The 576,716-nt window shown below is 39.7% G+C and overlaps 2 protein-coding genes across 2 annotated transcripts; one reads left to right on the plus strand and one right to left on the minus strand.

Annotated features, from left to right (window-relative positions):
- Positions 1-36,894: 36,894 nt before the first annotated feature.
- On the minus strand, positions 36,895-479,760 carry PEX5 (peroxin 5). Its single transcript, XM_089444941.1, has 15 exons — positions 479,472-479,760; positions 449,142-449,276; positions 448,856-449,048; positions 397,385-397,578; positions 383,729-383,995; positions 383,363-383,485; positions 354,250-354,420; positions 256,728-256,921; positions 207,927-208,176; positions 158,031-158,115; positions 123,371-123,480; positions 86,843-87,067; positions 52,430-52,495; positions 51,835-51,929; positions 36,895-37,430 (listed from the first exon to the last, which is right to left on the minus strand). Exons 1-15 carry the CDS (start codon positions 479,592-479,594, stop codon positions 37,352-37,354), a joined length of 2,310 nt encoding a protein of 769 aa, XP_089301067.1. The 5' UTR covers positions 479,595-479,760; the 3' UTR covers positions 36,895-37,351.
- A 2,962-nt stretch (positions 479,761-482,722) lies between these two features.
- Positions 482,723-483,793, plus strand: LOC149153857 (uncharacterized). The gene has a single exon (XM_089443950.1). It carries the CDS (start codon positions 482,723-482,725, stop codon positions 483,791-483,793), a length of 1,071 nt encoding a protein of 356 aa, XP_089300076.1.
- The last annotated feature ends 92,923 nt before the right edge of the window (positions 483,794-576,716 follow it).

A 576,716-nucleotide genomic window follows, 5' to 3' on the forward strand; every position in this document is an offset into this window, starting at 1 on the left:
CACTCTCCTCACCCCTCCACCTTTCCCCCCTTACCCCATGCCACCCAACCTGTCTGTTTGGTCTCCTTCGGCCCCTCGCCTCCCCTTATTTCCTCAAATTCAACTTTGACGGAGCATCGAAAGGTAACCCAGGCCTATCCAACTTTGGAGGCATATTTAGAGATCACCAGGGCACTCATCTCTATCTTTATTCAGGTTCGCTAAGAATGAACAACAATAACGCAACATAGCTCATTGGCTTTGTCATTGGATTTGAAATTGCTAGATCTTTGGGCTACTCTAAACTCTTTATGGAGGGTGATTCTCAAATCATCATCAACATGGTTAACAAGATACAAAATGGCACTCTTGTATATTGAGTATCCAAAAGTTGGAGGCTGGAAGCACTCTTATGCAAAGCCTCTTCAACTCTCATGGATCACATTTTGGTCACCATCCCATCCCATGTTCAACACAAGAAACAAAGTGGCAAATATATTGGAAAAAAATGACTGTATGGATTCCCCGACCACACTCTCCTCTCCCTAGAGCCTCACGCCAGAATCCCCCCTCAAAGATGAATGCAGGCAATTGATTAAAACAGACATCGATAACCTGAATGGGGTGTTTCCAAGGAAAAAGAGGGGGGAGCGGAGGGTGAGCATCAGGATACCACTACCCCTCCTACCTAAGTGGTTGGGGGACGTGGTAGCACACCCCCACAAGGGAATACATGTCTGTCGAACCATTAAGACCTCGCCTGAGGCAAACAGTATCTCAGATCTTTGATCACAAGACCATGCATCAAAGACACCTTATGGAGAGGTTGCTTTGTTAGGATGGTCCCATCCTCGCATGGGAAATGTACTCATTTGCTTGATTATAAATTTGGTTCCCCTTATGGTGTGAGCCTGTTTATTCTCAAATACCAAAAGATTCACCTCACGATCAATTATCTCGACTTCTACTCTAATCTCTCTCCACAAGGGGCTCTGGTCGGCTCACCTCAATGAAGCCCAATCATGCTTGATGCAATTTATATCATTGTCCATGGTATTTGGAGTTCCAGTCACATTATTTGGCCTTCATGGAATTATAGGGGCACTTTCCTTCCTCTCCTCTAGTTGGCAAGTCAAGGCCTTTTGTTTTGGCTTCTTGAATTATCTTCTTTGCATGCAAGGTTGGAATGCTAGGTTGGGCGTAGGAAACAACAAGAAGGTTGACCCCACCTTTCATGGAAATCAAACTACTGTCACATTCCCGGCTCCAATAATTTCAGGTTTAATCAGTATATGCACACAATTGATTTGTATTGACGTCTAAAATTTCTACTAGGAAGAATACTGCTAGATCTCTATGAGCATAGGGTTGGCATCCTACACTCCCTATAGCACCTCCACCAACATTTGAGGGACATCGATAATCGTATGAGCTATATCGAGCACCATTTGGGCATTCCTCCACTAGCTGGCAACATCCCCGACAACACAGAAGAACCAATTCAAGTGGTTTCTATAGATTCTGATTCCTAGATCTTGTTTGCTATGCTCATGGCTATTTTGTTTTCAAATCAGATGGTTCTATCTCCAGGCTTGTCTCGCCAGTTTTTTAGTATATATATATGTGTGTGTGTGTGTGTGTGTGTATACTCTTTACTCATTTTTGTAAAACATGATCTAACTTGCTTCTCTGTGAAGAGTGCACTTTTGGCTATGGTCAAGTCTCCTTAGTGCATCTCTCGAAGGTTTTGATAGCACGCTAGTTACCAATCAGTTTGATCGAGAGTTTATGAGTGAAACATTTCTTGGGAGGACATCTGGCCAATACTTTGTGTTGATGTATAGGTCCCGAAGTTGGAAAGGTGGCATTGGTCATTGAGCTCTAACACACATCTAGATTTCTGGGTTGATGGTTAGCAAGTAAACCTGATGGTACCTATATGCGCTGGATGCTTGAGTCCATATTATTTCCACATGGATAAATTTCCTTGGTCAGGAATCTAGTCTGCAACATTGCGGTGCCTAAATTGTTGAGAGACCACTTGGATAGATTGCCCTATTCAGGAATCTAGTCCATGGCATTGCGGTGCCTAAAGTTCTTCATGGTTAATATTTGAGATCTTCCATTGTCTTTGTACATTATGCATACCTCCCTAGTTAAGAGGGAGTGTTGGAAAATGTATCTAGGTTCGGTCTTCATTTAATGTATTTGAGTCATGTAATGTATTTGTCAAAAGAATAAAGAAAATACTAATTATTATTATTATTATTATTTTGACTTATTAAAGCATGAGTTTCATGCTTGGGTCACCATTTTTTAGGTCAAAGTCCCCATTGAGGACTTATAGGATTGAATTTGAGTCAATAGAGTCATTGTACTTTTAAAGAGACCCTTCTTGGGCTTTTGAATCATGTGAAAAGGTTAAGTATTGAGTCAAATATGATTTATGTATCCTCCACACCATGTCGGCCTAGAAGAAGATCAAGATAGCCTAAGGACCCTATTCAAACTCACATCGAGCCTATAAATACAAGCTAGTCGAATTCATTTAGAGCATCACTCACTCACAAGAAGTTCAATATCTCTTGTAGCTGGGAAAAGTGCGAATTCTATTGCTAGGAAGCCGAAGTGAATGTGAGTTTGGGGAAGTCTAAGGAGAAAGGAAATAATGAAATTTTGGTGCGCCTCTCTCTCTGTTTCATGTCTTGGATTGGGAGATCGAAGTCTTCCAAGTTTCTTTGTTGTCGGAAGCTGTTGCCTAGTCAAAGTTGCTGGAAAGGGGTCGAAATTCTGGGAGGCTGACTTGGTGTGGAGGGAAGGTCTTGTCTTGGTCTAGGGTGAAGAGTCTCAAAGAATACTATTGAAAGGAAGAATTTCTTGACTGGGTTTTCCCCTCGAGGGGGGTTTTTCCCTGGCATAGTGCCTACATTTGGTGTCTATTTTTTTATGTGTTGCTGCTTTGGTAATTTCTTAATGAACTAAAATAAAGAAGATATAAATAATCGTAATAACAAGAAACATCACCAGTAATTATGAAGAATAAGAAAATATTTCTGCCTTTCTGATTTTCTAGCATAACTTGGGTGAGAAATTGGGTGGTAAGTTCAACATTGAGGTGTTTTGGCTGTGCCCCCATGATAGCGTGCCATTCGTTCTTTGCTTCAGTGGTGAGCTGCCTCAACTTCCTGAATTGTTGCATGGCCGGTGGCTTGAGGTCGCGCAACACAACTTTGGTAGCGCGAGATTCCTCCTCAATTTTGTTGATCGAATTTTCCATGGAATTGGTCTGAGCAAACAAATATTGATTTTGGTCAAGATCGTCTGCAAGTAGGGTTTAATAGAACAACTTTTGGACTTGCTGATGTAACTTGTATATAGATTGGTTCTTTTTAGCAAGAAACCTAGGCCAGTCGTGAACCTGCTGGAAGATTTCCTGTGCATCTGCAGTGATTCACCCAAGAGATTCTTTAAGCAAAGCCACATTTTTTATTTTATGCTCAATTTCTATGACATACTGGGTGGCTGGGTCTGGAAGCACTGTCTGGGTCGCTGAAATGGTGTGCTTCGGTTCCTGACTTGTAGAAACAAGCTTAGTGCACAATGCTCTCATGTGTTTGCAACATTCAAAAAGAGTACAAGCAGAAAAATCCTCTAGTGCATTTGGCACCACTTCAACAAATGTTGGCCATAGCTTCTGGAACTTAGCACTGATATCATCCACTCGTTGCTGCAATTCAACCTTTTCTTGGAGAAGCTGGTCTCGCTCAACCCGGAGGGAGAGAATTTGTTGTTGCTATTGCTCATGACCAACGACTAGGTTTTTGTGCATGGCCTCTTCCTGTCAAGCAACAACTTGTATAAAACTAAACAATTGGGAGGACGATCGACTTTGGAGAGCATTAAACGACACGACACCAGGTAAGGGAAATCATGCTTGTAAAGGTTGTCCTCTAGCAACGAACTTTTTAGAATGACCCTATGGGGCAGTTTCTCGCTCTGGGCTCTGCTCACTATGGAATTTAGTGCAACCTTCTTCAAATGTTGGCAATGGAAATGAGGGAATAAGGCTATAATCCGATTCTATAGAGCGTAGGGTTGCTCGACACTTTTCCGGATCTTGGCTGAGTCGCAGGAGCTAGGTTGCTGGCACTTTTGGACCAGGTGCCAGAGGCAGGGTATGCGGTACATGCACTGTGACAGTAGCATCAAGGGATGTGCTCACATCTAATACATCGGGGGATTTCTTAGTAATGTCGTAAATGATAGAGTCGACCTCCATCTCGGTCTCGACGGTAAGAGGGTTGTTGGCTTGAGGAAGTGTTGAAGCCCCGAAAATTGGGTCGACAATAAGGGGGATACCCACCCGGTCCGGACCTTGGTTGGCAGCTCCTTATCCGTTTGGTATAGTGGGTCCGACTGGGGATAATGGGACCAGTTTCCAGATCTAAGGGTGTATGTGTGTGTGTGCAGAATTGGATGTTGCTGATCTAAGAATACTTAAAGCTAATTTAATTCAAACTTTTAAACTAACTCTATGCTATTGTAATCTAATGAGAAACAACACATCTAATCTACGCTAACCCGGGGTGAATTTCTTCTATTATGCGATCTAAAGAGATTTCAAACAATAACTGGTAATAAAGATCATTCAGCTATCATAAGAATAGAAATCAATTAAGATAAACCACTTTGCATAAAAGGTTAGGCAAAACAGTTGTGAACAGCATATCGCATAATAAGTTCTTCATATATCAGACATAAATAAATGGCTCCACCGTACAGAAGTGCCAAATGGTAATTCATACATTCATGCAATAACATATAAACAACTGAAAACTGTATATCACTTTGAGAATATAAGCAGAAATGGTCAAGAGATAAAAGTACCATTTATGACTAATCCTACTCATAAGCTTCAAGCAAAAAACGATTTATCTCTACTTGTTCTAACATCTACTAAGAGTACAAAAGTGCAACATCAGTAGCAGACATCAAATGCAAACATTAATAAATCTCGATCCATCCATTCATCAAAACCTCCTCTGAGGGTGCAGAAGTGCATGTTCCGAGGACAAGTTTTTGACAAATTTCTGGACCCTTCTCTAAATGCATGAGAAGGGTTAAAATACTACTTCCTAATTCTAATAATAGTGTATTTACAAAATTTAGGATGCGGTTTTCAAATGACCGTCCTTTTTCTAATCTAATTTAAAAGAAAAAACAACATTCTAAATAAGGCTACTTCTAAACTTGGTCTTTAAAGCTGCAAGCGTTCATCATGGGCTTGAGGAGAGTCGGCTGGCTGACTTCTGCGCTGAGCTGGGCTGCGAAAACAGAATCTATGAGAGCTGGCACTACTTTTTTGGCTGCGTTTATGATGCATTTCACAGTCATCCATTGACTATGCGGCTTGACCAAGTATGCCCAGTAACACTCCCAATTTAACCTGTTTAATGCTTGGATCGCCTTTCCCTTTTCCTGCGCCTTCTGCTTCCATTCTGCTTCCAGTCGTAGTTTATTTGGTAGGTACCCCGGGGTGGTCTCTTCGATTAAATTGGCTCTGTGTAAATTCTCATTTACACAGTCGATAAGAATGTTTGCTTGTGTGGCCGCTGTCTCCGCTGCTTGTTCCGCCTGCCTGATTTGATCGTCCCATTTATTAAAGAGTAATTCTTTATGATTCTCGTTTATTCTGGGTGCACTTGCTCTTTTCCCTTCATCTTCATCCTGCCAAGCTAAGTATTCCGCCACTCGTCTATCACTCTGATCATAGTCACTCTCCTTAGCTGGTTCTTCGTTCTTTCCTTGGTCGCTTCCAGACCCTTTAGAATGTTCAGGCACACCTTGCGAAATGTTAGATTTAGATCTGGAAGTGCTAGAGTTTCCACTGAGGCTAACGCTTGGAGTTGGTTCTCTGGCAGGCAGTCGCAGCTTCTCTAGAGGAACAATGGCCAGCCTTCTTTCCCTATATAACATGAATCTTTGGAGGTCATATGGAGACAACTTCCACTGAGCTTCCCGCAAAATTTCCTGGAGTGAGCTTCTACTCTGAAATAAATCATCAAACAAATCTTTCTTTCCAACGAATACTTTTATTTTGACGTTCGTTGTGAAATCTCGGGCAACATCATTTGGGTCAAATGGCCTTTCTGGGAATTTAAATAATTGTAGACACATCACATGCTCCACTTCGGTGAAAGCGTGTCCTACATCGAACAATGAAAAGGCCCACAAGCTATAGGAAACTGAGGCCATATGGCCTTCTTTTTTTATTTTAGGTCTTTGGTCAGGCCGCCTTCTGAACAGGTTTGATATGCAATTTCCCGAGCCAAAAGTTTATCGGGGATATATAGAGGCAGGACATGTGGAGGTACAGTGCTTCCAAACACTCTAATATAGGTGAACCATTCTTCCCTGAACCATCTTGCAATGGGGATGATATCTATCTGTGCCTCGAGTGAGCACCTCGGGGGGTCTTCATCATACATCATTCGATACAAGGGTAAGATAAGCCCGTGACAAATCTGGTAGAAGTGTGGGACGAACTGAGAATCCCATAACATCTTATGATAAACATGGATAGGTAATGGGTCCTGGGTAGTCCATTTCCAACCCATAGTGGGAAATTTAGACACATAACAAATAGAATCCATAACATATGCGGACAGATAAAAAGGAGGATAGATCCTTTGAGACAAGGATCTTTTAGACCGGTAATTGATAATAGCCATGTATAGATTATCAGAAAAGATCTTGGCCCAATCCATAATATCGGCATTTGTGGCAGCATCTATTAATGGTAGCCATTCAGATGAAAACTTATTGATATCCGGCATCCCAAATAATCTACAAAGCATGGCCGCAGCAAAACAATATGGAGAGGTGAGGGAACCAGTGCTGTACATATCGTTTTTGTCTTTTTTGAGCGGCTCCTCTTTTCTGGACCAATCTTTGGTGGTCTCTGCTAGGTTTGGGTTCTCTGCCACAAATTTCTTAACGAATTGTGCATTGTAAGTCGCCTGTGGTTTAGGAAGATGATACATAAGCTTTAAATCTTGCGCAACGAATGATCCGATGAGCCCATGTCCTTGAACCTTGAATTGTCTGTTGTTCATCTCTGCATTGTCAAGTATCCACTTGATCTTATCCGTATATGGTAGAATTTTGGGCCTTGCTGCTATCCGGTGAAGAAATGAACATGCTAGCTCCTCTAAGGACGCCTCGGAAGAGCGTTGTGAGCCCGTGACAGCAACAACCTTCATTATTCTGGGATTCTCTTCTTCAAGCAGTCTGTACATGCTTTCCCATGTCGATATCCCTGCGTCTCTGTTACAGGCTGTGTCTGTATACAAAGGCGCCATCTCCTTCGTCTTTTCTTTCGCCTCAGAGCCTTGAGCTTTATTTTTCTTTCCCATTTCTTCCTGCGTTTGGCTTTGAATCGTCTTTAGTTCTTCGTTCCTGCAGATTACGAGTGAAATGGAAATGATTGATCAAGAAAGGTGATGGGAGAGTTTTAAATGCAACAGATATATCAAATATGCCACCTTACGTGAAGTAATTCTTTATAAAAGCACGCGTCTTCATTTCAATTAATAGCTGACAACTAATTCCTTTACTATCATTAAAAGCGCATGATCTTGAGTCAGATTATGGTAAGTGGCTTTTATTTGAATGGCGTGCCCGAAGGATTCGTGATGAAGTGATTTATGATTTGCTTACGTAACATCGCAGATCGCGCCATCGCAAATCGCACCATCGCAGATCGTGCAAACATATGAATATAATATCGCAGCGATCGCAACATCGCAGGTCGCAGAAGTTTAATGTTTGCCGAATCTTGTCAGCTCATTTCTGCGATATGCGATCTTGCGATCAGTGTTATCGCAGATCGGTAAATCTTGAAGTTTTTTCCTTATGAGTATTACTTTATTGCAATGCGATATTATGCTTAACACGAGAGTCTTGCGCATACCGATATTATAGAGAAATGGAGGCATTTCCTATCTTTTTTGCAACGCGGCTTTAAAGATATTTCTCTTATCATAGACTTAGTTTAAAAAATATTCAAAAGACCTTTCTAAGCTTACGATGGTAACCTTATTTTGAAGAAAGGAAACTCTTGCTTTTTTATAAAATTTAACTAAGGGTCCCCATTCATTTAGTATTTTGGACAACACTTAAATGAACAAGGGGGGGTGGGGACGGGTGTTGCTGGCCACAACAGGAATATAAAAAATGTTGGCAAAGGGGGATGCGGTATGCAACGAAGGGTTGGGAGATGGTAGAGAAGCAACATGCATGGAATGCAGGGGTTCCTCGATTTTCTAGGCGCTAGTGTTAAACCCTTCGGTTCCTCACCTATGAGGTCAACGATTTGAGGCTGGTAAGTAGGCAGATTGCTTCGAGGTGAGGAAGGGAAAAGGGAGGCGAAGTGAATAGGCTCGAGAATAGTCCACCGAGTGTTACAGGTGGGTACCATGGCACCCAAAGAGATAGTTAATGGCCTAAGTATATGAGGATCAATGGGAAAACCAACGTGAACATAAAAGGGGAAGGGTTCAAAGCTTACCAGGGGACTAAGGGCTTCCTAAGTACTGCGAACATAGGAAATAGACTCCTTGAATTTCTTGAAGACGATATTGAGTACCTCTTCAACTAAGCATTTCTTTGATGAGATCGGACTTTCCCCCGACAATGGGCATGGAAACATCCCTTCAAATGAATACAAAGGCTTCTTATCCCAGATTTCATAACTCATATTGGGCTGGGAATGAACTTCATTGTGGAATTTCTCTTCCGAAAGGTAGAAGGGCATCAACTTCATGTGAAAGGTTTCTACATTGACAACTTTGGGCATGATGTAGGTTGTGACGTGACAAAGGCCAAACTAAATAATGGGATAGTACACATCCAAAAGCGGTTGTTGTATCTGCGTGATCTGTTCTGTGATGCTTATCATTTTAGCATACCAGTCGACGAATGATTCTTCGTTAATCTCTTTGTTGTTTGGGTCACCGAATAGTCTCCATGGGAGGTATGAAAGTGTAAAAGGTTGATCATCAGACACCGGAGATGGCTATTGCCCTTCATGGGTACACCACTTCATCATGGCTATAGCTATGACGAGGTAGTCCTCTTATAGACGTCTTCGTAGGCCTCGAATAAATCATTCAACAAGTAGTTGCACCAATGCAGCTACTCTCCTCGATCACAAGTCTCAACAACAAAGATTGTGTCTAATGTGCACTCACCCTTAGTGTAATGGCGAATTATCTTCCCCGCTATCACAGGACATGAAAATTTTATTGAGGGCATATTAATCATGTTGATAATAGCACCTCGGTCGCCTCGCTAAGTAGCATACTTAGTGTAAAAATTGTTCTCCCTGGTCTTCTTTCCCTGTTTAGATGTAGTCTGAAAGGAAAACGATACATCTGCACCAGCAACAAACAATCTTGTCAGCCTCTGAATGTCATTTATGTGTAGCAAGTATTCTCGGTCTAGCCATAGAGACCCTCCATGCAACTAGCTAATAAAAATATTGGTACATCTCATTGCCACTTCAGAGGTACCAAAAACAGGTAGATTTTGCATATTCCTTAAGGAGAACCATTGTAGTGCTCGAAATTCTATTTTAAGGCGAGAATAATTATTTCCATCTTGTTTCATTGAAGGCTCTATGAAGACTTCACACTTAAGAGCAAGAAAGTGGAAAGAATCAGATAGATCATCGTTTACTAGTGAGGTTTTTTCATACTTCCCTAGGAGATCCTCCATCTTGGTAATGCAATAATCTAACTAAACAACATGAATACTAAGCTTAGGGACACGGGTCATGGTTGTGACTTTACGAATATAGACACTATGAACAGGAGGCTGGGATTTGGACTGAGAACCAGAGGAAATTGACACTGGAGGCAGAGTGGACAATTCGACACACCAACTTCTTATAATGAAAATTTCAATATTTCCATGCTTATTATATAGAAAGACTTGAAACGACGTCTGCAATTGGAGCATTTAAATAATAAATACCACAAATTCCCATAATCAATCCGAATCATGACAATAATGGCGACTATGACACAAACATGAGGTGGATGACACAAAAGACTCAAAAGGCATGTGATAATCATGACCAATTACTGTGGAATGATGATGAGACCATAAAGTGGACATCCAAAATATGTTGGAGTATTACGAGAAAGATTGAAATCATAATTTGAAAAGGCTGTAAATTATTATGGATTTTGAGAGACAAGACAACTGACACGTGCTTCAGCCCAACCACAAGCAATTTCACCAAGGGAACGGGTTTGCAACTAACTAGACTAACAAACAGACACAAGTACATTTATTCTGCAACTAAACAACTGACGTAACTAATTCAATCTTAATCCTAACTACGACCCCCTTTCGAAAATTGAGCGAGAATTTCGTTAGCCATATAAGGGCTTTAGGCATGCACCATTCACCCATCTTGGCAGCATGATCCCATCCAGTTGTGCAAGCTTAAAAATTCCTGAATATCGCACTTCCAAAATGAGAAATGAACCCAACCAATGCATTTGTAGCTTCCTGGGATGCTTCAAAAACTTCTTGTCATAGAGTAAAACTTGATCACCAATAGAGAGAATTTTTCTTTATGTGTCGATCATGCCATGCTTTCTGTCGCTCCTTCTCAATAGTCTGGTGAAAATATGCTAGGAACCTTGCTTCATCCAATTCCCATAATTCATTTAAGCGTTCTACAATGGATTCCTCCTCTGTCATCTTACTAGCCTGGGCAATAAAGAGATTAGGGACAATGAATTTTGTTGGGACCACGACTTCTCTCTCGTAAACAAGCTGGAGTAGAGTGTATCTATGCAACCACTTCACAATGGTGCAATAGGCCCATAATGTGGCTGGTACATGCTCATCCCAATCATCCCTATTTTCAAATCATATATTAGTAAGTCCTTTCTCCAAAATCGTGTTAAAAGCTTCGACTGTACCATTAGCTTATGGGTGGTACGAGCTGCTCCTATGGTGCTGGATCATGAAATTTCGCAACAAAGTATCAACAATGTCGTTGATGAAGTATGACCCTTGGTCACTAGTGAGGCTCCTTGGGAACCCAAATCTGGTAATAAATAACTCAAAAATGAACTAGGTACTGGTATCATTAGTGCAATCTTTGACGACCTCAACTTCAACCCAACAAGTTAAGTAATGTGTCACAGTAATGATACACCAAGCATGATAGTGTCGCACAAGAGGGTTGATGGGAACCATAAAATCAATAGCCCATTTTTCAAAAGCTTAGAGTGCACAGACAGGGTAGAGTGGAAGCTCATCCCACCTTGATGGCCTACTGACCCGTTGGAAAGCATCATACCTCTTGACATACTCTTTCACATCCTTGAATAGGGTGGGCCACCAAAGTCCTGCCAACAATACTTTCCTTGTGGTAGCTTTCCTCTCGACATGTCCTACCGCATCTCTAGAATGACATTCCCAAAGCACGTCCTCCTTCTCATGGTCTAAGACATAGCGCCATAAGATCTGATCTAACCCCATCTTGTACAATTGCTCTGCGATTAAGCTGATAATCTATAGTCCGAACCACCATATGCCTCCTTTGGGTCGCGGTGTAATCATCGGGGTACTTACCAGTGGCAAAGAACAATGCAATGTCTTCTATATAACTGGGAATGACTTCAACCCATAATCAATCTGCATTATGCAATTGGTCGTTCATTGACCCTTCTGCTTCTCCTAACTCCAACAGAGAAAGACAGTTAGATCCCACATTAGTCTGGTCTGGCTTCAAAATGACCTCAAATGTAAACTCCTGAAATAGCAAGAGCCATCTACATATTCTCCCTTCCATAACAGGCTTATTGACCAAATACTTCAATTCATAATGATCAGTAAAGAATTTGAATGGTCCCCCAAGCAGATAGTGCCTAAACTTCTGAAGTGAATATACCATTGTGGGAGCCTCCCTTTCTGTGGTAGTATAATTCTTTTCTACTGTAGAGAGCTTCCTGCTGGAAAAGTAGATAGGATGATCTATATTTCCCTCTCCTGGTTGAGCTAGAATGGCCCCTAAGGAAATCCCCGAGGCATCTACATGCATGTGAAGTTCCTTGTTCTAGTCAGGGTAGACTAGAATCAGTGCACCGAAAAGTTTCTCCATTAGGATATCAAATGCAACATCACATTCAAAATCCCACACAAATCACTCAACTTTCTTCAATAACTTTTCTAGAGGAGTAGTGATCAGGGCGTAGTTGCAAATAAACCCGTGGGTATACCGTATGCCCCAAAGTTGATCTTAACTACTTAACACTCGTTGGTGGGGGCATATTCAATATCACCACAACCTTGGTAGGATCTACACAAACCCCTTACAAACTATATGTCCAAGCAACGTTCCAAAAGGGATAACAAAAATACACTTCTTCAAGTTCAAGGAGATCTGTAATTGCCTACATCGATCAAACATCACCCGAAGCAGACTAGAATGCTTCTTCAAAGAACTATACACCATCCAATCATCCATATATACTTCAAGAAACTTCTTAATATAATCTCAAAATGCAATAATCACAATTCACGAAAAGACAATAGGGGCATTCTTCAGGACAAATGACATGACTTTGTAAGCATAAAACCCTACTCAGTCGTGAAGGATTTTTCTTCTCTTCTTCTGCAATCCAGACTTGGTGATAACAAGAAAATCCATCAGTGAATGAGTACGCTTCATTGCCAACAACATTTTCAAATACCTCATCGCTTAACGAAATAGGGAATGGGTCATGCATGCAGGCATTGTTAAGACTCTGATAATCTACACACACCTGAATATCATCCGAATCCTTCTTATCCTGAATGACAATGGGGATGACCCACTCAACTTCATCAACATGGAAAATGAGGCCAACTGCTAGCATCTTTTTTATTTCTCTCTTTACCTTCTCCTTTACTCTTGGGTTCAGAGTGTACGGTCGATGCTTTACGGGTCTTACATCTGGCTTCAACATGATTTTCATTTCTCCCAAGTCTCCTTTAATCCCCTTGAGCTCCGTAACTGACACAAGAAACATATCTTCATATTCCTTTAGAAGGTAACAAATCTCTTTGGTAGTCTACTCATCACAGTAATCACCAACAGAGGCCAACTTAGGTTTCTCCTCAGTGCCAATGTTGTGCTTCCACAACTTCAATGGCTCTAGATACAAATCTTCTGTGACAGCTCCATATTTTATACCTCACTCCCCTTCTGACTCCTTGAAGGCCAAGTGCCTCAATTCCTGAAAGTCATCTTCATCAAAGTATTTATTTACCTTCCTGCAGGCGATTGCCTCATGGAACCCTGATTCGTAGAAATGATTAGGAATATCTTGGCCAATATAATCCTCCATAGGCAGTCCTGTAGGGAAGAAAACCCTCTTGATTGTTTTCAGAGCTCTCACAATCTCATCTTCTTCATCCGAAAAAGAGAAATCGCTGGAAAAGTGGGCTACCATTGGTTCCCATGTAGTTTTTTTCCTTCTCATTTCCTCCCTTACATACCAAGCCTGCAAAAATGTCCCTAAGCTATGAATGAATTGATACACCCACAACACTTTAGCGAGTCCTTCAGTCCATTTACTTATGCACTTCTAAATGTGTTTCTGCGGATCCATGTGTCCCTCATACTTAGGAATACCAACTAAATAATCCCTTGGGCCACCAAAGCAACATAATGAAGCGAACTTGACAAACACCCATCCTTGGAGCTGGTTGTGATGAGCTCCCCACCACCTTGCTGGTGTTGCTTGAAGCGCAGCTTCTAGCAAGGGGATCTTTTGTGTTTCTTCAAATTTCAAATCAATTTCATTAACAAAATCAACAACAAACCCCATACCATTGAAAATAGGAAAATTTTGTACCTTGGTACGAATCCATTATGCACAGTGAACAATTGCACATCTCCTAGCATGTAGCTCATGATCTCTCTATTACCAATTGTCCCACGCAGCCTCCGAACTAACCTCTGTGCTTTGAACACTTCTCCAGCTAATAGAGCCATCAACTATGGGGTCGACGTAATCCTCCTTCTTTCCTACGATGAGCCGATATATCTGGTCCAGAAGGTTAGGCTCTTCTATGTCGTCCACTTGCTCTATAAATTTGGGACCTTGATAAGGATCTAGGGGCTGAATCACTTTGACTCCATCCACTTCAAAGGTCATTGTCTCCCTTTTTAGATCAATTACAACATAGTTCTCAAAGGCCCAATCTATCCCCAACAATGCAAGATAGGGGTCTTTGTCTCCCATAATGTCTATCACTTCAAAGTCTGCATATGTCTTCACCCCTGTGATATCCACCTCAACGTCCTTTAATCGTCTGACCAGAAGAGTGCAATACTGATTAGCCACCCGCAAGTGAATTAGGGAAAATGCCAATTTTGGTTTTCCAAGGGCTTCCTAGGTTTTTCTCAGTAGGATGTTAACATCAGAGCCCAAATCTAGCATAGAATCCTTGATCTAGAACCCTGCAATTTGAGCATCAACCCAGAATTCCCTTCCAGTCCTCCTCTTATTTTTCTGAACTCGTCTAGGGTGCCTTTTCGATAGATTAGTATAGATAACTCCCTTTGAGAACTCTCCATCCTTAACAACAACCTTCAGTTTCTTCCGTAACTAGCCTGGCATCTGCACATCACCCATAATTTGTAATAATAACTTAAACCATTCTAGCATAGGCTAGGGAATGCCTTGTGAAGGCCTCAGGCTCCCTACCCTTAATCGCGCTAGTCGTTTTGATTGAGGGTTAAAGGTTGGTGCTAACTTCTTGAATTTTTTTCTGTATCCCTATAATATTCCTTTTGTTGCGTAGAATAGTAAGATCACTTGGGCGATGCATGTATGATCACCGCTGGTTACTCAGGGAGGCCTAAGTTTGCTCCTGTCCTCTTTCCTCCTTGAGTGACGATATTTATTTTAGACATCGGGACTGGCTCTGGTTCTCAGGGCTCTGCATTGATTAAGTTTGCTCCTCTCTGTTGATTCCACTCCTCCCACCTAGCGATCAATTCAAGGTAGTCCTCTGTTATATGTGTGTTGACTCTACACTGGGAACACCAAGGTCTTCTGGGTAGCAGACAGTCATTGTTGATTTTGGATAGCATCGGATGTGCTCTAGCCACGAAATTTGGTGGAGAGGTTAAGGCACATGAGATCTCCAAGACCCAGAAATCGTTTGGAGAAATTCCACCCGGATGAAGAGATATTAAAATAATTAATATTTTTAATGAGTTCCTAAATCTAAACTTTGGAAAATGAAAATATTAATGTGTATTAATATAATATGGGTGAGAAAGTTATAAGTGACGAGGATCAAGCCAGTTCTAATCTTAGTTGTTGATTAGGGACTTAATCTCGACTGTTGAATCGTCAATAGGAAAATTATAAGAGGAGGCTTGAGGGTCAGTTGGAGACACACCAAGAGAGATCAGTTAGTTCAATTTTTTGGGGCGAGGTTTGTTGAGGAAATCAAGCAAGTGATTAGTTGTAGTGAGGGGCAGTTCAACAAAAGGCTGAAGAATACATAGTAGAGAGGCAGTAAAGTGCCGGGAGAGACAGCGTAGGCCCTAGAAGGGATGATGCAAAGGCAGTAGGAGCTGACGCAGAGGACGCAAAAGGTCGTAGAGGTTGACACAGTCAGTGCTGAGGGTCGTAGAGGCTGACACTGGGCTTCATAGGCAGCGTTGGAGAGATTCTATGGGGCACACTAAGAGTAGATCAACTGAGAGAAGGTGACGTAGTTCCAGAGTAGTGCTTAGAGTAGCTTTCATTATTCAGCACAATGAACAACCAGAGTCACTATGGGGTTGATCATCCAGTTGCTGATTTGCTAGAATATCTGTCTCTGGATAGAGGTACTGCTTTTGAGGATATTCTCTGTTGGGTGAGCCATTTCTGGCGCCCTAGTTGTATTCACGAATTTTCTTAAGAATACAAACCCTCTATATGTTGCACCGATTTTCCTGCATTGGGTTTTTCCAGGGACGATTGTCCAAAAATAACGGTGTCCCTTGTGTTATTGTTTCTGCTTATTTCAATGCATGATCTGCATATCTGTGAAGACTGCAATAGTGTTTACTTCGATGTTTATGCAATTAAATAACTTGTTAATGTAAAGAACAAGTAGGAGATAGTAAACCAGTAATTGCAGTAGGGGTTTCTGATGTATTAGATTCATAATTTTTAACAAGGTATTAGAGGGATTGCAGATCATAAGCGACTGAAGACACCAGTTGGGAAATCTGAAAATTTGTAGCAGAGAAGCAATTGTCCTGAGAGACATCGTTGTTCTAGAGCTAAAGAGGCAAGAGGAAGAGTGACGCAGTGCAGAAAGGGTGACGTAGAGGCTCACACAGTGCCTGTGTCAGCACTCTGAGCTAGGAGAAGGGTCAGCACAGAGGCAGAGGGGGGAAAATCAGGCTCACACAGAGCCACACCATCTTTCTGTGCTAGGAAGGATTGATGGAGTTGGCCAGGAGGAGATGATTCAGCCCATGCAGTGATTGTGCAGAGCCTAAAGAGATCAGATTCTTCAGCTGTCGGGGCTAAGGGAGCTGTGCAGATTTTGATTTGAGGAGATGGTGGGACATTGTTTCTGTCGGTGCAAAACAATGTCTAAGGAGACTGAACCAAGGTAGAGGGAAGCACTACCTCGACAAATTTCTAGCCAAGAAATCTAGATCTGGGTTGCGGCGACAAAGTTGGATTGGAGAGGAGTGATTTGATAGTTGGCCGGAGGATTTCCTAGAGGGAAATTAGGACTCAGAGGGAGTCTAGAGTAGAGGAGCAGAGATGGCAGTGAACAGATTGAGGGATCAAGATAGATTGGATGGGGCTTCCAATTTTTTCATTTGGAAGGCCAGGATCCTAGCAATCCCGGATAAACATCACATCAAGGACTATGCCTTGAGAACAGTCGCTGTCCTAGTTGACCTGAATGTAAATGAGAAGTATGAGGAAGCCGAGGTGAAGACGAAATGCATGATCCTAGACGGTGTCAAGGATCATGTCATACCACATATTGCTGAGAAGAACACATGAAGGGAGATGTGTTAGACGTTGACCACCTTATACCAGGGCTCTTCCGCTGTTATTGGAAAATCAACTGAGGTCATATCAGATGCAGAAAGAAGAGGAGATATATTTGTTCCTTCTCAAGTTGCAAGGAATTCACAACCAGCTTATTTCTGTGGGGTCTACACCGGATCCAGAGTTCATGGTCAGGACTTCTCTGAATGTAGTCTCCGAAGACTGGGAGACATTTGTCCAAAGCATTTTGGGTAGAGCAACTCTCCCTAGTTGGGAGGAGATGTGGGAAACTCTTCGATAGGAAGAGCTTAGGAAATTGACCAAGGCATGGAGTAACGGTAAGGGAGTTCGAATCAAGAAAGAGGAGGAGGAGGATGCAGCTCTAGCATCAACGGGACAATAGGGGGTGCAGAAGAGGAAGAAGAAAGACATCTCCTAGGTCAAGTACTTCGACTGTGGGGAGCTGGGACATTATGCCTCTCAGTGCCCTAGGAAGAAAGGCAAGGGAGAAGCTTCTGACTCAAAGGCTGCTCTAGAAAAGGCGAAGAAGGATGTCGAGACTCATGACTATTGTGCCATGAGTGCTCATGCGCCTCTAGAGAAGAGGTGGGGAGACATAGAGTTGTAGTTGAGAGGACTACATGCAGGGGCAAGATCCTTGAGGTGTCCAAACTCTTGGATCACATATGGCTACGAGAGCCCTTAACGATAGTAGCATGATGACAGGGGTTGGGTGGAGCAAGGTGTGATGGAGCGGCAAGGCAGTGCTAGAGTGTTGAAACCTGTAGTAGCACAATGGAGGTTGCAGCAGTGCGAGAGGCACAAAATAGGTTGCAACAACGCAGTGGAAACATAGGGAGCACAAGATAGCAAAACAGGTGGCTTCAACATCACGAGGCTTCCAGACTGACCAGAATGTCGGTATTTGGGTGAAGTCAGTTACTTCTCGGTAATTGAGTTGCAGTGGCAGTGCTATGAGCATCATGATGCAACATGTTGAGAGGGAGCTGCAGTAGAAATGTAGCAGTGGTAGTGAAAGTGTCATGGGCAGTGGTATAGGAAGCAGCAGTGTAGTGGATGTGGTGCAGCAGGCCTACCATCGGCATAGAGTACCAATGTGGAGGATCAATGTGATGCTTTTATGATGAAGCATCGCTAGAGCACATTCCTCGCTAAGAGGGAGTGTTGATTTTGGGTAGCATTAGATGTGCTCTAGCCACGAAATTTGTTGGAGAGGCTAAGGCACATGAGATCTCCAAGACCCAAAAATCATTTGGAGAAATTCCACCTGGATTAAAAGATATTAAAATAATTAATATTTTTTATGAGTTCCTAAGTTTAAACTTAGAAAAATTAAAATATTAATGTGTATTAATATAATATGGGTGAGAAAGTTCTAAGTAACGAGAATCAAGCAAGTTCTAATCTTAGCCGTTGATTAGGGACTTAATCTCGATCGTTGAATTGTCAATAGGAAAAGTATAAGAGGAGGCTTGAGGGTCAGTTGGAGACACACTAAGAGATATTGGTCAGTTCGATTTTATGGGGCGAGGTTTGCTAAGGAAATCGAGCAATTGATCAGTTGCAGTGAGGGGCAGTTTAGTAAGAGGTTGAAGAATACATAACAGAGAGGCAGTGAAGTGACGAGAGAGACAGGGCATGCCCTAGAAGGGTTGACGCAAGGGCAACAGGAGCTGACGCAGAGGACGCAAAACACCGTAGAGGCTGATGCAAAAGCCATAGAGGCTGCTGCAGGCAGTGCTGAGGGCCGTAGAGGCTAACGCTGGGCTTCAGAGGCAACACTGGGAAGATTCTGTGGGGAAAAATGAGAGCAGATCAGCCAAGAGAAGGTGATGTAGTTCCAGAGCAGTGCTTGGAGTAACTTTTGCTGTCTAGCAAAAGGAACATCCAGAGTCACTATGGGGTTGATCATCCAGTTGTTGATTTGTTGGAATATTTGTCTTCGGATAGAGTTACTATTGCCGAGGATATTCTCTGTTGGGTGAACCATTTCTGGCACCCTAGTTGTATTCACGAATATGCTTAATAATACAAACCCTCTATATGTTGCATTGATTTTCCCGCATTGGGTTTTTCAGGGGACGATTGTCCAAAAATAACGGCGTCCCTTGTGTTATTGTTTTTTTTTATTTCAGTGCATGATCTGTATATTTGTGAAGACTACAATAGTGTTTACTTTGATGTTTATGCAATTAAATAACTTGTTAATGTAAAGAACAAGTAGGAGATAGTAAACTAGTAATTGCAGTAGGGGTTTCTGATGTGCTAGATTCATAAAATTTCATAGTCATGGGCAACGCGCCCCTCTTGGTCACAGTTATACCAACGTATGGGACCTCTTCCTCCAATTCTGCCCCCCTTGTTCCTCCACTTGCTTGCCCTCGAGGAGTTTCATTGATTATAAAGGTAGAGCAATCCAATTGGCCCGCTAGAGTTATCCAAAGCTCTACATTGATTTGTGTGATGAGTTAGTGACCCGCAAAATTCGTAGAAGACATTGTTTGGGACGCTTGTGTACTTCTGTAAAATGGGACAAAGGCGAGGGAGGTGTCCATACACACGACATATTTCACCGCACTTAGCTGAAGATGCACTTGGTTGGTTGGGGAAGGCATGAAATTGAGTACGACCTTGGTATAAGTTATGTGTACCAACTTGCGTGACTCTAGCAGTGGGAAAGGGTGGGGAGGGGCCCACTGACATGGAGGATGTACCTGGTCCCATCAGTCTCGGGCACTCCGCAGCGTGATTCCCTTCAACATGGCAATTGGTAAACCACACTTGAGGTCGTATAGGCCATGCAGGGTGCATATCTTTAACTTCTCAGTTAGATCACCAATATACTTTTGTAGTCCAATAAGGGCAAGATCATTGGAAACAGGTACCCCTCGGTGCTCATGAGGGTACCATGCCATAGCTTCAATCTTGGTTGCTAGTTCCAGCACATCTTGAAGAGTGTTGATCTTCTGCTAAGTCAAGAAATAAAGCCTTGATGAATCAATCCCATTGGTGATTAGGATCGATAGGGTAACTCAATTTTCCAATAGTGTCCTTAAAATATTGCATCATCTCCCATGCAATTTCGCCTGCCCTTTACTTGATCTCCCACAACTCAGAAAACACCTATTGATTTGTCTACAAAAGTTTGAATTCTTGAACAAATTCCCGCCTGACTTCATCTATTGAGGGATTTTGGTGTAGAGTAGACCACTTAATGAACCACCTAAGATCCCTCTCTCTCAAAGTGGTTTGGAACTTGATGAGTTTAATAGCATCAAGGGTTTGGTGCGCTCTTCATGTGGCTTCACACAAGTACCAATGTTGCTCAACATCTCCATTCCCTCGTCCCGAGAACTTAGGACACCGAGTGAACGAACCTGCTACATTGCAAACCATTCTTGATTGACCAACCTATACAAGTATGAACCCTTGAGAACTGTGTTGTAAAGATCCTGGAGAACCTTTATGGCTTTAACCAAATTTGAAAGAAAATGAGCAGGGTCTCGATAAAGTACCAAGGGAAGGTGTTACATGTGTTGTTGGGAAATGAATTGTTGCTTTCAAGAGACACATCATCTTCGGAAAACAATTTCCTCATCACAAAATGCATGTCATCATCAGGAGAATTGTCATGGCTCGCTACTGGGATTGTAGGTCCCAATCCATATAATGTCTCTATTCTTTCTGGTACATGGCGATCTCCACTTCTTTCCTCCATCTTTTTCGCGACATTGATTCCAACCTCTCCTATTTGGCTAAGACTCACCTTGTCACCACCCTCTACTTGCTGCAACTCCAACTGACTTGATCCTCCTTCCCGCAACTTCATACTTCTCAACGCCACGCCTATTTGGTGTAGTTCTTTCTACTGCCTTCGGATCTCCTAGAAAGTCTTCCCCCACCGTTCATCAACGATTCACACCCTCTTTTCTGCTCTCAAATCTCAAACCTTTCGTAAGTCATCTGTTTTCATCGTGTCAACATTTTCATCTCCCACAACTAGGTATCATTGCTCCCCTCTGACCTACTCCCAATACTTGAGGTTTAAGCAACCATTGTTTAGTCTTGGAGCTGTAGTAAGTTTTCTTCTACCATAAAGACTTTAATCCAGAGGGGGATCTCCTTCAACAACCTTCCCTGCAACCCAGAGATGAACACGACTTCAACTTTGGAGAAGGATAGATGGCCTTTTGCAGCAAACTCAATAATGTAGCTTCCTAATGTTGCTTGTACCCAAAAGTCGATGACCTTTGTCAGTTTTGTATCCAGCCTATGTAGCTTAGCTAGGTGAGCAGAATTCTAAGTACAAGGAATTCTACATCAACCCCTAACTCCCCCTTTTTTCTACAACCTCCACAACCAATTACATAGTTCTTTAGGGAAGTTACACCAAAATATCTCGTATTGGTCACATGTAGGCTCGAAATACAAAATTCTTCCTTCACTCGCTTCACGCTTTTCTGTTAGGGATTCACTTGCAGGGAAATAGAGTGATCAACTTGCTCATGCCACCAATCTTGAAGGTATCCTTTAAGGATCCTCAATACCATAATCCATATCCCTTCAAGAAACTTCAGGTCCCAACAATGGAATCATTTGTTGGCTCAAAATTGTAACGGGTGAAGACCCTGGGTTCGGCATAGGGCGCCAACAAAAGGGTCCGCTGTAGTTTAGCACCATGTCGACATTTTGACCTCACCTAGAAAAATGTGAGGTGTCTCACTCGAGGCATGCCAAGACCGAGAAAGATAAGGGATCAAAGAGAGGCACCAAGGAACAACACAACATGCGTTCTAGTTCATGAGTTCCTAACAATCATCTCCACTAATAAACACGCATCATGCATAAAGAATAGACTCACAACATAAACATAAAGAATTGATAGCGCTTAGGATTATACTAAAAGAAATTTTTAAAAGGGCCACTCATTTCATTACATTACATAGACACAAAACATTCCCACAACTTCCCCTTTTATTAATAGATAGAGCATCATCACAATACAACATTACAACTATCATCGCTAATGCGACAAGCCCTGTGGATCACAGTTCAAAAAATAATTCATGGAAAGGCCAAACAACAAAGAGATCTGGTTCAATACATTTCAATATCCATCCTCCTCCTTCCTCCCCTTGGTCCTATTATAGATGTCCTTTCGCAATATCGCTCGCCTAATTTTCTCGTTGTCACTTCGGATATCACGTCCATTCATCTTCGGTGACTTTTGTAGACTTAACTTTAATTGCTTGTTCTGTGCACTTATCTTTCCTTAGCATCCTCTGCGAACTCTGCCTTGACTGCGCTTTTCTTCATCTTCCTCACACCTTTCCTTCAACATCTAGCCATTCTTGCATTACTCTTTTCCTTTTCTTCCGTGGACTTCTGCACAACTGCTTTTCGGTCAGACCTGGTTAAGATTTTTGCCAAAATTCGGTTCCCAAAAATGAAGGACCCAATAACCATCATCAAGGAGTTCACATCAAAGAGTTCATCATCAATGAGTTCACATCATCATCGTCAAGAATTCTACATCATCAATGAGTCCACATCATTATCATCATTAACGAGTCCACATCGTCATCAATGAGTCCACATTATTGTCATCATCAATGAGTCCACATCATTATCATCATCAACGAGTCAACATCATCATTAACGAGTGCACATCATTGTATCATTGTCATCATCAACAAGTCCACATCATTAAGAGTTTACCTCATCCAAAAAATTGACTTCAACAATATCATAAGGAGTACATGTCATCACATAATCAAATAGGGTTTCTTCTTTCAAACGAGCATAATAAGTCCTTATATTTTCTTTTCTAAGCCCTACCTAGGGTTTACAAAAAACAATCCAATGTCAGTAAACAATAAAAGAAATACAAGATACTTATCTTTTGGGCTCATGATAGCTCCATCTTGATCTTCAATGTTATTGAATCCAACCTGCAAATCAACCTTAACATGATGTCAAAACTTCTAGGAGAAAGGGTTTCTTCTTAAGCAAAAGCAATTAACCCACATACTCGAGGCTTTCTATTTTCAACCCTTGTGACTTGATAGGGTTTTAAGTTCAAACACTAATGATCTTACAAACCCTAACACTTATTTTCATCGATCAGTCTTGCATTATTTTCATCGATCATACTTGCTATGTTCTACATCCCAGGCTATTCTTCTTCAACTCAATTTCAAACTTCCAAACCCTAGGGGCTTAGTAATCTTAACGAATTTTAAATTCGACAACAATGTTCTTTAGATCAAGAAATTTCTTTTGTCATAATTGCAACAACAATATAGGATCGTGCAATGAATTTCTTTGATCAAGGTTAGGTTTGCTCATGCCAACACTTTGTCCACAAATCCTTGAAATTTTAAAGTGGTGTACTGAAGCTATTTTGCAGGCCACCCACCATTGTTGATTATTCTTCATAACAATGCTTCTATATAAGGTGATATTAAGTATTTTGTACAAATTTCTGACATTAAAATTTTGATGCAATTTATGTTCATATGGAAGAGAGAATTAGGTCGACTTACTTGCAGAAGATGGCATTCTTTTAGATAATTTTGTTCTTATATATAAAAGAAACATCAATTTTCAATAGAAAAACAAGCTTGAGGGCTTAGATCACATCAATAAGATTCTTGACTTCTTAGAGATAACACATGATTCCTCAAGTCTTTAAGTACCTCAAAGATGACCAAAGGAGGAATCCTGTGCTATTTGGACATCAATTTTCTCTTGAGGAACAACATTAATGTAAGACAAATACCTTCAGATGTCAACATATTATGCACAAAAAAATAGTGATATTAAACAAGCCTCGACTTTTCTATTTCACATGAATGATACCAAGGATTAGATAAGAGAGCAAACCTTCAGTTCTTTAACTTCCTCATGACCGAACCCTTATATAATTCTACTTACAAGGATATGATTCATATTGGTCTCTTTCAACATTATATGATTAACATTTAACTTCATCCACAATGACATAACACAAGCTTGTGTCTTGGTCGTTATTTTGATCTTGACTTCACTAGATGATTCAATAATTCTATAGAGGCTTGGATTAATTCGTCATCAATTCAAGTAGCTACAAAAATCGTATAAATACATGAAATAGAGCTTGGAAAAACCAGATAGAGATTAATAATGAGAGGAGATGGTCTGGCCGCAATATACAACGAATGCCATATTCAAAAATCGAAGAATGCCATAGGTCAAAGATCATAGATGATACAAGACTCGTAAGTAGTTATAATCTTTCTTTTACAACTTTGATTTTCACTTTGGTCTCCAAAAGTGTATCAAATATTTCATATAGCTAAAGCTTTAGATTTTTAAGACTCAAATCACTGGGGACTTCTTGCATTATATCATGTCTTGAAACATTGAGAACAAATCATTGCATAATTCTCAGGTAACTCGATCTTCTATCACAGGTTTAGAATTTTGTATCGAGCTCTCGAATTTCAGATTTCAACTTTTTACTTATAGGACTATTTGCTACAAAGTTGAAGGTAATTCGCATACCACCTTCCAATCACAGTTATGAGCCCAAAACTTCACATACATTTATAAAGATCATTCATGGTTTGAACAAAAGATGCTCAGATATAAGAACCTCATAAAATTAATGTGTACCACGAATGTCACATAGATTGTGAAAAGGGAGCCTGAGAAACTCACATAACAAAGAATAGGCTTAGCTCGCATATCTCAAAGATTGATCAACCTTCCACAAATTGAAGAAGCCATCCATTACAAGTATCATTCCAGATAGGAGTTCTATCACAATACTCTCGTATCTCAGAGGGTTCAAATTTCCTCAAGAGACATTTGTTCTAGACCTTCAGATTACAGTGCAAGAATTCACATCAAAGGAAACTTGCATGCCTTAGGAAACTCCTGCCCTAGACCTTCATCCGTCTTTTAGAAAATTGTTCTTCATTGCCCCCCCAACTTCGATACCATGTTGATTTTAACTTGGCCACAACTAGAACACATTTTCTTGAACATTAAACAACTTCAAATAATCATTATTAGTTTCCTTTTAACATTAAGCAATTAATCATCCATTAAATCATGAAAGAGCAGTAAAATAAACCATGAAACCATGAGATGAGAGACACATAAATTAGGATCACATCCAAGGCAAAACCCACAAAGTGAAAACCTAGAAAAGTCTTTCCTTATGCGAGAGAGGGAGTTCCAGATTCATCAATACATAAAAAAAAATTATAGCAAAATAATAGCCAAACCAAAAACCAAGATCATGACAAAAATAAGACTCCTGAAATTTCAACCCTCCCTGCAATTACGTTGGATTAGGGTTGCACAAGAAAAAATTGATGTGTCCAAATGAGGATAAATGATCTCCTTTATATAGCCTTCAAGTCGGGGTTGAATGGGTTCCTCTTAGGGGCCCAATTGACCTAAAACATCATGAGGTCAACTTGAAATAAATTTGGAGGCAAATTTAAAAATTCAAATTTGTTGGGAATACTGAGAGGGGGGTGGGGTGAATCAATATTTCTTTTCAACTGTTATTTTACCAGTGAAAACATTTATATTCAGAACACAAGATGAAAAACAAGAATAAATGCTTTTACTAATATAATCTTTGCAATAAAATAGATACAATATATATATATATATGGTTCCAATCTGTTGCCAAGCACCAACTTGGAATTTTGTGAGGCTCCAACCTCCAGAGCACCAACTCTGTTTTGTCAAAGCACCAACCTTGGACTTAGGAGCACCAACTCCCAAGACACCAATCCTTCCAGTTCTGAGGCACCAACCTCAAGGGCTCCAACCCTCTGCTGTCAAGGCACCAACCTTGGATATAGGAGCACCAACTCCAAGGACACCAATCCTTCCAACTTCTGAGGCACCAACCCCAAGGGCTCCGACCCAATCTTGTCAAGGCATGTTTGATAGTAATGTTTTGCTCCCAAAACTCTTCTTCACTGAATTCTATCTGTTTACAAATTCATTGTATTCTCCATAATACAACATCAATGGCAACCAGACTTCTTATGAAGAAGTCTATACAACTCTTCATACTGTCCACACAAAGTCTGCAAAAGTTATCTCATGATGATATCAAATAGTCATCATGATCTCTGATAATGTCTCTACACAACTTTACAACTTTAGTGAGTCTGCTATTAGCTTCTCTATGCTCTGCAAAAGAACAAAATCTCTGTTTCAAGCCTTTGTTCTCACTATCACAGTAAATGCTTCAGGCGTGACTGCTTCTCTGTTGGCTACGTCTCCCTTCAAATGATGTCAAATAAAACTTTATTTATTACATCACAAAATTGTTCTTTAGAATGCATTATGTACCTGATTAATTCATCACAGGTCTGAGTCTTTCACAGGGTAATCCAATCAACATAGTTGCTCGTCCTTTGACTGCCTCCTGTCCTGTTGGACCTTCGTCTCCCTTCTGTCCTACTGAACCTTCGACCCCTTTATGTTCTGTTGGACCTACGACTTGCTCCTTTCTTCCAGTTCGCCAACCTAACAAACTTTCCTTGTTTTTTGTTTTATATCTTGATACACCTGACCTTTGGCTTCCCTTTCGCTCACTTGAGCTTCAGCTTCCCAATCCATGGCTTCCTCTATCTATTCGAGTGTTCCAATACTCATAGCACACGTTATATTGGATGCCCGAGATTAATCCCAAAAATAAAGCGTTTCAACTTATATATATATATATAACTTTTGCAAATCACCAAGGATACATTCATCAAAAGGAGGAGGCCGACTTATGAATTTGCACATTAAAGATATATCTCGAAGAGTCTTTTATCCATATACTGATTACTCACAGAAACCATATAAAATAGGTTATACCCATATAGAGGTCCCACATGCCATATCATCCTTTTATCGCAATCGAAACTTTCGGAGGTTTGACATCCCTTAGAGACTAGCAATACAGCGGATGTGATATTACATTTAGTCATGTTAAATGGTGCATTCATGTCCGTAATATATATCGCAATCGGCAGTCCGACGGTGTCAATTCTTTTGAACATTGTGATTCAATGGATGCGACATTTCAATAGGTCATATTATAATGTTGTAGCGGGTTCAGATACATATTGCAATTGGTGGTTCGAGGGTGACAACCCTTTATAACTTGTGCTATGAGAGTTCGGATAGGCGGATGCGATATAACAATAGGGCAGTTTATAATGGTGCAACGGGTCCGCATATATATATTATATACTCTTCTGCTCTTTGCTATAACCTATTCGGGTCCGTGTATTATCGCAATCGACACTTTCAATGTGGCAAGGCTTTACAAGAGTCTTGCGATATGGCGGATGCAATGTAACTTTAAAGTGTATTACAATGGAATCCTCGGGCCTGAGTATTGTATCGCATATATCTATCTATATATATATATATATATATATATATATATATATATATATATATATATATATTGCAATCACATATTTAATGTGCCATCCCTTTATAACTTATGATATGATATTAAGCGGTATTCCTTAGCGATCCTCCACCGTTGATCTGCTCAAGATCCGACGGCCAACACTTAACCCGATCAACCCAAAATCATTCGTTGATCCTTCGCCGCCAATCAACCTGCGTTGGATCCAACGGCTTGCATGAATTTCGGGTGAGCAATTTGCAAGGGAAATAACCACCCGAAAAAGTGGTTTTCTTTCTCCACCCGAGTGCTACATGTCGCCCATTGAATGGAATTGGGCGCTCTCCTCTAAATACCACTTACCGCCTAGCGTCCACCTGAAAACCACTGCCACTATTACAAACCCGCTTATAGCTGTTGAACACAGATACACAGAGTAACGACTCTCCCCTCCAATAACTCTTTCTGCTCTTCTTTGGTTTAATATGGCTCCACGATGGCTTCTGATACACTGCTCCAATAGCTCTTCTCTAATATTCCTCCCCTATCTCATGATATGGCTCCTTTGTCAACCACTCTTCCACTGGCTTCTCCTCTTGATGCGTGTTCCTCTTTGTTCCTTCTAATGAACAATATGGCTCCTCTGTTAACTGCTCTTTCGCTTATGCACCTCCGATATGTGTTTCTCTTTGTTTCTCGTGGCTTCCAATGACCTCTTCCTCTTACGCTTTGGCTTCATACTTTATGATGGATTTTGATAACTTCTTCTCTTGTTTCTCCTCATGGCTTCTTGCTCCGCTTCTCCTAGAATATTGGCATATTGACATCAATGACAATCTAGGTCAACAAAATTTCCCATTTCTTTTTCAAGATGAAAATATCGACCATGGCTACCATATTTTCCAACATGAAGACCACACATTACCCACCAAGAGCAATGGAAAATTCAAACACTTCATCAAACACCTCCTTGAGTTTAAGTTCTAGTATACCTTAACAAAGGTTATCTTTGTTCTTTACCTTTCAAGTTCTGGTATACCTCCTTGAGTTCAAAGGTTTTGGTATACCTGGCCAAAGAATAAAACACAAGAAGAAACAATGGGTCAAAAAGAAAGAAGAGGATTTCAAAGTTGGGGATCTTGTCCTTTTTTATGAGCACCCTTATCCATAAAGGTCCATGGAAAGGTAGGGGTTGATTACTTCTACATAGCCAACCTTGATGGAGTGCCTTTGTCATCGCTAGTGGATGGTAAGCACCGCACTCTTTACAACAAGACTAGATGCACCTAGTAGTAGGTATTTACGGTAGGATTGTGTGCTTTGCATTATTTTTTTTGTATCATTCTTTCATTGTCTACATGCTTATTTGACTTGCATACTAGATAGATCTTATAGTTTTTAGCTAACAATTTATCATTATTATTCTCCCATATGGTTGATGATCATCACCCTACTCAGTGGCTATCAAGTTGTTGTGAGTGTACATGTGATAGGTCTGAGTACCAAGGACTGGTGGGATTCTCATGTGCTATACAATGGACACATGTCCCTGAGAGGAGCCAAATATTACACACCAAAAGTGGGTAAACCATAGGAGATATCCCAGCCCCCCATTGGCCAGCCCAAAAGCAACCCTATAATGGCCCATAAATAGCTATACATTAGAGTTCTCCACTTATGCTTTGGTCAATGGTCTCTCTTATCTGTCATGCTTCTCAAAGGAAGGTGGGTCATATATTGAAAGGTACAAAAACCATTGTTGTAATAATGTGCTTTCATTTAATGTTTCGGGGCATATTAATATGGATCACAAGACAATATGGATGATTGACTACTCTTGATTGTACCCTTGTTCCCATGCTTCCACTGGGAGGTTATCCTTTGCTCCTAATCCAATGTGACCTCCTCTAAGGTCCTTCCTTCAAGAGGGGCAATAATAGGCTCACTAATTGAAGTAACATGCCCAAGGTGATCTATACTTGACACCTTCCATGTTTCCACTATTATCCACATTTGGGGACCAACACCCTATACCCTCATCTTTGACTTAAGGCCCAAAAATTTGCCCTAAGAGGTTGATGTAGTTGAAAGAAAGACAAAAGTATATGAAGACACAAATAAAGAAAAAGAAAAATGCAAAACTTGACTAGGACATAATAAGCATGTGACAATGCCATCATGAGCTCCACCCCCCTCATTAGTCATCACTATAGTTCCTCAACATTTCATGCTCTATCTAAACAAAGGAACCCTTGGATTTCCTAACCCTAACGAGCAATAAATTGCTACATCTTTAAGGGGTATTAGAAAAACATAGATCAAGCTGGGTCTCCTAAGGTATGCAAGAAAAAATATAATCCATTAAAGTAAAAGGCACACTAGAGGGATGGGGAAAGCAAGCTGATGAAAGGGGCGACTCACGCCTCCATGATTTCTCCCTCTTTTCATTATAACGCTTCAAGATGTTGGACCTCCTTTAGTTGGTACCAAGGCTATGGCCATCTTCCTTGACGTCTCCCCCATTAAATCACCACCTTTAACATATGGGCCTATAAATTGATGGGTCTACTTGTGAAATGTCCTTCCCCTTGGGGGATGGAAGCACCTACTAGGGCTAATGGTATAATAATTCCTAACACAAGTGTTGTAACTTGCTTACAAATCCAAAGTTAGCAAGACATTGGAAGACAAGGTTTTGTGTGAACTATTTTTGGGCACCTGACATTGAATATGGTCCACTGATGCTTTAATGGTGTTTTTCCCTAATGATGTTGATCTCACTTGATCTTGAGGGTATGTTTCAGGTGGTTCATTACACATGCAAATAGGATCATTGAGAGATGGGTTGACACCTATCCAACACCATACAGACCAACACCATTCATATGATTTCTTTTCTAGTCTTGAGAGCAAATATGACTTTGTAGCCCCAACATTGACCTCTTGAGATGAATATTGAGCTTTGAGGAACCTTCACATGGTTGTATACCCCTTGCTACACCTCTAGATGCTGAAAGGCTAAGCTAGGAAGCAAAGGCATTGGTTTGTTTAATGATGTTCCGAGATGGACCCAAGTTGCCCTTGGGATGACCTAGACCCTATTTGATGGACATTGCCTTGCCCCAAAGCTAAGATGATCATGGTGATCATTGAAATGGTTTGGGAGGGCTAGCACACCAAGCCTAGATGCCATCACTTGCTCCTAAGGTTGTCACATCATCCCTACATGCCCTAAAACGATGATGTAAGCCTCCTTGATGATGACATAATGGTGGAAGAGATGTTACTTAGAGATGCGCTCATGAACTTTGATGATGTACCTTGGAGTGAGGAGCACTCTTGGACCCCTTTTTCACTTGGTTAATGGAGATGTCCATTTTAGGGTGGTGAGGTCATGTTGGAGAGCATTTATTCCCACATGTGGAATATTTTGATGTATTTATTATGCGTTAAAGCTATATTAAGATCAACTTGTGACCTTTTAGGCCTAGTTGAATGCTCCAAGCAAACTTTTAAGGGTTCTATTATAAACTATGATAAGTGACTCGGTTGCCCTTATATAAATATAGGGAAGTCACTTTCATTTTACAATCATCAAATTTTTACTCACTCCTCTCTCTCTAAAGGAGTGTGCACTATTCTCTTGTACTTTTCTCTTGGATGCAATGGATATTTAATGGAATGAGTAGACTTGGGAGGGGAGATTTTTGCATGGAGATACTTGTTTGGGATTGATGAAGTGATTCTTAGTAGAATTGTGTAAATTTATTGCCATATTATTTCATTTTGGATGCTATTATTTTTGAAATTAAGGTTTATGTTATTCCATATTAAAAAGTGTAATATTTTTGTTGAAATCTTGATTCTTCATTCATATGTAAAATTTTCCTTTCAAGAATCCATCAAAGGAGCTTGGTGCATGCATCCTTTGACCTTAAATTTCCCACATAAAGAAGTCATTAGGGTTTCTAACAGAGGGTTTCAAGACCCGCTATTTAGACATTTCTCTAATTGACTCCATTTCCAATTGAATAAAGTTACTAGTCTAGTTGTGGTGATCATCTTAAAATTTTTACTTCTTTTCCTAATTTTTTGTAACTAGGGTTAGGGTTTGGTTTTAATTTGCATTTTATGGTAATTTTGCATCTATATGTCATTATTCTATAGATAAAATTTGCATTTAATAATTTGAAAAGGCAAAATCTAGCATTAATTGAAATTTAGTCCCAAAAGTAGAGTTGATGTCTAGGCTTCCATTGTTGTTTTATGCATATAAACCCATTAGAAACCATAAAACTTTCCTTTACCTTGGCTTACCTCTTGATAGCCTTTGATACTTTATGGACCTATCACTTAAAGGCTATTTCTTCGTTGTTATATGCTATTGCATGTTGCAAACGTGCATTTTATAAAATCCCTAGTTTATAAAAGCCATCTTCTAGTCCAATGGTGTTGGTGAAAAGTGTGCTTGATTATTTGTAACTTCTATCATGGCCGTCAAGGCCTTGCCAATACCTTCCTCCATAACCATTAAACCTATGACATCCAACCCTTATTTATTGAAGATCTTGTTTGATGGTATAATTCACAAGTTCCTTAGAGAATCATTTACCTTAGGTGAATACCCTTTGAGCCTTGTTAGGGAACCCTCCCTTGTGGGGATAACATCCACCACTTAATAGCAGCTGTTAGGCCACAAAGGTGACTGTTATGTAAAAAATTAGCTAGTTTTAGGTTTATTATTTAATTTTAGGATTAATTAGACGAAAGGGCACGATCATAAGATCATGCCCTTTCCCCAAAGGGTGTCCATGGCAGTATATAAGCCAGGAAACCCCATTGTAAACATCATCATCTATCTTTCATTTATTATATATATATAGACATATCAAGAAGTTTTCACTTCATCTGGTATCAGAGTGAACGAATCCTCTCGCCTATGCTGGGTTCACACATCCATCCGCTGCCAATCGTGATTCCTGCATCTGTTCGTCCACCTCCCTGTCCACGCACTTCCGCCATACAAATTCTCTGCGGGTACACTAAGACCTCCATCCAGCCCGCACACCACTTCCGTTGCCTACTGCCATTTCTAAACCCACGGTTTCCCGTAGTTTTCCATCAAAATCATGCTGCTCGGCCCTCTTGCCACCTGCTTTGCCGCTGCGTCCGTCCGCTACATCGTTGCTCCACCTTCCGTACGCTGTCGGCTCACACCGTATCCCTGCAATCTGCCTGCTTCATTTCATTGTTCACTCTAACACTGTCTGCTGTCCATTCTACTTCCGACTTACCATCGTATTTTGGCCATGTTGTGGTGATATCCGCTTGAGGTTTGTTTTTTCTTGAATGGTCAACAGAGGTGATCCCCCACCAGTAAACGTGACGATAAATATATAAATTTATATATAACATGAAATATATAATATATATAACAAATATACATAATTATAATATATATTATATATAATATATATAATTTAATTAATTAAAAGTTATATATATATATATATATATATATATATATATATATATATATATATGTGTGTGTGTGTGTGTGTGTTAATTTAATTAATTAAAAAAAAAACTTATCTCATATAATTAAACTAATTAATTTAATTTAATTATTTAAATAAGAAAAATAAGCTGGGAGATAAATACACGCCCCCAGAAACTCGCTCAATGTCGACAATGACAACCACGACGAGGTCAATAAAAGATTAGATGATTTCGAGATCAAGCTTAAGGAGCAGGTTGACAGTATCAAAAATCAGGCTGACAATATAAAAAATCTTCAGGATATGACAAATTGAACAGAAATAAAGATGGAAAATCACCGTGTCCAAACAAGAGTAGATCTCAGAGAGTCCTTAACATTGCTGAAACTTCTGTGTAAAAAGATTGATTGTACACCCGCATAACTACTACAAGAAAATGAAGAGAATCAAAAGCACAACTCATCAGATTCAACAAAGTCAACAAACTCCCATGAAAAAGTTGAATCCCCAAAAAAATCAGCGACACCCCACCAAGAAGTGAGTAATGCGACTCTTACCAATAAGCAACTCTGGGATATCTTTACCAGTCGACACCCCTTTTTCGCTCAACCATTAGCGACATACCAGCGAAGGGCAAAAAGTCAAGATGCCTAAATTCGATGGAAACGAAAAAAACAATGTTGCATGGATAAATAAAGCAGAAGAATACTTTGAGATATATGACATCAATGATGATGACGAAAAGCTCAGGCATGCATCCATGAAAATGGAAGGGGAAGCATATAATTGGTGTATGTGGTGGAAAAAGACAACAAATGTCATTAGTTGGAGAAAGTTCTTTAAAATATTCCAAGGTGTAAAGGAAAAAGAGTTCTTTTCAAAACTCATCAAATTACAACAAAAAGGAAGTGTGGACGAATACACTCAAGAATGGGAGACCTTAGTAACACAAGTACCTGGGTTATCAGAATGTCCTCTAATTTAGTCATATGTCTCGGGACTCAAAACCCATTTACAAGTAAAACTTGAGATGCATGACATTACATCAATAGAAGTAGCAAGACGAAAAGCAAAAACAACGAAAAAGAAATTCGAACCAATATTTTGGTCAAAAGCGGAAAAAACATATTCAAGACAAAGAATACCCCAGTATGTGGACTCAAATAAATATGTTCCATCACATCGTCGTGAAGATGAAAAATCTAATGTGGTGCAAAGGATAAAAGAGGGTAAATGTAAACTTTGTGGTGAGAAGTGGGACCCCAAACATAGATGTGCTAAAGGAAAAGAACCAAAGAACCTATATAATTGTGAAGCAACCAATGATTCAAACAGTGAAGATTATGACATAGATGAAACATAAGATGCCCCAGAATTCTCACCAGAATTAGATGACAGAAGTATTCCGCAAGTGTCATTATTAGCTATCACAGGTATATCACAACCTCAGACTTTAAAGTTAAAAGGACAGATAAAAAAGAACAACGTACTGGTTCTCATCAACTCGGGTAGCACACACAATTTTTTAGATGCAACCATGGCAAAGAGACTCAATATTTTTTCATTTCCCTTACCAAACATGAAAGTGATGGTAGCTAATGGTAAGAAGATTGAAAAGGTGGGGAAATGCCATAAGGTCAATTTGCAGATTCAAGACTTTAATTTAGAGTCTCTGTTCTTCACGGTACCATTACGAAGAGTAGATATAGTCTTAGGTATTCAATGGCTACGAACTTTAGGTACTTATGCCGCCAACCATCAAGTACAATTTATAAAATTCAAATGGGGAGGTTAGAAGTACAAACTACACGGATTCCAAGCACCAGAAAATCAAGTTGTATCATCATCTCAGATGATGAAGCTGAGTCAAAAAAGAGCACCCGCTTATATAGTACAATGTCACCAATTAGAAATGTTATCTGCAAATATGACTAGAGAAGAGTCACCAAAGATACAAGATCTGATTCGGAAGCATGAAAAGGTATTTCAAGACCTACCTATGAAGATGCCGCCTAATAAGGAAATTGAGCATACAACAGAAGCCAAGACAGGGTCAACCCCTGTCAACATCAAGCCATACCGATATCCACATCACCAAAAAACGGAATTTGAGAGATTAATCCAAGACCTTTTAAAGTGTGGGACCTTGATCATCTTGGAATATCTGATCAAGTGGAAGGACTTACCCGAAGAAAACGCTTCGTGGGAGAATGAAGCATTTTTTCAACAACATCCATTGTCACGTATGCTTTGAGGACAAAGCGTTCTTTCTAGAGGAAGGCAATGTTATGTAAAAAATTAGTTAGTTTTAGGTTTATTATTTAATTTTAGGATTGATTAGACGAAAGGGCACGATCATAAGATCATGCCCTTTCCCCAAAGAGTGTCCATGGCAGTATATAAGCCAGGAAACCCCATTCTAAACCAGTGTTGTTAAAAGCGCGATTAAATCGCGCGTTTTTCAAAAAAGCGCGCTTTTTTCCCTAAGCCGATTTAATCGCGCTTTTTATGGGAAAAAAGCGCCTAAAAATTTTTTTGCCGCTTTTTTCGCAAAAAAGCTCGGGGGCGCGGGGCAGCGAGTTTTATAATGAAAATTTGGATTTTTTTTGGTCATTTTATAATGAAAATTTGGATTTTTTTTTGTCATTAGACTTTCATTTTATTGTATATGACATTATGACATGATGAGATACATTATTATATTTTTTGTTGATATTTTGAGGCTGAGCTGGGACTCATGAGTCAGGACTTACTATTCAGGACATGATTCAATGTTATGTGTGATTTTAGCGCTAGAAATGATATTAAACATCTTATATATTAGTTTTTTTATCATATTTATGTGTCAATGTATTTATTTTATGTTGTAGATGGTTTAGATATTAAAAAAATTGAAAAAAATGAAAAAAAATGAATATTTTTGTACCAAACGCTTTTTTCCCGCTTTTTTCCGCTTTTTTCCCGCTTTTTCCGATTTTTTCCGCTTTATTCCCAGCGCCGATTTAATCCCGCTCGCGCTTTTAACAACATTGTTCTAAACATCATCATCTGTCTTTCATTTATTAATAATATATATATATATATATATATATATATATATATTTCTGTTTATCAAGAAGTTTCCACTTCAGTGACAGTGGTGGCTGATCTCATTGTTTCCATAACACCTGGATTATTTAGTGAGGCTTTGCACCAAGTCTGCTAAATTTTGTGGTGACAGGCCTCTAGGTTGAGTATTGTTTCAATTGCATGCCTGGGGGCAGTGAGTCAATTTCCAAACCATCTACTGTTAAGATTTTGTACCTCCACTTTCTACTATGCCCTACCGTCTCTACACCTAATCTTCTATTTCGATATGATGTACTCAAGTCCCACCTACAGTGCTTTGATTTACAATGTAACAAAATAACCTTTATTGGAGAAAAGGTGAAAAATGGTGACGGCATTACTAACTGCTTTTATTTACCAGAATGCAAGGTTGCTGTCTACTGGAGCAGAACCTCAGTTTCATATTAGATAGTTCCATACAGGCACCTTCCTTAAAAGTACAGAGACTCAGAATATATTAGAAAATCTGATCCTCTTGAACATACCTAGAGTGTTGTATACAACAGGCTATGAAATTCAAACACTTCAAAATTTTTCCAAATTGTTTGATGGATAGAGTAACCGCAATGAGTGCTATTCCATTTCAGAAAATATACATTTCTTGATTCAACACGTAATTGCATTGTTAATAATTTGTAGTTGACAACCAACAGGGATACCATAAACTTCCTGTACCACAAAATTAGCATAAACGGAAAGGACATGATGCCAAACAACTTACGATCTTTATGCAGCGGACAAATGAATTCCCCCCAACAGTATCAAACAGCTTTCAACATGTAACAATAATTATTTTCTACTAACAATATACTTCAACTTCTACATCTTTTTGCAAGCTTATTTCCAACCTACATTTGTTGCAGGTGGTTCTGCATGTTGAAATTTGCAAATAATTTCAATATGCTGAGGCCTGAGACCCGTTCAACATAATTGGTCATTTACCTCTTAATTTTAAGAATAGACAAACATCTATTTTACAAATCAGTTACCTGTGACCGCTGCAATTTGCTGGTTGATAGAAATCAGATATAATACAACAACCATATATGACTCAAAGTAAAATATATACCCAATTTAACAAGTTTTCTGCAGTAGAATCTTTATGGGTAAGTTGCTCCTAGTCAATATGAATTTTATTTTTTGAATATAAAAAAGCATCTTATCCGGAGGAAATTGTACTGTTCATCAAGCAGTGAACAAACTTCTGAAGGCATCAGCATCACTAACTCATGACCTCACAGTGGAAATTCTTTCTGGAGAGTATCAAGATCCCGCATATCACAGGCTTCCAACAATTCTGTCCGTGCAGCACAGCTGCAAAAATAGAGATCAATCTTAGTCTATTCATGTATGTTGAAAAATAATCTCAAAGCCAATTGCAGACTGGGACTGAATCGAATTTAACTTATCCAGCTTAATAAACATAAATGAATGCTTATTGTAGCACAGAGGACGAGAAACAACATGAAACCGATCTATTTGAATTTCCAAACTTCCAATGCATAGATATCCAGGTCCAATCAATAAAAAAAGCAAAACATTTACTTCTACTCCCGAGAAACAATCACATTTAAGTTATATCGGCATTTATACTCTTGTCCACAAAAATTTGCTGATTTCATGTCCACTGCTTATGATTTATGTTTTCTGATCATTACTTCAAAATATGGAATTTTAGTAAATATCTGCCAAAATCGTTTAAAACCAATCAGTGTACTAGAGTCATATCTTTGGTAGTCTCTTTGGTATATAATACACCATCAGTTTACCTGGTTCTTCATTTGATCAAGTTGCAAAGTTTTTCATCTAGCGTTTCAAGTTCATGCTTATGGGCTATGGTATACCTCAGAAGCACAAAGGAGTCATATGGTACCAGAACTGAGAGGATATTGATAAGATGTGAAGCATCTGCTTGCTAATGTTCTCATATGTGAAACTTTAAACATGCATGTTTCTAGATGTGATATTTGGAATCGCAGTCAGGATCAGGTTTCATATTATTTACAGAAAAGAGAATTGCTATAGCATTGTGCTCTGAGCAAAGAATGAATCAAGAATAAAGCCTAAAATGAAATAGTCAATTTAACTGTAGGGAACCATTCAGTGGAATATTGGGTCAACTCAAGACAATGAGGTTGCAAAAGATAGCAAGCAGCATACCATCCAAACTAAGGAAGACAATTCAGAAGTCTAGTAGCCAATAGTCTCAGGTATTTGAGAGCTACTTTGCACCACGTCAGAACCTACAGCAGTCTCCAGCAATAAACTATGAAAGTGCATTCAAACAAATCAAAATCAGCCGTAGCTGAATGTGCATCAGTAAATTCAGGATCCACATCCCGATCCTTAGTACATACTAAAGTATACTCATCTTTCCTTGAAGAAACAAGTTGAAGATTAGAATCATTAAGGACAGAACTACTGCCATCTTTTAACCCAACCTATAACCCTTTAATGAATGATGAAGCTATAGGTGCTTCAGTTAGTCTCACATGCTGATGAACTAGCCTCTTGTGATAAAACAAGAACTACAAGTGACCATGAATTCTCTTTTGAAGCATTATTGATGGCTCATGACTCTATTGAGTGCTGTTACCCCTCTTTTCTGTTAAATCTTCTAATACCAGCCCAGATTTATTTTCTCGCAACTATTTATTTATTCCCAATAATTTATTTTACTACCCCAATAATTTCTGCATTTTGAAAATTAAAATCACTGGTATTTTAACTTCTAGAAATTTGTAGGCAGCAAACATAAAATCAGGGAGAGATCAATCACATGTTACAATAGATAAACACCCACAACAATTCTCCTCCATTAATTAATCTCAGGAAAATCAGGGCTTCGACCCACAAAGAAATTACAAGGGAATATGCATTTGACTGGAACCTGTAGCTCAGCCCCAGTGGAAGAATTTCGGCTCACTGGAAATTGGCTTCTGAAGAAATTTGGTCCACCGCTCACCAACAACTTGGTCCTGCATCTTCCCTACAAACAACCTTTGTGTCTCAGGAAGTTCGGCCCTGGCAAATCAATTCAGCGCTGCAATCTCTAACAATTCAGCCTCCTGGAAGATCTCGAATCTACTCGCACCCTTCCTCCTCTACACTACAGATTAGCTGAGCCTCTCACTCTAGAGAAAATTGCTTTCTCCACTTGTGTGTTTTCACCTCTCCCTTAGGCATATTTTATAATCTTCATAAAGTCCAAATCCCTAACCCTAATCTCCGTTTTAGAAGATCTAAGAGATCAACGGTTGAAATAATTTCTAAGTCACTTATATAATTTTATTACTTATCCTTCGAAATTGTCTTAATAATCCATAATAATTAATTGACTTTAATTATTGTACTTTTCCCAAGTTAGACTTAGGAAAGAAGACATAAATCACTTACTCCATCAAGCAAGCACCTAAAGAGGCAATAAATCATCTCCTACATGCTAAAACACCAAGACTACGCAGAAGAGCTTCCAAAGCTACTACAAGCTTTAACACTTCCACGAGGGGTACCTATAGCAAATTTTCTGAACAAGGTTGGATATGATCAGGTTATTGATGCAAAAGGTGCCATGCTTGTCTGATAGTGATTTCTCACCCTGCCAGGTGATTTCAAAAAGTGAAGTGTAGGCTCTAATTTCTAGCTGCCAAAGACTGCACTTCTCATTCTCAAAGTTTTAAAAAGCTCTGGTTTGCTTTTCATGTGATTCTCCTCAATCAACATCCTTCAAATTATCTACTTTTCAGAACTTTTACAACGGAGGAATGCAGTCTGTATCAGAAGTTGATGAAATTATGAGTGCATCTCAAGAATTGTCAAATAGCCTATGCCATGCTCTTTTTGCATGTGGATAAAACTGAGACTGTTTTGACTGAAGGTAAGAGTGTGGGGCTTATTTCTTAGTCTTCTGCTAATAGATGCTTTGGATAATAAGCACAAAGAATTATGGGCAACAGTCAAGTAATCAACACAGTAACTCTAGCTCTGTATCAATGTCTAAATCAATGAGAACAGGAATTCCAACCTCAAAGACTGTGTCTGGAAGTAAAGGAGCTGTCTCATTACCACAAAGATCAATAGCTCCAACCTCATGGAAAAGGTCATCCCCTAATCACGTGTCTCCAAGCTTATCAGGCAACAAGCCTTTTCAGCAGTAGCAGCAGCAGACAACCCAGTCAGCTACTACAATAGGATCTGGGCAGTTGATGGGTTAAAAAAATTAGCAATGTTATAGTCAAGCTCATTTCAATCCACAGAAATCTTATTCACAGCAGATTCAACAGAAGCTGCTTTCCAACAAAAACATTACTTGCAACAACCAGTACAACAATCCCATTTGTCATCTCAATCAGCTCAGCATCCCGTTGTTCACCAGCAACACCTGCAGATTCAGAGTTTAAATTACTCAACCATCAGTCGATAATTGCCACCCACAACAGGAACAACAGAAGAAAACTCTGCCTGCATCATTGACTCCCTCTAATCAGGTTCCTAGTAGCATGCTAAGTCACAGGACACGTCCTCCAAGGTCCCGTGTCCCGTATTTTACGTGTCGGACACGAAAACGGCCCTAAAACGTGTCGAAAACGTTTTTCATCGTGTCCTGTAAAATGTAAAACGTATTCGCCGGTTTTCGTCGTGTCCTGCATTTGGAAAACGCGTATTCCGTTGATAGAAAACGTTGCCTGCATCAACTGCAATTTTTTTTTGAGAGAAACAAATCATTTTTGAGTGGGGCAGTGTAATGATCAAGTCTAGGCCCTAGTATTGATATGCTATTCATGGTAATGTTAAATTCTTAAAGTAAAAGTGACATTCTCCTTAATCTTCATTTTCAACCTTTTACTTAAATCTTTAACATTACCATGAAATGACTCAGGATGTTTGAAAGTAGTTCTGGCCTCATTGGATTTCATATGGAGAAAGTAGAATTTTAGATTTCATTCAAAATGCAGCAGACTTATCAATTTTTCAGGATTTCAGGATTGAGAGATTGTAATGTTTCCAGGTGACACCACCTGCCCGGGCTACCCCTGCCACCAATAGAGGACGTGGTCTACCTCCTATAGCTCCTACTTCTAGTTCTTCAGCTTCTAGAGCATATCAAACTCTGCTACCAACTCCACCAGCACCAGCATCTACATCTAGAGGGAAACGGAAAGCTGTGGCATTTTCTCCAAGAGGGGTAGAGGAAATCAATAGGATTAGACTTTAGTTACCTTCTTATGTGCTTGTAAGTTGTACATGAACAATGAACATTGAATATTCAAGAATCAAGACCAAGCATATCACATTCTAATTTCTAAATAGTAAATTTTGATTCTATTTATTTTTTTAAAGTGAACTATGAACTTTGAGAAGTAATTATATTTTAATTTGATTAGATAAGCTGCAACCTGCAATTTAATATGGATAAAAAACTATATTTCGGTATCTATATATATATAAAACGTGTCCCTCGTGTCCTGTTTCCAGGTTGTTGTGTTTCGTATTGAATACTCGTATTTATGTGTCCTCCGTGTCTCGTGTCCTCGTGTCATGTGACTTAGGTAGCATGTAATATTCCCAATTTTGATTTTCAGCATTAGAGATGAGTTTGGGGAGAGGACGCAATTTCAGCACCAGGAATTGAGGAAAAGAGAATTTTGTGGCTCTAGTGGAATGTGGGGACCACAAGAAAGAAAAATTCGACCCAAGAAGGGAACTCGCACTCTTGGAGCAGAGAGGAAAGCTAAGGGAGTGCAAATTAGGAGAGAGAGAGAGTGGGGACCACAAGGAGAGAAGGGGCCACGAATTATAAATAGAGCTTGGGGGTCTCACTTTTGGGCATCTTTGATCATTTGACAATCTAACAATTGTTCTCTTGAGCTGCTTAGCCAAGACAACCGTGCTGTTTAGCACAAGGAATTTCCGAGCGGGAATTCCACCCTCATTTTGGAGAACTTCGAGTGTCTCCCTAGTGAGGTAATTTGGGGAGCTCAATTCAGAGTTTCCTTTGGGCATCATTGCAGGAGTTTGTTTAGCAGTACACATTTCTTGGGCACAGAGGTATTTCCGGGAAGCACATTGTGGGAGCAAGCGTGGATTAGAGACTCCAGGGTTTGCAAGAGATTTTCTTATTGTTAGACTAGAGTTTGGATAGGGATTTTGCAACCGGAATAGGTGACCGGACCAGTGCACCTAATGAGCCAGTTTATCAACCGGAACCGGTCTAACTGGGATTGGTTTGGTCTAAACGAACCAGTTTTAAAAAAATACATTAATTAATTAATTTTTAATGAAACAAAACTATTTTTAAGATTTAAACATGATTCCAAGCCAATAGATACAAAATATGCAAAATTTGCTCATTTATATACCATGTAAAGGTGAATATATCAAAATGGCACTGAGTGCAATACATATCATCGAAAAAATAGCAAAATACATAAGCAATGAGACTCTAAATGGCCTATAAAGTCCAAAAACAATGCTTCAAGCTATAAGGCCATTGGCTTACTACAAGTCTACAGTGTACACATGATCAATCATCAAGTTCATCACCACTATTAGCCACAGGATCATCATCAGGACCTACATAGACATCATCTGGTTCAGAGTCTGAGGATGCCTTAGCCTGATCTGCAACCTCAGTATCAATGCCACCAATAACAATAGAAGTGGACCTAATGGAAGCACGAGTTTGTCGACCTGCACGACAAGTGCCTTCCATTGGTTCTTTGCCTTTCCTTGATGCCGCTACTGATCCTGGTTTTGATGCCACCACATAATCTGCCTCATCCCCCGCTAAAGCCATGTAGATATCAAAATCAACCTCAAACACAGGATCTTCAGTCCCTCCACCCATTTTAATGTTGGATAAATATCATCCAACACAATGGGATCTAGATCAAGTGTTTTGCTCATCATTTGGTTCCTCCTCAGTCGAAGGTTGTATTGCACGAAAACAAGATCATTTAACCGTTTTTGTTCCAAACGGTTTCTCTTCTTCGTGTGTATGCGCTCAAAAACAGACCAATTGCGCTCACAACCTGAAGCACTGCAAGTTTGACTGAGGACTCTAATTGCAAACCTTTGCAATTGAGGACACTGGCCACCAAATGACTCCCACCAATGTGCTGCAAAGAAAAAGACATTAATTAGTAACTTAGTTTATAATTTGAATTGTAAAGAACGTAAACAATTTTAACTTGAAAAGAAAAACAAATTGGAAATTGGAATTGCTTACCTGGTTGGTCCACATCTCTTGCCATCTTTGCCAAGTTTTTGCCAAAAGTACCACCCACCATAGTGAACACAATAAGTTTTCTATGTATTTCCAACTGGTCTGCATGGCTAGGGACCATGCGCTCCAAGCAATCAACCAATCCAGCTTTGACCTCCCCATCATGTAGATCTCCTAGCCAATTTTTATAATGATACTTTGGGTTCAAAAAATACCCAGCTGCATGTATAGGATGATGGAGTTGATTGTTCCATCTGTTGTCAATGATATCCCATATACGACCATGTTTAGCTAACTTGTCCTTGTAAGTTGCCCGTATCTGCTCCTTTGCCTGATCCATAGCCTCATAAATGTAGCCCATGGCCAATTTTTCCCCATCCACCATCCTTAGCACCTTAACAAGGGGCTCGGTAATTTTCACAAGCTCTACAGACCTTTTCCAAAAATAACTATCTAACACTTTCTTTTTGGTGTCCTTTCCATCTGGTCTATGAGCCCACCGAGATTCAGACCATTCTTTAGAGGAAAACATTTTCTGCAAGTTTTTATGTTGACCATTGAGACATTGCAACGTGAGGAAGTGAGTTGCAAATCTTATAATTGCAGGCCTAACAAGCTCTTTGCCCCCAGTGTTTTTCCTCATTAGGCTCAATAACCATGAGTGGTTGTAAATGTATTTTGTAATGCACTTGGCATGCTCTACAATGTTTTTTACCCACTCCACTTTGCCTATATCCTCAAGCATGAGGTCTATGCAATGTGCAGCACATGGAGTCCAAAATATGGTCTTATATTTGGTCTCAAGCATCTTTCCAGCAAGAACATAGTTTGAGGCATTATCGGTGATGACCTACACAACATGCTACTCCCCAACTTCCTAAATAATGTTATCCAAAAGCTCAAATAGAAGGGCTGCATCTTTCACCTTATCAGATGCATCAACTGATTTCAAAAACATGGTTCCTTGAGGGCAAGAAAGAAGGAAATTAATGATAGTGCAGTTCTTTCCATCGGTCCATCCATCTGACATGATGGAACAACCTATTTTGAGCCATGAATCTTTAAACTCAACCAAATACTCATCAATGGAAGATATCTCTTTTTGCAAAAGAGCTCCCCTCAAGTCATGTAGATTGTTGGGTGTGGAGCATGATTATTTAGAGGTCTTTGTTTTAGCCGAATGTATACCCTAGGAGGGGGTCCGGGCGGGCTAATCCCCCCCGCTGGGGGGTCTGGGGGCCAACGATCCCCCGACGGGGGTTTCAGGGGAAGTGCCCCCGAAGCTAAAAACAAATGTAAAATTGCCTTGTAAAAGTATAGTAATTTCTATTCAATCTGGGCCATTCATTAGGCGGATGATCTGACGGTAGAATTTATGTTTAGTTTAAGGTTTTTTTTTGCCCTAGAAGGCAACCCCTCTCTTTATGAGGGTATTGTATTGAGGCTGTGGAATATGTGTGTAGTCTCAGAGCGAGAAAGACTGTGAGAGAAAACAGAGGATATTACAGTGGATGTGTTGTAGGTTGTGTCTCTTCATTTTGCTGGATAATAGAAAGGAAGGACTGGTTGTTCGGGGTGGACATAGCCCAAACTGGGTGAACCACGTATATCTGTGTCTCTTTGGTTTTATGTGTTTGTGTTTTTCCGCATATTATATGTCTTGCATTTCTCTGTCATATATAATTTTTCTAACACAGACTAGGGCCTTTGAAGCCTTTTCCTGCAGCTATAACAGAGTCCCACATAGGTTGGTAATAAGGTGAGCGAGCAACATTAAATGGGATATCTGAATCATACCACCATCTAGCAATGTATTGATGAGAAGTTTCTTTGCATTGTTTTTTCCAATGTTGATCCAAAGTGGGTTGACAACTTGGCTGGGAGGAAGTGCGTTTAGAAGAGGCAATGTTGGCAGAAGATGAGAAAAAACTTTGGATGTTTGTTCTCTTTGTTCCTTTTGATGGTTGGCCAAAAGAAGGATGAACATAGTTAAAGGGGTCATTGGTGGAAGGGATAGAAGAGGAGTCTTGAATCTCATAATCATCATACCCACTCTCTTTCATGGCTTCTAATAATTCCCTCTTCCTTGCAATGTCATCTTGGATGGCCTTCTCCCTAGCCTTATACTCATAAAAATTTTCAAGCTTGGAAATGTATTCTGCCCTAATAGGACCTAACACTGCATTTGGTGCATCACATGGCTTTACTTGGCCTCTTATTCCAGCCAAGTGTTGTTTCAATCTAAGAATACCCCCACCTCCAATAGATTTATGGCATAATTTGCATATCATTTTTCCATCAATTACATCACAATGAGCCCATGCACTGTCCTTTCCTTTTGGAGCCATGTTTGCTTGAAATAATAACAATTTGCAAAGAAATCTGCCATTCAAAAAAAAATAATTGCAGCTAAGCAACATGGAAAACCAAAGCTAAATGTAGGAAAACAAATGCACATGTAAGCTACAAAATTTGATAGCATAAAGCTAGAGATTTGATAGCATAGATGATATAAGTGAGAAGTTTATAAATTTGTAACACAAAAAAAAATTAATTCATGGATAGCAGTCAAATGAGGAATTTTCAAATGAAAATCCTTACTTGGAAATGCAAACTAGCTTCCTTAGCCTCCTCCTGAAGATGGCAACTCCACTGACATCTACAAACTATCTCCAAATAGCTCCAACTCCAACTCCAAGATGACTACTCCAACAAAAACTCAACACTCTCCAAGCTCACAAACAAACTCACAAACACTCATAAACACTCCAAATCAGATGTGCGAGACAAATGAGAGGGAGAGGGGCCTCTTAAAGGCTTGGAGAGGGTGTTTTTGGAGGGAAAGCACCCTTAGTTTCCCTCCAAAGCCCCTAAAACACATTGAAAAACGCGTTGACTGGGCTCATAGTGGGCTTGCCTCCTAACCAGACGGTTTAGGACAGAACCGACCGTTCCGTCCTAAACCGGCCAGTTAGGACCAGTTAGCTGCCTTTTTTTGCCACAGAGGCTGTCTGACCAGGTTTTTTGACCGGTTCCAATTGGTGGGCCTGCTAATCGGCCGATTAGACTGGTAACCAGTTAGCTAGGCCGGTTTTGAATATGCCCTGAACACGCTTACTAGTAGCTTTCGAAGCCATATAGCTTCGCATATAGCTATGTTGCCTGCCATATACTCTGCTTCTGCAGAGCTCAGTGCTATTGACTTCTACTTCCTGCTACACCAAGAAACCATCCCTGATCCAACATTGAAGCAGTACCCGAAGGTACCTTTTCTGTCCACTGAACCTCCTGCCCAATTTGCATCTGTGTACCCACAAGGTTTCACGTCATCCCTCGAGTATATCTCAACCCATACTCCACTGTGTCATGAACATACCTCAGAATATGTTTCGTTGTTGCCTAACGTACCCTCTTCGGCTCTACCATGAACTGACTTAGGGTATTGTCTGCGAAGCAGATATCTAGCCTAGTGTTGATCCAATACATGAGACCCAATACGCTGTCTATATAAGGTGGGGTCGATATCATTGTCATCTGATGCATCTATCTTCTTCTAGCTGGTGATCATGGGCGTAGACATGGGTCTGCAATCCTGCATTTTGAACCTCTTCAGAATATCTGTAGCGTATCTTGCTTGCCCAAGGAAGATATCGCCATCCTTCTGCCACACTTCCAATCCTAGGAAATAGTGCATCAACCCCAAATCCTTCATGTCAAAATTTGCTGCCAGGTTCCTCATGCAGTCCTCTATGAGCCTTGATAATCTTGTCAAAAAGAGATCATCCACATACAAAACTAGAATGAGTGGCCCACACTCTACCATCAAATAGTAAAGGTTGGGATCTGCATCACTCGACGAATCCCATCCGCTGCAAGTAGTTGTCAATCCTACCATACCATGCCCTTGGAGCCTGCTTGAGTCCATATAGTTCTTTTTTTAATCTGCACACATGAGTGTGCCTCTCATGAGTCTCAAAGCCCTCTAGCTATTCTATGTACACTTCTTCCTCTATCACCCCCGCTCAAGAAGGTTGTCTTGACGTCCATCTGGTGAATTTGCCATCCCATCTAAGCTGCCAGGGATATAATTGACTGGATAGAAGTGTATATGGCAATTGGGGTGAAGGTCTCCTCATAATTTATCCCTTCTTTTTGTGCATACCCCTTTGCCACAAACCTAGCCTTGTAGTTTTCCACACTACTGTCTGCTGCATATTTGATCTTATAGATCCATCTAAAACCTACAATTGATCTATCTTCCAGTCTTGGCACTACCTCCCAAACATCATTCGTCATGATAGAGCTATACTCGTCTCCCATGGTATCTACCCACACTTGATGTTATGTGGCCTCTTGAAAGCTAGAAGGTTCTGCAAACTGAGCCACTAACGCTTGGTACCTGTTAGGTTGTCCGCGCTGTCTTTTGTTCATCCTAGAAGTTCCAATAAACTCCTCTGCTCTCTCAATGTCTGACAAACCTGTCTGCTGGCTCGACCACTAGTTGTGGGAGGAGCAGCTCCTCCTCATCCTGTCTCTGTTGCTCCATCTGCTGACAACTCCTTGAATTTCCTACACCTGAGGAAATACTGGTATTGGTCACAGTACTCGATCCTTGTGACTGTCCTCCTGCCTGTCCCACTGGCTGCCCCTGCTACTGGACCAAAGGAGCTTCTGCTGATTGATTCTGATCACCTGCAGGCATCTCAAGAAATCTCCTGAAGGCTCAGTCCTCCATGAACTTCACGTCTCGCCTCCCTAGTGAAACGTGGCTATTCACCTCTTTAGGGTATAATATAAAATATATGTCCACTTATGTACTTTTGACTTGGTTAATTTTCTCCACGTAAAAACTTACCATTCACATAAAGAGATTTTGTATTTCTTTTGTTTTTCTTTTACCTTGAAAATACCATGGGAAATTACCATGGGTTGCTAAAACCACAAGCTTGTAAACCACTTAATGAAGAATCAAGATAATATTATCTCATATTCCTTCTCTTACATATATTTTTAAGATATTTGGAAAGATTCCCTTTTAACTTTATCATGCACATTTTATCAGTAATGTAGAACCTTCATATATATATGAATGTTCTCCTTCAAAATTTACAACGGTCTATATATATCTTTTATTTTAATAGTATATTTTTATATGATTTTTTTCTTTAAAATAATTTTTTTAATCTTTATATGTACTTTCTTTCTTCTCTTTTTTTTTTCTTTGACTATCTTTTTTTTTCTTTATTTTTTTTTGTTTAATGGCCAAAGGCCTCTAACGAATTAGCGACGGAGAAACTCCCAAAAGTGTAGCGAAACGCTTCAATCTCGACGGCGACAATGTTGATGAAACTTGGATGGCCAAGGGCCTGGATCGGAGAGCATGGCTTTGTGCAGCGGTGGAGTGGCCAAAGGATCCAATTTCTCTGATACCAAATGTAACGACCAAAAGTTGTATACGTAGCAGAAATATTTAAAATACTTCGTAGACAAAGACATCCATCGTAGGATAGTAATTGTAAATTGTATATTGTATAAAGAATTGATGCAGGATGAGTACAAATGAGAATGAGGGCCCGCTTATACACCCTAGGCAGATGCCCTTTCACGAATGGCCATGTCTTTAAGACATGCCTCTTCATTACTAACTAACTAATCATTAGTTAATTAATTATTGTTTATTATAATAATATAATAATATCTATTTTTAAGGTCACAGCCAAGCCAGACACCAAATTGGTGTATGAGACCCCCTTGTTTATGGGACAAGGGACCCACCTCCGCGCAGCGATTTCACTGCTAAGTCTACGAAGGCATACATACTCTACCCCCCTCTAGTTTTGAACCTGTGACCTCTTAGGAGGAAACACATGCTCTTAACCATTAGGCCCACTCAAGCTGTATTATTATTATTACATTTATATTTTATTATTTTATTATATTCATAACGCCCTCTGCGCAGAGCTTACGCTGACCTTATGAGAATTTCAACCTTCATTCCTTTGCCTCTTACGAGGACTGGAAATCTTCCTCCTGTAATGTTGCTGCCCTCCTCTTCCACCTGCAACTGATCCTCTGGATCTATATTCTCTGTTGCGCTGCTACTACTGAGAAAATCGAACTTCCTGGGCAATTGAATATCTGTAGTGGTATCCCCTCCATCACCACATCAACTTCCTCTTATAATCCATTGTTGGAGCACCAACGACCAAGATTAAAACTTAATCAATGACTAGGATCATCCCTAGATCGATCCGTGTGAGTTTCTAGATGATTGTCGCCTTGACTTAATTAACACTGATTAATTAACCATATTCCCTAAGTTTAGACTTACGAAATATTTAAAAAAAGGTTAATAATCTAATTAAGTCATTTCTAGGTGGAATTTCCAGAAACTACTTCTAGGTTTTGGAGATCTCATGTATTCTAGCCTCTCCACAAAATTTCAAGGCTTGAACACATCTAATGCTATAAAAACTAACACGAAGAGGATTGATTTAGTTGCTGAAGGCCAAATCAACATCCAGGGGGCAGAGTGAGTCACTTCCAGAGGTAGAGGGAGGCAATACAACTCATCTAGAGTCAGTTTTGAGGATGTACAATTTTCTCTAGCTAGGTCATGTGCATTTCTAGTCTAGTGGTGCGAATTGTTGGGAAGTGCGTGTGGTTGGAGAGAGGCCGAATTGATGGATAATTTATCTCCAAATATTTTTCCAGTTGATTCCAGAGGATAGCCAGTTGGGCATCCAATTGTAATAATTCTCAAATTGCTGCATAATAAAATAAACCGTCATTTGCTGCACCGGTTTCTCCTTTAGGGATTTTCCGAGGACTATTATCCAAAATAATGTTGTCATTTTATTTTGTGTGTGCGTCTATTTCTTAGTTTCTATTTTGTTTCCACAACATATTTTTTATTTGATGAAAAATTGTAGTGTGGCTTATTTGCTATTTTCTGTAATAATAATTACAAAACTGTAAAGTTAGGAGAATAATACTCAATTACAGCGATTCAAGGAATTTTCACACTAGTAACTAGAGCAAAGAAATTTATGGACGAAATTGAAGTGAATACCTAACAAAAGGAGGGATTTTGTGGAAACTACCATCCTCTTGGCATTTAGACTCTCCAACTCCAAAAATCCTTCTTCCATAGGAATTTGCACCAAGCCCTAGCTTGGTTGCTTGGCCTTAAAGGGGCCAAATTAGGGCAAAGAGAAGAGAAAATTTATGGATTAAAGTTAAGGCGATCACCAACAAAGGAGGGCTAATTCCTTATTCTTGGGTGAGTGGAGTCTATAATATGATAGGTTAGCCAATAAGTTCCCAAGGAGGCCGAGATTTTGATGCACTTCAACTCTCTCTCTCCATGGGCACTTCATCGGGCTGTTGCTATGATTTTATACATGTTCATGCTCATGAGGATGTCCTATTGTTTGTGTTACCTCATTGCCTCATTTTTCATATTGTATCCTTACTAAATGTATCCTCTAGTCCCAATTGACCTACTTTTGTGGTTATTCGTTGGACATTAATAAAATTATCTTATCTTAAAAATTGTTTTCATTCTTTCATGTCATGCATCTCGGGCAGCCTTAACAAGGCATCATGCTTCAATCCCTTAACCAATTTCATGTAAAAAATGGACCTGCCAGTGATTTTAAAACAAAAGATAGAATCAAGACTCAATAAATGAAAATGCCCCACAACGCATAAGGTCTGTCAAGAATTTCAGCTATGTCATGTGTATTTCCATAACGCAAATGTTTCGTATAGAGAAATGACATCACATTTGGATGTTTCAATTTCTTTTCTTTATGCTACCTTACAATTAAACAGAGATAAGGTAATAATAAGCAGTCCATAAATAAAGGAAATGTTTAGAAAAATGTTGTCAATTGATTATTTGGGGGGTTTGAATGAATCAAACAACATGCATTTTTCTGGCCTTGTATATAAATTTTCCCTTCTTTTGAAAGTTGCTTTGAAAAACACAGCCTGAGTTCAAGGCTGCACTTCACAACATGGACTTCCTCTAGTCTACGTCCCAGATCTGAGGTGTATCTATTCCACCAAAATCACCCAGGACTTGCACCCAGCCTCGTTCCACTTTTGAAATGGACCACAACAAGAACAAAACTATAGTAGGCAGCTAAATACTCCACCAACCTTACGCTGTTGGCATATGTTATCATTTATATATCATTCAATCTTTTACAGCATCTACTGAAAGTCAGCTACAAGGGAAAAATTAGGCAAGTAGTTACCCTTATGAACTGGAGATAAGGAGAGCAACACTTTTATTAGACAAATAACATAAACAGCCTCATCTAAAATCAAGAAGAAAGGGTGTCATTTAGAGTTAGATAAAAAGGGGCACACTCTAGTCACTTTAAAAACCAAAAGAGCTCTAAAAGCTGTTGACTATTGTTTCAGTAGGATGTGATTATAAATAGATTGACCATACCATATGAGGTGCCAACATTCATCACTTACCTGAGAGAAATCCGTAAATACTGCCAAGCGTTTTCAGCCTTTGGGTTCATCACTAATGCTCTTACATAGTAACAAATAGACTCTTCATAGCGTCCCTGAAAATATTGAACCATGAAAAACATTATTATGAAACAAAAAGTTTTGAAGTAAACAATTGCTGCAATCTATGTTTCCATGCATAATTGCATCCTGTAGATAAGGCAATCAAATATGACATTGTAGAATTCATCTACTAGAAGGATATTCTGAGAAGAATTATAGGGTTCCTGTCTTGTCTTCTGGCACTCTATTATGTCAAAGAACCCCATTAGATACCTACTGAATTTCACTAGTTCTTCCTGTGCATGTATGTATATAATCAGACTTTACAAGAGCTAGAGAAAATTCTTATATTAATTCAATGGCATGCTTCAAATGAAAATTCAATCATTTAAATAAAAAGCAGTTCTTAAGGCCAGGCAAAGATATCTCTTCTCTTCCTAATTGGGATAAGCATGGATTAAGGGCATTCATTTCCACTTCCAGCTAATGAAATGTTTATCTAGATATGATGACAGCATAATTTTGGAAAAAAAGAATTGTTGAAAACAAATACCTGGTTAGCAAAGCTGATACCCATATTTGCCCATGCACGTACATAGTTAGGCTTCAAGTCAAGGGCCTGTGACCACACAAATCGTAAGCAAATTGAGAACCTATGAAACCAGAAAGTATATGTCACCACAAGCATAATGACTGTAGAACTAGTAAAGAACAAAGGAACATGCTAATCTCTTTCCAGTAATCTCCTCAGGATCCCTTTGACAATTGACACTTGACGTTTAATCTTTGAGAAAAGGTGTTGACAAAAGTTATGCTATGATCATCTCTTTTCTAGGGAAAGACCTTGGTGGACCAATTCACCGCACTTGTCTACTAAAAAAATTATTTCCAAAGTTATGATAAAGATCATTTATTTGCTAGCAAAAACCTTGATGCACAAATTCACAAAATTTATGTCAAAAAAAAAAATCTATTTCCAAAGTTATGTCACGATCCTTGTTTTCTAACAAAAGATTTTGATATAAGAATTCAGAAAAATTATGTCCACTAAACAATCTCTATTTCAAAACACTCGTCTGCTATTCATTTCTTGCTTTTATCACAAGAGCGGCTGCATATCCTTTGTACAATGTTGGTGTCTCCTGAAAGCAATAGATAAAACTAAGGAAAAACAATAATGTTGTGCAGATAAAAACATGCCATGAGTTCATTGAATTGGTGTACCCAGGTGTCCTCTCAAGCTTTGCTATAAACTTCCATGTAATGCTCCCAATATCCATGAACATGTGTATAAAATATAGTGTTATTATAACTGAGACAGTCTTGCCAAAACCAGCCGTTCAACTGGTTTACAATGGTTTCCGTTTCAAACCAGAGGGTCTAAATCAGACATGATTGGTTTCCTATGGAACCAGCCTTAAATGCATGAACTGACCAATTACACTGGTTTAAAGGGTTTCTGTAAACTAGAAATGGTCAGTTCCAAATGGAACCAACCTTAAATGCTTGATGTACATGTTGTCGCCCGGATTGTACATGCACCGCGGCAACACTCAGGACGGGAGCTGTCACTCTAATCCTCGCCCACTCCATTCTAGCTATCTCCCAACAACAGGCTATGGGGGATAGTCCCTATGGAATGAAGTGAAGGAAAGCAAACTGAGAATCAACTTACTTGGGAGACAAAGATGAGTGGCCTAGCCACTTGGTTGAAATCAAGCAAGATTATGATTAAATTATATTTTCTATCATGAGACCAGTGCTTTTATGGAGTCACAAATTTTTGCTTCTTATGAATTGGAACCAAATGACTGGATGGACACCGGCTGCTCGAATGATTGACTAACCTATGTGAGATGCTTATGCAAGAGATTATGAGTGACTGCTATCTTGGATTAAGATTGGTTAGATTACTTAAGTACTTATGTGAGATTTATCTTAAGAGTACTTAACAATGTTATGATGCAATCTTAAAGAGGATAAGCTTCAAGAGGTACACGTGTAAACTTCAAGTAACCAATTCACCAATTAACACACGCTGTTATGCCAAGCTATGAGATCAATGAAATTGGCCAATGACAATGTATCTCAGCAATAAATATTCAAAAAATTCAGACTTGATCAATGTTATAACAACAATGAGAAAATGTTAAACCAACAATGCTTGTGCTTGCCCAAGATCACAAAAATATGCAACTTAGAAAGTATGTATGTTAGCCTTCTCAAGATGTATCTTTCAGCCAAATTTTAGATCTGATATATAAATTGCAGCTGTAAGTTAACCCACAGATCAACAAATAGTGACATCAGCACCAATGCCCAAAAATGCCTAAAATAGTAAAAATTTGCCAGACTTGAGAAAAATCAATTTTTAGGATTTTTTTTTAGAGCTGGACTAAAAAAATTTCAGATCTGATATACTTATTTCAGCAGTGAAATAGTAACAAATCAACAAGATAAAATTGCCAAAAATAGATAACCAATATTTCCAGAAATAACAAAATACACTAAAACTTGAAAATTTCCAATTTGGGGGCTTTATGAGAGTTTGATTCAGCAATTTTCGGAACTGCTAAGTTTATGATAGCAGTATATTAATAACAGATTAGCAAACTGAAAATACTACAAATAATCCCCATAATGTCTAAAAATAGTACATTTGCTGAAAAAAATGAAAATTCAAATTTTTTTAGACTTTAATTAAGATATGATTCAGAAATGTTCAGATCTGATTTTTCACAGTTATGCAAAAATTTCCAGCAAGCTAAAATGTCAGATCTAGGTCAAATTAGAGATGCTCAAGTGGCAAAAATTTGTGAAAACAAAGATTTTGCAATTCTAAACAATTTTGACCATATAAAATTTGATTTTAGGGCCTAGTTATTTGTGTTTTACATGTTGTAAGAAAATCGCAGAAAAATAAGGGTTTAGAGAGCAAACCCTAGGCCCAAGTCCTTGAATATTCCACCATTGAAAATCACTGAAACTTTGGGATAATGTTTCCGCTTGCTATATATGAATTTTTAGACCTTAATCTTGCAAAATCACCAAGTGTTTAGCCTTAAATCTTCAAATTAGGGTTGTAGGCCAAATTTGGGGGAAAATATGCCACGAAATGGAGATCAAGGTCACAGGAGCGGAATTTGCGGGGATAAAAGGGTCAAGATGATAAATTGGGTCACAAGGAGGCGAGAAATAGCCAAAAAGGGCCAATGCTTTACCCAGTGAGTTTAGCGTTTGGGAAATAAGGGTTATGTGGCTAGGGCTAAGGCTTAAGACCTAGGGCCTAAAGGCCACAAAAGGAGGTCTACAAGCCCTTACAGGGTTGCAGCTTCGGGTAAGAGGAGAGGAGGCTGAGGGGAGAAGGGAGAGGGAGAGGAGGAGGAGAAGGCTGCACGAAGGGCCGAGAAGGGGATGAAGGGTCGAGGAGGCCTTACAGAGAAGAATGGAGGATCGAAAAGGGATCCGCAAGGCTTCTAGGGCCTGCTGCTAGAGTAAGGAAGGGAAGTCGTACCCCTAAGGGTCACGACTAGCCCTAGGAGGCTGAAAAACCAAGACACAGAGGGCAGAAGGAGGGACGCTGAGGGCCTAGAGGGTAGAACCGAGCTAGAAGCCTTGAAAAAATTGAAACCCTTGCTCCGAAAAAATTTTATGCTTCAACTCTTCGATTTTTTGAAAATTCTTCCATTGGAAATCTGCAAAAAATTTCAAGAGACTAGATCTTACCTTCAAGGGCCTAGATCTAGCTCTTCTTCCACATAACTCTATCTAACCTACAAAAAAAAAAAAACACTCAAATCCCAAATATATGTAGAATAGATGTGAAAGCCCAACCCAAGTTAGAAAAATAATTTACAAATATATACGTGTTTTCAAATGGATTTTGAGATTTTTTTTATTTTTTTTTACTCGAAAGAATGACCAAAATGCTTCAGAAAAATTAATGATTCACTATAACCCAAGCGAAGATTAAATCCACCATATAAATACTAGAGATCCAAGCAATAGTGATTCTTGCCCAAGTTTGTTTACTTGGAGGCCAAGGAATGAAGTACATGCAAAGACTATGTATTTATCTCAAGAAAAATCTGTTAGATCAAATCGGGAATCAAACCACCTAAAATTAGCCCAAAACTATCAATAGCATGATTTTATCTCCCTCTAATGAAAAAACAGATCTTACCAATATTCAACATAGCATAGTGATGCTCGTAGTCAGCACATACCACAAATCAATAAGCAAGAACACCTTGAAATGCACCCCAAATACTTTTATTATAATAGAAAAAATAGTTCCCAACGGGACAATAGTTTACACAATGCTTCAACAACAATTTTAGCTAGAGATCAAGATGACTAGAGAGTCAAATGACTCTCTAATTTACAAATAAATCCTCCAAATGGAAAAATAACGGCTAGTTCCTTTGATCCTTGTCAAAATAATCTTGGTCGTTGATAAATATTTCAAGATTTTTTAATCTCGACCCTTGATTTCTTATTTTTGAGGAATTTTCGAATTTATTATTTAATTCCCTTTTAATTAGCTCAAAATTAATTATTTAGAGCTAATTTCTTAAAAAAATTGACTTTGACTTAACCACCAAGGTCCAAGGGTCCAAATTTTCTTGAAAAAGACAATATTTCCTTAGTGGAAGACCTTTAAAAATTGATTCTTTCAAAGCCCACGAATTTTTCCATTTAAAGAATTTATTTTCCTAGACAATTTAGTTTTGACTCTAATTAATTAATTTTCTGGCTTAGGATTTTAATTTTATTTTGCCAGAAAAATTAATTAGTTTACACATGAAGGGATTAATTATTTTTTCCAACCCTCTAATACATATTATTTTTATTTTACAAGACTCAAAGAGAGAATACGCATTTTTCTTAGACGCTCAAGCCACATAACCCATCTGTGACTCAATATGATTTAGCAAACCAAATGATTTGTAATAAAATAATTTAGCCAATTAACTTAAATTATTCCCAAACCAATTTTACATCAAACTCGAGTAAAACACTAGGACTCACCTAATAATTCGACAATAAATTTCACCCTAGCTTTAGGGTTTTAAACTTGAGGGAAAAAACTCTTTTGATTATCTACGTCGAAAAACCCAGGTAATCAATGAGATTAAAAAACTTCCTATGATGGAATTCGTCATCAAATTATAGGTTTACCTAGGTTGTTACATAAACTCGTGGTTTTACTAAGATCATTTACAATATATAACTTGCAGAATGGGATAACTATGACACACGGACTGCTAATAAGTGATCTGATCCTTGTTGAAAAAATTGGTACTTTTGCTTCCCTGGAACTTTGACAATTTGAGTGCAACATTTGGCTCCATATGGGGACACGTTGTTTCCATGAAGCAACGTGAGAACCCCAAAATCCTGTATCCAAGGAAACAAAAGTCCATCAAGTAGATATCCATTCAACATCGAAATCAATATGCATATATAGAAAATACCGTTTGAAAAGAAAATCTATCCTAACAAACTGAAATATAAAAAACATAATATAAATGCCTGCAATAAACTAGCTAATGACATAAATGAAAGGGGTAGGGTTAGAGATACTATACAAAACTATGCCCATGGCATCAGATGTCATCGGTGAAGAACAATCCCAAGCATCTGTCCGCTGACTAGTAAATCACTCAGCTGCTTTTCAAGTGTCCCTTGCTGAAGTTTCATCCTCTTAGGTCAGTGTGATTGCTTATCACTATGTTGCATATCTCTGTTAACCTGCAACCTTCTTCTCTTTCTGCTTGGCAGAGGGGATGGGTGGTGGAAAAAGTGACATATCTCAGATTCAAAGTGAGGTGAATGCTCGTGGTACAATCCGCTCACCATTTTCCAACTTCTTTGGAACTTCCATGTGGTATCTTCTTTCTACTTCACTGTACAACCTGACCATGCCACCTGCCGCTGTTGGAATAGTGGCATAAGAAAAGTCCATCTGAATGCATCCACCTAGATCAACCACAAACACTCGGAATAGAAGCATTCCCCATACATCTGGTGCATCAATGACCGCAATATCCATGGTGATGATTTTGTATGGATAATTTGCTAAGGCAAACTGTAAATATTTAACCACACCAAGGAATTCAACCTTTTTAGAATCTGTTGAGCAAATGTTATGATATGATCTAAAAATTCTAAAGTTTAATTGCTCTATAACTTTCTTGGTCATAACATTCTTAGATGCACCAGAATCTAGCATGTAGTTGTGAAGTAATATGTCATTGACGACCAAAGTAAGAAAGAATGGTTCATGGTTTTCATTAGTCATATAACAGTTGATATCCTTTAATTTGATTTCTTCATCCTGATGATTAATTCTGTTGTCTTCTTGTTGCATCATACCTAAAGCACTGAAGAAAGATGCCCTTTGAGATGGAATCTTTAAAAATTCAAGTAGAGGGACATACATCTTAATATTATTAACCATGCGGCCCAATTCATGTTCAAATAGATTTGTATCTGTCGGAGGGAACCTGCTTGCTCTGGATTTGACCTTTGCCCTTCCTTTGATATGTGTAACCCTTACCTTTTGCAAGTTCTAGAACTTGTTCTTGAGTTGGTTTATCACCATATGCTTGAGTAATGGGGTCCTTTTCTTCATCGAAGACGTTTATTGCAAAGGTTGAAGAAATCATATTGGTGCATGCGCTTTCACTTGATTCGCCTTGACTTGCATTATTACTTCATTGATATCTACTTTCTTCTAAGATTCTTCTAGCCAAAACACATGTACTTTCTTCATGAAAACTATCACAAGATCTGCAGAAAGGAATAGACTCATCAACTATGTTAGTAGACTCAAGTGGTGTCAGAGGCCTTTAATCATTTGCAGAATTCCTTTTTTTCCACTGGTTGTTAGTGTTCCCTTTGTTGTTGTTATTGTTTCAGGGAGGCATACTTTGTGCTTGCATTCTGGCATTCCTTTCCTTTTGTATTAACTAATTTTGCATGTCACTTACCTGTTTGGTGTGTTTAATTTCCATATCCCTAATCTGCTTGGTTAATTCTTTGACTTCATCTAATTCTTCTTTGATTTTGACTAGAGTTCTTTTATAACCAGGGATCTCGGATTTACCTGAAGCCTTTTTATCCTTCTCTAACTATTTAGTTGTGTTTTGGGCAGCAACTAAGGTGGCAGGGTGAGCCCGTCTTATCTCATACTGGACTTCTACATGGTAAGCCTCAAGATATGTTTCCAATATAATTTTGTCAAGAGGTTTGTAATCCTGAGTCATGTCCCTTTCTAATTTGTTGAACCTCTGGTTAAATTCTACCACCGTTTCATTTTCTTTCTTCTTGATGGTATTGAATTCTTTCACCAAGTATTTCCCTTCCCTCTTATCCCCGTATTTGTCTCGAAAAGCATCAAGGAGGGTCCTTAGAGAATCAAAAGCATTATTGGCCTTGTCATGAAACTAGTCAATTGCATTACCTTCTAATGATAAGACAAACAGTTTCATCTTGACATCTTCATGATTATAGTCTGTAGCATGAGCATATCTATGGAGGAATGAATTAAACTTCTTTATATTCTCTTCAACATTGATAGCAATATTCGCCTCAAAGATCGGCAATATGTTCATAGTTGACTCATTTGACAAATCGTGTGGATACCCCTAGATGTTGGTGAAATTGCAAGGACCATAATAGTCACCCATGATGTTTGATTTGGAGGATTGATGAAAAGAAAATGGAAATCAAGGAGAGCTTCTTGTCTGAGAAAATTTAACGATCTCTAGAATGTAACTTGTTTAACCGAGCTCTTAGAACCTTTTCAAGATTGGGAGCGGGGTAAACGGTAAACCAGGCTACCAGGATTCCTTTTAGAGTATGTTCTAGTGAATGGATGAATAAGTGGAGTCACCACCCAAATCAGAAACCAACCTAAATGTCCAGGTGCTAAATGTGAAAATGAACAAGGTGAGAAGATTAGTGAAAAGAAAAATGATAAGGTGATGAGAAGATGAAAAATGATTAGAGATAGGTGAAAACAATGTGGCATTGGTGGGATAAATGAAAAGATGGAATATGATTTCAAAGATTATTAGAAATTGTCGTAAACCCCGGGAACAGAAAAATTTGTCCCTGGCAATGGCACCAAAAAATGTTGTGCTGCTTGACGAGCTAATGAAATGATAGAGAAATGAAGGATTGTAGGATAGGAAGGTTGTCGTAAACCCCGACAACGAGAAAACATGTCCTCGGCAATGGCGCAAAAAAATGTTGTCTCCCAGATTGTACAGGCACCGCAACAACGCTCAGGATGAGAGCTGTCACTCTAATCCCCGCCACTCTGTTCTAGCTATCTCCCAACAACAAACTATGGGGGGTAATCCCTATGGAATGAAGTGAAGGAAGCAAGCTAAGAATAAACTTACTTGGGAGACACGGATGAGTGGCCTAGCCACTTGGTTGAAATAAAACAAGATTATGATTAAATTATATTTTCTATTATCAGACCAATGCCTTTATGTAGTCATAGATTCTTGCTTCTTATGAATTGGAACCAAATGATCGGATGGACACTCGCTGCACGAATGATTGGCTAACCTATGTGAGATACTTATGCAAGAGATTATGAGTGACTGCTATCTTGGATTAAGATTGGTTAGATTACTTAAGTACTTATGTGAGATTTATCTTAAGAGTACTTAAAAATGTTATGATGAAATCTTAAACAGGATAAGCTTCAAGAGGTACACGTGTAAACTTCAAGTAACCAATTCACCAATTAACACAAGATGTTATGCCAAGCTATGAGATCAATGAAATTGGCCAATAACAATGTATCTCAGCAATAAATATTCAAAAAATTCAGACTTGATCAAAGTTATAACAACAGTGAGAAAATGTTAAACCAACAATGCTTGTGCTTGCCCAAGATTACAAAAATATGAAAACTTAGAAAATATATATGTTAGCTTTCTCAAGGTGTATCTTGCAGCGAAATTTTAGATCTAATAAATTGCAGCAGTAAGTTAACCCACAAATCAGCAAATAGTGTTGTCAGAAAAATTTGGAAAACTTGAAAAATTTAACTTTTAAGAATTTTTTTTAGGGCTGGACTAAGAAAATTTCAGATCTGATATACTTATTTCAGCAGTGAAACAGTGACAGATGAACAAAATAAAATTGCCAAAAATAGATAACCAATATTTCTAGAAATGACAAAATACACTAAAAGTTGAAATTTTCAAATTTGAGGGCTTTAGGAGAGTTTGATTCAGCGATTTTTAGCACTGCTAAGTTTATGATAGTAGTATATTAGTGACAGATCAACAAACTCAAAATACTACAGATAATCCCCACAATGTCTTAAAATAGTAAGATTGCCGAAAAAAATTGAAAATTCAGATTTTTTAGACATTAATTAGGATATGATTCAGAAAATTTTAGATCTAATTTTTCACAGTTATGCAAAAATTTCCAGCAAGCTAAAATGTCAAATCTAGGTCAAATCAGAGATGCCCAAGTGGCAAAAAATTGTGAAAACGAAGATTTTGCAATTCTAAACAATTTTGACCATATAGAATTTGATTATAGAGCCTAGTTATTTGTGTTTTGCTTGCTGTAAGAAAACTGTAGAAAAACAAGGGTTTAGAGATCAAATCTTAGGTCCAAGGCCTTGAAGATCTCAAAGTTGAAAACCTTTGAAACTTTGGGATAATGCTGCCGCTTGCTAGATATGAATTTTTAGACCTTAATCTTGCAAAATCGCCGAGTGTTTGCCTTAAATCTTCAGATTAGGGTTTTAGGCCAAATTACGGGGCTAGGGCTAATGCCTATATCCTAGGGCGTAAATGCCACAAAAGGAGGGCTGCAACTTATGGTAAGCGGAGAGGAGGCTGAGGGAGGAGGGCTGAGGGGAGAAGGGAGAGGGAGAGGAGGAGGAGAAGGCTGGACGGAGGGCTGAGAAGGGGACGAAGGGCCAAGGAGGCCTTACAGAGAAGAATGGAGGGTCGAAAAGTGAGTTGCAAGGCTTCTAGGGCCTGCGGTTAAGGGAAGGAAGGGAGTCGTAGCCCCTAAGGGTCACGGCTAGCTCTGGGAGGCTGAAAAACCAAGACATAGAGGGCAGAACCAAACCAAAAGCCTTGAAAAATTTGAAACCCTTACTCCCAAGTTTTTTTATGCTCCAACTCTTTGATTTTTTGAAAATTCTTCTGTGGTAAACCTGCAAAATATTTCAAGAGGCTAGATCTTATCCTCAAGGGCCTAGATCTAGCTCTTCTTCCACTCGACTCCTTGATCTAACCTGCAAAAAAAAAAATAGAAACACCCAAACCCCAAATATATAAAGAATAGATCTAAAACCCCAACCCAAGTTAGAAAAATAGTTTACAAATTTATTTCCAAAAATATACATGGGTTTTGAAATGGATTTTGATACAATATATATATATATATATATATATATATATATATATATATATATATATATATATATTACTTGAAAGAATGACTAAAGCGCTTCAGAAAAATTACTAATTCACTATAGCTCAAGAGAAGATTAAATTCACCATATAAAAACTAGAGATCTAAGTGACAGTGATTCTTGCCCAAATTTGTGAACTTGGAGGCCAAAGACTGACGTACCTACAAACACTATGTATTTATCTCAAAATATAATCTGTTAGATCACATGGAGAATCAAACCACCTAATATTAGCCCAAAACTATCAATAACATGATAATATCTCCATCTAATGAAAAAACAAATCTTACCAATATGCAACATAGCATAGAGATGTTCATAGTCAACTACCTCAAATCAATAAGAAAAAACACCTTGAATTGCACCCCAAATACTTTTATTATGATAGAAAAAATAGTTCCCAGAGGGACAATAGTTTACACAATGCTTCAGCAACAATTCTAGCTAGAGATAAAGATGACTAGAGACTCAAATGACTCCCTAATTTATAGGTAAATCCTCCAAATGGAAAAATAACGGCTAGTTTCTTTGGTCCTTGTCCAAATAATCTTGGTTGTTGATAAATATTTCAAGATCTTTTAATCTTGGCCCTTGATTTCTTATTTTTGAGGAATTTTCGAATCTATCATTTAATTCCCTTTTAATTAACTCAAAATTAATTATTTCGAGCTAATTTCCTCAAAAATTTGACTTTGACTTAATCACTAAGATCCAAGGGTCCAAATTTTCTTAAATTTGGAGAATTTATTTTCCTAAACAATTTAATTTTGACTGTATTTTTAAATTTTCTGGCTTATGATTTTGATTTTATTTTGCCAGAAAAATTAATTAATTTACACGAGGGGATTAATTTTTTTTTCCAACCATTTAATACATACGATTTTTATTTTACAAAACTCAAAGAAGGGAATACACGTTCGTCTTAGACCCTCAAGCCACATAACCCATCTGTGACTCAATATGATCTAGTAAACCAAGTGATTTGTGATAAAATAATTTAGCTAATTAACTTAAATTAAACCCAAACCACTTTTATATCAGCCTCGACTAAAACACTAGGACTCACTTAATAATTCGACAATAAATTTCACCCTAGCTTTGGGGTTTAAGTTGAAAAGAAAAAACTCTTTTGATTACCCATCTGCGACTCAATATGATCTAGTAAACCAAGTGATTTGTGATAAAATAATTTATCCAATTAGCTTAAAATTTAAATTATTCCCAAACCACTTTTATATCAGGCTCGACTAAAACACTAGGACTCACCTAATAATTCGACAATAAATTTCACTCTAGCTTTGGGGGTTTAAGTTGAAGGGAAAGAACTCTTCTGATTACCCATCTGCGACTCAATATGATCTAGTAAACCAAGTGATTTGTGATAAAATAAGTTAGCCAATTAGCTTAAATTATTCCCAAACCATTTTTATATTAGCCTCGACTAAGACACTAGGACTCGCCTCATAATTCGACAATAAATTTGACACTAGCTTTGGGGGTTATAAGTTGGAGGGAAAAAACTCTTCTGATTAGCCGTGTCGAAAAACACAGGTAATCAGTGAGGTTAAAAAACTTCTAGGATGGAATTCGTCATCAAATTATAGGCTTACCTAGGTTGTTACATAGACTCGTGGTTTTACAAAGATCATTTACAATATATAACTTGCAAAATGGGATGACTGTGACACACAGACTATTGATAAGTTCCCGTCTTCCGTTGCTTGCCTGCTCACAGCTCCGCCTTTTCGTGTCCATTTACTCGACCTCTACTATCACTCTGATATGGCGTATAGTATAACTCAGCTGCCAATTCTTGTTGACCCAACCGTCGTGTCCTCAGCCCTGACATCTCTTGCCTCAGTTAGGCATCTTGTCCCCACCAAACGTCGTGGTTATCAATCATGTGTTGTATCATTTCAATAGTGGAGCCATATTGGTTAAGTTATATATATGATAAGTTATATATAGTTTAATTTAATTTAATATATATATATATATATATATATATATATATATATATATATATATATAATGGTTCCGCTAGGAAGAAAAACAAATTGAAAATGGTGAATAATAATGATGACACCAAAAAATATCAAGAAGAACTTGATAAAGTATGACGTCGCCTCAACAATGTTGAGAAGAAGCAGGCAGAGTTAGGAGAAGGTCAAAATAGGATAATCGTAACTAAGGAAATAGCAAACAATATTAAAAAAATAGATAACATTGAGAGAATGCTGCAAGGAATGCAGATCCAGTTAATAGGAAGGGGTAATTCATTTTTTGTTAATCCTTTAATTGCTCCAGAACCAACACAAAGCCCCAAGACTCCAGAAAGCGAAGATTTTCAAAATCATGAAATTTTGCAAACGCTGCAAATACACTTCTCAAGTAGTCAACACTATACAAAATTCCTAGAAAAAGACTATTAGCGAATTAAGAAGGAGCTCCCAAAATACGATGGAAAAGACCATAGAGGTGCTATTGTGTGAGTTAATAAAATGGAAGCCATTTTTGAATCGAACCCGCCAATAGGTGAACAAGAGAAAACCATGACCACATCCAAAAGTCTAGAAGCTAAGGCATATGATTGGTTCCTATGGTGATCCAACAAATGTGAAGCTCGTTCATTTCTCTGGAAGAACTTTGTGGATGTTGTGTTATAAATGTTTTATGACAAAAAAGAAGATGATATCTACGAAAAAATTCATTCATCTCAAGCAAAAAGAGCCTATAAGCCAATACACCCACGAATGGAAGTATTAGTTATAAGACAGAGGATTTGCTGATGAACAACTACCTAAAATGTATAAATGTGGACTTAAGGAGTATACCTGTGCATAATAGAAATTGTACAAACCTAAAACTATTGAAGAAGCTAGACATGTGACAAGGCTTATTGAACAAAAACATAAGTTCAAAATGTCATCATTCAAGGAAGACAAAGACCAACAACAATACTTAGGTAAAAAAGATGCAAACAAATGTAGGTATTGTGGAGACAAATGGATATCAGGACACAAATGCCTTAACAAAAAATTGTATAGTTATGAACTTGAGAAGGAATCAGACACTTTTAGTAATGAGTTAGGAAAAAAGATAAAAAAGAAAAATAATTGTTGCAAGTGTGGAGAAAATGGGGCGCTAGGACATAAATGTGAAGGCATGTCCTTATGCTACTACAAAATAGTAGATGGAAGGCAAGTTGAAGTACAAGAACCTGATGAAGAAATCATTATCACACACAATGAAGATTCAGATCCCGAGGAACCATCATTCATTGCAATCTCATGTGTTTGACAAAATCAAGATGACGAAGGCAATTCTTGAAAAGGTAAAAAACAACAAGTCACTGCAGAGTACGTTCCGCCACACCTTCGGAAGCAGAGAAACCAGTCCCCAAGACAAAAGAACATTAAACCTATTACTCTACCAACAAACATGACAAGGAGAGTACACCCTAAAACCCTGAAGCTTAAAGGGCTCGTAAGAGGTAGAAATTTCAATATACTTATAGATTCTGGCAGTACTCACAATTGTATAAACATTGATCTTGCTAGACAACTTGCTCTTTTTATATGCCTAAGCAAGGACTTGACCATGACTATCGCTATTGGGCAAAAGTTCAAAGAGATAGGAGATTGTCATAAGGTTTCAAACAAGATACAAGAACTAGAGCTATAGAAAGATTTATTTTCCCTACCACTCAAGGAAATGGATATTAGGTGCAGAATGGTTAATACAATTAGGAAACTATACTACAAACTTTGAAGAATAATTCATCGAGTTTATCTGGCAAGGATGACATATAAATTATATGGTGTTAATGCTTCTAGCTTTAAGGAATGTGCAAATACACATGAGGATTTCACCAACTCACAAGAACGAACCAAGTCAAAATAAAAGATTCCATTCCTAGGGAAACCATTATGTTATGCTTTGAGGACAAGTCATCTCTAAATGGGGTGGCAATGTTGTGAATAAAATATTCATAAAAATATTAATTACATAAATAATATTAAAATAATAATTAATTAAGTAATTATTAAAACATTATTATTTATGAATGGGTAAATAGTCAAAAGAAATGACTATTCATCCTTCGTGGCCATTCAATGCCTATATAAGCAAACTGCCATGAAGGTATTGTACACGATTCAGTTCTTATCAATAATAAAATTACTTATTATTTATTTACATACAATACACAAACTACATACAATTATACTTCTACGCAATGTTGATAATATCGGCATCGACAAAATATTGGCGAGGGTCCAGAAACCATCTTATTGGCAATATCGGCGAAAATATCAGCAAACATAAAAAAATGCATAATATGTTCATTTTTTTTTCAGATTTTTAAACATATAAAGCAATAACAACATGAAATAAACACATTGGCACATAAATATGAAGAAAGCACTGATATATATGATGTATCATGTAGTTGATGTAAAATAAAAATGATATATCAAAGACAATACCAAATCCTGCTAATCCTTGATAATTGCCGAATCAAGGACTCAAATGTGGAGAACCAATACAAAATAACATCACATATATAAAAGTATCTCATCATCATGAGTTATAAACTTATATGTAGCAAAACAAATAAAACTAGCCGCTGTCTATCTAAGACCAGTGCCCTCTCCCTAGCAGCAATCTTTCTGTCTTGTTTAGCAATTACTTCAAGAGTTTTTACTTTTTTGTATAACCCCCACACTAGAAACCATACAAGGCATTACATGATGTGTAGGGAGTCTAGCCAGATGGTATTTCAATCGTGTAACCCCTCCTGACATCTTGGTCCCACACAATTTGCATGATAGATATGCCCGATTTGCCCCACCAACAGGCTCCCCATACTCCCAAAATGGGTCCAAGGATTTTGGCATATTTGTGGTGAACTAATTCAAACCTAGGGCACAAAAAAAACAAAAACTTGACATTAAACCCCCCAACATAGAAAATAATAAGTAATAACCACCTCATTTAAAAACAATTACTACATTATTTGCAATGTGAATGAAAAATCGCAATAAGAGGGTGCATAAAAAAGTTGAAAAAAAATGAAGCTTGCTGTCCAAATATGGAGAAAACCCTTGTATTGGCTCATGGGCATGAAAACTATAGCAAATGGAAAGAAAACAAAGAAACAAAATGTTGGTAGGCAAAGAGGCAAGCAAGCATAACCCTAAATCTATGAAAAAATCATTAACATAGGGGTTTTTAAGAACATACCTGTTAATGGAAGAAATGAAGTTTGTCTCACTGTTCTTCAATCTTTGATCCACAAAAAATTCTTAGTTGGTGGTGATAATGGTTGTTTGATCCTCAATCCCTCCTTGACAACCACCACAAAGCTCTTCCCCTTCCTTCTCCAACACTCAGAAACCGAAATGAGGGAAAAAAAGGCAATTTTCAGTTTTCTAGTTGTGGCCCAGCCGACCCGGTGATATTTATATCGTCGCACGATATTTTGCCGATATATTGGTGATATCTTAGAAATATTGCGATATTTTCTCGGCGATATTTTGGCTCGGCGAAAATATCGCGATGTCTCTAATATTCGGCAAATATATTGCCAATATTATCATCACTGCTTCTACGTACTAGTTTTATTACTAACAACACCCCACATAAATAAAAAGGAAAAAAAAAAGTTAAATAAAGGGTCATCAAGAAGAACGATGGATTACAAATGAGAGTGGGTTTGTGGATACCCAACTCAATATATGTCAGTCGTGACCAAGATACAAAGGTGATTGGTTGTATTGATAGCCAACTCAAAATAGGGGAGATTTTAGCTAGAAATAGGAGTGAACAAGTTCGACAAATTCTCATAGGATAATATACATATATAGGTCAGTGATCAATGTTGAAATTCTATGAGAAGTGCAGTAGAATACAATTTTCTTCCAGATAATCACTTCCTAATGATTTTTCACACAGTGTTTTATGCCACTGCTATCATTGAATAATTACACTAAGAAAATCTCAATAGTAAATGCAACTGTTAAAATTGGCAACTAGGGCCAAACTCCACATCGGTCATCTTATTTATGACAACTGATATTTTTCTTGGATTCCTCTCTCCGAGAGGTGTAGGATTGATCTAAAGATCATCTGATTTTGACATGTACAAATGAAGTTATGAATTTATTTTGATTATGGTCAAATTGTCAAGGTTGGCCAACAAACTTATGTAGGCTGAGAAGCCCAATAGTCATGTCTATTCATCCTCAACGTTGCATATAAATAGAAGGTGACCTAGCCTCATTTGGACACACTCATCTTCACACTTCTCTCTCTCTCTCTCTCTCCTCATTGTTTGGGTACAGATTTCCGGGCTTCTCTCTCTCCACACGTCCGAAATTTCAGAAGACCAAATTTCTTGACAGTTTGACCAAGCGTTGACCAACATGTGTTGACCTCCTTTGACTGTGTTTTTTGTAAGGGCTATCTCTGTTTGGGCAAGCCGCATTTCTGGGCACATAAATCAAGGCTAAACGTTGATTGTTGACCAACGTTCACTGCAACTAGGGTTGACCGCAGGGGGGCTATTTGACCAGACTTTGACTGGGATGAATTTGACTATTTTGAGGGTTGTTTTATCTTGTTGTTTGGAGGTTGAAGTTGAGTGAAGTTGACCGACTTGCTGACGGTCAACTCTGCCCTATTGACCAGCGTTGACTTTTCTGGTTAGAGCTCTTTTGCTGATGTTATAAATTATCATATTTGTAAAGTGTACTATCTCTCTCTGCTGAACTATTGAAGACTAAAAGAAGATTTGATCAAGGGTTTCCCCACATTGGGGTTTGTCCCTGGTTGGTGCCACATCTTGTGTCCTCTTGTCTTGGCTTGTCTTCTATTTTTTGTGTTTATGTTCTATCTGCATTTTACTATCATGTTGATGTGATTTCTAATCTGAATATTGATACTAGGCTAATAAAGAAATTGAAGTAAAATTGCTCTAAAGCATAGAATGTACCATTGTTGCCTAATATTAACATGGTATCAGAGCTGAGGTGAAGACAAAGCCCAAGCAAGAGTGAAAGAGAAATCACCAAAGACAATTGGACAAGGACAAAAGGTTCAATGGGTTCCTCATCCTACTTCCTGGCTGAAGACAAGCTCCATGATAAATTTGACTATCATGGATGGAAGATGTCTCTTGATTTGACCTTGGAAGAAAAAGAAGTGATGGACTATGTGCAGGGTAAAATCCCTTGTTGGGCCGCCAAAATTAACATTTACTTTCATTCTATTTTTCACCTTTATCCTCATTTTGTCACCTCATTCCATCACATTATCATTACATAACCCTACTACATGAGTTCACATTTACATTTTCCAAAGTTATTAATTTCATGTATTTAGAGTGAATTTATGATTAAAAGTTAAAGAAATAACATGTATTTGCTTATACCTAAAAGTGGCTTGAGTTTGATCACATGTGTAGATCATTTGGAAGCTTCCAAGGCACCCTTATGTGGCCTCCCAAGATCAAATTCGAATTTCAACTCAAGAGGTGGACCATATTCCAAGGAGAAATATCATGGAGATCTTTATGAGTCATGGAATTTGTATCTAGTATTTAGGGATAAGTTGAGACAAATATGGATCTAGTAGATATTTAAGGGATCTACATTTATTGAGTAGATATCCCTAATTCATGTATAAATAGGAGGAGCATCCTTCAAAGGAAGCTAACAGTTGTTAGTTATTCATTAGCATTAGATTTATCATTCAGCATGAATAATATCATTTTCTTTCAATTATGAGTTAGGAGTGTTGTATGATTCTTAAGCGGTGGCAGCTGTTCATGTGTGCTCATTAAGGAATGGAAGGATCCCCATCAACCACAATTTGCATATAACTGTAACATAGTTTTATTTTTGTTATTTCCTTTCCTGCAAGTGTGTTTTTACTTTCATGCAAGTGTGATTTCATTTCTTAGATTGTCATTAAACTGCTTGCTTTCTAGATTATCATAGTTTACTTGCTTTCCAGTTATTTTATATTTGCTTCTTATAGTTGTTTATATATAACTTTAATTCGGTTTTCTTTGATTCTAGTTGTAATATGCAGTTCCTTTCTTTATTCCATTCTAAACAAACCTCCTACAACAGTCTCATTTGAGGTCCCATATATTTTGGTTTGCTTCTATGTTTACGAAACCCTTGGGTTGACAAATTAAATGATAGGGATTTAACATACAATTAAGTCACCCTACAACTATCTCTCTCCATTGAACTATTGAAGACTAAAAGAAGATTTGATCAAGGGTTTCCCCACATTGGGGTTTGTCCCTGGTTGGTGCCACATCTTGTGTCCTCTTGTCTCGACTTGTCTTCTACTGTTTATGTTTATGTTCTATCTGCATTTTACTATCATGTTGATGTGATTATTAATCTGAATATTGATACTAGGCTAATAAAGAAATTGAAGTAAAATTGCTCTAAACCATATAACATACCATTGTTGCCTAAATTAACATGGTATCAGAGCTGAGGTGAAGACAAAGCCCAAGCAAGAGTGAAAGAGCAATCACCAAGGATAGTTGGCCAAGGACAAAAGGTTCAACAGGTTCCTCATCCTACTTCCTGGCTGAAGACAAGCTCCATTATAAATCTGATTATCACGGATGGAAGATGTCTCTTGATTTGACCTTGGAAGAAAAAGAAGTGATGGACTATGTGCAGGAATCCCTAAACCTCCTTCACATGCACAGGCTGCTGTGAAGACCAAGTACAATAGGTTTGAAGTCAAAGCAAAGAAGATTATTCGAGATTCCATTAACAAGCATCTGGTGGCCTATATCTCCGAATTGAAGACCTCCAAGGAAATAGGTTAGTAATGTTAATCAAATTCTATTTCTCAAGAAAAAGTTTAAGGATATTAAGAACGGTAAGGACAAGGACATTCAATCCTATTTCTTGAGGATTACTGAGATCAAGAATGATCTACTCTCTATTGGAGAAGTCATTCCTAACAGGGAACTTACTCTCACCACTCTTGGAGGACTTCCACCTGAGTGGTATGTATTTAGAACCACTATACTCAACAATGATCGAATTCCGGGGTTTGAAGAATTGATGTCGAGATGCATTCAAGAAGAAACTAGAATGGTGGAACAACAAATGCCTTCTAATAGAAGCAACCCCACTGCATTCTCCGCTTATGCCAAGAGGAAGAACAATGTAGGTTCAAAGAAGCAAAGTCAAGGAAGACCAAGATCCAAAAATGGAAGGAAGGGAAGATTCTTTGTTTGCAATAAGTTTGGCCACTATGCAAGGGTGTGTCCAAATAAAAGGGGCACATCGCACGATGATGATCACAATCATTCGAGGGGCAACTTCAACAACAACGATCAAGGGAATGGCAAGACCAATGGCAAAGGAAAGAGGAATGCGGGACATCAAGGAAATGGTTGACCCTCCAAGAAATCAAGGAACTCTAGGTATGAAGAATCCAATGTTGTTAACAATAAGCAAAAAGAGTACTATCTCATTATATCGGCCCTCTCTACTGCCTCTCCCCCGGACACTTTGGGAAATTGGTTGATTGATAGTGGTGCCTCAAGGCACTTCACCGGATACAAGGAAGCCCTCTCTAATCTGATAGAAAATGAGAAAAACTTGGAGATCATCCTTGGAGACGATGCCACCTATCCCGTGAAGGGAGTAGGGAATGTTACCTTTCAATTGAATCAAGGTAACACTATTCATTTGCAAGAAGTACTATATGTACCTGATCTCAAGAAGAGTTGGGTGTCCATTTCGGCAATGGAAGACAATGGATTCAAGGTGGCTTTTAACGATGGAAAGGTACATGTTTGGAAAAGAAATTTTAAAGATGCTTTTACTCTTGGCTTTAGGGTTGACAATTTGTATTAGGTTGAAGGAAGTCCATTGGGAGCCATGTCTTGCGACACATCTCTACAATCTGAACTATGGCACCGGAGGTTTGCCCATCTTCATTATAAGGCCCTTCCTGATGTGAGACAGATGGTGACAGGTATGCCCGAGTTCAAAGTAGAGCATGAAGGTGTATGTCCAGGATGTGTTGAAGGAAAAATTACAGGGGGACCATTCCCTTCAAGTAATAGCAAGACCACAGATATATTGCAATTGATCCACTTCGACATATCTGGTATGATGCCCATAAACTCTTTGGGAAGATACTTATATTATCTCACCCTTACAGATGATTATTCTTGCAAGACCTGGATCTACTTCTTGAAAAAGAAGGATGACGTGTTCACCTGGTTCTGTCACTTCTAAGCCTTGATAGAAAACCAATTCGAGAAGAAAATCAAGATATTGAGGACTGATAATGGGACAAAGTATGAATCCAATGAATTCCAAGATTATTGCAGGGAAGCTGGAATTAAGAGGGAGACTACAATGCCATACTCCCGAGCAAAATGGTGTGGCTGAAAGGAAGAATCGCTCTATTGTAGAAGTTGTCCATGCCATGCTTCATGATCAAGGCCTTCCGAAGTTTCTATGGGCTGAAGCTGCAAATACCGCCGTGTATGTTCAAAACCGATGCCCTCATCAAGCATTGGACTCCAAGACTCCCGAAGAAATGTTCACTAGTAAGAAACCCGATGTCTCTCATTTTAGAATTTTTGAAAGTCCCGTATATTTTCATGTGTCGAAAGAGAAAAGAAGCAAATTGGGTGCATCTAGGAAGAAAGGAATTTTTGTGGCCTATAATGAAAATTCTAAGGGATATAGAATTTATGTGGCTAGTCAAAAGGAAGTTGAGATAAGTCATGATGTCACCTTCGACGAAGATATGGCCCTTAGGAAGATCAACAACCTTCCATCCTAAGGAAGGGAAAAGAAGCTGACATAAGAAATCAGGGTGCAAAAGAAGACGAAATGATGCTTGATGTTGATGAACCTATGGATCCTATTGATCCTCCTCCTCATGAGCCCTCCTCCTCCAAAAGGAGACCCTCATGGCTTAGGGAAACTCTCAAATATGTTGAGAGACACATTGCACCAAGGGGGACTTTCCTTGAAAGTAAGAAGCCGAATAGGTATCAAGGATATTTGACCGCCATGAGCACTATCATTCAAAATGAGCCTTCATCATTCGAAGAAACCGTGAGGCATCAAGTATGGAAGGATGCTATGAATGAAGAATACGAATCAATTATGAAAAATGATATCTGGGATGTGGTCCGTAGACCCCAGGACAAATTGGTTGTCACCTCTAAGTGGCTTTACAAAATCAACCTCAGAAGTGCAGAAAAGTTCAAGGTTCACTTTGTTTCTCGAGGCTTCTTTCAAAAGGAAGGTGTAGATTATGATGAGATATTTGCACCTGTTGCCCGATACACCACCATCTGCCCGATCATAGCCCTTGCTGCCTCGCAAGGATGGAACCTATATCAGATGGATGTCAAGACCACTTCCTTGCATGGTTCAATCAAAGAGGAAGTCTATGTGGAACAACCCAAGGGGTTTGAGGTTCATGATCGGGAATCTCATGTATGTAGGTTGAAGAAAGCTCTCTATGGATTGAAGCAAGCACCTCGAGCTTGGTATGAGAGGATCGATAGCTATCTGATGAAGTTGGGATTCACTAGAAGTGAAGTCGATCCGAACCTTTACTTTAAGGTTGAAAATGATAAACCTCTCATTCTAGTACTTTATGTGGACGACGTCTTTCTGACACACACAGACCCTCTCATTTACAAATGTATGAGGGAGTTGGCTTCTAAATTTGAGATGAAGGACCTAGGACTGATGCACTATTTCCTAGGGTTGGAGGTATGGAAAAAGCCAGGTCAAATTTTCCTCTCTCAAGGAAAATATGTTGTGAAGATATTGGAAAGATTTGGGATGGTGGATTGCAAGCCTGTGACAACTCCGATGGAACTTAACTTTAAGAAGTTATGTGGTAGTGTTGCTGGACCTGAATTGGGAAATGCTTATGAGTATCGTCAACTCATAAGAGCACTGATGTTCTTGCTAAAATCCCGACCGGACATATGTTTTGCAATTAACACATTGAGCCAATATATGGTTGAGCTTCATCATATACATTGGATTGGTGCCAAGAATCTTTTGAGATATCTTCAGGGCACAATCACTCATGCATTGAGATACACTACCAGAAATGTGAGGCTGCATGGTTATTCTGATGTTGATTGGGTTGGCACTGTGGTGGATCGCAAGAGCACTTCTGGATGATATTTTTCTTTGGGCTCTGCTTCGATATCTTGGATGAGCAAGAAGCAGAAATCGGCTGCCTTGAGCACCGTCAAGGCATAATACATAGATGCTAGTATGGCCTCTTGTGAAGTTGTTTGGTTGAGGAAGCTCTTCAGTGAGTTGTTTGGACATGTGCTGGATACCACCATGATCCTCTGCGATAACCAGAGTGGGATCCAATTATTAGGGAATCCCGTGTTTCATGATCGCTCCAAGCATATAGATATCAAGTACCACTTCATCCGGGATATGGTACAACAAGGAGTAATAAGGCTCCATCAAATTGGGAGTGATGAGCAGGTCTCCGATATTCTGACAAAGCCCCTAAGGAATGTCAAGTTCTTGGCCTTTCGAGAACGACTTGGAGTCATGGAGAGACCCTCTTATGAGGGTTCTGTATGAGATGGACATTGAGCTCTAAGAGCTCCGGGGGGCTTGGGGTATATCTTGGAGCGATGAGCAACCATAGGGTGAGTGGTTCAGCCTTCCCTTAGTGGTTTGCTGTGTACATGGTGAGTGGTTCAACCTTCCCCTATGATACCCCTTGGCGACATGTAAGCAGGATGAGTGGTTCATCCTTCTCCTACTGAGACATCCTACCCATGCAATGTGGGACTCATGGGAAGTACTTCTCATCTGGCTAATGAGTAGGGAAATGAGGATAGGGACCATAGTACTACCGATGGATGCATCGTGTACTACCGTACTCCCTATCCTAGAATGACCGATATTGATCTGGGATCAATTGGAACTGACTTCGAGTCAGTAAGAGTGCTATGACACACTCTCCTTTGATTGGGACTAACTTCAAGTCAGTGGAGAATGGTATGATACATTCTCGGTCACTTCTTCTTCTTTATAGTTCAGCACAGCAACACAGAGCAGCGCAATGCATTAATGGCAAAGATAATACAGATTGGCAGACGGATTAGCAGATGGAGTTCTCCCTAGTTGAGAGGGGGTGTTAAAATTGGCAACTAGGACCAAACTCCACATGGGTCATCTTATTTATGACAACTGATATTTTTCTTGGATTCCTCTCTCCGAGAGGTGTAAGATTGATCTAAAGATCATCCGATTCTGACATGTACAAATGAAGTTATGAATTTATTTTGATTATTGTCAAATTGTCAAGGTTGGCCAACAAACTTATATAGGCTCAGAAGCCCAACAATCACATCTATTCATCCTCAATGTTGCATATAAATAGAAGGTGACTTAACCTCATTTGGACACACTCATCTTCACACTTCTCTCTCTCTCTCTCTCCTCATTGATAGGGTATGGATTTTTGGGCTTCTCTCTCTCCACACATCCAAAATTTCAGGAGAGCGAAATTTCAGGAGGCCGAAATTTCAAGAGGCTGAAATTTCAGGAGAGCAAAATTTCAGGAGGCCGAAAATTCAGGACACTGAATTTCTGGACAGTTTGACCAAGCGTTGACCAGCATGCGTCAACCTCCTTTGACTACATTTTTTGTGAGGGCTATCTCTATTTGGGCAGGCCGCATTTCTGGGCACAAAAATCAAGGCTAAACATTGACTATTGACTGTAGCTAGGGCTAACCGCAGGTGGGTTGTTTGACCAAACTTTGACTGTGTTGAATTTGACTATTTTTAGGGTTGTTTTATCTTCCCGTTTGGAAATTGGAGTTGACCGACTTGCTAAGGGTCAAATATGCCCTGTTGACCAGCGTTGACTTTTCTGGTTAGGGCTCTTTTGCTGCTCTTATAAATGATCAGATTTGTAAATTGTACTATCTCTCTTTGTTGAACTATTGAAGACTAAAAGAAGATTTGATCAAGGGGTTCCCCACATTGGGGTTTGTCCCTGGCTAGTGCCACATCTTGTATCCTCTTGTCTTGGCTTGTCTTCTACTATTTATGTATATGTTCTATCTGTTAGTGTCGGTCTTGAAAGCCCTCAATCAGTGATCAAAGCTCTTTGCATTTGCATTAGTAGGTGTCTCATCAGTGTCAAAATTTGCATCCCGTTAGGCATACCATAACCCTGATGGAGGAGCTGGTCTATTCATACCCCTCTTGGCTTTGCTGGATCAGGTCATATCAGTCATTGAGTTTGTCAAGCTTCTCTTGTTTGGTCTTAATGTCAAAATTCTAGGTCTAGGGTTTTGGTCATTTGTCTCTGCAAGGTCATGTCTCTGAAAGTCCTTGAGTGACCAGCAAGCCAGAGGGAGGATGGTAAACATGTTTCTTTGATATTTTCATCATGTACAGTTCATTTCTAACCTTGGATTTAAAAACTCTGTTTTTAAAACCAAGGTCATGATAAATTTTGTAAAAAGAATAAATTTCCAAAATGTCTTCAAAAAGGCAGCAACAACCCTGGTCCCCTTGCCACAGTCCTTCAGATGATCTACCTGCAAAAAGAATCAAGTCAAAGCACTCAAAAAGTCAACTTCAGGATAAAGGAAACCAAAAAATCAGTGTTTTAAAAAAGTGTCAAAATAGACTTTATAAAGTGGGTTTATGGATGAAATTTTTTCAAATGAAGAGTATAAAAGGTAATATTCCCTCCTTTCACTCTCATTGTGCATTTCAAAGCTTGCAAGAGAGATTGTGAGAGAGTGATAGGCGAAAGAGGCAAAAACACAGTGATTTCGGGCAGTTAGCAGGTGCGCGACCCGTTCAAGCCTGTGCGCGACCTGTTGGGCGGTGCGCAACCCGTCCAGGGCACTCTAGCAGTGTAAATTTACTACGGGCGCGACCCGTTGGGCTGTGCGCGACCCGTTGGGGAGCCTGCGCGACCCGTTGGGGAGCCTGCGCGACCCGTTCAGCTGTCTGCAATCAAACTTCAACCAAATTCCTTCATCTCCCTTCAAATCTTCTCAAACGCTCGAGGTAGGGTCTTTACTCATTGTTTTGGAGATGGATGATGAAAATAAGCTTGTATGCTATGATTCTAACCTCACATCAAGCGAATGAAAAGACTTATATGGCTGCTTGTTAATGTTTGTAAAATGCTAGGGTTTTGTGACTGTTTCAAGTGATTTTGTCCCATTTGGTCCCTTCCCTCTTTTCCCCTTTCATTCACAGTCATGCTTTCATCTCTGTCCCATATTATTTGTACATAAAATGTAGACTTTTTCCCCATCCCTAAACTATAAACCCTACCCCTCTCCCAAGCACACAAAACCCTAATTCCCTCTACCATACACATGCAAAAATAGAACAAAAAGAAAAGATACATTTGCAAATAAAGAAAAGAGTCATGTGAAAATAAATGTTGCTGTATATCTAGAGTCATGTACATAACCCCTACATACCCTTGACATCCCCTTGTACATGAAAACCTTCCCTCTATGTTAAAACAATGTACATGTACTCCTTAAAAAAAAAAAACAAAAATCTGCCTTATGACACACATGAACTCCTATAAGTAAATTTGGTGTATGGTGTCCCTATGTCCCTATTGATACATGTATGCCCCTTCCATGTTCACTATCATACATGTTTTTGTCCCATATGAGATGTTCTTTGCAAATGATTTCCCAATGTTAAAATGTGTTCCTATATGCATGACAATTTGTAAAGTTTCCCGTGAAATTCCCTGTTATTTTCATATATTCCCATTCCTGGTTAAGAAGTTCCCTCCCCTAACATTCCCCTCATGTTTTTCCCCTTGAAACAGCATAGAGTTCAGCACTTTTGCAGGCAGAGGCAGCAGTTCAATTTGTCCTTCAGTTTGTCCACTTTGCTCCAAAACCATGTCAGATACCGAAACTTATGAGCAAAGTGATGACCATTCATCATCTACGGAGATTGAGGAACAGAGGAGGCCTCGTAGAGGGGGTAAGGGAGGCCATCATAAGCGGGAGGAGCCTACTTCTTTGGCAGAATTACAGGCTTGTCCTTTGGCAGTGAATTGTTTCCAGTATATGTCTTGCTATCAGTTTTGTGAGAGGATCTCTTGGATTCAGCATCATAGAGAGTTGGCCCGCTTGTTTGTCTTACACCTCCATGATGGACATGTCACTCTTGCAGGGGTGAACTTCGTATTGACACCTCAGGTGATCTCAGAGGCTACAGGGATACCAAATGTGGGTGAGGTGTGGCCTAAGCGCAGATTACTTGATTTTGTTCACTTTGAGCCCTATGTCCGGCCATCATTTGTGAGACTATTGACGGGTGTTTTCCCATTCAGATTTCTCCGGAGCGAGTATGCTCCCCTCATGAGACTTATCATGCATTATTTTACATGTGAGGGCAGATTTTCACAAGTGTATTCATATCACATTCGCCTGTTGATGCATTTCACCCGGGTGAGGATGATGAACCCCCGGTCTTCCTGTTTCATAACATTCAGAGGATGGTGCCTATGTTGCAGAGGAAGACCCCGGCTCAGCAGTACAGGAGCCTTTGCCACTATGGTTTGATCCAGCTCATAGTCTCTCATCAGTTGACTCAGCAGGGCATCTCATGGGAGGAGTTCATCTCCCGTGAGTTTTTCACAGTGCCACCTCAGCCACATCAGGAGGCCATTCATGAGGAGGGAGGACCATCTCAACAGCCTGATGCTCCCATCACCCGACATGTCAGCTCCACTCCTTTGGTCACCTATCAGAAAGGCCCAAGGGCCTTATTTGCAGCAGCTAGGCGAGTACTATCTCCACAGCAGGTGGAAGGGGTCTCGCCTTCATCTTCAGATCAGCGAGTGTTATCTCCACATCAGGTGGAAGGGGCCTCGCTTTCTTCGCCAGCACAGGTATTGCAGAGGGGCAAAGAGCCCATGATTCATGAGGATCCAGTGATCGATCTCGAGGTCAGTTCTCCTAGCCAAGAGGCAAAGGAGATCATTCAGCAACTCAGGGCCGAGAATGATGTTTTGCAGCGGAGACTTGAGGGTGCCCAATGGACCATCACTTATCTAGAGCAGCGGAACACACAGCTTGAGGAGGAGAAGGCGCTTGATGAGCTTTGGAGGATTCGTAGTGACCGAGTCCTAAACCGTAGGAGGCCCGGTGATCCATTGCCTGCTGACCGGGAGTCATTGCTCATTCAGGAGAATGCCCACTTGGAGAGGTTGTTGGCTAAGGCCAACCAAGAGAAAAAGCTGCTAAGGAACATGAAGAATCACTATTGGGCGAGGATGCATGTTTGCAAGGCCAAGATAAAAATGTTCCAAAGGAGGTTGTCCGAGGCTCTTAGGTGGAAGAAGAAGACCAACCCACTCCATATCTTGGCTGAGGCATCCCTCAAGGATCATGACACCCACTAGCCTCTTCACAGCACCAAGCACAAAATTTTTTGGAAGTTTTGGCTCATTTTTGGCATTTTTGGGAAATTTACAGGTTTTGGCTTCTCAACGGGTCTCACCCCCAGTGAGACCCTTTGTCATCGTAGCTCCGTTTTACGAAAACTCAGCATTGCTGGATTTGTCATGCAAAGTTACACATGCCTATGGATGGACTTGAGTTTTCATGGAGTTTTGGGCCTCCAAAAGGTCAAAATACAGCCAAATTTTGACTTTCTGCCCCTTTTTTGAGCTGCAGAAGTAGTCTTGGGAGAATTGACTTTTGACTGGGCAAATGACATCCAAATCCAAAAATTCCAGTTGGGTTGGAAAGTAGACTCAGAGACCTTTCCAACGAGCTATCTTGCACCTCATTCTGACACCGGGAAGGCCTCCAAACAGGGCTCCAAAGTGCGCGACCCGTTGAGGAAGATGTGCGCGACCCGTTGAGGAACTTTTGCCAGATTTGACCAGTTCAGCCCAGAAATTGCAGTTTAGCTCCAGTTTGACTTTCTGAGGTCGACGGTGGTCCTCTTGACTGTACTTGTGGCATTTTTTGGATACTTTTACTCTTGTTTATCTCTTCTAGAAGATTCTTGCATGTAAAAGGGTAAAAATTGACTATATGAACTGGTTTCCAAGTTTATAGAGGCAAGTTGTTTTGACTGCCTATTTTGTAGTGCTTAGTTTAGAAGTTGTTCAAACAGCTCCTAAGATAGTGAGCTCGACCCATGGAGGCAGGGAAAGAGGTTAGATCATCTATATTATGTACTTTCTTGCTCATTTTCATGGTTGGACTCTTGAGGGAGAAGCTATCATTGTATATTTTCACTTGTATCTCTGCAATTTTTTGCTAAGGAAGACCAGGGTTTTGCAGACATCTTTGGGATTCTTGTGGACTCATTGTGTTGATGGTGTGTCTCTTCATGTTATTGTAAGATTTGTTATGTGATTCATTTCCTTTCTATACTGCTGCATATTAAACAAATGAAGTGATAAAGTTAGAATTCATGCTTGCCATGCTCTGCTTTCAAATTTGTTTAATTTCTATGTTTTCTGCTGTCTAAAGAGAATTCAAATCCATTGTTTGCTCTCTTTAGCCTTCTTACCTTTCCTCCTAATCATCCATTTCAGTTAAAGACATCAATACAGGCTCCTACCTTGCCCCAAAGACCCCCCTGCAGAAACTGTGTCAAATCCCCGCACCCTAAATTGCAGCTCCTCAATTTGCCACCAAAAACCCCAAAAACCCCAAATCAACCTTTATAATCAGTTTACTAGCCTAATATCAGTGTTACCTTTGTTGGTCATCTCATCTCATTGAAGATTTGCCGAGATTTGACCGGAGAGAGCCTTCTCCTGCCCCGTAGGGCTAGCTACGAGGTTGAATGGTTTGATGTAGCTTTTGAGATTTGCCTTTTCAGCCTGAGGTGAAATCTCAAGTGCTAACACTATTTACATTTTAATATCATGTTGATGTGATTGCTAATCTGAATATTGATACAGGTCTAATAAAGAAATTGAAGTAAAATTGCTATAAAACATAGAACATACCATTGTTGCCTAAAATTAACAACAACAGAAACAATAAAGATCATAGAAAGACAACCATGCACAATAGAGACATTAATTTTTACCCTAGGAAACCCAACCTTGGGAGAAAACCCAACAACTTTTCTTAAGAGAAATTATTCTTCAACAAGGTTTACAAATCAGAAATTGGTTTAGAAATCTGTGGTCAAACTGTAGTTGGTCAAACCCTTGCATGTGCAACCTTCCTTTGGTCAACACTTGGTCAAATCAACTCAGCCAAAGGCCTGGTCAACTCAACCTTCTTCATACTTGCGGCTAGTGAAAAAGTTGGTCAAACTCAACCTGTTCTTCTCACACGTGTGGCTATCCAAGAAGAATAGTAGAATGATGAAGAGAGAGAAAGATTTTCTTTCTGGGCCGACTTGATTTAATAATATAAATATTTACATAATACATTTAGGGCCGATTTGAAGAACCTTTAGTCATGCAAGAATAGCCCCCAATGCTACACAAAAAATCAACAACCGCTCTTAGTGAGGGAGGTATTCTCCTTAGCCAAAATTTCTCCTCCACTAGAAAAGTTCATGAGCTTGCTACATTGATGGTAGTGTTTCATCAGATGAACGTCTATAGATACAAATCACTCCATCTCGAAGCAGGAAATGTGAGTATTGTTGAAAATTGGCAACCGAGGGAGCAATTTCCCCATTTGGGAAGCCCAACAACCCTTAAGGAGACCCCGATTACACTTTGAAAATTTAAATTTGCACATGGGAGAAATATTATTTTATTGCTGGTACAAGTACAAGTCTACACAAAAAGTACAAGTCGGCCTAAAGGAGTTCGACCTCATAAACCACATATAAATACACATAAGGTGACATCACTTGGAGGCATCACATCACACATTCATTCTTCTTCATTTCGTTTGATTTGGTATGAAATTGCAGGGTCCAAACTCACACGTGCAAAGAGGAGAGAGAGAAATTTGTTGACTGAGTCTGACTTCTGTTTTGGCATCTTTGACAGGCGTTGACTTTGGGTGGTTTGACTTGGTTTTTGGACTTGTTTTGGAGGGCCAAATTCAGGAAGAGGAAGATTGAATTTTTCTGGGCACTTTCACTAGCATTGACCGCAGATTTGAAGCTAGGGTTTCCGCAGGTTAACTTTGACTTTGACCAAAATTTATGGGCAAAATTTTGGATTGTTTTGACTAGGTTTGACCAAGCAAGGAAGGATGAATTCTTTGTTGCTTTGACCAAGTTGTTTGGAGTTGATTTGACCAGTGACTTTTGACTAGTTAGGGTTGTGTTGACTTCTGTTGACTTTGACTAGATTTGACTCTCTCACATATTTGATTGGATATTGGATTGGTTGACTTGAAATTCAAGGCTTTGACCTTTGTCTAGTTGTTGGATGTTCTTGGACTATGTATCCCTGCTGATCATTTGATGAACATCTAATAGAAGGGGAATTTTGTTGGGTTTTCACCCTTGTGGGGTTTTTTCCCCTGGTCTTTGACCAAAAATCTGTCTTTATTGATCTTTGTTGCCTTCTATTGTGCATATTGTTTATTGTTCTATCTACAATTGCTTATTGTTATTGGGTGATTGAAATTAATTGAAAAAAGTGATTGTTACTGAAAGAAGAATTCGTTAAAGTGATTGTTACAACATAGAACATTGAAAAATTAACAAGTATCCTGGGCCATTTACCCCTAGCCAAATCAGCAAGGCCCCATTGGTAAATGTCTCAATGCCCCCTAGTCAAAATGTTTGCGCTATTCTACAAGCTACAGAAACATCAACACTCCATATTAATGAGACATTCTGCATCACACCAAGCTTGTCTTTGAAGCATACAAACTTTTCTCTAGAAAGAGGCTTGGTGAGAAACACTGATTCTCTGAAAGCTTAACACAACTTTGATTATCACAATGTATCAAGGTCATCTCTAGCTCCTGATCAAATAGACCTACAAGTAGCTTCTAAAGCCACACTGCTTCCTGACATGTGGCACTGGCTACGATATACTTTGCCTCTACTATACTGAGTGTGACAAAAGTCTACTTCTTGCTAAACCAAGATATCATAGTTGATCCCAAGCTGAAGCAACACCACAAGGTGCTCTTTCTATCCTTTGCACTCTCAGCCCAATCCGAATTAGTATATCCCTACAACCTCACTTCACCACCTGAGACATATCTCAAACCATATCCAATTGTACCATCCAGGTACCTCAATATATGCTTCGCTGCAACCCAATGTACATGCCAAGGTTGCGGGGGAGCGCCCCCCCCCCCCCCCCCCCCCCCTCTCACGCTCCTGCTCCCAATTCGCGCTCCAAGCAGGAGCGGCTTGGGAGCGCGCTCCCTAGAAAAAAAAATGTTCATTGGTTTTCGAGAGCGTTTTTCGGGAACGTTTACTCTTTTTTGCAAAACAAATTTTGCAGTAATATTCCAAATGCAATTTTTGTCCAAAGAAACAAATAAATTTTGAGTGGGGCAACCTAATGATCAATCTTATAGCCCTAGTATTGATATGTGATTCATGGTAATGTTAAATTCTTAACATTACTATGAAATGACTCAGGATGTTTGAGAGTGGTTCTAACCTCATCGGATTTCATATGGAGAAAGTAGAATTTTAGATTTCATTCAAAATCCAGTAGACTTATCAGTTTTTCAGGATTTCAAGATTGAGGGGATTGCAATGTTTCCATTGGATTTTGTCATGTATTAGGGTATGGAACTCATATTTAATCAAGAGCACCAATCCCTCTACATACCTTGATGTTAGTGACATTGGTTGTCGAGCTCCTCTATCATGACCCTCCTAAAAATGTACGCATCACTCAAACAAAATCTTGACATGCTATTTTCTAGTTTCTAGTAGTTTTTATATCTATTGACTCTTTCATATTTATTATGATATTTTTCGTAAATAATATATGACAATTTAAGTTTGAAGTTTGAAGTTGGCAATTATAACTCATTAGTATTGAATTATGAATATGACGTTTTGTGAAAGTTGTTTCATTTCATTTCATTTTATAACATTTCATTTCATGTTAGATATTATTTGTTGTAATGGTTACACTTAGCTTACGAGTACAACTTTGGTGATCAATGATGATAAATGTTATATATTGAATTTTGAAAGCTTGAAACTTTAAGATTGATGAATCATGAGACTCAATATGTTGTGTGTTACTATGTTACTAACTTGTGGACGTGGTTTATGAAAATTATAACTTGTAGCTGATTGTTGTTATATGGTTCCATCTATGTTTTTTTATATCTAATTCATCATTCTACATGATTTTGTTGACATATATGCATCAAAATATAAAAAATATATATTATATAAAAAATGCTCCCAGAATCGCTCCCAAACCGGGAGCTTCTGAAAATGTCGCTCCCGCTTCCAAGTAACCTTGGTACATGCCTCGACTCAACCATAAATTGGCTGAGGGTGTTCACTGCAAAGCAAATATCTACCTTGTTGTTAACCAAATACATCAAGAATCCAATCAACTACCTGTATATCATGGGATTCACCAAATCTAAATCTAAAGCGGAATTACTCACATTCCTCATATTTCTATCTTTGTTTTCATTCACTAAAATTTCTTGAACCTTAGCTTGTTTGAATTTTTGCTTAAATGATTTTCATTTTTGGTGTCATGCTATTTATATGCTTACTAGATTAGTTGCATATTTTGCCTTAGCTTATTGCCATTCCATTAGTTACACAATTTTGTTCTAGTCAGTTATGGTTCATTTGATTCATTGCCATGTTAGGAAGGGATAGGACTTCGGTCCAATTCTCTCCCTATATTTTACATCTATTTGGTGAGCTTTTTTCAAGTGACAAGTGGAAGATTCCAGAGTTTTGACATCCTCCAAGGTAGAGCATGTGTCCCACAATTGGAGCCAACTATTACCCTTCATGTTAGCGGGGATACACATACATTTTTTCACATTATATTTATCAACATTGTAAGCCCAAGTTAAAATCCTTGCAACAACCAAGTGGGTCATTGTATTAGGTGTCCTGGACATTGAGATGGTCAGCCATGGCCTATCCTTTTGGGCTAGGTCCTTGGTCTCCTTGTCTTGTATAGGACTAGGAGGCTCTGGATGGATCTCAAAGGAATCATGGTTTAGAGGAGCCTTGGTTATGTAGGGGTGATCACTGGTGTATGGGCCAATTCAGCCCGCATCAAGGTGCACCTATGTCTTATCGCATGGTTATGAGTCATTAAGTCTGTATGTGGCCATAGCCTTGGTGCACTATTCCTTAAACAATTCTCAACATGGCAATCTCACAATATCAACATTTTCACTTTTCCCAAGGTAGTTCATGGTCCCTAATGCATGTGGTCCTGGAAATAAAAAAGTCAACTTAGTCTCAAAATGCTCTAAATCTGATATCTAAATCATTTACAATATAAGCACTTTGGTGGATGTCATAATCTCCAAACTTTGAATTTTGCATTGTTGCTATATAAATGGTTGATACTCCATCAGGTGACAAGAAAATCTAGTTTCACTTGGTTATATAATTTGTCACATCAAACTTATATCATTTCCAACACTCAAATTTAACTTGTAACTCTTGGGACTTGTGTCACTTGCAGTGATCAAATAATCAAATTGCATGCTCATTGACTTTCTCACATTTAAGGCATTTTGTTTAGTTGGTTACAATCTTTTAGAAATCAATTTAAGCTAATCAACACTCACACTCAATTTATAGCTATCTACCTAGTTTGACCATAGGGATTCCCCCTAGACTGGAATATGTCTTTTCTGTAGTCTTAAGTGTGGGGCAGAGTGAGGGTAAGGCCATCGAGCTGATAATGGGTGGCTTGTTTGACAGTTGTCTCTCAGCTCTCCTGTCAAGGTTAGGACCCATAATGTTTCTAGTAACATAGATGTGGACAACTTATTCAACACCTATCAACTAACATTCCATTTTAAAGCAGAAATTGGAATTAGTAAACTACTCAGATAAGTATTACCAAATAAAATTAAAGTATGAAGCTGGCTTGAGATTAGTATCCACATCAACGTGGTACTGCTTTCTGGGTACAGCAAATGACCTAAGCAAATTGTTATAGATCTAATGTCTGTTGCTCCAATTGAGCTTGACAAAACACAGTCATCTAAGTGCAACTAAACGATTGATAGTTGTTCCTATGATACATGCTTTCAAAAAGATATATATCATATGTTTGAATTGTATCTGCTCTAATCTCATGAATTTTAGGAAAAAAACATCACTGTGTTCAGATTAGAAAGTCAGAATAAAACAAAGTTGATGATTCAAAATGTATGCAAATCTAGGCATGCTGCATCCATATTACTCCCATGTAAAGTCCTAACCACTACAACTCAACAAAGTCCACTTCCATTTGCATCTAATGAGAAAAATACTTATAGTGATTAAAGTCAATTCAAAGACACCAATACCTGTTGATATGCATAGATTGCATCAGCACTTTGAGCACTGTTTGCCTGTGTAGCACCCAGTTTATTCCATAGAGAGTAATCACGAGGCTTCAGCTTAAGTGCAGTCTGGAAAGCACGAATTGCTTTATCAAACTCTCGAGATAAATTATACAAAACACCTAGAACTGTATGCACATCACCATCCTCTGGGGACATTTGAGCAGCTTCATTGAATAGCCTGGCCACCTTAAAAACCAAGTTTTCTGTCAGTACTTGCCACTAAAGGGTTAGAATCTGGAAGCAAAATAACAATTTACAAATACAGATTTGGAAAAGGCCTTGGTTTAATCAAGCAATGTTATTTGAAGGAAAACCATCTTTGCAGCAGCACATCATTGGTGAGATAGCTTTAGAAATCATTTTCATAGTAAGCATGCCTCAGATTTCATAGTTGAAATAGGGATATAGTAATATACCTATGTAATGACGGGAAGCAAGTCTGCTGACATTTAAACAATAAAAATACTGTTAAAGCTAAAAACATATTGTTCTCAAATTCCCACCAAAATTGAGGAGGTCAAATTTTTGTTTATGACCTCTAATGTCTACATGTGAACTGACTTACTATATTACTAATGGTTTTACAGAACTCACCGATTAATTGGCATGTCAATCATAAAATGATTAATCAGGAGATGAAATAACTGTATTTTCACAGTGAGGTGAGCAATATTTTGAAATTTTTGATAAAATAGGCATCCAAATTAGATTCTCACTTAGAAGACATTTCCTGCCTCCTTTAACACTTTTTTCGTTGCTGATTTATAGTCAACGAGGGAGACCATCCATTCATGTTGAAATTTGATGACTAAAGAGTTTCCTGCAATCCCAACCCGGTTTTAATTTCACCTTATCACTCTCATTCACTTAAATGCCCTTTCCCATAAACATATATTCAACATATAGAATTCTGGAAATGAAATTTTTAGATTAAAACACATGGGACTGTCAACACATGCTGAAAATAAATATGGACATAAACAAACCAGCAACACACATAAAAATACACACAGAATTTTGGTCAACTTAGACCTAGGCAAAACCCCATCAATCTTCAAAGAGGAAAACATGTTAGAGAGCTCTTCAAATTTATTTATCTTTCAAGTTCAGGAAAAATATATTTACAGACAACACAAAACAGTGAAATACAACTTATCTCTTTAGCCGAAAACTCTTTGAAAACAATGCCCACTTTGCCTCAATTTTCATGCCCACTTGACGCTGAAAATATGTACCCTATGGACTGTACTGTACAGATTCTGTATGGACTGTACAGATTTCCGTACCGTTGTATGAACTGTACGGATTTTTAAAAATCTCAAAAACTTCTCTCGAATGGCGTGCATCTCACAGCATTAAATGTTGTTCGTACTGTACCTTCTGTGTCTTCTATGCCTTGATTTTTGTGCCTAGCTTTGCCCATAAATCACTCCTTCAGCTTGTTGCAACAAATTTCTCCTTCAGAACTTTTCTCCAGCTCTCAGCCTCCTTTCTCCAATCTGCTTATGAAGAATGAATGCAGTCTCTTTTTTCTTTTCCCCTTTTTGTTTCCCTAAATGACTTTTGGGCAAACCTAAGAACTAATGGCTCAGATTCATTTAGATCAAGGGATGAGAATAAATGTGCATTTAATTCTCACTATCTATTTTTTAACTCACCCATTAAATAAAGTACCCGCATTGTACTTTATGTCTAAAGACACTTTTCACTTCATAATTTAACATTGACTTTACCACTTACAAAGTCACACTTAGGAAAAGAATTATTTTGGACACTTTTCCCTATGTAGAGACTAACCCATGGGAAACCACTTGTCCAAGGTACTTTAAAAATCAACACTAACTCTTACCGAGGAAAGTGTTTCTCACCACACCCATCTTGTCCCTAAAATGGACATGCTTGCCTCTTGGCAAGGACTTCGTGAGAACATCGGCCACCTACTCATCTGTTGATATATACTCTAGCTTCACTGCCCCCTTCTGAACATAGTCCCTGATGAAATGATATATGATGTCAATGTGTTTTAACCTGTCATGAAACATTGGATTCTCCGTGAGTTTAATGCAACTCTGATTATCACAGTGAATAACCGTCGGTCTCAACTCCTGATCAAATAGGCCATACAACAACTTGCGAAGCCAAATGGCCTCACAACTAGCCTGGCTAGCAGCCATATACTCAGCCTTAGAAGAGCTCAAAGCAACTAACTTTTGCTTTCGACTGAACCACGACACAACTGCCGAACCCAATCTGAAGCAACACCCTGAAGTAATTTTCCTAGTCAAATCTTCTTGGTCTTTTGGATGTTGATCACTTTCATCATGGTTTCATATCTCACAATCTCTTCCTTCCTCACACATTCCATTTCCAACAACTTTCAATCAAAGTTTCTTAGTCAACTACCTTATACTTCATATGAGGACATATTATGTTGATTTATCTAGTGTGACTTATGCCTTCATGCATTCTTTCAGAGGAGAAGATCCTTTTTCTCTTGATCATGCTTCTCAAGATAGAAGTAATGATCCATGCTACTTGCAACCATATGGCATGACATTATAATATTAAATACAAGCATACGTACCTCATTTTACCTTTAGGTCATCTAGGCTTCTTTCAGTAGCTTGCTTGTTTGAAAAGATCTTCAATCCCTTGATCTGCTTCATGCCATCACACCATCATCCCATGAATTCAATAAGTTGGAGTTCCTAATTAAACACTTGCTTCCTCTCTAGATTAGTGATCCCTTTGATGAGGATTCCATTAGAGAACCTTGAGGATCTTGCATATCCCTATCTGGCAGATGTTTCCTTTTTGTCTTGATGTATGATGAAGGTTGTCCTGGATGATATTTGTCTTTCCTTCAATGTTCAATGAGATTCCCAAGACCTATATCCTTCATGTTTGAGTGCCATGGATTTTGTCCATTTTGTCCTTCATGATTCCCATGGTGATGTCACGAGCTCTTGCTTCTAATGCTTCCATGATGCCATGATGCATCTTATTATCATAATCAAAAGATCTAGGAGCTTATGATAGGACCTTTTTGTGAGGGATACTATCTTACTCATAGGAGAGATTTGTTACTCCCTCTTTCCTTGGCCCTTTTCTTCAGCTTCGTCCATTTTTCAATGATATGAGCTTCCAAAATATTTCTATAGTATTGAATCTTAACTATACTTATTTTGTCTTGCTTGAGGACCAACCTTGCCTTCCTTTTCTGCACATGGTTGAGTTCTTTTAACCTTCAACATTTTTGCCATCAACTTGTCCTTATCTATCTTGCATAGAGACTACAAGTTGTTGAATAAGGTAACCTTCTTTTTCATGGATATTTGTTACCTTGCTAGTGCATCAATGATCGTTGTCCTCATTCCTAGATCTTATATATAGGACCTTGTGAAGATATCCTACATCCTTTGATGCCTTTTTACTTTCATGTAGATCAGATTTCATTTGACCTTCTTTAATGCATCTTAAGAGAATGAGTTTATCATCTACATCACTTTGATGTCTCCAATTTTGCTATGTGAGGGAATCTTTCATAAATATCCCCTTCCATAAATTCAGAGGAGACCTTTTGATGACTTCAACTACTTAGTGGACTATGTCTATTCTCCTTCTTCATGCAAGGAATCTTGATAACCCATCCAATTCATAGATGTCCTTGCAATCATGTATTCATTTAACCAAAATTGAATATAGAATGAAAGGATACTTGTCATGTGAAGATGAAATCTTCACTTTGATGCTTTCTTGAATGATCTCCTTCAATGAGATTCTTGCTTGAGTTCCCTACTACAATAGTGTCCCAGAACCTTTCTTGAGACATCCTTGCATTGTTCAGCACCAAGCACTACTGCCTTTTATGATATGTTGAGATTATTTGATTCCTTCACTATGAGGGTGTGGAATCGAAATCAAGATTTTTGAGAACACTATCATGCTGTCCACCTGATATGTGGCATTCTGTTCTCCTTCTGAAGTGATATTTTTGTAATGTATGTTGTCACTGTATATCTTTGTAACCTTGTTGCAATGCTCCTTGCTAGAGTAGAACCTTGCTTGAGTTGACTTAGCATGAACAAAGATCTTTGTGGCCTTCGAGCATTGTTCAATACCAATCATTGAAATTGCTTTAGTCATTAAGATTGTTTTTCTATGAAATGGGTTGTAATGACACCCAAATTTTGAGGTTAGCACCGAGATTGTGAAAGGAACTGTGTTTTCCTTTTGTTGTAGTGTAGATTAGGACTGCTTTTCAGATTTTCGACCTTCTCCAAGATGATAATCTTTGACTTTGAGTTATCTTGCTTTGTAGTCACACTGATAAGGTTCTTGGTGAGATTTTTGATGACGACTGTGGAGAAAAGTATCTTTGCTGATGTAGATTGCTTGTTGTTGACTCGATCCTTTATTCTTGACAAAACTCTTAACCTTACTTTGATGCCCTTCTCGAGGATTGATCCTTGTATGTCTCTTTGGTTGCCCTTCCTTTGACTTCTGCACCTTAGCTCTGATACCATGTTGAAAAATCTAGGGCATGTTAGTATTAGTAGGATTCTTCTAGACTTTATAACAATTTGTGAAGTGCTTTTAAAATTTATTGTAGCTTGATCTTCATCTTATTATTAGTGTGTGTGTTTGCTTCATCAAACTGCTACCAAAACAAAGAGACAGGAACTCAAGATGTTTGGCTTTCTGCCAGGGCCAAAGCCCCTCCCTCTTGGAGAGGAAAACCCACACAAAATTTTTCTTATAGAGATTCCAATTGATGAACACCAAGACCTTGACCCTTGACTTGTTATGCCACTCCAAGACTAAGACACCAATCTTCTTCTTTGTCACTGTTCAGATCATCATCAATGCTCCACCATTGAGGCCATCACTATTGCACCACAGAGATCTTCATTACTGATGCACCATGACTGCACCTTCATTGAGATCTTCATGACTGTTGCACCAATGCTACATCTTCACCATCTTTGTTGCAATAATTAGATCTCCATTCTAAGGTATATATATGATAGTTGTACTGAGGTCTTCATCATGATTGCAACTATGCCGAGGTCATGACTATGTTTAGGATGTATGCCACATCGAGATCCTCCTCATGAGACTGTCACTATGTAACTATGAGATCACATGGATCCTCCACATCACACATGACTTTGTTAGATATGCCGAGACAGGGATCATGATGTCCATCCCAGAAACATAGGATTGTTGTCCTCATTTGAGATTCTGAGCCGCTTATTTTATTCGAAATATTGTCCCACTACACTTTATCCGAGATGTCTCCTCCCCTATACCCTGTCTGAGATTTCAGAGATCCGAGATACTGTTCTCCTATAATGTGGATTATAGTCCTTGTTCTTCACCGAATCATCTAAAAAAGAAAGCAAGTTATGTACTTCCGAAGTTGCAGAGATATCCGAAATTATCTAACTGTAATTCTGAACTTTACATGCCTATTTATAGTGGTTTGACCCTGTATTTGAGCAAACATGACCAAGTGAACTGTTGTGTCATTTATATGAGCCGACATGTCATCATTTAGTTGTTTAATTCATCTTTGCACGCTGACATGATGTTCTCTTCATCGTTTTGCTTGTAGTCTTCTTTGTTGAAGAATTGTGCTTGTCTTGGACGGCTTCTTAACACTAGGTTGACCCATGTACATTACATAAATGCTCATAAGGAGCTCTTTAACATAATCTTGACTTTTGACTTTCCTAGACCTATGGAATAAGCAACAAACTCATTCATATAATTATATAGAAATAATATTTATTTTTCTTGACAAGTACAAACATCTAAATTACATTGACAAATACCAAACCTAGTTACACTTTTCTTCAACACTCCCTCTTAACTAGGGAGGTATTTACAGTGGTACTTGGTTATTCTCAATCTGAATAATTTCTCATATGAAGAATCGGATTGGTAATCCCATCTGTATAGCATTATATCAATCAACGTTTTCATAGTGCAAGGCCTTGACTAACAGCTCCATATCTTCAAGAGACCATGAGCTACAATGTTGGCGATGTTAGTGTCAGTCTTTCCAGCCTTCCTCCAGTGATCAAATATGCTCTTACAAAGTGGTCTCAAAGTGTCAAGGTCAAATTTTGTCATTTCAGTGAGTCTTCAAGCAAAATTTGGTCACTAGGCATTAGGTCTAGGGTTTGCTCTCACTCTTTTCAAAGTTGCCCAAATGCCAATCTATGTCACTATTCAGCTGAGTCTATCACCATTCATAGGGTTGTCATTATCATGTCAGTGTCTAATGAGTCATTTTACAGCTTATGCATGCTTCAATTGCGCCTAGGCAAGGTCATTTCCCTCTCCTAGGGTTTTGAAAGCTAATTTCTCTTGGACGGTCAAATCATCGGCAAAACTTGTATCCTGATGTTCATACACCTTCCCCTATCCTTAAAGTACCTTATTAAATGCTTCCCATCCCTTAGATCCGCCAAATTCCTCATTTTCGCACAAACCCTAGTTTCTTGCTACAACCTGGCAATTTTCTAGGTTGGGCCTGTGTTTTTCCCTTTTGGACCCCTTCCCCTCACTCGATCTCCGCGATTTCACTTTCCCCTGCTTCCTAACATCCCTCCCTACTTCCAAAAATTTCCCCAAGAATTGAGAAGCCTCTTATCCCCTTCATTTCGCTTCATTTCAACAAAATTCCTTGTTTCACACATTGAGATAAGTTTCACTCAAAAGATGTTTTAGAGCAATCAAAGATGAATTTTGGAAAACTGAGAGAGTTTTTTGTCCACAATATGCCAAAGAAGAAAAACCTCCTTCACTTTTTACACAGGTGTCATGGTTTTAGAGAAATGTCAAAAATACAATCGCCAGATCCAAGGAGGTTGAGCAAAGCACTAAAACGGAGAAAAAGTCCCAATCCACTCCAAATTTTGGCCGAAACCTCTTTGAAGGAGCATGGTACTTGATGAAACACCCCCAGCTCAAATTTCAAGAAATTTTGAGCAATTTTGGTTAATTTTGATTTTTTTGTGCCACACACAGGTTTTTGCCCTGAACACGTAGCGCGTCGCGCGCTACCCTGAAGATGGGCAAGTCCATTTCTCAAAAACTCAGCATTTTTGGATTTGTCATGACAAATTACACTTGCTCAGCAATGGACAAGACATTTCATCAGGTTTTGAGCCCTCAGAAGGTCAAAAAACATGCAAAAAATGACTTTCTGCCACTTTTTGGACACACAGGAAGCTGTCTTGGGAGATTGCAATTTTGGAGGGGCAAATGACCACCAAATTGAGAAATTCCACTTGGGTTGGAAAGTAGACATCCAGACCTTTCCAACAAGCCTACTTTTGCCTCATTTGGATGCCAGGAAGTGCCTCAAAAGTTGGCTCAAAGGCGCGCTACGCATTCAGGATTGGGGCACTACACATCAGCACATTTTCTCAATTTTTCATCTACAGCTCAGGAATTCGCCCAGCTTTGACCAGTTTTGACTTGTGATGGGATTTTTCACCCTCTTTGATGTAATTAATGTATTTTCATGTTGACATGACACTTATTTACCTATTCTAGAAGATTCATTCATGAAATAGCAAGCATTTAATGAATGAATTGGTTTCCTAGCTTATAGAGGCAAGTTGTTTTGACTGCCTAGATTATAGTGCTTTGTTTAGAATTGGTTGAAACAGCTCCTAGGATGATGAGCTCGACCCCTAGAGGCTAGGGAATGGGTTGGCATGGTCTATATTATGTATTTTCTCAATCATTTTCAGAGGTTGGAGAGGTTGGACACTTGAGGGATAAGCTTCTATTGTATTACACTTTGTATCTCTGCAATTTTGGCAAAGGAAAGACCAGGGTTTTGCAGCACTATTTGGGATTCCTGTGGTTATTTGTGTTGATGGTGTGCTTCTCTCATGTACTTGTAAGATTTGTTATGTGTACCAATTTCCTATTTCTCTTTTCTGCATATTAAGTAAATGAAGTGTTAAGGTAGAATTCATAATTTATATGCTCTGCCTTTAAGTTTGCTTAATATCTATGTTTTCCTTTGTCTAAAGAGAACTCTCGATGGTTTCTTGCTCTCTTTAGCTCCTCACCGGTCATTCCTATCCATTCACTTAAATCAAAGGCATCAAGACAATTTCCTACCTTGCCCCAAAAAGACCTCTGCAAAAGTTGTGTCCCATCCCCGCACCCGAAATTGCTCTCCCTCTGTTTTCCACCAAAACCCTAAAAATCTGAAATGAAACCTTCTCAATCAGTTTACTAGCCTAAGATCAGTGTTCTTTATTGGTCATCTCCGCCCTTTGAAGACCTTTTGCCGAGATAGACCCAGAGAGAGCCCTCTCCTGCCCCGTAGGGCTAGCTACGAGGCTAAGTGGTTTGATGTTGCCTTGGATTTTGTCTTTTTCAGCCTGAGGCCAAATTCAAGCGCTAACAGGCGAGACCAATGATTTATAGACACCTTCATCATTGTCTCTCAAGGTACATACCAATCCGGGTGTTCACTGAGTACGACCTTCTAAGACTATTCTTATCTTGTGTTCCCAGCCCTCAAAGAATATCGATCATCTTGCCTACTCTTATCATGGATGCCCTACACATCCTCAAAGAGTATCGGATGCCAAATGATTACCCAATCCTCCCATTCTTTCTTCTCAAGTGAAGACAAGAATGTTGTGTCTATCATGTGTCTACATTTCCATTCATGGCTTTCATCTAGACTTACGGTTGTTAGTCCTGGTCTAGTGCATGACACATGACATGGAAAAAACACAATTGTCACTGCTTTGTAATCAAGGGTGATCTTAATTCAAACTCCCTCTTGATCAAGGACCTGTCAAAGCTCACTCTTAGCTAGGGACTCTTCTATATATCAACAACTTTTTCTTTGTGGGTCCTCCAAATGCTTGATCAACTTCTCTCCTTGAAGTCATGAAATTTAGTTGAGCTTCTTCCTTGTAGGGCAACAACCTTCGATCTCTTTCCTTCTTATTCCATCATGTCATTCCTTTCTTCATAGAAAGTGGCCTTCTTGGTATATATTTGGAACCTTCTTCATATGGCTACTTCTTCCTCATCATGTTTCTTTCAGGAAATTCCATCCACCACATGAATGCTCGTTGTACTTGTACTTACAACTCTTGTGCCAGTGGCCCTGCATGAACTCATCCAAATATTATTCAAGAAATCAAAACATAACATTAAATCAAATTGTACCTTTCGAGATGGCTCTTCATCATGACATCTTCCTGTAGGTCTCAGCATCCTACATACATGTTGACACATCTCCCAAAGATATCCATTGTCAAGGGTCTTCATCTTTTTCAGACTTTCATCAAAGTCTTCATATCTTTCCAGGAGATTTCCTAGTCAAATCTTCTTGGTCTTTTGGATGTTGATCACCTTCATCATGGTTGCATATCTCACGATCTCTTCCTTCCTCACACATTCCATTTCTAGGAGCTTTCAATCAGATTTTCTTAGTCAACTACCTCATACTTCATATGAGGACATATTATGTTGATTTCATCTAGTGTGACTTATGCCTTCCTGCATTCTTTCAGAGGAGAAGATCCTTTTTCTCTTGATCATGCTTCTCAAGATAGAAGTAATGATCCATGTTACCTGCAACCATATGACATGACATTATAATATTAAATACAAGCATACATACCTCATTTTACCTTTAGGTCATCTAGGTTTCTTTCAACGGCTTCCTTGTTTGAAAAGATCTTCAATCCCTTGATCTACTTCATGTCATCACACCATCATCCCATGAATTCCATAAGTTGGAATTCCTAATGAAACACTTGCTTCCTCTCTAGATTAGTGAACCCTCTAATGAGGATTCCATCAAAGAACCTTGAGGATCTTGCATATCCCCATCTGGCAAATGTTTCCTTTTTGTGTTGATGTATGATGAGCCTTGTCCTGCATGACATATGTCTTTCCTTCAATGTTCAATGAGATTCCCAAGAGCTATATCCTTCATGTTTGACTACCATGGATTTTGTCCATTTTGTCCTTCATGATTCCCATGGTGATGTTACGAGTTCTTGCTTCTAATGCTTCCATGGTGCCATGATGCATCTTATTATCATAATCAAAAGATCTAGGAGCTTATGATAGGACCTTTTTGTGAGGGATACTATCTTACTCATAGGAGAGATTTGTTACTCCCTCTTTCCTTGGCCCTTTTCTTCAGCTTCCTCCATTTTTCAGTGATATGAGCTTCCAAAATCTTTCTATAGCATTGAATCTTAACTATACTTATTTTGTCTTGCTTGAGGACCAACCTTGCCTTCCTTTCCTGCACATGGTTGAGTTCTTTTAGCCTTCAACATTTTTGCCATCAACTTGTCCTTATCTATCTTGCATAGAGACTACAAGTTGTTGAATGAGGTAACCTTCTTTTTCATGGATATTTGTTACTTTGCTAGTGCATCGATGATGGTTGTCTTCATTCCTAGATCTTATATATAGGACCTTGTGAAGATATCCTACATCCTTTGATGCCTTTTTACTTTCATGTAGATCAGATTTCATTTGACCTTCTTTATTGCATCTTAGGAGAATGAGTTTATCATCTACATCACTTTGATGTCTCCAATTTTGCTATGTCAGGGAATATTTCATAAATATCCCTTTCCATAAATTCAAAGGAGACCTTTTGATGACTTCAGCTACTTAGTGGACTATGTCTATTCTCCTTCTTCATGAAAGGAATCTTGATAACCCATCCAATTCATAGATGTCCTTGCAATCAGGAAGTCATTTAACCAAACTTGAGTATAGAATGAAAGTATACTTTTCATGTGAAGATGAAATCTTCACTTTGATGCTTTCTTGAATGATCTCCTTCAATGAGATTCTTGCTTGAGTTGCCTGGTACAATAGAGTTCCAGAACATTTCTTGAGACTTCCTTGCATTGTTTAGCACCAAGCACTACTGCCTTTTATAATATGTTGAGATTATTTGATTCCTTGACAGTGAGGGTATGCAATCGAAATCAAGAATTTTGAGAGCACTATCATGATGTCCACCTAAGATGAGGCATTGTGTTCTCCTTCTAAAGTGATATTGTTGAGTTGACTTAGCAAAGATCTTCGTGGCCTTCGAGCATTGTTCAATACCAATCATCGAAACTGCTTAAGTCATTAAGATTGTTGTGGTACGACATGGGTTGTAATGACACCCAAATTTTGAGGCTAGCATCCTGATTGTGAAAGGTATTGTGTTTTCCTTCTGTTGTAGTGTAGATTAGGACTGCTTCTTGGATTTTGGACCTTCTCCAAGATGATAATCTTTGACTTTGAGTTATCTTGCTTTGTAGTCATATTGATAAGGTTCTTGATCCTTTATTCTTGACAAAACTCTTAACCTTACTTTGATGCCCTTCTTGAGGATTGATCCTTGTATGTCTCTTTTGATGCCCTTCCTTTGACTTCTGCACCTTAGCTCTGATACCATGTTGAAAAATCTAGGGCATGTTGGTATTAGTAGGATTCTTCTAGACTTGATAACAATTTGTGAAGTTCTTTTAAAATTTATCGTAGCTTGATATTCTTCTTATTATTAGTGTGTGTGTTTGCTTCATCAAACTGCTACCAAAACAAAGAGACAAGAACACATGTTTGGCTTTCTGCCAGGGCCAAAACCCCTCCCTCTTGGAGAGGAAAACCCACACAAAATTCTTCTTATAGAGATTCCAATTAATGAACACCAAGACTATGACCCTTGACCTATTATGCTACTCCAAGACCAAGACACCAATCTTCTTCTTATCACTGTTGAGATCGTCATCATTGCTCCACCATTGAGGCCATCACTACTGCACCACAAAGATCTTCATTACTGTTGCACCATGACTGCACCTTCATTGAGATCTTCATCATTGTTGCACCAATGCTACATCTTCACGAGATATTTGTTACAACAATGAGATCTCCATTCTGAGGTATATATATGATAGTTGTATTGAGGTCTTCATCATGATTGCAACTATGCTGAGGTCATGACTATGTTTAGGATGTATGCCACATCGAGATCCTCCTCATGAGACTGTAACTATGTAACTATGAGATCACATGGATCCTCCACATCACACATGACTGTGTTAGGTATGCCGAGATAGAGATCATGATGTCCATCCGAGAAACATAGGATTGTTGTCCTCATCTGAGATTCTGAGCCACTTCATTTATCCGAAATACTGTCCCACTGCACTTTATCTGAGATGTCTCCTCCCCTGTACCCGGTCCGAGATTTCGAAAATCCGAGATACTGTTCTCCTATAATGCGGATTATAGTCCTTGTTCTTCACCGAATCATCTCAGAAAGAATGCAAGTTCTGTACTTCCAAAGTTGCAAAGATATCTGAAATAATCTGACTATAATTCTGAACCTTACACGCATATTTATAGTGGTTTGACCTTGTATTTGAGCCGACATGACCAAGTGAACTGTTGTATCATTTATATGAGCCGGCATGTCATCTTTTAGTTGTTTAATTCATTTTTGCAAGCTGACATGATGTTCTCTTCATTGTTCTGCTTGTAATCTTCTTTGTTGAAGAATTGTGCCTGTCTTGGAGGGCTTCTTGACACTAGGTTGACCCATGTACATTACATAAATGCTCATAAAGAGCTCTTTAACATAATCTTGACTCTTTGACTTTCCTAGACCTATGGAATGAGCTAGAAACTCATTCATATAATTTTACGGAAATAATATTTATTTTTCTTCACAAGTACAAAGATCAAAATTACATTGACAAATACCGAACCTAGTTACACTTTTCTTCAACACTATCAAGGTCACTGCCACTGACATACATCACCATTGCCCAAGCATTACTGTCATTAGGGTTATTCCATATAAGGATATTGTCATACATCTCAAGGGTCTCAAGATTACTGTCACATAAGGTTATATAGGTCATTGTCTTGATGTCATATGGATCATGGTTGCACTGTCAAGGTCACTTTCCATACATCACATGGAGAATTATACAAGCCATAACAATGAGTAGCTAGCCACAAGGTATGCAAGCTACAAGGTATGTGAGCTACAGAATATGCGAGCTACCAGATATAAGAGTCACAGGTAATACGAGCTAATGCCATAGTGAGCCATGGTAAAGAGAGCGTACCATTGGAATGAGAACAAGCCACCTTAATGATAGCAAGTCACTGAATATAACCGAGCCACAGTGTATATGTATCAAGCCTCAGATATGTAAATATGAGCCACAGTGAAGTATAATGAACCACAAAAGTAATGTGAACCATAGAAAAATGATATGTGCCACAAATAAGATATAATGAGCCTCAAGAAATATAATCCACAAAGAATAAAAGTTACCATAAGTAATGCGAGTTATCGAGAATGATAAGAGCCACATATGAATGATGAGAACCATTGTAACCAAGAGCGAGCCACTTTAATACATGAGCCTCAGAGGTCACTATAATGCAAGCCTAATGCGATCCTTAGAACCATTGTTACAATGTTATGTGAGCCTCAAAAAATATCGAATCGATGCCTAGAATGATGGAGGATCGGTGTATATTCATAGTTGTTTCCATGTGTGAAAGGACACGTCCTTTGGAGGTAGGCCAACTTATGAATTTTGAGGTCGAGTTACAAAAGGAGGGAAATCTTAAATTCAAATTCGCTTTCAATAATATTTAAATATATTTTTCTTCAACGATTGTGTTGATGGTGTTGGAAATCCTTCAACCAAGGGGATCTCCCTGATGTGAAGTCCTAGTTAGACCTCACACCGTTTGGAGTAGGATCCCCATCCGGAGTATCGGCCTGACCATCATAACTCAAAGGTTTTCCTTGGCTGCAAGTAAGTTGGCACTGTGAAACAGCAATTACAATGTTTAAAAGGAGGCTTTCTGCAGGGGGGAGTAAAGAGTGAGTCTCTAGAAGGAAAGTAATAGTACTATCCTAAGAGAGGCACACAAGAGCAAGGAAAGATTTGTTAATTATCTAGCGAAGTAGTTCACATAAACACAATGATCATTAAAGCAAATACAACACACATTCAAGAAGATGAGCACCAAAGCCAATGAAATAGTTCAATTTCTTTAGTACATATGAACATAACATATACTGCAAACATCTAAAGAATAGTCTTACAATATTCACGATACATGCATGAAAATGTGTTGGCTCAATGAGCTTTTGATAATTGAGTGAAAGATCCAAGTACATAGTTACAATGGTAAGACACTAGCTCCAATAGTCGAACATTAAGTCACTTCTTGCTCCTCCAAGGAATGATCTTGTCTCCTATGCCAAGCAAGAGGAGCCAAGGCTAGCTCTCCAAAGTCTAAGCCTCCAAAAGCATTTGCATGAGTTATAAGGTTTATTTTATAGCAAGAGGAATGGCCTTTCATATTGCCTATGACTCTTGAGTTACCCTCATGACTCTCAGACTTCCGAAGTGACCTTTGAACTTCTATTGACTCTTTGGTCCACATGTGACTTTTCATATTCGACATGTGACGCTTGGACTTCCATATATTTACATTTGTCATTTTCTTGAAAATAGATAATTACATTCCACAACATGTGGGAAAATACATGGATGCCATAGGACTATGTGATGACACTTTGAGAGGCCATGACTTGGAAATTATGACATAAGACTTCATTGTGATGTATCCATGCCAAGTGCCTCTCCTTGTTGCCATGTTTCACATTGTTGATGATAGATTTGGTTTGTACTTCATCTTCACCCTCCAAAGGGTCTTGGATCAATGTTGGAACCTTTTGAGTCATCATGGAATGTCATCATTCTGTCATGGTCCAAGATCTCTTCATGTCTTCATGATGGTTCTTCTTTGTGCTTCTTTTCTACAAGTGGCTCTTTGTTTCTTCTCCTTGACATCTTCCTTGAGCATCACCTTGCCCTATTGAGGTGGTACACCTGCCAATGAAGTTTACTCATGAAAAGGCAAGATCAATCCGGAAATCATCTATTCTACCCCTAGTTTGTTCATGGAAGAAGTTGATTGTGAAGGCCTTGTGTAGGGACTGAAGAGGAAAGGCTTGCTAGGAATTGCTCAGTTGAGCTCAGCAATGGTTGAGGGAACACACTAGTGCTCACTAGAAATGAGAAATGGGTTGTAACGAGGGGCTCTTCAAGGCCTAGCACAATGAGCAAGTGCAAGAGACAAGGTTGATGAGCTTGTTGACTAAAATTGCGCAGTGTACAGTGCTCAGGGGAGAGGGAGACAATGAAGGTGAGCTTCACATTGAGTGAGGGAAGGTCTCATTGTCTACTCGAACCATGCAATGCATAGAAGAGGCTAAGCATAACAATTTGACTGCGCAGTGAGGGGTTCCAATCAATAGAGGAGGCAAGACTAGGCATTGCAACTGCACAATGCACACTGCGTGAGGGGCAGAATCCTATGCTTACACAATTGAGGGTTGTAGTGGCTCAAGGGTTAACTCACTGTCCACTAGAACTATGCAGTGTGCAAAGGGAGGCTCACTGGAAGGAAGGATAGCGTAGTTGGTTCAGGCAAGCAGTTGAAAGTCAAGTCACTTTGCTAGGATGGTTCTCATTGCATTGTGAAGGAAGGAAGACCCTTGCATTGCACAATTTTCTTTTGCAAGGGGATGGAGGAGGTCTTTGTCGTCAACTAGAAGTGCTCTATGCGCTATGCAAGGCAAAACTAATCATGGTACATGGTAGTAAGTCAGTACAAGCAGCAGAGGTTAATGACCATGCTTTGGAGGTTCTTAATGTGCAATGATAGGAGCTAGCCTGAGAAAAAGACTCTGTGCACAAGTCTGGGAAGGTAAAGGTTTGATAAATGAGGCTCATGGATAGGCAGTGCTCATCACCTTCATAACTTGCACTGGGCAAGAGGACCAAGAAGAGCTCCAAAATGGCCAAGTGTAGGACCAATAGAGTAAGAGAGAGGAAAGCATCCAAATGAGACTCAAACATAGATAACACACATGAATGCCATCAATATAAGCCTGGGGAATGCACATGACTCATGATCAGCGATCACACCTTGAAATGACAACAAAGAGACACTTATTTCTAAGTGCGACAGTTGAAATGTAGCATTGCAACAATTAGAACACAAGTTACGGCAGAAGTGTCGACTACAACCAGAAAGTGCGCTAAGCTGTAGGAATGTGTCTAGTGCATATATTTATGATATATAGGACTAACTAGTGCAGAAGAGTGCACTAAAACTCCCTCTAGTGAAATGCGAAGTTGCGACACATACAAGAGTGGAAATAGTTAAAAGTGACACTTGCGCTAGTAAGAAAAAGTGAAAACGACACTTGCAAAAGCTAAAGAAAGTGAAAGAAACACATGCCAAAGCGAAGATAAAGTGAAAACGACACTTGTTTAAGAGAAAGCAAGCAAAAACCATTATCGCGAAAGTGAAAGCGACACTTGTGAAAGTAAAGGTGCGTAGAAAGCAACAATTGAGAAAACTCACTAGAAGAGTAGTACAATTGTAATCAAAGTGAGATGGGTTGTCAGATGATATGTGCATTGACTGTCGGCATAGGTTGCGCAGTTTACTATACTTGAACATTGTGCAAACATTGCTCCTAGAGATTGTTCAAGCCTTACCTTCAAGAACTGTGTAATGCCTATCGTAGCTTGCATGGAAAGAAGTGCATTTATGAATTCATCAAGGACTGAGCATGTATGAGAAAGGGACTTTGACACTTAGAATCTGAGAAGAAGATTTGAGCACTTAGCAAAACATCAACTGACCATGAAGTGAGTATTATACACATGGAACGACAGATCATAAGATACTTAGTAGGCTCCAAAATTCGAGTGTAGGAAAAAATTTGGAGGGTGTTTGTCGCATCGACAATAGATTGCTTATCAAAATGATTAATGATGGGAGTGCCAAATAATAATAATTTCCTTATCCAATTTTGAATTCTTCTTGTGGGGCAAGATGGGCTTTCCTTAGGGTAGTTAGGTTCCTATGGGGGCATTCGTCCCATATCTGCCGCAATTTCAACACTCCCTCTCAGCCAGGGAGGAATTTCCATCAGCATCATAAGTCTCATCTCGGATGTCTCATCATCGCTACATCATGTCTCATCTCATCTCATAAAAGAAGAATAATCCACAACCGACGGTAGGGGAGATCGATTTACCAAAATGATAAAGATCTTCCAAATGCTACGGGTCTCCAAGTTAAGCTTCCTAACCTTATCACAACTGCATCGGCAAGTCATCCATATCATCACACCTCATTTCAACTTGTCTCTCCTCTGATCATTAGTTGAACAATGATATCTCTATCTAAAGAAGAAGAATCATCATAGGGGAGGTCAATTTTCCTTCGGGTAAAGATCCTCCAACCCTATATCCAATGACAATAGGAGAGATCGGTTTGCCACAAGTGACAAAGATCCTCCAAACCTTGTGTCACCCAACTTGACCCTTAGTGATCAAGAGGATTGAACAACATGCATCTTGGACTCAGGGAGATCAATTTACCAGATGCGTCTGCCATGGGTAAAGATCCTTCAAATCTAAGTCTCCACAGTCATTGGCCAGATGAGGGGCAATCCCAACAAGCACAACATGTGGGTAGGATGCATATTGCGGTATACTCTGTCAAGTCTCAAATTTGATGGTAGGGGAGGATACCCAACTTGCCATAAATGACAAGGATCACACACACCCTACATTGACAATAAGAAGGATACTACTTACCATGAGAGGTAAGGATCATAGCTATCCTATTGTCCAGAGTTCCCTCAACCCCAAGAGCTCTCCATCTCCATTCCCTCCCTAGGAGCTCAAACAAGGGGGAAGAGCATAGCTTAGTGTTCGTGACCAGCCAGGATCCCTTCCAAGAAGGGATACTTTCTCCATAATTCCAAGTTTCTCTCTGTAGACCAAAAAAGTTAGCACCTTACTCATTTGCTAAAGCCTCACTATTTCAATTCCACAACAAATCACTGTCAAAGCCTCACCGCTCCCTCTATGCTCGAGCCATATTGCTCCCTTTGTACATCATATCTCAGATATAGCGATATCTAATCTCAATGAGCTTTACCCTGTCAAGGGACACTAGAAGCTCTAAAAATCGAGTCTCGCTCTTGTTATTACAATATATCACAGTCGTGTCTAGCACATACTCAAACAGTTATCCAAAGAGCTTCCTCAACCATATTGCCTCACAGCTAGCCATGCTAGCAACAATGTACTCAAAGCAACAAACTTCCATTTCTGGCTCATCCAAGAAATCATGGCAGATCCCAAAAGCTAAAACAACAGCACCCAAATGTGCTTTTTCTATCAACAACATTTTCAATCACAATCAACATCGATGTACCCATCAAGTTTCCGACAATTTGTCTCGGCCCATGATTAATAGTTTCATCTAGATATCTCAACACATGTTTAGCAGCAACTCAATATACATGTCCAGGCTCAATCAGGCTTAGAACACATGAAGCAAAGTAAGGATCCATCAAATCTAAATCTAAAGAGGAGTCCCTGTCAACTGCTTCTGTGTGATTCATTGTGCCAAGTCTTTGACAACATACTTCCCTAAACAAGGAAGTCCTCATCACCAATCTCAAGATGTGGATCACCTTGGGCTTAGAGGTCAACTCCTTCTAGCATTGAACACTGAGATGATTTGATCCTATCAGAAATAAATTGTTAGCATATAACGATCAAATATCAAATACATACCTTCAATCCTGAAGAGAGGTTGAAGTCTGGATCAGATGTCCATGAATCCAAGCATGCCAAGTCCAATGGGCTAACTTGAGTCCATATGGGACTTTCTTCAATCTGTAATCATGAGTCTCATCTTATGTGCCTCAAAGCCTTGAGGTAGCTCCAAGTACGCTTCTTCCTTAAGAACATCATGAGGAAGTCAACTTCACATACATCTGATAATAGTGCATCTGGTAACAAGGGCTACAATCCTCTCCCTGTGAGAGCATATTCCTTATCACTGATGAATTTTAACATTGCTGAGGCATCTGACACTGCTGCATCTTGTCATCTAGAATGGTCCTTGCATGAAGGACATATCGCTTCTCATATTTTTCTTATCTCAGAATATCTCATCGTTACATGACGATCTGCTCCCTCTGAATAGGAAGCCTCTTCAATCATAGATATCAACTTAAGAGATAAGATCCTTCCTTCAAGCTCTAGGCTCTTGTTCATTTATCAAGTGCCACTCTAATCATGGGATGGCTCGACATTCTTCTCAATCTCGAATAGAGGACTTGGACCTTACATTCATCAAATGTACATGTTGATCCCAAAATAAGACAAAGACAAATAATAGCAAAATAAATAATCATAATGAAAGCGTACCTGGCAATGAGGCAACACTGCCTTCCCTTTCCTAAACAGGAGCGTGGTTTCTTCATTATCCTTCACCAACTCCCTCTTGGAGATTACTCTTCTTACACTATTTTGCATCCTGATGATCCTTGGGATTTGCTTTCCTTGATCACATCCTCATCCAAGAAGTTAATGAAAGAAGCATTCAAATATTCATGCAGGGAGCATAAACAATAGTTTAAAACAATAAATCTTAATAAGAGCATCTAAATAAGAGCAGTATCATAAAGAAATAACATAAGCCTTGAGAGAACTTATCTTTAACAAGGGTTGTAGGAAGTTATTAGCTCCCTCTTGATCCTACACCACAAACCATCAATCATATGTCAATGTCGTCTCTAGAAGAAATGCATCCTCATGAGTACCACTCATATCCTTAATCTCTTTCATCGACAACCAAACCCAACTTATCAATGCAGGAGATGATCACTGGATCTATATCATATCATATCCTATTGGGTAGGAGATAAGTCCATCTAGGGTTTCTCTGAATCTGTCCCAATTACTTGAATAATTGAATGGCTTCTTATTGATCACATCATATCATGAAGTTTCATACTAGGGTTCTTATTGTAAGAACAAGGGTTTCCTTCAAACCATAACATTCTTTAAGGTCTCTGCCATCTCCATCTCTTTCACTCTACTTGATTCACTCCATGGGTGTTTGCACAGGGGTGATCTCAATGACTTTTCTTCAGCCTAACTCAGATACCATGTTAATTTTTAGGGCTAAATTGTTCTCTTCTGGATAATTGCAATTTTAAACTTTTCCACCGTGTTCATATAACATTCACCCCACAAGGAGGAAAACCCAACCAGATTCTTCTTCTTAGATATTCATCAAATGTTCAGTTAATATACAAAGTACATTGAGTATGGGACACATCTTTCAACATCTAATACATTAGGCCTCTTAGGCCAAACTTGGTAGCAAACACATCTATAATTGACACAAGTAACAACAATCTCTATCAAGTATATCTAACATCATCAACATAAGAACATTGTATACATAGGAGAACTGCCAAACATCACATTTTATCCCTATCACCATAAGAGTCATTATATCAATAGTGTCATATGCACATCTATCACTACCCAAATCATCATTGTCATAGGTGCAAAGATCTCTATTATATATCAATAGGTCACTGTCATAGAATAAGGTCATTGTCATATCAAGAGTCATTGTGTTATGTCAAGGTTATTGCCATACCAAAGATCACTATCAGGGTTATTGCTACACCAAAGATCACTGCCATACTAGGTTACTGTCATCACTCATTCATCAACAAGGTCACTGTCACTGCCATTGTTAATCATCAAATTCAATGTTATGCAACGAGGTCACTACCATAGTTAAGGTTATTGTCTCCAAGGTTATATCAAGGGTTAATACCATAGCAAATGTCACTGTTACTATCAAGGTCACTTTTATGTAACAAGGATATTGTCACTGACATACATCACCATTTCCCAATCATTACTGTCATGAGGGTTCTGCCATATAAGGATATTGTCATACATCACAAGGGTCTCAAGCTTACTATCACATAAGGTTATATAGATCATTGTCTTAATGTCATATGGATCACAATCTCACAGTCACGGTCACTGTCCATACATCACATGGAGAATTATACAAGCCATAGCACAGAGTATGCTAGCAACAGGGTATGCCAGCTACAAGGATATGCGAGCTATAGGCTATCTGAGCTACAAAATATGTGAGCCACTAGATATGTGAGTCACAGGTAATATGAGCTACTATCATAGTAAGCCACAATAAAGAGAATGTCCCACTGTAATGAGAGCAAGCCACTATATTGAGAGTGAGTCATTATAATGAGAGCCAGACATTGAATATAACCGAGCCACAAAGTATATGAATCAAGCCCCAGATATGTAAATATGAGCCGCAGTGAAGTATATTGAACCACAAAAGTAATGTGAACCATAGAAAAATGATGTGTGCCACAAATAAGATATAACGAGCCTTAGGGATATACGATCCACAAAGAATGCAAACTACCACAGGTAATTCGAGTTACCAAGAATGATGTGAGCCACATATGAATGATACAAACCACTGTAACCAAGAGCGGGCCACTGTAATCAATGTTGCACAAAGCCCCCCCCCCCCCCCCCCCCCCCGGTTCCAAGCCTCGAAGCGCGTCTCGTATGGAAGCGCCTAGGAAGCTTGGCCGGAAGCGCGCTTTTGAAATTCGGAAGCGCCACTTCCGAATTTTTTGCCACTTCCTGGAAATTCGGAAGTGTGGTATGGAAGCGCCGCTTCTGAAGCGCCGAAGCGCCGCTTCTGAAGCGCCGAAGCGCGCTTCGCATGACGCTTCGGGCGTCGGAAGCGTGGCGCTTCAGGGGTCGAAAGCGTGGCGCTTCAGAGGAGGAAGCGTACGATTCCCGTATGCTTCCGGAAAAGCGTTTAGAAAATCATTTTTTTTCAATCTTTTTTTTTATTTTAGGTGAGTTTGCTTGTTGGGGGTGGGTCCACCTTGGGTTAGGGTGACGAATGAAGGCAAAAAAAAAAATATAAATATAGCAGATGCTCCCTCATGGTAATGTTAAATTCTTAAAGTAAAAGTGACATTCTCCTTTATTTTTCATTTTCATCCTTTTACTTAAATTTTTAACATTACCATGAAATGACTCAAGATGTTTGAGAGTGGTTCCAGCCTCATTGGACTTCATATGGAGAAAATAGAATTTCATATCCTATTAAAAATTCAGCAGACTTAACAGTTTTCAGGAATTTAGGATCAATGGGATTGTGGCATTTCATTAGATTATATCAAGTATGAAGGTATGAGATTAGCATTTAATCAAGAGCACCAAGCCCTATATGTACCCTAGTGTTGGTGGTGTTAATTGTTGAACTCCTTTGTCACGCGGCATGCCCTTAATAAAAAATTACCTTTCAATCAAGTCAAAATCATCGATCAAGCATGTTAAGCTTTTTCTACCATATTTTAAGTCTTGAATTGGGTAGTTTGATCAAAATTGGGCAATGTTGACTAATATCCCTAGACAATCGAGGTAGAGGTAAAGGCTAGACAAGAGGAGAAGAATCTAGATTCTAGATAGTTGATGCATCTAAATGGTTGATGCTCAAATAATTAATCATTAATGTACAATGGATGTTATATCTATCTTGATTTATGCAAAAATATGCATGTTTTCATGTCTTCTACAACTAATTTGGTATTTGGGATGTTTGTTTTGAGTATAAATGCAAAAAAATATAATATATATATAGCAGATGCTTCGCTTCTTAGATTTTTGGAAAATGACGCTTCCGCGGCCCCGCTTCCAAAAAACGTCCCCGCTTCATGCAACATTGACTGTAATGCATGAGCCTCAGCGATTATTGTAATGCAAGCCTCAAAGAATATCAAATTGATGCCCAAGATGATGGAGGACAGTTGTATATTTATAGTTGTTTGCATGTGTGAAAGGACACGTGCTTCTGAGGGCAAACCGACTTACAAAAGGAGGGAAAACTTAAATTCAAATTCGCTTTCAATAATTATTAAATATATTTTTCTCCAAAGATTGCTTGCCCAAATTATTAATGATGGGAGTGCCGAATAATAATAATTTCCTTAACCAATTTTGAATTCTTCTTGTGCGGCAAGATGGGCTTTCCTTGGGGTAGTTAGGTTCCTATGGGAAAAGTCGTCCCATAGCTGCCCCAATTTCAACACTCCCTCTCAACTAGGGATGAATTTCCATCTGCATCATAAGTCTCATCTGCGATGTCTCATCATGGCTACATCATGTCTCATCTCGTCTCGTCTCGTCTTATCTTGTCTCATAAAAGAAGAATAATTCACAACGGACATTAGGGGAGATCAATTTACCACAAGGATAAATATCCTCCAAACCCTAGGGGTCTCCAAGTTAAGCTTCATAGCCTTATCTTAGCTGAATCAGCAAGTCATCCATCTCATCACATCTCATTTCAACTTGTCTCGACTCTCTCCTCTAATCATCAGTTGAACAATGATATCTCTATCTAAAGAAGAAGAATCATCATTGGGGAGAGCAATTTACCTCCAGGTAAAGATCCTCCAACCAATGTTGCACAAAGCGGGGACGAAGAGGGGACATTTTTTGGAAGCGGATCCGTGGAAGCGTCATTTCCCAAAAATCTAGCAAGTGAAGCATCTCGGAAGCATCTACTATATATATTTGCATTTATATTTAAAAAAAACATCCAAAATACCAAATTAGTTGTAGAAGACATGAAAACATGCATATTTTTACATAAATCAAGATAGATATGGCATCCATTGTACATCAATCATTAATTATTCCAGTATCAACCATCTAGAATCTAGATTCCTCTTCTCTTGTCTAGCCTTTGCCTACTTCGATTCTCTAGGGATATTAGTCAACATTGCCCAACTTTGATCAAACGACCTAATCTAAGCCTTATCATATGGTAGAGAAAGCTTAACATGCCTGATCAATGATTTTGACTTGAGTGAAGGGTACATATTTGCTAAGGTCGTGACAAAGAAGTTCAACAATCAACAACACCAACACTAGGGTACATATAGGGCTTGGTGCTCTTGATTAAATGCCAATCACTTGCCCTCATACATGATATAATCCAATGAAATGCCACAATCCCATTGATCCTAAAAACTGTTAAGTTTGATGAATTTTGAATGGGATATGAAATTCTATTTTCTCCATGTGAAGTCTGATGAGGTTGTAACTACTCTCAAACATCCTGAGTCATTTCGTGGTAATGTTAAAAATTTAAGTAAAAGGATGAAAATGAAAGATAAAGGATAATGTCACTTTTATTTTAAGAATTTAACATTACCATTAGGGAGCATATAGGAAGCATCAAGAGGCACCTTGGGAGTATTCGAAAAACATAGTTCCTCACATAACAGTGCGAAATTTCCAAAAAAACAAAAACAAAAAAAGCCCCGCAAAACCGTGTCATTAGAGAAAATTTCAACCTAACAGTGCCCAAGAAATTTTCATGTACGTAATATGTAAACCAATCAAAATACTTTAAATTTAAAAAGAGGTACATGTAAATATTTTGGAGGGAAAATTAAAAAAAAAAAAAAAAAAACTGTTTTTTAATTTGTATTTTTGGCTTATCTCCTTATAGGTCTACTCAGATTTCAAGTGTACACACTCTTTGGACGCGAAATGAAATTTTGGAGTGACCATTATGCATACTTTTGAAAAGACCCACATTGATAAAAATTGAAGATACATTAAAAAATGTGTTCAACACACTTTTTAACGTATCTTCAATTTTTATTAGTGTGAGTCTTCTCAAAACTTTGCATAATAGGTAATCATTGGATGCATAATTTAATTCTGTGTCTACAATTGAAATTTGAGTAAACCTATAAAGATATAAGCCAAAAATACAATAAAAAAAGCCTCAGCGATTATTGTAATGCAAGCCTCAAAACCACTATTGACCAAGTCTCTGACAACATACTTCCCTTAACAAGGAAGCCTTCACAACCAATCTCAAGATGTGGATCACCTTGGGCTTAGAGGTCAACTCCCTCTAGAAATTAACGTTGAGATGATCTGATCATGTCAGAAATAAATTGTTAGCATATAAAGATCAAATATCAAAGACATACCTTCAATCCTGAAGAGGGGTTGAATTTTGCATCAAATGTCCATCAATCCAGACATGTCAGGTCCAAGGGACTAACTTCAGTCCATATGGGACTTTTATCAATCTATAATCATAAGTCTCATCTTATGTGCCTCAAAGCCATGAGGTAGCTCCAAGTACGCTTCTTCCTTAAGTACATCATGAAGAAAGGCAACTTAATATACATCTTATAATAGTGCATCTTGTTGATTTTCTAGGGCACATGCTAGAATTAAGTTTTTATTCAACGGATAACTACTTCAATGATCAATTAAACATTAATTTCACATGGTATTAAATTCAATCTCATTTAGGCAGTTATACAAAAGAAAAAAAATCATCTAATAAACATGAAAGAGCAATAAAGTAACCACGAAACAATGAAACAAGAGACACAAAAATTAGGCCTGAGGCCAGGGAAAAACAGACAAGAGGAAAACCCATAAATGTTTTCCTTATGAGACTATGGGAGAGTTCCAAATCCATTAATACATCAGAAATAACCATGACATGATAATATCCAAACTAATAACCAAGATTATGATCAAGTGCCATGTCAAAAACCAAGTTCTTGAAATTTTGGCCCTCCCTAGAATTCCAGCTTCCTCTTGAAATTTCAGCCCTCCTATAATTTCAATGGATCAAAGATGCATGAAAAAAGTTCATGTGCTAAATTGCTAATGAGGAGAGATAGTCTCCTTTATATAACCTTCGAGAGGGGACCGAATGGGTGCCTCTTAGTGGCATGTTACCAACCATTTTGTGGGTGATATACCCAGGAGAAATATTTTATCCATGATGAGCTTCAACCAACAGCCAGTAGCCCCTTGATGCCTCCTACTAGCTCATTGTGCCATTTCTCTGCCAGTTGAGCTAGCCATGTGGTCCCTCACCCACCTATATTGATTATATGTTTGAAGGTAGGCCTCTCAAATCTAAAGGTATGTCTTGTCATTTGATAATTGACTATTGGGTTTACTTATCATGGATACTTTTGGGTATGGATTGATAGGGGGATTTGGCGGAATGAGTGGGTTTAGTTTGTACTCTTGTCTCCTTGATCTCTTTTGGTTGTTACCCTTGAATCTTAGTCTCGTGGGATCTCCTTATTGACAATTTGGTTCTAGGGTGGTACTACTTGGGAAACCCTAACTTTGGGTGCGTGGTCCCGCTCCTTTACCTACATATATTACTCCCTTCCCACTCACTATACCCCCATTCATCATTTCTCCCACCTGGGTCCACATAGGGCTAGCCTCCCTATCCCCTTGCCCCCACCTTGGGTCAAGCCAAGAATGATGCCCAAAGGTTGAAGCAACTAAAAAAAAAAAAGCATAATTGGCCACATTTAACAAGAAATAGTACCAGAAAATGCAAAAGATGGTCGTGACAAAAATAATTAATACGTGGGCAAAAGCCAACACATGAGTTCTACCCCAATCCATGGCCATAACCCTAGTTTCATAAGCCCTACATGGGCCTCCTTTATCATTCAGGAACTCATGATTGTCCCAACCCTTGCAGGGAAATGAACCGCCCTGCCTTAAAGGGGGTAATCACTACTATATCTTACACATCATGCTCTTGTCCTTTGAGCCCCAAGTAGTTAATTAAAGAAAAATCATAAAAGGAAAAAAGGCATATAAAGAAGGGTGGAAAAATCAAGGCCAGGGCACCTCATGTACCATGACTGCTCCCTCCTATACATTACATACCTAGGTGTGGGCTTCCCCTTATCCAGCTACCCATGTGCCCCACTATTTGGCCCAGGATTGCCCCTCCCATTTCCTTTTCCATCTCACTTATTTGTCACTTACCAACCCCATTAGAGGGATGTACCTTGGACATACTATCCCCTTCAAGGTCTGAAACCCCCTTTGGAGCCTGGAGACACTAGCACATACCAAAAGCCCACTACAGAAGGGCATGCCATTATGAAGTACCCTCGTTGTTATCCATGATTTGTAAGCTCTTTTACCCAATTATTTTAATGATTGGTTGTACTGAAAGCCTAGAGGACACATTGGACCTTATGCAGGATTACAAGTGGTTTCCATTTGGGTTTGGTCTCCCTATATGGGATCCTAAACCTAGAGGTCTACATTGGCACATGTAGGGTGTGCATAGAGAGCCACTAGACTCCATAGCAGCAGACAACATTCCACAGATATTCATGGATGCTCAGAGATTACTAGTAATCCACTTTTGGGATAATGATGATATGCTTGGTACATTATGCCCAGCAAGCCTCCACAGGAGCCCCACACTCTTGACAGGTGACCCAGGATTTGTACGATGTCATGGCAACATTCATTCCACCACTGGGACCCTAGCAGAGGATCTCAGATTCATATGGAGACCCATGGGCTCATCTATGTTCCCTCATACCCACTAAGAGCACCAAAGCTCTACTACTTGGAGAACAAGGGGCCACCCCCTCGTCCATCATATTCCAAGGAATTTATTCCTCAATATGGCACTTCAGTATATTATTGAGCCTTTAGAGAGCCCTACGACATGCACATATTATTATTTGGCCCCTTGTGAGGCTTATTTTTACACTTATGATCTAGTTTGTTGGGCTTGTCACCAATAGGGATTTTATTTACACATTATTTTATCATTAGGGGCTAATGTAGGCCCATGGGCTAATTCGAACTCCTTAGGAGGCTATATATTGATGTTAGATACACTCATTTGTATCATCACTTGACTTGCGATCTCTCTAATCATAGAGAACTTCGCATTTTTCCTTGGAGGATATTTTCTGGAGATGGATGAATTTTGACGTATGGATTTGGGCTATTTATCTTGTCTTGGAGCTTTGTCTTGTGAACAAAATGCTAGTTGGATATACTCTATAACGTTTTAAGTGAATTTTGATGTTATTGTTCTTGTTGTTGCATACTAGTAAAATTAGGGCTAGTTGCTGCATATTTGAAGTGTGGAATCGAGCATGTTTTAGTTCAATGTATAGGCCAATGTTATATGACTGAAATGTCCTAGAGATTATTTGTCTCGGTAAGCTTGCATCGTTTGCTTTGAAGTATAAATGCTTGAAGGTCACTTTTCATGTCTTTCCCTCAACATTGGATGAAATTGACTTTTTGGGCCTCCTTGATCGAGAAACCAAGTTCTTACTCATTACCATCTTTGACTCCATATCCCCAAGTGAATTAGGCACTAGTCCCTTAAAGGGGGGATCATTTTAACCTCTCTTTTACTATTTTCCCCATTTTCCCCAAGTCTAGCCCCAGTAGGCCACCTAGGGCATCATTTCCCGAGAATTGACCCAAGGAAAAACTTTGATCTCCTACAAGATATTGCGCTGGAGGGTCCCCTCCCTCTCCTCCAAATTTGAGGCAATTCTAACGGTGGAATCTTCGGGAATCGCAAGCCCTAGCTCTAGGATCAAATTTTGCCTAGGTTAGACCTCAATAGGATCAATTCAACCTTTTGAAGTGAATATTCTTGTTTGGTTCTTTCCCCTCACCTTATCCAGGATAGGAACATCATTGGTTGCTGCATTCCATCCCCGAACCTGGGTTGGGTCCACTTGGCCCCATGTGGCCCCACTTCTCCATAAAGACTATTTGTCAAGGACCATTTGGGAATCCAAGTTTCCAAAGATTATAGGGATTAAGAAACTCCTTTATAAGCCTATCCTTTCTACCTCAACCCTCCAATCCTCACCCCTTACCCCCGATGGACCAAGTCCCTTGTGTAAAAAGCAAGTGTGAAAATTCTATCACTGCAACATCTAATTTACTTTGCCTACTTATTTTCAATAAGTTATTTATGAAATTCCTTCAATAAACATTAAAATAAATTATGCTGCAGATATCACACCATAATACAGAAACAAACACATGCACAAGAATCAACACATCGACACAGATAATTTGGACAACAGTCCCCGGAAAAACCCAATGTGGGCAAACCGGTGCAGCAATCCTTCAGTACAATTGGGTGCCAAATTGGCTTACCCAACAGAGAGAAAAATTCTCCAGCACTTCTCCCAGTCCCAGCGTCAACCTGGCTGACCTCTGCGTAACTCCCAGACACTTTGCATCAGCCCCTACTTGTCCATGTCATCCCTGGGCCTCTCTGCGTCACCCATGCAGGCCCTCTAGTGACGGCGCAATCTCCTGTTGCCTCAGCATCTGCCTGAAAGGCCCTACATCTGCCTCTCCTGCCCCTGTGTTGGTCTTCTGTCACTGATCCTGACTCTCTACTCCATACTTGCTGCCTCTTGCTGCTCTCCAGACCACTAGTTCTAATTTCTCAGCTAACCCCGCTCTAGAAATCGAACTGACTGGTCTCCGTCAGTGTGTTCTCCAACTGACCCTCAAGCCTCTTCTTATACTTTTCTTGTTGGTCCATCAATGGCTGAGATTAAGTCCCTAATCAATGACTAAGATTAGATATGGCTTGATCCATGACTTTTGGACCATTCTAACTTAGTTTTATATTAATTCACATTAATATTTTATTTTCCCTAAGTTTAGACTTAGGGACTCCATTAAAAATATTAATTATTTTAATATCTTCCAAACTGGTTAGCTTATGCCCAAACCATTTCTACGTCTTTGGAGGTCTTATGTGCTTTAGCCTCTCCACCAATTTTCGTGGCTAGAGCAAATCCGATGCTACCCCAAATCAACACTCCCTCTTAGCAAGGACTATGCTCTAGTAATACTCCTCACTGAGTATCACCCTGATCATCCAACATCGGTCTCTGTGCTGATGCTAAGCCTCCCTGCCCAACATCCTCTGCACTGTTGCATCTTGTACTGCTGCCCATGGCTCTGCTACTGCCAGTGCTACATCTTTACAGCAGCTTCCTCTACATCCGTGTTGTTGTTGGTCCTTTTCTCCCAACACTGCATCCGCATTGTAGCTCCCTCTGCATCAGTGCTGCTATCACCCCCATTTCTGCTACTAAAATGGGTCCTTTATCATCCCCATCTTTTCCCTTAAGTAATCAAACTTTGTCCTTCCAAGGGCCTTGGCGAGGATGTCCGCCACCTGTTCCCCTGTAGGAGTGTAGCTCAACTGTACAGCTCCTTGTTGAACACAATCTCTAACAAAGTGACACTAGATATCAATATGCTTTGACTGATCATGAAACAATGGATTCTCAGAGAGCTTGATGCAACTCTAATTATCGCACGTGATCTTGGTCGCCTCCATTTTCCTTGTGAATAGATTCACAAGCAATTATCTAAGCCATATGGCCTCACACGAAGCTATGCTCGCCGCCATATATTCTGCCTTAAATGAGCTCACAGCCAAGGACTTCTGTTTCCTACTGCACCAGGAGGTCATTCCTGATCCAATGTTGAAACAGTACCCAGAGGTACTTTTCCGATCCACTGAACTTCCTGCCCAATCTACATCAGTAATCCACTCAATCTGATATCCTTACCCTTGTTGTACAAGAGTCCATAATCGACTGTTCCCTATAAATACCTAACAACGTGTTTGGCTACTGCCCAGTGCGCCCACTTCGGTTCCACCATGAACTGACTGAGGGTGTTGACAACATAGCAAATGTCTAGCCTAGTATTGACCAAATACATCAAGGACCCTATGAGTTGCCTATATAGGGTGGGATCAACATCCTTGCCTTCTAATGCATCAATCTTCTTCCAGATGGTGATCATTGGAGTAGGCATTGGTCTACAGTCCTCCATCCTGAATCTTCTCAGGATTTCTGTAGCATACCTCCCTTGCCCAAGGAAGATCTCTCCTTTCTGCTGCCAAACTTCCAACCCTAGGAAGTAATGCATTAGTCCCAAATGCTTCATATCGAATTTTGTGGCTAGATTCTTCTTGCAATGCCCAATGAACCTGGATGATCTTGTCAGAAAGAGATCATCCACATACGATACTAAGATTAGTGGCTCATTCTCTATAACCAGATAGTAGAGATTCGGATCCACGTCACTCTTGACAAATCCCATCTTCTGCAAGTAGCTACTGATTCAACCATACCATGCTCTAAGTGCATGTTTCAGCCCATACAAGGCCTTCTTCAATCTGCATACATGAGACTTCTTCTCATGCATCTCAAAGCCCTCTGGTTATTCAATGTATACCTCTTCTTCTATTGCCCCGTTCAGAAAAAGTCGTTTTGACATCCATCTGATGAATCTCCCACCCTATTTGAGCTGCAAGAGATTCACGGTCCTAATAGATGTATACCTAGTTACCGGGGCGAAGGTCTCCTCGTAGTCAATTCCTTCCTTTTGAGCATACCCCTTAGCCACAAACCTGGCCTTGTATTTCTCAACACGGTCGTCTGCAGTGTATTTGATCTTGTAGATCCATCTCGAACCTACTATTGATCTGTCTTGAGGCCTTGGCACTACCTCCCAGACATCATCACTGTTATGGAGTTGTACTCCTCTACCATCGCATCTAGCCAAACCTGATGTTGAGTTGCCTCATAGAAACTGGCAGGCTCCCCATCCTAAGCTGCTAATGCCTGATATCTATCTGGCTGTTTTCGCTCCCTCTTATTGTTTCTTGGAGCACTAATGAAGTCCTATGCATCTTGCAAAATCTGACGAAGTTCCTCGCAAGTTCTTCCTTTGCCAGCAGGTGCCTCTGTTAGCTCCTCCTCGTCCTATGAACCTTCCTGATCCAAGGAAGAATCCTTTACTTATGTTGGTTGAAGAGGTTTAACCAATGACTCTTCTTTTGACTGCTCCTCGGAAGGCATCTCTCGAGATTTTCTGAAAGCCCTATCCTCCATGAACTTTACATCTCGTCGAACCACTACCTTCCTGCTCCCTGGAAGATAGATTTTGTATGCCTTAGCGTTCTCACTATATCCCACTAGATATCCCTTTTCTGCAGTTTGATCCAGCTTTTTTCTCTTTTCCTAGGGTATGCGGCAATATGCTAAACTCCCAAATATCCTGAAATTACTGACTTAAGGTGTCTTCCCTGTGAAAACTTTCTCTGGAGTAATCTTGCCCAACGCCCGATTTGGAGTCCTGTTATGAACATAGATTGTTGTATTGCATGCTTCTGCCCACAGGAATTTTGGCATATCCTAATCATACATCATGGCCCTAGCTGCTTCTACAATAGTCCTATTCTTCCTTTCTGCTAATCCATTCTGCTCCGGATTGTACGGAGTTGTCCACTTTCTTCCGATGCCCTCCCTAGCGCAAAAATCAATGAAGTCCTTATCGACATACTCTCCTCCATTATCTGAGCACAAAACTTTTATTTTCTTCCCAGTTAGATTCTCCACCAGAGCCTTGAACTCTTTGAATCGACAGAAAACCTCGTCCTTGGTTTTCAGAAAATAAATCCAAGTTTTCCTTGAGTGGTCATCAATGAAGGTAAGGAAATACTCAGCACCACTAAGAGCTTTGGTGGACATAGGTCCGCAGATATCTGAGTGTATCAATCCTAGTACACTCTTGGCCCTGTGTTTACTCCTAGGAAATGTTGCCTTGGCATACTTTCCTAGAGCACATCCTCTGCATACATCATCTCGTTCCGTACTAAGATCTGGAACTCCTGTTATAGTGCTCCTGAGAATTCTCAGAGCCCCATGGTGCAAATGTCCCATTCTTCTGTGCCATAGTTCATTCAAGTCCTTGTCTCCATGACTGCCTATTAGTGGCATTGGTGATTCTAGTTGTAATTTGTACAACCTGTTACTTTTGATCCCGATCTGCACTTTCTTTTTCAAGCTCGGTTGTTTGACGTATACCTTCTCCTTAATGAAGTAGACGTCATAGCCCTTGCGTTGAAGTTGCAACACGGAAAGTAATTTCATCCCCAATCCTGGTACATGCAGCACATTTGTGGCGTGGAACCGTTCTCCCAATTCTGTTTGAAAAACTATGGTACCCTTCCCTACTAGAGTACACTTTGCCTTGTTCCCCATGTTGATTTGAAAGTTCATCTTCTCTTCTCGATACTCTAAGAAACATTCCCTGATTTCCGTCATATACCAAGAGGCTCCACTGTCTATATACCATACTTCTGATGATGCAAAACTAGTCATACAAGCCAACTTCTTTTTCTATCTTGGAAGCCAACATGGAGAAATAGAAATCTCTTGTGCAATTTTCTGAAAACTCTGTGCGAGTCCCCTGATGTGGATGCCTTTGCATCATGGTCTCGACCCATAACTGATTTTCCCTTCCTGCCTCTGATTATTCGCTTTGATACCATGCGAAAATTCTATCACTACAACATCTGATTTACTTTGCCTACTTATTTTCAATAAGTTATTTATGAAATTCCTTCAATAAACATTAAAATAAATTTTGTTGCAGATATCACACCATAATACAAAAACAAACACATGCACAAGAATCAACACATCAACACAGATATTTTGGACAACATTCACCGGAAAACCCAATGTGGGAAAACCGGTACAGCAAGGGAGGATTTTATTATTCAGCAATTCTTCAGTACAACCGGGTGCCAAACTGGCTTACCCAATAGAGAGAAAAATTCTCCAACACTTCTCCCAGTCCCAGCGTCAGCTTGGCTGACTTCTGAGTAGCTCCCAGACAGTCTGCGGCATCCCCTGCTTGTCTGCGACATCCCTAGGCCTCTTTGTGTCACCCACGCATGACCATTAAAGAAGACAAACTTAAATTATAAAAATATCAATTTAGTTTAAAAGGTATTTTTATAAGGAAAAAAAAGAAGAGAAAGATAGATATAATATTATATTATCAGATTTATTATATTAAAAAAAATAAAGAAAGTAGTTAAAAAAAAATTATATTTAGGAAAAAAATATTAAAAGGGTGAAAAAAAAGAAATTTTTTTTTGAATAACAATAAAAACTAATAAAAAAGGAGATTAAAATAAGTGAAGAAAAAACAAAAATATTACGTCCACCAAAAGCAGTAATTTTTTTTTCAAAATGTCCGTTTTGTTCAAACTTCAGAAGGATATTCTAATTGTCAAGAGCCATTCCGAAATCAAAATGTAGTTTGCAGAAAATGTTACAAAACTTTTACCTTAGTCGAATCTCTAAGTGATGCACAAAAACAATCAATCGCAAGAGATATAAAACAATTAATGACAATATTTAAGTGGCAACATGCAGATTTTATTGGGAAAAAGAAAATGAAATGCAAATTGCAAGTTAAATGTCCATCATCACTACTACAAAACGATGTAATCCAATGTACCGAGGAAGTGCAGTTGGAAGATCAAGAGAAAGACAAGATAACCAAACTTCGGCAAAACAAGAAAGCATTACAACAAAAATATGAAGACCTTGCAGATATGCATTACAAAAAAGTAATGGAAAAGGACAAAGAAATTTCTCACCTCAAGGACCACGTTGAAAAATTAATTGCACAAGTCAAGAAGACTAAGGTCACAAAGAAAGAACTCAAGAAGCACCTATCCAAACAAGAAGAGGAAAATTTACGTTTAAAGAACCTTAATAAAAAATTATTAAAATATGACTAAGGATGATGAGGCTACTAAGAATAAAATCAATGATCCAAAAAGCGGAGAGGTTTTACGACTAAGGAATCATAACCAAAACCTCTTTACACAAATAAAGAAGCTTAAATGTGATAAGACGCCACTTAAAGACAAGTTAGAGCAACTTACTCGAGAAGTATCGAAGTCTCCAGACGTAATAGTCCAGGTTGAAGATAAGGGAATTAATACCGAACCACTCAGTAGCAGAACTCAAGAAGAGGAGCAATTAGTGGAAGGAAAAACACATTGACATGCTACAATCCAGATGATGAAAATTCCAAACGAAGATTATGTACCTAACTCAAAAACCGTAGTACCAGAAGGAAATCAAAAAATTTCCACACACCTAATAAGGAAAAGTCAAACCAAAGAGGTTCCCTATCAACATCCGAGTCATGAGAGTAGACAACTCAACCAAGCTACATATTAGGACCATTCGGAACGGAAACAACAAATTGATGTTCCAGAGAATAGTGATATAACCTCAATCCAGTCCTATGATTAAAAGTTGTTACAAAATTCCAGTGATCAGAATATTCCACAGAAGATTAATCTAGGATGGTCTAATCCCTTCTCAGTGCGACAGTTTTGTTTGTCACTTAGAAGATCATATCAATTTGTATCGACGAAGATGACTATTCCGAGACGAGAAGACATTCGAAATCGAAAAAGAGATCAAGCCTTTTTCATCGACAAGCTTTGAGAACAAAGATTTTTGAGGAGAAAGGCAATCTTGTGAATAAATATATAGGAAATAATGTAAATAATAATAATTAATAATGATTAGTTAATTAGTAATTAGGTTGAAGAATCATGTTTAAATGAGACGTGACACTCCATGAAGAGGCACCTACATAGTATATAAGAAAACCTCTCACTCTCATTTGGACCATCATTCTTATTCTTATGTATTAATATATATTCTTTTATCCTCAATGGATATTTTGATATTCCAAGTCTTCTGGAGTATTTGATCTGAAGAACGAACTTTGTTCGCTTCACTATCCATCTCTCTTTGGTAACTAAAGATTTATTACCAAAGATTTATATAAAGTTGTGGTTTCAGGGTGATGTGACTGATCTATAACAATTTCAACCAAGTGAGCAACTCACATATTTGCCTATGACAAACACGACTCATAAATAAACAAACTTCAATATTTCCTGCAACAAGTATGGTAATAGTTACAACCCATAGGCCATATCCTCGAAAATATGTCCAATCGGTATAAAAGTTACATGGGTTCCCTTATCACTAAATTTTAAAATAATTAACCATGTACCACATATCTTGCCACGACCTCAACACAATTTTCAGCTCCAACTTTACGTGCACAACAATCAATCCTAGCATGATTTCAATTATAGCTTATATCATATAATCTTTAGCATTCTGCAATCTTTGAAACTATATTGACCAATTTCTACTAACTTAATGTATTTTATTCAATATCCATACAAAGATTGATAACAATTTTTTTCACATGACACACCTAACGCAACATGGTAGTTTGTTGTTGGTATTAACACACATTCTGCATGCAATTATTGTACAAGAGTCCCTGAGCTAAAAAATGGCCATGACAAGGACAAATTTACTAACTCCTGTCTAACTGTCCTGAATACAGTTTGATCATTTGGATTGGTAATCCTTTGCTGAGCTTCTAAGCTTAAGTAGTCTAGCATGAATTCCTGTTGACGATTGAGGATAGCATCATCTAAGCTTATCACAATTCATGGTAATAGATATTCCAACTTCATCTTTAGCCAAGGTTTTGAGTGAATTGTTCTTAATGTGGCTAAATTTCCGAACTATTTTATGACGTCTTTCTGCTTAACCAAACCTCCCAGTATTGTGCTCATTTTTGCATGTTTAATATTTAGATAAATAGGGAAGGCCCATAAAAGGAAAACATAATTTTCTGTAACTTGTAGAGAGACGAATCTTACCTCAACATGACTCAAGTTTTCTGCCTGATCTTGTGGAACAAGTACACCGTATTTTTGATGATGTTGTAGCCAACCTCTTAAGTATTTGAGTGCTGCTGCTTGCTCCAATTCTGTTAGAATAAGGCCAACATATCAGTCCCCTCGATTCTTCAACCAAGGCAGCAGAAGTGATTAGAAGAAACATGGACACAGTAAATGTGAAAACATTAACAAACCGCTGGCCTCTAGTATATCTTGTGATTCCCTCTAGCAGATAAAACCAATAAGAAGAAATACACAAGAAAGGCTTTAGCAGATAGATCTAACAAAATACATAACTCTAGCCTCAGTCACTAGTACAACTAAGCAGAGAGGTTTCTTAAATTGGACTTGATAATCAAGAAGCAAGCTTCATCTTCGTTAGAATCTGTTGTGTTGGAAGACAAATGGATGATTTGCCAGGAAGGACAGAATATACGAGATCTAATCTGGTTGATAGACATTTCTGTTTTATGAAACTGCACTGTCAGGCAGCTTTTCATGAGCTGTGCTCTTCTTTCAAGATTAAAGGTGTTGCTATCTTTAGATCAGATTTGGCCATCCAACTTTTTACCAGGGTTTCTATTTTGAGGAAAGTTGCAGATGGTTTTCAAGTAGGGGACAAAGTGGATATGTTAATCATCCTTGCTTATGGGGCCATGGGACTCTTGTCTGAGCACTCTTTCATCCCTTGATGTAACGATCTTGATCAACATGTATCTTGATTTTTACTATTATATATGCAGCATTTCCAAAAATTAAAAATACGAGAGAAATTCAGACACTACAAATCATGAGGTTAATTAAAGTAGCTAGCAGCACAGCTTAACACAAAATGGGGATTCCAGAAATAACACAGTAGATTATTTGAGAAACCTGATCTCTGACAAAACAACTAGTCATTGTCTAGCACAAGGAGCCCATATGAAGTAAGGTTTTAGTTAGCCACTGTCAAAAGAAACTCTTTATTGGTGTCTGCAACTATGAAACTATTGAAAAAGACAACATCAAGTAACGTAAAAGCTACAATAACCATAATGAGAGAAATTACACAAATCAAAGCCAAGTTAACCGAACAAGATTCCACCACACCTATACCTATGAAAAGAGAATAACTTATAAGTCACAAGCTTTGGAAGCATTAAGGAAAAAATAAGGTAAAAGTACAAAATGTGAGAAATGGAATGAAGCACATAGACCAAGGAAGATTAAAATTCCAAAAAATATACAAACAAGAAGTAGAGAGAGAAGATGAGTTAGAAATTGGAATCAAAGACTCTGATGAAGAACAAGAAACCAATGTTACTTGGGAGCGGGGAGCGGGAGCGAAAACGGGAGCGGGAGCGACCATTTTCAGAAGCTCCCGGTTTGGGAGCGAATCCGGGAGCGATTTTTTAAAAATATATATATATATTATATTTTTTAATTTTTGATACATATATGTCAACAAAAACATGTAGAATGATGAAATAGACATAAAAAACATAAAAAAACATAAATTGATCATTGAACCATATCACATCAATCATCTAGAAATTATAATCGTCATCAACCATGTCCACAAGTTAGTAAAATACATATTACAACTGCAACATATTGAGTCTTATAAATCATGATTCATCAAATTCAATATTAAAGTTTCAACTTCAAGCTTTCAGAATTGAAAATTCAATAACATTTATCATCATTGATCACCAAAGTTGTACTTGTAAGCTAAGTTTAACCATTACAAGAAGTAATATCGTAGATATTTCTAAGTCCTAACTTCTAACTGTTAACATGATATGAAATGTTAAAAATTTATAAAATGAAACATGAATAATGAGATGAAATGAAACAACTTTAGTCTTTCACAAAGCATCATATTCATAATTCACAATCATTACCAATGAGTTATAATTGCCAAGGCCCAACTTCAAACTTCAAATTTTCATTGTCACAGTGATATAATGTTTACAAAAAATATCATAATGATATGAAAGAGTCAAGGACTCAAAACTCAACATTTATGAAAACTAAAGTCTAATAGAAACTAAAAAAGACAAGTAAACTGTAAATCTACACGTGGCCCTTGCCACGAGAGTCTCCAGGAGTATAAGCAGGTCGTCGTGGTCTTCTAGGAGTCTCCCGCACAGACCGACGACCAGAACTAGAACCTCCACGCGAGGGTGTAGATGGAGGTGGCGACAGCAAAGGAACAAGACTCAGACCTCGAGCACTGCTACTGGATGGTGGAGGTGGAGGTGGCATGGCTGCTGCAGCTGCTTCATTTTCATCCCTTACAAGTTCCTCTTCTAGTTCTTCAATATGTACAATGCCATCCTCCAAATTGTCGTCCTCTAGGTGATTGTCCCAAATTTTATATGTGGGATCCTCATTAGCCCGATCACAGTAATGACTCAACAACCTCAAGTTGTAGTGCACATAAACCAAGCTTTCTGCTCGGTTTTCGTTGAGTCTGTTTCTTTTCACATTATGTATATAACTGTAGGTGCTCCAACACCTCTCTGTAGAAGAAGAATTTACAACCTGTGAAAGAACTTTTTTTGCAAATTTTGGCAAAAGTCCGTGGCCGCCATATGTTTCCCACCATGTGAGAGAATCAAATTTATCTGTGTCATCCATTGCATGGAAGTTACCATACAAACCAGTGCCACTGAAGTATCTGCCTATTTCAAGGCGCACAGCTGCACATTCCTCCCTGTCAGGCACCAACTTTTCTAATGCTTCCAGATATCCTTTAGTTACCTCTTGATCTAAATGGGGTTTGGTCCTAACCCCACCCCCTGCTGCAGGTTGGCCCAACCAAGATGTAGAGTAGTATTTTGGTGTAAGGATATACGCCAAGCAATGTAGTGGAAGGTTAAGCCTATTCCACCGTTCACACACACAATCATGAATCAGTTTGTACAAGTTGGGATCTCTATTATGAACAATGTCTTTTATTTCCCCCAACATGGTATCCATTTGCTCATACACCTCGCCAATCATTGGTTTGTCTGTATCTGCAAACCGAATCATGTGATAAATTGGCTTGGTGAAATCCAATACCTGCCTCACAGTTGTCCAAAACTGCCCATCAAGAGCGGCCTCCTCCACCATTTCAAAACCTGCCATGTCAGCTACATTTGTAGCCCTTTCCTTTAACACCTGCCAATGTGGACTTGATACCATGCTAGCTAATGCCTCTCTTACCTTCAAAAGGCGCCTGAAGGTGAGGTAATAGCTACCAAATCTAGTCCTCGCAATCTTCAGCAACTCCAATCTCGAGTGACTGCGGAAAAGGCCATGGGTATTGCTATGATTTGTAATCAATTTTATCATTTGTTTTCCTTTCTTGTACAAATTACCAATCCATTGGTATTGTTCATTTTTGTTTTTGACAATATCATGCAACAGAAGGTTCAATGTGTGAACCAAACATCCAGACCAAAATATGTTCGGGTATTTATCCTCAATAATTGCTCCCGCTGCCTTACAATTAGGAGCATTATCAGTGATGACTTGGATGACATTGTATGGGCCAATACGCTCAATTGTTTCAAGTAACGCTTCTGCAATGTTGATGGCAGTCTTGAACTTGTCTGAGTAATCATGTGCAGCTAGAAAGATGGGACCACTAACAGACACAGCAAGAACACTTATCAATGGCTTGCCTTTTACATTTGTCCATCCATCAGATACAATGGACACCCCATTGTCAGTCCAAGAACTTGTCATTTTATTCAAAGAATGTGATATTTTTTCTTTTTCATGATCAAGGCCAACAGTTCTTGCCTTGTCATACCCAGGGCTCTCGTATCCTTTAGGGGCATCATTTATGGCAGAAACCATTTCGTGCCAATAAGGTGAGCGTAGAACATTGAATGGTATCCCACATGCATAGAGGAACCTGTAAACTTTTGAATCCACATCATTCCTACACCCCTCATCAAGGAAATCTGATATGGTTCTACGCCTTAAAGATGATGACCCTGTGCCTCCATGTCCATATCCACTGCCTTGGGAGGATGCTGAAGGAGTTCTTTGTGATTGTGAGCTTGGTTCAAAGAAACCCCTTGATCTTTTTGTTCTGTATTGGGCTTCCTCCTCTTCCTTTATGTATTTGGCTCTATCTGCTGTTGACACCGCTGCACAAGTTTTGATTCCTATTTGTTTCTCTCCATCCCATGGCCTTTTCCCGCAGAGGTGTCTTCTAGCATGGGTGTATGAACCTGTGTAATCAGTGTTGCAATGGGGGCAATGAAATTTAGTGGTTCCACCCCCTCTCCCTATTTCAGCCCTGTGAACATATTTCCACAATGGAGTTTGGTCTTGTTTAGTTTTTTGAGGGTCATGTTCACCCTACTCCACCTCCTCCTCACTGGGGTTTTCACCCATTTGACTTTCTCCGGCTTCTTCATCCCCCTCTTCAGTTTGGGGCCCCCTCCGTTTCCTACTCTCCAGCACCATAATAACCATAAAAGGGACCAGGAAGAGGAAAATGCCAATAAATATCGCCAGGTCCATGGTGTTTGATGTTTGTAGGGTTTTGAGTCTTGAATCTGCAAATTAATTTAATTTATTGGGATTAATTAATTTAATTTATTAATTTAATTTAAATACATGATTTTTAAACAGTTAAACTCAAACAACTAAATTAAATCAACTAAATTAACTACCTAACCAGCTAAACTAACTAGATTACTAAGTTACTTACCTCTGCAGGCTTGCTCCTCGCTCCTTGGCACTTGCTCCTCAGCATTTGCTCTTCGCTCCAATGCTCTTGCTCCAACTCCAAAGTTGCTCAATGAAATTATAATGAATGTTTTTTGGCCCATTGGCCTTATAAAACAAAATATATATATATATATATATAATTTTTTAATTTTTTCGAGTCTGGCGGATTTTTTTTCCACCGAACCGCTCCCGGCCCGGCTCAAATCGCTCCGGGAGCGCGGGAGCGATCGCTCCCTGTGTCACTCCCTAACAGACCAGGGAGCACAAATTTTTTTACGGGAGCGGACTGCCGCCCGGAGCGCGCTTCAGGAGCGGGTTCGAAAGGGGGGGGGGGGGCTCCCCCGCAACATGGCAAGAAACATAAAACCAAGACATTTTGATAGAATCAAAAGATGAAGAGACCCCAAAATTATCACTTGCAGCTACCACAAGTATATCCCAACCATGAACACTGAAATTAAAGGGCATGCCAAGCTTACAGTGATGGTAGACTTGGGAAGTACCCATAACTTAATCGATATCAACATCACAAGAAGATTAAAACTCTTTGTATATCCATCCTCAATCATGAAGGTAATAGTTGCAGGTTGCAAGATTACTGGGGGAATAGGTAGATGCCATAAGGTTCAATTATAAATACAAAACTTCAACTTAGAAACATAATATTATGCCGCAGTTGACATGATATTAATGCATTTGAAAGTTGGATTGATTACTGAATGCATAAATACCCAGTAGGTAAGCCCTCTAGGAGGCATTGACATGATACTAGGAGAAAAGTGGTTGTAAACCTTGGGTACATATGCCACAAACCACCAAAAACACATTGTTAGGTTCAAACAAGATGGAAAGATATATAAATTAGATGGGTTTCAACAACTGCCCATAAAAATCATTTCTTTAGATCAGATAGAAAAATTAATTCAACAAGGAGCCCTCACATACCCAACATTGTGCTATTGAATGGAAAAAGAACCAATAGATGTAACATACATAAAAATATAAATAAATTACATAGCAATATATATTAATATAATATTAATAATTAACCACTAAGGATCATAACCCATCAGTGTAACCTTCAACTTGTGACCTCTCAATGTGCATACACATTTTCATGAAGGTCATTGTAAATCATCATTCTTTCATATATATATATATATATATATATATATATATATATATATATATTTCAACTATTTATCCTTCTTATGCTGGACATTTTCTTACAAATTAACTATTGTTCATTACATTGGTATCGGAGCCCACCATGGTTCAATATTGTGGGAACACTCTTACCTAACCTTTGGTCAAAATTTTGTTACCCTTGGTAACAAACCCCTTGGGTTTTACCCATATTGATCTGAAGAAGTAGCATGCAAGATTCCAAAGATCATTTTACTGCAAATACTTATTTCAAGGAAATTTTTACTACTTATTTGTAATAGTGTAGTCATATCTTCAATTCCAGAATGTAATCGTAATTACCCTATCAAAGAATAAACCACAAGTTGTTGCAAATTCAAAGAAATTGCAAAAAACGGATTGACTCCATGTACTAAGAGCAATGTTGCACGAAGTGGGGACGTTTTTTGGAAGCGTATCTGCGGAAGCGTCATGTCCCAAAAATCTAGGAAGCGAAGTGTCTCTCTCAAAGCGTATCTGCGGAAGCGTCATGTCCCAAAAATCTAGGAAGCGAAGTGTCTCTCTCTCTCTCTCTCTCTCTCTCTCTCTATATATATATATATATATATATATAGGTATATATTTGCATTTATATTCAAAAAAAAACTTCCAAAATACCAAATTAGTTGTAGAAGACATGAAAACATGCATATTTTTACATAAATCAAGATAGATATGATATCCATTGTACATCAATGATTAATTATTTCAGTGTCAACCATCTAGAATCTACATTCCTCTTCTTTTGTCTAGCCTTTCCTCTACTTTTATTCTCTAGAGATATTAGTCAACATTGCCCAATTTTGATCAAACAGCCTAATCCAAGCCTTATAATATGGTAGAGAAAGCTTAACATGCTGATCAATGATTTTGAAATGAGTGAAGGGTACATTTTTGCTAAGGCCATGACAAAGGAGTTCAACAATCAACAACACCAACACTAGGGTACATATAGGGCTTGGTGCTCTTGATTAAATGCCAAACACATGCCCTCATACATGATATAATCCAATGAAATACCACAATCCCATTGATCTTGAAAACTGATAAGTCTACTGAATTTTGAATGGGATATGAAATTCTATTTTCTCCATATGAAGTCTGATGTGGTTGGAACCACTCTCAAACATCCTGAGTCATTTCATGGTAATGTATAACAAACTAAATTTATATAAAAATAAACACAAATAATGTAAAAGGCAACAAATAAGATTAATGATTAATTAGTTAGCAATTAATGAAAAGGCATGTCCCTAAGGACATAACCAATAGTGAAAGGGTACTTACCTGGCTATATATACAAGACCCTCATTCTCATTTGTACTCATCCTACATCAATTCTTTATATAATATACAATTTATAATTACTATCGTACGATGGATGTCTTTGTCTACGAAGTATTTTAATATTTCCATTGTGTATACAACTTTTGGTTGTTACATTGGTATCAAAGCTTCGTCTAACCCAGCCTTTGGCCATCAACCTATTGTCAACTGTGTTCCCGTCGTGATTCTAGTGTTTCGCTACCAGTTTTGGAGTTTCTCCAGCGAGATGTTGGGCCTTTGGCCATTAAAAAAATAAACATAAATAAAAAGAAAAAGAGGTTATATTAAAGAAAGAAAGAAAAAAATCAACTCAAAAAAAAGAGGAGTATATATATTAATCAAAAATCAATATATACATAAAAAAAGAGAAAAAAATAATATATAAAAGAACAAAAAAAAATTATTAATTAATTTCAAAAAAAAATTCAAAATTTATATATTTATACATAGATATATATATATATATATATATAAAGCGAGAAAAAAAAACAGACGATACACTAAATCTGTCGTCGGAGCCACCAATCGATAAAGCCACTAATGACGTCCCCCATGGCGGCGTCCATCGCCATCCACCACCACTCCATTCAAACTGCTAAACTCGTCATTGCCTTTTGCTACCCAAGCCGCAAACGACTACCAAAGTCGTCAACAGTTGTTGCACTTACGACCTACAACAACAACTGTCGCCTTTGCGTGAGCAGCCATTGTCGTCGGCTAAATTGCCAACCAACAATCCGACAAGTCGTTGTGGCCTCCTCTGAGACCTCTCCATCACGATCATCTAGCAACAATTTTGTCGTTTTCCTCACTCTTGCACAAGCAGCCGCCAATGCCCCGCTACTAATTCACGCAACGTATCTGTGCAACCCCATTCCGCTGCGACTGTCCACTTAGGCTGGAGTGTTGCCGTCGTGTTGTTGTGTCTACCGCAACGTTTTTACAAAACATTTGCATCTGCCTCGACTCCATTGTTGTCGTCACCGTACTAATTTCTCAGTTGTTGTTTACTCCTCCACCCAACCATTTCGCTGCATACTAGTTCGTCCCTGGACCCATACCTTGACCACTCCAACTTGGGCTGCTTGTTGACGTCACCGCACAAACCGTTGACCCTTGAAAATGTTGCATAAATCAGGTTCGATCGGATACGTCTGAATTGGAGACATCGTGGTTTTTGAAATCACGATTTCAAATTGGTCTAAGGTTGAGTTAAAATTAATTAAAACTTATTAAATATAAACTATATTATAAAAAATTAAAATTAATTAAATTAAAATGTTTAATTTAAAATATATATATATATATATTATTTAAAAAAACAAATGTGTGTATATATATATATATATATATATATATCATTAAAAAAAAAAAAAAAAAAAAAATTAAAAACAAAACAAAAAATTATTGAAAAAAAGGTGATTACATAATACCTAAAGTCATTTTGACAAAACAAAATGGGATCAATCATAGAAAAAAAAATGATGGAGCTCAATTCTCAAATGACAAAGGAAGAAAGGTTTTCCTATAATGGTCTTTTAGTTACAGATCATGGAGTAATTACATTAAAAGGAAGTATCCAAGGAAGAGAAGTTAATGTCGCCATCAGCCCCAGCAACGATAAAAATTATATCAACATCAACTTGCCAAATCAGCTATTAATTCCAAAGCTAAGCATTGGTGTAAAGAAAAATATTTTTGACTGAAAAGAATATAAAATTAGTGATCTACAAGTGACAATAGGTCATTATGAGTACATATCTCAATTTCATGTTGTAAGGACGGATAAAAAGACTAACATCATACTCGGTCAACCCTGGTTTAAGGATTTGGGTACATTCATGTTAAACATAGAGAAACAAGTTTTGACATTTCCTTATAAAGGAAAGATGGTCATGTTTCGAGACATAACAAGTAAATCAAAATCAATAAAATCTTCATTAGAAGACCTTAAGGATATCTCAGATTTGATGTTTCAAGATAACAAAAAAACTATATCAAAGAAGCAAAAAGAGCTTGAAGAACTCCTCGGCAGCAAAGACAAAGAAATTTCGCACCTCAAAGATCACCAAGAAAAACTATTCAAACAAGTCAAGAAAGCTAAAGCATCAAAGAAGGAACTCAAGGAGCATTTATTAGAACAAGAAGAAGAAAATTTATGTTTAAAGAACCTTAACCAAACATTACTAGAACAAATCAAATGTTTAAAAGACGAGAAGCGTGAAGGCCGAAATAAGTTGACTTAGAGAATGAGGAATGTTTACGTCTCAAAAATCATAATCAAAATCTACTCAAACAGATTAAAAATTTTAATAACGAATAGGTTCAAAGAACTTGTCACAAAAGAAGCATCAAAATCTCCAGACGTAGTAGTCCAAACTGAAGAAACAAACATCAATACCACTAATCTTGCAGTTCTAGCAAATCCAAACCCTATTGAAGTAAAAACGTACTCATAGGTTGTCGTTCAAACGTAGGACACCCCAAATAAGGATTCAGTAGTTAAGTCAACAACCACAATGCCTGATGGAAATCAGGAAACTGCCATAAAAATGTTTAAGGAAGTTCAAACAAGAAAAATTCCTTATCTCCATCCAAATCACAAGAGTAGACGCCTTAATAAATCTACAAATCTATATCATGCAGAACATAAATAAACTTGTGTTCTGAAGAATACTGAAATAATCTCAATCCAGTCATATGATAACTTTTCCCCACACATCTCCAAGGGTCAGAAGATTTCCCAGAAAACTTATCTAGGATGGTCTGATCCGTTTTCAGTACGAAAATTTTGTCTATTGCTCAGAACATCATATCGTCTTGTATCAACAAAGATGAAAGTTCAGAAATGAGAAAATATTCTGAACGACAGAAGAGATCCGATCTGTCATCAGTAAGCTTTGACGACAAAAGCTTTTGAAAGGGAAGGCAATGTAACAAACTAAATTTATATAAAATTAAACACAAATAATGTAAAACAAAACAAATAAGATTAATGATTAATTAGTTAGCAATTAATGAAAAGGTATGTCCCGAAGGACATAACCATTAGTGAAAGGGTACTTACCTAGCTATATATATAGTACCCTCATTCTCATTTGTACTCATCCTACATCAATTCTTTATATAATATACAATTTAGAATTACTATCCTACGATGGATATCTTTGTCTACAAAGTATTTTAATATTTCCACTGCGTATACAACTTTTGGTCGTTACATAATGTTAAAAATTTAAGTAAAAGGATGAAAATGAAAGAGAAAGGAGAATGTCACTTTTACTTTAAGAATTTAACATTACCATTAGGGAGCATCAAGGGGCACCTTGGGTGTATTCGGAAAGCATTGTTCCTTACATAACAGTTCGAAACTTCCCAAAAAGAACAAAAAAAACCTCACGGAACCATGTGAACCATCCACCTTCTCTCGAATCCAATCGCTATCCAGGACGAATACACGCCCAAACCTTCACGGATCCACAATCGATCGTTTTCGGACTTGTGGATGTGGATCCAATTTTCCAGGAATCGCCAAAAATGGCAAAACCACAGATCCGATTTTTGGGTCCCCATTCCGCGAACAATCGGTGGCGAATCCATACAAGACGCGGTTTCGCCTCCTAGTCCTTGCAGGGACGGGGGTTCCTGCAACTATGACTAAGAGTGCAACACAACTCCAAATACATGATAGAAGAGAAAATATGTTGTGTAAAATAACAAATTCATTAAGAATAGTGGAGATCAATACTACAATAAACCTTATTAGAGTAACAGTATGCAACAATTTGATCTATACTACAATAACAAATTCATTGTAATTAGAGTAGTCCATTCATGCAATCAATATTGTTATTAGAGTAGTCCATTCATGCAATCAAACCTTATTATGTGTTGTGTAAAATATGGTAGAGAAAGCCTAATCCAAGCCTTATAATATGGTAGAGAAAGCTTAACATGCCTGATCAATGATTTTGACATGAGTAAAGGGTACATTTTTGCTAAGGCCATGACAAAGGAGTTCAACAATCAACAACACCAACACTAGGGTACATATAGGGCTTGGTTCTCTTGATTAAATGCCAAACACATGCCCTCATACATGATATAATCCAATGAATGCCACAATTCCATTGATCCTGAAAACTAATAAGTTTACTGAATTTTGAATGGGATATGAAATTCTATTTTCTCCATATGAAGTCTGATGAGGTTGGAACCACTCTCAAACATCCTTAGTCATTTCATGGTAATGTATAACAAACTAAATTTATATAAAAATAAACACAAATAATGTAAATGACAACAAATAAGATTAATGATTAATAAGTTAGCAATTAATGAAAAGGCATGTCCCTACGGACATAACCAATAGTGAAAGGCTACTTACATAACCAATAGTGAAAGGCTACTTACATGGCTATATATACAGGACCCTCATTCTCATTTGTACTCATCCTACATCAATTCTTTATATAATATACAATTTATAATTACTATCCTACGAAGTATTTTAATATTTCTGAATCTAACACGTTAGAAACCCTTCATGCACTTTACTGAATTATTCCTACCTACTTGTTATGTTAATTAACAAGTTATTTACCATGTAAATACTGGAAATAAAAACTAGTACATGCTCAACACATTACAGATCATCAACTAAAGGAAATAGAAACACGCACACAAGTGACACCCTTGTTTTTGACTAATGTCCCCGGAAAAACCCAATCCGGGAAAACCGGTGCAGCTCTCTGAGGGTTTGATTTATTAAGCAATTTCAGAATACAATCTGGGTGACAAATCCAGCTCACAAAACAGAAAAAAATCTCGGCAGTAGTACCTCTCTACACGGAAGCTGATGTTCCTGCTGAAACCCAGGATAAACACTCTAGCAGCTCCACAGCTCCAATCTGACACATGAAACCCCAGCGCCAACCTCTAGGGATTGCGTCAACCACTCTTTGGCCCAGCGTTAGCCCAACGTCACTATGGCTTTGTCTGTGTTAGCCTCTGGAGGCACTGCATCAACCCTATGGCCCTCTACGTCACCCATGCTGGCAGTCTAATGCACTGCGCAGCTCCTGGTTGCCTTTGCATGAGCCCTTCCTAGCTCTGTGTGAACCCTTGGTTGCTTATGTGTCCCTCTCTCAAGCTACTGTGCTGATCCTCCCAATGCTATCTCTGCCTCTCTACCTCTGTATTCACTACCCCTCAACTGCAACTCTGATCACTCTCTCAACTTTCTTAGCAAACCCAGCCCCAAAAAGTTGAAATCTTGATCTTTTGGTGTGTTCTCCAAGTGACCCTCAAGCCTCCTCTTATACTTTCTCGTTGACAAATCAACGGCCGAGATTAAGTCCCTAATCAACGGCTAAGATTAGATCTAGCTTGATCCATGCCTTTTGGACGATTCTAACACAATTTTATATTAATTCACATTAATATTTTATTTTCCCTAAGTTTAGACTTTGGGACTCCATTAAAAATATTAATTATTTTAATATCTCCCAAACTGTTTAGAATCTGCCCAAACCCTTTCTGAGTATTGGAGATCTCATGTGTCTTAGCCTCTCCACCAACTTTCATGGTTAGACAACATCCGATGCTACCCCAAATCAACACTCCCTCTTAGCGAGGACTGTACTCTAGCAATACTCCTCATTGAGCATCACTTTGATCATCCGACATCGGTCCCTGTGTTGATGCTAGGCCTGCTGCCTAACATCCTCCGCACTGTTGCATCCTGTATTGCTACCCATGGCCCTGCCACTGCCACTGTTGCATCCGTACTGCAACTCCCTCTGCATCTGTGCTGTTGCCCATGGCCCTACCATTGCCACTGCTGCATCTGCACTGCAACCCCTCTCATCATGCTGCATCGTGCTACCCAAAGCACTACCACTGCTAACTGTTTCACTGCAACTCAGTTAATGAGCAGTAAGCAATTGATCTCCCAACTCTGACATCTGTACCAGGCTAGAGACACCCTCGATGTTGAAACTCCCTTTGTCGCTGACAAGGGCTCACTCTCTGACCTCTGCGTTACTGCAACAACTCCATGCATCTCGCATTGTTGCACACCTCTCTGTGCCATCATGCACTAGTGCAACACTCCCGTGCCTCTCGCACTGTTGCAGCCTACTAGCCTCGCACTGCCCTCGGAACCCTGCACTGTAGCTCCCTCTATTGCTCCATCCGCATCTATCTCTACTGACATCACCAGTACTACTCCTCCTCTTTGGGGCTCTCGTAGCAAGGTCTAATCCAAGCGGCTAGGTACCTCGAGGATCCTGCCCCTCATCGCCAGTAGTCCTTCTGACTAGAACTCGATGTCTCCCCACTTCTTCTGAAGTGGCACATGAGCACTCACGACACAATCATCATCTGTCTCCACTTCCTTCTCTGCCCTTGCTGGCGCTGCCTTGGTGTTGGAGGCCTCTCCCTTACTCTTCTTCCTTGGACATTGGGTTGCATAATGACCCAGCTCCCCACAGTTGAAGCATTTGACTTTGGAGAGGTCCTTCTTCTTCCATTTCTCCTACTTTCCCTCAAATGCTAGGGCAACATCTTCCTCCTCCTTCTAGATTCTGATCCTCTTGCCACTGCTTCCCGCCTTGTTCAGCCTTCTGATTTCTTCTTGGTGAAGAGCAGCCCATATTTCCTCCCAATCTGGAAGGGTCGCCCTGCCCAGTATGCTCTGGACAAACACCTCCCAGTCTTCTGAGACTGCATTCAGGGTTGTTCTCACCATCAATTCTGGATCCGGCGTTGCCCCTATGGAAGTTAGTTGATCCCAGATCTCCTTCAATCGACCGAGGAATGGGTCGATCTGTTCTCCCTTCTTCATCTAGTATGATTGCAGTTGATTTTCTAGTAGCATCTTCCTCTGCACGGAAGTATGCTAATACAACTTGGTCAAGGCCTCCCACATCTCCTGTGTCGTGTTCTTCTCGGCAATATGTGGTACTATATGGTCCTTGAACCTGTCAAGGATGATACTCTTAGCCCTCACCATTGCATCCTCGTACCTGTCGTTATCAGTTGGTTAATTGGGATAGCTATCGTCCTCGAGGCGAAGTGCTCAACACAATTCCTATCTAGTACGGATAAGATTCTAGCCTTCCAGACTACGAATTTTGAGGCCCCGTCCAGTCTGTCTTGGTCTCTTACTCCGTGTAGTGCCATTTCGCTACTCCTCTACTTCCCTCCTGGAAGTTCTCAGTATGACTCCTCTGAGCCTCGATTTCCCTCCTGGAAACCCTTCTGCCAATGTCGAGATGCCCCTCTCCAAACGTCTTTGCATCTACAACACTGATCTGGATTTTTTGGCTAGAAATCCACCTCGGCAGCAACTCCCTCTACCTTGGCCTTACCCTGTTAGGTACTATTTTGACTACAGTACCCCACCAGCTCCACTCTGCAACTTATCCACAGCCTCCTAAACCCCTGCAACCTGAAGGCCAGAGCTCCTAAGCTCTGCGCAATACTGGCACCAGCAAATCAGCCTCCTCAGTCAACTGCGTCAGCCCTCCTGGCCTTTGCGTGGCTCTGCATGAGCCTGTCTTTGCCTCCCTCAGCCTCTACGTTGCCTCTTCCTGGCCCAATCTTGATGAAACAGGCACTGCGTCACCCCTTCCTTGCTGCTACTCTGCTAGAAACGGCTTCTGTCACTCAGGACAGCTGTTTTCTAATGTTGCTGCTCTGTTCGACAGATGTCATCAGTTCTCCTGTGATCTACAACCACACTCTGATACCATGTTGGAATTTCTAAGCCTGACACATTAGAAACCATTCGTGCACTTTATTGATTTATTCCTACTTACTTGTTCTATTAATTTACAAGTTATTTACCATGTAAATACTGCAAATAAATACAAATACATGATCAACACATTACAGATCATCAACTGAAGGAAATAGAAACAAGCACACAAGTGACACCGTTGTTTTTGGACTAATGTCCCCAGAAAAACCCAATGTGGGAAAACCGATGCAGCTATCTAAGGGTTTGATTTATTAAGCAGTTTCATAATACAATCTGGGTGCCAAATCCAGCTCACCCTACAGAGAAAAATCTTAGCAGTAGTACCTCTCTACTCGGAAGCAGATATTCTGGCTGAAACCCCAGATAATCACTCCTGTAGCTCCACAGCTCTAGTCTACCCAACGAAACCCCTGTGTCAGCCTCTCTCTAGCCCAGTGTTAGCCCAACGTCACTCTGGCTTGCCCTGCGTAACCCCCTCTGGCCCTCTGTGTCGCCCACGCTGGCCCTCTGAAGCACTACGCAACTCCTAGTTGCCTCTACGTGAGCCCTGGTGGCTCTGCGTGAACCCTTGGCTGCTTCTACGTCCCTCTCTCCGACTACTATGTTGATCCTCCTGCTATTATCTCTGCCTCTTTGCGTCTGTATTCACTACCCCTCAACTACAACTCTGATCACTCTCTCAACTTTCTCAGCAAACCCAGCCCCAGAAAGTCGAAATCTTGATCTCTTGGTGTGTTCTCCAAGTGACCCTCAAGCCTCCTCTTATACTTTTCTCATTGACAAATCAACAGTCGAGATTAAGTCCCTAATCAACGGCTAAGATTAGATCTGGCTTGATCCATGCCTTTTGGACCATTCTAACACATATTTATATTAATTCACATTAATATTTTATTTTCCCTAAGTTTAGACTTAGGGACTCCATTAAAAATATTAATTATTTTAATATCTCCCAAACTGTTTAGAATCTGCCCAAACCCTTTATGGGTATTGGAGACCTCATGTGCCTTAGGCTCTCCACCAATTTTCGTGGCTAGAGCACATCTGATGCTACCCCAAATCAACACCTCTATCGCTGACAAGAGTTCCCTCTCTGACCTCTGCGTTGCTGCAACAACTCCATGCATCTCGCATCGTTGCACACCTATCTATAACATCGTGCACTGGTGCAACACTTGCGTGCCTCTCGCACTGTTGCAGCCTACTAGCCTTGCACTATCCTGGGAATCCTACACTGTAACTCCCTCTGTTGCTCCATCCGCATCCGTCTCTACTGACATCGCCAGTACTGCTACTCCTCTTTGGGGCTCTCGTAGCAAGGTCTAATCCAAGAGGTTGGGTACCTTGAGAATCCTGCCCCTCATCGCCTATATTCCTCCTGACTACAGCGCGATGTCTCCCCACTTCTTCTGAAGTGGCACATGAGCACTCATGGCACAATCATAGTCTGTCTCCACTTCCTTCTCTGCCCTTGCTGGCGCTGCCTTGGTCTCGAAGGCCTCTCCCTTACTCTTCTTCCTTGGACACTGGGTCGCATAATGACCCAGCTCCCCACGATGCAAACATTTGACCTTGGAGAGGTCCTCCTTCCGTTTCTCTTGCTTTCCATCAGATGCTAGGTCAACATCTTCCTCCTCCTCCTTTTTGATTCTGATCCACTTGCCGCTGCTTCCCGCCTTGCTCAGCCTTTTGATCTCTTCTTGGCGAAGAGCAACCCACATTTCCTCCCAATCTAGAACAGTCACCCTACCCAATATGCTCTGGACAGACACCTCCTAGTCTTCTGAGATTGTGTTTAGGGTTGTTCTCACCATCAATTCTAGATCCGGCGTTGCCCCTATGGAAGTCAGCTGATCCCATATCTCCTTCAATCGACAAGTAATGGGTCGATCTATTCTTCCTACTTCATCTGGTATGATCGCAGTTGATTTTCTAATAGCATCTTCCTCTGCACAGAAGTATGATGATACAACTTGGTCAAGGCCTCCCACATCTCCCGTGTCGTGTTCTTCTCGGCAATATGTGGTACTATATGATCCTTGACCCCGTCAAGGATGATACTCTTAGCCCTCGCCATTGCATCCTCGTACCTGTCGTTATTAGCCGGGGTCAACTAGGATAGCTATCATCCTCGAGGTGAAGTGCTTGACATGTTTCTTGTCTAGTACGGATAAGATTCTAGCCTTCCAGACTACGAAGTTTGAGGCTTCGTCCAGTCTATCCTGGTCTCTTACTCCGTGTAGTGCCATTTCGTTGCTCCTCTACTTCCCTCTTGGAAGTTCTCGGTATGACTCCTCTGAGCCTCGATTTCCCTCATGGAAACCCTTCTGCCAATGTCGAGATGCCCCTCTCCAATCGGCTTTGCAACTGCAACACTGATCTAGATTTCTTGGCTAGAAATCCACCTTGGCAGCAACTCCCTCTACCTTGGCCTTGCCCTGTTAGGCATTGTTCTGACTACAGTACCACACCAGCTCCACTCTGCAACTTACCCACAGCCTCCTAAACCCCAGCAACCTAAAGGTTAGAGCTACTAGGCTCTGTGCAATCCCGGCCCCGACAAATCAGCGTCCTCAGTCAACTGCATCAGCCCTCCTAGCCTTTGTGTGGCTCTGCATGAGCCTGCCTTTGCCTCCCTCAACTCTGCGTTGCCTCTTCCTGGCTCAATCTTGATGACGCAGGCACTGCGTCGTCCCTTCCTTGCTGCTACTCTGCTAGGAATAGCTTCTGTCACTCAGGACAACTATTTTCTATTGTTGTTGCTCTGTTTGGCTGATGTCCTCAGTTCTCTTGTGATCTGCAACCATGCTCTGATACCATGTTGGAATTTCTAAGTCTGACACATTAGAGACCCTTCATGCACTTTACAGATTTATTCCTACCTACTTGTTCTGTTAATTAACAAGTTATTTACCATGTAAATACTGGAAATAAATACAAGTACATGCTCAACACATTACAGATCATCAACTGAAGGAAATAGAAACAAGCACACAAGTGACACCGTTGTTTTTGGACTAATGTCCCTGGAAAAACCCAATGCGGGAAAATTGATGCAGCTATCTGAGGGTTTGATTTATTAAGCAGTTTCATAATACAATCTGGGTGCCAAATCCGGCTCACCCAACAGAGAAAAATCTCGGCAATAGTACCTCTCTACTTGGAAGCAGATATTCCGGCTGAAACCCCAGATAAACACTCCGGCAGCTCCACAACTCCAATCTGCCCCACGAAACCCCAGTGTCAGCCTCTCTCTGGCCCAGTGTTAGCCCGGCGTCACTCTGGCTTGGCCTACATCAACCTCTGGCAGCACTATGTCAGCCCTCTGGCCCTCTGTGTCACCCACGTTGGCCCTCTGAAGCACTGTGTAGCACCTGGCTGCCTCTGTGTGAACCCTTGGCTACTTCTACATCCCTCTCTCCGGCTATTGCGCTGATCCTCCCACTGTTATCTCTGCCTCTCTGCTTCTGTATTCACTTCCCCTCAGCTGCAACTCTGATCACACTCTCAACTTTCTCAACAAACCCAGCCCTAGAAAGTCGAAATCTTGATCTCTTGGTGTGTTCTCCAAGTGACCCTCAAAGCTCCTCTTATACTCTTCTTGTTGACAAATCAATGGCCGAGATTAAGTCCCTAATCAACAACTAAGATTAGATCCGGCTTGACCATGACTTTTGGACCATTCTAACAGAGTTCTATATTAATTCACATTAATAGTTTAGACTTAGGGACTCCATTAAAAATATTAATTATTTTAATATCTCCTAAACTGTTTAGAATCTGCCCAAACGCTTTCTGGGTATTGGAGACCTCATGTGCCTTAGCCTCTCCACCAATTTCCATCGCTAGAGCACATCCGATGCTACCCTAAATCAACATCAAGTTGGTCTTTGAAGGTGGGCCAAATAGGCCTATGTTTGCCACCTAAATTTGTCTTCTTGTAGAGTTCCAAATCTATCCCTAAACTGTTGTACCAGGCTATATTTTTCTGCCTTCAAATAGGCCTTAATCAAACCTCATAACACACCCTCAAAGACTACCTCAAACTAGCCTAAATAGCCTTCAAAAATGCCCTTCCTCTGCAGCCTAAATGATCCTCCTTCTGGGGCTAGCTTATTCCTTTGTTTGTTGCACAGGCTTGGCCTCAAGAGCCCCACTTTTGTGGCCAAAAATAGGCCAAAACTCGGATCTGACAAGAGTTGTAATATCAACCGCTTCCTACAGCCAAAATAGGGCTCATCTATGGCTTAACATGCCTACCATTTGCAGCCTAAAACGAGTTGGACCTTGCCCTTCTTTAGCACTTTGAACCAATCTTATAACACGTCCTCTACCCTTCTTTAGCACTTTGAACCAATCTTATAATACGTCCTTAGCAGCGTCAGATGGTCCTCAGACTAGGCCAAAATTTGCTTTGGAAGTGGCCTCAGAACTGCCTCAAAAACTCAGTTTAGCTCAATGATATCACCACACAAAAGGTACAACAGTAAAACCCAAACAAAACCTTGAAAACAAAGCCTCCTTTAGATCTTTGTGACTGCTCTTGGCCTCAAAGCGAATACGCAAGACAATGCAAGAGAAAATTTTGATACATTTGGAGGGCAACTGAATGCCCTATATATACATGAAGGAGGGATGTGAAACGGGTGGGGGAGCGAATTGCCCTAAAACTCTTTAAAATTTGAGCCGACTTGACCAATAAGCAAGGATTAAATTCATAAATTCAATTTTTTTGTGGAACCTATTACCACACAATTTAGCATGCTCTAAGGAGGGAAAGCCTATAGGACAAGGGGCTAAACTAAACGACAACAATAGGACAATGGCCCATTGTCACAACAACCAAGGTTCTCTGCTCCTTACAGACTTTCATCGATGGGAGGAGTTCTGGTAGGAAGGAGATCACTTAGAATAGATATACTAGGTGTAGGGCACTAAGTAACCAAGCTAGATCTCATTCAAAAGAGAGGCTCAGTAGAGGTACAAGGCTTCAAAGAAGCAACTCGCTTTCTAAGAAAATCCCTAGAAAAGAAGGCACAAGACTTAGGGCTTTGAGGTTTTTCGATGGTAATAAGTATTCACAAGGTCAAGGCCCAGGAGAAAAGGCTTCTTATGATTTACTTCAACAAGTACCAAGCTCATATAGCCTTCAAGGAGGTCCTTAAGTTGAGGGAGAAGAATCTAGTGTTTCCCTCTTGGAGCAACAGCAAGGGCAAGAGATTTTATGGACGAAACTTGAGTGCATGCCCGCCAAACTTGGAGCATAGGTAGCCTAGACCCTAAGCTTGATGTTTAGGCTCTTGAATTCCAAACAAATCTTATCTCTAAAATTTCGCCACAAACCCTAAATTTTCACCCTAGCCCTAAAGGACCGAATTTTAAGAGGAAAAATTGTGGAGAAAGAGGAAGTTTGACCACTAAGGACTTGGACTAGTGCCTTGTCCTTTGGGCATATGGAGTCTTAGGATGTTTAAGATGAGATAAAACGTCCCTGACGCTCAAAATTGATGCCCTAGACACCAATTTCAAACATTTACCTACTTAAAGAGGTAATGGAGTGTCATGGACAATTCAAAGATATTCATCCACTATGTATATTCATTACATGCCATACATTGGATAACATATGCAATACTCTACTAGAAAGCTTTTCAATTTTAATTTTCAATAATTTGAGCACAATTTTAGCATATTCTAGAGCAACAATTACATACATTAAATCAATTCAAGAGAAAAATTCCATTAACATGAGCCACTCACAAAATGACATGCAGTATATCCATCCAGAAATCCAAGAAGTAGCTCCAAAGAAGTGTGAATCATCTCCATACATTGAAATGCATCCAAAGAGTCTCCAATAGCGAAAGAAACAAGTGTGAGCTCTTTACAAAAGAAAGAATCCAAGTGTTATGATGATCCAATAAAAATGAAGTTATGTTCTATTTATATGGGTCCTACTAAGTCAAATTATTGGCCTACGCCCCTCAACATTATAAAAATTGTGTTTGGGGAACTATTAATTTTAGGTATGGTCTATGCTAGAGCAATTTATTTAAATTTCTTTGCCAGATTAGCAATAACATCAACATAAAGTAAATTGTAGATAGAACATAAATATAAATCGCAGAAGGCAAGCCAAGACAAGAGGACACAAGATGTGGCGCTAGCCAAGGACAAACCCCAATGTGGGGAAACCCTTGATCAATTCTTCTTTTATGTTCTTCAAAGTTCAGCAAAGAAAGAGAGAGAGAGAGATAGTACATTTACAATAGTAGTCAACATTTTGACTTGATATAGGCAGAGATCAGTTGAAGACATATTGCTTCAACTGATTCTCTAAGGTGACTCCTTCACCTATCATAGTACTGCATTTCGTCCATTTGTTGCACCTTACCGTGTAGAACCATGTTGTCCCATCACAGTGCTGGACCTAGATGACTGAGTTGCTCTCATCTTCATGCTGCTCATCATGCTGCATCTTCCATTGTCTCATTCATCATCAAGTTGCCCATGCTTATCATTACATTCATCATGATGTTGTCCATGCTCCATGTATCATTGTGCTACCCATGCACATGATCTCATACATCATGCTGCCCATACATCATGCTGCCCTTATATCTCATGATGTTGTCCATTATCATCATGTTGCCCATATATTTCATGATGTCCATATTCATCATGTTGCCCATATATCTCATGATGTCCATATTCATCATGCTGCCCATATATCTCATGATGATGTCCATATTCATCGCGTTGCCCATATATCATCATGCTGCTCACGATCTCATACATCATGCTGCTATACTATCCTTCAGTTGCCTCATTATACGGCCATATGCATATTCCTTCCAATAGACCCATCTTAGACAATCCTTCTATTTGCATGATGTCACCTACAGCAATCTGATATTATGACAGCAGTTGGATCCTATCCTTGTTTAAGTGTTGCGGCTAGGGGACTGTGCTATTCATTTTCATAGATCCTCTCCATGATAGAACATATTTAAGACAACGTATAGGTCTGTGTAAACCTTCACACTGCGTATTGGCTTGGCAGCTACAGGTCTGCTTTTATCTGCAGCCAAATCTCCTTGTCATGATTGCGGCTTCTTCTTCCTCCATTGATTGCATGAACAGGTCTATGTTGAGGTTGCTACAGGCAGCGTATGAAGGCTTCTAGGATAGCGTATCAATTGTCTCCCTTGACTGCGTTTTAGGGCTGCTACATTATTGCGGCCAAATCTCCTGTAACTGTGGCTCCATGCCTTGACAACAATTCCTTTTCATGACTGCGTATAACTGCATCTACGGCATCACATTGTTGTGCGTATAGTTGCTTCCCATTGCTTAACGGATTAGGGCATCATAAGGTAGCTAGGGCATCATCCTCTTTAGTATCTTTCCTTCTCCAAAAACCCAAGACGTGGAGAGGAGATCACCTCAAGAATGTGTGTCCCAAACGACATCAAATCCTCTTCTATTTATACCAAAAATGTATAGGTTGAATAAGCATGACGTTTGGACTTCTTGAGCCTACATAAGTTGCTGGTCGGCTTGATAATAATTCCATAATCAAAATACATTCATATCTCCGTAAATACTTATCGGAACCGGATGATCTTTAGATCAATCCTACACCTCTCGACAAGAGGGATCCAATAAAAATATCTGTTGCCATAAATACGCTGACCCACATGGAGTTTGGCCCTAGTTGCCAATTTTAACACTCCCTCTCAACTAGGGAGAACTCAATCGGTTGATCCATATGTTCGGTTGTACTATCTCTGCCATCAGTGCCCTGCAATGCTCAACCCAGCTCTACTCAACTCTGTTGGCTCTACTCTGCTCTACTCAGCGTTTCTCGGCTCTGCTGGCTCCGCTCTGCTGGCTCTACCCTGCTCAACTTAGCTCTGTTGAACTATGAAGAAGAAGAATTGATCGAGAATGTCTAATACCATTCTCCATTGACCCGAAGTCAGTCTCAGAGTGCGTACCACTAGTCCCAGACCAGTCTCAACCGACCCAAAGTCAACGTCATAGTGGGTACCACTCCTACTACTGGTCCCAGACCAGTATCATCAGTCTTAGAGAGTGTACCACTGGTCGCAGACCAGTCTCAGCCGACCTGAAGTCAGTGTCATAGCATGCACCACTCTCACTGGGCCTAGACCAGTCTTCCACTGACCCTAAGTCAGTCTCGGAGTATGTACCATTGGTCCCAGACCAGTCTCAACCGACCTGAAGTCAGCGTCATAGTAGGTACAACTCCTACCACTGGTCCCAGACCAGTCCTCCACTGACCCTAAGTCAGTCTCAGAGTATGTACCACTGCTCCCAGAACAGTCCTCAACCGACCCGAAGTCAGTGTCATAGTGGGTACAACTCCTACCAATGGTCCCAAACCAGTATCATTGATCCCAGATCAATGAAGGTCATCCTAGCATAGGGAGTACGGTAGATACAGCGATGCGTCCATCAGTACTACTATGGTCCCTATCCTCATTTCCCTGCTCATTGATCAAATGAGAGGTACTTCCCATGAGTCCCAGACTGCATGGGTAGGATGCCTCAACAGGAGAACTTAATCAATCTTGTCCTCACAGGAGAACTAATCATCCTGCTACACAATCGCCATGGAGAGAACATCATCCAGGCCTCACAGGAGAGTTGATCATCCTGCTACATAATCGTCATGGAGAACACATCATCCAGACCTCACAGGATAACTAATCATCCTGCTACATAATCATCATGGAGAACACATCATCCAGACCTCACAGGAGAACTAATCATCTTGCTACATAGTCGTCTTGGAGAACTCATCATCCAGACCTCACAGTAGAACTAATCATCCTGCTACACAGGAGAGCGACTCATCCTGTCCCACAAGAGAGCGAATCATCCTGTCCCACAAGAGAGCGAATCATCCTGTCCACAGGAGAGCGAATCATCCTATCCCCCAAGAGAGCGAATCATCTTGTCCCAATGCACACCACCAGGGGAGGCTGAGTCACCCTGTGCTCGTATGTTGCTCCAGTAAGAACCGCAAGCCCCCAGAGCTCCCAAAGCTCAATGTATGCAACATGCAAGACCCTTTTACAAGGGTCTCTCGACGACTCCAAGTCGTTCGGGAAAATCACAAATTTGATCTTTCCCCGGGGCTCTGACAAAGTGTAGCGACCTGTACATCATCTCAATGCGATGGAGCCTCCTTGCTCATCGACTTACCATATCCCAGATAAGGCAGTATCTGATGTCTATCTGCTGGAGCAATCATTGAATATGGGATTCCTCAATAATCTAATCCCACCTTTGGCTATCACAGAGAATCACAGTGGTATTCATCATGTGTACCCACTGAAGAGTTTCCACAACCAAGTAACTTCATACGAGGTCATACTCATAGTTATGTACCTAGTCTCGGCGATACTTATAACAACCGACTTCTACTTCCTGCTCATCCATGATATCGAAGCAGAATCCAAAGAGAACCAGCACTGAGAAGTGCTCTAGTGATCCTCCACACTGTCTACCCAGTCAGCATTCGAATAATCATGCAGTTTTCATATTTCTGGCAGTGTATCTCAATCCATGAGAAATTGTGCCCCGAAGATATCTCAGAAGATTCTTGGCACCAATCCAGTGAGGCTCAACCAAATATGAGCTCACCATGCTAACTACAAAACATATGTCTGGAATCCAACTCCCTCTGTCTTCTACAAATGAAAGGGTCTGCACCTATCAGACATAGGTGCCGGTATGAGAGGTCTGCCATCCACAACCTTCAGATGGTTTGGTTTGATTTCACTCCTAGTGAATCTCAGCTTCATCATACAGCGGTTGATCCTCTCATACTATGCCTAGGGTGTTTTGCATAGAGGGCTTTCTACCACCATGCATACATGATATTCCCGATCACGAATCTCAAACTCCTCGGGTTGTTTCAAACCTGTGGACCTGTGGCATGAGGGGAATGGTCCCCTTACAAGATTTTCTTTCGATACATCTCAGACATGTATCTTCATGCTCTTTTTGAATTCAGGCATCCCTGTCACCATCTGACTCACAGACCTCCAGTGCCGAGTCAATGGACATGGTCCCCAGTGGACTTCTTGCAACTTGATACAGCCTTGAACTCAAAAACATCTTCGATAAACCTATTTTCAAACACGTACCTTTTCATCGATGAGTGCCACCCTGTAACCTTTGACTTCCATTGTTGAAATGGACACCAGGTTCTTCTTCCGATCAGGTACATAAAAGAGATTCTGTAAATGAATCGAGTTAACCTTATTCAATTGAGGGAGTTAACATTCCCTACACCCTTTCTAGGATAGGTGGCATCATCTCCAAGTATAATCCCACGATTATTTATCCAATGAAGTGCCTAGGGTTCCTTGCTTTCTTTGAAGATTCGACCATTTCTCCTTGATGAACTGTATTACCTGTCATTCCCTTGACCCTGGAATGATTTGTTTATCGTCATCAAGAGAAGTGTCTCTGCCATTCAGACACTCCTACGCATAGCAGCCAAGCCTATTGCAACCAAGGCTTCCACCTTTCCTTCCATCCTTAGATCCAAACCTCCTAATGAAGTGATCTTTAGATGGGCCATCAGAAACTTCTGCTACGCCATTCTGATAATATGCTCTGCTTCGACTTCACCCTTTGTGAACTTAGAAGAGAGATGAGGAACCCATTGATCCTTTTGTCTTGTCCCTATTGTCTTCAGTGATTGCTCTTTCACTCTTGCTTGGGCATTGTCTTCACCTCAACTCTAATACCATGTTAATTTTAGGTATGTTCTATGCTAGAGCAATTTATTTAAATTTCTTTTACAGATTAGCAATCACATCAACATAAAGTAAACTATAGATAGAACATAAATATAAATCGCAGAAGACAAGCCAAGACAAGAGGACACAAGATGTGGTGCTAGCCAGGGACAAACCCCAATGTGGGGAAACCCTTGATCAATTCTTCTTTTATGTTCTTCAAAGTTCAGCAGAGAAAGAGAGAGAGAGATAGTACATTTACAATAGTAGTCAACACTTTGACTTGCTATCGGCAGAGATCAATTGAAGACATATTGCTTCAACTGATTCTCTAAGGTGACTCCTTCACCTATCATAGTATTGCATCTCCTCCATTTGTCGCACCTTACCGTGTAGCACCATGCTGTCGCTTCACGGTGTTGGACCTAGATGACTGAGCTGCTCTCATCTTCATGCTGCTCATCATGCTGCATCTTCCATGGTCTCATTCATCATCAAGCTGCCAATGCTTATCATTGCATTCATCATGATGTTGTCCATGCTCCATGTATCATTGTGCTGCCCATGCACATGATCTCATACATCATGTTGCCCATACATCATGCTGCCCTTATATCTCATGATGTTGTCCATATTCATCATGCTGCCCATATATCTCATGATGTCCATATTCATCATGCTGCCCATATATCTCATGATGTCCATATTCATCATGCTACCCATATATCTCATGATGCTATCCATATTCATCATGCTGCCCATATATTTCATGATGTCCATATTCATCATGATGCCCATATATCATCATGTTGCTCATGATCTCATACATCATGCTGCTATACTATCCTTCAGTTGCTTCATTATACAACCATATGCATATTCCTTCCAGTAGACACATCTTAAACTATCCTTCTATTTGCATGCTATCACCTACAGCAATCCGATATTATGATAGCAACTGGATCCTATCCTTGTTTAAGTGTTGCGGCTAGGGGACTGTGCTATTCATTTTCATAGATCCTCTCCATGATAGAACCTATTTAAGACAGCGTATAGGTCTGCATAAACCTTCACACTGCGTATTGGCTTGGCAGCTACAGGTCTCCTTTTATCTACGGCCAGATCTCCTTGTCATGACTGCGACTTCTTCTTCCTCCATTGACTGCGTGAACACGTCTACGTTTAGGCTGCTACAGGTAGCGTATGAAGGCTTCTAGGACAACGTATCAATTGTCTCCCTTGACTGTGTTTTAGGGTTGCTACATTACTACGGCCAGATCTCCTCTAACTGTGGCTCCATGCCTTGACAGCGGTTCCTTTTCATGACTGCATATAACTGCATCTAGGGCATCACATTTCTATGCGTATAGTTGCTTCGCATTGCTTAACAAATTAGGGCATCGTACGGTAGCTAGGGCATCATCCTCTTTAGTCTCTTTCCTTCTCCAAAAACCCAAGAGGTGAAGAGGAGATCACCTCTAGAATGTGTGTCCCAAATGACATCAATTCCTCTTCTATTTATACCAAAAACGTATAGGTTGAATAGGCATGACGTTTGGGCTTCTTGAGCCTACATAAGTTGTTGGTCGGCTTGATAATAATTCTATAATCAAAATAAATTCATATCTCCATAAATACTTATCGGAATCGAATGATCTTTAGATCAATACTACACCTCTCGACGAGAGGGATCTAATAAAAATATCAGCTGCCATAAATAAGCTGACCCACATGGAGTTTTGCCCTAGTTTCCAATTTCAACATGCACAAAAACTAGTCTCATGGGTCTCCTAATGATAGAATAGCATGTAATGCTCCAATACTAAGGGCTCTCATGATGGTGCTTTCCCTTTCATGTCTCAAGGGTGAGACAAACCTCCTCTGGGCCTTGCATCAACTGCCACATCACATGGTGAATGCTAGGCCAGTCGAGGAACACTACTCCAAGTGCATCATCTCGTGAATAAACTGGGGCAATGAGCAGACTGCTAAGGGTGTTGAAGGTACCCATGGGATGTAATGATGCTTTGCACATGATGGAGTCCCATGGCTCTCAATGCTTCAACTGGGGGTGTCAAAATGATCCTCTAGTGGACTTGGGCCCCAATTAAGTTGCCCAGCCCATGATGAAACCACCTACCAATTACATATAATGTCCAGTGCTACATCCTCACAATTAAGTACAATAATTCATTATTGCATCTAAGCGAACCAAGTTTGTTTATCAAGGCCACATTGAGACTTCATATTGGGCTTCCCTTCCAAATTCGAGGCTTTGATCTAATGTTGATTTGGGGTAGCATCAGATGTGCTCTAGCCACAAAAATTGGTGGACATGCTAAAGCACATGAGATCTCCAATACCCAAAAACAGTTTGGGCAGAATCTAACCAGTTTGGAAGATATTAAAAAAATTAATATTTTTAATGGATTCCCTAAGTGTAAACTTAGGGAAAATAAAATATTAATGTGAATTAATATAAAACTTGGTTATAATGGTCCAAAAGTCATGGATCAAGCCAGATCTTATCTTAGCCGTTGATTAGGGACTTAATCTCGGCCGTTGAATTTTCAACAAGAAAAGTATAAGAGGAGGCTTGAGGATCACTTGAAGAACACATCGAGTTGATCAAGAATTCGATTTTCTCGGGCAAGGCTTGTTGAGGAAATCGAAGGAGTGATCAGAGTTGCAGCTAAGGGGCAGTGAATATAAAAGCAGAGAGGTAGAGAGGGTACCGGGAGCATCAGCCGAAAAGCCGGGAGAGGGTTGACGCAGAGCTAGCTAGAGGCCACGCAGAAGTAGCCAGAGACCACATAGAGGCAGCCAAGGGTTGCGCACTTGCTAGAGAGAGCCAGCGTGGGTAACCCAGAGCCTCTAGAGGCTAACACGGGGCTAGTTGGGGTGACGCTGGGCCAGATAGGCTGATGCAGGCCCTAGAGGCTGATGCTGGGAGATTTCGTGGGGGAGATTGGAGCTGAGAGCTGTGGGATTGTACATCCGAGGTTTTTAGCCGGAATATCTCTCTGACTAAGAGGTACTACTGCCGAGAGCACTCTCTGTTGGGTGAGCCATTTCTGGCACCCAGATTGTATTTTGAAACTTCTTAATAATAAAACCCTCAGATAGCTGCACTAGTTTTCCCGCATTGGGTTTTTCCAGGGACATTAGTCCAAAAATAACGGTGTCACTTGTGTGCTTGTTTTTCCTTCAGTGGATGATCTGTATGTGTTGAGCATGTACTTGTATTTATTTTCAGTATTTACATGGTAGATAACTTGTTAATTAACAGAACAAGTAGCAAGAAATAAATTAGAAAGTACATGAAGGATTTCTAACATATAGACTTAGAAATTCCAAAAATCTAGAAATAGTGTTACCTCCTTAGGTAGAAGTGGCTAATAAACAACCCTATTGTTCCCGGCCCCTAAGGGGAATGACAGGTCCCTAGTACGTCCTTCAATTGATAGGTGTCTTGCGAATGATGATGAATGGATGGGGACACGAGGGGGGCTCAAGGCCAAACACCATGGGTTCAAGGATGGCAATGATGAAGGATGTCCACATATTAGGTGTATAGAAGTAGGAGAGAGTAATCATGGATACATGAGTTACCATGACCTTTGTTTTTCCAGCATTCTTTATTTTCCTTTGACTTTTCTTGATTTTTCTTTGTATTACTACTCAGGGCTCCAAGAAATGAGAGCATGTTGTGTATGATGTAAGCAGTTACTACCCCCTTAAGGTGTGGCAGTTCATCACCCACCAGGGGTTGGGACATGCATGGGTTCCTTTAGTGATGTGGGGGTACTCATGGGCCCTAGGAACCACGGTGATGGCCATAATGATGAGGGGTAGAGCTCATGTTTGGCTTTTTCCCACGTGCTATATTGAATTTCCTGGCCATCTTTTGCACTTTTATAACATTCCTTTTCTTTGTTTCTTGCTTGTGGCCATGATATGCTTTTAACTCTTTCTTTTTAACTGCATCAACCTTCAGGATACATTTCCAGGCCCATCCCAAACATGTGAACAAGGAGAAGGGATGTGCCAATGCTTTGTGGTCTCAGTGGTCATGTGGACCCTGAGAAGGAAAATGATGAAATAAGGCTTTTAATGTGGGAAGGGTAGCAAAAAATGTGGAACACGAAAACGGGACCAAGCGACCACTATCAAGGTTTCCCAAGTAGTTCCCTTCTAGAAACCATAAGTCAATAAGGGAGATCCTACAGGACTAGGATTGAGTATTAACCTCCCATTTAAGGTGAGGGAACAAAACCACGATAAAAGTTCTTCCCTCTTCCAAGTCACGCAATAATCCATGCCTAATATGCCCACGAAAAACAAGCATAGGCACTCGATTGCACAATAAAAAACATACCTTTTGGGTCGAATTGCTGGTTTTCTAACATATGCTCTCGATAGATGGGCAAGGGGGCATATGAAAGATGTAGGGAGCGGAGATCAAATGACACAATGTATCAACTACACTGGTGGTTGTCAAGGGCTGCTAGATGTCGGCTAAAGAGATAACTAGGAGAAAATTTCTCCTATGGGGTCACCCACTTTTGGTGGGTAACAGAGCCGACTAGAACTCATTTTTGCAACTATATTCATAATGCAAATTCCTCCTTTTGAGGGCCACCTTGGTCAAAGGTATGTAATAGCCATGAACCACAAAATTAATCCAAGGATCAACATATTTTTCTCAAATTTTAATGCCAAAATTTTGGACCAAAACATCATTCATTTTTTGGGCACCAATACCACACTTTCAGGGCTTCAACATTGAGAAGGCATATCTCCTCAACCGTGAAGAGTTACATGGCGTGCCACCTACTGCTAGAAACGACATGATGAGTACTATCAAAGGATGATGCATTCTCACAGTCATGTGCCATAACAAGAGCGGGGAAAGCAGGGCTTCTTATGGGAACTATTTGAGCTAACATCAATGACAACCAATTTTCAACTGTTGAGTGGTAGCCCACCTTTATCCAAGAGGAATGTTGGATGGTGAGAGGTGTATGACAGGAGCAGATAGCAGAGGAGACTGGCATATCATCATCAATGAACAAGTGTGTAGTGCTACTAGCTGGCTAACTGTCCAAGATAGGAGAAAAAGTTCTCCTATAGGGTTACCCATTTTGGTGGATAACAGTCCCAATTAAGATTTAGTCATATATTTGGTTATATTAAATTTTGTACACCAAAAACAATGGTCACATGGCATATTTTCAGTAATAGGATGCCTATTAATTCACTATTTAGTTTTCGTTGCACAGTTATATCATAAGTATCTAGACAATTTTCCGAAAATAAAGCCTTCACCTCCTATTGACTCCACATAAGGCACTGGTTCTGTTTAGGTTTAGTTGAGGTTGCATTTGGAACACCTCCCTTCCCATTTAGGAGGTTGTTGGGTCCAAACAGCAGAGGCTAGGACTGAGGTGACAATGGGTCCCTGCCCTGTGTGTGCCCATCCAACAGGTTTGCTAAGACCTTAGAGACCCTGCTAATCAGATAGGTAACAGGCACGATGTTCCAACCGCATTTAAGGTGCATCCTATATAAAGTGACATCAAATCAGTTTGCTTTAAAGAGACTGCATCTGAAGCTTTCCTATTTCCTCCTTTGCACATAAGTCAGCCCCAACAAATGATATTCCAATGGCAAACCTGCTAATTTTAGGTATGTTCTATGCTTAGAGCAATTTATTTCAATTTTCACAGTTAGCTCAATATCTTTTCCAGATTAGCAATCACATCAGCATTAATGTAAATTGCAGATAGAACATAAACATAAATCGCTGAAGACAAGCCAAGACAACAGGACACAAGATGTAGCGCTAGTCAGTGACAAACCCCAATGTGGGGAAACCCTTGATCAATTCTTCTTATATGTTCTTCAATAGTTCAGCAGAGAGAGAGAGAGTACATTTACAACAGAAGTCAACACTTTGACTTATCTAGATAAGAGCATAGATCATCTCTAAGAAGATGATACATGAGATCAGTTGAAGACATGCTGCTTCAACTGATTCTCCAAGGTGACTCCTTCACCTATCATTGTGTTGCATCTCGTCATCATGTTGCACCTCATCGTGTTGCACCATGCTGCACCCTATGTTGCACTGTTGTCCTATGTGCCATTGTTGAACCATGTTGTCATACAACATGTCTCATGTGCTTGCCACAGCTATCCATGTTGTCCATGCTGCACCATGCTTGCCATGCTATCCATGCTTGCCATGTTGCACCATGTTGTCCATGCTTGCTGTCCCATTGTGCCACTGCTGCACAATGTCATGGCTGTCCCATTGTGCCACTGCTGCACAATGTCATTGCTGTCCCATTGTGCCACTGCCTCATCATTGTGCTGTCCCATTGAACATTGTGGCACAATATCATTGCTGCTAGTACTGCTGTCCCATCACGGCTTGTTATCCCAGCAATCCAACATTGCTGCTGTCCCAACATACTTACGCTGCTCTAAATATGTATGTACCATTGCCTAGCTGTCCTAGTTGTACTGCTGCACTGTTGTACCTAATAGTCATGCCCAAAACACTGTTGTTCTGGGCATATGGCAGCCTTGCTGTCTTGCTGTCCATGCATCATGGTTCCACCATGCTCCATTGCCTAGCTGTCCACAACACTGTTGTTCCAATGCTGCCTTCACTGTTGCTTATGTGGTGACTGGTTAGGGCATCTGGCAGCCCTTACACACCCAGCCAAACAGCCCCTAAAATCTGCCCAAATTTGCCCTTAATTAATGTGGTTGTCCTCCAAGGAAAGACTGTCCCCTTTGCTATAATTCTGGGCAGCCTTTTAGCCCTTAATAATGGCTCTGCCCTCCTCTCATTACAGTGGCATCCTACAGCCCTTAGAACAGGCCTGCGGCAGCCTTTCTAGAGGACTGTTCCACCCTCTACAAGCCCTCAAACAGCTCCCTTTCTCCTTCGCTTTCTAGCAAGATACTCGGTCTCCTTTCATCCCTTCAGTCTTCCTGAAATGGCTTCAAAACAGCCCTATTTCACCCATGCTGAACTGCCTCTTCTTGCTGCGGCCCTAAGCTTCAAACTTCGGCATTTCTCCCTTCAAGAGCACCCAAACAGTCTCTCTTTCCCACACTGTCTAGGGCAGCCTCTTTCTTGGTTGCGTAGACGCCAGCGTATAGGCTAGGGCTTCTTCTTGATAGCGTAGATACTGGGGCTGTCCTTGTAGCGTTAGGACTTCTCACTTGACTGCATCCTCTAGATTAGGGCAGTGTTCTTCTTGACTGCGGCTAGGGCAGCCTCAATCCTCCAACGTCTTGGGCTTCCACTCCTCGATTTCTCTTCCACTAAAACCCAAGACAAGTGGAGAGAAATCAACATAGAAGTGTGTGTAGAAATGACTATCAAGTCATCTCCTTTTATACTAAAACGTTGAGCACATGTGGGGTATATTTGATTGCTGGCCAACATTGACGAATTGTATTATAACACAAATAAATTCATAACTCCATGAATACTTATCCAAATCGGATGATCTTTAAATCAATCCTACACCTCTCAATGAAAGGGATCCAAGAAAAATATCAGCTGCCATATATAAGATGACCCACATGGAGTTTGGTCCTAGTTGACAATTTTAACAAAATCAAATATATATATACCATAACATATTCAAGGCTGAGCGCATATCCCTAATTTGTCTGCAGTTTTATCCGAATTTTGATGGACTTGATTATATAACAGGTTGGCCTTTCTTTCACCAGACAGTTGCACAATAGTATGTAAGTGGCAGAAGTCTTTTATCCAGTATGATTTCATCCACTATACGAACAGGCTCACACTTCCACAGATCTGAGATATACTGCACACAGCGATCCTGAAGTTCATCGTCCCTTTCACACACATCTCAGAGCCATGGAGCAACTTACCAAGGACACAAAGAAGGCTTGATATTATGTTTCACACTGAAAATTTACCCCTGTTGTGGACTATATTATCCTTGGTGTTCCTGGAGCAACTACACCCTAATGGATGGCCTGAGAAATGCCCTAAACAGGGCCCCTTTTTCTTGGACATGTTGGCTGACAGACCAAACCTCTTTTTGCAAATCTGCTGTGATCATCACCATGTGGAATAGCTGTTGGGTGCCCTGAACTTTCGTCAAGTACACCAGCTTTTATATTTTCAACTTCATAGACATTTACAAGGCAAGAAACAGACCCCTTTGCCACCAGTCAAACTCAGCGGTAACAGTCCCAAAAGCAAAAAAATATAAGAAATTATACAAGAAATCAATAAGCATTAAAAGATATAACATGAACTTAACACAAGATTCGTCAAAATCCAAGTTTCATGCATAGTATCATGCTGTTTGGTACATGTTTTAAGAATGCCTGTCCCTCAATGTACATCAAGCTGTGATCTAGATTCTAGACATAATTTGGAGTGCTTGCTGTTTAAATGGTCCCAGGTTCTACTTCCCTACAAGAGACTGATGCCAGGTGCAAGTCCTCAGTAATGTTGATGGAAGAGATAGCCCTTTGCTTATAGCATCAAAGTCAAAAAAAAAGCCCTTTGGACATGAGATTCGTCCAAAACATTAAAGATAAAAGGAAAAGATAACCTCATGCCAATGTGCTACTTGCCTGAAGAAAGTTGATCATAAACAACATCCAAGAAACATTGATCCAAAAACAGTGCCATATGGATCAAACCAAGAGAAAGAAACATTGAAAGGCACACATAAAAAATATAACAAACCATAAAAAACTGCTTCACGAAACCACTGATGCCATTCATTCTTCTGAAGAGGAATCACAGATTTTCTATTCAATATAGAAAGCAGAAAACAAGAGCAACTTCCAGACATACCATTAGTATGGCTAACACCAAGTGCTAGCAATACTTCCAAGTTAGTTGGATCAGCATCTCTTGCACGTACCATTGAAGCAATGGCCTGGAAAAAGAAACATATTCAGTTATAAGAAGATGTTTTTGAAATCAAATATTCAAGTATTTGTACTATATTATTGAATGATTATTTGAAACATTACCGGGCATTACAAACCCAATTACAACATCTACGAGTGCCTTTCCAAGCTAATTGATCTTAGCAATTGCTTATAAATATTCATATTTTTCCTTTTGTTTTTGTATTTTCTCTGGAACAACATTAACCAAATACTTCCTTTTAATTTGAGTTTTCAAGGAGACTTTTATCAGCACATTAAATTTTCAAATATGACAAAACACACTGTATATTGCTTCAAAACTATAATTCATGACTTCACCTCTTTCCAAGACCGAGCAAAAAACTGAAGAAACAATAAATTTAAAGGCTTGTAAAAATGTTAAACATAGATTTTCTTCAATATAACCTCTACTCAAAACACTGTCATCTACTGCTACCTCCTCTCGTGTCTCTAGAATCTTGATCTATGTAGGATTTGTCATGGAGAATAATATATTGGGCATTGGTTATTGTTGATTTTGGGTAGCATCGGATGTGCTCTAGCTCCAAAATTTTGTAGAGGGGCTAGAATACATGAGATCTCGAGAACACATAAATTGTTTGGAGAAATTCCACCCGGATGAGGAGTTATTAAAATAATTAATATTTTTAATGGGTTCCTAAGTTTAAACTTAAAAAAATAAAAATATTAATGGGTACTAATAAGAATATGGGTGAGAAACTTCTAAGTGATGAGGATCAAGTATGTTTTAATCTTAGCCATTGATTAGGGACTTAATCTTGGCCGTTAATTCATCAACAGGAAAAGTATAAGAGGAGGCTTGAGGGTTAGTTGGAGATACACTGGAGAGATCAGTCAGTTCGATTTTTCTAGGGAAAATTTTGCTACGAAAATCGAACAAGTGATCTGTTGCAGTGAGAGGGGCAATTCCGCAGAGGGACTTCAATCCAAGGCCAAGAATACATAGCAAAGAGGCAAAGAAGCACCAGGAGAGACAATGCAGAGGGAGAGCAGTGACACAGTGACATAGAGGGAGTGCTCTGACGTAGTGATGCAGTGTCGCAGTGACGCAATATCACAGTGACACAGTTCCAGCGCAGAGCTTGGAGCAGCCATCGCTACCCAGCACTGGGAACAGCGCGGTCACCTGTGGGGCTTGTTCATCTGTCTCTGGATAGAGGTAGTTCTGTCGGGTTAATTCTCTGTTGCGTGAGCCAAATTTGGCACCCTAGTTGTATTCAGAAATCTGCTTAATAATACAAACCCTCTATATTCTGCATCAGTTTTCCCGAATTGGGTTTTTCCAGGGACGTTTGTCCAAAAATAATGGTGTCCTTGTGTATTTGTCTCATTCTATTTTCAGTTCATGATCTGTATGTATGTGTAGTCTGCAATAGTGTTTTCATCGTTGTTTAAATTAATTAAATAACTTGTTGAATGTAAAAACAAGTAGGAGATGAAATACCAGTGATTGCAGTAAGATTTCTGATGTGTAGATTCAAAAAATTTCACAGTTACAAGGTATCTTTACATTTATTTTTCTAGACTCATTGATCAGTTTTGATTAGCTGTGGCCATCAAGCTTCTTCTGATATACTGACTAGACGTGCTTGGATGTGTTCATCAGGGAGGCTCTGAGGCAGCTACCTTAGTGCTGCATGATTCAATATTCCTCCATAATAATCACAAAAATCACCTCCCCTTCTAACCGTAGTTTTAAAATCCAGAATTTGTAACCAACCCAGTCCACCTATCAAACCAGTTTTTGAACCGGAACCAGAAAAATTGGACTAGTCAGATCTCAATGAAACGGTCTTTAAAAATGTACATGAGATAATTAATTTTTTATGAAAAAATTTATTTTTAAGATTTAAAACCATGATTCCAAACGCCATTAGAAGCAAAATATGCAAAGTTTGCTCATTTATATACCATGTAAGCATGAGTATATCAAAATGGCACCAACTGCAATACATATCAGCAACATAATACATATTCAATGATGCTCTAAATGGTCTATAGAGTCCCAAAACAATGCTACAAGCTACTAGGCCACTGGCCTACTACAAGTCTACATATCAGTGATCAACATGATCGCTCCTCATCAAACTCGTCACCACTACTAGATATGGGATCATCATCAGGAGCTACATAAACATCATCTGGCTCAATGTCTGAGGATTTCTCAGACTCGTCTATAACCTCAATAGTAGTAGTAGTAGTAACAAAACTATACCTAATAGAAGCATGAGTTGGTCAAGTTGCAAGACTGCTATTTCCCATTAGTTGTTTTACTTTGCTTGGAGGGGTTGTTTTTGGAGGGAAACAACCCCTAATTTTCCGAAAAACCACTCACAGCCACTGAAAACAGCTCTGTGTGGGTTTTCGGTGGCACACATGCACATTGTCAATAACCCGGCTAGGTTATGATGGAAACAGCTAGTTCATGCCAGTTTGGTACCAAACCGAGGTCTTCCTCGATCGAAGCCAGGGTCATTGGCTAGGGTGAACTTAAGGCCTAATGACCAAGTTGGTTTGACCAGGTAGCAGTTCAACTTGGCCGAGTATTAAAATCATGCTTCTAACATGTCACGGCGACTTATATGGCTAATCACCTCGCAGTTACTACTTAGATGGACAGTCACATGTCCAATGAAATTTTCCTCAAGACATGTTGCCTTTCGCCTCTAGGTAAGGCCAAGTTTGGCACTCCAAAGAGGACTGAAGTTACAGAGAAGCGGCAACAGTATGATACTTTGACTCATTGACATAACACCAACGCCTTCTCTACTACCAATAGTTCTTTGTCCTTGGAAGCTATGAGATCTGTTTCTTTGGCTTCCACCTTAATTACAATTTTCACTCACATCCTAGGCATGAACATCCAGAGGCCACTATAAATCACTTCCTAGGGGCCCATCAATCTAAGCCATTATCCATGGAACACTATCAAACAAGTTCTCAGGGTGGACATTCCCATTCCTGGGTCTGGACTTCGGGAATGATAGCAGAAGACCTCTCTTCTTACTTGGAGCTTGTTTGGCTACTATTTTGACCCCTCGTCTTACCTAAAGCTTATTTGGCTACTACTTTGGCATTTTCTTTTATAGTTGACCCCTCTTCTTGTTGCTCGAGCCTTAGGATTTTCTATTTGTACTCGTAGGAGATGCCTTTTGCACAATTCTTATTTCTATTTCAGTATGTTGCACTTTACAGTCTAATTGACCTACTCTGGTTAGCAAGGAATTTATAGTGATAATTTCCTCAATCTTATTAACCCACATGATAGACTTTCTATCACCTTCTCCGTCGTATTTAGGTATTTAATTTTGATTTTATTTAGATAACCAATGCAATCTTGATATCTCTAGTGCGAAGTTGCATGATATGGGAAACATGTACGCATTTCTGAAATGAAAAAACACTAGAAACATGACCCCACAAAAATTTTGGAAACAGGGCTATATATATATATATATATATATATATATATATATATATATAACTTTTTGCCTGTACCTCAATCCTCTAGGGACATCAATCAACACCACCCAATTTTGATGAAACTACCTAATCCAAGCTTTAACATATGGTACGAAAAGCTTAGCATGCCTAATCAATGATCTTAGTTTGAGTGAAGGGTACATTTTCGCTAAGGACACGACAAAGGAGACCAAAAAGAAATATAAAAAACATCAAGGTACATAAAGGGTATGGTACTCTTGATTAATTGCCAGTTCCATACACTCATACATGATAGAATCTAATGAAAATGCTACAATCCTACCAATCATGAAATCCTCAAAATTGTTGAGTACGCTAAATTTTGAATGGGATATGAAATTCTACTTTCTCCATTTGAAGTCTGATGAGAAAGCTCACCACAACAATTTAGCTCCCCTTTCTCTTGTTCTTCCTCTTAGCAACTCCATTTTGTTGAGGATTGTATGGAACAATGACCTCCCTCTTAATCTCGACTTCTCTGAAGAATTATTTGAACTCATTTGAAGTATATTCTCCTCCATTATATGTCCTCCAGATCTTTGATCTTCTTTCCTATTTGATTTTCCACGAGAGGCTTGAAGTCCTTGAACACATCGAAAATCTGATCCTTGGTCTTCAAGTAGAAGATTCAAGTTTTACGAGAGCGATCATCAATAAATATCGCATAGTATAAGTATCCTCAACCGATTTCACTGGTATGGGCCCACAAAGATCAGAATGAATGAGATGAAGAATCTCCTTAGATCTATTGCTACTAGAAGGGAATGGTCTTTTGATATTCTTCCCACTGGCACATCCTTGACATACTGCTTCATGGTCAAACTGCATCCTGGCTATTCCTGAAACCATCTTGCTCACAATAGGAAAAGTTTTATAATGAATGTGGGCAAATCTCCAATGCTAAAATTCACATTGATTAGAAGTGACATGGACCAATGTTTGAATTGGATGTCCACAAACTTTGTAAAGGCCTTCATCTTGAACACCAAGTGTGAAGGTTGACCTCATGTTAGATCCTCTTGGTCAGGCAAGGACCCTTCCATTGATGAATGCAATTCTAAATCCCTTGTCTTCCATGGCATAGATGGAGACAAGATTCTTCTTCAAGATTGGCACATATAGTATGTCATGTAGATGAATGGTTTGACCAAAATTCAAAGGAAAAGTAGTAGAGCCAGACCCTTTGACATCATGAGAAGAGTTATCCCCAAGTAAAATTTTCAAATTGGTTTCCCTCTCAACCAAATTTGAGAGGACTTCACGATACCCAGTAAAATGTCTAGATGCCCCACTATCCACCAACCAACTATCAATGCTATTGAAAGAAGAGCTAGAAATGTTGAATTTTCATAGCTTAGGAGGTACTCCAAGCCCTATGGTTCAGGGTTTGGAGTTTGGAGCACCACAAAAGTCACTTGTGGGTTTGGAACTCAAGGTTGGGTTTTTCACCCATCGATGTTTGGGCCAAAACCATGCATCATTTTGGAAATGTGATGGATGGAGATGATAGAGGACGACGAGGAGAATCTAACACTTTGAGAATCGTCGAATTATGAGATGTCCTTGATGAGTTATGAACTTTTGAAGTTGAAAATTAGTTTTTTGGGCATTCAAGTCATATAGGTATTATCACTCAGATGTTTTCCCTAGAAGTTATCAAAGAAGGAATAGTCTGAGGTAACCACAAACCTAATCTTTTAGACTCGGGTTCTAGGCTACCTAAGTCCAGAAAGGACTCTCTCTTTATAATTTAACTTTGTTTTGGGTAGGGTTTTAGGTTAGTTATTATTGCTCATGATGTTTTATTTTGATTGGGTGGTGGAATTAAGAAAACATATGGGCAAAACAAGTATTCAGGCCATTGGGCTATGGAGTCAATCAAAGAGTGGCTTAACTGGATCTGATCAATCACTAAAGTAAGAGTTCACAGGGCAGGCTAGCACAGCAAAAAGCAAATCTGCAGGTTCAAATGGATGAGGTAGTCCTAACCAGGGCAAAGGGCAATGAAGAATCCTTAACCGGGATTAAGATGAAGAAAAGAAGGATGATCAGTAGCAAAGGGCAATGAAGAATCCTTAACCAGAATTAAGATGAAAAAATAAGGATGATCAGTAGCAAAGGGCAATGAAGAATCCTTTACTATAGACCAAGAGGAGGAAAACTACGGAAGTAAGGGAGCAATTAAGAATTCCCAGACCAAGATAGTTTAGTAGAAAACATATAGAAAGTAAACAGTTAAAACAGAGAGCATTTAAGCTAATTCTGAGATATCATTCCTTGTTTACTTTTCAGATTTCATAAGAGACACACATGAATATTTATAACATCAAGAGAAAACAATATTTAAACATGAAGAGATAATATTTATTTGTTCCAACTGTGTACAAGAATCCAGTGAAATGTCCTTAGCTTTATTTCATAATCCAGCAAAACCAGTACAGTCTTGAGTACAATAGCTCCTTAGCTCGAAATAAAATGTCTATAGAAATGTATTTTAATCCACACTAATTACTTCATTTTGTGAAGTATTTATACAAAAATTGTTACAAAATATCTCATAGCAATATGAGAATTATTCTAGGAAACTGAAAATATCTTCAAGCACGAAGATAGAGATAGATGGCGAACTGTCTTCTTGCTGTCCCTTTTATTATGATTGTGTTGGTTGTTGTAATTCGGATTTGGTTCTTTCACTTGCTGGATACTTACGTGCTATATTCACATTATGTCTTCAACCTACTGATACTCTTTACCTATTCTAATTTGACTTTGTCTTACCTGTTTTACCTGGCAGCCATGTTTTACCATATAGATTTACTGCAGTAACTTCATAGTAAATCTGTCAGTTTTGTCCACCATTCACTGTCAGGTAATTTCATCCTTATCATCTTTTTGTATATCTCGTTAGCTTCTGTATACTTAGCAAAATTTGGCCTGCTGGTAAACAAGTGCTTTACCTCATGCTCTATGAAAAATAGATTTTCAAGACTATCATATAATACCTTTCCAGTGGGCAAAGATTTTACCCCTGAAGTACTAGCTTGGCTTCTGGCCAGCTTGTTTAGTCTTTCAATATAATCATCTTGGGAGTCCTTTTTCTCTTAAAATACCATACTTTGTCATAAATATATCAATGTTTGTTTGGATACTCTGGCATTTTTTCTCAAGATTTAGCATAAGGTTTCTCTTGGTGAGAACCTTTTTTATTTCTATGATTGTTCCAGTTCTGTCTTCTATTTCCAGTTCATCCAGCTGATACTTGTTTCTGCTATCCAATAATGTTATCAATTGATTGGCTTCTTCAAGTTTATCTCCCAATCCTTCCATTGTCTTGCGGATTGCTTCTGTGGCCACTTTGACTAGTTCAGTCTGTTCAAAAATAATTTGAATACATGGCCAAACATCATTGATGGAATCAATGATATTGGCCCAAAGAATTTCCTTCATGTCTCCAAGTGGTTGTTGCAATGTCAAGTCCTTTTCAAGGACTTTTATTCTCTCTCCCATTCTTTGATTCTTTTGAGCTTCTTCTTTTTGTTGTATATGTGCAAGTTTGCAATTAGTTTCCAAACTTGACACTTGTTCTCTAAGTTTCTTGAGCTCAGTAGCCTGGATGGTCATCTCCTCCATGGCTTTTACCAATTCAACTGTCTTTTCCATTGATGTCCTTATGCTTGTTGATGTACCTGTAACTGGCAGAGCAGTAGCTGGTGGAACTGTTGGTGCTAATGAAGCAGCCAATGTGGAGGGTATTGTTGTAGAAACTGTAGGAATTACAGTCTGAGGAGTGGTGGCCAACTCACTCTGTTTAGACTGTATCAAATTATCCAGTTCTTTCTCTGTTTCTTTTAGTTGTTCATTTAGCTTAAGGACTAAGTCCATAAGCTCTTCCTCCTTCTAAGTTTCCAATACTTCAGCTATCTGAGGATGATGCAGGGGAGGAATCTTGAGCTGCTTTTTCAGTGCAGCTATGTCATCATTTTTCTTCTTAATAAGCTTTTCTGCAGCTTTCACATCTTTGGGATCATGGCCCAGTTCTATGACTAAGTCCTCTAGGGACTTTATTCTGGTATCTTTGGCCTGTGAAGAGGCCTTCTCTAACTGGAATTGCGCTGATATATTATTCAACGAATTTTGAAGTTGGTGAGCTACAATTGCCTTACTGGTTAAAGTGGAGTAGACCATTTCCCCAGTTTGCTTATGTAATTCTATTTGGTCAATAGGATGGATATCCTTTGCCAATACTTCAAACTCTATTTTCAAATAATCTGAAATTGACCTAGGCTGCTATGTAGTTGGCTTCACAAAAGTCATCTGCATTTTTCCTTCTTTCACATCAAAGGCTGACATTAGCCTTGTCTGATTAGTTGGAGCCATCTTTAGGTAATGCACATAACTTTGGGCCTTCAATCTCTCATTCCTAGCCTTTATTTCTTTATATTTCTCTCTGATGTCTTGGCTCTGGCCAGTAGGAGCCCTGAAGGAGGATACTTCCACGCTCTGTTGCCTTTCTAGCATTTGAGCCTGTGAGGTGGAAGGTTCTTGTGTACCTCCTGAGGGAGTGGTATGCCTGCTTTCTGCACCTGTAGTTCCTGTTGTTTCTTTAGTAAACTCATGTTCTAAAAATGGATTCAACCTTTGCCTCTTGACATAAATTTGGGCAATAGGTCTACTAGAAGGAGTGACCTCCTCTCTATCTCTTTTAGGATTCCTCTCCTCATTTAGAGGAGTCTGTAAAATAGGAGGATTGCTCATGATATGTTCTAGTTGAGCAAGTTCTTCTGAAATCTCTGGCTGTTCTGATTCCTCTGGCTGCTCTGATGGTTGTTGCTCTTGAGGTCCTTCTTCTGCTATTTGCCCACTGTGTCCTTGTGATTCTCTTTGAGATTGGGACTCTCCTGGCACCTGTACAAATGAATCTTCATCAAGTCTTCTTTCTAAATCAATCAATACATTATCGACAACAACTTTTGTGCTATCTCGGTCTACCAAAGTGTTTTCCACCCATTCTCGCTGATTTGCATACTATTCAATTTCAGGAATTCTATGCTGGATATAAGGAGATAATTTGTTCTTTTGTCTCCTATTGCAAATGAACTCTAAAGGGTCATAATTCCAAATAAAACTTTGTTTTAGTTTCAGCCTTCAGAGGATTTCTTCTGCTTCCTTTCCTGCTTCCCTACTATTACATATGAAGGGGCCAAGTTGATCTTTTATCCTAAGTTGATCTTTCTTCTTGGCCTTCACAAAATGCACCTCATTTGAATTAATCATTTGCTTGTAGTACTCCAAAGAAAACAATCTCATAGGGAGGTATCTAGGCAGTTTGTAGGGAGCCAGCTCACGTCCATATATTCTGATTTCAGTATGGTTTTGGTACAAGAACAATCTCCCACTCTATATTGTTTGGACCACTATAGGACCCTCCTGATATTTGCGCTGATTCTGGGGGGAGGGCTTCCTAATAGCATAGTTTCCACCGGAAGTACAAAGAGATCTATGAAATCAATATAAGAATATTGAGAGTTATTTAGGTGGATTAATGAAGTCCAGAAGACCACTGATCTAGGATTGCCTCTGGTATCAAGCTTCTGGAGTGTGATTGGGAATTTGTCAGCTTGATAATACAGGAAAATATGATATAAAACTGAAGAATATTTGAACACTCTTTCATTATCCATCTTCATGAACTGATCATGCATTTTATCAGCAATGAAATTAGCATAGTCAAACATTATGGCTGGGGGCTGCCCAAGAGAGTAGATGGACATAAAGGCTATAATGATTTCATCAACAAATTCACTTGTAGTCTGGCCTAACACACTAGATATCATTTCTCTGATGTCTCGGCCAAGATCAAAGAATATAGTCCACATGTAAGGGGGAGGGTCTTTTGGAATGTATTGTTCTTCCCTGATGAAGGTCTGGTATAACCGAGCAAGTTTGATTGAGGTGAGTGTAGGGTATCTGTTCAGCAAATCTCCAACAGAAAGAGGGGTCAGGCTTTGGCTTGGTTGTAATTGCAGCATTTCATTTATGGACTCAGCAGTGATGGTAAATAATACAGAATGATCAGGGGTCATCACTGCCCTTTGGCTGGGATTGTAGTTCATATGGCAGTAATGGATAATCTCTAGGAAGATATGAACTCTGGGGAACTGGTATTTGGGTAAACCTGATTCCCAAAGTCCTATGTAGTCTACATGGTTCAGGTACTGGTCTCTGTACCTGCAGTATAGTTTCAAAGGGGATTCTTGGACAGAGGTATCTTTAATATGAAAATCTTTATCTACCAATGGGAGATGGTCTAAATCTATGTGAGGAGTAGAAATGGGCAGGACATTCAATACAATTAGGGCAGCGATCCTTAGTTCTTGTGGATTCAAGGATGAGGGCGAAGGGTTTTCAGTGATATTCGGGAAACTAGTCTAATTCAAAGTATTTGGAATCACTGGGCAACTGTCTTGCTGAATTACTTAGTAATTTAAAGCAATTGAGTCCAGGTTTGGGAATAAAACAGGGTTTCTCAGCGAATTTGGGTAAACACCTAGTTTTGGCTTTTGAATGGAGTAATGGCGACTGTGCACTATTTGCAGGAAACGCACGTGACTGAAAGGTGGTCTAGAGTTTCAGCAGCTTCGGTAAGTTGGCAGATGGATGTGGGTTGACGGTTGCATGGAGGTCTGAGCGGTCTTTTTCACGATAAAACAAAAAACAATGAGTTTTTTAGTTTTATTCATAAATTCAATGATTTTGGCGGGTACACTGGGAAAAGGACACTTGGCGTTAAGCGGGGGATGTGACATTTTGTAATTTAGCAGGAGGCGGTAAGCGGGATCGTATTGCACCGCTTTTGGGATAAAGTGGTTTTGGGGGGAGGCCGCCCGATGCCATTCATCGGGTGCCACGTAGTGGCGGGGTGAATAGTGAAACCACCCATATCGGGCAGGTAAAGGTCGGCCTTCAGAGGCCGCCCAATATGAGCGTCGATCGTTGGATCAAAGGGGTTGGATCGCACAATGATCGGGGCGATGATTTGATGTGAGGTTTAATGGAGGGGCCCGGCGGGGTTTTTAATACGCATATGGATTAATTAATGAAGGATTATGGAGGTTTAATGAAGTCGGGAATGATTTCATTGGTGGGGACAGATTATCAATTAATCATTGATTGATTAATTAACCTCTTTTATTCGGTAGTGGGTCATGGTTATTAATTAGTCGCTGATCGACTCAATTAACTCATTTAACTATTCACTAATAAAGTTTATGTTTCAAACCTTCAGAGCTGGATATTAACATATGGGTTTTTAATCAAATATACAGGAAAGGGTTTATTTTGGGATTTAATAATATGGTTAATGAATTAATATGAAAAGGGTGGAAAGGATTTTTACCATAAGTTTAATGTATAACACATAATTGGCGCACTTTATTCATATACACAAAATACTTAGGGTAAGATGGTTTTTATGAGTTGTTTGAGTGAAAAGGGGTTTGCTTGGGGGTGATTACTTTCCCTAGGCAAATGGTGATTTTACCTTTAGGAAAAGGGATTTTTTAGGGGAAAACGAATGAATTGAAGGGGGGTGAATTTTCATGAGGGGATTTTAGTACTTAGGACCTATAAGTTATTGGGCCGAGGGTCCGGTCCCTCCAGAAGTCAGAGAAATGCTTTGAGCCCCTTTAACTTAAGGTTTTAGGTACTTTTGACTTTGCTTATGGGAAATTAGTAAAATTAAGGGTGAAATGAATGGGGAAATTAATCACTTGCCTTTGTGTAAATGCTCAATTATCATCCATACTTTAGAAATTTGGTGATGAAGGTACATGATATGATTTTATCTAATCAATCATCATAATTCTGCAACCATGCAACTACTTACCCATCTACTCATCCTACCATTTTTTCTACTCTTTATTAGGGTGCACTTAAGCTCGCAAACCCTTATCAAAACATTTTTATTTTCTTTCACAATAGAAACCTATCTAAGTCTATCTTTATTACATCCAAGGGTTCAAATTAAATTGTTGAGCTCCTTTTATTTACTCTACCTATCTACTTATCTGCCAAGATTAAACAGTTTGGTCAGATTTTATTCTCTATCTCTAAGCATGAAATTCAAAACATGGAATAACCAAGATTAAACTGTTTGATTACCATGGATTGTGGCATGAATAACAAGTTGCACACAATCATTATTATGCAGAAAAGTAAATAGTAGTGGCATTTGGACTTGCACACTTTCATGGTCTTTTTGTTTTTGGGGTTCATATTTTCATCTTTTTTGACCTTTTTCTTTATTCTTTTTGTCCTTTGATTTTTCTTTTAGGACATACCCTCTTTACATTCTTTATTTTTTTTTATTTTTTGAATATGTAAAACAATTTTAGAAAGCAAAGGCATGTACATATTACAGTTTTGACCTCAGCCATTCAAAAATTATGACTCCTATTGGTATAGGAACATAACAATAGGCTTGAAGTGAAAAGGCACAAAAGACATGTCACTTGGAGAAGTCGTTGAGCCCTCTTGTTTGGTACAAATAAGAGGTGAATTGAATCATTTGATGGGACATCCAAAAGGTGCAATACAAGGGCATCAAGAGTGAAGAAGGATCTCGGCTAAGAGAACAAGGATACTTCTATTTAGGCCACAGGAAGGAAGGAACTTCAGCGAAGAAGGGAAGATTGTTTGAGAGCCTTTTTATGAGTGTTTGTCAAGGATTACTTTGGGTCATCAACACGCTGCCCTCCACCAGTCCAATGATGCCCAATACTCCACTACAAGATCTCCTCCTACGATAGGCTTACATCCACCAAGACAAGCCTTCCAATTGGCTCCCATAGGTTGCTCATGAAACTAATCCAAAACCGGTCTAAACCTAGACCCAATACAAGTCAAATCTGGCTGCAAACATAACACAAGTCTGGGGTATAAATTGTTGTGACCTAGTTAGGGCATAACAGTGACCTATGTTAGCCCTACAACTCACCTTCACAACCCCTTTTCAATTGCAGCTTCCCTTCTCTTTCTCCATGCTAATGATCTAGGCACTTATTAGCCCTCAAATAGCCCCACGCATGCCTTGTTCTGAGGTGTTAAGGCCTGCGACCTACCAAAACCGTCCTCTTGTGCTTACGGTCTGCATAAAATAGAGAAGTCCATGCTTATTTGATGCCACACAGACCTACGATTTTCCCTCCTTATCCTCGACCCCGTTGTAGGATGAAACAACCCTTCAAACAATCACAAAAGGGCTCTCAAACAACCTTCCCTTCTTCGTTGAATTGCCTTCCTTCCTGCGGCCCAAACAAAAGTATCCTTGCTCTCTTAGCCGAGTTCCTTCTTCACTCTTGTTGCCCTCGTATTGCGCCTTTTGGATGTCCCCTCAAATGATCCAATTCACCTCTTATTTATTCCAAACAAGAGGGCTCAACGACTTCTTCAAGTCACATGTCTTTTGGGGCTTTTCACTTCAAGCCCACATGACTTGAATGCCCAAAAATTCAGAACTCATCAAGGACATCACAGAATTTGACGATTCTCTGCAAATTTCAGACTCCCTCTTTGCTTCTACATGGCTCTGCATCAGCCCCTCTGGCTCAGCGCTGCCATTGCTGGATCTCCCTCTGCCTTCTCTGTTGAGTATCCTCCGACTGGGAAAGATTTCCCTTTGGATACTATCCCTGCCCCTCACTGCAAAATCTCACTTTGAATCTCTCTCTGGCAGCTGCTCTGCTTCAGAAATTCGATCTTCTGAACTCTCTTGCTATGTTCTCCAAGTGCCCATCGAGCCTTCTCTTATAATCCTCTCATTGATCAATCAACGGCCCAGATTAGATTCTAATCAATGGCTAGGATCATATTGACTTGATCTCCGCCTTCTTCTAGAAGTTTCACCCACAGTTTATATTAATACCCTTTAATTATTTTAATTTCCTAAGTTTAGACTTAGGGTCCCATTAAAAATAATTAATTATTTTAATAAAATCGTCTTCAGGTGGAATTTCCCAAAATGATTTTTGGGTATTGGAGAATGCATGTGTATAAGCCTCCTTGCAAATTTTGAGACGCACATCTGATGCTACCAGAAATCAACACTCCCTCCTAGCAACGAATGAGCTCTAGCATGCCTCCCACTAAAGCATCACCCTGACTTCATAAGATCGTCTTCTGCGTTGTTGATGTCTGACATGTTGTCCACCAACTACTGCGCTGTCGTCGTAATTGTACTACTGCTGACACTACCACTGTCAACACTGCATTCGTACTACAGCTCCCTCTCAAGTGTTGCATCTATGTTGTTGCTAGCACTGCCATTACCAACTGCCACTGCACTGCAAAATGTACTGCTACTCTATCAACAACGGAAAAACATCCCAAATTACTGAACTAATTGTCTTCAGTATGATACCATGTGAATGTTGGAGCCTGACTGCTGCTAGTCTCTGCGCTGACCCTCTCAATCTACTGCACTCCTGCGAACCTTTGCTCTGAGCCATTTGCAGTGCCACCAACTCTACTCTGCATTGTTCAGTCTCTGGCACTCCTAGCCACTGCAACTGTCTCTTCAACACTCCACGACACGATCCGATACTAGTCCATCCTGCTACTTCTGATCTGGGCTCCCATAGCAAGGAATTGATCCGAGAGGTGGGTTCCTCAAGAACCCTGCCCATCTGCAGCTCTTTCGAACTATAGCTCTAAATCACCTCACCTCCCTCCTGGAGATGTGGTTGCCATCTCTGCCACAAAAACTGTTGAATTGCTCCTCTCCGCTTCTTACTGCTACTGCTCAGCAAATAAGAAAACGGACTTCTTGGTGGGAAGTCTTCTGAGAAAAAAATTTCCTCACTGTGCTTCTCTTCTCTTTTGACATCTTTCTGCCCGGCAAAACGGCCTGCAGAAAAGACTACGTCCCACCAGCTTCTCTTCATGATGAGGCTTCAGCACTACTCCCTCTGCCCTAGCAAACATTCGAACTGGGAGTCCTTCCTCTCTGTCGACTCACTCAGAGAGACATTGCCTCGAAAATCAACCCTCCGGCTAGGACTACGCAATCCCTCTGGGGTTTCAAATCGCTGCCTCCTGCAGCTTTTTCGATCTCCCTCTTCTGCTCAGCAATGGGTTCTTTGGCATAGATCTTCTTGTTCCACCTGTAGCTCCGATACCATGTAAAAATTCCTAAACCAGAATCCCTACTACAGCAACTGATGATATTTCTCCTACTTGTTAGATTTACATGAACAAGTTATTTGCAATTTCCTACGACAAATATTGAAATACATACATTGCAGCCTTCACTTAATTAATTTATATGCGGAAACAAGAGACTGAGCAAGAAAGAAAATACAACACAATAACACCGTTATTTTTGGACAAATGTCCCCAGAAAAACCCAATGTGGGAAAATCGATGCAGCAGATCTGAGGGTTTTATTATTATGCAGTAGTAAAATCTAAATACATCTCTGGAAGCCTTCCCAGCAATCCAGTTACAGAGAATAAACCTGACAAAGAGATTTGTGAGATTACCTCACACTATCACTGGAAATCCTGCCTGATCCAGCCCCAGAATAATTTCCCCCGACTTTACTGGCCGCCTCTGCGCAGTGTTTGTGTTAGCCCAGCGTCAAGCTCACTGGGGATAGCGTCAATCCTCTGGCTGGTCGATTTGTTGCCCAGGTGATTCAATTTCTGCCTCCTGGTCTGAAACCTAGCTCCCAGCTTCTGAAACTCAAATTCCCTCTACAAATTTTAGACTCCCTCTTGACTTTGGCGCTGCCTCTGCGTCAGCCCCTCTGGCTCAGAACTGCCACTGTTGGATCTCCCTCTGCCTTCTCTGCTGAGTATCCTTCGACTGGGAAAGATTCCCCTTCGGATATTATCCATGCCCCTCACTGCAAAAGCTCACTTTGAATCTCTATTCGGCAACTGCTCTACTTTAGAAATTCGATCTTTTGAACTTTCTCGGTGTGTTCTCCAAGTGCCCATCAAGCCTTCTCTTATAATCTTCTCGGTGATCAATCAACAACCCAGATTAGATTCTAATCAATGGCTAGGATCATATTGACTTGATCTCCGCCTTCTTCTAGAAGTTTCACCCACAGTTTATATTAATACCGTTTAATTATTTTAATTTCCTAAGTTTAGACTTAGGGTCCCATTAAAAATAATTAATTATTTTAAGAAAACTGTCTCCAGGTGGAATTTACCAAAATGATTTACGGGTATTGGAGAATGCATGTGTCTAAGCCTCCCTGCAAATTTTGAGGCTTAGAGCACATTCAATGCTACGAGAAATCAACATATCCTAGGAGCAAATTTTGTAGTGGAGTATTGGGCATCATTGGACTGGTGGAGGGCAGCATGTTCATGACCCAAAGTAGCCCTTGACAAGCAATCATAATGAGAGCTTGACAGCTAAAGGTTAGGTGAATGATTGAGCCTAATGTGTAGCTCTTTAATGGACGAAAGAAGCTACTAGATTGGCATATTGGAGCTCAAGTATTGCCTAGCCTAGAAGAGCAGATTGGATCAACGCGAGTTCATTGTAGCAGAAGCGACTTACAGCAGTGATAGGTGGAAACCCCCCTGGAGACTCTATGTGTTGTCTCTTGATGGACTAAGGGACAGGTAGAGAGAAGAACGAGAGAGACAGACCAACAAAACGAGATACGACATAGAGATTGCAACGAGATTGTTATTGTATCTTGTATCCCTTGTATGGGAGCCCTAGACTGTTGTATTACTCAATTGGTTTAATATAACGAAGATTGGGTTGTTGTACATATTTGTACAATATTTTGTAAAAAGTTGTCAATACTTGTGCATGTGTGATTTACTGCTTTATGTTGTTCCATTGTGCAAAGTAGTTCTATTGACACTCTTCGTTTGGTAGCGCCATAGATTCTAAGATTCTATCCTAGACCCAAGATCGTAGAAATTCAACAAGAAAGAGCAGCAACAAGAACATATTCAAATTGAGAATTAGCAACGTTATTAGCATACCCTATATTTTTAGTCCTCTTTTGAGGGCGTTGGGGCTCTTCAGCACTTGCATGGGCAGCAGGATCTCTTCCACTCCTATTGTTGAAGTTGGTGTAGCCATTGTAGCTGTTGTTTCTAGGCCTTTGAGCATTTCTTCTATCTAGACAATCTCGAGCAATGTGTCCAAATTGGTCACACCTGTAGCATTCGATTCTTGAAAAGTCCCTTCTATTGTTGTTGAATGGTGGGGTTGGCTTCTTTGGCTTCCCTTTGAAAGATCCTCCTTTTCCTTTTCCTTTCTTAACATTGGATGTAAAGGTTGTAGGCTCTCCTCCTTCATCTTGTCTCTGGATTCTGCCTTTGGAAATGAGCTTGGATTCTTCTCGAGTGCACAACCCCAAGAGTTCATCAAATGAAGGGATCTCCTTCCTACAACTAATGCTAGTAATGAAAGTCTCCCAAGACATGGGGAGCCCACCAAGTGTCATCTGCACAAGCTCCTTATCAGATACAATTTCTCCAATGGAAAGAAGTTGATCCCTTATCTTGGAGATCCTCATGAAGTAGGTTGTAATAGATTCCGACTTAGACAACTTGATATCACGGAGTTGACTCTTCAATGAAATGACTTGGGTAAGATTGTTGACCTCATACATTACAATCAATTTGTCATACATTTCCTTTGACTTTTTCATCTTGGACACATAAGTAATGATATGATCTCTAAGAGAGTCAATAATAATTTTCTTGGCCTTGATCTCACCTTTCTTGTACTTGGACTTGACATTGGCATTGGCATTCTCTGGAGGTTCAGCTATTTGGCCCTGCACATATTCCATCACATCATTCTCATCCAGTGTAATATCCAATCTAGTCCTCCAAGCGGCAAAGTTAGAGGCATCAATGATGAGAGATAAATTTGTCATACATTTCCTTTGACTTTTTCATCTTGGACACATAAGTAATGATATGATCTCTTGTTGATTTGGGGTAGCATCGGATGTGCTCTAGCCATGAATATTGGTGGAGAGGCTAAAGCACATGAGATCTCCAAGACCCACAAATGGTTTGGGGAAATTCCACTAGGTTAGAGAGATATTAAAATAAATAATATTTTTAATGGGTTCCTAAGTCTAAACTTAGGAAAATAAAAATATTAATGGGTATTAATACAAAACTGGGTGAGAAGGTTCTAAATGACATGGATAAAGTCAAATCTAATATTAGTCGTTGATTAGAGATGTAATCTTGGTCGTTGAAGACTCAACAAAAAAGGTATATGAGGAGGCTTGAGGGTCAGTTGGAGATACACCAGATCGATTAGTCAATTCGATTTTCTAGAGCAAGGTTTGCTAAGAGAAATCGAACCAGTGATCAAAGTTGCAGCGAGGGGCAGTGAGTGCATAGCAGAGAGGAAGAGATAGTGTCGGAAGACCAGCGTAGAGGGAGAGAAGTAGATGCAGAGCCAGCAAAAGCTACTCAGAGGGCCAGAGTGACTGCGTAGAGGGCCAGAGAGCCTGCGTGACTGACGCAGAAGCTGCAGAAGTGACGCAGAGGGCCAGAGAGCCTGCGCAGAGCATCAAAGGGCTGACGTAGTGCCTCAAAGAGGCATTGGAGAGTTTTCATGGAGCAAACTTCCTGAATATCTGCTTCCGAAGAAAGGTATTACTGCCAGATTGATATCTCTGTAGGGTAAGCCAGTTTGGCAGCCAGTTGTACTCAAGAAAAGTTGCTTAATAATAAAACCCTCAGAACTATTGCACTGATTTTCCCAAGTTGGGTTTTTTCGGGGACAATTGTCCAAAAATAACGGTGTCCCTTGTGCTTTTGTCTATTTCTTTCAATTGATGATTTGTAGATGGTTGAGATTCCATTTGTGTTTATTTCAATATTTATATGGTTAAATAACTTGTTCAGTGATTAAACAAGTAGGTGAAATCATTGTTTTAAGAAACGACCGGGTTGATCCGAGCCGTTGCCCATTTCCATGACCCGGCCTTTGGAATGGTTCGACTGGCCGAGCCAGCCATGACTCGGCCGAGTCATTGAATGACTCGGCCGAGCCATGGCTGACTTGGCCAACTCGGCCGTTTCCGTTATGACTCGGCCGAGTCACAAAAAACCGCCCAACATCACGTCAAACTGCGATTTTATAAAGTTCTAATGGATTTTTAAATTGGTTTTTGGTTGGTTTGGACTCCAAGCAGTTATATGAATTTGCTAAATGATTTTTGGGGTCCATTCCCCCCCCCCAAACCCTATTTAACACACCCAAGTTCTCTCATTCAGTCACAGCAATCTTATGCATTTGAGTGAGAGTCTTCTTTGAGAGTTAGTGAGCAGTTCTTAAGCTTGTTTTGGAGCAGTAGTGAGGAGTCTTGGAGGAGCATTGTAGCTGGAGTGAGGAGCTTCTTGGGCAGCCATTTGGAGCAGCATTGAGGAGCTAATTCTTGGAGCAAGCTTGAGGAGGCAGTTTGTGCCTGGAGGTATTTTTTTCACCTCTATAAATCTGTTTTTGCTTCGTAAATTTTAGGTGCATATCTAGAAATCTTAGAGAGTGTTTTTTGTCAAATAAATGAACATTGAATCAAGGTTTTTTTTTTTCATTTTCAGATTGTTTGCTTTCATTTCCTAGTCAAAAAATGGCACCTAGAGCAAGAGATCCTGCTTGGGCATATGTTAAAATGGTTGATAGTCAAATGCAATGCAAATTTTGCCATAGGAAAATTAAGGAAGGTCCTGGGGGCATTAATAGGCTGAAACAACACTTGGCAGGGATTAGAGGCCAAATTACCCCATGTACCTCACCAAAAATTGGGGAGATTAGGAAGAATTTGTTGGCCAGCTTTGAGAAATTTAAAGAAGATAAGGCTAGGCAAAGAGACATACAGGCTGAAATTGGGAGGAAGAGAGAGATACAAAAAATGATGGCTGCCAAACCCCATTATGATTTTGAGGGTTCTTCCTCTATCCCTCAAACTGATACATCCAACCCTTTCTGATATGTTCCTCCATCTTTTGGTTCTATTCAAGATAAGGGAAAGGCTAGAATGAAAAAGGGTGATGTGACTATCAAAAGTTATTTCACTCCCTCCTCTCCATCAAATGCACATGGTCCTGAAGTTCTCAAATGCAGCCCACTTTAGATGACCATTGGAAGAAAGAATTGAGGGAGACTGCTTGTGAGTACATAGCTAGATGGTGGTATGATGCTGATATCCCCTTTAATGCTGCTCGTTCACCATATTATGAGCCTATGTTTGATGCCATACATGCTGCTGGAAAAGGTTTCAAAGGCCCTACTATGCATGAGCTAAAGGGGTTTAGTTTGCAGAAAGAAATTCAATCCATTAATGAGTATTTGCAAGAGTTCAGGGACTCATGGGCAAGAACAGGGTGTACCATCATGTCAGATGGATGGACTGATCAAAGAAACCATACCATCATAAACTTTCTTGTCTTCTGCCCACAGGGAACCATGTTTTTAAAATCAGTTGATGCATCTGATAAGGTAAAAGATGGCCACTTGTTGTTTCAGCTATTGGATCAGGTTGTTGAGGAGGTGGCGGTGGCTAATGTTGTTCAAATCATCACAGATAATGCCTCTAACTATGTTCTTGCTGGTAAACTATTAGAGGAAAAACACAAGACCATCTTTTGGACCCCATGCGCTGCACATTGCATAGACCTCATGCTTGAGGATATTGGAAAATTGGATTGGGTCAAAAACACTATAGATCATGCCAAAAGCATAACAAAATTTATCTACAATCATACATTAGTTTTGAGCCTCATGAGGAAACACACTGGGGGCAAGGATATTATTAGGCCTGCCATCACTAGATTTGCTACACATATTTTGACATTGCAATCTATGCTTTCTCAACATAGAAACTTGCAAAAGATGTTTTCCAGTGATGAATGGAATCAAAGCAATTGGTCTAACAAACCAGAACGCAAAGAATTGAAAAGGAAAGTCCATGAAGAAACTTTTTGGAGAAAGGCAGCAGAGATTGTGAAGCTCGCTGAGCCACTAGTTAAGGTGTTGCGGTTGGTGGATGGGGAAAGGTTGGCTATGGGCTTCATTTACGAGGCTATCAATCAAGCAAAGGAGCAAATAAAGACGGTATACAAGGATAGAGTGGCAAAGTATGGGCCCATTTGGGCAATCATTGATGAAAGATGGAACAATCAACTCCATCGCGCTATACATGCAGCTGGGTATTTTTTGAACCCACGGTATCATTATAAAGCTAAGGAGTCAGGAGCTTTGAGGGGGGAGGTCAGAGATGGACTGATTGATTGCATTGATCGCATGATCCCATTGGAGTCTGGTCAGCTGGAGATACACCGACAGGCCAATATCTTCAGCAATGCAGCAGGTACCTTTGGGAAGAACCTAGCAAAGATTGCAAGAGAAGCAGATGAGCCAGGTAAACAAAAATTTCAATTTTCAAATTCTTAATAGTTTTACTTTTTTTTTTGAAGTTGGTTAAATCGTTTATAATTTGAAAGTTAGATATAATTTGTAATTTTGTTGAGCTAACTCATTACACTCCTATGTGTTTTGCAGCACAATGGTGGGAGACATTTGGTGGCCATTGTCCTGAATTGCAAAGGTTTGCAGTTCATATTTTGAGTCAAACTTGCAATGCATCTGGGTGTGAGCGCAATTGGTCTGTCTTTGAGAGGATTCACACAAAGAAGAGAAACCGTTTGGATCAAAAACGGTTAAATGATCTAGTTTATGTCCAATACAACCTTCGGCTCAGACGAAACCATTTTTTGAACAAAAGACCTGATTCAGATCCCATTGTGTTGGAAGACATTGATCCAACATCAGATTGGGTAGTGGAGAGTCGTCCAGCAGAGTTTGATCCTGATGAGGATCTTGTTGTAGATTTAGATATGGAGACATCAGTTGAACTTGAATATGTTGTTCAACTTCAGCCTGTTCAGTTGAATGCAAATCCCAATCCACCAGCCTCAGTCTCACAGCCAGCAAGGACTCCAGTTGTAGGTGCTCCCTCTGCTCAGCCACGACAAAAGCGCAGCCGCATATCTACTTTATCTCAGCTTGCATCTGCTGCAGTTGCACAGCCTGCTAGTGGTACCACTTCTACAGTTGCAGTTGGAGATGATGATGAGGAGGAGGAGCCATGGGACCCCCTGTCTGACTCTAATGATGATGATCCAGAGATTGATCAACATGATCTTGGCTCCTCTGACAGTAGCTACTAGCCAGTAGTACTGTAGTACTAGTACTGGAGTTTGGTCACCATCACAGTTTACTTTTGTTGTAGAGGCCATTTCTAGCCTCCTTGGTTATGTGTTTTTTGTTTTGAGTCTTTGATCATGTATGACAGTTCACTATGTATTGCCATTGGGTACCATTTTGATATAATGGATTGGTTCATGAGCCTACTTTGATCGTATGTTGTCTTCCATCTATATTATAATGCTGTGTGTTCGGAAACATGAATGAAAATCTTTGAAATTATGTTTAAAATCTTTAAAATTATGTTTTTTTATAAAAAAAATAAATATTTAATGTATTTTTTACAACGACCGAGTCATTGAAATCGAGCCGGCCGAGTCATTACCGTTTCGAAATCGGAGTCGGAGTCAATCCTCAGCCGAGTCGGAGTCGGAGTCGGAGTTTTAAAACTATGGTGAAATAAACCAGATAGCACGGGAAAATTTCTAACGAGTTAGACTTAGAAACTTCAACATGGTATCAAAGTGTTGCAAATCACAGAAGAGCTGAAGGCACTAGCTAAATTAGAGAATTTGCAGCAGAAACAGTGGTCCCGAGTGACAGAAGTTGTTCCTAAGCAAAAAGCAGCAAAGAAGGAGTGACGCAGAGGGCCTACGTCATCATTTCGAGCCAGAGAAAGGCCAGTGCAGAGGCAGAGGAAGGCAAAAGAGGCTCATGAGGAGCCACGTCATCCTACTCGGCCAGGTAGGAGTGACGTAGTTGGCCAGAAGAGCAATTTAGCCTTGTCGGGATTACGCAGACCCAAGAGGCTCGGTTTCTTCAGTTGCTGGGACATAGGAAGCTGTGGGCAGATTCTGGAGTGTGACGTTGGTGGGGTGTTGTTGTTGTTGAGGCAGAACAGTACCTAACGGGACAAAACCAAGGTAGAGGGAGTCGCTACCTAGGCGGATTTTTGGCTAAGAAATCCAGATCAATCTTGCAGGGGCAAAGGGGATCAGAGAGGTGCGATTCAACTGTTGGCAGAAGGATTTCTAGGAGGGAAATCGAGACTCAGAGGGAGTCTAGAACAGAAATTCCAGGAGGGAAGTAGGGACTCAGAAGGAGTCGAAGAGAGAACTTCCAGGAGGGAAGTACAAACTCAGAGGTGTCGAAAAGAAGAGCAGAGATGGCCATGAACGGACTAAGGGATCAGGACAGGCTGAACGAGGCATCCAACTTTGCGATTTGGAAGGCCAGGATCTTGTCTGTTCTAGATAGACATCGCATCAAGGCCTTCGCCTTGAGAGCTATGGCTATCCCAGTAGACCCATCTGATAACGAAAAGTATGAGGATGCGATGGCCAAGGCAAAGTCCAGAATCCTTGATGGGGTCAAGGATCATGTAGTTCAGCATATTGCTGAGAAGAATAAGGCAAAGGAAATGTGGGATACCTTGATGACATTGTATCAAGGCACTTCCGTGCAGAGGAAGATGCTACTGGAGAATCAGCCGCGTCGTATCAGATGCAGAAGGGGGAGCAGATAGATCACTTCCTCAGCAGGTTGCAAGAGATTCGGGACCAACTGACTTCCATAGGGGCCACATCGGATCAGGAATTAATGGTGAGGACTGCCCTAAACATAGTCTCCGAGGAGTGGGAGACATTCGTCCAAAGCATTTTAGGCAGAACAAATCTTCCAGATTAGGAAGAACTATGGGCAGCTCTTCGCCAAGAAGAGATCAGACGGCTAACCAAGGCGAGAAGTAGTAGCAAAGGAGCCCAGGTCAAGAAAGAGGAGGAAGAGGATACGACTTTGGCATCTGCGAGGCAGCAAGGGAAGAGAAAGAAAAAGGACCTCTCCAAGATTAAGTGCTTCAACTGTGGGGAGCTGGGCCATTATGCAACCCAGTGTCCTAGGAAGAAGAAGAAGGGAGAGACATCTGACTCCAAGGTAGCACCAGAAAAGGCGGAGAAGCAGGCAGAGGATGATGACGGTTGTGCCATGAGTGCTCATGTACCTCTAGAGAAGAGGTGGGATGACATTGAGCTGTAGTCAGGAGGACTACTGGAAATGTGGGGCAGGATCCTTGAGGTACCCAAACCCTTGGATCATATCCAGCTACGGGAGCCACGAGAGGCAGTGGTAGGATGACGAATGTCGTTAGAAGCGGATGCAGATGGAGCGGCAGAACAGTGCTACAGTGCAGTAGTCCCTGGCAGCGCAGAGAGGGTTGCAGCGATGCGAGAGTCACAGAGGAGGTTGCAGCAGTGCAGTAAGGCATAGAGGTGTTTGCAGCAGTGCGAGAGGCACAAAGTTGTTGCAGCAGCACAGAGGCAGCAGAGGGATCACAGGATAGCAGCAGAGAGAGCTTCCGCATCACGAGGGCTTCTAACCTGACAAGGATATCAATAGTTGGGTAGATCAGTTACCATCGTCTCAGTCACTGAGTTGCAATGCGGCAGTAGCAGTGGTAGTGCTATAGGAAGCACGATGCAGCATGATGAGAGAGGCCTGCAGTGCAGATGCAGTGTTGGGAGGAAGGACCAGCAGCAACACATATGCAGAGGAGTTGCCATACAGATGTAACAGTGGCAATGGTAGAGCCATGGGCAACAGTATAGGATGTAGCAGTGCAGAGGATGTTGGGCACCAAGGCAAAACATCAACACAGGTACCGGTGGCGAATGATCAGAGTAATGTTCAGTGGCAGAGAATTACTAGAGCACATTCCACGCTAAGAGGGACTATTGATTTGGGTCAGCATTGGATGTGCTCTAGCCATGAAAATTGGTGGAGAGGCTAAATCACATGTGATATTCAAGATCCACAAATGGTTTGGGGAAATTCCACCCAGTTAGAGAGATATTAAAATAATTAATATTTTAATGGGTTCCTAAGTCTAAACTTAGGAAAATAAAAATATTAATGGGTATTAATATAAAACTAGGTGAGAAGGTCCTAACTGACATGGATCAAGCCAAATTTAATTTTAGCCATTGATTAGAGATGCAATCTCGGCCGTTGAAGATTCAATAGAAAAAGTATAAGAGGAGGCTTGAGGGTCAGTTGGAGATGCACTAGATTGATCAGTCAGTTTGATTTTCTAGAGCAGGGTTTGCAGCGAGGGGCAATGAGTGCATAGCAGAGAGGCAGAGATAGTGCCAGAAGACCAGTGCACAGGAAGAGAAGCAGACGCAAAGCCAGCAGAAGCTACGCAGAGGGCCAGAGTGACTGCGCAGGGAACCGAAGGGCTTGCATGAGTGATGAAAAGGCTGCAGAAGTGACACAGAGGGCCAGAGAGCCTGCGCAGAGCATCAGAGGGCTGACGCAGAGGGTTTCAGGGTGACGCAGAGGCTAGGAGGGCTGATGCAGTGCCTCAGAGAGGCGTTGGAGAGTTTCCGTGGAGCAGACTTGCCGAATATCTGCTTCCAAAGAGAGGTATTACTGCCAAATTGATATCTCTGTAGGGTGAGCCAGTTTGACACCTACTTATACTCAAGAAAAGCTGCTTAATAATAAAACCCTCAGAACTGTTGCACTGGTTTTCCCAAGTTTGGTTTTTTCGAGGACGATTGTCCAAAAATAACGGTGTCCCTTGTGTGTTTGTTTATTTCTTTCAGTTGATGATCTGTAGATGGTTGAGACTGTATTTGTGTTTATTTCGATATTTATATGATTAAATAACTTGTTCAGTAATTAAACAAGTAGGTGCAATAAACCAGATAGTGCAAGAAATTTTCCAACATGTTAGACTTAGAAATTTCAACATCTCTAAGAGAGTCAATAATAATTTTCTTACCCTTGATCTCACTTTTCTTGTACTTGGACTTGACACTGGCATTAGCACGGAGATTCAGCTATTTGGCCTTGCACATATTCCATCACATCATTCTCATCTAGTGCAATATCCAATCTAGTCCTCCAAGCGGAAAAGTTAGAGGCATCATTTAGCTTCTCCTCAATCTTGAAGTAGGAGGTAGACATCTTGCCCAAAACTTAGATCACCAACCTGCAAAAAGAGTCTCTTCAAGGGGTGCTCTCTGGTTTGCTTAGGCAAATCTTCACCTCAACTCTAATACCATGTTAGTCTTACACAATGTTCTATGTTGTTATAATCACTTTAAATAATTTATTCCAATTTCAATCATCCCAACAATAGCAAAGCAAATATAGATAGAACAGTAAACAATATATGCACAATAGAAGATAGCCAAGCAAAATGAGGCACAAAGATTTGGTCAAAGACCAAGGAAAAACCTAACAATAGGGAAAACCATTTGATCGATTCTTCTTCTTCTATTAATCAATCAATGTTCAACCAGAGATACATAGTCCAAATAGTACATCCAACAATTAGTCAAAGGTCAATGCCTTGACTTTCCAAATCACCAATCCAAAAACCAATCAATGATGAGAGATAAAGTCAAATCTAATCAAAGTACCAATCTGCAATTTTTGGCCCTGTGGAAGTACAACCAACTGCAGTCAACGGCCAACCCCAATTAGTCAAAGTCAATGATCAAAACAGCTCAGAAGATTCCAGTCAACCCAACAATGAATGCGGCCTTCCTTCCTAAATCAAACCCAGTTAAGACAATCCACATATTCTGCCAGCACTTCAGTCAAACTTCAAGGTCAACCTGCAGACAAACACTAGCTTCAGACCTGCGGTCAAACCCAGTCAAAGTGCCCAAAACAGTTCGGTCAACCCTGTAACAAATTTGGTCAAAATATCCCACCAAGAGCTCAGTCAAACCAACAAAAGATAGCCCAATCAAAAGAAATTCAACGTTGGTCAAATTTGCTCCAAAAAGTCAATGCAGGTCAAACAAATGTCCTTCTCCTCCTTCACATGTGTGAAGTCAACTTGCAATTTCAGAGATGTACGGACCACTTTTGATGTGATTTGTGGTGTGTTGGGATGTCTTCAATAGCCCAATCAAAAGAAATTCAATGTTGGTCAAATTTGTTCCAAAAAAGTCAACGCAGGTCAAACAGATATCCTTCTCCTCCTTCACACATGTGAAGTCAACCTGAAATTTCAGAGATGTACGAACCACATTTGATGTGATGTGTGGTGTGATGCAATGTCTCCATGTGAGATCAACAATGGCCTATTTATATAAGGTTGAAGAGGCCTAATTTCACACATGTGGGGCCGACTTGTCAAACTTAAAGAAGCAATTTTCCTTTTACCATTTTGAAAACTTCTTTGATGAAGAGAGGTTTCTCCTTGGGGTTGTTGGGCTTCTCCATGGGGAAATTCATCTTGTAGTTGCTAAATTTAACACATAAGGCCAAGATTGTAGAAAATAGTTGTGTGCCAAACCAAGGGCCTTAATCTAGAGATTAGAATGAGAAGAAACAAGCCAACATAACGAAATTGAAAGTCAAAAAATTCAATGTGCTTATGGCTAGTAATAAAGGAATCATTAGGACCAAAATGTATTGGTACATTGATTCAAGGACATCACAACAATTGAACAATCATAGAGACTGTTATATTGATTTTGTTGAGAAGAGATCCAACTCTGAATCTATTCTCCTCAGTGACGGAGAACAATACAAAGTTGAAGGCAAGGAAAGTGTGCATGTTCAAATGAAAGGTGCAAGCGTCTTGTTTAAGCATTTCTACTATATCCCTGGTTTGCAATAAAATCTACTTTCTGTTAGTTGCATTATCAAGTATTGGCCACACTTAGATGCCCTCTTTAGTAATAATAGTTGTCTTTTTATCGACAAAGGGAGCAAAAAGGCAGCTGTTATGGTTTTGGAAGAATGACATTTGTTTCAAGCAAATGGTTACAGGAAATGACCTATAAAAGCAAGAAGGTATATCAGATTCATTATCCTTCATTTGTTTATTTTCATGAACAGAGAAAGGTCCTCATGGAGCGTGAAGATAAGGCAACGAAGTGGGACGGTGATTCCTCAAAGACGTAAATGGAAAGTTTTGATATGTTGAACAGCCAAGATGTGGAGCTAATCTTAATGACCGAGCCAAACTCTATATCATTGGTGGAAAGGAAGACTATTCAATCAACATTGGCTCTCAAGGAATTGGTGAGTTGATGGTCAAACAGAAGGATGGGGACTTAATTTGATCATCGTCAACCTTGCCGAATATGGCTCATCACTAATTCTTGATTGAAGGACTCATTTTTAAGTGGGCTACAAACATCTTACTTGTCAAAAGACTATATTTTTGTGTTTGAAAAAGAAAATATGATCATTATGGGAGGGTGTTGGATAAAATCATCATAATAAATCAGGTCTTAGTTAATGAGACAATCCATCACTCAATAACAAAGATATATATTCTCTCTCATTCTCTAGTGCCTTCCTAAGTAACAAGACATGGCTTCCAAGGGCACCATGTTCGTATCCCACATGTTGGACACAAACATGCCAGGACAAATTTCCTAAACACAAGATAGATGCCAAACACGTATCTAACACCTGCTCTAGTTGTGTCCTACATGTTTGATTATGAACAATAGTTTTCACAACAATTTTCTCACTTTCAATTGTATGCAAAGAGCTCTTACAATTGCTCATTGTAAGGATAAAATAAAGATTTGAAGTGATTCCCAAGAGTTTTGTAAATGTTCTATATTCTAAAAAAATGAAACCTTATGTCTATATTTAATTTTCAGTTTTTGATTTGCAATTTATTTACTCTCTCTCTCTCTCTCTCTCTCTCTCTCTATATATATATATATATATATATATATATATCCCTGATCGGGGTGTTGGATGATGTGACGTTGGAGGTTGGGCGGGCAACTACAACCTCGCCTCCTCCCACAACATTTAGAAGGCCACAGCATGGCTAGCCTGCTTTGTTGAAAAATGTGTAACTAGGTTCAGTCTTCGTAAATATGAAATGTACTTTTCATTCTTGTATTTTGTAAAATGAAAGAAAAATTACTATTGTTATTTTTAGAGCAAGGGTTTCATGTTAAAGGTCTTTTATTTTAGAGGTCAAGCACCCATTGAGTGCTTCTAGGGTTTGTCTTAGGTCAAGAAATCAAAAGAGTCAATGTCATAAGTTGAAGACCCCATCAGGAACATTGTAACTTGTAAAGAAAATTATTTTTTGTCATTAAAAGTGTCAAAATACCCTTCAAGACCAAGTCGGCCGGCAGTTGGAAATTCCGCCTATTTTGAGGAGCCACATCCACCTTGAGAAGCCTATATCAAGGAAGGAACTCGACCTCCTTAAGACACATTCATCACTCATTCATTTAAGCAAAGGAGAAGAGCAAGAAGGAAGAGGGCGAAGAAAGATTTTTTTTGGGCTCTCTCTCTCTCTCTCTCTCTCTCTCTCTCTCTCTCTCTATATATATATATATATATATATATATCAATGTTTTTAAAACCGGAACCGGTGACCGAACCGGTCCACCTAATGAACCGGTTTACCGACCGGAACCAGTCTAACCGGCACTGGTTTGGTCTAAACAAACCAGTTTTAAAAAAATACATTAAATAATTAATTTTTAATGAAACAAAACTATTTTTAAGATGTAAAACCATGATTCCAAGCCAGTAGAGACAAAATATACAAAGTTTTCTCATTTATATACCATGTAAAGGTGAAAATATCAAAATGGCACCGAGTGCAATACATATCATCGACAAAATAGCAAAATACATAAGAAATGAGGCTCTAAATGGCCTATAAAGTCCAAAAACAATGCTGCAAGCTATGAGGCCATTGGCCTACTACAAGTCTACAGTGTACACATGTGACATGATCAATCATCAAGTTCATCACCACTACTAGACACAGGATCATCATCAGGAGCTACATAGACATCATCTGGTTTAGAGTCTGAGGATGCATCAACCTAATCTGCAACCTCAATATCAATGCCACCAATGACAATAGAAGTGGACCTAATGGAAGCATGAGTTTGTCGACCTGCATGACTAGTGCCTTCCATTGGTTCTTTGCCTTTCCTTGATGCCGCTACTGATCCTGGTTCTGATGCCACCACAAAATCTGCTTCATCCCCCGCTAAAGCCATGTCGATATCAAAATTAGCCTCAAACACAGGTTCTTCAGTCTCCACCCATTCTGATGTTGGATCAATATCATCCAACGCAATTGGATCTAGATCAGGAGTTTTGCTCATCATTTGGAGCTCTGATTGCATTTATTGTTTACCCCCAAACCATGAAATCTTGAAAACCATTAAGTCTCCTGAATTTTGAGTGAAATCTAAAATTCTAGTTTCTCCATATGAAATCCAATGAGGTCGAAACCACTCTCAAACATCCTGAGTCATTTCATGGTAATGTTAAAAATTTAAGTAAAAGGATGAAAATGAAAATTAAAGGAAATGTCACTTTTACTTTAAGAATTTAACATTACCATTAATTGCCAACATTGTTAGGGTTGAAACACCCTTAGTTCCCCCCCAAAACCCCTAAAACACAGTCAGAAATATGATTTTTTAACTTTACGGTGGGCATGCCTTAAACTGGTCGGTTTTCACCGATTAGGGCTAAAAAATGGAGAAATGCCTTGTCCAACCGGGTTTTTTGGCCAGTTCAGACCGGCAGCCTTGCTAACCGGTCGGTTTGACCGGTAACCGGTTTTTAAAAACGGTTTTGAAAACACTGATATATATATATATATATATATATATATATATATATATATATATATATACACATACACTCGATCAGGTTGTTGGGTGATGTGACAATAGAGGTCGAGGGGGAGACTGCCACCTCACCTCCTCCCACAACATCTTGGGGGGGGGGCAACATGACTAGCCCACCGTATTGAAAAATGCGTAACTACGTTCGGTCTTCATAAATATGAAAATTACTTTTGATTCCTGTATTTTTTTAAATGAAAGAAAAATTATTATTGCTATTTTTGGAGCATGGGTTTTGTAATCAAGGTCTTTTATTTTAGAGGTCAAGCACCCATTGAGTGCTTCGAAGGTTTGTCCTAGGTCAAGAAGTCAAAAGAGTCATTATCATAAGTTGAAGACTCCATCAGGCACATTGTAACTTGTAAGGAAAATTATTTTTTGTCATTAAAAGTGTTAAAATACCCTTCAAGACCAAGTCAGCCTAGCAGCTGGAAAGTCGGCCTATTTTGAGGAGCCACATCCACCTTGAGAAGCCTATATAAAGGAAAGAACTTGACCTCCTTGAGACACATTCATCACTCACTCATTCAAGCGAAGGAGAAGAGCAAGAAGGCTAGCGAAGAAGGAAGAGGACGAAGAAAGATTGTTTTTGGGATAATTCTCTCTCACATGTGCAAAGAAGTGAAGCTAGGGTTTGCTGCTTCAAGGTCAAAATTCTCTATTTGTTGGAAGAGCAGCAAATCTGCTGGAAGAAGGATCTACTAGGTCACCTTCTAGCCCTAGACAAGGAAGCAAGTCAATCGAAGTTATTAAGAGGCCTTGGAAGGTTAATTTCTATCACATGTGTGGATGCAGTAGCAGCCGCAGGGGGCTAAAAATTTCAGACCTGCAGTAGAGGCCAACATTTTGAAGTTGGGAGTCAAAGTTGTGCTGCTGGAAGAGATTTGACTAGGTTTGACTTGGACAAAGGAAGCACATCATCAAGAAAGGTTAGACTTGGTCTTGGAGGGTATTGGTCTTGGTCTAGAGGTCTTGGAATTCATCAATTGAAGAATCTATAAGAAGAGAAGAGATTTGCAGGTTTTCCTCTCAAGTGGAGAGGTTTTGGCCCTAGCTTGCAGCCTACATTTTGTGTTCTTGTGTATTATTGTTCTTCTTGTTATAGTAGTTGTTTGATGATATATGAACATAGTAATAATTGCAGAAGCTAATAAGTAATAAAAGGTAAAAAGGCATCAAAGCAGTTATCATAGAAAGAGAAATCATCCTAATTATTGGCCCATAGATATCTCAACATGCCCCATGCAATACACATGCATATCACTCTCACTACATTCATTACCATGACAAACCTTTCTTTGTTCGTCTATTCTCCGAGGAGAGATCTTGCTCTTTGGCTTTTCTGGTGTGCTTGGGCTCCTCCCTTGTCACAGGTGGGACAATTCCCTTGATTGTCTGGCAATGACGGCTCTATGTGCAATGAAAAAATTGCAGAGCAATGGCATAATTCATAGGAATTTTCTGTGACGTGGTCATTTATCTTTGGCAATGCAATGGAAGTGACCACAATTTACATGCCTCTGAGTCTAGAGGCACTAGTTGCTTATATGGCCTACTGGATAACAGTTTAGAGATAAGTTTTGGTGCACAATGGCTACATACTTCAAAACCCCGCGGACTAGACTGGAGCTAGATTTTGAAGTAGCCAGTGATGTTATCATGTCTTGAATGCACACACATTCATAGGTACAGGTTAAGTGGGTTGGACATACCAGGGTATTGTCTTACTCTTCTGGGATAGTTATTTCCTTCTTTGGTTTTGTTTCTCTCTAGTGTATGCTTGGTGGCTATGTCTTAAGTTCTTTTGGGGTGGATTGCAGTGTGATTTAGAATGTCCCCTGGTGAGCACCTGACCCTTCCAACAATTTTTCATTTGCCTCTTTGTTTTTTTGGTCCTTCTCTTTCGCTAGCTTGGGCCACCCAAAATTCCTAGAATCTTTTGGTTTTTCCTTATGTTTGGCCTGCCCAACCTCATTCCTCTCAATCCTAGGTTGTTATGGGATAGTTTTCTTACCTGGTTAATCTCCTTTTGGTGCAATATGCCTCGACAACAAATGTACAACCGCCAGGGAGCTAAGGGCAGAGGCCCTCAGGGCAGACAGTATGACCAAGCCTATGCCCAGGAAGCTACAACTATCTTCCATTCTGCCAACCCCCCTGAAATTTGCAAAGAAATTTGCCAACTCAAAGCCCTCACCACCAATCACTGTTAAGCTTATTCCCACTCTGAAATCCTGGAGGAGCTAGCCAATTGGGATCCTGGCCTTGGACATACTAGGGGATGACAAAGTCAATACCTGAACTCTGTCACCCTCCATTGGCAGATGAAAACGCTTCTAAGTAGACTCTTGAAGGAGAAACATGAAGATCACAATGATATCACCTCTTCCTTGAATGAAATCAAGCGGGTACAACAATCTCAACGCTCTTCTTTGGATAGTTTGGATGCCTAGCTAGCTCACCTTGAAAGTCATCTTTAATGTGAACTAAAACCTCCTGCTCCTACTAGTACAAGTGCCCAAGACACAACTCCAGTCACATCTTCAAACTCTTTCTATCATGATATGCCTTCTAATAGCTATTTTTCTTCTTTATGTAGTTTTGTACATGGTAGTTTTAGTAGTTCTTAGAATCAAGGGTTTTTATTTTGTTATACTTTAACATCAGTTAATAGTCAACATATCTACTTTCCCTCGAGGTAGATTGTGACCGAGCATTGCATGAACTATGATGCTTTTGATGATGTACGTTGAAATGTTGAGGTAATACAAACTTAATTCACAAATATATATATATATATATATATATATATATATATAGATAGATAGATAGATAGATAGATAGATTACAAATTAAAAATATACCAAAAATTACATAATATAATTTTGTTGAATATATAGTCAAGAAAATGTTATATATATATATATATATATATATATATAATGTGTCCTCTATGTCATGTTTATGGGGTGGATATGTCCTGCATCTAACACTCTTATTTTTGTGCCCTCATGTCATGTCACTTAATCCTTCCTATCTACACTATTGGAGTGTAAAATTTGACATTTTTAGTTTTCAACAACTATGTTATGAACATAAATGATATAAAAATAGATAATAAATAATAATCATAATAATATAAATATAATAATAAATAAAAGTAAATTATAATAATGAAAAGGCATGTCTTAGAGACATGCTTGTTTGTGAAAAGGTACTTACCTGGCTATATATACAGGACCCTCATTCTCATTTGTACTCATTCTACATCAATTCTTTATATAACATAAAATTTACACTTACTATCCTACAATGGATGTATTTGTCTACGAAGTATTTTAATATTTTCCTCTACGTATATGACTCTTGGTCGTTACATTGGTAACAGAGCTATATCTAATCTAGCCTTTGGCCATCAACGTTTCACTACACCAGTCTTGGAGATTCTCCATTCCACCGGTTTCGTCATTCAGGCTTTGGCCATTAAACAAAAACAAAAAAAGGAGAAAAAAAATATGATAGTCGAAGAAAAAACATAAATTAAAAGAAGTACGTATAAATATTAAAAAAATAAAAAAGATTTTAAAAAAATAAATAAATATAGTCTGATGTAAATTTTGAAGGAGAACATTCATATATATAAAAAGGTTCTACATTATTGATAAAAAGTGCATGATAAAGTTAAGAGGGAATATTTCCAAATATATTTAAAACTATACGTAAGAGAAGGAAGAGTAAATAATATTATCTTGATTCTTCATTAAGTGGTTGACAAGCCCGTGGTTTTAGAAACCCATGGTAATTGCCCATGGTATTTTAAAAGTAAAAGAAAAACAAAAGGAATACAAAATCTCTTTATGTGAATGGTAAGTTTTACTTTTACGTGGAAAACGTTAATGGAGGTTTTAAAAACCAGCCCATGGTAATTGCCCATGGTATTTTAAAAGTAAAAGAAAAACAAAAGGATTTTTACTTTTTATGTGGAAAACGTTAACGGAGGTTTTAGAAACCAACCCATGGTAATTGCCCATGGTATTTAAAAAGTAAAACAAAAACAAAGGGAATACAAAATTTCTTTATGTGAATGGTAAGTTTTACTTTTTACGTGGAGAACATTAACCAAGTCAAAAGTACATAAGTGAACATATATTTTATAATATACGCCAAAGGTGAATAGCCACATTTCACTAGGGTTGTAACTTTTCAAAAAGAAAAAAATATTATAAATAAAAGATATATAAAGCTAAGTATTATATTATAAAGGGGTATTTAAAGAAAAGTTCAAGTCATAAAATTATTGAAAATATATGTAAGTATAAAGCTGGTATTATTATAACTTTACATAAGGAGAAAATACACCAGTTAAGAGCTTACGTTAAAGTGAAGTTGAATTAAAGTTTAATGAGTTATATCAAATTTAAAAAATAAATACAAGGGACAGTGAGATATTTAAAAGAAGTCAATTGAAACAATATGTAAATATTCTTTTTAAAGTACAAAAGGAAAAAAGAAAAAAGCGTAAGTAGAATTATATAAAAAGAATACAAAAGAGTTTTGAAATATTAAGGATAATTGGAAATTGGATTAAAAGAGTTTTGAAGAATTATATATATACATATATATTAAAAAGGCACTTTTAAAGGAGGCTTGAAGTACAAAGTCCAAAGGAACTTTAAATATAATACCTTAAGTCATCACGACAAAACAAATGGGATCAATCATTGAAAAAAAATGATGGAGCTCAATTCTAAAATGATGAAGGAAAAAAGGTTTTCCTATAATGGCCTTTCAATTACAGATCATAGAGTAATTACATTAAAAGGAAATATCCAAGGAAGAGAAGTTAACGTCGCCATCAACCGAAGCAATGATAAAAATTATATCAACATCAACTTGGCAAATCAACTATTAATTCCAGAGCTAAGCATTGGTGTAAAGAAAAATATTTTTGACCAAAATGAGTATAAAATTAGTGATCTACAAGTGACAATAGGTCATTATAATTTATGACTACATATCTCAATTTCATGTTGTAAGGACGGATAGAAACACTGGCATCATACTCGGTCAACCCTAGTTTAAGGATTTGGGTACATTCATGTTAAACATAAAAAACAAGTTTTGACGTTTCCTTATAAAGGGAAGATGGTCATGTTTCGAGACATAACAAGTAAATCAAAATCAATAAAATCTTCATTAGAAGACCTTATGGATACCTCAGATTTGATGTTTCAAGATAACGAAAAAACTATATCAATGAAGCAAAAAGAGTTTAAAGAAGTCATCTGCAGCAAAGACGAAGAAATTTCGCGCCTCAAAGATCACCGAGATAAGCTACTCGAACAAGTCAAGAAAGCTAAAACATCAAAGAAAGAACTCAAGGAGCGTTTATTAGAACAACAAGAAGAAAATTTATGTTTAAAGAACCTTAACCAAACATTAGTAGAACAAATCAAGTGTTTAAAAGACAAGAAGCGTGAAGGCAAAAATAAAGTTGACTCAGAAAATGAGGAATGCTTAGGTCTCAAAAATCATAATCAAAATCTGCTCAAACAGATTAAAAAACTTTAGGACGTAAAGAAGTCATTGACGAATAGGTTCAAAGAACTTATCGCAAAGGAAGCATCAAAATCTCCATATGTAGCAGTCCAAACTGACGAAAGAGAGATCAAGACAACTAATTTCACAGTTCAAGCAAATCCAAACCCTATTGAAGTAAAAACGTACTCAGAAATTGTTGTTCAAACAGAGGACACCCCAAATAAGGATTTAGAAGTTAAGTCAACAACAACAATGCCAGATGGAAATTAGGAAACTGTCATAAAAACATTAAAGGAAGTTCAAACAAGACAAACTCCTTATCTACATCTGAATCACAAGAGTACACCTTAATCAATCTACAAATCTGTATCACTCAGAACATAAACAACAAACTTATGTTACAAAGAATGTTGAAGTGAGCTCAATTCAGTCTACTGATAACAATTTGTTACAAAATTCCAGCGATCAGAAGATTCCACAGAAGGTTAATCCAGGATGGTCTGATCCATTCCCAGTAAGACAATTTTATATCACTCCAAGAATCATATCAACTTGTATCAACAAAGCTGATTGTTCCGAGACGAGAAGACATTTGTAACAAAAAAAGATATCAAGTAGAAGACATTCATAGAAAAAAAGAGATCAAGCCCTTTCATCAACAAGCTTTGAGGACAAAGCTTTTTGAAGGAGAAGGCAATGTTATGAACATAAATGATGTAAAAATAAATAAAAATAGATAATAAATAATAATCATAATAATATAAATATAATAATAAATAAAAGTAAATTAACTAATGGTTAGTTAGTTAATAATGAAAAGGCATGTCTTAGAGACATGTTTGTTTGTGAAAGGGTACTTACCTGGCTATATATACAAGACCCTCATTCTCATTTGTACTCATCCTACATCAATTCTTTATATAGCATAAAATTTACACTTATTATCCTATGATGGATGTATTTGTCTATGAAGTATTTTAATATTTCCCCTACGTATACGACTCTTGGTCGTTACAGACTATTTAAAAATTACAGTTTCCCATTTCCTAATATGTTAAACATTGTTTTGTAAATATCTACTCATTTTGTAGAAAACTTTTACATCCCTGTAGCCTCCGGTTTCATTTTTTTTTTTACAAGTGAAGTTTAATGCCCAAACCCATATTGATTTAAAACTTTAATATTAAATTGCAACCAAAACACTGCTAGGCTACCACTACATTCACTTCTACTTTTCAGCGGATAAAATAAATAGACAAGCATGCACACATAAAGGAACACTATGTGTTTGGTCAATCTCTAACCCTGGAAAAACCGACAAGGGGAAAACCAATCTAGAATAGGATTTTTATTTTGCTTATCTCAAAGAAATTGTTAAATAGCATTAATTACACAAGGTACTTATCTCCCTTTTTAGAACTTTGCCTAGCTCCTTGAGATTTGTGCCACTATGAGGAATTTAGTGCACAGTTCAACAATCTCTACCCCTAGGAATGTGTGCCACTACTAGACTTTTAGACCTTGGAATTTGAGCCTCAATCAATACACCGACCTCTAAAATTCATGTCTAAACTTAGCAATTACTACACCACAAACTGTGTTGGAATCCTCTGCAATTCCTCCTCGAACTACAGGCTAAAGAAACCTTTGTTCTCCTTGTTTTTTGGGCCTATTCTTCCCTGAAAACAATGTTGAGCCTCCCCTATTTTCAGCCTATCAACCTCCGAAAAATACGCAAGATTAGCCTCAACCCCAACGCAAGAAACTCATCCTTGACCTTGAACTATGTGTCGTTATCTTTGTATGGAAATGCATGCCAAACTCCTAGAATTTTGAGCCTCTATTCTAGCCTTCAAACTCACCCTGTTAGTCTCTTCTTGCTAAAGATTTCTCTCCTTCAGCAGAGGCTATCTCAAGTTCTCAACCTCCCTCCTCTTCACCTCTCTTCTTCTCAGCAGAAGCTATTGTGAAAATTTCTGAATCTACACATCAGAAATCCTATTGCAATCACTGGTTTATCATCTCCTACTTGTTATTACATTCAACAAGTTATTTGATTTATAAACAGTGATGAAAAACACTACTGTAGACTACACTGACATACAGATCATAAACTGAAACAATATGAGACAAACACACAAGGGACATCGTTATTTTTGGACAACACGTCCCCCGAAAAACCCAATGCGGGAAACCAGTGCAGCATATAGAGGGTTTGTATTATTAAGCAAGCAGAATCTGAGTACAACAGGTTGCCTCTCACACTGGCTAACCTTTCAGAGAAGTCTCAGCAGCAAGAAATACATACGAGGGTTTACCTTGTTCTCCAAGTTACAATGGATCCACTGAGTGGCCTGACTCTGGCAAGCACTGTGAAAATCCCAGCGCAATCTCTACTTGGGCCAATGTCTTGCCTCTAGGAGACTGCGTCACCCCTTCTGCCGGATCGATTTGCTAGAGGAAGACTGTTGTTCAGCCCTCCCTGCTCAGAACCTCGCTTCTCGAGCAAAATTTCGAACTTCTGACAATTATCCTACACTGCCACTGCAAGAGTCCCTCTTGGCCTGCGTCAGCTCTACGTGAGCCCCTTCCTGGGTTGTGTAGGCCTCTACGCTGCCTCTCTGATGCTACTTCTGCCTCTCTACCTGGTACTCGTTGGCTCGGTACTCCTTTCCGATCCAACTCTCTACTTCTGCCCCTCTCACTGCAACTCAGATCACTAGTACGATTTTCTATGCAAATCACGCCCCAGAAAAATCGAACTGATTTGATTACTCGGTGTATCTCCAACGGACCCTCAAGCCTCCTCTTATACTTTTCCTGTTGATGAAACAACAACAGAGATTAAGTCCCTAATCAACGGCTAAGATTAAAACAGACTTGATCCTCGCCTCTTAGAAGCTTCTCACCCATATTTTTATTGATACCCATTAATATTTTTATTTTCCTAAGTTTAGACTTAGGAACCCCATTAAAAATATTAATTATTTTAATAACTCACAATCCGGGTGGAATTTCTCCGAACGATTTCTGGGTCTTGGAGATCTCATGTATTCTAACCCATCCACAAAATTTTGGAGCTAGAGCACATCCGATGCTACCCAAAATCAACAGCTATCACAACCTCTTCCATTAGAAGCTATATGAGCCTCCTCTAGCATCTATCTCAACCCCCTCTTGAAGCTATCTCAACCCCCTCTTGAAGCTATCTCAACCCTCTCTTCACCTCCTCTCCTTCTCCAACTCTACACTTGAAGAATGAATGCTCTCCTTTGCCCTTTCTCCCATTTTCATCTCTCATAATGAAGTGAAGCCCTAACCCTATGATCAATAGTTGAGATTAGATCTCAGCTCTCCTTCATCAAGGGTGGAGATCGAGTCTCCCATTGACCCCCTATGTCTCCCCCTTCATTAATGAGCCTCCCTAGTCACTTTATAACTTTAAGTTGTACAATTACCTTTCTCTAATAAAATCACGTTAAAAACATAAAGTGACTTTAATATTATAAAGTACCATGTATGTTTTGAACTTTATAAAGTGATTAAAAGCAATGTTATCAGAACCGAACCAATGATCGAACCGAAAAACCTTATGGACCGGGAACTAGTCAGAACAGGACAGGAATAGGTAAAAAATAGGAAAAAAACATAGTTTGCCAAAAACACATAAAATATTCATATTTTAAAGAAAAATATATATATTCATGTGCATCGATATGAATCCAAACCATTTATACACAAATATGCAAAAGTTCTCATTTACATAGCATGTAAGGGTGCACATAACCAAAATAGAATCGAGTGCAATCCATCTCTGAACTGAAAATACATCAACAAATAGGCTCTAGATGGCCTCTAACATTCAAAAAAATCATGCTACAACAAATGCCTACATATCATTAGAACCATTGCCTATATTTGGGTCTTCGTCATCAATATAATCATTTAGGCATTAAAATAAGATAGAAAAAACATAACATGTCATGTCAAGATTTTGTTTGAGTGAGGTTACATTTTTAGTAGAGTTGTGATAGAGGAGTTTGACAACCAATGCCACTGACATCAAAGTACATAGAGGGTTTGGTGCTCTTTATTAAATACTAGTTCCATACCCTCGTACATGACAAAATCCAATGGAAATGTTGCAATCCTGAAATCCTGAGAACATGTTAAGTTTGCTGGATTTTGAGTGAAATCTAAAATTCTACTTTCTCCATATGAAATCCAATGAGGTTGGAACCACTCTCAAACAACCCGAGTCATTTCATGGTAATATTAAAAATTTAAGTAAAAGTGACATTCGTCATTCGTCTTTATCTTTCATTTTCATCCTTTTACTTTAAGAATTTAACATTACCATGAATTGCATAGCAATACGAGGGCCATAGGCTTGATTATTAGGCTGAGGGCCATAGGCTTGAATATTAGGCTACCCTAGGGGAGAATTAGAAGTGGGCCCTATAGATGCAGCAAAGAGGCAAAGACAGTGAGGCAGTTTAAGGACTATTTTAGGGCTCATTAAAGGATATATGAGCTATTGTTAGAAGGCCAAAGTGCTAAGGGCTAAAGGTTGTTTTTTGGGCATGACCAAAAGCCACAGTTGTTGTGCTAGGCCGCAGGCCATAGCACCACAGTTGGGCTTGCGTAGGGCAGTAAAGGGTTGTCATATGCCCTAAGGCAGCAACGTAGCAAGGGAGGAGTTCACCTAAAGCATGCCGCAGTCTTTCAAGGGTTGTTTGGGGTCTGTTGGAGAAGATTAAGGCTACAACAATATGCCCTAACCAGTCAGTCACAAACAGTCAACAGCAAACAAGGTTGGAGCAACATGGATCAGTTTGATGTTGCTGCCTATGTATGAGGGTTGGTAGGACTGTCTTGATGGCCTAAACAATCCATGATGAAGGTTGTCCCATCTACCATCCAATGCAGCAAATAGAGACCCTAAACAGTGAACTAATGCAGTCCATGATAAGATGTGACAGCAAGGTGCAGCATGATGTTGAATGTTGCTACATAATGATGGGCATCATGATGAAGTGTAGTGTAGCATGTTGTGTGCAGCACTTGGTAACAAAGTGCAGTATAGTGATAATAAATGCTACAATGAGATGCAGCATGATGGGCATAGTGAGGTACAGTATGAGGCAGCACTGGTCAATGCAGCAAGATGATAAGGCACACCATGATGATGCAATATAGGGAGGTGCAGCATGATGATAAGGTGCAGCAGTATGATGTGTGCAGCATGGTAATGAGGTCCAGCATGATGATTTGGTGCAGCACATTGAGGTGTAGCGTGGTGATGGAGTCACCTTGGATCAGTGGAAGCAGTATGCCTTCACCTAACCTCAGATCAGCTACTCATATGCTATCTTCTTAGAAAAGATCTCTGCTCTTCTTTTGATAAGTCAAGATATTGACCTCTGATGTATATGTACTATCTCTCTCTCTCTATTAAACTATTGAAGAACATATAAGAAGAATTGATCAAGGGTTTCCCCACATTGGGGTTTGTCCTTGGCTAGCGCCACATTTTGTGTCCTCTTGTCTCGACATGTCTTATGCGATTTATGTTTATGTTCTATCTGCATTTTACTATCATGCTAAATGTGATTGCTAATCTCGAATTGGGATTGAGCTAATATTGAAAATGCAAGTAAATTTGCTATCAGCATAGAACATACCTAAAATTAACACTTTGAGGACAATTTGTTTTGAAGAGAGGGGCAATGTTATGAATATAATTCATATAAAAATAATAAATGTAAATATAAATATAATAATAATAATAATTAATAATTAATTAACTAATAGTTGGTTAGTTAGTAATGAAGAGACATGACCATTCATGAAAGAGCACCTTCCTAGGTATATAAGCGGGCCCTCATTGTAATCACTACACACATCTTTTGTACATTCAACAATTCTTATATACAATTACTACTTGTCCTACAATGGATACTTACATATTTCAATTCTTCTGAATTATTCCGTTGCGTATACGAACTTTATTCGTTACATTGGTATCAGAGCATTGCTCTAAGGTTACATACTTTATTCGTTACATCTCATATCAAGCATAAGCTTGCTTAAGACTATATAGAGATTTCTTGAGCTTAGAAGGCAAAGGAATGGGACCCTATGTACAAACCCTAATGGTTGTTGCGCAAAGATCTCCATGGAGAAAAGTAATCTTGACATCCATTCTTATGAACTTCCTAATTCAAATAAGTAGGTAAAGAGAGAATTGTCCAAATTTAGTCTATACAATCAACTGTAGCAAACCTATTTGATGAGTCAATGCCCTCTTTCTAGGATAAGCCTTTAACAATAAGATGAGCTTTATGCTTCTAGAGTTTTTTGTTTCCATCAACTTGGTTCTTGGTTTTCTAAACCATTTCCAACCACAACCAAATTCTCACCCTTGTTAAGGGGCCTAGGTCACAAGTATGATTTTTCATTTCGGCATCATATTAAACAATCATAGCATCCTTCCATTTTGTAAAAACTTTGCTCGAGTGTAAGTAGTAAGATTTGCATCAACCTTGGAGACAAAATCCCATGAAACAAGGGATTTCATGTTATCAATTCTCCTTAAGCATACTAAAAAGTAGATATATTAGCCCACTTCAACATTGGTCATGATTTCACTGGATGAAATGCATAATTCAAGGGCTTTGTAGTAACACTAGTATGGGGTTTCTCAACTAGTAAGAGATCAAATGCAGAAGCAAAAGTACAAGAGACCTCACGACAAGTAGTACGAAACAAGTCATTAACAAACACCTCATCATGGGTATTTCATTTATTCAATCTGGAAATGGTGTTAAGAGAAGCATTCATAATAAGAGAGTCATCATCAACTCATAAAGAGTGATCCACAAAATGTTTCAGATGAGACCCTAGTGGACCATGGGAAAGAACCTCGCCAAAGAAAACATCCATCCATTCAATCATATAGGTGGAAAGATTATATAGGCAACATGCCTTGGATGCTTATTTGTATCCCACTAGAGTGCAGTTTTGACGTGTGGGTTGCAACTCATTTTGAATTTTTTTGGCAATATGGACTTGTCACTGCAAAATCTAGTAGGTCTAGTACAAAGCCCCACTTGGAAACCAAAGTCGTATGGCAACAACAATCCAATTGAGGGCTAAATGGTGATGCAAGATTTAATATCTAGAGGAAAAGGTATCAACAAAGCCTTGAAAGGATGCGTAAGAGTTCTCTAAAATTCATGTACACTTGCCTAAGACCTTTATAATTTAGAAGTGAGCTGTTATAAGTTAGGGTTTGTAAGACATGCAGATTTAGGGCAAAATATGGTATATAGCAGCTCTAGAAGATAACCTATAAGGGATAAGATCAACAAAGGACCAATTAACCATGAAGGAGGTAACCTAGGGCTAAGAAAACAATGGTTTTAAATGGCTGAAAATGCATATGACAGCAATAAATAGCAAGACGCCAGCCCTACTTTTAGGTTTTAAAACATGCAATTAATGCTAAGTTTTGCCTCTTTATCATTTATTTAATGAAATTCCTTCAAATAGGGCAATAACATATGGACACAGATTTTAAGCTAGTCTTAACCCTAGTTACCATACAATTAACGAAGAAATAGAAATTTATAATCATAAACACCCAGTAGACTAATGCCTTTATCTAACTGGGCAATGGAGTCAATTAGGGCGAGGTCAATTATAGAGGGCCTTGGATGAAAAGGGCGGAAGATTGAATAACTTCTCTTAGAAACCCTATTGACTTCTTTACATGGGAGATTTTAAGATCAAAGGATGCATGAACCAAGTTCCTTTAATCGATTCTTGCAAGACAAATTTTAGGTAGAATAGAGAATCAAGATTTCAAGAAAAGATATTGTACTTTTAATATGGCACACATAGACACAGTAATTCCATATATATAGCATGCAAAATTGAAGAAAATGAAATTAAACCTACACAATTCCAACAAGAATCACTTCAATCAATCCCAAAAGGCCTCTCCATGCAAAATTTCCCTCCCAAAACAATTCACTCCATAAATGATCACATTGTGTCCAAGAACAAGACAAGAGCTAGTGTGCACTTCTTAGAGAGGAAGAAGCGAGTGAATGAGGATGATGAATAATCAGAAGTGAATCCCTTCTATTTAAATGATGGTAACCAAGTCACTTTCTCATAACTTTTCAAGAAAATCTCTAAAAGGTTTGCTTGGGCAATGGAGTCACAAGCCGACCTTGAGATAGCTCAAAAACATAATAAAAATGCCAAATTAATCCATCGATGTGTGAATAAAGACTCTCCATGATGACATCCACAAAGAATGATCAATCTTCGTCAAGCAAGTGACGAAATGGTCCAGAGTGCTCCTCGCTCCAAGAAATCATCAAAGTGCACAAGTGATGAAATGCTTCGTAAGTGCTCCTCACTCCAAGACATCACTAAACTACATGGGCACATCTCCAAAAGGAAGCTCCTCTACCATGACATCATCCTAAAAATGGCTTACCTAATCCTCCTAGGGCATATAGAGATGATGTGGCATCGTCTAACACAAGAGTTCGTAGCATGGCATGGTGTGCCAACCCTTGCAACTCATCTCAATAACATCCATCAAAGCTCTAGAACAAGGTAACATCCATCAAACAATGTCATGGCTAGCCTAGGGGACGTGCAAGGTCTATTTGGGCACATCATCAAGTGAGCCAATGCCTAAGCTTTCTAGCTCAACATTTCAACATCTAGAGGTACATCAAGAGGTGTGGAACCATGTGGAATCTACTTAAGGACTGATGCTCATCTCTGGAGGGGCAACATTTGGTCTAGAAGGTCACAACTGCTCTTGGCACAACACAAACCATCCTCTGAATGTGCTAGAGAGGGGTCAAGCCATCCCTCAAGTGATCTTTGTTGTATGTGTGATACCACTTGAAACAAAATCAAGTAAGATCAACAAAATTAGGGGCAAAACCATTAAAGCATTATACTGGACCGTATCTAATGCTAGGGGCACATAAATACATCACACAATACTTACTTTCAAATGTTTTACTAGCTTAAGATTTGTAAAGAAGCTACCTGACTTATGTTAGGGATGATTAGGTCAACAACCCTATTAGGTATTTTCGTGTGCCATGTCCTAGGTAGACTCATCAATCCACAAGTGTATGTGATAATGTGGTCATGGAGTGGGAAAGACTTCAAAGAAGATGTCACAGCCATGAGACAAACTAATGGAGGTCCAACATCCTAAGTATAATGATGTAAGGAGGTAGCAATCATGGAGCCATGAGTTACCCCCTTTCCTCAACTTGCTTTTTCCACCCCTTCAGTGCACCTTTTACTTTAATGATTTATCTTTCTTTGGTGCATAACTTAAGAGACCAAGCTCGCTTTGTGCTTTTCCAATACCTGCTAATGATGTAGCAATTTTCCGCTCATCATGATTGGGACATTCAAGAGTTTCTTTATTTTAGATGAAGCATTAAATGCTTGAGGAACTAGGAGATGGCTAACGAGGGGGCTAGAGATCATGCTAGGATTTTTCCCATGTGCTAAACAAGTCCCAACCATCTTTTGCATTTTACAATTTCTTTTCATTGTGGCCTTATATGCTTTTATCATTCTTTTAGCTGCATCAATATTTGGGGCCATGTTTCTAGGCCCTTACCTAAGAATGTAGATATAGGATGCCAATCCCAATGACCAATACAATCAACCCAAAGAATGGAGATTAAAAATAGGTAAGGATGGAAATTGGTATGTATGGATTATCACATGCATGCTATATCAGTTAGTGCCCCCTATTAGTGCCCCGCCTAAACCATAAGGCCTTAGAGGAGGTCCCAGGTGAAGTGTCAGAACAAGGACACAATCACGATAAGTCAATCATCCAGTTTTCCCTGTGATTTATATTAATATGCCCTTAACACTAAGTTGCATGAAACGGCAAAACGGGTACGAGTTTTCGAAAGGGGCACGGATACGAAACGTGACCCCCCCAAATTTTGGAAACGGGGAAACGCAATATATATATATATAAGGACATTTAAGAAATATGTGCAATCATAAAGCATATATGATATATTCTAATTTACTACATTATGGTTAAATTGTCAATTGTCAATGCATAAACTATAAATCTCTAAATTTACATCACATTTACTCATGAATGATCACATAATGAAAATAGTAATATCCAAAATCAGCCGTGAGAAATTTCTAATTTCTTGTCTCGTGCTTGATTGGGAGTCTCCTCCTACATAGTCAAACGGCCTTAGTGCTCTTGATTAAATACAAGTTCCATACCCTAGTACCCTACGCGCTCTTGATTATTGGTCTTGATTATTGGGAGTCTCCCCTGCATAGAGGGCTTGGTTCTCTTGATTAAATACAAGTTCCATACCCTAGTACATGACAAAATCCAATGAAAACATTGCAACCCCCCAATCCTGCAATCCTGAAAAACAGATAAGTCTGCTAGATTTTGAGTGAGATCTAAAATTCTACTTTCTCCATATGAAATCCAATGAGGGCGAAACCACTCTCAAACATCCTGAGTCATTTCATGGTAATGTTAAAAATTTAAGTAAAAGGATGAAAATGAACTACATATCAACACTAGGGCCATAGGCTTGAACATTAGGCTGCCCCACTCAAAAAATCCTTCTTTTATAACTTGAGAGGCATCTAGAAGCATCCAAAAGATATTTTAGTCGCCCAATAAAAAATTAGAAGCAAAAATATTAAAAAAAATACAAGAAAAAGTCAAGTTAGAAGAGGAAACTCCATCATACGGCCTGGAAACCCGTTTCCAGCCGTATTGGCCACGTTTCCTCGAGAAATGGGCCAGTACAACCGAAAACGAGTTTCCAGGCCATATAGTACGAATTTCCTCGTTTCCGGTCGGAAACGAACCCCTCTCCAACGTTTCCTACAGCTTAGCCTTAACATTAAGTGAAAGCACATGATTGCTAAAATGGCTACAGTACCTATTGATAGGTGACCCACCTTCCTTCAAGAAGAATGTTAGATGGGAAAGACCATTGACCGAGCAATAGGTAGAGAGCTTTGACATAAAGCAATCTGAAGATCATTATAGGGTTGCCAGTTGGCTCGCTGTCAAATGAAGATAAAAGTTTGTTCCTATGGGTTACCCACTTTGGTGGGTATCAAGACCCATGCATGTGATCCAAAGATTTTGAAATGCAAAATTGAAGGCCCCTAACCATACCATTTCTGAAAATGAATCATATGAGAAACATCTTGAGTAGACATTTGAATGATTATATGCATTGCACAGAAGAATAGTTTCCCTCTAAATTTAAGGACCATTTGTTGAGAATGTAACGTACATTGAGCCATTTCCACAATAGCACTGCACTTCTGATGCACTTCTTCATCTTGCTTAGCCTCTGCCAAAAAATTCCATAAGGTGTGGGGAATGGATGGAAATCACTACTAATATGTTCAACTACATGATTAGTTCTTATTGATTTCATCTTATGATTGTTGTGATTTTCCACCGAGGAATTAAATTCCTTGAATGTCCAAGGCTTCAGTTTTGGACTGAATAACATGTATCCATAGAAAATAGGCAAACTCATCAATGAAGGTGAGAAGATATTTATCCCTACCAAGTGGAGAGGTGATCACAGGTGTGAAAATGTCGCTACGAACCAGCTCAATAAGACCATCAACTTGCCCTACTAAATCCCTTAGAAAGGACTCATAATGGTGCCATCCCTACATACATCCTCCTAGACACCATTAGCTTGTTCAATCTATAAAAGATTATTTAGCATCCTTGTAAGGCCCATTTGATGCAATGTCACAAAGTCGGTATGAACTAAGAGTTGATACCATACTTTATTGGTGTTGTCAACATTGTTAACCATCATTGTAAATCCATTTTGTTTGAAGGTGATGAAGATTTCCCCAACTTATACCTATGGTTAGATTCATCGCAATCAAAAGCAACAATTTGGTCCCATTACCAAAACACAAAGAGCTTCTCAAAAATGGTGTTGCCAAGAATTACATTGCCACATCCAGAAACTAGTTGGGGTGAGTCATGACCAATAACAACTTCCTCTCCGTTATATTACTATTGATAGTTGAAGAGTGCACATTGGTGTCTTGTCATATGCCTGGCAGCTCTAGAGTTACCCATTCTTATAGAGAAGTGGAGAACCAATATGCACTGTGAAGCCCATTACACTCTACTAACTTTATGGAGTGATATAACACAGTGTTGAAAATATTGATATTGGCAAAATATCGGTGAGGGTCCAGAAAATATCTTATCAGCAAGCATAAAAAATGCATAATATATTCATTTTTTTCAAATTTCTAAACATATAAAGCAATAACAACATGAACTAAACACATTGGCACATAAATATGAAGAAGGCACTGATATATATGATGTCAAATAGAAATGATACATCAAACTTCAAAGGCGATACCAAATCCCGTTGATCCCTGATAATTGTCCAATCAAGGACTCAAACAAAATAACATCACATATCCTGCTGATCCCTAATAGTGATAATTGTCCAACCAAGGACTCAAACAAAATAAGTTCACATATATAAAACTTTAAAAGTATTTCATCATCATGAGTTATAAACTTATATGTAGCAAAAGTTGCAAAACAAATAAAACTAGCAGCTGTCTATCTAAGACCATTGGCCTCTCCCTAGCAGCTTTCTTTCTGTCTTGTTCAGCAATTGCTTCACGAGCTTTTTGTGTAACCTCTGCACTAGAAACCATACAAGGCATTACATCTGCATCATATGCAGAGAGTCTAGCCATATCGCATTTCAATCGTGTAACCCCTCCTGACATCTTGGTCCCACACAAGTTGCATGATATATATGCTTGATTTGCCCCACCAACAGCCTCCCCATACTCCCAAAATGGGTCCAAGGCTTTTGGCATATTTGACATTTGTAGTGAACTAATTCAAACCTAGGGCACAAAAAAAAACAAAAAATTGGCATTAAACCCCCCAACACAAAATGAAAAAAAAATAAGTAATAACCACCTCATTCAAAAAAAATTACTACATTATTTGCATTTTGCAATGTGAATGAAAAATGGCAATAATAGGGTGCATAAGAAAGTTGAAAAAAAAAAGAAGCTTGCTGTCCAAATATGGAGAAAACCCTTGCATTGGTTCATGGACATGAAAATCATAGCAAATGGAAAAAAACAAAGAAACAAAATGTTGGTAGGCAAAGAGGCAAGAAAGCATAACCCTAAATCTAAGAAAAAATCATTAACATAGGGGTTTTTAAGAACATACCTGTTAATGGAAGAAATGAAGTTTGTCTCACTATTCTTCAATCTTTGATCCACAAAAAAATCTTAGTTGGTGGTGATAATCGTTGTTTGATCCTCAAACCCTCCTTGACAACCACCACAAAACTCTTCTCCTTCCTTCTCCAACACTTAGAAACAAAAATGAAGAAAAAAAACCAAGTTTTCCTTTTTCTAGCTGCAGCAAAACACGCCCAGCGATATTTTCTATCGTTGCGCGATATTTTACCAATATATCACTGATATCTCAGAAATATCGCGATATTTTCAGCTCCCGAAAATATCGCGATATTTTCTCGGCGATATTTCGGCTCGCCGAAAATATCGCGATATTTACGCTATTCGGCGATATTTCACCAATATTATCTACACTAATATAACAAACCATGATAACAAACTAACCTAGAAAAAGAAACAGTTCTTTTTTTACTGAAAAGGGAGAAAACGGACAGTGCTGCCCTCCCATAAAAGGAACATATAATCCTATTACAATGCCATATAATCCATAAATATCTACATGAAATAGCTGTACAAGAAAACAAGTAACAATAGCTTTTCACCTGTTGATCATCATCATTTTCTGCGTGTGTAATACCAAGCAGCCGCCAACCTTCTGCATTGTCAGGATTCTTTAACACTTCTGCCTCCAAAGCAAGCACAGCTTCACTTAATAGACCTTTCCGAAAAAGTTCCTGACCTTCTTTAAGCGGATTAGCATGACCAACATAAGGGTTCTGATCAGCAAAAGAATAGACAAATCTTGATGAAGCTGGCAATTGATGCTCCCCTTTCAATTGCTCTTCTAAAAACCTGACCAGCATGCAAAAAATGAAACAACTCTCAAAATCTTTTAACTCTTAATTTCATTATTTTGCTTAAAACATTGATATATGACAAAACTTGCTGATGGAAATGCAACATGAATGTCAGATTCACAAGCTTTACATCCCAATTTTCAAGGGATATTTAGTCCAAAATCCATTTATTGCATGCATGTAATTATCAACAACAGAATTAAAGCCATGGCAACTCTACACAGTTTGACAAAATATGAACCAATTGTCATCAATAAAGTGAAATTTTTACACAATCCGATTGGTGACGTGATTAATATATTGAATGATTTTACCAAAATAGAGATAAGAAAACTATTCATCTAATAACGCAACAGCAAACTTTGCTTACCAGAACCATACAATTGAAACGAACCTAAGTACCAATTCCAAGGGTCAACAAATACAATTAAATCAAGTATGTCTTTAAAAGTGAAACTTATTGACAAAGATACCATTACATAAACAATTGAAACTAAAAACAGTATCGTTACTAATGAAAACAAAAGTATATGACGAAGATTTAAATGTGAAAATTAAAACAAACCATGAGTACCCTGGAATCAAGTTTAGGAAGCAAGTTACAAGGGTAACTTACTGACATCTAAAACACAACCATCAACACATCAACCAGTGAACTTACCAACAACACTTTCCTAGCAAAATCTGACATAATGTTTACATTCTAAGAGATTAAAACCCCAACATAACTTGGAAATGAAATCAAAGAAGTTTTATTTGAGAATATCATCAATGAACCATTTCGACGAAAGCAGAACTAAGATGGACTGATTTGTTTGTAATATGCCAATATGATATGAATATTCTATGAATGTTTCATTTTGTCTCATCATCTGCTTCAAGGACAAAGCCTTCCTGAACAAGAGGATTTGTAACATACCTTGGGTATATTATATATGATATATAAATACTCTAGTTGCCCAGTTTGAAGAGGGAATGCAAGGGAATGAGAACAAAAGGTTACACACTATTACATTGTCCATAATAAGGCTAGAGGGAGGGGTTTTTTAAATGATTAAAAATAAACTAAAAGCGATCTTCTGCGATCTTCTTTTCTTTTTTTTAAGTTCGTTGACATTTTCTGATATTTTACAATATTTTTCCTGATGTTGCCAATAAGTTGTTTCCTCAACCCTTGACGATATATTTGCCAATACAATATTTGTAATGTTGATCTAGAGTAGATATTATGTTTTTGCCTAGAAGAGGTTTACTACTGATAGGGCATTGGTGATCTTGTCTGACTACTAGTATGGGATCTAGACAAACAATGGTATTGAGGCCTCTAGGAATTGGGGATAGTCCCACATGCCAACACTGATACATTATCGGAGCAAAGGTCACTATCCATCATGCCTGTAGCAAATGTGAGCACCATAAAAATGATGTGATTATCCATGTGAAGACTAGTATAGGAGGTGGTCAAAAAATATGAGAGGCAAGCTTGAGGACCTCCTAGATGTATAAGGCTAAGCATCTTTGGCCATGATACCTAAAGAAATTGGAGAGGGTCTATAGGGATATGGAAGATGAAGTGCACTTCTATCTCGGTCTCTAGTAGATGACACAACTAACAAATCCTATCTAATCAATCAAGTTGCTGCTCTACCTCCAGCCAAAGTCCATGCAAGCACACTCTGAACTAGCTAAGAGAAATACAAAGAGCATGTGTCCAATGACTGCACATGTAGTGATGTTGAACAATGAGTCTGTCTCTCAACTCCATGAAATGCTCAACATAAAAAGCAATCTTTGAACATAACCCACTAGTTGGGTTTATCCAAGTAATTTGTATGAACTGCCTATATATGTCTTTATGGATGATCCCTTTCAACTCCTGCCTAATAGGTAAGAGCCAACCTAGTGTGTCAAGGGAGTATTTGATTGTGAAAGTCACAACATTCAAACAGCCACAAACTCTAAGATTTGAGACCACCACAAGCCAACATTAAGGCCTTAGGAGCTCACTAAAGCAATGGACTCAGATGAATAGTAAGGAAAGTACAAATATTGATCCCACCACTTCACCAAGTTGATGGAACTCCAAACTCAAAGAAGAAATAATACAATATTGAACATTAGAAAATAACCCAATGGTCAATAATAATTAATTGACTTTAATTATTGTAATTTTCCTAAGTTAAACTTAGGAAAGAAGACATATAGCAGTAGAAGACGCAAATAATGTCTTCCACATGCTAAGATACCAAGCAATTGTAGAAGACCTTCTAATGCTTAACTCACATCATCAAATGTTTCCCAAGCATTGGTGAAACCCATCAAGGAAAAGCTCAACAGGTCTCTATCTATAATTTTCTCACCTAGACCAACCAACTCGTCCCTTACTTGGGTAAACTTGGTGAGGTAAGACACCATGGAATCTGACTTGGACATTCTGATGGTCCTCAGTTTATCCTTCAACAATAGTTTTTTGGCCTCGCTCGAACCCTGATAGAGGCCAATAATGGTCGTCCACATAGCTTTGGTTGTCTTCTTTCCAGTCAAGTGAGGAATAATGTGGTCTTTGACTCCTTCCAAGATGATTCTTCTCGCTTTGGCATCTCTCCTGTAGCGTTGAACCCACTATTAAGGGTCAATGGGGGCAGCTAGGACATTATCCACAAACTCCCATACCACTTGTTCCTCCAACACCACCCCAATCCTTTCACACCATGAGCAGAAGTTGGATGCTCCCATTGACCCCTTTCACACCATGAGCAGAATTTGGATGCTTCGTCCAATTTATCCTCAAACCTACTACCCTACTACACTAGTATACCAAGTCGAACTTCTTAGAAACCCTAGCGGTTAAGTTGAACTAGTGAATTCGCTCCCTTAGAATGTTGAACCTGGTCCTAAAGATAAATCACGATGCTTGGTCTTCAATCAGAGGCTACACTCTGATACCATGTTAGTTTTCTAAGCATGCAACCAGAAACACAACTAAATTGATGTTCTGAAACTTAAATCACAAATACTATTGAGTTTTCTAACCATAGCATGCACAATGGAAGTAAATAAAACTTAAGACAAACACATGCAACACAAAAAACACTGGATATACCGAGCAAACCCCAATGCCAGGAAAAACCTGCAAACTGTTTGTTTTTAATTAGCTTCAGCAAATAATTCTTGAGAAATTCTTACAAGGGAACACTTCCCTTTTACAGCAAAAACCCTTTGAACAAATCCCAAACAAATTTGAATCACCCCCACAAGTGGCTCAGCCTATATGACCTACACAATACGGTCGTGCTATAAGGCCCTCTCTACACCCTTTTGCATGTTGGGAATGAATCGACCTACTATTGAGTTGAGATAGAGGTTGTGTGTCCCTCTCTTTCTCTCTCTTGGTCACTAAACATGTTGTTGAACTATTGAAACCCTATTCTCCTTTTGTTGAGCTAACACACATACTTTATGCCAAAATCGAGCTGACCACTTTTGCACCCAATTCCCCTTAATAAGTCGACCTGGGACCCACCATGCTATTGAATGGTTGAGATTAACTCATGATGAAGGGCTAAGATCTAATCACTTGTTGACTTTAGGCTTTTTAATTTTTCCTAAGTCGGACATTAGGAAATAGTAAATTAAATTAATGATATGTTGAGTGCTTGTTTTGTGGTTCCCTCTGCAAGCCTTGGGACCTAGGCAAGCAGAACCATTGTTTCTCTACTCCAATCAACAACAATAACGAGTGTTAGACCCATAAGAACCAAAAGATATTGGTATGTATGTCAATAGTAGAAATGGGGGAACTCTTCAATCCCAAAAAGTAAACGGGCACACCTTGTGTCTTAGAAAAAGATAAACAAGGCACTTGATGAGTAGTGAAAATATATTGCCTATTTTCAACATAAATTTATTTGAAGTGATCCTAGCAAGTGAAAAACTATGTTTCAATCTAGCTTAGGTTAAATTTATAAAAAATGAAGATCTATAATCATCTTCATTGTCCAATTTTCTCACAATCTACCACTAATAGATGGTTGAGGTTATTTATGTACTAAATAGTTCATGTCTAACGATTAATCTACTATGGATGGCATTTTTAACGTATTAGTAATGTAGTATTCATTCACAGGTGGCACAAATATCTAGTCCCAAGGGTTAGCTCAACGCGCCATGAGCCAAACATGAGATCTCTCTCCCAAAGTTGGGATATCATGGGTTCAACTCCCTTGACATTAGGCTCTGTAATCAAGGCCAAGGATTTGCCCTATCTAATATCCATGGATCATGGGGTGGGTTAGCTCAAGAAGCTATGAGCCAAACATGAATTCTCTCTCCCAAAGTTGGGACGTCATGGGTCCAAATCCCTTGAGGTTAGGCTCTGTAATCGAGAACAATGATTTGCTCTATCTAAAATCCACAGATCATGGGGTAGTACTCGAAGGATTTTCCATCAAGTTTTCCTTGGAAAAAAATGTAGAACAAATATGTATGTTTTCATATTTTCTACAACTAATTCTACATTCTACACATTTCTTTTTAATATATATATGCATTAAAATATATGACAAACTATATATCATATACATAAATGCTTTGAAATTGTGTTGTTCCTGAGATTTTTTGGGAAGAAGTGTTTCGGTGCTTTTGCATCACTCTGCACTCACAAGTTTGATCACCAATCCACTCCTTGCAAGAACATGGAAACATACCAAGACCCCATTGGAATTGGGGTACCCTCACATGCCTCTAAAATAAGGGATGATTTCCTCTAAGCAAAGAGGAATTAATGAAATTTATTCTACAAAGCATGTGTGAACACACATTATAGTTGTACTTTACTACATTTTTTAATTTAGTACCCTATCTATTTTGTGCTTTACTACACTTTTTGTACTTTTGGTTTTCATGGTCCAAATTGATCACTCACCTATTTTATTGTAGACTTGGTCAAACTTGACCACTCTACCACAATTTTGTGCTCTTAGTTATAGATAACACAACTAAGTACACAACACTCATGTACATTAAAGCAATCTCCTCTCTACTTGAAACTCTTCTCTTGGGTTTTAATTCTTCTTTGTATTCACATTAATTTTTGTGCTCGTAACACTAATTCTGATAAGCCAAATGGGCAGCTATAGAATTTGGCAACTCAAAGTAAGCACAGTGTTACTGTTTACAATTTGTGAAATTTTGTCTTATGGAAGTGTTGCCTCAAAATCTAGCAGGCCTTATGAGAGTCATCACAAGATAAAGGCCAGACTTTGTTGCAACAATGAGGGAGATTGCCACTATCACCTTAGCTATCTTCCTCCTCTTTAGTAGAATTGCACCACAAGGGAGGCTTCCTAGTGATCACCTAAATGGGGTATTCTAGGTTATATGGCTTAGGCGATGTAAATGTAGACTAGGTAAAGATACTCTTCAATGGACAAAGACACAATTCTTTTTGTATAGGAGCAGTGTATCATATACCAAGCCCTAAAAGAGGCACGTGTGACCTAGGGTTTCAAGATGTAGATCAACAAAGGAATTTCTAGGCATACAAGCACCAAAGAAAGGGTTTGCAAATGATATAATCAACAAAGGAGGAAGCAAACCCTCAAATTAAGCTTTAAGTTAAAGCCTTGGCTAGGGTTAGGGTCAGGGTTTTTCTAGGGCACAAATTACTTTGGGAGGATGATGTCAGCCCTACTAGGGAAAATTTAAGAATGTAAAATGCTAAGTTTTGAGTAAATAGGATCAACAAGGTAAAATCCAAACCTAGTAAGCTCCAATGCGAAAAGGCCCTAATTGAATTTGGCCCTACAAAGTAGCCCTAGAGAATTGCCTTGAAGGACATAGGAAAATGAAAGGAAAGGAAATATTAAAGTTTTTGTAATTTTTTACCAACTCCAAGGATACCATTGCCTATCCCTACTTGAGTGATGGAATCTTAGGGTTAAATTTAATAGAAAATGAATTAATGCTTGGAGTAACGGGAAACCCTAGTTTTCACTTGTACAAACTCTATCTTTTTTTGTGAGGGGAGAAATTATATAGGGGAAGCTCTCTAGGAGGTCCCATATAGATTACAAGGGAGATAAATTTAACATGCAATAATCAACCAAGGTTTTCCATAAATAATATGCATTTAGAGATGGCACAAGAAAAACCCTAGTATTAATAAATCAAATAAAAAAACAATAAAATCTACAATTAAACTTACAATTCTTCCATGAAGTAGCCTTCTTTCAATCCCCAAACGACATCCAATGCAAAAATTAATCTCCAATGGCAATAGCTCCAAAAAGATCACATCTCCACAAGTAGCTATTTACATAGGGCTAAGTCGAGCTCTCTAAAGGAGGCCAAAATCCATCAGTGATGATAAAAAGAAACAATGGAATGATCCTCTATTTATATGAAGTCAATCACTCTCAATAATTAGCCTAAAAGCCCTATGAAAACTTTAATTTTGAGTGTACATGAAGAAAATGGGTTACAAGCCAACCCAGTAGCTCAACACGATAAAATAAGCCAGTAAAAGCCCACATGTGTGGGTCGAAACTCCTCTCTAACATGACGTCACGTTGTTTTAGGGAAAATAAATCTCCAAAAATGTATGGAATTGGCTGTTGAAAAGAGTAACTAGGTTCGGTCTTCATAATTGATGAAAAGAAGAAAAATAAAATTAGTATTGTAATGCTTGTCTCATGGATTTCATGAGAAAGGAATTTTAATTTTAGTGATGGCTCCCATTGTGAGCCTTTAGGATTTGTCATCTAGTCATAAAAGTCAATTTGAGTCTATGTCATGTATGAAGGACCCTTCTTGGGCACGTTACATTTTTGTATGAGTCATAAAAAGTATAAGAAGGCCCTCCAAGACCAAGACAAAGTCACCTCCTTCAAGTTAGCTTCAAAAGAATAATATAATCTCTCAAATGGACACGTCAACTCATCCTCCTATCAAGTCAGCTAATTAGCATGGGCAACAACTATAAATAGGGTAGTTCAAATTCCATTTCAAAACATAAATTTAGAGAAGTATTTTCTGGTGGTCTGCAATTCGGTCAAGGTCTAAGGCAGAAAAAGGAGTGTGAAGATCTCATAAGAAGTCTCTCTATCCAAGCGAAGGAGGAAAACTAGAATAAGATTTGTTTGGGACTGTTTTTAGGGTTGATCTCCACACGTGAGAGGAAAGGAGAGGGTTACTGCTACAGAAAAAGGGTCGAAGATCTCCTTGTTGTGCTAAAGGCCTAATCAAGGAGTATTCAAGAAAGTCGAGTTGAAGAAGAAAGCCTTCCAGTCCAAGCGAAGGAGATGAAGAGGTTAAATCACCATATGTGCTGCAACTAGGGCCGAAATACAGTGCAGGTTTGAAGCAGAAGGAAGCCGAGAGTGAAGGTTAGCCGAAAAGAAGGAAGAAGTAGAAGTTTAACTAGTATTGACTTGGGCATAGAGAGCAGTGGAAGGGAACTTGTGTTTTTGGTCTTGGAGAGGCAAATAGGCCAAGGGTCTTGGTCTTGGTATTTGTCAATTGAAATCTCTATAAGAAGAAGAATTTGTTTGGGTTTTCCTCTCAAAGAGTGAGAAGTTTTGGCCCTAGCTGATAGCCTATATGGCAATTATCAAAATTTATGAAATAAGACAAACAATTATTACCTAATTGATACAATGACTTATCAATTTGTTAAGGTGACTTATTAAGTATTTTTATGCCACTTAGATGAGTTTTATACCACTATAAGCAAAATGATCAGAGGTTGCTAGTAAAACAGAGATGAAAATGAGGGTTTGAGGAGGCAAACCAATAGGCCTTTAGGCCTTGAAAATGACTAGTTTGCTTGCCCAAAAATTCTCCAATGAGTTGACCTCCCTCAACCACAATTGTTAGCTCAAAATCTCATGAAAATCCCTACAACCACAAAGTATTAGAAGCAAAAAACTCAATGATAGCCCAACCAATGATTGAAATGAGGCAAAGAGGGCCAAAATAGGGCAGCGGCTTCATTAGAGGCTAACACTAAGCCTAGGGAAAGCAGCGGCTAGGTGAAGAAGGTGAAGGAGGGCCAAGAGGGTACAGAGGCCCCACAAGGGACTGTGGCTTAGGGTTAGGCCCTTTGAGGGCTGCGGCAGGGGCAAGGAGAGGCCCTTCGGCCTGCGGCCCAAGGAGAAAGGCCCTAAAAATGGCAGTCGAGAGCCTTAAGGCCTACGGAAAGGGGGAGAAGGCTTCCGAGAGGCAGCGGAAGAGGAGAAGGGCTCACGGAGGGGGAGAAAAGGTTGAGAGAGGGTTGCGACCAAGGCCATGCACTAAAATATTTTTTACATCAAATATAACATATAATTCAACTGTCAAAGGGGGAATATACATTCATTATACACCCTCAAAATAATTACCCAACTCTGCGACACAATATGATCTAAGATAGACCAAGTGATCTATAATAAAATAATTTAGCCAAATAGCTTAAATTATTCCCAAACCACTTTTACAAAGACTCGATATAACACTAGGACTCACCTAGGACCTTGTCAATGAATTCCGCCCTAGCTTTGGGGTTTAAGCTAGACGCAAAACTCTGTCTATTATCCGTGTTTAGAAACACATAATTCGAGGAGGTTAAAAAACCTCCTAAGATGAAATTTGTCGCCAAAATCAAAGGCTTACCTAGGTGTTGTTACAAAATTAAACAGTCATACCAGCATCAATTACAACATAACTTGCAGAATTCGGTTTACAATGATAGAAAGAAAAAAAGAAAGAAAATTATTTTAACATCCACAAGATTAAAGATAGCCTATGGGACAGATTGCTTCTTCATCTGGTTGATGTATTTGGCCCTTTTCCTGTGAAGCCTCACAATAAACGCTCCTAGCTTCTCGACAAACCCCTCGCTAAATAGATTATCCCAAGAGCTAACTGCCAGAATATCTACATAACTTTCCCTGTTGTCTTTGAAGGCCTCGCATTCTAAAATGAAATGCTTTTTTGTTTCCACTTTTTCGGAAGAACAAAAAATACATACTCTTTCCTCCCACACTTCTTTTGGCCTTTCTAGTGCCCTGTTTCACAATAAAGTTGATGAGAACTAGTCCTTAACTGAGCAAAAAGAATTTTGGCTCTCCAAGAAATATTGGCCTCTATGTACGCTTTTTGTCGATGATTATGAGTGGGATTAAACACTTCAATATAGTATTTTTTTTCCTCCCTAGCTCCTTATCCCAAGTACACTTGTGGAACTTATCCATAACAAAAGCTTTCTGTTGGACAATTCGTGGTGTATGAGCGGTTATGTTAGTGTTGGCATTGATGTCAAAAAGAGTCAGCATCATGATTGGGTGTTCGGGAGGAATCCCAGGGTTGTTGGAGTGCTTTGTAGAAAATCATCATAGTAGCAGGCTTATTGGAAAAGCCATAAAATAATGACTACAGTGATGGACCAGATGGAATTCCATGATAGTTGCAGGCTTTATGTAGAGAATCATCACAATAGCAGGCTTATTGGAGAAGCCATAAAATGATGACTATGGTGGTTTGGAGTTCATCATCCCAAACACAAGACGAAGAGTCAAGGAGCAAAGTGTGGAAGAAATTTTGCAGCCATCTCAGAGGTAGCAGACGGACTCAAAGCCTACATCGGACTCTATCCAATGAAAAGTGCTCAAGAAGAGTTTTCCAACGATATGCGCAAGTCCAAAAATGGACTCCTAGAATAAAAGATATGGTCTGTCGTAGTCCAGGGGTTTGAAGCCTTAAGAAGGATGAGATATTGGAGCAGGCAGCATATCGAAACCCCAGAGGTCAGCACATCGGAACATCGAGACAACAGCATATCGGATATCAGAACCCTGGAGATCAGCACATCGGAATCTCAGAACTTCTTAAGAGAGGAACCTTTAGAAGTTACAATATCTGATAGCTCCAATAGTGCTAAAAAGCGTCGAGGAATGCCGAAGAAAATTAACGAAGGATCCTGTTGCAAAACCAAAGTTTGATTGGCCCTCCTCTCTCTCCTCGGGTAGGACAATGGACACATGGCAGCATAAGATTGGCTCCAAGAAGTTGCAGTGGCATCTGACGTCAACATGACATGGCAGTACAACAAGACACGTGGCAGGCAGTTTCAACTTAATTGGATGGCCTAATGGGCCAAATCCGGGTGACACGTGTCACCACTAAGGAGTTGTCATGTGGAGTAATGACGTCATATCAAAAGTCGGCATATCAGAGGATTAAGACCTCATAACTTCACTACAGATGGTTTTTGGAAAAGTTACAATGGAAGGGGCTTCCGATATTGGGTTGGCACTTGGTCATGAGAATCCAAACAACCTAGGGCGTAGAGCAGTTAACAAAGGAAATCTACCCCTTGGTAGAAACAAAATCCTTAGCACTTAAAAGCTAACATATTGGTTATAGCGCCTATCTCCATGGAGGAAAAACAAGAAAGCGCCAAGCGAAAGGAGCTTGGAGCCTCGCGACCTTGTAACATCAATTGAATAAAAGTTACGAGATATGGTGACTCCGATACTGCAACACCCTTGGGCTATATTATCGGTCACAACTCTTAGTCCCATGGAGGAGGAATGATAAGGAGCTAAGCGCCAAGGGGATGAAGGCCAATCGGAAGCTCGCAATTTCATTAGGTCTGTTAATAAAAGTTACAATATGTAATTTTGCCGATGAATTAGTACAGCAAGTTAAAGAATGTATGGGTCAGCAGTTGGAAAATTGAATGCATGAACGGCAAAGTTGGTTGTTGAAATTAACTAGACCTGCAAAAGACTTTGTGACAAGGAATCGAGGACGACATCTTTGGCAGAGACGATTTTGGGTGAATGAAGGAAGCAATCAACTGCTTTGCCTACACGACTGGTTGTGTTAAATGAGAATTAGAGTGGTCATCTCAGTGAATTGTCAATCTCTATGGAGCGAAAAATGAGAATGGGGCTATCGAAGGAGTGTGTTGGTCTCTTAAGATTTAATTTCTCAGCATTGAACTCTACATAGTTAGATGATAGAGAACTACAAGGTCCATCTCTGATTTGGTACTGTGACAGGAAACTACCAGAAGATGCAACAGCAGCAAGGGAAGCCATCTTGAAGTACATTTGGGCAGTTTGAGTACAGACAGCAGAAATCGCCTTGCGCGGAGTGTCTCAGTGAAGAAAACTATCGCCTGCAATTGAGATGAAGGGGAGTTGAATAGATTGTTTAAGAGTTGTGGAGTGATAGGTGTGCAGAGAGTCAGAGAGGTCGAAATATCGAGTAGCACATTGTCTGATACAACAACAAGTGCAACAGGAGTGTTGTGTGGAGAATAGTGAGGTTGGTGTTGAAGAGCAATTAGAAGAGAGCTCGTGATAGAGGAGGCAGAGTGTTGAGGAGATGTTACAGTGAGCAGCAAGTAAAGATCTGTTGCATGAGAGCACAGAAGATAGAGTGCAGAAGTTGAATCTGCAAACAACCATTTTGGTATTTTACTTGTAATTTGTATGCCTTTGTTTTCAGTTTGAAAATTGTATGAAATAGTAGAACAGTGGCAAGAGCAGGTTGGTGCCTGCACACTAAAGAGGTTGGTGCCTCTTGGCAAGTTAGTGCTTGCTTACCAAAGGGGGTCGGTGCCTCCTGTGAGTAGGTGCTCACAAACAAACAAATGTGTGTGCGTTGCTCATGTGATTGTTGTATGAACATGTATGTTTGTAATTATTGATTCACTGCTTTTGTGAATGAATGCTCTCACAAGTAAAAGAATATAAGGGACTATAAGCATAATAGAAAAAGAAAAAGAGTTTCATAATTACTGATTCACACCCCCCCAACAATTCCTTATTTCAACACTTTTATCTCTTTATTGTTTATGGGACACATGTTCAAACAAATACCCCATTTACTAAACCATTTGTTATTTTGCTGCATCCAAATCTTCTTTCTTTTGCACAACATGTCATTAAAGATAACCTTAAGCCATCTACCCTCTTCCATTTGCTCAATTGTTTTTAAATACCTTATGACTCGCACCACAACAATTGCTTCAATAGGAGCAACCCCTATTTCACTTAACAAGATAGCATAAGGAACAACACTTTTAATTCTGAAATTATGTGTAATCAAACGCTTCTGAATTTTTTCAATTTGTTTCCACTGCATGTCGGATGTATTGTTGGCCCGCAGTTGACAACCATAGAGAATCACTAGAAGCCCAAAAAGAGCTTGAGTGGTGTTCCAATCCCATAACTCTGCCTCTCTACAACTATTTTGAAAAGCATAAAATGCTTTCCAACCCCCCAAAGTTCTTTTCTTTCTACAGCCATCCCAGCTTAGATTTTTGTTGAAGTCAATTTCGAGGTATTTGTAATCCGCAACTTCTTCCAAAATGTTTCCTTCAAAGTAGAACTTATGTTGGTTATGTTTTCTTTTTTTAGAGAAAACCACTACTTTCGTTTTGCTAATATTGACTTGCATCCCCACCCTTCTACAAAAATGCTCAAGGGATACTAAGTGCTCTTGCAAAACAAGAGCAAATTTAGGAATCAGAATAAGGTCATTTGCATACAAAAGAAGCCTTATAACAAACTTGCCCAAATGGATACCATCACCCCCTTGCGAATTTAACCACTCCTCAAGCTTGTCGATATATAAACCAAAAAGGGTAGGAGACAATGGGCAACCTTGCTTGACCCCGATATCGCTTCTAAAACTTTCAGAAATGCCTGTTGAAGCTCTACTTTTGACTTTCACCTCTTCATACAGCTTATGCACAATTGCTCTCAAATGTTTAGGAACCCCAAGTTCCTCCATTTGGTGCTAAATTTTATCCCTAGGAACCGTGTCAAACGCTTTTTTGAAATCAACAAAGAAACAAAAGACGACTTCTTTTTTTTCCCAAAATTTTTCAATGATGTGCCTTATTAAAGTTATACAATGATCAACTATGGAATGTTTAGGTCTAAAACCTGCTTGCCCTTTAGCACACTTATCTATTTCTTCTGCCCACTTGCTGATTTTGTTTTCTAGCATGCTTCCAAAGAACTTTGCAAACAAGGGGTTTATCATTATGCTCCTATAATTGGAGGGAGTATTGACGTCACCACTCTTGAAAAGAGGTATTGCCAGACTAGTTGTCCAATCTGTGGGGAACCCCTGTTGTATGAAGTTGTTGAAAATTTTTGTAATTTGAGGTGCAAGAATAATTGAGCCCCACTTTAGATACTCTGCTTGGAGTTCAGCTAAGTCTTTTTCTTTTCCAACACCCAACTTCTTGATACCTATCTCTACCTCTTGCACTGTGAAGAGTTTAGTATCAGTGTTGACAAAGGGGGGAGGGTCGACCTTGGGATCTTGCTGATAGAGTTGTCTTGCATAGTCAAACCATTTGGATGCAATAATACGATTTTCAGTTCACATCTTTCTCGGTTGGAACTCCTTCCAAAATAATTTGGGATTATTTTTCCCAAGGAAGATTAGTTCTTCCCTCCTTGAAACCATGAAATCGACCTTTCTCTTTCTTAATATCTGCTTGTAAGCTTTGAGCTTTATGTTATCCTTGTTTGACTCTTTCCACATTCCCCTTGCCTTTTTGCATTCCTCATCAAACCAAGCATTAACCGGAAAGCAATTTGTTTCATACTTCTTAACTTTTGCTCTTTTCCACTCTGCGAGTGCGCTTTGAATTAAATGTTTTAATTCGTGACTTTGAAGGTCATGAATTCGGATTTTCTCCTTCTCAAAGAGCCTTTCTATCGTCATTTGGAAGGTATTACAATTTTCTAGAGTCAAAAGAACTATGCCCTTTGGGAGATTTTGTTGAACACACTGAATTCTTGACTCTAATTGCTTCTTCCCAGTCCAAGAGAAACTTAAATAAATTGAATTGTGATCTGATTTTAAGTCCCAAAGTTGATCTCTAATCAAAACTTCCTCCATTTTCTCACACAAACCATGCGAGAAAATTAAATCTACTACACTTCCTCCATTGTAAGTATTGCAAGTGAAATTACCAGACTTTGCCCATCTAGTCAAGCCATTACAAATGACTAAATTGAAGGCTCCACATAGAGTAAGCAATTGTTCACCAAAGAGATTGCAGCCCTTGTCCTCTAAAATTCTTTCCCACTAATGATTACTCTCTTTTGTAAGCCAAATAGGGTCGTAGTCTTCTTTACAACAAAGAATGCTAGCTTGCTCACTTGTAGTCCTAGCATTGAAATCACCCACTATAAGGACTTCACCTAGCTGAGAATATGTTGCAATATCTGCTTTTAAGGCTGCAAAGGGATCTTTGTGGTCAAGCCCTCTACTTTTGTAGATTTTTGAAACTTGCAACGCAAAATAGCATGCTACAATTCTAATGTGATTTCCATTTTTTGATATTTTAAACCAAATGAATTGTTTATTTGAGTCTTTTTTTCTAACTGAATGAGACAACCTTCTTTTTCCCTCACTAATACCATGATACCCCTGTGTCCTTTGTCATTCCCTGTTGCCTTGTTCCACACTGCCATCTTCCAGTATCCTTCAAACAAAGGTGTCTTGCACCCTTCATGCTCATGTGTTTCTATGAGGCAAATTATGTCTCTATCTCTCGCAATAGGCCCTAACCCAGGCCCTCATCTCCATGGGTAACCTCTGCAATTCCAACAAACTAATCTTAAAGGAAACCTTGGTATGGCTTGATTGTTATTTATTTTGACATGCAAGCCTCACAGTTGAGTCTTTGATCCGAAATTGATCGAAGACAAACAATAAGGTATCACAGACTCATGTGCATGGATGTGCCTATGTTACTTTATGCAACGGATCGATAAGATTGCGAAATACACAGACACTGAAACATTGAGAGAAAACACAATAGGGAAAACATATAAACACAACAAAGTTTAATAAGGAGTTCACCCAATACTCCCAGGCTACGTCTCCCGGTCCAGCCTTCAGTGGTGGCCTCTCTATTATGTTTTCAAAGCATAGTTTTTACAACAATGAGCTCAATTGGAGTCTCACTCAACAGATAGAAATCAGCAAGATTGTACTTGGATTCCCCAAGTCTCTAGAGTACACAGACTCTCTTTACTGATTCTCGACCTCCTATGGGTCACAATGGTATGAGTCCAATCTGAGACTCAATACATGACAGGCATTTTACAGGGGAGTTCACTTGAACCTCTCAAGCTTTCTTTGGAGTACATAGACTCTCTAACTCTCTCTGTATTTGTCTCGATGCTGCCTTTTGCTTTTGCAGGTCAGCTCGATTTCTTCTCTCTGTTCTCTGCTCTTAGCTTTCTGCTTCTAACATACTTGCTCCTAACTTGCTTTCTTACTGCTTGCTTCTTTCTCTACCAGCTTGTGGCTTTAAAGCCAATCTGCTTTCTAACTGTTCGTTTCCTGCCTCTGTCCATTTGAATTCCTCTGTTTTGTGTCATCATCACTATATAACGCCTCATAGGGAGGTGGCCACCTGTTTCATAACGAACTGAGTGTCAGTTCTCTTGGACGTCTTTGAAACGACCATTTTTACCGTTAACTCCAAGAATGCCTGCGAACACGACCTACTGCCAATGCATTGTCCACATCGGACTTCAAAGCTTATACAACTCTGTTTGTTTACCCCGTCAAATCAAGTCATCCATCGGATTGTGTCTCTGTCATCGATATGGAGCCTCTAGATCCTATGATCGTTGTTCATATCGGGCGGGTAAGTAACATGACATTTACCCGTCCGATGTGAGCGGTTTTCTCTCTCTTCCGCCAGACGCATGGCACCCATTGTGTGGCATCGGGCGAGACTCGGTTGAAACAGCTCACCGCCCGAAGCCCTTCCGATATTCTGTCGGTTTTTGTGGGACCCTGCCTCTGACGAAATCGGCGCAATATCCGTTACATTTTATAACTTTTCGGGCCTGGGCGCTCAGGGCTTTTCCTTCTTTGAGGGGTTTGCTCGGCGATGTGCGATTAGCGACTTGTCACTAATCACATATCAGAAACTGCCCCCATTTCTTGAAATGACCTCCCGTTCTACTAATTCGTGACAGCGCGTGTTACCATGGGCCGATGGTCTGTGCGCTTGACTGAGGGTCCTTGTTGCTCCGCGCTGATCACAAATTGCAACTGCTATGAAGATATCTCTGATAAGCTTGATCTTTATAAGACTTTGAAACTTTGGCATGAATTTTATAGAGTTCGTGAAAACTTAAAGAGTGTTCTAGGATCCAATTCGGATCACAGCCTTCCCACTAAAAAATCTTTTGGACCACCAAAAGTTGGTTTTTTTAAGCATCAATCAAGTGAGGGTATAAATTCCTCGCTTGCCCAATTTCTATCCATCTTGCATTGCTTGGTTTTGAACCTTTGAGTCCAATCCTGAGGTACTCAACATCCCCTCTGCGCGTTGTTCTCACCTTCCTATCCAGAACTGTATCTTCCTACAATTCATTGAAATATTCAGGTAACAGATCATCAATAGAAGGCAGATGACTCTACTCTTTAGGATCTTTAATCAATGAAGGTTCAAATAGTCTCAAGCTTTTTGCATTAACTACCGAAAAGATGTGCATGTAAACTGGCAAATCAAGGTGAAAATCATTCTCACCAATTTTCTCAAGTATCTTGAAAGGTCCATACCTTATTGGCTTCAACTTCTTACCTTCACCTTGCATTCTGTCTTTGCTAATATACAGCCAGACTTGATCACCAACTTGGAAGCTATGCTCAATGCAATGCTTGTCATGCCTTGCCTTGTACTTGGCTTGGCTCTTTTCCAGATGTTCCTATACTGCCTGGTGAATCTCTTGGATTTGTTCAATGAACTTGGTTGCCTTATCCACATCACTGTGTCCATCAACCGCTATGTCTTTACCAAAGAAAAAATCCAAAGGAGACCTTGGTGTGAAACCAAAACAGGTCTCGAAATGAGATCTTTGTGTAGAAGAATGTTTAGCATGGTTGTAAGCATGCAGCACATAACATAAATGTTCATCCCAAAGCTTGGGATGCTTGCTACAATAGCCTCTGAGCAACTGGATCACTGTCCTGTTGACCACTTCTATCTAGCCATCTGTTTGTGGATGAAAGGTTGTGCTCTTCTTCAGTCTGGTGTCCATCAATTGCCACAGACTCGACCAAAACTTCCCAACAAATTGGGAATCTCGATCGGATACAATGGAAGTGGGTAATTCAAAATGAACCCATACATGCTGAAAGAACAACTTTGTTGTTTGTTCCGCTGTAATCTGTTTGTTACAAGGTATTGAAATACACATTTTGCTAAACCTATCCACAATAACATATAAATAGCCATGACCTTTTCTAGATTTGGGCAGTCCCCCAACAAAGTCCATGGAAACACTCTCCCAAGGATGAGAAGGAACTGGTAGTGGAGTGTATAAGCCTAGTTTTCTATTGTTGGGCTTGATTTTAGCACACATAGTACACCCTCTTACATATCTAGAAACTGTCTCATTCATTTTTGGCCAATAACAAAATCTTTGCATTTGTGCAACTATTTTACTTACACCAAAGTGACCTGATATTAGAGAAGTGTGTGCTTCTCGAATTATCTTTACTCTTTCAGTTTGTGGAATGCATAACTTTCCAAAATGTTACAAGAGTTAGTCCTTAACATGATAATCCAATTCTTCTACTTGTTTGCCGCGACTTAAATTTGCATATACATCTTTAAAATCTATATCTTGAGCATATTGTTCAATGTAGCTTTCATGCAATACTGAATTATGCTTAAGTATAGTAGATGCATTTATGATTGGTTTAGACAACATATCTGCAACTTTATTGTGTATGCCATTTTTATATCTGATGACAAAATGAAACTGTTGTAGAAAACCCATCCACCTATAGTGTCTTGATTGCTGCAACTTAGTTTGGGAGTATAAATATTGAAGTGGTTGATGATCAGTATGTATAACTGTCTCTTTGCCCATTAAATAATGTTTCCACTTTTTCACACTCTGTACTAATGCATACAATTCCTTATCATATGTGGGATAATTAACTACTGCAAAATTAAATGTCTCAGAATGATATCATATGGGTTTAACGTGTTGCATCAACACTCCTCCCATGGCATGGTCACTGGCATCTGTTTCGATCTCAAATGGTCTTTGAAGATTGGGCAGTGTTAGTATTGGCGTTGTACTAATCTTTTCTTTTAAGGTGTCGCAGGCTTTCTGTTGTTTGCCTCCCCACTGAAACACCTTGTTCAATCCGGTTAAAACATGTATGGGAGCTGCAATCATGGAAAAATTAGCAATAAACTTTCTCCAATACTGTGTTGCTCCTAAGAAGCTTCTAAGTTTTGTAGCAGATTTGGGTTTAGGCCAGTTTATAATGACTGCAACCTTAGAGGAATCTATCTTCAATTCACCACCCCCTACAATATGACCCAAATAATTCAAAAATGTTTTGCCAAATTCACATTTTGAGAGCTTAACATAGAGATTTTCTCTTTTCAAAACATCTAGAGTCTGCTTGACATGCTTCAAATGTTCTTCCCATGTCTTACTAAATATAAGAATGTCATCTAAATATACAATGACAAAATCATCAATAAAAGCCCTGAGTACATCATTCATTACTCTCATGAAAGTAGCAGGAGCATTAGTTAAGCCAAAAGGCATAACTAACCACTCATACAATCCCTGCTTTGTTTTGAAAGCATACTTCCATGCATCTTGCTCTGCAACTCTGACCTGATGGTAGCCACTATGCAAGTCCAACTTGGAAAAGTAAACAGCTTCTTTTAATTGATCTAATAGATCATCTATGCGAGGAAGGGGATAACGATTTTTTATCATTATCTTATTCAGTGCTCGGTAATCAATGCACATTCTCCATGAGCCATCTTTCTTTCTCACCAAGACAATTGGAGACCCACATGGTGATGTGCTAGGTCTTATGAACCCTTTTTCGAGCAGCTCTTGTACCTGCTTCTTGATTTCTGCATTCTCTAAAGCGGATAACCTGTACATTCCGATGTTAGGCAATGGAGCATCTTGCTGCAAATTAATATCATGTACTATTTCCTTTTGGGGTGGCAGAGTTTTAGGTTCTTGAAATAGTATATCATATTCTGAAACAACTTTTTCTAAATCAACTCGTTGTTTAGCATTACAGCCCTCAAATATACTGGTTTTATCAGGTTTCTTTTCCTTTACAACCATCAGTAAAAATTGTTTGCATGAATTTACAATTCTTTTCATCTGCCCTGAGTTTATGAGAGTATAATTATTCTTGAGTTTATGAGCTCTTACAATATATTCGATTCCATCTTTAACGAGTTGATACTTGTTTTTAGCTCTACAGTAAATAGTTCTCATATCATACAAGTAAGGACTTCCTAAAACAATTCCACATATATCCAAAGGAACTATATCTAACTCAACCTCATCTACAAATGTTGACTCGAAAGAAAACTTAAGTTTACATTCTCTAGTCACTTGTAGCTTTGCTTTATCACATAACCAACCTAATGGATATGGCTTTTTGTGAAGTGTGGTTAGTAATCCCAGCTTCTTTACAATTGCTTCAAAAATTAAATTTACTTGTGAGCCACTATCAAACAAAGTATCAATCTTTTGATGCTTGGAAATAACTCGAATATGAAAAAGCTCATGTCTTTTCCTCTCATTTTCTTCATTATCAGTAGATTGTGCAGAATTACTAGTAGATGTTTCAGAATTTTTACCTTTTATACATGTGGCTGTGATCGTTGTTTCATCTCCTGAGTCTAACCCCAAATCCTTTTGAATAGCTGCAGCAGTCTTCTTCTTTTTGCCATCGAACTTCTTGGGTCTCAGCTCAGATGCAGAATCCAGTAGTGTTCATCATCATGCCCATCCTTCTTGTAGTGAGTGCATGAAGATTTGGTCTTTTGTACAGTATTTGTCTTCCTCTCTTTCCATTTTTGTTTTCTCTTTTCCTTATTCTTCCTTGCAGTGGGTTTTGATGATCCCCCAACTTCTGGGTTCACATTCTTGCCTCTAGCCTCTAGATGTGTAGCCTAAACAGATACATCATCTATGCTAGTGGGATTAAACATGAGAATGGTGTGCTTTAAATAGCTGTGTAGACCACCTATATACTTCAGCAGAGTTTCAGGTGAGTCTAAAGAAATTCCTAGAATGAAAGCTCCTTTTCTAAATTCTTTAGTGTAGCCTTGTACACTTTTCCCTTTTAATTGGTGAAGAGTTTTCCAGCTCATCATGGCTTGCTGCATATAATCTAGTGGATAAAATTGCTTTTTAATTGCAAAAACAAATTCACTCCAGACAGAAAGAATTGTACCATGCTTTTTCATGTCAAGTTGTGTCCTGCCTTCCCACCATACCAAGGCAATGCCTCCAAGGCGTAGGCTGGCCAACTGAATCTTACTATTGTCTGAATCAATGCTCTGCATCCTGCAATACACATCAATCTGTATAATCCAATTATCCAGCTTCTCTGCATTCAACTCTCCATCGTATATCGGCAAATCAAATTTAACATCAAATTTTATCAAAAATGTTTTCTTTTTATTTTCAGGGCTATTAGGAGGTGTGGGCAACTTTTCTTCTTTCCCTTTTCCTTTAGAATGGTCATGGAGGAGAGATTCTTCTACTCTATCTTGTTTGGAGTTTGATGAATCTTCATCTCCTACCATTTTAAATCCTCTATACATTTCCTCCACCATGGGTCTCATGGTCGTGAAACTATCCATGAACTGGGAGTCTGATTCCAAGGGACTTTCTTCGGCCATTTTCCTCTTAGGGTAGACTCTTCCAATTTCTGGGTTAGCTTCAACCAATTCTCCTTCTCCTAATTTGAGCTTTGTCCTAGTTAGCATTCAACAACAAAATCCAGCACAAGCTTGTCTAACCTTAACAACCTAGAGCTTTGATACCACTTGATCTGAAATTGATCGAAGACAAACAATAAGGTATTACAGATTCATGTGCATGGATGTGCCAATGTTACTTTATGCAATGGCGATAGGATTGTGAAATACACAGACACTGAAGCAGTTAGAGAAAACACAATAGGCAAAACATATAAACACAACAAGTTTAATAAGGAGTTCACCCAATACTCCTGGGCTACGTCTCCCGGTCCAACCTTCACTGGTGGCCTCTCTATTATGTTCTCAAAAAAGAGTTTTTACAACAGTGAGCTCAATTGGAGTCTCACTCAACAGATAGAAATCAACAAGACTGTACTTGGATTCCCCAAGTCTCTAGAGTACACAGACTCTCTTTACTAATTCTCGACCTCCTATGGGTCACAATGGTATGAATCCAATCTGAGACTCAATACATGACAGGCATTTATAGAGGAGTTCGCTTGTACCTCTCAAGCCTTCTCTGGAGTACACAAACTCTCTGACTCTCTCTGTCTCTGTCTCGATGCTACCTTTTGCTTCAGCAAGTCAGCTCGATTTCTTCTCTCTATTCTCTGCTCTCAGCTTTCTGCTTCTAATTTACTTGCTCCTAACTTGCTTTCTTACTGCTTACTTCTTTCTCTATCAGCTTGTAGCTTTAAATCCAATCTGCTTTCCAACTGTTCATTTCCGCTTTCTGGTTTCCTGCCTCTGTCCGTTTGAATTCCCATGTTCTGCGTCATCATCACTGTATAACGCCTCATAGGGAGGTGGCCACCTATTTCATAACAAACTGAGTGTCAGTTCTCTTGGACGTCTTTGAAACGACCGTTTTTACCATTAACTCCAAGAATGCCCACGAACACGACCTTCTGCCAACGCATCCTCCACGTCAAACTTCAAATCTTATACAACTTTGTTTGTTTAACCCGTCGAATCCGGTCATCCATCGGATTGCGTCTCCGTTGTCGATATGGAGCCTCCAGATCCTACGGTCATCATTCATATCAGGCAGGTAAGTAACATGACATTTACCCGTCCGATGTGAGCGGTTTTCTCTCTCTTCCGCCGGACGCGTGGCACCCATTGTGTGGCATCGGGCGGGACTCGGTTGAAACCGCTTACCACTCGAAGCCCTTCTGATATTCTGCCGGTTTTTGTGGGACCCCGCCTCTGACAGAATTGGCGCGATATCCGTTACATTTTATAACTTTTTACGTCCGAGCGCTCCTTCTTTGAGGGGTTTCCTCAGCGCAGAAACTGCCCCTGTTTCTTGAAATGACCTCCCGTTCTACTAATTCGTGACAGCGCGTGTTACCATGGGTCGACGGTCTGCGTGCTTGACCGAGGGTCCTCGTTGCTCCGCGCTGATCACAAATTGCAACTGCTACGAGGATATCTCTAATAAGTTTGATCTTTATAAGACTTTGAAACTTTGGCATGAATTTTACAGAATTCGTGAAAACTTAGAGAGTGTTCTAAGATCCAATTCAGATCAGTCTTTGTCCCTGCTTTCCCATACTGACCATGCTTCCCAATTTCCTATTGAAGAGTTTGTTGCCTCTTCTTTATTACCATCTTGCTGCTTTGTTTTGGAAGGAGGTCCAAATCACAGTATCACAACTTTACCTTTATAAATCCATGCCCTCTTGCCTTCATCTCTTGTTGCCCTAACCTTTGACATTTCCTCCCTCCTTTCCTCCTATTGGCTTACAGCTAAATCTTCTTCTAGAAAAAAGTGAGAACCCCTCAAGAGATGCTTCTTGCTTAGAATGATATATTTATCACGCAAGCTAAGCATGATGACTTTTATAGGCCTAGCTCTCTCACCGATAAACTTACCCACACTCCATGCTTGGCATATTTGTCCTTGCCATAGCAACTTGTCTTTCAATAAGTCCCTTGCAAGGTCAAGAGTACATTCATTTTTCCCATAGTTTTTCACTCCTTTAATAATTATGTTTGCTGCTCTATTTTGTCTTTCCTTCCTTTCTCTATGTTGCATGTTGTCAACCTGAATGTTTGTTTGTTGCAACTGCTACGAGGATATCTCTGATAAGTTTGATCTTTATAAGACTTTGAAACGTTGGCATGAATTTTACAAAATTCGTGAAAACTTAGAGAGTGTTCTAGGATCCAATTCAGATCAGTCTTTGTCCCTGCTTTCCCATACTGACCATGCTTCCCGATTTCCTATTGAAGAGTTTGTTGCCTCTTCTTTATTACCATCTTGCTGCTTTGTTTTGGAAGGAGGTCCAAATCACAGTATCACAACTTTACCTTTATAAATCCATGCCCTCTTGCCTTCATCTCTTGTTGCCCTAACCTTTGACATTTCCTCCCTCCTTTCCTCCTATTGGCTTACAGCTAAATCTTCTTCTAGAAAAAAGTGAGAACCCCTCAAGAGATGCTTCTTGCTTAGAATGATATATTTATCACGCAAGCTAGGCATGATGACTTTTATAGGCCTAGCTCTCTCACCGTTAAACTTACCCACCCTCCATGCTTGGCATATTTGTCCTTTCCATAGCAACTTGTCTTTCAATAAGTCCTTTGCAAGGTCAAGAGTACATTCATTTTTCCCATAGTCTTTCACTCCTTTAATAATTATGTTTGCTGCTCTATTTTGTCTTTCCTTGCTTTCTCTATCTTGCATGTTATCAACCCGAATGTTTGTTTCTCCTTCCCTATTAGCAGAATTGCTAATAACTTGAACCCAAGTTTTGGAAACTTTTGAGGAATCTCCTTTCATTTCTTCTCTTGCTTCCTTTTCATGGTTGTATATTTGGGCAACTGCTCTCCCTTTACCCTAGGATGGTTTTGCATTCACCACCTCTATACTCTCCACTACATATCTTTATGTTTTGCACATCCACCTTCATGTGTTGCCATTATGTCTTCCCTATCATGAGAGCTTCATGTAGCAATGACGTTTGTTCTTTCAAAACTTTATTGCTTTCTGCTAAAGCCTTGTTTTCAGCTGTTATTATATGAATTTTATGATCTCTTTCCTGCTCTTTAGCTTCTAAAACCTCCAACCTTTGTTTGCATTTAACGATTCTTTCACATAAAGATCAAATGACCATGTGAGAGTTGTGGATGTGGGACTATGGAAGGAAGAATCATCAATGACTTTTCCTCTGGACTTCTTGTTGCCACATGCTTGCAGAGGGGACTTGTTTGAATGCTTATTGCAAAGGACCTGAGTACTTTCCCTTTGAGATAGTTTTTTCCTTGCATGCACCCATTTAGACGAGTTAGTCTTCGTTTTAAAATGCCTCAATATTGTTTGACATTGGCCCAAACCCACTTCCCAACTATGGCGGATGCATCAATTTTCACTTGTCCCAGATCATTTGTTTCCACAGGTTCTGAAATTTCTTGTCACGTTGTCCTGTTTGAATGCATTTCTAGCTTATTCGATTCTTTGTTGCTTGAAAAAATGAATTTTAAAAATTTCCGCAAGAAACATCGTTGAATGTTGACCCTCAATGGGGTTTCAATTAAAACCCAAACTGGATGCAAAATGTGAAAGCCTAACCCTGATCCTTCAGGTTTGCTAGTACTCCCTGACATAACAATTGGTTGGCTGACGATTCTGATCTATGCAAAATTTTGTACATTGCTTCCTTGGACTTGTGCCAAAATGGATACAACAGTACACATTCCATAAGATTTAATAACTTATGTTTTTAGTTTTGGTTGCATGTTTATAATTTCATGGATATTGTCACTTAATATTTCCATTAGGAATATTACAACACATTTTCCTTCAGGTTTTGGCAAAATTTCTCATACATCATTCTTCTATATGGACCAGTACTCTTCAATCATAGCATCACTCCAAACTTGATGTTTAGCTACCTCTTCATAAGTGGATGGCCCAAATGCAATGATCTTGCACATCAATGTTGCATAACCTGAATACTTCTTTGGCCTTTTGCTTTCTCTAAAGGTGACATGAGGTGTTGCATGTCCTTCTACTTCTTTCAAGGTTTCTTCAAGCCAGGTTAGTCTTTTTCTTGTCTCAAGGACGACGACTCTATGAGATTCAACAGATTCATGTAGTTCATCTGACTCTTCAGGAGGATCTTGTTCCATAGTTTCAGGCTCTCTAGGTTTAGATTCCTCATTCTTAGGAGCCACCTGCATCTCATCATCAAAGTCCAAGTGTGACCCTTTGGACTTCCAGAAAGCAGCATCCTCATCTAAGATGACATCCCTACAAGTTTCAATTGATCGTTGTCCTGGCACATAGACTCTGAAAGCTTTTGAATTTCACTGTAGCCAACAAAAGTTAACTTCTTCCCTGAATATTCCAACTTCATTCTTTTCTCCTTGGGCACATGAACATAAACAGGACATCGAAAAATTCTCAAATGTTCAACAATCATTTTCTCACCTGTAAAGACTTCTTCGAGAGTCTTATATTCCAGGATTCGGTGTGGACTTCTATTTTGAACATAAGCAATTGTCTTTGAAGCTTCTCCCCAAAGAAACATAGGCAAATCTTGACCATGAAGCGTGGCTTTAGCATCTTCCATAATACGTATTTTCGTTGTTTTGGCAACACCATTTTGTTAAGGATTGTAGGGAACTATCAGCTCCCTCTTAATTCCAGCATCCCTACAGAAAGAAATCAACTCCTTGGATACATACTCTCCTCCATTGTCAAATCTTAATGTCTTGATCCTTCTTCCTGTAGCATATTATGTTGATTTTTGGTAGCATTGGATGTGCTCTAAGCCTCAAAATTTGCACGTAGGGTTGGATACATGTATTCCACAGTACCCAGAAATCGTTTTGGGAAATTCCACCCGGAGACAGTTTTATTAAAATAATTAATTATTTTTAATGGGTGTTGTTGTCGCACAGATTGTCCCGACAACACTCAGACCGGGGGCTGTCACTCTAATCCTCGATCTCTCCGTTTAAGCCTGTCTCCCGCGGCTAAGGGGGGTAGACCCTATGAGGTGATGAAGACCAACTGTCGACCAGTTGGGTTGGGAGACACGAAGAAACAAGCACTAAATTGATTTTATTAAGTTAATAGACCAGTGCCTCGCGGATTTAATGTTTAAACGATTAATTATCAGATGCTGCAGAAATAGAAACCATGTAGAGCAACCATTCAAACAAAAATTAATTTTTATCAAATGCGAGAAAATGCTTAAATGATACTCCAGCAACTGAAATTTCGAAAGATCACGTAAAACATTAACCAGAGATCACATTCATGCAGTTAATCTTCAGATGAACATTGAATCATGTTAAACACTAATTCCCACGTCAAAATTTTAGCCTCAGCATAAAAGATGAAACCTAAGAAATTCCTGAGCCAAGACTGAAATTGGCAAAAAATTTCCAAATATATTTTTTTTAAAATAAAACAAAATTTAAAATCAAAAACAAAAAATCTAAATTAAATAAAAGAAACCCTTTTTTGCTTTTTTTTAATTTTATAATTTTTTATGAATTTTTAATAAAATAAAATTTAACTAAACTATAACAAAAACTGAATTTAAGTCCTAAAATAAAACTTAACTCACACAAAAATAAAAATAAAAAAATGAAACTATTTTTTAATTTTTATTTTTATTTTTATATCTAAAAATTAAACAAAAGTAAAATGCTAACTAAAGTCTTAAAAAAAAACTATGAAATTTTTTTTTATTTCTTATATTTTTATGATTTTTAAAACTTTAAACTCAAAACAAAACTAAAAAAAAATGAAAAATAAAATCTAATATAATCTAATCTAAAACTATAAAAATCGAATCTAAAATAAAATCTCAAACCTAAACTTTAATGAAAGAAATTTTTTATGGTTTTTATAATTTTTTTTTTAAATATAATGAAATCTAAAGTCCCAAAGAAGTTTTTATGCTAAACTTAAAATTAAACCCCAAAAAAAAATCACACGTTACCCTAACTGTGAAAATTGACGTATCCAAACAAAAAACTCAAATCTATTAAAAAAAAAAGAATCACACGTTACCCTAACTCTGAAAATTGACGTATCCAAACAAAAAAAAAACTCAAATCTATTTAAAAAACAAAAATCAAACTACGCCTGAATATCAAGTCGAGACTCACAGTGAGCAACCGAAAGGAAGTCGATGAAGTCGATGAGTTTACTTGGTGATGCGCAGGTTCACGGAAGCCTAAGGCGCAGATGGAGCTTGATCCACACAGTACGCAGGCAAAATGAAGGTCGATAAACCCAGCTTACCATACAAATTTTTGTCCGACGTAATCGCTGGCCCGTGTATATTTAAAAAAAACGTGTTTTTTACAAGTGACAGCGAAACAGTGAATGCAGGAGCAGCGTGGAAGGGAAAAAGGCTCACGCAGGTTTGCAGGGTCGAATCAGGACAGCGGCGAAGAATAAAAAAAATGTGTTTGGAGAGGAAGAAAGAGGCTGGCGGCTTGGGCAACGTAGGACGCAGGTTCCACAGTTCAGATGATGGATTTCGACTTGCAGACATGATTTTTTACTGCATGGAGATGAGAAAAGAATCAGACGCAGGCAGATAGGGATGCCACGATTATTTTAATTTACTTGCAGACTTTAATTTGAGCGCGGGAATGAACGGAACCGCAACAGAAAAGAAATGGGAAGAGGAGGGCGAATTAGGAAGAAGATGCGTTGACAGTAGACTGACAAGAGGGTTTTGCAAGCTGGAAAGTATGCGGTCTTTTCCCTTGTATATATATATATGCGTTTTTCTCTTGACTTTCTGGGACTGAGACCAACGTACACCCTCGGATTTCGCCAGAAAACTTGAAAAAATCTTTTTTTTGGAGAATATCCCTGCAAAAATGAAACCCCGGATGGCAGAGTGCTTGAGATTGCCTGATGAAATCCTAAGAAAAAAACTCAAAGCCTGTGCTTGCAACCTGCAATGGGAAAACAAAAACCAGGAATAATATGTGCAGCAAATGAAACTAAAACCCTAGACCCAGCAAGAAATTTACAGTATTTACAATTTGCAAGCTCTTAAAATAGCCAAATTTATCAATAATCACAGTAATATTATCAGAATTTAATTTTAATGTAAAACGCTTCAAAAAACCCTGCATGCATTCATAAAAAATATTTCGAATGATAAGCCCGGGATCAAAAAATGGCTGGGCTCTTCCAGAAAACACAATCCGGGAGTTGGCTGGTTCAGCCGAGAACTTCCCCCAACGCCCGGTAACCTGAAAACTAAGATTTCCTGCACAGCTTACAACCAACCATTAACATAGAGGGAAAAAACAATAGTGAAACCCAGATCAAATGGAGATACCTACCACTATATTTCAGAATCTAAACTATCATTCAAACCCCAAAGATCATACAAGATACCTGTGCCTAGATCAATCTTTATTAAGCTATCATTAATAGCTGAAAATAAAATTATGCAGAACAAATAGAACAATCTTACAGCATTTTCAGAAGAGTAACACCAGCAAGATTTTTAACCCCAAAGTCTTCTTTATTGCACAAAAAATGACTACAAGAGAGCTTTCTTTAGCACCAGACTCTCAGATCCAATCTGATCTCAAATGACCCCTAGCACCCTATTTAAAGGAAAAATTCCCAACAGCTAGTTCGAGTGATCCGTGTCAAAGTGATCTCGATCGTCGATGAGGATCAAGATATCTCTTAATCTCATCCGTCGAATTTTTAATGCATTAAAAAATTTGAAATTCTGCATTTATTTACTCAAAATATTATTATTTTATTATTTTTTAAGTTTTTTACTTTATTTTATTATTTTATTATTTTTATTTTATTTTATTATTTTTATTTTTATTTTATATATATATATATATATATATATATATATATATATATATATTTTATTTTATTTTTTATATTTTTTTTGTTTTTAATTTTTCAATTTTTTTATTTTTTTTTAATTTATTTTTAAATGGATCCTCGAACTTAGCCTTTGGAAAAATCACCTAGGACCTAGGACTTAGGACTTATGAGGGGATTAAAACATTTTCTAACCCTCAAGACACTTTACATCATGACTTTACATCTTAAGGGGTAGAACCCATTTGACATAGACCTTCATAAACCACCCAGTTCTGCGACACAACTATAATCTAGCAGATTAACACACTAGGATTCTCCTAAGATTATAATGACAAAATCCATTCCGGCTTTGGGGTTAGGTTGAAGCAAAACTCTGTCGATCATGGATCGGTGAGACGAAAAACCTTCCAGAACGTAGATTATCACTAAAAAGTTAGGTCCACCTAGGCAATTTACATACATGACTAATATCTGCTAAGATCATTTACAATTCACACATGCAGATTGGGTTTACAACACAGATTGATCAAGCTGTCGATGACTGTCAAATGGCACGGACATGTCGATCAAGCGCTATCCCTTTTTTCGAACAAAGGGGGTGTACTACTGGGAAGTTGACACGTAGTGGTCAACATCTGGCTCCACTTGGGGACACGTTGCTGCACTGTAGGAATGTGAGAATCCAGAATCTGCACCCATGCAACACACAATAAAATATAAGTAGCGTCCATCCAAAAATCATCATATAACATTAAGCACAGGAAAGATATAAGCTCTTCATTTATTAACTAAGCTAGAAAAGCAAATGTAATCTTAAAACAGGAATGAAAATGCTGAAATGACAAGAAGTATGGTTGGGAATACAATACAAAGGATGCCACATGGCATCAGATGTGTTCAATATAGTGTATACTGAGCATTTGCCTGCTTTCAGGAAAATCTGTCGGCTGCTTGTCGGATGTGCCATGTCCAATTCTACATACGGTAGGACTTTTTCCTATCCGAAAATCAAGCTGCTCGCGGCCGTCTGATGCATCAATCTTCTTCTCATTCTCTTTCTTTTGCACTTTTTCTTCCTGGCCGGCTGCATTACTGATGACATGGAATTTTCTGCTTCAAAGTTATCAGATGAAGTATGTAAGATATGCGTGACATGTCTTTCTTTATCCTGCATCTGATCTTTATCATTTTTAATTCTATCTGGATCACCTTCAATTAACCACCTTTCAATCGAAACAATGACCTCCTCATAGTAAGATGGAGCTTGTTGCAGCTTGTTTAAACAATTATTATTAAATAAATACCAAGTTACCTATTGTAACTAAATTCTAAGAATAATAAGTAATTTAATACTATTTATTTATATTTAAATAATTTAGGGTTAATAATAAATATAGGTTATTTAATAAATTCGAAGATATAATGACCATTATATTTAAAACAATAAATTTATTATATTATTAAATTAACTTCTATTAATAATAAAATCAGTGGTTTGACTTTGATCCTCAGGTCAAATTTAGCCGTTGCAATATAACCGTTGGAGTCTCTGCACACTCTATTTAATCAGCTAAGCCAGATCAGGTCTTCAACTTGTCCTGACGATGAACCACACTGGTTGGTTCGAAACGCGTCGACAAAAGATTGATCATGTGATTTTGCCGAAGATTATCTAGACGATGAGAAGGCTCTTGATCGATTGATTTTTCCAGTTTCCTTCATCTTCCGACTGCTGTTGAAATTTCTGAAACTGTATTTTGATGGCGTCTATCTGACTAGAGTGTTCAACCCTTATAGCACTGATTTCCCTCGCATGGTCTTCTTCCATAGTCATCAAGCAATGCTGCATAGAGTTTATCTCTTTCTTATGATTTGCTTGCATGGTTGTCATATTTTCCTCTAAGCCTGACATCCTGCTTTGCATAAAACAAATTTTTGTGTCATGATTAATCTTCATGGCTTCAATTTCCTTACTATGTTGATTTTGCATGATCTCCATCTCCCTATTACACTTTTCCAGGTGAGTGCATAAAGTTCTCACATCATTGGCGTAATTAGTTTGATTTATCTCCATATTTCTTACCAGTAACAATAGATCTTGTATAATTTGCTTATGATCTTCCTTTTCATTGTCAACACTACTATGATCTACAATGGTACAAGTGGATGGCACATTCTGATATGAAGAATTGTCTTGGACAGCTGGACCTTTTACAAGATTACTTTCATTTTGTTGCACAATTTTAGGGGCACAAGGCGAGCTATCTGGATCACCATATCTATCTTTAAAAGCATCGACAATGTCTTGCAAAGAAATGAAGGAATCTTCAGGACAACTATTAAACCAGTTCAAAGCATCACCCTTTAAAGAGTGGACAAACAGATGCATCTTGACATCTTCATGATTATATTGAGGAAGTCTACAATATATGATCATTACACAAGTAAACCTGTTTAAATGTTGTCTAACAGCGACCGAATCACCACCTGAGAACTTAAATAATTTAGAAATGGCCTCTTTCGGAAAATCATGGAGATTATCAGTAAAATGACATGGTTTAAATGAATAATCCATGATGAAGGGATCAAATGGATGATAGAAAGAGCTTTTTGCTCAAGAAAATTAAGAGATGAAAGAAGTGGAGTCGCCACTTGAACAATGAATCTAATTCTAGAATCCAAAAAATCAACCAACAAGCAAATATGAGAGAGGCTTCTTGTTTGGGAAATGAAAAGAAATGGAGTCGCCACCCAAACAAGAAACGAACTGAAGAGTAATTGCTGATATGACGAAAGATAAGGCGATAAAAGATCCAAATGATAACCAAAAATGTTGAATCTGCCAGCTCAAATGAGAGATGAGAAAGATGAAAGAATGATGAGAAATGAGAAGATGAATGTCGTCGAAACGCCAGGAGCAGAAAAACTCTGTCCCCGGCAACGACGCCAAAAAATGTTGTCGCACAGATTGTCACGACAACGCTCAGACCGGGGACTGTCACTCTAATCCCCGATCTCTCCGTTTAAGCCTGTCTCCCGCAGCTAAGGGGGGTAGACCCTATGAGGTGATGAAGACCAACTGTCGACCAGTTGGGTTGGGAGACACGAAGAAACAAGCACTAAATTGATTTTATTAAGTTAATAGACCAGTGCCTTGCGGATTTAATGTTTAAACGATTAATTATCAGATGCTGCAGAAATAGAAACCATGTAGAGCAACCATTCAAACAAAAATTAATTTTTATCAAATGCGAGAAAATGCTTAAATGATACTCCAGCAATTGAAATTTCGAAAGATCACGTAAAACATTAACCAGAGATCACATTCATGCAGTTAATCTTCAGATGAACATTGAATCATGTTAAACACTAATTCCCACGTCAAAATTTTAGCCTCAACATAAAAGATGAAACCTAAGAAATTCCCGAGCCAAGACTGAAATTGGCAAAAAATTTCCAAATATTTTTTTTTTTAATAAATTAAAATTTAAAATCCAAAAAAAAATCTAAATTAAATAAAAGAAACCCTTTTTTGCTTTTTTATAATTTTATAATTTTTTATGAATTTTTAATAAAATAAAATTTAACTAAACTATAACAAAAACTGAATTTAAGTCCTAGAATAATACTTAACTCACACAAAAATAAAAAATAAAAAAAATGAAACTACTTTTTAATTTTTATTTTTATTTTTTTTTATTTTTATATCTAAAAATTAAACAAAACTAAAATGCTAACTAAAGTCTTAAAAAAAATATATGAATTTTTTTTTATTTCTTATATTTTTATGATTTTTAAAACTTTAAACTCAAAACAAAACTAAAAAAAAAAATGAAAAATAAAATCTAATCTAAAACTATAAAAATCAAATCTAAAATAAAATCTGAAACCTAAACTTTAATGAAGGAAATTTTTTATGTTTTTTATAATTTCTTTTTTTAATATAATCAAATCTAAAGTCCTAAAGAAGTTTTTAAGCTAAACTTAAAATTAAACCCCAAAAAAAAAAATCACACGTTACCCTAACTCTGAAAATTGGCGTATCCAAACAAAAAACTCAAATCTATTAAAAAAAAAAAGAATCACATGTTACCCTAACTCTGAAAATTGACGTATCCAAACAAAAAAAAACTCAAATCTATTTAAAAAAAAATCAAACTACCCCTGCATATCAAGTCAAGACTCACAGTAAGCAACCGAAAGGAAGTCGATGAAGTCGATGAGTTTACTTGGTGTTGCGCAGGTCAACGGAAGCCTAAGGCGCAGATGGAGCTTGATCCACACAGTACGCAAGCAAAATGAAGGTCGATAAACCCAGCTTACCATACAATTTTTTGTCCGATGTAATCGCTGGCCCATGTATATTTAAAAAAAACGTGTTTTTTACAGGTGACAGCGGAACAGTGAATGCAGGAGCAGCGTGGAAGGAAAAAAGGCTCACGCAGGTTTGCAGGGTCGAATCAGGACGGCGGCGAAGAATAAAAAAATGCGTTTGGAGAGGAAGAAAGAGGCTGGCGGCTTGGGCAACGTAGGACGCAAGTTCCACAGTTCAGATGATGGATTTCGACTTGCAAACGTGACTTTTTACTGCGTGGAGATGAGAAAAGGATCAGACGCAGGCAGATAGGGATGCCACGATTATTTTAATTTACTTGCAGGCTTTAATTTGAGCGCGGGAATGAATGGAACCGCAACAGAAAAGAAATGGGAAGAGGAGGGCAGATTAGGAAGAAGATGCGTTAACAGTAGACTGACAAGAGGGTTTTGCAAGCTGGAAAGTATGCGGTCTTTTCCCTTGTATATATATATGCGTTTTTCTCTTGACTTTCTAGGACTGAGACCAACATACACCCTCGGATTTCGCCAGAAAACTTGAAAAATCCTTTTTTCTGGAGAATATCCCTGCAAAAATGAAACCCCGGATGGCAGAGTGCTTGAGATTGCTTGATGAAATCCTAAAAAAAAACTCAAAGCCTGTGCTTGCTATTATTGATAAATCCGGCTATTTGCTGGGTCTATGGTTTTAGTTTCATTTACAGTATTAGACCCAGCAAGAAATTTACAGTATTTACAATTTGCAGGCTCTTAAAATAGCCAGATTTATCAATAATCACAGTAATATTATCAGAATTTAATTTTAATGTAAAACGCTTCAAAAAACCCTGCATGCATTCATAAAAAATATTTCGAATGATAAGCCCCGGGATCAAAAAATGGTTGGGCTCTTTCAGAAAACACAATCCGGGAGTTGGCTGGTTCAACCGAGAACTTCCCCCAACGCCCGGTAACCTGAAAACTAAGATTTCCTGCACAGCTTACAACCAACCATTAACATAGAGGGAAAAAACAATAGTGAAACCCAGATCAAATGGAGATACCTGCCACTATATTTCAGAATCTAAACTATCATTCAAACCCCAAAGATCAGATAAGATACTTGTGCCTAGATCAATCTTCATTAAGCTATCATTAATGGCTGAAAATAAAATTATGCAGAACAAATAGAACAATCTTACAGCATTTTCAAAAGAGTAACACCAGCAAGATTTTTAACCCCAAAGTCTTCTTTATTGCACAAAAAATGACTACAAGAGAGCTTTCTTTAGCACCAAACTCTCAGATCCAATCTGATCTCAAATGACCCCTAGCACCCTATTTAAAGGAAAAATTCCCAACAGCTAGTTCGAGTGATCCGTGTCAAAGTGATCTCGACTGTCGATGAGGATCAAGATATCTCTTAATCTCATCCGTCGAATTTTTAATGCATTAAAAATTTTGAAATTCTGCATTTATTTACTCAAAATATTATTATATTATTATTTTTTAAGTTTTTTACTTTATTTTATTATTTTATTATTTTTATTTTTATTTTATATATATATATATATATATATATATATATATTATTTTTTATTTTTTTTATTTTTATATTTTTTTTGTTTTTAATTTTTCAATTTTTTAATTTATTTTTAAATGGATCCTCGAACTTAGCCTTTGGAAAAATCACCTAGGACCTAGGACTTAGGACTTATGAGGGGATTAAAACATTTTCTAACCCTTAAGACACTTTACATCATGACTTTACATCTCAAGGGGGAGAACCCATTTGACATAGACCCTCATAAACCACCCAGTTCTGCGACACAACTATAATCTAGCAGATTAACACACTAGGATTCTCCTAAGATTATAATAACAAAATCCATTCCGGCTTTGGGGTTAGGTTGAAGGAAAACTCTGCCGATCATGGATTGGTGAGACGAAAAACCTTCCGGAACGTAGATTATCACTAAAAAGTTAGGTCCACCTAGGCAATTTACATACATGACTAATATTTGCTAAGATCATTTACAATTCACACATGCAGACTTGGTTTACAACATAGATTGATCAAGCTGTTGATGATTGTCAAATGGCACGGACATGTCGATCAAGCGCTATCCCTTTTTGCGAAGAAAAGGGGGTGTACTGCTGGGAAGTTGACACGTAGTGGTCAACAGGTGCCTAAGTCTAAATTAGGAAATTAAAATAATTACAAGGTATTAATCAAACTGTGGGTGAAACTTCTAGAAGAAGACGAGGATCAAGCCAAAATGATCTGAGCCATTGATTAGAATCTAATCTGGGTCCTTGGTTCTCAACTGGAAGATTATAAGAGGAGGCTTGATGGGCATTTGGAAAATATATTAGGTAAGAGATCAAAGATCGAATTTCTGAAGAGAGCAATGCAGCAGTTGCCAAAGAGAGATTCAAAGTAATTTCTTGCAGTGAGAGAGGGGCAAGGATAGTAGACCGGAGGAAGTTTACCTAATCCGGGGAGTGCACAGCAGAGAGACAGTGTACTTCGCAAAGAGGCTGACGCAGTACAAAGAGGCAGCGCAGAGCTTCAAAGGGAGATCCGTATTTGCTGAGGAGAAGTAGAGTTTCAGAGGCAGGAGCCGGAGTGGGAGCCCGGAGAGCCAGAAGATCGATTTCCCAGAGCAACAGTTGATCAGCAGCAAGAGAGAGAGATGTTGGTCCCATCAGGCTGACGCAGAACTGCGTAGGTTGATGCAGAGGTAGCGAAGAGGCAGCAAGGAGTAGCTCATCTCATGCTAGGGTCAGTGTCGAATCACCGGTGGAAGTGAAAATTTTCTCACTAGACATTTGTTAGTTATTTTCTCTGCATGGATTGCTAGTTCTAAAGCATCCATAGATTTGTACTTAAATTACTACTCCTTAATCATACAAACCCTCAGCTACTGCACTAGTTTTCCCACACTAAGTTTTTCCGGGGACATTTGTCCAAAAATAATTGTGTAGATGTGTGTGATAATTATTTCTCGCCTGTCTTGTATTTAGTTTCCACCGTTTTTATTTGTGTATGTTGTAGTGTATTTAATTCAATATTTGTCGTAGCACACAGCAAGTAAATTGTTTAATCGAATTAACAATAAGAAGAATTAACATCAGTTGTTGCAGTAGGAATCAAGTAACGGATTTTTCACATCTTCAACTTGTGCCTTGAATTCTCGAAACTTTTCAAACACTTCATCCTTGGATTTCAAGAAATAAATCCATGTTTTGCGAGAGTAATCATCAATGAAAGTGATATAGTAAAAATGTCCACCCAAGGATTTATTAGACATAGGTCTACAAACATCAGAATGTATAAGGTCCAAGATTCCTTTGGACTTAGTATCACTGCTAGTAAATCTTCCTTTGACTTTTTTCCCGTGAGAACATCCTTTGTAAACTCCATCATGTTCAATCTTGATTTCAGGTACACCTTTAACAAAATCCTTCATTCTAGTCAAAGCTTTATAATGAACATGAGCATACCTTTGATGCCATAGTTCACAAAGATCAAATGTGTTGTGTATCAAGGCTTGAATTGAGCGTCCAAGGAGATGATATAGGCCTCCTATTCATACACCAATGACCTTGGTAGATTCAAAGGAGGAGTCTTTCTTCCATACTAGAACTTGACCATCAACGAAGGCAATTCTATATCCTTTGTCTTCAAGAGATGAAATGGACAACAAATTCTTCAAACCAAGAACATGTAAAATGTTGTTAATAGAGACATTACCTCTTGATTCCAATTAGAAAGACGATGAACCAATGCCCTTGACTTCGTACTTGCCATTGTCTCCAAGCTCCACTCTTTGAGCTATCTTCTTCTCAACAAATTCAAAGAGATTCTCATGACTTCCAATCATGTGCCTAGAGGCACCACTATCCACCAACTAAATTTCTTCATGACCTGCATTAGAACTTGTAAAAGTAGAATAAAAGGAATACTCATCATTATCAGAATCTTTCTTTCTGGGCCTCCTCTTGTATGATGGTTTATTAATATTAGCTGCAAAGGCATGTTGTTTCCCTTTCCTTTTTCGATAATCATTCCTTTGAGGACATTTATTTTGATAGTGACCATATGCTTGGCAATGACAACATTAAATAGTAGATATGTCCCTTCTTTCTTGAGAGGTAGGAGGAGGTATTCTTTGTGGAGTAGGTCCTCTTCCTCGAGCAAGTCCTGGACCAAATCTTGAAGTAGGTCTTCTACTTGTATTTCAAATATTTCAAAATTTCTTCTTCCCTTGCTATTCTTTGAATGGGCAGCAAAATCTTGAGAATCTTCACCTAGATTTGAAATCTTGCCTTTGGACATGAGTGCAAGCAGCCCATAGCTTGTCAAAAGTAGAAGTAGTTTCTCTTTCACTAATGCTTGATGCAAAAGAATCTCAAGAGTCAGGGAAATCATTGAGCTCTACAGCTACCAGTTCTTTATTAGGTACCTCTTCATCAATAGCTTTGAGTTGATCTCTTATTTGAAATATCCTTAAGAAATTTGATGCCACAGTACAATTCATTTTCATCTTAGCATCAAGACGCTAATTCCTTAGACTTATAGATTGAATAATGTTGTTGATGGTGTACAATCTAGTGAGAACCACATACATTTCCTTGGAAGATTTATGAACAGCAATATAAGGTATCAAATGATCTCTAACATATTCCACAATGATGCTCATAGCCAAGATGTCATCTTCTTGGAACTTGTCTTTTCCTACTTGATCAATTGGTTCAGTAACCTTTCCTTTCATAATGCCCAAGACCTTATGCCTTGCAAGAACAAGGTCAATTCTAGTCTTCCATGCTCTGAAGTTTGTAGCTCCTTCAAGCTTGTTTTTTGTCTTCATGAAGGAATTCATGATGAAGATGACCAATCAAGACAAAAGACGTAAGATCTCAATGCTCTTCAAGATGATCCCAATGCTCTTCACGATGATCTCAATGCTCCTTAGTGCTCTTTTCCTTCACCAAAACTCAGATTCCATGTTGATTTTTGTTAGGGTCCAACCCTAACCCCCTTATTTATGTAATAGGGTAGAGTCATAGTTATAGTTAAGTAAAGAGTCAATAAAGCCCATATTAATTGGTTGACCCGCATTTCAAGAAGGGACCACAGTTAGTTGCAAATGGGCCATGGTATTAAATAGATGGTATTAATAAGAACCATGGTATTGACCCATGGTATTGGATGTATGAATCCTATATAAACGATAGAGACTCCCCTCGAGGAGCGTCGTGTCTTATTTTGTAATTGAGCCCAACTCTATTAGAGGTCGCCCCCTTGAAGAGGCAAGTGAACATTGCTTTCCTTTCTGAATAATAAAATACATGTTATTTCTTATTGTTCTGTGTTCTGGGTATATTTCTTTGCATATTTGGTATTCTGGTATCTTCTCACAGGTCAAGAGCATAACAAGTGGTATCAGAGCACTTTCTAGGGCCGGTGGGATCTCCATTTTTAGCAAAAAAAAAAATTGGCTAGAGACGTGTTCCGGCGTCTTTAAACCACGGGATCTGTCATTGAGCGCATAAACCTGCAGATTTGGGGAGGCATGCACGCAAGAAATACAAGAGGTGGTCATGCTTGTTGGACTCCCTTGTAACCCCTGTGGGTACCCCTTCGAGTAGTAGTGCAGTAGACAGAACCGCGCATGGACTGTCTTCCAAGTACCCTCTAGGTATATCGGAAGCCCCATTGGCGCTCTTGAAACCTCGCCATAGATAAACGGTCGGTCATCTTGCTGCTACAATACACCGAGAACAGCACTCGGGGAGATTACTCGCGCGTACGATAGGGTAGTCAGGTTGTATGGCTAAGGGTACGATTGATCCTCCTTGGTTAGTGCCCTGAAAGATTGGGCCGAGTACTACTGTCAAACCCTTATGTATATTGCGATCTGTAGCACCTGACACTCCTTGAGACCATAGTTCCCTTGTCTCTCTCTAGATCACGCATCATCTTTGCCAGATCAGATCTAGCAAGTGGGGTTCTATCGCAGCCGCAACAATCAGTTCCGCCATTCAGATCTCTCAGATCCGCCATTCAGATCTATCAGATCCGTCAATCAAATCTATCAAATCCGCCATTCAGATCTAGCCGTTTGGGTTCTGTAGCAGTGGCCACAATCAGATCCACCATTCAGATCTAGCAGTAGGGGTTCGATCACTGCCACATTCCTACTCATACTCTGCAGTTGAGGGTTAGCCGACAGATCTGACTATTTGTGTGGGCCCCTATACCAAGGTGTGATTCTCGCAGGACATTGGGCAAAATTTACTTTTCTAGGATTCGGCTACTGCAGTATTCCTAACCGAGGAGTAAAACTCCTTTCGAAGTCAAAAAAAAAAGTGTCTGAGACCCTCCCAAGACGCTTATAGGAGACTTAGCCCATAAGAATCAGGTCAATGGGCTGAGCAAGGTGGTACCATTCACTTGTTAGCGTCAAAATTTCGGGTGGTCCCAAATTTTATTTCACAATAACGACAAGTGCACTGGATCGGTGCATGGTACAAACCAGAGCTCAAGCTATGGCCAATGAGAAGATCGACACCCTTGAACAAAAGTTGGACACATTACTGAAGACGATCCAGACCTTAGCTGACACAATGACAAAGGGCAAGTCGGGGGAACAATCGGAGGCATATGCTTTTAATGAAAACATTGAGGGCGAGTCTAGCCATTCTCTTCACCTCTTTGGAGACCACCAATAGTCCCAACCACGACCACCCAAGCTGGACATGTATAAATTTGATGGCTCTCATCCGGCCACATGGCTAGCACAAATGGAGCAATATTTCACATTGAATCACATCAGAGATGATGCGACTCAACTAAGTGTGGGTAGCATGTACTTGGACAACAAAAGATGGCAATGGTGGCAGTGGCATCAACGTTGTTATGGAAGGCTCGTGACTTAGCAGGTATTCGCAAAAGCCCTTACGAATCGCTTCGACCATGAATCTAATTTTTTGGGTCGTCTTACTAAGCTCCGACAGACAGGAACAATGCAAGAATATATTATAGCCTTTCAAGCATTAGCCTTCCACACAGGAGGTCTATGAGATGAGTTCTACTTGGAATGTTTTGTCAGTGGTCTCAAAGAAGCCATACAAGCCCACATCCGACTGCAACACCCAATCTCATGGTTGGATGCTTGCAAGATAGCTGGTGAAGTAGAACGCGCGTTAGCGGCCCAGTCGACACGTCCAAATTTCATAGCCAAGGGTCGCCCCACCCAGGCTCCAAGCACCACCCAAACACTTACAAGTTCAAAAGGTGCCACCAGCGGCAATGGTGGAAAGAAGAAAGCAAGGATTGTGTTACTACTATGATGAGCAATACTCCCCGGGGCATAAATGCAGGAACCCAAATTCTTTCAAAATGATGCTACTGATCACAGTTCATCGGAGGAAGCCCCACCATTTGAGGAACCAAAGGAGGAAGATGAGGACAACCAGCTGGACAATGCGCTCCCAGCTACACCTGACGAACCAGTTATCTTGCTTCATGCTTTCCCAGGGATTTCTTCTCCCCAAACTCTCAAAATCAGAGGTTTTATTAAGCATCGCCCTGTAGTAGTCTTGATTAATAGTGGCAGTACGCATAACTTTATCCATCAAAGAGTCGCTGAAGCAGTGCATTGTTTTGTTAGAGCAGTCTCTAACTTCCAGGTCCAAATTGTTGATGGAGGGGTAATGAAATGTGAAGGCCGCTGTGAAAATGTCAAACTTCAAATGGGGGATTATCAACTAAAGACCCACACGTTTGCCATACACATGGGAGGGTGTGACATTGTCTTGGGTGCTAAATGGCTCTGCACACTCTGCCCAATCACAATGGATTTCCAGGAGTTATATATGAGCTTTAAGCAAAACAACCACACACATACCCTCCGCGGACTCCAGGCGGGTGCTCCCTCTATCATCAGATCACATAGGATGGAAAAATTGTTTAAAAAGGGCCACCATGGAGTTATAGCCCAATTTAATGCCATCCAAGCCTTCGAACCCACTTCTCTTCATATTCATCCTGAGATGCAACAGATCTTAAACAACCATCTGCCAGTCTTTGACAAGCCTCATGAGCTTCCACCCTCGAGAGGGGAACATGATCATAGCATTACTTTGGTCCCAGGGGCCCAACCACCAAATGTGCGCCCATATAGATATCCGTTCACCCAAAAGAATGAAATTGAAAAAATCATCAAGGAACTCCTGGAAGCAAGCATCATTCGTCCTAGCATTAGTCCTTATTCATCGCCTGTGGTCATGGTGCTCAAGAAAGATGGGGAATGGCGTATGTGTCCAGACTTCAGGGCCCTCAACAAGCTGATGATCAAAGATAAATTTCCCATCCCGGTTGTCGATGATTTGCTGGATGAACTAAATGGGGCTCAATTTTTTACTAAGCTCGACCTTCGCTTGGGCTATCACCAAATTCGCATGAAAGAAGTGGACATTCCAAAGACTTCTTTCCGAACTCATGAAGGCCATTATGAATTCCTGGTCATGCCATTTGGTCTTTGTAATGCCCCATCCACTTTTCAGAGCCTCATGAACCACCTGCTCAAACCATATCTCAGAAAAATTGTCCTTGTTTTCTTTGATGACATCCTCATCTACAGCCGCACCTGGGCCACACATCTTCAGCATGTAGATCTACTCTTGCAACTGCTCCAGAAGCATAAATTATTTTTCAAGATGTCCAAGTGCTCTTTTGGCATAGAAGAAGTTGAGTATTTGGGCCACATTATGGGGCGTGAAGGTGTCAGGGTGGACTCCAAAAAGATCCAGGCAATGCAGGATTGGCCTCAACCAAAGACCTTGAAGAGCTTGAGAGGATTTTTGGGTCTCACGAGCTACTATCGCAAATTTGTCCGTAATTATGGTCGCATTGCTAGAACCCTCACTCACCTTCTCAAGAAAAATTCATTTCTCTGGAATGACGAAGCGCAACAGGCATTTATAGCTCTCAAACAAGCCATGTGTTCCACTCTGGTATTAGCACTAACCAACTTCACCAAATCTTTCGTGATTGAATGTGATGCTTCAGGTACAGGTATTGGGGCAGTCTTAATGCAGGAAGGTTGACCCTTGGCCTTCACTAGCCAACAACTAAGTGGGACAAATCTGGGACAATCTACCTATGAGAAGGAGATGATGGTCGTCTTACATGCAGTAGATACCTGGCGACCATACTTATTGGGGCGACGTTTCCAAATCCGCACAGACCATCAAAGCCTTAAATATTTTTTAGAGCAATGCCTATCCTCGCCACAACAAAATAAATGGCTCGCCAAAATGTTGGGATATGATTATGAGATAATTTACAAGAAAGGGTGCGAAAATGTTGTAGCAGATGCTTTATCACGCCAATTTGAGGAGGAAAGCACCCTGCTCGCAATCTCCCTTCCCATTCTAGAATGGATTGAAGAGGCTCGCAAGGAATGGTTTTCACATCCTTTGCTCTCCCAACTCATTAATAAATTGCAGGCGGATCCAAATTCCACAACAGGCTACTCTTGGCAGGATGAGATTCTTCGCTACAAGGACAGAGTCATGATATCACCAACATCCACCCTCAAAAGTCGCAATTTGGCGGAGCTGCACTCATCTCCCACTGCAGACCATTCAGGCTTTCAGAAGACTTATGCTCGCACTCGCCATTCATTCTTTTGGACAGGCATGAAAAAGGACATTCTTACTTTTGTAGCTGAGTGTGACATATTTCACCGCCACAAAGGAGAAACAATGAAATCCCCAGGCACATTATAGCGATTGCTCATCCCGGCCTCAATCTGGACGGAGGTTTCTATGGACTTCATTACGGGTCTTACGAAGTCAGGCAACAAGTCAGTCATCATGGTGGTTGTGGACAGACTTTCTAAGTATGCTCATTTTTGCGCACTACCCCACCCTTTTACACCGACTTTGGTGGCTCAATCTTTCATGGACCAGATCTTCAAATTGCATGGCATGCCCACTTCCATTGTGTCTGATCGTGACCCGATCTTCACCAGTAACTTTTGGTAGGAACTCTTCAGGCTACAAGGTACCCAACTACAACTCAATACTTCCTATCATCCCTAAACTGATGGTCAAATGAAGCAGTCAACAAATGTCTGGAGACCTACCTTAGGTGTTTCACTTCAGAAAAGCAACATCTATGGGTACAGTGGTTACCTCTAGTCGAATGGTGGTATAACACTAACTATCATGCCACCACCAAAATGACTCCATATGAAGCAGTTTATGGTCAACTCCCTCCTTCACCTACTTCTTATATCCAGGGATGCTCGAAGGTACAAGCAGTGGATCAACTCCTACAGAACTGCACAACCATGTTGGCCCACCTCAGAGAGAATCTCCATCAAGCTCAAAACTGCATGAAGCAACAGGCATATCAACATCGTTCAAAACGCGAATTTCAAGAAGGGGATCAGGTATTTTTGAGGCTGCAACCATATAAGCAAACATCACTCAAAGACAAGGGTTGTCAAAATTTATCTCCAAATTTCTACGGACCGTATCAAGTACTTCAGCGCATCGAAGAAGTAGCCTACAAGCTAGCTTTGCCACCCACAGTAAAAATCCATCCAGTCTTCCATGTCTCATGCCTCAAGAAAGTGATTGGGAACCATTGCCGAGTTCAAAGCAGTCTATTGGAATTGGATGAAGAAGGTTCAATCTGGCTCCAACTTGTACAGGTTCTTGACACGCGAGAACGGCACCTGCGCGGCCTCATGATCAAGGAAGTCCTCGTCAAGTGGAAAGACACCTCTCCAGAAGATGTGACCTGGGAACCAGCGACTGTCCTTCAGCAATTTCTGCGGCTTCAACCTTGAGGACAAGGCTATTTTTATGAGGGAGGGCATGTTAGGGTCCAACCCTAACCCCCTTATTTATGTAATAGGGTCGAGTCATAGTTATAGTTAAGTAGAGAGTCAATAAAGCCCATATTAATAATTGTAAGTGGTTGACCTGCATTTAAAGAAGGAACCACAGTTAGTTGCAAATGGGCCATGGTATTAGATAGATGGTATTAATAAGGACCATGGTATTGACCCATGGTATTGCATGTATGAATCCTATATAAAGGATAGAGACTCCCCTCGAGGAGCGTCGTGTCTTATTTTGTAATTAGCCCAGCGCTATTGGAGGTTGCCCCCTCAAAGAGGCAAGTGAACATTGCTTTCCTTCGTGAATAATAAAATACATGCTGTTATTTCTTATTGTTTGTGTTCTGGGTATATTTCCTCGCATATTTGGTATTCTGGTATCTTCTCGCAGGTCAAGAGCATAACAATTTTCTACTAGCAAACAAGACTAGAACAAATTTTCAAATTGATAACTACTTCCAATGATACAATTTGACTTCTTTAGAGCATTCCAATCATTAAGCAGATATACTTGAAATTTTCAACCATAAACTTCAATAGAGCAATAGAGATCATAGAAAACAATAAATCAAGAGACACCAAAATTTCTTGGAACAAAACCCCATAAGGGGGAAAACCTGGTAATCTTTCCTTATCAGAGAATTCAATTCATCAGTGATACATCAGAATAATCCATTCAAAATTCCAACTTTGACCTCAATAATTTCCCAGGTCAAAACCAGTCAAAGGAGAGAAAAAGTCAAGACACAGTTCACAATCAAACTCTGAAAAAGAGGGCCAAATTTCGGCCTAAGGCTGCTGGTCAAAGAGCCAAAATTCGGCCTGCAATTTCCACAGTTAATTTTGGTCAAAGTGCAACAGTTGACCTGCAGTCAACTCTTGGTCAACAGACCAGAACAGAGACAAATCCTCAGTCAAAGACAGTCAACGAACAACAGAGAACTCAGCCTTCAAACTTCAGTCAAAACTTGGACAAACAAGAGAAATGAATCAAGTCAACGCTGTTCAACAGAAGCCAAATGAGCTGGTCAATGCAGAAATAATTCTCCTTCCTCGGATGTGTGATCAGAACTCCTTGTGATTGATCAAATGAGTGAGTGTACTGTGATGCCCAAATGAGGTCAACGAAAGTCGATATATCTATGAGTCAAGAGGATGGTTTTGACCTTGGGGTCAAACCCCTAAAATTGGTTGAGCCAACTTGGACAGCTGGAAAATAATTAATTTCTTCTTCAATTTTGACCACGAAAATACCAACCAAAGCTACCAATTTTCAACAGATTGGACTTAAACTGCAGGAAGAGCAAGTGTACTTGATGTTTGCAGAGACAAAAAGTCCTCAAAATATACCTTTTACAGTAAAGGCAAAGGGAAAGGTGAAGGTGGCTCTAGCAGCAATAACAAGATCTCTTATTACTGGGAGAACCCAGGTCACTACAACAGGGACTACAAAAAGCAGAAGAGGGATCACTCACAAAAAAGTCAACCAATTTTGTACATTGTAGTGATGGTGATGAAGAGGCTTCTGTCATACAAGGAAAAGAGAAAACAACCTCAATATAGGTCAAAGAGACTGATGGTTCAACTGACACCAGAGAAATGTTGAGCACAACCACAGTGGAGAGGGAGGCTACTCAGGGATCATGTTGTACAACTGTGGGTACAGTTGATAATGCAGGACAGGTACAGGACACAGAAGCATGTACATCACACATGCGAAGTACAGGTCCAAGGTACAAGCTCAAGACTCAGGAAGTAGGTATCTAGGTCTGTAGGTGCAGATCTTTGGTTAATGAGAAAATAAATAAAGTAGAATGCAAACTTCTGTGGCCAACAAAAGGCCAAAGGTCAACTAGAATGCTTTATTAATTTAAAGTAGATTAAGGAAAATTATAGCATTTTTTCAAATAATACATTTCCATCATTTTTTACCACAATTTATCATTTCTGTTGTGTTCTAGCATGAATATTTTAAGATATATATTTTTATGGAGCATACCACAACTCTGTACAGCCATGCAGTATGAAAGTGAAAACAAATTAAAATATGAAAGGCGGTGTGAAAAGGATATAAAATGCCTGATTACACCAGCAAAAGAGTGGCAGCATTGATCCTATGAAAAATTTCACATATATCAAGGGACAAAGTTATCTATTAGAAAATTGACTTGGCTTTTTCTAATGTCTTCAATGAATACTCTTTGCCTATGTTACCGGATCAATGAGGTCTTGATGTTGGATATGCAAATCCAGTGTTTCAGATACAGATACAGATACGGATCCACGCAGATCCATGTAGGATCCACCACGTAAGCAGATCCTTCAAACTTGGAAATGGATCCCATGCTACTGAAATGGATCCTGTGCAAGCTAGCCCTCACATGGAGGATCCCAAGCAAATGACATCAGAGATTTTGGTTTATTTTTTAATTTTTAAAGAATATTTGCCACTTGTTTAAACCCTAAAAACCAAATATTCTATTTAAATTTTTAGTTTGATTACTGAGTAATCTGTAGGTTGTATAGTTGTATAACTAAGTTATTAATTACCTCTAGAATGTATAGCACATGATAATGCTAGTAGGAAAGGTCTAACACATCAAAATTTTCATTTTCATATTTTGATAATGCTAACAGGAAAGCTTTCAGACAATATATAGATAATAATGTATAGTGTACAAAGGATGGCTACGCCATTACTAATTTAATTAGATAAGTCACATCCAACTCTAGGTCAAGAGCCCACTTATAACAATATGATAAATAGACTATAGCATGTTCTCAAACAATGTACAGTACTCATTTACCATTGTAACTAGATGGGAACTTTTAGATTTGAAAGCAAATTTCAGGGAATATGACAGGTTGATCATGATGTAGAGTTAAAACATTCAAATGATGAGCATGCAGACCCATTTTTGGACATGTATTTAGAAATACTCCACATCACCATATCAATAGAGTGATCATTGTTGAGACAGTAAATTATGTATTTACAATTATCCTTTTTGTATAAAGAAAGATGCATCATGGTTTCAGTCGTCAAATAAATTATCTAATGATTTCAGTTCTAATGTTGTGATTCTTGAAAGGTTTTGATTTTTAATGTTGAATTTGATTTTTGAAATAAAGAAAAATATAATTGTACTTTTTGTACATGGTGTGTCCCCACAATATCCGGATCCTAGCTTTCCAAAAATCTGGTGGATCTATATCTTAATCCAAATCCGGATCCATTTCTGTTTCCTGGTAACTTAGCCTATTGCATATCACACACCAAACATATGCAACGGATATGTCACCATATGTAATTATAACAAAATGTTATTTGATGCCACTAGCTCACTGTGTGCTAAAAAGTATATCAGATTGATTATATGTGCTTGACTTTGGTAGTACATTGCCTTTTTTTAACAAACTATATATATCATACAAATTTTAGGAATAGCTAAAGATGAAGGTCAGCGATCACTTATAACTTTTGCCAATGTCTTTAAAATTCTGCTATGAAGCAAGCTAACTTGAAGACATGTTCTGATTTCTTTACTATCTATCTAACTTGCATACACCAGTTCCTGCTCAACTGTCATATAAAAAATGCTACGATTAAGAGGGAATATAAAAATGGGGCTTCCTCCTCCAAGATCATTGGTTCCTGTGTCATGCCACCCACTTTCTGTCTTCCTGCTTAAAAATGTAAATAAAAACACTATTCTATGTAGTGCCTAATGCCAAACAAATGTGAATTTTACAAGCAGATCTACAAATCATGGTATCCTATACTCATTAAAAACATTGAGAATGAATCACTGCTACAAAACCTTCGAACTTCATGTGATTTATCTAAGTTCTTCAGGTTCGAGTTTACGCTTGACAGGTTTTACCAATTTTTTCTTGATTTTGCTGATTTTCCAACTTGATCCACCCAGCAGCCCCCAGGGGTAGCTCACTTGGAAAAGAATGTAAATGTGTTATGTAAATTATTATGAGGTCCTTGGTTCAATCGCCCCAATCAACCCATGTCCACATTAGGGGCAGGCATCGTGCACCTAGTGGTTATAGTTGTAGTGAACAGAATTGACCCCATGTCACACAACTACAAGATCTCTCTAGTTGCCAACTCCACTAGTCACAAAGAAATAAACAAATAAATAACTTGATCCACCCAGCCAATTTTTTGCCAACATTGAATTTATTGTTGAATTGAGGCTTCTGTGATCCATAATAGTTGTAAGGAGAACTGCGGTGTAAATCACATGTAGACAAAGGTATGTCTACATGTGATTTACGCCGAAGTTCTTCTTACAACATTGAATTTTCCATCACTGGAATTAACTATGAAAGAAAAATAGCTCTATTCTATGTGGCATGGCATAAAAATGGCATTCAAAATCATCTTGGATAAATATCAGGCAGCCCAGTAGCTATGGCATGAGACAATAAGAGGAAGCCCAGGAAAGCATAAATACTAACAAAGAAGCCGCAAGATATGCTGGGGTCACATAACTAATTCAATATGAGACAGATTTTTATATTGTAGTTTATCATACATATTTCGAGTCAAATATAATCATCCAACAAAGTATCAGAGAAAAGGCATTATTCTTGGATAACCAATATTTGATTCCAAACTACGAACAAATATATCTTACTTTTCATAAGAATCTGCCCAAGTATCACCAGAACCATCCTCGAAAATGCCTTTAGACATATGATCAGTGAATTCATCTGCCCAGTCTTGCATATGCAACTTCGAAAACTCATTTATCCATTGATCATCAGTTTCCTGTTTTCCTTGCTTTTCTTCTACAAATTCAGTTGCCCACGCATCCCCATGATGAGAACGCTGAAAGAACATAACAAATTGAATACTCAACCTTTCGAAAATATTTACAATATAAAGAAAGCAAATACAATTGAAATCTAACACTACCTTTCCTCATCATCTTAGATGTTTAAACTTTTCAATTTGAAAGACAAACAAAAGAACTGCTTGAAACATCATACTGCTTTAAAGGCACCTCAAAGAATAGTATGCCACTCAGTAGAACAAATATGCCCTGAAATGTTTATTTTCAAGGAGATTTAATTACAATTCAATAAAAATGTGTACTTCCATTCATAATGTTTCAATTTTACTCCCCGTCCAAAAAGGAACAATTTGATTTAGAGCTGTTCCTGTTCTTATTTTGTTTACCTGGTAGGATCAAAAAGCTCGGTAGGTTCAGGAGACAAAAGTGTTTAGATCAAGTTCCAAAATATATGAAAACATAATTATACAGAAAACTGTAAGGAATCAAAAATTAAAAGAGCCATAAGTACAAAAATAAATGAGATAACAGGAAGCACATATTAAGGAAGATGCATGGTAGATGTATCCTTATAATGTTGAATGGTTGAAAACGAAGCAGCTGCAAACATCCTTGAACCATTCCTCCAATGTCAACAGATCTTCTTCCATTGACATATTTATAGACACTTTCAGATGATGTACATAGTTTCCACACGACTTATTAACATCATGATAACCTATGACATGATTTTGTGATTGGTATTAAGGATTTTATGTCCAACGTCCCCACCTAAATCTCTTCCTACGAATAAAGGAAATGTTGAGATTGGTAGCTTGGGAGCTACTCCAAACCCTAGGGGACGGGGCTGTGGAGGAATTGGCATCACAAAATCACATGTGGGCTAAGAACCCAAGTGTGGGGGTTTTGCACCCAAAGGAGTGGACCAAAAACCAAGCTTGATTTTGATGACATGGCACTTGGAGATGATAGAGCACCCATAGAGGAGCAACGGGCAGCTTCAAGCACCAGAGAGCCCATGTAGATTGAGAGAAATGAATTTTTTATGTGTTTCAAGTGGGTGAATAGTCTAAAGTTTCAAGTCGGTCGTAGTTGAGGAGACCCTTCTTGAAGTGCTAGACATCACCCTAGAGAAAGGTATATATAAGAGTGAGGAGACTCGTTCTCAGACCCCGAGTGCAATTCGTCCTAGTGGGAGAACAATTGAAATAGGCTGCAGATTCTTGAAGCTCGGCAAAGAAAAGGTGACTTGGATTGGTTGGTTTCTTGTGATTGTTTGGGTAGATTCAAGAAGAGGAACAGGGCCGAGTTTAGAAGGAGCAGTTCTGGGCAGTTCTGTGCCAAGACTAAGGATGGTTTTCTCATGAAACAAGGTCTGAACCTGTCTGTGTGTGCCCTAGTACAGGCCGAGTCCTGTAGTGACTGTTTTGAGGGCTGAAAACGTCATTACAGGTGACTGTAAGAGGGACGAAGGATCAGCAGTAGAGGAGCCTGTTTAGGAGAGGAGGCCACTGTTTGTGAGGTGATTTGGGCCAAGAAACAGGTCTGTAGCAGCTGCTAAAGGAAACCCTAACCAGCGCCGAGACTCACAGAAAATAGTGTACAGATCCGAAAAGAAGAAGGCAGAGGAAAGTAATCCTATGCAGAGGTATGTTGCTCTTCCTAAGTTAATGTGTTGCTAGGAGGTGTAGTGTCCAAGTTTGGACAGATTTGGACATATTGTGGTTGTTAAGGAGGGCAGCAAGTAGGTGTCCAAGGAAGCCCTAAGTGCAGACTTAAGAAGGGATTTTGGTCTGCTAGGAGAGGCACAATTGTGTGATGCTCAGGGACTACTGATCTTTGAAGGACAAAAGAAGTCAAGGGAGCAGTTTCTCTAGCCCAAGTTTGCTTAAGAGAAGGACATCTTGCAGTGATAGAGGGCAGCGCTCCATGCCCTAAGTTTGCCTCATTGGAGCAGCACAGGAAGGCAATAGAGGGAAAATGTCCCTAAGAGCTGAGGAGCAGCAGTGGGCAGTCTAAGAGTTGTTCACAATGGAGTTGTGAAGAACTCGCAACAAGACCCTATGTGTTGATTCATTGAAGGACTAATGATCAGCTATAGGTCAGATTAGCTAGCCGTTTTTCAGTGACCTAAAGGAGCACGATTCATTGATAAAGGCAGAGCTACAAATCAGGAGCAAAAGGACCGGCAGATGTATTCAAGACACATGGACAGAAAGGGCTGTGGAACACAGTAGCACTACATCAGCAAGTAGGTAAAGTGTTGTCTTGTTCAGGGTAGATTGGTGGTCAACAACCCTAGTTTGTATTCCTTGTATCAGTGATTGTATGAGGGCCTTGATCCCTGGTATGGGAGCCCTAGACTGGTGTATTATAGATTGATAACATAATGAAGTTGGGTTATCGAAAATTTGTAAAAAGTTGTATATTTGTGCAGGTATTGATTTACTGTTGTTTATATTCCACTGTGCAAAGTAGTTTGTCGTGGCATTTGGATTGGTAGTGTCAGAGATTCTAAGACCCTAACCTAGATTCTCTAGTGCCATGGAAAAACAACATGCTATTAGAGCTACTTTGAAGGGCCAATGAATCAGAGTGTGCATAGTGAAGCGGCTCAAAGGGAGCTAAGATTGTCTAGATCATGACGCAAAGGGTTCAACTAAAGACTTGGAGATGTGGCCTTGACTGGCTTGGCAGCAAAATTGGTTGGGCGTTCTGGTGGATTGGTGGTGAACCTGGTAAACAACAGTTCATTGTAAGGAAGGTTGTTGATCATGGACTTGCTATCACTTGTCATGGATCATTGGGATAGCTCGAGGATTTCTTTGGCATGGATGAGATTGATATGATCGACATTGCTTGATGTGATGGACAAGATTTTGGTAGGCTAGTTTCTTCATTGGATCGTGATGTTGCATATCCGAGATTGGAGGGATGTGCATGTGTTGTGTTTGATCCAGGAGGATGAGTGCTTGCAGGACTGAGTTGCAGTGATGATGGCCTGTGTTCGACCGCAACTCAAACTGACCTTGTACGACACGAGATCAGTAGCAGGTTGACCTACTGGAGATTGTGTAGACACAGAGGAAGTCTAGCTTCAGAGGGAGAAGCCCCATGGAAGTATAGAGGTCTTCAGGTTCAGATGAGATGAGGTAGAGGCACTACCGAGATAGCATGGTTCATTCTATAGAGTATGTTGCAGTGGTGGATGCCAGATGAGCTAGCGTCATCGATGATGAGTTACTTCCTAGTGTTGGAAGTACCTCCCTCACTAAGAGGGAGTGTTGAGATTGGTAGCTTGGGAGGTACTCCAAACCTTAGGGGACATGGTTGTGGAGGAATTGGCATCACATAGTCACTTCTGGGCTAAGAACCCAAGCATGGGGGTTTTGCACCCAAAGGGCCCAAAACCAAGCTTGAATTTGATGACATCACACTTGGAGATGATAGAGCACCCTTAGAGGAACAAGGGGCAACTTCAAGCACCAAGAGATCCCATGTAGAATGAGAGAAATGAATTTTTAGGTGTTTCAGGTGGATGAATAGTCTAAAGTTTCAAGTGGGCCTCAATTAAGGAGACCCTTATTGAAAGGCTAAACGTCACTCTAGAGAAAGGTAGAAATAAGAGTGAGAAGGAGGCTCATTCTCACACCCCAAGTGCAATTCATCCTAGTGGCAAAGCATCTGAAATATGCCACAATTTCTTGAAGCTCAACGAAGAAAAGAAGGTGACTTGGTTTGGCTGGTTTCTTGTGACTCTTTGACTATTTTAAGAAGAGGAACAGGGTCGTGGCTAGAAGGAGAAAATCTGGGCATCTTTGTGCCAAGATTAAGGATGGTTTTCTCATGAAACAAGATCTAAACCTATCTGTGTGTTCCCTAGTATAGGTCGAGTCCTATAGTGACTATTTTGAGGATCGAAAAGCTCATTACAAGTGACTATAAGAGGGTCGAAGGATTAGCAATAGAGGAAACTGTTTAGGAGAGGAGGCCGCAGTTTTTGCGAGGTGATTTGGGCCAAGAAATAGGGTCGTAGCAGCTGCTGCAGGAAACCCTAACCAAGGTCGAGACTCACAAAAAATAGTGCACAGATTTGAGAAGAAGAAGGCAGAGGAAAGTGGTCCTATGCAGAGGTATGTTGATCTTCCTAAGTTGATGTGTTGTTAGGAGGTGTGGTGCCCCAGTTTGAACAGATTTGGACGACATATTGTGGTTATTAGGAGGGCAACAAGTAGGTGTCCAAGTAGGCCATAAGTGCAAACTTAAGAAGGACTTTAGGTCTGCTAGGAGAGGCAGAATTGTGTGATGCTCAGGGACTGATCTTTGAAGGACAAAAGAAGGAAGTCAAGGGAGAAGTTTGTCTAGCCCAAGTTTGCTGAAGAGAAGGACATCTTGTAGTGATAGAGAGCAACCCTCCATGCCCCAAGTTTGCCTCATTGGAGCAGCATAGGAGGGCAATAGAGGGAAGAAGTCCCTAGAGTTGGTGAGCAATAGTGGGCAGTCTAGGAGTTGTTCAAAAACAAAGTTGTGAACAACTCACAAGAAGACCTTATGTGTTGATTCGTTGAAGGACTAATGATCAACTACAAGGCAGATTGGTGAGTCGTGTTCAATGACTCAAGGAGAAGGATTCATTGATAGTAGCAGAGCTGCAAATCGGGTGCATAAGGACCGAAAGATGTGTTCAAGACACATGGACTGAAAGGGTTGTGGAGTGTTATATCATCAAGTAGGTCAAGTGTTGTCTTGTTCAAGGTAGATTGGTGGTCAATGTTGTTGACACCAAACCCTAGCTTTGTATTCCTTGTATCATTGATTGTATGAGGGCCATGATCCCTAGTACAGGTGCCCTAGACTACTGTATTATAGATTGATAATATAACGAATTTGGGTATTGAAAAATTGTAAAAAGTTCTATATTTGTGCACGTGTTGATTTACAATTGTTTATATTCCGCTATGCAAAGTAGTTTATGTGGCATTTGGTTTGGTAGTCTCAGAAATTCTAAGACCCTATCCTAGATTCTCCAATCTCGTGGAAAAACAATAGGAAATGCCTTCCACAAGTACAAAAAGCTTGCTTGATCTCAATATTGAATTCCTTGATAACCATCACCTGAAGCATCCTTGAGGCATGCTTGTGATCAACAATATTGTTTGTGTAACCAGCCATGATTGCCACCATCGAAAAATCGCTTATGAGCCTCAACATAATTTACAGCTTATATAAGGTCCCAAGAGCTCTCTATATTTCTCTTCAAAAGCCTCATGTCACCCTCATTGATTTGTGATTCCAATTCCTCTCTAATGAGTTCGATTTGAGTATTTGGCCTAACTAATCCCCAAATAATAAGATCATGTGCAATAATAACATCCGCTGGTGACAAGCCCACCAAGATAGCTCAATAACATAAACCTAGGCCTCTCAAGAGGGTAGAGTGATCAATAAAATGAGTCGATGGGCCATTGAGAAGGCCTAATGAAGTCCAAAATGTGCCATGGTGAAAAAAATGGACTTCAAACATTGTGGACAAGGCATTGGCCCCTTATTTTCCAAACAAGTCACTGTGGTGCTCCCCAAGTGGGTGTGGGGACACAAGGACATCCTCATGGGTCTCCAAGTGGATCGAAAATGCCTATAAACCATATGTAAGGGCTAGGATGATGACATAAGCCCTTCTACAAGTTTGCGTTGTCCTTCTTGTTCATCATGATGATCAATTGAGGGTTCTGGAGAATTGATTTGTCTTGGACTATCTTCATTAGGAAAGACAATTCCTTCTTCTTCATCAAAGTCAATGGGGATATCTTTGGACTTCTTGTATGCAATGCTTTCATCAAATGTGACATCTCTGCTTACTTCAATACAACATTTTTCTTTGATGTAGATTTTGTATGCTTTAGATGAGTTGCTATAGCCAACAAAAATTCCTTTCATGCTTGTAGGATCCAACTTCTTTCTCTTGTCCTTGGGAATATGAATGTAGACTGGACATCCAAAGATTTTGAGGTGATCAACATTAGGCTTCTTTCTAGTAAAAGCTTCTTCCGGAGTTATGTCACCAAGAATTTTGTGAGGGCTTCTATTTTGAATGTATACTGCGGTCATGGAGGCTTCTCCCCATAGGAATTTGGGAAGATCTTGATCATGTATCATGGCTCTTACACATTCTTTGATAGATCGATTCTTCCTTTCAGCTACACCATTTTGTTGAGGATTATAGGGAACTATCAGCTCCCTCTTAATCCCAGCTTCTTTGCAAATTCACCTCCATTATCAGAACTTAGGGTCTTGATCTTCTTTTCTATCATATTCTCAACTTTGACTTTGAACTCTTGGAACTTGTTGAACACTTCATCTTTAGACTTCAAGAAATAGATCCAAGTCTTTCTAGAATAGTCATCAATAAATGTTACATAGTATAGATGACCACCAAGTGATTTTTCAAACATTGGGCCACACACATCAGAGTGGATTAGGTCCAAGATTTCCTTGGATCTTGAGTCATTGTTAGGAAATGGCTTTTCCACATTTTTGCCAAGAGTACACCCTTTTCAATTGGGGTATACCTATAACCTTTTGACTCAAGGATGGCAAAATCTTGTAATGGATATGGCCATATCTTCTATGCCACAATTCACATGGATTGATGTCAATGTGTACTAAAGCTTGAGGAGGAGTTAGAAGTCTATACAACCTCCCCTCACGAATCCCAATAATTCTAGCACTATCTATACTAGATCCCTTAGCCCAAACAACCACCTTGCCATCAATAAATGCTATTATGTCTCCTTTATCTTCTAAACAAGAAATAGAAAGTAAATTATTTTTCAAACCTGGAACATAGAGGATGTTGTTGAGATGAATGTTCCCACCAGATTCCAGCTCGATGGAGGTAGATCCAATGCCTTTAACTGGATAGCTATTTTTGTCTCCAAGTTCGACCTTGTGAGAGGAGCTTCCTTTTGATAGAGTGTTGAGATGTCCATGTTCTCCTGTCATATGCCTTGAAGCTCCACTATCGATTACCCATGTGTTGTCATCTTCAATTGAACCTGTGAGAGCAGAGTAGAGACTTCCATCCTTGACTTCCTTGGATAGTTTTGAAACAAAATTGGTGATATATCCTTTGATGGATTCAAGGAGAATCCTTAGAGCCTTGAGACCTTCTTTCATGTACTTGGCCATTGGAAGAGAGAGAGAGAGCTACTACAAAGATGTCCTCAATCAAGAGTGCCAACAATTTGTGATCTTCAAGCTTCCTTCCTTCACCTTAGCTTTGATACCATGTTGAGAAACCAAGTGCAATGTAGCTTAACACTTAATTCCTCTTCTTGATAATTACTTGTGAATATTACAAGTCTTTTTATTACTTCTTATGTCTTCTTCATCAAGAAATTTTACAAATGTTCAAAACATAAAATATCTCAATGAGATGAGACACCAAAAATCAAGTCAAAGGTCAGGGGAAAACCCAACAATCCTTCTCTTATTGAATCAGATCAAAATGAGAGATATCCAAAACCAAGACCAACACCAAACTGCCACAAAGATACCAAGTCAAACGCTCCTCCAAGTCACCTACAAAGGTGAAATCAACATTTGTCAAACCCCTTCAAATCTAGTCAAAATCAGAATTTTGGTACTGCAGTATAGGTCGAATTTCGGCTACAATCACCTCAGAAATTTTGGCCTTTTTCCACATAAAATATGTCCATACGTGCAACTTGCAGAAGGGTAAAGATTTCGATCAACAAGGAATATTCTTCTTATGCTTTCACTTCCTTCTCTTTCCTTTGATTTGGCCTTCTTCCTTCTTTGTTGGGTATCAAAGATACTATGTGATGTCATGCTTGAATGAGCACTCCAAGAGGTTGAACTATCTCTTATATATAGTTGTCCAAGAGGGTCGGATAGGTGCCACTAGGCCAACTTGTCCAAGGAGGGTCGACTTTGTCATATTTTGGGCTTATGATTCAAAAGTAAAATTTAAATTATTTTTCTTACAAATGTCCAATTGGGACATGACTCAAATTTTTCTCTCTACTCAAAATAAATTCTTTTGACTTTGACTCTAAGCATGAAGAACATGCTTTTACAAAAATATAATAAATACGTTAATGATAAATTTACATTATGAAGATCGAACCTAGTTACTGTTAGTTTTTGGTAGCATCGGAAGTGCTCTAACCTTGAAAATTAGTGGAGAGGCTAAGGCACATGAGTTCTAAAGAACCCATAAACCATTTGGTGAAATTCCACCCGGATTGTACTTTATTAAAATAATTAATATTTTTAATGGAGCTCCTAAGTCTAAACTTAGGGAAATTAAAATATTAATGGGTATTAATCAAAATATGGGTGAGAATGATCTAGAAGGCGAATCAAGTCATGTTTTAATCTTAGTCATTGATTAGAGACTTAATCTCGGTCGTTGAAGACTCAACAGGAAAAGTATAAGATGGAGGCTTGTGATTCATTTGGAAATACACACAGAGGGAGAGAATTGATCTAGAGCTTGATTTTTGGGGCTAGGAAGCTGAGAAATTCGAACTAAGTGATCATTCTGCAGCAGAGGGGCAGTGAGAATCTGGAAGGACTTTCCGGAGAATATTGACAAAGAGGCAGAGAGAGCTTGCAGAGGGGTAGCAAAGTAGCTGGGAGAGCTGACGTTTGGCCAGTCTGGGCCCACGCAATCTTGACGCGGAGCTAGAAGGGCCAGTGCAGAGCAAAAAAGTTGCCTGTCATGCAGAATCCATGACTGCCAGAACAGCCAGAACTGTCGAGAACTGCTGGAACTATCGGGAGAGCTGACGCAGAGGGAAGATAAGGTGACGTAGGGTTGACGCAAAGCCAATGCAGAAATAGTCGGGGTTAGCCAGTGTTGTGTCGAATCAGCGGGAATTCTGTCGGGTGAAGTGAGGTAAAACTCACTCTGATTTTCCGCTAGTTTTTTTTCTGTAAAGGATTGCTAGACGAGCACCCTAGATTTGTATTCAAATATTTCTCCTGCATAATAATAAACCCTTAGAACTGTTGCATCGCTTTTCCCGCATTGGTTTTTTCTAGGAACTATTGTGTCCAAAAATAAGTGTGTCCTATGTATCTTGTTCTTTGCTCTATTTTCTGTTTCATGAGATCAAATATTTAATTAGTGTATGTTGCGGAAGTAATTTGCTTCAGTATTCAGAAGAATAACTTGGTTAATGTATGTTAAAAATCAAGTAGGTGAAGTAGATTTAGATTTGTTGCATTAGGGGTTCCTTCAGGGTATGAATTTTCACATGGTATCCGAGCGTTGATTTGAAACAGGTAGAGCAGATCCAGTGCTAAGCAGTGAGGTCAAAAGCTACACTTAGCAGCAATTTGAATCCCCTTGAAGGGATTGTGCAGTCCTTGCTGAGAAGTAGATCCGAGGAAATCTCTCTGAGTGAGACGACAAAGAGGTACGATTTCCATTTTGCAAAGGCAGAGGGAGTGATGCAGAGCCTCAGCGCAGTTCTTGAAGGGTGCAGTTTCTGTCGGGCCAGAAATCCGCTAGAAAAGAACGAAGACACATAGAAGGGGAATTTTCTCCTCAGAGAACTTTTCGCCAGAAAGTTCGAATTTCTCACTCGCTGAGCAGCTGAGCAGTGCTAAGCAGTGACTAGAGGACTCAGTTCGACAATTGGGTGAGATGGCATCACATGGGCTCAGAGATCAGGACAGGTTGGACAGAGCCTCCAACTATGTGATATGGAAGGCCAGAATCTTAGTTGTTCTGGAGGAATATGATCTCGAGGCCTACGTCAAAAGTGTTGTAGATGTTCCTGCTGACAACGATCAAAATAAGAAATACAAGGTCGAGCAGGGGAAGGCAAAGAGGCTCATTCTCGATGGAGTTAGAGATCATGTGGTCTCACACTTACAGGGCAAGGATATAGCCCGAGAGATGTGGGAAACCTTGTCTTCTCTGTATGAAGGCTCTTCCGAATAGCGGAAGATGTATTTAGAGCAGAAGTTACAACGGACCTTGATGCAGAAAGGAGAAGGGGTGAACCTCTATCTTCAACATCTTCAGGACACTAGAGAATAGCTCGCTACAATGAGGTCCACTCCTTAGCCAACTACGATGGTGTGGATAGCCCTGAATGGAGTCTCGGATCAATGGCAAGTTTTCGTCCAAAGCATATTAAGCAGAGAAAAACTACCTTCATGGGAGGAGATGTGGGTAGCTCTTCAACAGGAGGAGTTAAGGAAGGACATAGTGATGGTCAACCTCAGTGGCAGCAATGTGAGTGGCACAAAGACGAAGGAGGAGGAGGAGAACGCATCTCTCGCATCGAAGGGACAACAGAAGCCCAAGCGAAAGGAGGACATTTCAAAGGTGAAATGTTTCGCTTGTGGCAAGTTGGGCCACTATGCATCCCAGTATCCTTTGAAGAAAAAGGAAAAGGATGAGAAACATGATCCTAAGGCTGCTTTAGCAAAGATTGACAAGGATGAGCTTTTGATGAGCGCCCACGCATCTCTAGGAGGGAGATGGGGCGATATTGAGTTGTAGTCAGGAGGACTACATGTGGGCAGGATCCTTGAGGAACCCACCTCTTGGATCAATGCTTACTACGAGAGCCCAAGATTCAGCAGTAGCGAGATGGACTTAGTGTCAGATGATGCAATGGAGTGTTTGGAGGAGAGATGCAGTTGCTTGGGACCAAAGACTAATCAGCGCAGAGCAAGGTTGGCATCAGTGCAGTTGGCACAGTGCAGTAGTCAGCAGCAACGCAGAAGATTCAAAGGGTCAGAATCAGCAACAGTCAGATTCCAACATTCATGGTATTATGGTGAACACAGTTAAGTTCAGCTAATTTTGGATGTTTTTCAGTTGCTTCTCTCAGCAACCAAGTTGCAGTACAGATGCACTGTTGGCAGTGGTAGTGCTAGCAGCATCACAGATGCAGTGTTGGCAGTGGTAGTGCTAGTAGCATAGCAGATGCAACGTTTGAGAGGGAGCTGTAGTACAGATGCAGCGATGGCAGTGGCAGTGTCATGGGCAGCAGTATAGTAGCAGCAGCAGCACAGTGTTGGTGACGACAGCGGTGCAAAAAGGAGGTGCTTTAGAAACAGTGCAGCATGCAGGTGGACATAGAGCACTTTCCTCGCGAAGAGGGAGTGTTAGTTTTTGGTAGCATCAAAAGTGCGCTAGCCTTGAAAATTGGTGGAGAGGCTAAGGCACATGAGTTCTGGGTCTAGGAAGCTGAGAAATTTGAACTAAGTGATCATTCTGCAACAAAGAGGCAGTGAGAATCCGGAAGGACTTTTCGAAGAACACTGACTGAGAGGCGGGGAGAGCTTGCAAAGGGGCAGCGCAATAGCTGGGAGAGTTGATGTTGGGCCAGTTTGGGCCCACTCAGTCCTGACGCAGAGCTAGAAAGGTCAGTGCAAAGCAGAAAAGTTGTCTGTCACGCAGAATCCAAAACTGTCAGAACAGTTGGAATTGTCAGGAACTGCCACAATTGTCGGAATTGTCGGGAACTGCTGGAACAGCCAGGAGAGCTGACACAGAGGGCAGAGAAGGTGATGCAGGGCTGACGCAGAGCCAACGCAGAAATAGTCGGGGTTAGCCAGCTTGTGCCAGATTAGTCAGAATTCTGTCGGGTGAAGTGAGTTTCTAAATGAGCATCCTAGATTTGTATTTAGATATTTCTCTTGCATAATAATAAACCCTCAGAATTGTTGCACTGATTTTCCCGCATTGGGTTTTTCCAGGGACTATTGTGTCTAAAAATAAGTGTGTCCTATGTATCTTGTTCTTTGCTCTATTTTCTGTTTCATGAGATCAAATATTTAATTAGTGTAGGTTGCAGAAGTAATTTGCTTCAGTATTCAGAAGAATAACTTGGTTAATGTATGTTAAAAACCAAGCACGTGAAGTAGATTCAGATTTGCTGCAGTAGGGGTTCCTTCAGGGTAGGAATTTTTACAGTTACAACTTCAACACACATGACCATTGGGTCTACAAGATCTAGCACACCCCCTCCCCTTGTCCACATATATGGGTAAAGCCTGGAAATGTTGCCTCAATGGTCAATGCAGCTAAAAAAACTTAAAAGCATATCATGGCCTCAAGCAAGAAACAAAAGAAAAGGAAAATCACAAAATGCAAAAGATGGCCGAGACATTAATAATATCACGTGGGCAAAAGCCAGATATGAGCTCTACCCCTTATCATTATGGCCATCACCCAGGTTCCTCAAGCCAATGATTGCCCCATCACGTCATAAAAGGAACCCATACACGTCCCAACCCCTATTGGGTGATGAATTGCCCAACCTTTAAGGGGGTAATAATTGTTATACATCATTCACAGCATGCTCTCATTTCCTAGAGCTTCGAGCAGTGATACAAAGAAAAATCAAGAAAAAGAAAAAGGCAATTAAAGAAGGGTGGAAAAACAAAGGTTGGGGTAGTTCACACATCCACGATTGCTCCCTCCTCACATCTGTATCCCCAATATGTGGACTTCCTCATTATTGCTACCCCTTTGACCATGGCATTTGGCCTTGAGACCCCTTTATCCCCCTTTCGTTCCATCATCATTCATATGCCACCTAGTGATTGAACGATGTACAAGCGACATGTCTTTCCCCTTAGGGGTGTTGAAAAATGTGTAACTAGGTTCAGTGTTCATAAATATGAAATGTACTTTTTGATTCTTATACATTGTAAAATGAAAGAAAATTACTATTATTACTTTTGGAGCACGAGTTTCATGCTCAAGGTCTTTTATTTTATAGGTCAAGCACCCATTGAGTGCTTCTAGGGTTTTTCCTAGGTCAAAAAGTCAAAAGAGTCATTATCATAAGTTGAAGACCCCTTCAGGCACATTGTAACTTGTAAAGAATATTATTTGTCTTTAAAAGTGTCAAAATACCCATCAAGACCAATTCGGCCTAAAATGAGGAGCAACATCCACCTTGAGGAGCCTATATAAAGGAGGAAATTCGACCTCCTTGAAGCACATTCATATCTCACTCATTCAAGCGAAGGAAGAAGAAGAAGAAAGAAAAGAAGGAAGAGGACAAAGAAGACTTGGTTTTGGGCTATTTCTCTCTCACACGTGTGAAGGAAGGCAAGGGTTTTTGTAGCAAATCTAGGGTTTTCCTCTGCAAGTTTGACTTTGAAGAAAGGAAGGCAAGAAGGTCAAGTGAAGGTCACAAGAAGCCATCCTCAAGCTCCACAAGCTAGAGAAAGCCAAGTGAAGGTCTAAGGCAGCCTTGGAAGGCTAAAACAAAGCTCACACGTGTGGCAGCAACAACTGCAACAGGGCCAAAAATTCCAGGTCTGTAGTGGAGGCTGAAATTCTGCAGCTGGGGGTCGAAGTTATGCTACTAGAAGAGATTTGATTGGGTTTGACCTGTTCAAGGAAATCACATCATTCAAAGAGGTTGGACTTGGTCTTGGAGGGTATTGGTCTTGATATAGAGGTCTTGGAATTTGTCAATTGAAGAATCCACAAGGAAGAGAAGAGATTTGTGAGTTTTCCTCTCAATTGGAGAGGTTTTGGCCTTGGCTTGCAGCCTCTATTTTGTGTGCTTGTTCTTCTTGTTTTGGTAGTTGTTTGATGATATACAAACATAATAATAAGCAAAGAAGTTAATAAGTAAGAAAAAGTTAAAATACATGACAAGCAGTTATCAAGAAAAGAGAAATCACTCTAATCATTGCCCTATACATTTCTCAACATGGTATCAGAGCTAAGGTTGGCTAAGGGCATTATGAAGATCTCAACTACATTAAAGAAGTTCAAAGGTAGCGAGCGGCAAGCCATCTCAAGAAGGGTAACAAGGAAGCATGGAATCTTTTATTTACTCCAAAGAAGGAAGTGACCAAGACAAAGGATGAAGGACTCTTCTCGGCACTCACTGGCACATTTCAAGATGAGAACATTTGGGTGATCGATAGTGGTGCATCAAGACACATGACTAGTCATCACAAGCAACTAAAGACATTATCAAAAGGAAAATCTTCTTACTCCATAGAACTTGGAGATAATAAGAGCTATCTTGTAAGAGGAATTGGATCAACCTCAATAGAGCTGGAGAATGGAGGCAATATTCATCTCAACAACATCCTATTTGTTCCAGGTTTGCATAAGAACTTACTCTCCATTTCAAGTCTAGAAGATAAAGGTGATAGAGTGGCTTTCATTGATGGAAAAGTTGTAGTATGGAGTAAGAACTCAAGCATAGAAAATGCTAGAGTAATTGGCATTCATGAAGGAAGACTTTACAGGTTGATATCTCCTCTTGCTCAAGCTTTGGTTCACATTGAAATCAGCCCATGTGAACTTTGGCATAGAAGATTTGGACATCTCCATTTCAAAATCCTTCCAACTCTAAGTTCAATAGTAGATGGAATCCCCGAACTAAAAGAAGATCATGAAGGAGTATGCAAAGGATGTGCATTGGGTAAGAACACCAAGAGACCATTTGGAAGCAGTGCTTCATGGTCAAAAGAAATCTTGGATCTTATTCATTCTGATGTTTGTGGTCCTATGACTCCTAAATCACTTGGAGGTCATCTATATTATGTCACATTTATAGATGATCATTCAAGGAAGACTTGGGTTTACTTAATGAAATCCAAGGATAAAGTATTTACAAAATTTCAAGAATTCAAAGTTGAAGTAGAGAACCTTACAGAAAGAAGAATCAAAATATTAAGATCTAGTAATGGAGGAGAATATACATCCATGGAAATCATATCATTTTGTAAGGAATCTAGGATTAAGAGGGACTTGATAGTCCCATATAATCCCGAACAAAATGGAGTTGCAGAACGAAAGAATCGATCCATTGAAGAAAGTGTAAAAGCAATGTTACATGATCAATACTTACCAAATTTTTTGTAGGGTGAAGCTACAAAGACAATTGTATACATACAAAATCGAAGTCCCCACAGGTCTCTAGATACCCAGACTCATGAAGAGGTGTTCACCAGGAAGAGGTCATCTATATTATGTCACATTTATAGATGATCATTCAAGGAAGACTTGGGTTTACTTAATGAAATCCAACGATAAAGTATTTACAAAATTTCAGGAATTCAAAGTTGAAGTAGAGAACCTTACAGAAAGAAGAATCAAAATATTAAGATCTAGTAATGGAGGAGAATATACATCCATGGAAATCATATCATTTTGTAAGGAATCTAGGATTAAGAGGGAGTTGATAGTCCCATATAATCCCGAACAAAATGGAGTTGCAGAACGAAAGAATCGATCCATTGAAGAAAGTGTAAAAGCAATGTTACATGATCAATACTTACCAAATTTTTTGTGGGGTGAAGCTACAAAGACAATTGTATACATACAAAATCGAAGTCCCCACAGGTCTCTAGATAACAAGACTCCCGAAGAGGTGTTCACTAGGAAGAAACCAACCATAGATCATCTCTGAATTTTTGGTTGTCCTATCTATATACATATACCTAAGGACAAAAGAAAGAAGTTGGATCCATCTGGCATGAAGGGAACCTTTGTGGGCTACAGTAACTCTTCTAAGGCCTATAGGATCTACATAAAGGAAGGACACCAAATAGAAGTCAGTCGAGATGTGATATTTGACAAAAGTATTGCATTCAAGAAATCAAAGGATCTCCCTATGGACTCTGATGATGAAGAACTTCCAGTATTCAAAAAAGAAGTTACTAGGGAAGAAGAAGAATCAAACCATGAAGATGAAGGTCCCTGTGAACCAATACAACCTGTGGTAATTCCCAAAACCAGAAAAATACCTAACTGGTTGAAGTCTACACTTCTAGATGCAGAAGGTCATGGAGCAGCTCAAGGTACATTCAAGGAAAGCAAGAAGCCCAAACGATATTCTGGGTATGCAGCCTACATAACAAAACTAATTGAAGTAGAGACATCCACTTTTGAAGAAGTTGTCAATCAACAAGAATGGAAGGATGCCATGAATGAAGAATATCAATCTATAATGAAGAATGGAATTTGGGAGATCGTACCTAGGCCTGAAGACAAATCTATGGTAACTTCCAAATGGATCTACAAGGTCAAACATGCAGTCGATGATAGTATTGACAAGTATAAGGCAAGATGTGTGGCTAGGGGCTTCTCTCAACAGGAAGGCATCAACTATGAAGAGATATTTGCTCCAACAGCAAGGTATACAACTATACGTTCGATGGTCTCTTTGGCAACATCAATGGGCTAGAACATCCACCATATGGATGTCAAGACTGCATTCCTAAATGGTACAATTGATGAGGAAGTCTATAAAGAACAACCCTTTGGATTTGAAGTTAAAGATAGAAAGGCATATGTTTTCAGATTGAAGAAGGCATTATATGGCCTCAAGAAAACGCCAAGGGCATGGTATGCTAGGATGGATGCATACCTACGAAGATTAGGCTTCACCAAGAGTTTTGTTGATCCAAACCTTTATATTAAGGTTGTAAAGGGAGAGCCAGTAATCATTCTTTTGTATGTGGATGATCTTCTCTTGACAGGTGTGGAAGGTCGAATTGAAGAATGTAAGAAGCATCTAGCAGTAGAATTTTACATGAAGGATCTAAGGTTGATGCAGTACTATTTGGGACTGGAAGTATGGCAAGGACCTAATGAAATCTATCTAGGTCAAGGAAAGTATGTGATCAAGATGTTGAAGAGGTTTGACATGACATGATGCATTGCAAACCACTGACAACCCTAATGGTCACAAAATTCAAAAGACTAAGGAATTCTAAATCAATCCCTACGGATCCTTCCAAATATAGGAAAATGATTGGTTCACTGATTTACTTGGTGAATACTCGACCAAGCATCTGTTTTGCAGTAAATATTCTTAGTCAGTTCCAAGTGGAGCCAAAGCATGATCATTGGATAGCAGTGAAACACATACTAAGATATCTACAAGGAACAATCCACTACTGCCTAAAATTTGATGGGAGGAATGATGTCCACTTGATTGGATATACAGATTTTAACTGGGTAGGCAGTGAGCAAGATAGAAGAAGCACTACAAGAGGATGTTTTAGTTTGGGATCCTCCATGGATGAGCAGAAAGCAAGATACGTTTGCTTTGAGTAGTCTTGACGTTGAGTACATTGCAGCATGTGAAGTATGCAGAGAATTTGTCTGGTTAAAAAAGTTGTTATCGAACCTATCTGAAGGACCAATGGACCCTACAGTGATACATTGTGATAACACCAGTTGTATACGATTTTCTGAAGACCCAGTATTTCATGGAAAGACGAAGCATATCAACAACATGTATCACTACATTCGGAAGCTAGTACAAGATGGTGTGTTGCAGCTACAGTATATCTCAACCAATGAGCAGGAAGCTGACAAATTGACGAAATCTCTTCCTTATAAGAAGCTTGTGTATTTGAGAGACAAGCTTGGTTTGGCTGATGTATCCTCCCTAGTTGAGAGGGAGAGATAGGCACATCATTCTTGTCTTCACTTGGGAAGACAGAATGGAAGATTGGGTAAGCATCTGGCATCCGATACTCTTTGAGGATGACGTAGGGTATCCAAGATAAGAGTAGTTGTGGACCAATATTCTTTGAGGACTAGCTATCCAAGATAATAATAGTCCAAAGAAGATCATACTCTATGAACACTCGGGTGGGGTATGTCGCTTGAGAGACAACGATGATGGTGTTTATAAATCATTGGTCTCACTAGCATTGTGCTCCAATCTTGTGGAGAGATAGAGTTGTTAGTCAAGGCCTTACTATGTGACAATGTTGGCTCATATGATGTTAAATAGATGGGTTACCAATCCGACTCTTCTTATGAGATCTCTTCGGATTGAGAATTTCCACGTACCATTTATGAATACCTCCCTAGTTAAGAGGGAGTGTTGAAAAATGCATAACTAGGTTTGGTCTTCATATATATGAAATGTACCTTTTTATTCTTGTAAATTGTAAAATGAAAGAAAATTATTATTATTATTTTGGAGCATGGGTTTCATGCTAAAGGTCTTTTATTTTATAGGTCAAGCACCCATTGAGTGCTTCTAGTGTTTGTCCTAGGTCAAGTAGTCAAAAGTGTCATTGTCATAAGTTGAAGACCCCTTCGGGCACATTGTAACTTGTAAAGAAAATTATTTTTGTCTTTAAAACTATAAAAATACCATTCAAGACCAAGTCAGCCTAAAATGAGGAGCCACGTCCACCTTGAGGAACCTATAAAAGGAGGAAACTCAACCTCCTTGAAGCACATTCATATCTAACTCATTCAAGCGAAGAAAGAGGAAGAAGAAAGCAAAGAATGAAGAGGATGGAGAAGACTTGGTTTTGGTCTATTTCTCTCTCATTGTGAAGGAAGGCTAGGGTTTTTGCGGCAGAACTAGGGTTTTCCTCTACAAGTTCGATCCTGAAAAAGGTAAGGCAAGAAGGTCAAGCGAAGGTCACAAGAAGCCATCTCAAGCTCCAGAAGTCAGAGAAAGCCAAGTGAAGGTCTAAGGAAGCCTTGGAGGGCTAAAACAAAGCTCACACGTGCGGCAGAAGCAACTACAGGAGGGCCAAAAATTTCAGGTATGCAGTGAAGGCCGAAATTCTGCAGTTGGGGGTCGAAGTTGTGCTACTGGAAGAGCCTTCACTGGGTTTGACTTGTTCAAAACTTCAAGGTAAGCACATCATTCAGAAAGCTTGCACTTCGTCTTGGAGGGTATTGGTCTTGGTTTAGAGGTCTTGGAATTCGTCAATTGAAGAATCTATAAGGAAGAAAAAAGATTTGCGAGTTTTCCTCTCAATTGGAGAGGTTTTGGCCTTGGCTTGCAGCGTATATTTTATGTTCTTGCTCTTCTTGTTTTGGTAGTTGTTTGATGATATACAAGCATAATAATAAGTGAAGAAGTTAAAAAGTAAGAAAAAGTTAAAATACATCACACGCAGCTATCAAGAAAAGATAAATCACTCTAAGCATTGCCCTATAGATTTCGCAACAAGGGGTTGGGAACACCTAATAGGGTTGTCTATTAACCACTCCTACGTAGGTAGGTGACACTATTACGTGATCAAAGCCCCAAATTTGGAAGGGAAGCCTTGTATGAAGTGCCAATATGCCCTTGATTAACAAGCTTGGTTCACTTAGATGTACTAATGATTAATTGTACCTCATGGTGAAGATGTAGCACTAGACATTGTGTTTGATTGGCAAATGGTTTTCATCATAGGTTGGGCAACATAATTGGGGCCCAGGTCCACTAGAGGAACATCATGACACCCTACAAGTGAAGCGTTGAGAGCCATGGGACTCCTATCACTTGCAGAGCATCATTCCATTCCATGGGCACCTACAACAACCTAGCAGTCTGTGCTTTGCACCACTTTATTCATGAGATGATGCACTTTGACAAAAATGCCCCCTGTCGGCTTAGCAATGTATACATGGTTTGGCAGTGGTTCTGAGCCCAGATGAGTTTTGGCTCACCCCTTGAGACATGGGAGGACTAGCACCATTCTCTGATCCCTTGATGTTGGATAAGAACCACCCTATTTTATCACTAGGAGACCCATGAGACCCATTTTGTGCCCCAAACACAAAATTGAGGTCCACAGTATGATTTGCATGGAGATTTATGGGCCAACCCATAGATTCGTATTTTTGGAGCCCTATACACTCAACTTGGCACTGGAGGAGCCCAACAAGGGCGTACGCATGCATGACATCAACATTCCAGCCTCTTTTGTGGGTTATTTCTTCTGTTTTACATTGGCTATGAGGTTGTCTTGTAACCTCACCTAGTATTAGCCCATTACTTTATGACCTAAGGAGCCTTAGGCTAAAATTGGACATCATTAGACATGTATAAATAAGAGAGAGACCATTTCACTCTCTCATCATCATCACTTGGAGAATTCGGACCTCATAAGAGAATTTGCACTTGTTCTTTCTCGGTTATTGGAGATTCTTGGAATGCATTTTGATGTTTGGAAGCTATTTTGGATTGTCATTGGAGTTATTTCTTTGATGAATGGATAGATATACTACATGTTATCTTGTAAGTACCTATTGTTGAAGATTATCATTTTGAATTTGTCTAATGTATGCAATTGTTGCTTCTAGATTATGCTTGATTGTGCCCTAATTTGATGAAAATAAATTTAGAGGACATCTAATTGAGAATTGCAAATGTTACTCACGGTATAACATGTAATGAATGTTCCTAGTGGAGGAATTCTTATAACTCTCCAACAAACTCCATTTATCATTGACTGGGTAAATGTTGGAATTTTGATACTAGGGCATCACATTTCCGTGTTCCCTAGCAACAAATTTGGCTTATCTATCGCATCCTCGACTCCATATGCCTGAAGGACAAGGCACTAGTCCAAGTCTTTGGTGATTATCTCAAAACTTTCTCCATAAATTCCTCTCCTTAATTTCTGTCTTTTTAAGGCTAGGGCGAAAATCTAGGGCTTGGGTCGAAATTGTAGGGAGGAGGCTTTTTAGGGTTTCGAGAGCCTAAACATCACGAGATAGGTCTAGGCTACCTAACCTATCGATTTGGTGGGCATCCAATTAAATTTCATCCATAAAATCTCTTGCCGTAGGTGTTGCTCTAAGAGGGAAACCCCAGTTTCTTTTCCCCACAACTTAAGGACTTCCATCAAGATTGTATGAGCTTAGTACTTGTTGAAATATATCTCAAGAAGCCTTTTCTCTCGACCCTTGACATTGTGAATACCTATCACCATCGAAAATATCAAAACCCTAGGTCTTGTGCCTTCTTTTCTGGAGCTTTTCTTTGACAGTGTTTTGCTTCTTTGAAGCCTTGTACCATTATCGAGCCTCTCTCTTGTATGAGATCTAGCTTGATCACTATATGCCATATACCTAGCATATCTATTTTAAGTGATCTCTCTCATTACCGAGACTCCTCCCATTGGTGAAAAATTGTAGAGAATAAGGGGTTTCGGCTAAGGTGACATTGGGCTTCTATCTCGTTGTTAGCACTTTGTCTAGTTATTGCCTTGTAGGGTTTCCCTTTCCAAAGCCTGCTAGATTTTGTGGTAACAGTGCCAAAAGAAAAGAAGGTGTGGCATTTACGAATTGCAACCATAATAGATAAACAAAGTATCGTAGAGGGTACATGTAACAAGCATAATTAGTTAGGAAAAATATGGGCGTGCCTTGTTTTAGGGGATACGACTCTTCATGTAAACTAGGCACCCAACTAGTATTTATACATGGGGGCCTCAATTGTAATTCAATATCCATTTTTCAATTCATTAATAAAATATATTTATACATTGCATATACATTTTTTTATTACACTGGTATCAGAGCTTCATCAGCAATCCCAACAAAATATTGGCCTTTTAGCGATTGTCGCCTATGTAGCCATAGTCGTCGAACCATTTTGTGTCATTGTCATCACTACACAAAGCCTCCACCGCCCTGTCGTCCAACCGTCGAATCATTATTCTGTCGTTGCTACATGTTCAGAATCTTCCATTGTTGCCGCTATTTTCCACCTCTAGAAAATTGTTGCAACCAGCAAATTTATGTAGGCTCAGAAGCCCAACAGTCACGTCTATTCATCCTCAACGTTGCATATAAATAGAAGGTGACTTAGCCTTATTTGGACATACTCATCTTCACACTTCCTCTCTCTCTCCTCATTGATTGGGTACGGATTGTTGGGCTTCTCTCTCTCCACACGTCCGAAATTTCGGTGGAGCCAAATTTCAGGAGGCCGGAATTTCAGGACAATTTAACCAAGCATTGATCAGCATGAGTTGACATCCTTTGACTGTGTTTTTGTGAGGGCTATTTCTGTTTGGGCAGGCCACATTTCTGGACACATAAATCAAGGCTAAACGTTGATTGTTGACCAGCGCTGACTGCAGATAGGGCTGACAGCAGGTGGGTTGTTTGACCAGACTTTGACTGGGCTGAATTTGACTATTTTGAGGGATGTTTTATCTTGTTGTTTGGAGGCCGATGTTGACTGAAGTTGACCAATTTGCTGAGGGTCAAATCTGACCTATTGACCATCATTGACTTTTCTAGTTAGGGCTCTTTTGTTGCTGTTATAAATCATCAAATTTGTAAATTGTACTCTCTCTCTGTTGAACTATTGAAGACTAAAAGAAGATTTGATCAAGGGTTTCCCCATATAGGGGTTTGTCCCTGGCTGGTGCCACATCTTGTGTCCTCTTGTCTTGGCTTGCCTTCTACTGTTTATGTTTATGTTCTATCTGCATTTTACTATCAGGTTGATGTGATTGCTAATCTGAATATTGACATTGGGCTAATAAAGAAATTGAAGTAAAATTGCTCTAAAGCATAGAACATACCATTGTTGCCTAAAATTAACATGGCCTCAAGTCAACCTATCAATAAGTAATGTCCACTCGTTCGTAGGAACAACTATATATTGGCTATAATTCTCCATCACTTGAGGCATCTATTTGGTATTCTGAGGCAGATCAGTTCGCACCTCTGTAACTTGCAGTATCTATGATTTGCATCTTTGATTCATGATATGTTCTCTAGGGGGCATCACTATACTATTCTTTGCAGGCTGCATCAAGTGAATCATCTTTCTTTGGATCGCTTATTCTTCTCTGGAGTCCGTATAATACTCTATAGCTTGAATTGCTCATCTCCAATCACTTGTAGGTAGTAATCTCGCAATGGATCACACCTGTGTTCCTGTGGATCAAATTTTTAGTGGCTCGCTCTTACTCGGTGGCACTATGGCCTTGCTACACTATGAACTCGCACTTATATTCTTTTGGTTTGTTCTATAGAGTTGGTATGCACAAATACATATCCTTTGCGGCTCACACTAAGGTTTGGTCTAAGGAACGCATTTCTGAGCACAGTGACCAGCTCGAAGACTGTACTACCTCATAGTGGGTTTTCTATTTCTATACACAACAATGGCATCGCTACAACAATGACTCTGAGGCACAGTGGTTTGCATAGTGATCTTGTGACTCGCACAGCGATCTTGAGACTTGACATTACATTAGTGGCATTGACAGATCTCTATGGTATTCTTTGTGCATCGCTATATTTTTCAGTGGCATCTACATAATGGCAAAGTATTACAGTGACACATTATTACAATCTGTGTAGATTGGTATTGACCTACAATGGCTTACTTATACTTTACAGTGGCTTACTTATACTTTACAGTTTGCATGGCTCCATATCCTTTACGTCTTTCGATATCCTCACATTGTGGTTTGTGTATTTCATTATATTGCTAGTAGTGACTCTTTAGGAAACACTCATGATCGTAGAATTGTATTGATGATATTTTAACAGATCTAATATATGGCTCTATGACGACTATGATAGTGACTTGAATGAGATAATAGACCTGGGATAGTTGTTGACAGTGAGCCTTGATATAGAAAAGACCCTTGGCATAGCAACGAACCAATATGACAATGACTTTCAATGACTATAATAATGACCCTGTTATCTAACAGTGATTGAGATATATTCACTGACCTTGTTGTTTATATGACAATGATCTTGAAAGTAACCCTTATGCAGTGACCTTGATGGATGATATAACCGTGTCCTTGAACTTCATGACAGAGATCTTGATGAATGACATCTTCATCGCAGTGTTTTTATCATGACAGTGACCTATGGCATATATGTTGGAACCTTGACGTTACATGGATCTTTGATGTAGCAGTAACCCTACATATACATTGATGGCAGTGCTCCTTTGAAAGTGATGACAGTGCTTCCATGACTAATGTGTCATTGTATCTATGACAGATGTGATATTGTGATATGACAACAGCTCTTCTGAACTTGTCTCGTTCAGTTCACAAACTTAGTTGTGAATTTATTTGGATTGGCCCTAGAGAGGCCTGATGTAATGATGTCTCACTATAGATGTACTTTGTATCTCAGTTCGCATCTCTGTAACTCGCATTATCTATAATTTGCATCTTCGATTCGTGATATATTCTCCAAGGGGCATCGCTATACTATTCGCTACAGGCGACATCATAGTGAATTACCTTTCTTTGGCTCGCTTATAGTCTCCGGAGTCTGCATAATACTCTATGGCTTGTATTATTCATCTCACATCACTTGTACATAGTAATCTTGCACTGGATCACACCTGTTTTCCTGTGGATCAAATTTTTAGTGGCTCGCTCTTACTCGGTGGCAACATGGCATGGCTACATTCTGGACTCGCATTTATATTCTTTTGTGGTTCGTTCTACAGGGTTCATATGCACAAATATATATCCTTTGTGGCTCACACTAAGGTTTGGTCTAAGGAACGCATTTCTGAGGACAGTGACTAGCTCGAAGACTCTACTACCTCATAGTGGCTTCGCTCTTTCTATACACAGCACTGGCATCACTACAATAATGGCTCTGAGACACAGTGGTTCGCACAGTGATCTTGAGACTCACACAGCGATTTTGAGGTTTGACATTACATCAGTGGCATTGATAGATCTCTATGGTATTCTCTGTGCATCACTATATTTTTCAGTGGCATCTACACAATGGAGAAGTATTACAGTGACACACTATTATAATCTATGTCGACTGTTATTGACCTACAGTGGCTCGCCTATACTTTACAGTGACTTCTCATACTTTGAGTTTGCAGGCTCTATATCCTTTAGTCCTTTGATACTCCTACATCTCTATGGCTCACATTGTGGTTTGTGTATTTCTCTATATTTTTGGTAGTGACTCTTTAGGAAACCATCATGATCGTAGAATTATATTGATGATATTTTAATAGATCTTATATATGGCTCTTTGATGACTATCACAGTGACTTGAATGATATAATAGTAACCCTTGATGAGATAATAGACTTGGCATAGCTATTGACAGTGAGCCTTGATATAGCAGAGAACCTTCGCGTATTAGTGAACCAGTATGACAATGACTTTCGATGACTACAACAATGACCCTGTTATATAACAATGATTTGGATATATGCAGTGACCTTGTTGTTTATATGACAGTGATCTTAAAAGTAACCTTGATACAGTGACCTCGACAGACGATATAACCATGTCCTTGAACTTCATGATAAAGATCTTGATAAATGACATCTTCATCGCAGTGTTTTTATCATGACAATGACCTATGGCATATATGTTGGAACCTTGACATTACAGGGATCTTATATGTAGCAGTAACCCTACATATACATTGATGACAGTGCTCCTTTGACAGTGATGACAGTGCTTCCATGACTGATGTGTCATTGTATCTACGATAGATGTGATATTGTGATTTACAGGAGCTCTCCTGAACGTGTCTCGTTCAATTCAAAAACGTAGTTGTGAACTTACTTGATTGACCCTAGAGAGGCCTGATGTAATGATGTCTCTCACTATGGATGTACTTTTGATCTCAGCTGAACAACTGATGAATGTCTAATACAAGAAGAATTGAATTTCAGGTTATCCCCCCATGGGGTTTTTCCCTGGTCTCCAACCAAATCCTGGTGTCTCTATTGTGCATGATTTTTTTTATTGATCTTTTATGTTTCGTTGTTTATTGTTCTCTCTGCATATTTGCTAATGTTGATAATGATGTTATGGGGTGAATGTAATAAGTAAATGTTGAAAATGTTTAAATGCAATTATCTATAGCAGAGAACAATGTAGCCCTAAGAAAAATTAACATGGTATCAGAGTTGGGTTGAAGAAAAGTCATTGAAGATCACTCCTGTGAGGACACCTATGGATTAAGTAGAGTGAAAGAAATGAAGATGGTAGAGATCTAAAAGAATTTGAAGGAAACCCTGGGGAGACCTTTTTCTCTTGCAATTTCAAGCTAGAGTTTGGGAGAAACCCTGGGAGTATCCTTTATATGAAAGAGACTTGGTAGGATTCAAAATTATTCATGATATGTTATGATCTATAAGATACCATTCAGTTATTCAAGTACTTGACAGAGTCAGAGAAACCCTAGAGTGAATCTTCCTGATATGACATGATTGATGAGAAGCCCATAATAGATCCAATGAAACGTTAGGAGAAGGGTATGTTGCAGTTTCAGTGGTTATTGTATGCATTGATGGTTGGTCTTGGCTACTGATGAAAGAAGATAAAGGAGACTGGTATTGCTCAAAAGGATGCATTTCTTCAGCTGATGGCATATGGTTGATACTGGTGACTCATGGAGGCTGGATCAAGAGGGAGCTAACAGCATCCTTCAAACCTCATTAAAGGTGGAGCATTGCAGGAAGAGCTAGCACTCAGAGGGAGATGAGAGCCTCCTATAATCTATATTAATGATAAGTACTTTCTAGACTTATATCATCTCTTTGTGTCACTATTCTTATTAATTTATTCTTTTTGGTTTTTCGTGATTCTTCCTACATGAGTATTTTATTTATTTCACTAACTTCTTGTATGAGGATATGATCCATCTTGAGGATCATCAAGTTGAAGAATAGTGCAGGAAGGATTAGCTCCAAGAGGGAGCTGGTGCAGGAAAATGAAGAAGCCACTCTTACATCTAAGAGAAGAAAGATAGTCTTGCCTCATCACCAGGTACACTTTCATTATGTTTATTTACTTGGCTATTGTTACTCTTGTTTTGGGGTCACAGGTACATCTGATGGATGTGAGGATCAAGCCCTACATATCAAAGATTAAGGACGATGTAGAGCCATCCCAAATCTTATGAAATGAACAAGAGCTCAAGACCTCAAAGGAAGGAGTGTAGTCTCACTGGTTGATTGAAGAAGCTTCCTATTTAGAGGGAGTAGATTGAGGGCAACAGTATGATATGATATGTTGTTCATGCAAGGACTATTCTTGACATTTGAGATGTAGCAGAGTTTGATGCTTCCACGATATGCTCTCAAAGAAAGAAGGTTATCCTAGCTCCTATTGCCTGATGCATTAGATATATGTGAAGTGAGTTTCCCCTATGATGTACTTGCAGAACTTTGAGGTGAATGAGCAAAGGATTCATGATTGTAGATTGAAGAAAGCCCCACCAAGACTCTAGTAGGTTCCCTAGGCTTGGCAGGCTGGAATGATGATCATTTGATGTGACCTCTAATCTCTCTTATTGAAGGTATGCCTTTGATATTTGGTTTTATAAACTAACAAATTATTTTTGACAGGATTAAGATACCATTCAGTGCCAAAGGGAGTTAACCCTTGATGATCCACTTCCTGAGATTGGAAGCATAACAGAGAGATGATAAGGACTTCCTTGTTAAGGAAAGCATGTTGTCAGAGATGTTTTACACCAACGCAGTTGAGAGAGCCTCCCCTTCAGATACAGTTTTGATGGAATCCCATAATAAGTCGACAACTAGATGATTCTTGATTTGCAGTATGTTCTTTGAGTCATACAGTGCCTGGATATGTATATTGGCATGTTGCACAGATGGTATTGGAATACCTAGACAATGTAGTCTTTCATGAACTAAGACACATTGTTGGATACATGAGACTTTATGGATACACTATTGTTGAGAATGTTGTTGTCTGGAAGAGCACATTTGAATGCTACCTATGCTTGCCCTAGTTTCCTAGAAAATTTCCTGGCATAGAAATTTGTTGCTTTGAGAGGCAGTGTGCATTATTGCTAGCATGGTTGGCTGCGAGACAGTATGATTGAGAAAGCTCTTTAGAGAGTTGTTGGAGCATATGTTGAGCACGACTATGATGTAGTATGACATGTTATAGGATTTGACATGCAAACAATCCTATGTTCCATGATAGGACCGAGCACATTGAAATCAAATATCCCTATATTTGGGATATGGTGAAGAGAGGAGCTATGAGATGCTATCACATTTTGATTGATGAACAAGTAGACAATAGGATCCTTGTATTGCAACATGTGAGCTTGTGGTTGTCTCAATATTCTCTACGTGTCATCCACTATGGCCACGACTAACAGTTGTAAGCCTAGTGAAAGCACTAATGAGAGGAACAGGTCATCGCTGATCGAGAACACTAAGCTATGCTCTTCCCCCCTGTTTGAGCTCCCGAGGAGAGGAATGGAGCCGAAAAGCTCCTGGGGTTGAGGGAAATCTGGACAATAGGATAATCTATGATCCTTACCTTCCATGGTAAGTCGTATTCTGCCTATTGTCTCTCTTTGGTCTTGACTCTTGACAGAGTATACCCCCAGTTGGAATCCTACCCACAAGTTGGGCTTGTTGGGATTGCTTCTCCCCATCTAGCCAATGGCTAAGCATACTTGAGATTGACTGTGATCCTTACCATTTATGGTAAGTGGTATCCTACTCAAGTGATGGGATGCAGATGTCCTACCTTTGACTCTTGAGGGTCAGCATGGGAAGATCAACAGACAAAAGGATAGAGTGTGATCCTTACCCTTTGTGGTACGTGTATCCAGCCTATTGCCACCATACATTAGGATAAGTGTGATCCTTACCTTTCATAGTAAGTGGTATCCCTCCTATTGTCTGTGGATATAGGGTGGTAGACGAAGCTCCCCTATCATGATTCTTCTTCTTTAGATCGGAACACCATTGTTCAACTGATGATCAAAGGAATCAAGTTGAGACAAGATATGATGAGATGCATATCTTGTTGAGATAGTTGAGATGGAGGTCATGTGATTTTACTTGGAGATTAGTAGGGTTTTGAGGATTGATCTCCCTACCTTTGATTGTGGATTATTCTTCTTCTATTCTAGACATATGGAATGATGATGCAGTTGCGCACCTTCTATATGAGACATGTCATTTGTGATGACACTTATGATGTGGATGGAAATTCCTCCCTAACTGAGAGGGAGTGTTGAAATTTGGGAAGCTTCGGGACGAATTTGCCCAAAGGGGAGACCCTAAGCCCCAAGGAAAGCCCATTGAACCCCAAAAGGAATTTATAGTGGTCACAGAAAATTCAAATTGGTCAAATTATTCGACACTTCTCTTATTACTTATTGTAATATAAATGTGGGGCAAGCGTTTGAAGGAAATATAAATTGGATTCAAAATAATATATTTAAATACTATTGAATATAATTTGAACTCAAAAATGTCTCCCGCCAAAATTTCATGTCAGCCTCAAGTCGGCCTATCCATAAGTCATGACTATTCATTCGTAGAAACATCTATATATTGGCTATAATTATCCATCACTTGAGGCATCGATTTGGTATTTTGACGTAGATCAGTTCGCATCTCTGTAACTCACACTATCTATGATTTTCATCTTCGATTCATGATATATTCTCCAAGGGGTGTCGCTATACTATTCTCGGTAGGCGGTATCACAGTGAATCATCTTTCTTTGGCTCGCTTATAGTTCTCCGGAGTCCGCATAATACTCTACAAGTTGTATTATTCGCCTCACATCACTTGTACATAGTTATCTCGTAGTGGATCACACTCGTGTTCTTGTGGAGTGGCTCGCTCTTAGTCGGTGACAACATGGCATTGCTACATTCTGGACTCGCATTTATATTCTTTTGTAGTTCATTCTACAGGGTTCGTATGCACAAATATATATCCTTTGCGACTCACACTAAGGTTTGCTCCAAGGAACGCATTTCTGAGGACAGTGACTAACTCGAAGACTCTACTACCTCATAGTGGCTTCGATCTTGCTATACATAGCAGTGGCTTCGCTACAACAATGACTTTGAGACACAGAGGTTTGCACAGTGATCTTGAGACTCACACAGCGATTTTGAGGCTTGACATTACATCAGTGGCATTGACAAAACTCTATGATATTCTCTGTGTATCACTATATTTTTCAGTGGCATCTACACAATGGCAAACTATTACAGTGACACACTATTATAATCTATGTAGATTGTTATTCACCTAGAGTGGCTCGCTTATACTTTACAGTGACTTCTCATACTTTGAGTTTGCATGGCTCCATATCCTCTATGTCCTTCGATACTCCTACATCTCTATGGCTCACATTGTGGTTTGTGTATTACTCTATATTGTTGGTAGCATTGTTTTACAAAACGGCCGAATCGACTCTGACTCGGCCGAGTCGAACCGAGTCGATGGCCTGGGCAATGAAACGGTTGGAAACCCGGTTCGGTTGACCGAGCCACATATGACTCGGCCGAGTCATATGTGACTCAGTCAACCCGGCCGGGTCCGTTATGACTCGGCCGTGTCAATGTAGGGCCGGCTGGGCAGCGTAACAGCTCATGAAATTTCACTTTTTATGTGATTTTTGCAAAAGTTAAATGCAGTTAATGGATTCTAAAGGGTAATTGTAATTTGTTAAATGCTTTTGGGGTCCATTTCCCCCTCCCAAACCCTATTTAAGACAGCCAAATGCTCTCATTCACTCACAGCAGTCTTATGCATTTGAGTGAGAGTCTTCTTTGAGAATTAGTGAGCAGTTCTTGAGCTTGTTTTGGAGCAGCAGTGAGGAGTCTTGGAGGAGCATTGTAGCTGGAGTGAGGAGCTTCTTGGGCAGCCATTTGGAGCAGCATTGAGGAGCTGATTCTTGGAGCAAGCTTGAGGAGGCAGTTTGTGCCTGGAGGTATTTTTTTCCACCTCTATAAATTTGTTTTTGCTTAGTAAATTTTAGGTGCATATCAAGAAAGCTTAGAGAGTGTTTTTTGTCAAATAAATGAACATTGAATCAATTTTTTTTTTTTTTTTCATTTTCAGATTGTTTTCCTAGTCAAAAAATGGCACCTAGAGCAAAAGATCCTGCTTGGGCATATGTTGAAATGGTTGATAATCAGATGCATTGCAAGTTTTGCCATAGGAAAATTAAGGAAGGTCCTGGGGGGATTAATAGGCTGAAACAACACTTGGCAGGGATTAGAGGCCAAATTACCGCATGTACCTCTGATGAAATTGATGAGATTAGAAAGAATTTGTTGGCCAGCTTTGAGAAATTTAAAGAAGATAAGGCTAGGCAAAAAGAGATACAGGCTGAAATTGGGAGGAAGAGGGAGATACAAAGAATGATGGCTACCAACCCCCACTATGATTTTGAGGGTTCTTCCTCTATCCCTCAAACTGAGGCATCCAACCCTTTCCGTTATGTTCCTCCCTCTTTTGGTTCTGTTCAAGATAAGGGAAAGGGTAGAATGAAGGGTGATGTGACTATCAAAAGTTATTTCACTCCCTCCTCTCCATCAGATGCACATGGTCCTGAAGTTAGTAAAGGTCAAATTCAGCCCACTTTAGATGACCATTGGAAGAAAGAATTGAGGGAGACTGCTTGTGACTACATAGCTAGATGGTGGTATGATGCTGATATCCCCTTTAATGTTGCTCGTTCACCATATTATGAGTCTATGTTTGATGCCATACATGCTGCTGGAAAAGGCTTCAAAGGCCCTACTATGCAAGAGCTAAGGGGGTTTCGTTTGCAGAAAGAAATTCAATCCATTAATGAGTATTTGCAAGAGTTCAGGGACTCATGGGCAAGAACAGGGTGTACCATCATGTCAGATGGATGGACTGATCAAAGAAACCGTACCATCATAAACTTTCTTGTCTTCTGCCCACAGGGAACCATGTTTTTAAAATCAGTTGATGCATCTGATAAGGTAAAAGATGGTCACTTGTTGTTTCAGCTATTGGATGAGGTTATTGAGGAGGTGGGGGTGGCTAATGTTGTTCAAATCATCATAGACAATGCCTCTAACTATGTTCTTGCTGGTAAAATGTTAGAGGAAAAACACAAGACCATCTTTTGGACCCCATGCGCTGCACATTGCATAGACCTCATGCTTGAGGATATTGGAAAATTAGATTGGGTCAGAAACACTATAGATAATGCCAAAAGCATAACAAAATTTATCTACAATCATACACTGGTTTTGAGTCTCATGAGGAAACACACTGGAGGCAAGGATATTATTAGGCCTGCCATCACTAGATTTGCTACACATTTTTTGACATTGCAATCTATGCTTTCCCAACATAGAAACTTGCAAAAGATGTTTTCCAGTGATGAATGGAATCAAAGCAATTGGTCTAACAAACCAGAAGGCAAAGAATTGAAAAGGAAAGTCCATGATGAAACTTTTTGGAGAAAGGCAGCAGAGATTGTGAAGCTTGCTGAGCCACTAGTTAAGGTGTTGCGGTTGGTGGATGGGGAAAGGTTGGCTATGGGCTTCATTTATGAAGCTATGGATCAAGCAAAGGAGCAAATAAAGATAGCATACAAGGATAGAGTGGCAAAGTATGGGCCCATTTGGGCAATCATTGATGAAAGATGGAACAATCAACTCCAACGCCCTATACATGCAGCTGGGTATTTTTTGAACCCACGGTATCATTATAAAGCTAAGGAGTCAGGAGCTTTGAGGGGGGAGGTCAAAGATGGACTGGTTGATTGCATTGAACGCATGATCCCATCGGAGTCTGATCAGCTGGAGATACATCAACAGGTCACATCCTTCAGCAATGCAACAAGTACCTTTGGGAAGAACCTAGCAAAGATTGCAAGAGAAGCAGATGAGCCAGGTAAACAAAAATTTCAATTTTCAATTTCTTAATGGTTTTACAGTTTTACTTTTTTTATTAAAGTTTGTTAAATCATTTATAATTTGAAAGTTAGATATAATTTGTAATTTTGTTGAGCTTCAGCCTTCATCTAACTCATAATTCATTACACTCCTATGTTTTTTGCAGCACAGTGGTGGGAGGCCTTTGGTGGCCAGTGCCCTCAATTGCAAAGGTTTGCAATTCGTATTTTGAGTCAAACTTGCAGTGCATCTGGGTGTGAGCGCAATTGGTCTATCTTTGAGAGGATTCACACAAAGAAGAGAAACCGTTTGGAGCAAAAACGGTTGAATGATCTAGTTTTTGTCCAATACAACCTTCGGCTCAGACGGAACCAATTGCTGAACAAAAGACCTGATTCAGATCCCATTGTGTTGGAAGACATTGATCCAACATCAGATTGGGTAGTGGATAGTCGTCCACCAGAGTTTGATCCTGATGAGGATCTTGATGAACTTGAACTGGAACATCCACTTCAGCCTGTTCAGTTGAATGCAAATCCCAATCCACCAGCCTCAGTCTCACAGCCAGCAAGGAGTAGGACTCCAGTTGTAGGTGCTTCCTCTGCTCAGCCACGACAGAAGCGCAGTCGCATATCTACTCTATCTCAGCTTGCATCTGCTGCACAGCCTGCTAGTGGTACTGGCACCACTTCTACAGTTGCAGTTGGAGACGATGATGATGAGGAGGAGCCATGGGGCCCCTTGTCTGACTTTGGTCGAGATGATCTTGGCTCCTCTGGCAGTAGCTACTAGCCAGTAGTACTAGTATTGGAGTCTGGTCACCATCACAGTTTACTTTTGTTGTAGAGGCCATTTCTAGCCTCCTTGGTTATTTGTATTTTGTTTTGAGTCTTTGATCATGTATGACAGTTGACTATGTATTGTCATTGGGTACCATTTTGATATAATGGATTGGTTCATGAGCCTACTTTGATCATATGTTGTCTTCCATCTATATTATAATGCTGTGTGTTTGGAAACATGAATGAAAATCTTTAAAATTATGTTTTTTTATAAAAAAATAAATATTTAATGTATTTTTTACAATGACCGAGTCATTGAAATCGAGCCGGCCGAGTCATTACCGAGTCGGAGTCGGAGTCGGAGTCGATCCTCGGCCGAGTCGGAGTCGTAAAACATTGGTTGGTAGTGACTCTTTAGGAAACTATCATGATCGTGGAATTATATTGATGATATTTTAACCAATCTTAATTATGGCTCTATGACGACTATTACAGTGACTTGAATGCTATAATAGTAACCCTTGATGAGATAATAGACTTGGCATAACTATTGACAGTGAGCCTTGATATAGCAGAGAACCTTGGCATATTAGTGAACTAGTATGACAGTGACTTTCGATGACTATGACAATGACCCTGTTATATAACAATGATTTGGGTATATTCAGTGACCTTGTTGTTTATATGACAGTGATCTTAAAAGTAACCTTGATACAGTGACCTCGACAGATGATATAACTGTGTCCTTGAACTTCATGACAAAGATCTTGATAAATGACATCTTCATTGCAGTGCTTTTATCATGACAGTTGCCTATGGCATATATGTTGGAACCTTGACACTACAGGGATCTTTGATGTAGCGGTAACCCTACATATACAGTGATGACAGTGCTTCCATGACTGATGTGTCATTGTATCTATGACAGATGTGATATTGTGATATGACAACAGCTCTTCTGAACTTGTCTCGTTCAATTCACAAAGTTAGTTGTGAGCTAATTTGGATTGGCCCTAGAGAGGTCTGATGTAATGATGTCTCACTATAGATGTACTTTGTATCTCAGTTGAATAATTGATGAATGTCTAATAGAAGAAGAAGAATTGAATTTCAGGTTTTCCCCCTTGTTGGGTTTTTCCCTGGTCTCTAACCAAATCCTGGTGTCTCTATTGTGCATGCTTTTCTTCTATTGATCTTTTTTGTTCCGTTGTTTATTGTTCTCTCTACATAATTGCCAGTGTTGATAATGATGTTATGGGGTGAGTGTAATAAGTAATTGTTGAAAATGTTTAAATGCAATTATCTATAGCAGAGAACAATGTAGCCTTAAGAAAAATTAATAGTATGAACCACTGAAGTCGAAGGAATTTGCACTAACTAACATTAAGGTCCAAGCAATCAAGAATCACATTGATGAAGAGAAAAAGATCATCAAAAATATTAAAACGAAATTTAGCAACAAATCAAAATAGAATGAAACAAGCAGATAAACATAGATCAGAGAGGAAGTTCGAAGAAGGTGATTGAGTGTTTGTAAGACTCCAACCTTATAAATAATTATCCCTTAAACAACAAGGGAAAAACAAATTGGCTCCTAAATTCTATGGGCCTTTTCAAATCAACAAAAAAATTAGCGAAGTAGACTATGAATTAAAATGACCAGAGAATTATCGCAACCATAATCTCTTCCATGTGTCATGCCTCAAGGGGTTGTTGACACAAGTCCAACAAGTTCAAACAGAAATTCGAGAATTTGACAATGAAGAAAGAATTATTCTAGAACCAAAACGTATCCTGGCCACCAAGGAAAAAGTGTTACATTCCAGAACCATCAAAGAATACCTTATCAAATGGAAAAATCTTCCGGAAGAAGACCGATCATGGGAGACATAAAGTGTCCGCCAAAAATACCCCTCATTACCTTTGCTTTGAGGAAAAAGCAAATTTTTAAAGGGGGCGGCAATGTGACAGCCATTATTAGTTAGGAAATATATGGGCGTGCTATATTCTAAGGGACACGACTTTTCATGTAAACTAGACACCCAACTAGTTTTTATACAAAGGGGGGCTCCATTGTAATTTAGCATCCATTTTTCAATTCATTAATAAAATATATTTATACATTGCATATACATTTGTTGGGTCCATTTAAAATTTTCCACCTCAACACCATAGCAAAACACAAGAATGATAATGATGAGAACCATGAGCAAGGAAGCAGTTGAAAGGAACATTGCAAGACACTTTTATAAAATTGGAACAAGTTATGAAGTTTAAGGTAATTTTCAATGAATTCAAAAACATCCTATCTTTGGCAAAATGTATAATTTCGTCAAACAAGAGTATACTAGAGACATACAAGCCCGAGATAATTTAAAGGAGGCTTGAGATCATTGGTATATGGGCAGTTGTCATTTCCATGAAGACAACTACTTCCAAATTCTCTTTGATAACTCTCCTCTGCCATATGAAGAGAACATTGAGGGAAATCAAGCGCAGGTTAAGATTGTTGAAGATGTAAATAGGTTCGATCTTCATAATGTATGTTTATTATTAATGGATTTATTATATTTTCATCAAGCATGTTCTTCATGCCAGAGTCAAAAAGAATTTGTTTTTGAGTCAAAAGAAAATTTTTTGTATCATGTCCCATTTCAACATCTAAAGAAAATTTGAATTTTTTTTGAGTCATAACTCCACAAGATCACCAAGTCCGCCTAGCCCTCCAAGTGGAGAAATCAGAGCTCAAAGGATTCTCTTTGAATCCATCAAAGATCACCTCGTCACTTTTGTTTTAGAATTGTCTACATCCAAAGAAGTTTATGATGCTTTGGTGAACATGTACTCCATCAACACAGCTAGTCATAAGATATCTTTAAGAAATCAACTCTATGGAACAAGGATGACAAAAGAGGACAGCATGGATTCATATTGTATGAAGATATCAAAAATTAGAGATCAACTTCAAGGAGTTGGTGAAACCATATTTTATTCTAAAATGATCACCACTATAATCAATGCTTTACCTGAAGCTTGGGATGGTTTTGCTGGAGGCATTTATGCTAGAAAGGAAACTCCTACTTTTGAAGAGTTATGGGTTGCTTGCACTTTAGAGGAATCAAGACTCAAGGCCAAAAGCAATACTCAACCTCATAATGAAGATTCTCAAGCTTTTGCAGCTAGATCAAAGAAGAATTTTCGAAAGAAGAAATTTGGATTTCAAAACAAAAATATTGGTAACAGATCTCAAGGAAATAAAGATATGTCCAAAGTCCAATGCTTTGGATGTCATGAATATGGACACTACAAGAGAGATTGTCCTAAGAACCATAAGAACAATAAAAGGAAGGAAAGACACGAAGCATCAATAGTGGAGGATGAAGAAGCTCCAAAGAAACCCAAGGTGAAAATCACAAGGATCTCTACTGTTAAAAGTTGATAGAGAACATGGCAGATGTACATCCACTCTTGTCCGAGGTTTGAAGTAAGAGTTCTCTTTTCATTTCGTGTTTACAAGACAATAGTCAAAGTAGAACTTAAGAACTAGATAAGTTACATAACCTATGAAATCTAGTAGATTTGGGATTCGCACATAGAAGTTTGTCTAGATTTGTTCAAGGGAATTAACGTTAAGGAAGTGCTCTTGGTCACCTATGAAAGAACAGATCTTTCGAAGGATGTAATCTTATGAGAAGAAGAACTCATTCACTGTTACTTACATAGACTAGCAGAAATATCTATTGATTGAATAAAGCAGTTGTATGGTAGAAATTTCTTGTGTCTTCAAGGAAAGAAGATATTTCTCTCAAAGAAGTAAGGATGATAGGAAGGCAACCAAAGTTATGGTAAATAGAAGAGGAACAAAGTAAAGAACATGTTAAGAAGCTATGGTCTATTTATGAAAAGTTAAGTCCTAGCTTGCAGCAATATAGTAATTCAAAAGCAAAATTTTGAAGATTCCTCTAGCCAAGAAGAGTTAACTTTTGATAAGACATTTGCTCCAAATTCCACTATAGTTGATTCAAACTTGTGCATCAAAGAATGAGCCATTGATACCACTACAATATATAAATGTTTACTAGAGCAGAGCATTTTTGCAAGACAATGGAAAGGGTTACCTAGACTCTGACAAGCTAGTGAAACAACTAGAATAATCAATGAATGGATTGAATTGATTTACAATGAGCAGTTAAGCTCAATAATACAAAAGTATTTACAGAAACAGCAAGTTTCTACTAAGAAATAGAAACAGCAAGTTTCTAATAAGAAATTGCTAATAAGATCACAAACGATCTTATCTACATAAATGAGCATTAAACACTAAAATAGCATTATTATAATACCCTCCCTTAATGCTCAATCTATTTACAACACCTATAGACCCTCTGAATTTTACAAACTTATCAAGACCAAGGGGCTTGGTGAAGATGTCTATTGGCTGCTTCGTTGTGGGAACATACAGCGACTGAATGGATCCGTCTTCAACAAGTTGTCGAATGTAGTGACAATGGGTTTCCACATGCTTTGTTTGTTCATGGAAGACTGGATTCTTGGCGAGTTTGAGCACTCCCTGATTATCACAGAACAAGGGAGTAGGACCTGCCTGGGAAACATGCATATCCGCAAGCATACGTCGAAGCCAAACTGCCTCACAAGATGCCTTAACTGCTCCCCGATACTCTGCTTCTGTAGAAGAGAGAGCCACTGCCTGCTGCTTCTTACTAGTCCATGTGACAGCACCAAATCCCAAACTAAACACATACCCAGTTGTAGATTTACGGTCATCAACCGAACCTGCCCAATCGAAATCTGTGTAACCATTGAGTGTAGGATCTGAACTCCGAGTGTACAGAAGTCCATAATCAGGAGTGCCACTCACATAATGCAACACACGCTTCGCTGCTATCCAATGATTAGCCTTAGGAGCTGTCATGAAGCGTGAAATGTAGCTCACTGCAAAACTAATATCAGGTCTAGTGGCAGTATGGTAGATGAGGCTGCCCACTAATTGCCTGAATAAAGGTTCATCCATAAGTGGTGAGGATGACTGAGCGGAAATTTTGAGCCCTGGTTCCATAGGAATCGTGGCAAGTTTGCAATCCTGCATTCGGAACCTATCCACAAGACTTCTGGCATACTTGGACTGAGAGAGAAAGATGTTGTTCTCAGTCTTCCAGACTTCAACCCCCAAACAATAATGAAGAAGTCCCAAATCTGTCATATCAAAAGTGCTGCACAAATCCTGTTTGATCCCATGGATCAAATGTGCTGAACTTCCAGTAAAGATAAGGTCATCCACATAGACAACCACAAAGAGAATATCATCACCAGTATGTTTGATATACAGGTTTGCATCGGATGGACTCCGCTGAAAGCCACGATCTGTTAGGTACTTATCAATTTTCATGTACCAAGCCCGAGGGGCTTGTTTCAAACCATAGAGTGCTTTAACTAATCTACAGACTTTCTGTTCTTGACCGGCAACCTTGAATCCTGGAGGTTGCGTCATGTAGACTTCTTCCTGTAAGTCACCATTCAGAAAAGCAGTCTTTACATCCATCTGATGCACTTTCCAGCTGAACTGAGCTGCTAAGGCAAGGACGAGCCGTATGGTACTCATCTTGGCTGTAGGAGCAAAGGTCTCCTCATAGTCTATGCCTTCCTTTTGTGAGAACCCTCAAGCAACAAGGCGAGCCTTATACTTGTCTAGGGTTTCGTTAGCTTTGTATTTCACTTTATACACCCATTTGCAGCTAATGGGCTTCTTCCCTGCAGGAAGATCAGAAAGGGTCCAAGTGTGATTCTTCTGAAGACTCTGGAATTCAACTTCCATAGCCTGTTCCCACTCAAGTATACCCTTAGCCTCTGAATAGATTTGAGGCTCAAAAACACTGTGTAGGTTAGCCATAAGAGCAAAATTTACTGTAGGCTGTTGTTTGCTCTTATTTCTAGAAGTTCTACCTTCAAGGAGCTCATTATCCCGGAGATCACCAATAGTTTTAGCCCACCATTTAGGCCGAAGAGTAGAAGAACCAATATCTGGAGTAGGTGGAGGAGGCTCAGGAACAACAGGAGCAGCGAGAGGAGGATTATTTTCCGGAGGGAACTTAGGTAGTGCATCATCAAATACTGATGCTGCATCATCCCTCCCATCAGGTGGACCTAACGGAAGAAGAACACTATGAGGTTGATCCTCAGAACACTGCTCAGAAGGAGGGGACTGAAATAACCCTCTGTCTTCATCAAATACTACGTCCAGACTGAAGATAAGACGATCAGTGTCTAACTCTATGTAGGCCTTGTGGTGATCACTGTATTTTGTCATCATGAGTTTCTGGCTTTTGGAATCCAACTTAGAGCACTTAGCAGCTGGAATCCAAACATATGCAACCGAGCCAAACACTTTGAGGTGACTGATCTTAGGCTAACGCCAAACCAAACCTCTTCTGGAGTCTTCCCCTTAATAGCCTGAGTAGGTGATCAGTTAAGAAGATAGACAGCAGTAAACACTGCTTTAGCGCAAAATTTGTTCGGAACACTCCTGTGTTGTAACATGGAACGAGCCATTTCAACAACTGTACGGTTGCGACGTTCGACAACACCGTTCTGCTGAGGAGTGTAGGGTGTAGTTAACTGGCGTTTGATGCCATGGGTATCATAGAAGTTGGAGAAAGCAGAACAAAATTCCCCCCCGTTATCTATCCTAAGAGTTATGATATTACAGCCAGACTCTTTTTCAACTAAGGACTTAAACTTTTGAAAGATAGTAAATACATCAGATTTATGTTTTTGAAAGTACAACCACATCTTTCTACTGAAATCATCTGCAATAAGCAAAAAATATTTGCAACCAGTAACTGAAGATGTATTCATAGGACCACAAATATCAACATGAATTAACTGGAGTACCTTAGATGCGCGCCAAGATTCTCCATCCTTGAATGAAGACCGATGTTGCTTGCCAGCTTGACAGGCACCGCATACTCCCAACTGCTGAGTCTGAATATCAGGTAACCCTAACACAAGTCCCTCCCAAGATAGCTGAGAGAGATACTGAATGTTTAGATGCCCATATCTCTGATGCCACAGAGTGCTGATGGGAGAAACACGAGCTGCTAGAGCCACTTCTGGAGAATCACCAGTGTCAAGAAGCCTGTATAGGCCATGATCCTCTAAGCCAACAGCAATTGTAAGGCGAGTTTCCCTGTCAATAATGAAGCACTTGTGCACATTGAACACCACATCGAGCTGAGGAGAGTTCCTCATAATCTGGCTAACAAACAGCAGATTAATTTCCATACCCGGAACATAGAACACATTCAGGAAGATGAGTGTGCACCCATCAGACTGGATCTGAATTGTACCTCTACCAACCACTGTGTACTCCTCACCTCCGCCAAATACCACGAAATCACTGAAAGATGAGAAGTCAGTAAACAAGTCACGCCTATGAGAGAAATGTCGTGATGCACCAGAGTCAATGTACCAGGCAGAAGATAGGGCATGACCTGAGAACCTCTTAGCCATAAAGGCGTAAAAGGCAGATTCCTTCTGCTCGGAATGTTCTGCAACATTCGCTTTCTGATGAGACCCTCCCTACTTTTTCTGTTCAAAAGCAATCCTCTGTCGGCAATCTTTCTTCATGTGGTCGAACTTGTGACAGTAATTACACTGCACATTTTTCTTCTTAGCAGGATCAGAAGGCTAAGAAGAACCTTTCTGCTGAAAGGACTGAGAGGACTGATATTTGGCAGCAAAAGCATTTTCTGAGGAGGTTGATGAAGCACCACTACCAAACTGTTGTTTCCAATGATCCTGCTGCAGGAGTTTGGTGCATAACTCCGGAAACTTCAGATCAACATTAGTGGAGGTAATGTTGAGTGTTTCTATGAAGTGCTCATAAGGTTTTGGTAGACTTTTCAAAGTGATGACTACCATATCTTCTTCCTCCATGGTCCGACCAATGGCTTCGCGCTGATCTCGAATGTCTTTAATCTTGTTAAGATGTTCCTGTAAAGACATACGTTCATCCATCATGATGGAGAACAACTGATTCTTTAGAAAGAAAACTCTGCACCTGTCGGATGTCTCGTGCAATTCATTCAAATGTTGCCAGATTTCGGCAGTTGTCTCACCAGAAGGAATCTGTGGTAACTGATCATCAGTCACAGAGAGTTTGAGAAGCATAACAACCTCTCGATTTTGATCATCAAACTTATCTTGATCTGCACCAGGTGTACTAGGACTAAGCTCTTTTCCCAAAACGGTCAAGACGCCTATATTCAAAAATGGTCAACATTCTCTGGTTCCAGATGTTATAATTGATGCCATTAAAGCGTTGGCTACCTTCCAACATCGGGTTGGTTAGCGAGGCCATCTGCACGTTTCCCAAGACACAGAAAACAACAAAGGAGTCTGGCACGGATTTCAATGCAGATGCCGGTTGATCCGGACAAAATCTAACAAGTGCTGGTGCAATATGAAATAGAACCAGAAATTGTTTTGAGAAACTTAGGCAGGGAGAAACTTGAAGGATAATTGCATGCCCAGAAACTAACGTGTATGCAAAAAATCTATGTTTTTTGAAGAACCAAAAATATATACTAAGAGAGATTGATACGGGCAGGCGTGGGCAAAAATTTTGAAAGTCAGAGCTACCATGCGTTATTCAATTTGCAATAACTGCACTGAAAATGAAGGAACAGTGGCCATTTTCCCATACGCGGCCTTTGTCGAGTCGGTGTTTGATTACGTCTCCCCGGAAATCTGAAATCTCATCGCCTGATATCGACAAGAGCTCTCATTTATCACGATTCACAGCGATAATGCCAACCACAACAAACTCAAGCCGAAATCCTGCAATTCTAGCGGGGCAAAAATCCGATGCGGACATGATCGCCCTGTACTTCCTTCACAAGAAAAGGTATGAGCCGGTCGACCCTGGAACTATAAAGCCCTGCAAAAGAGTTTTTCGCACATCGGATTTGCATGCACAGATACGTCTGTATTGAATGTGGGCGGCAAGTGTTACGAGCAGAACAACTCATAACCTGGTCGACGCTAGAGTCTTGGTCATCGGCTCGAACCCCAAGGCCACACTCGGAAGCCGCCGAGATTACCTAACGATAATGCGAGGATACCGTGAATGACCCTACAAAATGCTTGTTCTTCCGGCGCTCGGCACCCACCGGCACATCCCTGAGCATCCCCCCGGCCGTCCAATATCTCTGGCAAATGTTGGGCGCGATTCAATGCTCTCGGCACTCATCCACGACGACTGGCAGACTGTGACACCGCGCAATGGCAATGGCGATGGCAGACTGTGACACCGGGCGATGGCAATGGCGATGACAGCAGTCTCACAATGATGATTCTCGGTCTTCTTAAGAGAATTCGGCTACGACCATGAAAATATTCACGTCCAGGGATATTAAAATCCCAACCCCATCGGACGCAGCCCTTTCTGAATTGGCGGCTCGATCAACAATGTCGGATCAAAACAACAGCCACTCGACCAAAACAGCAGCGGCTCGATTAATACTCGGTGAATGTGGTGTCCGTCTTCGGTCTTCAGCCCCGTCGCCCACTCCTTCATGCACTTGCAGGAACCCCCACGCAATTATGCATTTCTTGTGCGCAGGGATTACATGCAGAAGCCTTACGTCACGTGAATGTACCCAGTAAAAAAAAATCAGACTCCTAGAGAGCGATTTCGAAATGAAGCACGAAATTTTTCAAACAATGAAAAATTATTTCAAAAAAATACCCGAGCTTTGATACCATAATCAATGAATGGATTGAATTGATTTACAATGAGCAATGAAGCTCAATAAATAATACAAAAGTATTTACAGAAACAACAAGTTTCTAACAAGAAACTGCTAATAAGATCACAGACGATCTTATCTACATAAAATGAGCATTAAACACTAAAATAGCATTATTCTAATATAGAAGGGCATAGAAAAACAAGAGTACATTCCTAAATATAAAGAACCAGGCAATTTAAAGTATAGAAGTCAAGATCTAGCATGCACTAGATGGCAGCATGGAAGTAAGATTTGAGAAGGTTCTCTCGTTAAATAAAAGTAGTTCATATCTCAATTGGAAGAAGTTACCTCAGATTTGTGAAGAATATGAAAAAAGGAATCTCATGATTATAAGACCTTGCACTTTGGACCAACTGATTGATTCAAAAAACTCATGAAGTTAAAATAAAAGGTATTGCCTTCAGAGGTTTATGAAAGCAAAATGTGACATCGAGTATCTTGGATCGATTCACAAAGACTTGGGAATTGACAGAAAATTGATGAGACTTTCCTTGGTAAAAAGAAGCATATGATCAAGACCCTCCAGAAATTTAGAATGATGGATTGTAGACCTATGACAACTTTTAAGAGTTGGAGAATCATGATATTGTTAATCCATCATTATATGGTCATTTATTGGTTCCTTGATATATTTAATTCAAGGGTACATTGGTTGGGCTAGAAATGCTAATGATGAGAAAGGGTACTATTGATGGTTGTTTCTGCTTTTACTATGATTTCTTAAAAAAACATGAAGCAGGATCTTGTTGCACTAAGCACTACAAAGGCAGATAGGTATGGATCAATTTGGCTCCGTAAAATGTTTTGATGGATGACATACAGAATTCAACCGTGATACTTTGTTGTATGAAGATTGTAAAAAAACCTGGTTTTCGTAGAAGATCGAAGCACATTATGATTCAATATGTGATGCAGATAGAAGCCAAGAAACTACAAATAGATCTCCACGAATAAACAGGTAGCTTATGTAAGGGAAATATGAGTACTTCTGAGACAAGCTTAGGCTTGTGGACTACTCCCAAGTTGAGAAGGAGTGAGGATGGACACTTAGTTCTCCATGTGCCATGTATTGTGGCTAGGACTAACAACATAAGTCAAGTACATGGAAATAGATAGATAGAGTGGTAGATTGGATAAGCATCTTGGACTGACATTCTTGAGTTATGTATTGTGGCCGATTAGGATTAACACCCTAAGTGAAGTACATTGACCTAGTAGAAGAATGGTCTGGTGGACTGACATTTCCTTGCGACAACTAGGAAAAGGTCCTGTGGAGGACATAATCTGGTGAACCTAGGTGGAGTACGTGCCTCGGAGAGGCAATGTGGTGTCCTATCAAATGTATCCCAACATTGTGCTCTCATCTAGTGGAGAGATAGAGCTTACTTGTCAAGGCCTTGGTAATTTGACAATGCCAGTTATGATGACGTTGTGAGAATATTCCAGCTTGAGAATGTCCCCATAAGTCATTATGAATACCTCCCTAGTTAAGAGAGAGTGTTGAATATGTAACTAGGTTAGGTCTTCTTAATGTATATTTATCATTAATGTATTTACTATATTTTTGTTAAGCATGTTCTTCATGCTAGAGTAAAAAAGAATTTGTTTTCGAATCAAAAGAAAATTTATTTATATCATGTCCCATTTAGAGATCTAAAAGGAAGAAAATTTGAATTTTTTTTTTAGTCATAAGTCCACAAGATGACAAAGTCAGCCCTCCTTGGACAAATCAGCCTAGCCCTCCAAGTGGCATCTACTCAACCCTATTGGACAGCTATATATTGTATATATTTAATGACCTACACCATTGACCCAATTCACAATTTTGCATGTCTTTATTTAGGCCCAACCCACAGATTTTGTCATGCTAATATAAATTTCATAATGCATTTATTGCAAACATGTAGAGTGCTTCTACTCTTTTTCACTTTCCTAACAGTTGATAACTAACATAAAACTAAATGCAAGCATTCAACACATACGAGAGACTTGCTTTTGGTCAAGTTGACCCCGGAAAAACCCCACAGCCTCTTGGGAAAAACAGTCTTCAAAAGAGGATTTTATTGCTTGAGAAATTATAAAATAAGCACATAAAAACACAGTACCTATCTCCCTTTTTTCTGTAACATTAAATGCTCCTATTTTGAAAATTTGTGCCCACAGACAAACCATCTTTTACAGAAATTTGTGCACAGAATTTTTAGCATTAAATTCTCTGCCCACATCCTCGATTTCTGTGCCCAGAATCTCCCTCGATTTCTATGCTGAAATTTGCCTCGATTTTTGCGCAAAAGGGTGACTGTTCTGCCTCAATTTTCATGCCAAAAAGCAGCTACATACCTCCTTGAAATTTGTGTTACATGTAGTAGTTGTTGCGAAATTCATGCCTCAAATTTAGGGTCTAAACTGAACAACTTCCTCCCCGAAACTTGTGTCTAGATTTGCCTTGATAATCGTGCTACTATCCCTCAAATTATGTGCCTCTTCTCGAAAATTGTGCTACTTTGCTCCTCGATTTTCGTGTTGCTAGTACAGTCCCTTCTCCTTGGAATTTGTGCCCCTTCTCACTACTGCAATCTCTCCTCGAAGTTTCTCTTTTCCTCTCTTCTCCTCGTGCTCTCTCTCAAGTGTGAAGTGAAGAATGATTTCCCTTTTCCTCTTTTGTCTCCTTGGAAAATATTGAATCCCTAAACCTAGGATCCAATGGTTGAAATTTCATCCTCAAATGTCAAGATATCTGGTTGAGATCATTTCTCCCAAACGACCCCCCTCATACATTGTCCCCATCACTTAAAAGTCTCTTAGTACCTTTTTCAAGTTGTGTACCTTTTTAATTTCTCTCATAAAGTGATTTTTCACCTCACTTTAATATTAGAAAAATACACTTTGTACTTTTAGCATAATGTCACTTTATAAAGTACAAGTGACTTTAATATTAGAAAAAGTACATTGTACAACACTTCTAAGTACCTTTTCCACCCATGACATTAATATAACTCATAAATGTCATTGAGACAAAAGTAATTAATGCGCTCACTAGGCTAAAAGGGATAAAAGCCTAGTAACACCTCTCCTTGGTACTAACAATCCCTCTTACCGAAGAAGGTGTTGCTCACCACTCCCATCTTGTCTCTAAAAAATACACGCTTGCCCCTTGGCAATGATTTGGTGAGAATGTTTGCTACATGTTCATTAGAAGATATATACTCAAGCTTCATTGCCCCTCACTGAACCGAATCTCTAATGAAGTGGTATTTGATCTTTATATGCTTTGATCGGTCATGAAATACTGGATTCTCGGGGAGTTTGATATAACTCTGATTATCACAGTATATCATAGTTGGTCTCAACATCTGACAAAATAAACCATAAAGCATCTTGTGAAGCCACAATGCCTCGCACCCTACTTGACTAGATGTCATATACTCTACCTTTGCACTGCTCAATGCCACTAACTTTTGTTTCCTGTTGAACCATGACACAACTACTGAGCTCAATGAGAAACAACACCCAGAAGTACTCTTCCGGTCACTAGCACTGCTAGCCCAATCTGAATTTGTGCAACCAATCACTCTAACTCCATCACACCTAACATAGTCCAAACCATAAACCACTGTGCCCTGTAAGTACCTCAACACATGTTTTGCAGCCACCCAGTGTACTCTCCCGGGCTCCATCATAAACTGACTCAAGGTGTTCACTGCAAAACAAATATCCGGTCTAGTGTTGACTAGATACATGAATGAACCGATTAGTTGTCGATACAAAGTGGGGTTCACCAACTCTGAATCTGAAGCATGCAACTTCTTCTAATTGGTGGTCATAGGAGTAGCCATAGGCTTGCAACCCTCCATACAGAATCTCCTCAATATATCACCTGCATACCTGCCTTGGCCCACAAAAATATGCCCATCCTCCTACCAAACCTCCAGCCCCAAAAAATAATGCATCAACCCCATATCAGTCATATCAAAATCTAAAGCAAGATCGCTCTTGCAATGTTGGATGAGTTTGTCCTCCCCTGTAATAAACAAGTCATCCAAATATAGAACCAGAATGAGTGGATCGTCACCTACAATGATAAAGTATAGGTTCAGATCTGCATCACTCTTTTGGAAACCCATCTGATGCAAGTATGCATCTATCCTCTCCTACTATGCCCTCATTGCCAGCTTCAGTTCATACAAGATTTCTTAAGCCTACACACATGAGACTACCTCCCCTGCAACTCAAAGCTCTCAGGCTGCTCAATGCACACCTCCTCTTGTATAACACCATCGAGAAAGGTGGTCTTCACATCCATCTAGTGAATCCTCCATCCCATCTCAGTTGCTATAGATATCACTGCTCTAATGGAAGTATAACGAGCAACTAATGCAAAGGTCTCCTCATAGTCAACTCCCTCTACCTATGAAAACCCCCGCACCACAAATCGAGTTTTGAACTTCTCCACACTACCATCCGCAACATGTTTGATCTTATACAGCCACCTAAAAGTCACCACTGACTTCTCCTCATGACATGGCACTACCTCCCAGACATCGTTCTTCGTGATAGAGGCATACTCCACCATGGCATCCCTCCAGATCTATTGACTAGCCACCTCCTCAAAACTAGTTGGTTTTGTCTCCACAACATCTGTCACAAAGCCACCCAACCTCTCTGGTCGTTTGCTCTCCCTCACTGACCACTTGGGTCTCCCCACTGCCTCCTGAGCCTCCTTCAAGGTCTCCTAAAGCCATATTGGCTTCCTCTTCCTTATAGTAGTCTCCTGTATTGGTATGGGAAAATCCTCAACTAGTGCCTCTCCTCTTGGTAAGGAAGGCTCTGTTATAACCAATGGAGATCCTAGACTCTAAGTTACTGTGCCTGATGAGTCTACACCAAGTGATCCTAGACCAGGAAAAATTGTACTCGGTGAACCTGTCACCCCTAAAGAAGGTGAGCCTCCTGATCCTAATGCACCACCTGATGCTCCTGAAACCTGTAATGTGGCCCCTTGTTGAGGAGCCAGTTGCTCTACCTAATCAACCTCCCAAGACCTCCCCAAAGCCATCTCCTCTTCAAATGTCACATCTCACCTCAGTACAATCTTCCTTTGTGCAGGAAGATATATATGGTAGGCTCTGTTGGTCTCACTGTAACCCACTAGGATACCCTTCTCTACAATGGGTTCCAACTTCAGCCTCTTCTCATCAGGGACATGTGAATATGTAAGGCACCCAAATATCCTGATGTTTGCAACTTTTGGCTTCTTGTCAGTAAACAACTCCTCATGAGTCTTGCTCCCCAAGACTCTTTGTGGGCTCCTGTTCTGCAAATATGCAGCAGTGTTCCACTCCTCGGCCCACAAGAAGAAAGGTAAACTCTAATCATGCAACATCACTCTAGATGCACCGACAATGGTCCTATTCTTCCTCTCTTCCACCCTATTCTGTTGAGGGTTGTAAGGCACAATGAGCTCCCTCTTGTTGCCAACACTCCCACAAAAATCCCTCATCTTCGTGGAAGTATACTCGCCCCCATTGTCTGATCTCAACACCCTGATTTTCCTCCCTGTTTGGTTCTCCATAAGAGCCTTGAACTCTTGGAATCTCTGGAAGACCTCATCTATCGTCTTCAAGAAGTAAATACAGGTTTTCCTGCAGTGGTTATCAACGAAGGTCACATAATACTCATATCCACCCAATAAAACATGGGACATAGGACCACATACGTCAGAATGAATCAAATCAAGGATACCTGCAACTTTGTTGTCACTGCTCTGGAAAGGTGTCTTGGTGTACTTTCCCAAAGCACACCCCCTACACACATCATGATGCTTTGTGCTGAAGTCAGGCAAACCTGTAACCATCTCCCTCAACATCCTGAAAGCTCCATGGTGCAAGTAGGTCATCCTCTTATGCCATAGCTCACATAACTTATTTCTAGTGGTCTGCAATACCATAGCTCTAAGAGACTAAAACATAAGTCTGTATAGTCTCCCGCTACGAGCTCCAATCATAGGAGCAGACTCGATATTGGATCCTATGGGATATATCAACACTTGTCCCTTTCAGAACAATACCTCAAACCCCTTGTCCTCCAAGTTAGACACTGATATCAAACTCTTCTTCAACCCTGGAACATAAAGAACATTTGTCACCTTCAGAAGAGGTAATGACTCCCTCTGAAATGAAATTGCCCCCATTCCTGTCGCTTTGACTTTAGAGTTGTCTCCAAGCACAACCTTTAAGTCAACATCATCCTCTAAAAGGCTCCTGAAGTGTTCTCTAACTACGGACATATGGCAGGATGCTCCATTGTCAATGAACCATGCATAGGAGGATGTGACATGAGTGGTTAAACTCACCACCAAAGCACACTCTGAATCAAATATAGTCGCAAAATCATCCACATCAGCTGAAGTTGCAACTCCATGTTTCTTCTTACCCTTCTTGTTGGGACACTAAATAGCATAATGACCCATCTTCCCACAAGAAAAGTGTTTCACTTTGCTCATGTTCTTTTCCTTAGCCTTCTGCTTCCCCTTCTCCTGCTTTGGGCCACTAGAAGAGCCCTTCTTGCCCTTCTTCTTCTTCTTTCCCTTTGTCGCAAGAGCAAAATTTGCCTATTCACCTCCCCCACCACTATAAACTCTTAATGGCATTTGAAGATGATGATTACATGGATGCTATAGATGTGGATAGCTTTTGTGAAGAAATTTCTAGACTCAAGACATGTATAGAAGAAAAGAATAGGATCATTGATACTCTACAACTTCAAATTGATGAAAAAGAAAAATATCTTGAAAAGTTAGAAGGCGAAATTGTTGGTCTTAGAAAAGAGATTGAGAAAACAAAGGCTATTAATCTTAAGTTTGTCAAAGGATCTGAAACTCTGGATGAGATCATCAATGTACAGCGCTCTCCTCTAAACAAGTCAGGTCTGGGCTATAATGGAGAAACTTCTCAAGCATCCACCTCAAAGAGTTATCTTGATGCAGCAAGAAGGAATGAGCAAAAGCACAATGGAGATCACCAAGTAAAGCAGGGACCAATTACAAACAAAGACTATCAGGCAAATCAGGGGCAATCTGTCTTAAGGATGAACAAAAGCTACAACCAGCCACAGGTAAAATCCTCTCAATTTGCTTCAAGAATGAATGACAATAGAAATTACAAACGTTTGGCCGGAAGATTTGATAACCGCAGAAATTTCTTCAATGGACAATGCTTTTCTTGCCATAACTTTGGTCACAAAGCAGCTCAATGTGTTGCATATAAAACGATCATGACTAGAGAAGCTCAAAAACAAAGAAGTATGACCGGGATTACAAAAAGGACCTATAACAAATTTTCGGTTCTTGAAAATGAAGTTGAATGTTCTATTTGCAATAACTTTGGTCATGAAGATTCTGAATGCAGGAGCAGGTTTAAGCAGACAAAGGAACAAGCCTCAAGCACCAAAACATGGAGAATAAAGGAACCACAAACAGAAAGATGTGGGATAGCATTTTATGCAGAGGGACAGGAAAATCTATGGTACATTGACAGTGGATGTTCGAAGCATATGACAGGTGATAAAGAAAAACTTGAATCGTATTTTGCTCTAAAAAAAGGAAAGAAAGTTTCTTTTGGAAATGATACTCCTGCAACTATAAAAGGAAAAGGCACTGCTCAGTTAAAAGAAAAGGTCAAAGCTGGAAATGTTTTGTATGTTGATGGATTGAAACATAATCTTCTAAGTGTCAGCCAGATGTGTGATCAAAGAACCGAGGTGATATTCAGATCAAATGGATGTCTTGTTTGTGATCTTGATACAGGTAAAACAGTGATCAAAGGTAAAAGAACTCCAAATAATCTATACATATTTGAAGAAGGACAACAACAATGCTATCTGAGCAAGGATGATGAGCACTGGTTATGGCACCGGAGGTTGGGGCATCTAAGCTTTTCACAAATAAGGAAAGCGTGCAAATATCAGGCAGTTCATGGTCTTCCAGATATCAAAGTTCCAAACAACACCATATGCAAATCATGTCAGTTTGGAAAGCAAACCAGAACTACCTTTCCGGAAAAGGAAGGATCAGCTAGCATGCCTCTTGAGGTAGTACATACAGATACATGTGGTCCATTCAGGAAAAGGACACCTCGAGGAGAAGAATACTTGATATTATTCATTGATGATTTCTGCAGGTTTGTCTGGTTAGGACTTATGAAGCACAAAGATGAAGCATTCGAAAAATTCAAATCCTTTAAAGCCTTGGTTGAAAATGAATCAGGATACAAAATTAAGTGTCTTAGATCCGACAGAGGTGGGGAGTTTACCTCAAATGAATTTTTCGATTTCTGTGAAGAACATGGGATAAGAAGAGAATTCTCTACAGCTAGAACTCCTCAGCAAAATGGAGTAGTGGAAAGAATGAACAGAACTGTCCAACAAATGGCTCGTGCTATGCTTGATGAATCTGGAACTCCCGCAACTTTCTGGGGTGAAGCAGCACATGTTGCGGTTATTATTCTCAACAAAACAAATGTCCGAGTGAACAGCACTCAAACCCCTCATGAGCTCTGATATTGTGAGACTCCTTCGGTAAAGCACTTCAAAATCTTTGGGAGCAAATGCTATATTAAAAATATTGATGAGCAACTTGGCAAACTTGAACCTAGAGCAGATGAAGGCATCCTTCTTGGTTATTCTCCACACAGCAAAGCATACAAGTGCTATAATAAAAGACTTGGAAGAATTGTTGACAGCGTTGATGTAGTGGTTGATGAGAAGGGATACATTCCTAGGCAAGTAAATCATGAAGATATCGAAGAAGATGAAGGCCATCCTCAAAGACAGAATGATGAAGAAGAAGAACCTCAAGAAGAACCAGAGGAGCAGATAAGGATAGAAGAGAAGACTCCATCCAGATATGCTCAGAAGAATCATCCAGAATCTCAGATTTTGGGACAGAAAGAAGCAGGTGTACAAACAAGAAGAACAATTGCAGAAGCTTCAAGCTATTTGGCATTACTCTCTTCCACTGAACCACAAAATGTGAAAGAGGCATGCAAAGATGAATGTTGGGTCAAAGCAATGGATGAAGAACTTGAGCAGATCGAAAAGAACAACACTTGGGAGCTGGTTCCTAGACCAAAGGATAAGAATGTTATAGGAACAAAATGGGTCTTCAAAAATAAATTGAATGAAAATGGAGAAGTAATTAGAAACAAGGCCAGACTTGTTTGTAAAGGGTATGCGCAGCAAGAAGGAATAGATTTTGAAGAAACTTTTGCTCCTGTTGCAAGACTTGAGGCCATCCGAATGTTCCTTGCTCTCTCAAGCTTTCAAAACTTCAAAGTATTTCAAATGGACGTGAAATCAGCCTTTCTGAATGGAGACTTGGAAGAAGAAGTATACATTGAGCAGCCAGATGGTTTCATTCTTGGAAATGATCCAAATCTTGTATGCAAATTGAAAAAGGCTCTTTATGGCCTCAAACAAGCTCCAAGGGCTTGGTACTATCGTTTGGACAAATATCTTCATCAACAAGGTTTTTCAAAAGGATCAGCAGACAGCAATCTTTATATAAAAGTTGAAAATAACAAATTGCTGATACTTGTTGTGTATGTAGATGACATTATCTTTGGCAGCAATGAAGAAGCTATGAGTCAAAGCTTTGCCTTGGTGATGCAGAAAGAATTCGAAATGTCCTCGCTGGGAGAACTGACATATTTTCTTGGTTTGCAAATCCAACAAAATGAAGGAGGGATCTTCTTGTCTCAAACAAGTATCTCAAGCAGATTTTGAAGAAATATGGTATGGAAGAAGCAAAACCAGTATGTACACCCATGGTCACAGGATGTAACCTCAGTGCAAATGATGAATCAGCAGCAGTGCATCAACCAACTTACAGATCTATGATTGGAAGTCTACTTTATTTGACAGGTACCCGACCAGACATCATGCATGCAGTGGGAATAGTTGGAAGATTTCAGGCAAATCCAAAGGAAACTCATCTTCAGGCAGTAAAGAGAATCTTCAAATATCTTCAAGGGACTCAAAACTATGGCTTATGGTATCCTAGAGATACAGATCTCACACTTCATGCTTATACAGATGCAGATTGGGCCGGAAGCGTGGATGACAGGAAAAGCACAAGTGGTGGTGCATTCTTTATGGGTTCCAGATTAGTATCTTGGTACAGCAAGAAACAGAGTTCGATTGCCTTGTCTACAGCTGAAGCAGAATATGTTGCTGCTGCATCTTGCTGCACTCAACTCCTTTGGATGATGCAGACCTTGCAGGATTTTCAAATCACTTGTACACCACCCATCTCCATCTTATGTGATAATACAAGTGCAATCAGCATTTCAAAGAACCCAGTCATGCATTCAAAAACCAAGCACATACCAATCAAGTATCACTTTCTCCGGGAACAAGTGCTTGAACAAAAGGTCAAGTTGGAGTATGTTCCTTCTAAGGAACAGGTTGCTGATATACTCACCAAACCATTGCCTAGGGAGACCTTTGAATACCTCAGGCAAAAGCTGGGGGTTGTTGATGCATCATCTTGTTGTTGAATCTCTTCTGATTGTTGGTTGTACGCAAGGCTCATCTGAAGTATATGCGTACATGTGCTGAGTTGCGGATTGGTCAAAGATCGAATGGCACAGGTTCAGGGGGAGCATATCATGCATTGTTGGCATTATGGAGGAAGTACAGAAGGAGATCACGGATGCTGGTCTGAATATTGTTGCAATATGTCTCTATCTCTTTCATGGTCATGGATTATGGTTCTTCTTTGCAGATCTGGTTTATAGTCAGGGGGAACATGTTCTTAGGGGGAGCATAACCCTTTGCCCTTGATGTCAAAGGGGGAGAGTGATTGGCTGTTGTTGCCATCAAGTCCAAAGGGGGAGATTGTTGGCATTATGATACATATGTTGTACTTGATGGCAACCCACTCATCTCAGATAATAAATTATAGTGTAGAGAAAAGTTCACGCACTTATATGCAGAGAAAAGTTTATTTCATGTAGAGAAAAGTTCACGCACTTTTATGCAGAGAAAAGTTTATTTCATGTAGAGAAAAGTTCACGCACTTTTATGCAGAGAAAAGTTTATTTCATGTAGAGAAAAAGTTCACGCACTTTCATGCAAGGAAAAGCGCGTATATGTTGGAGAACTTACCTTTGGTCCATGGTAGTTAGTCCTTGGTATTTGAACCTATGAGGAAAAGCGCGTATATGTTGGAGAACTTACCTTTGGTCCATGGTAGTTAGTCCTTGGTATTTGAACCTATGAGAAAAAGCGCGTATATGTTGGAGAACTTACCTTTGGTCCATGGTAGTTAGTCCTTGGTATTTGAACCTATGGTTTTGGATCATGGTACGCACTTTCATGCAAGGAAAAGCGCGTATATGTTGGAAAACTTACCTTTGGTCCATGGTAGTTAGTCCTTGGTATTTGAACCTATGGTTTTGGACCATGGTACCTCGTCAAAAGTGTTGATCTCACGCAATTTCATGGTTGGTTCATGGTATTAGTCCGACAGTTTTTGATCCTATGGTTTTGGCCCATGGTATTGCATCCAAAAGTGTTGATCTCACGTACTTTCATGGTTGGTTCATGGTATTAGTCCAACAGTTTTTTGATCCTATGGTTTTGGCCCGTGGTATTGTGAAAGGCCTAAGACTATAAAAGAGGAAGGAGATCATTTGGCAAAGCATCTTCTGAATTATCGAATATTTGATAAAGTGCTAGATCTGGAATATTGTGATTGGGTTTTGGTGCAGATCTGGATCTGAATGAAGAAGGAACCTGAGCGTAAGGAGAAGGATAAGTTCTATTGATGGGTCAAAATCTTAAGGCTGGAATAGTGGTATCTCTATATGATTTTGATCTGTGATATGTGGCATACGCTTGATCTATAAATCTAATAATCTGGGTCTGAATTATTGATGCATGTTTTATTTTACACATGTTATGATCTGGGTATGTCTGATGTAACAACTGCAAAGTTATAAGGAAATATTTGCAGATCTGTATGCGGGTTGGCTTTGGTGAAATCAGAGATTGATGATGCAAGTGTAGTTGATGGGCTTTTGATGTTCTTGGATCCAGTTTGAAAATTTATGAAAAGTGGTCCTTGAAAGAAAAGAAGTAGGGGGTTGTAGCTCCCTTCTAGGAGAGACTGGAAAACGAGAGAGAGTTGTAGCTCTCTGCAGGTTGCAGCCTGCGTACCGGTAAAGGACTGCACCAGTACAAAACCATTGTAAAAGGAGTTTCTAATTTGAAAGAAGATAGAGACATATTGCAGCAGGTGGTTTTCACCCACATTGGGTTTCCACCTTACATCTTGTGTTCTTTGGTGTGACTATCTGTTTTCTTTGTTCATGCTCATTATTTTATGGTACTGACATGCAAAAATAATTCAAAGAATAAATAAGGAAGATTTATTAAAAGAACTTGATAATACTGATTCACCCCCCCTCTCAGTATTATTTTCAACAATGCCAACCTCTCCTCTACTCGCAACCTTGTTGCCATGACCCCACAACCAACAATGTGGAGCAAATATGTGTGCTAGAACCTTCCTCCCTCTGAACTAAAGAAGTCTTTGGGTTTTTGGCAAAGTTTCAAAGGTTTTGGTTCATTGTTTGCAAAATTTAATGCTTGCTTCCCTCTTTATCTGCTGAATACAAATTGGAGATTTGAGCCTCAACTTTGATTTGAAACCATATAGAAATTTAATGACCTGCACCATTGAACCAATATATAATTTTGCATGTGTTTATTTAGGCCCAACCCACATGTTTTGTGTTGATTTGGAGTAGCATCGGATGTGCTCTTGCCATGAAAATTGGTGGGGAGGCTAAGGCACATGAGATCTCCAATACCCAGAAAGAGTTTGGGTAGATTCTAAACAGTTTGGGAGATATTAAAATAATTAATAATTTTAATGGAGTCCCTAAGTCTAAACTTAGGGAAAATAAAATATTAATGTGAATTAATATAAAATCGTGTTAAAATGGTCTAAAAGTCATGGATCAAGCCAGATCTAATCTTAGCTGTTGATTAGGGACTTAATCTCAGTCGTTGATTTGTCAACAAGAAAAGTATAAGAGGAGGCTTGAGGGTCACTTGGAGAACACACCGAGTTGATCAAGATTTCGACTTTCTGGGTTTGGGTTTGTTGAGGAAGTCGAGAGAGTGATCAGAGTTGCAGCTGAGGGGCAGTGAATATAAAAGCAAAGAGGCAGAGATAGCACCACGAGGATCAGCGCAGTAGCCGAAAGTGAGGGATGCAGAACCAGCCATGGGTTCACGCAGAGCCAGCCAGGGCTCACGCAGAGCCAGCCAGGAGCTGCGCAGTGCCTCAGAGGGCCAGCATGGGTGACGCAAAGGGCCAGAGGGTTGACACAATGCCTCTAGAGGCTGACGCAGGCCAAGCCAGAGTGACGTTGGGCAAACCCTACACAAGAAAGCACTGACACTGTCCCTAGAGGCTGACGTTGGGGTTTCGTGGGGTAGATTGGAGTTGTGAAGTTGTCGGAGTGATTATCCGCGGTTTCAGTCGGAACATCTGTCTCCGACTGAGAGGTACTACAGCCAAGATTATTCTCTGTTGAATGAGCCTGTTTTGGCACCCAGATTGTATTCAGAAACTGCATAATAATAAAACCCTTAGATAGTTGCACCAGTTTTCTCGCATTGGGTTTTTCCTGGGACATTGGTCCAAAAACAACGGTGTCACTTGTGTGCTTGTTTTGTTTCCCTTAGTTGATGATCTGTAATGTCTTGAGCATGTACTTGCATTTATTTCCATTATTTACACGATAAATAACTTGTTAATTAAGAGAACAAATAGGTAGGAATAAATCAGTAAAGTACATGACGGGTTTCTAACAGTTAGACTTAGAAATTCCAACATAGTATCAGAGCGTGGTTGCAGATCACAGGAGAACTAAGAACATCAGCCAAGTAGAGCAGCAGCAGCAGAAAACCATTGTCCCGAGTGACAGAAGTTGTTCCTAATAGAGTAGCAGCAGAGAAGGGGTGACGCAGAGCCTGCATCACCAAGATTGAGCCAGGAAGAGGCCAGCGCAGAAACTGAGGAGGGCAGAAAAGGCTCATGCAAAGCCACACAGAGACCGGGAGGGTTGACGCAGTTGGCTAGGGGAGCATTTTAGCAAATGCCTGATTGCGCAGAGCCTAGGAGCTCTAACCTTCAATTTGTTGGGGTTTAGGACGTTGTGGGTAAGTTGCAGAGTGGAGTTGGTGGGGTACTGTAGTCAAAATAGTGCCTAACAAGGCAATGCCAAGGAGGAGGGAGTTGCTACCGAGGATTTCTAGCCGAGAAATTCGGATCAATGGTGCAGTTGCACTAACGATCGGAGTGGGGGCATATTGACATTGGCAGAAGGGTTTCCAGCAGGGAAATTGAGGCTTGGAGGAATTCACACCAGGAACTTCCACGAGGAAAGCAAAGGAGCAGCGAGATGGCAATGAACGAGGTAAGAGACCAGGACAGACTGGATAGAGCCTCAAACTTTGTAGTCTAGAAGGCCAGAACCTTATCCGTTCTAGACAGGAATAGTGTCAAGCAATTCGCCTTGAGGATGATAGCAATCCTAGTTGACAAGTACAAGAAGGCAATGGCGAGGGCCAAGAGCATCATTCTTGACGGGGTCAAGGACCATGTAGTACCACTACCACATATTGTCGAAAAGGACACGACAAATGAGATGTGGGAGGCCCTAAAGAAATTGTACCAACATACTTTTGTGCAGAGAAGGATGTTACTAGAAAATCAGTTGAGGTCATACCAAATGTAGAAGGAAGAACAGATCGACCCCTTCCTCGGTCGATTGAAGGAGATCCGGGATCAGTTGACTTCCATAGGAGCCACGTTGAATCAAGAATTGATGGTGAGAACAGCCCTGATTGCAGTCTCAGAAGACTGGGAGGTGTTTGTCCAGAGCATACTCAGCAAGGCAACCCTTCCAGATTGGGAGGAAATGTGGGTGGCTCTTCGCGAAGAAGAGATCAAAAGGCTAAGCAAGGCAGCAAGCAACAGCAAGGGGATCAAAATCAAGAAGCAGGGGGAGGTGGATGTTGCCCTAGCATCGAGGGAAAGCAGGAGAAATAGAAGAAGAAGGACCTCTCCAAGGTCAAATGCTTCAAGTGTGGGGAGCTGGGTCATTATGCGACCCAGTGTCCAAGGAAGAAGAGCAAGGGAGAGGCCTCTGAGACCAAGGCTGCGCCAACAAGGGCAGAGAAGGAAGTGGAGACAGACGATGATTGTGCCATGAGTGCACACACCACTTGAGCAAAAGTGGGGAGACATCGAGCTGTAGTCAGATGGACTACAGGCAATGAGGGACCGGATCCTCGAAGTACCCAGCCTCTTGGATTAGACCTTGCTACGGGAGCCCTAAAAAGAAGTAGCAGTACTGGCGGATATTAGTAGAGACAGATGCGAATGGAGCGATAGAGGAGCTACAGTGCAGGATTCCCAAGACAGCGTGAGGCAGCAATGCGAGAGGCACGAGAGTGTTGCACCAGTGCAGGATGGCACAGAGAGGTGTGCAATGGTGCGAGATGCATGGGGTTGTTGCAGCAGCGCAGAGGTCAGTGGAGGGAGCACTTGTCAGCGACAGAGGGAGCTTCAGCATCATGGGTGTCTCTAGCCTAACGGAGATGTCAGAGTTGGGAGATCAGTTACATACTTCTCAGTAACTAGGTTGCAGTGCAGCAGTTAGCAGTGACAGTACTATGGGCAGCACGATGCAACAGGATGAGAGGGAGCTGCAGTACGGATGCAGCAGTGGCAGTGGCAAGGCCATGGGTAGCAGTGCAGGATGCAGCAGTGCAGATGATGGGCAGCGGGCCTAGCATCAGCACAGGGACCGATGTCGGAGATCAGGGTGATACTCAGTGAGGAGTATTGCTAGAGCGCAGTCCTCGCTAAGAGAGAGTGTTGATGTGGGGTAGCATCAGATGTGCTCTAGACACGAAAATTGGTGGAGAGGCTAAGGCACATGAGATCTCCAATACCCAGAAAAGGTTTGGGCAGATTCTAAACAATTTGGGAGATATTAAAATAATAAATATTGTTAATGGAGTCCCTAAGTCTAAACTTAGGGAAAATAAAATATTAATGTGAATTAATATAAAACTGTGTTAGAATGGTCCAAAAGTCATGGATCAAGCCAGATCTAATCTTAGCCGTTGATTAGGGACTTAATCTCGACCGTTGATTTGTCAATGAGAAAAGTATAAGAGGAGGCTTGAGAGTCACTTTGGAGAACACACCGAGTTGATCAAGATTTCAACTTTCTGGGGTTGGGTTTGGTAAGGAAGTCGAGAGAGTGATCAAAGTTGCAGCTAAGGGGCAGTGAATACAGAAGCAGAGAGGCAAAGATAGCACCAAGAGGATCAACGCAGTAACCCAGAGTGAGGGATGTAGAACCGGCTAGGGGTTCACGCAAAGCCAGCCAGGAGCTGCGCAATGCCTCAGAGGGCCAGCGTGAGTGATGCAGAGGGCCAGAGGGCTGACGCAGTGCCTCCAGAGGTTGACGTAGGCCAAGCCAGAGTGACGTTGGGCAAACGATGGGCTAGAAACGGCTAACGCTGGGGTTTCGTGGGGCAAATTGGAGCTGTTAAGCTGCCAGAGTGATTATTCTGGGTTTCAGTCGGAACATTTGTCTTCGACTGAGAGGTACTACTGCCGACATTATTCTTTGTTGGGTGAGCCGGTTTTGGCACCCAGATTGTATTCAGAAACTACATAATAATAAAACCCTCAAATAGCTGCACCAGTTTTTCCGCATTGGGTTTTTTCGAGGACATTGGTCCAAAAACAACGGTGTCACTTGTGTGCTTGTTTTGTTTCCTTTAGTTGATGATCTGTAATGTGTTGAGCATGTACTTGTATTTATTTCCAGTATTTACATAGTAAATAACTTGTTAATTAACAGAACAAGTAGGCAGGAATAAATCAATAAAGTACATGAAGGGTTTCTAACAGTTAAACTTAGAAATTCCAACATTTTGTCATGCTGATATAAATTTCAGAATGCATTTATTGCAAACATAACGAGTGCTTCTTCTCTTTTCACTTTCCTAACAGCTAATAATTAACACAAAATTAAATGCAAATATTCAACACATAAGAGACGTGGTTTTGGTCAAGTTGACCTCGAAAAAACCCCACAACCTCTTGGGGAAAACCGGTCTTCAAAGGCGGATTTTATTGCTTGAGAAATTATAAAATAAGTACATAAAAACACAGTACTTATCCCCTGTTTTGCTGTAACATTAAATACTCATATTCTGAAAATTTGTGCCCACTGCCAAATCAGCTTTTACAAAAATTTATGACCAAAATTTTTAGCATTAAATTCTTTGGCCAACTCCTCGATTTCTATGCTCAGAATCTGCTTTGATTTATGTGCTGAAATCTACCTCGATTTCTGTGCAAAAGAATGATTGTTGACACCTAATCATCAGGATTGGGTGAATAACTGAAATTGATGTAAATAAATAATGGAGAATATGAATAGTAACCGAGAGATGAAATGAACAGCCTCTCCCTCATGTATATAATAAACACCAACCTAAATGAAATCAATGAATTGAATTTCGTGGAGTTACTACTTGGCCTGACATGGTATCAGAGCCAGCTCCATTTTTGGCATAGTCTTGTAACTCCCTTTCACAAGTTTCTTGCAGTCTGTCCACTGCTGCGCTCTCTGTCCCTCTATCCCCTCCACAGTCACTGCCACTGTTTAAACGCTGCATTATCTGCGTGGCTTCTACCATAATCATTTTCTACCATCTTCTGCGCATAGACCAGTCCGCCCTCTAAAGGTTCTTCTCGGTGGTCTAGCTGGAATTGCTGGAAATTTAGTGGTATTTTTTTTTACTATCTTGAGTCTGGCGCCTTAGACCACTCGGCCATCCTGACCATACATTCGACTTCTTACTCACGAAAATAATACCAAGTAGAGCTGATTCTACTGCACTAACAACATTCAGGAGTGTTGTTAATGATTGCTGAGCCGGGTACCTCTTGAGCACAGGTACCTGAAAAGCAATATAGGCAGACCAAAACACAACGGCCACAAAAACCAGGATGGAGCCTAGTACAATATTAGGCTTAGATTTGTAAGTGATTTGATGGCTTTTCACACCAGGCGATAAAAAATGAAGTTCGGGTCCCCTGTATCAGGTCATGACCATTGCACCAGTAACGCTTATAACTGTACCCACAACTTTTGCTTGTCCTCTTAAACTTCTGAGACTCACTTTCTCCTGTCTTCGAAGTGTGGCAATTACAAATGTTAAAATGGGAACAAGATTAAAGGCTCTCTGTTAGTTGACCTAGAAGTTAACGTTGTCTCCGTCAAATGAATTGCGTCTTCCTCCATCGAATGAACCTCTGTTGCGTTGGTAAAGCTTTGTATTGGCGCCATCTATGGGAAATGAACCTTTGTTGCATTGGTAAAGCTTTGTAATGGTGCTGGTTGTGGGGTACGAGTCTTCCTACGATGGTGTATTGGTAAAGTGTTGCATTAATGCTACACTCCGAGAGATGACCGATCTGGTAAAAGAGGTCGCACCGGCAGCAAGGAGATGAAATGCAAAACAATCATTTGCATCGAGTTATGTAAGTTTTTGCACTGAGACACATTGCAAGGGATTTCTGGGTTTGCAATTGTAAGAGATTTTTGACAAAAAAAAAAACATACCTCTGTTGGAGTGTTGTTGAATGCGCTATAAAGTTTTGTGTATTTACGCTGTTCAGAGCGTTGTCCAGTTGAATGCGCTGTATAGTTTTGTGTATTTACAGTCTTACGTATTGACAGTTGAATTTTCTGTCAAGTCATATCAAAAATATATTCCTTTGGATTGTAATTTTTTTTTTAAATTACCACGAGAAGTACAATTTTACTGTATATTGGCAGAAGTATTTTTCCATCAGCAGAAGTATGTTTTACAGTATGCATTCAATCATATCTATTGTGGGAATAGTTCTTACTGGCAAGGAGAACTATCCTGAGTGGTCCCGAATGATAAAACACACCCTCATTTTCAATGAGTTCTCGAAAGGAGTGTGTGTCAGAGACGAAGACAAAGAACCAAAACAGCCTACCTCAGACAAAGAGCTCGCCATTTGAGAAAACAAGAACAGCAAAGCTTATGCATTAATAGCAGCGTCTGTAAATGAAGAGGTGAGTCACCATATTTCACCATTTTCAACTGCCTTTCAAGCCTTACAAAAGCTGAAAGAACTCTATGACTCACATTCTGCACTTGAAGTTGTTCAACTCATGATTAAACTCTTCACTCTTGAACTGCAAAATAATGATATTCTTGCTCTTGCACCTGAAGTAAAGTCTATAATGCATGATATCAAATCCACTAAGGTTGAATTGGATATTCTTCTTATCGCTTTTCTCAAGGCAATTTATCCTACTTACTCCAATTATCTTGAGTCATTGCAAGCAAATGGAAATCTCAAAGATATCACCTTTGACTCTCTTGTGAAAAAGTTTGTTGAAAGAGAGAAAGCTTTCGGAAAGAAGACAACCCCTGAATCTTCTAAATAGGTTGTGTGCCTTGCTCATAAAGAAAAGAATCCTGCTAAAGATTCTTCCAGAGGAAGAGGTGGTCGAAGAGGAAGAGGAAGATATTTCAGAGGCAGGGGGGCAGACACTCTCAAGGAGAAAAGGCAGATTTGCACTGCATACGCTGCAAAAGAAATGGATCACATGATGTCTCTACATGCAAGTTACCATGGGACAAAATTGAGTAGCAAAGAAACCAATAGAAAGGTAAAACTGATGATACAGACAAAGGTAAAGCACCTGAATCCACTCATTATGTTGTGGCACAATGTAATATTGGAGTAAATGAAGATTTATTTAATGCTTCGCTTGCTTATTGGAAAAATGATTGGTTGCTCGATTCAAGAGCAACCTGCCATATGACTCAGAAAATATTTTTTTGAAGAATTAACTGACAATGTTGATGGAGCAGTATAGTTTGCAGACCAATCAAAAATCAAGTCATCGGGGCTTGGCACAATCAGGCTTAAACTGCATGGTCCTCCAGACTTTCTTCTGCATCATGTTCTATATCTCCCACAGCTCAAGAGAAACTTCTTGTCCTTGGTCCACATCCGCCAGCAAGGTCACTCCATTCATATGTTTGATGGCAAGCTTGAGGTAAGAAAAGCATCTGACCACTCACTTGTCATGAGGGGAATAGAAGAAGAAAGGCTTCTCAAGCTGCAAAGAACCTCTGCTCGTGCACAACATTTCTCATACAATTCTCATTATGAAGAAGGTACACTTCCATCAAGTTTATTATGGCATGCTAGATTTTGACATTTGAACTATGACAGCCTCCGCTTGTTGAAAAAAAATGGTGTTGCTAGTTTGCCTACAATTTCCAGGAAATTTAAGCAATGTGATGCTTGCATTCTAGGAAAGCATAGCAAACAGTCTTTTCATGATTCACATTCAAGAGTACATAGAAAACTTGAACTCATTCATTCATATTTATGTGGTCCAATGCATGTTCCTTCTGCAAATGGAAATAAATATAGGATGACATTTATTGATGACTACACCAGAATGTGTTGGGTTTATTTATTGAAGAACAAATCTGATGCTTTTCAAACATTCAAAAATTTTCATAAATGGATTGAAAATGATGCACAATCTCATATTGGGTCTATTCGCACTCATAATGGAAAAGAATACACATCAAATGAATTTGAAAACTACCTTCGCCAACATGGGATCAAACATCAAACAACTGTGCCTTATAATCCCCAACAGAGTGGTGTAGCTGAAAGAATGAATAGGACAATCTTAAATATGGTACGATCCATGCTCTTCTTCAAAAATGTAAAGATAATGTTTTGGGTTGATGTTGTTCTCTGTGCTACATATATAAAGAATAGATGTCCATCTAATGCTATTAGAAACAAGACTCCATATGAAATGTGGTATGGACATGTTCCTTAGGTAAAGCATCTCAGGGTCTTTGGTTCCACCTGTTATGCCTTGATACCAAAGGTACATAGAAACAAACTTGGTGCTAGAAGTCGTAAGTGTATCTTCCTGGGGTATTCAAACACCTCCAAAGCATATCGTCTCTATGATGAAGTAAATAAAAAGTTTGTTATAACTAGAGATGTAATTTTTCTTGAATCATCCAAAACTGACAATGTTGTTAAGCGGCAACTTGATCGCTTAGATAGATTCGCAAAAGCAAAATCATTTCAAGAATTTGATAATCAAATTCCACATCTTGAAGGGGGGATTCCTATACTAGATCAACATGTGGAATCTTCTTTTAAAAAACACTCTCCCCTACATGAAACTTCAACAACGGATGATGCTTTAAGTGATGTGATTGACAGAATTGGGAGACTAAACCTTGATTCAGTCCCAACTCAATCAGCGAAACAGCCTGGACCATCTGAAAAAGGTCCCCCAAAGTGGCTGACAAAGACACTTGAAAGTGTTCATCCTGATGAGATTGGAAAGACAGGAACTAGAAATTCAAACCGGCAAACTGGAGGTGATGTAGATGACTCTAATTCACCTGTTGATATGGATGTTTCCTATGATTGTAAATTGAACTTGTCTACAGATTCTGAACCAACTTCCTTCAAATAAGTTGCTTCTCATGATGAATGGAAAGAAGCAATGCAAAAGGAGTATGATGCCCTCATAAAGAATGGCACTTGGAAGCTGGTTGATCCTCCATTAGGAACCAAACCAATTGGCTGCAAGTGGGCTATAAGCATAAATATAAAGTTGATGGCTCACTTGACAAGCACAAAGCTAGGCTTGTAGCAAAAGGTTTTGCACAAAAAGAAGGGGTCGATTATGAAGAGACTTTTTCCCCCACAGCGAAATGGGCTACCATTTGGACACTCTTTGCCCTAGCAGCTCAGAACGGTTGGAAAGTCCATCAAATGGATGTAAAAGCTGCTTTCTTGAATGGAGATCTAAAAGAGAATGTTTTTATGTCCCAGCCTGAAGGATTTGTTGTGAAAGGACATGAACATAAAGTATGCAAACTTGTGAAATCCTTGTATGGCCTCGAACAAGCACCGCAAGCCTAGTATGAAAAACTAATTGAGCATCTTCTGAAACTCAATTTCAAACATTATGATCTTGATGATGCAACTTTATTTGTCAAGAATGTTGGCAAAATAGTTGTATATCTTGTGGTATATGTAGATGATATTTTGATGACAGGGAACAATGAAAGCTACATTGCATCCATAAAGAAGGAATTGCGGAAAAGTTTTGAAATAACTGATTTGGGCCATGTTCATTACTATCTTGATATTGAAGTAACCCAACATCCGAAATCCATATTTCTTTCTCAAAAGAAATACATTGGAGATCTATTGAACAGATTTGGCATGACAGAATGCAATCCTCTTACTACTCCAATGGAACAAAACTTAAAGCTCACATCTATTGAAGGAAAAGAATTTGAGGATGCAACAAAGTATAGACAGCTTGTAGGAAGTCTCAACTACCTAACTACTACCAGACCAGACATCTTGTTCGTCGTTGGAATCCTCTCCAGGTTTATGCAAAAGCCTTGTGAGGGACATTGGCTTGCTGCAAAAAGAGTTCTAAGGTACTTGAAGGGAACTCAAGACTTTGGATCAGGTATACACAGGTGGACGACTTCAGCTTGATTGGATACTCTGATTCAGACTTCGATGGAGACAAAGAAACTGGGGTATCTACTTCAGGATATGCTATGAGTCTTGGATCAGGCGCTGTCTCCTGGACATCACGCAAACAATCAGTTCCAGTAGATTCCACAACAGAAGCAGAATACATGGCAGCAGCTGAAGCAACAAAAGAAATTGTGTGGCTCAGGAAAATTCTTGAAGATTTGCAGGGAAAACAAGTACAATCAACTCCACTCATGATTGACAATACCTCTGCAATAAAGTTGGCCAAGAACCCAAAGTTCCATGATCGAACGAAGCACATCAATACTAAATATCATCTGATTCGACATCATGTTGAGGCCAAAACAATCCATCTCCGCCATTGTTCCACAAACGAGCAAATTGCAAACATCTTCACCAAAGCCCTTGGAAGAGAAAAACTTGAAAGATTCAGAACGATGCTTGGACTCACAAACATCCCTTCAGACTAAGGGGGGGAATGTTGACAGTTGGGTTGTGTTATATTCTTTCCACGTAGTTAATAGGGGGTTTGAAGGGCACCCGTAACCCCACTTTATGGGGTCCGGGGCAGCGCCCCGGGAAATTTTGGTTTTGGACCATATGTTAGGTTGGGCGGACCCACCTATGGTTTTGTGCATGATTTTCGCACATGTTTTTTTGACGCGATGGTTTTCGGTCCATGGTATTGGATGCTTCGGCATGTATAAATATGTATTGTAACATTGAAAGGAAAATAATGAAAAATCAAGCTGGTAGTCCCGGTTTTGGGATCCAGGGAAAAATCTCTGTGCATATGTGTTTTATGGGTTATGCTCTCGCATTGTTTATTTTCTTTGTTTAAGAATTCGTATGCAGGTAATTTCTGTACAGGGTTAAAACCTACATTGACACCTAATCATCAGGATTGGGTGAATAACTGAAATTGATGTAAATAAATAATGGAGAATATGAATAGTCACCGGGAGATGAAATGAACAGCCTCTCCCTCATGTATATAATAAACACCAACCTAAATGAAATCAATGAATTGAATTTCGTGGAGTTACTACCTGGCCTGACAGTTCTGCCTCGATTTTTGTGCTATAAATCCACTGCAGACCTCCTCGAAATTTGTGTTGCATGTAGCAGTTGCCCCGAAATTTGTGCCTCAAATTCCAGGCCTTGAACTGAGAAGTTTCCTCCTCGAAACTCGCGCCCAAATATGCCTTCAAAATTGTGTTGTCCCAAAATTTCGTGCCTCTTGTTAGAGTCGGTCTAGTAGCCCTCTACCAGAGATCGAAGCTCTTTGCATTTCATAGTTAGGTGTCTCATCAGTGTGATCATGTTGCATTCCGTTAGGCATGCCATAATCTCGGTGGAAGGAGTTTATGTCGTTATTCCCCTCTTGTTTGGCACTGCTGGTTCAGGTTTTGTTCAAATAAATAAAGTCCTCAAAGGGTCATTCATTTTGCTTTAAGTTTTAAGGTCTTAGGTTTAGGGTTGAGTCTAATTTTGTCTTGAGAGGTCATCAAGGACCAGTAGGCCAGAGGGATGTCCTTCATTAAACATTTCTTATCATTGTACAGCTAAGTTTTTGCCTTGTTCTCAAAAAACTCTGTTTTTGAAAACAAGGTCATTATCTCATTTTTGTAAAATTTCTCAAAATTTCAAATTCTTCAAATGCCAAAGTGCAGCCTTGGTCTCCTTTGCCAAAGCATCCCAGAAGCTATCCCTGCAAAAATTTTCAGAAGAAATCATCATTTCAACCAATTTTTTCAAAGAAATGAAATTAAAGGTCAGAGCCAATTAAAGCAAAAAGTGTCAACATTCAAAACATTACAAAGTGGGTTTTGGGCAAGTAAAAAATTAAAGGGAAGCCTATAAAAGCATGTCATCCCTCATTGGTAATTCATTTGCCTCTCAACACTCCAAGAGAATACTTGTCAAGACGGATTCAAAGTTCATTGGGCGAATTGAGCAGTTGCAGCAGCGCGCTACGCATCAGAAGAGGCGCGCTACGCGTTGGGGGGCGCGCTACGCATCAGCGCGCAGTTTCCAGTTCAATTTAACTCAGGCGCTACGCGTTGGGAGGCGCACTACGCATCAGGCTGGGCGCGCTACGCGTTGGGTTTCTTGCTCAGGAAATCGCCAGCAAGCCATCAAAACTGCTTTTCTCTCCAAATCTTTTCAGGTAGGCCTCTAATCATGGTGATTTTTGGTTTGGCTAAGATGAATGAGCAATGAAAATGCAAAAATGCCATGCTAATATGGAGTAAAACCCTACCTTGCTGTATCAAATATTAAAAATGCAAATGTGTTAGGGTTTCATTGAAATTCGCTGCCCAAGGTTACCCATTTTCCCATTCCTCTTTCCCCATATTTTCCCAATGTTCCACCAAGACTCCGGTGCGGGGAGACGCGGGTGCGGGGAGACGCACAGGGGGGACGTGTGGGAGTATCCTCAAATTTTAGGGAAATTTCGGGGGTGCGGGGAGTCGTCGAGGTATATATATATATATATATATATATATATATATATAATTCAAGTTCATATTCATTGTTCACTATTCAATAATGAAAGCATAAAAATATTAAATAGACAATTGAAATTTGAATCATTGATCCATCCTCATCATTCATTTTGATACATACATCATTCATATGACATACGCAAGTGACAAGTCTCATTATTGAATTAATTATTATTCATACATACCATGAGATTCGAAAAACAAAAATAAAAATCAATAATAAAATATTCAAATACATTGATTGATATCATTCATCATTCAATGGTTCATCATTCTACAATCTACATTGATTTAAAAACTAAATTCATCATCCATCATTCTAGAATCTAAATTGAAAGCAAAACATACTAGTATATTTTCAAAGTTTGAACACTAAATCTATATAACTCAAAGTTTCAAAGTTCAAACTCAAAAATGGTTAAGAGTGAAATGGAAATGACTTTGGGTTGAAATGAAATGAGCTTTTAACTTTAAGGTTTAGGCTTTTAAGTTTTAGTTATTTAGTTTTAATTTTAATTTTTTTTTTAGACTTTTAAGTTTTAGTTATTTAGTTTAAAAAAAAATAAAATTTAATGGTTTTGAGTTTTGAATTTTTGATTATTTTGAATTTTTAAGTCTTATTAGACAAATTTAAAGGGGGACACCCAGGCGCACCCTTTTTGGGGAGTCTAGACTCCCATACTGAAGGGGGACGCCCAGAAGCACCCTTTTTGGGGAGTCTTGGGGAGTCTAGACTCCCACACTGGGGAAACGCACCCCCTTGCGTCTCCCCAAGACTCCCCAAAAAGGGTGCGTGGGGAAACGCACCCCTAAGAGACTCCCCGTCCCGGGTGCGTGGGGTGCGAGGGGTGCGTGCACCCAACCCTGGGGGACGCGTCCCCGTGGAACACTGTATTTTCCTCACCATTTTCCTTGACATTTCCCATGCAAATCATATAATTTCCCTACTAAAAATCATTAAAATCCCTAAACCCTACTAATTCCTAAAATCCTATGTAAATTTCCCAAACCCTACTTCCCATTACAATCCTACAAAATATGATTGTATATGTTCCATGTTCCTTTCATAACATTTCCTTCCACATTTGTTTTCCCTAATCCCCTCAATTTTCCCTTTTCCCTAACATTTCCCATGTGTGTTTGTCCCCTTGGTAACAACATTCAAACAAGTCAAAACAGCAGTTCATTGGGTGCACAGTCAGCATTATTTTTCAGTCACTTGCCTCCAAAACCATGTTAGAAACCGAAACAGATTACGAGCAAAGTGATGACCGTGAATCAACACCAGAGGTAGAGGTGCCAAGGAGGCATCACAGGGGTGGTAAGGGTGGTCAGCATGTCAGGGAGGAACCCACCTCTTTGGCTTATCTACAAGCTTGTCCACTTGCAGTGTCATGTTTCCGATATTTATCATGCTATGAATATTGTGAGAGAATCTCCCAAATTCAACACCACAAGGAATTGGCCCGCTTGTTTGTCCTACATTTGCACAATGGGCATGTGAATCTTGCAGGAGTGGACTTCACATTGACACCTGAGATTGTTGCTCAAGCAACAGGGATACCCAATATTGGAGAAGAATGGAGCAAGCGCCAGCCGTTGGACAGATTTCATTATGATCCATATATCAAACCTGCATATATGAAGTACCTAACTGGTGTTTTTCCCTTCAGATTCTTAAGAGACGAGTATGCACCTATGATGAAGATCATCATTCGCTATTTCACTTGTGAGGGCAGATTTTCACGTTTGTATTCGAACCATATCCGTTTGTTGATGCATTTCACACGGGTACGAATGATGAACATTCCATTTTTCATGTGCCGAAATATAGAGAGGATGGTGCCCTTGGTGCAAAGAAAGAGCCCAGCACAGCAACACAAGAGCATTTATCATTATGCACTGATCAAGATTGTGGTCATGCATCAGTTGGCACAACAGGGTATTCCATGGGAGGATTTCATTTCTCGTGACTTGTTCACAGTGCCACAGCCACCTCCTGAGGTTGTCCGTGATGAGGGAGGGCCTTCACATCAGTTTGATATTCCAGAGCCCGAGCATGTCAGCACTCCTCCTTATGTTACATATCAGAGAGGCCACAGGGTCTTATTTGCATCTGCACGGCGAGTATTATCTCCACATCAGGTGGAAGGGGTCTCGCCTTCTTCATCAGCACAGCGAGTGTTATCTCCACATCAGGTGGAAGGGGCCTCGCTTTCGACAGCAGCACAGGTACCAGAGAGAGGCAAACAGCCCAAGATTGATGAGGGGCCATCAGGTGTTCCAGGCATAGATGTTGTTGACCTTGATATCATTTCTCCTAGCCTAGAGTCAAAGGAGATCATCCAGCAATTAAGGGCTGAAAATGACTTGTTGCAGCAAAAGTTGGAGATGGCAAATTGGACAATTACTTATTTAGAGCAGCGCAACAAGCAATTAGAGGATGAACACTCTCTTGATGAGTTGCGGAGGATCCATGAAGACCGCAACTTGGCTCGCAAGAGACCCGGTGATTTGACACCCATTGAGCGAGAGGCTATGCTCATCCGGGTCAATACTCATTTGGAAAAGTTGTTGGCCAAGGCAAACACGGACAAAGACATGCTCCGACACATGATTGGGCTCGAATGCATGTGTGTAAAGCAAGAATGAAGGTGCTCAAAGGACGGTTGGCCAAGGCACTAAAACGGAGGAAAAGGCCCGATCCCCTCCATATTTTGGCTGAGGCTTCCTTGGAGGAGCATGGTACTAAATGACACACCTTCAGCTCAAATTTTAGAGAATTTGGAGCAATTTTGGTAATTTTTGATTTTTTTGGTCAAAAAACAGGTTTTTGCCCTCAACGCGTAGCGCGGCGCGCGCTACCTTGAAGATGGGCAAGTCCATTTCTCAAAAACTCAGCGTTTTTGGATTTGTCATGACAAATTACACTTGCTCAGCAATTACCAAGACATTTCATCAGGTTTTGAGCCCTCAAAAGGTCAAAAAACATGCAAAAAATGACTTTCTGCCACTTTTTGGACACACAGGGAGCAGTCTTGGGAGATTGCAATTTTGGAGGGGCAAATGACCACCAAATTGAGAAATTCCACTTGGGCTGGAAAGTAGACATCCAGACCTTTCCAACAAGCCTACTTTTGCCTCATTTGGATGCCAGGAAGTGCCTCAAAAGTTGGCTCAAAGGCGCGCTACGCGTTGAGAATTGGGGCGCTACACATCAGGGAAGTTTGCCAGATTTTCACCTACAGCTCAGCAAAACGCAGATTTGACTACTTTTGACTTTTTGGAGTGATTTTTCATCCTCCTTGATGTAATTGATGTAATTTTATGATGTCATGGCACTTATTTATCTCTTCTAGAAGATTCATTCATAAAAAGTCAAAAATTTAATGAATGAATTGGTTTCCTAGCTTATAGAGGCAAGTTGTTTTGATTGCCTAGATTGTAGTGCTCAGTTTAGAATTGGTTGAAACAGCTCCTAGGATGATGAGCTCGACCCCTAGAGGCAAGGAAAGGTGTTAGCTTGCCTATATTATGTATTTTCTTAGTCATTTTCATGGTTGGACTCTCGAGGGATAAGCTTCTATTGTATTACACTTTGTATCTCTGCAATTTTGGAAAAGGAAAGACCAGGGTTTTGCAGCACTTTTTGGGATTCCTGTGGTTATTTGTGTTGATGGTGTGCTTCTCTCATGTACTTGTAAGTGTGTTATGTGTATCATTTTCCTACTTTTCTTTTCTGCACATTAAGTAAATGAAGTGTTAAGGTAGAATTCATAATTTGTATGCTCTGCCTTTAAGTTTGCTTAATATCTATGTTTTCCTCTGTCTAAAGAGAACTCTCGAAAGTTTCTTGCTCTCTTTAGCTCCTCACCAGTCATTCCTATCCATTCACTTAAATCAAAGTCATCAAGACAATCTCCTACCTTACCCCAAAAAGACCTCTGCAAAAGCTGTGTCTCATCCCCGCACCCAAAATTGCTCTCCCCCTGTTTTCCACCAAAACCCTAAAAATCTAAAATCAAACCTTCTCAATCATTTTACTAGCCTAAAATCAGTGTTCTTTATTAGGTCATCTCAACCCTTTGAAAACCTTTCGCCGAGATAGACCTGGAGAGAGCCCTCTCTTGCCCCGTAGGGCTAGCTACGAGGCTAAGTGGTTTGATGTTGCCTTGGATTTTGTCTTTTTCAGCCTGAGGTCAAATTCAAGCGCTAACACCTCTGCTCCTCGAAAATCGTGTTTCTCTACTCCTCAATTTTCTTGCTGCTAGTATAGTCCCTTCTCCTTGGAATTTGTGCCCCTTCTCACTGTTGCAATCTCTCCTCCTCGAAGTTTCTCTTCTCCTCATGCTCTCTCTCAAGTGTGTAGTGAAGAATGATTTCCCTTTTCCTCTTTTGTCTCCTTGGAAAAAATTGAATCCTTAAACCTAGGATCCAATGGTTGAGATTTCATCCTCAAATCTCAAGATGTGTGGTTGAGATCATTTCTCCCAAATGACCCCCCTCATACATTGGCCCCATCACTTAAAAGTCTCCTAGTACCTTTTTCAAGTTGTGTACCTTTTTAATTTCTCTCATAAAGTGATTTTTCACTTGATTTTAATATTAGAAAAAGTACACTTTGTACGTTTAGCATAAAGTCACTTTATAAAGTACAAGTGACTTTAATATTAGAAAAAGTACATGGTACAACACTTCTAAGTACCTTTTCCACCCATGACATTAATATAACTCATAAATGTCATTGAGACAAAAGTAATTAATGTGCTCACTAGGCTAAAAGGGATAAAAGCCTAGTAACACCTCTCCTTGGTACTATTTTCAACATATATAAGAGACAAGTTTGACCTACTTGGAGCTTATTCATTCAACACAACAAAAAATACATCTCAACCTAGCGAAGAAGAAGAAGAAGCCAAGTCAAAACAATGAGAATCTAGCATCGTTGACTATATTTGACTTTCAACAACTCGCACGTGTGAAGGACAAATTTCTGTGGAAAGAAGCCAAAATTTTTTGAGTTTGTTGCAGGTTGAAATTCAGCCCCAATTGCAAGTCCGAAATTCTGAGTTTGACCAGCATTCACTTTGACTCTTTGGAGGAGACTTGGAGGAGGGTTTGACTTGGTATCTTGGTGGTAGTTTGGTCTTGGTCTTCGCTTGGATATCTCTCATTTTGATCTAATTCTATAAAAAAAAGGATTGTTGGCTTTCCCCTTGTGGGATTTTCCCTGGCCACTAACCTAATTTCTGGTGTCTCTTGTCTCATTGTGATCTCTATTTTTCTTGAATGATTGAACTATTGTATAATTGCTTGATGACAAAGAAATAAAGAAGTAATAAGAAGACATCTAATATTCACAAATAATTATCAAGAAGAGGAATTAAGTGTTAGACCACATTGTACTTGATTTCTCAACAATGACTACCAGTTTTTCCTTGCATAGCCTTCCATGTTAGTGCTCTTTCCAAATTCACAACTGACCTTTTGTAGTTTTGTGGATGATATTTTGGACATGGATGATTCTATTTATTTGAATCCACATTATCATGGTGGGCATTTGGAGCACAGACTCATAAATTTGTCATGCTTTGGTGTCATCAATTGGGAGTCAAAACAATCCCCTTGACATGAGACCTAGGTTTATGGATTCACTTCTTGGACTACTTTAGCATTGAGGCTAGCATTTGTACATAGGGTCCTTGTTTCTTGGACTACTCCAATGTTGAGGTCAACAACCATAAATGGGACCTTAGTTTACGGCTAGATATCATCACTACAAGTGTTGAAGGCGATGTTTTTTGAAGTAGGATGGAATGGTGGGATGCTCCCTAGGAATATAATGGGGAATGAAAAGGCCCATTAGAGTAACAATAGTGTAAGTGTGGTAGTCATTCAATGTAAGGTGCATGAAGTCCACTATGTTTGTTATTCTTGAATAATGCCCACTAGGCAATTAGCATCGAATAAATGTATGTCCTCATTAAATGCAACCCACTAGGTAGTTAGCATGTGGCTAAAATTAAGATTTTCTAGCTAGCTATAAATAAAATAGAATCCTTGATATAGAAAATTATGTATTGGAGTATATTGCATTGAAGCTTAGCTCATTGATATGTTCCCTCTCAAATAGGCAAGTGAACAAGAGTTCATCCTTCCATAAAAGGACAATTTATGGTGTTTCCCTATCTCAAGGATATTTTGATATTTGAATTAAAGGATATTTTCTAACATATTCTCGAATACATGTTTGTGATTCAATTTTAATAGTTAAGAATCATAACACCAAAGATGTCCCTAGTTGTGTTCTTAAAAATGAGTTTGATAATCCCTTGATTAAGATATTAAAACCATTTAGAAGAAAAAACTTTGGTTTCCAAACCACAATATCATCTCCAATCTATCTCACATGATTCAGGTTCGAATTTGAATTCAACAATGATTACATTCGATTCCAATTCGAATATTTTGATGAAGTTCTTATGAAGCTTTCCATTAGGTTTGACTATATATATATATTCAAGCTTTTGTGATCCATAATGAATTAAGCAAAGTCTTTCGGTAGAAATCACATAAGACTTTCTCTTATGTAATTTCTACCGAAAGACTTTGCTTAATATATATATATATATATAATCATGATAACATCCAATCATCAATGACATTAATTAGCAAGTCCAAGCCCAAGCACACAGTCATAGCAAATTAGCAATTTGAGTTGATGTTGAAGTTTGTGTAGCATAAAAGGTCTTCCACATAGGCTTGGTGTGTTAGCATGTGGAACAGATGTCCTCTCTAGGCGGTTGTTCATGAGAAGCAACTAATATGATTTCCATCCAAAGTTTTACTTAGGAAAAGTACATTGATTAATTTAAGTGATTAACCTAGACTTTGGCTAATGTTTTATCTAAGGATAAATATTTAATTATTTAAGCGAATTTGATCTAATATCCACTTTTGAGATAAGAGAGATAGGATTTAATCCTAGCCCTCTATTACTTTGGAGATTATGGATTAGCCCCAGAAAATTATAAAGGAAGCTAAGGAGAGAATGACGACACATTCTTGTGTTCAATGGTTGGGAGAGAGAGTTTCTCAAGAGCAACTCGACATGATTGAAGGTAAGAATTTTGTTGAGTGGAGGTCAAAAGGAGCCAAGTGGAGGAGAGAGACAGGGCCAAGTACAGCCAGAAAGAAAGTCGGGTTATTTGTTGAAGACTGGCCGATTTAGCAACCAGTTGAGCCCACAGGTGGGCAAGTCGTACAAGCCTTAGGATGCTAAGATAGGGGGGAGGGGGGTGAAGGGCGTCATATAGTGCTAGAACAAGGTCATACAGCAGACCATATATTAGAAGAAATGGAGGTCAATTTGTTGGTGAGACAAGTTAATTATCTAGGGCCAATTTACTTCAAGTGGTTAATTTTCCGAAGGTCAATTTTCCTAGTGGGGCCTACTTTCCAGATGTTGATTTTTCGACAATAAAAACATAGAAGAATCTAATCTTTTGATTTAATAACTACTACCTAATAATCTTCATACAATTTATATTATCCCATTGATATTATTGAGCAATTACTACACCGAAGATTTCAACAGAAATACAAGCAAAACAATAAGATCATAGAGTGATAGCCATGCAAAATCGAGAAAACAAAATTTTTTCATGGGAAACCCAAACTTAGGATAAAACCCAACAACTCTTCTTCTAGGAGAAATTCTTCTTCAACAAGGTTTACAACAAAATGTCTAGAAATCTATGCCAAAAACCAAGTCCAAACTTTAGCCACTTCATCCTTTTTTTGATACCACAAGTGTCTTCTATAGAAGAGAGATTATGATAAGTGATTGATCAAATGAAAGTGTCACATCATCTATATATACACAAGTTGAATGGGTGCATTAACTCAAAGGGATACACCCTTTCATCGTGTGTACCCATGTAGTTTTACATCTTCCGCAATATATCTCAATCCAAGATTGATGGTCCCATGCAGGTATCTCAACACATGCTTTGCAGCAATCCAGTGTGCATGTGATGCCTTAATCATATATAGGTTGAGAGTATTGACCGCAAAACATATGTTTTGTCTAGTGTTCACTAGGAAAATCAAAGCCCCAATCAGTTGTCGATACTCAGAAGGATTTGGCCAAATTAAGGGCTGCAGCTTCACCACGTAACTTCTTGAAATTCATTTCCATTAGAGAATTCATGGACTTGCATTATGTCATACTAAATCTTTCCAGTAGCTTGACAACATAATTTCCTTGAGAAAGGAAAATCTCACCAGGTTTCTTGACATAACTCTAGGCCCAAAAAGTATTGCATCAAATGAAGATCTTTCCTTTCAAACTCAAAAGCTAACTCCCTCTTACACTAGAGAGTAACAGGTTCTCCACCTGTCAAGAATAACTCATCAATATATAATACCAAAATCAAAGTCATACCTTGGGTTGTTTTGAAGTAGAGATTTGGATCAGCATTGCTTCTGGTAAAACCAAGCTTCATCAAGAAGCTATCAATGCGGACATACCAAGCCCTTTGGGGCTTGCTTCACTGCATAGAGAGCTTTCTTCAGTATTTGGGTCTTGGAACTACTTACCATACATCATTATGTATGATGGACTCATAATCTTCAACCATTGAATCTTTCCATGCTTGATCTTTCACTACTTCTTCAAAAGTGCATGGTTCATCCTGAATAATGTTGCTCACGGCTACCACGTATCCCTAGAATCAGCATGGTTTCTTGCTTTCTCTAAAGGTTCTTCAAGGAATAGCATGTCTATCAGCAACTTGTAAAGTGTCATGAGGCCATAACCGTCTCTTTTTAGCACATGGAGAAGGATCCAAGGAGTCCATGGGATCCATGGGTTCATCAACAAGATCAGGCTCAAGCTCGGGATCTTCTTGTGCATCCAAGGCATCATCCTATCTTTCAACATTAGCAAGAGGAGGAGTGTCTATGGCTTTTCAAAGAGTTGCATCTTCATCAAATGTTATATCTCTGCTAAACTCTATAGTTCTTTTACCAGGCACATATTATGTAAGCTTTAGAATTTTCACAATAATTTTACCAGGCACATATTATGTAAGCTTTAGAATTTTCACAATAACCAACAATCATACCTTTCTTACCTGAAGCTTCCAGCTTGGTACTCTTTTCCTTTGGCACATGAAAGTAGACAGGGCAGTCAAAGATCCTTAAGTGCCCATTTTGTTCTAGGTTATATGATACAGTGGTCTCTTTCTTGATTCCAACTTCCTTGCAAAAGTCTTGAGCTCTTGTCCACTTCATGTCCACTCAAGTCATGGGATGGCTCGACATCTTCCTCAATCTCGATACAAAGGACTTGGTTCTCACATTCATCAAATGTACCTGTTGATCCCAGAACAAGAGCAAGAGCAATAGTAGAAAAGTAAATAAACATAATGAAAGTATACCTAGTGATGAGGTAGGTTTTTCTTTCTTTTCTAGATGTGAGAGTGACTCCATTATCCTACACCAGCTTTCTCTTGGAGTTTACTATTCCTGCACTATTCTGCATCATGATGATCTTCAAGGTCTGTTTTTCTTGATCGCATTCTCATCAAGTAGTTAGTGAATGTACCATTCAAATACTCAAATAGGAAGAATAACCAATGATCTAAAATGATAAATCTAAACAAGAGCAGTGACACAAAGAAACAACATAACACTTGAAAATATTTATCTTTTAATGGGGATGGAAGGAAGTTGTTAGCTCCCTCTTGATCCGGCCTCTATAAGTTACCATTGTCAATCAGTCATGTCATTGGCAGAAGAAATGTGTCTTCTTGACACCACTTGGAAAACTCCATCATGATCCACTCTAATCTCAAGCATTTCAGAAACCATCTTTCTCACATGAGGTAATGCTTTATAGTGAAGATGAGTGAACTTTTGGTGCCACAGTTTATATTGATGATTACTTATCATGAATCAATGCATGGATAGGTCTTCCATTGATTTTATAAAGATCTTCAAATCTTGATCCCAAAGTGAAGGCATGTAATAATAATTATACATATTGACTTCATTGTCTACAATGATATTAGTTATAATCTATCCTTAATTGCTACAAAAAATGTTAGTTTAAAAAACTATCATTCCATCATTTACAAAAGTCATGAGTATTTCCTACAATCACTATAGTCAGTAAACTCTAATATAAAAATTACCAAAACCCATAAGATTATGACTTTATGTGAGAGAATCAAAATCCCCCTATCTTTAGTGTTCAATTTCTATCAATTATTCTTTCATAACCTTATATGAATTATATTTTTTTTCAAGACAACACTATCTTGCACATGCATAAACAGCGGTAAAACTACTCTTTACTTTTACATGCATCAACAAGTACCAAAACCACAACTATTAAACACATGCAACACCTTAATTACTATCTGCAAAATTACTATCATATCTTTGTTTCCATGAAATACTGAAAGAATGATAGCAGTAAAATTTCAACAGCAAAATTTCAGTGGTAAAATTTTAACAGTAAATTTCAACAGTAAATAAAAGGGGCGGCAAGTAATATTTCAGCACCAAATGAGAAGGGGCAGCAAGTAATATTTCAACACCAAATGAGAAGGGGAAGCTTTTATCTTTTTGGACTTGTCTTCAGCAAAGCTCCGATACCATGTTGAAATTCTGATGTTCTATGTTGCAACAATCACCTATTACAAAATTTCTTTATGCTGCAATAGTAAATAAGCAATTGTAGATAGAACATAAATCAAATGCATAATAGGAGATAGCCAAGAACAAAATGATTGATAGAAAATTTAGGTCCAAAGAACATGGAAAAGCACACAAGGGGAAAACCCAACCAGATTCTTCTTCTATTAGATATCAATTGTTCAGCAAAGATAAAGAGTACAGTGGGAGATCAAGAGACTGAGTAAGTCCGCCCAAATCTAGACAAGCTATAGCATGAAGATCACAAGTAGCAGCAGCAAATGTACACACTGAATCAACCTTCCCTTCAACTGAATCAACATTGAAACACTAAAGCAATGAATCAACCTTTGCACACCAAGTTCAACTCTTACTCTCCAAGTCTCTCTCTCACAATCTTCTTCAACTATCTCTAACTCTGTCTCAAGTTCAAATTCTTCTTTCACAATGCACAAGTGGTGCGGGGATAAAGAATGAGGCACATTTATATATGTTAAGTTTAGGTATGTTCTATGCTTAGAGCAATTTAATTCAATTTTCACAGTTAGCTCAATACCTTTTCCAGATTAACAATCACGACAGCATTAAAGTAAACTGCAGATAGAACATAAACATAAATCGCAGAAGACAAGCCAAGACAAGAGGACACAAGATGTGGCGCTAGCTAGGGACAAACCCCAATGTGGGGAAACCCTTGATCAATTCTTCTTATATGTTCTTCAATAGTTCAGCAGAGAGAGAGAGAGATAGTACATTTACAACAGAAGTCAACACTTAGACTTTCTAGATAAGAGAATAGATCATCTCTACATGAGATCAGTTGAAGACATGTTGCTTCAACTGATTCTCCAAGGTGACTCCTTCACCTATCATTGTGCTGCATCTCGTCATCATGTTGCACCTCACCGTGCTGCACCATGTTGCACCCATCACCACATTGTTGGACCTCATGACCATGTTGTACACATCATCATGTTGCACCTTATGCTGCCACTGTTGTCCCATGTACCATACTGCACTTTGTTGCACCATGTACTAGCTGTCCCATCTATTGTTTCATGTACTGTTGTCCATGTATTGCATCATGTACATGTTGTATTGTTGTCTCATTTACTTGCTCCATCAAGCTTCATTGTTGCTCCATGCATCACCATGCTTGCAGCTTGTCCATGCTTTACCATGCTGCTGTTGTCCATGCTTCACCAAGCTTCATTGTTGCTCCATGCATCACCATGCTTTATCATGTTGTTGTTGTCCATGCTTCACCAAGCTTCATTGTTGTCCCATTTAGACATGTTGTACCTTGCTGCCATGTACTAGCTGTCCCAATCACCTCAAGGCACCCTACAAATCTCGGATCTGCTACATCAAGGATTTGTTGTCCAATGATAGGCATCCAAATCTGTTGTAGGGTATGAGGCTCCTCCTCCATGTATCCTACAACCAACCTATACCAACCAGCAACATAAAGCAACCACAAACAATAAGGAAGAACCTTTGTCCTACTGCACTGTCTTGGGCATATGCGGCCTAGAGAGAGGGCCTCAACTAGCCTTTTGGCCCTCACAAAAGGTCCTCCCACACAACTGTAGCAACAGCCCTATTCAGTGGCCCTGTGACAAAGATAACCCACACATAAATACTCCAACTTACCTCTGATTTGTTGCGGCCTGATCTGACTAAGAGGACATACCTATGCTACCCATAAATCTACCCTTATGCACCTTCCTAGCTGCTTAGAGCTGCAGCCTTCTTCCACAGAGAATCCGCATTTAGATCTACGGCTAGGGCACATTTAACCCTACCTTAGATCTGCGGTTAGGGCATACTTAAGGGCTCCTTTGGACATTGTATGAGGGCAGGTTAGGGCTGCGAATGAGAGGCTCCTTATTGCTGTTAGGGTATCCCTTTTGCTGCATCTAAGGGCTGTCTAAAATCCTTCCAGGACAGCGTATATATTAGAGCATAATAGGACTATGTTAGGGTCTGTTGTTAGGCCTCCTTCACCATGCTAGATCTCCCTTCATTCCTACGTCTAAGGCTTCTTCATTAGGGCAGCATAGATCTCTATTAGACCGGCGTTATCCCTTAGGATTTCCCCTCTCACCAAAACCCAAAGACAAGTAGAGAGGAAGATGTTGAAATTTGGTATCGGAAAACAGGTGGTTCCCTTAGGCTTTGATCTTTGGCCTAGGGAAAAGTGTCCAAAAGAATTTAATTTTTCTCCTAAAGTGACTTTATAATTTTATAAAGTTAAATCTAATTTAAAAGTGACTTTAAGTGATAAAGTTACTAAGTCTAATTTTAAAGTGACTTTTATAAAGTCAATAAAAAATTAGAAAGGAAAAGTGACTTTAGAAATAGATGACTAAGTGGGTCTTTATTAAAGTGGGGCGAATTAAAAAATAAAAAGTGAGATTTAAATGAGCATTTAATCTCAGTCTTAGATCTCAATCTATTTCAGCCATTGGATTTAGGGATCACCCAAAAGTCACTTGGGGTTAGATTAAAGGAGGAAAAGGAGGAAAAGGTCATTCATTCTTTCATGAGCAGATTGAGAGAAGGAGAGCAAGAGAGCAAGGGAGATTTCTGGACAGTGAGCTGCGGAGTTTCAGCAGCGGAGTTTCAGCAGAGCGGAGTTTCAACAGTGGAGTTTCAGCAGAGCGGAGCTTCAGCAGCGGAGTTTCAGCAGAGCGGAGTTTCAGCAGCGCGGAATTTCAGCAGGGCGGAGTTTCAGCAAGTCTGTACAGCGGAGTTTCAGCAGGGCGGAGTTTCAGCAAGGCGGAGTTTCAGCAAGGCTGAGATAAGTTGTAAAAGTTTGTTTGCTGATTTTTGCTGAATATTTCTCTTACTGTAAAAAGGCATTTTCCAAAAATAAAGAAGAGCTCTCAAACTGGTTTTCCCCAAGAGTTGTAGGGAGTTTTTCCAGGGTCACATTGACCAAAACTCTCAGTATGTAAATGTGTTTTAATGGCTGTTTATTACTGCTGATTTTTATTTCTGCAATTTCCAGCATTCTGTAAAATTTCCAGAATTTGTGTTTTCAGCAAATTTATTTTTTCCAACTTGTTAAATGTATGGTTATGGGAAAGGGCATTTAACTATATGGGAGAAATAAGGAGAAACTGAAAACCGGGGTGGGAAATGAGAAATTTCTACATGGTATCAGAGCTTGAGTGCTGAAGGACAGTTTGGGACAGCAAAAGGAAAAATTACAGCTGCTAATTTTTCACTCAGAAAATTCCAGCAAGCTGATTTTTTTCATAAACAGCAGTTTTATATTTACTACATCAGTGCTATTTTTCAGTTTTAGGAAAGCAGGATGTCATTGGGATTGAGGGTGGAGGATAGGCTGGATGGGCATACAAATTACAGCGTTTGGAATGAAAGAATGCAGAGTATCTTTGAGGAGGCAGAAGTCTGGGATATCATGGTGCATACCACACAGAACCCTATTGTTGTGCCTACTGATGCCACTCAGTTGACAGCTTATAATAAAAAGAACAACAAGGGTAAGAGGCTGATTCTAGACGAAATCAAAGACCATTGCATTCCTCATGTGAGAGGAAAGAGCAATGTCCATGAGATGTGGACAGCATTGTCCAATCTCTACCAGAGTACCAATGAGAACCGGAAGATGGTTCTGAAGGAGAAGCTGAAGAACATTAAGATGGGTAATGATAGTGCAGCTGGATATCTCACAAAAATTACTAATGTGAGAGATGAGTTGGCAGCGATTGGAGAGGCCATTCCACCCACTGAGTTGGTGCGGATTGCAGTGAATGGCCTCCCCCGTTCATGGTTGAACTTTGTTGATGGGATTTGTGCACGTGAGACCCTTCCCACATGGGAGAGGTTTTGGGATGATTGCATTCAGACAGAGATCAAGAAAGGTCAGCTTGGGGCAGCCAAGCCAGTTGAGCAGGATGAGGATGTAGCACTGGTGGCAGGAGGTAAGAAAGGCAAAGGGAAGAAGCAGGCTTCCACAAGCAGTGGTGGGGGCAAAGGCAAAGGTAAAGGTAAACAGGGGAACACACAGAAGGACTATTCCAAGGTGAAGTGTTGGAATTGTCAAAAGATGGGACACTATGCAGTTGTGTGTCCGGAGAAGAAGAAGAAGAAGGGGAAGAACCAGGACGTGGCAGCGTCAACAGAGATTGAGGACTTTGCAGGTCGTTTTGACCGGGAGTTTGCATTCACTACGTGTGAGTCCTCTAGTGCAGGATCACCTGCCACAGGTTCAGAGGGAGCATGTTTTTCTCTCAATTAGCGGAGCATCTTCAGGTATCTGGTATGTGGACAATGGGGCTTCACGTCACATGACAGGAGTCCGTGAGTACTTCTCAGAGCTTTCCAAGAGTGGCACTGATATAGAGGTAGTACTTGGTGATGACAGAGTTGTTAGAGCAGTCGGGTGGGGACACTGACACTTCAGAGGGAGTCCAAACCTCCCTTGAAAGTGTCAGATGTTCTTTATGTGCCAGGGATGAGGAAGAACCTCATATTCGTCTCAGCTTTGGAGGACAGAGGATATGAGGTACTGTTCAGGGGAGGACAGGTGTTGATGTATCCCAGGGGCACTCTAGCTGATTCAGCTAGAGTGATAGGTGTACGCCATGCAAAGGTGTACAAGTTTGCATTCCAGCCTCTTTTGGCATTGAGCAGTAGTACCGACAGCAGAGCTAACAGTTCTAAGCTGTGTGAGATTTGGCACCGCAGGATGGGACATATGTATCATGGAGCCTTGAGGACATTGCGGGAGATCACTACAGGTGTGCCACATTTCAGTACTGATCACTTTGATACTTGCAGAGGTTGTGCGATGGGCAAGTTTGCCAAATCCCCTTTTCCCAACAGTCACAGCAGAGCGACTGGGATACTTGATTTGATTCATTTCGATGTGAGCGGTCAGATGTCTCATGTTTCCTTGAGTGGATATGAGTACTATGTTTTATTCATTGATGATCGCTCCAGGAGGACCTGGATTTATTTTTTGAAGACCAAGAGTGAGGTCTTCAAGCGGTTTCAGGAGTTCAGAGCTCTTGTGGAGACACAGACAGGTCCAAAGATCAAGTCCCTGAGGTCGGACAATGGAGGAGAGTACACCCTTGGAGAGTTTGTTGACTATTGTGCGGAGGCAGGCATTAGGAGGGAGTTCATTGTTCCTTACAACCCCCAGCAGAATGAGGTTGCAGAGAGGAAGAACAGATCCATCATAGGGGCTGCCAAAGCCATGTTACATGATCAGGGGTTGCCATTGTTCTTGTGGGCAGAGGCCTGCAACATAGCTTTTTACTTGCAGAACAGGAGTCTGCATCGTGCCTTGGGGCACATGACTCCAGAGGAGGCTTTCTCTGGGAAGAAGCCTGATATTGGTCATCTTCACATCTTTGGATGCATTACATACTCCTATATACCCAAGGAGAAGACGACCAAACTAGAGCCCACCACAGAGAAGGGTATCTTTGTGGGCTACAGTGAGACCTCAAAGGCCTTTCGGATTTACATTCCTGCAAAGAGGAGAGTTGTTGTCAGACGGGATGTGAAGTTCGAGGACAGGGCCTTTAGGAGGTTACGGGAGTTAGAGTATCTGGATCAGCCAGACCCTTAGCAGCAGCTGAGTCAGTCGCAGGGATCCAGTGGGCAGGGATCAGGAGGATCAGGAGGTACATCTATGAGGATGTCAGGTCCGTCAGTGAGCAGTGGCTCACCGAGCCAGAGGGGTGGTGCTCCGGGCAACGTGCAGAGCAATTCACTAGGGAGTCCACTGATGGACAGTTCACACGGTACCTCAGCTTCTACAGGTTCAGGTGCAGGCAGGAGGACAGCAAAGAGACAGTCAGGAGTTCAGGCTCCTGATGATGATGAGGAGGAGGAGTTTCATTCTTTGGTGGGAGAAGTGTGCTCAGGGAGGAGGAAGCCCAAGTGGCTTCAGGACACCTTGAGAGATGCCTCATCTGTTGCTGAGCCAAAGAGGCCGGTTAGAGAGAGTAGACCACCTGAGAGGTTTTGTAGCTATATGGAGATGTTTACCAGCATCCTTGACTCTGAGCCTTCTAGCTATGAGGAGGCAGCTAGCCAGCAAGTCTGGAGAGAGGCCATGCAGGAGGAGTATTTTCTATCATGAAGAATGATGTTTGGGAGGTGGTGTCGAGGCCTGAGGGCAAATCCGTGGTTACTTCCAGATGGCTTTACAAGGTAAAGCATGCTGCAGATGGCAGCATTGAGAAATTCAAAGCAAGGTTTGTGGCTAGAGGGTTCTCCCAGGTAGAGGGAGTTGATTATGAGGAGACCTTCTCTCCCGTGGCTTGATATACTTCGATCCGCTCCATTATATCGATAGCAACAGAGATGGGTTGGAAGATCCACCAGATGGATGTGAAGACTGCATTTCTCAATGGCTTCATACAGGAGGAGGTGTACATTGAGCAGCCACAGGGCTTTGAGGTGCATGGGAAGGAGTCCCATGTGTGCAGACTGAAGAAGGCCCTTTATGGCCTGAAGCAAGCTCCCAGAGCTTGGTACTCCAGGATAGATACATATTTGCAGGGGATGGGTTTCACAAAGAGTGAGGCAGATCCGAACCTTTACTTTATTGTGATTGGTGAGGAGCCTCTCATTCTGGTGCTGTATGTGGATGACTTGGTTATTACAGGTGTAGAGAGACTCATAGAGCACTGCAAGAGAGATCTTGCGACGGAGTTTGAGATAAAGGACATCGGCTTGATGCATTACTTTTTGGGCTTGGAGGTGTGGCAGGAGGAGGGGCATTTCTTCCTGGGGCAGGGGAAGTATATTGTGGACATCCTTAGCAGATTCCACATGGAGGATTGTAGACCCATGTCGACACCGATGATCACCAACTCGAAGAAGCTTCATGCTTCGGATTCCGAGTTGGTGGATCCCACATTGTACAGGCAGCTGATTGGTTCCTTGATGTATTTGGTCAACACTAGACCAGATATCTGTTTTGCAGTCAACACGATGAGTCTGTTTATGTGTGAGACTAGGAAGGTTCACTGGGTGGTTGCAAAACACATTTTGCGGTACTTGCAGGGGACAGTGGATTATGGTCTGGACTACAGGCAGGGAGATGGAGTGAGATTGGCAGGTACACTGATTTTGATTGGGCAGGTTGTGCTTCTGATAGGAAGAGCACTTCAGGGTGTTGCTTTGGGTTGGGTTCAGCAGTAGTGTCATGGTTCAGCCGGAAGCAACAGTCAGTAGCACTGAGTTCAGCGGAAGCAGAGTATATGGCAGCCATTCTAGCTAGTTGTGAGGCTATCTGGCTTCGCAAGATGTTGTTTGGCTTATTTGGTCAGCCGTTGAGACCTTCAGTGATTTACTGTGATAATAAGAGTTGCATTAAACTCACGGAGAATCCAGTGTTTCATGATAGGTCAAAGCATATCAAGATCAAATATCATTTCATCAGAGACTATGTTCAGAAGGGAGCTGTGAAGCTTGAGTATATTTCCACTGATGAGCAGGTTGCAGATATTCTTACCAAAGCCTTACCACGGGGAAAGCATGTCTACTTCAGAGACAAGATGGGTGTGGGGAGGAACACCTTCCTCGATAAGAGGAAGTGTTGAAATTTGGTACCGAAAGACAGGTGGTTCCCTTAGGCTTTGATCTTTGGCCTAGGGAAAAGTGTCCAAAAGAATTTAATTTTTCTCCTAAAGTGACTTTATAATTTTATAAAGTTAAATCTAATTTAAAAGTAACTTTAAGTGATAAAGTTACTAAGTCTAATTTTAAAGTGACTTTTATAAAGTCAATAAAAAATTAGAAAGGAAAAGTGACTTTAGAAATAGATGACTAAGTGGGTCTTTATTAAAGTGGGGCGAATTAAAAAATAAAAAGTGAGATTTAAATGAGCATTTAATCTCAGCCTTAGATCTCAATCTATTTCAGCCATTGGATTTAGGGATCACCCAAAAGTCACTTGGATCACCCAAAAGTCACTTGGGGTTAGATTAAAGGAGGAAAAGGAGGAAAAGGTCATTCATTCTTTCATGAGCAGATTGAGAGAAGGAGAGCAAGAGAGCAAGGGAGATTTCTGGACAGTGAGCTACGGAGTTTCAGCAGCGGAGTTTCAGCAGAGCGGAGTTTCAGCAGCGGAGTTTCAGCAGCGGAGTTTCAGCAGAGCAGAGTTTCAGCAGCGGAGTTTCAGCAGCGGAGTTTCAGCAGGGCAGAGTTTCAGCAAGTCTGTACAGCGGAGTTTCAGCAGGGCTGAGTTTCAGCAAGGCTGAGATAAGTTGTAAAAGTTTGCTTGCTGATTTTTGCTGAATATTTCTCTTACTGTAAAAAGGCATTTTCCAGAAATAAAGAAGAGCTCTCAAACTGGTTTTCCCCAAGAGTTGTAGGGGGTTTTTCCAGGGTCACATTGACCAAAAATCTCAGTGTTTAAATGTGTTTTAATGGCTGTTTATTACTGCTGATTTTTATTTCTGCAATTTCCAGCATTCCGTAAAATTTCCAGAATTTGTGTTTTCAGCAAATTTATTTTTTCCAGCTTGTTAAATGTATGGTTATGGGAAAGGGCATTTAACTATATGGGAGAAATAAGGAGAAACTGAAAACCGAGGTGGGAAATGAGAAATTTCTACAGAAGAGATCCCAAGTGAGTGTATCCAAATAACTTTCAAGGAACCTCTATTTATACTAAAATGTTGAGTACTTATGGGGTTTATTTGGTTGTTGGCCGACCTTGACGAATTGTCCCATAACACAAATAAATTCATATCTCCATGAATACTTATTGGAATCGGATGATCTTTAGATCAATCCTACACCTCTCGATCAGAGGGATCTAAAAAAAATATCAATTGTCATTAATAAGATGACCCACATGGAGTTTGGCCCTAGTTGCCAATTTTAGCACTCCCTCTCAACTAGGGAAAACTCCATCCGTTGATCCATATGTCCGACTATACTATCTCTGCCATCAGTGTCTCATACCATTCTCTACAGACCCAAAGTCAGTTCCATATGAAGAGAGTGTGTCATATCACTCTTACTGACCCGAAGTCAGTTTTATTATTCCCAGATCAATATCACAAGTGAGTGTCTCAAACCACTCATACTGATCCCAGATCAATTTCGTTGATCCCAGAATCAATGGTGGTCTTCTTAGCATAGCGAGTACGGTAGATACAACGATGCGTCCATCGATAGTACTACTATGGTCCCTAACCCCATTTCCCTGCTCATTGATCAGATGAGAGGTACTTCCCATGAGTCCCAGACTGCATGGGTAGGATGCCTCGACAGGAGAACTAATCATCCTATCCCAAAGTCGCCTCAGGGTATCACAGGGGAAGGCTGAGCCATTCACCCAGTACACAGTGCACCATTAGGGGAGGGTGAGTTGCCTTATGGTTGTGTGTTTCTCCAGTAAGTACCCCAATCCCCCCAGAGCTCCCAGAGCTCAATGCATGCAACATGCAAGACCCTTATAAGAAGGTCTCTCAACGACTCCAAGTCGTTCAGGAAAGTCACAGATTTGACCTTTCCCTAGGGCTTTGACAAAATGTCTACGACCTATACATCAATCTCAATGCGATGGAGCCTCCTCGCTCATCGACTTACCATATCCCAAATAAGGTAGTATCTAATGTCTATCTGATGGAGCAATCATTGAATACGGGATTCCACAACGATTGAATCCCCCCTGGTTGTCACAGAGGATCCGGTGGTTTCATCATGTGTACAAACAGCTCACTGATGAGTTTCCACAACCAGGCAGCTTCATACGAGATCATACTCGTGGCTATGTATTCGGTCTTGGCGGTGCTTATAGCAACCAACTTCTGCTTCCTACTCATCCATGATATTGAAGCAGAACCCAAAAAGAACCAACACTAAGAAGTGCTCTAGTGATCCTCCACACTGCCTGCCCAGTCAGCATTCGAATAATCATGCAGCTTCATATTTCCGGTAGTGTATCTCAATCCATGAGAGATTGTGCCTCGAAGATATCTCAGAAGATTATTGGCACCAATCCAGTGAGGCTCAACCAAATATGAGCTCACCATGCTAACTGCAAAACATATATCTGGACAGAAGTTCACCAAGAACATCAATGCAAATGAGTTTATGAAACTCAGAGGCATTTCCCAAATCTGGTCCGGCATCACCACCATATAACTTCTTAAAGCTAAGATCCTTGAGGTAGTCAAGGGCTTGCACTTTACCATTCCACATCTGGAATCCAACTCCCTCTTACTTCTGCAAGTGAGAGGGTTTGCACCTGTTAGAAATAGGTCATTCTCAGAAGGTGCCAGTATGAGAGGTCTATCATCCACAACCTTCAAACAATGGTTTGGATCGGCTCCACTCTTAGTGAATCTCAACTTCATCTGATAGCTATCAATCCTCTCATATCAAACCCGGGGTGTTTTGCTTCAAGCCATAGAGGGCTTTCTTCCACCTGCACACATGAGATTCCCGATCATGAATCTCAAACCCCTTGGGTTGTTCCAAACCTGTGGACCTATTACATGAGGAGAATGGTCCCCTTGTAAGATTTTCCTCTGGTACATCTCAGACATGTACCTTCATGCTCCTTTTGAATTCAAGCATCTCAATCACCATCTGACTCACATCGGGTAGGGCCCCACAATAAGTAGACCTTCGATGCTATAGATGAGATGTGTCAACTGACATAGTCCCCAATGAACCATCCTGCAACTTGATACAAATTGCCAACCCTGAACCCATAAAAAAAGGCATCTTTGAAAATTTCATTTTCATACATGTACCTTTCCATCGATGAATGCCACCCTGTAACCTTTGACTTCCATTGCCGAAATGGACACCAGGTTCTTTTTGCAATCAGGTACATAAAAGAGATTATGTAAATGAATCGATTTACCCACGTTCAATTGAGGGGTAACATTTCCTACACACTTTCCGGGATAGGTGGCATCGGCTCCAAGTATAATCCCACGGTTGTTTCCATCTCTACCAAATTCGAGAGAGTACCCTTCTATCCAATGAGGTGCCTTGAAGCACTACAATCAATAAACCAGATTCCCAACAAATCTGAAGGAGAGGGCCAATACAAGATAACGCTTCTTTATCTTATCAGAAACAACATTTGATTCTTCATGCCTGGGGTTCCTTGCTTTCTCTCAAGAGTCGGTTGTTTCCTTGATGACATGCATTACCTGTCATTCCTCTTATCATTGAAGAGGTCCCTGGAATGATTGTTATCATCATCAAGTGATGTGTCCCTGCCATTTGGACACTCCTTCGCATAATGGCCAAACAAGTCATCTGCCTTTACTTCCACCCTTAGATCCGGACTTCCCGCTGAAGCATAGTTGCGGGGGAGCGCCCCCCCTCGCTCCCGCTCCCAATCCGCGCTCCGGGCGGGAGCGACTCGGGAGCGGGTCGGGAGCGTGCTCCCTAAAAAAAATTTCTCTCCTTGCCTTTTCGGGAGCGTTTTTGGGAGCGTTTTGCCTTTTTTGCATTTTTTTTTGTAGTAATGTTCGAAATGCAATTTTTTTTGAAAGAAACAAATAGTTTTTGAGTGGGGCAGCTTAATGATCAAGTCTAGGCCCTAATATTGATATGCTATTCATGGTAATGTTAAATTCTTAAAGTAAAAGTGACATTTTCTTTAATTTTCATTTTCATCCTTTTACTTAAATTTTTAACATTACTATGAAATGACTCAAGATGTTTGAGAGTGGTTTCGTCCTCATTGGATTTCATATGGATAAACTAGAATTTTAGATTTCGTTCAAAATCCAGCAAACTTATCAGTTTTTCAGGATTTCAGGATTGGGGGATTGCAATGTTTCCATTGAATTTTGTCATGTATTAGGGTATGGAACTCGTATTTAATCAATAGTACCAATCCCTCTATGTACCTTGATGTTAGTGACATTGGTTGTCGAACTCCTCTATCATGACCCTTCTAAAAATGTACGCATCACTCAAACAAAATCTTGACTTGACATGCTATGCTTTTTCTATCTTATGTTAATGCTTAGAGGGTGATATTAATGACAAAGATCCCTAAACAGATACAAAGGTAATGACAAAGATACCTCTGGATATTAATGCTTGGAGGGTGATATTAATAACAAAGATCCTGATTTTGCAACAAGACTAAAAAATTAGACATTTCTCATGGTGGCAAGAGGCCCAAGCATAAGAAATAGATAATAGATTTACTTCTCTTTTCTAGTTTCTAGTAGCTTTTATAACTATTGACTCTTTCATATTTATTACGATATTTTTTTAAACAATATATGACAATTTAAGTTTGAAGTTGGCAATTATAACTCATTAGTAATGAATTATGAATATGATGCTTCATGAAAGTTGAAAGTTGTTTCATTTTATAACATTTCATTTCATGTTAGATATTATTTGTTGTAATGGTTACACTTAGCTTACAAGTACAACTTTGGTGATCAATGATGATAAATGTTATATATTGAATTTTGAAAGCTTGAAATTTTAAGATTGATGAATCATGAGACTCAATATGTTGTATGTTACTATGTTACTAACTTGCAGACGTGGTTGATGAAGATTATAACTTCTAGATGATTGTTGTTATATGGTTCAATCTATGCTTTTTTATGTTTTTTATATCTAATTCATCACTCTACATGTTTTTGTTGACATATATGTATCAAAAATTAAAAAATATAAAAATATATATATATATTTTTAAAAAATCGCTCCGGGATTCGCTCCCAAACCGGGAGCTTCTGAAAATGGTCGCTCCCGCTCCCGTTTTCGCTCCCGCTCCCGCTCCCAAGTAACATTGCACTGAAGTGATCATAAGCTTCTGCTGCACTATTCTGATAATGTTCTCTACTTCGATTTCACCCTTGGTGAATTTGAAGAGGGATGAGGAATCCATTGATCCTTTTGCCCTTTGCCAACTGTCTTCGGTGATTGCTCTGTCACTCTTGCTTGGGCATTGTCTTCACCTCAGCTCTGGTACCATGTTAAGTTTAGGAATGTTCTATGCTTAGAGCAATTTAATTCAATTTTCACAGCTAGCTCAATACCTTTTCCAGATTAGCAATCACATCAGCATTAAAGTAAACTGCAGATAGAACATAAACATAAATCGTAGAAGACAAGCCAAGACAAAAGGACACAAGATGTGGCACTAGCCAGGGACAAACCCCAATGTGGAGAACCCTTGATCAATTCTTCTAATATGTTCTTCAATAGTTCAGCAGAGAGATAGAGAGAGACATAGTACATTTACAACAGAAGTCAACACTTAGACTTTTTAGATAAGAGAATAGACCATCTTTACATGAGATCAGTTGAAGACATGCTGCTTCAACTAATCCTCCAAAGTGACTCCTTCACCTATCATTGTGTTGCATCTTGTCATCATGCTGCACCCATCACCACATTGCTGGACCTCATGACCATGTTGTACACATCATCATGTTGCACCTTATGTTGCCACTGTTGTCCCATGTACCATATTGCACATTGCTGCACCACGTACTCGCTGTCCCATCTATTATTTCATGTATTGTTGTCCATGTATTGCATCATGTACATGTTGTACTGCTGTCTCATTTACTTGCTCCATCAAGCTTCATTGTTGCTCCATGCTTGCAGCTTGTCCATGCTTTACCATGTTGCTGTTGTCCATGCTTCACCAAGCTTCATCGCTGCTCCATGCATCACCATGCTAGCAACTTGTCCATGCTTTACCATGTTGTTGTTGTCCATGCTTCACCAAGCTTCATTGCTGTCCCATTTAGACATGTTGTACCTCGCTGCCATGTACTAGCTGTCCCAATCAATGTTTTTAAAACCGGAACCGGTGACCGGACCGGTCCACCTAATGAACCGGTTTACCAACCGGAACCGGTCTAACCGGGACTGGTTTGGTCTAAACGAACCGGTTTTAAAAAATATATTAAATAATTAATTTTTAATGAAACAAAACTATTTTTAAGATGTAAAACCATGATTCCAAGCCAATAGAGACAAAATATGCAAAGTTTGCTCATTTATATACCATGTAAAGGTGAATATATCAAAATGGCACCGAGTGCAATACATATCATTGACAAAATAGCAAAATACATTAGAAATGAGGCTCTAAATGGCCTATAAAGTCCAAAAACAATGTTGCAAGCTATGAGGCCATTAGCCTACTACAAGTCTACAGTGTACACATGATCAATCATCAAGTTCATCACCACTACTAGACACAGGATCATCATCAGGAGCTACATAGACATCATCTGGTTCAGAGTCTGAGGATGCCACAGCCTGATCTACAACCTCAGTATCAATGCCACCAATGACAATAGAAGTGGACCTAATGGAAGCACGAATTTGTCGACCTGCATGACTAGTGCCTTCCATTGGTTCTTTGCCTTTCCTTAATGCCGCTATTGATCCTGGTTCTGATGCCACCACAAACTCTGCTTCATCCCCCGCTAAAGCCATGTATCAAAATCAGCGTCAAACACAGGTTCTTCAGTCTCCTCCACCCATTCTAATGTTGGATCAATATCGTCCAACACAATGGGGGGATCTAGATCGGGAGTTTTGCTTATCATTTGGAGCTCCGATTGCATTTATTGTTTACCCCCAAACCATGAAATCATAAAAACCATTAAGTCTGCTGAATTTTGAGTGAAATCTAAAATTCTAGTTTCTCCATATGAAATCCAATGAGGTCGAAACCACTCTCAAACATCCTGAGTCATTTCATGGTAATGTTAAAAATTTAAGTAAAAGGATGAAAATGAATGGTAATTTTCATTTTCATCCTTTTACTTTAAGAATTTAACATTACCATTTATTGCCAACATTGTTAGGGTTGAAACACCCTTAGTTTCCCCCCAAAAACCCTAAAACACAGTCAGAAATATGCTTTTTTAACTTTACGGTGGGCGTGCCTAAAACCGGCCAGTTTAGGACAAAACCGGCCGGTTCCGTCATAAACCGGCCGGTTTTCACCGGTTAGGGCAAAAAAATGGAGAAATGGGCATTCAGACCGGGTTTTTTGGCCGGTTTAGACCGGCTGGCTTGCTAACCGGCCGGTTAGACCGGTAACCGGTTTTTAAAAACGGTTTTTAAAACATTGGTCCCAATCACCTCAAGGCACCCTACAGATCTCGGATCTGCTACATCAAGGATTTGCTGTCCAATGATAGGCATCCAAATCTGCTGTAGGGTATGAGGCTCCTCCTCCATGTATCCTACAGCCAACCTGTACCAACCAGCAACATAAAGCAGCCCCAAACAATAAGGAAGAACCTCTGTCCTACTGCGCTTTGTCCTGGGCATATGCGGCCTAGAGAGAGGGCCTCAACTAGCCTTTCGGCCCTCACAAAAGGTCCTCCCACACAGCTGTAGCAACAGCCCTATTCAGTGGCCCTGTGACAGAGATAACCCACACATAAATACTCCAACTTACCTCTGATTTGCTGCGGCCTGATCTGACTAAGAAGACATACCTATGCTGCCCATAAATCTGCCCTTAAGCACCTTCCTAGCTGCTTAGAGCTGCAGCCTTCTTCCACAGAGAATCTGCTTTTAGATCTGCGGCTAGGGCACATTTAACCCTACCTTAGATCTGTTGCTAGGGCATACTTAAGGCCTCCTTATGATAGCGGATTGGGGCAGCGTATAAGGGCTCCTTTGGACAGCGTATGAGGGCAGGTTAGGGCTGCGAATGAGAGGCTCCTTACTGCTGTTACAGTATCCCTTTTGCTGCATCTAAGGGCTGTCTAAAACCCTTCCAGGACAGCGTATATATTAGAGCATAATAGGACTGCGTTAGGGTCTGCTGTTAGGCCTCCTTCACCATGATAGATCTCCCTTCCTTCCTGTGTCTAGGGCTTCTTCATTAGGGCAGCGTTATCCTTTAGGATCTCCCCTCTCACCAAAACCAAGAGACAAGTAAAGAGGAAGAGATCCCAAGTGAGTGTATCCAAATGACTTTCAAGGCACCTCTATTTATACTAAAACGTTGAGCACTTGTGGGGTTTATTTGGTTGCTGGCCAACCTTGACGAATTGTCCCATAACACAAATAAATTCATATCTCCATGAGAGGAATCTAAGAAAAATATCAGCTGTCATTAATAAGATGACCCACATGGAGTTTGGCCCTAGTTGCCAATTTTAACAATATAGGAGTAGCAACGAATCCTTGCCATAAAGGAGTAACTCGCATGCCAAGAGAGAGAGTAACATATGACAACGCATGCCTCAATTGAGGAATCTCACATGCCTTGAGCTCATGCCCATTTAGGAAATGTAACTCATGTCATTAAGTAAGTACATGTGTCTTTGTAACTTATGCTTTTAAGAGAGAGTGTAACATATGCATTAAAGCGTACGTAAGAGTAATCTTCCATGACATGCTTCAAGGAGAGTGTAAGAGCATTAATGAGAGTGTAAGAGGAATGTGCCATGCCAATAATGCGAGTGTAAGAGAACATTATTGAAAGCCATGATTGAGTGACTTGAAATTCCTTTTAATAATAATATCATTAAGGGGATAATAATAATATTGATGATAAATATTAAGTCGAGATTGAACTATTAGGATTGATTAATGATAATAAGTCATTTTTAATTAACAACACTTGATTACTAATTAATGCAAGGTGATTTACTATCTTGAGATTTTCTAATTTTAGAATTTTTATTTTTAGGAAATATTTTTAGACTTTCTATTTTTAGAAATTCATTCCCGAGGTGTCAATTTTCAACGGAATTGACAGCTATGATGATTGTGACTTGACAGCAATAATGACAGTAATGATGTTGATGATGACATTGATAATTGTGACTTGGCAGCTATGATAACAGTGATGAGTACTAGCAACAGCAGTGGCAGCTGGTAGTTGTGGAACAGTGAAGTGCAGAGGTTGCAGTAGTGCGGTGCAGAAAGAGTGGCAGCAGTAGAAGCAGTGGCAGCATCAGCAGAAGTGGTGGATGGCAGCAGTGGTGGTAGTAACAGTAGTGGTGGACAGCAGTGGCAGTGAGGTGCAGCAGCAGAGGTTGCAGCTTGATGAGGAGCAGCTTGTTGTAGTTGGGCCATTATCCCTGGTACGGGAGCCCAAACCATTCAGGGAGCATTTGCTTCCTTCCAGCTTGCTAGTAAAACCCTTGGGGAGTCTTGTACTTCCTTCCAGATTTATCTGGTAAATTTGTATGTACATCATACATAACACAGCATTTGGTTGAGACGAAATTTCTGTGTATTGTTCATTGATGTGATGATGATTCATATGTTTGTTTTAATGCTCTAAATGTTTAAGAAACTAACCAATTGTGAAAATTTAAGGAAATACCGATTCACCCGCCCCCCTCCCCCTCTCAGTGTTTCCAACACAGATGTCCCAAGGAGTCTGCCAAGTTCAAGCCATGGAATGAACTTGAATTTCATAATGAATCCCAATAGAGGTGATCATTTTGATCATCGATAAGTAGTAGGTGCCATTTTGTTATATTCACCCTTACATGGTATATACATGAGAAAACTTTGCATATATGATCTCAGATGTTTGGGTTTACATTGATGTACTTGAATATCTGTTTTATTATTAAAATTTTCAATTTATTTTTGTGTATTTTTGAGTAAACTAATTCATATATGGAGTCATCAGCCAATTCTGATCAAAGTCTAGTTTGATCCTTGCCAATTCCAAGTCCGATTTTGACTTTCAAAACACTGCTCAAGATCCCTATTGCTCCACATTTAAATAGGAAGTTGGGGTCTCATGACTCTAAGAAAAGGCAAAGGAAGAGATGTTGTGCTCTTTGAAAGGCAAGGAAGTTGTTCAAATACAATTTTCAATGGGTTGGTTGGTGCTCCATCAAGTTCTAGCAGTCAAAACAAGACTTCATATAAAGTAAATTTCTCCAATCCATTTTGCATTGATATTGAAGAGAAAATTTAGTGGGCCATGTCATGTCGAGGTGTTTGATTGTGATGACCCGCTAGGCATAATTACAAGCAGAAAGTAACTACTTATTCACATCCCACTAGTACGTTGATATCCCCTCCCACATGCACTTGTATGATCAGGGATTGTTGTGAGAGTTATGGCATACGATACAATTGGCTTCTCTTTCCTTGGGAGAAGAACGTGCACAATTTTTCAATGAGACAATTCACACCTACAATTGGGAGAAATGAAAGCATTCAAAAATGACCTAACAATTCAGGTCAAATGCAGAGTTGATATGTTTCAAAAGGATGTAAACTCCTTTTCTTTCTAGATTTAACAGAAAGAGGATCTTCAAGTAACTCTTGTGTCTAATTGTTGTGACTTTGATGCATATTTGAAATATTAAAAGTTGAAAAAAAACATGAAAAGAAGAGTGAGAAAAACAGTGATTTGCCATTACCTCCCCGGCTGTAAACTCAGCAGCCCAAGAATGCATGTCCCCTGCATGCTGATCCTGATATTCATCAGCCCATGCATTGGCCGAGGATGAACCAGCAGGTTTAACCTGGTTATCATCAACGATCAACTCTCCACGACTCATTTTAGATACAAACTGGAGGAACTTTGAATTCTGTTCAAACAATCCAAAAGAAATCACTTAAATACTGTCAAATATAATTAGCAATTTCTGCCAAAAATAAGACAGAATGATAAGAGGGAGAAAGTAACGAACTCGCACACTTGGTCTAAATCTCAAACAAAACTATGACAGAATGTAGACCCGTTCCTCTCAAATAATAAAATCAAACATTTCAAACAACACTAAAAGTAGTCAATGCTAGAACGTGAGTATATTGCTTATACACAATAAATTCCATAAAATTTGTAACTTCGTGATGACCTAGAAACAAAGCCTTACTACACACACCACATAGGAATAAGGTTCATCTATATCAAACTATTCAGATGACTCTATAGGCTGACAAATGACCACATATAAAAAGGACTTCATGGTAAGTTGGCAAACTGAAGAACTCTATTTACAAAGTAGCCCACCATTTGACTTGGAGAAAGCAAAATAAAAGCTTACTTTAAGAATACTGTATCTGTTTTCAGGAAGAGAGAAAGAGTGAAAATGCCTTTGGATCAGGTAATAAATTGTGAAGCACAAAAAGTAAAGATATATACATTTTGACAAAAAAGCATTTTCCATCAATACTGATTAAAGCCAAGCCATGCTCATACAATGCAAAATATGAACAGATGTCCATGTTGACCCCTTGGGGGTAACTACTTCTTCAGCCGTCTTCTCATAGGGTGCAGTGTTGTAACAAGCATGCTCTCATGCTCATTTGATCCAGATTCGGACTTGTTCTTCCATGTTCTCCTTTAGATATATGATAATCTCACTTCACATCAATTCTCCTTGAATATTTCAGATGCCTTAGCCATGGTATATCCGCTCCTATCTCTTACACCTTAGATGCTACAGACACATACAAATCATATGCTATGGTTTCATGCACATGGTGCTATGTTCTCCTGGTTTAACTTGTTCGTTTCAGTTGTTGTGCTATGGTTTCAGGTGTAGTTTCTGGCTTAGACATGGTGTGATGGTTTCTTCCCTGGTTGTGAAGGTTGTAAACTTCAGGTGTGATCTAAAAACACTCATTACAATAACAATTTGATTATTTTGCCTCGCCATACCATGGGGGACATAAGTTTCCTTTATGTAAGTGTCATCATCACCAATGTTATCAGAACCAAACCACAACCAATTCAACCAGCCAGTCATCCAGCCATTTTCAGGCCCTAACTAGTCTGACCAGTGTCACATAACTGGAAAAGACGATTTGGTACCAAAACTGGCCTTTCTTCACTGAATTGACTGATTCCGTACAATGCAACTAAGGACCCTAGGAACGCAATTAAAAAAAAAAAACAATAATTTATGAGTAGGGCACCCTAATATTCAACCCTAGGGCACTACTAATGCAATGGAACTAATGGTAATGTTAAATTCCTCGAGTAAAATGATGAAAACGAAAGATAAAGGAGAATGTCACTTCTACTTTAAGAATTTAACATTACAATTAATTGCATAGCATTAGTAGGACCCTAGGGTTGAATATTAGGCTGCCCCACACATAACTTGTGTGACATGGCTCTCGTCACTCAATTAGCTCAATAAATTCGAGTTAAAGGGCTTGGAGTTCAGTTAAGCATGTGTGATTGCTAAATTTTAGTAATCCAATTCAGTTATATTCAGTTGAATTCAGTTAAACTAGTTCTAACAATTGGAGGAACTAGTGGAAGGTCAATTGTGCAGTGGGACAACAGTCTAACTCAGTGATCATCCAATTAACTAATCAATCAGCCTAAAATAACTAGTGCATGCAAAGAATTCGAGTTCCCAGCTGTGGTGGAGATTCCAAGGCAGTGTAACAAGTAGTTGTAAACTAGTTTGAGTGTACAGTTGTTGCATGCAATCAAATGATCAAACCTTGGGAATTGCGCAATCAATTGGAGGAAAAATCCTAAAAAATAGGGGCTAATTCTCTAGGAATTGCGCAAGGAAATAGGGGCTCAAGCAGATGCAGAAATTCACTAATTTTCGGTCAGAGCTTCTCATTGAGCAGAGAGAAAGGTTATTCACTTGCAGGTTGAGCTCAGTCTGAGCTAGCAATTGTAATACATCTTTATTCATCTTATTAATGCAAAGAGGTTTGAGAGGTTTTTCCCAGTTGGGTTGCCTTAGAAAAAAATTGTGCATGTGTGTTATTTCTTATTGCATGTCTAAGATTTTTGTTCTAAATTGTGAATTGAATTCCGCAGATCAATAGAGTAGAATTATGTCTCTTGGTTTAGATTAAAATTTCTTGAGCAATTGCAATTCTATCACCAAATTTCGAAGTTGTTCCTCAAGAGGTTCAAATTTGCAGCTTCAGTGTAGTAGAATTTCCTCAGAGTTGGGAGAATGGCCTTCAATGGACATAGATTAGAGTATGCCTTGGAAGGCAGCTCGAATTGCATTGCCTGGAAGGATCGCATGGAGGTAGTGGTTGATGACAATGTGTTGTTGGATTATGTCAAGACAGACATTCCAAAACCAGGATCAATTGATGCTTACAACCTAGCTCAATGGAAGCAAGATGTAGCCAAGGCAAGGAGAATAATCTTGGAGGGAGTCTGAGAACAAATTGTCTCAAATCTCCATGGGAAAGAAACTCCTTTCGCAATGTGGAAGGCACTGATAGAACTTCGAAACATCAAGATGCAGAAGAATGATACTATTCTGCAATATCTAAGCAGATTTACCCAAGTTCGTGATGAGCTTGGAGGGGTTGGTGTGAATGTTGCAAAACATGACCTGGTGAGCCTAGCTCTTCTAGGCCTTCCCAAAAGCTAGCATAGCTACCAGGACTCGATGAATGGGAAGGAGAAATTACCGAATTAAGAACGCTTGTGGTCCAATTTGGTAAAATAAGAGATTAGGCGGAATACTAGAGATGGAACTTCATCCAAGGGAGAGGATGAAGAAAATTTTGCATTGGTTGGAAAGGGAAAGAAGGGCAAAGGGAAGAAATCTCAAACCAAACCAGAATCCAACCAAGGGAGCAAGAAGAAAGACTTGTCCAAAATAAAATGCTTCAATTGTCATGAATTCGAGCACTATGTTAGAAAGTGTCCACACAAAAAGTCTAGCAAGAAGAACTCAGGAGGAGCAGCAGTTGAGGCATTGGCTTCATAGTTCGAGCTAGACTTCACCCTTATCGCATGCATGGCTAGCACTGTGATGGGGAGTGTGTGGTACTTGGACTCTGGTGCCTCATTCCACATGACAGGGTGTAGAGATTTTTTTAGTGACCTGGAGGAGAAAGATCTCTAGATGCATATTGAGTTTGGGAACGATGGAAGGTACAGTGCTACTGAGATTGGTATAGTAAACTTTCAAAGGGAGTCGGGATCTCCTCATCGCCTCAAAGATGTCATGTTTGTTCCAGGCCTAAAGAAGAATCTCATCTCTGTAGCAGTTTTGGAAGACTATGGTTATGATATGATCTTCAGCAAAGGGAAAGCATTCCTGAGACACATAGCCACTGGACAGGTGAAGCAGATTAGGGTTCGGGTGAAGAACCTATACAAGTTGGATGTAGAAGATTGTGTTGCATTAAGTGCTTCACAGGTTGGATGTAGAAGATTGTGTTGCATTAAGCAGTAAGACAGAGAAAGTGCAAAGGCGTGATGTCGATGAACTTTGGCACAAGAGATTGGGTCATTTGCATCATGATGCCCTGAAAAATTATGCAGCAAATAACCATTGGCCTCCCTAAAGGAGCACTTGAGCAGCAGGATGTCTGCAAAGGTTGTACCTTGGGGAAGTATGTGAAATCCACATTCCATGAGCGAGACAGCAAAGCACATGCAATCTTGGAAAGAGTCCACTCTAATGTTTGTGGACCCTTCTCGACAGCCTCCACTGCCAGACACAAATATTTTGTTATTTTTATTGATGATTTCTCAAGGAAGTGTTGGATCTTCTTCATGCAGAAGAAGGATGAGACATTCTCAAAGTTTGTAGAATTCAAGGCACTAGTTGAGAAAGAGATCGGTAAGAAGGTGAAGGCTCTCAGGAGCGACAATGGAGGTGAGTATGTTTCGAATGACTTCAAGGAGTTTTGTATGAAAGAAGGCATTCGAAGAGAGATGACAGCACCCCACAACCCACAATAGAATGGGGTAGCTGAGAGAAAGAACTAGAGCATTGTTGGAGTTGTGAGAGTTATGCTACATGACCAAGGCCTACCACTGCATTTGTCAGCAAAGGCATGTAACACAACAGTCTACTTACAAAACCGGAGTCCTCATCCAATTCTTGGTATCATTACACCAGAGGAGGCTTTATCAGGGAGAAAGTCAGATGTGTCTCACTTCAGGATTTTTGGAGCCTCTGTTTACTGCCATGTCTCCAAAGATTCGAGGAAGAAGCTTGAGCTGACAACAAAGTTGGGAGTTTTGTCGGTTACACCGAAACTCCACACAATTACTAGGTGTAATTGCCTGCCCTTAGAATGATAGTTGTGCAAAGGGATATAAATTTTGATGAGGAGAAAGCGATGTGGTGCTCTCTTAAGCGGGAGCTTCAAATCCCACCAGAAGGGGAGCTTTAGCTCCAAAGGAGGAGCCTCGGGAAGTTGTGGAGTAGCCACAAATAGACGAGCAGATAGCAGAGACATCCACTCAAGCAGAACCATCAAAGAAGGGCGAAAAAGAACTAGGGAAGCTGATAGATTAGTGCAGGATGCGAGGGAGAATGTGGGCGCTCCTTCAAATTTGCACAGGCAAAGCATGTCCACTGAGAGGTACACTCTCTGCATGGCTCTAATGACTGATCTTGTAGAGACTAAGCCATCCTCTTTAAAGAAAGCAGTTGAGCAACCAGTTTGGGTTGATGCAATGGTGGAAGAATATGAATCCATCATGAAGAACAGTGTTTGGGAAGTGGTCACAAGACCGGCAGACAAATCAGTTGTAGGTTTGAGATGGATCTTCAAGGTTAAGCATGCAGCAGACGGGAGCATAGAGAAGTATAAGGCTAGATTTGTGGGCAAAGGATTCTTAGTGTTGAGGGAATTGACTATGAGGAAAACTTTGCTCTTGTAGCAAGGTATTCATCCTTTAAATCAATTCTTGCACTGGATGCGCAGATGAGGTGGAAGATCCACTAGATGGATGTAAAAACAGTGTTTCTCAACGGTGTTGTTGAGGAGGAGGTGTACATCGAGCAACCAGAAGGTTTTGAGACATTTGATTAGGAGTCTCATGTGTGCAAACTCAAGCGAGAGTTGTGCGGTCTCAAACAGGCACCCAATCAAATGACATCTACCTGCAAGGAAGGCAACTAGCTCAATAGAGCATCCAACGTCAAAGCTTGGAAGAAGAGGATTGATTTATTCCTTAAAGAAAATGAAGTCATGTAATTTGTTGAAGGCAATGTTCCTATACCAGATAAAAACAATGCTCAAGAAGTGGTCAAATAGAATAAGGGAGAAATTAGAGCTCAAAGGATTCTAGAAAATCAGGGTTTCAACCCACAGAGAATTTACAAAGAAAAATACAGTGACTGGAACCTACAACTTGGCCCCATTGGAATAATTCGGCCCAAGGAAAATCGGCCAACTAGAAATCAACCTCTGAAGAAATTCAACCTGAAGAAAATCGCCCCACCTCTCACCAAAAAATTGGCCTCTGCACCTAGCTCTCCCTCAGCGTTTGCACACTCACAACTCGACCTTGGCAAATCAGCCTCCCCAACAACTATGCCTCCTTCTCACTTCAACAATTTGGCCTCTCCAATTATCAACTAATCAACATCCTAGAAACACCCTGAAATTATCCCTCTATTCTACTTCCTTCTCCTCAAGCGAATTGAGCCTCACGCTCTAGAGAATTTGTTCTCTCCTTTTTGAGAAAATCGCCTTCCCAAAAATGTTGTAGTTGCCTCTCTCTTGCGTTCTTGTATCTTCACCTCTTCGCTAGGTTTCTTTTATAATCATTAAGCCCAAATCCCTAACCCTAATCTTCATTCTAGAAGATCTTGGAGATTAATGCCTGAGAATATTTTTAAGTTACTTAAATAATTAAATTATTTATCCTTAGAGAATGACTTAATAGTTCACAATAATTAACTAACTTTAATTATTGTATTTTTCCTAAGTTAGACTTAGGAAAGAAGACATAAATCCCTTCACCAAGCATACACCTAAAGAGGAAATAAATCATCTTCCACAAGCTAAGACACAAAGCCTATGCAGAAGACCTTTTGAAGCTACCACAAGCTTCAACAAGATATACATTCACAATCATCAATTGTCACTTGCAAGTCCTTAAATTCAGTTCGTCTCTTGCAAAAAATATATTCTTTTTCTCTAAAATTAATAATTGATTTGTCAAATCCATTTAATGTTATTGTCCTTCTAGTTCACATTGATAATGATATTAATCTCTTTTCCTTGAATACTCCCCTTTAGTGTACATAGCCCACAACATGTAGTTGCACAACTTTTATAAAAGAATCTTCTTTCGTTCATTTTCGCAAAATGATATTCAGCCCTTTATAATTTGAATTGGGACCTAGAATTATTTTTAATCTTTTTTCCTTAAAGTTTCTTAAGTTTAAATGATAACCCTGCTTTTTGAATTTGTTAACCCACTTCCTTAATTTGGGATTTGATATATAAGGCTTGATTTTAAATTTTTAAATTAATAGTTGGACTATATTACTTTCCTTCAACCTTCTAAATAACACTTGATAACCCTTTTTCGCATAGGGCTTTTAAATATTCTTTTACTTTATAGGTCTGCTAACTCAAGTATTCTAATATGGATACAATTGCTTGAGATCTTTGGATTAGATTGAATGCATTTTCTTATAGAGTGTGATCCTTCTTTTGATACCCATGGTTAATTTAAATGTTATGGTTAGTAAGGACGCAACTCGGCCACATGCTGGTAATCCTACCTTCCACACACTATGATTTGGGTGTGATAGATGTATTAACCCCAACATGTGATTGTGGTTACAGCGGCAGCAAATCTCCTCACAGAGGCACAATTACTAGAGATTTTCAACAGACATTGACCACAATTAAAAACCCTTAAGAAATTATCGCATGAATGGTGGCCACAGTTCTCCCGTGATAATGCATAGGTGAAACAATGGCTAAAATGTCGGCTTAAATACCCCTCACGTGTTTCAAACTTTCATTCACACAGTGGAAAGATACAACTCAATGATGACCCAAACAACTGAGTATAAGAGCGTTGTCGGTGGACAAGTCCATAGCTCCAATAGAATTGATGTTTCTCATTTGTTAAAGTGTGTTGATTTTGAGGAAGCGTCGTATTCATTTCAAAATAGTCGTTTACCTAGTTAATCATTGCAACAATAATAATTTCTTACCAAATCGATGCGTACTAATTTCTAAGTCTAACTGTTAGAAACCCTTCATGTACTTTTTGATTTATTCCTACCTACTTGTCTTGTTAATTAACAAGTTATTTACCATGTAAATACTGGAAATAAATACAAGTACATGCTCAACACATTACAGATCATGAACTGAAGGAAACAAAACAAGTACACAAGTGACACCGTTGTTTTTGAACCAATGTCCCTAGAAAAACCCAATGCGGGAAAACTGGTGCAACTATCTGAGGGTTTTATTATTATGCAGTTTCTGAATAGAATCTGGATGCCAAAACCAGCTCACCCAATGGAGAATAATCTCGATAATAGTACCTCTCTACTCAGAAGCAGATATTCCGGCTGAAACCCCAGATAATCACTCTAGCAACTTCACAGCTACAATCTGCCCCACGAAACCCCAGCATCAGCGTCTAGGGACAGCGCCAGCCCTTTCTAGCCCAGTGTTTGCCCAGCATCACTCTGGCTTGGCCTGCGTCTGCCCTCTGGTCCTCTGCATCACCCACATTGGCCCTCTGAGGCACTGCGCAACTCCTGGCTGCCTCTGCATGAACCCCTGGCTAGTTCTGCGTCCCTCACTCTCGACTACAGCGTTGATCCTCCTGGTACTATCTTTGCCTCTCTGCTTCTATATTCACTGCCCCTCAGCTGCAACTCTGATCACTCTCTCAACTTCCTCAGCAAACCTAGCCCCATAAAGTCGAAATCTTGATCAACTCAATGTGTTCTCCAACTGACCCTCAAGCCTCCTTATATACTTTTTCTCATTGATAATTCAACGGCTGAGATTAAGTCCCTAATCAACGGCTAAGATTAGATCTGGCTTGATCCATGATTTTTGGACCATTCTAACACAGTTTTATATTAATACACATTAATATTTTATTTTTCCTAAGTTTAGAGTTAGGAACTCCATTAAAAATATTAATTATTTTAATATCTCCCAAACTATTTAGAATCTGCCCAAATCATTTCTGCCTATTGGAGGTCTCATGTGCTTTAGCCTCTCCACCAATTTTCGTGGCTAGAGCACATCCGATGCCTCCCCAAATCAACACTCCCTCTTAGCGAGAATTGTGCTCTAGTAATACTCCTCACTCAGCATCACCCTGATCATCCAGCATCGGTCCCTGTGTTGATGCTAGGCCTGCTACCCAACATCATTTGCACTGCTGCATCATGTATGCAGCTCCCTCTGCATCCATGTTGTTGCCCATGGCCCTACCACTGCCACTGCTACATCTGCAATGCAACCCCTCTCATCATGTTGCATCGTGCTGCCCATAACACTCCACTGCTAACCGCTGCACTGCAACTCAGTTATTAAGAAGTAAGTAACTGATCTCCCAACTCTGACATCTCTGTCAGGCTAGAAACACTCTCGATGTTTAAGCTCCCTCTGTCACTGACAAGTGCTCCCTCTCTGACCTCTGCACTGTTGCATCAACTCAGTGCATCTCGCACTACTGCTTCATGGTGTCATGGGACTCCTACACTGTAGCTCCCTTTGTCGCTCCTGTCAGGCCAGGGTAACTCCAGCAATTTAATGAGCGCAAGACAGAACTGATTGATTTATTCATTAGACAATTATTTATTTATACATATACACAACGGATCAGTTCATCTTCTAGATGACTGTCCAGCTTCACCTCATCCGTTTCGGATTAGGTGTCAACATTCCCCCCCTTAATCTGAAGGGATGTTGGTGAGTCCAAGCATCGTTCTGAATCTTTCAAGCTTTTCTCTTCCAAGCGCTTTGGTGAAGATGTCTGCAATTTGCTCGTTTGTGGAACAATGACGGAGATGGATTGTTTTGGCCTCAACATGATGTCGGATCAGATGATATTTAGTATTGATGTGCTTAGTACGATCATGGAACTTTGGGTTCTTGGCCAATTTTATTGCAGAGGTGTTATCAATCATGAGTGGAGTTGATTGTATTTGTTTTACCTGCAAATCTTCAAGAAATTTCCTGAGCCACACAATTTCTTTCGTTGCTTCAGCTGCTGCCACATATTCTGCTTCTGTTGTGGAATCTGCTGGTACTGATTGTTTGCGTGATCTCCAGGAGACAGCTCCCGATCCAAGACTCATAGCATATCCTGAAGTAGATACCCCAGTTTCTTTGTCTCCATCGAAGTCTGAATCAGAGTATCCAATTAAGTTGAAGTCGTCCACCTGTGTATACTTGATTCCAAGGTCTTGAGTTCCCTTCAAGTACCTTAGAACTCTTTTTGCAGCAGACCAATGTCCCTCACAAGGCCTTTGCATAAACCTGGAGAGGATTCCAACAGCAAATGAAATGTCTGGTCTGGTAGTAGTGAGGTAGATGAGACTTCCTATAAGCTGTCTATACTTTGTTGCATCCTCAAATTCCTTTCCTTCAGTAGATGTGAGCTTCAAGTTTTGTTCCATTGGAGTAGAAAGGGGATTGCACTCTGTCATGCCAAATCTGTATAACAAATCTCCAATGTATTTCTTTTGAGAAAGAAATATGGACTTTGGATGTTGGGTTACTTCAATGCCAAGATAGTAATGAACATAGCCCAAATCAGTCATTTCAAAAAAATTTCCTAATTCTTTCCTTATGGATGCAATATAGCTTTCATTGTTCCCTGTCATTAAAAGATCATCTACATATACCACAAGATATACAACTGTTTTGCCAACTTTCTTGACAAATAAAGTTGCATCATCAAGATCAAAATGATTGAAGTTGAGTTTCAGAAGATGCTCAGTTAGTTTTTCATACCAGGCTCGTGGTGCTTGTTTGAGGCCATACAAGGACTTCACAAGTTTGCATACTTTGTGTTCATGTCCTTTCACAGCAAATCCTTCAGGCTGGGACATAAAAACATTCTCCTTTAGATCTCCATTCAAGAATGCAGTTTTTACATCCATTTGATGGACTTTCCAACCGTTCTGAGCAGCTAGTGCAAAGAGTGTCCGGATGGTGGCCCATTTTGCTGTGGGAGCAAAAGTTTCCTCATAATCGACCCCTTCCTTCTGTGCAAAACCTTTTGCCACAAGCCTAGCTTTGTGCTTGTCAAGTGAGCCATCAGCTTTGTACTTGTTCTTGTAGACCCACTTGCAGCCAATTGGTTTGGTTCCAAATGGAGGATCAACCAGCTTCCAAGTGCCATTCTTTATGAGGGCATCATACTCCTTCTGCATCGCTTCTTTCCATTCATCATGAGAAGCAGCTTCTTTGAAGGAAGTTGGTTCAAAATCTGTAGACAAGTTCAATTCACAATCATAAGTAACATCCATATCAACAGGTGAATTAGAGTTATCTACATCACCTCCATCTTGTCGGTTTGAATTTCTGGTTCCTGTTTTTCCAATTTCATCAGGATGAACACTTTCAAGTGTCTTTGTCAGCCACTTTGGGGGACCTTTTTGAGATGGTCCAGGCTCTTCTGTTGATTGAGTTGGGTCTGAATCAAGATTGAGTCTCCCAATTCTATCAATTACATCACTTAAAGCATCATCCGTTGTTGGAGTGTCATGCAGGGGAGATTGTTCTTCTGAAGGAGATTCCACATGTTGATCTAGTATAGGAATCCCCCCTTCAAGATGTGGAATCTGATTATTAAACTCTTGGAATGATTTCGGTTTTGTGAATCTATCCAAGCGATCAAGTTGCCGCTCAACAACACTGTCAGATTTGGATGATTCAAGAAAAATGACATCTCTAGATAAAACAAACTTCTTATTTACTTCATCATAAAGGCGATATGCTTTAGATGTGTTTGAATACCCCAGGAAGATACACTTACGACTTCTAGCACCAAGTTTGTTTCTATGTACCTTTGGTATTAAAGCATAACAGGTGGAACCAAATATCCTGAGATGTTTTACTGAAGGAACATGTCCATACCACAATTCATAAGGAGTCTTGTTTCTTATAGCACTAGATGGACATCTATTCTTTATATATGCAGCACATAGAACAGCATCAGCCCAAAACATTGTCTTTACATTTTTGAAGAAAAGCATGGATCGTACCATATTCAAAATTGTTCTGTTCATTCTTTCAGCTACACCATTCTGTTGAGGATTATAAGGCACAGTTGTTTGATGTTTAATCCCATGTAGGCGAAGATAGTGTTCAAATTCATTTGATGTATATTCTTTTCCATTATCAGTGCGAATAGACCCAATATGAGATTGTGCATCATTTTCAATCCATTTATGAAAATTCTTGAATGTTTGAAAAGCATCAGATTTGTTCTTCAAAAAATAAACCCAACACATTCTGGTGTAATCATCAATAAATGTCATGATATATTTATTTCCATTTGCAGAAGGAACAGGAATTGGACCACATAAATCTGAATGAATAAGTTCAAGCTTCCTATGTGCTCTTGAATGTGAATCATGAAAAGACTGTTTGCTATGCTTTCCTAGAATGCAAGCATCACATTGTTTATGTTTTCTAGGAATTGTAGGCAAACCAGCAACACCATTTTTCTTCAACAAGCGGAGACTATCATAGTTTAAATGTCCAAATCTAGCATGCCATAATAAACTTGATGGAAGTGCACCTTCTTCATGATGAGAAATATATGAGAAATGTTGTGCATGAGCAGAGGTTCCTTGCAGTTTAAGGAGTCTTTCTTCTTCTATACCCCTCATGACAAGTGAGTGGTTAGATGCCTTTCTTACCTCAAGCTTGCCATCAAACATGTGAATGGAGTGACCTTGCTGGCGGATGTGGACCAGGGACAGCAAGTTTCTCTTTAGCTGTGGGAGATATAGAACATGATCCAGAAGAAAGTCTGGAAGACCAGGCAGTTTAAGCCTGATTGTGCCAAGCCCTGATGGCTTGATTTTTGACTGATCTGCAAAGTATACTGCTCCATCAACATTGTCAGTGAAATCTTCAAAGAAATCTCTCCTATGAGTCATATGACAGGTTGCTCCTGAATCTAGCAACCAGTCATTTTTGGAAGAAGCAAGTGAAGCATTAAACAAATCTTCATTTACTCCAATGTTACATTGTGCCTCAATATAGTGAGCGGATTCAGGTGCTTTACCTTTGTCTGTGTCATCAGTTTTACCTTTCTGCTGATTTCTTCTCTGCTCAACTTTGTCCCATGGTAGCTTGCATGTAGAAGCATCATGTGATCCATTTCGTTTGCAGCGAATGCAATGCAGATCTGCCTTTTCTGCTTGAGGATGTCTGCCCCCCTGCCTCTGAAGTATCTTCCTCTTCCTCTTCGTCCACCTCTTCCTCTTGTAGAATCTTGAGCAGGCTGCTTTTCTTTATGAGCAAGGCAAACAGTCTCTTCAGAAGATTCAGGCACTGTTTTCTTTCCAAAGGCTTTCTCTCTTTCAGCAAACTTTTTCACAAGAGTGTCAAAGGTTATATCTTTAAGATTTCCGTTTGCTTGTAAAGACTCAAGATAGTTAGAGTAGGTAGGATAGAGTGCTTTGAGAAAGGCAATAAGAGAGATATCCAGCTCAACCTTAGTGGATTTAATATCATGCACTATAGACTTTATTTCAGATGCAAGAGTAAGAGGATCATTATTTTTCAGTTCAAGAGTGAAGAGTTTAATCATGAGCTGAACAACTTCAAGTGCAGAATGTGTATCATAGAGTTCTTTCAGCTTTTGTAAAGCTTCAAAGGCAGTGGAATAGGATGAAATATGACAACTTACTTCCTCATTTACAGATGCTGCGATCAATGCAAAGGCTTTGCTGTTCTTGTTTTCCCAAATGGCGAGTTCTTTGTCTGATGTGGCCTGCACAGGGTCTTTATCTTCTTCTCCGACACACACTCCTTTCCACAGCTCAGTGTAGATAAGGGTGTGTTTTACCATCCGGGACCATTCAGAATAGTTCTCCTTGCCAGTGAGAACTATTCCGACCATAGAAATGATTGAATGCATTCTGTAAAAAAAATATCTCTGCCAAAAACACTTCTGTTGAGAGAGAAAAAAAATCCTTATATGATAGCCTTATGCATTTTATTTTTCTTCTAACATTCCATCAGCATATATATATCACTGCTCACATATATATCACTGTTCAACAAAACGAGGGCGCTCAAATATATATCACTGCTTACATATATCACTGTTCAACAAAAAAAGGGCGCTCATATATATATCACTGCTTACAAAAAAAGGGCGCTCATATATATATCACTGCTTACATATGTCACATGAAAACGCTGTCACCATACCAAGAGTCTTCAATAAAAAACCGCAGTCACCATTACACAGTCAATAAAAAAAACGCAGTCACCAACTGATGCGGAGAGGAATCAGAGTATTAAAGTAGCGTCATGTATTTTCTAAAAGCAAAAGCACTTGGCTCGAGGGAGACTCCTGTGGGCCAAAATGGACCCGTCTCCGTGGTGGCCTGTACAAATTGTGGACGAGAGAACTATAAGCCGAAACTGCATTTTTAACGACCGAATGAAGGGTGGAGTCCTAGCTCGCTTTTATGGGAGCTGCATTTATGCGTGGGTAGATCCGTTTGCGGAACCTACAAGAGCACTTGAAGCCCCCACAAGAGCACTTGCCGCAACATCAGAAGCAATACCAGCACTCCGAAACACATTAGTGGAGTAATAAACAACCGCATTTAAAAATCTCAGGTAGAAGTAAAGCTGGTACAGGACCAGCTCCCAAGGAAAATGAAACGACGTACATTACAGTCCCGAGAACAGTCTTTAAAAAAACGCAGCGATACCAATTCTATCAATTAGAACAGTCTTTAAAAAAATGCTCGGATACCAATTCTATCAATTACCACAGTCTTTACAAAAAAAACGCAGCGTTTCAAATGCACCAGGTTACCATCAGTCTTCAACGCATTCACCATCAGTCTTCATTAAACTAAGAAGGCCATCCGCATCCGTCTCTACCGATATCCGCCAACTCTACTACTCCTCTTCGGGTTCTCGTAGCCAGGTATAATCCGAGAGGTTGGGTACCTCAAGGATCCTGCCCCTCATTACCTGTAGTCTGTCTGACTACAGCTTGATGTCTCCCCACTTCCGCTCAAGTGGCGTGTGAGCACTCATGGCATAGTCATCATTTGTCTCCACTTCCTTCTCCGCCCTTGCTGGCGCTTTAAGCCTCTCCTTTGCTCTTCTTCCTCGAACACTGGCTCGCATAGTGACCCAGTTCCCCACAGTTGAAGCATTTGACCTTGGAGAGGTCCTTCTTCTTCTCTTTCTACTGCTTTCCCTCATATGCTAGGACAGCATCCACCTCCTCCTCCTTCTTGATTCTGATCCCGTTGTCGCTGCTTCCCGCCTTGCTCAACCTTCTGATCTCTTCTTGGCGAAGAGCGGCCCACATTTCCTCCCAATCAGGAAGGGTCGCCTTGCCTAGTATGCTCTAGACAAACACCTCCCAATCTTCTGAGACTGCGTTCAGGGTTGTTCTCACCATCAATTCTTGATCCGATGTGGCCCCTATGGAAGTCAGTTGATCCTGGATCTCCCTCAATTGACCGAAGAAGATGTCGATCTGTTCCCCCTTTTGCATCTAGTATGACCGCAGTTGATTTTCTAGTAACATCCTTCTCTGCACAGAAGTATGCTAGTACAATTTCTTTAGGGCCTCCCACATCTCATTTGTCGTGTCCCTTTCGGCAATATGTGGTACTACATGGTTCTCGACCCCGTCAAGAATGATGCTCTTGGCCCTCGCCATTGCCTCCTTGCACTTGTCGTTATCAGCTGGGTCAACTGAGATTGATATAGTCCTCAAGGCGAAGTGCTTGACACGATTCCTGTCTAGAACGTATAAGATTATGGCCTTCCAGACTACGAAGTTTGAGGCTTCGTCCAATCTATCCTGGTCTCTTACCTCGTTCACTGCCATCTCGCTGCTCCTCTACTTCCCTCCTGGAAGGTCTTGGTATGACTTCCTCTGAGCCTCGATTTCCCTCCTGGAAAACCTTCTGCCAATGTCGAGATGCCCCAACTCCGATCGTTAGTGCAGCTGCACCACTGATCCAAATTTTTCAGCTAGAAATCCTCAGTAGCAACTCCCTCCTCCTTGGCCTTGCCCTTTTAGGTATTGTTCTGACTACAGTACCCCACCATCTCCACTCTGCAACTTACCCATAGCCTCCTAAACCCCAACAAACTAAAGGTTAGAGCTCCTAGGCTCTGCGCAATCAGGGATTGGCTGAAGTGCTCCCCTAGCCAACTGCGTCAACCCTTCTGGTCTCTTTGTGGCTCTACGAGAGCCTTTTCTGCCCTCCTCAATCTCTGCGTTGTCCTCTTCCTGGTTCAATCTTGATGACGCAGGCACTGCATCACCCCTTCCTTGCTACTACTCTACTAGGAACAACTTCTGTCACTCGGGACAGCTGTTTTCTGCTACTCTGCTCGGTTGATGTCCTCAGTTCTCCTGTGATCTGCAACCACGCTCTGATACCATGTTGGAATTTCTAAGTCTAACTGTTAGAAACCCTTCATGTACTTTCTAATTTATTCCTACCTACTTGTCCTATTAATTAACAAGTTATTTACCATGTAAATACTGGAAATAAATACAAGTACATGCTCAACACATTACAAATCATCAACTGAAGGAAATAAAACAAGCACGCAAGTGACACCTTTGTTTTTGGACCAATGTCCCCGGAAAAACCCAATGCAGGAAAACCGGTGCAGCTATCTGAGGGTTTTATTATTATGCAGTTTCTGAATACAATCTAGATGCCAAAACCGGCTCACCAGACAGAGAATAATCTCAGCAGTAGTACCTCTCTACTCGGAAGCAGATATTCTGGCAGAAACCCTAGATATTCACTCCAACAGCTTCACAGCTCCAATCTACCCCACGAAACCCCAACCCTTTCTGGCCCAGTGTTTGCCCAGCGTCACTCTGGCTTGGCATGCGTCAGCCTCTGGAGGCACTGCGTCCACCCTCTGGCCCTCTGCGTCACCCACGCTGGCCCTCTAAGGCACTGCACAGCTCTTAGCTGCCTCTGTGTGAGCCCTGGCTGGCTCTGCGTGAACCCCTAGCTGGTTCTGCGTCCCTCACTTTCGGCTACTGCGCTGATCCTCCTGGTACTATCTCTGCCTCTTTGCTTTTGTATTCACTGCCCCTCAGCTGCAACTCTGATCACTCTCTCGACTTCCTCAACAAACCTAGCCCCAAAAAATCGAAATCTTGATCAACTCGGTGTGTTCTCCAAGTGACCCTCAAGCCTGCTTATATACTTTTCTCGTTAACAATTCAACGGCCGAGATTAAGTCCCTAATCAACGACTAAGATTAATTCTGGCTTGATCCATGACTTTTAGACCATTCTAACACAGTTTTATATTAATACATATTAATATTTTATTTTCCCTAGGTTTAGACTTAGGGACTCCATTAAAAATATTAATTATTTTAATATCTCCCAAATTTTTTAGAATTTGCCCAAACCATTTCTGGATATTGGCGATTTCATGTGCTTTAACCTCCCCACCAATTTTCGTGGCTAGAGCACATTTGATGCTACCCCAAATCAACATGTACCAGTAATGCTCCCTTAAAATTCAATAATGTATGTAGTGGATATGATTAGATGGAACCAATTATACTCCCATGTGGCAGCCATGGGTTATTATTGTCGTTGTAATGACAATATGGCAATTAACAAATTTAGGGAGTTACTCCTACAGTGTCTCTCTTTCCTATTAATGAAACCACACTTGCCGCTGCATTTGTTGGGGATTATGATTCCTTTCCCTTCTTTTCTTTCAAAGTATTTTTTTCAATTTTTATTATTATTTTTTTCAATGGGTAGCCGAATGGATTTTTCATTAATGTGCCTATTTTTAATTTTTATGTGTGTGTGTGTGTGTCTGTCTGTTTGGGGGGGAGGGGGTTCCTAAACCAAAGGCCAAATGGTCGTCAAAAACCAGATAATTTAGAGAAAATCTGAAAAAATGGACTAGGCCAAATACCAGGATTAAAAAAAACTAGCTCTTCATAAAATCATGGCCAAAGGCCAGATTAAAATTAAGTTCTAATTCCAAATGTGACAACCAAATCTAGCACCCAATAAAATATCCAAAATATTTGGAATATAAAGATATCCACCATGAGATAAATGAATAATACGTGAATGTATATGTACAAATGATATGATATGATCATACAATGTCAGATCACGTATATATACTACGTTGAAGTGCCCTTTCATATATAAATGTCCTTTCATCTGTTTCTTCATTAATTATGAATTATTATATATTATTTATATTACTTTATAAATATTTATGTTATTTGTGTTTATAACAAAATTTCAATCTCCTTTGTTGTTGATTTGACATCGCAGTTGCATCTTCATTCAAAAGAATAAAAATCAAATCCTTTGATTGTGGACTAATGTTAATTTTAGATAACAATGGTATGTTCTATGCTTAGCACAATTTACTTCAATGTTCCTTTAGCAGCCCAATAACAATTTCCAATTATTTCCAGTAGCAATCACATTAACCATTAATCACATTGACAGTAAATGCAGATAGAACATAAAACAAATGTAGAAGACAAGCCAAGACAAGAGGACACTAAATTTGGCAGATGCCAGGGAAAAACCCCAATGTGGGGAAAACCCTTTGATCAAATCTTCTTATTATTATTCAATAGTTCAGCAGAGAGAGAGAGTACAAAAGTCAAATAGACTAGCCCAATACAAAGTCAAATCAGCCCTGTCAAATTCTGCAATCAACTGCAGTCAAACTTCAGTCCTAACCAGAAAGTCAATTTTAGTCAAAACAACAGCAAAACACCTCCTTTGAAGCTCGGTCAAAGGCTGTCAAATTTAGCCTCTAGTAGTGGTCAAAGTCAACCCAAAACAGTTACAAAATCTCTGGTCAAACTTAGTCAACCTGCGGTCAAACAAGCTTGCAGTCAACGCAGGTCATAGTGCTCCAAAATACTCAATTTTTGTGCTAGTCAACACAACCTCAAGAAACCGAAATTCTACCCTCAAAACCGCAGTCAAAACAAGTCAAAATCTCCTTGGTCAACGCTGGTCTTGAAGTCTGAAATTCGACTTGTAATTTTCTGCCCAGAAAATCGTCCTCCTTGCCACACGTGTGAGAGAGAGAGGCTGCCCAAGCTGTACGAACCAATCTGATGAAGAGAGAGAGAAGAATGTGTGAGTGATGGATGTCCAAATGAGGTGTGAGGTCTCTTCTATTTATACACTTCGTTGTGGGTGAAGAGACACATCCATTGGGCTTCTTGAGCCTACATTAAGCTGAGGCTGACCTGAACAATTTGCACGTGTGGTCATAAATTCAAAATCACACTTCTGCTTGTTCGAATGAGATGATATTTATATCAATCTTGGACCTCTCGAAAAGAGGAATCCAATGCAATCATCATCTCCATCAAATGAGTTGTCCCAAAGAGGAATTTGGCCCTAGTTGCCAATTTTAACACTCCCTTTCAACTAGGAAGAATTCCACCTGCCAATCTAGCTGTCATCATCATGCCATCCTGTCATCATGTACCATCTTTGTCATCTCTGCTCTGCTTTGTTGAACCATGAAGTAATAATGAGGAAGAATTTATCGAGAGTGAGTCACAAGACCTTACCACTCTCCATTGACAAAAGTTAGTCCAAAGGTAGAACCTCAAATGATCCCAGATCAAGTTGTTGAACACCTTGCATCCTAGTTAGAGGGAGTACAGCAGTATACGATGCATCCATCCATAGTGCTAAGGTGACAAAGTCCCTAACCACTTTTCCCAACTCATTGGCCAGATGAGAGGTACTTCCCATGAGTCCCAGACTCCATGGGTAGGATGTATGCTGGGGCATTGGTTGGAGAAGGTGAACCACTCATCCTGCTCATATGCCATAGGAGAAGATGAACCACTCATCATATGCATATGTCAATCGTAGGAAAAGGTGAACCACTCACCCTATATACATGTGTTCGCAATCGTAGGGGAAGGTGAACCACTCACCTTACACACATGTCAACCATCATGGGGTATCACAAGGGAAGGTGAACCACTCACCCTATGGTCGCTCATAGCTCCAAGAAGTACCCCAAGCCCCTAGGAGCTCCCAGAGCTCAGTGTCCAACTCATGCGGGACCCTCATAGGAGGGTCTTTCCACGACTCCAAGTCTCTCACAGAAGGCTAAGAATTTGACCTTCCCTAAGGGCTTCGTGAGAATGTCTGCAATCTGCTCATCCATCTTAATGAGATGGAGCCTTATTGCTCCTTGTTGTACCATATCCTGGATAAAGTGGTACCTGATATCAATGTGCTTAGAGCAGTCGTGGAACAACAGGATTCTCTGAAAGGCGAAACCCACTTTGGTTGTCGCAGAAGATCACAGTAGTATCCAGCGCGTGCTCAAATAGCTCACTGAAGAGCTTCCTCAACCAAACAGCTTCACAACAAGCCATACTAGCAGCAATGTATTCGGCCTCGGCGATGCTTAAAGCAACTGATTTCTGCTTCCTGCTCATCCAAGATATTGAAGTAGACCCCAAAGAGAAGCAACACCCAAACATGCTCTTACGATCCACCACACTGCGAGCCCAATCAACACCAATATATCCATGTAGCCTCAAATCACTGGAAATGTATCTCAAACCATAGTTGATTGTGCTACGAAGATATCTCAAGAGATTCTTGGCAGCAATCCAATGTATGTGATGAGGCTCGAACATAAATTGACTCAATGTATTCACAATGAAGCATATGTCCGAATGGGAGTTTATTATGAACATCAGGGACCTCACAAGTTGTTGATACTCGGAAGGATTTGCCAATGCGGGCCCAACAGCACTTCCACATAGCTTCTTGAAGTTGAGTTCAATTGGAGTAGATATAGACTTGCATTCCACCATCCCATATCTCTCGAGTAGCTTCACAATGTATTTTCCTCAAGAAAGGAAAATCTCACCTGGCTTTTGCCAAACCTCCAAGCCTAAGAAGTAGTGCATCAAACCTAGGTCCTTCATCTCGAATTCGGACGCCAATTCCCTCTTGCATTGATAAATGAGAAGGCCTGGACTCTGCACCTGTCAGAAAAAGATCATCCACATAAAGAACCAAGCTAAGAGGACTGTCATTTTCAACCTTGAAGTATAGGTTTGGGTCAACTTCACTCCTTGTAAAACCCAGCTTCATAAGATAGCTATCAATCTCTCATACCAAGCCCTAGGGGCTTGCTTCAACTCATAGAGGGCTTTCTTCAACCTGCATGCATGTGTCTTTTGGTCTTGAACTTTGAACCCCTCAAGTTGCTCTACATAGACTTCCTCCTTAAGCGAGCCATGCAAAAAAGTAGTTTTGACATCCATTTGGTGTAGGCTCCATTCTTGAGAGGCAGCGACAACAATGATGGATCAAATAGTGGTGCATCAGGAAACCGGTGCAAATATCTCGTCATAGTCCACCCCTTTCTTTTGAGAGAAGCCTCGAGCAACGAACCTGGCCTTGAACTTTTCAGCACTCCCATCAATTCCATGTTTGATTTTGTAAAGCCATTTTGAACTGACCACTGACCTGCCCTTGGATCTAGGAACCACATCCCAAACATCATTATTCATGATCGATTCATATTCCTCATTCATCGCATCCTTCCAAACTTGGTGCTTCATGGCTTCTTCGAATGTACATGGCTCAAATTGAACAATGGTACTCATAGCAGCTAAGTACCCTTGGTACCTGTTCGGCTTCTTGCTTTCACGAAATGTCCCCCTTGGTGCAACATGTCTTTCAGCATCTTCAAGAGTATCTTTGAGCCACAAAGGTCTTTTTCTTAAGGTAGAGGCTCACCACGAGGTGGATCAATGGGATCCATCGGGTCTTCAACATCGGGCATCGAATGATCTGTTGGAGATCCATCCTTCTTTCCTACATCCTCATCATTGGCATTCCTAGGGATAGGAAGATCTTTGACTTTCCCAAGTGCAGAATCTTCATCGAAGGTGACATCATGACTTATTTCCACTTCTCTTTGACCAGGCACGTAGATTCTATATGCCTTTGAAGTTTCACTATAGCCCACAAAAGTTCCTTTCTTCCCAGATGCATCTAGCTTGTTTCTTCTCTTTCGGCACATGAAAATATATGGGACAACCAAAAATTCTAAATGAGAAACATCAGGTTTTTTACCAGTGAAAACTTCTTCGAGTGTCTTGAAGTCCAATGTTTGATGTGGGCACCTATTTTGAACATATACAATGGTGTTGGAAGCTTCTCTCCATAAGAACTTCAGTAGGCCTTGGTCGTGAAGCATAGCACGGGTAGCTTCTATGATTGTTCAATTCTTCCTTCCAGCAACTCCATTTTGCTCAGGAGTATATGTAGTAGTGGTCTCCCTCTTAAAGCTAGCTTCCCTACAATAGTCATTGAATTCATTTGACTCATATTCAGTTCCATTATTGGTCCTCAATATTTTCATCTTCTTCCTTGTTTGATTCTCGACCAACGCTTTGAAAGAGTGGAACCATTTGAACACTTTGTCCTTCTTCTTCAAGAAATAGATCCATGTTTTGGGAGAGAAGTCCACAAAAATTGCATAATACAAGTATCCTCCTAAAGATGTTACGAGCAACATGCCTGAAAGATCAGAATGGACCAATTGAAGAATATCAATAGTTTGACTTTCACTTGAAGGGAATGGTCCCCTTGTATGTTTCCCAGCTGCACAACCCTGAAAAACACCTCCATGATCTATGTTGAATTTGAGCATCCCTGTGACCATCTTCCTTACATTAGGTAAGGCTTTGTAATGAAGGTGAGCAAATCTTTGGTGCCATAATTCAAACTGAAGAGAAGTATCGCAAGTCATAGCTCCCAAAGGACTTCCTCCAACCTGATAAAGACCTTCAACCCCAAATCCAATTGTAAATGCATCTTTCGGGTTCCTTTGCCAAACATGTACCTTCCCATCAACGAATGTCACCATGAAACCTTTATCTTCCATCACAGAAATAGATATCGGGTTCTTTTCAAATCAGGTACATACAATACTTCTTGTAGATTAAGGGTTTGACCTTGATTTAGGTGAAGAGTGACAATCCCTATCCCTTTCACGGGGTGGGTGGCATTGTCTCCAAGTATGATCTCCAAATTTGTCTTCTTTTCAATCAAATTTGAGAAGGTCGCCTTGTATCTAGTGAAGTGTCGAGGAACCACTATCAATCAACCAATGATCCAATTATCCCGAGGAGAGGCGGTGGTGAGGGAAAAAATAAGATAAAATATTTTGTTGATCTACAACATTAGTTTCCTCATACCTGGAGTTTCTCAATCTTTTGGGAGGACGGCCATTTCCATATCGAGCAGTGAGAGAATTCCTCTTTTCTTTGTTGTTGAACTTGTTGTTCCTTTGATTGCCATTGCCTTTGTAGTTGTTGTGGTTGTTGTTGTCATCATCCCTTGGAGTATCCTTCTTATGAGGACACTCTCTAGCATAATGGCCAAACTTGTTGCAATTGAAGCATCTTCCTTCTTTGAATCCCAGCTTAAATTCTTGACCTTGTCTTCTTGGACCAGCATTGTTGTTCCTTTTAGTATGAGCGAAGAATGCGGTAGGATTATTTCCATTTGAGGGCTTATCTCTTCCATCATCCTTATTTCTTCTTGAGTGCATCTAGCCAATAATTCATCAAAACCTAGAATCATGTCATTATTGAGGATGGTGGTGTTAAACACATCTCATTCTCTTGTAAGACCTCCAAGTGCAATAAGAGTGAGCTCGTTGTCACCAACAACTTCTCCAATAGATGGGAAATCATTCTTGATTTCGGTAATCCTCAAGAAGTAGGATTGAATGGACTTTCATCTCTCCATCTTGATGTCTTTCAACTTGTTCTTGAGAAAGAGGACTTGATTTGCATTGTTTACTTTGAACATCCCAACCAGCTTGTCATACATCTCCTTAGATGTTTCCAAATCAGAAATATAGGCAACCAAAGGCTTGTGAATGGAATCTACAATAATTTTTTTAGCTTTGACCTCACCTTTCTTGTACTTTGTTTTGGCAGTAGCGGATGCATTTGAAGGGGGATCCACCGCTCTTCCTTTGACATAGTCCATAGCATCATTCTCTTCCAAAGTCAAATCCAGAGACATCTTCCATGCATGATAGTCGGATTTGTCCTTAAGCTTGTCCTCGGATTTGAAGTATGATGTAGTCATCATTGAGGCTAGCTCCAAATTCTTGTCCAACAGCTTCCCTTAGTGATTGTTTTTCTCACTCTTGCTTGGGCTTTGTTTTCACCTGGGCTCTAATTCCATGTTAATTTTAGATAACAATGGTATGTTCTATGCTTAACACAATTTACTTCAATGTTTCTTTAGCAGCTCAATAACAATTTCCACTTATTTCCAGTAGCAATCACATTAACCATTAATCACATTGACAGTGAACGCAAATAGAACTTGAAACAAATGCAAAAGACAATCCATGACAAAAGGACACCAGATTTGGTGAATGCCATGGAAAAACCCCAATGTGGGAAAAAACCTTTGATCAAATCTTCTTATTATTATTCAATAGTTCAGCAGAGAGAGAGAGTACAAAAGTCAAATAGACTAGCCCAATACAAAGTCAAATCAGCCCTGTCAAATCTGCAGTCAACTACAGTCAAAATTCAGCCCTAACCAAAAAATCAACTTTAGTCAAAACAGCAGCAAAACACCTCCATTGAAGCTCAGCCAAAGGCAGTCAAATTCGGCCTCCAGCAGTCATCAAAGTCAACCAAAAACAGTCACAAAAACTCTGGTCAAACTCGGTCAACCTGCGGTCAGCTCTACGGTCAAACAGACCTGCAGTCAACACAGGTCAAACAGCTCCAAAATCCTCGATTTCTGTGCCAGTCAATGCGGCCTAAAGAAACCGAAATTCTGCCCTCAAAACCGCAGTCAAAACAGGTCAAAATCTCCTTGGTCAATGCTGGTCCTGAAGTCTGAAATTCGGCCTGTAATTTTCTGCCCAAAAAATCGTCCTCCTTGCCAAATGTGTGTGTGAGAGAGAGAGAGAGAGGCTTCCCAAGTTGTATGAACCAATCTGATGAAGAGAGAAAGAAGAATGTGTGAGTGATGGATGTCCAAATGAGGTGTGAGGTCTCTTCTATTTATACACTTCGTTGTGGGTGAAGAGACACGTCCATTGGGCTTCTTGAGCCTACATTACACTAAAGCCGACCTGAACAATTTGCACGTGTGGTCATAAATTCAAAATCACACTTCTGCTTGTCCGAATGAGATGATCATTATATCAATTTTGGACCTCTCGAAAAGAAGAATCCAATGCAATCATCATCTCCATCAAATGAGCTGTCCCAAGGTGGAATTTGGCCCTAGTTTCTAGTTTTAAAAACTAATGTTTGCAAGTGTGTGAAAATCCAATCCTCTGATTGCTTTCATTGTTTTCAAGTTGGAATTTAATGGATTGTTCAAGTCAATGAGATTTGAACATTCACCTCATTAATTTTCTTCCATTCTTGACTCCATTTCCCTAAACAAACCATTGGAATTGACAAGGCCAGCCTTTATATTAAAAATCCACCTTCATTCGTTGATCACTTGATATCAAGCGATAAATCTGAAATTCAATGGTGACAAAGCTTGCTTTTCTCCAATTATTCTTGTGGAAACCAGGGGATATTATCACAAATTTATGTTATATTTGAGCTGGTTTGACAACTTAAATCACATATATGCAATTTTGTCTACTGATTTGAAGAAATTAGCTGTGGATATTAAGGAGATGGCAAAGTTTATCACATGTTTGAGACACTTTTTTCCCAAAAATTTAAACTAAATGTTCAAGCCCTTCGAGAGGAACTTCCTTGAGTTGGCAGGAACCATTCTGGAAGTGAGAGGGAGTGTGGTTGGTGATAGCAACACACCCACTAATGATCAATCGCACTTTATCCGGGTATTTTCAGGGTTTAACAGGACCAAAATCGAAGCTAAGCAGAAAGATAAAGTTTAATTTTTATTTATTTTCCATTTTGGTGAAGTATTTAGAACACTAACAAGATTAAAAAGTTGAGTGGAAGAAGTCAGTGATGGATCGAAGGTAAGCAGCAAGATAAAGTTTAATTTTTATTTATTTTCCAATTTGGTGAAGTATTTAGAACACTAACAAGATAAAAAAGTTATGTGGAAGAAGTCAGTGATGGATCGAAGGTAAGCAGCAAGATAAAGTTTAATTTTTATTTATTTTCCATTTTGATGAAGTATTTCGAACACTAACAAGATAAAAAAGTTGAGTGGAAGAAGTCAGTGATGGAGGGTAAAAGCAAAGTTGTTTCTACTGCAAAGCAGGGCAGTATAATGCCAACCATGGCAGTTTTGTTTAAATGGTAAGTAGCAAATCTAAAGAGTGTTGAAGTGCAGCTACAATAGGTGTACAGGATAGGTTGGACTCTTTACATGTCATGGAAGACACAAAAAGCCCACTATTTCAGCATAAGTTTAATGTGCTACCAGCATGCAGAAAAGGTGGGATTATTAGAGTACAGAACAGAGTTTGCATCAACAGTAGATAGGCAGAATTTTCTAGCCATCATCGACTCCAATTTGGTTAGAGTAAGAGAATGATGAGATGGTTGATGTCTTGGCACGCTCAGAATCAACCATAAAGGATACAGGTCTTGCAATCAGCTTTACCCCTCATGTTGTGGCAGCATCAAAGAGAGGTATGTAATGCATAAAGGACAACAGAATGGGCAGTTGTGAAACTTTCTCAAACACCTCACTTCCAAAGCTTGTCGGTGAGAGATAAGTGAGGCAAACTATTTCCTCCCCTCCAACCCACAGAAATCCCACCTCTAGTGTTAAATTTCCATGAAACTCTGCAACCACTTAGATGAATAACTGAAAACTGAAACTAATTTACTTTCACCTGAAAACTGAAACTAATTTACTTTCACCAAGATATAAAATCTCTTAACAACTTATAAGCAGCAGAATAAAAACACGGATAAAAATATATCACACAAATATTAACACACATTTCTTAGGAAATCCAACAGGGAAAACTTGTTTGCTTGATGTGGCTATTTTATTGATTTTCTTGGAGCAATCGAATCTATTACAAAGCAATTTGTCTCTCTTGAGAAAGTGTTCTGCTTCTCACACAACTCTCACCTTATACAATTGATCTTGGCTTCCTTGATCACTACTTGATCTTGGTTCCTGCACACAATTCTTCCTTTGCTGCCTCCTTGACTTGCTCTGCAAACCCTGCTGACTTGCTTCAGTTCTGCTCCTCCAGCCTTGTGCACTTGGCCTCCTTATTCCTTTCGCTAATCTCCTATTTCCTAGCACATTACAGGCCCTATTTCTTAGCGCACTTGAGCTCCTATTTCTTAGGACCCCAACTCCACACAACCAATCCTCCTAAATCCTAGCACACTTGTTCTCCTATTCTTTAGGACACAATTTCTGCACTCAACAATCAAGGCTCTCTCACACTAACTCGTGAGCTCTTTCTTGTCTCACAACCTCGTGCACAAACAATTGTAATTTACTTGTGCCTTCGTCCTCTCTTTTATAGATTCAATCCATGCTAAATTAGGCTAGTTCAAATTTAGAACTTGAGTTGTGACTGACTTAGTTAACTGAGTCTAACTAGTTCTCTAACTCGTCCTTGCTTCGATCAAAGACTGAAGCTCGCAACTAGTCCTCTTCTAAACTCAGACTGCCACTCGATCCTGTAATTAACTGAGGAAGGCTCCACGTGATTGAAGCTCCATCACTACGCATGAACTTGCCATCTCCATGAAACGCTCCATGGTCAAAGGAAGACAAATCGTGGTCTTTCTGGCTAAGGCACAAGCCAAAAAGAGCTTCCTTCCCTACCATTTTCAACATCTAGGAGAATCCAACATCAGGCTCAATCAAGCAGCTAGGCTTGTATCAGGAGGTTTTTACCTTTGACCTGTCATGTTAGGAAAGATTGTTCATTTCGTTCCCAAGTTCCTCGATGAATTGTACATCCAAGCCCCCCTCAGCCTCGAGTTTTCATAGACATCAAACTTTGCATTGGTTCCTTCATAATGATAGAGGTAATAAAACATTATAGTGAGCAACTATTGGAGATTTGAAGTTTCTTTTGTATGTAAGAAACAGATTTGAAGTTACTGCGACAACATCCTATGATGCATGCTGTTTGGAGAGATATTTCAAGATACTCATTTTCACATAAAACTTGTCAGAGAGCTGGGAAATTTTGTTCTTCCTTCCCTAAATTAATTCATGTGCCAATCCTTTTATGCCAACAGAAGCAGCAACAATATAAAGGGAGGATCGAATTGTGTGGTAACAAAAAGTGCTCAATAGTACTCTTGGAGCTTCCTTAACACCAAATACTTCCTATATGGGAAGCATTGCTGTAAGAAGTTTAGCATTGGGAAGTCATATCAATCCCACTCTGATACCATATTGAATATAGTGTTTAAATTAGAATCTTATAAGATCAACTCCACACAGCAGATGAAGTACACAGATCAAGCTGTCTAGGAACAAGAGTGCTCAACAGTACTCTCAGAGCAACCTTGACACCAAATCCCTTTCTGTATTGGAAGCATTGCTGCAAGGTCAGCATTGGGAAGTCATATCAATCCTACTCTGATACCATATTGGATATAGCGCTTGAACTAGAATCTATATGATCAACTCTATCACTCCACACAGCACATGATAGACATAAAGATATGCTCCAAATAAGCAAGTATTCATTATATTCCATTTTCTGTGGTGATTCGTTACAGTGGGTAGTCGCTACCATACAAGACCCAATATCAAGTGAAACAGAGAAAGAGCTGTGACGTTTCAGTCACAACCCACATAATTTTGGTATTATATAATATATACAGACAATATAATAATAATGTCGTGTTAGTGATAATAATGAGCCATGTTATGTCAAGATCGTGCACAAACAGCAGTAGATTCAAACGTCATGGATTTAGCAGAAATTGTATTCAAGAGACCTATGAAACATCTCCTTGTATGCATGAATAGATTGCCCTGCTCATCCCGAGTCACAGAAGACTATTAATATGATATTAAACAGGGGACTGGGCACCTGCTCAACTTTATTAACATCTCCTATCCTTTACAATAAAAGGTTGATAAATTATCCCCAAAAAACAGTTGATGTGCCTAAAGAGTAAGCAACCACAGTCCCCCCAAATTCCACAGTTTGACAAAATATTCAGCAATCCCTGCACAGAATAGGCGCAGTATTGCTTGGCCCAACTATAGTTTCTTTGTACTTGCACTGGCTACTTCTCATATGACACTGATTCTCTACATATTAAGAAATGATGATATTTTGCTGATTCCAATTCAACATATGCATATGGGTTCTCCCATGCACTCTTGCACATGACTATCTGAAGTACCAGGTTCTTTATTCTGAAAATGATTGTGTTGAGTCTCTCTCAAAAATTCAGTATCTATTATGCCATTGACAGGGACTTCATAACTATACCCTTTTTACTTAAAGTACATCGGCACAAATATGTCAACCAGTTTTCATTCCCTGAAAATACATTTACAAGAGAGAACCTTGAAAAGTAACTGCTTTCAGGTCAAACTGTACAATTACAAACCTGAAACTTTGGATCTTGATTTTGAGACAATGTATGGGCAAGCATACGTGTTTGCTCCAATGCTGCAGCATTTGAAATGTTCATGTTTCTCATATTTGTCATAGATGCCATCTGAGACTGTTCCTGAAAATCAATGCACTTAATGTCACAACAAAGTTGCATTTCACAGTGGAGAGTCTATCAAATACCCAAAATATCCACCAACAAATCCAATTTTATCAACATCAACAACAGAATTTTAAGACTCATGAAACAATTAAAAAGCTAAAGCTCCTAAAATCCTAGGTAAAAAAAGGCAGTGGAACAATCATTGTCTTATGTTAGCCATTCTAACAATTACATCTGTCCTTATTTTGTGATTCTGACCTGATTGAACTGGCCTGCCCAAGCTTCAACACCATGATCTTGCTCAAACTCTTCAGCCCAGGATCCAGATATATTGCTTCTTTGACTATATTCTGTGACCCATTTGTCAGAAGGATGAGAGGTATCAAAATTGTTTCTAACCATAGAATTATAACCAGCACCCTGGGATTCATTCCAGTACTCTTCCAGCTCTGAGAATCTCCCACCAGTAGGAGTCCAAGACCTGAGATCATTTTCAATATCCAAAGAATGCAAAAGTGCATTTACCTGGGAATTTGAGTAAATCTTGCATTAGTCAACATTCCAGCAGAGTCTAGATTCAACAACAGTAAAGAAAATTGATATTGTTACCAAAAAAATAATTAGTGGCCAAACTTAGAAGTAACAGACTATCAAATTGTGGCAAACATAAATTACTGCAGAGTGCTTCTGATCAAGATGGTACTGCTGCAACTACTGTGATAAGTAAATAGAAAGATAAGAATAACATAAATAAAAGAACTAACAGAAAATAATGGAGGCACCTGTACACTAAACGGTGGATTGTGTTACCTCACCAACTTGCACTTAATGATAAATGCCCTAATCCACAAGGTACAACCTGAATGAACTACTATGATGGTCACCTAAGCAATCTATCCTTTCACTTTAGGTTGGCTCTTCTCCAATTCAAGGGAGGTTATCCCTAGCAATTAGGATTACTAAAGCTATAACAATGAAGCCTAAAGGTGATGTGAACTACAGTGATAAGTAAATAGAAAGATAAGAATAACATAAATAAAAGAACTAACAGAAAAAAATGGAGGCACTTGTACGCTAAAGGGTGGATTGTGTTACCTCACCAACTTGCACTTAATGATAAATGCCCTAATCCACAAGGTACAACCTGAATGAACTACTATGATGGTCACCTAAGCAATCTATCCTTCACTTTAGGCTGGTTCTTCTCCAATTCAAGGGAGGTTATCCCTAGCAATTAGGATTACTACAGCTATAACAATGAAGCCTAAAGGTGATGTGAATTGATAGCTCTAGCAAAAGAATGTTTTTATGTTTGATGGTAAAAGAATGATGGAGGGGTCAAGAGATTAGTGCCAACCCAACAAGGACTAATGGAGTCAAGAGGCTGATCCAAGAGGGCAAGCTCATTAAAAGGTTAAGAATACAAGGGCTATAATATGCATGCCCACAAGAACTTAACATTGCTGAAATCAAAGTAAGGAATATTAGGAGCAATGTTTCAAAACTCCAACTCGGGTTCGAAACCGGCCGAGGGTTGGCTCCGACTCCGACTCTGACTCAGTATCGACTCGGCCGTTTTGATTTCAATGACTCTGTTGTTGTAAAAAATACATTAAATATTTTTTTTATGAAAAAACAATTTTAAAGATTTTCATTCATGTTTCCAAACACAAAGCATTAGAATATAGAGAGAAGACAACATATGATCAAGGTAGGCTCATAAATATATCCATTATATCAAAATGGCACCCAGTGCACTATCCAATACATACATGATATAGAGATCAAAACAAAAACACATAACCAAGGAGGCTCTAAATGGCCTCTACAACAAAAGTAAATTGTAAAACATCACTAGTCACCAGTACTACTGGCTATTGCTAGAGAAGCCAACATCATCTGGCTCAAATGCTGAATCAGAGTCAGATAGGGAAACCCATTGCTCCTCCTACTCATCACCATCTCCAACTGCAACTGTAGAAGTAGTAGCACTAGCAGGCGCAGCAACTGCACGCTGAGATAGACGAGATACGCGCTTCCATCGTGGTTGAGTAGAGGAAGTGCTTGCAAATGGAGCACCTGCGGTTGGGCCTAGTACAAGTGGATCTGCATTCAACTGAACATTATGTTCAATTAATGCCTTTGTCTGTAAATCCAAATCAATAACAATATCCTCATCATGATCAAACTCTATTGGATGACTCTCCACTACCCAATCTGATGTTGGATCAATATCTTCCAACACAATGGGATCTATATCAGGCCTTTTGTTCAACAATTGGTTGTGTCTGATCCGAAGCTTGTATTGGACATGGACTAGATCATTTAACCATTTTTGTTCCAAACAGTTTCTCTTCTTCGTGTGAATCCTCTCAAAGACAAACCAACTGCGCTCACACCCAGTAGCACTACATTTGACTCAAAATACAGATTGCAAACTTCTGCAATTGAGGACAATGGCTACCAAATGCTTCCAACCATTGTGCTGCAAAACACATAGTTGTGTAATGAGTTAGCTCAACAAATTATATCCAACTTTCAAATTATAAACAGTTTAACAAAATAAGAATTTGAAAATTGAAATTGTTTGTTTACCTGTCTCATCTGCTTCCCTTATAATCCTTGCTAGATTTTTGCCAAAAGTACCTTTGGTTTTGTGTTTTTCTTCTAACATTTTACCAGCAAGAACATAGTTAGAGGCATTATCTGTGATGATTTGAACAACACTAGCCACCCCCACCTCTTCAACAACCTCATCCAAAAGTTGAAACAAGAAGTGTGCATCTTTCACCTTATCAGATGCATTAACTGATTTTAGAAACATGGTTCCCTGTGGGCAAACAATAAGAAAGTTTATGACAGTATGGTTCCTTTGATCAGTCCATCCATCTGACATGATGGTACATCCTGTTTTTGCCCATGAGCTTTTGAAATCTTTCAAATACTCATCAATAGAGGAAGCTTCTTTTTGCAAAAGAGATCCCCTTAACTCATGCATAGTAGGGCCTTTGAAGCCCTTTCCAGCAGCGAATATGGCATCAAACATAGGTTCATAATATGGTGAACGAGAAGCATTGAAGGGGATATCAATATCATACCACCATCTAGCTATATAATCACAGGCAGCCTCTCTCAATTCTTTCTTCCAATGGTCATCTAAAGTGGGTTGCATATGACTTCTATTAGCTTGAGGACCATGTGCACTATCAGAGGGAGAGGAGGGTGTGAAATAACTTTTGATATCACCCTTCTTTTTCATTTTACCCTTACCCTTTTCTTGAATAGACTCCAAAGAGGGAGGAACATAGCGAAAGGGGTTGGATGCATCAATGCAAGGGATAGGTGAAGAGCCCTCATAATCAAAATTGGGGTTGGCAACCATCATTTGTTGTATGCTACTCTTCCTCCCAATTTCAGCCTCTATTTCTTTTTGCCTAACTTTTTCTTGCTCAAACTTCTCAAAGTTATCTAGCAACTCCTTCCTAATCTCCCCAATTTGTGTTGATGGTGCTTCACATGGAGTAATTTGGCCTCTAACACCAGCCAAGTGTTGTTTCAACCTATGAATGCCCCCTCCACCCCCTTTAATTTTTCTATGTCAAAATTTGCAATGCACTTGATTATCAAGTATTTCAGCATATGCCCAAGCAAAATATTTCATTCTAAGAGCCATTTTTTTATATTTGGACTTGGAAATGAAACGAAATAATCTGAAAATGAAAACAAACAAAAAACAATGCTTCAATGTTCATTTCTTTTACAAAAAGACTATTTTCAATTTCCAAATTTGCACAAAAAAAGCAAGCAAAAACAAATTTTAGAAGTGAAAAAAAAAATACCTCTAGGCACAAACTGCCTCCACAACACTGCTCCAACAAACCAACTCCTCAATGCTACTCCAATGGTTGCCCAATAAGCTCCTCACTACTGCTCCAATGATTGCTCAAGACTCCTCACTACAGCTCCAAAAACAAACTCCACAACTCCTCACAAATTCTCACACAAATGCAATGAGATAGGTGTGAGGAAATGGCCTTCAAGATAACCTAAAACCAAATTATAATCAAGTTTGGGGTCCTTTTCCCCCCAAAAGGCAACGTTGGGCGTGTTTGGGCGTCGTTAGACAAACTAGCTAGTTTAACTTGGGCTCGGCTGAGCCGGCCGATTTGTTACTGAACCGCCTGAGTCGGTGACCAGCTCGGTAACAAACCAGCCACCGAACCGGTTTTTCTGCTCAGCCGGACCGGCCAAGGGTATGGCTCGGTCAACTCAGCCAAACTCGAGCCAGCTCGACCGATCTTTAAAACACTGATTAGGAGGGTCTTGAAGATACCACACCAAAACTATGCCAATAGGGTATGCCCTATACAATGAAGCATTATTCTAGCACCCACTGAAGAAGATATAAGATGTAAGAGAAAACCGCAATGTATGAGACAACAAATTATTCAAGAGGAAGAAACTCCACACATGATGATGAAACCCTCCCAATAGGGTAGACATACTCTTCTCTCTTGACCCTACAAAGCAATTTCTAGCAACTATATAACCATAACCAACAATAAGACAAGTGGTAGTCATACCACATGTACATGTCTCCAACAAGAATGCTCAATGGCAGTAGAACATCTCCATTGAAGAGAGTATAAGACCATGGCATACTCCAAAGTCCTCCATAAAATCCTCCAAGGGAAGTTGCTCCATCAATAGATCCTCAAGAAATGTGCAAACAATAACCTCCAAGTCATATGTGATGTGAAATGGTCCCTCGCAACAATTTTGAAAACACCACAACATCAATATTTTTCAACCACAATTGCGAAGTCTCGTTGCCACTTTGTAGCTAATGGCATTGATCTTGTTGAAATATGAACACTCCGTCAAAAGATGCTCCTGAAGCTAGGATGCCCTCCAAATACACAATGAAATGAAACCTTAGATCTCTGCTTTGGAACAATGTGGAAAAAGTCGAAGTCAAGATTAAATCGGCAAGGGTCCAAAAGTTGAAAAACTCATTGAAGTCGGGAGTTTTTTGAAAAAGTCAGCAAAAATTAAAAAAACACAAAAATATTCATTTATTTTTATTTTTTTAACATCTAGAGTATCCACAGTCCATTAGGGCTTGTAGTCTGCAACATCAGATATGCAATCTAACCAATGAGAAATAGACAAGAACAAACATATAGCTTACTTGTTGAAGTATCCCATCTAGATCAACACTTTCTGCATTTTTTTGTCCTTGACACCTGGCAGGTCCTTTGCCTCATTTGCCATCAATTTCTCACTGAGTATTTGTTGCTCCAAAATACACAATATAGTCAGCCCTAACTAGATCTACTTCTCAAGTGGATTTGACCACCAAATCACTATACAATCAGCGTCAAAGTATATCATCAACTCACAATGGTTTGGCCCTTCCAAGGCATTGAATACTAGTTGTCCAAAACCCTTATTGTTTAGCCTCCTCACAGCAAATTTGCCTCGTCAAATTCATTGTATAACAGCTCTAACAGTAGTGGCAACTCATAGTAATTTTTCTTATCAAATCACTATATGATAGCCGTTAAACACCACTGTCATATCCCACATTCAGCAAAGTTGGACGACTTTTTCGGTCAACTCCCGATAAAAATCGGGCATATAACGAATAAATCGCGATTTTTTCGTTTCTGAAAAAAGTCTGCAAAAAATTGGAGGATTAAATTGTTTTGTTGAAAAAATTGCAATTTTAGGATTTAATCCCGATTTTTTGCAGACCTTTTACACACTGCTTTGGAACCTCATAGATCTCCTCTAATGTGAAAACGCCCTCATCAATGGCATGGAAAAGAGCGCAATGACCAAGTAAAACCCTTCAAGAGTAGACAAGTGTGAAATTATGAGTGAGACGCCCTTCTCCATTTATAAATAAAAGTACAACAAAGCCTCCAAAGTGAGACATCCTCAACAATAAGCATAGAATTGTGCGCAATAAGGCTCAAAGAAAGGTGGACGTCTTCCTCCATGAGGGTTTGAATCAAGTCAAAACCCTAAATATCACAAGTGTGAGATCCCGAAGTGAAACATCCCATCAAATAGACATGGAAGTGTGTGCCAAACGGCCTCAAATGGTGGGCATCCTCCTTAATTCAAGTGCCAAGCAAGTGGATCCATGAAACAAGGCATCAAGTATTTCTAGAATGTCATCAATGCTCATCTAACTCCATGAAGAAAGAAGGTAGCCCCTCATCAACCAATAAAATAGGACTATGCCTCAACACGTGTGCAAGATCTTCCTCCAAGGGTGCCACATATGCACAATAATGTACAAGAAGGTGCGCAAGATGGCCTCATAAGGTGGAGCACACAACAATAAGGCATAAAAAACCACTGAAGCTCAAGGTCCAATATGTAAAAACCCTCCATAAGTTTTCCAAGGGCTATATCCATAAAACAAGTATCCATCTATAATGGAATAATGTGCAACATGCAAGATCCAAAACAAGCCATGTATCACCATCAATTCATATGCCAAATCATCCAAATGATTAACTGATTCATCAAGAAGGGGAATGACCTCACCATAGTCATGATAAGTGTGTATATGCCTCCAAATATGTGCCAAGGATGGGGAGCACTCCATATAGAACCATGATCCACCTCATCATAAAGCAATTTATGAAGAATTTCAACCCCCACTCCATTATCAGTTTTCCTTATCACTCCATGCATTTAGTTTTAAATCCAAGCATGATAAAAATTCTAAAAACTGAGAATAATAATATTTTCTGAAAACACAAATTTAGAGATTTTGCAACTGCAGAAATTTCAGAAATAAAACACAGTAAAATTATGGCAGCCACACATAGAAAATAACACAGTGATTTTTGGTCAATGTGACCCTAGAAAAACCCCCCAAAACTCTTGGGGAAAACCATTTTGAGAGATCTTCTTTATTCTTGAAAATGCTTTTACAGGGAAACTGAAATACACAGTAAAAATTCCAGCGACCACAAATTACAACTTATCTCGATTTCCGTGCTTGAACTCCACCTCGAAAATTGTGCCAATCAGCAAACAACCAAAACATAAATTTTTACAGCAATAAAACAGCGTTAATGTTGTGCGGCTTCCCTCGAAAAATGTGCCCATAACTTGTTGTACAGAGTATACGAACTGTATGGATTTTAGCAGTATGGCTGCCTCGAAACTCGTGCCCAAATTTGCCTCAAAATTCATTCCCTTGTTGTTGTCCCTCTTCCTCAATTTTTGTGTTGTCCCTCTTCCTCAATTTTTGTGCCTTTCTCCTACTGTACGGTTTTGCCATGGGATGCGTGCCAATAAATGTTGCTGCCTAGATTTGCTGAAATATCTTCTTGTTGCTCTCCTTCACTTCCTCACTGCTCAGAAATATTCTCCTTGCTCTCTCTTCTCTTTATTTCAAATGCTCATGAAAGAATGAATGATTTTTTCCTCCTCCTCCTCTTATTCTCTAAATGAGCTTTTGGGTTACCCTAAGATCTAATGGCTGAAATTCATTTAGATCTAGAGATAAGAATAAATGTGCATTTAATTCTCACTTTCTATTTTTTAACTCACCCACTTAGCATTTTATTTCCATAGTCATTTTTTCACTTTCTAATTCTTCATTGACTTTAATAAAGTCACCTTTAAATTAGAATGTAACTTTACCACTTATAAAGTCACTTTTAAATTAGAATGTAACTTTACCACTCATAAAGTCACTTTTAAATTAAATTGACTTTACCACTTATAAAGTCACTTTAGGAGAAAAGTAAAAAATAAATTTGAACACTTTTCCCTAGGCCAAAGATCAAAGCCTTAGGGAACCACTTGTCCTCTGGTACCCAAATTTTAACACTCCCTCTTACCGAGGAAAGTGTTCTTCACCACTCCCATCTTGTCTCTGAAGTAGACGTACTTGCCCCGTGGTAAGGCTTTGGTGAAAATGTCTGCTACCTGCTCATTTGTGGAAATGTACTCAAGCTTGACAGCTCCCTTTTGAACATAGTCTCTAATGAAGTGATACTTGATCTCAATATGCTTTGACCTGTCATGAAAAACTGGACTCTCCGTGAGTTTTATGCAACTCTAATTATCACAGTAAATTACTGAAGGTCCCAATGCCTTACAAAATAGACCAAACAACATCTTGTGAAGCCATATGGCCTCACAACTAGCCAAATTAGTAGCCATATACTCTACCTCAATTGAGCTCAATGCAACTGACTGTTGTTTCCAGCTGATCCACGACACAACTGCCGAACCCGGAAGTACTCTTCCTATCTGAAGCACAACCTTCCCAGTCTGAATCCGTGTACCCTGCCAGTCTCACTCCATCACCTTTTCTATAATCCAACCAAAATCCAAAGTCCCCTGCAAGTAACGAAGAATGTGTTTTGTAGCCACCCAGTGCACTCTCTTGGGCTCACACATGAACTGACTCATAGTGTTAACTACAAAATATATATCTAGTCGACTATTGACCAAATACATCAAACAACTAATCAGCTGTCTGCATAGAGTAGGATCCACCAACTCAGAATCAGAAGCGTGAAGCTTCTTCCAGTTAGTGATCATAGGTGTAGACATGGGTTTGCAGTCCTCCATGTGAAATCTGCAAAGAATATCCACACTGTACTTCCCTTGCCCCAAGAAGAAATGCCCCTCCTCCTGCCACACCTCCAATCCTAGAAAATAATGCATCAAGCCGATATCCTACATCTCAAACTTTGAAGCAAAATCTCTCTTGCAGCCCTCAATGAGTCTCTCTGCACCAATGATGATCAAGTCATCAACATACAACACCAGAATGAGAGGCTCCTCACCCACCACAATGAAGTATAGGTTCGGATCAGCCTCACTCTTTGTGAAACCCAACTGCTGCAAGTATGTATCAATCCTCGAGTACCAAGCTCTGGGAGCTTGCTTCAGGCCATAGAGTGCCTTTTTCAATCTGCATACATGGGACTCCTTCCCATGCACCTCAAAGCCCTGCAACTGCTCAATATAAACCTCCTCCTGAATGAAGCCATTGAGAAATGTGGTCTTCACATCCATCTGGTGGATCTTCCAACCCATATTTGTTGCAATCGATATAATGGAGCAAATAGATGTATACCAAGCTACGGGAGCGAAGGTCTCCTCATAGTCAACTCCCTCTACCTGTGACAACCCTCTCACCACAAATCGAGCCTTAAACTTCTCGATGTTGCCATCTGCAGCATGCTTTATCTTGTAAAGTCATCTGGAAGTAACAATTGATTTACCTTCAAGCCTCGGCACTACCACCCAAACATCGTTCTTCATAATAGAAGAATACGCCTCCATCATGGCCTCTCTCCAGACCTGCTAGTTGGTTGCCTCCTCGTAACTAGAAGGCTCGGAGTCAACAATGCTTGTTGCCAATGCCATGTAACTACAGAACCACTCAGGTGGTTTACTCTCTCTAACCTATCTTTTTGGCCCAGCAACTGATGTGGCCTCGCGCAAGGTATCTTGAAGCCACTTGGGCTTCCTCTTCCCTGAGCATACTTCTCCCACCAGAGTGAAAGAATCCTCATCATCATCAGAAGCATGAACTCCTGAAGGCCTGCCAACTGACCTCATCCCTGAATTTGTGCCTATAGATGCTGAAGTACCGTGCGAATTGTCCATTAGTGGACTATCCTGTGAACTGCTCTGCGGACTGCACTGCATGCTTCCCAAAGAACCACCCACTTGACTCTGAGAGCCACTGCTCACTGATGGACCTAACATTGTAATCGATGTACCTCCTGATCCCTGACCACTAGATCCCTGTGACTGACTCAGCTGCTCCTAAGGGTCTGGTGACTCTCGATACTCTAATTCCCGTGACCTCCTGAAAGCTCTCTCCTCCTCGAACTTCACATCCTACTTGACAACCACTTTCCTCTGCGCAGGAATATAAATCTGATAAGCTTTTGAGGTCTCGCTATAACCCACAAAGATTCCCTTGTCTACAGTGGCTCTAGCTTGGTCCTGTTCTCCTTGGGGACACAAGAATATGTAAGGCACCCCAAGATATGAAAGTGTCCAACATCAGGCTTCTTCCCAGAAAAACCCTCCTCCGGAGTCACATTCCCCAAGGCACGATGTGCACTCCTGTTCTCCAAGTACACAGCAGTGTTGCAGGCCTCTGCCCACAAAAATAAAGGTAACCCATGATCATGAAGCATGGCTTTGGCGGCCCTTGTAATGGATCTGTTCTTCCTCTCTGCAACCCCATTCTCCTGGGGGTAGTAAGGAGCTGTGAACTCCCTCCTAATGCCTGCCTCAGCAAAAAAAATCAACAAACTCACCAAGAGTATACTCCCCTCCATTGTCCGACCTCAGGACCTTGATCTTCCTACCTGTCTGGGTCTCCACAAGAGCTTTGAACTCTTGAAACCGCTTGAAGACCTCACTCTTGGTCTTCAAGAAATAAATCCAGGTCTTCCTGGAGTGGTCATCAATGAATAAAACATAGTACTCATAGCCACTCAAGATACATGGGACATCCGACCACTCACATCGGTATGAATCAAGTCAAGGATCCTTATCGCTCTGCTGTCACTGCTGGGAAAAGGGTATCAGGCAAACTTCCCCATAGCACATCCTCTACATACATCAAGGTGATCAGAACTAAAAATCTGGCACACCAGTTGTGATCTCCTGCAATGTACTCAAGGCCCCATGATACATGTGACCCATCCTGCGGTGCAAAATCTCACACAACTCTGAACTGCTAGATCTGTTGTCGGTCCTATCTTGGGTGTTGCTACTCAATGCCATTAGGGGTTGGAATGAGAACTTGTACACCTTGGCATGGCGCACACCAATCTCTCTAGCTGAAGAAGCTGGAGTTCCCCTAGGATATATAAGCACCTGCCCTCTCCTGAACAACACATCATACCCTCTGTCCTCAAGTGCTGAGATGGATATCAGGTTCTTCATTCCAGGCACATATAGAACATCTAACACTTTCAAGGGAGGTTTGCGAAGACCATTCAAAGCAATCCTCGCCAACTCAGTGGGTGCAATGATCTCACCTATGGCTATCAACTCATCTCTCACTGAAGTGATATTTGTGAGTTATGTTGTAGCACTATCAGGCTTAGCCATTTTAATGGCCTTCAGTTTCTCCTTTAGGACCATTTTTCTGTTTTCATTTGAGCTCTGGTAAAGACTAGTCAAAGTTATCCACATCTCATGTGCATAAGTCTTTCCTCTCACATGAGGAATGACATAATCTTTGATTCCTTCCAGAAAAAATCTTTTTGCCTTAGCATTCTTTTTGTTAAACTCTGCCAACTGTACAGGATCAGCAAGTACTACTACTGGGTTCTGTGTGGTATTTATCATAATGCCCCAGACTTCTGCTTCCTCAAAGATGCTTTGGATTCTCTCATTCCATGCATTGTAGTTGTTCTGCCCATCCAACCTGTCTTCAACTCTCAAACCCAAAGACATGTTTCACTGTCCTACCAAACTGAAATTTTCAGATCTATGGTAAAGGTTTATGTTTTCTGTGTAAAAATTAGTTTGTTGTAATTTTCACTTTGTTGTCGCAAACTGCACTTTTCAGCCAACCAAGCCCTAATACTATGAAGAAATTTCAACCCCCACTCCGGTTATCAGTTTTCCTTATCACTCCATGCATTTAGTTTTAAATCCAGGCATGATAAAAATTCTAAAAACTGGGAATGACAATATTTTCTGGAACACAAATTTAGAGATTTCACAACTGCTGAAATTGCAGAAATAAAACACAGTAAAATTATGACGGTCACACACAGAAAATAACACAGTGATTTTTGGTCAATGTGACCCTAGAAAAACGCCATACAACTCTTGGGGAAAACCAGTTTGAGAGATCTTCTTTATTTCTAAAAATGCTTTTACAAAGAAACTGAAATACAAAGTAAAAATTCCAGCAACCAAAAATTACAACTTATCTCGATTTTTGTGCTTGAACTCCACCTCAAAAATTGTGCCAATTAGAAAACAGCCAAAACAAAAAAAATTACAACAATAAAACAACATTAAATGTTGTACAGCCTGCCTCGAAAAATGTGCCCAAAACTTGTCGTACGGACCGTACAAATTTCAACAGTACGATTGCCTCGAAATTCGTGTCCAAATATGCCTCAAAATTTGTGCCCTTGTTGTTGTCCCTCTTCCTCGATTTTTGTGTTATCTCTTCCTCGATTTCTGCACCTTTCTCCTGCAGTACGGTTTTACCTTGGGATGCATGCCAATAAATGTTGCTATCCAGATTTGTTGAAATGTCTTCTCGCCGCTCTCCTTCACTTCCTCACTGCTTAGAAATATTCTCATTGCTCTCTCTTCTCTTTCTCTCAAATGCTCATGAAAGAATAAATGAGTTGTTCCTCTTCTCTTCTCCTTTTATTCTCTAAATGACCTTTTGGGTTACCCAAAGATCTAATGGTTGAGATTCATTTAGATCTAGGGATGAGAATAAATGTGCATTTAATTCTCACTTTCTATTTTTCAACTCACCCACTTAGCCTTTTATTTCCATAGTCATTTTTTCACTTTCTAATTCTTCCTTGATTTTAATAAAGTCACCTTCAAATTAGAATGTAACTTTACCACTTATAAAGTCATTTGTAAATTAGAATGTGACTTTACTACTTATAAAGTCACTTTTAAATTAAATTGACTTTACCACTTATAAAATAACTTTATGAGAAAAGTAAAAATTTGAACACTTTTCCCTAGGCCAAAGATCAAAGCCTTAGGGAACCACTTGTCCTCTGGTACCCAAATTTTAACAATTTATGCGATAGACCAACCCATATATGTTAGGTGTTCTATCAAGGAAGCCATATATGCCTATATCGAATCATCTAGCAAATTGATGGCTAGAACATCACTTAACTAAATATAATGCTTTCTTTATGTTAAGCAAGTATACCAAACAAAGCATCATCAAGACACTCGTGACTACATCATCTTATCAACCATTAACCATATCATCAAAATCGTCAAGTGAACACTTAGACCATCCAAAGCTACATCAACATGTAAACCTATCTTTGTTATAAAAAAAATCAGAATATTGAGAAAATCACTAGTGTGGGCCTCATGCAAAATGAGGGGTGACAAATTGTACCCTACAAATCCAGATAATGAAGAAAGACTTCACAAAATAAACCTCTTGGTTTTCTATTGATAAAATTAAAGAGCTACAATGTAAGTGGAAAAACATGCATTATACCAAATTAAATAAAAACCCTAACTTAGAACTTAAGTTACTAATAGAAGTGATAAAATCCCTCCTACATAAAGGTGATTATTTGTAACAATACTGAAATATGATACCATAAATACTAAGGGCTATAACATTATTACAAATTCATGAGCTTACATAAAACATAGCTCATACACAGAGTCTGATGCCTAATAAAGATGGGTGCTTACGTACACAACAATTACCAAAAATGGCATTAATGTGAATGGACTTATGGTTATCTTTTGTACAAAAATAAACAATGGGAACAGAATTTGGACTAGCATATATGTCTACTAAATAAAAAGGATCAAGCATGTGGCTGACCAACAGAGGAAGACAGGAAATTGACTTATAACTGATAAAGCTATATAGTACAGTAATAGAATATGGATATTCAAACATTCTCCTAAATACACTCAGTCCTACATAATTTCAGCATTACCCTCCCAAACAGCCTATGTTCACTAATTAACATCAAATCTAATCAACACATCATATAACATTGAGAAACCCAAAGTGAGTCTCTGCTTGGATATCTCAGTACCAGAGGTGAGGAACTTCACCTCATTAACTAATAGAATATTTCACTTCAAATGTGATTTACAGAGTTAGATATGTACAGGAACAAAATGTTTTCAAAAAAATGACTAGTCAACCTGTGCATTAATATAATCTTCACTTTTATCAGCAAAAAAGTGGCGTGCCATAATGCTGCTACGGTCACGTATACATCGTTTGTCACCTTCTGACAAACCTAGAACTGGAAGCTGTGCTGGTCGGAAAGGAATTTCTGCTCTGCTACTGTCCACAAAAGACCGGAGGAAGCCTGATAGTACCCTTTGTGGAGCTCCTGAAAATAAAATAAAGATGCATCTCAGAAATTTAAAGGTTTTTGAAAAACTATATAAACATATTCAACAGCATTGAATGTAACTTATAAGGGAAGAAATAAGGTATTCCACCTTGCTGTTGACAAGATTGATAGTCCAGACAGAACAGTATTAGCAATTTCTGAATGTATCAGTTTCTGAGCTAAAAAATAGATGGATCTTATTTAGATCAAATTAGCTACAGAAAGAAAACTTGCATTTAAGCATCCAAAACAAGATAAAGTTTGCAAAATCAAACAATCATCCAAGCTAGAAAAGGAAGTTGAAAATGGTCATATTTTAATAAATAAATGAGCCTTCTACTGTGATGTTTCCTTCAAATGATCCTTTCCAACACTAATCAGCAAAGCATATGTTGTCTGGACATGATGGGATTACGACGGTAATGAACCCTAGTAGAGTTAATTCAAAAAATAAATTTACAGATCACATTAGGTACAGTGAAGGCTACTGAACCCATGTGATGAGACTTGGGCAAGCTAGAAGAGGAATTTGAAAAATAGCCATATTTTAATTAAAAAACAAAGCTTCTATGGTTTTGTTTCCTTCAAATGATCCTATCCATCACTACTCAGCAAAGCATACATTGTCTGGACTTGATGGGATTACCATGGTAATGAACCCTAGTAGAGTTAATTGAAAAAATAAATTTACAAATCACATTAGGTACAGTTCAGGCTATGGAACACATGTTTAGCATTGTGAATGTACTCACATATTTTATATTTCTATTTTGCACCTTTGTAATTTATATTTAGTAATTCACCTAACTCATTGCATATATTTTATAAGCGACTAGGTAAAAAAATGATCACTCCTGACGGTTAATCTTGACTGATGCCATAGCCCATAAAGGGGCACAACTGTAGTTCTGGTGGGCTACATTCAATCTGTGTGGTTGGTTTGTGAACAAACATAACACTGAAGAGATGTCTTACCTCATTTTTACATGACAAAAACAAGTAGCGAGATGCAAAGTTGCAGGGAAATAACCCACAAAAAAATCTCCCCAACTAATGAGACCCTTGGGGTTTCATAATCACAACAAATCTCATGTTTGAGTACATCTTAGGGTTTCAAAGGGATTAGTCCCAGATGATTCTCAATTAGGTTTCCCCCACCCCCAGACAAACTCCTTCCCAGCCCCAATGAAGTAGCTAGAAACTTATCCCAAGCTTCTTTCCTCTTGCATCAGATGCTAGGAGTATCACTCGCTCCTACATGCCCCCCAAGACCATACAACCAGACACCTCGGTGGATCTAGAGGACTCTAATAGGGAGCCAATGCCACTGTTTCCCTCCTCGCCATCAGCGATCAAACTCACGCATTCTTGATATCATCGACCTCCAGCCCTGGACTTATTCACTTAGTCTCCAACATCACCAGGGACCTTTGATCCGGCTATATACATGTTTATGAGGTTGTCCTATTGTTATATCCTTTCTTTACTTCATTTTATACTAGATTTAGCTTTGGCATTTTCTAGGAGTTGCGTTTACACTCGCATATTGTACTCATACTAGATGTATCCTTCAGTCCCATTGACCTACTTTTGCGGTCTTTCATTGGACATTAATAAAATAATCTTATCTTATCTTATCATAGAGCTAAGTTGCACGAAACGGGGAAACGGGTACGAGTTTCCGAAACGGGAAGCGATACGAAACGCGACCTCCCCAAATTTTGGAAACGGGGAAACGCGAATATATATATATATATATATATATATAGAAAATATTTAAATACATATATATGTGTGTGTGTGTGTGTGCAATCATAAAGCATAAATGATACATTATAATTTATTACACTTAAACATTAAGATTTAATTTACATCACATTTACTCATGAATGATCACATAATGAAAATAAAAATATCGGAATATCCAAAAGCAACCTTTATTAGATATCCAAATCTCAAAATCAGCCTTTATTTATATTAATATATGAGGCTGCAAGTACAATAAAGACTATAAGGCTGCAAGAGAGAGATCCAAATCAGGATTTTCTGCATCCACATCCCATTCTTTAGAAGGACCACTGTTGTATTGGTTGTCTCCTCCTACATAGTCGAACGACCTTAGTGCTCTTGATTAAATACACGTTTCATACCTTAGTACCCTACATGATCTTGATTATTGGGAGTTTCCCCTGCATAGAGGGCTTGGTTTTCTTGATTAAATACAAGTTCCATACCCTAGTACATGATAAAATCCAATGGAAACATTGCAATCCCGCCAATCCTGAAATCCTGAAAAACAAATAAGTCTGCTGGATTTTGAGTGAGATCTAAAATTCTACTTTCTCCATATGAAATCCAATGAGGGCGAAACCACTCTCAAACATCCTGAGTCATTTCATGGTAATGTTAAAAATTTAAGTAAAAGGATGAAAATGAAAAATAAAGGAGAATATCACTTTTACTTTAAGAATTTAACATTACCATGAACTGCATATCAACACTAGGGCAGAAATTCACTTTTATAACTTTAGACACCCATCTAGAAAATTAAAAAACAAATTTGAAAAAAAATAAATAAAAAAAACACAATTCAATTGGGAAACACGGGCTGTACGGCCAGGAAACGCGTTTCCGCTGTACTGCCACGTTTCCGTTTCGGGAAACGTGGCAGTACGGCCGGAAACGCGTTTCCTGGCCGTACCAAACGCGTTTCCGCGTTTCGTCCCAGTTTCCAGCCGGAAACGGCCCCCCCCCCACACGTTTCCTGCAACATAGTCATAGAGACAATGGTACAATTCTCATTGTTATTCCTAACTATTGACAATAGCAACAATCTCTTCTTGACAGCTTTCAGATGGAATCCTTTCCTGCGTCTTTATGTACATGTTTGAGCGGAAGACACTCTTGTGATTAGAAGACCATCATGTCACATGCATTGCTTGAATGCAAAGTTGTGGGGAAATAACCTATAGAAAAAGCTCCCTGACTAAATGAGACACTTTGGGTTTTTGGTATTTTTTGGCCTTTTTCTCTTTATTCTTTTTCCTTTCTTTTTCTGTTTTTGCATGTGGTGGGGCCAAGGAAGACTCAATAAGTTTTATGGATGCATTTCACTCCATTTGATCTTAATTATTCTATCACTCTTTCACTTATCTTGCCAAGGTTTTGACTAAGTGGGTTTCTTGCTAGTTCTTAATGAGCATATTTGTGAGAAATTGGAGTGGAGATTGAGGGTTGCCATATTTACATTCAAGTTCAATTGTTATTGAAGTGCTAAAGAGGTAAACTTTGAGCCTACTCTCACTTATATTAACTTTGTATTGCAAACTTGTATATTTTTTATGTTGAATGTTTTTCTCTCCTACTCTTTTCCATTCCTTCTTCTCCCTCATTATAATGCAACTTTGAGAAACGTGATGGATATGTGGTGTACAATTCCTTTTTAATTATGATGATGTTAATGGAAATTAAAATACCAATGGTGACAAGGAAGACATTAGCATATGTTGGTGGCCCATATCATAGAGGGGAGAAAGTAGAAGGGGATGACGAGGATCATGACATTGATAATGATGATGAAAATAGAAACAACGGAAGTCCAACACCCTTGTAGAAGTGTGTGGCAGGGCTTGGGGGGGGGAGGCGACAGAAACACTAAAATTTATGCCCACAATGTGAGAAACTTATACAAATTCACATACCCATGTCAGGAAAGCATCTTTGTGGGTTATTTCTGGGTGATGGAACCAAGAAAATAGGAATCAAAACCAGCAATAAAGTATGAATAGAAGATCGATGGCAGGCAAGGAGAACAAAATAAATCCAAAAAGGTAAAAAGGTTCAACCTAAGGGCTCATATAGAATGTTCCATGGTTGATCCCCCTCCCCCAATGCTAGTGGATCCTCACCTATGCATTCAGAAGTAGAGCAATAGCATATTTCCTTGACCAAAGTTGTAAGGATGAATTGGATGCAAAAGTGTTCAAGGTTCTCTATGCATATGGCATAGAATCCAATGTTCTTCCTTCACCCTATTGGCATGATATGGTTTATGCCATTAACAGCACACCTAAAGGATATGAATGACAAAACCATAGTACCTAAATAATGTCAACCATCTAGTTTGTCATCTAATTTGACATTATGCATGTCTTTCTTAAAGATGTACACATCAAAATATAGATATATATTATAAAAAAACCACTCTCAGAACACTTCACTCCCTAAGCCTTTTGAAAATTCGCACCTTTCCTGCTCCCAACAACCTTTATTCGGGGCACTTATTGTTGAAGAATGTAACTAGTGTCGGTCTTCATAATTGGTCAAAAGAAAAAGAAAAAAAAAAGGAATTTTTATTGTAAAATAAATTGACTTATTAAAGCATGGGTTTCATGCTTGGGTCAATGGTCACTAGGTCAAATGCCTCCATTGAAGGCTTCTAGGGTTGAGTCATAAGTCCTTGTCCATGTCATAAAATTGTAAGACCCTTCTTGGGCTTTGTAAAATTGTAAAAGAATCAAATTTTGTAAGACTAGCCTCCTCCACCAAGTCGACCTGCTCTCCTCATCAAGTCGGCTTCAAGTGGAGCTTCAAACAACTATTAATAGGCTAGCATTCGACCTTTTGGAAAGAGCATCAAGGAAGCCAAGATTTGAAGTTGTTAAAGAGAAAAGAAGTGTGAATTGCATATCTTGAAGGGCTTTTCATCATAAAGGAAGATCAAACATAGAAGTAAGGAAGGTCGAGAATTTCTGAAGTAAATACCACGAAGTTGCAGGGCCGAAAATGTTTGTGATAAATCCACGAAGTTGCAAGACAAGGAACCACGAAGTTGCAGGACATGTAACAAAATAGTTGCAGGACAGACCGAGATCTTTGTTGAAGAACAGAGTTGTGACTTGAGAGGTTTACTTCGTGGAGAGTAGAAGGTCATTTGTTTTGGTCTAGTTGTCTCAATTTGATCTAAATCTACTAGTGGAACAGTTTGAATAGGTTTTGCCCTTTATAGGGGTTTTACATGGCTGAGCACCTACATTTGTGTTGTGCGTTGTGATCTTTATTGTTTGGCATTTGTCTTGATGATAAGAACCTAATAAATTACAAAGAAGAATTAATGAACATCACAAGAAAGTGTCGAAAGAAGAGAAATCAAATTAAAATTATCCTATCAAAGCTGCCATAGATTTCTCAACAATTATTGAGACTTTTGAGCCTTGGTGCTCAAAAGGTGAGGGGTTAGGATTATTGGTTTCTTTGCAAGGAGTGTCCTTATTTATCTACAACACTCTTGCCCTAATAGCATCCTTGTCAGGTCACTTTCAACTTTAGCAAGCCCCTTTCCCATCTTTTATGTCATTTCTTGGACACTCTTCTCTAACAACTAACTCCCCCTCTCATTGTTTGTGCATATGCTCATTCAAAATTGTGTCTACTTCACCAAATTCAAAGAGGTCATGTGAAGGAGATATTGGAGACTAAAGTTCCAAAGTAGAACTCTACTTAATCTCGTGTTTTCTTTGCAGATTTTAGGTTTCTGGGGTTTGAGTTGTTTGTTGGGAAAGGAAGATCCACAGATGAGGTTTTTATTGTTGATGTTTCAAAGCCGATAACCAAGTCCATTGTCAATACATGAAGTAGATTTTCTTCATCAATTCTAAACTAGTTCATGTGAGGGACTCTCCATTAAAATTTAGTCAAGTATATCTATGTATGTATCAACACTTTAGTGTTTGCACGTGGTCTTAAGGTTATGTTTTATGCTAACTTTCCTTATTTGTGTCTCGAAGTCCATCTTAAAGGGGAGAAATGTTAGAGTTGTATTGGCTAATCTTGATTTGTGTCATAATTCGTAAAAAGTTTAGTCCTAGTGGTTTCGATGAGTTACAATCATGCACCCTGTGTGATCATCTAGTGACCATATTTCATGTTAATTAGGGTGTATGTCAATAGGAGCCTAACACATATTTAAGAGGTGTCACACCTCATTTCTAAATAATGAGAACAATTTGTGAAAAACCTATCATCATTGATATTATTTTAAGCCATGATTATTGCACCCATACATGTCTCACGGACCAAGATATATTTCTTATGTTGTGTGATTACCAAGTGCTTTCATTTTATATAACATCAATCATATATTATTGTGCAGTCTCATTTATAACTATATGTATTTTATGCCCATCAAGGGTAGCCCAAGGGGTTAGGACTCATGGTATTAATGTCATCCACCTTAGTTCGAATCCTAGCTAATCTACTCAATAGGTTTGTGGGCTATTCTTGTATATTTTCCAAGTGCTAGTTTCAGATTTAATGTCTCATGTAGTTATTTTACCCAGTAAATGATTTCTTTTTCGCAGTAAACAAAATCTGAAAACTACAAACATAAATTTTCTAGCACTTAGCAAATAGCAATGGAAAATATTTCAAAAAAAAAAACCCTAAAAAAGGTAAACAAGACAGCAACAAAAATTAACCCTCCAACTTCTCATCATTGAATTTCTTAGAAAAATCATGGGCTCCCTAACCAAGGATAATGGCTCGCAAAATTTATAAGAAAATTACAACAAAACCTTAGATAAATTCTTCTAGCAAAATCAACAACCCACTCGGCCTCCTCAAGCCCTTGTGCATCCACAAAAAATCGTTGGTTGTTTCACTTGTGCGGGTACCTGCTAATTTATTCAGCTACAGAAAATTCTCTTGCTGTCTATTTCCTTTTTCCTCAATCCCTGTGAATATCTCACAAAAAATCTGCAATATTACTCTTGCAAATTATTCAGAAAATCTATTTCTAAATTTCTCTCTCGCTTGTATTGTGTCTTCATCATATCCCTTAGGTTGCTTTTATAGTTCTCCATAGGCCAAATCCCTAATCTCCAAAATGATTATGAGCGCTAGGATTAAATCCTAGCTTTCTTTGATCAATGGTGAAGATTAGATCTAAGTCAAAATAGTTCATTATTTATCCCTAGAAAAACATTAGCCCAAAGTCAACATTAATTAAATAACTAATCAATGTATTTTTTCCTAACTTAAAACTCAGGAAGCAGATTCTATTAGTTGTTCGTCTTGAACAACCACTTAAAGAGGACTTCACTTCCACATGCTAAGACACCAAGCCTATGTGGCAAACCTTCCGATGCTACAAAATTCAACACTCCCTCCTAGCAAGGAAGGGATTCTCCACCACCCCCAGCTTGTCCTTGTAGAACACGAACTTCCCCTTCACTAGGGGCTTGGTGAAAATATTTGCTACCTGCTCCCTTGTGGAAATGAACTATGATCTCAGCACCTGTCTGGACCCTGTCTCTAATAAAGTGGTATCTGATCTCTATGTGCTTGGACCTGTCATGAAATGTTGAATTCTCCAAAAGCTTGATGCAATTTTGATTATCATAGTGAACCATCATAGGCCACATCTGAAGACCAAACAACCCTAAGAGCATCTTCTGAAGCCATATGGCCTCACAACTTGCTAGACTTGCTACCATGCACTCAGCCTCTGCTACACTAAATGCCACTGAGTGTTGCTTCTTGTTGAACCACGAGATCATATCTGACCCCAAGCTAAAACAACATCGAGACGTACACTTCTTGTACACTGCACTCCCATCACAATCTGAATCTATATAAGCATGCAACTGCACTCCACCAATTGTTCAAAATGTGGCAATGGAAGGTCTTTTGGCTTGTGCCTTAGCCAATAAAGACCATGAATTTGTCTTTTCTAGCATGAGTGCGAGTTCATGAGATAGACTTTAGTTACGATGAGTTGATTTCCAGTTTACTGGAATAGTCATCAAGTTTACACGCGTAGTGTTGGAGCTTCGGTTAAGTGGAGTCTTCTTCAGTTAGACTACAAGATGAGGTGGCAGTTACAAGTTTAGTTTGAAAGAGTTAAGTCTCCACTGTTGATTGGAGAGAGAACAAGTTGAACTCTCAGTTAACTCGCAATCACAACTCTAACTTCTAAATCAAACTAGGCCTCTTTGCATGTATGAATTCTATTTATAAAGAGAAGGACAAAGGCACAAGATCATTCATTCTTGAGGGATCAATTCTTTGTGTATGGAGTGCATATTCTTAAGGAGCAAATACACAGATTTAGGAGCTCTTGTGCACTAAGAAATAGGGCCAGAAGTGCGCAAAGAAATAGGAGATTTGAGCTAGAAAATAGGAGATTGTGCTAGAAAATAGGAGCTCATCAACGCAAGGAAATAGGGGCTTCTAGCGCACAAGGACTGTGGAGCAGGGATCAAGGATTCTCAAGTCAAGTCAAGGCTCTTCAGCAAGAAAACAATTGTGTTCTCAGAGATAGATTGTTAGCTACAGTAACAACGTGAATTGTAATAGATCCAATTGCTCAAAGAACAATCAATAAAATACCACAACAAAGAAAGCAAGTTTTCCCTTTAGGGTTTCCTGGGTAAAGCAAGCGTGTCAATTTCGTGTGTATGTGTTTTCATCTCTAGTGTTTTTTTCGCTGCTTATAGATTGTTAGGAAACTTTGTATCTTGGTGAAAGTAAATTTGGTTTCAGTTTTCAGTAATTCATCTAAGTAGTTGCAGAGTTTCAAGAAAATTAAACATGGTATCAGAGCACAGTTCAGCATAAAGACCAGTACTAGAATTGTTCAGTCAGTGAAGAGCGCAAATCACTCAGTAGGATTGCACTAGAGTTGTGAAGATCAGTTTTTGGATAGGCAGCATGTCGTTCTAAGGACTAAGGGCAGATCATTGTTTAGAGGGAGCCTCTAACTTCTACTCATGGAGGGAGCAAATCTCAGTGGTGTTGGAAGATAATGGGGTGCTAGAATTTGCAAAGAATCAAATAGTTCCACCTCAAGATGCCCAACAATTGATCCAACATAACAAGAATGACACAAAGGTCAAGAGGATCATTCTTGAGGGGATCAAAGAATATATTATCCCTCATCTCCATAGGAAGAAGACAACATACAAGATGTGGAAAGTCATCTTAGATTTCTATCAGGGTTCCAGTGATACTAGGAAGCTTTCCATGAAGGACAAGGTAAGAATATCAGGATGAGCAAAGGAGAGCCTATCATTACGTATCTTTCCAAGTTCACTACCCAGGTTCAAGATGAGCTCGCTGGAGTGGGCGACATTGTCGCAAACAATGATCTTGTGAGTCTTGCACTACTGGGACTTCATAACTCTCGGGAGAACTTCCAAGATGCAGTCAGTGGCAGAGAGAATATTCCCAGCTAGGAAAGGCTATGGAGCGACTGCGTCCAAAAAGAAATCCAGAGAGGGACGAGAGCTGGAAGATCTGTGAAGACAGAGGACGAGGAGAACTTTGCCCTAGCAGGCAAAGGCAACAAAGCCAAGGGCAAGAAGGACCAAGGAAAGGTTGAGTCCAGTCAGAAGGGCGAGAAGAAGAAAAATATCTAAGCAAGATTAAATGCTTCCATTGCCACCCGTTTTGGCACTATGCCACTAAGTGTCCTAATCAAAAGAAGGGGTCCAGTAAGGATCATGTGGTTCAATCAGCTGAGGTAGATGAGTTTTCTTCCCAGTTCGAGAGAGACCTCTCATTGATAGCTTGCATGGCTAGCTCAGTAGGCAACAACGTATGGTACATTGATTTTGGAGCATCCTTCCACATGACCGGGAACAAGGAATATTTCAGCCCGTTGAAGGAGAAGAACATGCAGTTTCATATTGAGCTAAGAGACGATGGCAAGTACATGACTAGGAGAGTAGCTACTGTCAGTTTTGAGAGGGATTCTGGTAGCTCTGTCCATCTCAAGGATGTCCTCTACATTCCAGGCCTCAAGAAGAACAATGTTTCTGCTACTACCCTAGAGGACAAGGGATATGATGTCATCTTCAACGGAGGTAAGGCTTACCTCAAGTACTTAGCTTCTGAATCCTGGATCCATGAAGCAAATTGGTGTGAGGATGAAGAATCTTTACAGGCTGCAGGTTGAGTCATGTGTAGCCTTGAGTAGCAAGGCAAGAAGTGCGCAGAGCAGAGACATGAGGGAGCTTTGGCACAAACACATGGGGCATTTGCATCATGGGGCATTGAAGATCCTTCAGTAGATAGCAACAGGACTACCACAGTGCGCATTCAATCAACATGATGCGTGCAAGGTTGCACACTTGGCAAGTATGCCAAGTCATCTTTTCGAGGTTGAAACAACAGAGCCAAAGAAATTTTGGAGCTAGTACATTCAGACATATATGGGCCCTTCTCTTCTCCATCACTCATGAGCAACGAGTATTGTGTCACATCCATAGATGATTATTCTCGGAAAACATGGATCTTCTTTATGAAGAAGAAGAAGGAGGTCTTCTCCAAGCTCATGGAGTTTAAAACCTTAGTAGAAAACCAGTGCGAGAAGAAGATCAAAGCATTAAGGAGTCACAATGGTGGGGAATATGTCTCCAATGCCTTCAGGGACGTGTGTGCCAAGGAGGGCATTAGGAGAGAACTTACAACACCCTATAACCCTCAGCAAAATGGGGTGGCTAAGAGGAAGAACCATAGCATAGTTGGAGCAACCAACACCATGTTGCATGACCAGGGGAAGCCCATGTTCTTGTGGGCAGGGGCATGCAACACCGTAGTATTTTTGCAAAAAAGGTGTCCACACAGAGTGCTTGGACAAGTTACACCAGAGGAGGCTTTCACAGGGATTAAGCCTCATGTTTCTCACTCCCTGACACCAAATTTTACTGCCATGTGTCCAAAGAGAGCAAGAAGAAGCTGGAGCCCATAGCTAAAAAGGGAATTTTCGTGGGTTACAGGGAGACATCTCAAGCGTATAGGGTGTATATACCATCACTCAAGAAGACAGTTATTAGGTGGGATGTAAGGTTTGGGGAGACCAGAGCTTCGAGGGAATCCTTGGAGCAAGAGCAAGTTGGAGTACCTAAGGAGGAGCTACTTGCTTCCAAGCAAGAGCCTTATCCAGTCTCACAGATTGAGTCTCAGCCAGGTGGCACGCAGGTCGTATAGCAAAATGACAAGGAGTCATTGCAAGATGAGGAGAGACTAGGACGAGTGTTGGCAGCCACTCACTAAATGACTCCCAACACAGGGAGGAAGAGAGCCAAGTGGGCCGGGAGGTTAATTCAGGAAGCCTAGGAGCGAGATGAGACTCCTGGCTCTATGTTCAGGCAGAGCAAGCAACCATAGAGGTACACCGGATATATGGCACTGATGATTGAGTTGTCAGACACAGAGCCTTCTTCTTATGAGGAGGAAGCCTCTCAACAAGTTTGGCGGGATGCCATGGTGGAGGAATATTCATCCATCATGAAGAACGATGTCTGGGAGGCCACAACCAGAAGGAAAATTAGTACTAGGCTCACACTGGGAAAATGGGAGTGTGGAGAAGTACAAGGCCGGGTTTGAAGCTAAGAGCTTCTCACAAGTTGAGGGCATCAACTATGAGGAGACGTTCGCCTCAATGGCTCATTATTCGTTCATCAAGACAATTTTCGCACTTGCAGCTCGGATGGGGTGGAAGATCCACCAGACGGACGTGAAGACATCATTCCTCAATAGGGTGGTTGAGGAAGAGATTTACATGGAGCAACCAGACAGGTTTGAGACTTTCAACAGAGACATTCATGTCTATTTGCTAAAGAGAGCTCTTTACGGGCTCAATGACGCTCTAAGAGCATGGTACACTCGCATTGATAGCTACCTTCAAGGATTGGGCATCACTAAGAGTGAGGCAGATGCCAACCTGTACTACATCACAGTTGGAGGGCTTATGCTCATTCTAATGCTCTATGTTGACGATCTTATATTGACTAGAGCAGATAGCTTGATCCAGGACTGCAATATAGACCTTGCAAGAGAGTTTGAGATGAAGGATATAGGGCTCATGTACTAATTCCTTGTTAGTTTTTGTAGCATCGGATGTGTTCTAGCCACGAAATTTGGTGGAGAGGCTAAAATACATGAGATCTCCAAAACCCAGAAATTGTTTCTGCCTAGAAATGACTTTAATTAGATTATTAACCAATTTTTAAATATTTCCAAAGTCTAAACACTGATTGTTGGCTTGAGGGGGCTTGACTCAAATTCAGCGTTAATTAACACTATTGGCCCTTTCGGCATTAGCCCGCGGAGCGCGGACCGAAGTCTCACCCGAAGCAGTAACGAAGATTGTAAGAAGAGCCTAGATGCCCGGGATGCCAATGCTGGAACGAAGATTGTAAGACTAGGATGTATCCAGGCTCTTCTTACAATCTTCGTTCCAGCAAAACGTGACATACTTGTTCAACAAATTCTCCATAGGCGCGTTGATCTGGGCATAGCCTTTGATAAACTTTTTATAATATCCCATACATCCCAGGGTAGCGCGCAGCTGTTTCACTCCTTGGCACTTCCAAGTTCAATATTATTGCGATCTTCGCGGGGTCTACCATCAGCCCTTGTCTGCAAACCACATGACCCAACAGTGTCCCATAGGGAACACAAAACAGACACTTCTTTAGGTTGAGCGCGATCTAGTATCTTCAACGGGTATCCAGCATCAAGCGCAAGCTTGCTACATGGCGTTTTACCAGCCCAAACACAATCCAATCATCAAAGTATACTTCCAGGAACTTATGAATAAACTCTTTAAACGCAACAACGACTACACGCGAGAAGATTGCAGGCGCATTCTTCAATCCAAATGGCATTACAGTGTACTGAAAACAACCCCACTCAATCGGGAAGGTCGTTTTGCTACTATCCTTCGGCGTGATTTTGATCTGGTGGTACCCATAGAACCCATCAGTGAAGGAATATGCCTCCTAGCCACCTACATTGTCCAACACTTCATCAGTGAACGGAGTCGGGAAAGGATTGTGTACGCAAGCGTCATTCAGCTCTCTGAGATCCACGCATATCCGTATTTCATCCTTCTGCTTCTTCTCCTGTACCACCATTGGGCTTACCCAGTCAGATTCTTCCACAGGCTCAATAATGCCTGCCGCAAGCATCTTATCTAGCTCTAAGCGGACATTTTCCTTGTACTTCGGATTGAGACAATAAGGCTTTGCTTAAATAGCTTCACTTCGGGTTTCAACGTGATCTTCATCATACCTAGGTCCTCGATTATCCCCTTTAGATCCGTAAACTTGGTAGGGAATAAATCCTGGTATTCATGGAGCAATTCAGCAGCCTTATCCACCGTCGCATCGTCCCAATAATCTCCAATCTTCGCAAATTTGGGCTCTGCCTCCGTACCAATGTTTACTTGTTTTGTTTTCAGCAGCGCGGTTATATCTAGATTCTCAACCTGCCGTCCTTCAACCTCGTTGTGACCTTCAGTTTCAGGGATGACCATCTTGTGGGCGTAGCGCGCAGTGCCCAGTGCAACGCCTAGAAGCGCTGCTTTTCTGGTACCTCCCTCTCAAATGCATCCAGAAAATATATCTACATCATTTAGGCCATCATAAGTAGGCAGATTTCTTACATCTGACAACACACACGCAGTGACCGGGTCATCATGTTACAGCTCAGCGTGGTTACTTCATGTAACCGATTCTGTCAGCGCTCTAGTTCTTCATCAGAGTCCGAGGTACAAGAACTCTCGCAATCCCACATAATTCGTCCATCCGCTGTTGAATTCACCCAGTCTTGGTCTCACATTGTTATCTTATAGATATAGTCCAAATCGTCATCACTCTCATAATCGCGGACTGGTTCAATATAACGTGAACCCTCAGCAGGATCTAGGGGTACAATTACGCGTAGCGATTTCTTCTCAAATATCATCTTTCGCTTCTTTAGGTTGATTACCCCGTTCATATCAGTAGCCCAATCAATTCCCAGGAGCGCAAGATAGGGATTGTCATCATCCACAATTTCTATTACTTCAAAGTCAGCGAGCGCGCTCACACCTTCAATATATACAGTCAACCCCTGCAGTTGCCCCATGGGGATGATTTTCTGCTAATTTGCCATCCTTAGCTGAATCGGAGACCATTGCAGCGTAGGTCTCCCCATCCATTCCCAAGTCTATTTATGTAGGACGTTCGCGTCTGACCCCAAGTCCAAGGTAACCTGATCCATCTCATACTCTCTTATCTGCGCGGTTAGTCTCATTTCCTGTCCTGTTCTTGTTTTATGCTTGCCAATCTTTCGCACTACACGCAGCTCACCCAGAGCGTTTCCAACGCATCTATTTATGAGCTCTTGTAACCCTTTCACAGCCTTGCTATTGCGCAGTAGCTTCATGCAGGTCTCCAGGAAAGTTGTAAGCATAGAAGGGTCCATCACCTGATCAAGCTTATCCTTGCTTCCTTAGGTGGAGACCTCAACGAAGCTCTTCTTCGCTTCCATGAAGGTTTCTCGTGCGCGCTCCAAATCAAACTCAGCGTCCTTCGCCGGAGCTTTGCGCACCCATGTACTATCTTCGGGTTGTTTTCCCTTGTCATCTCCTATTGTGATTCCACTTCGAAACACTATATTCACATTTAGATCCTCTTCACACGGCTCAAATCTCATCATCTGCAGGTTCTGAGTCGATGGAGGTAGTAGCGCCCCCTTGTCACGTAGCCTAGCTATCAGTGTATGACAATCTTCCGTTTCATGATCAAACAGAGTGCAATGCTTACACGACAGACGTGTTGGGTTAGTGCAATCGCGAGCATAGTGTCTTGTCCCTCCGCAATTGTAGCAAATCAATTGTCCTCGACCTCTACCAGGTCCTCCTCCGCCTCGGCCTCGTTCGCGCCCCTGAAAGCCTATCCGCGCCATCCCCGCGCTCTGGTCAGGGGGGCACGTTTCTGCCTGTACCCTACAAGCGGGTGTTCTATCCATCATCAACTCATAGCTTTTGCAGTTGCGCTCATCATGCACTACCAATCTACAGAAGTTGCAGAACAGCTGCTGTCGTGTCTGTACAAACATCTGCAGCAAATGACAGTTATCCGTGGCATGTTTTCTTGCTACCTGACATATAGCGCACCACAATGCAGACCCCGCGCTCGGTCCTGCTTGAGCTTTCACCCTCAAAGGCATCGGTCCTCCTCCTGTAAGGTAGTTCGCAAAGACCGGACAATGGTCTTTGTCATGCCCCTAACTCTTGCATTTCAGACACCATACCTCTTCGCGCACCTCTGGCCGGACGATTATGTCCTGCTTCAAACTTTGCAACTCAAGGCAAAGATTTTTCAACTTCGCATGGATCTGTTGAACCCCAGATTAGGATCTGGCATCGAGGTCTCATGCAGTCTCATTGCAATCTCCAAGGCCTCTGCCTGAGTCATTATCTTCTGTTGTGACAACGCAACCCTTAGGTGTGGCAGGAGCGAAGCCACAAACCACTCGCGATGTTGTCCATCTGTTCGGTTCATATTAGCTTCGCGGATTATACACTTCAACCTCTGATCAAGTTCCCAAGGTGTCTCGCCCAGTTGCATCGCGATTTCTTTGAACCCTACAATTGACTATGCTTCAGATTTAGGCCTACTGAATTCTCTATTCAGTGTTGTCTAGATGTTTGCTACTCCAGCATTCGGGTTATCATTAGCGTACTTGATATACCAGGTTAGCGCACGATCTTGCAAAGCACTAAACAATGTTGCCTTCTTCATGTTGTCCTCTGTAACGCCCTAAGCTTCCCATACAGCTTTTACAACGAACCAGAATTGGTCTGAGTCCTCATTCCCTAAGCCTTTGAACAAAGGAAGCTTCACTAAATTCGCCATACTGAACTGCGGTGGAGGCGGAGGTGGTACGAGTGAAGTCGCAGGCGATGGTTGTGAAGTTGGAGGTGGTGTGGGTGGAGGTGGTATTCACAGGAATCCTTGCCTTATTAATTGAATATCACTTCGCGGAGAAACCTGCGCTATTCCCTCTTCATCACTTCGCAGAGGTGAAATCAACGGACTATATTCAGGACCCTTTTTTCCTTCGTTTCTATAAGTTTTTCTGCTTCACGTAGCTCTGAACATCAAGGTAGCTGCATAACCCGTTTTTCGCATAATAGCATTTTAATCCAGGTATTCAAAGATTTCACGTACTTACCTCGCGGTCCTTTGAAAATGCGTCGCTCCACCTCGTTGTCGCTGATTGAGGTGTCGACCCCAAATTCAGTTACAAATCCTCCTATGACGCGATCGAGCCAATGATCGACAGCGCGGACTATCTTATCCTCCTATGCTTCCAACCTTCGCACTAGCTCCGGGGTCCACACAATAAGACCGTCAAGTTTCCACCTTCCTTGACTATCTGCAAGCTTCGCGATCTACTCGTATAGCTCAATCAGAAAGGAGCAGAAAAAGATCTCGTGGATCTCTATATATAGAGACCTGTCCAACCATTGTTCCTTTGTCAGTCGTGGGTTTCTGTTCTCCTGCACCGCGAATTCATGGATCTTCATATCCAACCAGTGTCCAATCTCTTTCTTATTCAGATTCCAATGATACGACATCACACATCTCTTATGCAAATTTGCGGTCCCAGCAATGGAACCATTTGTTGGCTTGAGGGGTCCTGACCCAGGTTCAGCGTTAATTAGCCAAACAAATCCCTACACTACTGGCCCTTTCGGCATCAACCCGCGGAGCGCGGACTGAAGTCTCACCCGAAGCAATATGGGGGGATGTTGGAACCAAGTTTCCGCACCTTGAGATGGCCGCACTGTCATTTTATTCCCTTTATTCCTGCCTTCACGCAGGTCACTTCGCTCTAGGGCTTGCCAGACGAACCCTCTATTGCATCCTTCAATACCTCCGCGAAAGGGTACAGCTGACCTTCGCACAACCCTAACCCTTGATCTAGACACTTTCGCACTACTAAGGCAGCGTACCGTGTAGATTCCTAAACTAGGCTAAGTGGCTTCATACATAAAATGACAAGATGCATCAATCAGAACAAAGACACAAAAATTGTAGAATACTTCTCTTTATTAATAGCTTCCAAGTGATTACAGACTCTATCCACCTTGCGCACACAACTGCAGCGGTTCACGCACTCAGCTGCGGACTTCTACCCTAGGCCTCTGCGCACTCAACTGCAGAGCCTCTACCTATGCTACAACCTGAAACTTAGACTTCTTACTTCAGAGCTATGACTCTCTTATCTTCTTCATCGTCGACTAATTCCTAAACTTCTTAGAGCTTAGCTCTTTTTGTACAATCCCATGGTCCGCGAACCATGGGTAGACCTATTACAGCCAACTTTACTTTACAAAACTACAAGCGGACAATCCTTTATGAATCATGATACCTACGCGCTCTGCGACCACAAAATGCAGAGTCTTTACCATTTTATTACAAAATTTGACTCAAACATGGGCTTTTAGCCCCAAAACTGTCCTTTAGGGGATCCCGTTCCCAACACGGATCGATCCAGAGATGATCCTAGCCATTGATTAAGTTTTAATCTTGGTCGTTGGTGCTCCAATAGATGATTATAAGAGGAGGTCGATGTGGTGATGGAGAGGACACTTGAGCAGTTCGATTTCTCTGCAAATCAATTTCCAGAGTAACAGTAGTCAGTTGTCGGAGAAAGAGCTAGAGATCGAAGCAGTGAGAGGGGCAGAGACGGTGAGGCTGGAGGAGGCATTCCAGATCCAACGAGTGCATTTGTAGAGAGGCAGAAGAGACATAGAGAGGTTGACGCTGGAGCAGCGCAGCTTCCTTTAGAGGCAAGATCAATTTGCTAAGAGGGAGAGACATTTTCAGTTCCAAAGCCCGTGAATGAGTCTCAAAGTGTCGAAGAAGCATCTTTCCAGTCAACAAAGGGCAGAATGACTTCATCAAAGACTAGTCTGAGGCTAGACGTCCAGCAGGCTGCACAGAGCAGCACAGAGGCTAACGCAGAGGGTCAGAGGGCCGAATTTCTAAAGGCAAGTCGTGTCGGGAGTTTGCCTGTGGGGTGAGGAAAATTCCTCACTAGATTTTTGCCAATATTTTTCTCTGTAGGATTGACAAATTTCAGCATCCAGTTGTACTCAGAATTTCTCACTATTGCTTAACAATAAAACCCTCAACTGCTGCACCAGTTTTCCTGCATTGGGTTTTTTTGGGGACTTTTGTCCAAAAATAATTGTTATTTTTATGTGTGCTAGCATTTCTCAGCGTCCAGCCTTTTATTTTTCCGCAGAATTTTATTTGTGAGGGTTGTAGTGTATTTATTTTGGTATTTGTCGTAGGCGATAAATTGTTAATTAATTAACAAATAGGAGAAATAATATCAATGGTTACAATAGGGTTCCAATTTGGAATTTTCACATTCCTCGGGCTTGAGGTATGAAAGGATGATGGGAAATCTTCTTAGGGCAAGGGAAGTACACTACAAAGATCCTCAGGAGGTTTCATATGCAGGAGTGCAGGGCCATGACCACGCCTCTAGTCACAAACTGGAGGAAGGTGGACACTAGCAGGGCAAAGCGAGGAGATGCTACAATGTACAAGCAGCTCATCAGGTTGTTGATGTACTTAGTCAACACATAGCCTAATATTTGTTTTGCAATGAGCCAATTTATGATCGATCCTACCAAAGTTTGTTGGGTTGCTGCGAAGCATGTTTTGAGATATCTCAAAGGCACGAAAGATTATGGATTATGGTCCAAACAGGTTGATGGAGTGAGGCTGGAGGGCTTCACAGATGCAGATTGGGCAAGGAACTCAATAGATTGAAAGAGTACTTCAGGTGGCCTCTTCAACATTGGGTCAGCAGTTATATCCTGGTTCAACAGGAAGCAGAGATCAGTTGCACTCAGTTCAGTAGAGGTCGAGTACATAATTGCCAGCTTGGCAACGTGTGAAGCTATCTAGATGAAGAAGTTGCTTGTGGGACTTTTCAGGCAAGGGATGGAGCCCACTGTGAGACACTGTGACAATCAAAGTTGCATTAAGCTCTCTGAAAATCCAGTGTTTCATGATCACTCCAAGCATATTGAGATCAAGTATCATCATCTCAGGGATAGTGTGCAGAAAGGGATAGTGGAGCTACTGTATATTCCAACAGAGGAGCAAACAGCAGATATCTTGACCAAGGCATTGGCAAGAGGCAGTTTCGTCTATTTTAGAGATAAGTTGTGAATTGTGCAGAATCTCTTCCTCGCTAAGAGGGAGCATTGAGAATGTAGTGATAGAAGGTCTTATGGGTTGTGCCTTAACCAGTGAAGACTGTGAATTTGTCTTTCTCTAGCATGAGTGTGAGTTCATGAGATAGACTTTAGTTATGATGAGTTGATTTCCAGTTTACTGGAATGGTCATCAAGTTTACATGTGTAGTGTTGGAGCTCAAGTTAAGTGGAGTCTTCTTTAGATAGACTACAGGATGAGGTGGCAGTTAAAAGTTCAATTAGAACGAGTTAAGTCTTTAGTGTTGATTGAAGAGAGAACGAGTTAAGACTCCAGTGTTGATTGGAGAGAGAACAAGTTGAACTCTCACTTAACTCGCAATCACAACTTGAACCTCTAAATCGAATTAGGCCTTGTTGCATGTACGAATTCTATCTATAAAGAGAAGGACGAAGGCACAAAATCGTTCATCCTTGAGAGATCAATTCTTTTTGTGGAGTGTGTATTCTTGAGGAGAAAGTGCACATAGATTTAGGAGCTCTTGTGCACTACGAAATAGGGCCAGAAGTGCGCAAGGAAATAGGAGATTTGCACTAGAAAACAGGAGCTCATCTACGGAAGGAAATAGGAGCCTAGTGCGTAAGGATTGTGGAGCAGGGATCAAGGATTCTCATGGCGAGTCAAGGCTATTCAGCAAGAGAACAATTTTGCTCTCAGAGACAAATTGTTGGCTACAGTAGCAACATGAATTGTAATAGATCCAATTGCTCAAAGAACAACCAATAAAATACCACAACAACAAAAAGCAGGCTTTCCCTTTTGGGTTTCAATTTTGTGTGCATGTGTTTTTATCTCTGGTGTTTTTTCCGCTGCTTATAGAATGTTAAGAAACTTTGTATCTTAGTGAAAGTAAATTTGGTTTTAGTTTTCAGTTGCCTTGTTTACAGTGATTCATCAAAGTAGTTGTAGAGTTTGAAGAAAATTAACACCAAATCTAACATATCTCAATCTATAGTCCATTGTACTAATTGCCTTGTTTTCAGTAATTCATTGAAGTAGTTGCAGAGCCTGAAGAAAATTAACACCAACTCTAACATATCTCAATCTATATTCCATTGTACCATGGAGATACCTCAACACATGCTTCACTGCCACCCAATGAACTATCCTTGGCTCCAACATAAGTTGGTTGACTGAATTCACTGCAAAGCATATATTTGTCTACCATTAACCAGATACATCAATGATTTGATTAATCGCTTATACAATGTGGGATCCACCAACACACTCTTAGAAGCATTAAGCTTTCTCAAGTTGGTAATCATGGTTGTAGGCATCGTCTTGCAATCCTCCTTCTTGAATCTCTTCAAGATCTCAACTGCATACTTTCCCTGCCCTAGGAAAATCTCTCAGTTGCTTCCACACCTCCAATCCCAAAAAGTAGTGGATCAATCCAATATCCTTCATCTCAAACTCCAAAGCAAAGTCCTCCTTGCACATCGCTATGAGATTACCCGGTCTTGTCAGAAAGAGATCATCAACATACAGTACCAAGATAAGCGAATCACCATCAATAAGAAGTTGGAGTCTGCCTCACTCTTGGTGAAGCCCAATCCAAGTAGGTACCCATCAATCCTAGAGTACCATGCACAAGCTCTTTGATAAGTCCGTATAAGGCCTTCTTCAATTTGCATAGATGGGACTCCCTCTCATGCACTTCAAATCCCTAAGGTTGCTCAATATACACCTCTTCGTCAATTACGCCAGTGAGGAAGACAATCTTCACATCATCTAATAAATCCTCCACCCCTTCTCTAAGGCATTAGATATAATTGTCTCGATAGATGCATATCTGGCGACATGTGCAAATGTCTCCGCATAATCTACTCCCTCCTAGGAGAACTCTCTCACCACGAACCACACTTTGTAAGTTTGTACTTCTCGATGCTACCATCTATTGCATGCTTGATCTTGAAGATCCATCAAGAATTGACCATTGACTTCCCTTCAAGCCTTGGTATTATCTCCCACATATCGTTCCTCATGACGGTACTATACTCTTCCACCATGGCATGCCTCCAAATCTGCTAATCTACTGCCTCCTCAAAGGTAGAAGGCTCAAACTCACTGATGTTGCTCATCAAGGCCATATAACTGGAAAATCTAGCTAGCAGTCTACTCTCCCTGAAAGTGTTGCTAGGAGACTCCACATGCTCCTCAGCATCTCTCAATGTCTTCTTAGCCCATCTCTATCTCCCCCTGACGGAACTCAAAGAAACCTCTTGCTCCTCCTCCTAACACAGCTCAAAGAAACCTTTTTCTCCTTGTCCCGATCAAAAGACTATGTCCCTGTTGTCGATGTTGGTGGTCCCTCCTCAGGATGTGACCTTCTAAAGGTCCTACCAGCCTCAAAACTGACACCCCAGCTAACTACTATCTTCCTCTACCTCGAAATGTAGACCCTGTAGACCTTTGAGATCTCAATGTATCCAACAAAAATTCCTCTCTCAAATGAGGGCTCCACATTAGTCCTCTTCTCTAATGCAATGTGGATATACACTAGGCTATCAAAGATGCGAAGATGGCTCACCTCTAATCTCACTCCTATAAGTGCCTCCTCAAAAGTCTTGACCTAAACTACCCTGTGAGGACTCTTGTTCTGTACGTACACTATTGTGTTACAAGCCTCTGCCCACAAGAACATAGACAAGTCCTAATCATGGACCACTGTCCTTGTTGCTCCAACTATGGTTTTGTTCTTCCTCTCTGCCACTTCATTCTAATGCAGATTGTAAGGCACTGTTAGTTCCTTCTTGATTCTTGCCTCCCTACAAAAACCCTTGAACTCAATGGAGGTATACTCACCCCATTGTCTGATCTCAGGACTTTGATCTTCTTCCCAATTTGGTTCTCCACAAGAATTTTAAATTCTTGGAACTGACCAAAGACCTCATCCTTAGCCTTCATGAAATAAACCCATGTCCTCCTGGAATAGTCAACTATGAAGGTCACAAAATAACTACACCCAATGATAGACTCCACTGACATAGAACCACAAATATCATAATGCACCAAATCCAACACTCCCTTGGACCTAGTCTCATTGTTAGGAAATGTTTCTTTGGCATACTTCCCAAGCACACACCGTTTAGACACACCATCCCACTCCACACTAAACTCCAGAAAACTAGTGAGCATCTCTCTTAACAGTGGTAGAGCCCTGTAGTGTAGATGCCCCATCCTCCTATGCCAAAACTCATTGTGGTTGTCACTGTCATGTACAAGGCCCTTCATTGGTTGTCCTCTCAACAAATATAGGTTGCTCTCTCTGTTGCCTATCACTCATCTCACATTAGGATCTGCTCCTTTCGGCCTCATAAATACCTCACCTCCCATGAAACTAACCTAAAGTCCTTCATTCTCCATAGCCGAAAGAGAGAGCAAGTTCTTCTCCAACCCAGGTACATAAAATACTTTCTTCACCTCACTCCCAATATCCAACTAGAACTGTATGTTTCCAATATCCTTAACGGCATACATGGCATTATCACCAAGCTCTGGATGAAGATAATGGTGCTCCTTGGCCATATTGGTGAAGAGGTCACAAGATCTTGTCATATGACGAGAAGCTTTGTTGTCCACAAACCATGCACCATGTGTCATCGTGCCTGAAAGACATGACACCAATGCAAACTCCTCGAACTTCTCAACTAACTCATCCATTTGTGCAATTGCAGTTGTTGATGTCTTCCCTTTGCCTGTCTTCTTGTTGGGGGCTTGTCCAACATAGTGACCATAATTGCAACATGTAAAGCACTTGACTTTGCTCATGTATTTCTTTATCTCTCCCTCTAAAGATCCTCTTCCACATTGGTTCTACTTGGCTTTACCCTTGCCCTTCTTTTCTTTCCCAACAAGAGCAAGTTCTGTTAGTTTTTGAATACTATGGTAGCATCGGATAGGTGTTCTAGTCTCTAAGGTGTCAAAGAGGCTAAGGAACACGAAATCTCCAAAACCCAAAAAAGGTTTCAGGAGAAAACACCTAGGGACCACTCAATTAAGTTAATTGATCAATAATTAAAAAGTTACTAAGTCTAACTTAGGAAAATTGATTAATTAATGGGTATTAATTGAGGAAATCGACTTTTGCTCTAGAGACTTGCAAAAAAGTGTATCGATAGAGTCAAATTGATCTTAGCCATCGATCATGATTAAATCTTGGTTGTTGATGCTCCAACAAGAGATTATAAGAGCAAGACGATGGGATGGAGATAGACACAATTGTGAGATCATCAATGATATTGGCAAATCGAGCTATCTTGTTCACAGCGTAAGTGAGGACGCAAATCGAGCCAGAGGGAGAGCATCAGAGAGAGGGAGCAGTAGAAAATTTAGGAGGAGGATTCCGGAGAATTTCCCAGCAATTTTCTAGTGTCGAAGAAGCAGGAAAAGGGAGGTCGAATTCTTCTGCAAAGAGAGTCGTTCAGGCAGTGCGAGTCTTAAAGGCAAAGCGAAAATTTTCTAGAGGCAGAGGGAGGCTAGACTGCCCAGTTGGAGGCAAATCCAGGGTTGTGTGTATTGCCCAGAGACAACAATGCGAGTTCCAAGCTGAGCAAGTTTACCAGTGTGAAGTTCGAGTAGGCTGGTAGAGGTTGAGTTGATTGCAGAGGGCGAAAATCTTCTCCAAATAATTTTGCTAGTATATTTGATAGAAGATTGTCAATTAGGCATGCAGATTATTTACTCTCCAAATTTGTTGCATAATAATAAAATAAACCCTCTTCTGTTGCTCAAGTTTTCCCTTCAGGGCTTAGTCTGGGGACTTTTAGTCCAAAATAATTGTGTCGATTTTCATGTGTGTGCTTCTATTTCTTAGTTCCTGATTTTATTTCCACAACATATTTATTTTGTGAAGAATTGCAGTGTGATTTATTTGTTATCTATCGTATAACAAATAAACTGCTAATCAGTTAGGAGAATAAATTCCAATCCAGTTGCTACAATTTCAAGGAAATTTTACATGGTATCAGAGCATTATTGATCAGATCAGAGGCAAAGGATCACCGATCAGTAGTTTGTGCGGTTTCAGAGGGAGATCTAAAGCACAGGATTCAGATCTACACAGTCCAAGGGGGGAGTGAATTGTTAGGCAGAAATAGATTTCCAGAAGCAGAGTGCGGGAAAAGTTTGATTTGCTCAGAAGCAGAATTTGCAGGCAGTGTGGTTGCCAGAAAAAAGTTCCAGAGAGCAGATCAATTGATTTGCAGAGTAGATTTGGGCGCAAAATATTTGTAGCAAGGGTTGTAGTTGCAGATCTGCATTGGGCAAGACAAGAAAAACACACAAAGGAGATTTCCATTTTATTTCTCAGAGGGTTTCCAGTTTCCAATTTCCTATAGTGGCAAGCCAAAGCAAGCAAATTAATTTGCCAGTACAAGTTTTCCAAAATAGTTAGTTCAAGTTGCATAGGTTGCAATTCGTGTGCCAGTTCCATAAGGACATCCAAAAGATAGAGCGAGTAGACTCAGTGCGCAACTAAAGGCAGTACACTAGCCGGAGAAGGATTTCCGGAGGCAGATCTGCGCATTCATTAGAGAGTGCAAGTACAAGGAGGCCAAGCAGGGAAGAGGAGATTTCAAGACCCAGTCTCTAGTTTATTTGAGTTTTGCAAGATGGCTTCAACAAGACTCAGGATCAGGACAAACTTGATGGAGCCTCTAATTTTGGCGTCTGAAAGGACAGAATGCCGTTTTTGTTAGATGATCATGGTCAGAAGGAGTTTGTGACAAATGTCAAGGCAGAGCCAACAAATGCATAACAACTAGTAAACTTCAAGAAAGAGATGGCCAAGACAAAGAGGGTGGTCTTAAATGGGTTCCAAGATCATATCGTTCCACACATTGCAGAAAAGAATACAGAAAAGGACATGTGGGATGTCTTCGTCAACTTGTATGAGAATCCATCAGAGAATCATAAAATGATTCTCAAGGAAAAGCTAAGGACAACGAAGATGCAGAAGGGTGAGAGCGTGACTTCCTATCTCACCAGAATTCAAAATGTTTGTGATGAGCTAGCAGTTGTAGGAGAGAAACCTGAAGACAAAGAACTTGTGAGAATAGCTCTAAACGGATTTACCAAGGAATGGCGAACCTTTGTTCAAGGGATCACTACACGAGATCAGCGACTAGATTGAGAACGCTTGTGGAGTGATTTCACGCAAGAGGAGCTAAGGCTCAAATTAGTCTAAAGAACCCCCAACAGCGGTAGCAAAGGACCAAACGTTGAGGAGGAAGAAGAAAATGTGGCCCTTGCAGGGAAAAGGGAAGGCGAAGAAGGGTCCTAGTCAGGGACAAAACTCAAAAGAGGGGAGAAGAAGAAAAAGGACCTATCGAAGGTCAAATGCTTCGGATGTGGTGAATTTGGTCACTATGTCAACCAATGTCTGAAGAGGAATAAGGATAAGGGGGAGCAAACGACAGCTTTGGCAGAGATAAATGAGTTGACCTCCAGATTGGACGAGTTCGCGTTGATCTGGGGGAGGAGCGTGATGCTTCAAAGATGCAGAACTGGGTGGCGTCCAAGTAGGCACAGCATCGGACAGGTGTTTCCTTTTGGATCACTACCTTAGCTACGGGGGATCGCAGTATTTAGTAGCACGAGGATCAACGCTAGTAGGCGCAATCAGATCTTGAGGGACAATACAGAGCTAGTTGCAGTCAAATACTAGAGAAGTGCAGAGACAGTTGGGCACAGTTAGATGCTCAATAGACATTGCAGAGCTAGTAGCAGTCAGAGACTCAAGGGACAGTTATAGAGCCAAGACATGGTATATCAACAGAGATCGAGTTTCCAATTGCAGTTGCAGGAAATTCATGTGATTGGAGGAGGCAGTGCGAATTGCCTAGTTGTAGATTGCAGGAGGAGTTCCAGCCAGAGCGAGACTCCTAGACGGAGTTTCCATCCAAGAGAGATTTCCTAGTTTTGTTTCAGAGAGAGATTAGACGAGATAAAACTCACTATTGTAGTAGTTGCAACAACAATGCAGAATGAGTAGCAGTGTGAGGTGAATCAAACTATGCAAATAGTAGATGGACAGTGTTGCAGAATTCTTCATAGTGATTTCCTATGACAGGGAGTCAGATCAGTGAGATGTGAAGAAAGGAGGTGTAACAGATATCAGACATCAGCAGCGTGGTCAGTCCAACTATAGGTTGTAGAGGAGAGAGATGTTGGATAGAGAACACCTTCCTCGCTAAGAGGGAGTGCTAGTTTTCAGATATTGTGGTAGCATTGGACAAATGCTTTAGTCTCTAAGGTGTCAAAGAGGTTAAGGGACACGAGATCTCCAAAATCTAGAAAAAGTTTCGGGAGAAAACACCTAGAGACCACTCAATTAAGTTAATTGTTCAATAATTAAAAAGTTCCTAAGTCTAGCTTAGGAATATTCATTAATTAATGGGTATTAATTGAGGAAATCGACTTTTGCTCTAGAGACTTCCATACAAGTGTATTGATGGAGTCAAATTGATCTTAGCCATCGATCATGATAAGATCTTGGTCGTTGATGCTCCAACGAGAGATTATAAGAACAAGTCGATGGGACAAAAATAGACACAGTTGTAAGAGCATCGGTCACCTTGCCAAATCGAGCTACCCAATTCATTGCATCAATGAGGGCACAGTTTGAGCCAAAGGGAGAGCATCAAAGAGGGGGCAACAGAAAATTCAAAAGGAGGATTCTGGAGCATTTCCTAACAGTTTTCCGGTGTCGGAGAGGCAAGAAAAGGGAGATTGAATTTTTCTGCAAAGAGAGTCATCCACACAGTGCGAGTTAGCCAATAGATCAATGTGAGTTGCCAGAAAGGGTTCGTTTCAGTTGTCGGAGGTCAAGTCTAAGTCTGAAAGGCAAAGCGAAAAATTTCCGAAGGCGGAGGGAAGCTAGACGACCCAGTTGGAGGCAGATCTAGGGCTATGCGTATTGCCCAGAGACAACAGTGCAAGTTCCAAGCAGAGCGAGTATTCCAGTGTGGGGTTCGAGAAGGCCAGTAGAGGTTGAGTTAATTGCAAAGGGAGAAATCTCCAAATACTTTTGCCAGTATATTTGTTAGAGGATTGCCAGTTGGGAATCCAAATTATTGTAGTCTCTAAATTTGTTGAATAATAATAAAATAAACCCTCATCTGTTGCATCGGTTTTCCCTTTAGGGTTTTCTAGGGACTTTTGATCCATAATAATTGTGTCGATTTTATGTGTGTGCATCTATTTCTCAGTTCTTGATTTTACCTCTGCAACATATTTATTTTGTGAAGAATTGCAGTGTGATTTATTCATTATTTGTCGTATAACAAAAACACAGTTGATCAGTTAGGACAATAAATTTCAATTGCTGCAATTTCAAGGAAATTTCACAAGTTCCTCATCTCCACTTCCACCTTTGCGTTGTCTGCTAGATATCAAACTCTCCCATGTCTCCTTTCGGGTGAAGCCATCTCACAACCTCAAGTTGACTAACAAAGCCCTTTGCTCTCTGTTGGAGGCAACTTACCTACAAAGACGAGTTAGAGGCATTTGACTACCAAGCAAGATGAAATGGTATAAATAATTTTGCAAATGGCTTGCTTTTGTCTATGATTGCAACGAAAGCATCTATTTCAACTGCTAGGGATTGTTTGTCCATGTTATATGAGGTGTCAAGGGCTATTGTTAGTTACCACAAGATTGATTACCGGTTTGATGTTCTTCACAATTTGACCCACTTGGATTCCAATCCGCACTCCGGGCAGGAGCGACTGGGGAGCGGGTAGGGAGCACACCCCCGGAAACAAATTACAATTAAATAAACAATAACAAATTACAAGAACCAACAAACAAACAAACAAAAATCAAAAAATCAAAAAATCGCTCCCTGCCTATTTCCGGATCGAATTGGGAAGCGTCGCTCCCGGCAGCTTGAGGGACGCCAAAAAAAAACGCGCGAAAACAAACGAAAACAAGAAAGAACAAGAAAAAAAAGGTGCCGCTGGAAAAAATAAAAAGGCGTCAGTTGGATAAAAAAAAAAAAAAAAGAGGGAGGGAAGGGAGGGAAGGGAGGAAAGGGAGAGAGGGAGGGAATATAAATAAACCCTCTCTCCAATGAATTTCATTATTTTAGAATTTGAGAGACTGAGAGTGAAAGTGAGAGCAAGAGAGAGTAAGAGAGAGTGAGGAGCAAGAGAGAGTGAGGGGAAAGAGAGAGCAAGTGAGAGTGAGAGCAAGGAGCAAGGAGTAAGGAGAGAGCAAGTGCCAAGGACCAAGGACCAAGGACCAGGAGAGAGCAAGGAGCAAGGAGCAAGGACTTGCAAGGGGAGATTGGAGGCCAAAGAGGTAGGCTCTATTCTACCAATTTTTTTTAATGTTCATTCCTAAATAAATAAATAAATAAATTTCTCCCATTCCCATTCCATTTTTTTGCAGATTCAAAACTTCCAATTTCAAACATCATGGTTATATTTCTTGGCAATTTCTTCTTCTTGGTTCCTTTTTTGGTTATTATGGTGTTGGAAAGTAGAAAAGGGAGGGTTGAAAATGAAGAAGGGGATGAAGAAATGGGTCATAGTGGATTTGATGAAAACCCCGGAGAGGAGGAGCTAGAGGAGAGAGAACATGAGTCTCAAAAAAATAAACAAGACCAAACTCCATTGTGGAAATATGTTAATAGGGCCTGAAACAAGGAAAGGGGGTGGAACCACTAAATTTCATTGCCCCCTATGTTGCAGGAAACGTGGTATAGAGGTCCGTTTCCGTACGGAAACGGGTACGAAACACGGAAACGCGTTTGGTACGGCTGTGAAACGCGTTTCCAGCAGTACTACCACGTTTCCCGAAACGGAAACATGGCCAGTACGGTCGGAAACGCGTTTCAGGGCTGTACGACCCACGTTTCCTCATTAACTTGTGTTTTTTTTAATTTGTTTTTTAATTTACTTTTAGGGTATGTTGGTGACTTCTTGTTGCTTCTAGATGCGTGTCTAAAGTTATAAAAGTAAATTTTTGCCCTAGTGTTGATATGCAGTTCATCAGGGAGTTTGAGGGATATGCAGTTCATGATAATGTTAAATTCTTAAAGTAAAAGTGATGTTCTCCTTTATTTTTCATTTTCATCCTTTTACTTAAATTTTTAACATTACCATGAAATGACTCAGGATGTTTGAGAGTGGTTTCGCCCTCATTGGATTTCATATGGAGAAAGTAGAATTTTAGATCTCACTCAAAATCCAGCAGACTTATTTGTTTTTCAGAATTGGAGGAATTGCAATGTTTCCATTGAATTTTATCATGTACTAGGGTATGGAACTTGTATTTAATCAAGAGAACCAAGCCCTCTATGCAGGGGAAACTCCCAATAATCAAGATCATGTAAGGCACTAGGGTATGAAACGTGTATTTAATCAAGAACACTAAGGTCGTTCGACTATGTAGGAGGAGACTCCCAATACAACCGTGGTCCTTCTAAAGAATGGGATGTGGATGTAGAAAATCTTGATTTGGATCTCTCTCTTGCAGCCTTATAGTCTTTATTATACTTGCAGCCTCATATATTAATATAAATAAAAGCTGATTTTGAGAGTTGGATATATAATTACACAAGTTCATACACTCATGCTAGAAAGCACCTCTGCGGGAAAAGGCCAAGGGATGGAGATAAACAAATAGGAATCAAAACTTGTACAGGTGTGTCAGCAGCAGATAGAGCCAAATACATATGGGAAGAGGAGGAAGCCCAATACAAATCTAAAAAATCAAACGGTTTCTTTGAACCAAGCTCACAATCACATGCACAAAGAACTCCTTCAGCATCCTCCCAAGGCAGTGGATATGGAGGCACAGGGTCACCAAGTTTAAGGCGTAGAAGCATATCAGATTTCCTTGATGAAGGCTGTAGGAATGATGTGGATTCAAAAGTTTAAATGTTTCTCTATGCATGTGGGATACCATTCAATGTTCTTCGCTCACCTTATTGGCACGAAATGGTTTCTGCCATAAATGATGCCCCTAAGGGATACAAGAGCCCTGGGTATGACAAAGCTAGAACCGTTGGACTTGATCATGAAAAAGCAAAAATATCACATTCTTACAGGGAGGAATGTGCTAGTCTGCGTCTTGAATTAGGCAGATACTTCAGTTGCACTGGTTTGTTTGGTACTTTCCATGCAATGGAAGATAGAGACAGATTTGATGCTCTCACATGGTGGGAAGCATATGGCGGCCAGGGACTTTTGCCAAAAATGGCAAAAAGAGTTCTCTCACAAGTTGTAAATACTTCTTCTGTAGAGAGGTGTTGGAGCACCTACAGCTTCATACATAATGCGAAAAGAAACAGACTCAATGAAAACCAGGCAGAAGGCTTGGTTTATGTGCACTACAACTTGAGGTTGTTGAGTCATTACTGTGATCAGGCTTATGAGGATCCAACATATAAAATTTGGGACAACCACCCAAAGGATGATAATTTGGAGGATGGCACTATACATCTTGAAGAATTGGAAGCGGAACTTATGAGAGAGGAAGATGAAGCAACAACCATGCCACCTCCACCATCTAGTAGCAGTGCTCGAGTTCCGAGTCTTGTTCCTTTGTTGTCACCACCTCCATCTACACCCTCACGTGGAGGGCATGTGCCTTCTGGTTCTAGTCGTCGGTCTATGCGGGAGGAGACTCCTAGAAGACCACCACGACCTGCTCATACATCAGACACTTCTCGTGGCAAGGGCCACATGAAGTAGTAGATAATAGATTTACAGTTTACTTGTCTTTTCTAGTTTCTAGTAGTTTTCATAACTGTTGACTCTTTCATATTTATTATGATATTTTTTGTAAACAATATATGACAATTTAAGTTTGAAGTTTGAAGTTGGCAATTATAACTCATTGGTAATGATTCTGAATTATGAATATGATGCTTCGTGAAAGTTATTTCATTTCATTTCTTTTTATAACATTTCATTTCATGTTAGATATTATTTCTTGTAATGGTTAAACTTAGCTTACAAGTACAACTTTGGTGATCAATGATGATAAATGTTATATATTGAATTTTCAATTTTGAAAGCTTGAAGTTGAAACTTTAAAATTGATGAATCATGATTCATGAGACTCAACATGTTGTATGTTACTAACTTGTGGACGTGGTTGATGAAGATTATAACTTCTAGATGATTGTTGTTATATGGTTCAATGATCAATCTACGTTTTTTTATGTTTTTTATATCTAATTCATCATTCTACATGTTTTTGTTGACATATGTATCAAAATATATATATATATATATATATAAACGCTCCAGGATTCGCTCCCAAACCGGGAGCTTTTGAAAATGTTGCTCCCGCACCCGTTTTCACCCCCACTCCCAAGTAACATTGGTTCCAACTGTATGGAATTTTATTCGACCTAATGTAATTGTGAGATATCTTGGTATTCCTTTTGGTGATGGCCTTTCTCGAGTTGCTATATGGGAATAGTGCCTTGAGAGATTGGATCATAAATTATTTTTTTGGTAATGTAAGAATCTCCCCTTTGTTGGAATTTGGAAAGCTTATGGTAACGCAAAGGATCCTTCAAGCCTCCCACCACCACTATGTGTCTTGTTAGCACCCATTTTCATAGCTAGTAGAAGATTTTATGTTCATATTTGTGGTCCAAGTACAGTTGGTTTCAAGGTCGTCCCATGGTACCATCAAATGTCTCCATCATGCCTAAGGATGAGGAAGGTCTTGCTCCAATTGATGTTTTGACTAAGGCAAGCATCTTGGAAGCCATGAGGGTTGTTAGATATCTGGATGATACATATCCTTAGCAAATCTTAATGCAGCACAGAATTCTTTTAGCCCAATATATTGTTAAATTTAGGGGTCCGTTTGGCTTATATAACATCATATATATTCCTTATCATTTCTAGATTGCAGGGCCCATCTTCAAGAGCATTTGGATAACTTTGACAAGAGTGACAGGTTTGGTTTGTTGGTAGATGTCAAGCAGTAGAGTGTTAGTTTTTGTAGCATCGAATGTGTTCTAGCCATGAAATTTGGTGGAAAGGCTAGAATACATGTATTCTCCAAAACCCAGAAAACGATTTTGCAAATTCGACCTAGAGATGACTTAATTAAAATAATTAATCAGTTTTTTTAATGTTTCATAACTCTAAACTTAGGAAATATGATTAATTAAAGGGTATTAATTAATTCATGGTGAGAATCTTCTAGAAAAAGACATGGATCGAGTTCTAGTTAATCTTAGCCATCGATTATGTTTTAATCTTGGCCGTTGATGTCTCAACGAGAGATTATAAGAAGAAACTCGATGGGGCTTGGAGAAGACACACCAGCAGTTCGATTTCACTGATAAATCGATTTCCAGTGTAGTAGCGTTCAGTTGCCGGAGAGAGAGCTAGTGAGCTCGAAGCAGTGAGAGAGGGCAAGGGATAGTAACGTTGGAGGGAGATTTCCTAGTTCCGATGAGTGCATTGCAGAGAGGCAGTGAGTGCCACAAAGAGGCAGCACAGAGCCACGCAGAGGCAACGCAGTGCTTTAGAGGGGATTTCGTATTTTGCTAGGGAAAAGCAATATGATTCAGTGCTAGAAGCTGGAGAGAGAGTCCGGAGGCCAGGAGGATCCATCTTCTAGACAACAGTTGATCAAATAGCAAGAGGGAAAGCAGTTTCGAGTTGTGGGACGTAGTACTATGTACGCTGACACAGTGACTGCACAGAGGCAGCAGAGAGCAGCTCAACTTGAGCCAAGGTCAGTGTCAGATCGCCAGTGGGAGTGAGATTTTTATCACTAGATTTATTCTCAGTCATTTCTCTATGTGGATTGCTAGATTTGAGCATCCATACACTTTTACTCAGATTTACTACAGCATAATATTAAAACCCTCAGTCGTTGCACCGGTTTTCCCAAGTTGGGTTTTTCCGGGGACTTAGTCCAAAAATAACTGTGTATTTGTGTATGTGTGCATCTATTCTTCTAGCATTTTTATTTTTTCTGCAGTATTTATTTTTTAAAGGTTGCAGTGTATTTGTTTCAATATTTTTCGTACCACACAACAAATAATTTGTTTAAGTAAATTAACAAATAGAAGAAATAACATCAATTGCTGAAATAGGATTCGGGGTTTACCAAATTTTCACATGGTATCGAAACATAGATCATAAGCTGGAAAGCTCAGTAGTAGAAGGGAAGAGGAATTTTGAAGCTCTGTGTAGGCAACAATTCGAAACCCTCAGAGGCAACGCAATTCCTTTGGCCAGAAGGGTCAATTTTTGAGGAAAAATTTATTTCTCTAAGAGAGTCGACAGAGAATATATTTTCTAGATCAAAGATTACCAGAGGCAGAGGGAGCATCAGAATTTTCCTTGCAAAGAAGATCTTCAGCCGGGATGCAATTATTTTGCAGCAGTATTTTCCTTGCAAAGAAAATCTTCAACTGGGATACAATTATTTTGCAGCAATTTGCTGGTGCAAAATAGCGTCAGGAGGAAGGAAGAGCACACACTGAGGGAATTCTTTCCTCAGGGAACTTCTAGTCCAGAAGTTCGATTTTTCATTGCAAAGCAGCAGTTGTTGTGAGCAGATTTTCCCACTCCAACAAGGAGTGCGTAGAGCCAGTCAACAGCGGCGCAGAGGAGAAGAGTAGTTCGACTTTTTGCAAAGATGGCATCAATAGGGCTGAGAGATCAGGATCAGTTGGAGGTAGCTTCCAACTATGTGATCTAGAAGACAAATATTTCCTATCTTCTAAACGAATTTGAATTCAAAGCCTACATCGATGCAGTGGTAGCTATCCCCACGGATGCAGATTAGATGAAGACCTACAAGAAGGAGATGGCGAAAGCAAAGAGGTTGATTCTCATGGGGTTCGAGATCACGTGGTGTCTCACATAGCGAGCAAAGATACTGCCAGGAAAATGTGAGAAGCTCTTGCTACATTATACCAGGGATCTTCTGAGTAGCGGAAGATGTATCTTGAGGAGAAGCTGAGATGTACAAGGATGCAAGGGGAGTGCATAGACCCCTTCCTCACTAGGCTTCAGGATGTCCGAGACCAACGGTTTGCAATAGGGTCAGCACCCCAGCCTAAAGAATTGGTGCAATTAGCTCTAAACAGCGCTTCCAAAGACTAGCAAGTCTTCGTCTAGAGTAGTCTAGGCAAAGACAAGTTGCCTGATTGGGATCGAATGTGGGTTGATCTGCAACAGGAGGAGATGAGGTGAGATTTGGTGAAGAGCACCAGCAGCAGCAGTGGGACAAAGCAAGTGAAGGAAGAAGAGAATGTGGCCCTCGCATCAAAGGGGCAACAGGAGCAGCGCAGGAGGAAGAAGGACCTTTCCAAGGTCAAATGCTTCAGATGTGGTGAGCTTGGCCACTACAACACTCAATGTCCTCTTAGAAAGAAGAACAAAGAGGAGAAGCGGGATTAACAGACTGCATCCGCAAACATCGACAGGCTGTCCTCCAGATTGGAGGAAGAGTTTGCCATGATCACCGATATACCTCCAGGAGTGAGTGGAGGTGATTTGGAGTTGTAGCCCCAGAGAACTACAGGATGGGCAAGATTCTTGAGGAGGTCCACCTCATGAATCAATACCTTGCTACGGGAGCCCATAACACGCAGTGGCAGATGGTGCAGTCACATGCCAAAGTGACAGATGCAGTGGCTAGTAGCGGTCAGATACTGGGCAACATAGTGCAGAGTTGGCAGTAGTGCAGTTGGCACAGAGCAGAGTTAGCAGCAACACAAAGGCTTTAGTGATAGCACAGAGACTAGTAGCAGTTAGAGACTCGGGAGACAGATGCATCATACTGAACACAGTTGATTTAGTATTTTGGATGTTTTTCAATTGCAACAGCAGCAAATGGAGAGGGAGTTGCAGTGCAGATGCAGTGTTGGCAACAGTTCAGCAGGACCAGCAGCAGCACAAATGCAATGTATATCAGAGTTGCGCAATAGTTGGTGGGCAGCAGCAGCCAGACATCAGCAGCGTGACAGGAGGTGGTGCAGAGACAGGGTGTTGCTTCAGTGGGTTGCAGCATTAGAACACATTCCTCGCTAAGAGGGAGTGTTAGTTTTTGTAGCATCAAATGTGTTCTAACCACGAAATTTGGTGGAGAGGCTAGAATACATGTATTCTCCAAAACCCAGAAATCGTTTCTGGAAATTCCACCTAGAGACAACTTAATTAAAATATTTAGTCAGTTTTTTTAATGTTTCCTAAGTCTAAACATAGGAAATATGATTGATTAAAGGGTATTAATTAAGTCATGATGAGAATCTTCTAGAAAAAGATATGGATCGAATTCTAGTTAATCTTAGCCATCAATTATGTTTTAATCTTGGTCGTTGATGTCTCAACAAGAGATTATAAGAAGAAACTCGATGGGGCTTGGAGAAGACACACCAGCAGTTTGATTTCACTGGCAGATCGATTTCCAGATTAGCAACGCTAAGTTGTCGGAGAGAGAGCTAGTGAGATCCAAGCAGTGAAAGAGGGGCAAGGATGGTAAGGCTGGAGGGAGATTTCCGAGTTCTGGTGAGTGCATTGCAAAGAGGCAGTGAGTGCCACAGAGAGGCAGCGCAGAGACAACGCAGAGCTTCAGAGGGGATTCTGTATTTTGTTGGGGAGAAGCAGTGATTCAGTGTCAGAAGTCGAAGAGAGAGTCTGGAGGCCAAGAGGAGCCATCTTCCAAACATCAGTTGATCAGATAGCGAGAGGGAAAGCAGTTCCAAGTTGTGGGATGCAGTACTGCGTAGGATGATGCAGTGACTGCACAAAGACGGCAGAGAGCAGCTCAACTTGAGCCAATGTGAATATCGAATAGCCAGTGGGAGTGAGATTTCTCTCACTAGATTTATTGTCAGTCATTTCTTTGTATGGATTGCTAGATTTGAGCATCCATAGACTTGTACTCAGATTTACTACTACTTAATATTAAAACCCTCAGCGGTTGGACCGGTTTTCCTGATTGGGTATTTTCGAGGACTTAGTCCAAAAATAACTGTGTATTTGTGTGTGTGCGCATCTTCCAGCATTTTTATTTCTTCCGCAGTATTTATTTTGTGAAGGTTTCAGTGTATTTGTTTCGATATGTGTTGTAGCAAACAGCAAATAATTTGTTTAAGTAAATTAACAAATAGAAGAAATAAAATCAGTTGCTACAATAGGATTTGGGGTATACCGAATTTTAACATACAACTAGGTGGAATTTGGCTAGAAGACCAATCTAGAGTTGAAAACTAGAAGGAAATCATCCAAAGCCTTCAACCTTAACAAAAATTACTTTAAATAAAGGATTTATTGAAGTAACTACTTTTTATAAGAAAAGTGAGTTTAATCTAACGAAATGCAAAGGTTTTTGCATTAGTGAATTAGATGAATCTCAACCATTGATCTCAAGTAAGTTGAAATCTAAAGTGAGTTGAATCTCAACCATTAATCTCAACCATCAATCACTTTGGACACTAAGGTTGTGGATTCGGTCAACAACAAGCTTATAAAGGCAAGGCAAGAAGGAAGACACAGTAAACAAAAATGTGCAATTGAGTCATGAAGTACTATGACTCAAGGAGATCTCAACAAGGGTAGTAAAGGAGTTAAATCTAGAGATCAAGTCCAAAGGAGGAGATTGTAAGCAAGATAAATCTACAACAAAAGGGATTCAACCACCCAATAGGTCGTGTAGAGCGACAAAGTGCAAGTCAAGAGTACAACCACACAAGTGCTATGTAGATTTCAACAAGCAAGTTGAGACCATAGTTTTAAAAACCAAAACCGGTGACTGGACTAGTCCACCTAATACACTGGGTTTCAAAATGGAATCGGTCAAACCAAGACTGGTCAGATTTCAATAAATCGATTTTTGAAAAAATACATGAAATAATTAATTTTTAATGAAAGAAAACTATTTTTAAGATTTAAAACCATGATTCCTAACCAATAAAGACAAATATGCAAAGTTTTCTCATCTATATACCATGTAAAGATGAAGATATCAAAATGGCATCGAGTGCAATACAGATCATCGACAAAATACATAAACAACAAGGCTCTAAATGGCCTATAAAGTCCAAAAACAATGCTACAAGCTATAGGGCCATTGGCCTACTACAAGACTACAAGTCTACTAGTACATATCATGGGTCAGCATGATCATTCCTCGTCATGATCAAATTCATCACCACTACTAGACACAGGATCATCAATAGGAGCTGCATAAACATCTTCTAGATCAGAGTCTGAGGATGCCTCAACCTCAGTAGTAGCACTACCACCAATAACAATAGAAGTGGACCTAATGGAAGCACAAGTTGGTCGAGTTACACGACTAGTGTTGTCCATTGGTTGTTTGCCTTTGCTTTAATGCGGTAACTAATTCTGATTCCGATGCACTACCAAATCTGCTTCATCCCCCCCTAACACCATGTCAATATCAAAATTAGCCTCAAACTCAGGATCCTTAGTCTCCTCCACCCATTCTGATGTTGGATCAATATCGTCCAACACAATGGGATCTAGATCAAGTCTTATCTTCATCATTTGGTTGCGCCTTAGTCAAAGATTGTATTGCATGAAAACAAGATCATTTAATCGTTTTTGTTCCAACCAGTTTCTCTTCTTCGTGTGTATGTGCTCAAAAATAGACCAATTACGCTCACAACCTGAAGCACTGCAACTTTGGCTTAGGACTCTAACTGCAAACTTTTGCAATTGAGGACACTGGCCGCCAAATGACTCCCACCAATGTGTTGCAAATAAAAAGACATTAATCAGTAACTTAGTTCATTTCATTACTACTTTTTTACAAGTATTTACAGACAATTTGAATTGTAAATTTGTATACAATTAAACTTTAAAATAAAAACAAATTGGAATTACTTACTTGGTTGATCCACATCTCTTGCCATCTTTGGCAAGTTTTTGCAAAAAGTACTAGCTGCCATACTGAAAAGAGTACGTTGTTTATCTATTTCCAACTAGTCTATAGTGTCTTTTACCCACTCTACTTTGCCTATGTCCTCAAGCACGAGGCCCATGCAATGTGCAGCACATGGAGTCCAAAATATGGTCTTATATTTAGACTCAATCATCTTTCCAACAAGAACACAGTTTGAGGCATTATCTGTGATGACCTGATTTGCGCAACATTTTGCTCTCCCACTCCCTCAATAATCTCATCCAAAAGCTCAAATAGAAGAATTGCATCCTTCACCTTATGAGATGCATCAACTGATCTCACAAACATGGTTCCTTGAGGGCAAGAAACAAGGAAATTAATGATAGTGCAGTTCTTCCCATCGGTCCATCCATATGACATGACTAAACAACCTATTTTAAGCCATGACTCTTTATACTTGGCCAAATACTCATCAATGGAAGCAATCTCTTTTTGCAAAAGAGCTCCCCTCAAGTCATGCATAGTAGGGCCTTTGAAGCCCTTTCCTGTAGCTATAAAACAGTCCCACATAGCTTGGTAATAAGGTGAGCGAGCGGCATTAAATGGGATTTTTGCATCATACCACCATCTAGCAATGTATAGAAAAAGAAGATTCTTTGCATTGTTTTTTTCAATGTTCATCCAAAGTGGATCGACAACTTGGCTGGGAGGAAGTGGGATTAGTAGAGGCAGTGGTGGCAGAGGATGAGAAATAACTCTAGATGTTCGGCCTCTTTATTCCTTTAGATTGTTGGACTTGATAATAAGACCCAAGAGCAGGAGGAACATAGTGAAAGGGGTAATTAATGGAAGGGATAGAAGTGTTGGAAATACTGAGGAGGGGGGGTGAATCAGTATTTATTTTCAATTGTTACTTTTACTAGTTAAATCAATTATATTTAGAACACAAAAATGAACAATAGGAATAAATACTTTTATTAATATAATCTTTACAATAAATTAGGTAAAATATATATAGGGCTCCAACCCGTTGCCAAGCACCAACTTGGTATTTTGTGAGACTCCAACCTCTAGGGCACCAACGTTGTCTTGTCAAGGCACCAACCTTGGCTTTAGGAGCATCAACTCCAAGGACACCAATCCTTCCAATTCTGAGGCACCAACCTTGGATTTAGGAGCGCCAACTCCAAGGACACCAATCCTTCCAATTCTGAGGCACCAACCCCAAGGGGTCCGACCCTATCTTGTCAAGGCACCAACCCCAAGGGCTCTGACCCTATCTTTCAAGGCAACTACCTTGTTTGTTCGAGGCTCCAACCTTCAGGGCACCAACCCTCTAGGCTCCAACCCACTGCTATATTTTGTCTAGTTATGTTTGATAGTAATTCACTGCTCCCAAAATATTCTTCACTGAATTCTGTCAATCTACAGTTTCACTGTAGTCTACATGCTATATAATCAATGACAACCTTGTCTCATAGAAGGTGTCACCGTTGCTCTTCATTACACCCAAGCAAAATCTTCAAGTCCCATCTTGATGACAAACACACCATGGTCTTCAATAGTCTTTACACAACTTCAATGTATCTTTAATGAATTGTACTCAGCTCTACACAAACACAACTTTCTGTTTCGACCCTCTGTTCTAACTGTCGCGGTAACTGCTTCAGGAGCACGCTTCTAACTATTATTGCTGTTGTGATCTCTTACTTCCCAAAAACAAACTCACAAACGGTTCATTGCTGGTGTTGTTTACTGCTACCTTCAAACGATGACAGATGAAACTTTATTTTCCCTTCACATAATTGTTTTGTACTTGATTAATTCATCGCAGGTCCGAGCCTTTCAAAGATTAATCCAATCAACAGAATTGCTCATCCTTCGGCTTCTTTCCTGTTGGGCCTTCATCTTTCTTCCTTTCCGCTTCTCAATTTTCGGCTTCTCGAGCTTCGGCGTCCTCTATCTTTTCAAGTTCACGAGTTGTGAAATTTTTAATTTTTCTATATGCCCGATGCCTGATCGATGCCTTTATTGAAACGTTTTAACTTGACTTATACAAGTTTTCACCAATGACCAAAGAGGCTATAACCATATTATAGTAGAAGTCTGTCGATCCCCACATGCCACATCACCACTAATTGCAATCGCAACTTTCGGAGGTCTCTTGCTACACAATATATCGAAGAGGCCCCTTTTAATATTTATTCAAGGCCCACATGAAGGTCCCACATGCTATGTTATTAATCGCAAACGCAATTCGTGAAAGTCCCGCAATCGCAAATTTTGGAGGTCTCTTACATGCTCATAACATAGTTGATTGCCCTATTGCCAACGGAGCGGATGCGATATAATATTTAAACTATCTTTAACAAATCCGTCAGGTCCACAACCTTTATCGCAATCAGCGGTCCGTCGGGTCTATCGCAATCGACAGTTCGGGGTCCATGCCCTTATCGCAATTGGCGGTTTGGCCGTGTCAACTCTTAAGATTTGTGATATGACTCTCGATGAGGCAGAGGCGATATAACATAATGGTGTATTGTAATGGTCCGATGGGTCCGCAATACACATATCGCAATCAGCGGAATTGGGGTGGTGATGCATAATAAACTTTTATGGTTTGCAATTTGCGACAGATGCGATATTTCTTTAAAGCTTGTTCTATTTGAACAGCTGGGTCCGCAGCTCAAATTGCAATCGCATATTTCAATGTGACACATAATAAAGTGATAAAGTCGTTGATAAACCGCCGATATGTTAACTCCGATGCGCTGTGGACTTTTGTTAAAGGGATTCCACGATTTGTTTCTTAGATTGGGTTCTTAGCTCCTCCGATAACACTATTTATGCTCCTTCGTCGATGTGTTCCTCTTTGCTTCTCAATGGCTTCTCCTCTTTGGCTTCTTGCTCCTGTTGCTTCATGGATCTGCTCTGCTTGGCTTCACATCATTATTTAGTATCCAAAATATTGCCATATTGACATCAATGACAATCTAGATCAACAATCTCCCCCTTTGTCATTGGTGGCAATATTCTTCTTCTCTCCCCCTTTGACATCAATGGCAAAGGAGTGCACAAGGACTCCCCCTGTCGAACTGCTCCCCCTGTCAAACTACTTATGTTCCTTATGAACAGTAGATCTTTATGGGTATGTTACTCCCCCTGTCATGGTGCTCTTCTTTTTACTCAAGATAGAAGGATTGTTGCCTCATCATCAGCTAGCACATTATCCCCTCTTCATGTCTCAGAACTTCTTCATCATGGCTTCAACAATGCTTAAAGATGCTCCACTTCAATGCTTCAAAACAGACTCCAAATAGTCATACACCAAATGTCCAAGTCCAAGTTTTTACGCTTCTACACCGTATTTTGTTGTCTCCACAGTCAGAATTAAGAGGCCTTCACAGTCCAAATCAAGAGAAAATGCCACTAAAATTGTCATTCTCCCTATCTTTCTTCAAATCAGGACTCCTTTGTGTCTTTGTGCTTCTCCTTAATCTGTGACTGTCTTTTAAATTCTTTCTACTGGTTGACAATTATTTGCAATGCTTCAATTATGTTAGATGTTGCCAATTGCTCTTGCTTCAAGCTTCATTCCCAGATGTATCTGTTTGTTTGAAGGTTGCCTATATTATTGTCTCACATCATATCCCTGAGTCGAGACATTCAACTTTTGTAATACCAACAACATAGTTCTTTGCCCTATTTCTCTAGCATTAGATGGCCTTCTCTCCTACTCCAATTTCTGCTTAATGATCAAGTGGAAAATAGCTTCAACATTAGTCAAAGTATGGTTAAAAGATCATGTTCTTCAATGTAGTGCTCCTGAGAAATGATCTTTATCAAAGAATGATTGTTTTTTTTTAACCATGTGGTGAATCGGTAACTGACAGTCCTAATCTAAGGGAGACCCAGGATCAATCCTCATAGCTGCCACTATAATGCCAAGAGTACATCCAACTACTTGCAAGTCGATATACTAAGATCCTATGATTTTAGCAAAGCAAGACTCTCATGCCGCCAAGGCAAGGGTGGGGAATCTGCTCTCGAGCCGCCACCACAGCAGGTCATGTACTCAATGAGAATTGAACCATGCTCTCTTGAGCTTCGCCCAAGAAGACTTACCATTAAACCACACATCACTATACTATCAAAGAATGATTGTTAATATAGCTCATCAAGGATTTCATAAGGACCCTTTCACGGATAGCTTTTGCAATAATGATCAAGAATCACAAGCTCCCTCTAACCATATGCATGGTCTCTTTTTCGCCGAATCCCGTCATCAAACACTCGGTATATCAAGGATATCTTCATCAAGTCAACAACATGTGTTGTTGGCTGGAGAGTTCAGGGGATTTTTGGATTGTATTTGCTTTCTTCTCCATACTTGTGTAATTCTCTTCTCTGGCATGGTTCTAGCTTGTGTAGGATCCCAAGTTAAGTTACAATCACATGCCATATGACCAATGTTATGACACTTGAAGCATTCTATGTTGTTCATGAATAAGAATTCATTATTTCTTCTTGCAGAATTGCTTCTCAGAGATTGTGGGGGACCATAATGTCTATCTTTGTGGTATGCCCTACAATCTTTTGCCATGTGTCCAAAGTTTGTACAAGAATAACAATAACCAAGAAATATACTTTGGTACCTGGGAGAAGAAGGTTTCCTTGATGTACTTCTAAAGTCTTTCTGCCTTGAGATCCTTTGATTATAACCATTGCTTCTTGCATCCTTGACATCATCTACATTTCTTCTTGGAATAGGATTTTCTTCATTGTTGCCTTGACTCTTATCCTTGCCTTTGCTAGAACTGGGAGCATCAACATTTCTTTTTGGCTTCCTCACATCCTTGTTGTTTGAAGCATTATCATTCTTGCTCGAGGATTCTCCTTCATAGCCAAGACCTAATTTATCAAATGGGGGTCTTTGTTCACTGAGCATGTCATCCAAGGCTTGAGAGCTCTTCAAAAATTTGTCCATCCCTTCAACCTTTTTCCTGAGGGAGACAATCTCTTCTTCCAATCTTTCGCAATCATTATTCTTCTTAGCAAGTTGTTTCTCAAACTCTTCCTTGATACGTATTGCTTCATTTGCTTCTATTTTAAGGGAGATGATATATGATTTCATTCTGAAGATTTCTTCATTTTCCTTAGCTAGACTACTCTCCATTTCTTCCATGATCCTTGTAGCTTTACATGTTTCGGCCTTGAGAAGGTTGAGGTCGAATTTTAGTTTGAATATTTCTTCATCCTTTGCTTTTAGTTGGCATATCATGGTGTTTTTCTCCTTTTCTACTTCATCAACCTGTCCTTCTATGATTACCAATGCTTCCATTGTCTTCTCAGTTCCTTGTGCTTGTTTCCTTGCTTCTTCTAGTTGTGATCTAAGGGAGGAGACCTCTTCCTTGTATTGACCAATCTCTGCTTCAAGTTTGTTCAAGCTCTTGTGCCTTTGTTCAAGGTGGCTTGACAAGTTATCTTCTCGTTTCTTTGCCTTATCCAATTGATTTGTCATGCATATGACTTCTTCATGATGCTTTCTTTTACTTTGATGAAATTCCTTCTTAAGCTTGGCAAGCTCTTCATCCCTTTCTTGTACTTGAAGCTTGACAAGGTCAACTTTCTTCCTTGTTTGGTCTTGGTCACTAGCTAGTGCTTTCTTATTAAGTTCCTTGTTTTCCTTTTTCAAACTGATAATCTCTTCCATGGCAACCATAAGTTTAGTGAGGAGATCTTCTTCAAAATCTTTTTCATTCTCTTCATCTTCTAGGTCTTCTTTAGCCTTGATGTCATCATTCTCATTTTCAGCTTCTATGATGGGTTCTGGATTTCCTTCTTGGTTTCCATCATCTTCTTGACTAGTGGTCATGGTCAATGCTCCTTTTGAGTGAAGGTCATGAAGTTTGTCCCATATACCCTTTGCTGACGAACATTTTCCTAAATTTTTCTTTATAGAAACCGGTAGCCCATTCAAGATTGCCTTCATTGCTTTTGCATTGTACTCCTTGGATTCTCCATCCATCATGCTATCAACAATCACTGATTTCCAGATTTCAATGCCTTGAGTCTTTAAGAAATTCCTCATTCTTGCTTCCCATATATCAAAGTTTCCATTGAACCATGGAGCCTTTACAAATTGATTGATTTCAACTTCGATGGTTGAGGGAGACACATCTTTAGGAGGATTGGAGACTTTCTTCCCTAGCTTTTCCATTTGTGTTCTAATTGATCAACCTTCAAGCTGTTAGATTTTCTGTGAATGTACTGGCTCTGATACCAAATGTTGGAAACACTGAGAGGGGGATGAATCAATATTTCTTTTCAATTTTTACTTTTACAGGTTAAATCAATTATATTTAGAACACAAAAATGAACAATAGGAATAAGTACTTTTATTAATATAATCTTTGCAATAAATCAGGTACAATATATATATAGGGCTCCAACCCATTGCCAAGCACCAACTTGGTCTTTTGTGAGGCTCCAACCTCTAGGGCACCAACCCTGTCTTGTCAAGGCACCAACCTTGGATTTAGGAGCACCAACTCCATGGACACCAATCCTTCCAATTTTGAGGCACCAACCCTATCTTGTCAAGGCACCAACCCCAAGGGATCCGACCCTATCTTGTCAAGGCACCAACCTTGGATTTAGGAGCACCAACTCCAAGGACACCAATCCTTCCAATTCTGAGGCACCAACCCCAAGGGCTCCGACCCTATCTTTCAAGGCACCTACCTTGTTTGTTCGAGGCTCCAACCCACTGCTATATTTTGTCTAGATATGTTTGATAGTAATTCTCTACTCCCAAAATATTCTTCACTGAATTCTGTCAATCTACAGTTTCACTGTAGTCTACATGCTATATAAACAAGGACAACCTTGTCTCATAGAAGGTGTCACTGTTGCTCTTGATTACACCCAAGCAAAATCTTAGAGTCGCATCATGATGACTAACACACCATGGTCTTCAATAGTCTTTACACAACTTCAATGTATCTTCAATGAACTGTACTAAACTCTACACACACACAACTTTCTGTTTCAACCCTATGTTCTAACTGTCGCGATAACTGCTTCAGGAGTACGCTTCTCACTATTCTTGCTGTCGCGATCTCTTACTTCCCAGAAACAAACTCACAAATGCTTCAATGCTAGTGTTGTCTACTACTCCCTTCAAACGATGACAGATGAAACTTTATTTTCCCTTCACAGAATTGTTCTGTACTTGATTAATTCATCACAGGTCCGAGCCTTTCAAAGATTAACCCAATCAACAAAATTGCTCGTCCTTCGGCTTCTTTCCTGCTGGACCTTCGGCTTTCTTCCTTTTGGCTTCTCGACCTTCGGCTTCCTCTATCTTTTCAAGTTCACGAGTTGTGAACTTTTTAATTCTTCTATATGCCCGATACCTAATCGATGCCTTTAGTGAAACGTTTTAACTTGTACTTATACGAGTTTCACCAATGACTTGAGAGACACGTCTATTGGAGGGAGGCCGACTTGTTTATTTACGGAGAGACTAGAGAGGCTATAACCATATTATAATAGAAGTCTAGCAGTCCCCACATGCCATGTCACTGCTAATCACAATCGCAACTTTCGGAGGTCTCTTGCTACACAATATATCGGAGAGGCCCTTTTTAATATTTATCCAAGGCCCACATGGAGGTCCCACATGCTATGTTATTAATCGCAATCGCAATCTTCCGAAATCCCACAATCGCAATTCGTGAAAGTCCTGCAATCGCAAATTTTGGAGGTCTCTTACATGCTCATAACATAGCCAATTGCCCTATTGCTGACGGAGCAGATGCGATATAATATTTAAACAATCTTTAACAAATTCGTCGAGTCCACAACCTTTATCGCAATCGGCAATTCGTCAGGTCTATCGCAATCGGCGGTTTGAGGTCCACGCCCTTATCGCAATCGGCGGTTTGGCCATGTAAACTCTTAAGATTTGTGATACGACTCCCGACGAGGTGAACGCGATATAGCATAATGGTGTATTGTAATGGTCCAATGGATCCGCAATACACATATCGCAATCGGCAGATTTGGGGTGGTGATACATAATAAACTTTTATGGTTTGCGATTTGCGACGAATGCGATATTTCTTTAAAGCTTGTTCTATTTGAACAATCGTGTCTGTAACTCAAATTGCAATTGCAGATTTTCAATGTGACACATAATAAAGTGATAAAGCCGTTGATAAATCGCTGATATGTTAACTCCGATGCGCTGTGGAATTTTGTTAAAGGGATTCCACGATTTGTTTCTTAAATTAGGTTCTTAGCTCCTCCGATAACATTGTTTATACTCCTCTGCCGATGTGTTCCTCTTTGCTTCTCGATGGCTTCTCCTCTTTGGCTTCTTGCTCCTGTTGCTTCACAGATCTGCTCTGCTTGGCTTCACATCATTATTTAGTATTCAGAATATTGCCATTTTGACATCAATGACAATCTAGATCAACAAGAATAGGAGTTTTGAATCTCAAAATCATCATATCCACTCTCTTTCATGGCTTGTAAAGTTTCCTTCTTCCTTGCAATTTCTCCTTGGATAGCCTTCTCCCTAGCATTATTCTCCTCACCTATCACTTCCTTTGGTGCATCACATGGCTTTACTTGGCCTCTTATCCCAGCCAAGTGTTGTTTCAACCTTAGAATACCCCCACCTCCAATAGATTTATTAAAAATTTGCATATCATTTTTCCATCAATCACGTCACAATGAGCCCATGCATTGTCCTTGGACTTTGGAGGCATGGTGGCTAGAAATATTTGAAATTTGCAAAGAAAAATGCGATTAAAAAAAATTGCAGCTAAGAAAAATGGAAAACCTAAGATAGAATTGGGAAACAAATGGACACATTTAGCCTACAAAATTTGATAGCAAAGAACTAGAGATTTGATAACAATGTAGCATAGAACACATAAAAAAATTAAATACATGGACAACAGTGAAATATGGATTTTTTCAAGTGAAAATCCTTACCTAGAAATGCAAACTAGCTTCCTTAGCCTCCTCTTGAAGATGCCAAGTCTACTAACAACTCCAAACTATCTCCAAAATAGCTCCAAGTCCAACTCCAAGCATCCAAGATGACTACTCCAGCAAAGACTCAACACTCTCAAAGCTCCCAATGAAACTCGCAAAAACTCCAAATGAGATGTGTGAGACAAATGAGAGGGGAGACATCCTTTTATTGGCTTGGAGGGAGTGTTTTTATAGGAAAACAACCATTAGTTTCCCTCCAAACCACCTTGGAAGCCGCAAAACAACCTTGTGGTGGATCCACGGCCGACATGGCAATGAACCAATCGGTTTACTAGTTACGTCATAAACCGGCTGGTTAGGCCCAATTTTTGTGGAAAAAAGGAGAAATCGCCCCATAAACTCTGTTATTTGCCCGGTTCGGCTGGGTTTGCTAGTGACCGGTCGGTTTGACTGGTTTCCGGTTCGGACCAGCCAGTTTTTAAAACTATGGTTGAGAGTACAACCACACAAGTGCTGCATAGCGTTCGTGAAACAAGCCAAGAGTATGCACAGGTGCTACACAAGATTCGTACAGCTGGCCGAGACTATAGTTGTACAGCGTGGCCATACATCCACAAAAGTGTTGCACAAGGTTCACGTAGCAGGCTAAAGAATGTAGTCGTACAGTGCGGTCGTACAGTTGTATAGGTGCTACATAGGGTTTCTGCAATAAACCGATAAAATAACAAGTCCAGAGGTTTGATCCAAAGAATTCTGGTGGGTTGTTGAGGCCATACAGGTGCCCAGTAAAAAATATAATTTTGTAGTAGCTCGCATTTATTTTCTGTGAGCCATTTTCCTAGGAAAGGAGTCCTTGTACATTATGATATTATTTGAATGAACAGCCTCTATCTCCTTGGCCATAGTGCTTCTTTGCCTCCTGCATAGCCCTGTCACGATCCTCATCTCGCTCCTCTATCACGCTAGTCTCCAACTCATATGCCTCTGAGTTGGTGTGCGTTTGGTGCCGTGGCCTGTGTCAGGTGTTGCTATTGTGGCTGGTCAACCAACCTAGTCGTTGTCGATTTCCCTGGAGGCTAGTGAGCTCAAGCCTATTAGTCGCCCAATTCTTTTTTTTCTTTTAAAAAAAATGTGCCAAACAAAAGATATATTTGGCCCAAATTAGAAAAGCAAAAAAACGAACAAAAAAACGAAAATCACCGCCCTAAAAAAATCATGATTCATGTGAACCTAGCCAAAACTGGCTTCAGCGATCCGATACAAACCCGGTACATGTAAGTTGTAATTTCGAGATCGATTCAGAGTTGGTGCTCTGATACCATGTTAGAATTTCACAAACCCAGCACCCAGTATTTAATTCCCAACAATTATTAACTGAACAAATACACAATGAAGAGGATTCCTAACACAAAAATTAAGCAGAAGCAAAATTCCTTTTGAATCACATAAACATAAACATATTTTCTCCCAAATAAATCAATGCTTTATTAATTAAAAATTAAAATTGAAACTTACTTGGGCTCCCGTCCTAGGATAATGGCCTAACTGAGGAAAAATAGCTTACAAAAAAAAATATGGATCTAATCTAGCAAATCTGCTCTCTCTTGCAGATCTAGATCTCCAGCCCCTCTGCACTCTCTAAACCCAGCACACGCTCATGAGATGTCGCTCTCAAACTTGCACTATTGTTGTGTGTCTTCTCCTCACCTTAGCCTTGCTTTTATAACTTTACATTGAGCCAAAACCCTAATCCTAACCCTAACCCTAATGATTGACAATCAAGATTAGATCTCCCCTCACTTGAAATCAACGGCTAAGATTAAAACTTAATCACAAAAGTAAATAATTTACTTTATCTAAGTTTTGTTTTAGCTCGATAAGCCAACATATTAATATGTGTTTTTCCTAAGTTAAACTTAGGCTAAGTTACATTAGCAACTTGCTCAACCTAGAGCAAGTTTTCTAAGGTGATATGTGGGCGACTTTTGCATGCCTAGACATAAAGCCTGTGCAAAAGTACCTGCCTGAGCTACAAACTTCAACAAGAAGTATTTGGTGTGCATGTGTGAAATTGGTTTCATTTGTTTCCACTAGTTATTTATTTCAGTTAAAAATCCCAGTGTGCATTTTATTCTGTGAGCTGTATTATATATCAGCAGCATGGAAATCACAAGGAAATAAGTTGTCAAGTTCTGGAGTTAGGAAAAATTAACATCTTACACTTTCAAGCCAGGGGGCTAAGTACGAAGATGATTTTCCTCTAGGGGATACGTGGGATGCTAGTTCTCACTTCTTGGAAATATTGGCACTCAGTTGCTCACAAGTTTGCATTATCTTCTGCAGATCAACCCAAATTTTGGAGATAATTGAGCTCATCCCACATGAAGATCTTTACAAGATAAATATTGATATGATAGGTCCATTATGGCAGAATTTGGAGTAGAGTTACAAAGAATCTTTGACTCTATGAATCTCGTGGATTTTACTCCATTTTGCTTCAAAGACATGCATTAGGTCCAATTTTTAATGCTTGGTGGGTTTCAGGCTTCAGCAAATGCCAAGAACTACTGGATATGGAGATTGTATGTGTTTGGTCAATAAGGGCTACCTATAAACTTCAGGTATTTGTTTGGTTGGTGATATATTAGGATCTCCCCTCTAAAACTCATTTGGCCAAGAGTGGCCTTTCTAACGGTGTCTACCTCTTGTCCAAGAAACAGTGAAGCATATTTTATGGGACTGTCCTTTTGTGAGGTCTTGCTGGCCACAGCTGCAATATCACTTGGCAAACATTCTTCAGGGACATTTTCAAAGGAGGGCAGTTTTGTTGGAAGATTCCAGATCTGTGATTAGGTATTCTCTCTGGCTGGTATTCCACATTGTTTGAGAGTTTCTGCATTGTTTGTTCTCTGGAAACTCTGCTGCAAATATGTATTTGAAAATGAGGTCAGTTCTTCAGTTGCTTTTTGTCAGGTATGGAAAGATGAAGTACATATGCAACTGCTGGAAAAAGGATCATTGCTGATTAGAGATGCCAAATTTTTAGACCATCCCTCTTATTCTGATTTTATGGCTGCTTTAGTTGAATTAAGGAATAGGATATAAATTTCATTGTATATATCCTAAGTCACCTGACACGGGGATTCCAAACACGTAGGATTCGATATTCGTGGTGTCGGATTCGGACACGCGGACCCCCCGGAACAGGACATGTTAGGACACGTTATATATTATTTTATTGAAATATATATATATATATTAAAAATTAGATATTATCATATTTCTTACACAAATTTTAATTAATGATACAAATTTATTGATTTCAAACATAGATCTTCATCTATAGCTATTAGCATGCATAGTACATACAAAATTCAAATACATGTCAATCTATTATCTATTTCTTATGCTTGGCCCTCTTGCCACCACGAGAAATGTCTAATTTTTTAGTCTTGTTAGAAAATCAGGATCTTTATCGTTAATATCACCCTCTAAGCATTAATATCCAGAGGTATCTTTGTCATTACCTTTTGTATCTGTATAGGGATCTTTGTCATTAATATCACCCTTTAAGCAATAACATAAGATAGAACAAGCATAACATGTCAAGTCAAGATTTTGTTTGAATGATGCGTACATTTTTAGGAGGGTCATGATACAGGAGTTCAACAACCAATGTCACTAACATCAAGGTACATAGAAGGATTGGTGCTCTTGATTAAATACGAGTTCCATACCCTAATATATGACAAAATTCAATGGAAACATTGCAATCCCCCAATCCTAAAATCCTGAAAAACTGATAAGTCTGCTGGATTTTGAATGAAATCTAAAATTCTACTTTCTCCATATGAAATCCAATGAGGCTGGAACCACTCTCAAACACCCTGAGTCATTTCATGGTAATGTTAAAAATTTAAGTAAAAGGATGAAAATGAAAATTAAGGAGAATGTCAAATCTTCATTTTCATCCTTTTACTTTAAGAATTGAACATTACCATGAACAGGACAAGTTTCCCAAAATCGCGACACGCTTTTGAAAATTGTGACACGACCTCGGATTTGACGTGTCGGAAAAGGACACGACGTGTCATATGGTTTGGACACGAATCCGGACCGAATCGTGTCGGATTCGCTAGATTCGGGATTCGTAGGGGGTTTAGGACGAATCCAGTGACTTAGTATATATCCTGTTTTCATTTTTCCTTTTGTTGCTAATGTAATTTTCTGTATATATAATATTTTTACAAAAAAATGGTTAAAATTAGGATAACACCAAAGCAATTCAACCAGGAATCATATGATTGCTACTTGAAACTTACCATCAAGGTCAGGTTGGGCTTGAATGTTTGCAATGCCTTGGTCATAAATTTGTTCAAACTCAGGATAATAATCATGGCCTTCTCCAGTTTGATAGTGTACAGAAGTGAGATGTGGGATCCCTGTGGACTCATGCCAAGCACCTTCATATCTAGCATGGTCAACGGAGTTGAAGCCATGCAAAAACTCTGAACCCTGCAAAAAAGGAGCAATACATATCCAGGACATTCTTGAAAACCAGGTATAATACAAACTCAATCAGAAATGCAACAAAGTGAAAACACATACCTGAATATTCGACCGTTGAAAGTCATCCTGTTCATATTCTGATCCTGGAAGGGAAGTCAAACGTCCATTGGTTCTAATTTCTGAAATACCACTTGGTCCTGATCCAGCTAATGTGGGAAGCTCATTTAATCTTTCCTATAAAGAGCAAAATAATTGTGCATTCAGCAAAACAACTAACAAAACTTATATAGCATTCAAATCCTAAATGTAAGAATGACAGCAGTAAAACCGATGTTATCAGAACCCGGCCAGAACTGGTTGAACTGGACAGTCCGGCCATTTTCAGGCTCAGACAGGTCCAACCAGTGGCACAGAACTGGAAAAGGCTGGTTCTGTACCGAACCGGCCGTTTTTCATGGAACCAGCCGGTTCCATGCAATGCGACTAAGGACCCTTGGAAGGCAATGATTTTGATGATATGTGGGTACTTTTTTGTAGCATGATTTTTTCTTTTAAACTCTAAAGGCCATCCAAAGCCTCTTTGTTGATGTATTTTTGGTTCAGAGATGGATTGCTCTAAATGCTATTTTGGTTATATGCACCCTTGCTATATATATGAGGAACATTGCATAATTTTGTACAATGGTTTGGATATATATATATATATATATGTATTGTTCAAAATATGTATATTTATGTATTTTTTGGTGAACTAGTTATTCTCTGGTTCCAATCCAGTTAACAGTTTTGGGGTCCATCGTTTCAATGACTAGTACAGTTCTGATAAAATTGAGTAAAACTAGATTCCATTTTGTGCCAAGCTAAAGTAAATATATAAATGTGCACATACAGATGAAACCGAGCTGTTGCAAACAAATATAGGGGACATAACCATAGAATCATAAGTTAGATATAAAATTGGCTGCTTCCAACTAAAAAGACCATAAAGGAAAAACGCAAAATATCTCCTTTAGATATAGACCAAGCAAGTTATGTAAAATAGCAAAGAAATCATATATAAACCAAGCTGGATTTTCCAAGTTGACTTGCACAATAGAAAACTTGCTTGAGCTATCTCACACTTTCATGCACATTTTAGCAGGTCTTTACTGATGATCTCGCTTACCACTAGACCATAGTTTAGATATATAATTGACAACATTACAACTAAAAAGATTATAAAAGGAAACACACAAAATATCTCCTTAGATATAGACCAAGCAAGTTATGTAAAATAGCAAAAAAATCATGTACAAAACAAGCTGAATTTTCCAAATTGTCTTGGATACTAGAAAACAAAGGAGAAATCTTACTTGAGCTATCTCAGGCTTTCATGTACATTTCAGCAGGTTTTAACTTTTTACTAATGATCTCGCTAACCAGTAGACTCCATGGCACTACTGCAGATGGTTCTTGGCAGCTTGCTGTAATATTAAAGATGAACTTCCATCGAACTTTCAGCCGATTTTTTCAGCAATTTTTTTATTTTCAAAAAATCGCGATCTGATCTGAAAAATTCGTGGCAGGTGAAAACAGCGACTTACAAATGCAATTTTGTGGTTTTTTTCTCATTTTTTCAAAGAGAGAGCAATAGTGAGAGCTAAGAAGGAGGAGAAGTCATCTACAAGGGCAAGAGAGAGAAAAGTGAAAGAGTTTAGCATCCCAAGCAAGAAAAATTCAAGTTTGAACCAAGTTTTTTCAGAAAAGCATGGTTTTTAGGTATGGGCATCAAAATTGGCATTTTTTTTTGGTTTTTTCTTGTTTTTCCTTGGGTTTCTATTACCCATTTATTTTCAATGATTTTTTATTGGATTTGATTGTGTTTTTTTTTTTCATTTTTGTTGCATATAGTGGAGAGGGTTTATTTTGATCAAAAATGCAAAAACTTGATTGTTAGATTTATTAGATTAATTTATTCTTGTGCCCTAGTTTTTTTCCATCATTTTTGCTTGGGTTTGAATGTGTATTTTTTACATGATTGTTGCATTGAGTTGAAGTTTTTTTGTCAAAAATTCGATATGTTGTCTGTAAATTTTATTTTTATTTTTTTAACGTGCAATTCTTCTTGTGCCCTAGGTTCAACTTCAAACTTCATCTTACATTAAATCTCAAGAGTTCAACAAAGTTACAAACATGCTAAGGGAATTGGACCCTCTTTGGGAATTTGGTGAACCTGATGGAGGGTTTGACAGATCAAACTTGACTTGCAAGTTATGTGGGCATCATATGACAGGGAGGTATACAGATTGAAATATCACCTTGCACAAATTCCTGGACATAAGATAGGACCTTGCACAAATACAAATCCAGAAATCATCCGAAGAGCCCTCAGATCATTGGAAGAAATAGAGCAAACCAAATTGTCCAAGTCAACTCTAAAGAGTCAACTAGCAAGGAGTAGAGTGTCAGGATTGGGAGGTGAACATGAGAGTGGTACTGGTTCTACTTCAGCATAAATATTACAACCAACCATGTAGTTGTCTCATCATTTTTTGTTCCTAGAACAACACCTGGTTCACAACCATTTATCTCTTCAATTATTAAGAAAAGGGAGAAAGAAGAAGCTGACAAGTTGTTGGGCAAGTTTCTTTTTTGTAATGATATTCCTTTCAGCGTTGCAAAGAACAATCCATTTTTCCAGCCAGCGGTTGATGTTATCACTGTTGTTGGCCCGGGGTACAAAGTCCCTTCTTATGATGACTTTAGAGGGCGCATTCTTCAAAATGAAAAGATTGACTACATCAAGAGATTGGAAGAGTTTAGGGCATCATGGGCACACACAGGATGCACTGTGATGTCAGATGGTTGGACCAATCGAAAGGGTAGAAGCCTTATAAACTTCTTGGTTAATTGTCTCAAGGGGACAATGTTTATGAAATATGTTGATACATCTGCACATATCAAAGATGCAAGGTTATTATGTAATTTGTTAGATGTGTTTATTATGGAGGTGGGTCCAGAACATGTTGTCCAAGTCATAACGGACAATACTACAAATTAAGTTGTTGCTGGCAAGATGCTTATGGAGAGGCATCCTACCTTATTTTGGACACCTTGTGATGAACACTGCATTGATTTGATGTTGGAGGACATAGGAAAAATTCATTTTGTCAAAGATATTGTTGAGTCATCAAAAAGCATTACAAAATTTATATATAATCATGCATTTGTACTTCATTTAATGAGAACATTCACCAACAACAAGGAGTTGGTATGCCCTGCCATTACACGGTTTGCCACCAATTTCATATCTCTTCAATCCCTCTTGAATTTTATGTGGGATGTGAAGAGTATGTTTCTTTCAGATGAATGGCGTGCTTTGGCATTTAGCCGCAAACTAGAGGGAGAAGCCATATGCAAATTAGTTTCATACCAGGAAAGCTTCTAGACGGGAGTGCAAGAGGTGTGGAACATTATTGAACCCTATGGTAAAGGTTCTTCGATTAGTTGCTGGAAACAAGCCCGCAATGGGCTACTTGTATGAGGCCATGGATAGGGCCAAAGAATCCATTCGGACCTACTATGATGATAAGGGGGATGAAGGGTTTCAGAAACAACAACTCCTATGGGAAGTGATTGATGAGCGATGACGATACACTCTCATTCATGCTGCAAGGATCTACCTGAACCCCGCATTTGCTTACTCCTATGATTTCTTATTTGATGTTGAGGTCATGGATGGATTCTTCACTTGCGCTCAGACGATGGTACCATCTCCAGCAGAACGTACAGAAATCTCCAAAGAAATGGAGATATACAAGATGGCAGTTGGCACATTTAGGTTTGACATCGTTGTGGTTGATAGGAAGATTAAAATGCCAGATATGTTTTATTAGTTTGTTTCAAATTTCATTCTCTTCAAGTTCATAACTTCATACTTTGCTTCAACTTTCAAATTTCATTTTTTTCTTATGTTTATCTTATTTGTTGTAGATGCATGGTGGAGAAGCTATGGTGGCAGAGTACCCAATCTCTGAAGGCTTTCCATTTGAGTGCTCAGCCAAACATGTAGCTCCTCAAGATGCGAGCGCAACTGGAGTGTATTTGAAAAAATACACACCAAGAAGTGCAACAGGTTAAAACTTAAAATATTCCAAATTTCCAATTAATTTTTTGAATTCATTAAATAATATTTTTTATAATTATTATTTTATTATTTATAATTTATTAATTTATGACCCTTGTACAGGTTGGAGTCCCAACGACTTAATGACATGGTCTACGTCTACTACAATCTTCGATTGTGGGTGAGGCAACTTGAGAGGACACCTGATGTGGAGGCCATCTCATTGGATGGGATTGACACCACTGATGCATGGAGGGTTGAGGTCGAGAGGCCTCTCATGGAGTCAGTCGCTGATTGGTTAGAGCAGGAGGTAGTGGAGGGGGTAGAGGAGGAGGAGGAGGAGGAGGAATAGGAGGAGGAGGTGACACCACCTACCCAGACTACCCCTGTCACTAGTAGAGGGCGTGGTCTACCTCCTACAGCGCCTAGTCTTCAGTTTCTAAAGCACAGCAGAGTCCACTACTAACTCCACCACCATCTACATCTAGAGGGAAAGCTATTGCATTTTCTCGCAAGAGGGGCAAAGGAAATCAGTAGTATTAGTTATTTGGTTCATTTCATTGTATATGACATTATAACTCATGATATGAGATACATTATTATATTTTTTGTTGATATTTTGAGGCTGAGTTGGGACTTAGGACTTAGCATTCGGGACATGATTCACTGTTATGTGTGATGTAGCACTAGAAATGATATTACACATCTTTTAATATTAGTTCGTTTATCATATTTATGTGTCAATGCATTTATTTTATGTTGTAGATGCTTTAGATATTAAAAATTTGAAAAAAAATGAATATTTCTGTATTTGTCGATTTTTTCCGCTTTCGGACCCTCGCCAATATAATCCCGATCGCGATGTTCGCAACACTGATATTTTCCAATCCTGGGTTAAATTACCATTTTGGTGTCTTTGTTACCAAATGACCTGTATCACGTAATGTCTTTAGTGGAAGTCTAAATATCTATCATATAGGGTACCTCAATTTCAAATCATTTGGGGAACATGGTCATAGATAACATGAGGATGTCAAAAAAGAATGTGGCATGTTGGGACGTTACGCCAATAACCAAGTTGTATTCACAAGGCATTCCAATGTCCACAACCCTGTTACCAGAATGCCACCTGAGGATGTTGTTTCTGGCTAAAAACCATGCATAACGGGAATGGCACCACAAAAACCATTACTCAAGGAAAGGTCAATATTTCTGCTTGCTATTTATCATTTGATTTTGGTCTGCAAGAAACAGCCAGCAGAAATAAGCCAAAGAAAAGTGAAAAAAACAGACTTGGAAAAAAAAGGCTACCACTTTAAAAGCAAAAACCCTAAACCCTAAAAGGAATGAAAAGTTTATTTGAAGGAGTAATTACCTATATGTGTGTGAAATTAATTTTTATGCTTTCACTGCTTAATTTCTACCTATTGTGGGATTGATGCTACCGTAGAAAATTTAATTTCAGCATCCATTAAATTCATCTGTCTTCTAGTTTGATTGAGATCATAAGGATATTAGTCACCTAGGGTGTGAAATTCTAACATGGTATGAGAGTTTGATCTCTGATTGAGATTCTTAGAGATTTGCTTCAGTAAATCTATTGCAGGCAAGAATACCCAACACTGAACAGTAAGAAAATTCCAAAGTTTTTGATTTGAGAGTTTGTGCAATAGATCTCAGAGAGGACAGCAACAGGCCCCCAATTTGAAGATAGATTTGATGGTGCCTTGAACTTTGCTGCATACAAAGTGAGAGTTACACTCTTCCTAAAAGAGAATGATCTCAGGATATTGTCAAGAACATTGTGACTCTGCTTACAAATCCACAGAACTTGGCAGCTCACAATCAAAAAGAAGTTAAAGGCATAGAGTTTGTATGCATCTCATTTGACCACTCAGGATATTGTCAAGAACATTGTGACTCTGCCTACAAATCCACAGAACTTGGCAGCTCACAATCAAAAAGAAGTTAAAGGCATAGAGTTTGTATGCATCTCACTTGACCATGGTACAATATAATTTAGTTCTACACATGGCAGTCTCATAGTTCACAGCATTCCATGTTTTAAGGGGTACTGCACAGATCCCAATGCATAGGGTCCCAACTATAAAAATTCAACAAGGGCTCATGGTGATCGGCATGATGCATACTTTACATGCCACATCGAAATTTTGGCAAATAAATAAGGCATCAAGGAAAAATCACCACCCCAAGTTAGTTGTACTCTCTCCTAGCCACGTGGGAGGTAAAAAAGGCCAAAGAAGGTCATTCTTTGATATGCATAGACATACTTTATGTCAAAGTTGAAGTGATTCATGCTCCCAACAAAAACCAAATGCCAGAATCCATCAATTAAGCATGGCATTACACATACAAGCAAAAATCAAACTCGTTTCCAACTCACATGTGGCAAGATTCAAGCATACATAGAGTTAACATCCTAGGTCCAAATTGGGCAAGTAATAGATCATTGGAATCATCATGACGTGGCCCACCTTCCTCAAGCAAAACATTGGGCTATCCTTGTAGGGCATTTTCTCCACAAAGCAGTTTTTGACGTTAGTTAAAACACATGCAAAATCACACAGGGTAGTCAAAGAAAGGTCAAAGTATCAGTTGGAGCAACCTAAGCTAGTCATTGGGCTTCTATTCTTTTCATTTAGCTCAGTCGAAGTCAAATAAAACCACACATAGGAATCCAAGGACCCAACGTTGCCTCTTCAAGCCAAGTCAAGCCTCTTGTGGGTTAAATAATTATTTTAATGCAAAAAAATATTTTCATAAAAAGTGACTTAGTCTCCAACATGTAAATGACAAGTCCAATAATAATAATTGGGAGCAAGTCGAACTAGTTGTTACAAGAAAAATTATATAAAGCTAAATCCTCCTCCCATTAAAGATTGTTGAACTATGATAATCATTATTCCATTTAATAAAATTATTTTCCAAGTGCAAACATTTTTGTGGATTTATTTTAATTTTTCTATGCCTTCACATCTTACTTGATGCGATAGGTATTTCATAGAATAAAGATAGGTTCTCTCGGGTTAATGCAAGGCAACTAAGTTGATCCACTAAGGGATAACAGTCATGTGGAAGGAGAGATCAAGGTGATAGACTGCATATGTTCCTTTATTAGTATCAAGTGTTAATCAAACCCAATTGTTGGACAAACCCTTTATGAGGTTCCTTCAATGAGGGTGAGATTCCACTCAGTGCGATAGTTGGCCCTATTACCCACCACTTTGTGGGTGATATCCCCAAGAGAATTTTTTCTCCATGATGAGCCTCAATCGGCAGCTAGCGGCCCCTTGATGCCTCCTATTAGCTCGTTGTGCCATTTCTTTGCCACCTGAGCAAGCTATGTGGTCCCTCACCCACTTGTATTGATCGTATGTTTGAAGGTGGGCCTCCCGAATCTAAAGGTATATCTTGTCATTTGGTAATTGAGTAATGGGTTTACTTATCATGGATACTTCTGGGTATGGATTGATGGGGGTATTTGGCAGAAAGAATGGGCTTAGCTTGTGCTCATGTCGCCTTGATCTCTTTTGGTTGCTACCCTTGGATCTTAGTCCCATGGGATCTCCTTTATTGACCATCTGGTTCTAGGGTGGTACTACTAGGGAAACCCCAATTTTGGGTGTGTGGTTCTACTCCTTTATCCGCACATATCACTCCCTTTCCACTCACTATACCCCCATTCATCTTTTCTCCCACCTGGGTCCACATAGGGCTAGCCTCCCTATCCCCTTTCCCCCACCTTGGGTCAAGCCTAAAATGATGCCCCAGAGGTTGAGGCAATTAAAAGAAAAAGTGAAAAGCATAAATGGCCACACTTAACAGGAAATTGTACCACAAAATGCATAAGATGGGCGGGACAAAAATAATTAACACGTGGGCAAAAGCCATTACATGAGCTCTACCCCAATCATTGGCCATCACCCTGGTTCCATAAGCCCTAGATGACCCTCCTCTATCATTCAGGAACCCATGATTGTCCCAACCCCTAGAGGGCAATAAACCGCCCTACCTAAAAGGGGGTAATCATTGTTATATCTTGCACATCATGCTCTTGTCCTTTGAGGCTTGAGCAATTAATTAAAGAAAAATCAAGGTCGAGGCACCTCATGTACCACAATTGCTCCCTCCTATACATTACATACCTAGGTGTGGGCTTCCCCTTATCTAACTACCCCTATGCCCCACTATGTGGCACAGGATTATCCCTCTCATTCTCTATTCCATTCCACTTATTTGTCACTTGCCAGCCCCATTAGAGGGGATGTACATTGGACATACTATCCCCTTTTAAGGGCAGAAGACACCTAATAAGGTACTTGGCTAACTCCCTTTGGAGCTTGGAGAAACTAGCACATGCCAAAGCCCACTCCGGAAAGGCATGCCATTATGAAGTACCCACGTTGTTATCCATGATTTGTAAGGTTTTTACCCAATTATTTTAATGAGTGGTTGTACTGGAAGCCTAGGGGACGCATTGGATCTTATGCAAGATTACAAGTAGTTTCCATTTGGGTTTAGATTCCCTATATGGGATCCTATCATCCTAACCCCCAGAGGTCTACATTGGCACATGTAGGGTGTGCATAGAGGGCCATGGGCCTCCATAGTAGAGACAGCACTCCACGGATCTTCATGGATGCTCAAAATTTACTAGCAATCCACTTTTGGGATGATGATGATATGCTTGCTAAATTATGCCCAGCAGGCCCCCACAGAAGCCCCACACTCTTGACAAGAGTCCCAGGACTTGTACGATGTCATGGCAACATTCATTCCACAACTTGGAACCTTGCAGACGATCTTCGATTCATATGGAGACCCATGGGGTCATCTACGTGCTCTCACACCCAATGGAAGCAACGGGTCTACTACTTGGGGAACAAGGGGCCACCACCTTATCCATCACATTCCAAGGAATTTATTCCTCAATATGGCACTTCAGGTTATTATTGAGCCTTTAGAGGGCCCTACGACATGCACATGTTATTATTTGGCCCCCTGTGAAGCTTATTTTTACACTTATGAGCTAGTTTGGTGGGCTTGTCACCAATAGGGTTTTATTTGCACATTATTTTATCATTAGGGGCTAATGTAGGCCCATAGGCTAATTTGAACTCCTTAGGAGGCTATATATTGATGTTAGATACACTCATTTGTATCATCACTTGACTTGGAATCTCTCTAATCATAGAGTATTTTTGCACTTTTTCCTTGGTGGATATTTTTGGAGATGGATGAATTTTGATGTATGGATTTTGGTTATTTCTCGTCTTAAAGCTTATTGAGCAAACGAAATGTTGGTTGGATATACTCTATAACGCCGTAAGTAAATTTTGATGCTATTATTCTTGTTGTTGCATACTGCTAAAATTAGGGCTAGTTGTTGCATTGTCGAAATGTGGAATTGAGCATGTTTTAGCTAATTTAATGTATGGGCCAATGTTATACGAATGAAATGTACTAGAGATTTATTTATCCCGAGAAGCTTGCATCATTTGCTTTGAAGTATAAATGTTTGAAGGTCACTTTTCTTTTCTCTCTCAACATTGGACGAAGTTGACTTTCTAGGCCTCCTTGATCAAGAAACCAAGTTCTTACTCATCATTATCCTTGACTCCATATCCCCAAGTGAACTAGGCACTGATCCCTCAAGAAAGGTTATCATTTCAACCCTCTTTTAACCATTTTCCCCAAGTCTAGCCCCATTAGGTCACCTAGGGCATCAATTTCTCGGGAATTGACCTAAGGAAAAAAATTGATCTCCTATAGGCTACTGCGTTGGTGGGTCCCCTCCCTCTCTTCCAAATTTGAGGCAATTCTAAAGGTGGAATCTTCAGGAATCTCAAGTCATGGCTAGGATCGAATTGTCCCTAGGCATCCCCAAGGCTAGACCTCAATAGGATCAATTCAACCTTTTGAAGAAAGTATTCGTGTTTGGTCCTTTTCCCCCACCTTGTCCAAGATAGGAACATCATTGGTTGCTACATTCCATCCCCAAACCTGGACCGGGTCCACTTGGCCCTGTGTGGTCCCACTTCTCAATAAAGACTATTTGTCAAGGACCATTTGGGAATCCAAGTTTCCCAAGGATTATAGGCATTGAGAAACTTGTTCATAAGCCTATCCTTTCTCCCTCAGCCCTCAAATCCTCACCCCTTATCCCTAGTGGACCAAGTCCCTTGCTTAAAGAGCAAGCAAGCTCCATTCTTCACTCCATCTTTGGGAAAGGGTTTTCGGGGTCACTTCTCACCTATACATTGACATATACTTTACAAGTGAATCCCTACACTACTGGAACTCCTCCCATCGGTGAAAGTCCGTAAAGAGTAGGGAGACTTCGTTGTGGTGACAGAGGGCTAAGCCTCCACAGTTGTCCTTAACCTAGCAATTGCCCTTCTAGGAACCCCTTTAGGTCCCCTGTTGGTTTGAGTGGTAACATTTCTGGCGCCGTTGCCGGGGACACGAAGCATGTGTTTTGTTCCCCATACGACATATTGACATATCATTATTGGCGACTCCACTGGAAGAACGAAGCCCTAGTTCTTCATTAAGCATTAAAGTTAATGCTTGTAGGGTGAAGCAAGCATTTATCAAGGCACCTCAATTCACCCTAGCGACTCCATTATAATCTTAATATGCAAAATCGTAGAAGATGGAGATTTCTCTCGGTCCTATATTTGAAAAGCTCAATAAACAAGAGATTCAAGAGCTGCAAAGGAAAGTGGTGGAAAATGCAGAATCCTTTCAAGATATGTTGGAGAGCTTTGATATGGAATTCATGCTCAGGTTTTATAGGTCGCGCTTATGAAGAGGATCCTAGTTGTCTCCATGACGTATACATTACATACCCAAGTGTGGGCTTCCCCTTATCTAACTACCCCTATGCCTCACTATGTGGCCCAGGATTGCCCCTCTCATTCCCTCTTCCATTCCACTTATTTGTCACTTGCAACCCCATTAGAGGGATGTACCTTGGACATACTATCCCCTTTAAGGGCAGAAAACACCTAATAAGGTACTTGGCTAACCCCCTTTGGAGATCGGAGACACTAGCACATGCCAAAGAAGGGCATGCCATTATGAAGTACCCACGTTCTTATCCATGATTTGTAAGCTTTTTACCCAATTATTTTAACAATTGGTTGTACAGGAAGCCTAGGGGATGCATTGGATCTTATGTAGGATTACAAGTGGTTTCCATTTGGGTTTGGTTTCCCTGTATGGGATCCTAACCCCCAGAGGTCTACATTGGCAAATGTAGGGTGTGCATAGAGGGCCATGGGCCTCCACAGTAGCAGACAGCACTCCACGGATCTTCATGGATGCTCAGAGATTATTAGGGATCCACTTTTGGGATGATGATGGTTATGACCAACAAGCCCCTACAGGAGCCCCACACTCTTAACAGGTGTCCCAGGACTTGTACGATGTCATGGAAGCATTCATTTCACCACTTGAAACCTTGCAGAGGATCTCTGATTCATATGGAGACCCATGGGGTCATCTATGTGCTCTCATACCCAATGGGAGCACCACAAGTCTACTACTTGGAGAACAAGGGGCCACCCCCTTGTCCATCATATTCCGAGGTCACTTTTCTTTTCTTTCTCTCAACATTGGACGAAGTTGACTTTCTAGGCCTCCTTGATCAAGAAACCAAGTTCTTACTCATCATTATCCTTGAGTCCATATCCCCAAGTGAAGTAGGCACTAATCCCTCAAAAAAGGTGATCATTTCAACCCTCTTTTAACCATTTTCCCCTTTTTCCCCAAGTCTAGCTCCATTGGGTCACCTAGGGTATCAATTTCCTGGGAATTGACCCAAGGAAAAAATTCGATCTCCTATAGGCTACAACTTGACATAATAAGGCGTGCTTATGAAGAGGATCCTAGCCGTCTTCGCGACCTTGCTCACATAACCTGTGTTGTGAATATTCTGGATAACCTCATCAATAACAATAGGAATACCTCCTCTAAGGATGACGAAGAGTTGGACCCCACAAGCTTCCAAATCACGCAAGAAAGAATGGATGAATATAGTAGGTCATGCAAGGAGGTAGGAAGGGAATATAATTCTAATGAAGTTTTCTCCAGCTTATATGATAAAGAAGTGAAGCTTCATAAGATGAAATGTGAATATAAAGAGAACTCTACTAATGCTCTCCTCCTAGAACTACCAGAATCATGTAACAAATACCTTAGCAATTGTTCTTCAAGAGAAGAGAGAAGAAGAGAGGTCTCGTTTGTCAACCAACCAAGATGAAGATGACCTCAAGGACCTCAGTGATGAGCAAGAAGACGAGTCCTCGTAGGGAGTGCAAGACAGGCAGGATGATTATGAGGACACCTGTGTTGGGACGGATGAATTTATTGAGACCAACCCTACCTTTCTCAAGGATATTATTCCTGATGAATCCTCTTTTGAAAACCTTGAGAGAGATGACCCCATTAGCCCCTTGAAAAATGACATTGAAGATTATTTCCACATTGAAAGGGAGAAATGGGAAATTGTTGGTCCTCAATTTGATTGTGCTCTCATTTATGACACCGAGAAGGAGGATGAGGATGAGATTGGTCTTCCCTTCCCCTCAAGCACTATTTATGATGACATACCCATTGATACCCTTGGGAAGGAGAATTGTTACTTTCCCTTGCATAAAGAAGGACAACCTTTGATGGAAGTGATTGACTCTCCTTTTAATGAAAGCCCAATCTTTGACTCTCCTTTTGATGAAGGCCCAATCTTTAATATTTATAATGAGGAAAGCAACGACGCTGTTAGGAGTATTTTTTTAAATTGTTGTAGACTTATAATAAAACACCAGATAAATTTTGAATGTAATATGTTTATATATATTGATAAAAATTGAATGATGTTTACAAGGCTGAGGCGGTGCTCCTTAAATAGGAGTTGACTAGCCATGCCTAATCAGAGAGACATGTCCCTTGGGGACAGATGTCTCTTCATTTAATTAATTATTTGCTAATTAATTTATTATAATTAATAATTTATTTATTTAAATAATATTTTAATATTTTATTTAATTGTTATGAATTTAAGTTCATAACATTGCCTTCCCCTTAAGATGCTTTGTCCTCAAAGCATAGGTAGGCCTGGGTGTTGATGCACGAAACGTTCTGATTCCCAAGATGAATCTTCCTCTGGTAACCTCTTCCATTTGATGAGGTATTCCTTTATTGTCTTAGATCGTAAAACCTTTTCTCAGGTAGCGAGTATACCTTCAGGTTCAAGGACTATTCTTCCTTCTTCATCGGTCTCTGGTATTTCTGTTTGTGCTATTTGGTTTTGCCCTAATACTCTTTTGAGACTTGATACATGAAAGGTATTATGGATTCGGCAGTTGTCCAGTAACTTTAACCCATAAGCTACACTACTTATCTTTTTTATTATCTGGTACGGTCCATAATATTTAGGTGACAATTTATTCTTCCCTTGTTGTTTTAGTGATAGTTGCTTATAAGGTTGGAGTCTAACAAAGACCCAATCTCCCTCCTCGAACTCTCTTTTAAAACGGTGTTGGTCGGCTTGTTGTTTCATTCTATTACGGGCCATGGTTAGATTTTCTTTTAGTAAGTTGATGATCCTTTGACTTTCTCCTAAGTGGTCTTTAACTGCTGGTACCCTAGAATCAAGGAGTGCAAAGTCCTTCCACCTGGGTGGCTCGTAACCATATAAGGCTTGGAAGGGTGTCATCTTAGTTGACGTGTGGTACGCGGTATTATACCACCATTCTGCCAAGTGTAGCCACTGTGTCCATCTGTTTTGTTTATCTATAACGAAACAATGAAGATATGTTTCCAAGCATTTATTAACGATTTCAGTTTGCCCATCTGTTTGGGGGTGATAGGCCGAACTCATATTGAGGGATACTCCTGCTTGATGGCAGAAATCCTTCAAAAATTTCCCTTTAAACCTTACATGTCTATCGTTGACTATGACCTTAGGAAACCTGTGTAGTTTGTAAATGTTTTTACAAAACACATCAGCGATTTGTTTAGTTGTGTCAGTCTTTTTAATAGCCATAAAGTGGGCATATTTAGTGAGCCTGTCGACTACTACAAATATGGGAATTTGTATAGTGTGAAGAAGAGCAAGCTTGAGCAGTCCAAGGCAGAGACAATGGTGTATGTGCACACCAACCTTCGTCTTATTTACAGGCAAAGGGAAGAGTGGTTGAGGGGAAAGACAAAGATGTGGGATGTCTTTCTTGATGATATCGATCTGGATAGCAGTGTTGAGTTGGCATTGGCCAACATGGATCTCAATGATCCAATGCTAGAGCCTATTAGATTTGATGACGATGATATTTTAGAGGGGTCATCCTCCACACCAACAGATGCAGAGGCGACTATGGATACAGGGGAGGAGGAGGATGCAGAGGAGAGCAGTGGTGACCATGATGATGAGGACATTGATGCTGATTCTGATGATGACTCTGAGGATTGATGACTCATGAGTCATGAGCTACCTATTGCCTTGAGGCTTGTATACCTGTAGTTGTTTTATATTTTCTATTTCTATTTTCCATTGGCATTGCACCAGCACTACCTATGTAAGACATTTTGATTTGATGACTTAATGAGAAAACTACAACTGTCAATGTCTTTATCTTACTATCTTGTAGTTGTAAGTTGTCTTTCATTTATGAATCATGATTTATGTGACCACTGACATGTATTTGAATTTTGTATGTACTATGCATGCTATAGATGAAGATCTATGTTTGAAATCAATGAATTTCTATCATTAATTAGAATTTGTGTAAGAAATATCTAATTTTTAATATATGTATATATATATATATATATATAACGAATCCTACGTGTCCTGTTCCGCGGGGGTCAACGTGTCCGAATCCGACACTCGAATCCCCGTATCCTACGAATCCCCGTGTCGGGTGACTTAGGCCACAAGCGTTATCTAGAGCACGTTACTCCTGGCAAGGATCCATCATCTAAACTTTCTGCTATCCGTCATTGCCCTGCATCTGAACGAAATTCCAAACAAATCGTTGTGATGTCTGCAAGCTGTGCGTGGAGCAGCCGGCCATTGGGAAAGGCCCGTTGTCAAGGCGTGGCTCAAGGCATGGAAGGGTCGTCACAGGTGTTGATAGACTATGCTGCTGTCGAGCGGGTGCAGTTGTGGCTAGTATCGGGTGTAGTCATGGCTTGTATCGGGGTCAACCGTAGTGACCAAGGAGCGAAAATTGTTCCTGTCGTGCCGCTGTTGGAAATCTCTACCCCAACGCATACACACTTGTCTGTCTTTGCAAAAAAAAAACCCCACACAAAAGCTATCAAGAAAAAAAAATCATTGTCAGAATATCAAATGGCCAACCATCGTGACCAGGAATAGGCAGCGTCGCCCGTAGCTCTCCCCGTCAGCAACCGTGGCCTGTTATCGAGGGTCAAGGGTCGTGACGGGTCAGGTGAGTTGTCACCAAATGTCAACGGCTGTGGTCCGGGACAAGAAAAAGCTTCAGTGACGATATGGTTCAAAAGTTGCAATGTCACTTATTTCTTTCTAGTGCGATTAGAAAAAAAAAATGGCGTGAGTTCATTCCTTCTTCGGAAACATCCCCAGTGAACATCACCACGTATGGCCAAATGACTAACATACAAACAACGTCGTTAATGGTTATATATAACTAAAAAAAACGAAAATATATATATATTTAGGTTAATATGTATATTGTATAAAACATATATATATAATCAATATAATTTAATTTATTTAAAAAAAATTAGAGTTATTTAAAAATTAAAAATTAAAAATAAAAACAAAAAAAAAAAAATTAAGTTGTAAAAAAAAATAAAAATCCAAGGGAATATTATTGATGAGCTACATGACGAAACAATGCCCAGATTATATACAGATACTAAGCGAAGAGAATCTACAATATTAAAGCTTTGAGGACAAAGCTTCCGAAGGCAAGGGCTATGTTATGAATATAATTCATAACAATTGCCATAAATAAAATTAATGTAAATATTAAATAATTAAATATTAATTGGGTTAGATAGTCATTAAGTTAAGTGAAAAGGCATGTCTAAAAGACATGCCCATTCACAAAAGGACACCTGCTTCGGTATATAAATGCGGGTCCTCATTGTAAACAATCATCACTTGTACAATTTTTATATATAATAAATTATTATTTTAAATACCTATGTGTATTTTTACATTCAAGTTTCCAAGCTATCAGTTTTCTTGCTTCAGCCATAGTTTTTATGTTTCACACAGACATCCCCTTAAGACCTAAAACAATATCAAAACTCCTTGACCAAGGTTGTAGGGATGACATGGATGCAAAAAAAATTGGTTCCTCTACGCATGTGGCATACCATTCAATGTTCTTCGTTCACCTTATTAGCATGAAATGGTTGTCGCCATCAATGATGCCCCTAAAGGATACACGAGCCCTGGTTATGACAAAGCTAGAACTGTGGGACTTGACTGGGAAAAAGCCAAAAAAAATGTTTTAGGTAAATTCACAAATTCACGGAATGAATATGGGGTATCCATTGTATCTGATGATTGGACAAATGTAAAAGGCGGGCCACTGATAAGTGTTCTTGGTGTGTTTGTTATTGGTGCAGTCTTCCTTTCATCTTATGACTACTCAGATAAATTTAAGACCAGCATCAACATTGCAGAATCATTAATTCAAACAATTGAAAGTATTGGGCCATATAATGTCATCCAAGTAATCACTGATAATGCTTCTAATTGTAAGGCAGAGGAAGCAAATATTGAGGATAGATACCCCAACATATTTTGGTCTGGGTGTTTGGTTCACACATTGAACCTTTTGATGCATGATATTATTAAGATAAAGGAACCTCAATACAAATGGATTGGTTCATTGTACAAGAAAGGCAAGAAAATGATAAGATTCATTACCAATCATAGCAATACCCATGGCCTTTTTCGTAGTCACTCAAGGTTGGAGTTATTGAAGATAGCAAAGACTAGATTGGCTAGTTATTACCTCATCTTTAGGCGCCTTTTAAAGGTAAGAGAAGCAGTGGCTAGCATGGTATCAAGTGAATCATGGTCAATATTAAAGGGTAGGGCTGCAACGACATCTGACAGGGAAGATTTTCAAGAGGTGGAGGACACCATTCTTGATGGTCAGTTTTGGGCAAGTGTGAGGAATGTTTTGCAGTTCACCAAGCCCATTTATAACATGATTTGTTTTGCAAATACAGATGCGCCAGTGATTGGGGAGGTGTATGAGCAGATGGATAGCATGCTAGGGAAAATAAAAGATATTGTTGAGCCAAAATATCCCATCTTGTATGATCATATTCACAAACATGTGGTCAAAAGGTGGGATAATATTAATGTTACACTCTGTGCATTGGCGTATGTCCATATGCCAAAATACTACTCTCCATCTTGGTTGGTCAAACCTGCACCTGGGGGTGGGGTTAGGAGAAAAAACCCATACATATCCAGAGGTACAAAATGGGTATAATGTAGCATTAGACAAGCTAGTCCCTGATAGGGAGGAGTGTGCTAGATTGCGTGGAGAATTAAGCAAATACTTCAGTCAAGTTGGAGTGTTTGGTTCTTTGGATGTTATTGATGATAGAGATAAAATGGATCCTGTTGAGTGGTGGAACATGTATGGCTCCAAGAGGGCTTTAGCAAAATTGGTAGTTAAAGTGCTCTCACGGGTCGCTAATACTTCTTTTGCAGAGAGGTGTTGGAGCACCTGTAGCTTCATCCACAATGTCAAAAGAAACTGCCTCAACGAAAAGCAAGCAGAAAGCTTGGTTTATGTACACTACAACTTGAGGTTGCTGAACCATTATAGTGAGCAAGCTCGATATGATAGAGCATATGTCACTTGGGACAACAACCCAGAAGAGGACAATTTGGAGGATGGAGTCTTACATTTGGAACAGATGGAAGCAAAACTTTCAAAAGATGAGGATGAAGCAGTAACAACAACATCAACATCCATGCCACCCCAACTTCCACTAGCAGTGCTCAAGTTGCACCAACTTTGCCACCACCTACAACCTCACATGGAGGTCATGTGCCTTCCGGTTTTGGACGTGATCCTTTGACTATGCAGGAGGAGACTCCCAAGAAACCACAAGAAAAGAAATTAGAAATTTCTTATGGCAAGAAGAAAATGTAGTAGATAAAAGATTTACTTGTCTTTTCTGGTTTCTAGTACTTTTTATAACTATTGACTCTTTCATATGCTATTTTTTGTAAACAATATATGACAATTTAAGTTTGAAGTTTGAAGTTGGCAATTATAACTCATTGGTAATGATTTATGAATATGATGCTTCGTGAAAATTGAAACATTTCATTTCATGTTTAATATTCTTTGTTATAGTTTGGTAATAGTTACAAGTACAACTTTAGTGATGGCAAATGTTATATATTGAATTTTGAAACTTTGAAACTTCAAGATTGATGAATCATGAGAATCAAGATGTTGTAACTTGTAACTTGTGGCCCTGTGGTTGATGAAGATTATAACTACTAAATGATTTATTTTATATGGTTTAATCCATGTGTTTGTGCTTTTCACAATCAATTCATCATTCTACATGCTTTTATTGACATATATGCATCAAAGTATATAAAAATCGCTCTCAATTCACTCCCGACCTGGAAGCTTCTGAAATTGTCACTCCCCACTCCCGCTTCCAAGCAGCCTTGCTTGGAGTGAGGAGCACTCTTGGACCATTGCTAGCACCTTGCTTGATGGAGAGACTCACCTTGTGAGGATGATGTCTTATTGGAAAGCCCTATTCCCACACGTGTGGAGCGAAAAGAGACAATTATGTTTTGTCATTTTCAGAGTTATCTTATAGATTGCTTTATGACCTTTTTCAACTTGTGAACACTTCATGTTTTAGGCCTTTTAATTGTAAATTAAGGTAATTTGACTTGGTTACCCTCCTAGAAATAGAGGGGAGTCAAACTACTTGAAACGTGTCACACACACTCAATTCTTTCTCTTGCAAAGAGTGTGTGCTAGTTCTCTCTCTTTCACTTGGATGCAATGGCTAAATAGGGTATGCAAATTGTCTTGGGGAGGATATGTTTTGCATGGAGAGACTTTCTATGGATTGATGAAGTGATGCTTGCTTGAATGGTGTAAGTTTAATACTATTTTTCTTCCATTTTGCATTAATTACTAAAATTAGGGTTTATCTAGTGCCATATTAAAAATTGCAATATAATTAATGAACTCTTGTTTCTTATTAAACAAGAGGAACTAGATTGCATCCTTTGACCTTAAATCTCCTAAAATAGAAAGTTGTTGGGGTTTGGAGGTCAAGCAAACACTCTCTCTTCCCTCTCTATCCAAGGTCCTCGTCCTTTTGACCTCGTCCTATTGACTCTATTGGCCAATTGATTGAAGGCACTAGTCATTACGTGTCGATCAAACCAATTTTTCCACTTTTCTTTATTTCATTGTAAACTAGGGTTAGGGTTTGGTTAAATCTGCATTCAATAGCTACATTGCACTTATATGTTACTCTTAGCTTGGTATCGCATCTTTTAATGTTAAAAATGCAAAATCTATCTTTTCATGCATTTTTCATCCCATTTTTTGGGTTAACGTCTAGGTCTTATTTGTTGTTTTGTGCATTTTCAGCCAGTCTTAGCTTGGTATCGCATCTTTTAATGTTAAAAATGCAAAATCTATCGTTTCATGCATTTTTCATTCCATTTTTTGGGTTAACATCTAGGTCTTATTTGTTGTTTTGTGCATTTTCAGCCATCAGAAACATATTGTTGACCTATCCATTGTTTACCCCCTTTAATAGCCTAAACACCCTCATTGACCACACCCTTAAAAGGCTATTTCTATTGTTATTGTAAAGCTTTGCATGCTGTAAAACTGCATTCTTTTGAAACCTTCACTTATAACAGCAATCCATAATCTGATGGTGGCTAGGGGGAAGTCTAACTTGAAAATCTATAGAATTTATTTCAGCCTCCTATGCTTTGCCAGGAGTTTCCTCTAATCCATCATCTCTTTTTCAACCTGAGCCTCTGTTTATTGAATATCTTTTTAGAATATGTAGCTTGCAAGCTCCTTAAAGAGCCATTTGGCTTGGGTCCCCTAGTCATCTAACCTATAAATCTTGCTCGGGAAGCCTCCCTTGTGCGAATAATATCCAACCACAAAACAGCCGAGGAGAATCCACTAAGGTGACAATGGTGGTGGATCCCATTGTTGCCCTAAACCTAGAGTACCTAGTGAGGCTTTGCACTAGCTGCTAGATTTTGCAGTAACTGTCTCTAAAGCTTCCAGCAAAGGTTGGGAAGGGAAAAAAGCTTGCTGTCCCAAAAACTGATCAGAAATAATAATAGAAATCAGATTCAGGTCAGCAAGGTTCTGGTGGAGGCACAGAGACTTCATTATCATCCAGTTAAGAGACCGCATTACCATCCAGTTCAACCAGATAGCCAAGAAGGCTTACCCAAAGTTTGTATCAGGAAAAGACCAAGTAGGAGTGACAAAATCTTCTTTCCAGTTGAGTCGTCTGCCTAAGAACTTTCCTACTTATGTTTCATTCATGTTTTTTATTATTGATACAGAGCCTTCTCGCAGTGATGAAGCAGCTAAAGCACAGTGTGGAGAGATGCTATCATTGAGGATTATTACGCCTTGGAAACAGTTCCAAAACCCACCATGGAATGGGTGATCGATTCCATGCATGCAGTGGTTGATGAAATCTTTCTTGAAAATAGGAAGTGCGCCTTGAAGATTCTGGAGGATCAAGATGAAGAGGGAGTAACTTTTTTTGGTGGAAAAAAGTCTCCTCACAAAGGGAGACTCGGTATTGATCTATGTGCAGCAGCTTTTAGCATAGTTGATTTTCCAGCCTTGAAATCAGTACAGCATTGATTGTTGTTGGTGTGGAGGTGCAGATAATAGAGGCACAGGTAATAAAGGCAAAGCAATTAATTAAAGTTCCGTGGTAAAGGTGCATGCATGCTTGCAACATGCATGTGTCATCTTTGACAGCCTTTTGATATCTTTAGAAATCAGAGCTATATTTAGATTGCTTTCCTTCAATTTAGGAGCAGTTCCAGAGTTAGAGAGGTGCATGCTTTTCCAGCTTTAGAAACAGGATAGGTGCACTGCCTTTGTGATTGTTCTCTTCCTGAAAGGTGCTTTCTACTTGGAGTTTAAGGTTCACACAGAAGACAATCTTAAACACAGAGGATGGGCACAGTATTCTAGGTGGTTAGATTTAACGTTCTGCCTTCTCTAGGAAGGCACACTTGTGAGGAGTCTATATTCAGTGTGAACCCTAGTCCTCTCTTGCTCTATAAAAGAGAGACAGGGTAACTTCTCTGCACTGAGCAGACAGTTCAAAATTTTGAGATTTTGTAATTGTAATTTCTTCTTTTCAAAGTTATAGATAAGTGATGTGATTGAGTGCCACAAATTACACCTAACATTCTCTTTCAGATTTATGTGTTTGGAGATCTAGCATCCTTTATATGCTGTTTTGATAAATTAAAACAGTTTTCAGATTCCTAGATTAGGGTCTACACTCCTAGAGACAGGGTAACTTCTGTACACTAATCAGACAGTTGAGATTTTTGAGATTTTGTAATTGTAATTTCTTCTTTTAAAAGTTACAGAAAAGTGATGTGACTGACTGCCACAAATTACACTTAATATTCATTTTTCAGATTTATGTATTCACAGATCAATCATCCTTTATATGCTGTTTTAAAAGATTAAAACAGTTTTCAGATTCCCAGCTTAGGGTTTACTATTTAGGAGTGCAGACTGCTTAAAATGTCTAGAAAATTTAACATCCTCCTCTCTTGTAATCATCCTTGTCTATCAATCCATTAAATCATGTGACCATTTTTTTAGTGCATTCTGCAGACATTTTATTCATATTTTCAAGTGCAATCCACTCTTGGATGTGTTGCCCCACTCCTTTATTCTTGTCCCTTTATTTTAGCATTTGACCTTCACTCCTAGCATATTTCTTATTCTTACTTCAGTTCAGATCTGTACTTTGTAATAATAGTGTACCACTTTGCACCTGTGGAAATTAGAGCAGGTGGATAGAAACATTCTCAGACATTATTGTCTTGACCTGTTCCTATTTCAAAAAAACCAATATGCTGCTGTCAACAAGGTGGCATACATATGCATGCTACCACGTAGGGGCTTGGCCATCCATATGCAGTTTAAAAACCATGATTTCCTTGGCATCAGTTATTTTTTGGGACTCAATTATATCGCTCTCTGCATCCATAGTTTTTTTGTTTAGTACACCATCAAAATATGGAATACTAATTTTACCATCCAGCTTGAAAAGTGTGCACTGGATTGATACATCCTAGAAACTCATTGTTTTCTGAACAACTGTTAGATTATAATCATCATGGTGTTCATTAAGCTTTGTTGGATCATATCCATCATGTTGTGTTGATGTTTGTAGCTTGAGCAGGTACTTCTCCACAAGCCTAAGTGTCTAGGCATGCAGAGGTCGCCCAAGGTCTCCTTAGACACTTGCTCTAGTGTGAGCAAGTTGCATTTGTAACTTATCCTAAGTTTTAACCTAGGAAAAGCACATAATTGTTATGTTGGCTAATTGAGCTAAATAAACATTAGAAAAAGTAAAGTATTTACTTTAGTCATTATGTTTTAATCTCAACCCTTAATCTAAGTGAGGCGAGATCTAATCTTGATCATCAATCATTTTGGAGATTAGGGTTAGGGATTTAGCTCAACGAAAAGTTATAAAAGAGAGGCTAAGGAGAAGCAGAAGACACACCATACAATAGCACAAGATTAAGAGAGGCATCTCAATGAAGAGTGTCATACTCTAGTGTGTTGGGTCCGAGGAAAGGGGCACCAAGGAGATTCAGATCAGCCAAGGTGGGTTTGATCAACCGGATTAGAACCAGCTGTTGTACATGTATTTCCAGTTTTCCTCGGTTGGGCCATTATCCCAAGACAAGAGCCCAAATAGGTTCTTAATCAATTTAATGATGAACAAATCTGGTTTTGCAGAATCTGTTGTGTCATTTCATGAGATTGGTTATGTTTTTGCTTCTGTTAATTTAATGTTAATAAACTTGTTGTGCGTTCATTCAGTAGATCAGTAATTTGCTAGAACAATAAATTGTCAAGTGCTAGGTTTGTAGGAAAATTAACATGGTATCAGAGCAATAATCTCTGAGAACCAATCTCAGAGTGCCAGAATTGTACAGGATCATCTAGGCCAGACCTAGCCATGATCGTATGGAGTGGAAAATTATGTTAATAATAACAAAAAGAAAAATAAAGGCCATACGAATACGAATAGCAGTGCGAATGATGCAAGGGTCCCAAATTCGAAAAAAAAAATTGGGGCCTATAAAGAGTTCAAAAAGAATGTGGGGGAAAATAGCTTGATGGTTTATCAAACCCAACCAGCCAACAACCTAGAGAGAGGCAGCTGTGGAAGAGACTACAAGGGCAGCAAACAGGTCAAGTGCGAGTGAGAGCACAGGCGCAAGTGGAAGTTGCAGGTCATGGTGGGGGTTAAACAAAGGGCTAGAACTGTCGAGAATAGACGCCAACCCATAAGCAAGGAAGAAGGGTTGAGGATGCGTTAGCAGACGAACAATCGTCAAGCGATGAAGTTGCTACATATCCCAACCCAAGACAACAAGGAGGGGAGACATTAGGCCGATGCAGATCACAAAAGACAAAGTTGATCAAACAATGTGAGGATAAAGGAAAAGGCCAAATAGTGCAATGACAATAGGTCAATGAAGGCGCAGCGCAGTTTGCCAGCTTTAGGCCTGTAGTGAAGGACTAGCGGCAAAGATCAGTCATCGACATGTCTAAAATATAGTCAGTGGCACAGGGAACATGCACGACAAGCTTGGGGGGGGTGTTGGGTCACAACTAAGGGCTGAAGTGTCAAGGGCGTCAATTGCAGAGGCCATCAAGCGACAATAGAACAGTCGCCAAAGGCCAACCACACGAAGCAACTGACAGACACCATGAGGACGGGGCAACCATAATGCAAAGACAATGTCGAGCAAAGCATAGGGAGGTATAGCTAGTCACAGGGCTAGCAACCATAGGTATAGTCGTGATGACGTGGTGCCACAACTGCAACAGGTAAACCAACTTCCGCATGAGGTGTGTTGCAGCTATGTGAAAAATAACCGCACAGAAGTTAGGGCTACCGCCAGCTAACAAGTTGTGGGTTCAAAGAAAAATGATTGACTAAGTATTGGGTCAAGGATCCGCGTGAGCAAAGGGTCAAGCAACCAAGGAACATTCAAGCCAAAGGAATCGTCAAGCAGGCTAGGCTCCAGCACAACGAACTAACGAGAGGTTGAGCCCACATTAATCAGACAAAGCAAGAGGAATCGTTGCAGGACAGGGCTACACGCGCTACAAGAGAAAGTAGCTAAACACGCAGGTGCAAGATACAAGCTATGGATGGGCCAGTTGCAGCGGGAGTGGTGGGGTCTAGTGCAAGTGATGCCACAAAGGAAAGACAACACGAAGGATTGTGTCGTGGGCAGAGTGTCATAGTTGCAAGATGCATTGGCTAGCAATAATTTGCTAGGTAGGGGATCTGTCACAACAAGCATAAGCCAATAGTGACTAAAAAAGCATGGTACAAAGGACAGTCAAAAGAGCCTGCCAATAGGATTAGCAAAGGTCAACCCTCAAAGGGAGAGAGGGAGCCCATACCAATCAAGGGTTTGGTAGCAGATTTTTTAGTGGATGTCTCAAAGGGCCAAGACAGATCCATGAGGAAGATCTTTGCAGATCTATAAACCATCAGGTTTCTTGTGGGTGCTAGAAGGAATTAGCACAGGGGCCACAACAAGCAAACTAGTGATAGAGAACAAGAAACAGGAAGCTCCAAAGGTTGAGTAGTTCAGAAGGAGTTAGCCTTTAGGTTCAGGAGCAGGAGACTTCTAGGAACCAAGTCAGGGGGAGCAAGACTTCCATGATGTTTCCAAACCAGGTGGCAAGAAAGGCTTCCAGTGTAGAGGGAGCAGCCATGGAAACAGATGCAATTCTAGGATCGAAGTCAGACCCACGTGGCAAAAGTACCTCCCTCACTAAGAGGGAGTATTGATGTTTTGTAGCTCAGGCAAGTAATTCTACACAAGCCTAAAAGTCTAGGCATGCAGAAGTCACCCAAGATCTCCTTGGACACTTGCTCTGGTGTCAACAAGTTGCATTTGTAACTTAATCTAAGTTTTAACTTAGAAAAAAACACATAATTGTTATGTTGGTTAATTGAGCTAAAGAAACATTAGAAAAAGAACAGTATTTACTTTAGTCATTATGTTTTAATCTCAGTCCTTGATCTTAAGTGAGGCGAGATCTAATATCAGTGGTCAGCCATTTTGGAGATTAGGGTTAGGGATTTAGTTCAATCAAAAGTTATAACAGCAAGGCTAAGTAGAAGGAGAACACATACCATATAACAGCATAAGATTAAGAGAGGCATCTTAGTGAAGATTGTAATACTCTAGTGTGTTGGGTCTGAGGAAGGGGGTAGCAAGGAGATCCAAATCAGCCAAGGAGGACTTGATCAGTTGGATTAGATCCAATTGTTATACATGTATTTCCTCCACTGGGCCATTATACCAGGACGGTAGCCCAGATAAGTTCTAAATCAATTTAATGATGAACCAATTTGATTGGGCCGAATTTGTTGTGTCATTTTATGAGATTGGTTATGTTTTTGTTTCCTCTAATTTAATGTCAATAACATATCTTTGTGTTCATTCAATAGATCAGTAATTTGCTAAGACAATGGATTGTCGGCTGCTAGGTTTACAAGAAAATCAACATGTTGCTCCTTAAATTTTGTTGAACTTCTTGGGCACTTCAACACTATATAAAACTCTCGCAATTCTTATACTAGTAGATTTACATGTTAGGAAGTTATGCTTCTTCAATCATTTTTTCCAACAATATCACTAGGTTGTCACGTTTGGGCCATTTTGAAAAGTGTTTTTTCTATCCCAATTTTAAAAGAGTGAAAGAGGGATATAATTACCAAGCTAGACCTTATTGTTAAATTTCCTTGTTGTAAGACCTTAAAGTAGCAATTTTAAACCTTAGAGTTCAACATGCCTATTAATGATTGTATTAATATTATGCTTATGTCAAGTACACAGTCAAGCATAAGAACATAAAAAATAAGGCCCTAGATGTTAAGGGGCATGACGAAGCCTCCATCAAGGTAATGTTGGATGCAGCAAAGGTCGACATGGTGTTGGAGCCTGGAGGTGGAGGTCGAGGTGGTGGTGGACAGGTGGCTACTATAGTGGTGTTTATGATGGCAGCGGTGTCTATGGAGGCAACAGATATAGTGATGACAATGGTGGTGGCAAAGAAGGTGGTCAAAGAGGAGATTGAGCAGGTGTGGTGTTGGAGGCTACGATGGAAGCTATTACAAATGCAGAGAGTTTAGCCAGACATGTTGGAAGTGCCCTCAAATTACTCAATTATGAAAACACAAGGGATGGACTCTTAAATAGGCCTATATATGTAGAAATACCTTTTACATGTTTATTTCTACTTTTGAAACAGGAGTTAAAATTCCTTAGAAATACAAACGACATAAGCATAATATTAATACAATCATTAATATCATGATTAATTAAATTCAACGGCCCCAACTCTACAGTGCTCATCATGATGTCATCCTTAGTGTCTCACTTTATAGTTGGCTTATGGAACCAATGTGTATATTACGCCATGAGTTGCTTTAGTTATTCTCTCAAGATTGAAATTATACTCTCTCAAGATTAAAGTTATGCGTTCTCCTTCAAGCCCTCCAAGTGAGCAAAAGGTTAAAATTTTGCTTGCATAGTATTCTTTTATGCACTCCAAATGTTTAGAAGTTCTCCTTTTGCTGAGCTGCGCAGAAAAAGAATCAATCCAGTTTGAAGCATACCCCATAATCTTCGATTTTGAACGCATAAGTTTGTTGGTTGCAAGAAGGTTCTAATATTCAACGAGGTCTTCCTGTTGTCTAACCCATAGCAACCACGTGGGAAAAAAATAAGCAAAAAATGAACGACTGTGCATGCCATACACTACTTCAACGATGAAAGAAAGTGTCCCTGAAGCTGCATATGCATACCCCATGATGAGCACTTCGGTGCTAAACTATAATGTTTTGTAAACATTATAGTGTATGTATAAATGTGTATTTCAATTTTAGTTTAGTATTTTTGTATCATGATTGTCTCTTGTCTATAACTGACTAATCATTTAGTTGGACAGAAAAATTCATAACTCCCATATATGTAGTTATGTAGCATGGAAAAATGCATGTAAACACCCTGGTCACTATTTAAAGACCCCCAGTCCTTCAAAGCAAAAATATTGCAAGTTAGTGAAAGTTGTATCTTTATAGCAAAACCATAGGTTTTGTATTCAATAAAAATAAAAAGCACACCTTATTGCCAAGAAACCAGGACTTTATTAGCCATTCTTCCAGTTACATGCGCACAGTATAATAAGGAGATGCTTCTATATGAGGCATTCAAACTGATATCTATGGAGCTTTTTGCTTGCATCTAGTAATGTTTTGAGCGTTTTGGATACTCTAGTTACTTTCCAGTGCCACCACCCCCATCATTTGACATTGTTTCTTCCTGCTATGGAACTTCCATGATTCTAACCAGCTTTTTACTGATTAATCTTCAAAATATATGCAAGTGCTCTGGGCACAGTGATTTAAACTCAACCCTTTGGCCATTAATATTAAGACACCTGCTTGAAAAGCTGAGCATAGTCTTTATTCCATGAAATTTGTGATCATCTCAAAAATACAAAAACAGATACCCTTACACAATGAACAAAAGACTGCTCTCTCTTATACTAATGTCAACCATCTTCCAGGCAATAGGACCATCATTAGTTTTAGTTTGAGATTAATCATAGTCAGATAGATCCATGTGCATCTATATATTTCACTGAAAGTTTCATTTTAGAAGTTTTTTTCCCAAATTAGCACTGAAGGCTTCAGATGTGAGTAATATAGAATCTGTACCACCTCTGAAATGCGGAAAAGTATGACAAAAGGAATCAAAAATACTGCTTTCCACAAAATATTTCTGTTTTGGATTGAGTATTTCCTCTTACACTACCTTCTTTAGAAGGATTTTGTTGGGTCATATCCTTCTTAGTGCCATTTTTTGTTTTTTCACTTCACTCTTGTTCTTTTAATTTCTGCTCTAATTCCTTTTGTTTCTACTCTTCTTCCTTTTGCAGTCATTCTTTTTCTATGTGTTTTTCCTCATCTTCTCTTCGCAATTGTTCTTCTCTTTGATGTTGCTCCTTTCTCTTTAGTTCTTCTTCTCTCCTTCAACTGTTCTACTTTTGACTACTCTTTTAACTATTCTGATTTTCTCAACTCTTTTTCATTTTTTATCATTAGCTGTACTCTGATGGTCTGACCTTATTGCAGTGGAAGGTAGATATCATTGTAGTACCTCAATATTTTCTGTATAATAGCAGGATTGTTTCAATAATGATCATCATGATCATGACCAAAGTATTTACATTAAGTGGAAATGGTTTCTCTCTATTCAGAACAGAAAAATTTCTACCATAGAGACCACTCAGCCATACTTTGCCCATGGCGATAGAAGAAGAATCTCCTGGGAACACTATCCAGAAGATAGGTAGAAAGATCCACATTATTGATTCAAAGGATAAACATGGCTTGCTTTTCCTCTCTTGATTGTGGCTGCACTTCTGCCTGGACTTTGCTTTGTCACTGCCTCTCATCCACTTTCTAAGGTTTACCCCCTCGGGATAATGTAACTGGATACCCCGATCATGTTGTTTCATTTTCTGTTGTTGGCATACTTTTTTTCATATCTCATCTGAGGGGTACCTCTTGTACCCCCCTGTTTTTGTATAGGCTTCACATTATGCCTATCCTTTGACCAAGTTTGGTCTCTATGTAACACTAATATAAATTTCATTCCTCTTATCAAGGCTTCATACCCTATCATTAACGTGTATCATACTATCAATGTGATCATATCTAGTCCATATGGTTTACCATGAACTTATGCTCAATACATTAAATCCATGAATAGAAGGTGAGAGAGAATTTCAGCTCACATTGTAAAAGGTATATGAATGAGTCAGCTAACTTATTACCTAGTATTATTTTAGAAATTGAATTTTAATCACAAAAATCAATGAAACATCATGATATAGAATAGGTTCCAAACATCGCAAATATCATGTGGTGGACAAATCTCATATCACGGTTTTTTCCATATCTGACTTTGGAAATTGTTCCATATGGAAGTCTGGAGCATGCTTTGATAAAACACCTCTGGATCATCCTTGTCTGTGTGCAACGAGAATTTACTGGTTAAAATGGCTCTTAGTGAAAATGAATTAAGATATTTCAACATCCAGTCAGAAACTGGTACCTAGGACTCTACAAATACGATATAGTTCTTCTGATATACACTTTCCGTTAAGAAGTCTCCTAACATTGAAATGGCCATGTTCATCAAAACAGGAGAAGCTCGCACAAGCTAATTTAACAAATCATGGAGAACAGACGACAGATAATACAGGATACCAAATTTTCAGAAAATAAACAAATGGAGCTATTTCATCCTCTTGGAGCCAAAGACCATAGAACCATTATAGACTCAAAACAGCAATGTAAGAAGTGAGTGCTGTCCACCGATCCATTGATTCAATCAAGAGTAGGTTAACCCGTCCGCAAAGGTCTGCACATCCTATGAAGCACTAAAGGGGGGTGAAACTTAAACAATTGTTCCGGAGGAATTTCAGGTCGCCTAATTCCACCTCTAATTGAATTGGCTTTGATGTGTGACATCTCAGCTAAACCTTAAAAACTTCACCACTGAATTCCATGCCACAAAACACAAGATGAAGAATTGTCATGCTCTAAAACCTCAAAACCCTTACTGCCATACTTCATTGTTATTAAAGAACTCAACAGTACTTAGTAACACAAACATTTTCCACAAAGCGAAAGTCAGATACAATCAAATTCATAATCTCAGTCCTCGTTTTTTCTTTTTCATCTTTTTTCTCAGAAAATAGAAAATAGGAGGATTCGTGTATTTCTGAATGAGAGCAACACATATAAATTCAATACAAGTAACTTTTCCGGTAAATGTGCATGCCCCTGTACTGAGAGTTTAAACAGAAAGCCACGAATTCAAAGGTGATGGTGAATTTGCGGATGAGTTGAAGGAAATGGAAATAAGACACTACCTGAGTTTTCGAGGAGGATCCGAAGATAGAGTCTGCGAGAGCCCCAAGAGGATTAGAAGAGGACGAAGGGGCTCCAGGAACGGCACATGCTGCTCCTCCGGTCACCAAATCCCTCATAGCCATTCTGTGAATTGCTGTTCGTATAGGCGATGCGTATCCACCTCGGCCTCGGAGCAGATGAAATATATATTGACGAGGCACGATTCACTCGCTTATCAATCCTACTGCATCCTCTATCAATCCTATTGTTCTATTTTATTATAGCTATGACCCTTTGATTGCGAGAAACTTATACTAAAACTACACTAAATACGCAAATAGATATGTACTGAAATAGTAAATCTTGGGAAAACATGCTAAAATAACAATTAAAAAAAGAATTATCCATGATATATTTATGTCTATATTTGTATTTACCATACTCTTACAAATGACCTATGTAATCATTTACCTTGTGATAAGTGAGACATCTCGTTACATGAAATTATTTTAATGGTAACAAGTAAAATTTTTGTATTGCTAAAAAGGGATTAAGAGGAAATAACTATACACTTCTAATTAAAAAAGAATTTTATGATTTGACATTTTTTAATTTTTTATTGTATTATTATTTTTATTTAATTTTAAGTTTACTATGCACTTCCCATTAAAAAAGAATTTTATGATTTGACATTTTTTAATTTTTTATTGTATTATTATTATTATTTAATTTTAAGTTTACTGTCAAGTCAGACACTAAATTGGTGTATGAGACCTTCTTGTTTGTTGGACAATGGACCCACCTCTGGACAGTGATTTGACCGTTAAGTCTAAATCTTTTTGATAAAAAAATTATAAATAGTTGAAATTGTGTTTCTAATATAATCAATATAGGGACGATGGCGATCGGGCATACTAGGGCGAGCAAGGGTTTTGGTTAGGGTTTTCAGGTTACTGCAGACTATGCAGGAACCTTACGAACCCGCGACTGTCTATCCACTGCTTCGCTGTTTACCCTAACCGTCTACCGCGTTTTTACTTGCTGGTAACTTTCTTGGTGTTTCTGAGCCCGAACCAGGACTAACGGCGGCTTCTGCGACGGAACCTCCACAGCATCACGGGCCGTTTTTTGCAACCGTCGCTTTCTCCCGGTTACCCTCCGTTCCGAGGTGTCTACAGAACCTAGGAGCAGCTGGCAATGGAGGATATCGAGGCCGTAGATTACTCAGCGGACCCATTGGAAGGGGTCTCCATATGGCGCACCCCCCTTGATGCATCTGGAGGTATGTACAGCTCGGACTTTTCTGCTCCTTTTCCGCCGTTACCGTTCAGTGATCCGCATCCACAACCCCCTGTTGTACTCCCGGACGACCCGCCAACCTGGCCTGCTCTCTCCACTCCCCCTCACTCTCCGGCTACCCTAGGGTTTGTATCGAACTGCATCAACCCTAACCCCGGTTCACTCCCCCTGGTCACGGGCTCCATCCCCCTTCATTTTCACAACCCCTCTCTCCCTGGACCCTCTATTGGCATCCCCGTCTCTTTCGGGATCTCATCTGGCAGTTTCACCGCCATACCCCCGCTCACTGGCATTCCATCGACTTCAGAACCCCTCGGCCCCCCCTCACGCCCCGGTTCCCGGCTACGCAGACTGAGAGCTCCCCTCCTTCTGGCCATCCCATCCGCCAGCCCCCTCCCCGGGGCCCTAAACGGAAATACAAGTGCTTCAAATCAAGGGAGGAGGACGTTTTTCTCAGATTAGAAGAAGACATTCGTTGGGGTGAGACTATGGACTTTGCGGATCGAGTTTTGGTCAGTCGTATCAGAGGCCGGAGTTATTCGGCAGCACGTTTGAAGCAGTGGGCAGCGGACGTTTGGGGTCACCATCTGGTGGATATCCCCTTTGTGCAGACCTTCGTGCGGGGATGGTTCGCTCTTCGGTTCGCGCGTGCAGACCACACTAACTGGGTCCTTTCATCATATTGGCATTTTGAACACGCTCCGGTACTTCTGAAGAGATGGACTCCTCTTTTCGACCCTGAGACGGAGCAGATCGGCATCGGACCAGTATGGATTCGGCTACCTGGGCTACCCCTCCAGTACTGGTCTGAGGACATTTTCAAGAGGATTGGTAATGCCATCGGTGTTTATATGGGCTATGACAAATCTTATCTGCAGACGGGTATGATGGCCTATGCCAGGATACTCATCAATCTGGACACACGAGGCGGACTGCTGGAATACATTACTATCCAATGGAGGGATACTGATCGCAAGCAGATCATCGACTATGAAGGGGTACCTTACAGATGCCGTCGATGTCACAAGGTAGGCCACCTATTCAGAGACTGCCCCCTCCTCAAGAAAACAGTATCAAATGGCACGGAAGAAGCAGTCCCTCAGCCGCAGGTTACACAACCTGAGACTCAACCTGCACAGACCTCTGGGATACCGGATCACCCACTGAACGTGGAGGAACCAGAGAATGCGGGGCCAGGTGACACTGAGGGGGTCCTCTCAGATCCGCATCCGAACACGCCTCACCCGCAGACTGCTGTTGTTCAGGAGGACTCGGAGCAATCGGGTAAGTTACCTCTTTCTCTGTCCACTCCTACTTCATGTATGACTTTGGGCATATCATCACAATTCACTGCATCTGCATCCATCATTTCTTTATTTCCTTCGGTATCCCCTGTGTCCCTTTCACAGCATAAGCTCATTCATTCCTCACTCTCATGCACCCTTCCTCTCCCTTCACCGGTGGCTCCTCCATCTAGAATCACTTCGACTCTGGCCTCTCTTTCATTAAATTCATCACCGTCTCCGCCCCGCTATTCACTCCGGCCTCGCACGAGGGACAGAGGCCCTGATGCTGTGGGACTTGACCTGCGCCACACAGCTAATACTCACAAGTCATCCAGGGGTAGACCCTCTGGCATATCCAAGGCAAGGCACACCGCTGACACAGAAGTCGCCTTGGGGCGACAGCAGACCATCTTTCGGGCCCTTAGAGCGAGGAATGGCCCTGCCCACCTCCCTTAATGAAATTTTTATCTTTCAACTGCCGGGGGTTTGCTAGTTCAGCCAAAAAACTAGCTCTTAGGAGCCTTCTCCTATCATCTCAGACGGACATCATTTTCCTACAAGAAACTCTCTACCCTGCAGAACCCCTCATTCACACTCTCTCTGTCTGGTTACCCTCCTGGACCTTCCATGCTTTGGATGCGTCTGGAAGATCTGGGGGACTGGCCATAGGGGTTAATAACAAAGTTATGGAGATCAAGAACACTTTTGGCGGAAGAGGGTTTATCGGCCTTGACATCTGCACTCATTCAGCTGTAAATGACATCAGAATTATTAATGTATATGGCCCTTGCATAGACCGAGCCAATTATTGGAGTACTCTTCTTGCATCTGATCTATTCCAGGCAGACAACATCATTCTTGGAGGGGATCTTAATTTCTCGCTTGGTTTTAGTGAATCATGGGGGCATTCAGCCCAGGTTGACTCCCTTACTGATACTATATCCAGCCTTCTAGAGGATCATCACTGGGTTGACATTCCGTCTGCCAAGCTCCAATACACTTGGACCAATAACAGAAGTGGGGACCAAAGCCTTGCAAGAAGACTTGACAGATTCCTTATCAAGGAATCCTTGGTTAATGAACTTCCCAGAGTCCGACAATGGGTAGGCACGGGGGGCATCTCTGATCATCGGCCGATCTTCTTAGAAGTCGAAGACCTCACCCATAAGATTAAGAGTCCTTTTAAATTCAATGCATCTTGGTTACAGGACCCCTCATACATACAATTGGTGCATAATTTCTGGCAATCCAATGCCATAAGAGAAGATGAGGACATTTCAGTCGGATTTGTGAGGAAACTCAAGGAACTCAAGCAGATCACCAGGAATTGGGCACACCAAAAGCGTATTCAGGATAATCTGACCCTTAGGGAAGCTGAAAAGGTCATTGCAGAATTTGAGGAATCTTCAGATGGGACTTTCCCCTCTTCTGCAAGCAAGGAGAATTACACCTCCCTTATTGCCAAACGTACACAGATCCTGAAGGAGAGAGAAGAAGGCTGGAGACTTAGAAGCAGGGCTATATGGCTCACTGAAGGAGACGCTAATACCAAATTTTACCACAAGTTTGCTAACGGCCGCAAAGTCATTAACACTATTTGGGAATTAAAGAATGAACAGGGGGTCACGGTCTCCTCACAACGGAACCTGACCAGATTGGCCACTGAACATTTTAGAGGCATCTACAAGGCACCTGAACAGGCCAATATCTTGGAAATCATGAGAGTGGCCGAACTCTTCCCCAGATATGTTGAGTAGGAAGATGCGGACGAATTACAGAAGGAAGTGACGATGGCAGAATTAGAAGCAACATTGAAATGGTTCAAGAAAGACAAGAGCCCTGGCCCAGACGGATGGACCATTGAATTTTATCTTACATTCTTTGAACTTTTGGGCCAAGACCTCCTGAATATAGTCGAAGACAGTAGAAGAAGCGGTCGTATATCCTCAGCCATTAAATCCACTTTCATTGCTCTTATTCCCAAATCAAATGCCCCCTGCACCTTCGATGACTTCCGGCCTATATCACTCTGCAACTGCCTCTACAAGATCATTGCCAAAACTATAGCCAACCGGCTCAAGCCTATCCTCTCCCAGCATATTTCTGCCGAACAATTTGCTTTCTTGCACCACCGCCAGATCCATGAGGCCATTGCTACTGCTCAAGAACTAATGCACACCATGCAGATCAAAAATCAAAAAGGCATGATCCTTAAGGTGGATCTATCTAAGGCCTTTGACAGGACCAACTGGCTTTTTCTTAGGTTGCTGCTCACCCACCTGGGCTTCCCTTATTCATTCATCAAATGGACCATGAGTTGTATCACTGATGTCTCTTATAGTGTACTTCTCAATGGGGAAGCATCCTCTTTCTTTACTTCTGAGAGAGGACTCAGACAGGGATGTCCACTCTCCCCTCTGCTGTTTTTACTCATCATGGAAGGGTTGAGTAGAATACTTTCATCTGCACGCGATAGACATCAGCTCCACGGGATCAAGCTTACTGACCATCTTATCCTCACCCATCTTCTATTTGTTGATGATATTCTTATATTCCTGAACGGCAGTGTTGGAGACTCCTCTACTCTTCACAATTCTTTTCTTCTCTTCCAACATGCCACTGGTATGAAGATTAATGTTCAGAAATCCACCATCACAACCTTTGGATGTTCCATCAACGAAGTAACATATGCTAATCAGCGTTTCCCTTATCTTAATCTGACCCTATCAGAAGGCATTAAATACCTTGGTTTCAGATTGAAGCCTAATGGATACAGGATTGCAGACTGGTTATGGCTGATAGCCAAGGTGGAAAAGAGACTCCAGGTATGGTATCACCGATACCTTTCTAGAGCCGGCAGACTGATTCTTATTAAAGCGGTGATTGAAGCTACTCCAGTATATTGGATGGCCCTCTCATGGATTCCTAAAGGAATACTCAACAGGCTTCAGCATATTTGCAGCAGATTTCTCTGGAAGGGTCATCAGCCAGGCAGAATCTTTGCCTGGGTGAAATGGGACACTATAGCGAAGCCCAAGCGCTGGGGGGGATGGGGCATCAAGAGACTCAACCTCTTCTCTAGAGCTCTGGCTGCCAAGCTTGGATGGCAACTTCTCACCACTGAAGGACTATGGACCAAGGTAGCATGTGCAAAATACATCTGGCCTCAGAATGTGCTGGACTGGATATGTAGTCATCAGAGAACCCATCATAACATTTCCACCATTTGGAGAGCTGTCATTGGTACACTCCCATTACTGCGAGAAAGTCTAACATGGCGCATTAAGGCTGGAAATGCTGTCCGAATAGGCCTGGACCCTTGGGTGGGATGTGGAAACACCCACAGACTCTCAGAAGGCCTTATCGAACACCTAAATAACAGGGGTATCACACACATCATGCACATTGGGGATCAGGCAAACTCCACTTTCCTCCATCAAGCCTGGACAAACGCTCTAGCATTAGACATCCCGGCACAATGGCATGGTGAATGGGCAGAATACACGGATGCACTTTCACAAGCACATATCAGACTCACTGAAGGACCAGACGAAATCATATGGGCTTACTCTAAACATGGTATTTATACCCCGAAGCTAGGCTATCTAAAGCTCATGGAGTCTCATAAACCTCCTGTTATTCAGCCCACATGGAAGACTATATGGAAACTCAAATCTGCCCCTCGTACACGACTGCTCATGTGGAATATCATCTTCGACAAAGTTCCTACAGGCACCAATCTGATGAAGCGCTCCTTCCACGGGCCCTTCCGCTGCCATCTCTGTCATCAGGAGGAAGAAAGCACTTCTCACTTATTTTTAACCTGCAGCATCTCATCTCACTTCTGGAATGAACTCTCCTCTCATTTCCCGCAGCTGAAACACTGGCATGGACACAATATCTTGGATGCATGGGAGAACTGGAATTCTGAACATTCGGGGAAAGCCATTAACATTCCACTACTTGCATGCTGGGCAATTTGGATTGCCCGGAATCAGGCCATTTTTAACCAAAGAGTCCCCCATTGGCCGACCATCCTTCTCCATACCATTGCGGAGTATAACTTGATACCTGATGACGTACACGGTGGCCCTGTTCGCATTATGAGACAAATGGATATTGACAAATCCATACCTTGGGGTTTTTTCGATGGTTCAGCTCAGGAAATGGGCTGTGGGGGAGGAGCAATTCTACACCTCAATGATTCACACAGCTATAAAATTCAAATAAACCTTGGTAGAGGAACTAATAACTATGCTGAACTTTGTACTGCCAAGCACCTCATTTGCTTTGCCATACAAAAACACTGTAGACACCTCCAGCTGTTTGGTGACTCTAAAATAGTATGCAATTGGTTGTCTGATGCATCTCATTGTCATGCTTATTCATTGAGGCACATTCTTGATGAAGCAAAGAGGCTGATAACTTCTTTTGATTCATTTGTTTGTCGTCATATCTACAGGGAACAAAACACAACTGCTGACCATCTCTCAAAAGAGGCAGCGCACAGGCAAGGAGACAACTGGCTGATTCAGGAGGAGGTTGAAGGGTCATTCTATCAGTACTATCATAGACCCTTTGATGATCAGATGGAACATGGGCTTTAAAAAGCCCACTTACAGTTTTTACACTTGTTTTATTTTTGCTGTAAATAGTTATACATATCTAGTACTATATGGCTCTCTGCGAAGAGCAATGATCATCTATTTTGAAACACTTTTAGTAACAATTTTGGACAGCTCCCTGCGAGGAGACTGAAGTTTTAAATTTTGGTTATACAGTCTACAGACTGATCTTGGTAGGCACTGCTGCCTGTACATGAATGCTTCGGCATATGCAAAATGTAATTTCTTATCCTTAATAGAAATTACGACTTTTTCCCAGGGGAAAAAAAAAATATAATCAATATAGATTAAAAATTAAAGCTTTGTAAAACATTTTTTAGGTTGGCAGGAACGAGATGGATCATTCTTTGTCTCGATGATCAAAGAGTGATTCAATTCACTTGAGGATTAGGTAGTCAGGCTGAATATTTGACTCTTTGGAGAGGATTGGAATTAGCAATCATCAAAGATATAAAGATATTGTTGGTTTTCTAAGATTGATTGATCGCATAAAACAAGTCAACAAGCTAAAGGTGGAGGAAGATGTCAATGTCGCAATACTCCAAAGGATTGCCCTGCAGTTGAAGAAATTTGAAGTGATAGAGTTATATCGTGTGTACAAGCATTTGAATTCAAAAACAGACGAGCTAGCTAATAATGGAACAATTAAAATCAAGGCGTAATGGACCTAGATTATTTAGAAAACATATTTTCCCCTCTTCCATGAGGAGTCCAAAATGGTTTATGGTTGCCAAAGATGGTCATTCCAACCATCAAAAATGTGAAACAAGCCACCGAGAAGTGATTGGGGGGCCTGAAGAATCTGACATATCATTTATTATAATTCTAGGCAATGCTTCATTTAACGGGGGGGCTTGGTATTTAATACGCAAGTCAGGTATGTGTACAGAAGGAGCTTTGGCATTCACTACAAAAATCGAAGGGTGAGACAGTGAGCCAGATGGCGAGGGAAAGCACATATGTGGAGAAGGGTAACAAACAAGCTACATTCTCAATTAATCACTTGGAACAAGCCTTTAGAATTCGAGCATTGGACTTAGAAGACACCCAATTCAGAATAGATTGTGAATTGAATCTCTTGGTGGCAATGGATTGCCTCGAATGATTTTATTTGGGTAATTGTGGCAATAAATTATTTTTGCGGGTGACATTGACTCAAACATCGAGTCTCATTTGTTTATGTAACAAGTTCAACTATGAGTGCAATGTAAGCTGCAAGAAGGAGCTGGCTCTTCATACTGCCAAGAGTATTGAGTTACAAGTTGATGGAAATGGCATCCACAAAGGAACATTTGAGTGCACTGGACCAAAAACACTTGTGATAGTCCATTGACAATTTGAAGAAGACAGTGGTGTCACTGATAGAATTAACGAATAGGAGAACTAAAATAGCAGAGCAAGAGAAGGATGCAAAGCTGGATTATTGGAGAAAAAAATTGAATGGTTGCAAAAAAAATGGATAAGAAAATGGCAATTATGAATCACAAATTGAATGAAGTGGAAGCATCCCCAAACAAAGTGAGCGCGTTGGAGTAGGAGGAGCTAGAGCATAATGAAGACTACCCAAGGAAAGAGGCTAGATGACCAAATGAGCAAGGAGCAGAGGTGCACACATCAACAGAGGAAAAAATGGACACACTAGCAGAAGCTGGGTCATTTGGAGTATGAAAATTCCAAGCTTTGAAAAATGTTTTGCATATATGTTTTGTATTTAAGAATTTTTTCTAAAGAATGTAATAGATATTAGTGTATAATTGTAGTTCGAAGATCCTACAGAGACATGAAAATACTCTTGTGGATGTATTGGAACTGTGAAGCCTCTTAAAACATTGAAGGATGCAAAATGTTGTGGCCTTGAAACTAGCCCTCTTTTGAATGCAAAATGGAGCATTTCATTTTGTGTGTGTGTGTGTGTGTAGTCAGTGGAGATCTATCTTGATCTGAATCTACCGAGTGTTGAGGGGGATTAAATCTCTTTTCACTTTAAAAGAGGTTTGCATTTCAAGAGATTTGATCTTCTACTTGGTAGATTCGAAATTCAGATGGATCTATGTTGGTTTAATTATTAATTTTATGTTTTTTATTTTATTTTTATGTAATTTGACTAAGTCAAAAAGTTTTATCGATAATTACAAATTATTAATTATTTTAATTATTTTATTTTTGTTTTTAAGTAATTTAACTGAGTCTAAACATTAAACAAGACATTACATTACAACATCTCTACCATATTGGGTTGGAGAGCGCCTTTCGATGCAAAAATGGAATTAATGTCTTTGAATAGCTAACTACAATTTTATTTTGCAATTTCATTTATCCAAAATTATTCTTACCAAGTTTTAAAAAAAATAAAATAATAATAATAATAATAATAATAATAATAGTGTTTTCTTCCCATTGTGTTGAGTAATTGAAAAACGGAAAATTTTTAAAACAATTCAACCATGCCAAAAATAAAGAGAGTTACATTTATAATTTAAAAAAATAAATAATTAAAGTAAGATGTGTTTATTCTATAAAGTTTATTGTCTTACCCCTCGATCGGTGTGTTGGAAATTGAGACAATGGAGGTGGGGGGAACCGCCACCCCACCACCTCCCATCGCATTTAAGAGTGGGGTTGGCATGCCCAACCCACCCCATGCAGTCACATATGCAAACAATTATTACCTCCCTTCACAATATCATGGTAAACTACTCTCCATCTGAGCGCTCTAGGTTGAGAGACCTTGGTCTCATGTTTAACTACTATGCTTGTGACACACTCCCACCACCACATGTGGGACAATTCCTCTATGCAACAGGTAGTGTGGGGCCCGTATCATGCTACGACGGTTTAGGGTTGGGTGGAAGGCTATGTGTTTGCATGCAACAGGTAGTGTAGGGCTCGTATCCTACTACGATGGTTCAGGGTTGGGTGGCAGGCTATGTGTTTTTGGTGCGAATGACAACTTATCTCCATGGCCTAGGCTTGGCATGCATGGTAATTCCTAGAGGCTTAACTTCTGGGGATGTTAATCTCCAACACCAATGTTGGACATTGAACATCAACGAAGGGAGAAGGTAAAGGACAATAGTGGAAGAGCTCTCAAATACTCTAGTGACGATGTAGGTTCAAGCCCGGTGGGCTGACCAGCTTTGGGTAACTCATCCTATGTTCAATTCCCTCTTTTCTAACAACTTCTTTAGTGGTTTAGCTTATGTTTGGTGGTTGCTTTTATGTAGATATTAGAGCACAGTGGGGGTGAGCATTGGTTTTGGTCTTCCTACCTTTTGATGGTTGTTGGACACTGCCTCGAATCCTTTATTTGCCTCCCTTTGGTTGCTCCATTTCACTATAAGTCGTAAAAAACATCCCCGGCAATCCATGTTCTCTTGGGCATTATTTATATTTGGTTTTGTTATTTATAGTCCCCTTAGTTTATGAGTTTTCTAGGTGATATTACTATCTTGGTCCTCAACAACCCGATGCAACATGTCCTGACAATGAATGCGTTGTCGTCAAGGGTCTATTAACAAAGGTCCTTAGGACCACCCGTAATTCCAAGCCCAAGCACAAGACACAACAACCATTTTTAATTCCTCCACTATTCTAGGAAATCACGTTGAAAATAACAACAAGAAATGTTTAAAATAGCATATAGAAATTCCAATTTCATTTGTCCTTGAATTAAATTGTGAGTTAAATCAATTTTCTCGTATCAACTTGTAATAGTTAATTAAGTTAAATTGACTTAGGAAATTCAAGTTGGAAGTCTATTTAGAGTCATGTAGAGTGATCCCTAAATTTTAGGGGCCCAGGTTGAGTTCTTTTGAGTTGTAATTAGATAACTTAGTCTAACTAAGTTATAGTCAGTTAAACTAGTTATAATTGTTGGAGAAACTAGTAGAGGTCTAGTAGTAGATTAGTGCACGAGTACATCACTAATACCACACCAGTCAACTGAAGATTCACTCATAAATAATTCATGCATGTCAGTTCGGAGGAAGACCCAGTTGAGATTAGAGTTCAAGGACAGTGTACTATCAGTTGTATAATTTTCGGAGATGTACAAATGGTGCATGCAATCAGTTGAGGACCTATGTTTGGATTGCACATTTATGGAGAGTGGATTTCTCAATTAAATATGGGCTAATTCTCTTAGGAATTGCGCAAGGAAGTAGGGGCTTGGCAGGCAGCAAAATTGGTTAAGTGTTAGCTTGAGCTGGCTTGTGAAGTAGGGAGATAAATTATACTTGTGCGGGAATTGTTCAAGTTAAACAAGCATTGTATTTTCTTCTTAGATCTTCTGGTTAATGCAATATAGATAGTCAATGTTTTGAGAAATTTCTTTCCCTAGAAAAATATTGTGTTATGTGTGATTGATATTCTTCTTTATCTACTTATTATTTTCATCGATTAATTTTGGTTTTCGAGAGTAGAGTATATTTTTGTCTCATGTTTTAGTATATCACATAAGTTGTTGAATCTATAGTAAAAATCTACATGGTATCGGAGCTGAAGACAATATAGAAGAGGAGAATTCGAGTTTGTTGTGCAAGTGAAAATTGAATTTGCAAGTTCATACTTCAGAGTAGCAATATGTCATTCTACAGTTTGCGACTTGAGTATGCCTTGGAGGGCAGCTCGAATTACATAGCTTGGAAGGACAGGATGGAGGCAGTGCTAGAAGACAATTGCCTTAGGGAATTCATAGATAATGACATTCCTAAGCCTCCAACATCAGATGCTAAAGATATGGCAGAATGGAGAAAGTGTGTGGCAAAAGCGAGAAGGATTTTCCTGGAAGGAGTTCGAGACCACATTGTCTCGAGTCTCCACGACAAGGATACTCCATACTCAATGTGGAAGGCATTGACAGACCTATTTCAAATAGCAGTGACCATATGAAGTTGGCACTGAAGGACAAACTCAAAAAGATCAAGATGGAGAAAGGCAACTCAATTCCGAATTACTTGACCAAGTTCAACCATTGTCGGGATGATATTGGAAGTGTCGAGATTACCGTTTCCGAAGATGATATGGTGAGCCTAGCTCTTCTAGGACTTCCCAAGAGTTGGAATAGTTACCAGGACTCTGTTAATGGGATGGAAAAGCTACTAAATTGGGAGTGGCTGTGGTCGGATTTGGTACAGGAAGAGATTCGGCGGAACACCAGAGATGGGACCTCTTCCAAAGAAGTGGAAGAGGACTTTGCATTAGTGAGAAAAGAAAAGAAATCTAAGGGAAAGAAGTCCCAAGGCGAGGCGGGCGGCAAGAAGAATGACTTGTCGAAAGTCAAGTGTTTTCACTATCACGAGTACGGGCACTATGCCACAAATTTCCCACAAAAGAAAGCAAGCAAGAAGGACTCTGTAGTAGTGGCAACAGGTGAAGCTCTAGCTTCACAATTTGAACTTGATTTCACTCTCATTTCATGCATGACTAGCGCTATAATGAGAAGCGTGTGGTATCTCGATAGCAGTGCCTCATTCCATATGATGAGGAATAGAGATCTCTTCAGTGACTTTGAGGAGAAAGACCTCAAGGAGAACATAGAGTTTGGAGATGACGAGAGGTATAACGCTACCAGGATCAGTACATTTACCTCTCAGGGGGAGTCTGGCTCCCCTCTCAGAATCACAGATGTGATTTATGTTCTAGGACTAAAGAAGAATCTTGTTTCTATCATGATCTTGGAAGACCATGGCTATGATGTGATTTTTAGTAAGGGAAAGGTTTTCCTTAGACACATCGCCTCGGGACAGGTGAAACAAATCGGTGTGCGAGTCAAGAACCTGTATGCTCTCGAGGTCAAAAATGCATGCAAAGCCTCAAGGATCAAAGCAAAGGTTAGAGACTTGGTGGTTAAGAGGGAGGATGAATTACCTCTCAACATGCACCCCTAGAAGAAGCCTAAGAAGCAGTCTCAGAAAGTTGTGGAGCAACCACTGTTGGGCGCGGGATCCCCCAAGGGAATTTTTGGGGCTTAAAGCCCAGATTTTGGTCAAAAGTTGTAACCCCGATGTAAAGACTCCGCATTTTCTGGGCGCAAAGTGCATAACTTGTAAATGAGTCATACGGTTGTCTGCCCTCAATTTTGTAATGTAATGTCGGCTCTAAGTAGTTAAGACATCAATTGATGATCATGGAATAGAAGCATAGTGAAGTATCCGAAGTATCAAGTCTAGTTTTGGGTCGTAGAGTAGGAGAAGGCTCTGCAACTAAGTGCGCAGAGGCCTAGTAGTCCACAGCTGAGTGCACAGAGGCCCAGTAGTCTGCAACTGAGTGCGCAGGGCGAGGCGAATTTGTAACAGTTGGAAGCATTAATAAAGAGAAGTGTTATATCATTCCTGTGCATTTATTTCCTATTTTCTGCATTGAATGTATTGGGTATGAATTTCATTTCTACTGTTTATATGATGCGTGAACATATGTGACTGTCATAATTAAGTGAATGTGAGATAAAGTATCTGTTTATGCGAAGTTAACAAAGATCCTTAAGAAGATAAGTAAGATCCATGGTATATTTTGTGGAAATAGCGCAGATCGTTGCCATAGTAGCGTGAAATCACCTCAGCCCCTGGTTAGGGTTGCACAAAGACAATTATAACAGATCGCGAAGGTCTCGCAGGTCAGCACATTGCGCGAAGTGATATGCGCGAAGGTAGGCACAATTGGACTAAATCGACACCTCAGACAACTCAAGGGTGCAAAAACTTGGTTCCAGCATCCCCCCATACTGCTTCAGGTGAGACTTCAGTCCGCGCACCGCGGGCTGATGCTGAAAGGGCCAGTAGTGTAGGGATTTGTTTGGCTAATTAACTCCGAACCTAGGTCAGGGCCCTTCAAGCCAACAAATGGTTCTGTTTCCGGGACCTGAATCTGCATAGAGATGTCTGATGTCATATCATTGGAATCCAACTAAGAAGTAAATTGAAGGCTAGTTGGACAGAAGAATTCATAAGTTCACGCCACAGGAGAACAAGAACTCGTGACGGACAAAAGGAAGTGGTTAGACTGCTACCTATACATAAAGATCCACGAAATCTTCTTCGCGTCTTTCCCTATTGAGTTGTACGAGTGGATCGCAAAGCTAGCAGATAGCCAAGGAAGGTGGAAACTCGACAATCCTATTGTGTGGACCCCAGAGTTAGTGCAAAGGTTGGAAGCATCGGAGGATAAGATTGCATGCACCGTTGATCATTGGCTCGATCAGATTATAGGAGGATTCATTACTGAGTTCGCGGTTGACACCTTAGTTAGCTATAGCGAGGCAGAGCGACGCTTTCTCAAAGGACCATGAGGTAAGTATGTAAAGTCTTTGAATACTTGGATTAAAATGCTATTGTGCAAAAAGAGGGTTATGCAGTTACCTTGATGTTCGGGGCTACGCGAAGTGGAAAAGCTTACAGGAACGAAGGAAGTAAGGGACCCGAAACTAGCCCCTTGATTTCACCTCCGTGAGGGGACGAGGAAGAGCTCGCAAAGTGCGATCCATCTGATAAGGCAAAGAATTCCGCAAATACCACCGCCGCCAGCTTCACAGCCATCACCTCCATCTTCACCCGTACCACCTCCACCACCACCGTGATTCAATATGGCAAGCACAATGAAGTTTCATGTGTTCAAGGGTTTAGGAAATGAGGATTTAGACCAATTCTGGTTCGTGGTAAGGGCTGTATGGGAAGTGCAAGGAGTTACAGATGACAATATAAAGAAAGCGACCCTAGTTAGCACCTTGCAGGACCGCGCGCTAACCTAGTATATTAAGCACTCCAATGATAATCCAAATGCGGGAATCGCAGATATCCAAGTAATGCTAAACAAAGAATTTAGCAGGGCGAAGTCTGAAGCACAGTCGATCATTGGATTCAAAGAGATCACAAAGCTACCAGGCTAGACTCCTTGGGAGTTGGATCAGAGGCTGAAATGCATGATTCACGAAGCTAATATGAACCTGAGGGATGGACAACGTCGCGAATGGTTTGTAGCGTCGCTAATGCCACATCTGAGGAGTGCACTATTGCAGTGGAAATTAACAACCCAGGCAGAGGCCTTAGAGATCACGATGAGGCTACATGAGACCCTGATGCAGGATCCTAACTTGGGAGTTCAACAAATCCATGCGGAGCTGAAGAGTTTATGCCTTGAGATGTAGAGTCTAAAACAGGACAGGACAGCTCGACTAGAAGTGCGTGAAGAGGTATGGTGCGTAAAATGCAAGGGTCAGGGTCATGATAAAGACCACTGCCCAATTTTTGCAAATTACCTTGTAGGAGGGTCGATGCCCTCAAGACCGAAAGCGTAAGCAGGACGTAGCACGACACTTGTTTTGTGGTGCGCAATTTGTCAAATAGCTGGAAAACATGCCACAGACAACTGCCATTTGTTACAGAAGTATACGCAAAATTCACAACAATTGTTCTGCAACTTTTGTAGATCGGTAGGACACGATGAGCGCACTTGTAGAAGCTATGAGTTAATGATGGATAGAACTCCCACCTACAGAGTTCAGGCCGAAACGTGGCCCCTTGATCAAAATACAGGAATGGCGTGAACAGGATTTTAGGGGCGCGGACGAGGCCGAGGTGGAGGAGGACCTGGAAGAGGTCGCGGACAATTGATATGCTACAATTGCGGAGGGCTAGGACATTATGCCCGCGATTGTACAAATCCAACGCGTCCATCATGTTTGTATTGCAACTTGTTTGATCACGAGACCGAAGATTGTCCTACACTGATAGCTAGGATACGCGACAAAGGAGCGCTACCACCTCCCCCGACTCAGAACCTGCAGATGATGAGGTCTGAGTCGCACGAGGAAGATCCGAATGTAAACATTGTGCTCTGAAGTGGAATTGCAATGGGAGATGACAAAGGCAAACAACCAGAAGATAGTACTTGGGTTCGCAAAGCTCCAGCGAAAGAAGCAAAGTTTGATTTGGAGCGCACTCGGGAAACCTTCATGGAAGCTAAGAAGAGCTTCGCTGAGGCCTCCACTTCAGGAAGCAAAGATAGAATGGAGCCGGAGATGGACCCCTCCATGCTCACAACGTTCCTGGAGACATGTATGAAGCTACTGCGTGATAGTAAGGTAGTAAAAGGGTTACAGGAACTCATTATCAGATACGCTAGGACCGCGCCAGGAGAACCGTGCATAGTCAGGAGGATTGGAAAAGATAAGATAAGAACAGGAAGAGAGATGAGACTTACCGTGCAAATCGGAGAATATGAGATGGATCAAGTTATCCTGGATTTAGGATCGGATGCGAATGTTTTGCCGAAGCAGACATGGGAGCGAATGGGGAGACCTACACTGCAATGGTCTCCTATTCAACTACGAATGACGAACCAGTCGAAAATAATACCCATGGGGTGATTGCAGGGAATAACTATGGACATTGAGGGAGCGAGCGTGTTGGTAGACTTTGAAGTAATAAAGATTGTTGATGACAACAATCCCTACACCGCGCTCTTGGGAATTGATTGGGCCACTAACATGAACGGGATGATTAATCTGAAAAAACGAAAAATGAATTTTGAAAAGAAGTCACTACGCGTAATTATACCCCTAGACCCTGCTGAAGGACCGCGCTATACGGAGCCAGTGCATGACTATGAAAGTGATGATGATTTGGACTGCATTTGTAAGATAACAGTGCGAAACCAAGACTGGGTGAATCCTACCGCGGATGGGTGGATTGCATAGGAGTGCAAAAGTTCCTGTACTTCGGATTTAGACAAGGAGACAGAGCGATGGAAAAATCGGTTACATGAGGTAACTACACTGAATTGTAATATGATGACAAGGTCGTTGCGTTGCGTATTGAGAGAAGTAAGAGACCTGCCTACTTATTATGGTCTAAATGAGGTAGACACCTTGAATAAATTTGAAAGGGAGGTGCCAGGAAAAACCAAGGCTTCCAGGCCTTGGATTGGGTATTGTGCTACGCGTGCGAGATGGTGGGGTATGCACAAAGGGAGCTTTGATGATTAGCACGAGTGTAGGGGAATGATGCACTTACGATTTAGGAAGCCTAGGGTGTGATTGACAGACAAATGCAATGGACGGGATGATCTGCGTGCGAGTCTAGCCAGGTGGACGCAGGCATATGGAAAAAAACCTACATGGATGCACATGAACTCCGCGCTGAAAGGTTTGATCAATAAACGTGTGTTGGGGGAACAAATGTGCAAATGGCTATTAATGTTGGGGAAACATTATGTAGGAAGAATAATCACGCAGAAGGTTATCCACGCGGAAGCATTCAACAAGGTGTGCAACGCGCTGAACAAGGTATGCAATACGCAGCGAAGTGATTAGGACCTGCATGTACCCGCAATATTATGGGCTTATAGGACGACATGCAAGAAACTGACGGGACATACACCTTTTAGGCTTGTCTATGGAGTGGAAGCTGTAATGCCTATGGAGCACAACGTGCCTAGTCTGCGCATAGTGGCGCTCACAGGTGTTATGGATCGCGGAGCCCTGGAAGAAAGGCTCGCGCAGTTTGAGGAGCTCGAAGAAGAACGATTTTTGGTTGGATTTCACCAGCAGGTCCAAAAGCAGCGCGAAAAGGCTTGGCACGATCGACATATTATGTTGCGCACCTTTAAGGTGAATGATTTGGTGTTATTGTATGATAGTAAGTTCGATAATTTCCCAGGGAAGCTCAAAATGCATTGGCTCGGACCATATGTTATTAAGGAGATCACAGATGGTGGCGCGGTGTAGTTGGTAAAGTTAAATGGAGAACTCTTCTAAGGAAAAGTCAGTGATAGTCGTTTGAAGGCATACACATGTGGCCCGACCATCTGACTAGTCAACAGAAGCACAATCTTAGCACTCCAGGCAGCTAAAAGGAGGTGCGGGACTATAAATTACTCTACCCAGAAGCTACGTGATGTCAGGTCTGCGCGCAGTACTGAAGTGTCACAGGGTCCGCGACAGCGTGAGGGTAGTTGCTGCTGCGCAGGTCAGCTTGAAAGTAACCATTACAGTCACTATTCACGATGTGATGCTTCGTTTGAGACCAAATGGAGCAGGCGACAGGCATTTAAGGCGAACTTTATGGGCTAGATTCTTGAAAAACTGCCGCCAAGTGAGTATTAATGGACCGAATGTGGGGGGAACGATCGAATTCAAATTCAAAAGGTGTTATAAATTACAAAGGGATGTCCAAGAAATGACACTTGGATGGAGTTACTGCAGAATTGCGAGCGAGGGAGGGTCACGCACTCCAAGTCATGAGCAAGCAGTGCATCAACATTGAATAGTTGAGTCTGCAGCATGACGAGGTAGTGGCACAGAACCAACAACTAGTGCAGGTGGTCGAGGAAACCTACCAGATGGTCCCATAGCTGGCCATCCAAGCAAAGGAACCAGTGGAGGCACACATCCGGAAACTTGCAGCAGGGGTGCGTGAGGCAAAGGAAGAGATGGCCAAGGTTGAGCTAGAACTGAACCTCCAGATAGCCGAATTGCAATTGAAGGCACAACCTTCAACTCCACCAGAGGTCAAGGAACAATGTGCCAGCATGATTACAATGGCAATAGCGGAGGTCAACAATGCAGTGAAAGACTGCACAAGGCTGTTTAAGGATTTGTTCGAGGTTCTCACCACTCTACAGGAGGACTCGTACATACATCGCCTAGAAACAAAGGCACGCAAGCTACAACAGAAATATGATGAAGTAAAAGGGACGGCACAGACAGTTGCCCTTACATAGAGGCTTGCGCGAATGCTGCAGGCGAAAGCGCTTAAGGAGCAGGTGGATGTTGCTTGGCATAAGGAAATCATTTTGAAGGTGCGCTTACAACCAGGGATTGATGAGGCGTATGTCATTACCGCCTCTATTGAAGCAAAGCTCGCGCAGATGCAAGGAACATAAGAACAGGTTCAGGGAAGCAGTTCAGCTACATCGATCTCTGAACAACACATCCAAGAAGTGCAGCAGGCAGCTGCTCACTGCGCTGCTGATCTTACAATGATCCAGGCAAAGTTTGGAGGTCTTTGTGCAAAGATCTCTACACCGACAGAGTGACTCGAGGGCGAGTCACGATGTTTGTGTTGGGGGCCTGTTGGGCGCGGGATCCCCCAAGGGAAGTTTTGGGGCTTAGAGCCTAGATTTTGGTCAAAAGTTGTAACCCCGATGTAAAGACTCCACATTTTATGGGCGCGGAGCACATAGCTTATAAATGAGTCATAGGGTTGTCTGCCCTCAATTTTGTAATGTAATGTCGGCTGTAGAGATCATTGTATAAATAGAGTGAGGCTCTAAGTAGGTAAGACATCAATTGATGATCATGCAATAGAAGCATAGCAGAGTATCTGAAGTGTAAAGTCTAGTTTTGGGTCGTAGAGTAGGATAAGGCTCTGCACCTGAGTGCGCAGAGGCCTAGTAGTCCATAGGGCGAGCTGAATCTGTAACAGTTGGAAGCATTAATAAAGAGAAGTTTTGTTAGGATATTCCGACACATAGGAAATAGTTAAGTACAACTTGGTCTAGTGTAGAGTTAGGTAAAGTGTGTTTCTTTACCGTTGTACATTTTGTAACTTACAATCCGACGGTCACGATATGTAGTGATCCGACGGTTCATTCTCTCCTCGGTATTACCGACACTTGATCCGTGGCTTGACACCCGATTGGTCCATGAATTCTATTTAAAGCGCATGGAGGGTCATTTGTAGGGTAATCCGTGCATGAGAGAAACATATGTAAATTTTCATTCTTTTATTAATAAATTGCCTGAAGTGGCCGCGTTGGCTCAGGCCGTGAACTGTTTCCCTCTTTGAGGGTTTTAACCACGTCAAAATACTGGTGTATTGATCTGTGATCTGGTTGTGAGCAGTGTCCTTTTGGTGTTCTGTCTGAGGAACTTACCCTGTAAATTCCTACATGGTATCAGAGCTATTTGAGGGCCGCGTCTGTTGGTGATCCAAATCTGAAGCCGGTAGAACTGCATCCGACTGTCGTTTCCTAGATTTGTTGTTTCTGACTGCTTTCGGGCCGAGAGGACTGCTCTGCTGTGTTGAGAGCATCTATTCTAGTGAGGAACCCCTTTCGTTTCATGCGAAAAGGTTTCTAGTAGCCCTAGCTACGTCATTTTTAAGATCTGGAGGTATACAGTGTTTATTTGCAGTTTACTGTTATTTTCTCTCTGTTTATTTCGGTTTCGGTTTATTTAGCCTTTTTATTACCGGATCTATACCTTTCATTTCTGCGTATGTTCTTTTCCCTGCGACTCTGTGCGATCTGGGCTAATCAGAAACAGAAAGGAAGGATTTTTCTCATGCGTATGCTCTTTTCCCTGCGCCTTAGGGTGATCTCAAAAAATCAGAAACATTGAGGAAAATATTTAGTTTCCGGCCAAAGCTAACTTTGAGCCGCAAGGTTCATTTTTGAAAATATTTAGTTTTTTGGCTAAAGCTAACTTCGAGCCATAAGGTTAGTTTTCTTTGCATGTTCGTGTTGGGTTTTGTGTTTTTTGTTTTGTAGGGAAAAAGAGCTTTCTCAAGGCAAGCACGCAACCCAAAGCACCCCCCCCCCCCCCCCCCCTCTCTCTCTCTCAAATTTTTTGTATAGATCAATTGGTTCAAAGCTATTTTAAGAGAGTAGAGGTCTTGGGTTCAAGTCTCCATTTTGTGGGGGCGGAATTTTTCATTTCCGCACATTCCCGCACTTCGTCAGCAACTTCAACAAATTTTTTTCAAAAAGCCATAACTTCTTCATCTGGAAGCCGTTTTCAGAGCCGTTTTTTTTAAACCAGCCTAATTTTTCGAGATCTATCCATTGGAGCACTTATTTTCAGCATCTTTAGCTTCAGTTTCCATTGAAATGGAAATTCAATACCAAGTTACCCTTGACAACACCAACTACTTCTAATGGTTGGCTTACATTGAGGATTTACTTAGAAGTAAAGGTCTCTACAGAATAGCCTCAGGCCAAAAAAAGAAACCGAAGGATGAAGATAAGGCTGCTAAATGGGAAAATAGGCAAGATCAAGCACGTGGATTGATAGGGATGTCTATTTCTCCAGATCTTAGATTCCATATTGCAGAAATTGATACTCCTGATGAAGCAATGAAACAAATCAATAAAGTTTTTGGGATTAAAAATGAAATTAGAGCCCATCAACTTGAAAATGAGTTGCTTACATTGGACCCTAATAATTTTTCTTGCATTGAAGATTTCTTGTCCAAGTTCAAGACCCTTAGATATCTTTTGGAAGGTGTTAAAGTTAAGAAAGAAGATAGTAACCTTATCTATTCCATTCTTACAAAGTTGGGACCAGCCTACTCTGTGTTTGTTTCCACCTTCCATTCTACAAGAGAAGCCTTCATTTCTCAAGGAACAGACTACAAGCCCCCTTCCTTTGACTCTTTTTGTGATTCTTTAATAAGAGAACAAGAAAAACTCTTACACCTTGGTCTTCTTAATCTTGGAAACTCTTCCAAGAAAGCGTTAGCCGCCCAGCAGCAACCAAATTCAAAGAATCCTAAGAAGTCATATCCTAAAAAGAATGGTCCTAAACCAAACAAGGGTCCTAAGCAATTTCAACCCCAAAATGAAAAATCATTTCAACAAAATGATAAGACAAATAAAAACAAAGGGAAGAAGACTGATAGACATTGCAATTTTTGTAATCGAGATGGCCACTTAGAATCAAAATGCTTTAAGAAGATGGAAGCCTTGGAAGCAGCAATGAAGAAGCATAACATCCATTTGGGGCAATCTTCAACTTCAACTTCATCTTCAGGAATGACACTTTCTGCATGTGGTTGTCAAGCATCTCGGTCTGGCTATGCATTAAATGTATCTTCCTCTTCTCATTCTCATGAGTGGCTCATTGATTCTGGAGCTTCTCATCACATGGCAAAAAACAAAGCCATGTTTTCTTCTTTAAATGATTGTAACACCAAAAATATATATGTTGGTGATGATAGATCTCTTAATGTTGTAGAGACTGGAACTGTTCATCTAGACAATGGTCAGTTTAATGATGTATTATGTGTTCCAACCTTATCCTGCAACCTTCTATCTGTATATCAGATAACTCATTCAGGTGAAGGTAAAATTGTTGAATTTTCACCTCATGATGTTGTAATCAAGGACTTAAGAGATCCTAAACAGATTTTGGCTACTGGCATTGATGATGATTCTACAAGGTTGTATAAGTTTCACAACTTTGGGTCATCAAATCTTCCCTCAGTATTTGTTGCTCATAACGATGAAGTGAGCAAACTTTGGGATGAGCAATTTGGTCACTTAAACTATCGCTCCCTTGAGCATCTATGTAAAGAAAATATGGTGACAGGTCTTCCTATGGTATCTTGCAGAGATGGTGTTTGTTCCGGATGTGTACTCGGAAAACATCATCGGGACAGTTTTGAAAAACATGCCTCTTGGCACGCCTCAGCCCCTTTACAGCTTGTGCATAGTGATTTATGTGGTCCACTTCCTATTGTGTCATTTTCTGGCTACAAGTATTTCTTAACTTTCATTGATGATTTCTCCAAACGCACTTGGTTATACTTCTTAAAACTCAAGAGTGAAGTATTTAACACTTTTTTGGCCTTCAAGGCCTTTGTTGAAAACAATCTGGACATCAAATTCTTAAGTTAAGATCTGATAATGGCGGAGAATATGTTAAAAACACATTCATCAAATATTGCACTGAGAATGGAATTCAAATGCAACATACTGTTCCATATACTCCACAACAAAATGGTGTAGCTGAAAGGAAGAATCGCACCTTAAAGGAAATGGCTAATTGTATGCTACAATCTAAAGGACTTGGTCTTAGTTTTTGGGCAGAAGCAATTAACTGTGCAAATTACATAATAAATCGCACTCCTACTAAGGCTTTAAAGAATATCACTCCAGAAGAAGCATGGAGCTCAATCAAACCAGATGTAAGTCACTTTCGTGTTTTTGGAAGTGAAGCGTGGGCCCATATTCCAGATGAAAAGCATAAAGCTTTAGAACCTAAGAGTGAAAAATGTACTTTTGTTGGATATTCTGAAGATGTCAAAGGTTATAGACTTATTCCATTTAAGTCCAAAAATGTTATCATTAGAAGAGATGTAAAATTTGATGAAAATATATCGCCCTGCGAGCCTAGTTCGGCGGATGTGCCACCTCTCCCTATCTCTTCTACCTTTGAAAACATTTCTTCTTTAGATGATGAAAGTGAGGATGACAATCCTCCCCCACCATCTCAGGATCCTCCTTCAGCTCCTGAGCTTCCAAAATGGGTTCGTGCTACTCGAGATGCAGCAGGTGATCTTGTCGGTGATCCTACAGATCAGCGACGCACACGTTCTCAGTTCGAGAGAGCCTCTTCTTTACTGGCTCAAGCTCCAGTAAATTATGATCCTGACACCTTTGCAGAAGCTTCAGGCCATCCAGATTGGGAAGCAGCTATGAATGAAGAATATCATTCATTGTTGGCAAATGATACATGGGATCTTGTTCCTCTACCAAAGGGACGAAAGCTTGTTAGATGCAAATGGGTTTACAGAACCAAGTATGGACCAGATGGGAAAGTTGATAAACATAAAGCTCGTCTTGTTGCTAAAGGTTTTTCACAGGTTGAAGGCATTGAATACACTGAAACCTTCTCCCCTGTTGCCAAAATGAACTCTATCCGCCTTGTTCTTTCCCTTGCTGCCTCTTTCAAATGGGAAGTCCATCAGATGGATGTTAAATCTGCGTTCTTGCATGGGGACTTGCATGAAGAAATCTATATGGAACAACCCATTGGCTTCATATAAACAGACTCCAGCCTTGTATGTCGACTTAAGAAATCCCTTTATGGTCTCAAGCAAGCTCCTCGCGCTTGGTATGCCAAAATGGATAGCTGTCTTTTAGAATCTGGCTGTTCTAGGTGTCATTCTGACAATACTGTCTACACCAAGAAAGTGGGCAACTCTCTTATCATCCTTGTTCTTTATGTTGATGATCTTATCCTTACTGGTAGTGATCCCAACCTTATCAACCATGTGAAGTATAGCGTTAAAAGGAAATTTGAAATGACAGACTTAGGACACTTACACTATTTTCTCGGTCTTCAAGTCTTGCAATCTAAGGAGGGTATTTCTCTTTCCCAGTCCAAGTATGCCTGTGATATTCTACGTCATTTTCACATGGAAGACTGTAAGCCAGCCCCTTCTCCCTTTCAGTCTGGAGTCAAACTTTCAGTCACTTGTACTTCTGCTGAAGTTGATGCTACATTATACCGTCAACTTGTAGGAAAACTCTTGTATCTAACTCATACTCGTGCTGACCTTTCCTTTGCTATTGGTCTTGTTGCTTGGTTTATGCAAAACCCACGTGAAAGTCATTGGAAAGCAGCTAAAAGAATAATTCGTTATGTTTGAGGTACAGTTCAGTTTGGGATTCATTACAGTGCTGAAGCAGCTCCTCTATTGGTTGGTTTCACTGATTCCGATTGGGCTGGTGACCCTGATGATCGAAAGTCTACTGCCGGTTATGTGTTCACTCTTGGTTCAAGACCTATTACATGGGCTTGTAAGAAACAAGCTGCCATTTCTCTTTCATCAGCAGAAGCAGAGTATCGTGGTGCCGTAGAAGCTAGTAAGGAAGCCTTGTGGCTTCGTCAGATCCTGTCAGAGTTTGGCTTTCAGTAGCAGCATCCGACTACACTTTGGTGTGATAATCAAAGTGCCATTCAACTATGCAAAGATCCAGTCCAACATCAGCGCAACAAACACATTGAACTGCACATGCACTTCATCATAAAGCTCATCCATGACCATGTTCTTGAAGTGCAATATTGTTCAACAAATGATCAAGTTGCAGACATCTTCACAAAGGCTCTCACAAAGGCGAAGTTCACTAAACTTCGATTTATGGTTGGAGTTCAGGAAGTTGTCACTAAGGGGGGATAAGCTCTAGTACCTCCTTCCTTCTCCTATTGTGTCATATTTGTAAATCCTTCAATCCTATCCCAAGTTGTTCTTAAGGGGGGATGTTAGGATATTTTGACACATAGGAAATAGTTAAGTACAACTTGGTCTAGTGTAGAGTTAGGTATAGAGTTAGGTAAAGTGTGTTTCTTTACCGTTGTACATTTTGTAACTTACAATCTGACGGCCACGATATGTAGTGATCCGACGGTTCATTCTCTCCTCGGTATTACCGACACTTGATCCGTGGCTTGACACCCGATTGGTCCATGAATTCTATTTAAAGCGCATGGAGGGTCATTTGTAGGGTAATACGTGCATGAGAGAAACATATGTAAATTTTCATTCTTTTATTAATAAATTGCCTGAAGTGGCCGCGTTGGCTCAGGCCATGGACTGTTTCCCTCTTTGAGGGTTTTAACCACGTCAAAATACTGGTGTATTGATCTGTGATCTGGTTGTGAGCGGTGTCCTTTTGGTGTTCTGTCTAAGGAACTTACCCTGTAAATTCCTACAGTTTTATATCATTCCTGTGCATTTATTTCCTATTTTCTACATTGATTGTATTGGGTATGAATTGCATTTTTACTGTTTATATGATGCGCGAACATATGTGATTGTGATAATTAAGTGAATGTGAGATAAAGTATCTGTTTACGCGAAGTTAACTAAGATCTTTAAGAAGATAAGTAAGATTCGCGGTATAGTTTGGGGAAATAACGCAGATCGCTGCCATAGTAGCACGAAAGCACCTCAGCCCCTGGTTAGGGTTGCGCGAAGGCGATTATAACAGATCACGAAGGTCTCGCAGGTCAGCACAGTGCGCGAAGTGACCTGCGCGAAGGTAGGCACAATTGGACTAAATCGACACCTTAGACATCTCAAGGGTGCAAAAAATTGGTTCCAACATCCCCCCATACTGCTTCGGGTGAGACTTCAGTCTGCGCTTCACGGGCTGATGCCAAAAGGGCCAATAGTGTAGGGTTTTGTTTGGCTAATTAACTCAAAACCTGGGTCAGGCCCCCTCAAGCCAACAACCACAATTAGAGAAGTAAAGAGGAGACCGAATGGAGAGATCCACTCAAGCAGAGAAGAAGTAGCCTCATAAGCAACCTCAAAAAGTTGTGGAGCAACCGCAATTAGAGAAGTAGAGAGGATATTGAGTGGAAGCATCCACTCAAGTAGAGACCTCTAGTAGGGGGGAATTTTGAGCCAAGTGGGTAGAACACACATTTCATTAAAATTGGAAAATTTCTATTACAAGGACATCACTAAAATTGAGTTTTTTGGTTATTTTGAAATTCTAGTTCCACAATTTAATTCCAAATTTAATGAAATATGTGTTGTAGTGGGAACACATGCAACCATACCTCTATGTGAGAGATGGGGTAATGTGAAGTATTAGTCCCAAGAGTGCAGAAATTTGGGTAGGGTCCATTGAGAGGTTTTGCCTCATGGATCATTACCCCGCTACAGGAGCCCACAATACATAGTAGCAGGATGGATCAGTGGTGGTTGATCTGTTCGGATATCAAAGTGATAGAGGCAGAGGCTAGAAGTAGTCAGATACTAGAGAGCATAAAGCAGATTTGACAGCAGTGAAGATGGCACAGAGGCAAATTCAAAAGAAGTGTAGAGTTTTCAGTCGACAGAGGCAGAGCTAGTAGCAGTGAGAGACTTTGGTGACTGATGCATCATACTGATTCAGATTGGATGATTTTTGGTTGAAAATGTTGTAGTAGCAACAACAATAGTGACAAGTGTTGCATGCAAAAATTCCAAAGGTACCATATTGGGATAGATTTGAATTCCTTTCTTGTTGAGAGGGAGTGTTGAAAATAACAACAAGAAATGTTAAAAATAGCATCTAGAAATTCCAATTTAATTTGTCCTTGAATTAAATTGTGAATTAAATCGAAATTCTATTCTCATAGCAACTTGTAATAGTTAATTAAGTTAAATTGACTTAATTGACTTAGGAAATTCAAGTTGGAAGTCTATCTAGAGTCATGTAGAATGATCCCTAATTTTTAGGGGCCAAAGTTGAGTTCTTTTGAGTTGTAATTAGATAACTCAATCTAACTGAGTTATAGTAAGTTAAACTAGTTATGACTATTGGAGGAACTAGTAGAGGTCTAGTAGTGCACTTGTGCACTAGTGCATCACCAGTACCACACCAGTTAACTGAATATTCACTCATAAATAACTCATGCATGTCAGTTCAGAGGAAGACCCAGTTGAGATTAAAGCTCAGGGACAGTGTATTATCAGTTGCATAATTTTCTAAGTTGTACAAATGGTGCATGCAATCAGTTGAGGACCTATGTTTGGATTACGCAGTTATGGAGAGTGGATTTCCCAATTAATATGGGCTAATTCTCTCAAGAATTGTGCAATGAAGTAGGGGCTTGGCAGACAACGAAATTGGCTAAGTGTTAGCTTGAGTTGGCTTGTGAAGTAGAGATATAGATTGACTTGTGAAGGAATTGTTATGGTTGAACAATCATTGTATTTTTTTCTCAGATCTTCTGGTTAATGCAATTTAGATAGTTGGGGTTTTGAGTAGTTGCTTTCCCTAGAAAAATATTGTGTTATGTGCGATTGATATTCTTCCTTTTCTGCTTATTGTTTTCATCGATCAATTTTGGTTTCTGCTGAAGAGTAGAGTAGATTCTTGTCTTGTGTTTTAGCATATCACATAAGTTGTTAAATCTATAGTAAAAATATACAAATCCATCACCTTGAAGCCTTTACCACTAGTGACCGACAAGCCTACACATACTAAACAAATCAAGTAAGTAGCCAATTGGTTTCCTAACCCCGGTCATACCAGGGGAAGACAAGGCCAATACTTGAATTCCATTACCCTCCACTGGCAAATGAAGACACTCTTGGGCAGGGTCTTGAAGGAAAAACATGAAGACTACAATGATATAATATCTTTCTTGAATGAAATTCAATGTGTTGAACACCATTAGTGCTCATGTCTTGCTAGCCTAGATGCTCGACTTGCTCACATAGAAGGCCATCTCCAATGCATTATGAAACCTCCATCACCTACAAGAACCAACACTTGGGATCCAATGCTAATTACTTTGTCTGATTCTTGATGTTATGTTTAACCACTATGTTTATGTCTCTTCTTTCTAGCAGTTCAGTTTATTTAAATTGTCATGAAATTGATAGTGATAGTCATTAACATTTTGAAAAATCCAGTTTATTGTCCATTGTCAACAGTATTGGTTTCCCCTAAGGCACTCTGATTGGATGTAGCCTAAACAATTGTATATGATGTCGTATGAAGGCATTTTGAGGCAATACAATTTCAAATTAACAAAAATACAGTTTATTGTCTTACCAGCATAGATCTATATTACCCCCGATCTATCAAGCCTAGATAGGGATCAAATCCCTTGAGGTGTAAACCTCTTTTAGTTTTAAAAACTTGAAGAAATGTTTGCACCTCAAGATATTTGATTCCTCTTGGCCCTTGATAGATCTTGGGTTAAAATGGATCTATTTTGGTTTACATTAAATTATTTTCTCTCTCTCTAGATGTGATGTTGATATAAAATTATTTTACGTAAGGTTTACATCAAAATATTTTATTTATTTTCAACTACAAAAGATTTGACATAAATATCAATTAACATAGATATTTAAATCTCTTTTTAAAAATACCATATGTCAACTCTATGTTAAGCAATATCAATATTATTGTAGATGACACTAGTAAACGCCATATTGAGTAGTGAAAGAACTGCACATCTCCCTCGCGCTAAAAGATAGAAAGCATTTATAGATGAAATTAGAATTTTTTCATTGTCAATTGCTTTTTCTCTCTATATGTAAAGTTTGATATAAAATTAAAACACTTGTTTGACTAAAAAGCCACAAGTGAGGAGTATTTACTCTTCCAAAGTTGCCAAAGGCTCGCACTTAACCCCACCCATTTTTTGCACGAAGAGGCAAACATAAGCATGGGCATGACCACAAACATGTCATTGTATAGGCTTGAACATCAATGGGGATGATAACACAACCTTGATTTCACCAACTTAACAAGAAATAGTGTCGTGACCTACAATCATAAAGAGATACATGTGATTAATTGGAATCATCATATTAACATGTCCCATGGTATTAATATACCCATCGTACTAATTTTTTTATTATCGAAAACTAGCTTTTAAATATGCGTGTGGGTTTCCCTCATAGAGCTCACACAATTTACATAGACTATCCTTTGACAATTGTCCAAGTCATTAAAAGTGTAGAAAAGTGGGTCATTTCGTTCTAGAAAATTCAGCCACAACACTTCCATTTTGAGTTTAGAAAGGCTCAAGTTCATTCTACCTATAGTGCCCAAAAATTGTGAGGAAAGCTCAATATAACTCTACCTTTAATAACAAAAAATCCTTCAATAACAAAAAAATCTACAGGTCCAGGTTGCATGAACCTCCTCCACAATTCGACTCTCAAAGTGATCTATGGGTATGCATTTACAGGAGTTCAGTAGTCATTGTTATGTTGGCAGTTTGATTCCTGTGATCCACTTTCTTGAGAATCCTCATCACTTTGATCCATATTGGATCATTGTATTGTTTTTCATCTATATCAATGCTTTCAGGAGTGGAAAAATTAGGGGAATAAGCTTATAGGAGCAGTTTCATTGGCAAGACCTAGTTTGGAGAAATAAAGTCTAAAACTTCTAAGGCCATTTTGAGGCCTTAAATGATGTTTTTTGGAGGGTCAATTTTTTTCAATCAAGTGTCTGACCTCGTGATTCTACTCTATACTCAAAATCCTTTCCAATAGTGAAAAAATTATGTCAAACAAAGTTTGTATGCAAAAGTTATGCCTCCTAGAAGTTAACCTAATATGTTTGACCACCATGGTTCGAGAGGGTGCCACATTAGCCCTTGTTACTTAGAAGGGGATAACCACATAGGGACTTAGAAGAAGACTCTAGAAGGGTCAAATTTGTAATTTTAGTTGAGATTTGAAAGAGTCAAACTTGACCCCTAGTTGGTGGTCATGCTATGTTATAACTCGGTCATGAGGAGGAAAAGGGGTTCCTTTCATTTTCAATTGTTTCTTGTTCTACAACAAAGCAAAACAATTGAGAGTGGGAGTGACAGAGAAAAACGAAGGAATTTATTGTTTTGTAGTATCCTATTAGGCCACAGGTCTAAGGTGACTCCATAGAGAGTGTCTTTTCCTTCTTGCATTATTTTCGTTTTAAATAGAAGAGAGGAAAGCAACATCACCTTCTAGCTAGGTTTTCTCCCGTAAGGGTTTCCCAAAGCATATCTTGTGTTCATTGTGGTTAGTGTGTGATTGTATTATATTATTCTTTGTTTTCCACATTGTTTTATTACACGCATAAGCAAAAAACAATAATCAATGAATCCAAAATCTATTTTTACCATATCTGTTGTGAAAAATTGTCCAGTGGAATATCCATAGTACTTTATGGATCACGCGTGCTTGAGAGAGAGAGAGAGGGAGAGAGAGCTTATATAAGGATAAACAAATACCCTCACAAGGGGAAGGAGAAAGGGGCCACTACTTACTATTGCTTCTTAGTGTCTCAAAAGGCATTTTGCCTTACCATTAACTTAATAAAGGCATGCGTGTTTCATTCCATGGTATAACATTTTGTTTATTTCATGCTTTGCATTGGTTTCTTTAATTTATGTTTATTATGTAAGGTACTGACTCTTTAACCATGTTCATTGTTACTAACATCCAACCTTTCCATCACTTAGGAGAATTTCACTCACCATAACTAAACAATTATCTCAATATTTTGACGACTCCACTACGTTTTAATTCCAAAAATTCACCCTTTGATTATATCTAGGGCCCTCTCTGCTAACCTTTTTCCACTCTGTATGTGCTAAACCAACCAAGTAATGTCTCAAAACTCTATTTTGATATATATTTACTCATGGAATCCTTAGTTATATCTGCTTACAAACTTGCATGGCTTATGAAGGAAAAACATGCAATTTGCGTAAGATCTATGTTCTTCCCTTACGCAAGTTTAACCATTTTTGTTTTTTAATTATGGTTTTTTTCAACCCAACTTTAGTGAGGGGTTGTTTAATGTTTTTTTCACTCTATAAATATTTTTTAGTCTTCATCACTCATCCTTGCTTAACACGTGACTGCATCGATAGATTGATTTATTTTTGTAAAACAAAATCAAGATCCAAAGAGATCACTTTATAGCTTGAGTATGCTGTCCACTTCATCCCAATAAAGTGATCTTAATGGATAAAAAAACCTTTTAGAGCGCTTCCCATTTCCCTTCCAAACAAACACTAGAAAACATAAAGATAAAACTCAAGTAATCACCACACCAAATGTGCACATGAATACTTAATTGCTTTTGTTTTTAATAAACTTCACATAGTTAATTAGGCAAAATGTAAGCACCCAAAGTCTGCAAATCCTTCATGTTTTGCAAATCCACTAAAATCATTTTCAATCTTCTCTTATTTGCAATCAAACATTAAGGGAGTTTTAAAGAAAGTAAGGATTCATTATATCCACATTTTTCAATCTAGGCCTAGTTTTCATTTCTCCATAATTTCATTTTCGTGCTATGATTCCATCTCACATAGTTTAATTAGGGAGATTATCAAAGACCACAAGGTGTCCACTTCCTGCAATTCAAACTTGTGTGATTGTTGAAGTTCATCTTTTGCACACAAAATCACAACAAACACGTTAGACGTATTAGCCTTCCCAAACATAGTATGTTTTTCTCCTCATGCCCATAAATGGTCTTGGAGAAGCAAAATGCTAGGATTGCCAAGAGAGCCTTTATCCACATCATAATGAATGCATAATTGGTCCATTACCCCAACTACGAGCTCTTTAAAAACAACTCTAAGCTAACCAACTAAAATCCTCCATCTAGAGGTCATAAAACAAAGTTTTAGTTTGGTTGGGAATTTAGAGGTAGGCACCCAAATAATCCCCCTCAGTCACTTTACATGTGAAACTCAGTGGTTGTCTAGTCGAGAACTTTAAATCATCCATCACTAGTGTGCATAAAGCTAAGGTAAGGGGATGTCCATGAAGAGTCAATAGCTAAGATTGGGTTGTTCCTACGAGATCTTCTCGAGTCACTTAACTCTTGTGAGGTCCTTGGCCCAGGATTGAATTTTTTATAACCTAAAATCCCTCTATCAATACTAACAAAAGTAGCTTAGTGGTCCAAACATAGGATATCCATAAAGGTGGTGGTATTGGAATGCTTTACTCCTATAAAAAAATTTGAATGACTGTTGGGAATCATTGCCAGCTTCGTTGGAAATTACGCTCAATACCCCTCATACAACCCTTCTTTCTACCATCACTAGTTTCTTTTAGTAGATTCATGCCCCACAATTGAAATTTGGAATCTCGAGTCACTAATTGAATGAAGGACACTTCTTTCTTTTAATGATTAATGGAACAAACAACTAGGTTGGTCTCATACTCACATGACACAAGATTGATTATGATCGTTGCCACTATAACCCTTAAGTGAACCACGTAGCCATGGGTAAGCAGCTAGGGATTTGAACATGGGGCTTGTACTCACATTTACTTTATATTTTCATAGGCATACCAAGTAAGCTCCCAAGGGGGGCTGAGTGGAAGGACACTTGTGTTTATTTTTTTGTACACGTGCCTTTTCTTATTGATTAACTTCTTCTATTGCCTCGAAATTATTGTCATTAAAAAATTAGAGTTCACAGTTTGGCCCAATCACCATTAAGGTCTAGCACAACGGAAACGAAACCAAAAATGGTTTGGGCTACTGACTGGCATTCGAATCCATCGAAATTATCTAAGAAGTCTAATTCTAAGTCACTGACAGAGATAATAATAGAATTACAATATATTATTTACTAGTTACAATTAGCCATACATTTACTAGAAAGAAACTACTTTACTGAAACCAAAGCATGAACCAGAATGATTGAGAAAGCATCAATTGTCAAAGGATGTTACTAGGGCCTGATCCTAGGCACTTGTGCCTGCTAGTGCCAGAGATTTTTTATCACACCATAGGTGGCCTTATATATGTGTCAGGTGGGCATCGAGGTTGACCAAGTAGGAGTGTTGGTGGCATTGGACTCTTTGGATTTTATTAAGGTGTGCAATGGTTTCATTGTGATCTTCGTACTTTTCTTTGAGAACCTTGGACAAGAGCATCTTCATTTTCCAATGGAGCCTGATATAATTGAGGTATTGGTTGCAACGCCCCCTAGTGTGGCTAGGGTCCAAAACCTATCTAGCTACTTTTGTTTGAATCTCATAATTAAAATAAGCTCGACAATCATTAGTAGTTAAGACTTCCAACTATCGAATTTCTTATTTGATTTTTGATGAAGTGGATGAATGAAAAATATTAGCAACCATTCACACCATAGGTGGCCTTATATATGTGTCAGGTGGGCATCGAGGTTGACCAAGTAGGAGTGTTGGTGGCATTGGACTCTTTGGATTTTCTTAAGGTGTGCAATGGTTTCATTGTGATCTTCGTACTTTTCTTTGAGAACCTTGGACAAGAGCATCTTCATGTTCCAATGGAGCCTGATATAATTGAGGTATTGGTTGCAACGCCCCCTAGTGTGGCTAGGGTCCAAAACCTATCTAGCTACTTTTGTTTGAATCTCATAATTAAAATAAGCTCGACAATCATTAGTAGTTAAGACTTCCAACTATCGAATTTCTTATTTGATTTTTGATGAAGTGGATGAATGAAAAATATTAGCAACCATTTAGGCTTTCATCTAAGCCTGAGGCCTTCCTAAAGGGACACAACCTCAAGACCCTTGGTGAGAGCACATACACCAGTAGGGCATAATATTCTAAAGAGAGAAAGGAATATGGAGAGTTTTGTACATTCAAAAGAGAGAAAGGCACAAGGAGAGTTTTTTACATTTGAAAGAGAGAAAGGCACAAGGAGAGTTTTGTACTCATACTTTGAGAAAAACCCTTCCATTAAAAAAAATTGACATATTAATTTCTTATACCACATTAGTGAAAATCAATTGTACTTATTTTCTTTAATTAGATCATATTCTCAATACAAGTTGAGTAACATAGGGGATCCTCATGGACCTCATCATTCTCGACACCTACAAGGTCTCCTGCCATTGTTGGGAGTCATTCCTAGTCTTGGTAGATCACTTGATAAATCTCCCTTACATTAACCTTTAAGTGTGACCCTCTTAGGATTAGCCTTACTTGGACCATACTTGTTGAGTGATACTAGCACTAGAACCCCTTTCATAACTCCATCTTCAGTTAGTCCTAGTACGAATATTCAACCAAATACCTGGTATTTGGAACATGCCAAACTCAAACCTACAACCAAATCCCACATAGAACACTAACTAATAATTTACCCTTTGTAGCAACCCTCGTCACACCTGGTTGTGTCCTATACTCCCGTCCATTATCTAATTACCAACCACATGGCCTAATTAGAATGATCCACTAAGATAACTTCATTGATTCATGTGGAAAGGACCCTTAGACTTTGGTCTCTTTTGTCACCTCCCATCAATGTGACATGGAACCCTTCAAGGAGTGTTTTTTTATGGAAATTTAGTGCTCCCTAGAGTCCTCACGGGGTGGCTTTTATAGGAGAAAAATGTTCACTGACTTCTTGTAAAGGGAAAAAAAAAATCTCGTCTAGGGACCATTTCCCCCACCATGTTCCTTCATAAGCCCACTATAGGGAATCCCCCCTCCTCTGGATAACACTAACACTCAAAATTATGGACACGTTTACTATATTTATTTAGCCATTAGGATGATATCCTCAGTTGGTGCTAAACATGTTGTAAGTGTGTGACACAAAGCCAAGTGACATGGGAATGATATCCTCAGTGGTCTGATCATCATCTCTATATGTCCATATTTTTCCTCATTATAAGGACCCAACTCCACATGTTACCAACACAAAAACTCAATTAGTTTGTGCATCTATCATTTCAACATCACGTAGCTTTGTGTCACACATGTTGAAATTATATGACACAAAGTTAAGTGATGTTGGAATGATATCCTTGATTTTTTGTTCAATGTCTTTGGATGTCAAGTTTTGTCCTCCATCTAAGGACCTAATTCCACATGTTATTGTAACAACCCTGGTGAAAATTTCATGTAATAAAAGTTAATAAAGGCAAAATAAGACCACGGTTAAGGGACACTTATTACAAGCTGAATGTTGGGCAAAGATATCCTAGCGGACATCACTGGATGTGTGTTTTGGCTAAGAAAAATTAGCAAAGGTTAAGGCAAAGGCATTAAAACGCAAAAAGACAATTTTGGCACATTAACTAATGAAAATAAAGGAAAATATGAGAAAAGGAAGGTAAAAGGTCACAGGTTGCATGTGAGGAGGAAATTGAAGGAAAATAATGGAAATTGAAGAAAATAGAGGCCTCATTAATAAAAAAGCTTATGAGGATCAATGGGCAAGCTTTTGGTAACCTTTTGTGAGTTCAAGTTTGGAGCTCTCTCATTATTCTCTCTCTCTTTCACTCTTGGTCACTGTAGAGCCTTGAACCTGTACCTTCCCATACACCTCTCAGCCTCCTTTTCCCACTCATTTCATCCACCAAGTTGATTAAATCATTGTATTTTAGGACTTTTTACATGGTTTTCTAACTATGCTAATGACTGTTGTTTGGTTTAGAATTTTGGTTCATAGTGCTGCGTTTCCGCAGCCAACACAGGTTTCCGTAGCTGATCCAGGTTTCTGCAGCCAGCACAGGATTCCACAGTTGTTTTATTAAATGATATGTTACAGGTGTCCTCTGAGAAGATGAGCCACATGGGCAAGTTCCAGGGGTCAAGGACATGGCACGTGTCCCTCCAGATCACCCAGAACAGCCATAAAAGCCCGCGGTCAACGAAGAGGCAAATACCGGTCAACAGAAGTGTTCAGCGGTGGCACGACTCTGCGTTGCTCTGTTTTTGGGCACGTGAAGCTAGGTGGCATCATCCTCAGCCACGAAGACAATCTAGAAGCACGAATCCAACAGCCATACTCTCCAGATTGAATGAACACGATGAGAGTTACCTAGATCCGGGGACGCAGAGGATTCACATGTTTTTAAACAGTTGGTTGAATAGCATAGATCTTGTTAAAGTAGTTTGCTTTCTCCTTATAAATAAAGCGTGCTTGAACGTTGTAGAGTTAATCGTTTTGGTAATCGTTTTTAATGTAATTTTGAACTCCCCACTGTACTTTACATTTGCTGTCAATACATGATGTTAGTGTCGGTCTTGAAAGCCCTCCATCAGTGATCAAAGCTCTTTGCATTTGCATTAGTAGGTGTCTCATCAGGGTCGAATTTGCATCCCGTTAGGCATGCCATAATCCTGATGGAGGAGCTGGTCTATTCATATCCCTTTTGGCTTTGCTGGATCAGGTCATATCAGGTCATTGAGTTGGTTAAGCTGCTCTTGTTTGGTCTTAATGTCAAAATTCTAGGTCTAGGGTTTTGGTCAGTTGTTTTAGCAAGGTCATGTCTCTGAAAGTCCTTGAGTGACCAGCAAGCTAGAGGGAGGATGGTAAACATGTTCCTTTGAAATTTTCATCATGTATAGTTCATTTTTAACCTTGGATTTAAAAACCCTGTTTTTAAAGCCAAGGTCATGATAAATTTTGTAAAAAGAATAAGTTTCCAAGAAATCTTCAAAAAGGCAGCAACAACCCTGGTCCCCTTGCCACAGTCCTTCAGATGATCTCCCTGCAAAAAGAATCAGGTGAAAGCACTCAAAAAATCAACTTCAGGATAAAGGAAACCAAGAAAATCAGTGTTTTAAAAAGGTGACAAAATAGACTTTATAAAGTGGGTTTTTGGATGAAATTTTTTCAAAATGAGATTATAAAAGGTGATGTTCCTTCCTTTCACTCTCATTGTGCATTTCAAGCTTGCAAGAGAGATTGTGAGAGAGTGAAAGGCGAAGGAGGCGAAATTACAAGCGTTTCGGGCAGTTTGCAGGTGCGCGACCCGTCCAGGCTCGTGCGCGACCTGTTGGGCGGTGCGCGACCCGTCCAGCGGTCTCCGGCAGTGCAAAATCATAACGGGCGCGACCCGTTGGGCTGTGCGCGACCCGTCCAGGGCTGTGCGCGACCCGTTCAGCTGCCAGCTACCAAAACTTCAAACAAATTCCCTTATTCCTCTTCAAATTTGCTCAATCGGTCGAGGCAGGCTCCTAATCCATGATTGTTGGTATGGGTGATGAAAGTAAGGATGTATGCTATGATTTTATCTTCTAAATTTGCAAATGAATGGATTAATGTGGCTGTTTGCTAATGTTTGTAAAATGCTAGGGTTTTGTGACTGTTTCAAGTGTTTTTTGTCCCATTTGATCCCTTCCTTCTTCCCCTCTTTCATTCATAGTCATGCTTGCATCTCTGTCCCATTTTATCTGTACATAAAATGTTGCCTTTTTCCCCCATCCCTAAGCTATAAACCCTACCCCTTTTACAAGTACCCAAAACCCTAATTCCCTCTACCATACACATGCAAAAATAAAACAAAAAGAAAAGACACATTTGAAAATAAAGAAAAGAGTCATGTGAAATTAAATGTTGCTGTATATCTAAAGGCATGTACATAACCCCTATATACCCTTGACATCCCCTTGTACATGAACACTTTCCCTTTATGTGAAAATAATGTGTATGTACTCCTTAATGTGCATGTACTCCTTAAGAACAAAAGAGCAAAATTTGCCTTATGACACACATGAACTCCTATAAGCAAATTTGGGGTATGGTGTCCCTTTGTCCCTATTGATACATATATGCCCCTTCCATGTTCATTATCATACATGTTTTGTCCCATATGAGATGTTCTTTGCAAATGATTTCCCAATGTTAAAATTGTTCCTATATGCATGACAATTTGTAAAGTTTCCCTTGAAAATTCCCTGTTATTATCATATATTCCCATTCCTTGTTAAGAAGTTCCCTCCCCTAACATTCCCCTCATATTTTTTCCCCTTGAAACAGCATAGAGTTCAGTACTTTTGCAGGCAGAGGCAGCAGTTCAATTTGTCCTTCAGTTTGCCCACCTTGCTCCAAAACCATGTCAGATACCGAGACTTATGAGCAAGGGGATGACCATTCATCATCTTCAGAGATTGAGGAACAGAGGAGGCCTCGTAGAGGGGGTAAGGGAGGTCACCATAAGAGGGAGGAGCCTACTTCATTGGCAGAGTTACAGGCTTGTCCTTTGGCACTGAGTTGTTTCCAGTACATGTCATGCTATCAGTTTTGTGAGAGGCTCTCTCAGATTCAGCATCATAGAGAGTTGGCCCGTTTGTTTGTCTTACACCTCCATGATGGACATGTCACTCTTGCAGGGGTGAATTTCATATTGACACCCGAGGTGATCTCAGAGGCTACAGGGATACCAAATGTGGGTGAGGTGTGGTCTAAGCGCAGACTACTTGATTTTGTTCACTTTGAGCCCTATGTCCGACCATCATTTGTGAAACTGTTGACGGGTGTTTTCCCATTTAGATTTCTTCGCAGTGAGTATGCCCCCCTCATGAGACTTATCATGCATTATTTTACATGTGAGGGCAGATTTTCACAGGTGTATTCATATCACATTCGCCTGTTGATGCATTTCACCCGGGTGAGGATGATGAACCTCCCGATCTTCCTGTTTCAGAACATTCAGAGGATGGTACCCATGTTGTAGAGGAAGACCCCGGCCCAGCAGTACAGGAGCCTTTGTCACTATGGCTTGATCCAACTTATAGTCTCTCATCAGTTGACTCAGCAGGGCATCTCATGGGAAGAGTTCATCTCCCGTGAGTTTTTCACGGTGCCACCTCAGCCACATCATGAGGCTATTCATGAGGAGGGAGGACCATCTCAGCAGCCTGATGCTCCCGTCACCCGACATGTCAGTTCCTGTTGGGTCCCTATAATACTAGTGATTACCCCATTACTATTGTAGTTATACCCCTTATTTATATTGATGTACCCATGTAGTGCCCATATTGTTACTATTGTGCCACATAGAAGCCCACTATTGTTATTGTTGTGCCCTACAATATTATTGTTATGTAGGCTTTGATTGTATTGGGACCACTTAGACTCCTATATATAGAAAGGAGGTATTTTCATTTGTATCATCCAAGAATTGTTCATTTATGTAATGTAAAGGAGGTTGCCCCCTCGAAGAGGCTGAATTCTAAGTCGTGGATCTCTCTTTTCTATCTTTTTGTGAGCTGGTTTCATAACATTTGGTATCAGAGCTTTGGATTCTAGGGTTTCGCTGCTCCAAACAGGTCATCGTGGCATTTTCGCTATAACTTTTTTTCTGTGACGTTTCAGAAGTCGCAAAAAAAACCCATTTGAGAAGAATTGGCGCTGAACCTCGGGTCCAAATTTCAGAGATTTTAGCGCGATATTTTCGGAGATATGATCTGAGGAATTTGGCCTTTTTGCAGACTCCTGAATTACATTCAAAAAAGGTGACCTGGGGAAAATCGTCATAACTCTCTCTCTGAGGATCGGATTGAAATTTCGTAAAAAGGTACAGAAAGAGGACGGACTGTAGTTTCTTGTGGGTGAGTTTCAGATTCAAAGGTTGAAACAGTGACTCGTGGCACGTCGTACAATTTCGCTCTACTGAACTAGTCTAAAAGCAAGTCACTGTGGGAGATTTCACATAACTCTTCCTTGGAGAATCCAATTTGGCTCAGACTTGTGGCATTGGAAAGAGGACGCAGAAGGCTACTACAGATAGCAATTTCAGAACTGGAGGATCCGAAATTACAGAGATATAGCACATTCAATATCAGGCTTCTATAAAGTGAAAAAAAGGTGTGTAGTTTTTTTTAAAATTTTTGTGTAAGCTTGGTTTAACAGAATTCAAAGGGCATAGTAAAGCATTATTATCGGTAACTGATGCCCCGAGGAAAGAAAATGCAAACACCTAGTAAGGAGCCTGAAAGCTCTAGCATGACTCATGAAGAAGAGGAAGAAATGCTACATGATATATCAAAATTACAAGAACAAGTGCAACAAATGTCACGCTCACAAAAGCTAACAGAAGCTAAGATAAGTGGCGTGGAATCTAAGATAAATGGCATGGAAGCTAAGATGGACGGCATGGAAGCTAAGATGGATGGCATGGAAGCTAAGGTGAATGGCATGGACGCTAAAATTGATGGCATGGATGATAAGATGGATGAATTGAAGAAGTTGCTACAAGAAAGGGTCACTAATGGTGAAATGGTAGTAAAGGAAACTCATGATGAGAACAAAAGAAATGTTAATCATGATTCCATAGACTCTAATGCTGGATCGAAGACTCACCATGTTCCAAAAATCGATATGAGGAAGTTTGATGGCAAGGATCCCGCCACATGGATATTACAGATGGAGCAATTCTTCGATCTCAATAATGTGCAAAACACACAAAAGGTACGTATGGCAACTTTATATTTGGAACCAAATCAGTTTGTATGGTATCAATGGCTTTGTTCTCGTAAACAATTTATCACTTGGGCAATTTTTACGGAAGAATTGATAGCACATTATGAGGATACAAAAAGCAACACTTTTTTTAGCCAATTGATGAATCTCAAACAAAAGGGTTCAATAATGGAGCACATTGAGGAGTTCCAAAAATTGAACATAAGGATAAAAGATATTCCAGAGGAGCATAGGATTGATGTGTTCATAGGGTCTTTAAAGGATAATATCCAACATGATGTGCGCCTTTGGGAACCTGATTCATTAGAGAAGGCATTCAGGTTAGCAAGAAAAATGGAAAGCAAAATTATGGCAACTAGGAAGCATACCATTCACAACTATAAAGATGGAAGTGTTGTTGCCCATAGTCTTCCACAACCTACAAGGTTGACACCGCAACAATTGGAAGAAAAAAGAGCAAAAGGGCTTTGTTACAATTGTGATAGCAAATACACAAAAGGTCATAAGTGTGCTGAGAAGAAATTATTCTACATAGATTGTGAAGAGGAAGAAGAAAAGGAGCAAGAAAGGTCAAAAGAAGAGGATATATTCCAGGAACAAAGCCTATATGAAGAACAAATAAATCCGACCATATCTTGTAATGCATTGGCGGGAATTACCACTCCTCAAACCATCAAGATAGAAGGACAAATCAAGAAGAAAAAGGTGATAGTGTTGATTGATTCAGGAAGCACCCACAATTTTATTCATTGTAGGGTAGCAAAAGAATTGAATTGCTTCCTATATCCAGCACCAGAGTGTCAAGTGATGATTGCAAATGGAGGAACAATAAATTGCTCTGGAAAGTGCCATAATATCAAGCTATCCATGGGAGAATATGTATTGACTAGCCCAATGCTTTCCATTCCAATGGGAGGTGCTGATGTTGTACTAGGAGTCCAATGGCTACAATCCTTGGGTACAATAGCTTTTAATTTTCAAGAACTTTTCATGAAATTTTCTGTGGAAGGAAAGGAAGTTGAATTAAGGGGTATTGCAGGGAAACCAGGAAAGATAATCAGCTCTAATGGTATGACAAAGCTTCTAAAAAAGGAGCAAAGGGGTGTAATTGCACAATTATGTTCACTAGATGTTTCCACATTAGAATCATCTATTTCTCCAGATCTCCAAAAAGTCCTGGACAATCATTCCAAGGTATTTGAGACTCCCAAAGGTCTCCCACCTATGCGTGATCATGATCATGCTATTCATCTGATTCCAGGAAGTGTTCCTCCCAACATCAGGCCGTACAGATATCCCTATGTCCAAAAAAGTGAAATTGAACGTATGGTTGCAGAAATGCTAGAGGCTGGTATAATTCAACCGAGTCAAAGTTCTTTCTCTGCTCCAGTAGTATTGGTGCACAAGAAGGATGGATCATGGCGCATGTGTCCGGATTATAGGGAGCTCAACAAGCTCACTATTAAAGATAAGTTCCCCATTCCTGTCATTGATGAATTACTGGATGAATTGCATGGATCAATTTACTTCACCAAGTTGGATCTTCGTTCAGGATATCATCAAATCAGAATGAAGATTGAAGACATTCCGAAAACGGCATTTAGAACTCATGAGGGTCATTATGAATTTTTGGTCATGCCTTTTGGCCTTACCAATGCACCTTCAACATTTCAAGGTTTGATGAATTCAATTTTCAAACCATTCCTTAGAAAATTTGTGTTAGTATTTTTTGATGATATACTTATCTACAGCAAGTCTTGGAAGGATCATGTTGAACATGTCGACAGGGTGCTACAACTATTGGAAGAGAAACAATTATATGCCAAAAGATCCAAATGTTTCTTTGGAGTCCAGGAGGTGGAATATTTGGGTCATATTGTATCTCATGAAGGAGTTAAGGTAGACCCTACCAAAATTAAAGCCATTAAGGAATGGAAAATCCCCACATCCATAAAGCATTTGCGCGGATTTCTTGGGTTGACAGGGTATTATCGCAAGTTTGTTAAGAATTATGGGAGAATAGCAGCACCTCTAACGACATTATTGAAGAAAGATGCATTTTCATGGACTCCGGAAGCAACAAAGGCCTTTGAACATCTTAAAGAGGCAATGTGCCAAGCACCGGTCTTAGCTACACCGGACTTCACAAAAACCTTTATTGTGGAATGTGATGCTTCAGGAAATGGAATTGGTGCTGTTCTAATGCAAGATGAAAGACCCATTGCCTTTGAAAGTCGTCCAATCAAGGGAAAGTTTCTAAGAAAAGCTATTTATGAGAAGGAAATGTTGGCAATACTCCATGCACTTAAGAAATGGCGACCCTACCTAATGGGAAGACACTTCAAGGTAAAAACAGATCATGATAGCCTTAAATACTTTTTAGAACAAAGATTATCCTCTGAAGAGCAACAAAAGTGGGTCACAAAGATGTTGGGTTATGACTTTGAAATCATCTACAAAAAGGGGAAGCAAAATGTGGTGGCAGATGCACTCTCAAGGAAGGATGAGGATGTGGAAGCATTGTTGTGCGCTATTTCTATCATCCAACCAGATTGGATAAATGAAGCAAGGGAGGAATGGAAGAATGACGAAGAAGTGTGGGCACTTATTCGAAAGCTACAACAAGATTCCAGTACGTCTGATACATTTAGCTGGAAAAATGATTCGTTATGGTACAAAGATCGCTTATACCTCTGTAAGAATTCCCAGCTAAAACAAAAGATTCTTATGGAATTGCACACTTCTCCCTTAGGAGGGCACTCAGGATTTTTAAAAACTTACCACAGGGTGAAGAAGGAATTTTTTTGGGATGGCCTTAAATCAGATATTCAAAAGTTTGTGGCAGAATGTTTGGTTTGCCAGCAAAATAAAGTTGAAACAATTAAGACACCGGGTCTATTACAACCTTTACCCATTCCAAGCCAACGTTGGGAGGAGGTATCAATGGATTTTATCACAGGTTTACCCAAGTCTGAGGGAAAGAGTGTCATCATGGTGGTAGTTGACAGACTTACCAAGTATGCACACTTTTGTGCATTATCACATCCATTTAAAGCCAGTACAGTTTCTACTGCATTTATGGAAACAATTCAAAAGCTACATGGAAACCCAAAGATTATTGTAAGTGACAGAGATCCCATTTTCACTGGAAATTTTTGGACAGAATTATTTTCTTGTCTTGGTACTCAGTTAGCTCATAGCTCATCTTATCATCCTCAATCTGATGGGCAAACTGAGATAGTAAACAAATGTTTGGAAGGATACCTTCGTTGCTTTGTATCTGATAAACAGACACAATGGGTCAAATGGTTGCCTCTGGCTGAATGGTGGTATAACACTTCCTTTCATACAGCAACAAAAATGACCCCATTTATGGCACTTTATGGGTATCAACCACCATCCATCACATCATATTTAAGAGAAAATTCTAAGGTTCAGGCAGTGGAACATCACATCGAACATCAACAACAAGTCCTCCAACTCTTAAAGGATAACCTTGTGTTGGCACAGAATAGAATGAAACAACAGGCAGATCAACATCGCAGTGAAAGAAGTTTTGATGTAGGTGATTGGGTATTCCTACGGCTACAACCATATAAGCAAATGTCCCTCAAGCAAGCTAAGAAGGATAATAAATTATCACCAAAGTATTATGGTCCGTACAAGGTGTTGCAAAAGATTGGTACTATGGCATACAAATTGGAGCTTCCTGCAGCTTCTCGATTGCACCCAGTTTTCCATGTTTCATGCTTAAAGAAGGTTATAGGCGACAAGCTCCCAGTTCAAACAATATTGCCAGAACTTGACGAAGAAGGAAAAATTATATTGGAACCGGAAGCAGTTATAGAAACAAGAACTCGACAGCTACGGAATCGATCAATTTCAGAGTACCTTATCAAGTGGAAGAACTTATCCGCTGAAGATTCCACATGGGAGGACGAGAATTTTATGCAGAAGTATCCTGAACTACTCAAGCGTTGAGGACAACACTTTTTTGAAGGAGAGGGACATGTTGGGTCCCTATAATACTAGTGATTACCCCATTACTATTGTAGTTATACCCCTTATTTATATTGATGTACCCATGTAGTGCCCATATTGTTACTATTGTGCCACATAGAAGCCCACTATTGTTATTGTTGTGCCCTACAATATTATTGTTATGTAGGCTTTGATTGTATTGGGACCACTTAGACTCCTATATATAGAAAGGAGGTATTTTCATTTGTATCATCCAAGAATTGTTCATTTATGTAATGTAAAGGAGGTTGCCCCCTCGAAGAGGCTGAATTCTAAGTCGTGGATCTCTCTTTTCTATCTTTTTGTGAGCTGGTTTCATAACAGTTCCACTCCCATGGTCACCTATCAGAAAGGCCCAAGGGCCTTATTCGCAGCAGCTAGGTGAGTATTATCTCCACAGCAGGTGGAAGGGGTCTCGCCTTCATCTTCAGAGCAGCGAGTGTTATCTCCACAGCAGGTGGAAGGGGCCTCGCTTTCTTCGCCAGCACAGGTATTGCAGAGGGGCAAAGAGCCCACGGTTCATGAGGATCCAATGATCGATCTTGAGGTCAGTTCTCCTAGCCAAGAGGCAAAGGAGATCATTCAGCAGCTCAGGGCCGAGAATGATATTTTGCAGCGTAGACTTGAGGGTGCCCAGTGGACCATCACATATCTAGAGTAGCGGAACACACAGCTGGAGGAGGAGAAGGCACTTGATGAGATTTGGAGGATTCGTAGTGATCGAGTCCTAAACCGTAGGAGGCCCGGTGATCCATTGCCTGTTGACCGGGAGTCTTTGCTCATTCAGGAGAATGCCCACTTGGAGAGGCTGTTGGCTAAGGCCAACCAAGAGAAAAGGCTGCTGAGGAACATGAAAAACCACTATTGGGCTAGGATGCACGTTTGTAAAGCAAAGATGAAAATATTCCAAAGAAGATTGACCGAGGCTCTTAAGAGGAAAAAGAGGGCCAACCCACTCCGCATCTTGGCCGAGGCTTCTCTCACTCATCATGACACTCACTAGCCTCTTCACAGCACCAAGTACAAAATTTTTTGGAATTTTGGCTCATTTTTGGCATTTTTGGGTAATTTACAGGTTTTGGCTTCTCAACGGGTCTCACCCCCGGTGAGACCCTTTGTCATCGTAGCTCCGTTTTGCGAAAGCTCAGCATTGATGGATTTTTCATGCAAATTTACATATGCCCATGCATTACCTTGAGTTTTCATGGAGTTTTGGGCCTCCAAAAGGTCAAAATACAGTCAAATTTTGACTTTCTGCCCCTTTTTTGAGCTGCAGAAGTAGTCTTGGGAGAATTGACTTTTGACTGGGAAAATGACCTCCAAATCCAAAAATTCTAGTTGGGTTGGAAAGTAGACTCAGAGACCTTTCCAACGAGCTATCCTGCACCTCATTCTGACACCGGGAAGGCCTCCAAATAGGGCTCCAAAGTGCGCGACCCGTTGAGGAATTTGTGCCAGATTTGACCAGTTCAGCCCAAAATTTGCAGTTTAGCTCCAGTTTGACTTTCTGAGGTCGATGGTGGTCCTTTTGACTGTACTTGTGGCACTTTTTGGATACTTTTACTCTTGTTTTAGTCTTCTAGAAGTTTCTCTCATGTAAAAGGGTAAAATTGACTGTATGAACTGGTTTCCAAGTTTATAGAGGCAAGTTGTTTTGACTGCCTATTTTGTAGTGCTTAGTTTAGAAGTTGTTCAAACAGCTCCTAAGATAGTGAGCTCGACCCATGGAGGCAGGGAAAGAGGTTAGATCATCTATATTATGTACTTTCATGCTCATTTTCATGGTTGGACTCTTGAGGGAGAAGCTATCATTGTATATTTTCACTTGTATCTCTGCAATTTTTGGCTAAGGAAGACCAGGGTTTTGCAGTCATCATTGGGATTCATGTGGACTCATTGTGTTGATGGTGTGTCTCTTCATGTTATTGTAAGCTTTGTTATGTGATTCATTTCCTTTCTATACTGCTGCATATTAAACAAATGAAGTGACAAAGTTAGAATTCATGCTTGCCATGCTCTGCTTTCAAATTTGTTTAATTTCTATGTTTTCTACTGTCTAAAGAGAATTCAAATCCATTGTTTGCTCTCTTTAGCCTTCTTATCTTTCTTCCTGATCACCCACTTCAGCTAAAGACATCTACACAAGCTCCTACCTTGCCCCAAAGACCCCCCTGCAGAAATTGTGTCAAATCCCCGCAACCTAAATTGCAGATCCTCAACTTGCCACCAAAAACCCCAAAAACCCCCAAATCAACCTTTTAATCAGTTTACTAGCCTAATATCAGTGTTACCTTTGATTGGTCATCTCATCTCATTGAAAATTTGCCGAGATTGACCGGAGAGAGCCTTCTCCTGCCCCGTAGGGCTAGCTACGAGGCTGAATGGTTTGATGTAGCTTTGAGATTTGCCTTCTCAGCCTGAGGTGAAATTTCAAACGCTAACACATGAGAAGACTGTTTTGCATTTAAGCATATAACTGCTCCTTGAACCGACTAAAGTAGGCAGAGGGCCCCTGTTTGCTGAAGCCCTGTACAGTAACCTTTAATTTCCTGCATTTCTTTTTCTTGTTTCATGTATATTAGCTGTACATATGTCTTTTAAATTGCTGCGTTTTTATTTCTTTTCAACATGTATATTATCTGTACATAAACTTTGATTTCTGTTGATTTACATTTCTGCACTTTTATGTTCATGACTGATCAGTGTGTTATGCAGGTTTCTTAGGCAAGCCCGGGACAGTTTTCCTTCTTTTCTTTTCATAACTAGTGGCATGTGTGATCATCTTGTCTATGTTGCTGACCTTCATTGTTTTGCAGTTTTGATTTTCCTTACTGTTATTTCTTTAACTTGCATATTTACTTTCTGCTCTTAGATATCAAGTTGTTCATCTATTGATGGTTCCTTTTCCATAATCAAATAACTTTATTGGGAGCCAAAATATCACTTAGTATAGCTTGATTTAGTTTTCTTTAGAACTCACATTACTTGACTTATTCATAACTGTTTCTTACATGATAAATTCAGCTGAAAGGCAAAAGGTTAAGAGAAAGTTAAAGTATTGTGACTAGTCTCTTTTATGTAGTTTCACTTAGATTTCACATTGCTTAACATTTCATGATATATTTTCATAGAGAAGATTAAGTTGAAGAGTTGAAATAGTGTGAGATAGTTGTTCTTACTTTTAGTTGGATTTAATATAGATTTCATTTTCATTTTCATTCAACAGCAGAGCTACTGGGCCGATGTCATTAGTCCTTTATTTGATGTCTTTATTTTCCTTTAAGAGTTGATTTTATTGCAGTTGTTGTTCAAGCTTTCTTGTAGAATACTTTTTAAGTTTTGAGAAATCATTTAGAGATCACCACAATCATCCACATTTCACTTGCTTTATTACATTTCCATCACATCACAGTAGGAAAGATACATTCGAAAACAAACTTAAAAAAGCTAAAAACGACAAAAGACTAAGAAAACGGTTACCTAAGTACATATAGTACACCTCACTTCATCAACTTACGAGCCCCGGGTTGACATTTAAAAGTTGCAATTTAGACATCACTAAATTGACCAAACATTTTGGCGCCGTTGCCGGGGAAGTGAAATTAGGTAGCCAATTTCTAAAAAAAAATAAGAAAATTTCAAGGAAGGAAAATTGATAACCTCTCAAAGTATGCTCTCCTCTTGCACCTAGAGTGATCTGGAGGATCATAAAAGAGAAAGTTATTGGTTTAATAGTTTCTTGAGTATGCTCTCTTCTTGCACCTAGAGTGACCTGGAAGATCAGAAAGAGAATTATTAGCCCGACTTGAAGAAAAAAAAATGACATGCATAGAGCAAGAGATTCTAGGGGAAGGTTTTTAGCTAGAGCCAAGAGTTCGATTTTTACAAGTCCATCTACTTCAAGGAATAGACAAGGGACACCTCCATCATCTCCAACTTACACTCCTAGTCCTAGGATTCCTGCAATTCAAGAGGCAGGAGTTGACTCTCCCACACCTTCCATCGAATTTGAATCAGAAAGAGATCCTTTCCTTCCTTCTACAGAAAGACAAATTGTAATTGAAGAAGTAGAATCATCTGAAGAAGAAGAGGGAGAAATTCCTTTTCATTCACCCTTTGTAGAAGACTCTGAAGTCTCTAGGGAAACTACCATGACAGAGGAAGGAGCAACTGGATTTGGTAGAGGTAGAGGTAGAGGAGGAGGAGGAGGAAACAATGGAGGAGGTAGAGGTAACATTGGGGGAAATAGGGATGGAGATAACTCATTTGGATTTCCTATAGTCGATGAGGACTCCCGAGCCACCATGAAAAACATCTCACCATCTGTCCTCCCAAACTTCCATGGGTTAAGGAATGAGGACCCTGAAACATTTCTATTTGAGTTTGAAGTCGTGTGTCGAACTTATGATTATCTGGAAGACTCTCAAAAACTCAAATTGTTTCCTTCAACATTGAAAGGAGCAGCCTTGAAATGGTTCATGGGATTACTCACTCAATCCATTAGGTCTTGGAATGATATGAAACAAACATTTTTGGATAGGTACCTGGACTATTGTATGCCCACCAATCACAAGGATGAGGTATTCAAAATGGTGCAAAGAGAAGATGAAAACTTGGAGGATTTACTTGAAAGATTTCAATACAACCTGAAAAGAGCAAAAATGAGTAACTTAGATGAGGAGACCTTGAAAGCCCTTCTATTAAAAGCCATTAGAGATGAATGGATAGATATTTTGAACATGATGGGGAAGGGAGATATATCTCAACTTTCACTCAATGATATAGCAGAGCTATGTGTCCATCTCTCAAGGGGGAAATCTAAAACTCAAAAAGGGCCTAGAGATCCTTCTCTCATCAGAGCAAACAAATCTGCAACTGGATCAGTAAGTAGGGCTGAGATTGGCAACATGCTTGATGAATTCAAAACAGACATCTTAGGGAGTCTTAGTGAACAACTAGACACCCTTAAGATTCACAATAAACAGAAAGCAGAAGCTGAGGCTTTGGCCATCTTTTGCCCAAAATGTAGGAAGAAACATGCTCTAAGGGAATGTCCCTTAGATGCAAAAGTTGTAGAAACATGTGTAATTTGTTCAGAGAATCACGAGACCAAGGATTGTCCTTCAATTCCTGGGCTCAAAGCTGTCTTTCAAGAGGATCCAAATACAATCGAATCTCTCTGTTTTGTTGCAAGGAGACCTTGGCAGGGGCAACAAAATCAAGGGTTTAACAACTCTATGAATTTTCAACCCCCACCAAATTGGAATCCTTGGCAACAACCTTGGTCCCAACCTCAAAATCCTTTTCAATCATGGGTACAAGGTATGCAAAATCCTTATGGGAGATTTGCTCAATTTTACCAATATCCTCCATCTTTTCAAAACCAACAAGCTCCACAACTTCCAAATCAAAATCCACAACTATCATTGCCATTTCCACAACAACAACAACAATAACAACAACCTTCTCAACAGAATCCAAATTCTCAACTCTTGCTTCCATTCCAACAGAAGTCAAATCAACTTCCTTCTCAGTCATTGCCAAACCCCAATAATAAAAACCCTCAAAATGCTTACATGATGGAAGGTCAACAATTTCCTACCTATATGATTGTTCCTCTCAATGAAGTAAAACTCAGATCATGTAGAGTCCTAGATAAACCTTCTATAAATGCTCAAAAGCAAAGCATTTTTGAGGAAGAGTCTCTTGAAGCCAATAAGGGTTCTGAAGCATCTCTTCAAAACCCAAACACTCAAAAAGAAAAAGAAAAAGAATTAACCCCCACAACTCCCATAGTTGAGCAACCTGCATCTTTATCCACACCTCCTTTTCCTGAAAGATTACAAATTGACAAAGGAGTGGAAAAACAAATTTGGTTGCCTGACTATAATTTTCTAGATGAATTGAAGAATGTCTGTATCAAGATTCCCTTGTTACAAGCCATTAAAGAGATTCCTATTCTATCAAAAGCAATAAAGGAGTTGAGTCTTAAAAGACCAGGAAGGAAACCAAGAGATACCAGAAGGATCCACTTGGTAGGGAAAATTGCAGATATCATGATGGGAAAAATTACTATGTAGAAATATGTAGATCCCGGTAGCCCAATTGTTAAAACACATATCAATGGGGTAGAAATACCAAATACTTTGATTGATTTAGGGGCTGCTATCAACATCATGAGTAGACAGACTATGGAACAGCTAAAACTTCCTAATCTTCTTTTTACACCTACCTTATTGCAACTTGCAGATCGATCAATTATTAAACCAGATGGTGTATTAGAAGACATTCCAGTCTCCTTAGACTCTTGGGAATATCGAGTGGATTTCATGATTTTAACTCCCAAGAGTAATCTAGGAGGACATCCTCTTATTTTAGGAAGACCTTGGCTAGCCACAGCTGATGCTTTCATAAGTTGTAGGTCTGGGGATATGTATATTTCTGATGGTAATTCAACAAAGAAGTTCAATCTGTATCCTCCAACAAAAGCAATTACAGAAATAGGAGATAATGAGTGGGTTGATGATGAAGATACTATACAACCTGTCTTTACCATTTCTGAGATTTGTGAAGATAGTCAAATTCTGAACACATTAGAAAACTTTGAACCATCTTCAGAATATGACCACACACAATTTCAGTTGGATTCTGACATTGAGTGTCTATCATCTAGACAAATGTCTCTTTTCTCTATGGAAGAGTTTGGTAGTTCTGCCATTGAGATTTTTCCAGGAAAAACATTGAATATCAACAGAAACTTGGAAAAATCACAACAGGGGGAGCTAACCAAAATCTTGCAAAAACATTCTACTGCATTTGCATGGGAGTATACTGATATGAAAGGTATTGACCCTAAGACTTGCATTCATCACATCTACATTGAGGAAAATAGTAGACCAATCAGACAACCTCAAAGAAGGATGAATCCAAACCTTAGGGAGATAGTGAAAGAAGAGCTCCAAAAGTTACTTAATGTAAACTTCATTTACCCCATTTCAGATAGCCGGTGGGTTTCTCCTTTGGTTATAGTACCTAAAAAGAATGGTAAATTGAGGGTTTGCATTGATTACAGGGAATTGAACAAAGCAACTTTGAAGGATCACTTTCCTTTGCCCTTTATTGATCAAGTATTAGATACTTTAGCAGGCAAAAAGTATTTCTCATTTTTGGATGGTTTTAGTGGTTACAATCAGATTCAGGTAGCACCTGAAGATCAGGACAAGACCATATTTACCTGTCCATGGGGAACTTTTGCTTACCGAGTACTTCCTTTTGGATTATGTAATGCACCCGCAACATTTCAAAGGGCAATACTAGGAATCTTTTCTGATCTAATTCATGATTGTGTAGAGGTCTATATGGATGATTTTACAGTTTATGGTAATTCATTTGAAGAGGCATTAGAAAATTTGGAAAAAGTCCTTATAAGATGTAAAGAAACAAATCTTTCATTAAGTCATGAAAAATGTTTTATGATGTTTACTGAAGGGATTGTTTTAGGACATCATATTTCAGGAGATGGAATTAAAGTTGATAGATCAAAAGTTGAAGTCATCTCCAAGTTACCTATTCCAAATTGTCAAAAAGATGTTAGAAGCTTTCTTGGATTTACTGGATATTATAGAAGATTTATTGAAAACTTCACCAAGATAGCATCTCCTCTCTTCAAATTACTTACAAAAGACTATGAATTCAATTGGGATCCTGACTGTCAATCTGCATTTGAAACTTTGAAAACAAGAATATCTGAAGCACCCATTTTGAGAGGGCCGAATTGGAAACTTCCTTTCCATATTTCTACAGATGCTTCAGATACAGCTCTAGGAGCTGTGTTGGGTCAAAAGGATTTAGTTCCTTATGCCATTTACTACACCAGTAAAAATTTGACTCCTACTGAGTTATATTATACTGTGACTGAAAAAGAGTTCTTAGCCGTTGTTCATGCAATCAACAAGTTTAGACACTATATAACTGGCTATGAAACTTTTGTCCATACTGATCATTCTGCAATTAGATATCTCATGAACAAACCTGTTACTAATGGCAGAGTTACAAGATGGCTTTTACTTTTACAAGAATTCAATATTACTGTGTTAGATAGACCAGGGAAACAAAATACAGTAGCTGATTTCTTGTTTAGAATCCAAAATACTAACGAAGATTCTCCTGTAGAGGATAAGTTTCCAGATGAATATTTGTTTGCAGTAACTACTAAAACTCCTTGGTATGCAGATATTGCTAACTATTTGGTTACAGGGAAGCTACCTCCACACTTATTTCCTAATGAGAAAAGGAAAATTATTCAGGAGAGTTCAAATTATTCATGGATTTCTAATGAATTGTTCAAAACAGGGCTAGGTTGTGTGATCAGAAGATGTGTTCGGGAAGATGAAATGCCTGACATCCTTAAGGCATGTCATGATGAACCGTGCGGTGGACACTTTGCTGACAAGAGGACGGCCTATAAAATCTTTTCTTTAGGATATTATTGGCCTTCTCTCTTTAAAGATGCAAAACAATATGTTAGAAGGTGTGACAGTTGCCAAAGAGTTGGGAGACCAACTCTTTCAAATGAAATGCCATTACAGCCACAGGTACTCATCGAACCCTTTGAAAAATGGGCTTTAGATTTCATTGGACCTATTAATCCACCATCTAGACAAAAGAAGTATATATTGGTTTGCACTGATTATGTTACTAAATGGGTATAAGCCAAGGCATTGCCTTCTGCCACTGAAAATTCGGTTGTTCAATTTCTTTTTGAGGATATTTTTACTCGTTTTGGTGTCCCAAGAGAAATTGTGACAGATCAGGGAAGTCAATTTACATCTAACTTGATGGAGAAGCTGATGGAAGAATACAAAATCAAGCACAAAAAATCTACTCCATACCATCCGCAAGCAAATGGTCAAGTGGAATCTACAAACAAAGTTCTTGAGAGCATCATCACCAAAACTGTTCATCTCCACAGAAGAGATTGGGCAGAAAGGCTTCCTGAAGCCTTATGGGCCTATAGAACTACATGGAGGAACACAACAGGACATTCTCCCTATGAACTTGTTTATGGGAAAGAAGTCCTGCTCCTCATTGAGTTTCAAGTCAAGACCTTCAAGATGGCAGTTCAGTTGGGGATGAATCTATCAGAAGCCCAAAAGCACAGAATGGAGCAGCTGAATGAGCTAGATGAAATAAGACAAGATGCAATTTTAAGGACTGATCTAGTTCAGCACCAAAGAACTAAGTGGCATGACAGATATATCGAAGAGAAAAAGTTTCAAAAGGGAGATTGGGCGTTACTGTTTGATTCCAAGTTTAAAGACTTCAAAGGGAAATTTTAGACTCATTGGCTTGGACCATATGAGATTGATGAAGTCTTTAGCAATGGCGCAGTTCGAGTCAAGACTATTGATGAGTTTCAAACTCCTCTCATTGTGAATGGCCACCAATTGAAAATTTATCATAAGCCACTCTCAAAAGAGGACTTTGTCAAAATGTTTCAAGAAAATTCTGCAATGAGGCTGGTGGGGAAGAGTCCTTCTCCTCCATCAGCCTAGTCTTTGTTTCTTTCAGTTAAAAAAAAATAAAAAAAATAAAAAAAATCTTTTGTATAAGCCTGAAAACCAATCATAGATTGGCAGTCTTATACAGAAAATGTAGAGTGAAAATCAGGGGTACCTGACACTCTATATTTTCCAAAAAAAACCTCTCTTTCTTTCCATCTTCACCTCACTTGTCATTCCACTTCACCTCCATCTCATTTTCATCTCCATTCCACTTCACTCCATTTCATTTCCATCTCATTCCACTCATTTCATTTCATTCCATCAATAAAAGTCCCCTTCAGGACTATTTTCATTCAGTTAGTTCTTTTTCTAACTATCTTTGTGCAGTTAAAGGGGTGTTGTCTTAGTTTCCGCAGCTGGAAACCGTTTCCGCAGCTAGCACCAGTTTCCGCAGCCAGAAACGATTTCCGCAGCCAGCATCACTCTGTCTCTACAGCCAGCATCACTCTGTTTTAAAAAAAAATCACAGTCAAAGGTTAGCATCATCATCACCAAAGGCAGCAAAGATATGAGGCATCTGCAAGATCAAAGAGCAATAATGGGTCAGAAGCCTTAATCAACAAATGGCAAACTTCCAAAGGTATGATCAAAATCTCTACCAAATAACAATTTAATGTCATTGTATGCATAGTTATTAGATCATGGAAATTCCACTAAATACAATGATTTGATACGGCAAGATCCATATCACTCCTCTTCCACGATGATAATCCATCCACCTCATTCCTTTCTAACGGTCCCATAATCACTATTAATTCAAACTCGAAATGGGGCTGCTCTTTCATTTGTTGGCCGTACGTGGAAGAAGTGACCTACTGTACTACGACTCTCCTCCACCATAATTTCCACGGCCAACGTTGAGACGTGGCGTAAGTCATCCGATCCCAAAAGGACTCAACCGTTATTCTGCCATTATCACTCCACTCCCGCATGCATTGAACTCGTTTTTGTTATTTATCCTTTACTCCCTCGTACTCATACTATTTCCTACTCTCCATTTCCGCTGCAACCTCCATAGCTTTGCTCTAAACCCTGATTACAGTCACTGCATACGCTTTGCATTTCGATTACGACCACTCCACTTACCTTAAGAATCCCGTAATCAGCTCGTTTTTCCCTTGAACGTCCACACACAGTAAAATTTTCAGCCGGGGTTGAAAGCCGAGAATGGGAAAGTTACTCAGAGCTGAACCCGAGGGCCCAAAATACCTGGAGGGGTATCCGCAGACGAAGGAGTCATTGAAGAAAGCAAAGTGACTTAAATTTATTCAAAAATTCAGAGGTTATAATAAGGAAGTCACTAAAACCTTTGCTCGGTCCTTTAATGGACACGTAGTGGAGGTAGGGGACTTGAAATTTACAATAACAGAGGCCACAATAGCAGCAACAACCAGTTTACCACAAGAGGGAGACAAATGGTTTAAAAACAGAGGTCTGGATGATCAAGGATGGAAAGTCATGCTCAAAAACCCAGGTATGGATACTTCTATATTTACTAAAGGAATTCCTGTGCATGTAATCAAAGAAGAATGGTCTACGCTGTTATTACTTGTTCAGAAGTTTATTACATGCGAGGGTCGTTTTGGCACCATGTACATGTATCATGCAAGGATTATGATGAATTTTATGGAAGGCCATGCCCTTAATTTACCTTACTTTCTGTTAGCAAGCCTGAAGAAAATGAGCTCTACTGTTCAGAAACATGTAGGCCGTATTGAATCCCACCTTTACCATCACGGGCTCATCAGAATTCTCATTGAAGATCAATTGAAAAATAATAACGATACTTGGGAAAAGTTTTTGATCAGAAATCACTTCCAAGAAGTAACTGAAGCCTCTGCCAGCAGTTCCCCAAAAATCCCAAAAAGAAGTAGGAGGAAAGAAAGAAATGTTACAGCCCAGGACATTCCTACAGTAGACACTCAGGAAACTGTTCAGGAGGATGAAGAAGAGGGAGCTAGAAATAAGAAGCAGAAAAAGGACAAAGGTAAAATAACTATTCAAGAGACATATCCATCCCCTGAACCATCTGTAGAAGAAGAGTCTCAAACTCTGGCCGATAGATTAGCACATCTTCATGCTGCTGCCATCAAAAAGAGAAAACAAAAAGAAAAATAGAGTGCCCAGAAAGAGAGCACTAGTCCATATGTGAGAAGAAGTAGTAGGCTCAAAGGAAAGAAGAAAGTGACCCAAGAAAAACAATCACACTTCATTGATCTAGGTAAGGGAACACCTCCAACTCAACCTGACATTGAGTCAAGCCCTCCACGTGTTGAGTCAACTCCTCCACGTGATGAGAGTCCTTTTCAGCCAGAACCTCAACCAGATTTTGATTTTGAGCATAGCCCAAGAAAAACACATGAAGTAGACCCTGACCAGCAGCAGGTATACAACTACCTAGAGTCCTTGGAGCAATTAGTTGCAGGACCAAGCACCATATTGCCACTGGATGAACAAATACAGTCTTTAAAACAGGAAGTGTTTGAGTTGGAAGTCCTAAATAGGCATATTAAACAAGAAAACGAAGCATTAAAAGAACAGATTAAGGTAGACAAGATTGTCCATGACAATACTATGCTCCACTTAGGACTGTGGCAAAAGAAGAATAGAAAGCTGAAGAAAAAGTGTAAGAAGCTAAGCAGGGCATTGATTAATTTGAAGTTCAGATGTCTAGTCAAGAAACCAAGGACCATTTTGGCATCAAGGAGAAAGAGAAGAAGGCTGGATGTTCTTGCAGAAGCATCAGAGCACATGGATTGAGGAAAAGAACTAAGTTTTGGTTGCATGAGGACATGCAACACCTTCACAGTGGGTGTATGTAGAGCCTTGAACCTGTACCTTCCCATACACCTCTCAGCCTCCTTTTCCCACTCATTTCATCCACCAAGTTGATTAAACCATTGTATTTTAGGACTTTTTACATGGTTTTCTAACTATGCTAATGACTGTTGTTTGGTTTAGAATTTTGGTTCAGAGTGCTGCGTTTCCGCAGCCAACACAGGTTTCCGCAGCTGATCCAGGTTTCTGCAGCCAGCACAGGATTCCGCAGCTGTTTTATTAAATGATATGTTACAGGTGTCCTCTGAGAAGATGAGCCACATGGGCAAGTTCCAGGGGTCAAGGACATGGCACGTGTCCCTCCAGATCACCCAAAACAACCATAAAAGCCTGCGGTCAACGAAGAGGCAAATACCGGTCAACAGAAGTGTTCAGCGATGGCATGGCTCTGCGTTGCTCTGTTTTTGGGCACGTGAAGCTAGGTGGCATCATCCTCAGCCACGGAGACAATCTAGAAGCACGAATCCAACAGCCATACTCTCCAGATTGAATGAACACGATGACAGTTACCTAGATCCGGGGACGCAGAGGATTCACGTGTTTTTAAACAGTTGGTTGAATAGCATAGATCTCATTAAAGTAGTTTGCTTTCTCCTTATAAATAAAGCGTCCTTGAACGCTGTAGAGTTAATCGTTTTGGTAATCGTTTTTAATGTAATTTTGAACTCCCCACTGTACTTTACATTTGCTGTCAATACATGAGAAGACTGTTTTGCATTTAAGCGTATAACTGCTCCTTGAACCGGCTGAAGTAGGCAGAGGGCCCTTGTTTGCTGAAGCCCTGTACAGTAACCTTTAATTTCCTGCATTTCTTTTTCTTGTTTCATGTATATTAGATGTACAGATGTCTTTTAAATTGCTGCGTTTTTATTTCTTTTCAACATGTATATTAGTTGTACATAAACTTTGATTTTTGTTGATTTACATTTCTGCACTTTTATGTTCATGACTGATCAGTGTGTTATGCAGGTTTCTTAGGCAAGCTCGGGACAGTTTTCCTTCTTTTCTTTTCATAACTAGTGGCATGCGTGATCATCTTGTCTATGTTGCTGACCTTCATTGTTTTGCAGTTTTGATTTTCCTTACTGTCATTTCTTTAACTTGCATATTTACTTTCTGCTCTTAGATATCAAGTTGTTCATCTATTGATGGTTCCTTTTCCATAATCAAATAACTTTATTGGGAGCCAAAATATCACTTAGTATAGCTTGATTTAGTTTGCTTTAGAACTCACATTACTTGACTTATTCATAACTGTTTCTTACATGATAAATTCAACTGAAAGGCAAAAGGTTAAGAGAAAGTTAAAGTATTGTGACTAGTCTCTTTTATGTAGTTTCACTTAGATTTCACATTGCTTAACATTTCATGATATATTTTCATAGAGAAGATTAAGTTGAAGAGTTGAAATAGTGTGAGATAGTTGTTCTTACTTTTAGTTGGATTTAATATAGATTTCATTTTCATTTTCATTCAACAGCAGAGATACTGGGCCGATGTCATTAGTCCTTTATTTGATGTCTTTATTTTCCTTTAAGAGTTGATTTTATTGCAGTTGTTGTTCAAGCTTTCTTGTAGAATACTTTTTAAGTTTTGAGAAATCATTTAGAGATCACCACAATCATCCACATTTCACTTGCTTTATTACATTTCCATCACATCACAGTAGGAAAGATACATTCGAAAACAAACTTAAAAAAGCTAAAAACGACAAAAGACTAAGAAAACGGTTACCTAAGTACATATAGTACACCTCACTTCATCAGCTTACGAGCCCCGGATTGACATTTAAAAGTTGCAATTTAGACATCACTAAATTGACCAAACATTTTGGCGCCGTTGCCGGGGAAGTGAAGTCCCGAATCTGGTCAGATTCGCCTATGATTAATAAAAGCTAAGTTCCCTTACTTTTGTACTTGTTTATATGTGGATTTAAGGGATGTCATATCTATGATATTTATGTTGTTTAATGTTGGTTATAAGAATGGTTATGTGACTGGTTCATGTCATGGTTATTTCATGTATTTACTTGTAATTGTTAAATGGATGGATGCAAGAACTAATTGATCATATAATATTCCAATGGAGAAGGAGGTGATCCTTCTAGTTATGTTTCATAGGTTATTTCAGTCATTTATGCTATGTCTTGCATCGTAGACCTATAGGTTGCATTGATTCCAAGTGTTTGACAGAATGTCAGTCCCATTGGGGATGCTCTGGCCTAGTCCTGAGGTTGATTTTTGGTTTATTAGCATTGTTATCATGCCTTTGATGGATTCTGAAGGTTGTAGCAAGTTTAGGGCAGATTTCGGGATTTTGGGCTAGAAAAGTGGCTCAAATCTCGGGGTCACTAGTATAGGTCTGTTTGAGAAAAGTCCACAGTCACTAGCACAAAGGCCTATGAGAGCGACTTTGAGTTGTTGGTCACTGTCTTGCCTATAGCATGAGAGTGGCTTTGGGTTAAGATGCTTAAAACATCAGTGGGACCCAGGGATAGGATGTCTGAGTGGCTAACATGTCTCCTGGGGTGTAATTGTTGACGTGGATGGGTTTGTTTGGTGAATTTCGTCGATTCCATTTCCTTAAGATCGCCAAGGAGATTGAATCCCTTATAGTAACCTCTCTCATCACATGTTTTCCCGACTGGTTGGCTACTTGGGTGGACCTGGGAGGAGGGGGTGTTACAGATTGGTATCATATATTCAATGCAATTGAGAAATGACATGGAGAGCAACAAGCTAGAGACGGTGGCAGGGAACCATTGCAGTGTTGGATATGTGGTAAGGATCATCATAAGAGGGATTGTCCGCAGTATCAGAGTGGTGGTAGACCCGAGGTCTATAGTGCTAAGGAGGTGCATACAATTGGTGATGTTGATCATAACATTCCTCGGATCTATGCTGTTGTGGACAATAGGTAGGCAGATCATCAGGCATCAATCATTGGGATGGACGGTAAGCTTTGTGATCAAGTTATTTCTATTTGATTGATCCTGAATCTAACTATAGTTATATTAATCCTAACCTGTTGGATAAGTGTGGTTTGAGAAAAGAAGTGCATGCAAAATCTTTGTTGGTACAGTTGGCTACAGGTACGAAGAAGAGAGTTCACCATTGGGTAATAGCTTGTGCATTTGAGTTAAATGGTATACCTACAACAACACACTTGAATGTATTGCCATTGGGATCATATAATATGATTTTGGGTATGGATTAGCTACACCTTCAAAGAACCAAAGTGGATTGCTTCGACAAGGCCATTGAGTGTGTCGATAATAGTGGGGAAAAGAGGAATTTGCAAGGGAGGAAGAAGCCTACATCAGTGAGGATGGTTACCACTATGCAGGCTAAGCGTAGTTGAAAAAAAGGTTGTGCAATGTTTGTAGTACACATTTCTAGTAACAAGGGTAAGGAGGTTGAGGATGCAGATGTGTTAAGCAGGTACCCAATTTTGCAGCAGTTTCATGATGTATTTCTTGAGGGCATTATAGAGTTGCCACCTTACAGGGAGGTATACTTTTCTATTGAGTTGGTGTTAGGGGCAGCCCCAACATCAAAATCACCTTACAGGATGAGCACACCTGAGTTGGTTGAGTTAAAGTTGCAGCTGAAGGAAATGTTGGACAAGGGGTACATTAGGCCGAGTGTATCGCCTTGGGGTGCACAAGTGTTGTTCGTGAAGAAGAAAGATGGTACTGTTAGATTGTGCATTGGCTCTAGGTAGTTGAACAAAGGAACGATCAAGAACATGTACCCTTTGTCGAGGATTGATGATTTGTTTGATCAGTTGAAGGGAGCAGCTGTGTTCTCTAAGATTGAATTGAGATCGGGATACCATCAGGTACGCATCAAGGAAGATGATATCTTGAAGACTTCGTTCAGGACCAAGTATGGGCATTATTATTTTTTTGTTGTTCCATTCGGTTTGACTAATGCTCCAACTACATTTATGTGTTTGATGAGTGGTGTGTTGCATCCTTATCTGGACAAGTTTGTTATTGCATTCATTAATGACATACTAGTATATTCTAAGAATGAGGAAGAACATGTCGAGCATTTAGCAACAGTGTTGAGATTACTAAGAGAGCATAAGTTGTATGCTAAAATTAGCAACTACAACTTCTTTCAGATGAAGGTACATTATTTGGGGCATGTTGTCTCCAAGGATGGCAGAGAAATGGATCCAGAAAAGATAAGGGCCATCATGGACTCGGCAACTCCTAAGAATGTGGATGAGGCGAGATCATTTATGGGATTGGCAGGATACTACAGGAGGTTCATTAGGAAGTTCTCACACATTTCATATCCTATCACATCATTTCAGCGGAAAGGTAAGAAGTTTAAATGGACAGAAGAATGTGAGGCTAGTTTTGATCAGCTTAAGGGGTTTCTAACACATGCACTAGTGCTAAAGATTGTGGGTCTGGACAAGGAGTTTGTAGTGTGTATAGATGCTTGCAAGCGAGGACTTGGTGGAGTTCTCATGCAAGAAGGGCAGGTAGTGTTCTATGAGTCATGAAAAGTGAATGAGCATGAGCAGAACTATCCAACATATGATCCTGAGCTAGCAACGATCATACATGCATTAATGATGTGGAGACACTATCTTCTTGGTAGGAGGTTTACATTGATGAGCAATCATAGTGGGTTGAGATATTTGTTTGATCAACCATATCTGAATGCCAGGAAATCTAGATGGTTGGCTACCCTTAGGGAGTTCAAGTTCGAGATCAGATACATCAAAGGGAAGGAGAACCGGGTTGTGGATGCTCTTGGCAGGAAGGTACAGGTAAATCATATAACAATTATGAGCTCTTATGGGATAGAGTTATAGGATAGGATCTTGCAGGCAGGACAACAGGATGACAAATACATGGAGATTATGCACAAGTTACAGTAGAGCACAGGTACATGTACAGGTGCAGGTACAGGTACAGGTGCTCAAGATGCAGACTATCGTCTCACGCCAAATGGTTTTGTGAGATTTAGAGATAGGATCTATGTACTAAATTGCAGTGAGCTCAAGAAGCTTATCTCGAGGGAATTTCACGCCATACTCAGGTCATCCGGGATATCAAAAGACGTTGATGGCATTGAAGAAGTTATACTATTGGCCAAATTTGAAGAAGGAAGTGGCAGAGTTCATGGCTAGATGTTTAGATTGTCAGCAGGTCAAGGCAGAATGTAAGCATCTAGGTGGTTTACTACAACCTATAGCGATTCCAGAATGGAAATGGGAGGTCATTTCCATGGATTTCATGATAGGTATTCCAAGGATAATAAAGTAGCATGACTCTATTATGGTCATGGTTGACATATTGAGCAAGGTAGCTCACTTCTTTCCTGTAAAGATTACATATTCAACTAGTGAGGTAGCACATGTGTTCATCATAGAGATAGTGAGATTGCATGGTGTTCCAAAGAAGATTGTGTCGGATAGGGATGCAAATTTCACTTCCTAGTTTTGAAAGGAGCTATTTGCAGGTTTGGGTATAGATTTGGCCTTCAATACAACTTATCATCCACAGACAAATGGATAGACAGAGAGGGTCAACAATATTTTGGAGGATATGTTGAGGATGTACGTGATGCACCAAGAAAGGAAATGGGAGGAGTATCTTCCATTAGTTGAGTTCACATACAACAATGGTTATCAAGAGTCATTGAGGATCAATCCTTTCGAGGCATTTTATGGACGAAGTTGTAACACTACCATTAGTTGGAGTGATCCAGTGAACATGGTACTTATTGGACTGGATATGTTGGCCGATATGGAGCAAGAAATGCAGGTTCAAAAGAAGAATCTAAAGGCAGCACGGGATAGACAAAAGAGTTATGTGGATTAGCACAAGGTGTTCAAGGAGTTTCAGTTTGGGGAGAATTTGTATTTGCACATCAAGCCCAAGAAAAGCTCTTTGAGGATTAGTTCATGTGCCTAGTTGGCACCATGGTATTTCAGGCCTTTCGAGATCCTTGAGAGGATTAGACCAGTGGCATATCGACTTGCACTGCCTCCAACAGTGAAAATCCATGATGTTTTCCATATTTCATTGCTTAAGAAGTATATAAAGGATGTTGACCATGTTATTGATTGGTCTGTATTGCAGGTGAAGCAAGAAGGAGAGTTCCAGCCGGAGCCTCAGTGTAAATTGTAGCGGAAACATCTCATGCTCATGAACAGAGCCATAGATCAAGTTAAAATGTAGTGGAAACACTTTGGGCCTGAAGAAGCTACATGGGAGATGGTGGATTAGATGTGGGCCATGTATCCTTCATTGTTTGCCGTTTGAGGCAAAGTAGTTTTGGTTTGATGTTGTTATATGTTTTGCTGATGTTTTGGTATATGTATATATATGTATATGGATGTAAATACTGCCATGAGCTAAGTTTTAAAGCTCCAATAAGCGGTATGGGTGTCATATTATTATAGTTTTTATATTCTCATGTTGTCATGATGTTTTGCTTTTGAGCAGGTTTTTCATTGTAAATACTGCAACGAGATAAGTTATAAAGCTCCATAGACAATGTGTTTGCTTTTAAGCAGTTTTGTTGAGTTCACAGTGTGGTTTAACAATGAGGAGGATTTTCCCCAAGGGGGAGGGTTCTGTAACAACCCTGGTGAAAATTCCATGTAATAAAAGTTAACAAAGGCAAAATAAGACCACGGTTATGGGACACTTATTCCAAGATGAATGTTAGGCAAAGATATCCTAGCAAAGGCTAAGGCAAAGGCATTAAAAGGCAAAAAGGAATTTTTGGCATATTTATGAATGAAAATAAAGGAAAATAGGAGAAAAGGAAGGTAAAAGGTCACAGGTTGCATGTGAGGAGGAAATTGAAGGAAAATAATGGAAAATGAAGAAAATAGAGGCCTCATTAATAAAAAGGCTTATGAGGATCAGTGGGCAAGCTTTTGCTAACCTTTTGTCAGTTCAAGTTTGGAGCTCTCTCATTATTCTCTCTCTCTCTCTCACTCTTGGTCACTTAGAGTTTTCTTGGAGCACTCTAGCTTTGGATCAAGGAAGGAAAAGCAAGCAAAGGGAAAGGAAGGAAAGCAAGGATCAAGGAAGAAGAGTAGGATCAAGCAGCTTCAGCAGGAATACTTGTAGGTAACCTTTTTCATGTGTGATTTCCTGCTGGTTTGGACATGCATGAATTTGCATATTGGTGTATAGTTCTCTTGTTGTTGGTGGCATGGTTTTGTCGGGTTATGACAGTGGTTTTCAGCCTAGCCTTGCCTTTTTCTGGATGCCATGGTGTTCGGATGTTTATCTTGGTTTTGAGCTTTGGTTTGCGAGACAAATTTCAAAATCCGTGGCAAAGGTGGACTCAAGGTTCATTCCCAAAGGCCTAGGAATCCCCTGATTGGTTTTGGTGGGATACACGGTAAAGCATGACGGAGAAGTCTCAGTTTAGGGCCTAGTGATATGGGTTTGGATTGCAGTAGAGCCTGAAAAACTAGTCTCAGATTAGGGCTCAGTGATCTGGGATTGGATTGCGGTAAAGCCTGAGAGACAAGGAGACGGAAAATTCCTCAAGGATAGTGATGGATTCCGGATGGCATTCCAAGTTCTGTTCAGTTGTGATTGGAGCACCGGTTTTGGTGTGATCACGGTTTGGTGAGGGTGGAGGTGGTTTAAACTATGGATTCCCTTGGTTGTTCTATGAGATCCCATATTCATGTTTGGAATATGGCACGGGGGTGACAGACTGGAAGAGAGATTTGGTTCAGCCATGTCTATGTTCGGCTGGTACGTGGAAGTCTTGAACCTGTTCAGATTTGCCTATGATTAATAAAAGCTAAATTCTCTTTCTTTTTTACTTGATTATAAGTGGATTTAATGGTTGTAATATATCTAATATTTATATGGTTTAATGCTGGTTATAAGCATGGTTTTATGACTGGGTCATGTCATGGTTATTTCATGTATTTACTTGTAATTGTTAAATGGATGTATGAAAGACCTAATTGATGATATAATAGTCCAATGGAGAAGGAGGTGATCCTTTTGGTTATGTTTCATAAGTTATTTTAGTCATTTATGCTCTGTCTTGTATCCTAGACCTGTAGGTTGCATTGATACCAAGTGTTTGACAGAATGTCAATCCCGGTTGGGGATGATCAGGCCTAGTCATGAGGATGATTTTTTATTTATCAGCATTGTTATCATGTCTTCGATGTATTTTGAAGGTTGTAGCAAGTTCTGGGCAAAGGTTGGGATTCTAGGCTAGATAAGTGGCTCAAATCTTGAGGTTGCTGACATAGGTCCACTGAGAAAAGTCCACAGTCGCTGGCACAGAGGCCGATGAGAGTGAATTGCAGTTGTTGGTCACTTTCTTGCCTATAGCATGAGAGTGACTTTGGGTTAAGAGGCTTCAAACATCAGTGGGACCCAGGGACATGGTGTCTGAGTGGCTAACATGTCTCTTAGGGGTGTAATTGCTGAAGTGGATGGGTTTGTTTGGTGAGTTCCATCGATTCCATTTCCTTAAGGTCATCAAGGAGATTAGATCCCTTATACTAACCTCTCTCATCACATGTTTTCTCGGTTGGTAGGCTCTTGGGTGGACCTGGGAGGAGGGGGTGTTACAGTTTCCTACCCACAAACTCATATACTTTGTAGATATATCATTCCAAATTCACCTAGCTTTGTGTCACACACTTCCAACATGTTTAGCACCAAAAGAAGTCATTGAATAGCAAGTATGTAGATTTACGTTCCTTGTTATGTGGTTTTGGTTACCATTTATATGCATCATCAATATTATCACTCAAGGTATTCACTTTCACATGTGTAGATACTCACCTGGGGATCCCTTCGGTCTTTAAGATGCAAGGAGAAAGGAAATATACATATTTTCCTAAATATTTATGCTTTTTTTTGACGATGTTGGATATCGTCAACATGCAGGGGGTCTCCCCGATGTGAAGTCCCAATTAGACCTCACACCATTTGGAGTAGGAGCCTCATTTGGAGTATGAGCCCAACGACCATAACACAAAGGTTCATCTTGGTTTCAATGGATAACATAAAAGACTATATACATAAACCTTGAATAAGCAAGTAAGTTGACGTTATGAAACATCAATTGCAATGTGTAAAAGGAGACCTTCACAAGCGGGAGACAAAAAGTGAGTCTCTGGAAGGAAGTAATAGTACTAACCTAAGAGAGACACATGAGAGCATAAAAAGATTCGCTAGCAAAATAGTTCACATAACGAATTTAAAGCGAATACAACACACATTCAACAAGATAAGTACTAAAGCCACTGAAATAGTTCAATTTATTCAGTACATATGAACACAACATCTACCATAAATATCCCAATAATAGTCCTAAAACATTTGCGATACATGCATGCAAATGTCTTGGCTCATTGAATTTGAATTAGGTGAAATATCCAAGTACACAGTTACAATGACAAGGCACTAGTCCGAGTAGTGGAACATTAAGTCACTCCTTGCTTCTCCAAAGAATAGTTTTCTCTCCTATGCTAAGTAGAGAAGCAAAGACTAGCTCTCTCAAGCCTAGGCTTCAAAAATCCCTTTGCTTAAGTTATGAGGTTGCTTTTATAACAAGAGGAATGGACTTTCATATCCTCATGAATCTTGAGTTACCCTCGTGATTCTTGGACTTCTATTATGACCTTTTCACTTCTCTATGCGACTTTTGGACTTCTCCTAAAGACATTTTGTTCATATATGATTGAGTGACCTTTCATTTTCGACATATGACTCTTGGACTTCCGCATACTACATTTTGTACTTTTCTTTGGATACATTCCACATGATGATGTGGCATGACACATGGACACATATTGACCATTATGATGACACTTGTACAAGTTACAACTTGACAATGATGACATGGACTTCATGATGAGGTGGAAATGCAAAAGTTGTCTTCCTTGCTACTTAAACTTGCATTCTTGATAGTAGATTTGATATATGCTTCATCTTAATGGAAGATCCACTTTTTTCGTCTCCTTCACCCTCCAAAGGGTCTTGAATGAGCTTTGGCATCCTCTGAGACACTGTGAAATGCCTTATTAATGTCTCTGTCCATAATGAGCTCCATGTCTCCATGATAGCTCTCTTTTGTTCTTCTTCTCCGTAGGTGTTTCTTTATGCTTTATACTTGCTATATTATCTTTAGCATCTCCTTGTCATGCTAGGAACGTACTCCTACCAATGAAAATCACATATGATAAGGAAAAATTAGTCTTAAAATCATATATTTTATCACTACCTAACTCATGGAATGATCTGCTCATGATAGGCCTGTGAGAGGGTTAAGAGAAGGAGGCATGATTAGGAGGGCACAATTAAACTCATCAGTGTCTTAGGAAGGCTCCACTGTTCATTTTTACTATGCCATGCACTATAAATAGGATCTCTCCTTGGTCCAACACAATGGGGAAGTATGAAGGAGGAAGGATGAAGGCTTCAGCCTTCTGACTGGGCCATGTGCCCTAAGGGAAAGATAGGAAGAATTGAAAGTGTAGTTTGAAAATTCAAGGTTGTGATGAGACCTCCTTCATCCTTCCCTACTATGCCATCCACTAAGGAGGAATGCCTAAACAAGCTTGAGCGCAAAGCACATTTGGGAAGAGGGAAGGTAAAAGCTTCGGGCTTCAGGAATGCGCCATGCGCTCTAATGAAAAGGAGACTTCTAGAATAACATAGTTTGACTAACCCAAAGATAGGTGGGAGACTTCCTTCAGCCTTCCCTACTACACCATGCGCTATATAGGAAGAGGCAAAGCAAGGCTTTGGCACAAAGCACATTGGGGAAGGAGGAAGGGTGAAGGCTTACACCTTCACGACTGCACCATGCACTCAAAGGGAGGATGCTTGAAAGATAACGTGGTTTTCCTCAACAAGGGGTCACTATTGCTTTGGAGTGCACTTTTCATCCTAGGCTAGTATATTTTGACCCAACAATGTTTGCTTTACCATCTAGAGTGTGCTTTTCATTGAGTGAGGCCATAAGAAAGAAAAAACTTTGCCTAGGAGGGTTTTCAATACATTGTGATGATAGGAGGGTCTTTGCATTACATGTTTTGCCTCTACAAAAGGGTGGAAGAGGTCCATGTTGTTATATAGGAGTGATTTATGTGTCATGTGAGCTATAGGTGATGAAAACTCAATGTAGTGAGTCAATATAAGGAAAAAGGATCAAGTGACTGCCCTTGGGAGGATCATAATGTGCAACAATTTGGAGATGATCTTGACGAAGACTTGGAGCACCATTCTTGGTGAGTAATATAGCATCATTTAGGCCCATGAATAGGTTAATCTCCTCACTCGGTAAGAGGGTTGATGCCTTAATAACTTGCAATGGTTTGAAGGACCAAGAACGACTCCAAGATGGCTAAGTGTGAGATTACTAGAGCAAAAGAGGGAAATGCATCCAAATACGACTCAAACATGGATCAAACACATAAAACTATCAATACAAGCCATAAAGATACATATGACCCATGGATAAAATTCACAACTTGAAATGACAACAAAGTGACACTTATTTCTAAGTGTGAGAGTTGAAACGACACATTGCCACACTTAGAACACAAGTTACGACAACAATGATGACTGAACCAAAAGGTGCGCTAAGCTATAGGAATATGTCTGGCACATATCCTAATGATATATAAGACCATCTAATGTAGAAGATTGTACCTGAACTAACTTTCATGATACACAAGGGTGCGACACATGTAGGAATGAAAACAACAAAAGCGACACCTGCGATAGGAGGAAAAGATGAAGATGACATTTGCAAAATGTGAAGCGACACATGTCAGAGCGAGGATAAAATGAAAAAGACACTTATTAAAGTGAAAGCGAGCAAAAGCGATAGTCGTGAATGTGAAAGAGACACGTGTGAAAGCGAAGGTGTGCCAAAAGCAACAATTGGGAAATTTCACCAAAATAGTAGTATAAACACAACCAAAGTGATGGGGGGGATTGTCAATGAAAGGGCACACTGACTGTCAACATGGGATGAACATTGCACAAAAACTGTCTTGATGTTCAATGCTATGCTTGTTTGAGCATGCGTAAAGGAAGCACACTGACGAGTTCAAAGATATCAACAGTATTACAAGGACTTGACATAACCATCAGCAAGGGCTAAAGTACCTCAACTTCCTTACAGGTCTCATAAATTTCTGGTGGTGGATCATCAAATTTGAGTGGCTTGGAAAAATCAACATGTAGACACGCGTCACTATTATCAGATCTATCATTGAAAACACAATTAGTGCCACTGGTTTGATCATATTTAAGATTAAACACATCAGATTCTTGATGGATAGAGCATTTAAACACATTGATTGAAGGATTCCCTTGATTAAATGGATTAGGAACATATTCCTCCTTACTTTCAAAATATTTACACCTGAATAGATCATGAATAATAGATTCAAACTTTTCATCCCCTAATTGTAGTATCATACCATCATGTACCTGATTGCAACAACGATTAACCAGATAAAGATCCAAAGGATTTAGGGGGGTTGTTGTGGTGACAAAATTATCAAACATATCCAGGTACAACGAATCATGTGCAAGAGATGAAGAGAGATTGAAAGAATCAGGAGGAGGAGGAACAATTGTACTTAAATCATATTGAACTTGAAAGAACAACAAAGAAACATAACTGTCATCAGTATAATGGTAAAAGATAGGCATACCAATGTGACACTCAGGTTGACTGGGATCTTTTAAAGATTCAAAAACTTGACAACTTACCATTTCAGATTTGTCATCCAAGGATGTATGAATTAGAGAAGAATCAGGATAATTCTGAATAAAAAGAGCATCCCAATTCACAAATGGAGATTGTAAATTGTAAGAAACATATTCTGAATCGATGCCTTACAAATCCAAGCCCTCAAAAGAAGAGAATATATCATTCGATATACTTTAATATTCACCACCATATGTGTGAATGGAAATAAGGATGTGTTGGTGATGGTTATCCAAAGTGTCAACTCGGATGCAAGGCTCAGAGTCATTTGACGGGCTATCAAGATTACAAGATTGGTGATCAGAAAAGAGCGTGAGATCATCTTAAAAGAGGGGAAAAGACAAGCCATATATTCAACACTTTTCTCCTCTGCATGTGAAATACAACCACCTTGTTCTTGATTACTACTTGAAACAATAGGTTGAACATCATTAAAAGTTGAAGTAGGTTGATCAAGCGAATTACGAAACAAGGAATCATGAAACATAGGTGGTAAATATTTTAAAGTATCCCCTAGAGACAATCAAGTTTTTATATAAATCAGATTCAAGGTTGGACTTATGTATATTAATGTGATCTTGAAAACCTGAGAGATTAACTTTCACTTTGGGCTCCATCCAATTATTGAAAACAACAAAAGCGACACCTGCGATAGGAGGAAAAGATGAAGATGACATTTGCAAAATGTGAAGTGACACATGTCAGAGCGAGGATAAAATGAAAAAGACACTTATTAAAGTGAAAGCGAGCAAAAGCGATAGTCGTGAATGTGAAAGAGACACGTGTGAAAGCGAAGGTGTGCCAAAAGCAACAATTGGGAAATTTCACCAAAATAGTAGTACAAACACAACCAAAGTGATGGGGGGGATTGTCAATGAAAGGGCACACTAACTGTCAACATGGGATGAACATTGCACAAAAACTGTCTTGATGTTCAATGCTATGCTTGTTTGAGCATGCGTAAAGGAAGCACACTGACGAGTTCAAAAATATCAACAGGATTACAAGGACTTGACATAACCATCAGCAAGGGCTAAAGTGCCTCGACTTCCTTACAGGTCTCATAAATTTCTGGTGGTGGATCATCAAATTTGAGTGGCTTGGAAAAATCAACATGTAGACACGCGTCACTATTATCAGATCTATCATGGAAAACACAGTTAGTGCCATTGGTTTGATCATATTTAAGATTAAACACATCAGATTCTTGATGGATAGAGCATTTAAACACATTGATTGAAGGATTCCCTTGATTAAATGGATTAGGAACATATTCCTCCTTACTTTCAAAATATTTACACTTGAATATATCATGAATAATAGATTCAAACTTTTCATCCCCTAATTGTAGTATCATACCATCATGTACCTGATTGCAACAACGATTAACCAGATAAAGATCCAAAGGATTTAGGGGGGTTGTTGTTGTGACAAAATTATCAAACATATCCAGGTACAATGAATCGTGTGCAAGAGATGAAGAGAGATTGAAAGAATCAGGAGGAGGAGGAACAATTGTACTTAAATCATATTGAACTTGAAAGAAAAACAAAGAAACATAACTGTCATCAGTATAATGGTAAAAGATAGGCATACCAATGTGACACTCAGGTTGACTGGGATCTTTTAAAGATTCAAAAACTTGACAACTTACCATTTCAGATTTGTCACCCAAGGATGTATGAATTAGAGAAGAATCAGGATAATTCTGGATAAAAAGAGCATCCCAATTCACAAATGGAGATTGTTAACTGTAAGAAACATATTCTGAATCGATGCCTTGCAAATCCAAGCCCTCAAAAAAAGAGAAGATATCATTCGAATACTTTAATGTTCACCACCATATGTGTGAATGGAAACAAGGATGTGTTGGTGATGGTTATCCAAAGTGTCAACTCGGATGCAAGGCTCAGAGTCATTTGACGGGCTATCAAGATTACAAGATTGGTGATCAGAAAAGAGCGTGAGATCATCTTAAAAGAGGGGAAAAGACAAGCCATATATTCAACACTTTTCTCCTCTGCATGTGAAATACAACCACCTTGTTCTTGATTACTACTTGAAACAATAGTTTGAACATCATTAAAAGTTGAAGTAGGTTGATCAAGCGAATTACGAAACAAGGAATCATGAAACATAGGTGGTAAATATTTTAAAGTATCCCCTAGAGACAATCAAGTTTTTATATAAATCAGATTCAAGGTTGGACTTATGTATATTAATGTGATCTTGAAAACCCGAGAGATTAACTTTCACTTTGGGCTCCATCCAATTATTGAAAACAACAAAAGCGACACCTGCGATAGGAGGAAAAGATGAAGATGACATTTGCAAAATGTGAAGCGACACATGTCAGAGCGAGGATAAAATGAAAAAGACACTTATTAAAGTGAAAGCGAGCAAAAGCGATAGTCGTGAATGTGAAAGAGACACGTGTGAAAGCGAAGGTGTGCCAAAAGCACCAATTGGGAAATTTCACCAAAATAGTAGTACAAACACAACCAAAGTGATGGGGGGGATTGTCAATGAAAGGGCACACTGACTGTCAACATGGGATGAACATTGCACAAAAACTATCTTGATGTTCAATGCTATGCTTGTTTGAGCATGCGCAAATGAAGCACACTGACGAGTTCAAAAATATCAACAGGATTACAAGGACTTGACATAACCATCAGCAAGGGCTAAAGTGCCTCGACTTCCTTACAGGTCTCATAAATTTCTGGTGGTGGATCATCAAATTTGAGTGGCTTGGAAAAATCAACATGTAGACACGCGTCACTATTATCAGATCTATCATTGAAAACACAGTTAGTGCCACTGGTTTGATCATATTTAAGATTAAACACATCAGATTCTTGATGGATAGAGCATTTAAACACATTGATTGAAGGATTCCCTTGATTAAATGGATTAGGAACATATTCCTCCTCACTTTCAAAATATTTACACCTGAATAGATCATGAATAATAGATTCAGACTTTTCATCCCCTAATTGTAGTATCATACCATCATGTACCTGATTGCAACAATGCTTAACCAGATAAAGATCCAAAGGATTTAGGGGGGTTGTTGTTGTGACAAAATTATCAAACATATCCAGGTACAATGAATCGTGTGCAAGAGATGAAGAGAGATTGAAAGAATCAGGAGGAGGAGGAACAATTGTACTTAAATCATATTGAACTTGAAAGAACAACAAAGAAACATAACTGTCATTAGTATAATGGTAAAAGATAGGCATACCAATGTGACACTCAGGTTGACTGGGATCTTTTAAAGATTCAAAAACTTGACAACTTACCATTTCAGATTTGTCATCCAAGGATGTATGAATTAGAGAAGAATCAGGATAATTCTGAATAAAAAGAGCATCCCAATTCACAAATGGAGATTGTAAACTGTAAGAAACATATTCTGAATCGATGCCTTGCAAATCCAAGCCCTCAAAAGAAGAGAAGATATCATTCGATATACTTTAATGTTCACCACCATATGTGTGAAAGGAAACAAGGATGTGTTGGTGATGGTTATCCAAAGTGTCAACTCAGATGCAAGGCTCAGAGTCATTTGATGGGCTATCAAGATTACAAGATGGTGATCAGAAAAGAGCGTGAGATCATCTTAAAAGAGGGGAAAAGACAAGCCATATATTCAACACTTTTCTCCTCTGCATGTGAAATACAACCACCTTGTTCTTGATTACTACTTGAACAATAGGTTGAACATCATTAAAAGTTGAAGTAGGTTGATCAAGCGAATTACGAAACAAGGAATCATGAAACATAGGTGGTAAATATTTTAAAGTATCCCCTAGAGACAATCAAGTTTTTATTTAAATCAGATTCAAGGTTGGACTTATGTATATTAATGTGATCTTGAAAACCCGAGAGATTAACTTTCACTTTGGGCTCCATCCAATTACTGAACCATTCCATGTTTTCCTCAGTAGGATGTGGATCATAAGAATTGGATGCAGGTTGAATGGACAGACCAATAATTTGATTTTCAAAATTCCCTACTTGATCATTAACATGTACAGGCACCCAAATTAGTATTGGAAAAGGAGGAGTAAAAGGAACCAAAGGGATAATAAGTTTCTCTTCGGAAAATTGAGTTGTCTCAAGGTTTGAAAAAGTTGGGGTGGGAGAATCATTCAGGGGTTCATATCCAAAATATTTCAAGGTGAGTAGAACCAAACTCTGAATTTTTATCACAATGAAATCTTAGTCAATCGCTGCTTCGGGAAATTCATAACAAAGGCAAAGAAACAAATTAAGAAAATCCTCTGGAGATTCACATGGTTCCATTCTAATCAAATCAATTCTATGACATACATCTTGGTAATCATACTTGTCAAAAGATTAACGAAGCTCCTTAACAAGTTGCTCAAATGAATGGATAGAAGAAGCAGGTAATGTATGACACCATTTCTTGACTCGACCCTCAAATGTGAGGGTGAAAAACCTGGCCATGAAATCTTTACAATAAATTATGTTAGAGAGACAAAAATGAATAAATTGAAAGAAGTGTTCAAGGACAATTAGTTCACTTGCGCCATCAAACTTAAATTGAGACAAGTTATGAATAATTTCCACGGGGATGGTAAGATCAAGCTCTTTAGAAAAACATCTCAGGATTATGATATAGGAAAGAGCCATTTAAAATAAGAGATTCAAAACAAACTCAATGGGCACAATTTTTCATCTGGCCCTCCTTCTAGCGCCAGAATGTTGAGGGTGCTAGATACCACCAACTTGCAGGGGGTCTCCCCAATGTGAAGTCCCAATTAGACCTCACACCATTTGGAGTAGGAGCCTCATATGCAGTATCGACCCAACCACCATAACACAAAGGTTCATATTGGTTTCAACGAATAACATAAGAGATTATATACATAAACCTTGAACAAGAAAGTAAGTTGAAATTGTCAAAAACTGATTGCAGTGTGTAAAGGAGACCTTCACAAGCAGGAGACAAAAAGTGAGTCTCTGGAAGGAAGTAATAGTACTAACCTAAGATATACACATGAGAGCATAAAAATATTCGTTATCAAAATAGTCCACATAACTATTGTAAAGCGAATACAACACACATTCAACAAGATAAGTACCAAATCCACCAAAATAGTACAATTTCTCCAGTACATATGAACGTAACATGTACTGTAAACATCCCAATAATAGTCCTAAAACATTTGTGATACATGCATGAAAATGTGTTGGGTCGTTGAATTTCAATTAGGTGAAAGATCCAAGTACACATTTACAATGATGAGGCACTAGCCCCTGTAGTGGAACATTAAGTCACTTCTTGCTTCTCCAAAGAATACTTTTGTTTCCTATGCCAAGTAGAGAAGCCAAGACTAGCTCTCCAAAGCCTAAGGTTGAAAAATCCCTTTGCTTGAGTTATGAGGTTGCTTTTATAACAAGATGAATGACCTTTCATATCCTTAAGACTCTTGAGTTACCCTCGTGATTCTTGGAATTCTATTATGACCTTTTCACTTATCTATGCGACTTTTGGACTTCTCCTAAAGACATTTTGTTCATATATGATTAAGTGACCTTTCATTTTCGACATATGACTCTTGGGCTTCCACATACTAGATTTTGTCCTTTTCTTTGGATATAAATCATTACATTCCACATGATGATTTGGCATGAAACATGGACACATATTGACCATTATGATGACACTTTTACAAGTTACAACTTGACAATGATGACATGGACTTCATGATGAGGTGGAAATGCCAAATCGTCTTCCTTGCTACTTCAACTTGCATTCTTGATAGTAGATCTGATATATGCTTCATCTTAACGGAAGATCCACTTTTTTCGTCACCTTCACCCTCATAAGGGTCTTGAATGAGCTCTGTAATACTCTAAGTCCATGATATGTTTCATGTCTCCATGATAGCTCTCTTTTGTTCTTCTTCTCTGCGGGTGTTTTTTTATGCTTTATCCTTGCTATATTATCTTTAGCATTGCCTTGTCATGCTAGGAAAGTACTCCTGCCAATGAAAATCACACATGATAAGGGAAAATTAGTCTTAAAATCAAATATTATATCACTACCTAGCTCATGGAATGATCTGCTTATGATAGGCCTATGAGAGGTTTAAAAGAAGGAGGATCGATTAGGAGGGAATTTTCAAACTCATTAATGGCTTCAGAAGGCTCCATTGTTCATTTTTACTATGCCATGAACTATAAAGAGGAGCTCTCCTTGCTCCTGCGCAGTGGGGAAGCATGAAGGAGGAAGGATGAAGGCTTCAACCTTCATGACTATGCCATGCGCCCTAAAGGAAAGAGAGGAAGAATTGAAAGTGCAGTTTGACTAGTCAAAGATGTGAGAAGACCTCCTTCAACCTTCCCTACTATATCATGTGCTAAGAAAGAAGGCTTAAACAAGCTTGAGCAAAAAGCGCATTTAGGAAGAGGGAAGGTGAAAGCTTGGGGCTTCAGGACTGCGCCATGTGCTATAAGGAAAAGGAAACTTCTAGAAGAGCGCAGTTTGACTGGTCAAAGGCATGAAAGAGGCTTCCTTCAAACTTCTCTACTATGTTATGCACTCTAGAGAAAGAGGCAAAGCAATTCTTGGGCACAAATAACATTGGGGAAGGAGGAAGGGTGAAGGCTTCAACCTTCAGGATTGCGCCATGCGCTCAAAGGGAGGAGGTTTAATGCAGTTTTCTTAAAAAAAAGGTCATCATTGGTTTGGAGTGCACTTTTCATCCTAGGCTAGCACATTTTTACCCAAATATGGGTGCTTGACCATGGGAGTGTGCTTTTCATTGAGCGAGGCCATAAGAAAGAAACCACTTTGCCTAGGAGGGTTTTTACTGCATTGGGAGGATAGGATGGTATTTGCATTACATGTTTTGCCTCTACAAATGGGTGGAAGAGGTCCATGTTGTTAACTAGGATTTATTTATGTGTTATGCAAGGCGGAGGTGACCGAAACTCAATGTAGTGAGTCAAGATAGGCAAGAAGGATTAAGTGACTTCCCTTGGGAGGATCATAATGTGCAACAATTTGGAGATGATCTTGAGGAGGAATTGGTGCACCATTGTTTGTGAGTAGGATTACATCATTGAGGCCTAATAATAGGTTAAGATACTCATTTGGTAAGAGATTTGATGCCTTCGTAACTTTCACTGGCCTAAATGTCCAAGAAGGGCTCCAAAATGGCTAAGTGTGAGACTGCTAGAGAAAAATAGGGAAATGCATCAAAATACGACTCAAATATGGATCACACACATAAAAACATCAACAAAATCCAGAAGATACACAACACCCATGGATAACAATCACACTTCGAAATGACAACAAAGCGACAATTGTTTCTAAGTGCAACAGTTGAATGACACATTGCAACACTTAGAAAACAAGTTATGACAATAGTGATGATTGTAACCAAAAGGTGTGCTAAGCTATAGGAATGTGTTTGGCACATATCCTAGTGATATATAACACCGTCTAATCTATAAGAGTGTGCCATAACTAACTTTGGTGAAACATAAGGGTGTGACACTTGTAGGAATGAAAACAACAAAAGTGATACGTGCGACTGGAGGAAAACATGAAGACGACACTTGCAAAATGTGAACAAACTTGAAAGCGACACATATGAGAGTGAATATAACATGAAAGCGAAACTTATTAAAGTGAAAGCAAGCAAAAGCAATAATCGTGAATGTGAAAGCGAAGGTGCACCCAAAGCAATAGTTGGGAAAACTCACCATAATAGTAGTACACACGCAACCAAAGTGGGGGGGGGGGTTGTCAACGAAAGGGTTCACTAACCATCTACATGGGATAAACATTTCACGAACACCATCTTGATGGTCGATGCTATGTTTTTTCATGCTTGCGTAAAAGAAGCACGTTCATGAGTTCAACCAGAACTATGCATGTGTGAGCAAGTGACTTTGACAAGTATAATTTTGAGAAGAAGACTTAAACATACTAAAAAAAATTAATCAACCATTCAAGGATTATGGAATGCCAAATTGTAAGATCCTAAGTAGACTCCAAAAGTTAAATGTGGGAAAATTTTTGGAGGGTATTGATCGCAATAATAACACTTGGTCACACACTTGTAGAACTCCAACTTCTCTGTTTAGGTTTAGTTCTGTAAGTGCAAGGTCTCAATCTTTGGGGAAGTATTAAATTTTCATACAAGTTACCCCAGTTTCGCTACTTATCTCGATTAAAGATATAGTCCCCTATATTCTTTTCTCAGCTTGAAACATGTCAATATAAAACTAGTCAACACTCAACTGTTTTGATAGGGGAGAAGGATAGTAATTTTATCGAGATTTTAAGAAAATCCACTGGTGTTTATTTGCTGCTAGCGAGCCTAAACAATACCTTGGTGGAGCCACCTCAAGAGAACACAAACATCACTTCGCTGCCAACAAGCTTGAACAACACCCCAATGAAGTTTCTTTATTCACCTCTCTGCGCATGAAGCCTTTCTCTTGTATCACCCTTTATTTATTTTATTTACAGAACTGTGCTTAGGCACTCATTTATTTACTTTAGCGGAAGAGGGATCCCGACTTATTAAGAGCAAAAGAGGTTGTTCCTTGTTTAAGGGATTTGAAATATAACCAATTTTATATGCTCATTTAAATTTTTTCTCCTTTCCCTTCTCTACTTGGTCGAGTTGATAGGTCGAAATAACATTCAATACAAGGTTGAGTCATAATGAAGGTCCTAATAAAGATACGAGCTTCATAGTTTGACCAAAAGCTTTAAGTCTTGAACAAATTATGTTTGCCGTTTAGACATCATTGAATTTAAAGATATATAAACCCAATTTAGAGAAGAGGTAATAGATAAGCAAAACATTGTTCATAATCACATATTCCCTTTTCAAGTTTTGACACATCGTCCTTTGATCCAAGCAGGAACATCTTTCATGCAAAGTCTTATTAAAAAAAACGACAAAATAAATTACATGACAAAACAACGAAACAAAACCAAGAGAACAAAGCCACCGAAAGGAGAAAAATGACATGCATAATATACAATAAGAAAACACACAAATGTAGAGATTGGATGGAGGGAAGAATAGAGGGTGGATGCAATGCAAGGGAAACTAAATGAAACTAAGCCTATTTCTAAGCTAATTAGGTAGAATTTCAGGGCTAAGTGTAATGATTTTTCCAATGTAGCCATCGTCGTTGTCGACATGCAACCACAAAGATCCGAACAATTAAAAGAAATATAAAATAATGTGTAATAGAAAGGATAAGAACTTGGAAAACTTGCACAACTAACTGAAGGTGTGGTTTATTAACAAAATAATATGCCATACTGACTAGTTTTAACTAGTTTTGAGCTTTAACTTGCTGATTGAAATATCAATCATACAAACCTTGCAAGCTATTTGCAAATACGCATTCATTTGTGTTTTCCATTATTGGAAACATCAAAAAAGATCAAAACTTGTTATTTGTAATGAAGATTTCCAGGTAAGATTTCTCTGATCATTCAACAATTGGATCATGATATTCATAACAACCACTTTAAAGACCTTTATAATGATGAGAAGATAAATTCTCAGTTAAAAGATTCAAATCACAAAGATAATATTTTTGGTATAAATATCAAATCGGTTGATTAATAAATCAAGTTTTTGAGTCTCTATCAGTTCCCTTTGTATCCAATTACATGCAAAATGAATAATATAAAAAGTTAGGGCATTTAAAAGAATTGTTGACATGTGAATCTAGGAAACCAACTAGGATACTAAGTTGACAAAATAATAGAAACATGTGTCAAATCAAACCCAATACTTATACTATCACAAGGGTTTTGGTCAGTTGAATGATTGAAGCAATTGTAATCACTCCATAACAGGAAATGTTCCATGGAGATGATTAACTTCATGATACACACAAAAGAGATAATAAGACGACCAGATTCATAAGAGTTTAACAGAGAAAAATCCTTCAACCCAAAATAACCTTTATTTTGATAATTAGAATGACAGGTTCTAAGGTTATGAAGATTCTCAAGAGATGTGCTTCCCAACCCTTGGTCTAATACAAAGGATTCACATGAAAAGGGACTAACCAAATAATTATCCTTTATTTGATTAGAAAGTTTATCTTAAGCATCAAAACGATTAATTTGGAAACGTTGAATGTCCTTCAAGTGTGAACTCACATCTAGTGGAATAATGGTAAGGAAAGAATTATGCATGAAAATCTGGATCCAACTTAGTTAAGAGATCTCAACATGATTTTGAGGACATAACATAACCATCAGAAAGGGTTGAAGTTCCTCGACTTCCTGACAGGTCTCAAAATTTTCTGGTGGTGGATCATCAAATTTGGGTGGCTTAGAAAAATCAATAGGTAGACATGCGCCACTATCATCTGATGTATCAATGAAAAAAATGTTAGTGCCACTAGTTTGATCAGATTTAAGATTAAACAAATCATATTCTTAATGGATAGAACATTTAAACACATTAATCGAATAATTCCCTTAATTATAGGGAGTAGGAACATCTTCCTCCTGACTTACAAAATATTTACAGTTGAATAGATCATGAACAATAGATTCAAACTTTTCATCCTCTGATTGTGGTATCACACCATCTTGTACCCAATTTGCAACCATGATCAACCAGAATAAGATCCAAAGGATTTAGGGGGGTTGTTGGTGTGACAAACTTATAAAACATATCTGGGTAAAATGAATCGTGTGCTAGATATGAAGAGATGTTGAAAGACTCAGGAAGGAGCAACAATTGTACTTAAATTAGATTAAACTTGAAAGAACAACGAATCAACATCATTGTCATCAATATAATGGTCAAAGACAGGCATACTAATATGGCACTTAGATTGACCAATTCCTTCTAAGGATTCAAAAACCTCAAAACTTACCACTTCAGATTTATTATCCAAGGATGTACGAATTTAAATAGAATTCAAGATTGTTTTGAATAAAAAGAGCATCCCAATTCACAAATGGAGATTGTAAATTACAAGAAAAAAATTATGAATTGATGCCTTGAAAATCCAAGCCCTCAGAAGAAGAGATGATATCATTCAAATACTTGAATGTTCACCACCATATATGTTAATGGAAACATGGATGTCATGGTGACGGTTATCCAAAGTTTCAACTTGGATGTGAGGTTCAAAGTCATTTGACGGGTTATTAAGATTACAAGATCGACGATCAGACAAGAGTGTGAGATCATCTTAAAAGAGAGGAAAAGGACAAGGCATATCTTCAACAATTTTGTCCTCTGCATGTGAAATAAAGCCACTTGTTCTTTATTACAGCTTGAAACAATAGGTTGAACATCATTAAAAGTTAAAGTAGGTTGATCAAGTGGATTATGAAACAAGGAATCATTAAAGATGGGCGGTAAAGATTTTAAAGTATCGCCAAAGACAATCAAGTTTTTATTTGAATCAAACTTATGTACATTAATATGATCTTGAAAACCTGAGAGATCAAATTTCACTTTGGGCTCCATGCAATTACTGAACCATTCCAAGTTTTCCTCAGTAGGATGTGGATCATAAGAATTGGATGGAGGTTGAATGAACAGATCAAAAATTTGATTTTCATATTTCCCAAGATTGGTACTAGAAAATGAGTAGGAAAAGGAACCAAAGAGATAATAGGTTCCTCAGAAAATTATGTCTCATGGTTTGCAAAAGCTGGGGTGGGAGAATCATTCGGGGTTCCATATCCAAAAGATTTCAAGGTGAGAAGAATCAAACTCTAAAAACAAATTCATGATGAAATCGTATTCAACCACCCCTTCGGGAAAATCATAACAAAGTTGAAGAAACCAATTAAGAAAATCCTTTATAAATTCATCAAGTTCCATTCTAAGCAGATCGACCCTATCACATACATCTGGGTAATCATATCTGTCAAAATCTTGAAGAAGCTCCTTAACAAGTTGCTCAAATGAATGGATAGAAGCATCAGGTAATGTATGACACCATTTCTTGACTCAACCTTTAAATGTAAGGGTGAACAACTTGGCCATGACATCTTTACAATGAATTTCGTTAGATATACAAAAATGAATAAATTGAAAGAAGTGTTTGAGGATAGTTAGTTCACTCTTGCCATTAAACTTAAATTGAGACAAGTTATGAATAATTTCCATAGAGATGGTAAAATCAATCTCTTTAGAAAAAAATTATGGGATTATGATTTGGGAAAGAGACATTTTAGATAAGAGATTCAAAACAGACTCAATGGGAACAAATTTTCATCTGACCCTCCTTCTAGTGCCAAAATGTTGACGGTGTTGGATATCACCAACATGCAAAGGGTCTCCCTGATGTGAAGTCCCAATTAGACCTCACATAGTTTGGAGTAGGAGCCTGCTAACATAAGAGAGACAAAAGAGAACATAAAAAGATTCGTTAGAAAAATAGTTCACATAATGATTGTAAAGTGAATAGAACACACATTCAACAAGATAAGTACCACATCCATCGAAATAGTTCAATTTCTCCAGTATATATGAACACAACATATACTGTAAACATCCCAATAATAGTCCTAAAACATTTGCGATACATGCATGGAAATGTGTTGAATCATTAAATTTCAATTAGGTGAAAGATCCAAGTACACAGTTACAATGAAAAGGCACTAGTCCGAGTTGGGGAACATTAAGTCACTTCTTGCTTCTCCAAAAAATATTTTTCTCTCCTATACCAAGTAGAGAATCCAAGACTAGCTCTCCAAAGACTAAGCTTTAAAAATCCCTTTGCTTGAGTTATGAGGGTTTCCTTTATAACAAGAGGATTTACCTTTCATAACCTCATGACTCTTGAGTTACCCTCTTGACTCTGGAACTTCTTTATGACCTTTGGACTTCTATATGTGACTTTTGGACTTCTCCTAAAGACATTTTGTTCATATATGACTAAGTGACCTTTCATATTACACATATGACTCTTGGACTTCTACACACTTCATTTTGTCCTTTTATTTGGATATACATCATTACATTCCACATGATGATGTGGCATGACACAAGGACATATATTGACCATTATGATGACACTTGTACAAGTTACAACATGACAATGATGGCATGGAATTCATGATGAGGTGGCAATGCCAAGTTGTATTCCTTGCTGCATCAACTTGCTTTCTTGATAGTAGATTTGTTCTATGCTTCATCTTAATGGAAGATCCACTTTGTTCATCACCTTCACCCTCCAAAGGGCCTTGAATGAGATTTGGAATCCTCTGAGTCATCGTCCAATGGTTTCTTTTTGTCTCGGTACATGATCTGCTTCATGTCTCCGTGATCGCTCTCTTTTGTTCTTCTTCTTCACAGGTGTTTCTTTATGCTTTCTCCTTGCTATCTACTCTTGAGCATCATCTTTTCATGCTATTAAGGTATTCCTTCCATTGAAAATCATTCATCTCAAGGCAAAATTAGTCTTAAAATAATCTATTCTATCACTACCTAGCTCATGGAATGATATGCTCATGATAGGCCTGTGAGAGGGTTAAAAGAAGGAGGCTTTATTAGGAGGGCATAGTAAAACTCATCAGTGGCTTAGGAAGGCACCATTTCTCATTTTTACTATTCCATGCACTATAAATTGGAGCTCTCCTTGGTACAACGCAGTGGGGAGGCATGAAGGCTTCAACCTTCATGACTGCGCCATGCGCACTAAGGGAAAGAGAGCAAGTCTTGAAAGCATAATTTGACTAGTCAAGGTTGTGAGGATTCTTCCTTCAGGCTTCCCTACTATGACATACATTGAGGAGGAAGGACTAAAAAATCTTGAGTGCAGAGTGCATTTTGGAAGAGGGAAGGTGAAATCTTTCGGCTTCAGGATTGCGCCATGCGCTCTAAGGAAAAGGAGACTTATATAAGAGCGCATTTTTACTGGTAAACGATAGGGAGGAGGCTTCCTTCAACCTTCCCTACTATGGAATGCACTCTAGAGGAAGAGGCAAATCAATGCTCGGGCACAGAGCGCATTGGGGATGGAGGAAGTGTGAAGGCTTTAGCCTTCGGGATTGCACTATGCGCTCAAAGGTGGGAGGCTTCAAAGACAACAAAATTTTCTTCTACAATGGGTCACTCTTACTTCAGAGTGCACTTTTCATCCTAGGGTAGTGAATTTTGACCTAACAGTGGGTGCTTGACCGTTTAGACTATGATTTTTATCGAGGGAGGCCACAAGAAAGAAACTTCGCCTAGGAGGGTTTTCACTACACTAGGAGGATAGGAGGGTATTTGCATTGGATTTTTTGCCTTTGCAAAAATGTAGAAAAGGTCAAAGTTGTTGTATATGTGTGCTTTATGTGTCATGCAATGCAGTGGTGACCAAAACTCATTATAGTGAGTCAGTATAAGCAAGAAGGATCAAGTGATTGCCCTTGGGAGGATCATAATGTGCAGTAGTTTGGAATTGATCTTGAGGAGGACTTGGTGCACCATTCTTTGTGAGTAGGATTACCTCATTAAGGCCCATGAATAGGTTAATCTCCTAACTTTGTAAGAGGGCTAATGCCTTCATTACTTGCACTGGGCTAAAGGACCAAGAAGGGCTCCAAAATGACTATGTGTGAGACCGCTAGGGAAAAAGAGAGAAATGTATCCAAATATGACTCAAACATGGATCACACACATAAAACATCAATATTATTCAGAAATATATAGAGGACCTATGGATAACATTCAAACCTTGAAATGAAAACAAAGCAACACTTTTTTCTAAGTGAGACATTTGAAACAACACATTACGACACTTAGAACACAAATTACGACAACAACAACGAATGTAACCAAAAGGTGTGCTAAGTTGTAGGAAGTATGGCACATATCCTTATGATATATAAGACCATATAATGTATAAGAGTGCACCAGAACCAACTTTGGTGATACGCAAGGGTGCGACACATGCATGATTGAATACAACAAAAGCAACATCTGTGACAGGAGGAAAACATGAAGATGACACTTGCAAAATGTGAACGACCTTGAAAGAGACACATGATAGAGTGAATATAACATCAAAACAACACTTATTATAGTGAAACCAAGAAAAAGCAATAACTGCGAATGTGAAATGACACTTTTGAAAGAGAAAGTGCGCCAAAAGAAACACTTGAGAAAACTCACCAAAATAGTAGTACAAACGCAACCAAAGTGGGGGGAGAAATGTCAACGAAAGGACATCATGACCATTGACATGGGATGATCATTTCACATGCACTTTCTTGATGGTCGATGCTATTAGTGTCAGTATTTGCATCCTGTCATCAGTGATAAAAAATCCTCTTTTCATATCATTTTAAGGGTCCGATTCAGAATTTTTTTTATCATTCAACTAGGTCATGCAAAAAAAAAATTAGTCATTGATGGTAGTCCTAGTCCAAAAACATCACTCTTCCCTAAATGCGATTACTTGTTGGTATAGTTTCATCTCTTGTTGAGTGTACATCATCCATAAAGTTATTTTTATCATGCCATTTGTATCAATCATGAGTTCATTATGTCATCTTGAAATTCAGTCCTTCAAGGTCTCATTAGGTCTTTAGGGTTTTTCAAGGTTTCACTAGGTCATTAGGGTTGTCAAGGTTCCATTCCATTGCATAAGACCAGCAAGTAAAGGGTGATCAAATAACATCCCTTCACCATGTGAAGATGATTTGTAAAGAAAAATTCTTATTTCATTATGTAATTTTATGTCTTTCAAATGTAATAATTTAACCATCCCAAGCTGTTAACTCAGTGTTCCAAAGATGCTAGACCATCAAAAGATCAAATTTTCAAAGGAAATAGTCAAGTAAAATGGTAAAGTTTCAAAGGGTTAAGTGCATGCCAAAGGGAGTTGTTTTTTCCCAAGGGTGTCCAAATCATCATTTTCCACAAGCACTAAACCTTAATTTCCTCACCCATTGAGCTAAGGTTGGCTATGAAATTAGAGAAATATAAGTATATGAGGCATAAGGGACGTCATTTTAGTGAGTATGAGGCAATTCCAACTCATACACATCATGTCTCCATCATTTTTCAATAAGTCATTCCAAGAGACAAATCATTTGCCACACATAGGGCCGGTTTTCCTTAAAACTATGTTTTAGACCAAACAGGTAAGAATTTGGAAAACTTGAGAGGTTTTTTTGTCCACAATAGGCCAAGGAAGAAAAACCTCCTTCAGTTTTTACACAAGTGTCATGGTTTTAGAGAAATGTCAAAAATACAGTTGCTACAAGAGAGTTGTTGCACTTCTGGAGTGACCTTGGGAAAATCAAGCTTTTCCTAGCTGGAGTGACGAAATGACTTACTTGATGTGTCAAATGATAATTAGACATAGATAGATTTCCAATGAGATATCAAGAGTTCAATTTGGAGTTGAGGAAGACCTCCAAAAGTTGACTGAAACAACACTCTGCATTTTAGCAGCCTCATTCTGCACATTTTGACCAGTCTTGGGAGATTGAGCTTTTGACAAGGAAAACGAGCTCCCAATTTCAAAATTCAAGATGTTCTGGAAATTAGACTTGACAATATTTCCAACGAGCTATCCCACGCCCAATTTGGACATCAGGAAGGCAGTCAAAAGTGATGGCGCTGCGCGTTGAGGAAGTGGCGTTATGCTTTTCCTAGGGGCACCCATTGAAGAAATGGTTTGCGTTTTTGGATTCATAGTGATGAGGTTATGCACCCTAGAAAGTCTCAAAGTTTTTGGGGCAGAACTGGTCCACCAAAAGGTCCAAAAACACCCTAAAAATGGCCTTTCTGCCAGTTTTTGGACACACAGAAGAAGTCTTGGGAGAATCAAGTTTTGAGGGGTCAAATGAGTTTCAAATTCACAAATTCTAGGTGTTTTCGAAATTAGATTGGAATACCTTTCCAATGAGCTATCATGGGGTCAATTTGGATGCCGGGAAGGCCTCCAAAAGGGACCTAAAAGTGGCACTACGTGTTGGGCCAATGGCGCTGCGCGTAGGGCAAATTTGCACAGGATGGCTATTTTTCCATTTTTTGACTGTGTTCATGGATTTTCTTTCATGGAGGACGTTTTACCATTGTAAATGATGACTTGGCATGTAATATGATGGATAACTAGTAGTAGAGGGTAGATTCATAACATTAAAAGTCAATTTGAGCTCAAATGAATCAATTTTTTCACTTTTAGAGGCAAGTTGTTAAGATGCCTATATTCCTGTTTCTTGTTCAATGTTGGTTAGATTAGCTCCTCATCTTATGGATTCGACCCCTGAGGATGGGAGGAGGTTGAAACAATGCCTATATCTTCTTCTTCTTTCTCTTTGTAGAGGGTTGGACTCATCTGGATGCTCAGACCTTGATTGTACACCATTTCTAAGCAGTTTAGCGGGAGATTAATAAGAATTGCAGCTATTATTATGGGATCCCTGTGGTATGTGGTTTTAGTACAGTTTCTTCTTCTGTGATTATATGTTAATGTGTTTTATGTATTCCATTAATCATTTCATTGCTTCTAGTTGAATGTTTTCAAGTTTGATAGGCAGAATTCATTACATCAGTGCTCTGCCTTGGGAAACCATTCACCATTTCATGTTTTCTACAGTCTAGGAAGGATCCATGGTTTTCACATGCTCTTCTTAGCTCGTCACCACTCTTAAACATCTCACCCCATCAAGCCCTAGAGTGCTAAAGCCTATGCTTACCTTTCCCCATTGATCACCCTGCAATTCTGACCTAGTTTCCTAGACCTAAACTGTCCAGCTCCTCCTGATCCAGCAAAACCCCTTCAAAATCCAATCAAAATTTTGTGCTACTATACCTAGCTTAATATCCTTTACCCGATCCAGTCATCTTGGCTGAGATCCTTAAAGAAAGATCCCTCTCCCAACCTACTTGGCTAAGCGTGGTTTGTGGTTACACTGGCATTGCCTTCCTTCAGCTTGAGGTTCAATCCAGGTGATAACATAGTGGTGACCATACTGGGGAACGTAGTTTTATGTTCCTCAGGAAAATGTATCAAGTTTAGGTCTGATTGTTGATGGTGGACAACGATCAGACACCTGAAGGTTGAAATCATTCACCTGACGACTCTAAATCAGTTTTGAGATCAGATCCAAGGACTCCATTGGAGGATGAACCTGACTAGCAAAAACATGAAAGGACAATATGGAAAGATCAGGTATTCAAGTTGGAATTTCATACAAGACATTACATTCTTTGTTATAAATTATTTCTCTCTTTTCCCGAGAATGTCAAGAAGGCTTTACAAAGTATCCTGTATTTGAGAAAATATCCTAGACCTGCATGTGATTCCTTCCCTTTGGGGATTGTGAATACAAAATATTCACATGCCTATGATCTTGATCAAGACCCTTCTTTCGAATCTTATGATGACCATCTTCAAACTGATGAGCCTCAAGAGATCAAGAACAATTCTACAACCTTTGTATATACTCCTATTCCTTGTAAAATTCCAGGTAGATACAAGCCTTTGATTTTACCTCCTATATCCCATGCTTTCCCTAAAAATCATTACCTATATATACCAAGATTTGATGGTGATTGTGACAACATCAATGTTGAGAGACATCTACTGAATTTTGAGTCTTTTCTTGACCTTTTGAAGTTGATGAAGAGGATGTCAGTATTAGGCTTTTTGCTCTTTCTTTGCAAGGCAAAGTCAAGAGTTGGTTCAAAACCCCGCCTGATGCGAGCATCTCAGATTTCCAGCAGTTCGTCAAAAGTTTCCTCGATAAGTGGGTGGTCAGAGAGAACCCTTTCTTGATTCTAGAAGAATATAACCACCTGAAAATACTTCGATGCCTGCTAATATCAGGCCTCCTCCTGGATCCACTCTCTTGCACTACCCGGATGCCTTTGATCTGGAAATGGAGTTTCAGCTGAGAGAAAGGAACCTTGCAACACTTGAAGAGATGCAAAATAATGTAGTAGATGTAGAGGCTAATTCGCTGATCAGAAGGGCAAAGTTGAAGGAAGAGAGGTGAAGAACATAGATCCAGAGGAATTGACATCTTTAGAGGTAAAGCTCGACATTTTGGTAAGTGCAGTGGAAGAGGTGATGCAAAAGATCACCACAAGGAATGAGTATGATGTTCAATACCATGGCTCACTGGTTGAAGAAAAACAAGTGGCTGATCCAAAACATTTTCTTTCTTATCCCAGTTGTCATAGATCTGATAATGATTGTTTTATAGATCATCTTGGAGAAGAGAGATCTGTTGACGTGACATATGTTTTATACTGATGATTTGCCTAAGTTTGATCAATATGATGATGATTATGTTCTCCAAACAGAAGCTAGTCTTGCAGACAAATCAACAGCTCTTTTGTGGAAGGAGGACATTCACTTTCAGTAGCTCAAAGACAATGATTAGATGATGCATATCAGCTATGGAAGTGAGGAGGAAAGTGCAGAAAATTTTGAAGTAAAGGATCTTTGCTACTTTGTTTTACTTCATTTTAGTTCATCAGAGATAACTTTCGTGCAATCAGAAATCAACCGTCGATAAGTTTTGATTTGGACCATCTAGAGGGCAATGAAATCCTTGTTCAAGACTTCTCATATCTAGATTTGCAGCCCCCGAATGCCATTGAATGTCAGGTTGCAGATGAAGACTTGGAAGTTGGAACATATGATCAAATGATGCAAGATGATTCTGTACCATTATGTTTTGAATCATTTCATGTTTTGAAGGGAATTTTTCATAGTATATCTTCAAATGAGCAGCCTGTAGAAAATCATGCAATCTCATTGGAACCAATAGAAAATGGGTTGCAACAGTCTTTTCAATTTTTTCATGATCCAATAACTGATGTGTTGGATGATGTCTGTAGTCAAAGTCCTTCTTTATTAGCTAACTGTGAGCTTGAAAAAAGTATTGATACAAACTTGATCCGGTAGTCGGGTTTTTTTGTCATTTTCAGCAAGAGTCTTGTCACAAAGCTTAGATGAAAGTTTGCATTCATGGTATGAGGAGAAGCAAAAAAATCCATTGGATGAGCTAATTCCCAGTGCACATGAATTTCAAGATCCTCATGCAGTATTTTTGGAGTCAGATAGAGAATCCATATTATTCAATCTGGGAAAATTTGGATCTATTTACAAGTTTTCATGGGAGTTGCATTTAAGTAGTTCTCTCTTCTTTCTCATAAACAAGCACTTGCAGAGAATTCAAACAATAGCAAGAATGCTTCCTTGGTTGCATTGGTTGTTTCATTTTACTTGATCAGGTGATGAATTGAACAGTTAGAGTAGGTTTTATTGAATAAACTCCATTTTGAGCATTTTTTCCAGTTTGTCAGTTGTGTTTTAGTATTGAGTCAGTTTTTAGTTGAGTAAAAGTCAGTTTGTGTCATCAAGTCATCAATTTTTAGTCATGCATTTCAATTTAAGTTTTTGACCGTATTGGCCCACATGGTTAGGCACTTGGTCTACGATGTTCTTGACACCTCTAAGGAGCTGCCATCCCCAATAAGGCCAATGTTAGTGTCAGTATTTGCATCCTTCCATCAGTGATCAAAATTCCTCTTTTCATATCATTTTAAGGGTCCGATTCAGAGATTTTTTATCATTCCACTAGTTCATGCAAATTTTTTTTGTCACAGATGGTAGTCCTAGTCCAAAAACATCACTCTTCCCTAAATGTGATCACTTGCTGGCATAGTTTCATATCTTGTTGAGTGTACATCATCCATAAAGTTATTTTCATGCCATTTGTATCAGTCATGAGGTCATTATGTCATCTTGAAATTCAGTCCTTCAAGGTCTCATTAGGTCTTTAGGGTTTTTCAAGGTTCCATTCCATTGCATAAGACCAGCAAGTAAAGGGTGATCAAATAACATCCCTTCACCATGTGAAGATGATTTGTAAAGAGAAATGCTTATTTCATTATGTAATTTTATGTCTTTCAAATGTAATAATTTCGCCATCCCAAGCTGATAACTAAGTGTTCCAAAGATGTCAGACTGTAGAAATTCCCATTGTAGATCACATGATAATGCAATATACTAAAGCAAAATACTTGATCCACTTCTACAAACAATTATGCGGAAGCTTAATTTAATTGAGCAAGATCAATTGAACACATATAACTGATAAGAAGAAATCAATCACACATAACACAAAATAATTTACTAGGGGAAAGCCTGAGCCTAAAACTCCAACTTTGTATTATCATACAAGTGGAAATATAGTCCGGATTACAAAAAGAATCAGCTCACAAGCTATCCTGCTCTCTCTGCAATCCCTCTGTTGCTCATAGATAGTCAAAGGCCTCTCTCAAACCTTCTCCTCTACCCTCCAAGCCTCCTATTTCTTTGCGCAATTTTCCTTGGGGTCCAGTGCTGTCACTTGTGTGAATTGACCTCTTCACACACTCACTAACCTCTGATCCAACTGCACAATCCTGAAGGAGATAAATCCTTCTCCATGGATGAGCTTCTTTTATAGAAAAAAAATTCATCCAACTAATAGTACATTGTCCCTTATTTGATGTCAACTGGGTCTCTGTCTGAACTAACATGCATGAATTATTCATGAGAGAATATTCAGTTATCTGAAGTGCAACAGTTATATGCAAGCATGCATTAACTAACTGTACTCACATTAATTTAAACAAACTGTTTAAATCAATCTAAATGGACTTGACTGAGTTAATTGATCCAACTAATTACCACTCAAATTAGAACTCATCCTTATCTCTTTAATTGATGGATAAATTCCTCAATTAATAGAGAAATTGTTGCATGTCCTCACATAGACTTCATGTTTGATTTTTCACAGCTAATTAACTCATGGTGAATTAATTAATTTATTTTCAAACAGTTGTTAAGTTCAAATCGAATTTTACTTCCTATTTTTAGTCCAGGGACTGACTAAAATAGGAATCCATCTTGAACTACTAAAAATATAATGCTATTTTTAGCACTTCCATTTTTCATTCCCTGTTGCTCAATCCAGCATTGGTACCCAACTGTTATTTATAGCAGTGCTATTTTTAGCATTTCTTGTTGCTATTTTCAACAATCCCTCTCAACAAGAAAGGCATTCAACTTTAGCCCGATCCTATACCTTTGGAATGTTCTGCATGCAACACTTCTACCAAGTGTGGTTGCTACAACAACTCTAGAAACAAAAAAACTCCCAACTGACCTCTCTGTTGGGCTAGAAACATACTCTGATGCTGGAGCTATACATGTTGCTGACAAGTGCTCCCTCTTTGACCTCTGACCTACTGCAACACTCCTGTGCCTCTCGCATTGCTGCAGCCTGCTAGCTCTACACAGTCTTGGGACTCCGGCACTGTAGCTCTCTCTGCCACTCCATCCACATCTCTCTCTACCCAATCAGCTAGTCCTGCTACTCCTCGTTGGGGCTCTTGTACCAAAGTCGAATCAAAGAGGTTGGGTACCTCAAGGATCCTACCCCAATTCCAGCCTTCTTGGGACGATCACTCCACATCGCCCCACCTCCTACCTGGAGGTATGGATGCATGTGATCCCTCTGCCCACCTGGCTCGAAATTCCCCCCTACTGGAGGTCACCGCATGAGTGGATGTCTCTACATGATCTCCTCTCAGCTTCTCTAGTTGTGGCTGCTCCACAACCTCTTGAGGTTGATTCACCAATTGTGGCTCCTCCATAATCGTCTGAGACTTCTTCTGGCGCTGCATGTTGAGAGGTAATGTACTCTCCCTCTCAACCACCAAGTCTCCATCAGTTGCCTTGCTCCTCAAGGCTTTGCATGCATCTTGAACCTCAAGAGCATACAGGTTCTTGACCCATGAGCCAATCTGCTTCACCTGTCTAGCGATGACGTGTCTAAGGAAAAAATTTCCCTTACTGAAGACTACATCATAGCCTCTGTCTTCCAACATTGCGATCGACACCAAATTTCTCTTTAGTCCTGGTACATACTTGACATCGGTCAAGGTAAGGCGAGCTCCATGCTCCCTCTGAAAATAACCGTGCCTACATCTGAGACACTATACTTTTCAACATTACCCATCGCTATGAGTATCTGGAGATCTTTATCCTCCAAAGTACTGAACAAACTCTTGTCACCGGTCATGTGGAAAGAAGCTCCACTGTCAAGAAACCAACCACTTCCCACCATGGATGAAACCATGCATGCGAATAGTGTGAAATCCAACTCTAACTATGAGGCCAGTGCCTCACCTCCTGATCCTTCCATGGATCCCTTCTTGGATTTCCTCAGTGGATAATTTGTAGCAAAATGGCCCACCTCATGACAACGAAAGCATCGCACTTTCGATTTGTCAAACTTCTTCCCACCATGGGAAGAACTGGATTTGGAATGAGAAACCTTCTACTTCCCCTTCTTTGCCTTACTCGCTAAGGTACAGTTTTCTTCATCCTCCATAGATGAAGAACCATCTCTGGTGCTTCTTCTTATCTCCTCCTGCATCAAATCCAACCAAAGTCGTTCCCAATCTGGCAGTTTCTCTCTTCCATTAACCGAGTCCTGGTAGCTATGCCAGCTCTTAGGAAGACCGAGGAGTGCAAGACTCACCATGTCATCATCAGCTATCGCGATCCCTACACTTCCAAGCTCATCCCTGCATGTGGTGAGCTTGTTAAGATATGTAGAGATCGTGTTTCCCTTTTCACACTTGATCTTCTGAAGCTTGTCTTTTAGTGCCAGCTTCCTCTGATCACTGCTATTCTGATATAGGTCTTTCAATGTTTTCCACATTGAAAACAATGTTTCCTTCCCATGGAGGCTCGAGACTATGTGATCTCGAACTCCCTACAGAAGGATTCTCCTTGCTCTAGCCACACATTTCTTCCATTCAGCCAATTCAGTAGCACCAATCGGCTTGGGGACTTCTTGATCATTGAATTCCTTTAGACCATTATCCTCTAGTACTACTTCCATGCAATCCTTCTAGGCTATATAATTTGAACTTCCATCAAGGGCATATTCGAGTCTTAAACCATTGAACGCCATAGGTGAAATAGAGATGTGTTAAGAACACAATTTCTATATTCAGGAATCACAAACTTCTCCCTTCTTGTATACTGTTCTTCCTTGATCACCTTTGCTCTGATACCATGTAGAAATTTCCACTGTTGATCACCTGATAATGCAATATACTAAAGTAAAATACTTGATCCACTTCTACAAACAATTATGTGGAAGCTTAATCGAATTGAGCAAGATCAATTGAACACATATAACTAATAAGAAGAAATCAATCACACATAACACAGAAGACTTTGCTCGGGGAAAGCCTCAGCCTAAAACCCCAACTTTGTATTACCATACAAGTGGAAATATAGTCTGGATTACAAAAAGAATCAGCTCACAAGCTATCCTGCTCTCTCTGCAATCCCTCTGCTGCTCATATACAGTGAAAGTCCTCTCTCAAACCTTCTCCTCTACCCTCCAAGCCTCCTATTTCTTTGCACAATTTTCCTTGGGGTCCAGTGTTGTCACTTGTGTGAATTGGCCTCTTCACACACTCACTAACCTCTGATCCAACTGCGCAATCCTGAAGGAGATAAATCCTTCTCCATGGATGAGCTTCTTTTATAGAAAAAAATTCATCCAACTGATAGTACACTGTCCCTTCTCTGATCTCAACTGGGTCTCTGTCTGAACTGACATGCATGAGTTATTCATGAAAGAATATTCAGTTATCTGAAGTGTAGCAGTTATATGCAAGCATGCATTAACTAACTGAACTCACATTAATTTAAAAAAACTATTTAAAACAATCTAACTAGACTTCACTCAGTTAACTGAGCCAACTAATTACAACTCAAACTAGAACTCATTCTTATCTCTTTAACTGATGGATAAATTCCTCAATTAATAGAGAAACTGTTGCATGTCCTCACATAGACTTCATGTTTGATTTTTCACAACTAATTAACTCATGGTGAATTGATTAATTTATTTTCAAACAACTGTTAAGTTCAAATTCGAACTTTACTTCCTATTTTTAGTCCAGGGACTGACTAAAATAGGAATCCATCATGAACTACTAAAAATAGAATGCTATTTTTAGCACTTCCATTTTTCATTCCTTGTTGCTCAATTGAGCACTAGTACCCAAATTGCTATTTATAGTAGTGCTATTTTTAGCATTTCTTGTTGCTATTTTCAACACAGACCATCAAAAGATCAATTTTTCAAAGGAAATAGTAAAGTGAAAAGGTAAAGTTTCAAAGGATTAAGTGCATGCCAAAGGGAGTTGTTTTTTCCCAAGGGTATCCAAATCATCATTTTCCACAAGCACTAAACCCTAATTTCCTCACCCATTGAGCTAGGGTTGGCTATGAAATCAGAGACATTTGAGTATATGAGGCATAAGGGAGGTCATTTCATCGAGTATGAGGCGATTCCAACTCATACACATCATGTCTCCATCATTTGTCAATAAGTCATTCCAAGGGAGAAATCATTTGCCACACATAGGGTCAGTTTTTCTTCAAACTATGTTTTAGACAAAAAAGGGAATAATTTGGAAAAATTGAGAGAGGTTTTTGTCCAAAATAGGCCAAGGAAGAAAAACCTCCTTCAGTTTTTACACATGTGTGATGGTTTTAGAGAAATGTCAAAAATATAGTTGCTACAAGAGAGTTGTTGCACTTCTGGAGTGACCTTGGAAAAATCAAGGTTTTTCCTATCTGGAGTGACCAAATGACTTGCTTGATGAGTCAAATGATAACTAGACATAGAGAGAATTCTAATGAGATATCATGAGCTCAATTTGGAGTTGAGGAAGACCTCCAAAAGTTGACTGAAACAACACTTTGCATTTTGGCAGCCTCATTTTGCAAATTTTGACCAGTCTTGGGAGATTGAGATTTTGACATGGAAAATAAGCTAAAAATTTCAAAATGCAAGATGTTATAGAAATTATACTCGACAAGCTTTCCAACGAGCTATCGTACGCCCAATTTGAACATCGGGAAGGCAGTCAAAAGTGAGTTTTAAGTGGCGTTGCACGTTTAGACGCGCAGCGCCACCAGTGCTGCGCTTTTCCTAGGGGAACCCAATCAAGAAATGGTTTGCATTTTTGGATTCAGAGTGATGAGGACATGAACCCTAGCAAGTTTCAAAGTTTTTGGGGCAGAACTGGTCCACCAAAAGGTCAACTTTTTGGACACACAGATGCAGTCTTGGGAGAATCCAATTTTGTGGGGTCAAATGAGCTTCAAATTCTAAAATTCTAGATGTTTTGGAAAGTAGACTAGAATACCTTTCCAATGAGATATCATGGGCTCAATTGGGATGCTGGGAAGACCTCCAAAAGGAACCTGAAAGTGGCGCTGCGTGTTGGGCCAGTGGCACTGCGCGTAGGGCAAATTTGCACAGGATGGCTATTTTTCCATTTTTTTACTGTGTTCATGGATTTTCTCTCATGGAGGATGTTTTACCATTGTAAATTATGACTTGGCATGTAAATATGATGGATAACTAGTAGTAGAGGGTAGATTCATTACATTAAAAGTCAATTTGAGCTCAAATGAATTAGTTTTTCACTTTTAGAGGCAAGTTGTTAAGATGCCTATATTCCTGTTGCTTGTTCAGTGTTGGTTATATTAGCTCCTCATCTTATGGATTCGACCCCTGAGGATAGGAGGAGGTTGAAACAATGCCTATATCTTCTTCTTCTTTCTCTTTGTAGAGGGTTGGACTCATTTGAATGCTCAGACCTTGATTGTACACCATTTGTAAGCAGTTTAGCAGGAGATTAATAAGAATTGCAACTATTTTTATGGGATCCCTATGGTATGGAGTTTTAGTACAGTTTCTTCTTCTGTGATTATATGTTAATGTGTTTTATATATTCCATTAATCATTTCATTGCTTCTAGTTGAATGTTTTCAAGTTTGATAGGCAGAATTCATTGCATCAGTGCTCTGCCTTAGGAAACCATTCACCATTTCATGTTTTCTGCAGTCTAGGTGTAGGTTTTAACCCTGTACATAAACTACTTGCATAGGAATTCTAAAACAATGCGAGAGCATAACACATAAAACACATATACATAGAGATTTTCCCACTGGATCCCAAAATCGGGACTACCAGCTTGATTTTTCATTATATTCCTTTCAATGTTATAATACATATTTATACATGCCGAAGCATCCAATACCATGGACCGAAAACCATTGCGTCCAAAAAACATGTGTGAAAATCATGCACAAAACCATAGGTGGGTCCGCCCAACCTAACATAGGGTCCAAAACCAAAATTTTCAAGGGGTGCTGCCCCGAACCCCATAAAGTGGGGTTATGGGTACACCTCAAACCCCCTGTGACCCCCCCTCATTGCACAATCAACGCAATGAAAGGGGGTTCCGCCCCCTCTCTAACCCCCCGGTTAACTACGTGGGCTAGTCGTGGAAAGAATATAACACAACCCAACATTATCCCACTTGTTGTTTTCTTTCCACAGGGGGCCACAAGAGAGCTTAGTCATTT

Source organism: Pinus tabuliformis, chromosome 9 (assembly GCF_031772625.1).
Source record: "Pinus tabuliformis cultivar Carrire ecotype Pingquan chromosome 9, CPIR1, whole genome shotgun sequence".
NCBI classification, from domain to species: Eukaryota; Viridiplantae; Streptophyta; class Pinopsida; order Pinales; family Pinaceae; genus Pinus; species Pinus tabuliformis.

Bases quoted from the DNA above. Each gene is read 5' to 3' on its own strand.
- PEX5 (XM_089444941.1), bottom strand. From the start codon at position 479,594: ATGGCTATGAGGGATTTGGTGACCGGAGGAGCAGCATGTGCCGTTCCT. The intron at 449,049-449,141 runs GTATGTGTTTTC...CCTTTTTTGCAG, and splicing joins TTCAACGGTCGAATATTCAG to GGTTCAGAGTTTTTGCATGG. The intron at 383,486-383,728 runs GTCAGAATCACA...ATTGATTTTCAG, and splicing joins GGGCAGGCCAGTTCAATCAG to GAACAGTCTCAGATGGCATC.
- LOC149153857 (XM_089443950.1), top strand. From the start codon at position 482,723: ATGGAGATCAAGAACACTTTTGGCGGAAGAGGGTTTATCGGCCTTGAC.